We start from the raw sequence: 566,546 nt of genomic DNA on the forward strand, positions 1-566,546 counted from the left end.
TACATATACATACATACAATCTTATAATCTTGTGATGGATTCAAATGAATCTCTTCCACTATCATGTGAACTGTATATTCTGCTAGAGTTTCTATTGATTTCATTTTTTATTAAGGATCAGACAAGAGAAAAAACTGAGAGCAAACAAACCTGCTGTCATTTGCTCGCATGGAAGGAGAGAAAGAGAATTAATAATTGATGTGGTCCTGTTCCCAGCAGCTCTCTGTCTCACTGAAGACATTTAGCTGTGATGGAGATCAAAGCCACAAAGACTCCTTGCTGCTGTGCCAAAAGGAGGAACTACTGATCGCCTTACTTTCGCCCTAATAGCAGCCCTTTTATGAAGTTATTAAACTGCACACCTCAGTCACACAGCACAATCGGCTTTGTGAACTAAAAACTCAAAAGTAGAAAGCCACCTCTGTTTACCTGCTTTCATCCCAATCATCTTTTTATGTGTATAGAGGATACAGTAAAGCCCTCTTTTCATGTGAAATATTTTAGAAATGTCCAGGTCAAAGTCATATCACAATGCCACTAAACATATAACAATAATTTGAATAAGGCCAATTTTTTTGGGCCATTAAGATATGCTTGCCATAGCGTGACAGTATTTTCATGACACTTAAAGGGAAAATTCTGTATGATCCTGTAAGACTTTCTTTCTTTTGTGGAACATAAAAGAAGATATCTGAAGAAATGTCTCAGTGTTTTTAATTTTACATTTTATTTTCTATACAATGAAAGTATAGTAACCAAAATTGTTTGGATATCAACAGTCTTTAAAATATTTTATATGTTATATATTATGATGAAAAAAATATGAAATAATTAATATTTTTCAGTGAACTCTTCCTTTAAGCAATGTAATTAAAAGTAATGCATCACAATATTGTGTTACTTAGTTACTTTTTTATGATAAGTAATGCATTACGCTGTACGTTTGTGTTATTTTTTGTCACCAGGGCTCAGTTTGCTTATTTTTAATAATGATGTCAGACCTGTTTTCGGTTCATTAAAGAGGTGTGTGAACTTGCAAGTACGGTGTCAGACACTGTAATATGCTGTGGTCACCTTCCTGCTTACCGTGGTGATGAGATGCGTAGCAGACTGTCATCATTCAATGGCTGGATAACATTTCTGTTTCTGTTTATGGGGCAGACCTGACCTGTTGAAAAGAGATGGTCTTCATCCCTCCTGGGGTGGTGCCGCTCTCTCTAGAAATACGGCACATGGTCTTAGAGTTTGTGTTTGACTAACTGGGGCCCAGGTCAGGAATCAGATAGATTGGCTAAATTGACTGTCTGCTATCCGCCTCACATTACAGAAGTCAGTTAATTCTCAGCACTAGAGACTCTTTCAACTAGATATCATACTATACAGACTGTGTCTGTTCCCCAAACTAGAAAAAAAAATAAAAAAAATCCAAACCAATTTAAGAGTAACAATTTAATTGACATTTAACAAATAAAAAACAGATGTAATACGGATAAACAAATGATAAAGCTTGGCTTATTGAATATTAGGTCCCTTTCTACGAAAGCACTTTTTATAAATGATATGATCACTGACCATAACCTAGATGTGCTCTGTTTGACAGAAACCTGGCTAAAATCTGATGATCAAATTATTTTAAATAAGTCTACCGCCCAAGATTACTGTTAAAAACATAAGCCACATCCAAAAGGTAAAGGGGGAGGTGTTGCTTAAGTTTATAACAATGTTTTCAGGATTTCTCAGAGGGCGGGATACAAGTATTACTCATTTGAAGTAATGGTGCTTCATATAACATTATCCAGAGAAACACATGTTAATGATAAATCCCCTGTGATGTATGTACTGGCTACTGTATGCAGGCCACCATACAGACTTTGATAAAGAATGTGCTAATTTTATATCTGAATTAGTGCTGGCTGCAGATAAAGTATTAATTGTTGGTGATTTTAATATCCATGTTGATAATGAAAAAGATGCATTGGGATCAGCATTCATAGACATGTTGAACTCTATTGGGGTTAGACAACAGGTCTCAGGACCTACTCATTGTTGAAACCATACTCTAGATTCAATACTGTCACATGGAATTGATGTTGATGGTGTTGAAATTATATAGCCCAGCTATGATATCTCAGATCATTATTTAGTCTTGAGCAAACTTCATATAGCTAAAACTGTAAATTCTACTCCTTGTTACAAGTATAGTAGAACCATCACTTCTACCACAAAAGACTGTTTTGTAAGTAATCTTCCTGATTTATCCAAATTCCTTAGCATATCCAAAACCTCAGAACAACTTGATGATGTAACAGAAACTATAGTCTCTCTCTTTTTTAGCATTTTAGATACAGTTGCTCCTTTACACTTAAGGAAGATGAGGGAAAACAGTCTGACACCGTGGTATAATGAGCACACTCACACCCTCAAGGGACGAGCCAGGAAAATGGAGTGCAGCTGGAGGAAAACAAAACTAGAGGTATTTCATATTGCTTGGCGGGAAAGTAACCTATCCTACAGAAAAGCATTAAAAACTGTTAGATCTGAAACCTTTTCATCTCTTTTAGAACAAAACAAACATAACCCCAGGTATTTATTCAATACAGTGGCTAAATTAACGAAAAATAAAGCATCAACAGGCGTTGACATTTCCCAACAGCACAGCAGTAATGACTTTATGAACTACTTTTCTTCCAAGAGCGATACTATTAGAGATAAAATTGTAACAATGCATCCGTCAACTACAGTATCATATCAGTGTGCTATAGATCGCCTGAGGAACAATTCCACTCATTCTCTACTACAGGTGCTGGTCATATAATTAGAATATCATCAAAAAGTTGATTTATTTCACTAATCCCATTCAAAAAGCGAAACTTGTATATTATATTCATTCATTACACACAGACTGATATATTTCAAATGTTTATTTCTTTTAATTTTGATGATTATAATGACAACTAAGGAAAATCCCAAATTCAGTATCTCTATCTCTATCTTGTATAATTTAGAATATTACTTAAGACCATTACAAAGAAAGGATTTTTAGAAATCTTGGCCAACTGAAAAGTATGAACATGAAAAGTATGAGCATGTACAGAACTCAATACTTAGTTGGAGCTCCTTTTGCCTGAATTACTGCAGCAATGCGGCGTGGCATGGAGTCGATCAGTCTGTGGCACTGCTCAGGTGTTATGAGAGCCCGGGTTGCTCTGATAGTGGCCTTCAGCTCTTCTACATTCTTGGGTCTGGCATATCGCATCTTCCTCTTCACAATACCCCATAGATTTTCTATGGGGTTAAGGTCAGGCAAGTTTGCTGGCCAATTAAGAACAGGGATACCACGGTCCTTAAATCAGGTACTGGTAGCTTTGGCACTGTGTGCAGGTGCCAAGTCCTGTTGGAAAATGAAATCTGCATCTCCATAAAGTTGGTCAGCAGCAGGAAGCATGAAGTGCTCTAAAACTTCCTGGTATACGGCTGCGTTGACCTTGGACCTCAGAAAACACAGTGGACCAACACCAGCAGATGACATGGCACCCCAAACCATCACTGACTGTGGAAACTTTACACTGGACCTCAAGCAACATGATGGATTGTGTGCCTCTCCTCTCTTCCTCCAGACTCTGGGACCCTGATTTCCAAAGGAAATGCAAAATTTACTTTCATCAGAAAACATAACTTTGGACCACTTAGCAGCAGTCCAGTCCTTTTTGTCTTTAGCCCATTCTGACGCTGTCTGTTTTTCAAAAGTGGCTTGACACAAGGAATGCGACAGCTGAAACCCATGTCTTGCATACAGTACGTCTGTGTGTAGTGGTTCTTAAAGCACTGACTCCAGCTGCAGTCCACTCTTTGTGAATCTCCCCCACATTTTTGAATGGTTTTTGTTTCACAATCCTCTCCAGGGTGCAGTTATCCCTATTGCTTGTACACTTTTTTCTACCACATCTTTTCCTTCCCTTTGCCTCTCTATTAATGTGCTTGGACACAGAGCTCTGTGAACAGCCAGCCTCTTTTGCAATTTTTTTTGACCTTTTGTGTCTTGCCCTCCTTGTGCAAGGTGTCAATAGTCGTCTTTTGGACAACTGCCAAGTCAGCAGTCTTCCCCATGATTGTGTAGCCTACAGAATTAGACTGAGAGACCATTTAAAGGCCTTTGCAGGTGTTTTGAGTTAATTAGCTGATGAGAGTGTGGCACCAGGTGTCTTCAATATTGAACCTTTTCATAATATTCTAATTTTCTGAGATACTGAATTTGGGATTTTCCTTAGTTGTCTCATTCTTTTGAATCTCCCTTTTCTATCCAAGATACTAGAAAAGGTAGCATCCTCACAATTATATTCCTTCTTAGAGAAAAATGGTATCTGTGAGGATTTCCAGTCAGGATTTAGACTGTATCATAGTACTGAAACTGCTCTCATTAGAGTTACAAATGACCTGCTCTGATCATCTTATCATGTTTGTATCTCACTATTAGTGCTACTGGATCATAGCACTGTGTTCGACACTATTGACCACAACATTCTTTTGAATAGACTAGAAAACTTTGTTGGCATTAGTGGTTGTGTAATAGCATGGTTCAAATCTTACTTATATGACCGGCATCAATTTGTAGCAGTGAATGAAGATGTATCATATCGATCACAAGTGCAGTATGGAGTACCTCAAGGCTCAGTACTAGGGCCGTTGCTCTTCACGATTTACAGGTTACCCTTGGGAGATATCATCAGGAAACATGGGGTTAGCTTTCACTTTTATGCTGATGATACTCAGCTCTATATTTCTTTGAGGCCCAACCAAAAAAATCAACATGAAAAAACATAGAAATGCATAGTTGATATAAAAAAACTGGATCACAAGTAATTTCTTACTGCTAAATTCTGAAAAAAACAGAGGTATTAATTATAGGACCTAAAAACTCTGCATGTAATAACCTAGAACACTGTCTAAGACTTGATGGCAGCTCTGTCAATTATTCGTCATTAGTTAGGAACCTAGGTGTGCTATTTGAAAGCAATCTTTCCTTAGAAAGCCACGTTTCTAGCATTTGTAAAACTGCATTTTTCCATCTCAAAAATATATCTAAATTACGACATATGCTCTCAATGTCAAATGCAGATATGTTAATCCATGCGTTTATGACCTCAAGGTTAGATTATTGTAATGCTTTATTGGGTGGTTGTTCTGCACGCTTAATAAACAAACTCCAGCTGGTCCAAAATGCAGCAGCTAGAGTTCTTACTAGAACCAGGAAGTATGACCATATTAGCCCTGTTCTGTCAACACTGTACTGGCTACCTATTAAACATTGTATAGATTTTAAAATCTTGCTTATTACTTATAAAGCCCTGAATGGTTTAGCACCTCAGAATTTGATAATACAATCAAATTAAAGTAATGTCAAGGCAATTTGATAATACCTAGAATATCAAAATCAACTGCGGGGGGCAGATCCTTTTCCTATTTAGCGCCCAAACTCTGGAATAACCTACCTAACGTTTTTAAGGAGGCAGACACACGCTTGCAGTTTAAATCTAGATTAAAGATCCATCTCTTTAACCTGGCTTACAAATAACACACTAACACATTTCTAATATTCAAATCCATTAAAGGATTTTTAGGCTGCATTAATTAGGTCAAACAGAGCCAGGAACACTTCCCATAACACCTGATGTACTTGCTACATCGTTAGAAGAATGGCATCCATGCTAATATTAGTCTGTTTCTCTCTTATTCCGAGGTCACCATAGCCACCAGATCCAGTCTGTATCCAGGGCAGATGGTCACTGCAGTCACCCGGATCCAGTACATATCCAGCCCAAATGGTGGATCAGCACCTAGAAAGGACCTCTACAGTCCCGAAAGTCAGTGGAGACCAGGACAACTAGATGAGTCCCAGATACCCTGTAAAGACCTTGTCTCCTAGACGGCCACCAGGACAAGACCACAGGAACCAGTTGAGTCCTCTGCACAATGTGACTTTGCTGCAGCCTGGAATTGAACTGCTGGTTTTGTCTGGCCAGAGGAGAACTGGCTTAGCCTGGTTTCTCCCAAGGTTTTTTTTCTCCATTCTGTCACCAATGGAGTTTTGGTTCCTTACCACTGTCACCTCTAGCTTAGTTGGGGACACTTCATTTCCACCAATATCGTTGACTTGATTGCACAGATACTATTTAAACTGAACTGAGCTGGATGATGACATCACTGAATTCAATGATGAACTGCCTTTAACTGAAAAAAATACTGTTTAAAATTGTAATTTTGCATTATTGACACACTATTTTCCTAATTAATGCTGTACAGTTGTTTTGACAATCTGTATTGTGAAAAGCACTATATAAATAAAGGTGACTTGAAAAGCTTTTACTTGAAGCTTTTAACACAATGTACAATAGCGACATCTGGTGGTCTGACTTTTTCTCCACCATTTCTGACAAATCATTGCGGAGCAGAGGATGGTTTGAAAAAGCATGTGACCAAACAAAGCTTCAGAAGTCTGTGATGTTCAAGAGTGGAATCAGTCTGGGATCAATACAATATCTAATCTGATATAATCTCATTTAATTTAATTTGTGCCCATGAGACCACAACTCGTGTCATGTATAGCTTGGTCAATGGATTCACATATCGATCAATAATATAAAATACACAAAAATGTGATGATTAATAATTGACGTGGGTAATTGAAAAAAATATTTTGGGTGAGCTCTCATACCCTTATGTTGTGTTAGTCATAAACATGATTAAATGTCCTTCTGACAGCTCACAAAGTGACTGAATAAATCCTTTTATGCATCAGGTGGGATCGTGAAGTGCCAGTTTTTTCAAACCAGCTGTTCTGACCTTCCGATACTGCATGATGTTCGAAGCTTCAAACGTCATCAATCACGTGGTGTTGTCATTTCGATACAAGCAGTGGCACAGTGTGTGATACAATAGTGGTTTGAAAACTGCGTCAGAGCATCGGAGCTGCCATATCAATTGTTCCATCACTACTGAAACAGTCGAAGCAAATGTGCCGAGGCTTCGAAACAATTCAACACCTGTCTCTAGTGGTCATTTTGAAGTTTTGCTCTGAAACAGTGTTGATAGCGAGTCAGTTAAGTGAATTGATGAATTATAACATATATGTTGTGCTCAGCGTTCCGCCATGTGAGTTGGGGGAGTGGTTAGTGTGGAAGACTGGCATGTTGTCAGAACCTGTCACTTTAGGTTTGAATCTGGGTGAAACGTAAATATATTTATAAAAAATATTTGAAAGTTGTATTTTTATTGTTATGTTCTTGTCATGTGTTGTAATATCGCTCTGACAACTGAATGAACTCTTTGTGAATGTTATTTTATTCATGAAAAAATTAACATTACTAAAAGACATCAAGCTGCAATGGCTGGCATTTCTTACATATAAAGATTTTTATTTAAATATATTAATTGTTCTGCTGCATTAACCCTCTGGAGTCTAAGGGTATCTTTGGGGCCTGGAGAAGTTTTGTCATGCCCTGACATTTGTGCTTTTTTCAGTTTCTTATAAATATCTAAATGGCTAAAGTCTAATCTCACTGTAATCAGCACAAACTGGGCTATAATAATATATGAGCAGCATGTATGTACATGATTGTGCTTTTGAGAAAAAAAAATGTTATGTGTGGTTAGTGAAAAACTTTTGAGAACTGGAGATTGTAGCCTAGAATTTTTTTTTTTCTAAATGATGTGAAAATCATCTTGTTTACTCACTTACAGAAAACAATATATTGATTTAAATTTTATAAGACACTTTTTGTTGGTAAAAGTCATATGCGAGTAGGCGTCAACTATCATGAATTCACACCTGAGAAGACAAAGGCCTGCATAATGAGCTGCATAATGAGCCATTCAGTCAGCTGTGTCACTGAGAGGGATGAGTTACAAGAAAGAATGTGAGGACAAAATAAATGTATATAATTTTATGTTTGTACTTTATTTAGAATATATTTAATTATCCCACAACATAATTTAATATTCACTTGTGAGTGCAGATAAACAGTTTATTAGGAACAATCAAAGCTGACTTTCAAACTGAATTTTTTGCATCATTACTCCAGTCACACAATCCTTCAGAAATCCTTTTAAAAATCTTATTTTCTACAAAAAAAAAAAAAAAAACATTTATTGTTATTATTATCATTATGATTATTATTATTATTAATGTTGAAAAGAGCTGATAATATATTTAATCAGGTTTTTTTAGGGGGAATAAATCGAAAGAACAGCATTGTTTATTACATTTGTTACAGTTACATTTATTTGTACATTTATATTATTTACATCAAGCTTTTGAATGGTATAGTAAAGTATATTGTTATTGAAACTTCATAATATTTCACATGATTATACATTAAGTCAGGAATTATAGTTTGGAAAAAGTCTTTGGAAAAAGGCTAACTAGTAAAATGTTTACACGTTATGTGAAAACTAGTACAAGTATATAAATAAATAAAAAGAGACTAACTCATGTTTATGATCTCTGCTGAATAAAGTGCTTCATTCTTTTTTTCTGAGGAAATCAAAATCTCAAATCCTCAACCACATCACATCTTTTTGGGGTGAATTATGTCTTATTCCTCTCATCGCGAAGCAAACAGTAAAATAAAAAAACTTGAACAATCTCGCTGCGTTGTCTTCTGTTGTGTGGGCATATTCAAAAGCCGCGCGCTTCAGTGAAACATTTGAATCTGAAAGGCGCGTTCAGCGCGGGGGAGTGGTCACATTAGAAGATAATGAAGGGAGACGTGAAAAACGGACATCGCGTTGTTTTCATATGGATTACTTTATCACAGAATATTTGTTTTCGGCAGCACTTGTTTAGTTTAAAAGTAGACATGTCAGGCTTTCTATAGATATCTCTCTCATGTCTCTGTGTTGAGTATTCACTGAGTTAAAGTTCATTTTAATGACGCGTTTGTAAATGAAGATCACCGCAGACAAAGGCTGCAGACAGGACTCCTTGTTTGTTATCTTTATTTTATAAGTGCACAAAGTTTTGTTGTTATTATGTCTGTATACAAAAAAAAGTAGACTCTTTACAGATTCGATTGACGTATTGCTCTTATCTGTACGATCAAAACTGAAAGTGTAATTTAAGTTCTTTTCGGGGTTATCAGGAGAAAATACCCCAAAACACGTATACGCGTTAATCAACTTCAGAGGGTTAACACCTCTTTTATATTTTGTGGCAGTTAGGTTAAGACAGATGTACGATTGTGTGGTTTGTTCCCGACCTTGTCGATCAAAAGCAGATTCAGGTCTCGAAACACTTGGGTCTCGAAATGCCCTGATGCTTTGAATCGCCTTAGTCACGTGAAATGGGTGTTTTGAATCACACTTTGGAGCAGTGTTTCGAAACATCTGTGCTTTGGGATCCGGGTCGAAATGTCAGTTTCACATCAGCCACCCCTAGTTGAATGCTTCTCCGCATCTCCATCGTTCCTCCCACAGCAAACCGTGACAGAAGACCCGACCAAAACAGTTACCGCCGTGTGTTCCGGTTTTTGTTTTCGTTTTTTTCCATACAGTGTTTTGTTTCCATTGTGTCTATGGATCCCCTCCTTCGTCCTGAATACCTCCTCCTCCTGCTGGAGCAGGGGGAGAGATTACTCGAGGGCCACATTAGACTGTTCCTGGTGCTTGCCTTTTAAGAGGAGAGGGCTCCAGTTCCTAAGTTCTGGCCTGAAATCCTGGAGGCTCACAAATGCCCGCCCTCCCATCCACTTCTGCCTCCTCCTCCACTGTCGTCTGGCAGCCCCTCTGCTCGCCCTCAGCCCACAATCTATGCGGTGTGAGCTCCATGGGACTACCATTCTTCAGTGTCACCGTGGCTGAAGTATCCCTTGACACTGCCTCCAGCCTCTGGGCTCCGGACTCCGCATCAGCCCATGGACCTTTCGGCTCCACCATAGCTCCATCCTCTGGCTTTGCGTTATCCCTACATCCCTCCAGCTCCATCAGGCTCCTTCATCCCCTTGGCTCCTCCTCAGTCCTCTGTCACTCAGACTCCGCCGTGGCCTCCCAGATCCACACCTTCGTGTCGGTCGCCGGCACCATCTGCTCTGCCTAGGACCTCTGGATTCTCCCCTTTGCCCTGGCTCATCGGCTCTCTGCCTCAGGCTCCTGCACCACCTGCTCCGCTGCCGTTGGTCGACTCCCTGGAGTCGGCAGCCATGGCTCCTCCCTCCTTATACCCCTCCTTGTAATTATACTGTAATATAACAAATTTAAATAATGAAAATAAAAATGTGTTTTGTGTTATGGAAATAAGGTAAGTGTGCATAGTGTAAATGTGTCATGAAAATTATTTCACACCTTAAAAAATCGTAGTGGTCTTAGTAAGAACAAATATTTCTTATGTCTTACTTTTTTTTTTGTTTTTTGTTTTTTCAAACATGTTTCGTAAAATTATCCCAGTAAGTCTTACCAACTGAACATCTGAAAACAGCATTTAGGATTCAAAGCTTAGTATGTTGATATCAAAGGTTTTTTCTTTATTGCCGGATCATCAGCTGAACTTTCAACACTGCTGGCCCTGCAAAACACACACATGGGGCTGAACGCTTCAGAGCTCAAGGTTTTTCAACAAGACCTCGCTTTGTTGTTTGTAACCTTTTGATCTTAAATAAGAGCACAGGGGTGGCCGACGTGCAAAGAGAGAGACAAAGTCAGCGCGAGAGAAAGCTTGCCTTCATAATGAATGTCAGCCCAGATAACAAAGGCCCATTTGCATATCATAATCCAAATCGTTCCTGCTCAGATCAGGTGCGCTGTGAAGGAATATTTTTCTTGGTTGCCTTTGAAAGTCTTTGATGTGCACAGCAAGAATGAATATGAAAAGGAACTGCTAGCCGATGAGGTCACGTTCTCTCTTACTCTCTTTCTCTGCCTGTTCCTCATGTTTTCCAGATGGAAATGAAAATGTGCAGTATGTATAACACTATGTTTTTCTAGCAATGAAAGCTTTATGCTGTCAGTTCTAAATGAACTAAGATAATAAAATTATGTTTTCTAGAAAGGAGTTTTTTGCACCCATAGTAAACAATATTAGTGTGAAAGATTCATCCCTCTTAGCCACAGATGGCACACAAGAGTCCAAAATAAACACTTCCTAAACACAAATTCAAATAAATCCAGCTTTGGTGACTATATAAAGTTGAAAGACTTGCCACTTGGCTAGTTACAGCAACATAAAACATGGTTTAAATAAATGGCATATTGCCAGTCTTGGAGACCACATAAACCATGAGACAGACCCACTGATCTATAATATAGAACTGGTTTGCTCATGACGTCATTTAAGTGAAGCCACCGCGCCGCCATATTGGTAATCCCTAGTGTGCGTAAACGTTCTATTCAATTAATAGTAAATTGTATGATTTTAATGAGAAAACATCACCTAACAAGTCAGCGTTTATAAATCTGAAGTATTTCTGTACATTATTACAATGCAAACACCCTAGGCATGTAAACGGTTATTTTTTTAAATGTCGGGAATTTCCCCTACTTATTAAAAAGCTATGTTCATTACAATAGTGAACATCATGAACATGATAAACATCAGACGGACACGACCTCAACATATAAAACAAACGACAAAGTGCTCATTCTGAAATCTGAATTTATTCACAGAAATAACTGACTATAAACAGATTAAAGACATAAAGCTTTATTTCCAAGATAGTAAGTTAAGCTTTTAATTTCATTATAGAGCAACATTAACAACATAAATTCAGCATCGCGTTAGTTCAGTCAGGCCACGTTAGTCATGCTTGCATCAGCCCACAGTCAGCTGTTCCTGACGTGTACCAATCCAGTCTTGACACCTATCACATGCGGTCTATTTAAATTCCCATTCTTCAGCGTCTCTTCCGTCGCATCGCTGCTTGCAATTAACTCCCTCCTCCAACTCCACCAACTGAACCTGTAATCCAATCTAACTTTGTTCTTTCTTTACAGTCTCTTCATTGGAAGCAGTCTCTATCACATTTCGTTTACAACTCATGTAATTGTGAATTGTAATTATGTATGCATATAATGGTTCTGTTCTGTACCTCGGGGGGGTTGTCTTGCTGCTCTCCCCGCTCTGTCCAAGCATGGCTGCATGGACAGGCGTGTGGAGTGTGGCCCAGAACATAACCATACCGCCAACACTAACTGTATGCAATATAATTGTCATAAATATACTTGACGTAAGTGGTCCTTATTGAATTGTATTATTCATTGTAATATATTCAGATCCATTTCTGATACTAATACGTTCATGCTTAATAATTCCTGAATAATTATGTTCATAAAGAGACTAATTTAAGAGAGCTATATTTTGTGTTGGATCGTTACCTGTGTCATCAGTGCGCAGCAGACACACCCACCTAAACAGTTTAAATATATCACTTATACTACCCCAAAAGACCGTAAAGACTGCAGATAACATCTGAAGTAAACATTAATTTACATTCACATAACATAAAAACTAGTCTTGTTTGACTGATTTGCTTCAAATCGGGTGATTTTAGGACAGCGGTTTGAATGTGACTCAATGGTGCTCTCTGCCGGTAGGGATTAGTAAGATGGCGGATCGAACACTTCCGGTGGCTTCGCTGCCTGTTGGCAGTTTAGAACGCGATTATCGATAAGCGTCCTTTTACTGTCTATGTGAGCGATCCAGTCATATATAGATCAGTGGACGGACCCCACCCTCAAATTATGACATCATGTGTGCATTGTGGATCAAATATTATTTCAGGGGTATCAAACCTTCTGAGAACCATAAAAAAGTTTTGTGAATTTTGTTGTTTGATTTATGTCATTACATTGGTTCGAGCATAAGAAATAAATGGAGAATTTTTTTTTTTTTAAAAATATATTTTTTTCGTATTTTATTCTATGTCCTTTGTAGAGGATGCTAGGACTAAGTTATTCAAAATAAATAAATAGACATGAAAAGGCATGTATCTGTTTGTTAAGTCTGATGTCACCATCACCACTTCCGGGTCCAAATTCTCTGTGTCATACCACAAGAAAACAACAAACGGTGCTAATTTACACGCACAATGTGGTGTGATACTATCAAAAAATTTTAATCATAACCTTTATCTCCATACCAAAATCCTAGGTGGTCAGAAAGTGATTCATCTTTTGTAAATTGTAAAAATATTTATATCTGTGATGCCATGAGCACAGAGACTGTAGTGTACATTGTACGATTTTTAAAAGTGAAGTGAAGTACAGCCAAGTATGGTAACCCATACTCAGAATTCGTGCTCTGCATTTAACCCATCCAAAGTGAACACACACACACTGTGAACACACACCTGGAGCAGTGGGCAGCCATTTATGCTGCAGCACCCGGGGAGCAAGGCACCGAAGTCATGGTATTGCCGGCCCGAGCCTCAAACCCACAACCTTAGCATTAGGAGTCAAACTCTCTAACCATTAGGCCATGACATTTAAGTTTAGCTTAAATGAGTAATTTGAACAACTAGTGCTCATAAACGGCCATCTAGATGGACCAAATAACATTTTTCTGAGAGATTTTTTTTACGACAAACTATTTGAAAATCAGTCAGATGTAAATGATAATTATAAAATATTATCATATTTCCCTAGAGTTCTAAATTTGTTAATTCTGTCAACATCAGTCAAAGACCAAGAAGAAAGTGTTTATGATCATACCTCCAAGCATTTGATATCCCTAAAAAGCCCTGAATGGCTCTGTACAGGACATTCAGACAAACTGTGGCATGTAGGGATGTTGCGCAGTTCTGCAGCTACTGTGGCCCAGTAGCTAGATGTTGTGACTTGGACACCTCACCTCTCCAAGATACCTTGAAGGACGTATCTGAGAGGTAAAACTCAAACCACTGGCCTGCGGTTCCTGAGATGCCATTTTCCAATAGGTTTGACAGGAGAATCTGGTAATTCACCACATCAAAAGCAGCGGACAGATCCAGCAAGATAAGTATAGAAGATTTGGAAGCCGCTCTTGTCAGTCTTAGGAAATTAAGTAATTGTCAACCATGGTCAATAAAATAACACTTATACATGTTATACATTATAATAAATAAAATTACATACATTAACATTTTATATATATTGTTTTTTTTGTTGCTTTCATGCTATAAGTTGTCTTTAAGTGCTGTAAAAGGCATCCACAGATAAAATGTATTGTGTATTTTGTTTGTTAGCTCAATTCAAATTAAAGGATGTAGAGCTGCAAAAAGAGAGTGATTGTGTGAGAGAGAGAGGTTTGTGGTTGTCTGGAGTTTGCATCTTTCTTTGTTTCAGCTGTGGGTTTAAGTGACAAGCACACTGGAAGGCTCACAGTGTGTGAGCGTTGCTGTGTGTGTTGCAGAGGTCAAATAGAGTATGCTGTCAGATTGTGGGATCTTCAGTCAAGGACCACACTCACTCAACAGTCTCCCACCAAGCAGGACAAAAACAGCCCAGCTTGAAGTTTAAAAAGTTTGGATGCTAGTCAACACTGTGCCACACATCATGTGCTTCTGTCTGTTGTTTTATCTTATGAGCTGATGTCTTGAGAGGAATCCTGGACATGATGTTTTCAGAGAGAGAGGACTCTTTCCTATGTCTTGTCATGGACCCCAGCAGAAAAAGAAAGAAATGGAGGGAGAATCTAATTTCCGGCTACTTTCAGAAGCTTCTGTTTTGATAAGCTTCTTTATTACACTTGTTAATATGGTCTCAGCATCAGACAGCAGACCATTTATTGACCACCTGATGCATATCCCTTACACAAATGAAATATATTTCCTGTTATATGAACAATCAATGTATTAAATGATATAACGGTATATTTGAAATTGTACAGAATAATATATTGTGTAAATATATTACAATATATTGAATAATACATAAGGATTTGCTGTTTTCATATATTGAAAAAACTAACACAAACCAGAAACCCTTTTAAATTTAGAAATAATACAACATTAAACAGTTGAAAACGATTGAACAGATTTCCCCCTATAATTACATTGAGTAAAAACACATGAATAACACTTCAATTTATTTTTACTCTCCTTAACAGTCAGAAGCAAAGCATGCTGGGAACTAGAAATCTACTTTAACTTTAATTCCATGAATGTGTGTATATATGTGTGTACATACATTACATTCACACTTATATGGAAACATGTATGTGCAATATACATTTAACAAAGGATCAAAATTTTATGAGATGTATTTGATGTATTTTTGTCATCATTTCTAAACATATTTATATGTATCAATATATAGCCATACATTGTCAATGCATATATTGCTGTATATTGAAAAACAGGGATTGCACACAAAAACAGCAAGAGCATTAGGTAACAAATAGCAAGTTCCAAAAAGATTGGCTGGCTATGCTATTTCCAGGGGTCAGGTATGCAGGTATCGTTCTGTTTACTGGGAAATTCTAGAAAATATGTAACTTCCCACTTTACACCAGAAAGTTCCCTGGCTGATACAATGAGTACTTCAGTGTTTTGTTGTAGACAATGTCTGTTCTACATCCTAATAAGCAACCTAGCAAGAATATCACAGCATCAAATGTGTGTTCCTGCTATGGACAAATAGGTGTCTTAAATTACTACACACTTACATTATAAAATTACACATTTGATAAAATTATTGTTCTAGTAAGAACTCTAGCTTCTGCATTTTGGAGTAGCTGGAGTTTGTTTATTAAGGGTGCAGAACAACCATCCAATACAGCATTACAGTAATCTAACCTTGAGGTCATAAACGCATGGATTAACATTTCTGCATTTGACATTGAGAGCATAGGTCATAATTTAGATATATTTTTGAGATGGAAAAATGCAGTTTTACAATTGCTAGAAACGTGGCTTTCTAAGGAAAGATTGTTAAATAGCACACCTAGGTTGCTAACTGATGATGAAGAATTGACAGAGCAGCCATCAAGTCTTAGACAGCGTTCTAGGTTATTACATTTTTACAAAAAAAAGATGTGTGGCCAAGTATGGTGACCCTATACTCGGAATTTGTGCTCTGCTTTTATCCCATCCAAGTGCAAGCGCACACACACCATGAACACACACGCCCAGAGCAGTGGGCAGCCATATTGCTGTGGCACCCGGGGAGCAGTTGAGGTTCAGTGCATTGCTCTCAGGGTCTCACCTCCATCGTGGTATTGAGGGTGGAAGAGAGCACTGGTTATTCACTCCCCCACCTACAGTACAACCCCTGCTGGACCAGAGACTCAAACCCGCAAACTTTAGGTTACAAGTTACAAGACTCTCTAAGCATTAGGGCACGACCGCCTCTGCCTCTTCATCACTCCCAGGAAAGGAAGCACAATAAATAAGGAGGAAACATGGAATAGGTGAACACAATTAACAAAATGATGTCTAGAGAAGGGCTAAATAAAGGAGTGTAGTAAAAAGAATCAAGGAGGTACAGTAAGACCAGAGGAGCACATAGCCAACCCAAACAGAGACAAAGCCATGAGCTCTTGCGCAAAACAAATATTGATACACAACCAGACACTGGAGGTTCAGTTGGTCAGTCAATCAGCGTAGCGCCATTTTGGCAATTCTGAGCAGTACACAGATGGCGTATGCTCTTCTGTGTCAGCCGCACTGTGCCGATGCGCTGTTTGCTTTCAAACCTAAGCGTAAATGCACGTAAAAAACTTATCAATGTGGCGCGGCTGATACAGAAGAGCGTAAGCCACCTGTGTACTGCTCAGAATTGCCAAAATGGCGCTACACTGATTTGGAGAGAGACAGAGTAGAGGAATTGTTGAATAAAGTCGTTATTTTTGTTTTCTTCGTGTACAAAAAGTATTCTCAATGCTTCATAATGTTACAGTTGAATCACTGATGGCAGACTATTCTGACGATGCTTTTCATACTTTCCTGGACCTGGACACTGTTATTTATTTGGCAGTCTATGGGAGAGTCTCAAGCCTCCCTGTTTTCATCTAAAATATCTTAAATTGTGTTCCAAAGACGAACAAAGCTTTTACGGGTTTGGAACGACATGGGGGTAAGTTAATAATGACAAAATTTTCTTTTTGGGATGGAGTATCCCTTTAACTAACCACCCTTTACAAAAACATTGTTAAGGCCCTTTCACACCAAGGACGATAACCATAAAGATAACGATAAAGGTAAAGTTCTAAAAATCGTTTTCAGTATTAAAGAACAGCAGAGTCCACACCACAACTATAACGATAAAGACAAAGAAAAACGATATCGTTGGAATATCTTTCAAAACTATTTTTTTCCAGCTGATGAACAATAAAAAATTGACAGCCAATCAGAATCCATCCTGCTGTAACGTGTGCTTAGAATATACAGAAGATATCGTTCGCTGGTGTGGACGCTAATATCGTTATCTTTATAGTTATCTTTATAGTTATCGTTCTTGGTGTGAACGGGCCTTAAAAGTAGCTAAAAGTCCAGTGCCCATAAAGACACTAAACAAAATAGAAAATGTTTATAAACATTTACAAATGATGAATATTTTCCACTTTAGATTGGTTGCTGCAAAAACATTAACAAATTAATAATAAATGATTTAAGATGTGCAAATAGTAGAAGTCAATACAACAAACAAAGACTAAATATATGACTTTTACAGACTGTGATTATAAGCTAATAAATAAATTAACACGAATAGTTTGTGAAGTGCCTATAAGCTATATTTTCACAACATTTGTTAATGTAAAAATTAGCATTGGCTAATATGTGAATTGAAGTTTAATGACATTTGTAAGCATTCAAAAGTACATTAACAAATCAGCTTATAAATATTGTATAATTTCTGTAAAAATCATTTGTAGATTTTTAAAACACATTGAAAAATTAATGACATTTGTAAAGATCAACTAATCATCAATTAAGCATTATATAATGTTTGTTAATGATTTATTAAATGAAGCTTTAAATCATTGTAAAACATCTGTCAAAATGATTTGAAGATAAAAAAAAAAAATCCACGATCATATGAATTGAAAGTTTAATGAGATTTAATGACATTCACATCTAGATATGTGAATATATATATATATATATATATATATATATATATATATATATATATATATATATATATATATATATAAAGTAATGCTTAGTTAAACATTATATCATGTTTGTTAATGATTTATTGATGAAAGTTATTATAAAGTGTTACCAACATTGGTTTATTGTTGGTGGTTCTTGGCCAGAATGGTGTTTGGACTAGACATCATACTGATATTCAAAAGTCTGGCTGCCTAGGACTACTAACATAGTAGCTCAAACAACATGACAGCCCCTGTAGTTTTGTGCATATTCACACACTACTTTCATTTTCCCATGCTGATTACCCCACACAGGAGTCAGTGTTCAGTAGACCAGACTCAAAGTCACTGAAGCAGCCAAAAGCCACTTCTGAAATGGAGTATGTAAAAGCTGATTTCAATAGCTGCTCTCCCACTGAAGTGGGATTAGATTGCACATTGCATGTTCCCATGGAACAAATGGAGAGTGAAGGGGTTTCTGGGTTACTACACTCCCTCCCACACCCCCAGAGGTCTTTAGAGAGTGAGTGGTGTGAGTTTGACTGGTTCAGCCTCAGGAGAAAGCTGCATGCTCAGCATGGCTCCTCCACATGAAACGAGTGGCCCAGCGCAGTGCAGCTATTCACTAACAAACCTTTTCTTTTCTCATCCAATTTTTTTAGTAAAACTCTAAGTAAGAGAGAGACAGCAACAAAGATTGAAAAAAACAATGTGTAAACAAGATATACATATACAAACAAACACACACAAACAGATACACATATAGATAGATAGATAGATAGATAGATAGATAGATACAGACTAAAAGATAGATAGAAACAGACTAATATTAGTGTAGAAGCCATTCCTCTAATGATGTAGCAAGTACATTTGGTGTTATGGGAAGTGTTCCCGGTTCTGGTTGTCCTAATTAATGCAGCCTAAAAATCCTTTAACAGATTTGAATATTAGAAATGTGTTAGTGTGTTATGTGTAAACCAGGTTAAAGAGTTGGGTCCTTAATCTAGATTTAAACTGACAGAGTGTGTCTGCCTCCCGAACAATGTTAGGTAGGTTATTCCAGAGTTTGTGTGCTAAATAGGAAAAGGATCTGTTGCCTGCAGTTGATTTTGATATTCTAGGCATTATCAAATTGCCAGAGTTTTGAGAATGCAGCGGACGTGGAGGACTTTAATGCAATAAGAGTTCATTCAAATACTGAGGTGCTAAACCACTCAGGGCTTTATAAGTAATAAGCAAGATTTTAAAATCTATATGATATTTAATAGGGAGCCAGTGCAATGTTGATAGAACCAGGGTAATATGGTCATACTTCCTGGTTCTAGTTAGAACTCTAACTGCTGCATTTTGGACCAGCTGGAGTTTGTTTATTAAGCGTGCAGAACAACCCCCCAATAAAGCATTACAATAATCTAATATAATCTTTGTGAAAACTTACCAAATGTATTAAAATGAAAAAGTAAAATAATTAAATTTTTATGGGCAAGTTCCAGTTTCCTTCTTTGAGGAAGTTTCCTTCTTTGAGATGTTTCTACACTACAATTGAGTTAAACTTTGTAACATGTAGATCAAGGGAAGCAGGAGGAAACAAGGATCTAAGTGCATCATTTTAATAAAAAAACGAAAAGAAAACAAAACAAAAAATGAAAAGAGTACAGGGAAGCAGATTCCAGGGCAACAGAAACAAATGTAACAACTGACAATGAAACACATGAAAACCAGGATTTAATTACATGGTAAACAAAGAAATAGGACGACAGGGAACTCAGAAACTTGCAGTCTCCATGGCCAGGACAGCTCGAGCAGACAGCTTGGGTGGCTCTGCAACAGGAGTGGACTCTTGGACAGCCTTGGCAGAGAGTTTGAAAGTGGTCACTGCTGTCTCTGAGGAAGCTGCAGTGGACGCAGATGCCTTAGGCAAGTTATTGTGTGCAGCTCAGACACACAGGGCACACAGGCCCTCCAAATATATTTAGGGGTCTCCATAGAGGTGCTGCTAAATCCCTCAATGCAGGAAGAGTGCACCAGCCCAAGAGCATAGTGAATAAACTTGACCAGGGGTAGGTTGCACCTGGGCGGAAGATATGATCTTAAAGGTCTGTCTATACCAGGGGTCTCCAACCCTGTTCCTGGAGAGCTACCGCCCTGCAGATTTCAGGTCCTACCCCAATCAAACACACCTGAACCAGCTAATTAAGATGTTCAGAATTTCTTGATAATTACAGGCAGGTGTGTTGAAGCAGGGTTGGAACTGAAATCTGCAGCACGGTAGCTCTCCAGGAGCAGGGTTGGAGATCCCTGGTATAGACCCAGCCTATAAAAACATTTAGGTGTGACCTCTCTCCAGTCAAGTAGCGAAAATTGCTCAGTATACTCCTCAATGGTACCTCCCCACTGCTTGTTCTGTAACATGGAGATCAAGGGAATTAGGATGCAAAAAGAAAATAACAGTCATTTTTCAGCTATGATGATTCAATGATGTCAACATCCAGTTCAGCTCTTTTCCAATAGTGTCTGTGCAATCAGTCAATCGTCTCCAACTAAGCAAGCCAAAGGCGACAGTGGCAAGGAACCAAAACTCCATCGGTGACAGAAATGGAGAAAAAACCCTGGGAGAAACCAGGCTCAGTCGGTGGGCAGTTCTCCTCTTGCCAGACGAAACCAGCATGATGTTGTTTTATTCCAGGCTGCAACACAGGTCTTGTCTGGTTCCCGTGGTCTTGTGCTGATGGTCATTGAGGTCTTCACATGGGATCTGTCTCTGGAACACGTCTAGTTGACGTGGTCTCTGTTGACATCAGTAGAGGTCGTCTCTAGGTGCTGATCCACCATCTTGACTGAAAATGGACTGGATATGCGTGGCTATGCTGTCCTCGGAATAAGAATGAAAGAAACTAATATTAGCGTAGATGCCATTCTTCTTATGATGTAACGAGTAAATCAGATGTTATGGGAAGTGTCCCCAGTTCCGGTTGACCTAATGAATGCTGCCTAACAATCCTTTAAAGAATTTGAAATATAGAAATGTGATATTGTATTATGTGTATGTCAGGTTAAAGAGATGGGTCTTTAATCTAGATTTAAACTGACAGAGTGTGTCTGCCTCCTGAATAACGCTAGGTAGATTGTTTTAGAGTTTGGGCACTTAATGGAGTTAATTGGTTAACAGGTGTTCAGGAGCAGGGGCACGCCCCAAACAATCACCTGACTTCCTGAAACCTCCATACATATCGGCCACCTCATACCATACTGCTAGTCTTGTTCGCTCGAAGGACAGATGGACTTGCCTGGCCTGGACGGCGCTCTGTTCGATTCAGTGTCACTGGAGACACTTGAGGATCACCTCTCATCGTCCCGATCGCAGTGTCTTTCCGAGCAGTCGCGTTCGGTCGCGCACATTCCAGGCCACGAGTGTCTACTCCCAGGCTCATCTCGGGAGGACTCTGAGCTGTTCCCAGTCTCCACCCTCTCCGTCAGTGGGATCCGCGGGCCGAGATCACCATCAAAGTTAGCGTGGAGGACGCAGAAATTTTCGCTCCCCTCGCGAGCCGCTTCTCTGACGCTTCATCAGCACTCCCATTGCACGTCTTTTAGAATCCAGAGCTGAGGACAACTGAACCACGAGTCACCTTCAACACACACTTAAATCCAAGGTATCCAATTCAATCGATATCGTGCAGATAACAAACAGTTATTTCAACTATATTCAGTATCAATAAAACTTCTGTCATGACAAACTTTGAGCCCTCAGCACTTCCACTGCCCACCGGAAATTCCTAGGGAGTCACTCTCCATCACACGTGACGTCACGAGAATTGTCCTCCAAAGCATCAGACAGCAGCTCCCTCTAGGGGCAGGCAAGATGTAATTCCACCTGCACTCCCTCAATCTGATCTCTCCCAAAATTCTTCTCTTCTCTATGCTCACAGTTTGCTCATAAAACTCCACTCACAAACATCCTTTCATCCCAACATTCATTCCTATACCCTTCCCTATACGGCTCACATCCCAAAGACACACAGGCTGGTTAAATTGAACATTCTAAATTGTTCCCCCTCGACTATGTATTACAGACTTGCGTACGGATTGATTTATGTATTAAATGATTTTCACCATGAAATATAGCCACATATGCTGGTATGGCTTAATAAGTAAATAAACAAACAATCAGCAATACGGCTCCATGTTTTCTAATAATTATCTATAGCTACTTCTAAATTCCAGATGCCCATTCACTGTCCCTCATGCCAAAGTCCTTTTAAGACAAGTCATGTCACTCGGAGGCCATCTTTGAAATGCCTCTTAGGCATGCAAGAGCAACTCCTATCTCTTTGTATGGGGAAACATCAAATTCTCCAAAACTGTTCACTAAGTTTATGATTAAATTTCATATTTGAAATCACCAAAGAAATCTGACAACAACTGTGTTGTAAATGTTGTTACTTTTGCTCAAATAGCGTTATTAAAAGCTTAATTATTCAGGCTAGATCAGTCAGTGCGCATGCGCAGTCCTAAGCGCCTCTCAGACCACTGACTGTTTCTATAGCAACCGGGACGCTTCTAACAGAAGCTGCAGTGACGAGCTCACTTTTCAGATTAGCAATTAGCTCTTTCATTCAGAAGGTGGGGCTTCCTGCGATTGAGCGGCCATATTGAGCATTGCATTTTTTTCCTCCATTCAAAACTAAAGGAGTGACACGTCTTGGGTATTCTATAGTCTTTGCTCACGCAGACCAGCCGGTCTCCTTCAACCTCCAATTCTATTTCCAAGTCTTCTATTCATTCTCTCCCTTCTGCCCTCCCTCCCTGCATCTCGCAACACACCCCACTCACAAACATCCTTTCATCCCAACATCCATTCTTCCACACTTCCTTCAGCCATTACAGCAATACGGCTCTCGTGTTTCTAATTATTCTCAATAGCTCCTTAGAAAGTTTTAGAATTTAAGAGGTTATTCTCAATAGCTTCTTATTCTCCCCTCTCTCTATACCTCCATATCTCACTCTCTCTCTACCTTCCTCTCTCTCTACCTTCCTCTCTCCCTCCCTCATTCTACCCCCTCCTCCACCAATACCCTCTCATCCTCAAAACTCCCCCCACTCAAAAAACATTTTCATCCTAACATTCTTTTTTTCCCACCCTGACTTCAGATGTTTACAGGAATATGGCCCTTTGTCTCTAATAATCTCTAATAATCTGACAACAACTATGTCATAATGTTGTTACTTCGGCTCATATAGCATTATTAAAACCACAGCTAACACCACCACCACCATGGCGGCGCCTCAGGCAGACTAGCCTGTAGCTAACAACAGCACCACCACAGCAGCGCCTCAGGTGGATGAGCCCGCAGCTAACAACAGCACCACCACGGCAGCGCCTCAGGTGGACGAGCCCGCAGCTAATAAAAGCACCACCACGGCAGCGCCTCAGGTGGACGAGCCCTCAGCTAATAAAAGCACCACCACGGCAGCGCCTCAGGTAGACGAGCCCGCAGCTAACTGCACCACCATGGCGGCATCTCAGGCGGACGATCCCGCAGCTAACAACAGCACAACCACGGCAGCACCTCAACAGACGAGCCCGCAGCTAACCGCACCACCACGGCGGCACCTCAGGCGGACGAGCCTGCAGCTAACAACAGCACCACTTACTTATTCAGGCTAGATCAGTCAGTGCGCATGCGCTGTCCTAAGCGCATGTCTAAGACTGCTAACTGTTTCTATAGCAACCGGGATGCTTCTAATGGCAGCTGCAGTGATGCGCTGACTTACTGATCGGCTCTTCCATTCGGAAGGCTTCCTGCAATTGAGCGACCTTATTGAGCATTGCATATTCTATACTCTTTGCTCACACAGACCAGCCGGTCTCCTTCAACCTCTAATTCTATTTCCAAAACTTCTATCCATTCTCCCCCTCCCTCCCTACCTCCCTCCCTGCATCTTGCAACACACCCCACTCACAAACATCCTTTCATCCCAACATTCCTTCTTCCACCTTTCTTTCAGCCATATTCAGGGCTGCCTCTCGTCTAACTGCAGGTGCCTTTACACCTGCCCGTTCTGTGATGGAGCCCATGCGAGAAACTCCTGCTCTCATAACTCTACGACACCAGCAGACTGACTTGCAAAGCACCTCTGCACTCCTATCGAGAACCTGATATAGTTGACAGGCCACTAGCAGAAGAGGCTGAATTAAATCAACTTATCTTCTCTCCACGACACTCCCATTCCAACCATTAACCATATCATCACAACCCCAGAATACTCATTCACTTAGCAAGCCACGGAGCTTGGCTGGCCAAAGCTGATACCACTGATGCCAAGTCTTGCCTATCCATCAAGAATCCGGTTAGGCTTCTGGGAAGGTGCCATCAATTCACCGTGAGCCACATTCGATTGCAGAAGCAGCCCTAGGATGTTAAGATTCTCTCTCCAAAGCTACAATGGATTCTTACTAACAACCACAGTCTCCCTATGTTCTTCAACCTCCTCAAAGACTTCCGATAGTTGCACCTTCATCTGCACCACCATAATGAGGATATTCACACCAATCTACGTTTTCACTGAACTCTGCCTTCCATTATCAGAGTAGAAACCTCAAAGCCTCACACTTCATCTGAGCTAGACAGATGTACTAAGCGTCAGCTACCAGGACCTCTAAGCCACCTTAACAATGCCATCCAGATAATACCTCAAGGGAAATCCTTCGCGTCAGACGTTCTGTCAAAAGCAGAAACCATCCCTTCCCCTATGACAGAGTCACATTAGATAAGCACGCAATGGAAATGTGCCTCCGGCAACAACACCTCTCATCATGAAACAACATTTCGTTACATAATATCTACATCTCTCATCCCGGCTGCATCCAACTGTACACTGATGCAACAACCTAAATAGGCTTCAGCAGTTAATATGGTAGCTGCTGGGTTGATTCTGAACAGCCTCCGGAATTCAGTTCCCACAATCCACAGTCAAGAGCAGTCTCCACAGCATAATGAAACATATCCCATAGTCATAACAGTCATCCTTTGGGGGGTTGAATGGTCCGAATCTACTCATCTGCTCAGGCTATGCAGCAGAAGTTGAAATTATAATCAAGGGATGATTATGGCAGTTATGCAATTCATGCATAGGTCCACTTAATCTCTACTCAACAACAATTCCTCCTCCGAGCAACTCATATATCAGGACTACTCAATCTTGTAACAGACTCTTCGTCTCATTTCCCATTTCCAGAAGTAAGACACCTAGAAAGGACCTCTACAGCCCTGAAAGACAACGGAGACCAGGACAACTAGAGCCCCAGAGACAGATCCCCTGTAAAGACCTTGTCTCAGACGACCACCGGGACAAGACCACAGGAAACAGATGATTCTTCTGCACAACCTGACTTTGCTGCAGCCTGGAATTGAACTGCTGGTTTCGTCTGGTCAGAGGAGAACTGGCCCCCCAACTGAGCCTGGTTTCTCCCAATTTTTTTTTCTCTATTCTCTCACTGATGGAGTTTTGGTTCCTTGCCGCTGTCGCCTCTGGCTTGCTTAGTTGGGGACACTTCATTTACAGCCATATCGTTGACTTGATTGCAAAATTATTGCACAGATACCATTTAAACTGAACTGAGCTGCATGATGACATCACTGAATTCAATGATGAACTGCCTTTAACTGTCATTTTGTATTACTAACACACTGTTTTCCTAATTAATGTTGTTCAGTTGCTTTGACGCAATCTTTTTTGTTTAAAGTGCTATATAAATAAAGATGACTTGACTTGACTTGACTTGACTTGGCTCCAGAATAAACATGCATCCCTCGCCGGTCATACCACAGATCAAACACCAAACATGCTTCCCAAGAAGCCAATCTTAATTGCCTTGCTCCAAGTATGATCTCCAGAATACCTCTCCGGCTGGAACTGTCTCAAAGCTTTCTTTCCCATCAACCGACCCGCCGTCCATTCACAACTTAATATCTTACGCTCATTCCTTCCTAAGATCCCCATGTGCATTTCTAAACCTACTTGTCAGGGATCAACTACACCTATGAATAACCACTGGCTACGATTGCCTAGCTTCTCTCATTCTCACACATTCGTACTAATAAAGGCTTACGAAAACAAGAACCTGCGTTAACCATCTAACGCCTGAACTATTCAGCCTCCGCATCCTCTCCGTATGATCAGGCATTCCAAGCTCACACTTAAATCAGCTCTTCCCAACTTTGGGGGTCCTAATTGTCTGGCCTAAATATATGCTAGAGATGGTACCCCCACCCTGAGTCTCTCTGAGTTATCAATTCTAGATGTCCTGATCATCCTGACCATCATCCCATTCCCCCGACCCCTTGATAAAATATAACTTAATTCCCACCATATTTCTGATATTATCTATCAACCTAATCTGAGTGCAGTGCACCTGCATCGTGTTAGCACTCGTAAGCTTGTCATTATCGTTTCCTTTTGTGCCTATCGCTGTTTTCTTTTCTCCTCTCTTTCGCTACTCTTTCTCTCCGGTTTTTCACAAGTTCCTCAAACAACTGTGGTAAGAATCTTTCATCAAGCACGGTGAGTAATGGCTTTTCCTGCTATTGTTATTTGCACTGCTTGCCACATGTATAGTTTATCTATCTCTGTATAGTTTATCTATCTCTGTCGGTGACGAGGGATTCACATGTGATAAATGCAGGGAAATAGTTAGGCTGACAGAGAAGATTTCAGAATTAGAGATACACATCCAAACTTTAATTGAGGACAATAAGAATAAACTTTATTTCCAGACCCAGAGGGATCCATAGTACAATACAAAAACACATACATAGGAATATATACATATAAGAAGGTGAGGGCTCTAGATACGGCTTTGGATGAGTCTAGCTCAGGGAGTCCTGTACATTGTTCGGTTCCGGTAACAGGGCCTTTGCAGCAGGGCAACTGGGTGACTGTGAGGCGGCATAGTCGTGGGTCTAAACACCACTCTTCTGTTCCGATCAAAACATTAAACAGGTTCTCCCCACTCAGTGAAGCACCCATTGAGAAACCTGATTAAAGTGCTCTAGTTATTGGTGATTGTATTGTACGGAACTTGAAAATAGAGACACCAGCCACCATAGTCCAATGTTTACCGGGAGCCAGAGCGCCTGACATCTTAGCAAATTTAAAAGTGCTGGCTAATGCTAAACGTAAATACAGTAAGATTGTTATACAGTAAGATTGTTATTCACATCATTTTTAGTGATGTTCGACTTTGCCAGTCGGAGATCACTAAAAATAACATTAAAGAGGTGTGTGAACTTGCAAGCATGTGATGTCAGACACTGTAATATGCTCTGGTCCCCTTCCTGCTTACCGTGGTGATGAGATGCATAGCAGATTGTCATCACTCAATGGCTGGATGTCTAAGTGGCGCCCGCAGAATAACATAGGTTTCATAGACAATTGGACGAGCTTTTGGGGCAGACCTGACCTGTTGAAAAGAGATGGTCTTCATCCCTCCTGGGGTGGTGCCGCTCTTCTCTCTAGAAATATGGCACATAGTCTTAGAGTTTGTCACAGAAGTCAGTTAATTCTCAGCACATAGAGACTCTTTCACCTAGATATCACACTATAGAGACTGTGTCTGTTCCCCGGGCTAGAAAATACAAAAAAAACGTCCAAACCAATTTAAGAGCAACAATTTAATTGAGGTTCAACAAATAAAAACAGATGCTTTATGGATAAACAAATGATAAAGCTTGCCTTATTGAATATCAGGTCCCTTTCAACGAAAGCACTTTTTGTAAATAATATGATCACTGATCATAATCTAGATGCACTCTGTTTGACAGAAACCTGGCTAAAACCTGATGATTACATTATTTTAAATGAGTCTACACCCCAAAATTACTGTTATAAACATGAACCACGTCCAAAAGATAAAGGGGGAGGTGTTGCTTAAATTTATAACAATGTTTTCAGGATTTCTCAGAGGGCAGGCTTCAAGTATAACTCTTTTGAAGTATTGGTGCTTCAAATAACATTATCTAGAGAAACAAATGTTAATGATAAATCCCCTGTGATGTTTGTACTGACTACTGTATACAGGCCACCAGGGCACCATACAGACTTTAATAAAGAGTTTGCTGATTTTACCTCCGAGTTAGTGCTGGCTGCAGATAAAGTTTTAATTGTTGGTGATTTTAATATCCATGTTGATAATGAAAAAGATGCATTGGAATCAGCATTTATGGACATTCTGAACTCTGTTGGAGTTAGACAACACGTTTTAGGACCTACTCATTGTCGAAATCATACTCTAGATTTAATACTGTCACATGGAATTGATGTTGATGGTGTTGAAATTATGCAGCCAAGCGATGATATCTCAGATCATTATTTAGTTTTGTGCAAACTTCATATAGCTAAAACTGTAAATTCTACTTCTTGTTACAAGTATGGTAGAACCATCACTTCTACCACAAAAGACTGCTTTGTAAGTAATCTTCCTGATGTATCCCAATTCCTTAACATATCCAAAACCTCAGAACAACTTGATGATGTAACAGAAACTATGGACTCTCTCTTTTCTAGCATTTTAAATACAGTTGCTCCTTTACACTTAAGGAAGCTTAAGGAAAACAGTCTGACACTGTGGTATAATGAGAACACTCGCACCCTAAAGAATGGAGTGCAGCTGGAGGAAAACAAAACTAGAGGTATTTCATATTTCTTGGAGGGAAAGTAACCTTTCCTACAGAAAAGCATTAAAAACTGCTAGATCTGATTACTTTTCGTCTCTTTTAGAAGAAAACAAACATAATCCCAGGTATTTATTCAATACAGTGGCTAAATTAACGAAAAATAAAGCATCAACAAGTGTTGACATTTCCCGACATCACAGCAGTAATGACTTTATGAGCTACTTTACTTCTAAAGTCGATACTATTAGAGATAAAATTGTAACCATGCAGCCGTCAGCTACAGTAACACATCAGACAGTGCACTAAAGATCCCCTGAGGAACAGTTCCACTCATTCTCTACTATAGGAGAGGAAGAATTGTATAAACTTGTTAAATCATCTAAACCAACAACATGTATGTTAGACCCTATTCCATCTAAGCTCCTAAAAGAGGTGCTTCCAGAAGTCAAAGATCCTCTTCTGACTATTATTAATTCCTCATTGTTATTAGGATATGTCCCCAAAACCTTCAAACTGGCTGTTATTAAGCCTCTCAAAAAAAAAACAAAACTCTACCACAAAAAACGACTTACAATTACATTTACATTTAATTATTTAGCAGACGCTTTTATCCAAAGCAACTTACAAATGAGAACAGTAGAAACAATCAGATCAACAAGAGAACAACAATGGTATACAAGTGCTATGACAAGTCTCAGTTAGTCTAGAAAAGAAAAAGAAAAAAGTGTTTTTTTTTTTTTTTTTTTTAATGGATATGATAGACAAGAAAAAGAAAAGGTAAGTACTAGTATTAGTTGGTCAAGTGCAGGCGAAAAAGATGTGTCTTTAGATGTTTTTTGAAAATGACTAAAGACACGGCTGTTCGAACTAAGATCTGGAGGACATTCCACCAGCTAGGCACAGTCCAGTAAAAGGTCTGTAAGAGTGATTTTGAACCTCTTTGGGATGGCACCACAAGGCACCGTTCACTTGCAGAGCGCAAACTTCTGGAGGGCTCATAAGACTGAACTAATGAGCTTAGGTATGTTGGTGCCAGTGCCAGTGGTCGTCTTGTAGGCAAGCATCAGTACCTTGAATTTAATGCGAGCGGCTACTGGTAGCCAGTGTAACCTGATGAGGAGAGGAGTAACATGAGCTGTTTTTGGCTCATTGAAGACAACCCTCGCTGCTGCATTCTGGATCAGTTGTAGAGGCTTGATAGTACATGCAGGAAGGCCCGCCAGGAGAGCATTACAATAGTCCAGTCTGGAAAGAACAAGAATTTGGACAAGAAGTTGGGGTGGCTTGCTCTGACAGGAATGGTCTAATCTTCCTAATGTTGTATAAGCCAAATCTGCAGGACCGGGGCCATTGTAGCAATATGGTCGGTGAAGCTTAACTGATCATCCATCACAACTCCTAGGTTTCTGGCTGTCCTGGAAGGAGTTATGGTTGACGAACCCAGCTGTACAGAGAAGTTGTGATGAAACGATGGGTTATCTGGAACCACCAGCAGTTCAGTCTTAGTAAGGTTAAGCTGAAGGTGATGGTCATTCATCCAGCTAGAAATGTCACTCAGACAGGCTGAAATGCGAGCAACTACCATTGGGTCATCTGGTTGGAATGAGAAGTAGAGCTGAGTGTCATCAGCGTAGCAGTGACAGGAAAAACCATGCTTCTGAATGACAGATCCTAATGACGTCATGTAGATGGAGAAAAGAAGTAGACCAAGTACTGAGCCTCTATAGTTAATTATAGACCGATCTCGAATCTCCCTTTTCTTTCCAAGATACTAGAAAAGGTAGTATCTTCACAATTATATTCCTTCTTTGAGAAAAATGGCATCTGTGAGGATTTCCAGTCAGGATTTAGACCGTATCATAGTACTGAGAATGCTCTCCTTAGAGTTACAAATTACCTGCTCTTATCATCTGATCGTGGTTGTATCTCTCTATTAGTGCTATTGGATCTTAGTGCTGTGTTCGACACTATTGACCACACCATTCTTTTGCATAGACTAGAACACTTTGTTGGCATTAATGGAAGTGCATTAGCATGGTTTAAATCATACTTATATGACCGCCATCAATTTGTAGCAGTGAATGAAGAAGTATCATATCGATCACAAGTGCAGTATGGAGTACCTCAAGGCTCAGTACTAGGGCTGTTACTCTTCACGCTTTACATGTTACCCTTGGGAAATATCATCAGGAAACACGGTGTTAGCTTTCACTGTTATGCTGATGATACTCAGCTCTACAGTATATTTCTTTGCGGCCCGGCGAAACATACCAAATCGAAAAACTAACGGAATGCATAGTCGATATAAAAAACTGGATGACAAGTAATTTCTTACTGCTAAATTCTGAAAAAACAGAGGTGTTAATTATAGGACCTAAAAGCTCTGCATGTAATAACCTAGAACGCTGACTAAGACTTGATGGCTGCTCTGTCAATTCTTCGTCATCAGTTAGGAACCTAGGTGTGCTATTTGATAGCAACCTTTCCTTAGAAAGCCACGTTTCTAGCATTTGTAAAACTGCATTTTTCCATCTCAAAAATATATCTAAATTACGGCCTATGCTCTCAATGTCAAATGCAGAAATGCTAATCCCATGCGTTTATGACCTCAAGGTTAGATTATTGTAATGCATTATTGGGTGGTTGTTCTGCACGCTTAGTAAACAAACTCCAGTTAGTCCAAAATGCAGCAGCTACAGTTCTTACTAGAACCAGGAAGTATGATCATATTAGCCCGGTCCTGTCAACACTGCACTGACTCCCTATCAAACATCATATAGATTTTAAAATCTTGCCTATTACTTATAAAGCCCTGAATGGTTTAGCACCTCAGTATTTGAACGAGCTCTTGTTACATTATAGTCCTCCACGTTCGCTCTGTTCTCAGAACTCTGGCAATTTGATAATACCTAGAATATCAAAGTCAACTGCGGGCGGCAGATCCTTTTCCTATTTAGCGCCCAAACTCTGGAATAACCTACCTAACATTGTTCGGTAGGCACACACACTCTTGCAGTTTAAATCTAGGTTAAAGACCCATCTCTTTAACCTGGCTTACACATAGCACACTAATACGCTTCTAATATCCAAATCTGTTAAAGGATTTTTAGGCTGCATTAATTAGTTAAACCGGAACCGGGAACACTTCCCATACCACCCAATGTACTTGCTACATCATTAGAAGAATGGCATCTACGCTAATATTAGTCTGTTTCTCTCTTATTCCGAGGTCACCATAGCCACCAGACAGCGGAGACCAGGACAACTAGAGCCCCAGAGACAGATCCCCTGTAAAGACCTTGTCTCAGACGACCACCGGGACAAGACCACAGGAAACAAATGATACTTCTGCACAATTTGACTTTGCTGCAGCCTGAAAATGAACTGCTGGTTTCGTCTGGTCAGAGGAGAACTGGCCCCCTGACTGAGCCTGGTTTCTCCCAAGGTTTTTTCTCCATTCTGTCACCTATGGAGACTTTGGTTCCTTGCCGCTATCGCCTCTGGCTTGCTTAGTTGGGGACACTTCATTTACAGTGATATCATTGACTTGATTGTAAATTATTGCACGGATATGATTTAAACTGAACTGAGCTGCATGATGAAATCACTGAATTCTATGATGAACTGCCTTTAACTGTCATTTTGCATTATTGACACACTGTTTTCCTAATTAATGTTGTTCAGTTGCTTTGATGCAATCTTTTTTTTGTTTAAAGCGCTATATAAATAAAGGTGACTTGACTTGACTTGACTTGACTTCATCCTCTTTCTACTCTTCCCCAACTCCCTGTTCAACTAACAGTTTCATAGCTTGTTTGTGGCGTGGTCCTAGCTAGTGAAATGGAGTTAATTGGTTAACAGATGTTCAGGAGCAGGGGCACGCCCCAAACAATCACCTGACTTCCTGAAACCTACATACATATCAGGCCACCTCATACCATACTGCTGGTCTCGTTCTCTCGAACCCACCCTTCCCTCCCTTTCTCATCCATTTAGCCAACCTTATCCCACATTATCTTTCTATCAGGTTGTATCGGGGGGTCCCAACTGTCTGGCCTAAATATATGCTAGAGACGGTACCCCCACCCTGAGTCTCTCTGAGCCATCAATTCTAGATGCCCTGATCAACCTGACTATCATCCCATTCCCTCGACCCCTTTATCCTCTTTCTACTCTTCCCCAACTCCCTGTTCAACTAACAGTTTCATAGCTTGTTTGTGGCATGGTCCTAGCTAGTGAAATAGGAAAATGATCTGCCGCTTACAGTTGATTTTGATATTCTAGGTGTAATCAGTTTTGAGATTGCAGCAGACGTGAAGGACCATAATGCGATATGAGCTCGCTGAAGTATTGCTGAGCTAAACCATTCAGGGCTTTATAAGTAATTTGCAAGATTTTAAAACATATTTGTTGTTCAATAGAGCCAGTGCAGAGTTGACAGAATTGGGCTAATATGGCCATATTTCCTGGTTCTAGTAAGAACTCTAGCTGCTGCATTTTGGATCGGATGGAGTTTGTTTATTAAGCGCGCAGAGCAACCGCCCAATAAAACATTACAATAATCTAACCTTGAGGTCATGTACGCATGAATTAACTTTTCTGCATTTGACATTGAGGGCATAGGTCATAATTTAGATATATTTTTAAGATGGAAAAATGTAGTTTTACAAATGTTAGAAACATTGTTTTCAAAGGAAAGATTACTATCAAATAGCACTCCTAGGTGCCTAACTGATGACGAGGAATTAACAGAGCACCCATCAAGTGTTAGACAGTGTTTTAGGTTATTACATGTGGAGGTTTTTGGTCCAATAATTAAAACCTCAGTTTTTTTCAGAATTTAGCAGTAGGAAATTACTAGACATCTAGTTTTTTATATCAACTATGCATTCCTTTGGTTTTGCAAATTTGTATTCTTCATCGGGCTGCAAAGAAATTGCCGTCCTTTATCAGGCTCCCGACAGGAGTGGGTGTGTGAGAGAGGAGGGGCGGAGAAACAGCAAGGTCTGGCGGCATGTGATGAGGCACACAATGGAGCCTCATCACTGCTGCTGTTAAATGCTGAGCAAGGAGATTTGAGATTGGTCTGTAATTAAAGGTGGGGTATGCATTTTTTCAAAAACACTTTAGAAAACTGAGTCAGGCCGAAACAAACTTGTAGCCAGTCAGCAGTAAGAGGCATGTCTACTCATGATGGAGATGAGAGAGAGAGCACTCAGTGTACATGACGGACATTAGCAGAGCCAAGTGACAACAGAAAGATAAAGATGGCGGATAAAATTAAAAAGAGGAAAACTTCTGCGGAACAAAACAAGACTTATGATAAGTCGAGAAGTATGGCCTGTGTAAATATTGGATCAGCTTTCCAGCACTGGAGAGAACTCAAGGAACGGGAAGGACATCAGATCACAAGTCTACTTTGCTTCTTCTCAACTTAAAATAAAAAAAAAACATTTTTCTTTCTTTCACACAAATAACATACATTCAATAAAAACACATATATGCATGTTAAAACACACAGTACTACCAAAACACATTTGACCTGTATTACCATAATAACACACATTGCTTTCACTTATTGATGACATTGTACCCTTGGCCAGCTTGCACAGCAGATTCCGCCATAATCATTTGCTGGGTTGTGTACATATGTGTGGAGCGGAGCTATCAAAAAAGGGGTGAAACCCTTTTGGGGTAGGGGCGTGTTTGTTTTGGTGATTTGATGCAATACTGTAGCTGACGACTGCATGGTTATAATTTTATCTCTAATTGTCAAGTCAGCAGCCATATCATCCTGCAGCCCAAGACTGGTTGCCCACTGAAGCTAAGCAGGGCTGAGCATGGTCAGTACCTGGATGGGAAACCTCCTGGGAAAAATTAGGTTGCTGCTGGAAGAGGTATTATTATTATTATTATAAGTCATGTCAAGTCACCTTTATTTATATAGCGCTTTAAACAAACAAAAAAAAAAAATGCGTCAAAGCAACTGAACAACATTAATTAGGAAAACAGTGTGTCAATAATGCAAAATGACAGTTAAAGGCAGTTAAAGGTAATCATCTCAGTTCAGTTTAAATAGTATCTGTGCAATAATTTGCAATCAAGTCAACGATATCGCTGTAAATGAAGTGTCCCCAACTAAGCAAGCCAGAGGCGACAGCGCCAAGGAACCAAAACTCCATCTGTGACAGAATGGAGAAAAAACCTTGGGAGAAACCAGGCTCAGTCGGGGGGCCAGTTCTCCTCTGACCAGACGAAACCAGCAGTTCAATTCTAGGCTGCAACAAAGTCAGATTGTGCAGAAGAATAATCTGTTTCCTGTGGTCTTGTCCTGGTGGTCGTCTGAGACAAGGTCTTTACAGGGGATCTGTCTCTGGGGCTCTAGTTGTCCTGGTCTCCGCTGTCTTTCAGGGCTGTAGAGGTCCTTTCTAGGTGCTGATCCACCATCTGGTCTGGATACGTACTGGATCCGGGTGGCTGCAAGTGACCGTAATTTAGATACAGGTCCTTCTCAAAAAGTTAGCATATTGTGAAAAAGTTCATTATTTTCCATAATGTAATGATAAAAATTAAACTTTCATATATTTTAGATTCATTGCACACCAACTGAAATATTTCAGGTCTTTTATTGTTTTAATACTGATGATTTCGGCATACAGCTCATGAAAACCCAAAATTCCTATTTAAAAAAATTAGCATATCATGAAAAGGTTCTCTAAACGAGCTATTAACCTAATCATCTGAATCAACTAATTAACTCTAAACACCTGCAAAAGATTCCTGAGGCTTTTAAAAACTCCCAGCCTGGTTCATTACTCAAAACCGCAATCATGGGTAAGACTGCCGACCTGACTGCTGTCCAGAAGGCCATCATTGACACCCTCAAGCGAGAGGGTAAGACACAGAAAGAAATTTCTGAACGAATAGGCTGTTCCCAGAGTGCTGTATCAAGGCACCTCAGTGGGAAGCCTGTGAGAAGGAAAAAGTGTGGCAAAAAAACGCTGCACAACGAGAAGAGGTGACCGGACCCTGAGGAAGATTGTGGAGAAGGACCGATTCCAGACCTTGGGGGACCTGCGGAAGCAGTGGACTGAGTCTGGAGTAGAAACATCCAGAGCCACCGTGCACAGGCGTGTGCTTTTGAACCAGAAACAGCGGCAGAAGCGCCTGACCTGGGCTACAGAGAAGCAGCACTGGACTGTTGCTCAGTGGTCCAAAGTACTTTTTTCGGATGAAAGCAAATTTTGCATGTCATTCGGAAATCAAGGTGCCAGATTCTGGAGGAAGACTGGGGGGAAGGAAATGCCAAAATGCCTGAAGCCCAGTGTCAAGTATCCACAGTCAGTGATGGTCTGGGGTGCCATGTCAGCTGCTGGTGTTGGTCCACTGTGTTTTATCAAGGGCAGGGTCAATGCAGCTAGCTATCAGGAGATTTCGGAGCACTTCATGCTTCGATCTGCTGAAAAGCTTTATGGAGATGAAGATTTCGTTTTTCAGCACGACCTGGCACCTGCTCACAGTGCCAAAACCACTGGTAAATGGTTTACTGACCATGGTATTACTGTGCTCAATTGGCCTGCCAACTCTCCTGACCTGAACCCCATAGAGAATCTGTGGGATATTGTGAAGAGAAAGTTGAGAGACGCAAGACCCAACACTCTGGATGAGCTTAAGGCCGCTAACGAAGCATCCTGGGCCTCCATAACACCTCAGCAGTGCCACAGGCTGATTGCCTCCATGCCACGCCGCATTTAAGGAATCATTTCTTCAAAAGGATTCCCGACCAAGTATTGAGTGCATAACTGAACATAATTATTTGAAGGTTGACTTTTTTTGTATTAAAAACACTTTTCTTTTATTTGTCGGATGAAATATGCTAATTTTTTGAGATTTTTGAGGTTTTCATGAGCTGTATGCCAAAATCATCAGTATTAAAACAATAAAAGACCTGAAATATTTCAGTTGGTGTGCAATGAATCTAAAATATATGAAAGTTTAATTTTTATCATTACATTATGGAAAATAATGAACTTTTTCACAATATGCAATTTTTTTGAGAAGGATCTGTATATTTATAAGATGGAAAAAAAGATGGAAAAATGCAGTTTTACAAATGCTAGAAATGTGGCTTTCTAAGGAAAGACTGCTATCAAAAAGCACACCTAGGTTCCTAACTGATGACGAAGAATTGACAGAGCAGCCATCAAGTCTTAGACAGCCTTCTAGGTTATTACATGCAGAGCTTTTATGTCCTATAATTAACACCTCTGTTTTTTTCAGAATTTAGTAGTAAGAAGTTACTCGTCATCCAGTTTTTTTATATTGACTATGCATTCTGTTAGTTTTTCAAATTGGTATGTTTCGCTGGGGCGCGAAGAAATATAGAGCTGAGTATCATCAGCATAACATTGAAAGCTAACACCGTGTTTCCTGATGATATCTCCCAAGGGTAACATGTAAAGCGTGAAGAGTAACGGCCCTAGTACTGAGCCTTGAGGTACTCCATACTGCACTTGTGATTGATATGATACCTCTTCATTCACTGCTATGAATTGAAGGCGGTCATATAAGTACAATTTAAACCATGCTAATGCACTTCCATTTATGCCAACAAAGTGTTCTAGTCTATGTAAAAGAATGTTGTGGTCAATAGTGTCGAATGCAGCACTAAGATCCAATAGCACTAACAGGGAGATACAACCACAATCAGAGGATAAGAGCAGGTCAAATGTAACTCTAAGGAGAGCAGTCTCAGTACTATGATACGGTCTAAATCCTGACTGGAAATCCTCACAGAAGGAATATAATTGTGAGGATACTACCTGTTCTAGTATCCTCTAGAACCTTTATCACATGATGAAAACGAGACGAGACGCAATGTAAATGCTGGTCATGTGACGATGACTATAATTAAATGTATAATAAAATATTGTTGACGAATAAAAACGAGACTAAATGTGGTTTACAAAATAAAAACTATGCTAAAATGTCTCTTCATTTTCGTTGACCAAAATGAGATGAAACAAAATGTTATAACATTATTTCGTCTCGTTTAGTCGCGTTATTATTATTTTGCAGTATTTCTGTTTCCTGTGTCTCACTTCAAGGGCTGCATCAGGTCACACTGCACAGACGCAGGCAACATCACTTCCTCAAGCCTCACTCGCGCCATTATTTAGAAGATGACAACAAACAAGGTTAAGCGGGATTTATACTTTTGCCTGGCTCCGCTTCGCAAGCCTCCACTGACTGCGAGGCTAGCGCACCTTCCCAAATAGACGAGGCTTTTATACTTTTGTACTATTTTTTGAAACGATAGGGGAGCGACGAGGAGTAATTGTCCTCTAAAACCGTCAGGAATCACCGGTGAGAAGTCATTTGCCAGTACAAGTCTTGTGATGAATGAGTTGATGAATTAATAATTTCTTTATGTACAAATTTAAAACAATCTTAAACTATTGGCTGTGTTTCGCATCAAACACAAGACAACTGAAAGCAAATAGTGTATTATTAATATCTACATGAATTCTTATTCTATATTATACAATAAAAATAAAATGTACTTCAAATAAGAAGCCTTGGACAAACTGTGCAAACACCGTTTTCTGTCTAAAAGCACCTGATGGAGTTTGAACTTCACATTAAACTGCTTCTGTTTTACACAAACGCTGGCACAGACGTGCATGTTCTGCTAGAATCGCCCTGAACTCATGCATGTTCGGATGCGGAGCTGTGAGGAAAGTTACAAAAAATGCTGTGCACTCCGCCACATGAAATGAGTTTGCATGCACTCAAACCGAACTTCTGGCAACACTACGATGACATCATATTTTCCGCGCTCACCCAAGCGAACTTGCGGACGCGTCGAGTATAAATCAGCCTTGACACAGAGAAAGGGACCGATGGCTGGCCAGCCGGGGTTCATCTTTGGGAGAAAAATTAGCAGCTTTTTTTTTTTAATTTAAATTTATTTGTGTGTACTTCTAACAGGTTTGGTTGTTAAAATAAATGTTGTAAATTCAAATCAGAGAGTCTTCCATGTCTGGAATGGATGTATTCTTGAGTCTATAAGGTAACAATAATATAATAAGATAATTTTGGTTTCGTCTATATTACTAGGTACTTGTACTGTATTGACTGGGTTAAATAGAATGGCATTACTAAATAGAGACTAAAATACAATTTTCATTGACTAAAACTAGACTAAATGTCATCAGTTTTCGTCGACTAAAACTAGACTAGACTAAAAAGAGTATGAACATGACTAAAACTAATAAAAACTAAAATGACAGCTTCACACAAAGACTAGACTAAAACAAAAATTAAAACAGGCCGCCAAAAAAAACACTAGTGACTGGTGTCTCTATTTTCATGTTTCATACAATAGAATTGCCAATAACTAGGGCACTTTCATCAGCTTTCTCAGTGGGTGCATCGTTGGGTGGTGCAAACCTGTTCAATGTTTTGATCGGAACAGAAGAGCAGTGTTTTGTCCCACGACTATGCCGCCTTACATTTACCCAGTCGCTCTACAACCGGAACCGAACAATGTTCAGTACTCGCTAAACTAGTCGCATCCAAAGCCATATACTGTATAAGGCCCTCACATTCTTACTGTCCTCAATTAATGTTTGGATGCATGTCAGTAGTTCTAAAATCTTCTCTGTCAGCCTATCTGTTTCCCTGCATTTATCACATGTGAATCCATCACCGCTGACAGAGAAGGCTCACTATACATGTGGCATGCAGTGCAAGTGACAATAACAGGAGAAGAAGCCATTACTCACCGTGATTGTTGAATAATTCTGATTTACCACAGTTGTTAGATGAACACAGTTGTTTGGAGCTTTAGAAGAGATCTCAAAACTACATGTTTAAGGCTATATTAAGAGTGAAATTATGCAGAAATAAGGATAATGTTACTCTTGACACACAATAAGAGAATAAAGCCATACAGTTTATGTGCATAGGGCACATCATTTGTTTTTTTGGAAATATTAATGTACCCCATGCCTTTATCAAAAGATTTTTCTTTGTTGAAAGGCACATTAAATGGCCTTTGACTTAGTCCTAGACTAATTTGATTAATACTACATATCATATGGTAGAAATGTTTGAGCTATTATTGAGACATTTGACTTTGTGCACAATTAGTAATGTTGTTGATATTACTTCTGAAATTTAGAGGTGACAAATGTGAGAGCTCCGGAGTATTTAGTGTAGGAGAAAAGTCTAAGTACAAGTAGTACTAAGTCTAAGTAGTGTGAGATTTTGTTGAGATCTCTTCTAAACTTTTGAGGAGACAAATGTGAGAGATCCAGTGGCCTTAGTTTAGAAGAAAAAATTGGGCAGAGTATGAAATATTGTTTTTATATGATATTATATGAGATCATTGACACAAGCAAAAATATCAATTTGATGTAAGAGTAATCTCACTTCTGTCTAGGAGAAATATCTGAGTTGTTAAAGAGATCTATTTTTTTTCCTTTCCTCTGAGATGTGCTGCATATACAGTACTGGGCATTGAAGATAAATTTCAACTAATAATCCTTGATATTCTAAAATGTGTTTGCTTTTAAATGTATAATGCTATAATTTAAATTATAGTTTCAGTATTTACAATATTAGCAAAAAATTGAAATGACCATTTCTCAAAAAAATAAAGTTGAAGATCTGAAGACAAAGCTGATATCTCAATGAGACATACAATCAATCCTTAGTACCCTGACTGTAAAAGTGAAAAAGTGAATTGACGTGCGGCGACCCATACTCGGAATTTGTGCTCTGCATTTAACCCATCCAAGAGCACACACAGTAGTGAACACACACCTGGAGCAGTGGGCAGCCACGTTGATGTGGCACCCAGGGAGCAGTTGGGGGTTCAGTCATGATATTGAGGGTGTAAGAGAGCCCTGGTTATTCACACCACCTAACGACAACCCCTGCCGGACCTGAGACTCAAACCCACAACCTTTGGGTTACAAGTCCAACTCTCCAACTATTAGGCTACGACTGCCTAAAGTAACCTCTGTCAGAGCCATAGTCTAGTGGGCAACACATCAATGTGAAAGCACAACTGCACCTCAGAAAGCATGAGTTTGAGTCCCAGCTGAAGGTACTTTCCTGCTCCTGTCCCCTTCTCATCTGTCCCATTGTTCCCAGTCTTCTCCTTCCTTCTTTCCAGACCGTGAAAAAAAACCAAATGTGACCAAAAAAAAAAAAAAAAAAGAGAAACCTCTGAGCAATAAAAAATTTGTTAAATAGTGTCTTGAAAGTGAATACAGCAAGACAATAAAGAGATATACCATGTTTCTCTCAGTCCATTCTCATTTTGGACTCCTTTCTCTCAGAATTTTCTCATGTCTCAATTGTGTCTACTTTCTCCTAGGGAATTTTAGGTAAAACATCTGAGACACTGTTGATACTAAAATGAGAGATATATGAGAATCACAACTTAGTCTGCTGAGCTTAGAAAGAGCAACCTCTGAGCAATAAAATATTCCTATAATGGAGTCTTGATTGCAGAAAGACAATAAAGAGATATTCTTTGTTTGTTCCACAAGATTCTCAGTTTTGACTCTTTTTCGCTCAAATATTTATCATGTCTAAATTTTGTCTACTTTTATTTCTCCTAGGGAGTTTTAGGTAAAACATCTGAAATGCTGTTGATTCTAAAATACATATATGAGAATCACAACTAAGTCTCCTGAGCTTAAGAAGAACGAACTCAATAAAATTTTCGATAAACTCAATAAAATAGGTATGCTCAAGCCCTCTTTGATGCTGCTCAGTGACTTGGATTTGGCTGGTTTGTTTTAATAAACTTTATTCTTGTCAGACTCAATGAACCTTTTGCCTGAGAGAAGATGGGTGAGGACTTACTGGGATCATGGACTTACTGGGATGTGGTTGTACATGTTTGTCACCTCAAGGAGATGGAGCTTCTGCAGGAGGAGTGGGTCCCTCTCCCTGTCCAATTCCATCTCCTACCCTATGCCCAACCCCACCACATTGTCTTGCTCTTGGACGAAGACTGAGGGCGAGCTCCTATTACTTCTCTTGGCCTGGTGGTTCCGAGTCCAGTGGTCCTAAGTCTGGTTGTCCCAGAGCACCCGCTCTCCTGTTATGGCCACAGAGGCTGTCCCTGAGCTGCTAGCTCTCAATGTCATGACCACAGAGGCCCTCCTCAAGCAGCCCACTCTCCCCATCACAGCCACAGAGGCCTTCCCTGAGCAGACCTCTCTCCCTGTCTCTGCCACGGAGGCCATTCCCGAGCAGCAAGCTCTCACTGCCGCAGCCAAGAAGGCTGATCCCCTAGTCCAGGAGCCTCCAGAATCCGCTCCAGAGTCAGCTTCAGTCTCAGAGCCTAGATTTTCGCTAGACCAGAGTCTGTGTTATCTCCCAAAAATGAGTTTTTGCAGGATTGGATTGTCTGCATAATGGGATTGCTTTCTCTATGATACATGTGATGCTGTCTTAGAAATGAGCCAAACTAGTTTTTTGGAACAGTCTTCATATTGAGAGTGAGCCTAATATGCAATGCTATATAGCTTTATGGCAGTAAAATGGGTTTTTCATTAGAGCCATATTGTTATACTTTTGCGATGTAGAATAAAGTTTCTTAAATCTTGAATCAGAGAGAATGTTTTAGTATTCCACTCTTTCACCCCTTTATGATCCGATCAGAATGTTCTTAGTTGCACAAAGTAAAATTATTATGATAAAACAAACACAGTCACAGTGTGATAAAATCATAGGATGAAAAGCATGGGATTAAAGAAGAGGTGGAGATAATGTTTGAATATACTGTATGTCTTATATCAGTATAAGGTAATCGGTTTCAAAGCTATCTAGCCTTTGAAGACTTAATTATGATTTGACAACCAGATGAGAGATGTTTTTGTATCTGACGTCTTACTGCTTTGAATCATTATTCAGACAGAGACCAAAAGAAAGCAAGTGTGAGAAGAAAAGAAAAGATGGTATATGGAGGTTGTAGATGGAAATAAAATGAAGCAAATGGAAAGTGTATACAACCCAGGGGGTCAACAAGTTGCCAGGGGGTCTTTGAAACAATTCTTGATTGACAACTCTAGATCAGGTGATCAATTCCAGCGTTCAATCAACAAGTGTGATTGATTCATTAAAACTTGGGGATCTCAAAGGGGCCCACAGGGGGCACAAGCTGAAAGACTTTTTTTGACCAGCATCTCATTACTTTCCCTGAGGAGTACTGAGATTTCAGTCTAAACTCATCTCTTCTGCAAGGCTCACACAACGGATTGTTTTCCTTCAGACTAGCAGATGAAAGCATGAGGATGAAAAGAGAACTAGTTAGAGCCAAATTATAATGTTCATTTGTGCAAGTGATGTGGAACGTTGAAAGGAAGTTGAGAACATGTTCTGTGTTCTATTTTAAACCTGTCTACAGCAATTCTCTGAGAGTTGCATGGAAATCCACTTTCTCCAATGTTCCCAGGACTTCATTGGATGGTTACATCCCAATTTGCATACTATCCATGCTCAGTGAGCCTGCCCCCCTCATGTTTCTCATAATTTACCTTGGCTGCATTATAATGCTTTCCTAATTCAGAATATGATCAAAGATTACTTAAGTGGATGTGTTTGGAGAACTCAAATATTATATATTATAGCTTATTTGATTGAAATACAAACAACTAGTCCATTATGCTTAACGGAATTCAAAGATCAAACCTGTCTTTCCTATCACTGTACATCAGGCGACAGATGTAATGACTGAATCGTTCATGAGTGACCTACCACTATTTGAAAGTGAAAGTGACGTGACATACAGCCAAGTATGGGGACCCATACTCGGAATTTGTGCTCTGCTTTTAACCCATCCAAAGTGCACACACACAGCAGTGAACAAACACACACCGTGAACACACACCCGGAGCAGTGGGCAGCCATTTATGCTGCGGTGCTCGGGTTGCAGTTGGGGGTTCAGTGCCTTGCTCAAGGGGAGCTCAGTCGTGGTATTGAGGGTGGAGAGAGCACTGTACATGCACTCCCCCCACCTACAATTCCTGCCGGCCCGAGACTCGAACTCACAACCCTTGGATTGCGAGTCCGACTCTCTAACCATTAGGCCACGACTTCCCCCAAGAGTGTTACACATCTTCAGCATACCACAGAGATACTAAAAGAAAAAATATTTAAATTCAGTAGTAAGAAATAGTATTAGACTATCCATTTGTGATTACATATTAAAACTAATGAATACTACAAACAAAATTAAAGAACGAACTGATTAAAGAAAATTAAAGAAAGAACGAAGTTTGTTTTAATTCTTTTTTGGCAGTTTGAAACAGCTGACCAAAGCAAACTTTCTTGGGGAGTTCATTTTGGCTCCTAAACACCTCTGAGCTTCCATTGGTCCGTGGCGATTACGCAATAAACTTTGTGTGTTCTGAAATTCTACCTTCTTTGACGTGAGAGTTTTTTTTCCCAGTTCGTTTCTTATTCAGCGGAGGTCATTCAGGAGAACATCTCCTAGTCACTAGCAACATGAATACACTGGAGTGTTGAATAGATGAGCTGCCACAGATATACCCGCACCTATATGATTGCTCACAGGACAGACTTTAAAGATTCAGAGAAAGCATTTAATTCCTAGAAAGAAATTTCAAGTAAGCTTGGTGCTGACGACCCGGAGTTATGCAAAAAGCCACGTAGAGAAACATCAGATGCAAGTTTTCCAAAGCCATGAAAATAATTAAAGGATAGAGTATAGTTAGCCTATAAGGTAGCAAGTACCAAATACACGTGTTTTAAATAAATGTTACACCATATTGCTGCTGCTGCTGCTGCTGCTGTTGTTCTTTCTATAAGTGAATTTAAAAGGTATACAATAAATTAAATGCCAAGAGAACATACAATAATAAACTTTTGTTTTTATCAAATCATGACACCACATAAAATATAAAAAGGTGTAAAAATGTCAGTTTAATAAAAAAATGAACACTGATAAAATAAAGTAACAAACATGACTCCAATATTTGTTTCACATCATGGTAGCTTTCAGACTACAAGACAGTCACACTTCCCATAATGGACTGATTATGGAAATAGACTGGTTCTTTTGTATTGCAAACATGATACTTGACTCTGAAGTGCTGCTAATCATTATCCGTTTGTTTATATTATTCTGACCATTTGTGCCCGTCAAACACCTAGACTGCCTACACTTCATAATTTCATCGTTGTTGTGTTTATGTCACGCCCCCGGGCTGATCTGTCTGACGATCTGACCAATCATGGACTCAGCAGGTGCAGATCCCCTCAGATCAGCAGTTACCCAGCAGGTCATTCTCTTGGGCCAGCATGCCTCCAAGCTAACATCCACATCCCAGGAGGTCGAGTTCCTTAATGCTCAGTTGTCGGATCTGACAGCCCAGCTCCATGAACTTCGCAGGCAGACTTCAGCCAGAACGGAGGACACCACTAGCTGTTCCTCTCTCCATCATGACCCTGAGCCTCATGCCAACAACCCACCTCCCTATGATGGGAACCCCAACTCATGCAGAGCCTTCCTGTCTCAGTGCTCCCTAGTCTTTGCCCTACAGCCCAGCCGGTACCCCCAGGAGGAGACTAAAGTAGCTTATGTTTTAACCCTCCTAACAGGCAGGGCCCGTGACTGTGGAACATCAGTGTGGGAGGCCCGGGCTCCCTTTTGTGCTTCTTTTGAGGAAGCTGATCTGTCCGGGGTTCCAGAGGAGTGCTGCAATCTTCGGCAGGTTTTCAGCAGGTCCCGGGCTGTGTCCCTGCCTCCTCACCGGCTGTATGATTGTGCCATCAACCTCCTCCCAGGCACTTCTCCGCCCAAGGGTCGTTTATATTCCCTGTCTGGTCCAGAAAGAGAGGCTATGGACATATATATTGGAGAGTCCCTAGATGCCGGTCTCATCCATCCCTCCTCATCTCCAGCTGGTGCAACTTGCGCCCTTGTATTGATTACAGAGGTTTGAATGACATTACCATTAAGAATAGGTACCCCCTGGCCTTAATGTCATCTGCCTTTGAACTTTTGCAGGGAGCCAAGGTCTTCAGTAAGTAGGACCTCCGCAGTGCTTATCATCTGATTCGAGAGGGGGATGAGTGGAAGACAGCATTCATCACTCCTTTGGAACACTATGAGTACTGGGTGCTACCTTTTGGCCTGACAAATGCCCTAGCTGTCTTCCAGGCCCTGGTCAATGACGTGTTGAGAGACATGGTTAACAAGTTTGTCTTTGTGTACCTTGATGACATTCTAATCTTTTCTCCTTCGCTTCAGGTACACACCCAACACGTGCGTCAGGTGCTACAACAGCTGCTGGAGAACCAGCTGTACTTTAAAGCTGAGAAGTGCGTTTTCCATTACAAGTCAGTTCCATTCCTGGGCTATATCATTTCGGCGGAGGGAATCAAAGCAGATCCCACTAAGGTAAGGGCCGTAGCCGAGTGGCCACCTCCAAACTCACGCAAGGCACTGCAGCGGTTTGTGGGATTCGCCAACTTCTACCGGTGCTTCATCAGAAACTTTAGTCAGGTTGGTGCACCCTTGACAGCTCTTACCTCCACTAAGGTACCGTTTAGGTGGAATTTGAAAGCTCAGGGGGCCTTTGATGACCTCAAGATTCATTTCTGCTCCTGTTCTTTCGTTTCCAGACCCTGAACGTCAGTTTATTGTAGAAGTGGATGCTTCCGAGATTGGAGTAGGTGCGGTCCTTTCTCAGAGGTCCCTCAGAGATGGAAAGGTACATCCCTGTGCCTACTACTCTCACCGCCTGAGCCTAGCAGAACAGAATTATGATGTAGGGAATCGGGAGCTGTTGGCGGTCAGGCTGGCCTTGGGTGAGTGGCGTCACTGGTTGGAGGGGTCAGCACAGCCCTTCTTGGTCTGGACGGACCATAAGAATTTGGAATACGTCCGTTCGGCCAAGAGGTTGAGTTCACACCAAGCCCAATGGGCACTCTTCTTTGGCTGGTTCAGCTTCTCTCTCTCGTATCGTCCAGGCTCCAAGAATGCCCTCTCCCATCTTTTCAGCGATACAGGGAGAATGGGTGCGTCGATTGAATCCATTATCCCTAAAGAGATTGTGGTGGTGTCCCTCTCCTGGGATGTGGAGAGGAGAGTACTGGAGGCCATACGAGAGAGAGAGGTGCCAAGGGGGTGGCCAGAGGGTAGACTTTTTGTGCCGGCTGTGTTACGCCCTGAATTCCTCCAGTGGAGGCATTCATCTAAGTTGGTCTGTAATCCCGGGGTTCGGAGATCACTGGCTGCCATCCGCCAGTGATTCTGGTGGCCATCCATAGCCCAGGACATCAGGCAGTTTGTGTTTACCTGCTCAGTTTGCGCCCAGAACAAGAGTTCTGATCAGCCTCCTGTTGGTCTGCTTCACCTTTTGCCCATCCCCTCCCGCCCCTGGTCACACATAGCCCTTGACTTTGTCACTGGTCTTCCACCATCGAGGGGTAACACCGTAGTATTGACGGTGGTGGACCACTTCTCTAAGGCAGCCCATTTCATCCCCCTTCCCAAATTGAGACTGCTCAAGCGGTGGTTGATCACATCTTACAGATTCATGGCCTTCCGGTGGACGTGGTTTCTGATAGAGGGCCACAGTTTGTCTCCCGGTTCTCTAAGGAGTTCTGTCAGCAGATTGGGGCCTCTATGAGTCTGTCGTCAGGTTTTCACCCTCAGACCAATGGGCAGTCTGAGCAGGCAAACCAGGTTCTGGAACAAGCTCTCCGCTGCCTGACTTCCCATAATCCGAGTTCGTGGAGCCAACAGCTATCCTGGATTGAATATGCCCACAACTCCTTGCCAGTGGCTGCCACAGGTATGTCCCTATTCCAATGCTCCATTGGTTTTCAACCTCCTATGTTCCCCTCACAGGAGCCCGATGCTGCTGTTCCGTCTGCTTTAGCCTTTATCCGCCGGTGTTGCCGCACCTGAAGGAAGGGTGAGGAAGCCTTGGCTCGGGTTTCCAGACAAATCAAAGTACCGGCTGACCGTCACAGAATTCCTGCTCCCCACTACATATGTGGTCAGAGAGTGGCTGTCAACCAAGGACAGTCCTCTCCGGGTGGCTTCTCGCAAGTTAGACCCCAGGTTCATGGGGCCATATCAGATCACCAAGGTGTTGATTCTGATGGCGGTAAAGCTCAAGTTACCTCCCACACTTGGTCGGGTACACCCAGTCTTTCATGTTTCTCGGGTCAAGCCTGTGTTTTATACTCGCCTTAACTTATCTGCTCCTACCCCTCCCCCTCCCCGTATAGTGGATGGTTCCCCAGCCTTCACTTTCAGAAGGTTGCTGGATGTCAGACGTTGAGGTCGGGATTTCAGTATCTGGTGGACTGGGAGGGATATGGTCCGGAGGAGAGGAGTTGGGTCCCGGCTCGGGATATTCTAGATCGGTCGCTGATTGAGGACTTGTACTGGCAGCGTGGAGGGCCCTTCCCTCGAGCGCTAGGGGACACTCCTGGGGAGGGGGATAATTTCACGCCCCCAGTCTGATCTGTCTGTTTTTCCCTTATTGTGTGTGTGTTGTTGTTTACACTTACCATGTGCTTCTGTGTAATCGTGGTGCCTGACTCCGCCCTCTTGTTCCATTATTATCTTATCATTGGCCACACCATCACCTGCTCAGCGTTATGTTAATCACTCCTTCTCTATTTATTCTCCTCGTGTGTGCTGTCTTGTGTCAGATCATCGTGTTGTGCTCTTTGTAATCTTAGCTCCAACCATGTCTCATGTTTTGCCTGTGCAGAGATCTTGCCAGTTTTGTTTTCATCTTTTAGTTTTGTTTTTTCCCTCTCCTTCCTGCTTCCAGGCAGTGTTAACTTCTCCAGCCCTACCCCACCAGTTCCCTGGCTCAACAGCGCCCTGCCTCTCTGTCAGTTTGTCTTGGCCTTGCTTTGGTGGATTTTCCCTATTGGAATTCATCCAGGAGGCACTTTTGGATCCGCTCCGAGCTGCCCTGTACCTGGATTGTTTTTTGTTGTCTATTTTTTCCCTTTTTGAATTTCAAGACTGTTAAATAAACTGACTTCTGGGCACCTGCAAACTGAGTCCAAGTCTCGTATTGACAGTTTAGGGCATAAGCGCGAACTTCACGAGTCATGTTTACAATAATCTACACCCCACCTCCAATATACCATTGCTCAGCCTTTTCTAACTTCTTTTTGCACCCAAACGAAGAACAAAAACAAACTACGTTTGAAGTATACCAGGGCCTTTATAGGCCTACTTCAAACGAAGTTCGTTTTTGTTATTTGCTTATAGTAATCAGTTTGACCCCTGTTCACTTTTGACCTCTTAACCAACCCTTAAACCTACCCAGTACCACCAAACCTGTCCCTAACCTTGCCCATATCACACCTCAATAGCAGCAAAAGTGTTGTACATTAACACAAGCTTCTAATCATTTTATAACATCTTTTAAAATCATTTGAAGATTTTCAAGAAGTGCATGATCATAAGAAGTTTAATGACATTTGTACGTATTTTTGAAACCAGAGATGGTCTTATTATTGATAGATATACCAGGGGAGAAATTGCAAACTGTATCATGTGTGCCTTGATAACCAATCACATTTTGGGCTTGACTGTCATGACTGAGTTGCGCAACAGTTAATCACTGTTTGCGGATACCATAGAAATGAATGAGAAGTGATGTAAACTGAATCCTAGCTGTCGCAAAATTGTCTGTGACTTCTTTTGTACAACAGAATTTTTTTCAGTGTTAGCACAAAAATAATGTCCAAAAGAATGTTTAATGCCAGACATGTTGAAGATAACAGATAGGCTGTCAGTTAATTAAATTATAAGCTGTTTTCCCACAGAAGCAGCATAGTAAAGCCTCTCCTCCATTGACATCCATTACTGTTAAAATGGCCTCTGTTCCCCTTTCCTTAATACTTGAGCATTATGCTGTTTTTGCTAACCTTGGAGACTTAAAACTGTTTTTTTTTTTTTGCAGTGAACACAAGAGATGAGAAGGGAAGGGAAGGGAAGGGAAGGGAAGGGAAGAAAAGAGAGTATACTTTTATTTTATTGGTAGTTGTTTATTAATTTTAATTTAGATAGAATTATTAGGCACATGTTGACCAGCTAGAGAATGTCTTCTGGTCATGGTAAATCAGTCAGCAAGTGTGTGAGAGACGTGCCATGTTTGTGCTCTGTAATTTTGTTTCTTTTGTTCTTTATAAATACAAATCTGATCTTCACATCACGCTTGTCTACAGTCTCGTAATTCAAGTGCACAACAAGTATTCATTTTTCAAGGATTAATTTTAAGGTTTCAATATTCATTTTTAAAGCTTAAACTGGCCTCCGTCCTACTCATTAGACCTTCTTATCATTCATCAGCCAGCAAATAACTTTAGATCTGCCAAGAAACTTCTTCTCCAGGTAGCGTGGTCATACCTAAAACGGAAATGCCACCACACTTTTCTGATAGCCAGACCCAAGTTATCAAATAACCTACTGCTGAGCATTCAATTCTTCTACCCTGGATGCTTTTATATTTGCCTTAATACTCATTGTTATACTATGTGCTTTTGAGTTTGACCCAGGAGAAAACTATATTATGGGTTTTATAAATAAGCTTCCTCTTTCTCTCTCTTGCAGTCCTCTTTAAAAAAAAAAAAGAAAACTATGTGAATCGGAAACCTGTGTTTGAGTGTGGTATGTTCCAGAAGTGTGATGGTTGGAGAGTGACTGACATGCTGATTTTCTTGCTGTCTTCAAGGGACATGAGAGAGCTGACTGACAACAGATGCTTAGGAAGAGGTGTTCTTCAAATACAGAGCACACAGGAATAATAAACAGATGTGTTCAGCACACGCTCACATTCAAATACTAACATGAACGCACACACACAAAGGCATGCTTGCTCTTTCTCCTCACAGTAACATACACGGAAGCACACCTGCACAGGATTAGCTGTCCTTCAGAGGGGCCTCAAGTCCTGGCCTCCCCTTTAAACCTTTCTTTTTAGCTACAGTATCTCTTGTACTATAATGTTTCTGACCTTCTTCAGTTAAAATACTAAAAAAATCAACACATAATCCTTTCCTTAAGTGAAACAATCAAACTGTCGGGTCTGTCACCAGTTTGGAGTAATACAATGTTTATGCCAGGAAGAAATGATGGGGGGTTTAAAAATTGGATGTACAAGGGAGAAAAACAAGATTTATATAATGATGGTATAGTGACGTCATTCCAACAAATTATGAGAGAATATGATATTCCTCAGAAACACTTCTTCAAATATCTACAAATAAGAAGTTTTATACACTCTGAAATGAAAACTTATTTAGAGCCTTCTTTGCCAGCTGTAGAAGATCATATTTTAAAACATTTAAGGGATAAAGGCAATCTATCTTTTTTATAATATACTTTTAGAGGGTTCAAAAAAGAGTTTGATGTCCAATTTAACTGTATGGAAAAATGACCTTCAGGAAGATATTTTTTTAAGATTAATGCATGGACTCTTTTTTGTTTGACCAAACATACTGTATAGTGTCAATACTATATGCAGATTGCTGCAATATAAATGGCTCATGCTTATGACTGACTTTAAATTTGAAAGTTTAATTCAAATATTCCGGACAGTTGTTTAAAATGTAACAAGAAATTGGAACCCTTTACCATTGTATGTGGGAGAGTATTGAGATTCAAACATTTTGGAAGAATACTTTTGTTATGATTGGTAAATTGACTGAAGAAAATGTTCCTTGTGAAGCCAAATTCTGTTTATTTCATATATATCCCATACCATTTTATGGTGAACACCAATTAATGCAAACAAATTAACTTTAGTTTGCTTTAGGCCAAGCGGGCTATTTCTTTAAAATGGAAGGAGATACAATGTCCTTCCTCTGTGCTTTGGATTAAAGAAATGACTAACAACCTCGCCATGGAAAAACTGACTTATGCGTTTAAAGGGAAACTTAAAGACTTCTACGATATTTGGACTCCTTTTTTATGCTATTGTAACCCAAAGGACTTGACTACGGGGGATGACTGATATATAACACTCATCTCTTTTGTATTGGGTAGATACCACTACATAATGTGGTTTCTGTATCAAAATAACTAAAAACTCAGAAAAGGTAACAGTTAAACTGTAAAATAGAAGGCTGTGACTGGTGGTGTATGGAAATGTATAGATGAGATGTTTAGGTTTAGTTGGGGGGGGGGTGATGTTCTTATAAAGTTTATCTAACTTATGTATGTGTTTTCTTTTATTTATTTATTTATTTATTTATTTATTTATTTAAATGTATTGTTCTGTATTAAAACAAATGCAAATAAATATATTGGGGGGGGGGGGGGGGGTCTATGCCTCCTTATATGAGAACATAAGCTTATTCATTTTTGAGAAGTTACAGCTGTCTTCAAAAATTTTCTCCTATATGTTCTTTGGCAACCATAGTAAATAATGACATAATTTACAAAAACACACCAAGTAATAGCAATTTTGACCTGATCTTCTCAGACTATAAAGGAAGAGCCAGAGTCACTGTGAAAAAGAAGTGTGCTTAATTGTATTCAGTGTGAACTTGCAGGGTACTTAAAATCTTAAAAGTATATTTTTAAGAAACAGTACATGCAAATAACTGTTTCTTAGCAAACTTAAGGACATTTTAAAAAGAAGTAAACTTATTTTGTGTTGACTAATATACCACAGCCATCAGGATTAGACTGTCTTTGTTGTGTTTTGCTCCCCATGTGCTCCCAGTGACCCAGTTCCTCCCTCATATGCCCTTATCCGGTCGTTCCTGTTCCTGTCCTCGTTGTCTCTTAATTAGTCATTCTGTTCACCTGTGTTCCTCCCAATTGCCTCGTTAAGTCATGTATTTAGTTCCAGTCTGTGTGTTCCTCCTTGCTCTGGTCTACCAGTTGTGTATGTGTGTCCTCCTTTCCTTTTCAAGTGTGGATTTACCCTGTGTGTTGGATTTAATAAATGACAGTTTCGTTTATCCATGGCTCCGTTGTTCCTTCTGGCAGTGTATTCGTGACAGAAGACCTGACCCAAACAGTTAATTCTGTGTGTTTTCTCCTCCGTTTGTTTTGCGTTTTCCATACAGTGTTTTTTGTTTCAGTAATGTTTCCTTCCCCATGGATTCCCTCACTGCAAAATTCAACTTCCTTCCTTGAGTTCAGCCAGCTCACCATTCTAACCGCATTCGATGACGCTATGCTAAACTCACTGTTCTGGATTGGGGCAAATTACCATCGGCCCATCGACCTCCCAGACACCACTGGACTGAGCTCAAGGGAAGCAATCATCCAGTGTCTGGAGACTGTCTACCCCCGATCCGGAACATGGCCAGACCCAGAGCCCAGCCCACCATCTCCCCACTGAGCGGAGCTCAAGCCCGAGCCCACCTCTGACAGACAGCCAGAGCCGTCGCGATCGACAAGCCATCGCATAGGAGTGCGACAGAGCTGAGGATTGTCATGGAGTCAGAGCCTCACAGATCAACAGACTAGGTGCGAGAGACAGCTACAACGCTTGCCATGAGCAGAAAAAAGGGATTTGGGAGAATGCAAAGTGGAGAGAGGGTTCCGGTTTCCATGTCCTGCCCACAGGGGGCTCCCATTCCTGAGTTTAGCCCAGAGAGGGCTCCAGATTCCACATCTAGCCCTGAAAGCCCGGAGGCTCACAAATGCTCGCCCTCCTGCCCACTCCTGCCTCCTCCTCTGCTGTCGTCTGGCATGGTGCGAGCTCCAGGGGACTGTCATCCTACAGCATAGCCATGGCTAGTGTATCCCTTGACTCCACCTCCAGCCTCTAAGCCCCGGACTCCACCTTGGCCCGTTGACCCGTTGGCTCCACCATGGCTCCTAGCTCCCTCCTCTCCGCCGTGGCCCATCTGTCCACTGGCTCCACCTGGCTCCCTTGTCCCTCCGGCTCTGCCTTGGTCTGTCATCAACCATCCTGCGCCTCGGGACTCCTGGGTGTCCGTCCTCCTCCTGAGCCTCCTCCCAGTTCCCACCCGTCCCTCCCTCTGTTGGTTCTATGCCGTAAGGGCGCCTTCTGGGAGGGGGTGAAATGTCAGGATTGGATGTCTTTGTTGTGTTTTGCTCCCCATGTGCTACCTGTGACCCAGTTTCTCCCTCGTGTGCCCTTATTTAGTCGTTCCTGTTCCTGTCCTCATCATGACAACAGCACATGTAAAATACTTGACTATAATTTTAACTGGAGTGGTATTTGATATTACATTTAATGTTCCTATATTTTAAATGTACTTGCAACTTTATTATTGCAAATGTTTAATTACATGGCACAGAAGTTTTCAAGGGAACGACATTCAATTATATTTTTACCATAAATGCTTGTCAATACATTTGCCAGTTCACTTTAAACATATTTCAAAGAGAATAGAAATAATTATGAAATAACATATACAGATGTATTAGATGTCCTACTTAAGTAGGTCAAAGCACTGTTCAACTAATTGCATTTTATAGTGTGATTTGATTTGATTCAATAATATATATTTTAAACTATAATAAATTCTCATTTCATTCATATTCTTTTAAAGATAAAAGTGTACATTTGTACAATTTGAAGAATATAAATATGGCACAGCTTCATCCTCTGCAGGTCAGGTTAAAAGGACTAAAAACTTGTCCATTCACAAGATGTAATGGAAGGAAGTAAACCCCAAGCTTTATTTTGTGACAGTGACTGTAAATTATCCCTTACTTAGTGGCTCACCAGTATAGGCGAAGGCGGTGTTTGTTGTTGTCACTTTCAGACTGATTTCACAAGAGACAATCACCTGTGTGGGCTCAAATTAAGCTTGACACCGATTGTTGCTTTTGCTGATTTGTGTAGCTATCTGTCTCCTTCACACACAGATAGCGGTTTGAAGAGCCATTAAGGTGATGAGAGAAGACACAGACACAAACAATGTAAATAATGCATGCTGATCCTAATTACTGCAAAAGATCTGCACATTACGGCACTGCCTATGAAGTCCCTCAGACAACTTTCACGATCACTCTCCTCTAACTCACTACATTTGCCTATTGTCTTTCTCTTCTATAAAGTTGCTCTTTCATCCATTGGAGGAAATTCACTGCAGAAGTGATCAAAGAAGATCAGGAAAGCTGGTGTGAAGGTACTTCATTTCTGACAACAAAAAACAGACTAGAAGGCGGATCTACAGTCACTTCTCTCCGGAGAAAGAGAAACAGATGCAGGCCATCTTGCGCTCACTAAAAGTTACAGCTGCACTAGTTTATGAGGAATTCTGTGCTATACAGTGTTCAAACCAGTATGGCTCTGTGGAAAACAAAAAGAGATGTTTAGCAAAATTTTTAGGCAGTTTTCCATAGAATTTAAAAAAGTGTACAGTTAAAAAAAAAAAAAAAGCACCATAAAAGTTTTACAACAATACTCCATGTGACTTTAAATAAAATTTATTCCAATTCTTTGGAAGCAATAAAATAGCTTTGTTTGAGGAAAAGACACAAATTTAAAATAATGGTTTCTGGTTTAAACCTGTTTAGTTCCTTTTGCTAAAGCAAATAACAGTCCCTATGTAGAATGACCTAAAAGAAACTATTTAGTTTTTTGTTTCAATAGTATTTTGACACCAGAGTGCAGAACACATGTTGAATATCTTTACTAACTGCAGAAATGATTGTGCGTTTTGTTAATTTTGTCTGCTGTTTTGTTTTATTTATTGTTTGTTTGTTAGATGCATATTTTAAAAAGACATCACAATAAACATTAAGGTCTTTTGAAGAGAATGTTCTTGTCTTCATTTACAGTGAGTAAACCAAACAGAAAGATTACCACTTAATATCTATTTAGCTAAGTAAGTGTTTAATGCATTTAATGCATCTATGACACACCCTAGGCATCCATATCTGTTCAACTAGTGATCTCTTAAAATAAATATTTTGAGAAAGAGAGAGAGAGAGAGAGAGACAGAGACTCAGCCTTGAGACAGCGGTACAGTAGCTAAAATAACATCAGAGGAATTTAGAAAATAGCTTGACAGCCAAGTCCTCCTTTATATGGGTGCAGAAACTCGTTTCAGTTCAGAGTTGACTGTGTTCAGTGCAGTGGCTCATGTGACTCTTAAACACTGGATTGAAGACAGTATCTGTGTGCCTGAGCATGTAAATGACACTGCAAATGAAACATGCTCAGATTTAAGATTGCATCACCATTTGCATACTGTATACTTGACTATGCAACATTCTATAACAACATAAGACGTCTTGGCACCACTGAACCCTCTGTTATATACTGAAATAAATTTTTACTTCACCTTTAGGCTAAACATTTAAAAACTGCTGTGAAAGCTTATGCCACATCCTTCTGTTTAGTGTTTCTTTAACTGAAAGATGTTGAAAGTCAACAAACTCCTAATTTTGTGTTCTAGATCGTAGGCAATAGTGAACTAAAATGTATGCACAGTACTAACGAAATCCACTAATAAACATATAGCACCATATTACTTTCTAGTACCTAGTATACTTTGAAGGGACATGCATGATGTTGGTGCAATAATATGTAAAGAAACCTGCCTAAACGTTTTGCCTTTTTTGTTGTAAAAAGTTGAAAATGTCTAAAGAAAAACAGTGAGTAATATGCCTTCACCCACGTTTACAATTTAGTGAACTCCAACAAGTTTCAAAAGTGCCACTGTTGACTAAAAAAGCCACCTGAACCAGCTAATCAAGGTCTTTAGAATTACTATAAACTTACAGGCAGGTTGAAGCAAAACATTTTTGTAACCCTTCACTTAATTGTCCATAGATGTGAATGTGTGCCCTGTGACCGACTGGCCATCCATTTAGGGTGTTCCTCTGCCTACGGCCCAAGATGCTGGCCCAGCATCCCCACAACCTACAGTATGTAGGACAAGTGGTTTAAAAAAAGAATAGATAATGGAAAGGAAAATACTCCCTCTGTTGTTAGAGTGCAGGAACTACACGTTTATATGAATATAATAAAATGTATCTGCCTCCACCTTTAATGTTCTGTGTGCTTATGAAGGTTGTTTCATTTCTATTTTATTTTTACATTTCTTTAAAGTGTCTTTCCTTTAGTTTTATTTCTGCACAGCCGCCACATGATCAGACAAGTTCTTCTAACTGCAATCAAAGGAGAAAGAAGATCACAGCTCAGCGGACAGTGACAGCAGGCCAGAATAAACCCTTTATACTGCTAGAAACCAACTTCAAAGGTGTGATGCCTTCGATGTGTGGCTTGTGCAGCCGTAACCGTGTGAGAGTTTGATTAAAGACGGATTATGATTTTAAACAGACTTCAAAAAGTTCTTCTTGACGAAGACATAATATCTTAAGGAGTTTCAGTTCAGTGCCGCTTCAACATGAAGGAGCAACATAATCCAACTATTACGCTCTAGCATTTCAAGACGTTTTACTTTCATCATGTACAATAGTCACTTCAAAGCATCAGAGTATTAATGATTTATGGTGCATGGATATGTCCCAATGAAATTATGATAGACACATTTTCACAAACCCAGATTGTTGATTTGTTGGCAGCCCAGTAGCTCTAATGAAGGTCCTAAAGTCACTGGAGCGGAGGAGGAAGAAGATTATAGACATTCGACATCTGGAGGAGTAAAAGCTGTGGAGGATGGTGTTTTTATGGTCTTTAGTGTCTGGATGCGTGTTTGTATGGTGATGAGTCTCTGTGTGTATGCTTTTGATGTTTAATGTAGTAAAATGAAAAACATTCAAAAGGTTTCTGTAAGGGTCAGGGTGTAAATGGATGATAATACAAACATTTACTCAGTATGAAAACAAAAGAAGTCAATAGACAGTGCTTGATGTTAAAACAAATGTGTATTCTAGGTGCAAAACTCTCCCCAGATTTGGGTTAAATGTAAAAAAAAAAAAAAAAAAAAAAAAAAAAAAAAAACTCATTTAGGGATGTGCTGAAATGTTAAAATGATGTAATCAATAAAACAGTTTATTTACAAACATATACATTTTTGATACTGCTTTATTTAGATAGGTAAGTGTGTGGGGGTTAGGATTTGTTCAGCTGTCTTTGTGTGAAACAAAATGTCCCTACAAGGACATTAAAACCAGAAATCACTATTCAAAGGGCTAAAAATATGTCTTAATTCTAATCAGGAGCCAGAATGAAGGGTTAGGCCAGGGCAAATGCAATTATTTTAAAATACATAAGTCCCACCATGAAAGAAAAGCAATAATGTGCGTGTGTCTATTGGCTTCAGTTCCCAGCCAGCCTAATGAATGAGGTCCACAAAAACTCAGGCACCTGCCAGCTGTTGTTTCCAGAAGACTCAGGGCGCATGTCCTGCTGTCCCCTTCAATGTCACTTACCCTCATACATATATACATCAATCCCCGAGGGGGTTGCCCAGACAGCAAGCAGTTTCGGCCCAGATCTGGCCCACATCTGGCCCGCAAGGATTTCACATGGGCCAGATGTGGGCCGGATCTGGGCCAACACTATGTTGCTGTCTGGGCATGGTTATACAAATGTACGGATTCCTTATAAAAGATGCACTTAATTGTATTGAATGTGCACTGAAAAGTCATCTGTCTTTAAATCCTAAAAATGCATTTTTAAAAAAAACTGCACTTACAGAAACTGATTCTTTAAACACTTAAGTACACTTTTAAGTTGCATTTAATATAAGTTTAATATATGATACATTTTTATTTAATTGCAAACAACATGTAATTATGTGTCCAAAAACATTAAATTCAGTTCTCACTCAAGTATATTCTTTTTAAGTTTATTATTTTTGTAATAAGTAATCTTTTTTTTTTTTTTTTTTTTTTTTAGTATTCTTTTTCACAAAGTACCACACATTCCGGTCCAGACCCTTGAGAAAGACACTTCTCACTGAAGGGGACTGAAAGCTCAGACTCAGTCCAGATTCATCTGGACTCAGAGGTGCCAGTCCAAGCTGAAACATTCAACATGACACAAGAGGTCTGGTCCAAACCATAACGAGGAGCCTCACTGTCTATTGCTAGTTAGCAGCATCCTAACTGTGACAGAATCTCAACACTGAACTCCAGGAACAGCCTAGCAACCAACCAGAATGCGATAGTAACCACCCAAAAAAACCCGAAAGCAGATAACAAGACACTGCAACCTGACAGTAAAATCTTAGAAAACACCACAACACCCTAGCAACATGGTGTTAAGTTTTGCAAACATCACTCACATTTTATTTTTATATTTTTTTAAATCTAGTTTTCATTTTTAATTTGTACTGTATACGAACAATCTTGTGAAAAAACAAACAAAACAAAGCCACAGCATTCTCAGTGTCGCAGCAGTGATGGCCTCATCTTTATAGTTAACAAAATTATGTCAGACATCCAGTGAAAACAATTTCATATTTTGTAACAGGCTGTTTCGCATCTTTAAGAGCTTCTCTGATCTCCAGCACACAATCTTTTCCATGCTCAGAGCGAGATTGCCAGAGAAAATAGCAGAGAACAATCCAAATGCTCCCTGATTATCTCTATCTTATAATGTGTTCGGACAATTATCTTGGCTCTTTTCCATGGATACTTGCTCCTCAAGAAATGAACACAAGTCATTTGTCATTTGCCACACTCAGAGGCACATCATAACCCCTAAATAAGTAGTATGAATATTGATCTTTTGACTTTGCAAAAAGTGTGGAAAAGTTCAGTAGAGATGGAAATGAAGCAAGACACTGGAATTTGGGAAAAATAAAGCTTTTTATCCAGCTGTGGTAAATTGAATGTGAATATAAAAGATTTAGAAGGCCTAGACAGAGAAAAAAGAGAGGGGGAAAACACAACAAAAACAAATTAACATCTAAAATACGCAGGTTCCTTTCAACAGATCTCTTCGAATCTCCATCGGGCCTTTAATGGGCGGTGGGGGGTGGGGGGAGTTCAAAGCAGCACTGTTCTCCCGCTGCTCGCGAGAATAACACAAGCGCAACACTTCCGCCTCTCTGTTTTTTCTCTTCATATCTCCTCTCCTCTCTCTGCTGCAGTCGATAAAGTCTGGTTGCTCTGAGATGGAAGCGAGGGTGCTGAAGATGGCATCTTACTGTGCCTCTTGTGAAACACATCCCAGTAGAGAAAGTAAAAGCAGGCAGAAAGCCCTTGCTGAAAACAACAGCATTGCCCTGCAGTTATCTCCCAGCATCAAAGAGAGAGAGAGATGACAGGGAAAAATAGAGAGAGTGCAACCTTTTTTCCATGGTGGGACTTTTTAAATGTTTCACTGTAGCTATCTGCTCATTAAAAGGTCTTCAAAGTTTTGCACTGATGCAAAGGCATGCATTTTGAATTTGTAAGAGCGTTTAGCAGCTACCGTTCAGCAGTCTCACAAAAGTGTTTATATAATAGCTATCTCAGCCTGGAACAGATTCTCTTCTGCCAAAATGTTACATGTGGCTAGGCTAGCGACACGTGATACTCAGGTTTATTTTTTTGCTGACAAAGAAAATAATTTTTGGAAGAAAAATACACAGCACAAAAGTCACAGTATAGTGTATAATGCTGGGTAAATAAAAGACAGGACATTGGATAGGACATTGGATTGGAAATTGGATTGTCAAGTCACCTTTATTAATATGGCACTCCATGCAACACCGACTGTTTCAAAGCAGCTTCACAGTATAAAACAGGAAAGCAACAGAATAAATAATGCAAACTCCAACAGTTTTTCTGTGAGTATATTTAGGTCACACACACACACACACACACACACACAAACACACACACACACACACACAAAAAAAAACATTTTAATGGGATCTTATCAAACTGACAAATAAGTTCATTATGACATATACAGTGGTCACTGGAGAGTGAAACAGCAGCTAGGCTCTGCATTGCTTAGACTGTTGTTTAGCCATTATATTATAAATATAATATGATAATATATTTTAATATAATATGACCCTATAATCCTAAAGCACAATTTGTAACATGGTTTGGGAACACTAGGAGAGTGATAAATGCAGAACAATTCTCTGCAATATGAACAAGGAAATCCAGGGCTTATAAAGCATGTCTGATTGGATTCAGCTGTGTGTGTGTGTAATCAGTGCATTCATCTGTGTGTGTGTAATCAGTGCAATGGATGATGGGAACTGTAGTCCGGAGTGAAACAGAAACAGAACAATCCAGGAGGGTGGTGGAGCAGAGGTGGAACAGTGGGAGGGATGTGGAATTGGAGGGACAGGGGACTCAGGCAAAACCAACAGAGCAGGATGCCCAGGCATAGTAGAGAGCCGGCAGAACAGGAATCCAGGACGGGCTCCATAGCTGTACCAGGACAGGACGAGGATTCACAGATGGCCTCCATAGCAGTGACAGGACAGGCAGAGAGTTCACAGACGGGCTCCATTTCAGTCACATTTCAGTCACAGACGCGGTGTTGCATACATCCTCCGTGACACCCACAGTGAATGAGGAGCCAACACACAACAAAGCATGGTCCATAAACTGAGAGTGATGAATGTGGACCCTTGCGTCTAAACTTAGACATCAGTGGTTGATTAATACAGTCACAAAAAAACTCAGCAAACAGTCCGCTAAATCAGAGTAATAGGCAATGGATAAATACTCTTGAATATAGTCCTCGACGATCATGTGCCCTGCTCGAGAGCTAATAACAGTCTAGCAATGTTCATACCTGGCCAGTGTTCATCAGAAAACCTGTTGGATCCTTGTGTGGCCGAGTATTCTGTAACAAGGCGACCGGGACGAGAGACGTGCGGATCAATATGCAAAGCTTTATTCATAGACATGGTCATACACAGGCAGGGTCAAACATCAGCAAACAGATAGATAGATAGATAGATAGATAGATAGATAGATAGATAGATAGATAGATAGATAGATAGATAGATAGATAGATAGATAGATAGATATATGACAAGACAGAGTATTCCTAGGGCTGGCATAGGTCACTAATCGACGAACAGAATCCAGAGGGCTTGACAAGAGCGGTAATCCAGAAACATGAGCAATAGCCCAGACAAGGTACAAACAGAGTCCGAGTGGCGAGACCCAGATGGGTAATCTCCCCATCTAAAAAGAAGCAAGCAACCTTTGCAAACTACCTCATAAATGCTGCCATATATGACAAGACGAGTGTATTAAGCCTCAGAATAATTTATTATATATGAATTCCAATATCAGAATCAGTAAAGTCTGAATGAAAAACAAAGCTACCAAGATGAGAATAAGACTTTTTGATTATTATATATATTTATATTTTTTTACTCTCTCATCTTGTATTCAGCTGCTAATCTTGAGGAGGTCAGTTTCACTGTGTTGTGCTCACAGCATGTACCTGCATTCCTAGAATAGCTGCATCTAATGTGCTGTGAGTTTGTCTCACCAGCATGACTGAAATTCATGGAACAGAAGATTCAGAGGAAAGTGCTGGCATGAGTAGTCACCTCATAAGGCTTTAGATGGGTATACAGCATATAATCTCATAATGTTTTTCTCATGCCATTCTTTTATTATTGAGCCTAGTTATAGTGACTTGGCAAACACCACTAACAATACACATTCAGGCTCTCTCTTCCTTTATGTTTTGCAAATCAGTTAATTTCATGTAAATATTTAGCCTAAAACACTCCTTAGTGACACAAGTACCATACACAACTACCATATTTATATCTTCACACAACCTCTGTCACTGACATGGGCGGCCTGTTCCCATCATTTTGGAAATGTTTTTTTGAGGCCCATATGGAGCCAATCATGGCTGGCTGTTTTGGACGTCATTATCATGTGACAATATCTTTGGGTGGCTGCTGGGACGCGTGAGGTTTATTTGAAGCTCTGGCCGCTCTGAAGATGCATCTGTGCGTTTTTCCCCTCTGTCTTTCATTCAGTCGCTTTCATCCCGCTGCGAGCGGAAACATCAAGGGAGATTCCATACAAACATGTTATTTGGAAATGATGTCATACCCATGGGGAGTTCTGTTTTGTCTGACAGCCGGCGCCTCCGGAAGGGGGAAAGGCTCAGCCTCATTTTAGCAAGCTCCAATATAATCATGAAATGCCATAATCCAGCGGTCAGGCTGCCTAAAAACACTTGCAGCCTACATTTCCAGTTTATCATGCTGTTGTGAAATGATCTCTTCAACCATGTCTTTACACTGCAAGCGAGCAATGCTATACAACAAACTGGAATGGTCCCATTATGTTAAACAAATCTGTCTACACTGCAAACACACAAATTGGATTCAGTAGCCATCAACACAACTGCAAGAACTTCAGAGTGTAAAAGAGAATTTGTTTATTATAGATTGGCTTACTGCAGTACATCTGCACATTTGTCTAATAGAGTTTGGGCTCTAAAACCTGATTGGATATGCCACATTTAAAGCCACTGTATCCTGCCAAACAGTGATGAGAAGACCAATTTATTTCTGTGAACCTGTATTTTCAGACAGTTCGTAATTGTGCAAAACTTCTACTTCTAATTCTAACTGAAATTATAAAAGAAAAATATCTGGTTTATTTGGTTTGGTACTTTATTTAGTTACTGCCATTACCGTCACAACACATAGCAAATCCTCAGAAATAATCAACAGTTCATTGAACTGGCTTACCTGTTCTTTTTGAGTTAGAAATGACAGAAAAGCTGACTTTCAGCATTGCCTGTACATTTGATTCTTTCGTTTCAACCAAGTCTTTGGTTCAATAATCGGTCTGGACAGTCTCATTGAATTCAAATTTCATTCAAATGTGCGTACATATGATTGAGAGAAAAGAACATACACACAAAACACATGCATAGCCCTCTCTTCCAGATGTGAAAATGTTCCAAATGTTGTGCACAGATAAATGTTTTCAGATCTCTGCCTTGTAAACGCCCTCTAAATAGTGTTATTAGCATATACATTCAAGTCAAGTCACCTTTATTTATATAGCACTTTTTACAATACAGATTGTGTCAAAGCATTTTATCGTATTAAATAGGAAAATAGTGTGTCAATAATGCAAAATGACAAGAGTAAATACTCAATTTTCAGTTAAAGGAGCACCAGTCAACGTCCCAATCCTTACTTGACAATTGAGTGTGGCAAGAATTATTTTAAATTTCCAAATACCTGCAGTACTCCAACTCTGCCACAAGGAAAAGTTTGTGTCTGCTTGGAACTTGCTCAGAACCTGACATGGCACTAAGCACTTTTGCATGTCAAAGACCGTTTTCACAAATCTGAACATTGATTGAACATTGAAAATAATTACCATAAATGACTATTTTGGACCTACTAGACACAATATAAAAACCTTCTCATTCACAGCAGGCAACCAATAGTGCACCAATTCACTATAAACCATTTATTTTTAATTTTGATGCATTTGATTGAAACACTTTTCGGCTTTCAGGAACAGAGACGATTTTAATTCCTGTTTTCTCTTTTTTGCTTTGACCTTTGAGCACTTTGTATCTGTCTCCTTAAATAGCAGAAGTATGAGTTATCCAAGCAGCAGCCGCATCTTTGAGGAGAATAAGGGCTGCATTGTTGGCAGCAGGTGTGTGCTTGTGCCAGTTGCCCTTAGTACAGGATAAGAGAACAATGCGTTGTGTAAGCGGACACCCTGAGTCAGCGTACAGAGGTGAGAGAGGCAGATGGGGTAAGATTACACTGCTTAAGTCCCTTGACAGAGAGATGAGTAAAACAACAGAAACATGCCATAGACACAAGTGGGCATCCATGTGATGCAAGGACATATTAGTTATATGATTGAAAGAAACTGAGCGCAGACCCCACACAAGAAATTAAATTCCTGCACATAAATAGACTATAAAGATCATTATTTTATGCCTGCTGAAATTAAACAACTCATCACTGGTACTGAAATTTTATTGATCATCAGACATCAGACAAATGAGTGGACTTGAAAGTTTCCCGGTGATCTGCCTAGACAGTATTTTAAGGCATCAAAATTTCTCAATCCCAGGATGCATTTCAACAAGCTCCATGAAAAAACGATCCAATCTGGAGGACAAATCTTGAGAAGTATTGACTGAAAAAGCATTTAATTCATTAATGAGAAGTACTGATATAATTATAAAAAAAAATGACTATTTCACACAGTATTTGTGTGTGCTGTGTAATGTTTGAGCTTATGCGAGTATTGCATTGCTATCATAGCAACATGCTAATATCAAACTATTGGAATCAATTGTGAGTCAAGTCTCTTGTGTGCTTCAAGTGAAGAGTGCTATTTTTGCATTGTGCGGGTTGCTGCCTAGAAAGAGCATTTTAGATCAATCACTTATGTTGCTTTAGACAGCAGAGAGCAAAGAGCTCACTAGATTTTTCCGGAATCAAACTTAAATCAGGGCTGTACAAAATATTAATGATTTCTCCATATTATGTTTTTAAAATGTATGTGCCATCATAATCTTTCATCAAAAACATTAACACCCCCTTCCCTCTCATGGCAACAGCATCTCTTCCTTGATGACACACCGGCACAAGGGCTGGGCAATAAGGCCAAACATGTACCAACCCAGGGCCGTTCTTAGTGGAGTGCAACTGGTGCAAATGGACCGAGGGAGACCCTGCTCTCTACCTCACATCAGGCCCCACATCAGCTAAGGATGGCTTAATTCCAACCCTCATCTCCAGCAACTTTAGCAAAAAACAATGATCGAATCAATTTCAGATTGACAAAAGAGTCTTGCCCTATATTTTTTCACTCAGATATGTCACAATAAGGAAGTAAAGATGAATCGCTTTTTTTTTCATATTGACTTTGGTATAACCCCAGAACACTAGGAAATATAATTTAAAGGTCAGTAATATACCAATATCTTTTTCAAGTGAAGTATTTAATCAAAAGCATAAATCATCATCTTAGCTGTATGATATCACATAAATTGAATTTAACTCAACACTCTTAAGAAAAATGGATCTAAACAGTAACAGAAAAGGATTCTTCAGCTTGTAACTGTCACACTCACTCTGGGAAGGAATGAGGAATGAAGAAATAAGGCATAAACAAACACAATAGTCTTTTTAATCCAACATCCAAGGAAATACACGGGGCAGATAGGAGCAAGGGTAACACCAGGGTTTACGTACAATCTCGGACCAAGACAGACAGCACAGACTCAAACTTGAATGCAAGGGATAATTAACAAACACAGGTGAGCTGAATGACTAATTAAACAAAACAAGGACAGGAAAAATACCATATAAGGAACACCAGGAACAATGACAGGGGCAAAACACAACTAAACCGGTCCATAATCCTGACATATTGCCCCCCCTCCCGGAAGGTGCTTCCTTGCACCTTAAAACAAAGGTGGGGGGGGGGAAACTAAGGAGGAGGTTCCAGAGGAGGACGGACACCCGGGAGGGACAGACAGAGTCCAGGGAGGAGACAATGGAGGGAGGAGCCAGGGAAGGGAAGGGAGGGGCTTGGAGCAGGAGGATGACGGCCCACGGTGGAGCTGTCGGAGGGAGGAGCCACGGAAGAGGAATGGCTGCCGACTCCAGGGGGCCGACCAACGGTGGTCCTAGGCAGGAGCAATGGAGGCGGTGATTGACAGAACTTTTGGGGGTGGGACTTTGGCTCTGAGCATGCTGATTGGTTGAGTTCACACAGCATTGTGATTTCAACCACAATTTATTCTGATAATTTTCAAAATATAACAGTTATTGTGTCATGAAATGTAGTTTAAAAAGTATTTCAGGCGAGAATGTAGTTGTTTAAAACTCAAATCTGCGGTTTATTTATAAAGATAGTGCCTATTTAAAAATGTGTTTTGACGATTTTGGAGACGATTAGCTCCACGCGATCAGCGGTAGTTCAGTGCTCATGTATCCGCCTACAGCAGTCTCATCTTGGCTAGTCCTTCTGACATTTGCCTCTGGCTCTGATGTCTCTTTAGGGTTTGAACATAAAATATAATAAGTTTTGGGTAAATCTAACAGGTAATCTTTGGTCTTTATTCAATTTATCTATATGTTAAAATGAAAATAAAAAGATGCAATTGATATAATATTTAGTTTAATTGTAATGTAGACTGTATATATACACATTTCCCTGAACTAAGTACATTTCTGCGGCTATTATTATGTTTAAATGAAAACGAAAGGAGGCAGTGGTATTTGATATTCTATTTCATCTTATTGTAAATATACAGTGAGGAAAATTGAAGTAGCCAAGGCGAGCTGACTGATGTTATCAAGTACCCTGCTGTTTGCGGAAACACCAGACTTGCGTCGTCCTGTCCGTGGGAGATCACACTCCTGAGTCGAACTCGCAAGGTCCAAACTACAGAGGAAGTCTGAAATTTGCGTACTTTGTATTGAGAAACGCGTGCAGACCTACGTCAACAGACTATTTGCCTAATCTTCATGGTACTTTAGACCGTGGTGGAAATGCAGAAAGCAACAGGTCTGGGGGGAAAAAAGTACCTGGTACAATTGTCCCAGGTAATTTCGGTGGAAATGTGGCAAAGGTCTTTACAGAGGATCTGTATCTGGTGCTCAACTATTTGTCCTGGTCTCCGCTGTCTTTCGGGGCTGTAGAGGTCCTTTCTAGGTGCTGATCCACCATCTGGTCTGGATACGTACTGGATCCGGGTGACTGCAGTGACCATCTGATCTGGATACAGACTGGATCTGGTGGCTACGGTGACCTCGGAATAAGAGAAAAACAGAATAATATCAGCGGAGATGCCATTCTTCTAACGATGTAGCAAGTACATCGGGTGTTATGGGAAGTGTTCCCGGTTCCGGTTTACCTAATTAATACAGCCTAAAAATCCTTTAACGGATTTGGATATTAGAAGCATATTAGTGTGTTATGTGTAAGCCAGGTTAAAGAGATGGGTCTTTAATCTAAACTGCAAGAGTGTGTCTGCCTCCCGAACAATGTTAGGTAGGTTATTCCAGAGTTTGGGTGCTAAATAGGAAAAGGATCTGCTGCCCGCAGTTGACTTTGATATTCTAGGTATTATCAAATTGCCAGAGTTTTGAGAACACAGCGGATATAGAGGACTATAATGTAACAAGAGCTTGTTCAAATACTGAGGTGCTAAACCATTCAGGGCTTTATAAGTAATGAGCAAGATTTTAAAATGTATATGATGTTTAATAGGGAGCCAGTGCAGTGTTGACAGAACCGGGCTAATATGGTCATATTTCCTGGTTCTAGTAAGAACTCTAGCTGCTGCATTTTGGAGCAGCTGGAGTTTGTTTATTAAGCGTACAGTAGTGATCCATAATCCTGACAGTAACAATAGCAGAATCCTTTTTGGTGCTAAATAGGACCCTTTTTATAGTGTTCCATAAAGAACCGTGCTTTGAAAATACTATATAGGACGTTGGAGTTATAAATAACCTTTTTAATGATAGTTTATTTTCATTTATATTAGTATATTTTTTATATTAAAATTAGTACATAAGTATATTTATATAATTAATTTTAGTATTATTAATATTATTTGTTTATATTATTTATTAATATTGTTTTGTTTTTTTACCCCTCTGTCTGTATTGTCTTAAAATATCTTGTAGCCTCTATTAGGGTTTTATATAAAAACAACAATAACAACAGCATGTTGTCAATTATTTATTTATTTTTATTTATGTGAAATCGTAGCAAACATGATAGTGCTCTAATAACTGATATTAGCAGAATACATTAACAAATGACAGTTGACATTGAACATAAATAATTGACACTGAACATGAATACTTAAAGAAGTAAAACTAAGTAGAAACAGAAAACAGTGTAATGAAGACCAAGTTACAACAGTTTTCATAATCCTCTATGATGCCTTTCAGTCCATCATTATGTGTATTTTGAAATGATTGTGTGGCAGTTTCTCTCTGCAGATGACAAGGTTGTAAGATGTGACATCTGAAATGCACAGTTAAGTTACAATGTGTCTCCTTCCATTTGTCTATGTAAAAACAATTGTTTAGGAAGGCCAAAAGGAGTATGTGAGCACATCATAATGTTAAAGTGATATAAAGTCATGAGATAGTTGTGACATGGTGTTTATGCATAAACCCAAGTAATAAAAAAAAAAAAAAAAAAAAAAAAAATAATTTATCCGTGTACAAATATAAATTAAATATCTTTGTTCCTTACTTAGTGGTGAAGAGGAAAGAAGTAACATTAATTGAACAGACCTGGTAGCACTCTAAATGTTCTCTAAAACAAAAAGATAAAATATGATTGGTAGAAAATCAGTTACAATTTGAGAGTTAAAAATTATAGACATTATAGTTATAATCATGAGCCACATCCAAAAGGTAAAGGGCGAGGTGTTGCCAGGGCCAAATGGGTGCCCTAAGCAGGGGTGTATTGTTGTGCCCCCCTTCCTCAAATATCTATCTATCTATCTAGCTATACACATATACACACACACACACATATACACACACACACACACACACACACACACACACACACACACACACACACACACACACACACACACACACACACACACACATATATATATATATATATATATATATATATATATAACATATATATATATATAAACACCTACTACAGGGGTCAAAATAGAACTTTAATATTTTTTTTAAAAAGTAAATAAATGACATTACAAATTACAAATTACAATTGTAGCTCTCAACATTTACCTATGGCTATGACTTATTATGACTGTAATTTATTTTGTAGTCTCAAGCATTTAGAAATCATGCAAAAGAAAATTAAGTAATTTTACTGTGATAAAACCATGGTTTATTTTTGTAAGGCTTGTGATGTCCACATGTTTTTTGTTGAAGAAATTATAGAGGCTGTGTCATCTATAACAGAAAGGTGGCCAAAAATGAAAGATTAAGTGAATATTTGAATTAATTGTTTGGCTAATAGCCTAAACAAGGATTTGATCGTCCTATAAGTGTAACAGCAGCAATTACCCTTTGACTCCCTTTGTAGCCATTTGTAATAACATGTTATGTACATAAATTGTTTATTTTGTATTCCCCTACATTATGTATTTCAACAGTGTTATTAACCAATCATTATTGCCTCATTGTTTTTATATAATGCATTTTAAGTCATTTTAAAGGCTATTGATAGCTTAGGTCTGTTTTTATAGCAGCAACAACAACAAAAATATTATATTAATACTTCTTTGTAAATTATTATTTGAAGTAACAAAACCATGGTTAATTTGCAGTTACCATGGCTACAAGAACGATGATTTATTGGTGTTATTCTTGTTAAAACCATGCATCATTTTCGTAAGGGATCATGGAAAGTCAGAGACAATATTAGTTGTGTTGTTGGTGGTGAAATTATTTCTGACATTAAAACTCGTTATTAACGTCAACAGCCAAAAACCTTTCACAGGAATGTGCCTGAAAGTGATACACAGTCCTCATTTTTACCTAACTGATTAACAATTAATTTGAATAAATATTAAAACTGTATAATGTGTGCATTGTAGTTGACACCTAAATTAACATATTACAGTTGTTTTTGTGACTGTAAGTCTTTCTTCTCAAACGCTATTTGTGTTTGAGCCCATTCGGTTGTGAAAAAAGTAGCATAATTTACATATGATTTACAGTTTATTTTAATAAATATCAAAAATTTAAAATGGTGTGCATTATAGTTGACACCTAGATGAACAGTTTACAATTGTTTTTATGACTGTAAGTCTTTCTCCTTTAAATGCTATGGACCAGGGGCATAGCCATTTTTCAGAAGTGAGGGGGACAGAAATTACATATACATATAAATATATATATATATATATATATATATATATATATATATATATATATTATATATATATATATGTGTGTGTGTGTGTGTATGTGTGCGTATGTATATGTATTTATTTATATTTATATATAACATTACAATATAACATTTCTGTAATCTATATAGCCTACCAGTCAACAGTTTTTGAACAGTAAGATTTTTAATGTTTTTAAAGAAGTCTCTTCTGCTCACCAAGTCTGCATTTATTTGATCCAAAGTACAGTAAAACAGTAAAATTGTGAAATATTTTTACTATTTAAAATAACTGTTTTCTATTTGAATATATTTTAAAATGTAATTTATTCCTGTGATCAACGTTTCAGCATCATTACTCCATTCTTCAGTGTCACATCCATCAGAAATCATTCTAATATGCTGATTTGCTGATTATCAATATTTAAAACAGATGAGTAATTTTTTTTTTAGGTATTCTTTGATGAATAGAAGGATCCAAAGATCTGCATTTATGTAAAATAAAAAGCTTTTGCAACATTATACACTATATCATTCAAAAGCTTAGAGTCAGAAATTTTTAAATTTTTTTGGAAAATAAATTATAGAAATGAATACTTTTATTTAGCAAGGATTCTATAAATTGATCAAAGGTGATGATAAAGTCATCATATAACAAAAGATTTCTATTTCAGATAAAAGCTGTTCTTCTGAACTTTCTATTCATCAAAGTAACCTGAAAAATTCCACTTAGCTGTTTTCAACATTATCATAATAAGTGTTTTTTGAGCAGCAAATCAGAATATCAGGATTATTTCTGAAGGATCGTGTGACTGGAGTAATGACGCTAAAAATTCAGCTTTGAAATCTCAGGTTATTATCTAGTCTGGTGTATACTGCATATAGCTAAAGCTGCAAATTCAACTCCTCATTACAAATATGATTGAACCATCACTTCTACCACTTAAGACAATATTGTAAATAATCTTCCTGATTTGTCTCCATTCACCAGCATATGGACTCTCTCTTTTCTAGCACTACAGTCACAGTCGCTCCTTTATGCTTAAAGAAGATTAAGGAAAGCAGACCGACACCATGGTATAACAAGCACACTTGTACCATAAAGAGAGCAATCCAGAAAATGTAGCGCAGCTGGAAGAAAACAAAACTTTCATATTGCATGGAGGGAAAGTACTTCCTCCTACAGAAAAGCGTTAAAAACTACTAGATCTGCTTACTTTTCGTCTCCTTTAGAAGAAAACAACCTCAACCCCAGGTATTTATTCAATACAGTGGCTAAACTAATGAAAAATAAAGCATCAACAGGTCCCAACATTTCCCAACAGCAGGGCAGTAATGACTTAATGAACTTCTTTAGTCCAGAAGTAATAGATCCTCTTCTGAATATGAATTTGTCATTAGCATATGTCCCAAAAACCTTCAAACAACTTGATCCTAGAGAATTAGTTAATTACAGACCGATCTCAAATCTCCCTTTTCTGTCAAAGATACTAGAAAAGGTAGTATCCTCACAACCATGTTCCTTCTTGGAGGAAAATGGTATCTGTGAGGATTTCCATTCAGGATTTACACCATGTCATAGTACTGAAACTGCTCTCATCAGTGTTACAAATTACCTGCTCTTATCATCCATTCATGGTTGTATCTCCCTTTTAGTGCTACTGTATCTTAGCATTGCATTTGACACCATCAACCACAGACTTCTTTTAAATAGACTAGAAAATTGTGTTGGGTGATATGGTCATTTTTCAGATCATCATACTGTCAACCCGTGAGATCAACAATACATGATATTATTGTGCATGGGTGGGGCAAGAGAGAGACTCTCTGTACTTGTCATAGCATAACTATTTGGTGTTTTAAACCAAACAGGTGCGCAAGAGTGGGCTGGAAACACCAATAATCGAAAAAATATACTTTCAAACATACTGATAAACTAACATGTTAAATATAAAAAATACTGTATTTAAAACAGCTAGTTCATATATAGTCGGACACAACTGTCATACCGCGCGTCCTGTGACAAATTTGCTGCATCTGTAAACGGAAGTTATCAGTCTAAATGTTCTGCAAAATCAGTCAATGGTGAATTCATTTTAAGACCAACAGTTTAACAGTAAATACTGGACATAAACAAACACGTTAAATATAAAGTATTCAAAACAGGTAAGTTCATATATTTGGAGTAAAGTTAAATTGAACAGATACATCAGTCATACAGCACTCTGGACCATGCGCCCGAGCCTGACGAAACCGTGACAGAAACAAGAATGAGATGAATTCTAACATAACTTTGGCATTAAACTCTTAAAATATTGCACATATATAGGCTGTACAGATTACTAGTTAAAGTGCAATGAATTACCTTATATCTGCAGATGATGTACATCTGTTTGTGGTTGGAGACTCCTTCCCCAGCTACAGGCTCCAATCTTCATTTGCACGTGCATGTGTGAAATGCGGTGCTGAAGTGAAATAGAGGGGCAATTTGATAGCCGAATTATAATAGTCCGCCTAATGATAATAATGATTATTAAAATTTAATACATTAATAGGAGAATGAGCCTAATATCGTCTTGACTATCAACAAAGACATCTGCTATCATCAATATCTCTGACTGTCATCTATACATGATACTATTGTCTGTCGGCACAACCCTAGTTGGCATTAATGAAGTTGCATTGGAATGGTTAAAATCATACTTATCTTACCGTCATCAGTTAGTAGCAGTAAATGATGATGTATCATATCGATCACAAGTGCAGTATGGAGTACCACAACGGTCAGTGCTAGGACCATTGCTTTTCACGCTTTACATGTTGGGAGATATCATCAGGATCACTCGGAAGATATAATCTGGAATCATACTCAGCTCAGTATTTCTTCATGGCCTGGCGAAGCATATCAACTTGCAAAACTAAAGGAATGCATAGTTGATAAAAAAAAAAAACCTGGATGACTAGTAATTTCCTACTGATAAATTTTGAAAAAACAAAACAAAAAAACAGAGGTGTTAATTATTGGACCAGAGCCTCTGCATGAAATAACCTAGATCACTAACACTTGATGGCTGCTCTGTCAATTTTTCGTCATCAGTTAGAAACCACCTGTGCTATTTAATAGCAATAATATACTATGCCACAACCATATCACCCTGCAGCCCAAGACTGGTTGCCCACTGAAGCTAAACAGGGTTGAGCCTGGTCAGTACCTGTATGGGAGACCATGGGAAAACTAGGTTGCTGCCAGAAGAGGTGTTAGTGAGGCCAGCAGAGGGTGGTCACCCTGTGGTCTGTGTGGGTCCTAACACCCCAGCATAGTGACAGGGACACTATGCTGTCAAAAAGCACCATCTTTTGGATGAGACGTTAAACCGAGATCCTGACTCTCTGTGGTCTTTAAAAAAATCCCATGGCACTTCTCGTAAAGAGTAGGGTTGTAACACGGGTGTCCTGGCCAAATTGCCCTCCCTGGTCTTTGTCAGTCATGGCCTCTTAATAATCCCCATCCAATGAATTGGCTCTGTCTCTCTCTCTCCTCTCCACCTGTAGCTGGGGTGTGGTGAGCACACTGGCACTGTTGTCCTGTGGCTGCCGTCACATCATCCAAGTGGATGCTGCACACTGGTGGTGGTTGAGGAGAGACCCCCCACATGATTATAAAGTGCTTTGGGTGTACAACAATACACAATAAAGCGCTATATAAATGCATCATTCATTCATTCCTTCATTCAATACTTCCTATAAAATCCAAGTTTCTAGCATTGATAAAACCACATTTTTTCATCTTAAAAATATCTAAATTTGCCCTATTTTCTCAATGTCAAATAAAGAAACATTAAGTCATGCATTCATGACCTCAAGGTTAGATTATTGTAGTGTTTTATTGGGTGGTTGCTCTGCGCGCTTAATAAACAAACTTTAGCTGGTACAAAATGCAGCAGCTAGAGTTCTTAATAGAACTAAGAAGTACAGTATGACCGTATTAGCCTGGTTCCCTTTCAAGGGAACTGAGAACTGTGTCCTCTAGGGGTCGCTAGAGGACGCAGTGTCTCGTTCCCTACTCAGGGAACCATGGTTACATTCGTAACCTGAGACGTTCCCTTTCAAGGGAACTTCGAACTGCGTCCTCTAGCGACCCCTAGAGGATGCAGTGTCTCATTCCCTACTCAGGGAACCATGGTTACATTCGTAACCTGAGATGTTCTGTTAACACTGCATTGGCTCCCTATTGAATATCATATACATTTTAAAATCTTGCTAATTACTTATAAAGCCCTGAATGGTTAAGCTCCTCAGTACCTGAGGGAGAGGAAGGACTTATTGCATTATAGTCCTTCACGTCCACTGCCATCTCAAAACTCTAGCCATTTAATAATACCTAGAATATCAAAATCAACTGTGGGTGGTATATCATTTTCCTTTTTAGTGCCCAAACTCTGGAACAATCTACCAAGCGTTTTTCATTAGGCAGACACACTCTGTCAATTTAAATCTAGATTTAAGACTTATCAGAATCAGAATCAGAATCAGAAAGAGCTTTATTGCCAAGTATGCTTGCGCATACAAGGAATTTGTTTTAGTGACATAAGCTTCCAGTACACAAAAGACAACAACACACAGTCAGAAAAATAAAAAATAAAAACCCTTTGCAGATAAATAAGTGTATAAACAATTGTGCTATAAATGATAATGGAATTGGATTGAGTAAGATGCAGGGATGTACTAGGATGAAGGGGTAACAAATAAATATAAGGATACTGCACATTTTTATTGTATAAGTGGGGAACATTTAACTGTTCATGAGGTAGATTGCCTGGGGGAAGAAACTGTTCTTGTGCCTGACTGTCCTGGTATTTGCGGCTCTGAAGCGCCGGCCAGATGGCAAGAGTTCAAAGATGGGGTAACTTGGGTGTGAGGGATCCAGAGTGATTTTCTGAGCCCTTTTCCTCACTCTGGATGTATACAGTTCTTGAAGGGTGGGCAGGGGAGTACCAATAATCCTTTCAGCAGTCCGAACCGTTCTCTGTAGTCTTCTGATGTCTGATTTTGTAGCTGAACCAAACCCAGACAGTTATTGAAGTGCACAGGACAGACTCAATGACGGCTGAGTAGAACTGTTTCAGCAGCTCCTGTGGCAGGTTAAACTTCCTCAGCTGGCGAAGGAAGTACAACCTTTGTTGGGCCTTTTTAACAATGGAGTCAATGTGATTGTCCCACTTCAGGTCCTGAGAGATGGTGGTTCCCAGGAATCTGAATGACTCCACTGCAGCCACAGTGCTGTTCATGATGGTGAGTGGGGGGGAGTGCAGGGGGGTTTCTTCTGAAGTCCACGATCATCTCCACTGTTTTGAGCGTGTTCAGCTCCAGGTTGTTAAGACTGCACCAGACAGCCAGCTGCTCAACCTCTTGTCTGTAAGCAGACTCGTCACCGTCCTGGATGAGACCGATGAGTGTGGTGTCGTCTGCAAACTTCAGGAGCTTGACAAAGGGGTCCTTTTGAGGTGCAGTCGTTGGTGTACAGCGAGAAGAGCAGGGGGGAGAGAACACATCCCTGAGGGGCACCAGTGTTGGTGGAGCAGCTGTTGGACATGAATTTCCCCAGTCTCACTAGCTGTTGCCTATCTGTCAGAAAGCTGGTGATCCACTGACAGATAGAACTAGGAACAGAGAGCTGGGTCAGTTTGGTCTGGAGGACTGTTGGGATGATGGTGTTGAAAGCCGAACTGAAGTCCACAAACAGGATCCTCACATAAGTCCCTGTTTTGCCCAGATGTTGCAGGATGAAGTGCAATCCCATGTTGATTGCATCATCCACAGACCTGTTTGCTCGGTAAGCAAACTGCAGGGGGTCCAGTAAGGGTCCAGTGATGTCCTTCAGATAAGCCAGAACCAGTTTTTCAAACGACTTCATGACGACAGATGTTAGAGCCACAGGTCTGTAGTCGTTAAGTCCTGTAATCTTGGGTTTCTTTGGAATGGGGATGATGGTGGAGCGTTTGAAGCAGGAAGGCACTTCACACAACTCCAGAGATCTGTTGAAGATCTGTGAAAAGATGGGGGCCAGCTGGTCAGCACAGGTTTTCAAACAGGCTGGTGTAACGCCATCTGGGCCTGGTGCTTTTCTTCTTTTGTTCTTCCTGAAGACCTGGCGCACATCATCTTCACAGATTTGAAGAGCAGGAGGTGTGGAGAGGGGGATTGCAGGAGGTGTTAACGGTTGTGTAGAGAGATGGTCAGAATGGGTGTTGGGGGGTTTCAAATCTACAATAAAACTCATTCAGGTCGTTAACAAGTCGTTGATTAGCCTCAGTGCAGGAGGATGGTGTCTTGTAATTAGTGATGGCTCTCAGTCCACTCCACACTGAAGTTGAGTCGTTGGAAGTAAACTGGTCTTCCAACTTTTTAGCGTAGGTCTTTTTAGCCGCTCTAATCTCTTTGTTCAGTGTGTTCCTGGCCTGATTGTACAAGACTCTGTCCCCATTTCTGTAGGCATCCTCTTTGGCCTGACGAAGATGTCTGAGTTTTGCTGTAAACCATGGCTTATCATTGTTGAATGTTAAATAAGTCCTGGTAGGAATGCATATATCCTCACAAAAAACTAATATATGATGTTACGGTCTCTGTGAGTTCGTCCAGATTGGTGGTAGCAGCTTCAAAAACACTCCAATCAGTGAGGTCAAAACAGGCTTGTAAATCCTGCTCTGTTTCGTTGGTCCATCTCTTTACAGTCTTTACTACAGGTTTAGCAGATTTAAGTTTCTGCCTGTAGGTTGGTATAAGATGAACCAGACAGTGATCAGACAGTCCCAAAGCTGCTCGTGGAACAGAGTGATATGCATCCTTTATTGTGGTGTAACAGTGATCCAATATATTACTGTCTCTGGTGGGACATGTAACATGCTGTCTGTATTTTGGCAGTTCACGGGAGAGATTGGCTTTATTAAAGTCCCCAAGAATGATTAAAACAGAGTCCGGGTGTTGTTGTTCTGTCTCTGTAATCTGGTCAGCGAGTTTCTGTAAAGCCAGACTTACGTGCGCTTGCGGAGGGATATAAACACTCACCAGAATGAACGAGTGAAACTCCCGCGGCGAATAGAACGGCTTGCAGTTAATGAAGAGTGTTTCGAGATCTGAGCAGCACATCTTCTTTAACAAAGTTACATCTGTACACCACCGTTCATTGATGTAAAAGCATGTCCCGCCGCCGCGCGATTTCCCCGTTGATTCTGCGTCGCGATCCGCTCTGAACAGCTGAAAGCCCGGCAGATGGAGCGCACTGTCCGGTATGGCGTCATTGAGCCAGGTTTCCGTGAAACACAGAGCAGCAGAGTGTGAGAAATCCTTATTTGTCCAAGAGAGCAGAAGGATTTCGTCCGTTTTGTTGGGTAGAGAGCGGAGATTTGCCAGATGGATGCTAGGCAACGGCGTTCGAAATCCGCGCTTCCTGAGTCTAACGAGCGCACCAGCTCGCTTCCCCCGTTTGCGCGTCCTGAAGCGTTTGATCAGCGCCGCTGCTCCGCCGACAACAACGTTCAGTAAAACGTCTGAATAATTGAAATCCGGTAAAAGATCTTGTGGTGTGTTCTGCCGAATGTTCAGCAGTTCTTCCCTGGTGAAACTGATCGTGTTTGTTAAACAAAAAACAGGAAAAACGAACAAAAACAGTACAAACACTGGAGAGCCAAGCACTGAAGCAGCCGTCTGCGGCGCCATCGAGAGTCTTATCGCTTTAACCTGGCATACACATAACACACTATCACATTTCTATAACTCAAATCTGTTAAAGGATTGTTAGGTTGCATTAATTAGGTCAACTGAAACCAGGAACACTTCCGATAACACCCAATGTACTCGTTACATCAAAAGAAGAATGGCATCTATGCTAATATTAGTATGTTTCTTTCTTATTCTGAGGTCACCATAGCCACCCAGATCCAGTCCGTACCTAGATCAGATGGGCACTGCAGTCAACTGGATCCAGTCCGTATCCAGTCCAGAAGGTGGATCAACACCTAGAGACAAATGGATGTTTGGTAATTCAACGTAAAAATCAACGTAACTTAACTATCAAGAAGAAAAAAAGCAAACTCAGCGTCTGAATACAGGCCTTCCCGCTCCATGGGTTCTCTCCACCGCTGGAAAGCTGCTCCAATATTTACGCAGGTCCTACCTCTTACCTAATCATAACCCTTCATTTTAATGTTCTGTTTCTCCAAAATATTCCACTTTTTTTATCTGCCATCTCTTGCTATCTATAGTCGATCTGCTAATATCCTATTCACTCACTGAGTGCTCTATTCTTCCTATCATTTCTAGTCATACCCCTTACTACTAATGGCAGTGAGTGTGTTTTGGGACTGCGGTCAAAAGTGTTTTTCAAATTTTGTTTAGTGCAGCTTTAAGTTTCCAAATACTTTTTGGTGCTGCTGTATGTATGCCACATGGCACTAGTGATGGTGCTCAAATATGAAGTGATCAAAGCACTGGTCCTGTCTGCATGTGGTGCATAACACTGATGGTTTGGATGGGAAATAATTAAAGTGTGTGGAGGCTCAGTGGGGGAGCCGCAGACACCGGAGCACGGCTAGGCCATGATTGATTTCGACTGTCAGGACACTCAGCTGGGCATCCCGTGCCCTCCTGAATAAAGGATTACAACGTCTAGCCATAACTTTCCATGGCATTGTTTGCCCTGACATCAAAGCACAACAGGGCACATTAGCATTTTTAATCAGCTGCAGGGCACCAAGCTGGCACATGACGCCTGATTGCTTTCATCAGAGTGGCCTGTCTTCACAGCCACCCCTTCCCCCACCCCTCCCAACCATTATTCTCTTGCTTGCAGGAAAGCCAAACAAAACGACTCCATTTGAGTGAGCAAAGTGACCCGTCGCAGGAAATTAGCTAGACTCTTCTGTGTGCATCAAGTGAGTTCACCCATGGTTCCACTGTTCACCCTGCAAAAGTTGATGGGAACAAAGCGAAAGAGGGCTTCCTCTTGTGTACAACTAAACTTTGTCCCAGATTTTATCCCTAATATTTCTTAAGAAAAATAAAATAGACCAAAATGAGACTTAGAGACATAAAGTTTGGAAGGGGTGAATAGCATAGCTATGATCATTTTCTGATAAATTTTTGAGTTCATGTTGCGATAAATCTTTTGAGGCTGACTTTGTGAATCTTGGCAAATCTGGTACATTGCTCAGATCTCTTCTGAAATTCTACAGGACACAGATATTACTAGGGAATTTTTTAAGGAGAAACATTTGAAACATTTGCGAAACATGAGAGCTCTACATTTGATTAATCTCATTGATAATATTGAGGGAAAACTGAGATATGAAAGAGGTCCTTTGCTGTCATTACTGTCAAGAAAAAGCAAGTGATGCATCCACAAAATTTAATTGTGAAGATGAAAAAAAGAGATGCAAAAGCACGAGTTGTGCGAACCTATGGCGACAAAGCCATCCAGAGCCCCCCATCTGGCTATATAAGTGGGCGTTTCGCCACAGGATCCTCAGATTCCTTTTCCTTTAGCAACGAGGACTACATTCTCTGCTGATCCCAGAAGTAGGACCCAGCAACCTCTCTGCTCGGCTGATCCGCCGCCTTTTCCTTGCTCTTCAGTGCTGCAGCAGTTCCGGTCCTGCTTCCCCTGTGGCCATATGGCGACTTCTAAAAGAGCTTTCTAAAAGAGCTTGGTGTTGTTTCAAATGCTGCGGTTTTGCTTTTATGGCAGTTCGTGCAGGTCTCCACTGCACGCCGATGACGGCCACAGCGAATGCGTTTCCTGCTTGGGGAAATCCCACGCAGAGGCCGTGCACATAAAGGTGGACTGTTCTCATTGCGAGAACATCAGTCTCGCATCTCTGCGCTCACAGATCACTTTCTTTTCAGAGAGTGACTCTGCCCCTTGTGCCCTTCCATTTTCTTCCTCCCAGGAACATGTGAGAAAAAAACAGTCGTGAGCGAACTCATGTCAGCTCAGATCAGCTCAGATCCCACGTGCCTCACCCTCGCCACACAGAGAGGCTTCCCCCATCCTCTTCACCCAGCCTGACCAGCCTCTCTCTGCCAGCGAGAGCGATCTGGTCTCGTTTGAGGGGAGGGACGACAAGCTGTGCGTTGGACTCGGTAGCTGACCCCACCCCCCTGCTATTGTCCGCGCCCAGCGCCACCACAGACGGGATGGATGCCGAACTTCTCCGTATCCTCTCGAAAACGGATGAAGCGCTGGGATTAGAGTGATCACCACCAGAGGAGCCCTCTCGCAGCCGTCTGGATGAATGGTTCCTGCCTGCTTGATGAGCTCACAAGGTCATGGTGCACCCCCTACTCCGCTCGCCTCTGTACTTCTGCTTCATCCACCCTCACTAGGATCGACGGTGCTGAAGAAAAGGGGTACGAGAAGATGCATCGACTAGATGCAATTCGCTCGAAGACCCCTGTGCTTCAGTGGCGTGTTCTCCACCTCGGTGCAAAGCAAGGACGCTCACATTATGTGTTAGGTGACGAATCTGCTGGCAAAGGGAGCTATAGAGATGGTTCCTCCAGCTCAGAGCGAATCAGGCTTCTACAGCCGTTAATTCCTCATCCCCAAAAAAGGATGGCAATCTCAGACAACAGAATCACGCCCTCATGAAAAGGTCGTTCAGGATGACTACGCTGAAGCAGATCCTCTCGCAGATTCACAAAGGGTACTGGTTCTTTCCTCTGATCCTGAAAGACGCATATTTTCACATCCAGATAGCCCCCCCATCACAGACGACTCTTGAGATTCACCTTTGAGGGAGTGGCTTATCAGTACATGGTCCTTCCCTTCGGACTGTCTCTGCCTCCCCGCACTTTTACAAAGTGCATGGATGCAGCTCTTTCCCCTCTAAGGCAGATGGGAATCATTATCATTCCTGAGAACAGTTTTCGACTGAGAACGTGCTCTGGCCATGCAGAAACTTGTGACCTCCTTCGAGATCGCTGCTGCTTGCCCTCTCAAAATGTTTCAGAGGATGCTGGGTTTCATGGCCGCAGCGTCACCTGCGCTACAGCTGGGCCTGCTTCGTATGCAGCCCCTTCAGCACTGGCTCAAACTGCAGGTTCCCTCCCATGCATTGGTGTCCCCTCAGAAGAGTGGATGTTCCATCCACAGACAGTTCAGAGAACTTTGGAGATCTTTGGCGAAGCAGAGGTAGACCTCTTCCCCTTCTGGAAGAACCAACCTTGGTTGTCAGAGCTAACTCCACTGCTTGTAGCAGCCCCTGGCCCATTCCACTGAGATGAGATCTCCTCTCTCAAGCGAACAGGACAATATGGCTCCCCCGGCCCGAGTTGTGGGCTCTGCACTCGAAAGGAGCCTACAAGCCTCTCGTGTGTGTTAAACATGATTATGAGCCCCGTCTACGAGATGCCTCTACGCCTTTAGGGAAACTGCTCTTTTATGCTGAAGCACCCAGGGGGAATCACAGCACTTAACCGTGCTATTACCAGTGAAACACCACTGAATGCACAGTAAACAGAAGTGTCAAGCGAAGACAATTTCCCACAGGTGATTGGAGAAAACGAGTAGCACATATAACAGCAACCGTTTGGCTCCAAAGCAAAAATCTGAATGAGTGGATGCAAGCCAACCTCTTATATACAGTGGGTACGGAAAGTATTCAGACCCCCTTAAATTTTTCACTCTTTGTTATATAGCAGCCATTTGCTAAAATCATTTAAGTTTTAATTTTTTTCCTCATTAATGTACACACAGCACCCCATATTGACAGAAAAACACAGAATTGTTGACATTTTTGCAGATTTATTAAAAAAAGAAAAACTGAAATATCACATGGTCCTAAGTATTCAGACCATTTGCTCAGTATTAAGTAGAAGCACCCTTTTGATCTAACACAGCCATGAGTCTTTTTGGGAAAGATGCAACAAGTTTTTCACACCTGGATTTGTGGATCCTCTGCCATTCCTTCTTGCAGATCCTCTCCAGTTCTGTCAGGTTGGATGATAAACTTTGGTGGACAGCCATTTTCAGGTCTCTCCAGAGATGCTCAGTTGGGTTTAAGTCAGGGCTCTGGCTGGGCCATTCAAGAACAGTCACGGAGTTGTTGTGAAGCGACTTTTACGTTATTTTAGCTGTGTGCTTAGGGTCATAGTCTTGTTGGAAGGTGAACCTTCGGCCCAGTCTGAGGTCCTGAGCACTCTGGAGAAGGTTTTCGTCCAGGATATCCCTGTACTTGGCCGCATTCATCATTCCCTCGACTGCAACCAGTCGTCCTGTCCCTGCAGCTGAAACCCCCCCCCACAGCATGATGCTGCCACCACCATGCTTCACTGTTGGGACTGTATTGGACAGGTGATGAGCAGTGCCTGGTTTTCTCCACACATACTGCTTAGAATTAAGGCCAAAAAGTTCTATCTTGGTCTCATCAGACCAGAGAATCTTTTTTCTTTTTTTTTTCTTAGCAAACTCCATGCGGGCTTTCATGTGTCTTGCACTGAGGAGAGGCTTCCGTCGGGCCACTCTGCCATAAAGCCCCAACTGGTGGAGGGCTGCAGTGATGGTTGACTTTCTACAACTTTCTCCCATCTCCCGACTGCATCTCTGGAGCTCAGCCACAGTGATCTTTGGGTTCTTCTTTACCTCTCTCACCAAGGCTCTTCTCCCCCGATAACTCAGTTTGGCCGGACGGCCAGCTCTAGGAAGGGTTCTGGTCATCCCAAACGTCTTCCATTTAAGGATTATGGAGGCCACTGTGCACTTAGGAACCTTAAGTGCAGCAGAAATTTTTTTGTAACCTTGACCAGATCTGTGCCTTGCCACAATTCTGTCTCTGAGCTCTTCAGGCAGTTCCTTTGACCTTATGATTCTCATTTGCTCTGACATGCACTGTGAGCTGTAAGGTCTTATATAGACAGGTGCGTGGCTTTCCTAATCAAGTCCAATCAGTATAATCAAACACAGCTGGACTCAAATGAGGGTGTAGAACCATCTCAAGGATGATCAGAAGAAATGGACAGCACCTAAGTTAAATATATGAGTGTCACAGCAAAGGGTCTGAATACTTATGACCATGTGATATTTCAGTTTTTTTTTATAAATCTGCAAAAATGTCAACAATTCTGTGTTTTTCTGTCAATATGGGGTGCTGTGTGTACATTAATGAGGAAAAAAAATGAACTTAAATGATTTTAGCAAATGTCTGCAATAACAAAGAGTGTATGGGGGAGTGGCTGGGCAGGCAAATTCAACTCCCAAATGTTCATTGGCCTGTTTTTTAATACTCACAGGTGATTGGGGCTCCCAAGGGAAACCCCATACGTCAGTAACTATGTAACAGTGAAAGTGACTGACTGAAGGGCAACTTTATTTCCGTATGAACTCTTTTACCAAAATCACTTTGTTTATAAGAAACCATTCTGGTTGGTCATCTTAACTTTCACCTTCAAAATGGACCGTTACCAGCTAAATTTTATAAGTTTGAATGTTGTGCAACCCAGAAGCATAAAAGTATTTGCATGTTTGCTTTGTTTGTATGGACAGGGCAGGAATTTTCCTGTAAAACTACACTGAAGGTAAATATGGGTCAGATACCCTTCCCACAACAAACATTTCTGAGTCAAGGGGGGAACATGCTTTGGAAAACACATACCATCTGCTAAACAATGTGTGTCATAGGCCTATTAAAACTTCATAACAGGGAAGCTGCCTTTAAAGACAGCTGTACATTAACCTCAAATAAGCCTTCAAGCTCCAAACAATGTCAGCAGAAATAGAGGAAAATGTCATGATTAAGACAAGTCCAGATTGTCATTCTGTTTGGACATGTTGTTGAAGACGTAATTTCCACTCACAGAGGGCTGTCAGCTACATAACTTGGGCAAAGACATGAAAGCAGAAGATTAGACGGCCTTTGAAAAGCAAATGCTAATTTAAATGTAAGTGTGACACTAGCGTCAAACTGAATAGCCAGTAAGACTTCAGAGGCGTTATTGTGCCAGCAAGGTGTCTTATCTCTCATATACCAACTGGCATCTTCAGCAAAACTGGCAATCGCTCGGAACAGAGGCAGCTTTCATACGGCAGCTGTCCAGGGCAGCCTATCAGATTTACAGAAATATATCAGCTACCAGTAAAAAAACACAACATGACTGAATTCCATCTACATGCTGTTTCTTTGTATGACATTTTTTCCATCTCATTATTGTTTAGCTGGAAATATAGAGCCTTTGAAGTGTGTCTTCAAAGAAGGAAGACCTGTACACTAATATTTGCGAAGCTACTGTTTTTAGAAAATCTTGACTGCATGTGGTTATACCGTATTATTCTTTGGAACCTCTTATCCAAATGGTAAAAATGCAAGAAAGATCACCTGCTCAGAATCCAGTTTAATTTGCATTCTTAGAAAAGCCAAGTCTTTACTTTGCATTTATGTGACACAGATATCAATATCATATTAAAACATCATCCAATATATAGTTCAAATAGCAAAAGGCTGCGACACATACTTAAAGGATCATTCTGGGTTAGATACAATTTACTCAGTTGCAGACAATAATTCTGACTAGCTCCTCAATTCATAAAAAAAAAAAAAAAAAAAAAAAAAAAAAAGTAGTTAGGGCAATGTAAGTGACGATTTATGAGCAAGCTGAACAAGCTAAACAAATGATAAAGGAATAATAATAAAAAAAAAGTTCTGATATTGTAAGGCTGGGCCATTTGAGAGACAGGGAGAGTGCTTTAATATTTCAAACATTCTCATTCAAAACTTTACATGTTATTGATCCAGCTGCCACTATGTTCACATTCTGACTGTGAGAGAAAGACCCAGCTTCTTTCCACAAGAAATCCAATACTTTTGTGTTAAGCATGAGAGGAAGTAAAAATTTAGAAAGGTTTGATTACAGAAATGTATTAAATTACATTAAAAGGGGGCTTAAAAGCAGCAGTCAACATCATTGTACTCTGTGTGACCTAAGAAATCTAAAGAGGCCATTATATATATATATATAAAGACATGAGATAAAGACATGAGAATCCCAAAAAAGCAGAGAGAAAAGCTGTGCAGTCCAAGTCCTGCTGGTTTATTTCAAGTAAAGTTTTAATAAAATTACAAGTACACAAAAAGACATAAAAGACACCTGCAACTGCTAAGAAGTGGAATTCTGCCTCCAACCTTTCTGTTTTATCTTAGTGAACAAATCATGAAAGAGCCATGAGCTCATGGACATATTTAAATCACATAAATGGGATCAAACAGGACAAGTTCCCATTCCAGTAGAGCGACAGAGAACATGGGACAATTTTTTAGTGACATCATCATTTTTCATCAGAATCACTCACACGTCAGCATTACAATTTGACGTCTTCCAGCTGTTTCATATTTCTTCACCTTCTCTCCTGTCTCAGACTGTTCGTTAAGAGACCCAAAGGGGTGTTCCTCTGAAAAATGTTGATAAAACATTGCTGGTTAAGCACAGCAGGACGAGTTACGAATTATCACCTAGGCTCATGAGAATTTAATTTCCTTTAAAATTGTGATCACAGTAAGAGGTCTTCATCCTTGGCAGATATTCATCATAACATAGTCAAGTAGGCCTATATAGTGAGTGAGAGCTCTCTGGTCATACATAGTGACATTGCATTGGAGAAAAAGAAGAGTGTCATTACTATTAGGAGTCCAATTAGGAGTAATTAAATTGCTCTTTTAACATGTTACAAGTACACGTTCCTCAGCCATTGGTTGTGGCAGCCAGGTAGAGTTAGAGCAAAGAAATTCTGCCATGCTTTCCCTCAAAGAAGCTCAGAAGACCAACTATTTTAAAAATTTAACAAGGGGGAAAAGCGCTTATACAAAGACTACCTCTTAAATCGCACACACACACACACACACACACACACACACACAATGCTTTGTCCCTGGTTCTCCAGCTGGTCAGGGTCACACAGGCTCAAAGATCTTCATATCTTGCGATTAGCTTGTGTGCCTGTGAAGGAAGCCTTTGAAGTGACACCAAAGTCAGCCTCATGTATCTCTCATCTAGGATCTTTCTTTTAACACCAGAGTACCGACATTTCAGGCTTCTTCTCTTTGTGTGCATTATGCTTTGAATTCTTTTTAAACACTAATTTCAACATCTTCAAGGCTGCGACAAAGCCTCATAGTTAAGATTCCTTCCTTTGACATCTTGCTTTCGAGCCAAACAACAAAAGTTCAAAGGTAGCTCAACTCTTTAAATGTAACAGAGAGATGTGTGGTGTTTTGATGTTCTAGATCATTGTCCTTTGACATGTCTGTTGCCGTCTGGTGCTTCAAAATCAAGCTCATTATGTCCCATTAATACAAGCAGATAACTTTACTAAATGAAGATAATCTTAAAGGTCTAACCCACACTATTCCACCATCATGTTTATGAAGGAGCCTAGTCTAGTTTTTTTCATGCAGAACTTCCTATCACAGTGCTTGGGTTGCCAGGGCTTACCTATGTGTTTTCTTCTGGGTTGTTGCTCACTGTTCAAAGTAAAAAAAAAAAAAAAAATTTATATATATATATATATATATATATATATATATATATATATATATATATATATATATATATTATATATATATATATATATATATATATATATATATATATAAAAAAATACCACATTTAAGTCTCCATTAACTTTTCCTTCTAATTTGAGCTAGTTCTCATGCCAGAACTGGTACTCTAGGTTATTTGTGAACATCTCTCAGAACCTGCACAGATTTCCACTGGCTTGAGAACCAAACAGAGATATATCTGACTAAAGCTAACCTGCAATTCAAATGCAAAGTCTGTTTACAGGCCTTTTGAGAAGTTGAGTGAAGATGTTTCCCTATGTGCGTTTACTTTTATATTTATATATAAGTATAGCATATGCAGGATGATGATACATCAGACAATGTGTCATTATAGGTAATAAAATAGCATACAAATTGTCCACCTTAGAATAGGGAAAACATATTCACCGTTAACTAAGGGTTTTCCCTGAACAAACACCTAATTTGCTGCTTATTAATAGTTAATAAGGTAGCTGTTAAGTTCAGGTATGGGGTCAGATTAAAGGGATCTAAAATATGTTCAGGCAGAATAAGCTATTAATATGTGCTTTATAAGTAATAATAACCAGCCAATAAGCTAGTAATATGCATCCTAATAAGCAACTAGTTAATAGTGAGAACTGGTCCTTAAAATAAAGTGTTACCAAATTACATTTACCTTTAGCGATTAAAAAAGCCCATCCTGTGTATACCACTGTTTTATTTATATATATATATATATATATATATATATATATATATATATATATATATATATATATATATATATATATACATATTTATTTATATACTTGATACTGTAATTGGTCAGTGTATTATCCATTCCTGTTTGAAGACAGGCAGGTTTCGAGGTTTAGTGTGATTTGTGGTACCATTCTTGTCTGAAGCACAAACAGTGCAAACAAGCAACATGTCAAAGTTTCATATTTAGGGTTAGGGGTTTATTCAGATCCTTAATCCTATGTATGATCAACAGAAGTAATGACCCTTACTTTATCAAACACTCAAATTATTGAGACTAATAAAAATTAATTAGGGATTAACAGTTTCATTACAGATTGTCTTGGTTTAGTATAATAGAGCTCAGCTGCTTGAACATCAAAATCACAACAGAGACCCTAGCTCAAAGAGGAAACTCAGTCAAAGGCAACAACATTCAAGGCTGCTGAGAAAAGAAAAAAAATCTTCTTCCCACTATCCTTTGTCACTCAGCCCCTCCTGCATCCAAATGCGAGGGCTAATTTTCCTGTTTTTGCTAGGAAGATTTTACAGTTCACAAGATCAAACGCTGGCATAAGCACTTAGTTTGTTTACACCAGCCCACTAGTGAGAACTGAGCAAAATGGCTATTTTTTCACAATTGGGGAGGGGGTGTTTCTTTCCTGCTACTAACCATTATCATCATCCTAGTGAGCTATCTCTTACACTGCAAATTGGTCGCCCTTACACCCAGTGTCTTTACCTTTATCTCCACCTCATTCTTCCAGTGCATATGGGTCTTGCATTCCCTTCAAATCACTATCCAGCTCTAGACATTTCTGAGCATTGATCACCCTCGCAAATCTTACCCCATCTCCCTTTCTCTCCCTTTGTGTACCAGAGCATTCACTCTGTTAAGAACTCCTCATGCGAGGTGAGAAGCATCGTGTGATCTCTCTCCAAGCCGGCTGCTCTCAGCGGCAGGTCTGGACACAGTAGTGATGGGAGTGGCTGATCAGTGCCGCAGAATCCTGCTGTTTTCTGCTTCTGATTCCAAGCCAGCAGAAGAGCTGGATGACTCTGATGGAATGCTGGTGCAGGAGAAGCTTGGAACAGTGTTCCACATTACCTCACACACTATAAACATAACCATCCAAAGAGAAACTCCAGTAACCCATCAAGGAGTCTGTGGTGTAATTGTCTGAATGTTCCAAAGTGATGCATTCAAAGTAGATATAGTCTTTGAATAAGAAAGAAAACACAACCCAAAGTTAGATGGAAGAACATGTAATTAGGGAAATGTTCTTAGTTCCCCTCATTTTCCCATCTAAGACAATTTTCTCATGTGACTTGATTGATTAAAGGAGATGTGTTGGATGCTAAAATGCTTTCCCCTATCCCAGTTTAATGTGCAGATGTGATTTCTAGGCTTCCGGAAGTGTGGCTTTGTAGAACTTTCAAAAATTTTCTTTGAGCAGTCTGATATGCCAAACTCTGTCTTAGGCAATGGCATGAGTTTGATGTGGGAGTAACTGTTTGACCAAGCAATGGAAGATGGGGATACATGTTTGTCAAAGTTGAGATTCCAATACCGGAAGCACTGTCTCTAGCTTACCTCAGATTTTTATATTTTAAGGCTCCCATGTGCCAGGTCTGCAGTGTATGTCATGGTTAGTGGATTGCCAGTTGTGAAATATGGCCACATGAGGGCCAAGAGGGGTATTAGAAGGTTTACAAATCTCTTAATCACTGATGGTTTCCACATACTAAGAATGTTGCATATTCTTCCCCCTCTTCCCTACACATTATTGTGTTTATGCAGCCATGCAGGCATCACATGATGGTGTATTTTGTTGTTTCTCTTATGAGGGCGTCACAGAAGTCATACTGTTTAATCATGGAGGGGATGTTTGGATTTCCGTTGCACTTCACAGGGAAGAAACATGGCTTCTTCATCTTAACCCTTCAAACAAGAACCATATGTTTTTCTCTCCCACACCAAGTACCCCCCCTCACCAGTATCCCCCAGCCTACCCATAACCCATCCCCAATGCACACTACCCCCAACTGCCTTTCCATGAGAAATAGAGGCCCAAATATCTAAAAACACATGTGGTTAGCCATAAAAATTTGCACATGTACTTCTCCTCTCTAAGCCTGTGACCCCTCAACTGTGTACCCATACCCTTGCAGAGCAAAGAGAAAAAAAGAAAAAACAAAAAACAACAAAAATTAGGTCATGAGAAGAAAGATGAAACAATAAGTGGAAATGATGATGGACAACAATCGCACAGATCTTTCAGCAAAGGGAAGTAAACAGGCATAGGCATTTTTTTTAATCTTTCAATATAATGTTTTAATCCGACTTGTTCTACCCTGTGCTGTTTTATCCTCTGTCCTATTCACAGTGGAAAGAGATGATATAATTGGGCACAATGCAGTTGCGTACATTAAGAAGAGGAACACTGAGGTTCCCTCACTTAAGCCAGCCAAATTGAGATCCTGTGATGCCTAGTTCAGAGTGGGTAGACAAGAAAGATCACATTTGTGCCATTGCAGGAACCAGGAAAAATGTTTGCAGATGGTATGGCCTATCACTTGAGCACATAGCTATTTACAGTTTACATATTATGTCGGTTACAAATAAAATTGTTGCTCCATGGATTTTTCCCCTCACCCTGAGTTTTAAAAAGGACAGTTTTCTCCTGAAGTTTTAAAAGAAGAAAGACTTGCTCAAGGGAGCACTTGACTCAACAATGGCAGCAAGCGCAGTCACTTACCTTTAAAGACTCCAAGGAGCTCTTCAGGTATACAGCGTGACCTTTCATGATGAAAGTGAAGAAAGTGGTATTTTAACAATATTGTGATGACCTTTCAATACAAAAGGCAGTATAAGAATTGTTCTGAAGCTATCCACTCAATCAAGGGCTCCAAGAGACAGCTGTTAAATAGCATTTAGGTAGGGTCGGTCTCCTGTTAGCACTAATAGCTTTAGCTTTTTAAATGTACCTACAAAAGATGTTTTTTTTTTGTTTGTTTGTTTGTTTGCCAAAGTGTGCAGTATACAACAGAGCACATTACAAGGAATACTATAGCCCATAATGTGGTCAACTTGATTTCTGTTTCCATAGTGACAAATGAACCAAAAATTAACCAACGTTGTGTCCAAAATCAAATACCTTCCTTCTATATAGTATGCAAAATAAAAATAAAAAAATAAATAAAAAAAAACAGTACTACAAAACTAGCTTGTCCAAATTTATAGTATATATATAAAAAAAAAACATTAGGTGAAAAGTACATTGATGACCTATTACTTCTGTTCGGATTCTGAAGTGTGCATTCAATGGACACTTTACTATCCCATGAGGCCACGGACAGGATTTATGAATGACAGTGAAACGACACAACTGACGCTGTTAGGTCACATGATAATAAACAACTACCGAATTTCATTCATACTAGCCAATTTCATACTATACGGAAAATACTTTTTAATGGTCGCCAAGTAAGTTCAAATTCAAATGTAGTACCTACTCAGACAGTATGTGATTTCAGTGTTTTTTTTAAATCTGACTCCCAAATAGACTTGCCACTAACATGCAAAATTATGCCATATCTTTATTTATTACATGGCTCTGTGGAATACTTAATTCTGACTGGTCAGTAGCGACATTCCGAGGTATGTTATCCTCTCGATAACAACCAGTAAAAGCTGATAACACAGGCTTATCTGGGTAACTGAAGTCGGCGCTGTACTCTTGCTAGGAACTGTTTTTCTTGGAGGAAGTTTTGCGTTAGTTTAGCTAATAAAATATTAAAACTCGATTCAAAATGGTGTACAATTATTTCATTATGTCATCCTGGTATTGCGGACTCGCTCTCTCGTTTCATACAAACGCAGCTGCTGCCATTTTGCTACGATTGTTTTGTACGCTGTAATGGATTATAAGATAACTAACAATCTGGTAAGATTTTAAAACATTTTCGTCTTAAATCTTTTATTGCTTTAATTATTTATGTGGTGAAATGTTGTGTAATAAGTGGTTTGACTGCACCTTTCCCTTAAATGTCCATCTAGTTTGAACTTGCCGCTTGCTCGCAACTGCTGTGTTCACAGAAACTTTGCGTTCAAATATTTCAACTCAAATCAATATTTTGTGTCTAATTATTTACTTATGTGGCAAGTAGCCGTGTAATCAGCGCTTCGCGTCGGGGTCCTGATCACCCTGTCGTGGGTTATTCTGAGATAACATCCGGCTGGATGTACATTATCCCTTACATAACAGATAATGCTATGTCATTTTGAATTAAGCCATAAATTCACTTAAATAATGTTCATCACAGAATACGTACTCTTTCACCTGCTATTTATAGTAATATACTGTACAGTGTATACTGTGTAGTATGCCGTATATTGTAAACAGTGTTGGGTGAGTTACTTTAAAAAAATAATTAATTACTAGCTACTAATTACATCTTCAGCAGTGTAATTAGATGTCTGTACTAATTACTCTATAAAAAGTATTTCATTAATTATTATATTTACTTCCTATGTCAACCTCGACCAGATGAACAATACAGGGATAAACAAGAAACTGCTCTTTAAATTCTTTCTAACAAATAATATAAAATTGCATACATTCATTTTGAGATAAGTATTTAAAGTGCCCCTATTAATGCCCTTTGAAAATATTCCCTTTCATGCAGTGTGTAATGTGGCTGTATGTGAATGAAAACGATCTGCAAAGTTGTACAGTTAATGCCTCCCAAAATAAAGAATCGACTCTGTTCACCCTAGATGAGTCGTAAGTAATTCAAATCCCACTTCCGTGACAGCTACACATCATGGGGTAACACATTTGCATAATGCGCACCTATGTTCTATGTTGGCAGCCGTTAACAACTTGACCCCGTCCACACACACATCATTCTACAGACGACTGCTTCTCCAATCTCGGGGAGTTCAACGCGGGATTCACAAAACGCATGCTGTTGAAAGATGGATCAGTATCCTGTTTATATGGACCAGCTGCTCCACTGAATCACAACCTGTAAGTATGATAAATAACAGATGTTTATATTTTCTATAGAGCGTTCAAAATACATTTTCAATGTATTTCAAAACTATTGAAATAGGCATATCATTTCCGACACGTGCTGTACGCCGTAGACCTATCACAACAGACTAGGAAATCTGACCAATCAGAGCAGGGCAGGCTCACGGAAAGGAGGGGTTTAGAGAGACTGAATCTATGAACTGCGTCGAACGAATCGTTTGAGAATCACTGGAAAATGAGGTGATATTAAATGCATATTTTGAAAAAACGAAAGCGGTTTTTTTATCTTGTATGCATGTTATCCTATTGTAGGAGACTTCCAAAACAATATTAGGAACCAAAAAACAAGTTAACATCAAAAACACACATTTTAGATGATGTTAAACTCTGATGTTAAATCCACTATTGTTATATGTATGTATATATATATATATATATATATATATATATATATATATATATATATATATATATATATATATATATATATAAATATTACAAACAAAATAAAAAATTAAACTACAGAAAAATTAGGAGTAACCCCTTGCTTTAACTTTTTCAAGGGAAAAGTAATTAAATTACTTTAATAAATTATTTAAATTACAGTAATGAATTACTTGGTAATGCATTACACCCAACACTGGTTGTAAAGTAGTTTTCTATTTTGAAAATGAATTCAATATCTGTGTAGAATGAATAAATTTAGCATCAGTCTTGAAATAAAGGAAGATGATTGAAAAATAGATCTGCAGTGATAACTGTGTGGATTCAGTTGGGTATATTAAGGCATGGCAAAAGACAGGTCAGAAGATTTTGGATGAGTTTTAAAGGTGATATGGCATAAAAGTATCCCCTAGAGCAGGCAAAACATCACGGGGTGCTGGCAGAGAGGCACTAAAGCAAGTGAAGACATGACACATTTTAAAGTCATCGACCGTCTGCATTCACAGAAAAGCCACAGCAATGTGGTATGTTTTCTGGCTTCTTTTATCTAATTCCAGGATCCGCAAGCATGCAAACATGCACACTTTTCTTTATTTAGCGCTAGTTCAGTGTCTTTAAAATTTGCTGATTTCAAAATAAAGAGAATGGGCAAGAAAATGTGAAGGCTGTGGGTCAGGAAAAACATTTAGAAATGGCTGATCAACTACAAAAACAAAGACAAGCATAGCTTATTGGGCAAAGGCTCAAAGCAGTGCACCCAGAATATGGGTGGATGTAATCATAACCTGGTCTTAGCATCTCCACCATTACCACACCCTGCTGTTCCTTTTAGAGACACAAGATGAGAATATTTGTGCCCTCACAGGATTGCTGCCTGGCTCCATACTTCTGTCTGTCTCTCTTGCTCTTTCTTTTCGTCTTCCTGCTGCAATTCTTTGCCTTCAGAAACCATTAGTGCCCATTCAAAATAAACATCAAGGGAGTGCTTTGATGTGTCTCTTGGCAATAGCCCATGTCTCAGTCTCTGTCGCGCTCTTTTCCTTCTTTTTTCTTCCTCATTTATCCTTTAACCCTCCTCCCACACATACACCCTTGTGTTTCTCCCGTGTTTCACAGGCGAACGTTTTTACCTGGCAAATAAATCTATCAACAGAGACCCATTTTTTTATTTTATTTTTTTTTGGCAGAACCGGTTTGGAGTCCCTCTCTTAAGTGTAACAAAAGTGCGATAGTACAATAGCCCTGGCCTACCATGTGAGCTAATGTTGGCTGGGAAGTGAACTAAGGCAGTTTTAGCTGTCTCTTTCTCTCCCTTTCACACACACAGAAGCTGGTTAAAACCGCCAGAGTAGAGCTTAATGCCAATTACCACCCCACACAATGAAGTGAATGAAACAGTTAGCGCTCCTCAGAGCGAGCCCCTGGCACACACTGCCTGATATGGTTACTGTGCTGCCTCCCACGTGCTACGCTTTGTGCCATGGGAAACGAGAGCACTGATATCATCAATCTAACATTGCGACATTGTCTAAATGACTTGAAGTCAGCCAACTTTAAACTCGCCCTCAGGCGGCAGATGGCACCTGCGATTTCCACCAAGGTTTGCGGGGTGTTGTTACGGGTGCATTTAGGTGGGAAGGTCGTGGCTGTTCGGGGAAATACAGCTAAGAGTTTCCTAGATGGTTTCACGATCAAAGGACAGGAAACTTTAAAATAGAGCTTTGCTGGAATGAAGGACAATTAGGAGAAGGGAAGTGACAAGTCAAGGGTCAGGCGTGCTCTGATCTCTGCCAGGCTGTATTTGGCATTCCATGCAAAGAAAAAACACTTGGCGGATACATCCGTGTAAGACATGCCGAGAACACTTAGCACTCCAACCTATCTCTGAGCTCATACGCACAGGCAAAAAGGGCTCTAGTGGCCAAATTACTGCTGCATTTATTAATTTTCTACGAGGGAGCAAATTAAAGGCTGATAATGGGAACAAATATGGCTGGGATTTCTCACCGGGGTCTGAAGTGCTTCATTATGCCGCAGCATTGTCTCTGAGCATGCTGGGCCAGTGGTGTTTCCAGGAGCATTCTAATCCTCCAATTAGCCCCAAGAAAAAACAGCTGCCCAGACCCTGGCAATGCTCACATCTCCCAGGGCAGAGGTAAAGGCCAGGGCCCGGTCCAAGTGTGGAGAGGCACTCAAGAATAGCATGTCACCATTAAAACCTCCTCCCTCCACTTTATGGTGAACACTTGAAATACTGAATTAAGGCAGCCAGATAAAACTATTCCCACATAGAACTCTGGAAACAGATTACGCTCTCTGCCAAAATGGCGACAAGAACAACTTGATGCCTGAATCCCCCTCCCTCTCAATGGGCCGAGCTGAAGCTTGAGAAACACACTGGAGGAAGCAATAGGGGTTTTTCTGGGAAAGGCCTTCACCTTGGAGTTGGTTTCCCATGGAAGAAGCTACAGGGGGTGAGATTTTAATTAAGCATGGAGGTGCTGGGGCAGAGCTGGAGGGAGCTGACAGGGGGAATGATCCATGAACAAAGCCTTCTATGGTGTACAAACAGCCACAGAGTTACCCCCCAACTGGCAGGAACCCTGCCTGCACTTTAACAGATGGGATTAATGGCCAATCGGGAAGCCTCTTTATGACATCCTACTGCTATCATTCATCATGTCCTTACCAAACTTCCTGTTAGAATGGCACAAATAAGAAGATAGTTATGAAAGACACCCTTAGATAACCCAAACTGGTCTCAGAGCAGTCTGATGAAGTCTGAAGGCCCTCATTTTGGGTTTGATTACCAGGGACAATGCATACTGACCAATGTATACCTTAATTGCTCAAATAAAAATGAGTCAAAGGGCAAAAATCACTTCCAGCTAAACACAAATGCACAGTAACCACACAAACATACTAGCATTCATTTAAAAAATATAACTTTTAATAAAGGCTACATCTCTTTATAATTACAATAATTAAAGTACCAAGTCGTCCTTAAAATGAAGCTCTATATAATGCATAATTTACATTTTAGTGAAACACAAACAAAATTGGGGGAGGAAAACACTGAAACGTAATGTCATGATTACAAGATAAGCATAAAAAAAATATTTTAAACATAAACCCCTCAGAAAAGCAAGGGAATATTCACACCCTGAAACAGGGCAGCACACAGCATGGTATCCATGTAGGCACAGGTAATATATAATATACTAGCGATGGCATGTTCTCATCCACGCATGCCAGTGCATTCCGAGATTTTGCCCTGGAGCTCTGCGGTTTTAAATCAGCTACACCAGGTCTTTCCATTCAGCATTTACAGAGGACATTAACCCCTTCCATGCACACCCTTTGATCTCCCAAACAGTGTTGAAATTAAGATTACCTTATTTATTTTAAATAGTATGACTTCCTATTACTTAGATTTGGAACTGGTTCCAGGACAAGGCTATTGGTTCCTGTGCAATGTCTGGACCTTAAACCAAAGGCACTAAAGATGCAACACATCATCAGCTATTGGCTGGGTAATAAAGGTTGAAATATCCACCCAATCAGCAGAGAGGTTTGGAGAGGCGTGCTGGTCTGAAGCACAGTTCGTTCTCATTGGCCAGAAGAGAAGATTCCAGGTATAGTCTGTTAAGGTCGCGTGACTCTAGACATCCATCCATGCATGTATAACATTGAAAATCTCCCAATCAAATAAGCAGCTTGTCCATAATCTGAACACAAGTATGAGGGGAATGACAGTTTAATAAATAGCAATAAAGTCTTTAACTTTTGAAGCATATTATAACTTTGTGTACATATGAGCCCCTCTGTATACACATGCACACGTTCTCGCATCCAAAACACGTATATAAATCTACAGTTATCACAAATGGTGGTCAGCAGCCCATGGTATGGTAACACACCAATGTTGGCATGTTGTAGTCCAAACAAACAAGTGGATGACTGCATCTTCATTGGTCACAACATCTCTCTTAGCGTTCCAAATCAAAGGAACAATTTCTCATGATGCATTGCTGGTTCAGATCCCTCTGTACTTCATTGGCTAGTATTCCTTCAATAGTTTGGTGAGTTTAAGCTTCATAAAATGTCCATGTTCCACTTGTTGACTTAGTCTTGAGTGCTGGGTAAGTCTGCTGTCATGTTCATTTAGTCCATTCTCTCCACTTTGCCGAGGATTTTGCCCTCATACATGGGCAGAACTGTGCAGTCATCCCAGACCTCCTCAAACACAGCACCGCACTCAAACTCATCACTGGCCTTTTTGAAGTAGTACCTGAAAGAGAGCACATGTACGGTCAACAAACTGTTGATGGCATTCATAAATGTACTGAATACACTATAGGTAAAATGGTATTCTGTTGTTCCAGGAAACAACAATTTTGTTTTCCAAGCCTATGAAATGCTTAAAGACCCCATGGAACTGTCACAGAGACACTTCACAATCCAATCCGAATATCCTGTTTCAATAGGAAATGCATCACATTATAAAGTAAAATGTTTCAAACACCATTTCATGTTGACTTCAAATACCTGCATCACATACTAGTGCTATACCATGTCGCACTCAGCTATATGGGGGACAAAGAGGTGCTTTAGCCCAAATTACTGGGTCTGTTAAACACTACCACCCATCCACCATCAGGCCTCTGGTGTCTAATTGGGAGCTCTGAGCAAATGAGGGGATCTTTCACAAGGGCTGACATTTTTGGGTGCCGCAGAGTCTACACTATGCTTTTTTCATTACCACATTGCGACGGGATGAGTCTGGCCTTAATCTTTGACCTTGGCGGATGACCTCTTTGCCTCATTTCTATCATTCGATTTGTCTTTTTCCTTCCACCTCTGATGCACTAATGATCTCCACCTCCTCCAGAAGGAAGAGAAAACAGTGGGAGGGGAGGGAGTGGTGAGGTCTGCCTCAGTAATTGGCTTTGTAATGGAAAATGCCCCCTCTTACTAACTTGCGCTGCGGTGCATGCTAGGTTTTTACAAGCAAACACCACCAAGACATAGAAACAGCACACATAAAACACATACAGGAATAACCATGACTCAAAACAACAACCGACAAGAACAAAGTTGCTTTTCTTCTTTCAATATGTCGGAAACAATCCATTGTTCTCCCACTGCCCGAACCCAACTTTATAAATGAGGGACAAACTCGAATACTGCGACATGGCACATAATTACATCCTTATTTCTGGAGAATAAGCTATATCCTCCTCCGCAAAATCTTCAAAAGGGAAGCATGGCTCTTATTTGTTTGAAAAAAAGAGAGAGGGAGAAGAAGAAAGAAAAAGAAGTCTTTCCATTGGAACATGTTTTATATGGCAAGATTTTCTCTTCACAACATCTGGCACCAATATTGTCTGGCAACTCTGGCAGTACTGTTCTTTGTTGAATTTCTGCCATGTTGAAATGACCCAACTACACACATTTTCTGTGATTAAAACCATCAGCTTTGAATTCTCTTTTCTTTGAAAATGCGCATGGTGAGAGAGGGGTCCCTAACATGAGGATTTTTTGACAATATTTATGTAAAATACAAAACAGCAAGCTATTTGATAAAATAAAGTAATCAATATGGACAACAATGCAACCACACAGGGCATTACAAATTGTGGTCAGGGGGCAGTTGAAAGCTATGACCGGCATAGTTACCAATTAAAAGTTACTCAACTGTTCTGGTGTGCTTAAAATGGGCTTTTATGTAGTCAACATGCACAGGGAAAACCACTGGCGGCCATCTAACAATGCCCCATTCAAATAAAAAGGCCAACACAAAGAGAGGCTTTGATATAAATGAGAAATAGTCATTAATAAAACTGATAGTCTTATGTAAACACACACACAAATGTATGAGAGCAACGTAGCTTGATACAATTGTTGAAAAATGTGTGCAAGTCTTTGTGCATCAAATGAAAGGCCTGAGCTTCAAAGAGCTTCTTATTAAATGTGCCTTAAGATGAAATCAATACCAGATGTGACCAAACGGCTACAGTTAAAATTCCCTCATTCTTTCTTTCTCTGCACCCACCCCTCTCTCTTTCCTGTCGTCTTAACTCCATACTTGCTGCTAATGTAAATAACTTATAGTAAACATCGCAGCCTTGCAGAGACCAACACAACCAGTATAAAAACACATTAAAAAAAATACCTTGGAAGAATATTTTGAATTGCAAATCTATTATATTCAAGTCTTCAGCACCCTTAATATAAACTTTCAAACAGAAATATACTCGTCAGAATTGAGAGCATACCTGTAGTTTCCTTTTTTCCGCAGTTGTTCCTTGAAGTGACCGAGTGTGAGGCTGTGTGTTTTCATCATCCGGCGGTACGGGATTTCCTCACCACAAAAGAAGTATGTGACCACTGTCTCAGAGCACAAACTACTGTGGGAACCTGACATCTTCTTGAGATCTTTCGGTCTGTAAAGACACAAACACACATGAGCACAAACGTAAAGATCATTACAGCAGAGGATAATATTAGCTAGGCCTTAAAGGCCACACTAGATGGCATGCACAACACACTGAAAATCTGTAATGACACAACAGGAAATATTAAGGGTGGGGCTTGTTTTTATCCATTAGGATTAGATTTGGTGGAAACATGTTAGGATGTTATTAGTGCTGTCTTCTTAACCATCACTATTACAATAACAGGTCATGTAATTGATGAAAAAACACATCGATTCACTAGAGAAGGCCTTTGTTCACCCCCTGTAGCCGTGTAAGACACTTTTCTTTTTAATGGATGGGCGCTTTTTATTTAAGTTCTTTTGGACTGATGCACTGCGACACCCGCTGAGTAGCATTAAACAGCTTGAAAGATCAAAGACAATGTTTAATATAACTCCGACTGGATTAGTCTGAAAGAAGAAAGTCATATATTCCTATGATGACTTGAGGGTGAGTAATTTATGGGCTAATTTTCATTTTTGGGTGAACTATCCTCTAATATATATGTCAAAAAAGAAGGAATAGTCTATAGTTGCCACAAATGCAGTGCTTTGAGTTTAACAAATGCTGTCAGAGATTAAGTGAGGAGACAAATGGTCAAGATTATCCACTGGCCCTTTTCTCCACTATGTAGTGCTACTTCAGAAAGCCAACCCAGTCTTAGAAATGAAAAAGAGTTTTGCCATCAGGTGGCCAATGCTCCACACTTCCAATACTGGCTAGGGCCAGAAATCAAGAGAGAGAACAACCAGGAGTTTCTCAAAGGAAGAAAAGGACTAATGGCTGCAAAGTGTGTCATTCATCAAGGAAAAGTGAATTAAAACATGCAGGAGGATGACTATCAGGAGTGATACATACTCATCCATATGAAGTGCTGAACTGCCATTCTGTACAGGCACTGGGTGACTCTTGTCTCTCTGAAGGCTTGATGTTGAATGCCTGTGAAGTGGAACCCATACGTCAATGCAGAAATCAATCGAGAGTTTTTAGCAAGGACTGGCAATCAGGGTCGTAAAGTCAGGAGTTGTTACCTCTGTTTAGAGGGTTTGGAAACTTCTTCTAGGCGTCTGCGGGCCTCTTCAAGCTGTGCTAGGGTGTTGGGAGGGGGTAGAGGTGGCATGGCAGGGTCCTGAACGAAGGGGTGTGAAGGCTGGTGGGCACGGAGATGCCCACTGCTTCCTCCACCTCCCCAGGTGTGTGTGCGTGTGGGTTCCAAACAGTGCGACTTCTTTACATTTTGAGTGCTGCAAGAACAGACGATTTGACCTTGTAAATACAATGTAAGCACAAACGCTCATAGGAATCAAGGTGGGCAACCACTGGTAGCGCAAAGGCACATGCACAAAAATTTTAAAAGAACGAAGATTACAACATAGAGATGACCACAGAGTTGCGAGACAGACCTGTGGGGCTTGTGCTTGGTCTGTCGGTCGCTCTCCAGGATCCATTGCCATACGTTTTGAGAGCGGTCTGTACTGTCAGCTGGCAGCTGAAGGAGACTGCTCTCCAACCCTTCTGTGTTCACCTCCTCTCCAGATTTACACAAACGCTTAGATAAAGAGCTGGAATGCCTAGCACCAGGAAAATGAAGAAAAAATGAAGTTGCATTTAAAAAACAAAACAAAAAAACAACAACCATCTATAGACCTCAGGATGCAACAATTAAAAAGCAATAAGGAACTAAAGAAGAACAACAACAACTACAAAAGAAAAACTTACCCAAAGGCCACTTCTGCAGGGCTGCCACACTGGTCTCTGCCCAGACTCCGGCTGCGGTTGTAGGGGGCAGAGCAGCATTCTGAAGCTCCATGGCACAGGCACTGCACCCGCTGGGTTGCCTCCGCCTCGATCTGCTCCTTGCTTTTGGGCCCAGCATGGTGATGGATGTAATGGTGATGGATGTGCTTGGTTGACTGTCTGGAGATCTTGGATGGCATGTATCCATTCACAGAGCCAGACTGCGACCTGGTCCCAGGACCTCCCCGAGGCAGGGGGCGCTGTTCAGGAGATCGGGAGCGTGGGGAATGCCTAAGCATTCCTGGAGACTGACAGCCAGGGGTCTTGAGAACTCGGGAAAGGTGCTCATCCAGGATGGCCTGGGGGTCCTCCTCAGAAGAGCCAGGAGGGAGCAAAGGTAGAGAGTGGGATGCACTGCTTCCAGACACCTCAGATTCATCCCTCTCCTCCTCCTGAACACACACAAGAATGCATTGTCACAAAGAGATTCTTGAAAATAGCTTGTTTACCAAAAATGTTCTGTGAATGTCTTGTATGTAAATGTATGTTTCTCTGAATTCTTCAATAGAGGAAGTAAAACTGACAAAGTGACAACATTTTCGGAGACTTCCAGCAATACCTCCTGAATCTGCTGAAGTCTTTCCTCTAGAGAGCTCATGGTTTCCTGTTCCCGCTTCAGACGCTCCAGTCTGGCTATCAGCTGTGCCGCAAAGGCTGCTGGCTCCACAGGAGTCATCTCCTTAGGTGGCCGCCGTGTCCTCTGCAGAACAAGAGAGAGATACAGATTAGCAAGAAGACCAGACAGGACAGGAGGGGGTGATTTCTACAGCAGCCCTCTCCACAAAAGTCTACTGCCCATACAACACACACACACACACACCACTGGCATGGGCCGCAGCCGGCATGAGCAGTTGGTCACGCTCTAAGGAGCCTCGGCTTGTTCCCTCTGTAGTGAAACCAAGCCATCAGCCCGGCCTGTGAAGTCAGGCAGCTTCAAAGAGCCCCCGTCAAATATCAAACGCTCACCAGGGGCGGCAGGGACACTGGCTTTACATCTAGCAATAAAAGTCACATATCTACAGGGGGAAAAAGGAGGGAGGCAAAGGAAAAAGGAAAGAGAGAGGGATTAAAAGAAGAGAAAGTAAGATGGCGAGATGTGTGCTGCCACTAGAGGAGTCAAGCGGTGGAAGATCAGAAGCACAGAGGTAATTTATCCCCCCCCCCAATGACAGCAGGCACCTTTGAGCTACAGTAGCCACATTATCTTCCTTCCCCATGTGTGCGTCTCACACAAGGATTTTCTATTGCTTTCTTATTATTTTTATTATTATTTTGTGCCCTGCCTTTCTTGATTTAGCTTCCTCTTTCCATCTCTTTGTAAAGATGATGAAGGGAGAGGCGAAAGAGAGAAGAAAGCAAAATGAGCTGCTGGTGAGACTTGCAGCAGCTCCAGGCCCCTGCTACCTAAAAGTAGCATCCTGGGACAGGCAGCCAGTCATTGCGAAATCAGAAGGGAAATATTACAAGCTAGACAAAAAGAGAGGGCGGGAGGGAAGAAGATAGAAAGAAAGAGAGAGAAGTCACAGAAAAGGGAAAGTCTTTCCAATATAGAATTTAAAATTGCTAAGAGTAAGAAAGGATAAGAAGGCATAGGACTTGCTTAACAAGTTGTCTTTCCAAACTCTCTCCAAACACTAACCAACAATCTCTCTTTTTTTACTTTGAGGGAGGCAGAGAGGAAACGAGGGAGAGGGGGATGCAGGGTGCTGCTGGAGGAATAAAAAGGGTGCAGCTCGGTTGGAAGTTGTCACTTCCCTTGAAGTCAGCCCCATTCATCTGCTGATCAAAGTGCTCTCAGAGAGAGACAGTTGATTTTGGTGCCCCGGGATAAAACAGACTTATTTAGTGCAGCATGGCAGTTTATTAAGAGTCATTATCCGAGAAAGAGCACAACAACACGAATGGTCCACAACTGTAAATGGGTAACGCTTTTTAATTGGGGAGTAATGTTGGAGTTGCTTGTGTGTAATTCAGAAGAATGGTGAGGACACTTACAGGGAACGGAGGTAGAGACACTTGGCCATTCATTCTCATGTTGCGCTGCATCTCTCGTTGTAATTGTTTTTTACTTCCCAGCTTGTACGGAGGGATGGCATCTCTGTCAGGACACACAGAGAACATTGAAGGTTATTTACTCCACAAACTCAAACACAATACTCAAGAAACATACTGCACATAGCATCCATAGACACTCAAATCCTGTAGTCATAGAGATAAACACATAGTGTGTCGTTGAAATAATGGTCAGAGAATGATGCACTCTCACCCTGTGCAAACTAAAAGCGCAAGCCCCATGACTTTCCTTTCAATATCATCCAAAACCCAAAGTTCTTCATCTTTCTCCATGTTAGCCGTAAGCATTCCAGAGTGCTGGTAACAGCAAGATCTTTCTCTGCTCTCTTGCCCAGCACAGACGCCATGGGGCTTGCTCGAACCCAAAGGGCAGCAGTGCAAATGCTGCCACTAATGTCAACGCACACTCAAGCTTGGCCACCGTTATGACATCCATATGATGTTACCAATTACAATAAAAGATGGCTTGTGTTTCCATAAACACTCCTAATCCATCTAATCCAAGGCAGAACGTTTGTAAACCTCCACCTATTCAATCTCACCCTTTCTTGCCTCTAAAGCCAGACATCTTTCTCATCCTCCACTTGGCTTTTTTTTTTTTAAAAGTCAGGCCAGTTTCCTTTGCTCTGTTCTGACTCTGAAGTGTATGACCTAGCCCAAATGCAGTTTCCAGCATGTCTTTGAAAGCTCACAGTCATGCGCATAAAGCCGTCGCTCCAATCTTCATTTGGCAAGCGCTCGGCAGTCAGCCTCTGATCTTGCGCACATCAAAAGGCTGGTTTGTAAGATAAGGTAATGTTTGAAGTCGGCGCAGCGGCATTCCCTAGCGTCCAAGTAAATCCATAAATAAGATATAAGCAAAATTTCCCCCACTTCTCCTCCCCTCCCTCACTCCCTCCCTCCCTTTATCTGGAATTCAGATTCTGATTTAGTGCCGTGCCTTTTAACTCAAATAAAAACACAGCTAATTCCAATCAAATCAGCCTCCAAATAAAGAACACAGAGACTGTTTTTCCCATTGCCTATGCTACTTCAAAGTGGCGCAAATAGTACAAAAAATAAAATAAGAAATGCAATGGCAAAATATGCGTAAAATCACTGGACAGGAGCATGCAGTTTTTTTTTTTTTTCAGAACAAGCAAAAGTTGATTAACTTTTGTTTGACTCACTAATGTAAAATGAATGTTGTAACCTTTGGTTACGGTTTTAACTAATAAAGAAATACTTCAAACTAAGATGATTTGAAGACAGGTCACTCAAAAAGCTGTTGCACATTTTGAAAAAAAATGCATGGTTGTGCCTATCAAAATATTAATCTTTGGTTCAATCAGCCCACTGTCCACATACACTCACTGTGTTTGGAGCTTTGGGGTGTCACAGGCTGGCTGTGCTTTATGGGAATCTCCTATTCACTTGTGCAAGTAATTTTCAAAGCAGCCAGCCACCCTCTTATCCCTCTAAGCTCCCGGGGCCTAACAATGATCCAAAACAGATTCAATCAACACACACATCCAGCATGCACTTTATTTCTCACTCTCTGCACTTAGCTATGCACTCGCACAATTGCCTCTGCCGCAAACACAGAGGGGGGAGGGCTGCTTTCAGCCAGAGGTGGGGTTGAATGGGTGGTGTACATGAGTGTCTGGGGGATGGGGTCCCAAACACCCTAATCCCAGGTGACCTGCTCTTGTGCTCCAGAAATGGCTAACCTCTCAAAGGCCTAGCTGACACCGGATCCCCCTCATTCCAGCCCCGGTGGGCTCATACCAAACCTCCATGTGAGTTGAGATTCCTTTAATTTACTGCCAAAGCACCTCAATGAGTGTCTTATAGTCCACATGGCGAGTTAACCCCCACCCCCTTTTTCCCAGGGACAATGGGGAAACCAATAAATAATGACTATGTCTTCAGTGACTAAGTTGTGCAAAGTCTAAAAAGAAAGCCATTGAAGATCAAAGCTTTATAAGGAAAGAGCATGGGCAAAAGAGGAGGACAAACTGGCCAGTGTAATTTCCTGTTGAGGAATTTGCAAACATTAGCTTCAATTAGCACATAGAGGAAGCACATTATCTGAGGGCTCTTCTCTTGGGTCCACTCCTTTTTCAAAGCTCATCCCCACAAGACCCCAGCAACGCATTAAAAACATCTCAAACACATTGAAAGATGTTAGTTTTGACCACAGATACAGTGAACTATTAATTTTTCAAGATATAATTTTTAGGCATCATCTATTCATTCCGATTCATTCCTACCTAGTGCCATCTAAGTAGGCAGTTTACTATGTAAAGAAACAGGAAAATATAGAAATATAGGGGGTACCAGAAAGATACTTACACACTACTGTCCGTCATGGACATCGAGTCATCTGTCAGGGCATCACTGGAGATCTCGCTGTCGTTGGCACTGGTGGCAGGGGCAAAACTATAACCGGATGCAACACGATAGGGGTTTCCAGGGTCGCTGCGTCTGTAGGACCTACAGGAACAACAAACAATTTTGGTTTTAGTTGAAAGAGTGGTACAGTGGTTAAATTTCAAGGCTGGTAACTGGAAGGTTGCTTGGTTGATTCATGAACTCACAATTGAGGCATTTGCAACACACAAGGTTACTCAAAGGGAACTGAACTTGGAAGGCCCAAACGTGTATCACTTTCTGAAATGTGTTCCGCTGCATTTTAAGCTTTGCCACAACTGAACTACAGCATGCAATAGCGTAAACTGACTCAATCACTCAGTTTTCTCTTTCAGGTAAACTAGTGGCATGGCAGAGCAACAGTTTGAAAAGGAACTTAGAAACAGTGGCAACTTCACTAACTTTTACCATCTCAAAGTTGACGCCTCCATTTAACAGGACAGACATCTGAAGGTAACTTGTTTGCCATCTTGACTACTGAGGTTTGTTACCACCACAGTAATGCAAGAAAGCATGTCAAGTATGAACAACGAGACCACACGTGTACTTGCCTAGACTGTGATTCTGTCCCTAACGATAAGATAAAAACATCAGCTAAATGATAAAATAAAAGAAAAATTGTTACAATATCATCCAAATTTTGAGAGCAAAAGGGGGGAAATATCACATTGCAAATTAAAAATGCTTCTAACATGGCTTCTCTTATGTTTGTGAAAAGGGTCCAAGCTATTTTTTACTAGGCTTTTTTCTTTTTGGTGGGGGAAGGAACTCAAGCTCAGTTTGTCTTTCTCTACTCTTCCCTTTCATCTCCCTCACCCCGCACCCCCAGCCCAGGGAGGGTTGATCAGGGGGAAAGTTAAGTGAGCAGCACATCTGTGTGAATTGCCAATGCCACTTCCCCTCAGTGGAGCATATCTGGGGCCTTTTGTCTGGGCCAGGCACCCTGTTCCTCACTTTACCTCCCCCTTCCAAACTTTCCCGTTTCATGTCATTCCTCCTCTTGTGCTCTTTCCTCTGGTAAGGGCACCTCCTCCACATACCCACCAAGGCCGCCCCTCCCTCCGATCTCTCTCTAGCTCTCCATACCCCTCTCTCCTGCTGTGACACATTCCTGCTTCACTGGAAGAGGAGGAGGAGGTAGAGAACCTGAGCCGGGCCGAAAGGGAGAGAGAGAGACAGAGAGAAAGAAAGAACATGAGAGAGCGGAAAGAAAGAAGAGAAGGAGGGGGGGGCTCCTCTTTATGAGAATGCCTACTGCCAGCAGCGCTGTGAGGGGAAACCCAGCAGGACTATAGCCTACGGCCCCAACTCAAACCTGACCTTTGGAAGCTCTCGCTCAGAGTCAGGTATTTAACACAGCTGGGTTCACATTCTTCCCTCGCTCACCCCCTCATTCATGCTTTCTTTCATGAGGTGCCTCGCCCCCCTCTGTCCTTCTTTTCCACTCGCTCAAAAAGTGTGCTTATTCTCCATCCGTCTGGGTTTTTTCCTAGATAAAAGTGCGAAGAGAGGCAGTTGAAATCAGAGGAGAATGGTGGTAAATAAGAAACGCTGGAGATGAAGGCCACGGTCTCTCTGACTCACAGAGGAACCGCTGCTGCGTGTTGTTTTGTGAATAACTCGATTCAGAAACACAGAATGGGAGAGAAATAAGTTCCACATGCTTCAGACGAACAAAACAGTGCCCCAAGAGAGAGGGAAAACAGACTGCTCAAGGAGCATTCTTCAAAAAGAAATCAGGGAATAAGATCAAAATAGAGACTTTGCTTGCACTCGTCTGGTTCTTAATCATCTCCTACATAAACAACCTGACAAAGATAAGCAGAGATTAAACATTCTGTCACCTTCTTCAAGATCACCCTCCCAATGGGCCATCTTTAAGACAGATAAACATTTGTCTGGCACCACACCTTGATGGGTCACCTCATTAACAACCTCAAGTTGTGTGACGGGTGCTAATTCATCAAACCAGATTTCCCCCAGTGTTTTGTTAAACCCCGACAATATACTTTTTTTGAACAACCAAACCAGCTCTTCAAGACATCTAAAGGTGTCAAACATTACAAAGTACAGTAACAGAGCTGGTCTAAACGCAGACTGTTTCAATTAAAATTAGCAATTTCTTAGCAAAAATAAGCAATTTGACGATGTACTTTGTTTTGTTAATAGCAAAGCAAAAACAATCAACTTTCATTTTTAAATCAGTGACATTTTTGATGTGTGCCACTTCTTTTATCAGTTTGACGGCTGAAACCAATTTTGCATTGTGAACTAGCCTTGATCCTCGAAGATGATCCTCTAACAGAGGAAGAATTTCAAAGCAGAGGAAACTGTGTGGAGCCAGCAGAGGGCCTGGTGCTAGACAATATTTACATGAAAGGAAGAGCTGCTCTATTGATGTTTTTTCCCTTCTCTCTCTCTCTGCGTAATGCAAGCCAGGTGAGAGCAAACGGCCCCAAACTTGGAAGAAAGGGCCTCTCATGTTTAATGCAAGAATTCAAGAGCAATAGCTACACGAATCGAAGTAATAGTACACCTGAAAACTCATTACTAATTTATTAATTTGTCATCCCTCTGATTAATTTATCCACAATGACTTGCTTCACATACACAAAAAGAATTATTCTGGAGTAACCTTAGATTAATGTCTTGCTCAAGGACAGAAACAATGATATCCTAAAGTTCAATCATTTTTTTGTGATGCTTCAACCTACAACTTTCCAGCTACCACAATAGATCTTCAAACACTAGGCTACAACCCATAGGGTGTCTGATACATGAAACAGTATGAAGCATGCAGCAGTAGGAACTTTGTTAATTTATGGTGGCAGCATAGAGTAGGTAAGTAAGTAAAAAAGAATTGTTGGGATGTCTCACCTGTAGCCTTTCTCCAATGCTTCCACTGCACGAAGGGATGGAGGTGACCGTAACGCTTTGGCAGACAGTCCTACTACAGTGGCCAAAGCTTTGGCTTTAAAGTCATTACAACTCCATTCTTCCTCTTCATTTAAAGTCGGCAAGTATCCACATACCAGCTTTAGACCACCTAGTCCATTAGGATTCATATGACTGGCATTCTCGCACCCGGTTCTGACATACTCAAGGTATATGTCTGAGGTCAAGAACATCTGATAGGCATTCTCCTCCATAGCAGTCTGGATCTCCATTTGAGCCTGATCAAACATTGCAGAGTCAATCTGCTGACGCTTAATATTATCCCTAATAAAGGTCTTAGTAGCAGGTTTAAGCTGCTTGGCCACAATGCTGTTGTTCTCAATATATCGCTTGTAAATGGCTTTGGCAACTCTGTGTGTTTTGGTATCCTTGAGGTCCATTTGCCTGAAACCATTGCAAGCAAACCAGAAATCTAAAGTGTCCTCGCATTTCTCACGTTCAAGATATGCCCGGAAAAGTTGAGCACCGTCCTGGTCCCCAAGAAGGAAATGCAAAGATTTGGTCCACCGGGCAAGAGGGGAGTCCGGAGATGCACTGCCCTCAGGTTCCCCAAGTCCATCGTCATTCCTCCTTGCTGTGGAACAGCGAGGATCAGCCATAATGGTTTTCACAGGATCCTTCAGTCTCATCATGGCCAGTTTGCTGGGATGGTGGCATGTCGTCTCACCCTCTTCCCCTGGGACCGGTGGACGTGGGTCATCTTCTCTGAAGCTACTGACCATAGGATCTGTAAGTGTCCTATTCATGGCTCTTGCAGCTCCAGCAGCAAAGCCTTCAGTGTGTAGCTCAGCTATAATCTCCTCTCTCTCTTAAATCAGCAGGGGAGCTTCTCTCTGAAACACAAAGTATTGATCTCATCAAAACCAGATCCGCCCCAAAACTTCAAAAGAGTCTCTTCAGACACGTATAGCTCTACATTGTGCGCGCTTGCTGTGTACAATCGGCTTTGTCGAAGCTACCCTGGCACTATTTGAGTTTTAAAACTTTTTTTTAATAAGATAAATAAGAAAAAACATTTTCGGAGCTGATTATTTATTACATCTTCCTCATTCAACCCCAGTTTGAATCACCTCTTAGCGATGTAATAAGGGCAGGAAAAAATATCACATTAACGAAAACGGAGCTTATCCGTTCAAATGTGCGATTTTGATCGTAAGTGAATCTTTAACAACATAATTAAAACGTTCAAACATGGCATTCTAAGTTGTATTTTTAATAAATAAATAAAAATAAAAATCAGTCAACTAAACTTCAAGTTTAAAAAGAAGAAAACATACTAAGAATGCGAATTTAAAACGGCAACATAAGCGAAAACAATATCGCTTTACTGTTTGCAATGTTTAATTATGCGCATAAATGTCGCGTAAAACTCGACTTCTGACGATGAAATCGAAAAGCAATGAAACGCACAATAATGTAAGCCCATTTCATCAACAGCATGCTTGCTTACAGTAAATCTGTAAAGTATAGACTTAACATTACAACATCAATAGTTCATTGACAACTCTTAATAGTGCAAGTAACTGCTTCACGTACATTAAAACTACACACATTTATAATACTAAAAATAATTATAATATAGTACAAAACTACACTTCTGATGACCTAAATGATCCCACATGCATCATTAAAGATACAACGGCATTGTAACATATAGAAGTCTAAAACACACATTAAGGCACGTCTTTAAACTATTCGTTCAGTTTTGAAAAATAAAACAACATATTAAACTCGTCCCTTACGGGTATAAAGAGTGATCGAATTCAATCCATGAGAAATATGACAAAACATGCTGCATTCAACTTCAAACCCCTCAAGAAAAACAAAAGTACGAGATCACAGGGGGTTGAAGTCCCATAAACAATATTATGAATATTGTTTAAACACAGCCGATCTAACCTCAAAACAACACAATCAAAAAACATACCGAAAACACGCGTTTTAATGTAACGTCTACCAGATATACTGCATTTCACAGCGACACATGACTTCAAAGTCGGTAAACAGCACATCAAAGCAATAGCATGGGGCCAGCGCTGGGAGAACACACACACACACACACACACACTGCTCTAACTCACCATCCATCCATGAATTCGCTCCCCAAAATCCCAGTTTTCCAACAAAAGAACAAATATATTCCACTATATATCCAATTGCACGCAGTCCTCCTGTCCTCTGATGTTGTTTAGTGTCAAATGGAGATTTTAGGTTTTAAACGTAAACTTCCTCCGCTGAAGAGCACACTAGATCCCTGTATAGTGTGTTTGAATGTGCTCTGGTCTCTTATTCCAGTGTGGACTGAGCTCAGGGTTTAAGAGCGGACATCAAAGAGCGCAGCCGACCGCACGGTCCCGACAGATACATACAAAAGAATTTCTCTCATTCCCGCTTTAAAACAACATACATCACTCCAGAATGGTATAAACCCATATATTTCTTATTTTATAAGCCCAACCGATGCCTCTATCCCTAATACTCTCAATGAGTTGCTGTAAAGTGCCCATTCACTAAAGTCCGCCAGGGAAAAGTTTCAACTAAGGCGCAAGGACCTTATCAAAGCAGAGAGATCTTGAGCCGACTCCCCTCGAGCTGTGGAGCGTCAGGAGTAAGTGATCTGCAGCGCCGCGATCCTGCTGTTGCTACAGAAACTTTAAAGACACAGGCCGCTTTTTCCTCTGAGGACTCACAGTTAACCCCTTCATTGCTGTTTTCATAGTTAACCCATTCGTTTCTGCGTTTACACATAATAGAATTGTAAAATTTGCAATCCAAAAGCCTGTTGTTGGAGAATTAGCCTTTTTGAGCAATGTGCTCCCTCTGGATTTTCCTTTGGGTTTTTAAAATAGCAGTTTTCGATTTAAGAGTAAAATAATGTCAGTGGTTAACACTTTCTACATCATAAAATAGTCACACCTCAAATGTGCATTGATGCTGCTTTATATATATATATATATATATATATATATATATATATATATATATATATATATATATATATATATATATATATATATATATATATATATTCATTATATAACAAGTAGTTAATATTTCAGCTGTTATGAATTGAAGCTGAAATGGTCTCTTCATGTACAAAGTATCTTTTAAGCACATACATTAATTTACAAATTAAATTAAATCTAAAATCCACTATTCTGAAACCCATTCAAAACTCCTGAGAGAATACATGGTGAAATACAATTCTGTGTTGGCCTACAGTTTGGCATTGTGACCGAACAGCACAGTACAAACAATTCTGTTCAAAAGTGTTTTGTTGCTGATGAATTAAGGACTAGAAGCTAGGATGGAATAGTTCACTCAGAAATAAAAATGTTATCATCATTTTATCAGCCATTTTCATGTTGCTCCACTCTAGTCCACTTTCTACAGTGGAAAGCAATGAGAATCTCTGACCAGCTTTTTTCTAGATGCGAGTAATGATGACAAATATTTTATTTTCAGGTAAACTATTCCTTTAATTAAATGTCTTTACTGATATTTTATGACAGTCAAATAGAAAAAAAAGTATATTGTAGACATTTACATTGACGATTAAAGGACTAGTTAACCTAAAATAAAAATTCTGTAATTTACTCACCCTATGTCACTCCAAAATATATAATATCTTCTGTATAATGTTTTCTTTCTTCTGTATAACAAAAAGGAAGATATTTAGAAAAATGTCTCAGTGTTGACAATGGGGTTCAGTATTCTTCAAAATATCTTCTTTTGTGTTTTGTTGAGCAGAGCAGTGCATACAGGTTTTGAACAACATGAGGGTGAGTAAACGATTGTAAACTTTTCGTTTTTGGGTGAACTACCGCTTTAAGACATGATGAGGTTACCACAAAAGTTCAAAGTCGGTTACTTTACAGTAGCAGTATACTGTAGTCAAAAATCTTTCTCAACTAAAAAAGTGAAACTACCAGAAAAGCTTGTCCTGCATTTTGAACTAGTGAGGGAGGACGTTCCACTGATTTCACTCTTGATACTTCAAAGGCTTGAGCGCTTCCTTTGATGTTCTACATTCACTTTAAGGAGCAGGATATTATAAAATACATGCATTAGTGCTAAATGAGATGAATTTAAAGAGCAGATCTGAGGCTTTGTATACATTGCTGTCATACCATGGTAAGCAGAACATAAAGTACATTTTAGAAAATAATCTTTAAGACACATTTTTAGAACGACAGATTTTCAACACAGCTTTACTTTACTTGCCTCTTTCTTCAGAGGGAGTAGGAAGTCATTGTCCAGACATAATCATCAAGAATGTACCATTTACAGACTCATAGAGATTCATACGTATCATTGTTCAACACTGCAAACTAGCCTGATATGCAATTGATCCATTAAACCTGTTTAATAACTAATAATTAGAAAGAAAGAAAAAGTTATTAAATTCATATCTCAAAAGGAAACACCAGTATTAGATTTTTAGTGGAACCTGTGCACACTTTATAAGTACCTTATAAAGTTCACGGCCAATGAACAAAGTCAGTTTTTTATTCCCGTTTGGTAATTGCTGAGAATTCATTTTGGAGCGGCTAAAGTGAATGCGTCTGAGAGCGTCTGCTGCTCCGTGATGAACGCTGTGATCTGTAACTGCTCTCAATGACTGTATTGTCTGCCTGCTCTTTCAGCTCAGGGCTAAACTCTCAGCAGTTTGCTTTGAAGTGATTATCCCTTTATCACAAGCCAGAGCAAAGACTTTAGGGAGAACAATGGAAAATGAAAGCAAGTAGGAGGCTTATGGCAATCATCACAGACGTCCACCAGGAGTGAAGTGTGAATGTCCACTTTGTGAATGTCTGATGTGAGTGTGTGCAGGGGTCGGGGGGAGAAGGAAGGCATAGACACAGGGAGGCAACAGAAAATGAAGCAGATCATGATTTGCATGGCATACACAGAGCAATGACCAAGCTTTTGGAGGAAATTATGGCTTAGGCAAATAAAGAAGATCAGTCTGAGACAAAATCATTAAAGGCACAGTGCATCGAAAAAATTAAAGTTCTGTCATCCTTTTCTCATCCCACCTCTTTCCAAACCCATGTGACTTTCACAAAAGGATATATTAAGCAGAATTTCCAAGCAGCTCTTCTCCAAACAATGAAAACATAAAGTGACCAGTCTCTAAAAAGTGCTATAAAATATCTTAATAGCACAATAACAGTAACAATAATACATTATAATATATAATAATTAGAATACAACTTGTGCAGTGTACTTGTACAAAAGAAATCACAATTCTGCAATATCTGCATATTCAAATCTATTTAAGTTTTGTGGCCAGTGTTGGGGTTAATGCATTATGATACTCATTAAGTAATGTGAGTTACAGATTACTTTTCTCAAGTAACTAGTAAAGTAATGCATTACTTTTTAATTTATAAGAAAATATCTGAGATACTTAAAAAAAAAAAAGTAACGCCAGTTACTTTATTTTATTATTTATTGACTGACAGAGCATGCATTTATTCATCTAGTTTGCACAAAAACAGATTCAGTATTCCTCAAAATTAATCAAAACATTGAAATGCAAACTCAGAATATGATGCAAACCTGCAGTAATTAACACAAATATTCTTTATGTATTCGATTACATTTTATTAACCAATATCTTTGAGCTGACCTTAGATGATCCAATTCAACCATACTAATGAGCAAAAATGACTACAGACAAACATAACACTTGTGATCCATTTTTTTTAATTGCTAAAGAGTGTTGAACTTTCTTCTCCTGCATCCTCTACTCTAAGATGTGAATTTCCATTTCCATCAGCCTGAGTCTTATTCATTTCACTTTTGGTGTGAAAGTGCTTTTACATTTGCAGAAAATATAACTTTTTTATATTAAAAACAAACAAGCAAGCCCAGCTAAGATAAGAAAAAGTAACACAAAAGTAACATAACACATTGGTTTCCATAAAAAGTAACTAACATAATTAGTAACTTTTTAAAGGAGTAATTCAGTATTGTAGTAACTTTCCCTAACACTGGTTGTGGCAAAACATGATAACTTTTAGTCAAAACTGATACGGCTGAAATCAGATCCCTGAGCCAATATCTGACGTATTTTGCTAAGCTATGTTCAGATAAATGGAGTGTGAAAATTGATATGAAATGAATTAAATCAAAAAATGTTTACTATGTTTTTCATTAGTAGGTCGGCATTGTTTGTATGACTTCAGAAGATTGTTTGAGACGTTGTTGTATGGACAAGAACACATGGGTTAATCCTGCTGAACTTCTATTTTTGTGTTCCACAGAAGAAAGAACTTCATAATGGTTTAGTAAAATGAGTAAATAATGACTGGATTTTTATATATGGGTGAACTCTTTAAGTGTGCATGGGTCAAAAGAAGGGATGACTGGACCCAAAAAGAGAAAGAACTGTAAGGGGCCATTTAAACAACGTTTTCAGCCTTAAACTGGAAACTTTTTATGAGTTTTGCCTGTTCATTTACACGACAACGGCATTTTGGGGACTAAAAAATGCATATTTTTGAAAACAGGTTTCAAAGTGCAAGTTTTTGAAAACTCCACCTTTATCGATTCCATGTAAACACCCAAAACGTGAATCTTTAAAAACGGTGACGTCATGCGCTTGAGTAGTAAGTGTTATGTATGTAGACTTGCACAGTACATGTCGATTTTAAAGGCAAGCGCGAACAAACATACACAACAATGGTGGAGTACATGGTACTGTTGTTGCTGCTCAAGAGTTTGCTAACGCTTCTTCAGCAAAGTGTGGATTTACTTCACCAATATTACAACCAACAGCAGAGACACATCATATACAACATATAATCGTCACTTCCCTACAGGTACTGTTTACTAACAAGGTGACAGCGCCAACTACTGGCCTGGCATACATAATACAGCGTTTTCGCGGATATGTGTACATGCAAATCGTTTTGAAAACATTGTCATGTATATGTGACATTTTTAAAAACGCAAGGGAAAAACTTTTCAGTTTATGACTACACCGTTGTCATGTAAACATAGCTTTATTGTAAGTCCAGTAAAGGCAGTCAGCAGAATCAGATGGCATGCAAAGTATGCCATTAAGATGGACTTTGAAGTTAGACATGGTGTCTTACACCCCTCCAGGTGAAGAGAGCAACAATTCAGCTGCTTGTTATGGGCTTTTAAGAGGATCTTGTTAGAAATGGGAGATTTGAAGAAAATAAACTTGAATTTCGTTCTGGAATGGCCTTTGAGGTGATAGAAGCAGTGGGACGCTGTCAGGAATATGGTAGCTATTTGAAGCTGGTTTAGTCTTCTGCCAGGGGGGTTACTTAAGGTTATTTATCGGCATTTTTTGTTTTGTTTTAATCCCATTTTGCGCATGACTTTAAAGTCAAACAATACATAGAAACAATGTCTGATGTTCTCTCTAATCCCTTTTTGGCCATGAAAGGGAGCACATCTGTAGAAATGATTTTCATTTCCTTTGCCAACAGTGGGGAGAGCAGATGAAGACATCCTAAAGGTTCATCCTCATCCTCTTTATTTCTTAATATTTCTAGGAGGAGAGGCAGGGTTATGGCCACAGTCAAGATCATTTGGTTTTGGCTGCTGCTACTGGTCTGACGTCACTCAATCAATCTTTACAGATATACAGACAAACAAAAGGACAAGCATTCACACAATGACAGATAAACCTGCACCACCAAAAGAGAAAGCTGAGAGTTCACTCATAATGAAATAAAAGTAGTGACAGATCTTTTCTTCCATACTGTGATCTGAGTGTAACAGACTGCCGAAAGAGACTTGATCTATGCTATACATTGGGTGTTGATTGGATGTTGACATGTGAGGGAACGGAGGGAGATAATTGTGAGCTTGCAGGGGCAGGTTTATGTGGAGTAAATGCTTGGAAAAATTTTGTGTACATCACTAGAGAAAAATCTGTTGTTTTCACAGGAAGATCCAGTAATGACATTTGAATTAAAAAGTAAAAAAATAAACATACTCATAGATGAATCTTCTGAAATAAGACCTATAAAATGCATTTAGAAAATAGATAGGGTAAATTTTTAATTTAATGCCAACATTGAGCTACATTCACAGTGGTCTTTGATTCCAGAAAGTTGCCGTCAAATCGCTGGAGAGCTTTTTATGTCATTGCAAAATACATTGCAGGTATCAGACCCTAAAATCGATGCTTGTCAACATTAGTCGCCTAAACCCCAACTTGCTTTTTGCCGCCTCTCATTGGACATTTTATTTTGAAAGTGTCACAAAATGTGTAAGAAGCAATATAATATCAATTTGCAGAAATGTTGTCACAGGAATGTTTTCCCAATATTTTGTGTCACATCAGTGTTTGGGAATGAAAGCACAGGACACAGAAATCTAGCTGTGTGAACAAGATCCTGTCCTTAATCAGGACGGTCAGAAAACGGCCATTAGACTGAAATTGTCAATCAATCGGGAGCACTCTGTCCAACAAATTAAGCATCAGGCTTGTGTCCTGCCACAAGTTGTTCCTGTTGCTTAGCATACTGCTAGCTTACCTTGATAAAGTTTGATCACTGATAAATGTGTCCCTTGAATGTGCTGTAAGTTGCTTTAAGCCTTTGCCAAATGAATGTCAATTTTGTTATAAGTATATTGTTAGTTTGTCCATAATCTGTCTGAAATGGAGCATATACACAGTGGCCCAAAAAGTGCTTGGACATTTAAATGACACATTAAATGGTTTGAATGTCATTTCATGAGATTATCAAGGCAGCACAAATCTGCAAATGAGTGCTACTGGACTTTTGTATTTGTATTTTTTGCGTCTTTTAATGGTATTTGGTGATATTTAGTGGATGCATGATCACTATTGCTTGTCAAAATATCCAATTTGTCTTGATTTTGAACAGTACTTCTGTTTTTTATCATTCTATGAATTATATGAACCAGCTACATGATGTGTTTTTTTGCCTCAGCATTATTAAACAGTAATGTTAAATTTTTTTATATATCGCTCCTACTGACAACAGCAGACAGACACACATTCACAGCAGCTTTAACATAAGTGTTATGACTGCCAGACTGAGCACAGTTCTCTGTGTCACAATGCAACACATCAATATTAATGATGGGAAACATACAACTATGAACTCGCCTGGCCCTACACAAATAGAGCGGAAAAAATGAAACCTGTCCTGTGTACATGGAACACTAACTAGTCTGGCAGAAAATCCATGAGAGACAAAGGAATAGAAAAGATTGTCACACACATTTACTCTCAGACTGTGTCATAGTCAGATTGCAATGGCAGGTTGCCTTAATACCACACTCCAAAAACTTGACGTATCCCTGCACACTGTGATAATGACAAAATGTAATGCTGGTGTTGAAAGTAACATATAAGCAAACGACAAAACACTGAATAAAAGAGGTAGGATATAACATGGCATGTGATGGCTTATGAAGCTGCCTCAGTACATGTGGGGGCAGAGAGTTTGTTTAAATGCAGCTGTGGATATGCCTGTGCAATCATTAAATCACATCGTTATCCTGGGACAAACTAAAGACATCTCTGTCTGCATTCACCTGCTCTGGAAGGTCTTCTGCACTTAGGGTCTATAGATCATGGGAGTGGCAGAATATAATTGTGACCCTGGACCACAACACCAGTCTTAAGTCACTGGGGTATATTTGTAGCAATAGCCAAAAATACATTGTATGGGTCAAAAGATCACAGTCATGGACTCCTATTCTCCTGTTCCTTTTGAGTTTTCCTTATTTGGACATTTTCCTTTTCTTGTTTAGTTAATTGATTACTCCCCACCTGTTTCTGTTCTCCTGATTACTTCCTTTGTGTCTATAAGCCCGGACTGTTTAGTTCTAGTTTTGTCAGTCCTTAAAGTAATTTAGCGTAAAGTTGAGTTTTGTATGTGTTTGTTTTTCACCATTATCATCATTAAAACCTCCATCTTTGGATTTGTCTTGCACCCTTCATCTAAAGATACACACTTGTTACACAAAATGATAGATTTTTTTTATGCCAAAACTCATTAGGACATTAAGTAAAGATTATGTTCCATTAAAATATTTTGTAAATTTCCTACTGTAAGTATATTTAAGCTTAATTTTTGATCAGTAGTATACATTGCTAAGAACTCCATTTAGACAACTTTAAAGGTGATTTTTTTTTTTCTAATTTTTTTTTATTTTATTTTTTTTGCACCCTTAGATTCCAGATATTCAAATATCTCGACCAAATATTGTCCTATCCTAACAAACCATACATCAATGGAAAGCTTATTTATTCAGCCTTCAGATTATATATAAATCTCAATTTCGAAAAATTGACCTTTATTTTGCGGTCCAGGGTCACAATTTTTGAGTTCTCCTTTGTGTGTTGGTATGAGACTAATGTAATAGAATAACCGTTAGAGTGTAGTGGTGGAAGGTTTTTTTTTTTTTTTATGGTAACTCTGTATTGTATGTACAAAGTCACACTTAATTTTAAGGTCCAATTCTCACTATTAACTAGCTACTAACTACAACTTTTGCCTCAGTAAACTCCTAATTTGCTGCTTTTAATAGCTAGTAAGGTAGTTAAGTTTAGGTATGGGGTAGGACTAAGGGATCTAAAATATGGTCATGCAGAATAAGACATTAATATGTGCTTCATAAGTACTAATAAAAGGCCAATATGCTATTAATATGCATGCTAGTTAATAGTGAGAACTGGGTTTGTCTGGTTTGGTTAAGCTACAAAATCAGACATCAGAAGACTACAGAGAACAGTTCGGACTGCTGAAAGGATTATTGGTTGCTCCCCGGCCCACCCTTCAAGAAATGTATACATCCACAGTGAGGAAAAGGGCTCAGAAAATCACTCTGGATCCCTCACATCCAAGTTACCCCCTTTTTGAACTTTTGCCATCTGGCCGGTGCTTCAGAGCCATCTTTTGCCATCTGGCCAAATACCAGGACAGTCAGGCACAAGAACAGTTTCTTCCCCCAGGCAATCTACCTCATGAACAGTTAAATGTTCCCCACTTATGCAATAAAAATGTGCAATATTCTTATATTTATTTGTTACCCCTCCATCCAAGTACATCTCTGCATCTTACTCTATTCTATTCCATTATCATTTATAGCACAACTGTTCATACAATTTATTTATTTGCAATTTTTTTTTTTTTTTTCTCTGTGTGTTGTTGTTGTCTCTGTGTACTGGACGTTTATGTCACTAAAACAAATTCCTTGTATGCGTAAGCATATTGGGAATAAAGCTCTTTCTGATTTTGATTCTGATAAAATAAACTAATACCAAAGTTCTAAACAATCTTGTTATGTACGGTCCATTCAACTCATGTCATGACTAAAAGAGAACTATAGGTATAGGTACTACACAGACAACAAGTAGAAATAACCTAGAATATTTCTTATTTCTGGATTAAGTTATTGTAATATGACGTTTTTATTAGGATCTAGTTATCTCTGTAATATCCTGTGGCTTCTGTCTTTGTTCATGTAGTTGTTCCAAACCCAAACATTCCTACAAGAAATACATCTGTGTTACACATATATAGTGTACTGACTATAACCAGACTGAGAAAACAAGGGTGTGATTAATCTAATATTTTCTTTGTGAGAATCTCTTCAAATGATCAGTCATCAAAACGTTTGTACTATAAACACTGACAAAACATACTGTACATTTAAACATGGAAACACTGCTGTAGTTTCACACTTTTGTCAACAATAATGGAAAAAAAGGATAGCAATTATAAACAGTTTAAACAAAAGTTGCATAATTATAGTATTATGTAATTAATAGGCTGATGAATTGATGTTAAAGAATGCATGAGCAATATTCAACATTAAAGAGCACAAATAGTTCATTATCTTACATCATGTTTGGTTCAGATCCAAATGAAACATAACATACAAATATGTGATAGAACATTATGAATATTATTGTGGGTGTAAACTCTTTATTATAAATTTCAAGGAATATAATAATAAAGAGATTACACCCACAATACACAGCAACAGCAGTGGCCAGAATGATGCATTATTACAAGTCTACTTTCTCGCTTTTTATTCGCTTTTTTAATCGCTGAGATAATTCATTTATTTTTTACCTTGATCTATTGCTGTCCTTTTGGGAATTTTCTGCTTGCAAGATCAGAAGTTGTCAGAAGGTGTGTTTGCATAATTTTGGTGGATATATCATATTTACTATCCTCTTTTTAAGACAAGATTAAATTCAAGAAATTGTTTACATTTCAAGCTCCTACAGTACAGTAAATATGCAATTTAATTGTAAAGTAAACATTATGTTCAAAATGTATTTGCATTGACAAGACTTTTTTAATTCTTAAAAGTCAGGACTCAATTTTCTGCCTTCAAGTCACACTAGAATGATCATATTTAAGAGATGAATGCATGAGAGGCACCTTAAAGTTGCAATGAAATCAATATTGACAATTATAAATTTTTTTAAATTTTTTTGGGAAGTCGTGGCCTAGTGGTTACAGAGTTTAACTCCTAACCCTAAGGTTGTGGGTTCGAGTCTTGGGCCGGCAATACCACGACTGAGGTGTCCTTGAGCAAGGCACCGAACCCCCAACTGCTCCCTGGGCGCCGCAGCATAAATGGCTGCCCACTGCTCCGGGTGTGTGTTCACTGCTGTGTGTGTGCACTTTGGATGGGTTAAATGCAGAGCACGAATTCTGCGTATGGGTCACCATACTTGGCTGTAAGTCACATCACGTCATGTCACTCACTTACTCACTTTATGGAATACTGAAGTCTTCATTATAAATGATTTATGCACATTGCTATTTCTTCTACATTTATGTGTCCTTGTAAATCTTAAATCAAAATAACTTCCTGAACATTTCTTCTCTGGTGAGTAGGACTGCAAGGGTGAAGGGTGCCATTTGGAACAAAGCAACATTTGTCTGGAAGTTAAGTCTGAAGACACTGATTAGCTGCCTCTGTAGGGTTTAATTAGGGTTGGAGCTGAACACTGCAGGACACACATCAAAAAACATGGTCATGAACTGTGACTGGTCTTTTTAAACTGTATTATTAATTTAATTGTGTTCTCTACCATCACACAAAAAAATACAAAGATATAACATCTATTGCAATTTTTTTTTTATTTGCTATTCATTTTGTTGTATTAATGCTAAAAAACGCTATGTGTCTTTGTTAGAAAAAGTTATAGAAATGTCAGCATCTCAGGCTGTAGGCAAGGACATATCCTGGGCAATTTCGGCATCAAGTTACCTGCATGTGGATTGTGGGGACTGCACCCAGAGGTAACCCATGCAAACATAGTTGAGTGCATTCGAACTCTACACAGAAAGGTTTCCTGACTCAGCCATGTCTCTTATATATTAATTTTTCACAAACATCACTTCAAGTAGGAACATCCCAGGAAGAGTTGACATCAGCAAAAGTCCCACTAGTTTCCCACAAGCAATTATGACATTGTGGTGTTCATGTGCATTCATTTCCTAAACATGATCACGCTGATATGACTTGAAGGCAGCATTACACTGGCTCTCCAAATGCAAACTTTGACCAAAGTGAATGCTAGGTGGTTTCATATCAGTATAAAACGTTAATAAATATCAACGCTGCTGTGGAATGCAGGTGTGGAAATCTAACTGCCACCTCCTGTTTTAGAGCCAGTGTGGGATATTCCATTGGCTGTAATCTTCCTTTATGAGGTAATGGCACGAAGTGCTACGCCCTCCTGATCAGCAGATAAAACAGAGACAGACCAGAGCGTGTAAAAAACCCTTTGATCCTCCCAATACTCCAAAGATGAAAAATATTGATAAGGTTGAAAATAGCTTTGGTTTTAGCTGCAGCCAGGATCTATTGTGGAGTCCTGTAGAGCGTGGTCACGGTAAATAGTGACCTCTTGTTTGGATGGACTTGGTGACTGCAGTACGGGGCAAGAATGTAGCATAATGGAGGCCGCAGAGAATTCCCGTGTTATTGTTTAACAGATATCCCACTGTCTTTGCGTTCTGTGCTGCAGAGCAATAGAGTGGGAAGAAACAGAGAGAAAAGTAAATGCCTCCATGAATAGTTATCCTTTGGTGTCCCAAAAACTCAAGTTTTTATAGTGGGAGCTACTGTATTAGATATGTTAGATAAACTATCTCAGTTACAATTCTAATGTGTATACTATGCTATGTCCCAAAAGCATAGTAAAAAAAAAAAAACCTATGCCAAAAGTCCCTGGATGGTGTACTATTTCAGGTAAACTTTCAAGATGTGGATCCTTGAACACTCTGTTGGCTGATATTGCCCACAACACACTGTGCTTTGGAGGAGAATTCAGTTTAGAACTACAAACCTGATTAAAAGAACTACAAATATGGTGGATGTTCGTAAAACCAAGTTTTAAGTTCACAGGAGTTGTATGATTAATAATATCTACCTTCATAAAAAATATTTACTGTTATCTGTGTTTTACTACAAATACCATGTTAGTGTAGCAAAACCTTGGTTAATTTGTGGTTACCATGGTTTAACTACAGTAACCATGGTTTTCTGTAGTAAAAGCATGATTAATTTTTGTAAGGGCTGAGCTTGAGTTCTTTGCATTTAAGACCCATGACTTGCATATCAACTAACTGTTTTCTCTCCAGCAAGGTAGAAAGAATTGTTTGAGTAATGTTTTTAATTGAATTATATAAAATGTGTAGTTGAGGGTGTTAACTGTGACAGGATGGTTGATAGGCTGGTTTATGTTGACAAAATGCAAGTAACTGTGTCAGAGCATCATTTTAAGATGTATGTCCCAAAAGCTTGCCATCTCTTCTGCTACACACTCAAAAGTATCCACTTTTATTCTCAAAAAGAGAACTCACACTGTAAGGTCCAGTCCTGACTATTAACTGTTCGGTTCACGGTCCGGTCCAAGATGGCGCCTGTGTTTGGCATTTTCGCTGTGGCTGGAGGATTGTTTCGTTTTGTTTTAATTATTTTATGTGCGTTGCTGTTATTAAGTTCGTCCTCCTATGATGTGTCTGCCGTGTGGGTGTATGATCGCCAAACTATGATTTTAATTCGTTCATCTGTGACCAAGTGTGGCGGCTTTTGTACCTGGAGTGGCTTGGGCGAATCAACCCTGTACCACTGTCCACCTGCTTAGGCTGTTTGCATGCGGGAAGGAGAGGGACTTGAGAGACGTACTAAGAAGCGGAGGAGAAGGAGAGGAAAAAGGGCTGGGAGACAGGTGTATCTCAGGAAACTCTGGAAGTTGGAGCAGTGCTGTGTTGTTTCCAGATTGCCGTGTCTTCACCCCTTGGTTCCGAGCGTCTACAGTGGTCCGTTTCTTTTGCCCCTGAGAGTTTCTTCGACCGGTCGCGGTGTGTGCGACGAGCACTTGAGGCCGCTGCTGCGTACCTCTGTCTCTGTTTCGGGTGGTAGATCTGCACCGCTTAAGATTGCTTTGTTGAATGTTCGATCAATCAGGAACAAGTCATTCCTGCTCAATGAACTATTTACTTATAAAAATTTGGACTTTATGTTGTTGATGGAGACATGGCAACGGAGTATGGAGTTTTCCCATTTGATTGAACTCTGTCCTGCGGAATGTTCATTCATCAGCACACCAAGGCTCGTGGGCCGCGGGGGTGGACTTGCTGTTGTCTATAAAAATCAGTTTATTTGCCAGTTGATGAACTCCAACACGTACTCTTCCTTTGAATTACAGATGTCTAAGGTTGGTCAATCAAATTCTTTTTATTGTATTCTTGTTTATTGGCCTCCTGGGATTTTGGGTCCTTTTCTGAGCGACTTTACTGATTTTTTTATCCTCTATCATTAAGTTGAATAGAGTTATTATTGTCGGTGATTTTAATATTCATGTGGATAATGCTGCATGTAATACTGTTTCAAATTTTTTAAATTTAATGGATACTTTTAATTTTGTTCAACATGTCTCTGGTCCTACACATGATAAAGGACACTTGCTTGATTTAGTGTTTTCTCATGGTTTAAATATTGACGATGTGTGTGCAGCGGATGTCTATGTTAGTGATCAAAAATGTGTTTTATTTAATCTTGCGTGTAACGAAAATCCACTGCTGGTCAAGCGGGTGTCTTGTTCTCGCATGTTTACCCAAGTTGCTGTTGAGAATTTCTCGACCGCTTTTGATTCCAACTCGGTTATTATTTTAAATGACATCGACAGTTCTGTACAGTCGTTTAATGATCACTGCACTTTGTTACTGGATAAAGTGGCTCCCATTTAGGAATCGGCATATTCCCGTGGGTTAATACTTCTCCATGGATAAATGATGCCATTCGCAGTCTCAGACGTGTGTGTCGGAAGACTGAACGTTTGTGGAAATCAACGCGGCTCCAGGTTCATCGTCAGTATTTTAAAGAGTTACTGTCTGATTTACATGAGATGATCAAGGTGGCCAGAGCGCAGTATTTTAAAAAACTGATTTTAACTTGTAAAAGGAATCCTAAGACTTTGTTTGACACTATTAATTGTCTTGTGTCTCCTGTTACATCATCTGTACCTGTTTTTTCTAACGATGATTGTAATAATTTTTTATTTCATTTTGTGGGTAAGGTTATGGCTGTTAGGGCTAGCATTTTACCATCAGCTATCCCCTCTGTAATTATCACAGAGCGGCCCTCAATTTTAAGCTCTTTTCAGTCAATTTCCATTAATGATCTTATAAAGATTGTTTGTATGATGAAACCATCTCAAAGCCCGGCGGATATTTTGCCTGCTTCTGTGGTCATGGAAACTATTACATCCATTGGTCCATGTTTGGTCTCAATTGTTAACCTTTCGTTAAAGTTGGGCCAGGTCCCTAGGTGTTTTAAACACGCTGTTGTTCAACCGCTCTTGAAAAAGTGTAATCTTGATGTTACATCGTTGAACAACTATAGGCCTATCTCTAAGTTGCCCTTCATTTCTAAAATCTTGGAAAAGGTTGTGGCAATGCAGTTGAGCGATATTTTGGATACTCATAATATTTATGACAAATTTCAATCAGGCTTTCACAAAAATCATTCCACTGAAACCGCTTTACTCAGGGTATCAAATGACATTTTGATGGCCACAGATGCGGGGGAATGTTCCGTGTTGGTTATGTTAGATCTTAGCGCAGCGTTTGACACGGTGGATCACTGCACTCTGATAAATAGATTACGCTGTTTAGTAGGTATTTCGGGTTCGGCTCTGGATTGGTTTTCATCTTATCTGTCCGATAGGTCTTTTTCGGTTTCTGTTGGATCCTTTACGTCCGATTCTGTACTTTTGTCCTGTGGTGTGCCACAAGGTTCTGTGCTGGGCCCCTTGTTGTTTAACTTGTATATGCTTCCCCTTGGACGGATTATTAATAGTTTTAAAATAATATCTTATCATTTATATGCAGATGACATTCAGTTATTTATCTCGTTTAGACCTGATAGTCTAGATAAACTGTCAGTTCTACAGGAGTGTTTAGTCTCCATTAATAAATGGATGGCAAACAATCTTTTGCAACTTAATAAGGATAAAACTGAAATGATGATCTTTGCTCCTGACAATATTATACCTAGGATTAAGCAGGTTTTGGGGGTTTCAGCCACTTCAGATTGTAGTGAAATAAGAAATCTAGGTGTCTTTCTGGATAGAGCCATATGTTTTAAACAGTCATATAAAGTCTGTAGTTCGCTCATGTTTTTTCCATCTTAGGAACATTGCTCAGATTAGATCGGTGGTCTCAAGAAAAGAGATGGAGATGCTTGTTCATGCCTTCATCTCGTCACGTTTGGACTATTGCAATGTTCTGTATACTTGTTTGAATAAATCTTCTATGGAGCGACTACAAGTTTTACAAAATGCAGCTGCAAGGCTGTTGTCTGGTACCATTAAGTGGTCTAATATAAGACCAGTTCTCAAGGACCTTCATTGGCTCCCAGTTGAATTCAGAGTGCAGTTTAAAATTTTAGTTATCACTTATAGAGCCTTGCATGGTCAGGCACCTCTCTATATTAGGATCTTTTACATAAACATTCACCGGGTCGGCTCTTACGGTCTTCTGGTCTGGACCTTTTAATTGTCTCTAGAACACGTCTTTAGACTAAAGGTGCTCGTGCTTTTTGTACTGTGGCACCGAGGCTTTGGAACTAACTTCCATTAGCACTGAGAACTATGGGTTCGGTCAATTCTTTTAAAAAACACCTGAAGACGCATCTTTTTGAACTCGCTTTTATTTAACAGCAGTGGTTTATTTGTCTTTTCATGTTTGTGAAGAGTGTTTCTGTGTGTTGTGTTATGGTAGATTTATTGTATGCATGTTTGATCCTTTTTATTAACAGATTGTAAAGCACTTTGTGACTTCTTGTCTGTGAAAGGTGCTATATAAATAAATTTTACTTACTTACTTAACTGTTAACTACAATAAACGCCTAATTACTGCTAATTAATAGTTCATTAGGTATTTCTTAAATTAAGGTATTGGGTAGGATTAAGCGTGTAGAATGTAGTCATGCAAAATATGTGCTTTATAATTACTAATAAACAGCCAATATGCTAGTAATATGCATGCTACTAAGCAACAAATTAATATTGAGAATTGGTCCCTATACTAAATGTTACCCATATTTTTATGATGCAGCGTAAGTAGGCAAATTCAGACAGCATATTATGCAAACTATTACCTATTATCCTTGTAGACTAGCCATAGTGGTTGTTTGACATTGATCACCTTTGTCATTTCATTTGAGCAGGTGTGTCTAATTTTACTGCTTTGAATGAAAGTCTTTTTTTGAGACATCTTTATGTTTGCAGATTGCACCATTCTTTGCCGTAACGCATATGTTTGCATCTTTTTATTAGTTTTCTTTTATAAATAATTTCTATTATGATTATTTGAATTGGAATTGTGCCAGGGGTCAATTTTCATTTATTTAATTCACATATATATGGATAACAGATTAAGGAAAACAAATGCGTTTCACAAATAAGTTCAAGACAATGTCATATTTTTATTTCAGTGAAAGCAATGAATATTTGCTGCTATACTGATGAAAACAGTTCAAAACAGAGCACCAAATACCCCTCATCTAGCCAAAAGGCCGCAGTCCCTATTCACAGAGACAATGCTTGATAAAACAGCACTCAGGATTGGAGACAGGTTCTTGATGATCATTTGAGCAGGGTTTCCAACCACAACCCCTCCAAGGTTTTTCCAGCAGGAGTCTGAAGCTCCTGTTACTCAGAGCTTTGTCTAACATTTGCCCATTCTGCTGCGACAGTAAAATCTGAACATCAAATAAATATCTGGCGGGGTTGTGTTACCTTTGGAAAAAGCAGATCAGATCATGGACAAGAGGAATTTGAGTGGGTAGATGTGTTAAAGATTGTAATCTCCAATGCAGATTTCTGGAGAGCTTTCTGAAAAGAATCCTACTTTAGCCTACGCTGCTTCAAGCTTTCAACACTTGAGTTCTTTTCTATCAAACCGTGTTCTGCTGTATAAATACCGTAGTTATTCTTATGTAACAAAGCACAGGACAGAAAGCAACACAACAGGTAGCCTGAGAGCCATCTACCTAGATAGCATTTTAAGGTTTATTTTGCCCATTTTAGACGTTTCTTCTTATTTGCCATGTGTCAGATGTGAAGACCAGCAGCATCTCAGTCTTCTCTCATCAGCGTTGCAGATGGTGTTCAGTGTGTTCTGTTCAATGAAGCTTCTAGTTGAGTACTAGTGAGGGGTCTGTTTTTCTCAAACTAGAGGATCTGATGTACTGCTCATATGGGCTGTCCACTTATCCCCCCTGTGCTGGTTAGATCCAGTTTGCTTTCTTCTTTTTTAAGACAGAAGTGCACGACAGCAGGTAATAATCTCTCGAAATACTGAAAAACAGACTTTTTTGGAGAAATGTGCTTGAGCATTTTTAAAACTAAAATTTGACTGTGCCAGACTGAATTTATAAGACTGAATGTGAATGTTGTTCTTTTTTTATTTTAGAATTGTTTAATTACAGAAATTATTACACAAAATAGTTATACAATAAGTGAAAAAAAAAACTTGTTAAATTTGTTAAAAATGTTTTAAGATGTGTCAATATCAACTCAAACTTACATCTGCTGAACCTGTAATGAGTAAATTATGACACTTTTTTTAATGAACATCTTTCACATGAACACTGAAAATCAATGACTTTAAACTGAAACATAAAAAGTACTAATATTTAAAATATTTAAATGTAAATATATATATATTTTTTGGATGAACATTTCTAGTTTTGTATTTTTAAAATAGTTTTCAACAGGACTTATTAATATCATTAGTTATTTGTTTATATGTTCATTTTGCACAGTTGTTAGACCTAACCTTGAAAAAGAAACTGATTAAAAAATTAAAAAAATAAACAAACAACTTTAAAAGTTATAGAAGTGGTGTACCAGTTGAAAGGGACAAGGTGTTTGTTAAACACTATAAACTTTTAGGTTATGAAATGATACAGTACCTCTTACGTGGTGTTTCTTGACTATAAATATTTTTCATAACTCAAAAATCAAGGTAGGAATATAATATACTACATTATATAACATATTTTGCGATTGACTCAAGAAGAAACATTTCTTGCATATCAAATAAGCAGAAAAAAATCTTATTCAGCATGAAATTGATTTTTAACCTTGTCTTTAATAAAATTGGACTAAGTTGCTCTTCCTGCTCTTCTCTTTTGACATTTGTAAGACTCTGATCTGCTTTCACCTTTCCCCCCACTGTTCAATAAGCCAATTCACCCAGAAATATGTCACAAATCAGTGTAAAAGTAAATTTGGTCACAAATTCTGTTTCATGCCAACTTTAAACATTATTTGCAAAATGCCAACAGCTACTGCTGAAAAAAAAAAAATTTGAAATCCATTTTGTCAACCTCTAATATTATTTTTCTGCATGTATGCTTTAAATTTAAATTAAAGACACAATGGGAATGATGAACACCAGAAAAACTCCTATATACTTTTGTGGTGCCGGAGATCTAGGGTTGCTCAAAATAAACTCAAACTTACCTGGCTAACAACTTAAACCCACTTTGTGGTACAGGCATCAGGCTATCATGAGGTTTCAAACTATTAGCGAAGTAAATCAAGAGCATTTATAGTCAACAAATGACAAGCACACACTGCTTCCGTGGTCTCAGGAATGGTCATGTCATGTGTTGACTATAAATGCACTTGATTCAACTTAATAGCTGAGGAATCTCACAGTAGTGGGAGATGGTAGAGTGAAAATGTTAAAGGGGTCATATGATACAATTTCAAATTTTCCTTTCTCTTTGGAGTGTCACAAGCTCTTGATGAATAAAGAAGATCTGTGAAGTTGCAAAGACTAAAGTCTCAAATCCAAAGAGATATTCTTTATAAAATTTAACACTTATCCACGCCCCCCTGAAACGGCTCGTTCTAACACGCCCCCACATATCTACGTCAGTATGTGGGAAGATTTGCATAAAGCCGCACAAATGTTCAAGCAAAGAAAGAAGGCATACCTTTTATTTTCAATGTAGTATTGTTGTTGCCGCTGCCGCCATGTCGTATAGATGCTGTGTGTTTCACTGTGAAAGCGAAACGACTTTGTTTGGCCTTCCAAAAGAGGACAATATCCGCTTTATCATGCATGGAGCTGATCTGTGCTGGTCGCTGAGGAAATACATCAACTTTGGTCTTCGTAGATTCTGCCTCAAGCCGCCCGGCTCTGCTCACTCAAGCCGGCTGCAGGTCACTCTTGGCCTCCGGCCTCTGCTCACTCAAGGCTCACGCTGTTTCGTTGAGAAAGTGAAACTACTTTGTTTTTGCCTTCCAAAAGAAAACACGACTAGATATCATGTTTATATCACGTTTATAATGGGTTTTATGTTTATGTCTCATCACATTTCCGTCACACGCTTCAGGCATTCGCCCAATCACAATGCGCTGGATAGCTGGCCAATCACAGCATACCTCGCTTTTCAGAGAGATGAGCCTTGTAAAAATCGATGTGTTTCAGATGGCGGGACATAGAGGATAATGTACAGTATGTGGAAAATAATGTGTTTTTTTAAACTTAAACTGCATAAACACATTCCATTACACCAAATACACAAAATAATGTTCTTTTTAGCAGCATCATATGACCCCTTTAACACTTTGACTCTGTAGAGGTATCAAAACAATGTTTGATAAACATTTGTTTAATAATCCTGACTGGACCTACATAGCAGCACTGGCACAAATGATACTGTGATTTGGGGCAGCACTACCTGTTTGACTGACTGATTCACAGATGATTTCCTATTATGCCCTTTTTATGAAGTCTTGATTTGGTGTACTAGAATAGGTCTTCATGCTTGATTGTTCCAAAATGCATTATTTTTCAAATACTTTACATTATTGCAGCACCTCTCTTCCCAGTCAGTCTCGAACATACAGTTAGTTCCTTAATTCCTGTTTGCTTCCTCCGAAAGGTTTGATTTAGAGCCTGTTCTGGAAAGGCCATGCATCCTACCATGCATCACCAGCAACAACACACTACTAAAGCAGTTCTTCTTTGTCTTCTCTAGCGCAGCTCAACCAGGCCTCGCCCCCTTTTTTGCTTATTCTGTGGGCGGAAATTATTTAAATAAGTCACTTTGAGATGTCTCAATATCTGAGCCGTACGATCCATTTGTTGTAGTTCTTAAAAAAGTGTTTTCTGTTAGAGAATATCTCCAATTTAAAATGCTCTTTGAGCTGTGTGATCTTTTTCATTCTCGAACAGCAATATTACACAGTAACTAATATTGAAAAAGTGAAAAAGCATAGTAGGACCCCTTTAATTTTGAAGGGAGGCTGAATAAATCTTTCACTCTGGAGAAAACCTGTTTGATTAAAAAATGCAGAATTTATTGTTTTAACAAAAACAGAGAGAGAGAATAATTTTTTGTGTAACTGTAAACTCTGAAGCAAAATAGACAAAATGTTGATGGCTGTCTATAGAACTATAAAACAGAACAATCAGGTAGAAGAAATCTAAACCAATTATAAAAAAAAAAATGCATAAAGAAGAAAGAAAACTGGAGCGACATGGATCCTACTGATGTGTATAATTGTCAGTGCTAAAATAATGTTTTTTTGTTTTTTATCATGTAGAGTCACTGTAAGTAAGCCATTGCTATAGTTAATCTTTCTGAAGAGTGACTGTGAATGTTTAAGCAGCCTAACATGTCAACGTCTGACTCAATCAACTGTTCGAGTTTGGGGAGGGACTAGCCATTTGCCAGATGATAGATGAGCGCAGAATAAGTGCTTGGGAAACTTGTTTCTCATGCTTTTTATTTTTGCAATTCCATTTAGTTCCACTAGCGGCACAGAACTCCCAGATTCACCTTTAACTGAAGCCAATATGAAAATGACAACAATGCAAAGTCAGCCATTTGAGAAACAATGTCATATTTAATAATAATGATATTAAAATAAATAAATAAAAATACAATGATATCATACATAAATATGGGTTAAAAATGTGGCACATCAGACAAGTGGAGCAACAGTGAATGAAGCGTGTGTATCAGGACGGGCTCGCTTACAAGTCTGCATGAGGACATATATTAATGACCTGATATCATCCACTACCTATACAGTGAGAGAGAAACACAGGGGTAGTGATTATGACGTGTTAAATGAAACATGGCTTTTAAATAGTTCAGTCAAAAACGTACACTTTGAAACCCGTTTCCAAAAATATGCGTTTTCAGTCCCCAAAACACTGTTATCGCGTAAACGAACAGGAACAACGGATAAAAAGTTTCCTGTTTTTGGCTGAAAAAAAAAAAAAAGGGCTCAGGTGGGGGAGGGTTTAAAGTTCATACGGTCTCTTTATTATAAAACTGGGCTGGTGATGGTCTCGGTCTCAGTCAACTCATTCACAGTCTGTTCACTGACTGCATGCTGATCATAAAACTGGAAAGCACTTATGAACACCACAAGCTCCAATCAGACTCTTATGCAGCATTTTGGCATCAAGTTTCACAGGTTTACTTTGTATGATCTCTAAACGGCATCTAAAAACAAACTGAGGTTGGTCCTTTTGTGCATCAGTAATTACAGTGTTTCTATACTCCAAACTTGGACTTGGAAGATGTCAGAGGGGTGTCTTGTGCACGTCATGTTTGTGGACTCTGTCACAATCATTCTGACATACAGCAATGCTTGTGCATTCTATGCACATGTGCGTATAAACAGACAATCCACAGCTGACACTGAATTTGGATAAATTGTGCGTGAAAGCATGTCCAGGTCCTCACCTCCTGATGTTGCTAGCATCTAGCTGCTCCTGTAAGACCGACGCTCTCTTCTGCAGGAAGCTGACCTGCAGATAAACACAGCTCAAGTTTAGTGGTACGTTTATCAAATTAGGAACCAATTTACCTGCTAGGTTTTACCACTTTGAGAAATCACTACATTTTTCATGCACTGATTTGAAGTACAACAAAATCATTTACATGTGCAAGCATTGTCAGAGCATTATGGGCCAAACTTCTAGTTCTTTGGGGAAGAGTATGAGCTCAACAGTTATATATATGACGCCCATAGGATCTAAATTGTAAGCCCACAACTGCCAGACCAGATTACCGTACTCTACTTTTAAATGGCTCATGTGTGAGAAATTGAATTGTCCTTTATCTTTGGAAATAAAAGACTTCAATGTGCTATTAAAACATACTGTAGCTTTCAGAACTCAGAACGTCCTCCCAGCCTTTAAAAGAGCATTTACTAAAACTGTGTAACAATAGCGAGTAGAAAAATGTCTCATTGCAGCAACTGTAGATCCGCTGTGAGCAAAAGTGATTTCTTTATAAAAATATTTTCTCACAAAGAAATACACTTGGTGAATTGTGGCTTTTTTAATTTTGTATGAGCTTGAATTTTTTATTTTTTTTTTTTTTACATTGTTCTGAGACGATTTTCCTGGAAACCAAGATACACAGAGCAAACCTCAAAGCAAATCTAATGTTACCATCCTTGCAAATGCATGCCACTGACTATGGTTAGATTCCTGAATGGCCACTGGTTTTGTTAAAATAATGCACTGCTATGTGCAATGCTCGAAATATTCAAGGACAGAGGAGGCCACGCTGGTCACCAATTACAACGCATAAACATATCAGATCACAGAGCAGTGGCTGCGATTCTGAAAGAATCTAGTCAGAGCCATTCAGAGGCGTGTGCCAGGTCTTTGAACTGTGATCTTGAAATGTTGTTTGAGGGGCCCAGGGCCATGCCTGACAAAAAGGGGCTATTGTTTAGATTTGAAATGTTTAAAAAAATGCTCTCGCCACAGACTCGTGTAGAACAAGGCTGACTGTAACTAATAAGACCCTGGCCGGAGCCCTTGAAGACTGTATTAATGTGGTTGGCGGGTGTAATTGCACATAAGGAGATGAACTGGACCAGAGACTTCAAAGCCCTGTGGCCAAATTAGATCCATGCCCATGGAGGAACTTGCAACACTTGCTACCCCCTCCCCTTCCCAAGAAATCAAATAAACAAGAGCCACTTTAGTTCAAAGACATGAGGTCTGACTGCTCGGCATTATTAGCTGAGGGACAGAAAGCTGCAATGGCATACAAGACACCAAATGTGGGGTACTGAAGTGAAGTGGCCTGATCACATGCAGGACTTCATACGAGGTGCTGAAAACCTAGACTGGTGTTGTTCCAGTTTTGTGTAAAATGCTTTCCATTCATCAACAACTTTTGACTTTTAAGAGTTGTTTTGGAGGCTATAAATCAAATGATAAAGAAACAATCAAAACTTTGTCATTTACAGCAGGACAGTTGTGCTGGGTATGTAAATTTGATTTATGAGTGCTCATAACATACAGAACACTCAAACTAGACCTTAATTTTCAAAGTGTAAGCTCCAAACAACAGCAGATGCATTAAGATCGCAAACACAAAATGTTTCACTGTTGTTGTTTTTTTTGCAATGCAGCTCACTGGAAATATATGACTAGATTTCTGCAAAACCTGAAATTGGTTGTTCCAGGTACATTCGCTACACTTTTCAGGTGACGCCAGCAATAAGCATTATAAGAAATATCCTTTGCAGATGTAGCTTTAATAAACAGACCAGTTTAATGCGCCTGTGGGTTCCTTTTTTCAAAAAGATTTTGAGTTGCTTGCAGCATGTTTCACATTAAATCTTCTTTGACTGCCACTAAATAGCGTGTACAATTTTCTTCAATGCATGTTAATGGCTAATGCGCGTATCATGGCAATTCAGAAATGAAATTCTAAAGTGTTAATGCTTCATCACATTTAAAATGAATGTACTACCTACACTAAACCCTTAATCAATTGATAGTGTTAACACAGTAAACATGAGATAAAGATGCACTTGCTGAAGCAATCGTGCCATTTTAGCATGCTTCTACAAGGCTTTAAGCTTTTTTGTGGAGTGTTGTGACTTGTGTTTTACAGGACTCGTACCCTGGCATTCCACATTGCAAGAATTAAAAAACTGTATTTGAAAGTTTATTATATCAGAAAAGCCATACACATGGAGATGGTTATGTGATGCAAATGGCAAAATGTATCAGTTTACAAACCATGCACTACAGTAAAAGTGATTAGTGGTCATAAAATAGTATTGTGCAAGGACTCACAGGAAAATAAGTCTTTATTAATCAATAATCTGCCCCTGTAATCATCATCATTTGTGTGAAAAGGAAAAAAGTTGGTGGTTTTACTGCCTCTAGTGTTCATTTCAGCTGGAAAGTGCATTGAAATGTACTGTCTGTATGGGTTCATTTTTGCAGTTTTACAGAATTGTAGCCAGAGTCATGTATTTCCAATGAGCCTGGATTTTTTTTTTTTTTCAGCGATTTATGTTTTTAGTGTGTGATGTCTAGAGCAGCTCATTCTTCAATCTTTGTTTGGATGTGGTTGGAGTGTTAGTTGTTCTTATAGCTTTTGGGAATCGATTCCACTACTGAGGAATGAAGACCAGAAGTTCCATGATATGGCCAAGTGGGTACTTTTCATGTTAAGGAACAGGGTTATGTGGCCAGAGTTAGTTAATTGTAGTCTTTGCTTGTCCCATGTATGGTCACAGGAATGCTGGAGCCTATCTCAGCGTCTCGGGCCGTGGGCAGGAAAACATTGTGCATGGATGACCAGTCCTTCGGTGGAGTTGACGGAGAAAGGAACCATGAAAACAATGTAAACAGTCCAAGGTCAAAAAACAAGCAAGGCAAGGAACACAGAGAAGACGATGTCAATACAGGCGATACAATAATCAGCAATGCGAGTGTGGATGAGTGCAACCTTTATAGTGTCACTGATGGGAAACAGGTGTGGTGTGATAATGAGAATACAAAGACGAGACCCACTATCGTGACACAGATAAACAGAGATATATACATATATATTAATTTGGAAAGCGGTCATGTAAGAAGTGGGGTAATGTAATAAATTTTTTACTGAAACACATAACATGAAAATTAAAGCTTTCATTTAGCTGAAAGCCAAAACCAAAAATAAAATTTGTTTAATAATCAATTGTTTCATCAAATATATTTAATAATCAACACTTAAATAGAAAATAAGTTGTACAAACATTTAAATTGCACTTATATCAACTTTTTAATTACAGAAATATGTTTCTACTCAATTTTTTGTTATATAAATATTTAAATGGTGGCTGTAACAAAAACTTCTTTTCATGAAAGATTTATTCAAATATACATAAAAGGTTTATTAAAAGTTTAATTTAAATAAAAGTAAAAAAAAGGGCAACCAATTATTGGATGGTAGGCACGGCACAAATAATGTTTAGTGACATTTTGTTCAACAGAAAACAGCATAGACTAAAAGACTGATTTTGAGATGTGAAAATCCATATCGGTATCAGTTAAAATACATCACATTCTAATCAAACTGTCCGTGTTTATTTTTCGATAATGACTGACTGTGATATATGGAATTCCCTAGCTGACGAGTCATTTCCCCAGACTGTTTGCAGGAAGGAGAGTCTCCAATCAAATCTGCCAGCATCCAGTCAGCGAGTTCCCCTTTCAGTTGGATATTATATCTTCCTTTTCACACTTTTTTCACTTAAAAAAAAAAAAAAAATTCTGTTCATTTTATTTAACAAAAATAAACACCTTTCCGAATCCTAATGCCACACTCAAGTGCTCCAGGTGTGTTTGTGAATCTGTATATATGTGTGCGTTGGTGGTTTTTCTGACCTGCCTTACAAAAATACATTTAAACACTAACATATATGTGTTAATGTGTGTCCAGTGGGAGTTCTTGATCACCTGTGACTTAAGCGAGGTGATGGTGTCCTCCAGCTCCTGCTGCAGCTCTGCGGGAATCAGGCCTTTAATCTTCGACTCACACTCCTGACGGACATGTGTGATCTACATGAGAAGAGAGGGAAGAGTTTAAAAATGTACCACCTCTATCAGACTGTCAAACACTGTGGTCAGTCCTCTGTAATCTAAACCTGTCTGTCTAGCAAGTACAAACTATACACTGAACATACAACTTTGGCAAGTTTGGTTAGGTCTTTCCTCTTCCTTTACACACTCAAGCAGAGAAACACTTTTTGTCAACAAATTGAGGAGTGGAGAAGACACGCTGCACTGAGGATACAGCAAGGTCACGTCTAGAGGGGTTTTGAAAGACCACTTTTTGCCTCAATAAACTCCTAATTTGCTGCTTATCAATAGTAAGGTAATTGTTAAGTTTAGGTATGGGGTAGGATTAAGGGATCTAAAATATGGTCATGCAGAATAATGCATTAATATGTGCTTTATAAGGACTTATAAACAGCCAATATGTTAATAATATGCATGCTAATAAGGAACTAGTTAATAGTGAAAATTGGTCCCTATACTAAAGTGCAAAAACATGGCAGTGATGGTTGGTATTATCTAACTATTCATAGCTGCCATGCCTAATTTCTGATCAAATCTAAAAGTAAAAATAAATAAATAAATAAAAAGAAATAGAAAAAGAAAAAGAAAAAATACCTTATACCTTGCAAATACCTTAGATGACTTATTACAATTACTATGATGCAGCCTCAAATTTCAAATCTTTTTTTTTTTTTTTTAAAGGTCACACTTTAGTTTGGGAACCAATTCTCACTATTAACTAACTCTTAACTATGACCTTTGCCTCAATAAACTCATAGTGAGAACTGGTCCCTAATCTAAAGTGTTACCAAAATAAATAAATAAATATTTTAATTAATAATAATTTTTGGGGCTAATTTTGCGTATTTTTGAATGTGCTAGTCTTTCTTGGTGTTCATCATTCTAAAAGACTGTCTCATGTGAATGTGAGACTGTATGACCATTTCTAGTCTCGGTCTTAAGAGGTCTGTGTTTAGGTCTTGTTTTGGGTCTTGGTGGGTCTGGTCCGGCTCCTCTGCTGGCCGTGTCAGACAGACACTAATGTCTTTGGCAGTTTCTATCTACCATCTTAAGTTAAAAACATCTTAATATTTGCCTTGTTTGAGGGAACAGAAGCGCAACAAGAAAGATGATTGCCTTTCCTAAAATAATTTTCCTGTTGTGGATTTAACTGATTGTTCTGGCTTTCTGTAATTAATCTTCCGGAGTACAATAAAAGGATTGGAAAGCCACTTCAAAGAGGAAGAGTATACATTATCTGAACACAGCTCTGTTCTTTTTTGTCCCACAGTGAGCTGTAGACTAGGCCTTTGCCATTAACCCAGTTGTCCCCCGGTCACTGCCCTCCTTTTCATTTGACAAACCCCAATGTTACTGAAGATGATGCAACACTACTTCAGACTCAGTTCAAAAACAAAAGCTGAAAATATAGATTATAATAAGTCTTTCCATTTGGTAACTAAAAACCAGATCCATTGTGTGAGGAGACTCCTGATTATATCCCCAAAAATGATAACATTGGCTATTGAGACAACATCTGAGTGTCTATAAGATGATCGTATTTGGTTTGAGGGTTCTTGAGATCTAGTGGTAGATGCTGGACTCATAACAGCATCATGTTCTGCTCTCCACTGGCCTCCAGTCCCAAACACTTTATCTCAATTACCCTCTTCATCATACACATTCCATGCAACACAGCTCAGCTAGTACACACTACAGCAGACGCATCCCTGCGTACTGTATCGGGAGGCCCACGTGTAATTGAAGTCGACATGCCATGAATGTTTGCCTCAGAGAGTGGGAGGTAAAGGCATCTGTGAGGGAAAGGAAACGGGGGAGTAGTTTTCAGAAACAGCTAGACAGCTTTTTAAGAATAGGAGCTATCGCACAGTGCTGTGTCTGGCTACTAGCCCACTACGTACAACTTTAATTGTGCAACATATCTAGCATGAGATGCAGCAAAAATGCGCCAGTGGAAAGTGGCTCTTAGCATGTGATTGCTAACAGCATGGCTAAATGAACCGGTAAAAGGCTTTGGCAGTGAGTTTACTAGAACTGGTGTTATTGCATGAGACTGTGGAGGACATCTCAACTTCTGAACCCTTGGCAGCATCAGTGACTACAAGAGGTTTGCTCCCCATTTACAATGGTAGCCCTGTGAGGAGACGAACTAGATGGAAAAAGAGAATGGTGTTTGGTGTTCTCACCAAACTCACCACCACGATGCTATAGGGTTATGTCTAAACTTTGTAACTGGGTGTATCTTTAATCTTATCATGGTCCCTGTAACCTATTTCTACATCTTTCTGTAAGAAAGTCTCAGGATCTCCGACATTTTTTCTTCTTTCTGAACATCAGGACTCTCTTTCACAGTCTCAGGGTCTTCCTATCAGTTCCTCAACTATTTGTCAATATAATACATTTGAATTATTAACCTTTTAACCTCTAAAAACAACAATTTTATCACTATAATAATACCCTCTTCGGAACGATTCTCAAACAGCAAAGTTGTGATGTGATATCAACAGTTTCTGGAGGTTCTGTAGCTCAATTGGTAGAGCAACGGGGGTTTGTTCCAATCAATAATTCTAAGTATGAGCAATACTGACGCTTGTCTTAGCGAACACCACTAAATATGTAGACGTCACAAACTTAAAATAATAACAATAATAATAAAAATATGAATGTCCATTTCAATAAGTGCTACTCAAAAATGAAAATTCTGTCATCAGGTCCTTCTAAACCTGCAGGGCTTTCTTTCTTCTGCAGAACACAAAGCAAATATTTGAAAGAATGTTTCCATTATTTTTGTCCATACAATGGAGGTTAGTGGGGTTATAAAGAATAGTCACCTGACTTTGTCATTGTATGAAAAACACTGAAACATTTTTCAAAATATCTTCTTTTGTGTTCTGCAAGGTTTGGATTGGCATGAAAATGTTCACTCAAAATGTTATTTTCAGTGTTTAATCTGTAAATCCGAAAGTGCTGGAATGCTAAGTGCATAGCGGCCGCAGGTCCCGGGAAGAGCACAGAACACGTGCTTAAAATAACATATGCCATGTACTCAAATCCCCACTGACCAAACCATGGGGCTTACAAACCTCAATTTCAAATAACTTTCGTGATATAAATATTGTGACAACAATAAAAAATTATTTTAAGCTACTCACATTAATTTATGAACTAAATAAAAACTAAACAGAATCACGTAAATGCTATATTTTCAATTCAAAACAGCAAAATTTGACTAGAATTCAAGTAGTTTGGATCACTGCATGTTTCAGCCAGTCTTTTAACATTTTTCAATTCTCTCATAAGATATGTGAAGACATTAATTTAAGAAACATTTAATGATTGAATGTTTAGCTGCTTGTATTTAAAGTGTTACTCCACCCCAAAATGAAAATGTTGTCATTAATCACTTACCCCCATGTCATTCCAAACCCGTAAAAGCCCCATTCGTCTTTCGGAACACAATTTAAGATATTTTGGATGAAAACCTGGAGGCTTGAGACTGTCCCATAGACTGCCAAATAAATAACAGTGACAAGGTCCAGAAAAGGTATGAAAGTCGTCGTCAGAATACTCCATCTGCCATCAGACGTGCAATCTGGGTTATATGAAGCAACAGAAACATTTTTTGTAAGCAAAGAAAATAAAGCATCCTGTGGCGCGGATGACACAGAAGAGCATACGCAGCATACGGTGATATGGAGTGACACAGAGGAGACCACTGACAAAGGAATTATAGAATAAAGTCGTTACTTTTGTTTTCTTCGCTTACAAAAATTCTTCCCGTCACTTCATATACCACAGATTGCACGTCTGATGGCAGATGGAGTATTCTGACGATGACTTTCATACCTTTTATGAACCTTGACACTGTTATTTACTTGGCAGTCTATGGGACAGTCTCAAGCCTCCAGGTTTTCATCCAAAATATCTTAAATTGTGTTCCGAAGATGAACAAAGCTTTTACGGATTTGGAATGACATGGGGGTAAGTGATTAATGACAACATTTTAATTTTAGGGTGGAGTATCCCTTTAACCTTGCGCTCTTTCGCCATTAAAAAACTGAAGCATCATGCTAGAGTTCATGCTTGCATTCTTTGATTTGATTGGCTGCTTCATTCATTTTTGAAAATGACCAGCAATGTTATTAGACAACTGAGGCAGACCAGACAAAATAACTTTAAAGTTTTTGTCATCCTAACAGCATACAATGGACAATGGACAGCAGCAGAGCAAAACAGAAGAATATTCTCATGCATACTATAAGCATATTAGCTATTTATAAGTACTTATAAAGCACACATTAATGTCTTATTCTGCATGACCATATTTTAGATCCCTTTATCTTACCCCATACCTAAACTTAACAACTACCTTCCTATTAATAAGCAGCAAATTAAGAGTTTGAGGCAAAATTAAAGTGCCCCTATTATGCCATTTTTAAGGTTGCTAATATTGTTTTATGAGTCTCCTAAAACAGGCTTGCATGCATGCAAGGCCAAAAAACATGTTAGTTTTCTCAGAAAATAGATTTAATTTTACCTCATTTAAATGATTCATAAACAACTTGTGCGAAGCAGTTCAAAGAATCAATTTCTCTAAACCCCTCCTTTCCATGAGCCCTCACTGCTGTGATTGGTCAGATGATGCAGTCCTTTGTGATTGGTCCAGAGCCGTAGAGAGATCGTTCTACGGCTCTGGATTGGTCTACCGCGTACAGTGCATATTGGAAATGAAACGCCAATTGCCTTGACAGAATGACAGCCCTGGAGACTTGTCAATACATAGTAAATATTGTATGGATTGTAGCTTACCAACTCGAGCCGGATTCTGAATAAAATTCAAATTCCTGACAACTCGTTTCAGTGATTGCGAGCCGACTTTTTTTTTGACAGATAATAACTTGATCTATCGTGTACTGTCAGCTTCACAACTTTGCAGTTAGTTTATGTTCACATACAGCTACATGACACACTGCATTTAAGGTAATAGTCAAAAAGGTCTAATAGGGGCACTTTAATAGTGAGAATTGGTCCCCAAACTAAAATGTGACCAGAATATTAAATACTAGGGACATGTAATTCGCAAATAATGTCTACTGATTTTGTGTTAATGTAAATAGCATATTTATGGCCAGAAGGGCAAAAACAAAAAACAAAAACATGCCAGTATCCTCACTGTTACCATTTGCTAATCTTCCACTTTCTGTCATCCCAACCAATATTCTGTTTAACGGAGCATGTTTAACCCTCATCAGAAGTGCCCATAATGCCTCTTCTGGATCCATGCAAACCGGTACCAGAACACAGACAGTCAAAAACAGAGATCCTGGATCCTGTTCTGGCAGGATCCAGCACAAAATTAAGCCCTGATTATTTTTGAGCAAACTATGCCTTTAAACATCCTTGACTGTGGCATGACAGACACTCAGTATATTCCACTCATTTATACAGGTTTCCTTTTTCAATAAATTCTGACAGATCCTTACAATCAAAGCTGAAACACTGGGCCACTTTGAGGGTTAGGCTTTGTGCTTTATTTTTGATTTCGACTTCCTTCAACTAATGAACTTGACATAAAAGCTTCCAGAATTCACAACTGAGCAATGTGACTAGTGAACGATTTCATCTTCCTTTCCTTTTTAAAAAGTATTCTTTGTTGTTTAATAGACCAATCTCTATTTTGAAGACAGCAGCAGTCTCCTTTCCACCATTCTCACTTAAAATGACACCATTTCATCTATATATAGTCTTTAGATTGTGCCTGCATTTGACTTTGCGAGATGCAGAATGTGTCACTAGCTGGGGTTTTTGACAGCTGCCAGCTGAAAGCAGCAAGACCTCAGCACTTTGAATGTTCAAATAAAGTTTGTCATGTCGTCAGGAGCTTGATGTATGCTAATGAAGGGGTGGAGGGGAGGGAAAGAGTGCACAAGCATTAAAAAAAAAAAAAAAAAAAGACATGGTAAAGTGACAAAAACATTGTCAGGTGCAGAAGGTACATCAAAAACCTGCATCACTCACAGAGTTTTGCATCTTAAAATTGGCGGTTCTGGAGTCAAGAGCACTAGTTGAGTATGGAGCTCTCTGAATAGCAGGCAAACTGAAAAGGAGCATTTTCAAGAGGCTGGGAGTGATGTGAACAGAAATTAGAGGTTGGAAGTGGCTCTTTATGAAGTTATGAGGCAGAAGTATGATTTATGAAGTGCCACTCCAGTGGAGTGCGGCTCCACAGTAGCACCGGTGCGGTAATGGGAAGCTAATGGAAAATGATGGCACTTACTCTACGGTGCGCTGGCAGCGGAGTGGAACAGATCTAATGTTTTCACATCTTTTCTGTGGAAATACACAGCCAATAGTAATGACTCTGTTATTGGCAAAGGAGTAATACTAACTATACTGCAATGAAATGCATGAATTTGTTTATAAACCTTATGCATCAGAGAAACAAGTGCACAGCCATCTTTAGAATTTTGTCTTTGGACTTCCATTTTTTGTGTTAGCTCCATTAACTGACTTTTTAATTCAATAAACTCCTAATTTGCTGCTTATTAATAATAAGTATGGTAGTTGGTAAGTTTAGGTATTTGGAAGGATTAGGAATGTAGAATATGGTCATGTAGAATAAATGTTTTATAAGTAGGCCTACTAATAAACAGCCAATATGTTAATAATAGGCCAATATGTTAATAATAGGCATGCTAATAAGCAACTAGTTAATCATGAGAATTGTTCCCTATACTAAAGTGTTACCATAAATTCATTTAATCTTACCTTCACGCTGAGGAAATACTAATGGACGGGTGAAGACAAGGAGCGCAGCGCTGAAAAGGGGCAGAGCTACATAAGGCCTATACACTACTACAATATTAAAGTCGACAAGAAATTGCAACAAATAATTTGCTACTCGTTTCATTGATTTAATCAGTCATATTTCTAACAAAAAAGACTTGATTCATCTAGAATTGATTGGTTCTTGAAAAGCGTATGCTACTCCACATGGTGGTAGTGGTTCTGTCTTTATAGGTTTCTTTTTTATTGATATCATAAGCTTTACATATTTAAAACGGCTTTTTAAACTGTTCTGTTGGTTTGAAATGCTAGATTCCATCCAATGCAACTTGTTTGTTTAAGCATCCGACATATTAATACCGACTCCAATTGGGTGAGTTTGGTGAGGTACTGGCTGTTTGACCAACAGCAGATTGGGGGATTTGTTCAGAAAAACAATCATATTTTTGAAAAATGTTTGGTCATACAGAAATTGCATACTGTATGTTTAATAAAGCAAGTAAAAGTGTAAAAGCATTGGGAGTGTTCAATGCATCATCACTGACATCACCGAAATCCCATGCTTACATCAAAAGCTCAGCTTCACCCTCACCAATGCCGGCACTGGAGTCATCAGCACACTTAGCAGGCAGCGAATAGCTCCTGTTTAACTAACATGTCAAATCCATCCTAATATGAAAATAACACCTTGCAATGCCTCAGGAGGAAACCTCCCGGAGGACTCCGTAACTTAACTGTTTCGAAGGCTTTGTGTCTGTAATCATCTCATCCTGGGTGCCAATGAGACTGCGCAGAAACATGCCACTGCCATGCCGACATTTCATGCCAAGCAGGCGTGGAGGGGCCCGGAGCAACAGAGCGAGGAACATCTGTTTGAAGTCTGGGCAAAAAGAGGGCTGTTTTTGCATGCCGAGGATTGCATTACAAAGACATGTCTTGGAAGATAAACTGGGGCAATATCACTGTACTGAAAAGAGTGCAGGCCTCTCAGCCTTTATTTCCACATATACTCCCTCTCTCACGAACACACGCACAGCGTTTGAGATGTGGGGTGCTGTGAGGGTTTATGAGGTGGGAGTAGATGTTCTTTGCAGGCGCTCTGTCTCTTAAGGAGGTCTGGGGTGGGTGATCACATTCCAAAGTGGAGGTCTTGTCTCCAGGGCTTGTTGAAGTCAGAATGAAATCAAAATTGACCCTTGAACCGTGTTACCCTCATACTAAAGTTGGGTAGAAAGGAGAAATCACACTGCACTTTTGTATACAACACTGCAGAGTGCCCATGAATGTCAAGATTTTATGGTTTATCTTGTACTTTAAAGGGCAAGTATGAACTGCTGTTCTAAGAAAAGAGCAAATAGTTTTGGACAGTTATCACCAACTATTTCTCATGGATAAAATTCCTACATTTTTTCTTGTTGAACATCCTGATTTGCTCAGAAATATGCATTACAGAATTAAAATGAATTGCATTATTTTTTTTTTTTTACTATAACAGTTGTTCTAAATCTCGATGCTCAATTGATAATCATCAACTTTTTAATGACAAAGGTGTTGCTTAAAAACAATATGAAACCACATATTTAATGCCTTTAACTTTACTAAAGTGACATATTTTAGTTGGAAATAATGTAAGTGGTACTTGATTTTATCTATCGGGATTTGACTGGCTCATGATCATTAGCCTATGATATTAATTGTAAATCATTAATGCGTTTTGATAGACTGTTGGAACAAACATAAGACAAGTCCTCTGCTTAATCTGACCTGTGTTGCAGCCTGGAATTAAACCACACCATGCTGGTTCTGTCTGGTAAGAGGAGAACTGGCTCCCCGACTGAGCCTGGTTTCTCCCAAGGTTTTTTCTCAATTTCTGATGGAGTTTTGGTTTCTTGCGACTGTCGCCTTTGGCACTTGACTGATTGCACAAACACTACAAGAAGAGAGCTGAACTGGAAGATGACATCACTGAATCATTAATGAACTGACTTTAACTGGAAAAATGACTCACTATCTTCTTGCATCATTGACAAACTATTTTCCTGTTTAACACTGTAAAGCTGCTTTGACACAATCATTATTGTATAAAGCGCTATACAAATAAAGGTAAAACAAATGGTTGCTTTTAGGGATGCAAGATATTATCGGACCAATATCAAAATCGGCTGATAATGGCTTTAAATGTAAATATCAAAAACTACCCCATGCCGATAATTATGCCGATATGTCTTGCTGCTAAGAGGAATACATTAACTTACATGAACTTAGGGTGTGCTAGCGATTAGATCACGTCAACACTGTGGCTCATTCTTGAAACAAAGTTTTGCCTGAATGGTGATTGGATTCACTGTTTTGGAGAATGCACGTACAGAATGATGCTTTTAGAGTGTGATATAGTAAACAGTACTGACGGCTGAAGGTCTGGAATCCATGGCAGCTTTCTTTGGCCAAGGCCCAACTATGAGGCCATTTGACCGACATGTCAAACAACCAATCACAGTTTGTTTCAGGGTGTGGAAATGTCTCCACAATAACAGACTGGTATGTAAAACTCTTTTTTTAAGGATTCTGTGCCGTGAACTTTAAATATTTTATGTACTTTTGAGAAACCAGCATTTAGTTGATCCTGATAAGCGCTCGTCGTGACAGTTGTAAACACTTCTCCAGGAAATCCTGTATAATTCAACCAATCCGATGACGACTTCGAAAAGTGTTTCCACTTTTGTGTGCCGTATGCAGCAGACGTCTCAGCCTCAGTGTGACGTCTGAGGCTGAGACTCAAGGCTGATTTATACTTCTGCGTTGAAACTACGCCGTAGGTTCTGCGTAGTACGTGCAGGCTACAGCGTAGCCTGACGTGCACCTCTCCAAAAATGTCACAGCGTGTCAAATCTACGCAGACCGCAAGCACTGTGATTGGTCTGCTAGTACCCCTCCCTCCATATGTATTTGAGTTTTGTGTTTTTTTTGCACTTTAACATATTTCAATGTTACACCTTCTTATTTAAAATAAAACAAAGCAAAGAACAAGTGTCTTATCATTTATTATAAAACGTAGCATTACATCACTTTGTTGTCCACGACAAACAGTTATTCTGCTATGGTACGTTACAAGTCCTTGTGGAGATTGAAAGAATGCCATCTTTTCCTGTTCTGTTGTCATCTCTTTTTTGTAGTTTTAAATAAATTATCTGTTCTTTTATATAGTTTTGCCACAGTGACAGGTATAATGCTTCTCCAACGAGCCGCTTCTTCTTTAGCTTTTGTCGTGGTACTGCGGGTGACACCAGCAACATGCCCGTGGACACTGCAGACTAGCGGTTTGCATGTGTACTGTACGTCGACGCGGACATCAACGAAGTTTAAATGAAAACCGAAGCACAGCCTACGCCGTAGAGGCTATGCCGTATGACCGACGCAGAAATATAAATCAGCCTTAAGTAAACAGTAATAGCACGTGTAGCAGTGGCGGCAGCAGCGGCAGCCTCCCCCGTGTCCTAATGCCTGCTCAGTAAGGAGTTTTAAATTCCGTAGGGGGTGCATTTGGCTTCTAATAAAATGAAAGCAAAACACACAAATAATATTTAGACTGTTATTCTAATTAAATAAAGCAGTAATTGAAGCCATGAAATCAAAAGTATGTTTTGATTTAAAGGTCAGAAGCTATAGCTTACATAAAAAAAAATAAAAAAACAAACATTTTTCTTTATGTGTGACATTAATTTCTGTTATCTTTTTTAGTTTAAGCTTTTATTTAACCTTCTAAATATCTTCAACAAACAGCAAGACAGTCATCAGTCTAGACACCACCTAGTTCCTAATTGTCAGGTGTCTGGCCAATTTTCATCATAACACAGTTTGACCACTAATCGATTGGCTCTCAGTCATATAAAAGGCATCTCTGGGACTCTTCCACAGAATATAGTGCCAACTCAGTGCAGCTGTTCCTCTAGAGAGCCCTCCTGTACCCTGAACAGATACTTCAGCCTAGGGCACATCCCAACAACTGTCTATAGAGCCCAGTAAAGGTCAGCAGAGGTTTCCAGGACAAAAGGGTGTTTCTACACACATACCAGGTTCAGAGACCCTCCTGGAGCTATTAATCAGCTAATTAGCTCTCTCTCACTCTCTCTCTTTTCTTTAACTCAAGATCAAGGTGGCTTTTTATTATTGAGAAATCCCTCTGAAATGGGGACAGCATTCCTGGCCCAGGGCTCTGGCTCCTGAAGCCGGATATCATGGAATGTGTAAAATGTGTGCAGGGCATATCAGTGACTCAAGTGAGGAGACATGGCTTCTTCCTGGCCCTCCAGGGGACATGGCATGCACTCTGGGGTCCAGGCCATTTGTAACTTTACCTGCTCCTGGTATTCCAACTCGCGCCTCATCAACTTCTTCTCAACGGCATGCAGCTGTCTCTGTAGACTCTCCACACGTTCCTGAAGAACCTGAAAGGGAAAATTGTGAATCGAGTTTTAGATAAAGAAGATTCCAGATAAAGGAAAGAAGCATCACTGTCAATAAAGCTGAGCATCAGTCAAATCCATAAAAAAAGGGTATCAAATACATCACATAAAGAATTTGATCAGCTGACAGCCGATCATTTAATTTCAAAACCATTTAGAATAAAATCATCTATTCATTCTTTCAAAGGGCCAAGTAGCAGTTGTTCACCTCAGAAGCCTGCTAGATCCATTTAAGAAATCGCAAAACTGTTCTGATTGGATGAAAGCTAAGCATTATTCTCATCCTTAAAAACGGCACATCCTGGTCACACAGAAAACTTATTTTTCATACTCCATTCTATAACATTTAGAAAATTTATATTACAACACTAATCTATTGTACACAAAAGCTGGTTAACAGCTCATTAACATATGATCACCCACATAAGCATAGCAAAACATATGAAGGATTCAGAAACCTGACCTGGCCTGATGAAGGGGGTAAGAGCAAAAGCAGCCTGTTTAATTGTAAAAGGCAGGGTGGAAAATGCTTTCAGTGCGAGAAACCTTGAGTAATATTATAAGTCTTCTGCACAGTAAGCACTAAATTTCCAGCATAGTGGTTTTTGAGCCAAATAAATCACATTTTACTGTTTGTGACTGTGTGAGACATGGTGACAGTGAAAGCATTTTGAATAGTCATGTTCAAATCACATCTGTGAAGGAGGTCATGGAGCTTCACACTGAAAAGTTGTGTGTTAAAATCCACATGGGGTCAAATGATCTATAGTAACAGTCTGGGGGGGTTAAAAAAATATGTAACAAAAGTGGCTCTTTAACAATGTGACTTTCTTTTATGATGCAACAGAAACTTAAAAAAAAAAAAAAAAAAACTTCACTAAAGCATATAAGAAGCTACAATAAACCATAATTAAATCATTTTGTGACCATAATGGATGTAATCATGAACAGGCATATGGATTGAATGATTTTGCTTATCATCAAATTAATCTGCATTTTCATTTTCCATTTTCTCTCAGCTTCAATTTCGTACAGACATGCCCACAAATGACTGACTAGCTACCATTTTAATCCATAAAAAAGCAGTGGATGAATGGAAAAGTCATATTTAATTCCCACTGAACTGACTTCAGTCAAATGAAAAAAACTTTTTTCTCAGTATTTTTTTTTTTTCTGCTGACTACAAGGTCTGACTTTCTAGTTGTGAAGGGTGAAAGGTCAGTGATGGTCTAATGCAATGGAAATTAACTGAAAGACTGTTGAATTGACTCTTGGCAAGCAAAAAGAATAGCATCAATTAAAACCCAATGTACACTAAGAACAAATGTACAGCCTGCACCAATGTTATCAAAGCAAAACAAATCGTGCACTTAAATGTAAATTATTCAACCAACAAAACAAAAAAAGTATATTTTTCAAAAACATTCCCATTGAGGGGCGAGGGGGCTTTAGTTGAACCTTAAAATAGTATTGTATATGAAATGAAATGTACTTCCAATACCTTGCTGCCTCATTTTCATCATAAACACAGTGTCTACCTAAGACCTATCGGCTGGTGTGGCAGAAAGTTCATTTCAGACTTTGGACAGGCCTAGAGGGAAATTTAGGAAGCTTTCATAATGAACACCGAAGCAATGACCTTCACTGCATACTAGTCCACATCTAATGAAGCACAACAAAGCCAGTAACCCGAACGCCAGCAGACCCCAGAAATGTAACAGCCTTTGTGTGGTGATGTTTCCTGGAAGAGTGCTGACAGTTACGAGCCGAGTCTTTTATGTGGTTCCTAGCAGATTTACGAAACAGTGCCGGGTGGGGGGAGGGGTTGAAAATATCTCCGTCTTTCTCATTAAAGGACCCTGTCATCTGCGGCTCTCATTAATAGACAGCCTGAATGAGTCATTGTGGGTGATCCCTTTGTCCCGATGTTCTCCTGAAGAGCACATCAGGTCCTTCCAGACGGGATAAAGGTCACTGGCTAAGCTGAGCACGAAGGTAAGGGAGGCCAGTAAAGACAAACTACTAAAGTGGATTTCGTGTACTAACGCTCTACAGGCTCCATTTCATTTGATCTCATGGGACAGAGAGAGCCACTTAACTGCGAACCCTAGGTTTCCTGGACACCCCTGCTGCACTTGATCGAGGATACACCTTGATACCGCCTTGTGTTTTCCCTCGAAACCTTCCGAAGGGGCGAGGGAAGCATAGCAACCTCCCAGCTGTTGTTCCTCTCTGCGTGAACGTGTGATTTTCTATGGTGAATCTCTCCAAATAGGGTCCAGATGGCCAAGGCGATACGCTCTTTATCAGCCAGCCAGAGTGGGATCAATCTAAACAAGCGGCAAACGTGGAACATTTGATTTCCTGGGGGCAAGGGAAGGGGGACTGAATGAAGAGAGAGGCATGGCAATGGCCTTTATTTTCTCACTTTCTTGTCTCAGCCCTCTTGGTTTTCTTCAACAGCTGTTTATCCCCATAGATTACTAAAACACACACTCGCACACAACTAATACGCTACGTTCACACACGTACAGACCTGCATAGATGTGGATGTGCAAGTTCTGAATTGAAAAGCTCACTCACACTCAAAGGTGAGACCTGAGTCATTTTTCTTGGGTGGTCCACCTCAAACGATAAGGCAAGTATGTCTCCCTCTGGGTAAAGGCAATAGAAAAGAAAAAGAAAAAAAAAGAGAAAAGAATGGGCCTCTTTTATACTGCAGCCTATGTTTTGTTAGCACTAGTCGTCTCTTCATGTGGAATTTCTATTTGTAGTGTGCTGCTTTAAGACGTTTTTCAAGCATCAGATTAAAGAGATCTCTTAATGACGACAAGCCAGAGCACTTTAAAACTATAGAAGCGCAATTCGAGCCCAGAGGGCTGTGCACACATCAATGTGGCCGTGTGAGAGCGAGCTCGCATGGCTAAATTACAGACGTTCATCCCTTCCCTTCGCTCTGCCTTCCAGCTGCACACATGTGAGGTGTATGATGACAGCAGAGAATGTGGATGTGGTGGATATAATGACTTTAACCTGACTATTAAATGATGGATGTGAGGAAGAGTTTTGCTTGCAACAACAACTTATTTATTAAGAGCAGATACCTTTAATCATTTAAGTCAACATGAAATTAAAATCACTATAAAATTAAAATCACTATATAATTTCTTTAAAAAAGTGAAAACGATTCTACTCTATGAAAAAAAAAATGTTTTCATAATTGTTTCTTAAACTGTACGGTAACAATTTATTTTAAGGACCAATTGTCATAATTAACAGGTTTTTGCTTATTAGCATGCATATCACTACCATATTGGCTGTTTATCAGTACATATTTTAATGCCTTATTCTGCATTACCATATTTTAGATCCTTTAATTTGACCCCATAACCTAACAACTACTCTACTAACTATTAATTAGCAGCAAATTAGGAGTTCAGAGGTCCTATTAAGCTTTTCCACTTTTTGAATTTTAGTCAGTGTGAATTTTAGCGTCAGGTTTTTGGCATATCTAAAGGTGATCGCACACTGGATGAGAAGCGCAGTGTCTAGAAAAATTCTTACAATAAGTACAACAACACGTAGCTGGGCCCTGCTTGTTGTAAGAATTGGTGTGCATACACTCATAGAAAATACTATGTTCGAATTTTTAAGATGCGAAGTGAAGCTGCGGTTCTTGTCAACTGCCTTAAGGAACGCTGTTTTTTTCACCCCCGTGCCCAAATGTATTTGTTTGGGCTTCCGAAAGCGGATGATGTCAGGAAACATTGGTTGCAATTTATTTTTAACTCTGTTCCTGAGCATTATAACCCCACTTTGCTATTGTGTGCTGCACATTTTCCTGATGACAGCTTCCACAACATGAGGGAGTACAGTGCCGGTTTTCGCCAAAAAGCTTTTGTTGAAAGATGGAGCAAGGGGCGTGGTAGTACTGAAACATCGTCTAAGCTGTTCGCCAATCACAACGGACTGGAACAGCTAACCAATCACAACACATTATGTTTTTTGGAAGGTGAGCCTTCATCAAACCCGAAACTAATAGAGCCGTTTGTGCCAATTTGGGGAGAAAGGTACTTTAATAGTGTAAATTATGTGAAAAATAATGCGTTTTTCGAACCACCAAGCATGAGAGCATGTTCTAGTAAACCCCCAAAACAAAATCAAGACTTTGTAAAAGAGCGTAATAGGACCCCTTTAAAATAAAATCAGTATAAAAAAAAAAAAAAAAATATAAAGAATGCGATATATCCGCTCAACCATTCCAAGCACTCTAGCAAAGTCCTTTGTACTTTCTGATCAACAAAAAATATCCGCTCAACCAATCACAGCGCACCATTCCACGCACTCTAGACAGTAATGGCGGCATTCTGAATACACCCAGCATCCTAGTTTTCCTCATCTACTTTGTTCTTTGTGATCTGTATTGTTGTACTTAGTTTATATTTTGGGAGCGATGACTGACTGATTGAATATAGTCCAGTGCCTGTATATAAGATTAGTATTGACCAAGTTCAGAGGCTGTTCCAGCAAACATGCCTGCGCGGGCCCACTGTGGGTTTTCTGTGGGACAGTGTGGGCAGAGCAAATGTGGATTAACTTATTTTGTGTATTTTCAGCAGTTTCAATATGAAAAATAACTTTTATATTGATTCAATGAAAAAAAAAGTGTCATGGATTTATTGCATTTTGGGATTTTTTTTATTTTATTTTTTTATAAAATTTTACTTTTTAATGTTATTATGACCTAAGAATGCTATGTGAAAGTTTGAAACAGAAAATAGTGGTTTTCATCTTGCCACTTTCTTGATAAAGAAAATACATTTTTACTCAAATTAAAAATGGATTTTAGTGCGAATGGAAATTTGTTTTGGAACCAAACTCTTCAAATATAATAACCAACAAAAAAATGTGAGCATTGTTGAGATGTGTTGTGGGTGGTTGCCAGGGTGTCTCTATGTGGTTGCTAAAGCCGAGCTCACACTACAGGGGTTTTAAAATCATAACCGACTTTGAAATCTGGTTGCAGCACACACATAAGGAGAATCTTTGCAGATTATCTTCCCTCAAATATTAAACATGCACACACTACAAGATTTGAACATCGTGGCACATCACGCTCTGAGGCGATTTCACTCCAGCGCTTCTCTTTCTCCTTACGGTTGTGATGCATTTTCGACACATTATACAGACAGTCGTGTTACTACAAAATGTCAAGAAACAGTTCCCTCTATCTTCAATATCCAACGAAGTACATCACCTGTTTTGCGGTTTTGCGCATTGGCTGTGAAAGTACTGACATAATCATATAGCCATCATCCCGATTTAAATCCTAAATATCAAACATGTTTGATAATAATCGGGGATGCCCCGATTTGTGTGCGAGCAGATCGGGAGGTGCAAGGTTCGATCGGTGAATGCCTCACAATACCAAATAATCCGCGCCGAACATAGGGAAAGATCGAGGTGTTCGGCAAGACGTTTGCTCCGATTCTCGGGAGGGGGAAATCGGAGCTAAATCAGGCTAAAAATCCTGTAGTGTGAGCCAGGCTTAAAGTGTTGTATTTTTTGTTGTTGCTGTGTGGTTGCTAGGGTGCTGTGAGTTTTAGCTGATTTGTTGCTATGCAGTTGCTTACTGGTCTAAGTCAAAAGAGCCACCTTCAAGTAATTTTGTGATTTATTTATCCATTTGCTTTGGAATGAAAAAAAAAAAGGTTATTCTCCTTGACTCTTTATGAAGCAGATATTGGGTTTGTAAAGCTGTGTTTGAGCTACACAGGGCTTGCTTTATTTACTTTCTGCTTTGGTGTTTTGTGGTTCTGACACAGTGACTGCTGCTTTCAAACAATAACAGTTCAATACCATCCACAACTCTCCCGTGCCAAGAGCTGAGCATGCCAACACGTCCTTCACAAATCCTTTAGCAAACTACAAACACACAGAGCAGTCTGTGGGAGAAAAAAGGGTCCAGTGCAGTGTGCGGTGTAATTAAAACAGACCTGTTCAGTGGAAGCCTTTTGAGAACGGGAAATGGAAATATGAAAGCAAACTACTTTAACTGCCCTTGTGTAACAGATACTACATACTACAAATCTGAAAGAGAAAAAAAATAATTTTTCTAGCACTCACTATTGCTGAAAAACAACAAAAGAAAAGAAAAAAAAAAACTATTAGTAACAAAAAACCCCCCCTGTTTTTAAGGTTATGGTTAATGATTTAAGGTTAATGATGTGAAAATATGAGCCTGTCCTCCAACAAAAAACGACCATATAGGTCGTTTGTGCAAGCACCTTATTACGACCTATATTTACGTTTTAAAGTTAAGCGGCCTCTAGCGGGTGTAAAAATAATGACAGTATCGCGTTGCGTATAACGTCATTACCAATCAAAACGCACGTTTATTTAAATGCAATGTGTGGACTTTTTACACCGATCTCACAGTAATTCGTACATATTTTACTAGGTGGCTTATTCGTTCGATTGACCACACCTAACCCCACCCCCCTAAACCTAACCCTCACAGAAATCATGCTAAATTATGATTTTTTGAGCATATACATTTTACGTGCACGTCCGTTCTCTGGGGATCGAACCCATGATAGCATGATTGCATATCAAGGTATAACGCAATAATCTACCAACTGAGCTACACAAAACGCAAATCACAGTGCAAATAAAAGAGTACAAAACATTAATATGAAAACGACCTTTTGCCGATAGGGGCGCAATTGTAGTATATGCTCTGATGGGTCGTATTTCAGGGATTTGGACAAACGACCTATACGAGCGTATTAGTTGGAGGACAGGTTGGAAAATATCCCTAACCTTAAGCAATTCAACAAGAAGTAGTGCAGCCTTTTGAGGAGAGGTGTTCTACCACCTTATTTTAGTTTTGCAAATGATAAAATGGACAACACAATTCCACACACTTCTACTAAAGGAGGGATACACCAGAACATCATAGAGGCTTGGGGTGGGCTCTTTTAACTTTAACTGGTCACACTTTAGTAAGGGGACCAATTCTCACAATTAACAAACTATTAACTACGGCTTTTGCCTCAATAAAGTCCTTAATTAATAGTTAGTAAGGTAGTTGTAAAGTTTAGGTATGATGTAGGATTAAGGGATCTAAAATATGGTCATGCAGAATAAGACATTAATATGTGTTTTATAAGAACTAATAAACAGCTAATATGCATGCTAATAAGCAAGTAGCTAAAAGTGAGAATTGGTCTCTAAACTAAAATGTTACCAACATGCTAAAGGTCACTCTGAACACCTCGGCAAACACATGCCACAAAATGCTCAGAAAAAATTCAGTTAAAACACTCTATAAGTACAATCTATAAACTACTTAATATACATAACAGCTTTAGACTCTTTAAAGCAAAAACAAAAGAAATTTAGAAAAGGATGCTGATCCATGGTACAAACCATCGCAAAGAATATATTTATCCTCTATTAGTTTTACGCATGCGGTTATTCAGTTCCAAATTATACATTGGTCTAAGGCTAAATTGGCTAAGATTAGGAGTGATATTGATCCTACATGTGACTGATGCAAACAATCACCAGTCACTTTATATCGTATGTTCTGGTCATGCCTATTGCTATTAAATTACTGGGCTTTATTTTATCTTTGAGACTTGAGGTCCTTGCACACCGAGTCCGAAATTTTCGTATGTGTTTTTTTGTATTCGTCATCCTAAAAATTCGTCACACACAGAAACCTTGCACAACGAGTCCAATGCATATGAATTAATCTGTTGCGAAAAAAGTCTTCAAGCAGTGAGAAAGATTTAAGTTCTTGAATTTATTTTTGTGCAAATGGAAAGACTCCCCACCATATGGACACTGGATTAAAGTTGTTAGGTATAATGTACATTTGGAGAAATTCTGATATTACATGAAATGATCATTCTGGAGATTCTTTACAACTTGGCAACTTGTCTGAATGTACGCGATGGCCAATCGGCCAATATGGGCCGCTACAGTGATCAAAAACACAAAATCGCTCATAACTCAAAGACCATTTGTCGAAGACTCAAGAGTCTGGAAAATGAAATGGCCGATTCCTGAATTTCTGTAATTCCAGCATTTTTTATTTTTTTTAACTAGTCTTAGGCTTTTCACCAAATTGGCTTTAACTCTTCAATGGAATGAGATATTTTCACTAAACTTGGAACACATATGAATGAGCTCAATTTGACGTCACAGTAAAAAATTGGGGAGTTTGACCACTTGATGGTGCTATCACGAAAAACATGGCTGCCATCAGCCAATTAAGTTAGAGGACCCATTAGACAATGTTAACGGAGGCTGATCAGAACAAAACTTGATTTGAAATTCAAAAGAAAATGGCCATCTGGTGGCACTATCATGTTTTATGCCTTGAACTTCACACATATACACAATATTCATATGTTAGATTTCCTCATTCTGAACAACTTTGCCTCTAGAGCCACTACAGCACACCAAAAAACTTTTTAAAAAATAAATAATATTAAAAAAAAAATACTACTTCTAACTCATCCTAAACGATTTGACCGATTTTCACCAAAATTGATACAGACCATCTTCAGATGCTCATAAAAAATAGATAGACCCAACTGTTCTCGAATAATGTACAAATAAATTTGACAAAGAGATTGCCAAAGTGGACATGAGGCTATATATCAACACTTATTCGTATTCAGACCAAATATGGAGTTTATGAAAAACCATGTCCTGAGGTTACCTTCACAGTATCGGCACAGTGCCACCTAGTGGTCAGGAGATATGAAAAATTCCTAAATGGATCTAAGGCTGTATTTCTGCCATGCCTTGATATATTGACACCAAACTAGGTTTGTGTCATTGTAAACCCTAGTTAACCACACCACATCAATTTGGGAGCAGTGTCACCTATTTGGAAAAATAAAAAAATATTAAAATCACTGAATAATATTACTAATGATTTTATTTATGATTTTTCTACCATTTTGTGTAAAATCATCTTAAAATGTCTATAATTACTTAAAGGTCTTTAAGCACTTGACCCCAGTAATTGCTGCTTGCAGCTCTCTCTCTCTCTCTCTCTCTCTCTCTCTCTCTCTCTCTCTCTCTCTCTCTATATATATATATATATATATATATATATATAGTAGTGTGCAAAAGTCTTAGACCAACACAAAAATGGTTATTTATTTCTATTTCTAAAAAAGCCAATTATTTCTATCTTTTGCTGTAGTATGTCAGTAGAAAATATCAGTTTACATTTCAAAACATTCCTTCTGCCATTAATTATAATAATCCAGTGAGATTTTTGTATGCACAAGGAGTCTGACAACAGCCAGTGCTGCACACACAGATCTGATCTCATCATCATCCAGTCCATCTGGGATTACATGAATAAACTGAGCCAGACTAAATCTAGAAGAACTGAGGCAATGTCTCCAAGATGCTTGAAGAAACCTTCCTGCAAAGCTATACTGTACTGTGAAAAGTTCTAGGCACTGTAAAATGCTGTAAAGTGAGGATGCTTTCAAAAATAATGTTATAAATAGATTTTAATTATTAGTTAACTTCTATTAACTAAATCAAATCAACATTTTGTGTGTCCACCCTTTGACCACCCAAAAACTTTTTTTTGTCCTTGGTACACCTGTGCATAGTTTTTCAGGTAGCTTTGCAGGTAGGTTTCTTCAAGCATATTGGAGATGTTCTGATTAGAGTGGGGGCTTGTTTGTTGGCTTTTTCCTTTTTAATTATTTTTAATTACATCTGCTACATGCATTTTTATTGCTTCTTCATTAAAAAGACCTTGATTAAAAACAACAACAACAACAAGAACAACAACTGTGCTCTAAACACCTTTGCAACTGCAATTGCACAGACAAATCATATTTAAATAATTATTTTTTTTTCTCTTTTCTTTTCTTTTCTTTTCTTTTTATAAATATGGACACTAAATGTGTTAAGCCCAGACTGGTGGAGATATGTGTGGGGGTGAGAGCTACACTTTTGAGGCTTGACTTTCTCACGCAGGCCACTGGGACGTTATCACATGCTGCTTCCTGTGATATGGGGTTCAATGGGTTGTGGGAATCTGCCCCATCCCTCATCCACTCACTTATCAGCAACCTTCTTCTCAAACCCCCTCCACACACACACACACACACACACACACACACACACACACACACACACGCACCAAAGCTCATGAAGGTTATCTTACTCAAATCTCACCAGATCTGCTAACTCATCATTCCTGTGGCTGTAAGAGTCTGTGTCAAACCTCAACCATATGACGGCAGATCATTGAACGAAAGCCACGCACAGCTCAGAGGTCATGGCAGGGTCAGAGAAAGAATGAGGGAATAACAGGATGCATTTGTTCCAGACGCCATGGGCTTGAACTTGAGTAGACAAAAAAAAAAAAAAAAAAAAAAACGATGGGTAAGTGACATTACAGTCCAAGGGTTAGTTCACCCAAAAATGAAAATTCTGATATCAATTACGTTCATTCATTCCAAACCGGTATGAGTTTCTTTCTTTTGCAGAGCACAAAAGATTTTTATAGAATTTTTGTTTTACGGGGACACAGGAAGTGTCCTCATAAACCATGTTTACGTTGTGGTACCCATATCAATATACATATTTGTGTCCTCATAATCCATATATACCAGTACACACACACACACACACACACACATTGTCAGTTGGATTCAAAACAGAATTAGACCTCACTGACCCCCCCCCCCCCCCCCCCCCACAAACAAAAACAAATTCTTTAGAAATATCAGTCCCACTTTATACTACTGACTGTTGACATACTAAGTGTCTACTTTGTATTAACATTTATATTAAGCATTTAATACAATGCACTTGTGTAAATGTTTTACATTGTACTTACTTTTAAAAATACCTGCATGTAATTACATCTGTAACCGTAATTAATTTTAATGACTTTTACTACCATAAAACCTGTCCCTAAACTTACCTGTGTCCCACCTCTCCAATGGAATGGACAGGCAAAGATATTTAGTCTAAAAATTTTATAAAAAGTAATAGTAACACATCACCTTTCCTCAACGAGTCATATGATTTGACAAATGATTCAAGCCCGGAGCACAAATGGAGTAAAACAAGTTTCTAGTTAAGTATAATACCAAGTATAAACAATTGCCTTAGAGAACACCAGTAACCATAGTTTTTTTTTTTTTTTTTTTTTGTAATTGAAACTATAGTAATCATGCTCAATTTTGAAAGGGTAATTGATTGTTGCTGGAATAAAAACAATCGTAAGAAGTATTAAATTAGTGTGGTACTGAAGTAGTGATGAACATTAGTGGTGTGTGAGTCAGTACTGATACCTGTGCACACATGTTTATGTGCATCTGAGATCTGTCAGCAGAAACCATTTAAAATCAAATCAATTTGTGCAGTGCACAATACACTTAGTTTCAAAGCAGCTTCACAGAAAATCATGACTTTAATGTTCATAATATCTTAATGCCTTATATTTTACAGATTACAGCTGGGAGATAATACAGTTTATATTGTGTGACACTACAAGCAACCAAGTAGTTGAGATTTTCATCACTTTACATGAGTATACTGTATGCATGCAAATAAAGTTGGATATACTTATATATGCAACTTTATATTAGGAGCTGGGCAATAATATAGCTTACATTTTACAATGATATAAACAATCAAGCAGTTGAGAAACACTCCTGTACTTTCACATCCTCTCCTCTATCTGTCTCTGTTAGAGAGTTAGAGAGGTAACCCATGTCAGGACGCGTTCTCTCATCAGACGTGTTTTAACATGTTGCTGCTGCCTCACACACATCTTACAGCACACACTTAAAGTGTGTGTGTGTGTTTGAGATAGCCTTGAGAATACACACATCAATCCCCAACCTCAAGTGAACACATGAGCACACATGAAAGAATTAATTACAGACAGGACTAGCAGTGGAGGGCCGCACCTGCGCAATTGAAAGTATCATTTCAACGTGTGCTTCAACATCTGCTGCAGTCTGATTGCTAGATTTTCTGAAGAAAAAGTGGTGTTTGCCTCTGCAAAGCTCAAGACCATGGTCCAAGATCTGGATAGTTCCCAGCGTGTAGCAAAACAGTTGCTAGGATGTTCTGAGCAGTTTAGCATTGCTCTGGGAATGCTATAATGTTTTTGGTGGTTGCCACTTGCCAGTGCATTTATATGTAGCTGCTAGTGTGATCTGGGCAGCTGCTCCAGTCTCAGTGGCTCGATTCCTCCTTCAAAGTGTGTGCCATTTTTTCACCTGTCTCATCATCCACAGGAACAAAACTCATGCTTCTCACAGAAGCTCAAAACTGCTAGCCCCTGGATGTTCCTAGGGTTAAGTGGCTCTTGCAACCTTTCAGTAACCAGTCCAGGGGCCGGATTCACAAAAATCTTCTTAGGAAACAAGTTAAGAAATTTCCTGAAATAAATTCCAAGAAGGTCGTAGGAATGTTCCTAAGTGCAATTCTTGAAAAATTCTTAAGAATTTCTCAAATATATTCTTAAGAACATCTTTTTTTTTTTCCTTAAGAAGAAAATGAAAGTCTTTATCTGACTGAATAAACAGCGTTTCTTGCTGAAGACTCACTGAGGATTGTCTTTTTGCGCTGCTTGCAGATTACTGTAATAATCATAATAAGTGCATACATTTTTTTTTCATTGCGACCGTCTTGTGTATAGTCATATGCTCTGAATACAACTGAAGATTATGTTGTATTTGAAGGCTAAAATTAAAAACAAGCATCCTGCTATTTTTAACTTATTGGCTTATAAAGCGTTTATTGTACATGACCATATTCTACATCCATAATCCCACCCAAAACCCAAGCTTAACAACTACCTTACTAACTACTAATAAGCAGTAAATTAGGAATTTATTGAGGCAAAAGTTGTAGTTAATGGTTTGTTAATAGCGAGAATTGGACCTTAAAATAAAGTTTGACCAAAGATTATTTTCAAGAATTTGAATTCCTTTAAACTTTTGTCTTAAGAACAATCTTAGGGAAAAATAAAATAATATTCTTAAGAAGAATTTTTGAGAATTCAAAATATTCTTAACTTTTTTCTTAAGTTAGAAAATAATAAGAAAATGGCAATTAAGAAGAAATTTCTTCTTAAGAATGTTTGATGAAATCGGCCCCAGAGCTTTAGCCACTACACTATACCACAGCAGCTCTTCTGGACTGGGACATGATGCAGGCTAAGAAGGGACAGGATGGGGTGGTGAAGTCTAGTGGTAAAAAAAATCTGGGCTGATGACTGCAAAGTTGTAGGTTTAAACCTCACAAGTGCTGATTTGTCATTATTGAGTTTTGACCTTTGGATATAGCAGGACAGCAGGTCTCAATTGGTGTGCCAAGTCTCAAAATTGGGCAGCAATAGCGTCACAGAACGTATCGAAGTACAAAATAATACTCATGTCGTACAGTACTTTGGTTCAGATTCATGTGGTACAATCTTGTCAAATTAGGTAGACAAAAAGTCCTTCTGGGAAGTTTTTTTTTTCAAGAATTTCACTGTAAAAATGATTCAGGGGACCTGTTACAAGAACTTAAATAAATGCATAGTTGCAAGTTCAAAATTCTAATTTAATTAAACCTTTAAGTTGCAAACATTATTTTGTTGAGTTCATTTTACACACTAAAGTTGTTTAGCACGTAAACATAATACTGTGTAATTTAAACTCAAATGTCTGCATTAATTAAATTTCTTTAAAAATGAAGTTGTAGTAAAGTCTTGTTAACTGAAAACTTGGTAGTGGATTTCTAGTTGCCAGTATGCTTTGCATAGGACTGGATAAGAAGAGTAAGAAGAGGTTTTTTTTAGTGAAGAGAAAGACCTGTTAATGCTGTTATGTTTGACATTTAAAAGTGTTTCTGTTTTGTTATGTTGTTATGTTTTTGTGGTTACCGTTGTGCTGAAGAGTAAACCACATGAAAGTAACACTATATTGACTTTATGGGCAATGCTTGCGCTAATGCCAGTAACATCTTACTTGTGCATCAAATACACATGCTAAATAAGTTACATTTAACATGTGCTATGATAGCTGTGAATTTGAACTGAAAAAAGGTCACACTTTATTCTGTGAAACAATATTCACTATTAACTATTAACTACGACATTTGCCTCAATAAACTCCTAATTTGTTGCTTATTAATAATTAGTAATGTAGTTGTTAGTTTAGTTATGTGGTAGGATTAATGGATCTAAAATATGGTCATGTAGAATAAGGCATGAATATGTGCTTTATAAGCACTAATAAACAATATGCTAGTAATACGCATGCTAATAAGCAACTAGTCAATAGTGAGAATCGGTCCTTAAAATAAAGTGTAACCTAAAAATATGTTTATGTTACAAATTAAGTTCTTCTAACAAATTAAGTGTATTTTCTTGGTTAAACATAATTTATTTGGAAGTTGTAATTACTCAAACTATTGCATAATTATTTTTATTTTTTAAGCAAACACATTTTTTAGAGTGTTGAAATCACGACATCAGATGCATTCAAGTCACTTTTGTTGGAGCAAATGGTGATGTACATCAACAAAAACGATTTACAAAAAAAGATTTTTTAACAAAATGACAAATAAAGAATGTGCATCAGGTGTGTTTTTGCTTTTTTATATTCTTGTTCAGTTTTGATATAGTTTTTATACTTATACAGTATTTTGTACATATTAGTTATATTAAGACTATGACTCAAAACACCATAAAACAGGGAATCTCAATTCTGGCCCTTAAGATCAACTTTCATGCAGAATTTAGCTCCAACCCTAATCAAACTCACTTGTACAATCCAATCAAGGTCTTCAGGATTACTAGAAAGTTACAGGCAGGTATGCTTGGTTGAGGAAATCACACATCCATTCTAGACAAGATCAGATGAGCAGGCTAATAAACATAAAGCTGGCAGTGACAACAAAGCATGGACATATCTTCATGTTGTGTTCCTGTATGTTATAAATAGAGAAGCCGGCATCAGAATGACACATGCCACATGTGGCCCAGATGCATGAGGCTCTGTGAGATTTGTCCCATGCTACGTGAGTGATGTCAGAGCAAGAGTGCAGCATGGCAGGGCTCCTGCGGTGATGGAGGCACTGATCAAAGTGCTGCGGTTTGACACTGGAGGTGGGGTGCTATTGTTGATGTCACAGCCAGGCATGGCAGCAGAATTCGAGAGCAAAGCCAGGCTTAAACAGCAGCTGTGCATGATGGGACTGCTGTGTTTAAGCAGGGGGTTGAAACCAGACCAGCATACGCGCCCTTCCTTGCCATCTGCGTGCAGGAACACAACTGCACCAAGGTGAGTCACAATGTGGCTGAATGGCTTTGAACACAGGTATGTATCAGAAAGGATGTCCGCAGTCATATCAGTGTTAAACTAGTTGTAGGAGCACATGCTACTGCCGATCAGACAGAGGAAAAAAGGTTAACAGCAGGACATCAAAAATATGCAGTCATTTAGTTTGAACAGCAAGACAGCAGCCTATCTAGGGAACATTTTAAGGCATCATAGCTTTTTGAATCTGGATGTGCTCTGAATGCTGCACTACAGGACACATTCTAAGGTCACATCACATGCATGCTTCATCAATACAGCAACACCAGAATGCATTGTGACAAAGACAATGTCTGGTGTTTATGGAAAAAAAAAAAGACTACCGAGAGGGGCTCAGTGTGAACCAAACGCTCTACAAGACAACTTCTGCAGCATTTGCATAAAGCCTTTGAAGATGAAACTTAAAAGAGGTCAAACGGCCACTTTCACACTCAATGTGAGCAGAGGCCTTTGTTCTGGTGTTTTTTTTTTTTTTTTACCCATTCATTTTCTTTTCTTAAATTAGGCATTAAAACAAAACTTCAATTAAGAGTCATGAGCTAAATCACTTTTTATGTATATCTTATCAAAACCACCACTGAACTTCTTTTTCTTTATACTGTACAAACATAATTGATCTGTTCTCATATTAACAAATGCAAGAAAGCCTCAAAACTGTATCAAAAAGCTGACTACAACTCTTCCACAATTCATTACGGTGATAGCAACATCTCTGATTGGTGGATCTCTCTAGGATTGTAGGTAGCATAGTACTTGAAGATTCAGCAACTAAACATAACCTTTTTTTTTTTTTAAGTTGGGGCACTTTATTGTATGGTCCAATTCTCACTATTAGGTCCAATACTAACTATTAACTATGATTTTGCCTCAATAAACTCCTAATTACTGCTTATTAATAGTTAGTAATGTAGTTGTTAATGTAATGTTGTTAGGTATGTGGTAGGATTAAGGGATCTAAAATATGGTCATGCAGAATAAGGTATTAATATGTGTTTTATAAGTACTAATAAACAGCCAATATGCTAGTAATATGCATGCTACTAAGCAACTAGTTGGTGAGAATTTGTTCCTAAACTAAAGTGCTACTAAAAGTTGAATTCATACAGACTTATGGCTTCTAGAGAAGCACATGCCATCAACAAGTCTTGCATGCTTTATATGTTTTTAGAAGTTTGCTGTGAGCTGGGCAAACAAGGAGAAAAGAATGAAAAAGTCATAGAGAGGTAACACATATACTCTATCTGACAGCACTATTTTGGGCCTTATACAGACGTATGTAGCACAGTCGATTAAAGACAGACTGCTTCGTCTTTCTAAAGCTTTCGGGTGGAGAAAGTGTGACTTTAGGAGACTTGACAAACAAACAAGGGTTTAATCTTAAGCAATATGAGCAACAGAGACATCTGATAGCAGACAGTGCAATCAGAAAAACTGTTTTGGGATTATTACATTCAAACGTGCCACACTTTGATGTTTCTTTCTGAACTTTTTTTGTCTCAAGCCCTTCAGCTTTCATAATCCGCCTTTGAAGTGAGCGACTTGGCAACAATGTCAGCGTGTGACACGCTTATTCTTACCATCCAAACACACAGGCTGTGCAAACCATTCTTTCCTCTCTCTCTCTCTCTCTCTCTCTCTCTCTCTCTGTCTTATCAGTAATGCTATACATATGTCTTGACTTAGATGATACTAGTTAGTCATTAATTAGACTCTCATTAGCAGCAGTTAACACTCTGGACTCAGAAAACTGAGCACACTGAAGGTTTTGCGTGGAGAAACACACATATGGTGCTTTTCCACTGCATGGTACGGCTCGGTACGGTTCACTTTTGGGGGGGGTTTCAACTGGGTACAGTACCTGGTACTTTTTTTTAGTACCACCTCGGTTTAGGTTCTAAGTGAACTGTACCGTTACCAAAATGTGACGCGTAAACTCTGCTGATCATGGATTGGCCAGAGAGAATCGTCACTACCTGCATCACTGAACTTGTGACACAAACACAAAAGAACCTCTAGATTTAAATCAGCACAGCCAGCGAAAGGATCGAACGCAACTGTTTTAAACAAGCGCACCTTTTTGAACTACCAAAAAGTGGCTGTTTCGTTGACTGCTGAGGAAGTACAGACGTTCCTCTCGTTGATCACAGAGTAGCAGATCCAGCGAGAGCTTGATGGGGCGACGCGGAATGAAAAACTTTATTTTAGGAGTCTTGACAGTAGAGGCGGTGCAACTATAACGACATGTGAATAATCCCGCCCACTCTAGCGATACTAAACTGCAGTGGAAATGCAAACCGAGCTGAGCTGTGTCGTACTGAGCCGTGCCGAGCCAAGTCGTACCAAGCAGTGGAAAAATCGCTAATAGTAACTGCACTACAATCCCTGACTGACAGAGCATTTTAGACTCCATTATGCTCCTAATCAGCTGAACCTTGTGTCAATCTGAAACTCACTCAACAAGAGAGCAGGAGATCGCTGGGAGGTCCACCCTTTTTATGCACATATCAAAAGTTACTGTGTTTAATGGCTTTACATTGTCATAGCAGTAACATTGAATAAAACGTCATACTGAAAATACTGAAGTCTCAAAAACTACACCAGGGGTGTCAAACTCAATTCCTGGAGGGCCAGACCCCTGCAGAGTTTTGTTCCAAACCTGCTCCAACACACATACCATGTAGTATTCAAATAAGTCTAAAGGATTTGATTAGTTGTATCAGCTGTGTTTAATTAGGGTTGAATCTAAACTCTGCAGGGCTCCGGCCCTCCAGGAACTGAGTTTGACACCCCTGAACTACACTGTAAAAAATGCTACTGCATAATTTCCAGCTAATGAAACCTTTTGAGTCTCAAATACTAAGAAATGCAGTTTTCTTGAAACTACATATAAACCCTTGTCAGACCAACAGAATTGAACATAAAAACCAATGTCAGACCACAAATGTTGTCCTAACTAGTCAAACAAAGTTGTCTGAACAAAGAATTTCATATTGCTGAAATGTTAAGGCTTTGTGAGTTTGAATAAATCATGCAGATACTTATAAAGGGTTATTGTTTTGCTGTTTGTTGGCTTCATTTAAACTTTTTTCATTGTTGTTTTTTTCATTATTGTTAGTTGTTTGTTGTGCAGTGATTTAAAGAGCTCATCACCGTTCTTGAGGTTTGAGTGTCAGGTATTGAGGCCTTGAGTATGTTCAAACACTTAAATCTATATCCTGGATATCCTAGTCTTGTAAGATGCTTTACAAAGACAATGTTGTCCATTATGATTTTTATAACATTTCATTATTTTCTCCATACCATCATAAATTTACTGAGATAAACTGATAAAGAAATAAGTCATTTGTAAATAGATGGTGGCTTTTTACCAAGCGGCAACCTTCTGGTCTCTCTCGTGAAACCAACACGGAAGTGACTAAAACTGCAATTCATCGACTGGCTCCGAATGGGAGTCAGTCCCATAGACTCCCCATGTTAAAATGCCCAACTTTACAGCAGAAAAAAATATGATTACAGCCTGGTACAAAAAAAGCAATTTTTCCATACATCAAAACTTGCCATTCAAAACAACTTTTAACAACGTTTAGACTATATTAAGCCTTAAAGTTCTACATAATTAAGGGCGTGGCCACTTGAGTGACAGCTTAATTGCCGCTGCTATCACCACCGTCGAGCTAGGTGGGTATGGTTTCAACAACCAGCTCCTGCCTCTTTGCCCATTTTCGATTATCTGGGAGTGACTCGCGATGATGCGCTGCCAAGATGGCAACAGCCAGCTCCGGCTCCACCCACTCTTAACATTCAAAAATGCACTTCGGAAACCGACATGTGACGTCACGGACACTACGTCCATGTTTTTATACAGTCTATGCTTTTTACACATTCTTTCATCCAGGAAACAGAAAATAATAATTAACTCAACAACAGTACTTGTTATTTCAGTTGCTGTGACAAGAATATCTTTATTAGCAAAAGAAGACAATCATCATTGCATGAACAAACAAATTTAGGTTGGCAGAACGCAGTTACTTAGAAGAACTATAAAAAAATTGTTGAGACAACTCAAAAGTCTTACAGCATCAAGTTGCATTGTTTTTTTTTTATGTTTCCTCTACAGTTTATATTTTATTACTGTGTACATGCAAACCTCCCATTTTGATGTTTCAAATCAGCAATAAAATCTGACATAAATGGAGTCATAAACTTTACACTCTCAACCAAGGCCAGGCAGTTTCTTTACAGCTTGTGATTGGCTCTTTTACTGCTGCAGGGATTACTTTTTTTTTTTTTTTTTAATGGGCAAAAGCCATAAATGAGTTAGCATTTTAGCACTTCCAGTTCAACTGTCCTGAAGTCACAGTTTTTTTAATGAGGTTATTCTATGATACAAAGTCATAAAAAAATCAATACATACCCCATCATGATTATTATTATTTTTTAAGCTTTTACGGTCACACTTTATTTTAAAGTCCAATTCTCACTATTAACAAACCATTAACTACGACTTTTCTCTCAATAAACTCCTTATTTGCTGCTTATTAATAGTAAGGTATTAGGTATTGGGTAGGATTAGGGATGCAGAATATGATCATGCAGAATATTTGCTTTATAAGTTCTAATAAACAGCCAATAGGTTAATAATAGGCATGCTAATAAGCAACTAGTTAATAGTGAGAACTGGTCCTCCTATAGTAGGGTGTTACCACTTTTACTTGTCTTGAAAAAGGTGGGGTTGCTAACAAATGGCTAAATGGGACTACAGTGGATGTTGGGACAGTACATGTCACCAAGCTGAACAGGTGAACTCATCTACTCAATAGGCCGCTATTATAGTCCCTTGTGTTCATAACCACACTCTTGCACACTATTCTAAATCAAACTGTCAGTGTAAATGTTTTTAAAAAAGACTAAAAGAGTTATTAGAAGCTTAGTGGTGGTGACACTGAGGTTATCCGACCACAGAGTAGTTTGTTTATGTCTTACGTTTATAGCTTTATGTTTATTTTAAATAATAGCTATAATCCAATAGCCAATAAAAAAATCCTGTTGGGTTTTTGTTGAGGGACCCAGTGGCATGCCAACTTCACAATGTCATAACTGCAGCACTCTATTTGGAAGGACATTACTTTACTAGAGCCGCCATACTGGGTGTTTCAGTTTCTACCATTCATTGTAATATCAGTGGTCTGTCTCAGCTATACCGTATACAGTGTTTGCTAGAACTTGTCTGCCTCTTGAGGGACTCTTGAGAGCTACTGCACTTACGTCTAAAAGAAAACAAGTATTATGGGGGTTTGTTACAAAGATTATAGGTAAACACCAATTTACTATTCATCTCCTATTAAAAAAAAAATAAATCTAAATACATTACAAAAATACAAAATTAAACAAAAAAAGACATAAAGCAAAATTAAACTAAAAAATACAGTTAACTGTTGCACATACTGTACTGTAGTATTATTTTTTAAATTCCATTCTGAACACAGCTTCTATTTCAGCATGTGCTTATAATGTTTATGACATACACACTGTAGTCACTGTTTGGGAGAGTACAGAAAAAGCAGCGGTCAGATCCAAAGGAGTGATTTCTAATTCCAACTCTAAACACAGAGAGCATTAGAGCCTTAGTGACAAAGCAGGGGTCACCACTTCAAAACGCTCGTAAAAACACCACACTCCAATCGGCCATGATCCCAAACCCTCTTTGAAAGCTCCACAAAGGACAGCAGAGTCATGTCTACTCCATAAAAGCCCGGGCCAGACTCCGGCACTCTGTACCGTCTCCTCTGTCATGCAAAAAGGCATGTTGGAGGCCTTTTGTGTAGAGTTGTTTCAGTTGTTACCAACATAAAGAGCTGAAAACGCTCAGTCAGCCATGATGGATTGGTCAAGACAACGGAACAACAAATCATCTGGATGAACCTAAAGAAGCCTCTCTGTTAAGGATGTTACAAGTGAAGCTCATTTTCATTGCTAACTTACATGAAAGTATGTTGGGCCATATTCTACACTTACAGTAGGTAGACAACCAAAATGGGTAAAACCGCCGAGCGTACCGCTGCCGCAGGGCCGCGGCGTTAACTGCAAATCAGTCGTGTGTTAAAATCATTTGCGAAACTACCACCAGGTGGCGCAAAGGGACGGATTTCTAACTGAATGTAATTGTAAAATGAAAGGAAGACGTTAAAAAACAATAACATTATAATATACATTATAACATCCTTAAAAGCCATTAAAAAAATAGGATAGTCTTAGGCTACAGTCTACTCATCAAAAATTTAAAGAAAGGCCGTTACACAAAGGCTCTTATGCATGCTATTGTTTTTAAAACAGTCATTATATATATATATATATATATATATATATATATATATATATATATAAATACGGATTAAAATTTTTCATTTCGGTTCATTCTTGGTTAAAAAAAAAAAAAATAATAATAATCTTCAGGTTCCATTTGCAGAGCGAAATGAGAACGGTCCAGCATTTACAAATAATTCTTATTAACTCTGTTATAATTCTTGATTTTTCAAACTGCTAACACTTTGCATTTTTGAATTATGCATTTACTGTGTGACCAATAATTGTGAATTGTGACTTTGATCGCGCTGGTGCCTCACGCGCACATATTCATTGGAAACAGCAGTCGTTCACCGAGCCATGCAGCGCGAGCAGCGGGCCACTTTGGCATATTTTTGCTAATTATGATTTTTTTCCCGTCGATACTGAAACACATGTGAAATCCAAAGCCTATTTTACCTAATAAATAAGAGTTTAGGTTCAAATGGGCAACATGTTTGGATTTGTCCCGAATGAGAGAGATAAGCCCAACCTTACATTATGTATCGCTTTAAATTATTTTAATTATTATTTTTGTTGTTGTTTATAAGCCTATATTATTATATAGCCTGCTGCAATTATATTTATCCATTAGAATTATATATTTGTAATTCTTGTTCTGTTCTGATAATTTTTTTTACATTTAAAGGATTTGTTGTAAAGTGAAGGGAACTAAAAATGTCCTGTTGAAACATTAGCCTATAGCATTATTAGGCCTGCCGTTATTATTTCTGAATGTAATAAAATGCAACTCTCACAAATGTAATTTATTTTTTAGCTTGTTTTCGTGTATGTTTTTATCCAGCTTTATTTTTTTCATTGCATCTAAAAATGACTTTGTGCATCACATTCACTTCCGTGAACAAAACAAATATAACTTCAGATCCGCCTCTCGCGTTGCTCAGCTGTGGACCATTTCAAAATGTTTGATATAAAGGTTGCTGTCACATTTTATACAGGAATTGTTCATTAAAAAAAAAAAAAAAAAATTATATTGTTAGTTTTATGCTAACATGCAATCAAATCTTCGGATACAATATAAGACGCAAGTTCATTTAGACTATTTAACATGCACTGTGACATTTTACCGTTTCAACTTATAAACTCCTTGAGATTTTAAAGTCAGCTTAATAGTATTGAAATTCAAGTTGAATCTAGTATAAAAAAAAGTTTTAATTGCTTAAATTATTTCTATGAATTAATAAGTTAGCATGACTTTTTCATCATAGCATTTTTTACGAGCTGTATTCGTTTTCTAAAACCAAGCACCCACTTTTTTCTTTTTTAAATCTATCAATCGCTCGCATATCTCCTACAACCTACAAATAAGGGCTAATAGAGGTTCTCTCTTTTATTATTTATTTAATAATGTTTATTCTTGAAGAAAATAAGTATTTATTCTTTAATAAAAACAAGGGACGATCCAAATATTTGTAATGTACAATAATATAGGCCTATATCTGCCTGCAGTTAAAAAAGATATATTTGTTTTGATTCATCCATTTATGTAGGCTACAATTAGCCTATTCTAAAAATAAAAATAAAAATAAATAATAATGTCATAAAAAATGCCATCGGTCTGAATACATTTTACCATTATAGAATTGGGGTAGTAATTTAGGAGGTGAAAATACAGTGAAATTACAAATGGCATTTCAAAGCATGACAACTGAAGGTCTATGAACGTTTCTATGATGCATTTTTTTTAAACAATGGCACTTAAAGTTTTCAACTGAAATATTACTTTTTCAACCATATAGCCTGTGAATAAATAAATAAAATGCATACTTTTCAGTGAAAGAACACTGAGAGTGTAGGTTGCGTCTGGTGTTTGGATTTGTACTTAAATATAATGAGCTCCAAGTTTAAGAATAGCCTACACTATTTTTTTTTTTTACTCTCTTTTCTCTATTTAACAGCATTAACTTACAATTAATACGTCTTCCTTCAGGCAGACTGAATGTTTTCCTGTCTTGCTAAATGTTGGGTCAGTTTGCGCGAGTCCCGCGCGCTGCAAAGCGGGAGCAGCTGACGGAGGATTCCGCTTGGTCTTAAAGCCTTCCGCAAACGCCTACGTTAACAAATAACAATGATTTTGGCAAAAATAATGATAAATTATCAATTGATAATTTGTTATTATTTTGGTCTAGTGAAAATAATAATATGGGCTGCGGGAAAATAATGAATAAAAAGAGTAAGGCTGCTGTGAGTGCAGGCATGTTTCAACCCAGTAACAACACAGCGTTCCTCACAGCCAAAAAACAGACCGAGTTCAGCTCAGCTGGAGGGGGCTGGGGGTAGTTCTGTATAGCTTGTGGGGGTCGAGATAAAGGTGTGAATCTCTTGCTCTTTCATATGGACAGTCTTATGAGGGTTTCAAACTTGCAGAACAGGTTTTAGGACAACTTTAAAAGAAAGGTTTGATCCACTTCAAATGTTGACTATATAGCACAATAAAGTTTATTAGTTATTATAACTTAATTTCAGAGGAAGTTGCCTTAACTTAAAAAAAAAAAAAAAAAAAAAAAAAAAACTGTTGCATTAGGGCGGGGCGATAGGCCTATGGCCTAAAAAAAAAATCCCCGATTTTTTCCACAAAAAAAAATCCAATTTACAATTTAAATCGATTTTTTTTGCCTCCCTACTTAAAATCAATATTCAAATGACAAAGAAATTGTTCAAAACAAGTGTTAATATAACAATATATATTTTTTTTTATACTAGCCCATCATGCATCTAACCATCCACTCGGCTTTAAGAGCTGTTCAGATTAAAACTGGCAGCTCCGCAGTGAGTCAGTGTCATGGACGGAGGACAGACCAAGTGTAGGCCTAAATCAATTTTTCTAGTCTATATTTTCATCTCGTTATGCCGCTGGTTTAGGTTATGTATTTATTTTTATTTCTTATATCAATTATTTGTAAATATAGCAGACACTGTCTAACCGTGTCTACACTGGACGGCCTTGTTCATATAGGGCGAAACATCTCTCACTCTGCAGCAGAGTATGTGAGCGTGGAGCGGCAACAATTTCCCTCCGCGCCTCCTAGCATTTAATAATCACTAAGCTCCTCGGTTCATTGATACCAGAAACACTGCTCCGCCTTCACTCCGTGGCTAAAGTTGAAATGTTATGTTCATAATAGCTTATAAAAATAAAATAAAAATAAATAAATTAATTAATTAAATTACAGAAGAGTTTCAAAGGGGATTAGGCTATTGTGTGCAAACTTTTTGTCCTACCAAACGCCAAACTAATAAAAATTGTCAGCATTAAAAGGTATAATTGCTGCTTTCTGCTGTGCAAATTTTGTTTGTGATGAAAAATAACAGTTTACATTTTCGGTCAGTTATTTTATCTACAGATCGATGAATTTGTTACAGATTTCTGCTCATTCAAAATCAGATACAGATGAAGTAGCCTACTGTAAGATTACATTTGTTTGAATGCATTATTGCGACAGCGATTACGTGTGAATGTGCTGTATCTGTTTAAATCATGCTTTAACCCCGAAAATAATCAGTAAAAGGAAGACAAATTCCTTGAGAACTAGCCTGTAACATCCCGCTCGACTATTGAAACAATTAAAAACATCATATCAGACATAACATCTTTACCAACCTATAACTAAATATGTTTATAATGTGAATTCTTGCTAAATATGCAGTTATCTTCCGGGCTGTTGGCATGACTTGTACTCGTGATGGAGCGGTGCTGGAGCGAGTGAAAACCACGACGCTCCAACTTTTAAAAAATCCGCTCCTCTTCAGTCAGAATCACTCCGCTCCGCTCATACACTGCTCGGCAGCGTGTCTCAAACGCGCGGGGAGGCTTGAGCCCAATCATTCTCAAAACATAAAAATATTTATTTTTATTTCAACTTTCGTTTTTGTGTTTCAGAGGAAAAATCAGTGTTAAGGCATCTCTCATTACAGACCGTTCTGAAAGAGGAATTTATGCAAACGCGTATAAAATTCTTTAAAAACTTTAACAGAGATGTCTAGAGGGTATTTAATAGGTCTGCTTCCCACGTAGATTTTCCAATGGTCGTTCATTTGTCATTATTCAACTAATCGCAAGTTTATATTAAATTTACAACTATAATCCAGCCTTAATATATTCCGCACTCAAGAATATGCATTAAGTTTGTCACAAAGCACAGGCAGAAGTAGCCTAATAATTATGAAAAAGGAGACATTTTAATTATTTATTAATAAACAAATGTTTTCTTGTCGGCTGCAAGATGAAATTCACAGTGCTGACTCTCTCCACATGGACGCGCCTTTAAAGAGAAATACAACCTTCACAGATTACATAATGCTTTCGTTTTGAATTGATTCATTTAAAAGACATTTCAAGCTTTCTGTAGATATATTTCTCATGTATGTGAGACACCATAATTTTCAGTTATTTCATTATCAGGAAAAAGATCACGTAATCGAGAGGGCGCCTCCCTGTCATGCATGCACATTAATGATTTTCGCACAAACACTTGAATATGAATAATAATTCACATTTTTTGATATGCATTACAAAGTAAATAATTTTTTACATGTAATTATCCAAAATAAAACCAAACAAGATTTGTAATGAAGATAAAATATGTAGACAAATAAGAATAAATGCTGCACGTGCACTCAGCATCATGCAGAGCAAATCTTGCACTGATATTTTACGGAATATTATACATTTTATATTATGCATTTAAATGCGGCTGCCATTTATTTATTTATTTTATTTATTTATTTTACTTTACTTAAATTATATGAAAGCAAGCAAAGAAGACTCCATTTAAAATCACTGAAGTTGTCAATTAATGAAGCTCTTTTTTTTTACATCGTGTGCACTTTGTTGATAAGTGATGACGTTGTATCAATCCATCCATTCTTTAGAGTTGCAATGATTTAGTTAAATCATGCAGGTTTAATTTATTCGTTTCTTGTTTTAATTAGGCCTAAATAATGGGAGCGAAATTATACAGTGCCTTACGTTTTACTAAAATAAAGAAAATAATTTATAAAACAGCAAGCCTAGCTCACAATAGGCTACCACTTTTAATGCTCCGATGCAAAATAAACCACATTTTCTTTTTAATAATATAACACATAATTCATATTATATAAATAATACTGCACACTATTTAAATGTGTCTAATCTAAATTATGGTGTAGAGAAAATATAAGCACAGGCTCATAGGCTTGACATTTATCCTGCTTGAATTCGTTCTAAGAAACGCACATATCTTCATAAGGACTAAACTTTCATCAGTGAATATTAAATTTTTTTTATTTCATTTTCCCCGACTGCAGTCAAATATAACACTTCGGTGAGGCAAAGCTAACGTCTATTTGCGAAAATGTGCTTTGATGCGCTTGTTCGAAAACTTGTGATTAAAGCGCCACTCAGCGGTCAAAAGCTGCAAATGCACTTTGCAGACGCCGCGGCGGCGGTACGAGCGGCGGTAGAAACAACGTTTTGGATGTCCACCTAATGTATGTTGCCCAAATCCTGTTATTACACTAGGTTTGCTCACCAAAAATGTTTAGGTTTTTCATGCATTTTCCATTTGTTTTGCCTCTGTACCTTTAAAAATTCCTTTGTGATTGGCTAACTTCTTTGCATATGAAATAAGTAACTGAACACTCAATCGGTGTTGATATGCAACTGGAGATGCTTCTATCACACCTGCAACACCAAAATCGAACCTATTTGCTATACTTACTGTTATTATCTCGCAGTTGCCTGTTAACAGTCTGCTTGCTGATACGATTACATGATGTGTATTTGCGTTTCCTGACCTTGCTGGTTTGGTCAGCATTTCTGTTGAGCTGTCTCCTCTCCTCGTCCCAGCGGCTCTGTGCTTCCTGTAGTTGTCTCTCTAGACTCTGCTGCGCCTGGCGGCTGTCTTCCTTGACGCTGCTCAGAGACGTCTGCAGCTCAGCTATCACCTGTGTGGACACATCCAAACACACGCTCGTTCATCTTATAACAGATATGTCAGCAACAGGCTCCTGAGCTCAGTGATCAGTCAAGCTCCTCAGGGTCTGTTTAATTACTCAGATAATGGATTCTGCTGAATTTAATGCTTGGCCATCTGGAGTCACAGTCTCCAACAATGTCTTTGAGGTTTTCAGCAGATCTTATGACTGGAAGCTAGGATCTCAAATTTAGCTGCTGGTGTTACATAATCAATCACCTCCAATATGTGCTTTGAATGCAGATAAACCAAGAAGAAATGGGTTCAGAGCTTCGGTGTGTGAGAAACTTCTGTAATTTAAGGCAGTTCAACTACAGTCAAGCTACTCTTTGTAGTAAAAAAGGCAGTGAACGTCACTGAAAGCTACTCTCAAAAGAGTGCTCATTTCATTAAAACTATTAAATTGTAATTCTACAAACAATATGGGAATATATGAGCAGTACTGATGTGATACCAAAAAAAAAGGGAACCGCAATGATCTCTGTAATCTTGAATTACAGTTATTTAAATAATCCTAGTAAACACTTATTTATTTTTAACTGACTGAAAAAACATAGTAATTAACTAAGTCTTTATTTTTCTATAGAAAAGCTTATGTCACATCCATGCAATGACTTGAAAACACTACTAAGGGGCCATTTACACAAATATGTTTTCAGCCAAAAATGGGAAAGTTTTTATGCGTTTTGCCTGTTCATTTACATGACAATAGTGTTTTGGGGACTGTGCAAGTTTTTGAAAATGGCACCATTATCGTTTCCGATAATCTTTAATCTTTGAAAACGGTGATGTCATGTGCATGCGAAGTATGTGTTATATACGTAGACATGTCGTAGTACGTGTCGATTTTAAAGGCAAGCGCGAACAAACATACAAAAAAATGGTGGAGTACATGGTACTGTTGTTGCTGCTCAAGAGTTTGCTAACGCTTCTTCAGCAAAGTGTGGATTTACTTCACCAATATTACAACCAACAGCAGAGACACATCATATACAACATATAATCATCACTTCCCTACAGATACTGATTACTAACAAGCTGACAATGCCAACTACTGGCCTGGTATACGTAATACAGCGTTTTTGGCCTTTTTTGCGGATATGTGTAAACTCAAATCATTTTGAAAACACTGTCGTCTATACGTGAAACTTTTTAAAAACGCAAAGGAAAAACTTTTCCATTTTTGACTATACCGTTGTCGTGTAAACGTAGCCAAAGAAAGGACTTGTTTGATTTCTGATTCAATTAGGGTTGTGCAAAACCCTACATGACCAAAACAGTGGATCTCAGAATACATTAATACTGCACTGGTTTCACTATTTTAATTTTATATTAATAAGTGAGCTAATGACACGCTACTGAAAAACTTTACATGATTTCACCGATTATGCATAAGCAACAGTGTGTAATGTCAACACCTTAACACCAACTGTTTTTTTGTTTGTTTGTTTTTTTTGCGAGAAAGCCTAATTTTTCCCCCCAATTAATTTGCATGTTTATCTGCATTCTGTAATCGTATGCAATGTTTATGATTAGATGTCAAGACCATAAAAAAAGTAAACTAAAAATCCCATACTGGTTTTTAATTATAAACAGATTTCGATGGTTATCATTTTGTTGTCCATGTAAACACTTAATGCCTGTTAAAATCTTTGTCTTTGTCAAGCGCAGATGAAGGTCTAGCCTCTAGCCTTTCCAGCGTCCTGTCAGAATCAGTGTTGTTAAGGCCCAAATGAGAACCGTACCGTAAAATCCCAAATGAGCACCCATTCATCAGTCACTCTTCACATTTCACACACACAACCCAAACCAGAAAAAGAACAGAGGAGCATGGAGAGAGAAGACGGAGTGTGTAATGAAGCTCTAGCGAGATGAAAATGAGAAAAACTGGCCCTTTGAAATCTTGCAGGCCAAATTCAGATTCTATTTCAACTGCAGCCAAGAGAGCAGCAGCGGCAGCAGCAGTGCACAGGGCAGCGGTGCAGCTCAGGCCTAGACAGATAACTGTTTATTGTGCAGAAATGTTCGGAGGAATGGTTTTACTGGAATCCGCTCATTGTGTGGGAGTTGGGAGTGAACTTGGAGCGGACACAGAGGGACAGATTAGGCTTATTTTGTCAGTGGGCGAACCACATGAAAGCACCAAACGCCCCATTATTATAGTAACATAAGTTCTCATGCTAATAATTATTTGGCTATACAGATTCTTGCATCAAGTCTTTTGCCTGAAGGAACACACTCATCCCTCGATTGTTATTCCTCGCACTTGATTTTTGAGAATTTTGGTTTTAATGGCTTCAGAACATCTTCTTGCAACATAAAGCCTCTCTTTAGTTTGAGGGAAACGTTACACTGTAGCTATGAGGTCTTGACTGTATCCTAATGTCTTTCTGCTGGATGACTGTACCGTTATGGACCAAAAATATACGTAACAGAAATGATGGATCGGTGCACGGGTTAACAGTTAATAATAGTTTCTACCAAAACACCAGGGTTACTACAGTATATAAAAGTAGAAAAACTGTGATAACTTCACATTAGAATCTACGGGCATAAAAAAAAAAAAAAAAAAAACAAGAAATGATTTATAACAAGATTTTTACATTTACTATAGAAAATGTGTTATATGCAGAACACTTGGTATTTCAAGTGGATGCTTGCATTTTACAATGTATGAAATTCTCTAGATTCTCTAGGTCTCAACATTTTTCAATGCAAGTCTATAGAGTTTTTGCCACAATACAAAAACTGTAAGTCTGATCGCTAAGGAAGAAAATATCACACCTCTGATTGAGAAGGTACCAGAAATTAGAAGAGAACCAAAACATTAAGAGCTAGCTTTGATATAGTGGTTTGAAGTTATTTAAATACATAACAAAAAACACACTTGTAAATAAAATATTATAATCAGACAGCCTGGTGCAGATCTGAAACACATTAAAAGTAAGTCAACCACAGCCACATCATGATACGAGTATTGGCGTGTGATCTTTTACTTGATCAGATTATTTCATTAGTGTGCACTTATGAAGTGTGTTACTAAATTTACACCACAATATTCAAGTTAAAACAGTAAAAGTACCGTAGTAACTATGGTATTTTGGTGGCTACTATTGTAAATGTTTGAAAGAGAAGCAACATAGTTTATTTTAGCATGAAATTAAATCTGAAAGAGTGAAATTTGTAAACCTCGGAGCTGTACTGTTTTCATATGCACATGATAAAAAATGAATAACGCAGCAACTCTCACACACATATCCATATGATGGTGGTGGTGAAAGGAGAGCTGTCGAAAGCAAAGCTTGTTTGGATAACACCTTGCCTCATTATTAGTTGGAGAGCTTCAAACACTTGCGAGATTAAAGGTCAGTCAAAGAGGAGCTGGATATCCAAAATGCTAATTAAAAACACTCCAGTACAGTGCATGCTCAGAGCCGGAGCTGAGATCACTCTTGACAATGTATGGCATGGTATGGATTTAATTGGCGCATTTCACATGCAATTACACAGCTTTGGGCACATCTGAGAGACATCGGTTGATGGCATAGATTAGTACATGCTTCAGAAGTTCAAAGGACACTTGTCTATATAACCTAACAATGCCTTACGGGACGCTACAGCAACAGCATTCTTTCAGGGTTATTCTTCCAAGGCCAAGCGGACATATTAAAGGAGAAATTTTCAAGAATTTTCATGTTACTCTTCTTGTATACAATGACAAACATAGTGAGAGATAGTACAAAAAGAGGGTAAACACTCCATCATTTCTATGACCTCAAAACGAACTCAAATAAAAAGGGCCACAAATAAATAATTTAGCTTTAGATCCATGCTATATTATAAAATTGGAGAACTTTACAACCCACCTGCAACTAAACTGAAACAGCAGTAACTTTAAACTGAACTGGGTCACACTTTAGTGAGCAATTCTCACTACTAAGTAATTGTTAACTATAGCTGGGTTTCCATCCAAAGTTGCGAATTTAACTTGTGCGCAAAATTGAAAAAATCGCACAAAACTGTTTGCTGCTGATGCTGCTGTTTGGCAACGCAGTCCTTTAACAGTTCTGGGAGGTAATTGTACAGAAATACTTTGATGACAGACTTTGCTCGGGCATTTCCGAATGACCATATAACAACATTTCAGATTCTGTGTAACAAGATCGGTCCGCTGGTTAGTCGGGATTAACCGTCCCATAGCGCAGTCACATGACTTTTTTGATGCACTTGTAGGAATTTATTCGCAAAATGCATTTCCATCTCCCATTATTCGCATTAACCCTTTTTTGCACAAGTCAAAAACCACCTCAAGTGAGCATAAAAACAGTTTTGCGAATTAAGGCATTTTTATTCGAAATTCAATGTTTACATCACTCGATTCTGATGCGATACTTCAAAATGTGCATAAAAGCAGGGTGATGGAAACCCAACTTATGACTTATTAATAGTATGTAAGGTAGTTGTTAAGTTTAGGTATGATGTAGGATTAAGGGATGCAGAATATGGTCATGCAGAACAAGACATTAATATGTGCTTTATAAGTACTAATAAACAGTCAATATGTTAATAATATGCATCCTAATAAGCAACTAGTTAATAGTGAGAATTGGTCCCTGAAATAAAGTGTTACCCTGAACTTTTTAAAAATGAAACCAGTTACTATAAACTAGAAAAAAACAAAAAACAAAACAACAACAACTAAAAACTAAACTAAAATTAACAACAAGAGTGAAAGCTAAAACGAAATGAAAATGAAAATACAAATTTTACATAAAATCAAAACTAAATCAATAAGGCTACTTTTAAGTTTCTGTTTTTGGGTGGACTGTTCCTAACAAGAGTGCTTACAAGAGGAGTAAGCAAATGGAGGCCTGCGCTCTTTGGTGTGGAGGAGGCGCATTTAATGTGTATTAAACAAAGACATGTTCCCACCAAATGCGAGTGGGAAACAAGAGAGAGGAAAAACTATGTTTATCCAGCGAATGCCAATTTTGTGCCTTGGAAAAGGAATGAATCATCAGTGGCCTTCTCAGAGGTTATTTAGAAATGGGAAAACGCCTGTGAACTCTTTTTCTCTCACACTCAAAGTGTGCTCTTTTGATGTCAAGCATTGTGTAATTTAATAGGCCTGTGTTTTCACACAACATCTGCTTGTCAACCTGACGTTCAGCGCTCTGTGTTGTGGAGAGAACTGGAATAAAAAGAGCGATCGTTTGAGCTGGGACTAAGGTAATGAGAGGCAATTATGAGAGGCCCACAACCTCACAGTGAACAGTGCATTTTCACAACTTCTACAGTGTTTGCGGAGTTCAGATCTGTGTTAATCTTACACACAGAGAAGAATGAAGGTTATTCTTCTGAACCCGAGCGAGTGTAATGGCGTTGAGGCTGAGCAGATTAAATCTAATGTTTAACACATGGCAGAGGCCGGCTTCAGTAACACACATGATGGGATACAGAGGAGAGATAAGCGCTTAGACACCCTCAGAACACCCACTAGACCTGAGTGTGAAATCACGGCAGGGAATGGAGAGTGGGCAACAAGTGCTGAGTACAAGTATTATCAGGGGGTACAAAATGAAACGCACGTGTCCAACACCTCAGAGGGCAAGTTGTGTTATGAAGGCAGAGGAAAAAAAAGTGTTGAGGAAGCCACTCTAACCCTGCGGTTTGCCAAGCTTCTCATAACTGAAAGTAGTTCACTACAGACAAGGCAAGCAGGCTTAATAAAGTAATTATCTGCAGCACAGTTATTAAAAAATACATAAAACCAAATAGAAATAAATCAGATTTTTTATATATATATTAAGTTAGTGACTGTGAGTTGGTCATTTCTGGTATGCAGCACATCGAATTTCCTCATTATATCTGGATCATTATTTCGACACATTAGATCAAATCTGATCAGACGGCATCCAAAAGTGCCTATATACAGTCCAACAGCACTGTTTGTTTCCCTCCTCTCATCTGTGTTTGTTCCAGACAGTCTGTGCATTGGTAGGGGAATTTTCCTCTTTCTGCAGGTTACACTGTTACGCCAGCAGGTGGCGACAAGTTACTGTTTTTATGAATAATTAATTGAATCATTCACTCAATTCACACATTTTTAATAGGAAAAGAAAAGCACAAACAACTATTACCACCTGATCTGTGAGGACCTGCTGATAAATTGTTAGATTTTTATGAACTAATATGATCTTCATTAAAAAAATTACAGCAGTACCAGAGGATATGCCAAAAAATGTCAACATCCTCAAAAATGGCAACATCCTCTAAAATCAATATAAAATAAAAAGAATAAAAACACCTATGATTTTCAATTTATTTCACAATTGAGAAAAAGAAAACATGAAAAATTCTTCAAAAACTTTGAGATTAATATTTGATATATTATATTAAGACATATATGATAAGACATGAAAATGTACTGCATAGCAGGAATGACACCGTAAACTACATTGAAGCTATTTACAGTAAGTTATGTAATGTCCTTGGAGTTCAAACATGGCACTGACAACATTCCCATAATTCCCATGGAGTGCATGAACTGATGAAATGTATGGACAGTGAATGCAAGTCGCTCTGAATAAAAGCACCTGCCAAATACATGTTTTTGAACAGTTACTTTTAAAATAGCCTGTCTCAAGCTGCAGCAATCAGTTTCATTCATTTTTGTGCTGTTTTTGCACTCTCATCCAAGGGAACGCTTCCGGTGTGTATGTCCGTGCTGCTACAGCAAAAGCGTCCTGCGCATTCATATGGGCTGAATACTGCCAAAGATTATATAGTATCTATAAGCTAAAATTAAAAGTGTTCAATTAAAGCTCCCTATCTGACTCATTTTAGAGTTGCTACTGAGTTTTGAAGTCAGCAAAAAGCGTCACACATAGGCTAATCATGACCGATCATTGTTTACATTATTATTCTTCAGTTATACTGTTAGGTCAACAATGGCTTAATGCTTTGATATTGAGCAGTTTTAGGGCTGGGATATATCTAATCTATGTTGTATTTATTATATTAGCAGATATATCAGTGCCACTTTAAATAAATTCGAATAAATGATACTGTGTAATGAATATTTGCAGTTTCTCAGACACATGACTAGAAGCTTAAATGTACTTCAGAGGTTTAAATATTAGTATGCTTTATTCTAAGCAGATGTAAGCAGTTCTTTAAAAAGTATTAATATAAAAAGTTCATTTTTTTTTTCTGTGGTGATTTGTGTTTGTTGTCATTGTGTGCTCCTGAGTGTGTCCTAAAATATGACTACCGCTACACAGAACATAGATACACAGATGTAGATTCCCACTTTCTGTGTAACATCATGAAAGAGCAATTTAACAAGGTGGCTTAGTAGCACCGATCAGCAGGAAGAGAAAAGTAAAAGTTAATGAATAACAGGTAACATCTATGAGTCATTTCACTCGGCGGCCATCTTTGAAACCCCTCCTATCTCTTTGAAATTCTCCAAAACGGTTCAACAAGCATATGATTAAATTATATATTTGAAATCACCAATGAAATCTGACAACGACTGTCTCATAAATGTTGTTCCTTTTGCTCAAATAGCATTAAAAAAGCTTATTTTTCAGGCTAGACCAGCCAATGCACATGTGCAGTCCTAAGCATGCTTCTCATGCTGCATTCACGCCATGTTGTAATTACTGTGATTTCGAGATGACACGTGATACTCTGCTTGGAGCTGTTCACACCCTTGGACTCGGAACTATTGCACTATCAATGCCTAAACGCAGATCTGTCTATCTGGACTGAATAGCAGGACATTCTGTTATTTCTTCCTTTTAAGCTTCCCCCAGGACATTCAAACAATCGTGTTTACCTGTGCAGACTTGGCCAGCTTCTGATTATATTCCTTCTCAAGATGCTTAAACCTGCTGTTGGTCTGTAATGAAAGAGAACACAGGAGAAAAGGGTGTTAGAAACAGAGAGTGCTGACACATGACACCGGATCGGCTGGCGGAAAGCACGGCAAGTCGCTTCGCCATGACCTCTGCGACTGGCAGGCATGTTGGCATGCGTGTGGCTGGAGCTCTGGGCTCAGGGCCAGGCCTGACACCACAACAGCACACGGGCCTTTCATCAGAAGCCAACTTATCACCACTTAACAGGAAGAGAGAGAACAATATCCCACCCTTATCTGCAAAACAAGAAAATTATATGCAAAAACAAAACAAAAAACCCACCAAGCTTTTAAGAGCAAGAACATGAAAACCAACAAAAAACAAAGATAAAATAATATACAAGTTTAACAGATAGATGTGCTTTTGTTGCTTGCTTACAAGCAAACTGATATTAGTAAAAGATTGACAGAAAAAAGGAGTTTACTGCTGGTTGCTTTGTTGACGATATGAGTAGCAATCCACCACTGTAATGATACCTACATATCATAAACCTGTAAAAATAGGAATCGAACAGTTTGTCTCAGCCAAGGAGGTCTAATATAGGGTAAGATGAGCGCCCCAGCTTATTTTTTTCTTTTGTTTATAGATAGCACAAAATTTCATCTCAACACATACCTAGATGTAGAGCTATCCATTAGCATTCTCATTCCTCTCAATGGCAGTTGCTTGGCTGGTGCACAAAGCCCCAAAAAAGTGTGACCTACATTTATTTTGAACCAATCAATTGATGTGAAAATGTCATGTGACTGATCGCCCTATATTAGAACTCTTAGAGCAGACAAGAAAATTTCATGTTAAGAAACCTCTAAAAACACATTAGCTGTTGAAACACATTTGTGGTTTATGTGTGGCTTGCAAAAAATCAATTTCCCCGGAATACCTAAGAATTTTTTAAATATTGTGAAAGTCCACATAAGGTTGACAACAAAGCTTCCACACCAACACAACGAACTAAACTCAACTTTTTAATGTTAAAGCTCTAGTGTGAAAAGCCTTCAGTAAAATATGTAAAGTGATCACATGCACTTGCAGGTGAAGTCGATGGTGAGGTTGATGCTACTGATCAAGTGGGCCGGAGGCATCAACACATGAGCTACTACTAAAACACACACACACACACACACACACACACACACACACACACACACACACACACACACACACACACACACACACACACACACACACACACACACACACACAGATCCATCCCTTTCTCTCTCATCCTGTCAGTCACTGTATACCCCCTCGAGCCTTTCAGACTGACGAGAGAAACAAAGCAACTCTAGCATCTATAAAAAGGATATTTATTGTTTTTTGCTGCTTGTGTTGCCATAGAGACCCTACGTTTGCTTAATACTGCCAATGGGTAATGGGGAACTTTGTGTGATTGACATTTGGAATGGCAAATATGTGCCTTATGCTTAAAACAACAGTTACACCAACACTGAAAACTCAACTTCGCCTGTCTAAATAGTATCATGACATAATTTCTGTTGAAGACAAAAGGATATGTCTATCTGAACATTCTTTCCACTGAATCCAGCACTTTTCTATAGAATGAATATGCATGAGGACAGATACTGCTGAAATTTGACATCCATTCCCAAAATCTGGATCTAAATTTTGATCTGTTCCTAATACAAAGCGTCCATCCATCCTCCTGTCCTGTGTCAGGCAGAGAAACATCCTGGATGGATGGCCAGTCCATAACAGGACTCACACAAAGCTAAAAGAATATAAGACTTGGAATATAATTCACAAATTAAATGAACTAATTTTATGGTACTTTTATTTGGTACAATACCTGGTAACTATATGTTTTCATTGTATGGAAGAGCACAGCATGTATATTCTGCTAAACATCTCTTTTAATGTTCTATGAAAGACAACATGAGTAAATGATGACAGAACTTTCATTAAAATAAAACAAACAACAACAACAAAACAAAAACTAATCCTGTAACGTGCCAACACTGATCTAAGAACAGAGGATCCGATGAACAGAGGGTGTTTAATGGACCTGCACTGATATACACAAGTATAGAAAAACACAAACCGTAAGAAAGCTGAAAAGTGAAGCTAGCAAATGTCTGTACTTTGCCAAAGGCATCTTAGAGCTACAGGCTCTTTGAGCTTCTATCACATGCTGCAATCGCTTCACAATATTGTGGGTGTGAGTCCATGGCCTTTGACGTGTGAACGCTGTATTTGAACGTTACTGTATTTGAAAGCATAAAGCATGCAGCGCTAAGCCAAACTTCATTAACAATCTAATTCTGGAGCTGAGCAATCACAACACTCACCCTTCCAATTATACATATTAAAACAGAAGGAAAATAAACAGCACCACACATACCTACAAGGATAATATGAAATGTAATTATTATTTATTTTTAAAACAGAACAATTAGGTTTGATAGTGTAAAAAGTACAAGGCTGGCAGGCATTTCTCCACATTTTTGCAGTATGTGTGCTTAGAGATTTTTGGGGATTGCTACATTGGATTGTGTTGCTTGAAGAGGAAGACTTTTTTGTAAACATAGTTTTAAAAGCAACGGGCATTCTCATGTACCCAAACTGCCTTGGGTTTAGTGGATCCTGGTGTTGGGGAAAGAGATTGTGCGTACACAAACTTAAAGGATCAGTTCTCCCAAAAATAAAAATTGTCATCATATACTTACCCTCATGTTGTTTTCAAATCAAAATGAGGTGTACTTTTTCATATAATGAAAGCATATTGAGACCAGGGGTCATCAAACTCCAGAAGAACAAAAAAAATATACACAATATTATAAAAGCTGATGTGGGAGTAAGAAAGAAATACAAGTCAGTATCAAGCTAGACAAGTCAAGTCATGCCAGTTGCTCACCTCAAGCAAGTCAAAGTGCTAAGCACCAAGTCTGATCACATTACCAAATACAAAAAGAGATTATTTTACTCTGAAATGATATAATACATAAATAAGAAATAATAATAATAATCATAATCATACTCAATCTTTATCAACATTGTGACAGTTGTAGAAAACTTGCATTACAAAACAAACTACTATTACAAGACGGAAAATTATATTTCACATTTATATAACTTCAGAAAATAGAAAAAGTCATAAATAAGAATAAGTCAGATATAAATAAGTCATACGGACTACAATGCTGGTCACTGTTTTCATTTCATTGAAAAAAAGATTTACCAGTAAAAGAGTGGATGCTTTATTCTAATGATTTACCATCTCAAAACTCATAAAACACTCACAGTCAAGGTCGTTCAAAGTTAGACAGATGAGCAAATGTTTGACCAGCCTGTTAGCTGTCAGACTCTGTTCCGTGTCTCATGTTGTGTTTTCCTCCCCCACGTGCTACAGTTTTGTGATTATGCCCATATTTGTTTTTTCCTGTTCCTATTCTTATTTAGTTCAATTGATCCCAGGTGGGTCCCATTAGTTTCTGTGTATTTAAAGTGTGTTCTGCCCTTCGTTTCCTGTCCACTGTTAAATGTCATTTTGTGTTCTTTGTTTCCCGTGTTCCTGTGTTACCTTCTTTGAGTTTATTTAATACTTTGGATTTTGCTTTACTCCTCGTCTCTTCGCCCCTTCGTTCCCATGCTCCCAGTGCATGTCTTGACAGAACAGCGGACCTAAACAGTTCTCCCGTGTTTTTGTTTTGAATAATCTTTGGTTTTTCCATTGTTCTCCACTCGGTATGAGGACCGCCCTGCTGTCAGGCGCGGGCTGCACCGTTGTCGGCCGCGATGAAGGCGAGTCTGCCGGCCGCTCTGAAGTCAAGCCTGCCAGCCGCTCCGAAAAGACAAGCCTGCCAGCCCCGCCGAAGACAAGCCCGCTGACCGCACAATTGTCAAGCCCGCTAGCCACGCTGTTGTCAAGTCCACCAGGCGCGGCTTCCACAAACCCACCGCCAACTCCTGAGTCAAGTTTGCAGGCCACTCCGAAGGCAAGCTCGCAGGCCGCTCTGAAGTCAGGCCTGCCAGCCACCCCTGAGCTCGCTCCAGTAACGGCTCCAGCCCCAGAGCTCGCTCCAGTAACGGCTCCAGCCCCAGAGCTCGCTCCAGTAACGGCTCCAGCCCCAGAGCTCGCTCTGGTGTCGGCTCCAGCCCCAGAGTTCGCTCCAGTTTCAGCTCTATCCTCTGACCAGAGTCGAGAGTTTGGCTCTAGCCCCAGACCAACATCAAGATAGGGCTGCAGTTCCCGAGTTTAGCCCATGGAGGGCTCCTGTCCCCGATTTTAGCCCATGGAGGGCTCCTGTCCACGAATTTAGTCCAGTGAGGGCTCTTATCCCTGAGTTTAGCCCACGGAGGGCTCCTATCCCCGAGTTTAGCCCAGTGAAAGCTCCTATCCCCGAGTTTAGCCCAGTGAGGGCTCCTGTCCCCGAGTTTAGCCCATGGAGGGCTCCTATCTCCAAGTTTAGCCCAGCGAGGGCTCCTGTCCCCGAGTTTAGCCTATTAAGGGCTTCTGTCCCCAAGTTTATCCTGAGGAGGGCTCCAGTCACTGAATCCGGTCTACAGATGCCTGTAAACCTCTCCAAGTATTTTTTTAGGGGGGGGTGGTTAGTATGGCTTCAGCCGTAGAGGTGCGGGCTGGGGCCTCAGCCTCGGAGGCTGCTCTGTCATGGCCTCCTGAACTGTCTGCTCTGCCATGGCTCCCCGAGTTGCCTGGAGGCCAACTGTCCTGTGTCTGTCCTGAGGGACCTCCAGAGCGCCCGCAAGCACTCCATGTCTACTCACTCCTTCGATCCCGTGCTCCCAATGTGTGTTGTGACAGTCAGCATCATAAATGACTAGATGAGGTGTATAAATCCCTTTCCAATAGAAAAAAACTATAAGAAAAAAACTTAGGTGCCAATTTTTTTTTTTTTAGGTGCCACAGAATAAACGTGTTTTATTTATTTTATTATTAATATACATACATACATACATATATATATATATATATATATATATATATATATATATATATATATATATATATATATATATATATATATATATATATAAACTTAGTTTTACTTTTTAACATTTCAATCATACTGTCTTGTTTATGTCTCATCTTTTCTTGACTTTATCAACATTTTAATCCATCTTGTAGATGACCTGGGAACCTAGGTTCAGTTAAAGTGGAATCTAAATGTCTTTTCCAACTTGAAATATACAGTCACAAAAAATTGTTCATTATCTGTACCAATATCATGGACCATAAGCTTCACTTGGCCACTGAGCGTAGTTTGGGCCCTCTTACACTCTTAAAATTAAAGGTGCTTCTCAGTGCCATAGAAGAACCTTTTTTGTCTAAATAGTCTCATAAAGAACCTTTAACATCTGAAGAACCTTTACATTTCACAAAAGGTTCTTTGTGGGGAAAGAAGGTTCTTCAGATTATAAAATGTTGAGAAAGAGATGGGTCTTTAAAGAACCTTTGACTGAATTGTTCTTTGTGGAACCAAAAATGGTCCTGTGAAGAACCTTTTAAGCACCTTTAATTTTAAGAGTGTATGTCTTTAACACTTTCAGTCTGTTTTTCTTAATTAGTAAAATGCAATTTTATAGGAGGAGTTGAATCATGTAGACAACAAGTTAAGTAAAAATATTAAAATGCAATAGCGCGTAAATATAGCAAAATGCTTATCTTTATAGTTATTTTTCTAGCTGACTGATGAGCTTATGGACACCAAATGGTTATTCTGAGGTAAATGTATATTACGTTGCAATGTTTACAAGCTTTACATGTTTTCCACAGTTTGAAACACTGAATGAGCTTTTACACAAGACATTTCAGTAAGTTGTACTGTAGGCTCTCTTATAACCTACCTTTTGATGTTAATTCATGTTCATTATGTACTATAGTAGTAAAGAGAAAGATTAAATGGGTTACTTGCCACGTGAACTGAGGCGCTAAAGTGACTGCGCCTGCCCCATTAAAGAGCATCAAAGCTGTATTTATTGTTTGTATTTTGTTATGAATTTTGAATAATTTTAAAGCTGATACTTTGTTTATTAAAAGTAACAAAGCACAAAGCTTTTTGTGATTACTGGACGGCAAGTGCACTTCGAATAATGAAGTTCACACATTAACAGAACACAGCATAGATAGACTAAGATCTTGTTAAGAAGAAGCCATAATATTAATGATTATAAATGAGAATTGTTAATGATATTGCCAATATCCACACAGCTGACAGCTTTACCTGTAGTAGTTTGTTCAAGTTGTGTACAAAATAGACGCTGCTTTTCCTCACTTTCACTTCTCACACACTTCTCCGTCTTTTCAATCTCTCGTGCTGTAACTGAACTGTGTTTATCAGGTGTGCGTCAGCGCTGCTGCACGGCAGAGATGAGGACTGTTTGAAACTCTTTTTTCCACTAAAACTTTGATGCGCATCGTCTCAGTTAAATACGTGAACAGCAAATGATGCAATCGCAAAACAATCAGGAAAAAAGGCATTACATGCAATTTTTTACGTTATAACATGTATATACATAGGCCTAATCGCCAGTGGCGACCTCAGCAAAAACTAAACTTGCAATTTAATATTTTTGGTCACAAATGCGACCGTTTTAGTCTCAGTTTGGAGCCCTGGTATTACACTCGCAGGTGTGGCTACACCCTCAACCCATGTGTGTTTGTGTGGCTAGGGCTCTTTGATTTTCATCACGGCTTCCAAAATATATTTATTGGGCAGGGATCTGTGACACCTCTTTTAGCAGGTGGATCAGTGGACTGGTGGTAGGGATCAGGGAATACAGCCATGAATGCGTCTGTGTGAGGATTTAGGCTGTCGGGGAGTTGGCTGGCCTCTCATGCTTTAAGTTTGGACCTCCTGCGATTCATCCCATTTGATGACCTTGGCTGCTGATTTGCCGCCAGGGTCAACACTACAAAGGACAGCTTAGGCATTCAATAAGAGCCTTTTATTTGGCTGGTGGCCCTAGAGCCACCATCTCCATCTGGTGGTGTGATTAAAGCCTTCTGATGAGGGGTGGGCAGCTTTCTTCATGTCAGCTTCATCAAAAATTCGTAAGTGTGGAGAGCTGACCTGGAAATAACGGCAAACCTTCAACTTCATAGCTGTTAACCATCCACTTTGAGCAGCAAACACTGACTGCTTTCACAACACCATCTATCATTGTCTTTTAGCTGGAGGACCAGAAAAGAGCTGAGATTCCAGAGTGATCACTCAATACCAGTCAAGCTCCTGCTGACATGTGGCCTTTGTGCCATCATGCAATGGTTTGTCTAGCACTTCATTTGTGTCTTTTTGTTGATAGGTGGAGGATGGTCTGAGCCGCAAATGGAACGCCCACAGACTGTCTGCTTCATGTCGCACTCAATAAATTCAAGAACTTTCTCGAAATTGCAAGTTACAATTTGACTGACCAATAGTCATGTTTCAGACTTTGTGAACTTTGTGGTATTAGCTCTGTAACAAAGTATATTCAATTTCATTACACGGATCTCTGGAATTGGTCGATCGCAGCATTCAAAGCGTAATTTTTCTGAACAATGACCACTGTGCACAGTACATTGTGAAAAATCATTCCAATGGTAAAAGTTCCCTTAAAAACTGTATTTCACACAATTTAACTGTAAAATACTGGTAAATGTAGTGGTTTTGGAAGTAAGCAAGATGAAGCCATCCAAAAAATTGACAGTAAAAAACAAACAAACATAAATTGACATTCCCAGAATCCTCTGTGCATGGTTTTTCAAAGAAATAACTGTTTCTTCTTAGGGGCCGTTTACACGACAACGTTTTCACCCAAAACGGGAAACTTTTTAGGCACTACACGACAACAGCGTTTTGGGGACTGAAAACACATATTTTTTGAATACAGGTTTCAAAGTGCAAGTTTTTGAAAACGCCACCATTGTAATTTCTGTGTAAACACCCAAAACGGGTATCTTTGAAAACGGTGACATCATGCGCATTCGTAGTACGTGTTAGGTATGTAGATGTGCAGTTCATGTCGATTTTAAAGGCAAGTGCGAACAATCCTGTTCTGGTGTTCCTGTGGCTCAGTGGTAGAGCACTGTGTTAAAAAAAAAAATTATAGCCTGAATGCACTGTAAGTCACTTTGGATAAAAGTGTCTGCTAAATGCATAAATGTAAAATGTAAATGTAAACAAACATACACAACAATGGTGGAGTACATGGTACTGTTGTTGCTGCTCAAGAGTTTGCTAACGCTTCTTCAGCAAAGTGTGGATTTACTTCACCAGCGTTACAACCAACAGCAGAGACGCATCATATACAACATATAATCGTCACTTCCCTACAGGTACTGTTTACTAACAACGTGACAGCGCCAACTACTGGCCTGGCATATGTAACAGCTTACAGGTACAGCGTTTTTGGCCGTTTTCGCGGATATGTTTAAAGGCGAATCGTTTTGAAAACGTCATGTATACGCAGAGGTGGGTAGAGTACCCAAAAACTGTACCCAAGTAAAAGTAAAAGTAAAAGTTTGAATAGTTACTTGAGTAAGAGTAAATCGGATAAAAAAAAACTACTCAAGTAGTTAGTTACTAGTTACTTTGCATCATATACTGTATATCCATAGTCTTTTTATTTTAGATATATAGATACAATTTATGTAATAAAATTTGTAAAATATATCATTCATATATATATCAGCATCACTGAATTAAATTACATTTTAAAGTAGATTAATTATGTATTATATATGTATAAATAACCTCTGACACGGAAAAGAGTGAAAACTCCCCCACAACGGCTAAGTTACAGTACAGAACATCTGAAAACAATGAACCAAATGCACATTGACGGATCTTCTTCCATCTGTTCTGCAAAATTAAAAAAAAAATGTATATTTCTGCAATCGTAAATATTGTGTAAATATCAATATTAATTGTGTCTAGGCGAAGGCATTCCTCCTGGAACAGAACTAACATGGGTTTGGAGGGTATTCATTTCATACTCTGTGTCAGCTTATTTAGTGTAAAAATTATACATGAATATAAATTAAATACAATTTATAAGTTGCATGTACAACAAACTGGTAATATCATAGTTGTATCGTGTATTGTAATCGAATGTAGCCTAAGTTATACCTGTTGAACCGTACAGTACACGCTGTGTTCCGATCTTCATCGCTAGCAAATAATAGCCTTTGCAGATTTGCTTTCAATTGACTGTAGATCCAAAGCCACGTCTTCAACGCTCTTGATGTTCTTAAACTTTGAGTGAGAACCGCTTCAGACGGCTCAGCGTGCGTGGCAGGGAACTGAACGAATCATTCAAACTGATTCACGAACCAATTCACTGGTTTGCCAACTGGTTTGATCAAGCTTTTGAACAGAATCATTTGCGAATGGGCATCGTTTATTGCCAAGAGAAAAGTAAAGTCCAGTTTTTTCACTAAAAATGTGCTTAAGTAAAAGTAAAAGTACCCATCTTTAAATATACTCCGAAAGTATTAGTTACCCAAAAAATGTACCCAAGTAAATGTAACTCGTTACTACTCACCTCTGTGTATACATGAAATATGCACATTATGAATTGCATAAAAATTGCATTATTTTAGTGTCTGGTGTAACTATGATTGTGTTTTGTATTTAAGTGTATGTCACCATCCACCTTTTTATATTACTATTTATGTACTATCTATCTACTATACTAGTATCTATTATACTACTATCTATCTAGCCTGTGGAAAAGCAACTTGTGAGGATTATGTGGCTTTTTCTTTACTGCGTCTGTTTTTAAGGTGGTTGTCATTACATTATAAAGGTGAAAAAACTGATTTTGATAATTTGGTATATTAACATTATTTCCATTATATTTTATTATTATTTTACAGTATCTCTCTAAAGAATTTTCATTTATTTTTTTTTTAATTTGGAAAGTAACTTGTACTGTATAATTAACTGGTCATCACGAAACAAACCATTTATCACGCCAATCATGGAGATCACCATGGGTTCCATTTGCAATAACAACCAGCTGACTGTGCATTATGCCTTACTAACTGTCAAGATTTAAGTGTTCTTGGCCAAAATAAGTTGCTATATGGAAAGCTCTCTCCACAGCTCTACACTGCCAGTCTGTGGCAGCCGTTTCCTGTGTCACCGACTTTCCCAGCCATCCTGAGAGGAAAAGAATGAGAAAAACTGGAGGGGGGGTGGGGGTGAGGACGGAACGGTGTAACTTTCATCTCCACAGAAGAAAGAAAAATAGAATCACCAAATCCATCCACATGCCTGGCTGGTCTAAATCTGATTTTCTGCTATTAAGCTCCATTTCCCTCTCTCGATCTGCCACTCCGAGGTGATGGGGAGGTGTCTTTGATCATATTCTCCCACTGTTTTGCTCTCTGTAATCCATGACCATAAATAATGGGATTTGGTGTATCTCCTAATGGCAGAGAAACCAGTTGACAGAAATTAATAAGTTTGCAGGGACAAAAAGTGAAAACAAACAATGACAACAACATCCCCAAAATGCCACCATCTTCCGTCAGGAGTGAAAGAGAGATAGAAAATATGAATCATAATGTTAAACAGAGACTAAAAATGGTGGTGACACATTAACAAAAAATAAATAAAGTTAAAATGAGGCAACATCCAAACTTTGGGCAGAATGACAGCTGACAGGCGCGCCGTGGGGGAGCTGGGTGTATTGATGTGTCTTTGAAGTGAGCAAGTGTTTACCGCATTCTCCAAGACAGCAGCAGCCATGTTCTCAGAGCCTGATTCGCTCTAATCCCTCCTGTCACTGCTCAATGGAAATCTTGTACCAGTGCCACATCCTTCTTAGTCAACAGGTGCATTTCATTATGCAATGTGTACATGCAATAATCTTGGCCAGTTTCTTAACCGTGCAAAAGCTTTTATGTGCAACAGACTCACGCTTTATCGTTGCATTATTGCTTATTGTTTGTGTTCATATTCTTACGTAAACTGTCCCGTTTGTTTCAATGTTACAATTTATGTTAAAATTTAACTTTTTTGTCTGAGATTAATACAATTTTAGTTCTGTCAAGAGAGAAAACTATTTTGACTTCCCTTTTTTACAAAACAAACAAAAATGGAACATATTGATGTCAGTGGGACAACATACAATGATTGTCTAATACATGTCCATTGTAAGTGCATTTCCTCATGCAAAATTATTTTCTGTGGCTATCAACAGCATCTGTGGTTTTATGATTACCACAGAAAACGACTCAAATTTACCCTTTGGCGTTTTGGGAGAATCATTTCAAACTTAAGCATTTACCCTAAAACATTCCTTTGAGTTAAACTATTAACAAAAGGGACAATAAGGTCAAAGGAAGGATTGAAATCAGTCTGGATTAAACTGTGGCAGGCATTTTGGGATAATTCTGGGATCTCTGTAATACTACTGTAGCTAGCAATGAACGTTTCTGGGGGGTGTTTGTGGATGGCGGGCAAACACTGTGTAAACAGAAAGCAGGTGAAACATTCTGTCAACTTCCTCCTGGATCATTCACAAATACACTTCATACTGTATGTATTTACATTCTATTTAACTAGCGTAAAGTTGGTTGCTTTCACCACACATGGCTCTCTGAAGTGCCTGCGCTGCAGAGGACTGGCACAGAAAGCACGTGCTGACTTTTCAAAGCAATATCTCACACAGTAGGTCTTCCACTCTTGTTCTTTGTCACAGTGAGGAAACAAAAATAACCGCATCAGTTGTGTGCCACACACCTTGTTACCTTGGTGATCTCATGCATGAACAGAGACCATGTAGCTGGAAACACAGATGCAGTGGCACAAGAGAATTACCATTTGTGTAATAATTACAATTTGTGTCATAAAAATGGAATATTCTGCATAACGTGGAATGTCAGTGATGAATACAAATTTCCATGGCAAAATTTGGATGAATTCACCAAAAGTAGGGCTGTACATTCAATCAAATCGCAATATGGACTAGTGTCTGTGAATATTAAAGAGCAAAAACTGCTATTTAAATATAAAGACTGTTTTGTTCTGCATGACATGTCTACTACACATACTCAAGGACATGTGACGCTTGTGGTGATCTCCAGAACTGCTTTGATAGTCACTTCACCAGCATTTCACTTCACATTTCATTTCATAAAACCTTCGTCAGATACACAAGATCTCAAGGACTCAAGGTTGTCACTACAACCTGCCAAAATAAAAGTTTGGTTTAACCTAAAGAAATTCTAACAGAAATATATAACTATTATACAGTAGAATGTTAATATTGAAATTTTTTTGTCTCTGTTTTAATTTTAACAATAAACATCTGTTGTACAGCCAAAATAAATAAATTATTTCATTTGATTATAGTTTAAAAGATAAAAAAAGAAGTTTTTTTGCATTCATTTGATAACTACACATTTTTGCTAATAAATAAAATGGAGAACACAGAATTTGTATATATATACAAATAATCTTTGTGTGTGTATGTATGTATATATATTTCAGGGCCCTACAGGACAAGTTCCTAGAAACTTCTTTCCATTTTATTTTATCAGTGAATAATGACCTACATTTGGGACCACAAGGCTGTTGTATGCCTTCTAAAGTAAGTTTTTGTAAACTATTGTTTTGAATGTAACAGAACATGGCCGTATTTACGCAATTTATGAGAGGTGCCACAGGTCTATGCACTGAGCCCGCTCTCATGTCAAATTTATGCCACTGGGGCTTTGTCTGACAGCTCCAGTCTATCAGCGTAGGTTAGGCTGGAGCCTTTTATCAGGGTAATCCCTTGAGCCTTTGGCTTTGGGGCAAACAGAAAAGGGAACAAGTCACATCCAGTTCAGCACCTACAGCAGGGCTGGGCAACTTTGGTCCTGGAGGGTTCAGCTCCAACCCTAATCAAACACACCTGCCTGTAGCTTTCTTGTGATTTTGAAGACATTGATTAGCTTGTTCAAGTGTGTTTGATTAGTGTGCATGACAGTGGCCCAGTTGGCCAGCCCTGACCTACAGCTACAGTTGAAACTACCAATTCCTCTGATGTTAAACTCTGAAGTTGCATCATGTGAGAAACACTGATCACTCAAAAAGAGTGGAAGTACTCCAGGATTGAGTTAAAGCAATGTGAACTAGGAATATGTCTGTAAACAAAACACAATTGGATGGAACATGATAAACTGTCATCCTCATATGAAACAGAGCCAAAGCCTCCAAACTATTCCTGCTCATTTAGCGCTGGCAGATGAAACAGTCTTAAGACTTATGGAGCTACAGCTACCTGTATATCTCCATCCCTCTCTATCCTGATGGTGTTAACAAGTGAGTTGATCCGATGACTATGAGGGTGTGTGGGAGAAGATGAATAGAGCCCAAAAAGAGTGATGAGTCCAATGAAAGGCTGCTCTTTTAACAGGGATTCATTACACATTAGGGATGCCACAATTCTCAATATAATACTGAACCGTTCGGTATGACATCCACGGTTCAGTACGCACTTGTAAATTGTGTGTTTTTTTTTTTGGTTTTGTGTTTAAATAATTTCTGTGCATTTCATTTGCACTAGCATTATAACCCCCCCCCCCCAAAAAAAAAGCTCTGATCTGCCAAGCCATCAGAACCAAACCGAGGTATGTATTTAACCATGGGTTAGCTGTTTTTTTTTTTTTTAATAAAACACACCACCGGTGCATGAAATCTACAAGCTGTGATTAGCTGTGGACATAATAATGCTGCTAAATATCTTACATTTTTAGGGAGTTTTGTTCAGGATTCTTTTGCAGAGACAACCCAATGGCTGTTCTAGTCAAGAATGCACTAAGAATAAATTTGGCCCACTGAGCATCACTTATTTGTATATGTATTTTTTCTGCATTTTGACAACTACAGGAATTCAGCAGATCTGGTAATAGTGCAAGAATTTTAATCCTCACAATTTAAATTGGGCAACTGCAATGATGCGATGTAGAAATCATACAGTATACGTATATGGCGTAAGGTATTCAGCTTTAGACAAACAGCAACCTGGCTCATTCTATAAAGAGTCTCATTTACATAGAAATGGTAACGATAATGTCTTAATTTTCAAATTTGCATGAGTTAATATTCACATACAGTACACGTATATGGCGTAAGGTATTATAATAAAAAGCATTGCTTCTTTGGAGCCAATCAAACTGCTGATCTAAAAATCAGCTTTGAACTTAATACATTTTCTGACTGGTAGATTTTGTTGAGGAATCTGCAGTAAAAAAAAAAAAAATACATGAAAAGGGCTGAATCCGTAGGAATTCAGGACAGGAAGCCATGATTTGTATAGCCGTTACTCCAAAGCTAAAAGAAGAAGAAAGTACAAAGAACATCTGAGCATCAGAGGCACTGGCTGTGAGCTGCAGAAAGAAGTCAGGTTTATCTGGAGGAACAAGGCTCCCAGGGTTCTCTGTGGTGGATGGAGATTGGGTACTGGTGTCTGCACACACATACACACACTCGCCACAGCCAGATAAACCTCTGTTGTAAACAAAGACTGGAATAAATTCACTTTCATCTTCCTTTCTTTCCGTTAAGCGTCTGACGTTGGAACAATCTAACACATGATCTTATCGCTTCTGATATTCTGTTTATTATTATTTTATTCTACAAGCTCCCCTTCAAAAAGCATGTGTCTTTCATGAAAACCCATTCATGGATTTAATGGATTTCCCTTTCCTTTTTCTCTGGGATCTGTCTTCAAACCCTGGCTGGCCATTTCAGGAGCGGCTGACTGCCGAGGATAGTGTTTCTCTCGCCATCAAACGAATAAGAAATTTCAGCTTAGAAACATGCCAAGTCACTACAAATCTAAAAGCCTAAAAACTTCCAAATGTAAATAGCTAAACTTTTCCCTCTGAAACATACAAAAAAAGAAGCTCAGATGCAGTTGGGGAGAGATAACGGATAATGGGCTAAATGCACATTAGCTGCCTTTAAAGCATTCTGGCTAATAATCTGTGAAACCAGATTTATCTCAACAAAGTTTCTGCTATCACGCAACAAGGAGAAACTAGTTTTTACATATTCCGAAGAGAATATGCCTATTAGCCTAAACCAAAAGAGCCTTCTATCATATTTTAAGCACCTATCACATCAGAAATCAGCTATTCACTTCAAAGGCCAGGGGCCTGTGGGATTTTTCTGTCTGTTTTATTGACCACCAGATGTAAATCATAAGTCTGAAAGCATAAGAGTAAATTAAGGAATCATTTATGTTTGTAGCACAAATGGCGCCAAAATTTAGTATAGGGTTAGAGGTTTATTCAAATACCTAACTCTAAAACCTGTGTTATACTTTACGCATGAGCAATCCGGACACGTACACGGACAGAGCGGACGCGGACTACTTGTATTTATACTACCGAAATGATTTTTACATCACGCCTACCATAGCGGTCCCTTGCGCTAGGACGTGGAAAATATAACACAGGCTTACATATGAATAATAGTGACTGACTTGGTGAACACCACGGATGACTCATGTAGTGGACTGAAACAGTGGCAAAATGAGACGCATGTATGTGTGTGGGTCAGATGTTTCGTTAATCCTCATAAGATAAACCAGCTTTACTCTGGAGGAATGAGTTTGATGTTGCTCTGGCCAGAGAGAGATCAGAGAGCCGGTTTAGCTCCTTTACCTTGCACTATAATAGCCTGCTGCTTCTCACAGGCCAACGCTAACATCATCTGTCTCACTATGCCATATTTATCTACATCCGTATTAGTAATCATGACAATACCTACCTCACAAGTCATGTCTTACGCAGAATACATATGAGCATGATAACAGCATCCGTTTGTTATGTTTCTCTTTATGACTAATCTGCATCGAGAAATGCCTTAAAGGGAAAGTTCTCCCAAAAATGAAAATTGTCATAATTTACTCACCCTCAAGTTTCAAACCTGTATGACTTTCTGCCTTTTTATAAAACACAAAAGGAGATGCTGAACTGTCTCTCCCCTTAAAAGTGGGAGTGTGAGGAAAAACAGAATTTTTATTTTTGGGTGAAATATCCCTGAATACCTCACATACATGTTTTCTTTAGATTACATTATAATGTTCTAAACAACTTTAAGACTCAACACCAATTTGTTTGGCAAATTCTGTTAATAACTGATTTCTTTAAGGCACAAGCTGCCTTCTTCAAAGGGCCGTTATTGGTCTTAGGGGCCGTTCACACAGAACACGTCTTTGCATCTAGAAACGTGAGACGCAGCGCTCAGGAATGTAAAAAAAAAAGAACCAGAGTACAATACCTCCGTCTTGTTACCATCGAATAAAACAGCTGCCAACTTGCCACTGTAAACAAAAGCTTGCAATGCTTGCCCCGCCTCTTGGGTCTTCTAATTGGTCCACTGTATTGGAACTGACATTGATGAGTGGCACTGCGTGTAAAAGTTTAAATTCTTTTAATTTGACAGCGTCTTAAAAACACGGTGCTTATGTGCCAGACGCTGAAAAAGCTGCAAGACGTGAATTTGTGAATTTATTGAATTATTAAAAGTAGGCTACACTGGGAAGGCCGAACAAGTTATTGCATTTTATTGGAAGACTAAGATTTATTTATCTACAAAATATTAATTGTTTTAAATAATAAGCACTGATATATTGTGCACAATAGAACTAGGCACATGCATTACAAAAGTAAAAATTCAACTTTCACTCTAAAGTTAACAAGTCTCATTTATCGCCAAATGATGAATGCGTTAAAAGCATAAAATGTAACACTGTTAAAACATGATAACTTTGGCAGCTCTGGTTTGAAGTGTGTCAATCAGACTCAGAGACAGACTTTGTTGAAGTCTCTTCGGAGGAAGTTTTTAGCCGCAGGTCAGGATGAGTATCAGATGAGGGGTGGCAAAAACAGAGACTGATTTTGTAAACAAGCCTTACTTGTCAGCTTGAGAGTGGAAAAGCGGGCGGAATTCTCTTCAGATGGGATTTATGTGCAGCAATGTACTCACATATGGTTCCAAAATGTAGGCCCAGGATTTATGAAGAGGCCAAATGGCATGCTAATGTGCCACAGATGTCCTGGGGGAGGGTGCAGTTGGCAGTGCTGCATAAGTTTAATGAAAACTAATCGCTTTGATGGGCCTAATCAGGATTACCCTCTGATCAATACCACCTTTGATCAGAGATAACGGATTGAACAAGGTTGAACAAGCAGACTTGGGCGACTAAACCGGAAATCCTGCATCCTTTCTGTTTTTAAAGCTCTTGATTCCAGCCGCTTTCCAGACCTCATTTTTGCGGCTGGAATCAAGAGCTTTAAAAACAGAAAGGATGCAGGATTTCCAGTATAGTCGCCCAAGTCTGCTTGTTCAACCTTGGTAGAGCCGGGGCAAAGAGGGGCTAATGTGTTTAATTGAATACTAAAGTGATCTATCCCCTTAGTGCTGGAGTTCAAGCCAACACAGGCCATCAGTGAACGTATACTGTCCGCAACACACAAGTGTTTAGGTGAGAAGCAAGCCTTCTGTATTCATTGATCTACTTACAAGTTTAACTTTATTTGTTGTATGCTCAACAGGTGTGGCTGTGATTTATTCATTTATTTATTTCAATAGACATATTGTCTAATCATAAACAAGCAGTGCTGGATAGTGGAAAATGCGATGTTAATGCTGACTAACTTACATAGACAAAATGTAAGGATTAGAACAGGGGTGTCCAAACTCGGTCCTGGAGGGCCGGTGTCCTGCAGAGTTTGGCTCCAACTTGCCTCAACACACCTGCCTGGAAGTTTCAAGTATACCTAGTAAGACCTTGATTAGCTGCTTCAGGTGTGTTTGATTAGGGTTGGAGCTAAACTCTGCAGGACACCGACCCTCCAAGACCGAGTTTGGACACCCCTGGATTAGAATAACCTGTTCTATAAACACCTAAAAATAGTCCGTCCAAATTTTCCCCTCTACCATCATTGATTCTCATGTCTCAATATTTGAACTAAATGAGGTGTAAAAAATTGGGAATGACGTGGGTGGGTAAATATTTTTTGGTGAATCTTGGCAGGGTCTGAAACCACAATCTTTCAGTAACTGTCAACGTTTCAAACTTCCAGTGGAAAGCCCTTGGAGTATCCCGATGATCGTGCTTATTAAAGTTATCGTGACATTAGCTTAGCAACATTCTAACATCAGAAACATGGGAATCATAGATATTATTGCGTAGTTACCACATTAGAAACTGTTGTTGATTATGGCAGTACAACTACATGTTTGTCATGTTAACACAAAGCAGTGATCTGACAGATGTTGACTTTTCCAATTGATTTTCTCAGGAATACTGCATATTATACAGTAGATACTGTCAAAAGAAATTATTTGGTAGTGGCAGAAATAAACTATGCCTGTGTCACAGTTCCTGTGACTTGTTTTTTTATTTTTCTTTGTAGTAAACTCTGAATACTGTTTTCTACAAAATGAATTTGTCATGAAAAACGTTGTGAAGATTAGCACGCAAACAGTCGATTTATTATTATGAGACTACGTGCTTCCATCCATTGACCATTCCAAGATGGCCGTTGATGCCATTGATGTAGACAGGGCAGATACATGTATACGGCATCTATGTATTAGTACTGTATATTTATGGTTAGTATCAACTGTGCATGAGTACTAGTTGAGTCTCTTTGCATAATTTGTGTTAAGTGCATGAACAACCTATGAATGGAGCTTCTTATTTAGACAGTAGCTCAATAGGGTTTAGAACAAGGCTAATGATGAACGGCCTGCCTAACAGGTCACCCATCCGTCACAGTATACAAATGCAGTATAGCAAATGGGTTGTGTGACCTGAATTGCAACCTAGAATGCCAAAAATACATTCTGTCTGAACTCCACACAAACCTTTTCTTGGGCCAGCTCTCTTTCAGCCTTGTGGGTTCTTTCCAGGTCCTGCCGCACCTGATCCATCTCGGCCCGCAGTTGGTCCAGAGCTGCTTGCTGGTCCTGAGCGGCCCGCTGTCGCTCCTCCTCCCGCAGCACACCCAACTCCGTCAGCTGCTGTTTCGTTTGACTGTGGGCTGCCAACAGCTCCTTCCTCAGAGAATACACCTGGTCCTCCAGATCAGAGATGGTCTGGTGAGAAACACAAACAATGAAATTTGTAAATCCGTTAAGGTGAACCCATCGATGGAACAGATGATGTGTTTATGGAATATAGTATCTGGGAATTGAATGCAAAGTGAAAAAAGACAGAAGAGTCTGGATTGAGAGAAAGAGGATAAGATAAACAAGCCAAGCAGGACGAGTAGAGCATTTGTGCCCATTCCAGCCAGGAAGAGGAAAACAGACACCACAGCCTCTGATCTCTAAACCACAAGAGTTCAACATCAAAGCTCTGCATTCCACAAAGGTCAGCGGTTTGATTTAATGAGCAAAATTAGCGCAAATCAAAGGTCAGTTACCCATGGGGACGAGGTACCGCTTGCCATTTCTCATTTCAGGAAGATGAAAAACCTCGTAAAGACCACTTACCAATGAGCTTCTACTTAAACGTGAAAGAGAGTAGATGGATTACAAAAAAAAGGGAAGAAATCAGAAGCATTACCGCAGGAATCAGCCCTTCATAGACCTATCAAAGATCTCATTCTGAGAGTCAAGAACCGTCTGACATATTGACCGATGGCTGAAACTTGAGTACATAAGGACAGTGTTATGGAGAAGAGGTAGTGTTACTCACTTGTTACTCATGTATTTCTAAGCCACCAGACCATTCACACGAAACTGCATTCACACTTCTTCTGTAATTGGATATATTATATTCACACTTTATTTTAAGTTCCAGTTCTCACTATTAACTATAACTTTTGCCTCAATAAACTCAATAAACTCCTAATTTGCTGTTTTTAAGCTAGTTGTTAAGATTAGTTATGCGGTAGGATTAAGGGATCTAAAATATGGTCATGCAGAATAAGGCATTAATAAGTACTAATAAACAGCCAATATGCTAGCAATATGCATGCTAGTTAATAGTGAGAAAATAAAGTGCTACCTATACATACAAACAATTGTAAATAATCTAGGTAAACAGTTCAGCTGGAAAAAAAATGACTCATTTGCATCCACTGGAATTTGATGATATTGTGAAAAGTGGGCTGTGATTTTATTGGTCAACACAGTTTATTCCTCACCCCCATTACACTGATTACGTGAACAGAAAAGTCCTTATTATGTGTTGATGAATGATTATGAAAACCAACATTTCTCTCTTAATAACGAGAACTGAAAAATATGGTGTTTGTTAGTAATTAATAGCACTACTGAAGCTATACACACCATCACACCCTGTCCACAACAATGATATCAAATAATCTGCGCTCCCAAAGCGTTTAACCCTCACGCAGATGGTGGCATGTGGTAGATTCTGGCATCTTGGAAGTCCCTCGACTACTCCTCGCGCTTCCAAACATGCCTGGGAGGAGACTGCTAAGTGCATCACGTGGGACATCTGTCGGAAAAGCATCTGAAGTTGTTTTGTGGCCACTTGGGGAATAGCAGCAAACTTCAAAGCTGTGTCGCACAAACACCCAGATGCCAAGACTGCGCGCGGGTCCAATACGGCCAGAGCGGCGCAGCACCAGCCAACGGCACAAAGCTATTAGATCTCGGCTCGGAGGAGCCTTTAATCTATAATTCCCTCTTAAACTGGACTCTGGGAAGAATTTTCTGATGCACTTTTGATGGGCTTGGACGTGCTTGTATGAAAAGAATCTGAGAAACTAGCACAGAAAATAAAAGGCAATAACCACTGAGAATGTCACATCATGTATGATGTAATTTCAACAGCTGAACAAAAGCATTTAATAAAAATGAAGTGAGAGAGACAGGAATGTAGGACAGACTGTGAATTATTATTTTATTTATGCACATATTCATTAAGAACCAAGAGAAACAAAATACCACAATGAAAATATGCATGCATTGGCCAAAACATACAAAAACTGGGCTTGCAGTGAACTCAGCAAATAGGCCCAAACAGATCTAAATCGTTGTGTGGGGCTAAACAAATTCACCTACAGCACTTCCTTACAGTGGTACAGTACTTCTTGTCAGTGTTGCTCCAGTTCACTCTTAAAAATGAAGCTTCTTTATTGGCATCTATGGTTCCATAAAGAACCTTTAACATCCACGGAATCTTTCCATTCCACAAAAGGTACTTTATAGTGGAAAAGGGTTCTTTTGATTTTTTAAATATTCTTCACACTAAATAAAAAAAGGTTCTTTTAAGATTTGTTTGTTAATTTGTTGGGGAACCAAAACTATTTCTTATATGGCATTGTTGTGAAAACCACATTTGAAACCCTTATTTTTTAAAAGTGATCATGTCAGCCCCATGCCTTAAAGGGTGTTTACACTGATGAGTAGCAGCCAATAAATCAGAAGTCATTCATTTTCAATGAGAGAAGCCAATGCAACTTCAGCACAACTTTTACACGGTTTACACAAATTAGCAGCTGCGGTTAACACCAATGGGAGTACAGATAGTGAAGCTCATGTGATCCACCTGATACAACTGGATATAGCAGTCCATTAGAAATATCTTCTTAAAACCAACAGAATCCAAATTGGCGATATAACCACTGTCAATGTGAATTCACCATTACCAAACTGGTTCGCTGTATTAACAGCTAGCTGTACACACTGAGAGGATTGAAAAGCAGTTGTCATTAACAGAATTCTATGTACAGAATAAGATTAAACATTTGAAAAGTGAAAACCGTATTCACCGGCAGTGTGTACTGTAAAGTTGAGATCAATCGTCGTCTAAACACATTTTTGTTAGTGTGCTATCCCGAGAGCATTGCTTAGGGAAACAGGACAGGCACGGATAAAAACAAGTATGTCGGTCCCTGCTCTCTTACGGTGATTTCAGAGGTATTGTATGTGTGGCATGCTCCTCAATTTGCATTTTCAAGGACCACAGCCCCATTCTGGATGAAAGACGAATGGTGCGATCCAAATCTTCAGCTGAAATGCATTTGCATTTCTTTAAGAGTTCAACGTGAAGCCTAGTGAAAAGCGGCTGTGCGTGCTCTGCTTCAGTGATGTCTGGCCAGAGATTAAAACTCTTTTCATCATCGAGGGCCCATCTGGTGGTGAGAGCCAGTCTGCTGGAGCCCATCTTCCATGACCCATCACAGCTGGATGGACGGACTCATGATGGTGCTGTTTTGTGTTTTCCAGAGTTGAAAAGAGCAGCTGAAATCAAGACAGCGTTATTAGATGACTGCTTAAAAACAGCCGTGGTTTGGCAAACAGTCCTTTGTGTCAACCATATGCCCTGAAATCTGGATGTGAAATTATGGATATCCAGTTATAGATAAGCTTCCACTCTCGTATTGGAGAGATAATTGAAATAATCATGGAATGTACATTACCAGTCATAAGTCTGGACAACTCATTCAGAATAAAAGTAAAGCCATCAAAACTATGAAATAACACAAACGGGAGTATGGGAATTACAAATCTTTCAAAAATGTGCTCCATTTGAGCTTCTGCAAAGCAGCCACCCTTTGCCTAGATTACAGCTCTGAGATTGCTTGGGCGGAATGACAACCCGAACGGCTGAATCCAAACCCCCTGCTGGTGCAAGAGACAACGTGACCGCCGTCAACAAGCCTGTAGTTTCTGGCACATCAGAAAGCAGGCCTGATCTCCTATGCCATGTCCGCCTTCATTTTCTGTGTTCTAATCTCTTACTGGGGAATCGAGTTCTTTGAAAGTTTGACAGCATCATTAATTTGCCGATCAGAGCGTTATGATGCTATACTCCACGGATTTGAGATGTTCTCCCATGCTGTTTGAACTCCATGTTACATTACTAAAAAAAAAAAAAAAATGCCAGGACACGTAATAGTGGATTTGAATGGCAGAATGAAGCATCTGTTGTTCAAACAGTGGGTCTAAATGAAATTAAATTACTCTTTAACATCTGTCTGGAGATCAAATCAAATGAAATATGCAACAATTCTCAAAAAAAAAAAAAAAAAAAAAAATCTATAGACAGATATTACATACATAATTATTATATATGCATGTGTGTTTCAGTTTCACTTTAAATAAATTGGTTTAGCATGTCATTTCTAATAAATGTTGTTTAAAATGAATGTCAATATAGTTTGTTTTATATTTATATTTTTCATTCTTATTCTGTTCTGAAGATAATTAAATTTACAGAACCTTTTGTGGAATCGGGGAAAATAAAATACATGTTCATAGAATTTATGTGTTCTATTTACAGGTATTTTAAATAGTAATAAATAAATTCAGTAGTACAAAATGTTTACATCATGCCATATTTCAATGAATATTTTGACAACATACAAATATTTAATAATGTCTTAAATTACTCAAAATATGTACAATAAAGGGTCCCACTTTATATTAGGTGTCTCTAAACTCTAAGTACTTATTAATAAAATAATGAATTGTTAGGTACAGTGTTCATGTTGAATTGCAAAACACTTTTGCTGCTTTCGAGGTGGGATATGGGTTATGTTAGGGACAGGTTTGGTGGTATGGTTAGGTTAAGGGGTAAAGGGAAGAAGGTAATTATAGATGCAACTGAATTACAGATCAATTAATTAAAGCTCAATCCTTGTTAAAATGGAATGAACTACTTCTCAACTCTCAACTTATCAATAACATTAGCAGCAACATTAACATTCCAGCAGTAGCAACTCTCACTAAATACCAACAGTACAGCGACCTGGCGACCTCCAGTGATAAAATCAATCAGTGTGAACAATGGGCAGACTGATATAAGTGAAAATAAATGAAAGTATAGATTTTTTCATATAATAATGATAGTTATGAAGAACACAAGCACCTGGCTGTTGTAAACATGTGGAGTGGGCATTAAAGTGCATGTGGTCTCTAGAGTCTACTATGTATTGGTTTACTGTGCTGCAGGCAACTATATTTACTGAGAACCATCCTGATGTTCTGGTCTTTTCATCCTCAAACAGACTAAAGAAAACAGGAACCCGGAGGGCGGCAGAGTCTAAGGAAACTAATACACAGACTCCAGTCCAGAGACGAGGGGATTTGAACTCCCTCATCAGCTTGCTTCAGATCGATGCAGCCCTCCACAGCCACGCTAAATCTTATGGACCACTGAATAGAAACTGAATTTAGATTTGACTGGGATGTGTAGACAAACTTGAAGTCTCCAATGATGGCTGTAAAGCCAGATGTGCTGTGATTTCCTGCAACTAACCGGAAAACACGCTTACACTGTGTAACATGGGTAACAGAATGGGGCATGACAAACCAATGGTACTGAGCGAAAACAAGTCACCGCGACCTGGAACAAAAGCTCCCTGTGCTCTGAGAAATGCACAAGTCATTTGCTCATCTTGCACGCTCATGATGCCCTGACCACATCAAGACATGAGTCTGAATTGCTCATCTTCTTTGTGTGTGAAGGATGTCCATTCACACTGCCAGCTTTCCACAGCATGTCCTCTGAATGATTTCAGGATTTCTAATGGATTACCGTCACTGGATCAGTGTAACAATTGAAAAGTTTTATGGCCCAGTAAGGTCCATCATGCGACATGGTTCAACCGTAATTTTATGAAGCAACGAGAATACTTTTTTGTGTGCAAAGAAAACAAAACCAATTTCTTGAATCAGTCTCCACCACCATTCAGGAGAGTACCACGACACGTGTGTGGTGCTGCTGACGCAGGAGCTGGCGTTCTGATGTAAAATACGCATTCGCTGCTCTTTGTTTATAAGCAGAGGAATGCACACACATGCGTCGTGGTACTCTAGTGAATCAGGGCAGAGACTGACTCGAAAGAGAAGAAAACATTGAATAAATTTGTTATTTTTGTTTTCTTTGCACACAAAAAAGTATTCTTGTAGCTTCATAACATTACAGTTGAACCACTGATGTCACGTGGACTATTTTAACAATGTCCTAACTACCTTTGTTAATCTTAAGTTGTGTTCTGAAGATGTACGAAGCTCTTACGGGTTTGGATCGACAAACATTTGCATTCGTAAACATTCACATTATTGGGTGAACTAACTAGAGCTCAGGATGGCTGATAACAAAATAAATGACATTTAATTAACTGAAATTAATTGAATGCAGCAGTTCTACACATGCTTTTAACTTGCTGATCTCCTTTACTCCTGCCATTCATTTCAGTAATCAGCACAAAATACAGGTCAAAAATGTTTTGATCTGATCACTCAAACTGCATTCAGAGGTAGTCAGAAATGAATGTAATATTTTAGGAATTTTGTGACCATATTACCTAAGACACTTCTAATAAATTGGCAAACAAATACGGCCATACATAGAACAAAATGCTCTCCACACTCTGGAAAGTATCACAGCAACTGTTAAGGTCCATTCACAACAAGTATGCTATCTACAACTATAAAGTATTAATAATCATTCTAATTCTATAAGAACAGGAAAGTCCACACCACAACTACAACAATAATGCCACAGGGGAAGGATATTGCTCAAATCACATTCAGATTATTATTTTTTTTATTGCAGCTGCTGAACAATAAAGACATTGACAGCCAATCAGAATCAGACTTTAAAGAACTCAAGCATGTAAAGCAGCAGACGTGCATATAATAAACAGAACATTATTGCTCGTTGGTGTAGACGCTAATATGGTTACCATATAAACATTGTTATATTTACTGTTCTTGGGCTTAAGGTCTTAAGGCGTGAAAATTACAAATATCTATTTAAATCTCCCAGCATGTCACAGTCATTCAACATGGTCACTGCCTATTGACACTGTGACTGGACATCTTCCAATCAATCTACAATTTTCACAGAGAACAAAATCATCCATTACGCTTTGGAAACTCTTCCCTGGATGATGCTCAAAACTTCGCCTTTGCAGATTGCTTTGAGTTAGTGATGTTCCCCAGTTTCCTTGACAGTTGTGAAACGGAGGTCACGATTTGTTTCATATGTTTTTCAAGCGCATAATGTCAACAAGCAATGACAACATTAGTGGCATGGACATGGACTGTGAAGAACATCACCATGTCTGTTTCAGTGTTACTCTTTAATGACACGGCTCAGTTCACAGTAAATACTTTCCAGGTGCTCTGAGTTTGGATCACTTATAAAGCACACCAACTCCACTTTACTTTTTTGAGGACAAAAATTTTATAGCTTCCAGTTTTTTCCTGCGGGTGTATCATCAAGCTATGCTGCATGACAATGAAGAAATTAAGACAACTGTACAGCATTTTTGCACTTCAAAATAAAACTGACGCTATATAATAATTGGCATTCAGCTCTTGTTTTGGGCTTGTGGTCAAAACACTCCTTTTCAAATAGCTTTTTGTCAAGGTTTCTGTAGCTTTTATGATGCCATAAAAGCACACATTCTATCACTCGGCACTTAGTCCGCACTTATTAGTAATGTTATTGAGCTGATTACAAATGAATTGAAGTATCCTAAAGGAAGTCTAACAGGTATTGTTTGGGGGTATACTATCAAATTCAATACTTGGGGCTCTAAAGGTTGAGGTAAAAACAAACAACTAAACAAATAGCATCAATGCAAAAAGCATCAATGAATTGCAGAAGACAAACAGATCAGCCAAACCACAAACTTCTTCTTTTAAGTGGCAACTAACTTCTCAGTACATGAAGACATTAAAAACAAAAAAAACCAACAACACTATGATATGATCATAATTTTACAATATTTAAAAACATTAAACAAATTAAATCATCCACATCAACCATTTAAAATTATTAATATATAATTAATTATTTACTAAAAAATTATGAAATTTTTTGTTTAACCATTGATAATCACTTTTGAAAGTCTGATAATTGATCATTGATACCATTAATAGCACAACAGTAAATCAAGCGGAAGCACATAATACATTAAAATAACTTTCACTCAAAAACAGAAAAAACACAAATACACTATATATATATATATATATATATATATATATATATATATATATTTCTCTATATATATATATATATATATATATATATATATATATATTATCCAATATAATATTACCAACAAATGTTACCATACCTTTTCACTAATATAATATCACTCGTAAGGCGATGTGTCCTCTGCAGCATCAACATCTCTGAACTGGCTTCTCTTGCTAGCAGCCAATAAATATGGTTTAGCCATGCTGACAATTTATGTTTAATCTTGGGGTTTGACGAGTCCAGTGAATCCACAGTTGGGGGCTAGGCTTTCAAACAGCTTCCCACAGGGATTTTACGATAGCCAGGCTGGAGAGGGAAGCGGCGGACGGGGCAATTGGCACAATAGGCACCAGAAACCCGCTGTTGACCAAAATGGAGGTTTTATGGCTAAAGAGCTCATTAATACCCTCTAAATGACATATGCCTGTTGCAGTATATTAGAGAATAGCTCTTATTAGCAGATAAACCATTCCTACACCGCAGCAATAAAACCAGAACTCAGTAGTGGTGCACAGATACTACTAACCCCAATATAAACATCCCAAGACAAGAAGAATGAACCCTATGGGTTTACAATAAAAGGCCACAGCGACAATGGGCTGGGAAATGTATCTTTTTCATCCGGCAGCTTGTGGTTTCAGCCACTTTTTTCAATACATTTTCAATGAAATCCCACAGTGAAAAGTTGCATATTAAAATAATATCCAAAAAACTTTACATTTTGGAAATAATTAAATCCTTGTTTTTTTCTTCTTCTGTTCCATACACTGAAACATGACAACAATGTTGTGAAAAAGTATGCAAAATAGTATTTTTTTTAAAAGTATCACAAAAAGCGGTATGCTATGTAATAGAACATAGAAAAATATGATAATGTTATAAAACATACAGTGTAAAATAGCCATCAATTTTAACATTATCCGAATTAGCAAAATAAAATAGTGACAGAAAGCGGCAGAAAGGAAGAGACCCCCTACCTGAGCATTGCGCTTCCTCCACTCCTGGGTTTGCGTTTGCTGCTGGACCATGGCGGCCCTCGCCTGCTTGTCCAAACTATCAATTTCCTGCTGGTGGTCCTGGACCAGGCTGTCCTTCTCAGCATTGTGTGTCTGGAGTAGGTGCGTCCGCTCCTGTTCATGCTGCAGCTTCAGTTCCACAATCTGATTGGACAACAAGGAGTAAGACTTCATCAGCGGAACATCCCTGTCGTCATGACAACTTGTGCATGGCTCAGCGAAGAAAAAAGTTCACGTTTGCCTCACAACGTAAGAAGCCTTTGCAAGTTTTGGCATCACTTGGTTTTGTTGTTCTCTCACTTTTGTGCTAATTATGACAAGCTAGCCTCTTTTTCGGTTCTCTTTAGAAAATATTAAAATAAAAACATGATGTCACGGCCAGTGGCACAGCACTGGGCAAAAAAAAGTCTTATGGCCACTGTTGTAAACATATGCTGTATTAAAGATCAGGAAGGAATAAAAATTATCCATTTGCATCCTATTTATTCCTACAGACTGCTTAAAAAAAAAAAAAGAATGAAAGAAAGAAAAACACTTTGCAGATTCATTAATTTCATTTGAAATTTCTAGTCCGTCCATACAGCATACTGTCATTATGGATGTACTGCAACTTTAATAACCACTTACTGTTACTACTGAATCCTTTTCCGAAGTGTTGCGCTTCGACAAAAATGTAAAATTAAGAGCCTAAAAAAACAAACAAAAAAATTCACAATCGGCCCGGCATCCCTGCTTCTTTTTTGCAGAAAAAAAGCATTAAAAGCAAGATGGAAAATGTTGAATGAACACAAAAGCTAGCAGAGGCATAATCTCGCTGACTTGCACCTGCTGTGCGGTGAGCCAAGCCTGCCGATGAGAGGCAGCACCAACGCTTCCCAAGTTCCATTCCCAGTCTCCTCTGGATAGGAGATGGTGACCTTGGCCAGTCCGGCCCCCATCTCCCAGCTAGCCTGCAGTGAGAGGCCTGGTCCCCACAGTTTTCAAGCTAATCCCCCCACATTGTGTGGCTCGGCACCCTACCTGGCCTGCCAGCTAGAGGCTACTGTGGTGCTATTGAGTGTAGGTGATGAATGGGATTTCAGCTCGATTCCCCCAGCCAATCAGGCACAAGGCCACAAAAGACGCTTCAAACAGCCCCATGGCATCCAATTTTAGTGGATTTTGAAGAAGCTGAAGTAAGATTTGGTAAGAAGATTCCTCATCCTCAAGCTTTCTCGATTTTGCCCTTCGACACTGTAGAGGAAGAGATATAGCAGACGTGGATGCAAGCAGACATCTCTAATAGGGCAAAACCGAACAGCCAACAGAAAGAGCCTCAACTAATTGATCAGGGACCGCCGAAGAACGCAACCCTCTAGTTTTCATTACACGCCATGCAATAATATGCTAACCTTGGGTAAACGAGCTGATTCTGAGATCTCTGTTGGGAGATACACTACAATCCAACCATCCAATTTGCAATATTTACATGTCACGACAGATGAATAGACCATAATCAGTGATTACCTTAGTTTAAAGCCAAGCGTACAGCTCGCTGTGATTGGTTAAACCCGTCCCACAGCACTTGTCGGACAAGCGGCAAAGCAAGGCTTTGGTTTCGACAATTCTGAGTTAATTTTTTTCGACGCAGGGTGAAAATCCACGCCAAATATATGGCGATATGACAGTGGGAAAGCGAAGGGTGGGGGAGAGATTGAAAACATTGAAACGTCACAGCTCTTAAAGCGCCAGTGCTGAATGGCTGCTGTCACTGGGCAGATGTGATTAGCGCCCCCTCCTAGAGCACCAGCGTTGAGGTCATGGGGCGGTGGGCGACTGAAGGAGGCTCCCCGGGGAAACAGTGCAGTATCAGAGAGGAGGGAAGCTTGGCGGCACTCAGTAGGGGTTCTGTTTGAAGGAAGAAGAGTGGCGGAAAATATATTCTATTATTCAGAGTACACATACTCCAAAAAGGATCATTCCATATATTTGATTGTGTGCAGAAAAACTGAAAATGAGAAAGAGCAAGAGATTGCGAGACGGACAGTTTGATTGATGTTGACTGATGGGATAGATCGCCATCTCCAAACGTAGCCTCCACAGTTGTGAGTGGGATGTTGTTAATGTCATATATTGCATAGCTTCATACTCATTGTGACCTCAGACATCAGCTCAGTGTCGGCGCTCCAAGCCGGCATGACGTCAAGTGGTGAGGAGGTCAAAGAGAAACAACACTTCTATAGAAATGGACTCTTTTAAAGTCCCATTGATGGGAATCCTGGGGAATGTTTCTTTGTGTCAACATGAATAGCTAAAGTGACCCTCAGACCACAGTTCACTCATTAAACCAGCAATAAACATCTCAGCTCAAATTTGAGGGGTCAGTCAACTAGAGCTTCATGAACTTTAAAAACCTTTACAAAGTTGCTCTCAGAAGAACATATGCTTCACAGTAATTCCTAAACACTTGGCATATCAGTAAAATGTATTACTGTAATATTGTGATGTTGTGATGTAATATTGTGTAGTCATAAACTAAAGAGTATCATAAACATGTCCATTTCAGGCCACAGTTAACCCTGAAAATAATATTAAGCATAGATTAAGATAATACAATTATTTGCACTGTGACATTTTTAAGTAATTTGTCATGTAAAATGATGCAAAAGTATTATCTTTAGGCAAATATATTTCTTTGATTTTGGGGTGAAATATGAACTGGATATTTCTGCAGGTTCACACATTAATCTACTATTATTGACACTACTGTCAGGTCTAGTTTTCAATTTCTCTAGGTGAGTGAGTACAGTTTGAACTTCAGTTTAGACACTCAACATATTTGGGGGGTTTTTACCTTGGCAACGGTATCTGCCACAGTTTCATTAAAATTGCTTTTATTTTCTCTAGCGATACTATCACAGCAATTGTAATAGGAAATCTAGAGGACCAATGGGTAGTGAGTTAAGAAGAGGGGAGAGACAAAAAAAGCTTTTTTTCTTATTTGTTAAATGTCTGACCAATAAATATATATTTTTCTCTACTACAAATCTTGCCAATTGTTTTATTATTTTTATTTATTTATTTTTAATGAAATTTGGCTCATATTATCTCTAGATCAAGCCTCAAAAAAAGAAAAAAAAAAAACACTTTATTTTTTCAGTTATTTCAAAACATTTGAAGTGACACAAGATGAGGTTTCACTGACTGATGAGGGTGTACTGGTTCATATAAACACAAATATTTGAATATTATTTTGTGCTAATTAAGTGAAAAGTGTGGAAAACATACCTTGAATATTTTCAACTAGATTCTTATTAAACATTACTCAAATTTAACATTTTGAATGTACTGCCTTCCAGCCACATGGCTCCATTCTGATATTTAATCCCCCTACATATCTAGTTGATTAGTAGTTTTATGTGGATACATGTCACATTACAGAAGTAAAACTGATTTCAGACTGGGTTCCACATCTAAAGTCATCTGTTTTATGAACACAGGAGGCTACAGGACTGCAAAGTGTGTAACAGAGATTACATAATACTGTTTCAACAAGCTGCCACTGTTAAGACTTCACTGTTAAATTTGTTTAGCTAGAACAAAATCTCATGATGACACCACAGGCTTTTGACCAGGCCTTACAAATGAGTGACTTGGAGTCAGAGAAGGACTAAATTCTGCGGGCAGATAGAATCTTTTACAACAGAAGGGGGAAAAAGAGAATTTGGCTGTCCTTCCATTTCGATTTTAGGCTTTAATGCAGCTTCTTATAGTGTCACATCACATTGTTGTCACTCACCCACTGCTGAGCACACTAACCAAACCAAAAGATGATTTTTTTTTTCTCTCGATTTTAAATAAACCGAGAAAGAGCAAGGAGCTCCCACAATGAATTATGTGGGCAAGTTCAAAAGTAACAAGCTGCCAGAAGAAAGAGATCAATATTCTTCAACTGTGGAACATCAAGTTAGAAATATTAAGTGAGCATTGTCTGTCAAAGTCAGATCAGTGAGATGCAAAATGTTCTCAGCAATGCTTTGCATGCTAACTCTCAATTTAGTTGAGCACAGTGTCTGCTACTGTAAATTATATGCCCCAACTATCCAAATTAAACATCACTCCTCCACCGTCTTTCTATCTCTGTTGTCTAATTATATAATATACAATATACTGCTAAATAGCAATGTGATAAGACTGTGAGATGAACAATATTTCAATATTAGCAATTTTTATCTTAAAAAAGAAAGAAAGAATAAAGATAACAGAGACATTCCCGTCAGTCAGTAAAAATTGTACAAAGCCAGCATCTTATCAGGACTTTGATTAAATGATGAACATTTTTAATCAGGAGGCAGTGGAGACTGAATGGAATATGATAAGGGATCTTAAAATGTGAAAATAAATCTATGTATTATTCTGCGACAGCCCATTCAGTCATCTAGAGAGAGTGGATCATTTCATTTGAATATGAACCGTGTTGCTCAATGTAAGAATGCTCGAGCCTGAGTAAATGGTTTGTTCGTCTACATTTCTACCAAAAGAAAATGGTTAGTCACACTTAATGTAATGTAAATGGATTTGAAGAAAATGTTCACCTGCTGCTCATATCTTCGCTGCAGCTCCTCCAGCTGGTAACTGAACTCTTTAGACTGCTTCTCTCGGCGAGATTTAGAGTGAATCAGATCAGCCTCTACTTTCTCCATCTGAAAGCAGAAAACACAAGCAATTACAGATGAAATAAAAAAACACAATGGCAGCATTATATTATACTATTCTACATTAATGTTATTTTATTATCAAATGTAATCTTCACTGTACACAAAAACCATTTACAAGAAGGGCACAAGAGACTTGACTCACAATAGTTGTGTCCCAAATGAAGCACTTTGCACTTATACACTACGTACTTATGCACTGTATGATTTATATAAATTTAAAATTAAATTTAAATTTATGCATTTAGCAGACGCTTTTATCCAAAGCGACTTACAGTGCATTCAGGCTATCAATTTTTACCTATCATGTGTTCCCGGGGAATCGAACCCCCAACCTTGCACCTGTTAACGCAATGCTCTACCACTTGAGCTATAGGAGCTCAAGTGGTAGAGCTCAAGTGGTATATAAGGTTACTGTGTCATCCTCCCTCTCCGCTACATAACTAAAGCTGTGACAGTTGTGTGAAAAGTGTCGAACGTTCCACTCTTAGTTTCTGCATGCTTTTTCATTTTTTCTTTTCTTCCCCCCAGTGTCAACACACTACTCACACTATTTATACTAAAAAATTACATAGAACAGTGCACAAGTATGTGATTTGGGTCACAACTAATGACATTAACACATTGATAATCTAATTATTCTAATAAGCACAAAAGCAAACAGGCACACAAATACAGAGAATAAAGTAGTTCATGTTAAATGGACTGATAGTTTTTGGTATAGATTGAAAAAATTCTACTAATCAGTATTATTGCCCCATGGGATGTGTGCAATGTCTTCATGCTGGGCTAGTGCCTATGATATTTAACAATGCAATTTTATTAAGCTTTCCATCAAAATACTGTAAAAAACTTTATCATTGAACTATAAGCTACCTTTATCTACCTATTTTATATCAGGGAAAAATTGTAAATGTGGTGTTTTCCAAACTCACCAGGCATTACAGAAAAAAAAACTCAGAAGCTTATCTTGGCAAAAGAAGGTAGCAAAAAGAATTTTTAAAAAGGGTATGATTAATTGTGGTCAATGTGTTTTAGAGAAAAACATTTATTTCATAATGAGACCCCCCCCCCCATTTTAAATTCTTATTCTCCAGTGAAAGGTTAGATTTTTGTAAATGTTTTGAATAAAGGATCGAAAGGATTAACAATGCGGATTTATTTCAACAGCCTTCTTTGATCATATTTACCAGGGGTATGAACAATTTTGAGCACAACTGTTAATGGTTATGAGTAAAAATACATACAGGCACAGATATATCATCCCGTCATACCTGAAAGATTGCCACCATATTTTTACAGTCAATTTCTGGCAACCACAGCTGCTTTTTTTTTTTTTTTTACAGTGTGTCTAGGTAAGCAGCTCAGTAGGCTTTGGAACCAAGCTAGTATATTCTATGCTGTATACAGTAAGCACTATACTAGTATTTCATTCTGAACACCACCTTTGAGAGCCAGTCCACAGGATCAGAATAATGGAATCAAACTCTTACTCTACATTTAGCATGTGTAAGTCAAGGCCATGTCTGATTATCCAGAGGACATTCCTTTCTATGATGCTGTTACAAACAGATGAATGCAAATGGACAGCAAAAAAAAAAAAAAAAAAAAAAAAAAAAAAAAAAAAAAAAAAATTTATGAAAGAGAGGGGGTGGTAGGAAAAGAGTGTGGAACACTTTGATGTGGGCTGAATCTTGGACAGATGATGATCACTGGAGACACAGGGTGGAAAGAGAAAGGTGAATCAGAAAGAACATGAGCAGGATGTGGGCAGCAGTTCTGAGTCCAGCGAGAGCTTTAGCATCCCCTAACGCTCACCCACAACTACATGACCATTAGTACGCGCGCACACACACACACATGCAGTCTGCTCAGTGTAACACTGCAGAGGAACTCTGCCCACACTGTGCCAATATGACTTAATGCAAACCTGTTTAAAACTTCCTGTGGGAGCACAGAATAACACAGAAATAATGCTGTGCTCCTTCCAATGCTGGATGTGGGGTATTTCTACAAACCTAAGTTATATTCCTGCAAAACTCCAAAAACCTACCTATACATATTATTGACTGCAGTCTCCACCTAAAATTAACCCAAGTGGGAGTAAAACACCAACAACTTTCATTCCTTTTCACACAAATTATGATTGCAGATTACCAATTTGTTTTGTGTGGTTTCACCTCAAAACTCTTTTACCATAGTGCATGATTTGTAAACTAATGCATTTTGATGTCTGCATCACATAACCAGCTCCATATGTATGGATTTTCCTACATAGTAAACTTGCTTGTAGTGTTGCTCTCGTCAACGGAAAATATGACTAAATATCATCGTTAACGAACCTTTATCATGTGACGAAAACGAGATGAGACGCAACGTAAATGCTGGTCATGTGACGATGACTATAATTAAACGTATAATGCAATATTGTTGACGAATAAAAATGAGACTAAATGTGGTTTACAAAATAAAAACTATGCTAAAATGTCTCTTCATTTTCGTTGACCAAATGTTTTAACGTTATTTCGTCTCGTTTAGTCATTATTATTATTATTTTGCAGTATTTCTGTTTCCTGTGTCTCACTGCGCAGACGCGACCAACGTCACTTCCTAAAGTCCCACTCAGGGGAGTCGCAGAATTATTTGGAAGACGACAACAAACAAAGTTAAGTGGGATTTATGGCCAGTACAAGTCTTGTGATGAATGAGTTGATGAATTAATCATTTCTTTATGTAACACACTTAAAACAATCTTAAACTGTTGGCTGTATTACACATCAAACACAAGACAACTTTAAGCAAATAGTGTATAATTAATATCTAAATGAATTCTAATTCTATTTTAAAAAAAAAAAAAAAAAAAAAAAATAAAACAATAAACAAACTACAAAATACAAAAACTTTTTTTTTTTTCCAAAAAAACATTTTCTGCCAAAAAGCACCTGATGGAGTTTGAACTTCACATTAAACTGCTTTTGTTTCACACAAACGCTGACACAGACGTGCGTGTTCGGCTAGAATCGCCCTGAACTCGTGCATGTTCGGATGTGGAGCTATGAGGAAAGTTACAAAAAATGCCGTGCACTCCGCCACACGAATAGTTCGCGCGCACTGAAAGCGAACTTCCAGCAACACTGCGATGACGTCATATTTTCCGCACTCACCCAAGCGAAATTGCGGATGTGTCGAGTATAAATCAGCCTTGACACAGAGAAAGGGACCGATGGCCGGCCGGCCAGGGTTCGTCTTTGGGAGAACTTTTTTACTTTTTTATTGTTTTTATTTATTTTATTTAAATGTATGTGTGTGTACTTCTAACATGTTTGGTTGGTAAAATAAATGTTGTAAATTCAAATCAGAGAGTCTTCCGTATCTGGAATGGATGTATTCTTGAGTTCATAAGGTAACAATAATATAATAAGATAACCTTGTTTGAAATGGGTTTGGCTAAAACAAAATTTTGGTTTCGTCTACACTTCTAGGTACTTGTACTATATTGACTGGGTTAAATAGAATTGCATTACTAAAAAGAGATTAAAATAAAATTTTCATTGACTAAAACTAGACTAAAATGTCATCAGTTTTCGTAGACTAAAACTAGACTAAAATGTCATCAGTTTTCGTCGACTAAAACTAGACTAAAATGTCATCAGTTTTCGTCAAATAAAACCAGACTAAAATGTCATCAGTTTTCGTCAAATAAAACTAGACTAGACTAAAAAGAGTATGAACATGACTAAAACTAATAAAAACTAAAATGACAGCTTCACACAAAGACTAGACTAAGACTAAAATTAAAACAGGCCGCCAAAAACAACACTACTTGCTTGTTAGCGCACCTGGCAGACATTGCACTTGGGTACAAGTCTCATGAAACATGAGTCCTGAAAAAGGAGCTCAAAGACTTGTAGAAGCAAGCTAAAATGTGTTTTATCTTATGTTTGCTTACTATAGATTAGGTTTAGTGTACGTGGTACATTATTTTCAAACGTGACAGAGCATTAACCTTTTAGTGCCACTCACTGGACATTTCATTCCTGAACTGCAGCGATATATACAGTACAAACAACGTAATAAACATGGCTAGAATCACAATAATCTGTTTCAGATAAAACTGAACTTTGTTTTAGTATTTCCAGTGACCCTGGGTTGATTCCTACTTATATATCTCTGATCTCCCCCGTCAATGCATTGTCTGATGCTCAGAAGATGAAACTAAAAAACAGACAGTTTCACTGTCAACAGAACCCTGCTGTCAAACTGACTGTAGTGGACGAACAATATTATGCAATATCTGATGAACAACAGAGAGTATTCCAACCAGACCAATACAATGACACTGACTGGTCTGATGGCATGAGTTTGCTAACCATTTAATTTGGTGACACTAGTAGCACAGAAAATATACACTTTAGCTTTCTGTTTAAACATTTAGCATGCATAGTGTGTATATTGAGTCTTTTCTTTTTGTTCATCGGCTCTCCTTTAGCTAGCGTTCAGTGGAATGACATGAGACGAGTTTCTCTTCTGTTTTTCTTCATTGGTTTCATAAGAGTACTGATGACAGGACTGTGAGTCTTTTTAAAGCAAAGCAGATGGATAAAGCCTCCATTTCCTATGTGCTAAGAACGTCTGTGGTGTGTTTTAGGATGGAACTTTTACATGCTGCCATTAGCATAGTGGTACCAGGATTGTGACAATAACTTTCACATGATATAAGCAATTTACAATTCTTATAGTATTAAATCTTTACATATTCACAACAGGACGAGCCGCTTAATCATCATCGTACATAAATAATCATCTCATTTGAAGCAATAATATAAAGCGGATTTTATGTTATCCCTCAGGGCTGTGTTCTTCAAAAGCATCTTAAATCAAAACAGACTGCAAAAACCATTTGCATCAATGGCCTTTACGATCTAAGATTGGATCATTGATTCTGATTATCATTCATTTTTATTTATTTATTTTAATATGGTTTCTTTATAAAAACGTGCAGTCATAATATTTATTAAGAAAGTAAACCAAATCAAATTTGATTGGATCATTTAGTTTTGAATGATGATTTGAATGATGAATTTTCTTATTTGATGGCTATATAAATCTAAATAAGAGGCTATTAACAGCTAGGTAACAATAGCGTGGATGTTTGGTTCTGCACACATTGGACGCAGCTGTGGCAGCGAACCCGGGTGGCGCCGTAGCGGCCCGCTCCAGCATCTGTGCGCAGGATGTGATGTGTGGCTGCAGTCATGTGCATTGTGTTGATGGGGCAGACTGAACAGTGCTGTTTGGGGGGCTGGAATTGTTATGATGGAAATAGTGAATGTGCAAAGAGTCATACAGAATACATGTCAGGATGAGTAACTATTCCAGATGACTAACAATGAGATCTGTTTGCTCATCCAATACCAAGTCCCAGAGAAACAGATTCAAACAATGTAAAGCTTTTTAAGACAGTTGAGGAGGCTAATGAAGATAGAATAATAACTCTTTATGGAATGAGATGGGAGATCAACGCACCTTGTGAGCCAGGTGGAATCTGCATTGCCCGCATGAGCACCACAGCTCCATGTATTGGAGCACATGTGTTAACTATGAGGTCATGCTGGAAGCTTTTTAATGACATGAATTGTTGTCTGAGAGATGCTCACTGCCCATATGATATCCTGTAAGACTGAACGAGGGGATATGATTTATGATCCAGTCTGCAGTACTGATCGCTTGCTGTCTGGACTCTCTGGGACAATCCACAGATCAAATACACCCTGAACTCAATTATACAGTGATATCAGTGAAAGAACATCTCTCACATGTTCAGCCTAAAGTTCGGCTGCCACATTGCAGTTCATTCTGGTCAAGAATGCACATTTAGAAAGATTTCATAAGTAGAAGTTGAGCAGACTCTTACTATTACTAGTTTTTACTGCATTTCTCATAATGACAAAAGGATCCACGTGTGGCTTTGTTGCAGCAAATCCCTAAAAAATAATACTTGCTAGAACAGAACATTTTATCACAATAATTCAAATCTATATTCTCTTGCAAAAAAAACAAAACAAAACAAAAAACAAACTAATTAGTTAACATCGGGTAATAAACAACAGAAAAGTATCAAGGTGCTTAAATACACCCTATCCAGATATCTTGTTTGGATACAACTAAATGTCTCAATTAAAACTCTGAAACGTTTACATAAACCCTGAAACCGAAATTGAAGCTTCATTTAGCTGAAAACCAAAAATAAAGTCTATGTATTAATCAATTAATTCAATACATTTATTTAATAATCAACACTCAAATTAAAATTTCAAGGTATCTTGGAGAGGCGAGTAACAGCATCTAGCTACTGGGGTGCCTCAGGGCTCAGTTCTTGGACCACTTCTCTTCTCCATCTACATGGCATCACTAGGTTCTGTCATTCAGAAACATGGCTTTTCATATCACAAATTAAAACAGTGCTGTATATAAACACAATTTTTAATTAACCAATAACCAATGTGTAAACATTTAAACAGTGGCTGTAATAAAAACTTGTTTTCATGAAAGATTTATTCAAATATACATTGAAAAATGAAGACATAAACATATAATACAATGTATATATGTAGTGAAATGCAAATCTCTTTATTTATTTATTCTTGCTAACTAATAAGCAATGGACACTGAATGGCCATGCAACATTAAAAAGTGAATATTTTCGGTTGCTGAAATTCCAGTGCTAAATATCTTTTAAAAAATATGATGATGCCATTAACTCAATTCAGTTCAATTCAAATTCAGTGATTATTTCTTCCACATACAGTAAGTGCTCATTCTAGTAACCTGCAAACTTGACTTCTGAGGCTGCATAGTAGCCACATACACCAGATTTGGATTTCAGTCAGAATTTGTGCCAGTGTGCAGTCTGAGGCTGAGACTAATGCTATGACTGCTACCGTGAGCTTAACAGAGCATCACTTTCATAAACCCTGTAAAACAGGGTAAACGATAGGTACCCTTTACTCACCTGTTGCTTCATGTCAGCATAGGTCTTCTCAGAGCTGAGCTCCACCTGCTTCTTAAAGCTCTCCAGTGCACTCTCAGCTTGCTGGGCCTGACGTCTCTGACTGTCCCGAAGACGAACCAGCTGCTCCTCTTTATCTCTACAACAAAAACAAAAAACAAAAAACAAATTGGGTCACCCTGTGTATATACGTGAGCTTGCACTATTCTTAGTAGTCAGAACACAGAGTCAAAACTCTTCTCAGCTTTGTTTCATGTGCTTTAACATTACTGAGATGGAGCATAAAAAGCAGAATGTTGTGCTTTATATTTATTTTTTATCAGCTGATTGGGGAAGCATTATACGTTCACACAGAGAACTTCAGCACACAAATGTGTGTCTGACGCAAAACAAACAGCATCTCAGACTCATGTCTGACAACAACACAGAGACACAACCGCCAAAAGAGCTGTCAGATGCAAGCCAGACTGCTACAAAGAGCTTGTCAACCTGCTCTCACTGTCTATATCCATGCATGTTTGAATGTGTGTGTGGCAATTCTTGCCCTCCCTCAAATGAGTGTAATTACTGTGGTAATTACTTTTCTTTGTAAGAACAATTCACCAGGGCCTGTGAAACTACATATTAGTAATTAATCAAACTAGTTAACCCGCAAATCCAAAAAAAAAAAAAAAAAAAAAAAAAAAACAGACTGAACAATAATAAAGAGGAAATGTGAATTCAAATATGTGACATTCAATGCTTTGAAACACAAGACATTTAATGCTGGGAATTGTTTTCGTGAAACATTAAGTAAAATCATGATTTACAATAACAACATAAAAACATAAAATTTCAATAATAGTATTTGTTTTTACACAGAACTTTATAAATATACATAAAATACATATATACAGTATAAAGCACTTTCTCTAAATGAACATCTTCATCAGTTCAAGAGAAGGACATCCTTCTTTAGTTATCATCTCATTTAGTATACAAATACAAAGCAGACATAACAATAAGAGGAAATTAAAAACAAAACAAACACAAAAACAAACAAAAAAAGAGTTGGGGACCTTTTTTATTTCTATGGCCTTTTTTCTGTGTAATTTTGGTCTCTCTCATGTTTGACATCAAAAGATCTAGAAATTGTTTCTCCCTGACTGTTGTGTAGTCTGTAATTATTAATCTGTCTTGCAACATGAATGCCTTCAGGGCAGAGCACACACAAAAGAGCCTTCTGCTCATCTCTGATGTGGAGCAACCAGCAGACACAAAAACACAGAAAGAAAGAAAGAAAAATAAAATCAGGCATCTAAACAAGAAAGAAACAAGAAAAAAAAGAAGCCACAAAAATAGCTCTCTCTGAACATTTTGAGACGGTCCAGTGAGAAGAAGGAGCAGCTCATTGCAAGGAAGATAGGATTAGTTAGTTAGCAAGTTAGAGTTGTGGTTCATTTCTGTTTGTTTGTCTTTATGGTGAAGATAACAACAAGATTCTATTTGTGTTACAATAACAGCAAATTTGTTTAAACACACTCAACATGAAACCAAACTGCTCCTTTTCACTTTCTTCATATGTGCTCTGGGTTTTATTGTAAAGAATTAATCAGTGAACATTATTCCTAAGAAAAAAAAACTGAAACGATTTTATTTTTTGGTAGGCGTCATCAAGCCCTCTTATTTTTTAACCCCTCCCTTCTAACCACCTGTCAAAGAGACCACTATTCATCATCCAAACAATTCCTGATGGATAAAATCATATGTTGTTGTACATTCTTTCTTTGCAGTATAGACAAAGTGTGAGCCACTGACTTTTAACTACCCTGTTTGTTTTAATATTGTAATGGATTGTCATAAAGACTGATAAAGGGGATGACGTATGAAGTCTGGCTTCAATACCTAGTGTCCTCAAACATTGACTGGTTGGTCTTTAGTTGTTGTGTTGCATCTGTTTTTTTTTATGTTTTTTTTTCAGTAGTTAACACACACCTGGAGCAGTGGGCAGCCATATTGCTGCAGTTGGGAGCAATATGGGAAGCAGCCAACTGGGGTGCAAGTGGGGGTTCGGTGCCTTGCTGAAGGGTCTCACCTCAGTCGTGGTATTGAGGGTGGAAGAGAGCGGACCTGCTGGACCTGCTGGACCTGAGACTCAAACCCGCGACCTTTGGGTTCCAAGTCAGACTCTCTAACCATTAGTCCACAACCACAACTGCCCCCAAGTACTTCATGGTGTCGAGCCTTTGTCTGAAAATGTGTGTCCTGCACCAAAACCAGCTGGGAACCACTGGCCAAACCAAAACAAAAATAGTGTATTCTGTAATAAACAACATGTGTAACACTAAATACTGCCTTCTTTTGAGAACATAGGCACTGTGACCACCAAAGCATTTTACCGGAGGCTAATGCATATTTTATATTGTTTTCAATGGGAGTGCTGCATTTTTTAAAACACCAGGAGTGTGCCGAGCGCTGAGCATCTTTTTTATCCATTAACCGTAAAAGCGTTTTTTTTTTTTGGTGCCAAATGTTGAAGAATGTTCAACTTTGGATAAAACACAGCACTCATCAGAGTCACTTTTTAGTCAGCTGACCAATCACAGTGGAGGAGGGGCGGGACTAATACTGACCAACCATCACACCCTGCTTGTACTACAATTGAACTGATACAATGGAGAAGTTATTGCTTGTCTCTGAGTATTTATGTCTTTACCAGATATAATTGCCGGACTACCATATAATGGTTATGAAAAGTAAGGCTTGGAGAAACATTTAATTCTCAATGCATCTGCCATATTTCTTCAGCAGATATTCCGTATCATAGCAACCACAGCGTCTAGAAGATCTATAAGTGAGCATCATCAAGTTTCAAGAAGGCAAAGGTTCATCTTATGGTTTATATGTAGGTACTGCTGTGAGAACGCAACAAAGACTGTCCAAGGGTGTGGAAGCGGAGAAGAGCAGACAGTCTGCCACCATCCGTCACAGAGAGGGGTGAGATGAGAAGGCAGAACGAGGAAGGACAAATAAAGCAACGCGGCAGGGAAAGGGGAATGCCAGCTCCGCAGAAGCCGTCGGCTTTGGCTGGGGTTTGTGCTCGAAGAGTGGAGTGGAAGACGAGCAGACTCAAATTAAAGATGTGCCGTCAAACCAGAGGAAATCCTTCTCATCCTGCACTCTTTAAGGGGATTTTTTTGGGGGAAAAGCAGAAGGAAGGGACTTAAGGAAAGAGCGACAGTGCTTCCGCCTAGCCACAAGTCAGACAGAAGAGTCAATTTTCCAAACCTCCTTAACCACAGGACGCCTCCAATTTGGAGAGCAGGACGCTTCGATGGGGAGCTTGTACTGTAAATAAGTCTGGAGATGCTGCTTATTCAGATGCTATGGCCACACAAACGCACCCATTCATTTTCATCCAGGCTGCGTTCAACCCGTCCAACGCCTGAGTCTCTGGCAACCACGGATGCAAAGAACCTGGGCTTGTGACCTTCACGCCACCTGACCCGTGATGGATTCCACAATAAAAACACTTTGTCTCACTATACAATAAAGAACAGACAATTTACCCTACAGGCTGTAGATTTACACTCACACATAAGTGACACACGCAAGTGTAATAACCCATTAGTGTTGGGGAAGACACTTGCTAAAAATAGAAAATACAAAAAACAAGCCTTTTGACAATCATTAATATGTATTCACGTATTTGTTCTGAAATAACTTAATTACTTTAGAATTATCTTTTTTTTTTTTCCAGAGGTAATACATTTTAATAAACCAATAAATTATAGATATTACATATATCAGCTATATTTACCTGCAAAAAATATATATATATTTCCAATTATTATTTTTTTTTTTTTTTTTTTTTTTTTTTCGGGTCAATATTTGTAAATGCCCTGTAAAGCAAAATGCCATGTGGGGACTTCCATTTTTGAGTCATGAAAAGAAAAAAAAAAAGACATGTTTGTGGAAACGAATCAGACTTCACAAATCCCAATTTGTGCTTAAAAGCTTGATTTGGATGGTAATTGTTTCTCATGGGGACATGAGCTTTTTTCAGCATTTACAGGGGTTAGTCTGTGATTTTATTGCCGCCTAAATCCAAAATGTCTGTGTTTTCTCCCACCACCAGCGTTAAATTCCCCGGCCGGAATTACCTACTGTTTTTTGACCTTAAACAATTTAATTGCTGTCTGAATCCACATCTCTGAGTGGAAATTCACCATTTAAATCTCTTCTTTTTTTTTTTTTGTTTATCACTCCCGGACAGGGTAGAGTAACTTTTGCACTTCGCTGTAATTTGCATGCATATTTATTACTGAAATGCTGGAATGTATTTAGAAGAACAATATTTCATAACTGCTCCACCATAGCAAGTGGGAGCTGTTATTGACAAGAAGAAAAGCAGGTAAACATTTGAAACTATTTAACGATCAAATAATAAATAGGGTATTATTAAATATGAGTTTATGCTTATTATTTCAAGCATATGACATTTTACTTACAGCAGACAATCATGCAACTGGCCACGTGAGCACCACATTCCCGGTTCGTAGAACTGGCTTCTCCACTATGAATAAATGGCCATCCGAATCCATGAGTTTTATCAGTATTACAGACGTTCACATGTGAAACAATTACCATTGGAATAGGAATAAAGGCACTAAAATATCTTTATCCAGTATTACATTAATTGATTGTAGATGATTCTTGTTTGATCCCAAATTGGAGTCTATCTTTAAATTCTGATAGAACGTTATTGACTGCTTAATTAATATGGGATTTTTTATTTATATATATACAGTACAGACCAAAAGTTTGGAAACATTACTATTTTTAATGTTTTTGAAAGAAGTTTCTTCTGCTCATCAAGCCTGCATTTATTTGATCAAAAATACAGAAAAAAATCTAATATTGTGATATATTATTACAATTTAAAATAATTGTTTTTAAATGTATTATACTTTAAATTATCATTTATTTCTGTGATGCAAAGCTGAATTTTTAGGATCATTATCACATGATCCTTTAGAAATTCTAATATGATGATTCAATATCAAAGTTGGAAACAGTTCTGCTGCTTAATATTTTTTCAGAACATGTGATACTTTTTTAGGATACTTTGTTGAATAAAAAAAAAAAAAAGAAGCTATGTTTTTAAAATATAAATATTTTGTAATAACAATATACACTACTGGTCAGTAATTTGGGGTCAGTAATTTTTTCTTTCTTTCTTTTTTTTTAATAAAATCAATACTTTTATTCAGCAAGGATGTGTTAAATTGATAAAAAGTGATAGTAAAGAAAATATATTATTAGAATATATATTATTAGAATTTTTTTTTATTTTGAATAAATGCAGTTCTTTTTAACCTTTTATTCATCAAATATATTAGACAGCAGAACTGTTTCCAACACTCATAATAAATCAGAATATTAGAATGATTTCTAAATGATCATGTGATAGACTGGAAGTTACATGTGAGACTGAAGGCTGGAGTAATGATGCTGAAAATTCAGCTTTGCATCACAGGAATAAATTATTTTTTTTAAAGTATATTCAAATAGAAAACTATTATTTTAAGTTGTAATAATATTTCACAATATTACTGTTTTTTTCTGTATTTTTGATCAAATAAATGCAGGCTTGATGAGCAGAAGAGACTTCTTTCAAAAACATTAAAAATAGTAATGTTTCCAAACTTTTGGTCTGCACTGTATATATATATATATATATATATATATATATATATATTTATATATATATATATATATATATATATATATATATATATATATATATCATAAATATCCTATTTGTTACCAAGCATCTGAACGAAACCATCTGGCTAAAGAGCTGTACAAACTCCAGATTATATACGCAACATCTTCATATTAGACTCACATTTGGCCAACACTCCGTCTCTCTGGACATTTGGCTATAAACACACTAGGAGAGACATATGGATTCCAGGTGGATTACACCTCTCCACACCAGTGTAAAGCCAAAGGCTGTCCACTCCATGAGCTCATCATGACGGAATGATAACACATCCAGCACCAGATCAAAGCTGGGCTCCAAAAAAGAGGCAACACATTAAAGCCAGCGAGAAAATGCAAAGCTAAAATTTTCAGCACCCTCAAAAGAGGAGTGCCTCATTCCTCAGTCCCCAGAGAGCCAGAAATGCACAGAAACAGCCTCGCACACTTTACGACTGACATGCAAATACGCACCGTTCAAAAATAACAGCAGCCGCGCATGCATGAGCATGCAGTCTTAATGGTCTTGGTCAAATATGCAGCTATTGATTGACATGTGACTTTCTTGCTTCTCATTTTATACCCAATGTAATGCAATCTCTAGTAGAGTGGGAAGTTCAATGACAAATATATAATTCTTCCAGCAATTTCAGACTATGTTCTGAATACTAATCATACTACAGCTGCCAGATACAGTATGCATTCTGTACAGATAGTGCAAATTTTCTGTATATGTTTATAATACCCACGTGGTCTACATTCTAACTATCCAACTATACTGGGTAAATTATCCTACAATGCAATGGGCTCTACTTGGCATAATATTTCTATCCACTTTATTTTTTTTTTACACAAACCAGGCCATTTGTATAATTTGAATGTGCAAGACTTCTAGTGACATTTATTTATACACAAGTTAAAATTTTTATAAGTTATTTTACATTTATAAAAACAGTCCATTATGCTGCTTTATACTGCAAACTGGTATTTGTTATCATTTTATTTTAATTGGTGTGCAGCGCAAACAGTTTAACCATTTATTGCGCTTTGTTATTCTTCTATTTACCCATAGCAGCTAATTAATTGGAAGTGTTATGCGCTGTAAAATAAGGTGGAAAGTGAGAGATGAAAGTAATTACAGGCACAACTTCTTGACTCATTATTTGTTTTGACTGGCAAAAGTTGAAACATTTTTACATAAATTTAGATAAAAAAACTGCTAAACTGATGACAGATGATAACAGGATGGCACCTTCTAAATGAAAAGCATGATGAGTTCACGAGAAAGTGTAAAGTGTAAGCTAGTATTCCACCCCAAACCCAGCCAGATAGCTTTCAAGTACAGGATCATGAAATCAACATGCAGCTCAGTGTGCCAGCGATATGCATTTTTCTTCTTTCAAACTGCCTGCATGCTTTCAAAAATATTTGCTTCGACAAGCTTTGATGGTGAGAAATTATCTGGCAACTGTTTGTGAAATCTGACTGTTTAACTGCTAAATGTTTTTTTTCTTTTAAATTTGGGATTGACCCAAATAGACATGCAATCACCCAAAATTCTACCCAAATAAGAGTTGTTCTCCAGCGTTGATTGTTGCGACCGTGTGGACCACCGGGTGTGTGTGCTGCTGAATCAGTGAAGTGTGTTACTCTTGGGTGGGATTACATTCAGGGACGCCTCTTAATTAATGTCATTCCCAGTGCAAAAGACACATTCAATGACACACACCATAAACCTCTTGCTTTAAGTGTGGGGCGATTATTCAATGATGTGGTTTGCGTATGATACAAGAAAACAACATCTGCATCCCTTTAAAACTTCCAGAGGAAATTCCAAACACAAGGAATTGGTTCGTAGTTTTCAGCTTAGCACTGAAAGGTTATTTCTGCCGTCCAGATGATAAGTGTGTCTGCATGGCGCCCCCTACAGGCAGAGCATGTGTCTGCAGGAAGCAGGGGCTGATGGTATGCATGTAATGCTCTGTGGAAAGTGTGACTGTGTTCGATTTAAATGCTTTCAGATGCATGAACCAGCGGGCTGTTTTCTCCATTTCTATGCAAAAGGACACGCCTCCCGATTCTCTCCTAGCAACAGCGAACAAATCCCCGCCGAAAGGCCTTCTCTCAATGTGTTTTTGGACACTTTGGATTCATTAATTGATAGTAATGCTTCAGAACATCAGGCATGTGTTAGACACTCATGTATGCAGACCATAAGTTAAAATGAAGGGGAATAAAAATGCACATAATTGCAAAAAAGTAATAACAGATGATGAGAATAAAAGTGTGTTCTTGCCACATATGCAGAACGTCATGTGCCTCTGAAATTCAGTGTGTTTGTAGCATTGGGTGAGTTGCACAAGCATGTATTTGAATCAACTTAACAGATCAAAGCTAAGATCAGATTTTAATCATCTATCCACGATCAAGAGTTTAAAAATGAAAGCGTCTACACAGCAACACATGCAAACTGTTTACCGCCAAGAGCAATACTGCAGACTTTCAATCAGGCAGCACTCAAGATCTGACTCCTTATGCTGAGATGAAGGGTCATGCATGTTTCTTCAACTATGGGCATGTTTGACCCACTTTGCGACTTAAAAATAAAATCGTCAAGCTCTCAATAGCTTATATAGTTTGTCCACTAACAATGAAGAATTATGTCAACATGTCACCATATCTCCTGTGAAATAAGTATCATGTTTGTTCCAGACATGCAAAACAAAGTTCATATAACTCACTATGCATAATGCAAAAATAGTAAGAGTAGTATGCCACTGTAAACACACCCTAACTCCCTGACTCTCCCTTGCTTGGAGCATCAACTGGAGCAGAATGACAAAAATACATCTCCATATCCAAATGAGGCTCTTCTATGCTTGTATTAGCTCAGCAAAAACAAGTTTTGGTAGGAGAGGAGATTTGTGCAAATTCAAATGATGAGTTTAATCTGCGCTTCATCCAGGGAATGCAACACTATCATCTTCAAAATGAGGAACAGAGTTTAGGGCCAGCTGGTTTATTTTTTTGCCTATTCTTATCCTCCGTTTGATCCAGAGGGACTGCAGTGATTAGTCCGTTTGATGTTGGCCTCGTAATCCCCAGGGATGTGCCCCCTTCCCTTCCTCCCCCACCAGAGCTGGACTGGGCAGCAGCCAAGACTCAAAGAGATCCACAGCTGCAGACGTGGGACAACTCAGCCGGGCCAAGCACATACCCCTGTGGCACTCTCCTCATGCGAGTGTACACTGACAATCATGCAGCATTTTAAGACAAACAGTCTATTACATTATTGTCATTTGCAGTGATGGGAACTCAATTGGGCTGTTTAGGTGATGCTGCTGTCTTGCGGAATGTGTGCTTAAACAGAGATAGATGCAAAGCAAAGCATCTCTCTATGCAAATACAAGCATGAATGGAAATAATCCTGAGTTCACTGCCTTGACTGAGAATTATTAAAAAAGACACTATGGGTAAATAAAAGCAGCAGGACGGGACAGGAAAGGGTTTCCAGAGGCATTCAGCTCCAAGAAGATCTTGTATCACCTTCGTCAAAAGTCCAAGACCAGTTTGAAAATTCAGAGCACAACGGTTCGTCATGTATATGCATTTCCTCTGATGATCAGACAGACACGCTGATCCCAAAAAGCTAACTTTTACTTTTTTTCCAAGTGTGGTAGCTCACTATGGTATTGCCATAGCAACAGAAAGTTAAACAACGCACCAATTCTCATTTGCATTGGGATGGGGGAGGTTATTTTGATGGGAAGGGGACTCAGAGAAACAAACAGCTCACCAGCTGCTTGCGTCTACACACATGCATGTTTAAAATCACATGTGCATATCAAAAGGGCACGCAAAAACGACAAAAGTATAAATACTATATTAAAAAAAAAAATACACACAAAAATGATGCAAGTCATGCTAAATATTACATCCATTTTCACAGCCTCTCTGTAACACATAAGCACATGAAAGTGTGTCCAACATTCCAGCCTGTATATAATGCAGTGAGCAGCCAACACTTTATGCGGTTTCATCTCGTTTAAATTTCTCCGCTCATCCTCTGATCTCCGCTATCAGGCGGTGCTCTCTTGATGTGTGTGCTGGCTGACCGTTTGAAGTTCTGCGCTGACTTTAAAGCAGCCAAAAGACCCTGAACGGCAGGTAGGTAGCAGATCGGGGATCCTGGGTGCTCGTTAGCTCAATGACTGTTTAATTAGCTCGAAGAGGACTGCAGTGTAAATGCACTTGCCTATTGACACAAATGGGCATCTGTGTTGTTCATTGCTCATGCAGGGCTAATTTATTCATCCTAAGTCGTGTGTGTCTGACGCACTAACGGGTATGTCAGATAACGGCACTCGTTTCATCTCAACACTTTAAAGCAATGGCGGAGAAAAAAAAAAAAAAACACAATTCAGCAGATGAAAGGACGTGTTGTGCTATACGGAACAAGACATGCAAAACGTCCTGGAACTGTTTTAAATGACATATGTGTCAATGCCAGACCTGATTTCTTTCGCTTAACAGTGGTGTCCCATTTTAGTGTTTTTTGTTTGGTTTTTTTGACAAAAGAGCCAACAATAAACTGCTGTAAGATTTGTTACTACAAGTCATATGTTTAAAATACAATACTGTAGCAGCCTCTATGTTAGATCAATGTGGTTATTTTAAATATGATATAAAATAGTGAAAAAATCTATATATATACAATATATAATTCACAATGTGCTGTAGTATAGTGTAAAAAAAAATGGTACAGTACGTGTCTCTCCCCCCAGGATGAGACAATATTGGAATATGGATATACTTTGGAATATGGTTGTACTTTGATGTTGCACATGCATCTGAAAAACAAAAAAGGGCACAGAGTGAGCTGATGTGAGTGCACAATCCAAGTCTTAAACATGAGACGTGCTTTATATTAAGTGCTTCAAACTAACTCTTAAGCCTATAGTTTACATTACACACTACTGTACATTTTTCATTCCACTGAATTTCATTCTTATGTATGAGAATGGGGGAGACAGGAATGTAAGCTCACATGAATTTAGCTGCCTTCCAAAGTTTTAGTGAAATCTGCCCTGCGAATTCATAGAACATGAAGACGTGTGACCAATAGAACATTGATACATCATGGCATATCCTCTGAGCTAAATTAAAAGAGCGCTAACTTTAAATTTGAAGGATTGCACTGTAAAGTGGAATAGATTGCATGTTTTTTTACATTTTGGATGTATTACATGTTGCAACCGTTGCAGTGTGCATAGAAGTCTAATATCACGGTGGCTTAAAACGCCATGCCCTCCTGACAGATGTGAGTTTTGTTTAATGGATTTTAAAGTTTTTTTCTTAAATGTTTTTTTTTTTTTTTTTTTTTTTTTGCATTCTGTTAATTGAAAGAATTGATTTCGTAATCATTATTGGGCTACAATATCAAAGGCAATAATTAACAATAATTTGTTTTGTCAATTGCAGCCCTATGCTGTAATGAGTTCCTGTTTATTAATTTGATAAATTTACAGTACATACATTATGTAGGCTATTTAAAATGTAATTTAATTGAAATTAAATTTCTTAATTTCATATCATTACACAGTTGTTGTATACATGCATGTATGTAATTATAAAAATTGGCCTTAGAAAGGTTAAAAATGCCCCTTAATAGAAGATCTGTACATGATTTTACACTGTAATTTGTTTCCTCAGAGAAAAGAAACAAGCCGACCCATCCCTAGAGACAGGCACATATTCTGCGGTACCCTTCCTCTTTTGCCTTCTTTCCAAAAATGTGTTGATGAAAACACATTTTAAGTTATACTGGGACAAAGCCACCGAAAAAAAAAAAGAAAGTGTGTCATGGAAATGTTTTCTGTAAAAACTGTTAATTAAGAACCAGGTCTTGTGCTCCAGGAGATGATGATGTCACATGTCCACTGGCAAAGTTAATGACTGAAATCTAATTAAACACGTACAGTGACTGCCAAGAGTGCGTGATGCACCAGGACAAGGGCCAAACAAACAAACAGCAAATAATGAGCTCATCGGTGGGCCGAGTCCAGCCTGATGTCATTCTTCAACATAAATGGGAGGTTTTCCACCAAAGTTTAGACACTGTAAATAATCTCACATCTGCGCCTGTTGGGTATGTTGAGCATGGCACGCAGCTTATCAGGGGAGTTTTGCAGATTTTCCGGGAGTGACAGTGAAAAAGTGAGGCCAGACGTACTCGAATAGCGCCTAACCTGAAGTGTGTGATTCCACCCTGCACACAAACCCTGTAAGCTTCCTCAAAGGATGGCCTTCCTAACCACTTCCACATCTCCCGCTGCATTCCTGCGGTTGGGAACGGGCTCCGGGAGCACAGGCAGTAACCCCACGCTAGCTCCACATCTAAGGACTCTGCTGTGGGCCAGGAGATGGCCTTCCCAAAACAGGACTTAGAGCAGAGCCTCTTCCACAGCCCCATAATCCAGTCCAGACCACAGCATTGTTCACATTTTAATGGTCTCGGCTAGCACACAACAATACTGGAGCACTGCTGGATATTATGGCTCCAGAGCAGTCAGGGATGCAAGACTGACCAAATATTGCCCTTGGACACTTAAATGAGAAGCAGCATTTAGTGTATCCAAATAACAGTATAATAAATAATTGTAACTATATTAAACTATTTTATGCAAGGTTTATTTTAACTACTTGTAAAATGCTACTAATAAACCTTAACTGAAATAACATAATATATATATATATATATATATATATATATATACAGTATTCAGACCCCCTTAAATTTTTCACTCTTTGTTATATTGCAGCCATTTGCTAAAATAATTTAAGTTAATTTTATTTTCCTCATTAATGTACACACAGCACCCCATATTGACAGAAAAACACAGAATTGTTGACATTTTTGTAGATTTCTTAAAAAAGAAAAACTGAAATATCACATGGTCGTAAGTATTCAGACCCTTTGCTGTGACACTCATATATTTAACTCGGGTGCTGTCCATTTCTTCTGATCATCCTTGAGATGCTTCTACACCTTCAATTGAGTCCAGCTGTGTTTGATTATACTGATTGGACTTGATTAGGAAAGCCACGCACCTGTCTATATAAGACCTTACAGCTCACAGTGCATGTCAGAGCAAATGAGAATCATGAGGTCAAAGGAAATAACTAAAAAGCTCAGAGACAGAATTGTGGCAAGGCACAGATCTGGCCAAGGTTACAAAAAAATGTACATTAATAAGAAAAAATGGCTGCAATATAACAAAGAGTGAAAAATTTGAGGGGGTCTGAATACTTTCTGTACCCACTGTGTGTGTGTGTGTGTGTGTATATATATATATATATATATATATATATATATATATATATACCAGCTCATATATATATATCATTTAAGGAGAAGACTGTACTAATGGATTTGATGGACTCAGATCACATAAGCCACACGTACCTGAGTGAGTCCTCCATCTTGCTCATCTTCCTCTTGCTGTCGGCTCGTTCCTTTTCCAGCTCGGCCTGAAGCGTCTGCAGCTGTGACAGGACAGGAGAAATGTCAATCACTCAACACGCTTTATCAGCTCCCGCCTTCAGCAGAACTAAACAGAGCTCATCTAATTTTTTAAAGGTCAGAGGTCAGCCGTGAGCAGCCGCTAGCAGACGGCTGGCCCGCAGGTGTATACCGCCTCTGCTTTGCAGATGTGCCCTTGACAGAAATCCAACTCACAGTCCTGCTTTATGACCGGACCGGCCCTTTGAAGGTGGGGCGGCAGGCAGCAGCCAGGTGTCTGAGACTGATCTTAAAACATATCTTCACCTAATTTTGTCGGCCCAATTATTAAATCAGCCTTTTTTATGACAGTTCTGAAGCTTTGAAGACTTTTGAAAGGGAGACATTTTGCAGCAGCTTATATTAAGTCTTATAATTAGTGGGGCAATCAGGTCAGACTATGACTGTCCAGTTATGCCCCTACTTTCATTTGGGAAAATACTTGAGACCCTCATAAGGCTATGCTTCGACAAACACCAACTGGTCTTTGTTTCCACCAGGCATTTTTGGTGATCTGATCACAAGTGATCAGTGCTAAATACAGGTGTAAGCAGGGTCTAAAATGTTTTGTGGTCAGATCACTGAATTTACATACGCCTACTCGCCGCCCAAAAGTGGCCGAAGGAAACACGTTTGAAACGCATAATAATAATATAAATGGTAATGCATCTCACCTGACCACTTGTGATCAGATCACCGAAAACGCTGAAAATCTTAATACCAGTTGGAAACAGGGCTTTGTTATCAGCACTATATTTTACAGACTCAAATGTTCACATGATAAAATAAAAGCTGGAATACACAACATGACTTTTAAAATCTGAACAGATTTTTAAAACACTAGGCATCAGAAACTTACCGACTTTGTAGTGACAATGGAAAAAACTGGTCATCATACACTACACAACTGGGGATCACACTCTACCAGACTTTCAAGTCATTCCGATAGCAACTCGTGCACCTTGTTGCTAGGAGACACATATTAATGGATGCCCATTTTCCACAAGTTGATATGATTCTTTAGGGTCTTAATGAAAAGTCTGTAACATAGTTTGGTTAAAAATTACTCAATCAAAAACAAAAACACCACATTAACATTTCCAAAAACAGCTCTTTTCAGAGCAAGCCGTTTTGTTGCATTTTCCTTTTAATGTTAATGAGCTCTGCTGACCCCGCCCCTCTCTTCAGAGCCACTCTCTGAGGCACAGTTTACTTTAGGCGCATTCATCATTAAACTTGCAAATTAGCACATTATTAGGAAAGGCGATTTGCAAAGATTCATTAAAAAACCTTACACTAACTTCTTCTGTAGGTGAAGCTGGATCACAAATGATTTGCGCGAACATAGACGCATTTAGGCAGATCGGGGGCACATTCCCTTCAGAAACAAATGTTATCTACTGCGTCTTCAGCGACTCAGATGTTGGGAGTAAATGACGACTGCTATGTTCATTATTACAACAGAACACCTCAATCGCTTAGGAGACATTCTTGTCTAATTCTGCTCCGGCAGTGAAAGAGTGGCAGACTGATGACAGTCACTCAGGGCGGGTCTAAGGTAAGACGCCAGTCCAGTTTGTGCTGAAACGCCACTGTCAATCAATTTATCGTGAGAGGGGCCTGTATTTGTGACGTCACACAGACAGGCATCTGAGATTGGCTCGATTTCAGAAAGGGGAAATGATTTGTGAACTCCTGACTTTATTTTTTCTACAATTCTACAATCAGCTGCAACTGAAGGCAACTCACTTTACTAAACTATACTTTTGAGAGCAGGCACATATAATGAGTGTCTGTATGTTTCTTTATAATCAGTGACACTTGCTTTGATTTTTTTATATAATTATATGTCCAAAAAACTTATAAAAAATATGATATGGGTTAAATATAATATTGTTTTTGTGAATAATTACCTTTTTGTCATTGATGTTTTGCAGGTCTGTTCTCTCTTGCTGCATCTCATTCTCTTGGTGCTGTTAATAAATAAATCAATCAAAACAAAAGGTTTTCATGTTTTGAGCAGTTATTACTTGGCAGCCCAATTATAAATAATTGTTACTTCTGTAGTATGGCATATTTCTGATTGAAATATGATTTTCAATGAAAAATGTGGGGCTTGAGTTTATACATGGGGAATTCATTGAATAGTGAAAAATAAGCGGTTGATGGAGGGGTTCCAATGATAAGGAAAGCAAGCAAGGTATTATGCACTGATATTTTTTTTTTTTTTTTTTTATCTCAAAGAAATATATGTTTTCTCTAGAATAACATGCACTGATGAATTTTCATAAGACAACCAAGGTAAACTTTGATTTCATGTTGAATTTATGGGCCGTTCACATTGACAGACTTGCATGATTTGAGCGACAAATTTGATTTGGACTTTTAAAGGGTTAGTTCACCCAAATATTAAAATTATGTCATTAATGACTCACCCTCATGTCGTTCCAAACCCGTGAGACATCCGTTCATCTTCGGAACACAGTATAAGATATTTTAGATTTAGTCCGAGAGCTTTCTGTCCCTCCATTGAGAATGTATGTACGGTATACTGTCCACGTCCAGAAAGGTAATAAAAAACATCTTCAAAGTAGTCCATGTGACATCAGAGGGTCCGTTAGAATTTGTTGAAGCATCGAAAATACATTTTGGTCCAAAAATAACAAAAATTACGACTTTATTCATCATTTTCTTCTCTTCTAGGTCTGTTGTGAGCGCGTTCACAACACTGCAGTGACGCTGCTGACGTGTTTTCTTTGTTATTGGGCGCACCAGAAAACACATCAGCAGCGTCGTACGTCAACAGTCACAGCAGTCGCGTTCACAACAGACCCGGAAGAGAAGACAATCCTGAATAAAGTCGTATTTTTTGTTATTTTTGGACCAAAATGTATTTTCGATGCTTCAATAAATTCTAACGGACCCTCTGTTGTCACATGGACTACTTTGAAGATGTTTTTATTACCTTTCTGGACATGGACAGTATGCCATACATACATTCTCAATGGAGGGACAGAAAGCTCTCTGACTTAATCTAAAATATCTTAAACTGTGTTTCGAAGATGAACGGAGGTCTTACGGGTTTGGAACGACATGAGGGTGAGTCATTAATGACATAATTTTAATATTTGGGTGAACTAACCCTTTAACATTCTGCAAATGAGCAGTGATGTGATGCAATGACTTTCAACGGAACTGAAGTCAGTGGATTGGCAAAATACAGCAGCCAGATGTTTGTTACTGTGTTTCAAATTGTGAATCCCCCCCAATAACGAGGGCAAAGTGCAGTATGAATATCACCTACAAACAACGACTGAGGCCTTACTGTCAGTATGAAATGGTGTAAAAAAGTGTGAGCGACTGACCCTGAGCTGTTTCTGTCTCCTGTTTTCAGCTTCCTGTATCTGCTGTTTGAGGTGAATCACGGTCTGCTCCAAATCTTCAATCACCTCTGATGCCTGACAACAAGACAAACTACATTCATAATATGCTATGAACCCATACACTGTAAGATTACAGACAATCTCTGACATCAAAAACACTGAGATTAGCTCAGTTCCAAAACCTAGCAGACTGCCTTCCAGCACATCCAGTACATAAAAAAGTAGACTGAAAGTATACGCTTCTTATTTTTAATTTAAAAGAACTACACTAATAGCAAAGTCAAATAAACTTTATTTGGCACATCAGTCATGGAATACATTTTGACAAGCTCAGTGCACTATCCAAGAGTCAATTATAAACAGACTTTTTAGGACAGAAAAATCCCTAGTATTTCTGCATTTTTGTGGTTGTAAGAATATCTCAGAATCCTAATACAGCTCATGTTAAATTCATACTGTAGGAATCAACTGTGAGTTTTACTTGACACTCTTCTGCACTTCATGTACGTAGAAATATTTGGATGGAAACAGCTGATCAATAATTGAGTTTCAGTTCAGTCACTTCATTTGGGGTAGGATGCTGCAATAGAAAGTAGCTGTCGATGTAAACAGCAGAAAGCGAGGCAGGGTTTATAACAGAGCAAATATATCAGGAATCTTTCCTAAGTTTGTATATCAAGTTAATTCAGTTAAAGCAATGCTCTCGGCTCAATAACAAAATGAAGCTGTCAATTATCACAGGGGTTAATAGTGAGTAAAGCATGTGCAGGTGTGAGAGGTGAGTGAAGATACATGCCTTGGCTGCAGAGAGGGCATGCTCCTGCTGGAAGTGGCTCATGTCAGTGTTATGTCTGGCCTGAAGTTTCTGCAGTACGTCTTCATGCTGGTCTCTCATCTGCTCCATTTCCCTCCGCAGGGATACGCTCCTAAATCATACAAACAACTTGTTATTAGAGTGATAAAAAACTTGAAACACAGTAGCTCCAATCTCTTCACACAATTACACTGAATTAATTTCACTGAGCTAATTGCAATGCATTGTGGGACTGCATTTTATGTGAAGGATATATATGCAGTCAGGTGTGTTTATGATGCCGTAAATCTGTTTTGGAGCACAGCTATGATTTTACATCAAATCTCTGAAGCCGCGATCAGTCATATCTGAGCTTTTTGGGCTGATCAGGTGGTTTTCCTGTACCTGTGGTTGGCTTCTTGAAGCTCAGCGCTGATGGAGGCGATATGAATCTCTAACTCGGCTTTCTCCTGAGTGACCTTCTGCCGGAGCAGGTTCCCATTCTCCACCTCCACCGAGAGCTGCTTCACCCGTGTCTCCAGCTCATGCAACATCTGCTCCTAGAGGAACCAAACAGAAAAAAAGATAAGAGAAAGAGACTGAGGAAGTATTGTAGAATGGTTTATTCAAATAGTTCACACAATGCTGCAAAACATTTTTTTTACTCTTTCATCAATGGCAATCCATGTTTTCATTGTTATACGGTAGGGGGCGCTATTAGGCATTTTCTGAAATAGTACGGAATCTCTGGATCCAAAAACAAGTGAAGAAGACATTTACATTACATTTAATGTAAAGAAGCAGAAACAAGTGATACAATCATTGTTTTGCTTGTAAGCTAACATAGTATATAAGCATAACAAACAAAACTACACATGACTGCAAGCCTTGAGAGTGTTGATCGACACAATCTTCTCAATCTATGTTCTTATAGATCCTCAAGATGGCGTTGCGTCCACACGCAGCGGCTTCTCTCTGTCCTGTCAGAACGGTGTTTTCGTGTTTTTTTGTCGGAGTTTTTTTGTACGTCTTCATCGCGTCTAGGTCCAGGTCCTAAAACCACCCACCCCCACTAACATACGATGACATGCACCAGTCACTTTGTGCAGTATATTGCATGTTAATTTATTCATACAACAAGATATTCTAGGAGCCATGAAACTTTGTGAAAATGATCCAAAAGGCTGGCACTATCTAGCAACTTAAAATGCTGACGGGGAAAGAGTTAATGTATAGTGCTTTACACAATAAGGCTGTTTAAAAGGAGCTTCACAGCAAATAAGCAGGAAAATAACTGTTAATGTAACAAAGTTGTTTTAAATGAGTTCAATATCAATGTTGCAAAGTGCATCAGTTAAGAAACAAACTCATGTATGTATCACTGTTTCCACAAAAATATTACGTTTTTAACATTGATAATAATAAATGTTTCTAGAGCAGCAAATAAGCATATTAGAATGATTTCTGAAGGATCATGTGACACTGGAGTAATGGCTGCTGAAAATTCTGCTTTGCGTAACAAGAATAAATAAAATTTTTAAATATATCAGTGCTGTCAAATGATTAATTGTGATTAATGGCATCCAAAATAAAAGATTTTGTTTATATAATATGTGTGAGTGTGTACTGTATATATTTATTATTTATATATAAATTAAATACACAAACATACACGTATAATTGTTTTAAATATTTATATTTTATATTTATATTTACATTAATGGTATTATAATGTTATACTAAAACTAAAAGAATGGAAAAACCCTTAAAGGGATCATATGACGTTGCTAAAAAGAACATTATTTTGTGTATTTGGTGTAATGAAATGTGTTTATGCGGTTTAAGGTTCAAAAAACACATTATTTTCCACATACTGTACATTATTGTTTCTCCTCTATGCCCGCCTTCTGAAACGCGTCGATTTTTACAAAGCTCATCACTCTGTAAAGCGAGGTGTGCTGTGATTGTCCAGCAATCCAGTGTGTTGTTATTGGCCGAATGCATCAAGTGTGTGACATAAATGTTACGCCTCAACATATTGTTTTGCCGTGTCCAGCTGGAGCAACGAGACATAAATATAAAAACCATTATAAACGTAATATAAACACGTTCGTGTCTTCTAGTTGTGTCTTCTTTTGGAAGGCAAAAACAAAGTAGTTTTGCTTTCTCAACGAAACAGCATCACACACCCTGGCCTTGAGTGAGCAGAGGCCGGAGGCCTAGAGTGAGCCGCAGTCTAGAGTGAGCAGAGACCAGCTTGAGTGAGCGGAGGCGGGCAGCTTGAGAACAGCGCGGCCGGTGGATTCGACGAAGGAGCTTGCAGCAACCACATGTGATGACCCTGGGCTGGAAAGCCCATCCGTTGATCCACAGTGCAAAGTTGATGTATTTCCTAAGAGATCAGTACGGATCCGCTCCATGCATGACGAAGCGGATATCGTCCTTTTTGGAAGGCCAAACAAAGTCGTTTTGCTTTCACAGTGAAACACACAGTGTCTATACGACATGGCGGCGGCGGCGGCAACAACAATACTACAATGAAAATAAAAGGTATGCCTTTTTTCTTTGCTTGAACATCTGGGTGGCATTATGCAAATCTTCCCACATACTGATGTAGATATGTGGGGGCGTGTTAGAACGAGCCATTTTAGGGGGGTGTGGACGAGTCTTAACTTTATAAAGTAATTGTGGCATCAATAATTGTAAATCACGATTAGAAATTTGATTAATTGTGCAGCCCTAATTTCACGTTACTGTTTTACTGTCTTTTTGATCAAATATATTGCAACCTTGTTGAGCATGAGAGACTTCTTTCAAAAGCATTAAAATATCTTAATTATTCCAATTTTTTTACCGGTACTGTAGCTCACAACTTTTTCAAAAAAGTAGCTTTGAGTGTAGTTGGACTACTTTAAATTATGTGTAGCTTGTATCTCGACTACATCTTCACAGTAGCTTCCCAACACTGATTTCCACTACAAAGAGACAGCACAGGAAAGCAGTTAAGATCTCCTGAAAGAGGAATTCTTCTGTAGATGTGATAGTGAAAGTTGAACAGTTCAGTAACAGTGAGCTTAAACAGCTTTCGAACCGCATTCATGGCCACAACACCATCCTCATCCACCTTCAAAGATCACTGGAGATCATCTTTCAAACAGCCTCAAATCTGATGCACCTGTGGGCCTCTGTTCTTTAGCACAACCCAGAGCATGCTGGGAATGAATATGAAATAAGCATGTGAAGCAGATCAGCAGCCAAGCATGGCTCAGCCCTCAAAGAACATCTAGCATGGTTTTCTTCATTAGAAAATGAGACAACCATATATGACGAAATGCAGGAAAGGGAAAACTTTCCATGGGACAGCAAGTGCTGTTAAACCAAAACCAGACAGACTGCCTGAGCAGAGCTCAAACACACACACACACGCTCGTGTCTCATTGTTAATGGAGGCCACTGTCCCGTGCGTGGCGGATGGAATGCAGGCTGATATGAATGATGACAGATTATTGATTGAAGATACACAGCCGAGATGATGAAAGTGGCCAGTGATGAAAAGTACAGCTTTCTTAATGCAACGTCAGTGTCAGAACGCTGAAAAATAGGTCTTTGTTAACTCCCAGTGTGAAATGTGGCATGATCTGAAAGAGTATTGCTTGTGCTATGACGCACGCTGGTAATTAATACACTGACCCTGATAGCACATGCCAACGGCACATAAAAACATCTTGTCACAGCCTGAGCCATTCAACAATCAGCGTAGCCACCCATCCTACTGTAATTGTTCATTTAGGTAGTGAGGAATATTAATTACCAACATGGAGACTATAGGGTTGGGGTTTATTTAAGGGTTAGTAGTATATTAATTATGCTTAATTTACTGCTATTACTACAGTAAGTACATGTAACATTTGTAACAAGGACACTGTAAAATAAAGTGTTACCAATAATTCTAACTCTTAAAGATCTGGCTTATTACTTAATCAAGTATTTACTAAAATAGTAGCTGCTGGGTAAAATATGTCATGTTTTGGGGTAAGCTGTGTGTAGTAAATTGATCACTTCTCTTCTAATTTCATGAGGCTAAAAAAAATAAAAAATAAATACAAATAAAAAAATTTTTCTGTAAACATTTTGAACTGATTTAAGTAACCACAATCTCACATCTCTCAACTTTATCTGTCTTAATTACTGAACTGTTATTGAGTGTCAGTCAGAAACAGCTGTTGATGTAAATGTGATTGTGATAAAAGCTTCTTATTGTTAAACCCTGTGCATGAGACGGGACACGTCTTTATCCTTTTAATCACACGTGCCCTCATCTGTGAGCACATCTCATGGACAGGAGGATGTTACCTTTAAAAGCACTTGCTCCACAAAAGAGAGGTGGAGAGGATCTGCTTTCCTAGACACACACACACACACACACACACCACTCTCTGAAGACACGAATCAACAATTGTTTGATGAATACTCAATTTAAACAAAGTGAAAATAGATGCATATCTCATCAGGCAGACATATTGTTGGCTCCAACTATGTTTATCTTCTAGATTTTATAGGGGTATAAGTTACACTTCAATAGCTTTTTTTTTTTCAGAAGTCTAATGATCTAGGTTACTTTCACTAGAAATGCTGTAAAAATTTATTTTGTATACAAACACTTTCACCTGCTGAGATTTTACGCAAAATGAAATTATGCCCCACCAAGTTGCTGAATACTGAATAGAAGAATCTAATTTTCCACGATAAGACTCATTTAAGCGATCGCAAACTGAAAATGTCATTATATTTGCTCTGTGTTATATTAGGAGGCACATGCATATTGCTTGTGCTTTACTTTGGGAGTCAAATACGTAAATAAAGGATAATTCATCACATGATCTGCCCCATGGGTACTGAGAATTGATATCACAATGGTAACGCTAGATCACATTAAAGGGGGGCTACAATGGTGTTTCATGTATTCAGAGTTGTTCACAGTGTTAAAGAGATGGATTCTCATGCTAAACATGGCCAAAGTTTAAAAAAATAATTTGAACGAATGATGGATATCTTACCTCCGGGTTGGTACAAGTTTCGGCTGTTTTTTTTTGATTGTGGATTTAATGACATAGACAATGGTGGAACTCCTTATATGAGCATTTCTCTCGGAAAAAAGCTTCCCAAAGAACCCAGCGTTACACGAACAGTGGATGCAATTAGTTTTTCTGGGGAAGCAACGGAGTGTAGCAAGTGCGTTTGTGTGTTCTCGTCATTTCAGTGATGAATCTTTTATAAACAAGGCATAGGTCGACGCAAGATTTGCACATCGTTTGCTATTAAAACATGGAGTGGTCCCAGTGATGTAAGTACAACTGCATCAGATTTCTGTCTTTTGTTGGAAATCAGCACATAAGTGAATATATGTTAATGTAAACAACACGAAACATCAGTATTATAGCTCTGCCCACAGCACGCCTCCAGGAGCTCGGCTTTTTCCAGAGAGAATCGGAAAGCTGTATTTTTCTTTCATAAATATGATAAAACTAAATACTTTTTGGAGATATGAAGGATGCAGTACTACTCTATAGGTACTCAAGATTAACATGAGATTAGGTGAAACTGTGTATGTTATGTACCCTTTAAACATGTAAGACAGGCCACACGTAATGTTGAGACTTGGTTCATTCCAGCAATGTATCTGACCAGCAACCAGCTTTTTTTTTTCTTATACCAACAATATAAATGCTTTCATTTTTGTATATCAAGTGATAATGATCATAGTGCATATATTCCTAAAAATATAAGTTCCAAAAAGTTATTTTTCGTTCCCTAAAGAGCCTTTAAAGTAACAACAATGACATAATGCAAGGCTGGCAGTGATAGCCATTTTTAAATACATTTGGTATAAATTTAGTAGCAGAGCTACTGCAAGCGATTTTCAGTGCTGGAAACCCATTAACCCTTTGCTGAAACTTCCGCATTGCCATGGAGAGCGCAGGTCACGGTCAAGCTTCCAAGTGCTTTGGAATGTTGGAGAAAGCAGCGCAGCTAGTGTTTTCCACGCATTTTTAGGTGCGACGTGAACGGCCCCTGCAATGTAATGGCTTTTGTGCAATGGAATGGTTCCTTGGACGTTAAAGGTTCTTCACAGAACCTTTACTTTTAAGAGTGTAGTTTGATTGTTTTGGACAAATGGAGGTTAGACCAATGGATACACTCAGAATCACTTAGACTGGCTGGTCTTCACGTCTCTCAGATACAGTCTGTGCTATGACATCAATGCATTTGAAGTCATCAATCTCCATTGAGCCCTGACTGTGATGAATACATATCTTGTCATCAATATTCAATGTGTTGCTTTCTCTATTGAGGACTGACATTTGCACCACCAATGAACGTTAGGAATAATAAGCAAAAGAACAGCTGTGCCAACTTTTGACACGGCCCCATGCAAGAAGCCACAGGTAAACAGACTAGCACCCGTTGGTGCCCCAATCTCGCCCCTCCAGAAGATATGAAACGTGGACGATGTGACTCCGCGTAGCTTTGAAGAGCTTTTTTGAGAAATCAGGATAGCACCAGAGCGTGCTGCACAAAAGAATGATGAAAGAACGAAAAATAAACAAAGGCTTTCAAAGGCTGGAGTATTGTGACATCAAACGCAAAGTAGAAACAACACACAGCATCTCACCTCAGCTGACATATTGACAACAGCAGCCTATGAGGAGAGAAGAGGTAAGATGGGGGGTGGGGGGGTTTTGGGTGGAGAGGCTGGCGAGGTCAGCCTAAATCAACAGAATGGGAGAACCTAATTTCCAATGACAGAAGGGCCTTTCATCTGGGGCCCTGCCTGGAAGTGTGCTGTGTTTAATTATTAAAGAAGGGTTTTACTCTGTAGGGTCGGCATGCATTTGAAGTCTCTTAAATTCAGCCCTGCTGACAGACCACGGCCGGCCGTCTCAGTGTGTGCCCTTACCTGTATGACAGCCACTGAATGCTAATTTGTAACAAGCAAAACTTATTAGGCCTGTTTCATGGACGGACGCGCGTCCCAGCTCATCTCAGAGCATCGCAATGCTTTGGTCCCTCAAGTGGGGTGGGTTCAATCAACGGCTCTAAGACATGCTTTGCTTCAGGCACACCCTGAATGTACACACAAGACTAAGTTTACTAGGTGAGAGGAGAGGAGAAAAGACAAAAACAAAGAAAGGTACTCCACAAAATGCACACAAATGCTTCTCCAATGTATTACAAGGGTGTCTTTCTATGGTGCTGTGGCAGTAACAAACCTCAGTACTCAAGGGGACGATAGTTTTTCCTTTAAATGTATATGCCATTAAACCAGATGGGTTGCTGTCCATGTTGGCAGCTGTAAACATGTCAAACTGTTCGAACTGTTGCTCCGCAGGCCTGGTTATACAGATGTGCTATAGCACCATCAAACAAAAGCAAGAGCACCCTCAACTGAAGCTGTAATAATAGTAAATAATAGTGTTGAGCACTGTAGCCAATCCCACACATCTGTTGATCTCTTGAATACAATGACCAAATGCTGGAGTTTTCATTTAGTGCTTTGTTCTACTTGCTTGTGAATCCTCTCATTATAACAAACAAAAGTGTATATTCAATGTAAATAAGACTCTCATTGTGGAGTGTAGTCAGCTTCAGTGATTATAACGTTAGTTTTAAGAGTACAGCAGAACTCTGTAAGATCGCAATGAACTGAAGTGATTCTGAGTAATTTGATTCTGGACATAGGCCTCCCTGTTGTTCCACCATGATAGTAGCTGACTTAAAAGAGAAAGTCATTGAAGAAAGACTATGCTGATGCCCCCTTGCTTCATCACTAAAAATGCCACTAGTATTTGCATAACATTTTGACTTCCATTCTGACACATTTTAGAACGCAACAACGTTTGAAATTGAGCACATGTATCTAGAAGCTACATAAGAGCGTGAGGCATGGCACATTTCCATTGAACAGGGTTGATGGGATGCCACAAGTCTCAATATAATATTGAACCATACAATACAACATGCACGGTTCAATATGGGTTTGTGAATTTCGATTTTTTTTCGGCTTTGCATTTAAATAATTTCTGTGTGTTTTATTTCTCTCCGAACTGGCTCTGCTTGTATGTGCCCATGAGTCTACGTGCTGAGAGGAAAAACGCCTCCCCGCTCTGCTTATAATGTACATTTGAAAAAGCAACACATGCCAAACATCTTTCCTTGTAATGACTTGCAATAAGAAGCGTTTCTAAACCTGTCCTCCAACAAAAATAGAGCATTATATCATTTTTACTCCAAAACATCAGTCAAATGTTTGAAATAACTTCCTTTTGCGATCTGATGTGGCTTCTTATCACAGAATGAGGCAGAAAATATATTATATTCTGTAATAAAGGCTATGTCAATTAGCAATGGACTACAAATACACTTAATTATTATGAAAACACCCATTATGGCTTGAAGAACACAGATAAACCATACAGTGTTATAGTCGTGTGTTTATTGTCTTCATGTGTGTTTGGTTCAAGCGTTTCTATCTTCTTTTCATTCAGTTACAGCAGGGGTGTCAAACTCAATTCCTGGAGGGCGGGAACCCTGCAGAGGTTAGATTCAACCCTAATTAAACACACCTGATCCAATCAAGTCCTTCGGGCTTATTTGAAAACTACATGGTATGTGTGTTGGAGCAGGATTGGAACAAATCCTGCATTAATTGAGTTTGACACGCTGAGTTCCAGCGATGCCAATGCCTTTGTCCATATTAGGGATTTCCTGGAACATCATGAGTTCTATTACTTCTGTGATGCACATGTGGAGTTTCTGCGCGAGGGTGCCCTCCAGCTTCCGGTACGAATGAAACAGACATTACATGTGTTTATAGAGGTCAATACTGCCCATTTCATCCTATTTTGGGTAAAAATAGGGAAAACAATACTTCTCTCAAAAAGAAATTTGAAGTAGACATATGATAATCCATGTTTTTATCCAGTGTACTGTTTTTTTTTTTTGTTTTATTTGTTTTAAAAATCGCAAATCACACACACACAAAAAAAAAAAAAAAAAAACACTCTGATGTGCGAAGCAATCAGAACCGAACCAAATCGAAATCCGTGGTTAAAAAACCAAGGTATGTATTGAACCTTGGGCTGCACTGTAACTGAACAATAGGGTGACCAAACGTGCCATTTTACCAGGACACATCCTGGCCAGGATTTCTATATTGCCTAAAATATCCACGTTTTGGCTTTGTTTGCGCTGCACAGACCAATTGTTGTATGACAAAGTACTATGAGCGCTCTGGTGAGCAGACGGCTTCTTGTGCTTTTGAATCATTCTCACTGTACTTTGATGTCATACACCAATCGGTATGCTCAGTGCTGCTTCAAGTCCAACACTAATATGTACACGTATTTGCATCGCTTTGACCATTCTCTGTAGATCCCACCTTCTCACACACCACGATTGGTCAATTACGTACAATGTCTGCATGTTACTAGTCATACAATCATTACCTTCATTAAGTATGAAAACAGGAAAACAAAGCCAAAAACCTGGATATTTTAGGCAATATAACAATATAAAAACCCTGGCTAGTACGTGTCCTGGGAAAATGGCATGTTTGGTCACCCTACTGTACATCAATATTTGAACTGTGTTCTTTCATCCCTAGCTGAAGTAAATGTGAATGTACTCACAGTGGCCTGTGTCTGGCTGCTGTACTCAGCCTCCATATTGGCAAGTCGTTGGTTGGTGTCCTCCAGCAGCTCCTGGATGTTGTCTGTGTGCTTCTTTTGGAGCTCAAACTTCTCTTGTTCCATCTCTGCCACCGCGGCATGCAACTACCAGACAGCAGGAACCAATCATACAACATGGCTCAATAAAATATAAACTTTTCAAGACTCCAAAATTGTTATATCTATAACATCAGGGCACAAGAAAAAGTTATTTTTTTTGTTTCTGCTCTCACAACTGGCCATTAGTTCAGTTTAATGTAATATTAGGTTCAGACTGCTTGACTACTTTCCAATTTTTACTTTTTTTTTTTTACAATCCTTTCCACTTTTTGCAATAAGAATACTTAATAACGAATAAAAAACAACAGCAACAACAAAAAACAAAGTTTGCACGACATAAAAACAGATGATCACACTGCCATCTGCTCATCCTTAATGTTGAGCCCTGAACATGAATCCTACAGAATATTATGTTTAGAAACAGAGAACAAAGAGAATGTTTTAGAACGCCTGAAGCAAGATACCCTTCAACCAAAAGCCTGTAGATAGGCAGGGCCGGATTCTCTGGGAAAACCATGAGCTTTTCTATCTCTGCAATAAACATACACATCTACTGAGCACTCAGAGAAGATGGATTTTTGGGATTCTTTCTCGTACTCAGACGGGATTGGCTGAGCTCTGAACTCAGTAAGTGTGTAGAGCGTTCAAAACTCCGGCTGCTGGAGGGACGGGCCTGTGGAAACCTGAGCCTTTTCAACCCTTCCTTACCTTCTTCTCCCATTCGTTTTTCAGAAATTCAGCACTTTGATCAGACATTTTCTTCAGCTCGCTGATCTGTTTCTCTTTGGTCTGTCGGATGACCTGGGACTCTCGCAGCAGGCTTTGAACTACAGGGGAGAGAGGGAGGCAGACACAAACATTCAGGCCTGGCCGCAGGGCATCTCTCTGTCTGCTTGCACCCCAGGCTGCCCCAAACGGCACCACTCTTCTTGACTCAATAAATAAATAAATAAAAACAATAATACACAACAACGGGTATGAAACCAAGAAATGATACAATATATTTGTGATGCATAAGTAAGGTGAAGCGTATTACAGCAGAAAGCCAGTAAAGATTACGTGTTTGAGTGATTTTACCACAGTTAGGGAGTAATGTTTAAAAGTCCAGAACTTCTAAAAAGTCTAGACAAAAAATACAAATAAATAAAATTCCACATCCACATTAACATCATCATTAATAAATATTAATTTGACTGAAGAATTCTCTCAACAAATGATTAGCATGTTGTCAGTTAGAACTATGTTACATGATTATGAAAAGCGTGTTTTGAGACATCAGGGGCTAATTCATAACTAGGTCAAAGGCCAAAAAAAAAGGATGACTAACAGCTTCTTGAGTAATTTGGCTCTAACAAATACCTGTCATTGATTTTTATATTAAAAATAAGACATCACATCAAAGTCACTGCTTTTCCTGAGTCGTAAGAAAAAGCCTCTTTGTTAGTGAACGTGGTCCATGCTTTACTACACGTCTGTTTACAAGGTGCAGCTTTTTCATTGGCTCCTTGAAGCCAAGACTAAAGAGTCGTTTTGGGGCTGCAGAAGTGGTTTACAGCTGGGCTGCACTGGGGAACACCTTACCAGTGTATAAACACGACCTACTCCATGTTCTACCCTCACCTCTCTTCTCCAGCTTCTGAATCGTCTCATCCGCCTCCTTCTGCTTCCCACGATACACGCTCTTCAGCTCGTCAAGCTCACCATTCTTGCGGTCCAAAATCTGAGAAAACAATCACAAACCAGGTTTTACGTTTTCAAAAACAAAGTCACTTAGTAGATGAACAAGTACAACATGTAATATTCAAGTCACAAATAGTACATGACGAGTTCCTAAGTTTAAAGCTTAGGGTTTGTTGATGCCGTGACACACCAGACCATCACACATCAGTGTTTCTGGTGTGTTCTGCACTAGTTGGACCACATTGTACACATACAGTTTGTACTGTATAACCACAGTTCGGTTCTTGAATGACGAACACAGACTACTGCCACCTGCTGGCATGGAAAGTTATTTTCTTTCACGCAGGCTCAAAACTTAAGTGCCAGTTGGCCAGTGGCTACAGTCTTTACGCTGTGATCAAGTGCAACTTTTTTGCCAAGACACCAGGCAACATGAGTCATCAACACTGTTGGCTTTCATCATCACTAATTCTTTGATGTCGATGTGATGTGTCACAGCATTTAATAATAATAATAATAATACATTTTATTTATAGGTGCCTTTCTCAACACTCAAGGTCACCTTACAAAATCAACAATAAAACACTCAATCCATTAAACACTGAATCAGCGAAAACAAGCAATATAATAACATAATTATACTATTTAAAAACAATAGGAAAAAGGGTGATGTCCTTACAGTCAAAACAAATAAAAAATTAAAGAGAGTATGCTTGTCTGAAAAGATGAGTTTTTAAGTGACTTTTGAAAGTGGTTATGGACGTGGAGTGTTGAATGTAGTGGGGCAGAGAGTTCCAGAGATGTGGGGCTGAATGACTGAAAGCTCTAAACCCCATGGTAACCAGACGAGCATGTGGGAGAATGAGCTGAGTGGAAGAAGAGGACCTGAGAGAACGGGTGGGTATCTTGATATGGAGGAGCTCAGTGAGATACTAAGGGGCAAGATTATTGATAGCTTTAAATGTAAGGAGGAGAATCTTATAAAAGATGCGAACTGATTAAATCTGTATAGCAGTTGGACTTTGCAGTGGAAAGAGAATCTTTATAGGAAAGTAAATGGGTATAGAACATTTGTTTGTGGATGGCCAAACCAGTTTTCTATAGAGGCGTTCCAGTTGGCGACCTCTAGCTTTCAGTTGGCGATGTTCAGAAGTAAACCAGGGTGCAGAATGAGAAAAGGAAACAGTCCATGTTTTTAATAGAGCCAAGGTATCAAGGAGATGGTGTAGGCCACAATCGTAGTGACTGAGCAGTTCATCAGGGGTGGATGTGAAATCAATATTGGGAAGACTGGCAATACCAGAGTCTAGAGCTGCTGGGTCAATGGACTTGATGTTACGGAAAGAGATTGTACGTGACAGTTTCGTTTTGAACAGTGTCGCCTTAACATTAAATGAAATAAGTTTATGATCAGAGATGGGAAGGTCAAATGCAGTACAGTTAAAAGGAGTAACACCAAAGCAGCAAAATAGACCCAAGATATGACCCTTTGAATGGGTGGGGAAATTAATAAACTGCTGCAATTCAAAACTATCAAGGCATGATATAAAGTCTTTTGTGAGGTGGTTATTGTCGTTATGAATATGGATATTAAAATCGCCAAGGATAATAACATTAGGGGAGAGAGGTGATATAAGTGTAAGAAAAGCTAAAAATTCATTGATGAATTCTGAATTGGGCTTAGGTGGACGATATACAGTGGCTACAATAATAGGGGATGGACCATTTAGTTCAATGACAAGAGACTTAAATGACTGATAAAGTGCCACAGAGACAGGCGAGACTTTCCAGCTCTTGTGATATATTATAATAGGTAAGCGAGCGTTTTCCAGGCCAGAGTACAGCATTGATTTTAAAACTGCTGAGGCAGTTGGATTGAAGCAAATTTTGAGAAGCTCAGCAGCCGAGTATTGAAACAAGGGTGACGAGGAACTTGTGAGGTGAAGCCCAGCAATCCACATGAGTATCGCCGACTTGCTGATCCACATTTTGCCTCACACAGGAAAGTCAGGTAGAGAAGCAAAAGAGCCAAGTATAATTGGTATGAATGCAGTAATCGGTAGCAGTATATCAGCAGGGCAATAAAAAGTTAAAAGTTATAAAAGTTAAAAAAGCCCAAAATTAAACAAACAATCGGAGAGCAGAGGCAGCGAATCGCGCCAGCGTTCACTTCCATTCGTATTTAGAGGTTTGTTCAGATCACTAACCCTAAGCGTGAGCAATAGTAATAGTGATGCATGCCTTAGCAAACAACTCTACAAACAAGAAGCCACTAAGACACTAAGAGGACGGATGACATAATGTTTATGTTTCAGACTTTCCAGCTAATCTAGAGCCATAAATAAATTTCAGTGGGAACAGAGTTTAAATAGAGGTTTGTGGTGCTTCCATATGACAAGCTAATGCTGGCTGCAGATTACAGAGGATAATGTTCTTATTCAAAGCATGACCATGAAGGAACTCGCCCTCTCCTGCGTCACTGAATGCAGGAATTTGCTGCTTTGAAGCCAATGTTTAGCGGATGGGGGTTTGGGGGAGGTGACAATATCCCCATTTTTGGGCCTTTCTTCAGTGAAGGCTTTTTGCTTAAGTATATTATCTGTAACAGTAGCGTAAGTTTAAAGCAGAGGATGACAAACCCGTATGAATCTCACATTATGCTCTGGGAAGGAAGACCACTCCAGGAGACATACCCATGACCCTGCTGACAAGCAGTAGTGTTTTGGTCATGAACAAACCAAATCATTCACTTGTGTGCACTGACATATTTTTTACAGATTGTAGTCTCTCCCTTGTGAAGTGCTTCACTGCTTCTCCCTGCTTTAAAGGACTGACTATAGCATGAGCAAACAGCATATCATTAGCATATCACTATCTGATATCAGATCTGATGACTGACAAAAACTGAAAGAAAAAGTGGCACTGGTTCATTCAGGAGAAGAAATGCACATTTATGAATGTGTAAAAATTACTTGTGACTATATGCATTTAAATAAGGATGTTATTGGAAGTAATTAAATGTTTAATTAGGCAAGTGGTCCCTAACATCCCACAACAGTGGACACCATGTGTACACTGATCATGTATTTCGAATGTATTTTTACACCAAGCGAAGAACGAAAATTTGTGAGTATACTGGACCCTTAACAGGGTGTATCAAACAAATGAGACATTCAAAATGTACAGTGTTCAGTAAAGTAACCGATGTACTGAGTGAATGATTCAATGACTCACTCATAATACGCAAAAACAAACAAATTTGTCACCATCTACTGGTGTAATAATGTAATCTACAAAGTGGGTCACTGAAGCAACTAATGCCAGAACCTGAATGAATCTTTTGGTTCAAAAGAGTCACTTGAATGAATCAAAATCTCCACCACTTCTCACAAAGATGTTAAAGAGCAAATGCGACCAAATAAATATGCAAAATAGATACACAAAAGTCACTCATTGAAGTTTTCTGTCAGAATTATGTTTTGTGAGAGATTTTTCAATATAAATGGGAGTAAAAAAAAAAGCTTATGGATAAAAGGAAATGGAGTGATCTCTTCACCGAAAACAGTGTTACGTATTCTTTCTGATGCATCTCAGGAGCATGTTGAGTGTTAACATTCCAGACTCTAGGAAGCATGAATGAGTGTTGCCGGAATCTGAGAGGACTTGAGCCACAGCTCTGAGAAACTCACTCATGACCTTGTCCCTCATCTCCTAAAGACCTCTGCAGTGGGCTTCCAGACTCCAATGGACCAGTTCTGCGAGTCCTCAACAATCCGCCCATTGTGCGACACAGCACAGGCTTTTGATGAACCCAAGGAATTTAGAAATCCTTTGTGGTGGTGCAGGAGCGAGCCAAGCACAACCTGTATTTAGCAAGCTCCAAATAAACAGCAGATCTGCTGGGCTTGTTCCCAAGTGGCGGTCCAGTATTGTGCCTTGAGCTGTGGGCGATAAGATGCCTGGGTTCAAGGTAGGGCAGGAGGAGGGCGGGCAGTTCAGAACTGTGTTTTATCTGATGCGACCACTGCACAGCAGAGAGCCATTTGTTCAGACCGCTGTAACTCCTTTGATGGCCTGACCTTCTACAAGCCGTCTGTGTCCAAGTGGGAGTTCAAAGGCTGTCGGCCATTGTCTCAGTGAGGGTGGACAGCGGCAGTGCGACCAGGGGTCTGTAAATCTCGAAGGACCCTACGAAGATCAACGGCTCGGAGGACATGACAGGGCACACACACCAGCCCGGTCGCCCCTGGACACCGATGGACAACACTGCACGGCATGTGTGTGGTGTTTATAGGGCCTTCAAAGAAACATGCACCTGAGCAAATATTGACAGTCTCTGAACAAGTACATCTGAGTCGCTCAGAACCAAACAACAGCGCTCATTAAGAGGAAAGCAGACACAATCACCGACAAAAAAAGGAAAAAAATAAAAAAAATCATATGAACCAATTAAGATTTTATGTAACATTGATTGCACAGAATGGTGAATTAATAAAAGATCCACAGGAAGCAATTGAGGTTCAAAACCCATTGGAGAAACTAAACAAGAATAGTCTTCAAAGGGCTTCGGCAACAGTAAGAGCTCCTATTTACAGATGTACTCTCTGAGGTTGGGGGTGATGGTCCCTCATGAGGCATAATTCAGCAGTGTTTAGTGAAGAGAGGTTGGACATCGCTGGCGAGAGGACCATTTCAGCGTTGGTCTTTTTAACACAGATGCAACTTCATTCAAACCAAAAAAAAACTCCTAAAAGTTATTATTTTCTCCTTCTGAAAAGTCAGCGAGCCCATCAGTGGATTATTTACCCTGCTTTTTGTCCGTCAGAAGTGCACTCTGTTGCTAAGCTCATCATCCTGCAAGCCGGACGCCTGTGAAAGATGAAAGCTTGCAGCTGAGAGTGAGGGAAAGAGGGGGTGTTAGGGAGGTTAAAGGGAAGTTCATGGAGCATTTAGGGACACACAATTTTCCCATTGGCTCCTTAAAGAGCTCTTTTCAGACACACAGCAGAGTCATAACAGAGTGTCGAGGACAAGGTCCAGAGGACATTGGACTTTTAAGGATGCCATGAAAGACAACAGTCTGCCAAGAATCGTGTTTCTGCTTATAAAGGGGTGGGGATCCACAAACATCTGTAGACCTAGGTCATTTAATAGACTTTATTAAAGCAGAATTTAAGGTGTGATGTCACTGGGACCGAATGAAACAGACAATAAATGTGGAAGTCACATTTACTGAGGAGACACTGACACGGCACATGCTGACTGCTATGTTTCAGGAGGAATATATTACCTGTTTGTTTGTTAGTCCTGCTCTGGCCTGAATGATAATAAAACCACTATCACTAAAACAATATAATTTTAATGAGTGAGACAGTCATATGTGATGTTTGCAGAACCAACCTAACCTGCGAGATGTGAGTAGTCAATCTGTCTCTCGTCAATGTACTTGTCATCATAAACTTTTAAACAATTTTCTCATCTAATGTATCTGTTGTTTATGAAGAAACGCTTTGCATTAAGCAAAACTTGGAATTCTGAACTTGTTTATGGGTCAAATTCCCTTGTGTTTAATATATTTAATAATTTTGTTATTTAAAATGTCTTGCTTTTTGCACATATTATATAAAGTTTAGTTTGTACATAGTTTGAAGGAGAAGATGTGGAATTTCAGATTGAAGGCATATACAAAAATACGTGTTTAAGAAATTACTTACATTTTAACCTCTGGGCCAACTGTCAAATGCAGGTACATGTTCACACTTGATGTAAACATCAGCACATTATGAAGCTTGATGTTATTGCGTTGTGAAACAATGATAATGACAACAAATCCACTGTGCTTCTCACACAAGTTTACATTTGTATTACATGGACAAGGATTATTTTTTTAAAACCCTTCATTTGTGTACATCTGGGATTGCATAAGGGTGAGTAAATGATGAGGGAATTTTCATTTTTGGGTGAAGTATCCCTTAAACTTAAGAAATATTTTACAGGTTAATCGATTAAGAAAACAGTTGTCAACTGCAGCCCTAGATTTGTCGCAAACTGTCATTCACCTTCTGAATCTCAGCATCATGTTTCTGTTGCATCCTCAATGTATCCTCTTGATGTTTGGCCTCCAAGACTTTAGTTCTCAACTCAATCTACAAATGAAGAACAGATGAAGGACAATAATAAATGCATTTTATTTTGTTCTTTAAATTCTATATATAATGCTACTAAAGGTTTCTTGCACCAAAAACTTAATATATTGCAATTAATAACCGTTGGTTTTCTCTCTGACCAAACAGAACAGGCTGACGTTGCTACTGTACAAATTAAGAGAGCTATATGTAAATGACTGACTAGCCTCTGAAGTAATAGTGGACAGTAAGTTCACAATGACATTCATCAGGACAGGTCAAGCTCAATACCGAACAGATCTTGATATGTAAATGTGGGTGGCTGTATGTTAACGACCTCAATGCAGTGATATCATACTATAATATTTTCTAAACGAGCCCTTTTGGTGGTTTAGTCTGGGTCTGGGTCTGGGTTGACTGGAGAGAGAGTCTACACAGCACATCAAAATCATATTAACTTATTTAAAAAGGAATGTTTTTCATGACATGACCCATTTATAAAAAGGCAAAGCATAGGAATGTCTGAACTACAGTGTTCAGTTTCCTTTACACCTACAGAAAAACAACACCCCCAGTCTTTTTGTTTTTGAGATCAGTCATTGAAAGAGGCAGTTAAGAATCTGCCGACGTGTATTGTGCTGTTAGACATTGATGAAAGAGCCCATCTGTTCAGTAGGACACAGATGAATAATACTGGACAGGAAACAGCAGATAGAGGAAGATAAAAAAGTAACCACACAAATAATGACAGTTGAACAGTCCTCATTAGCCTTTCAACACTGACACAGTTTACTGTATGGTTCCAAATCTGATTCTACTTAATGAATTTATTATTATATACATTAGCCTTTCTTTCAGTACCTTGAAGACCGATATAGAACAATTACTCATGAGTTTAAGAGTGATTTGTGAGCCAGTAGCAAGCACTGCTAATTAACTTCCCTCACGTAAAGCAACCTCAGGCTTTTAATGTGCCTCAATATTTCTGGGATCAAAAGTTCAACATTTTTCTCAAGTGGCCTGTTAGAACATGTGTCCCGGGTTCTTCAGGCTGTCAAACCCGCACACACAAGAGAAGAGTAAGTAAGCACACACTTCCGCTTACACAAACATAAAGTAAAGCTGAAACTTTCGTCATGATGGCTGCTGGTCATTCCTGAAGCGGCGTCTTTCTTCTCATGTATTTTGGGAAACATGTTTTGATGTGGCATGAGTCAGGATTTGTGTGTGAGCCTCCCAGCCCTCTGGCTGACTGTGGATCAGGGCTTTCAACTGCTGCCACCAGCGTGGGACACGATCTACTGGCTTATCAGATCCTCTGCAGGGCACTATATGGCCAGAATACAAGAGTGCAAGAGAGAGATCCAGACGTCTCTAGGTCACAAGAACATTCACAAGAGCCACAGGCCATTTCTGCTGCCTGTTAGAACAGACTCAGACTGACAGGGAAAAAGCAACTCAGCTGGAGTGGTCACTGATGGGAGGAATGCTTGATCAATGTGCTAATTACAATTTAAATGGAAAAATTTCTTCAGTCTCCAGAAAGAATAGATCTGCTGCCTGGCCTATCTTTTTACTGCGTCATGCATTAAATCGCACATGCTGTACTGCACTACTCTTTATTTAAAACACGTTGCTTAAAGGGATACTCCACCCCAAAATGAGAATTTTGTCATTAATCATGTCGTTACAAACCTGTAAAAGCTTCGTTCGTCTTCAGAACACAATTTAAGATATTTTGGATGAAAACCGGGAGGCCTGTGACTGTCCCATAGACTGCCAAGTGAATAACAGTGTCAAGGTCCATAAAAGGTATGAAGTGTGAAGTATATGAAGTGACGGGAACACTTTTTGTAAGCGAAGAAAACAAAAATAACTTTATTCAACAATTCCTTTGTCAGCAGTCTCTACTGTGTCTCTCCATATCACCGTATGCTGCGTATGCTCTTCTGTATCATCCGCGAAACAGGGATGTGTGGTTTCTATGTGTATTTAGCTTTAATTGGAAAGAAAACAGTGCATCTTTGTGGCGCGGATGATACAGAAAAGCATACTCAGCATACAGTGATATGGAGAGACACAGAGGAGACTGCTGACAAAGGAATTGTTAAATAAAGTCATTATTTTTGTTTCCTTCACTTACAAAAAGTGTTCCTGTCACTTCATATAACCCAGATTGCACGTCTGATGGCAGATGGAGTATTCTGACGACGACTTTCATACCTTTTATGGACCTTGACACTGTTATTTACTTGGCAGTCTATGGGACAGTCAAAGGCCTCCCGGTTTTCATCCAAAATATCTTAAATTGTGTTCCGAAGATGAACAAAGCTTTTACGGATTTGAATGACATGGGGGTAAGTGATTAATGACAAAATTTTCATTCTGGGGTGGAGTATCCCTTTAATGACATCAACCTGTTTTCATTAGATGTATTGACATATAAAACAGAACTGGTATATTGTAGTTTGGTTGAACGCAGAGACAGCGGTTTTACATAATGTAAATATGAACTGAATTGTAAAACTATTTATAACATATCAGCCAGCCCTAGTATATACCTCAGTGTCATTTCATATTCAAGCCCAATCCATGAAGACATCTCATGTGTTCTACATAAACAATGTATTTATTTACACATCAAAAACATGAATGCAGCCCAGGAGGCCTTTGGCAACTCCAGGGAGAGAGAGAGAAATCACTGGTTTCTTTCCCTTCTGTGATTCTCAAAAGCTACTTTTCTGTGAAGTTAGTGTGTATAGTGTGTAATATACAGCACATCAGCTGCTGGTGTCTAGCTGACAAGAATATTTACATTTACATGCACAACATCTAGTAGCACTGAAACTGATAAAATTATCATAATAAATCTTAGCAATTGGTCTAAAGCTTCTGCCAAAGTTTCCCTATGTAGTACAGTAGCCTTCTGATTTACGCTTTACTTGGCTCTCCCTTAAACACCACTTTGTGCTTGTTCTTACAATTGTTTGATAAGTTAGTTAAAGCATAATAAACTGTGCAGGAGAACTGAATTAAGCATATTGTCACTTGCACACTGAAATTTGATATTTATGTTAGATTTGTTGACTTCATTAGTATTTCCTATTTGAATACTAGGCTGGAAGAAACATATATTTGATTTTGTGCTCAACAGAAGAAAGAAACTCATACAGGTTTAGAACAACTTGAGGGTGAGAAAATAGTGATATGATTTTTTTTTTTTTTTTTGGTGAACTATCGCTTTAAATGCCATGAAATCTGAAAGAAAAAAGGAAAACTGTAGACATACTGTAGAAGTTTACACTAAAGCCTGCTTGCCACAATGCAATGTTTACCTGCATTATAACACCTTTCAGAATACAACAACACAAGAAACGCATAGCGAGATGTTTTTGCTATCAAATTTTCATGTTTTGAGATGTACAACCCTTAGAAGCTCCAGACAAGTACTTTCCCCCCACTATCTAGTCAGAAGATACAAAAAAAGGCTTTCTGAATAAACATTAAAATCAATGTCCAGACACATTTTGTAGAAACCAAACACAGACGTTTGTCTCATGGCAGCATTTTCTGGAGGCTAGAACAGATCTTATAAGAGCAAAACACACCGTTTGCTACCATCACCTGCCCTACTTTCACTCAACCCTGAGAAACAAGCCCCCGCCTCTCGCTTTGCGTACGATTCTTCTTGTGCAATCTCAGAGACCACAGGAGACCTGTCAGAGGAGAAGATTGCAGTGATTGAAGCCATGCAGTCAAACAGATCCCGGCAGCACAGATGCAAACGTGGGCGGTACTTTTTTTTTCTTTTCTTGTCTTTTTTTTTGAAGCTTCAATTGGTGCTTTTAGAAAAGTTTGTCAAACTACATCAGTGGCGTTCTGAAACTCTTGTCTGAAAAGGTACAGCGGGCGGGCGCACACCTCCGGGTTTTCAGATTCCCTGGAATCAGTGAAGCGAATGACATTGGTGTTTTACTCGCGTTAAACTCACAGAGATGCAGCGCTTTTTAAAGAGCAGAAGGAGAGATAGAAGGGTGGGAGGAGGAGAGATGAAGACAGTGCGAACGAGACAAGAGCAGCTGTTCTGTCTTTTCTTTGCCCAGCGTTGGTTTCACACAGTTCCTCAGGGAATATTTTCACACAACGTCTCCTACGTTTTAGCGCCACGCTGTGGGTTGAACCTGTGATTCCAGCTTTTTTGAGAGTCAAAATCTGGGTGACTGTTTGGTGTTTGGATAAATACCAAAAAGCTTCCTCAGTCACACTGATGACATCTCAATCAAATCACTGCCTTTGCTCTACAAAGGAAAAATAATTAAAATAATTAAAAATAATTTTGGCAGCATATTAGGCAGTTGGTCATAATGTTTTGGCTCATCGACATATATATATATATATATCTGCAGCCATTTCACCCTGTAGCCCAAGACTGGCTGCCCACTGAAGCTAAGCAGGGTTGAGGCTGGTCAGTACCTGGATGGGAGACCTCCTGGGAAAACTAGGTTGCTGCTGGTAGAGGTGCTCACCCTGTGGTCTGATTGGGTCCTAATGCCCCAGTATAGTGACCAGGACACTATACTGTAAAAAGCACCATCCTTTGGATGAGATGTTAAACTGAGGTCCTGACTCTCTGTGGTCACTAAAAATCCCATAGCACTTCTCGTAAAGAGTAGGGGTGTATCCCCGGTGTCCTGGCCAAACCATTATACCATTACATTGTAATAAACAGTAATATGCACATACATATGGTATATTTCTACAAAAATACCACAGAGAGACTATTGTGTGACACAGCAAACAAATCACTGAATCAATTATGACTCAACTAACCGACATATATTCATCAAATGATTCATCTACAGCTCTACATGCTAACTTTAATGCTGTTTAGATGCTTATGCTACCAAAACAAGAAAAAGTAGTAAAACTAGTCTAAGTTTTCAGGACAAAAATGTATGAAATAAAGACCCATGATCTCAGGTTACAAAGAAAGAGTAAACACTGATAGCGAGGCACAAAGCCAAGAACACACAGCAAGAGAAGTGCCGGTGATGAATACTAGAACTCGTACAAGCTTTGTTTTTCTCTGTTCTCAGCTCCACAGTCATTTCGATCAGAGGCAACGACGGGCAACGCATGCACCATTTCCCTTCATCAAAGCCTAGCAGCTCCTGAGGAACGTTTGACTCACCCTTCACCCCATTACCTGGGAACGTTTCTTCAGCCTTGATGTTAACTCAAACAAACCTCTTGGCCTGCCATTGCTGCCACCTGTTATTAATTACCAAGCTCCACAGCCCGGCACAGACGCTATTCACCCTGCTTATAGTAAAACAATGTTTCTGCTAATCTAAGAATCTCTTCACTTTAAAGTGTGTGGAGCCAATATACCTAATTAATCTTCCAAACAACAACCCTTCAAAATCAACGACTGTTTCAAAAGACTATTCAGCTGTTTTCTAGTGAAGACGAAGGCTGATGATGCTGTGTGACTGAAGTTGACCTAATTGAGCACTGCTGCTCTTCCCAGAGGAAGTGTGATTACAGCAGTTCACGCTCAGTATATTCAACAATACCAGTCAAATGACATCAAAGTGAAGCTTGTTCTATGGGATTTTCAGCTTAAACCCACATACAGGGGAAACTGTCATCACAAACAGAGTTTGTAAAGCTCTTAGGAGAAGTCGGCGTCCCTAAACAAGTGAAACTCAGAGAGGCTGGCTTTGGTTAGGTGTGTGAAGCTGTCATCCAGCATCGCTTTCTTGAGTTTATTAAAAGCAACCAGCCATCATAGTGCATTTACTTAAGAAGTGGGAAAGCGTGCTGGATGACAAATCTCAACAATTACAGCAGCACTGATGAAAACCATCACTGGTTAAACGCTCAAAGTGAAACTTGTGTCTTCATTTAATCGTGTCGTTCCAAACCCGTAGGGATGTCTTTCTTTTGTCAAGAAATGAAGATGTTTAGCAGAATCTTTGTTCTTTTCGTTTGCATGCAAAGAGTCCAAGTCATTATTCACTGCAAAATTTCAAATGTCATTTTTAAGTCAGCTATTTCTTTAAGGGGTCTGCGCCTTTTTGAAAGCAATTACAGTACATTTCAAGCACTTTGGGATAACATTATGTTCTTACCTCCTTATCAGCTTTCACTGGGGTGGCCTCATCACAAAGGCTGTTTTTTCCAAAACTTGATTTGTTATAAATCTATTAATACAAAAAATACAAATAAAATGTGCATACTGCTGATAGTATACTAACAAAAACATGTTATCAGACGGTTGTTCTACAGCATTGGTAGCACCAAATATCTGAGTTCTGAAGAACTCAAGAAATAATACTATAATACTAATAATTACTAATCATATTTGAACAACAGCAGTCAAAGACTAATGACATTGTTCTGCTTTTCAATTGCCAGAACTGAAAAGCCAAGTTGGCCATTGAATTTGGAGTTTTTTTAGTACACAATAATTAAGGTCATGTTATTATATATATTAACTAACTATTAACTACAACTTTTGGCTCAATAAACTGCTAATTTGCTGCTTATTAATAGTTTGTACGGTAGTTGTTAAGTTTAGGTATAAGGTAGGATTGAGGGATGTAAAATATGGTCATGCAGAATAAGACATTAAAACTAATAAACCAATATGCATGCTAATAAACAACTAGTTAATAGTGAGAACTTGTCCACTTGGAATTGTTATTTAACTGTAAATGCAATTATGGAGATCAGTGGTGCTAGGAGCTGTCAGCACTTACCGGGGACAGAGGGATAGGGTTCTCACGCAGATATCTGGGGTTTTCTATCTGTAAAAAATAAGACAATAAGTTTACTCTCCTCCTCTTCTGGTAAGTCCCAAACACCCTCTGTACACCTCTGACCTATTTTTATTTGTCATAAACAATGTGGAATGACTTCAAAGAGTGCCACTTAAATACATTCTCTTCCCTACACTGGTTGTGTTTACAGAGACCAGGCCTCAGCCCACTGAGTCATTGTGTGCAGTGGAGCCATATCCGTTTCTTTTTAAAATCGATTTTTTCCCTCCAGTGACTTTGTCTTTTGTCAACATAAATCATAATCTATAAGCAAGGAGAATTTGTCCAGGACACACTCTCTGTCACAAGTCTCATCACATGATGAGACTGACCACGACTGATTAACATTACTCATATAATAAAAGCTATGATTTTCATTTTTACTTCCAAAAAAAAATAAATAAATAAAAAAAAAATAAATAAAAAAAAAAAAAAAAAAAAAAAAAAAAATAAAAAAAAAAAAAAAAATATATATAAAAAAAATAATAATCATAATATCTGTCTTATGATAATACAAATACTTTTCTTATTTTCATGACAAATAGGCACATAACCCCCTCAAATACTTTACCATAATGCAAAACAGAAAAGAAAAAAAAAAAAAAAGCAAGCTAACAAAAACTCAAATAAATTAATACATACTTCTGAAACCCTGTATACACCAATTACTTCTATTGGTACTGCAGAACCACTATTTATTTATTTTTAAACAGTCCTTATTCTTGCAATTTCATTTCGGTGACATTAGCAGCACTGCACAGAATTTATAAATTTACAAGTGACAGTGACCCAGTCAAAATTTTTCAATGGACAAGTGCTCACTCATCAAACACAGCATGAGTGTGATGTGGCTCTGAACTCTAAATGAATTATCAGGCCACAGCGCCGGACGGCAGAAGCGTGTTATCGCAGCGGTTTCCAGGCAGAACGAAGCAGTGCTGCGCTTCACGTCCACACATGATGCAGCTGTTGATTAGTCCAGCATCAGTGCCCACAGAACAGGGGCCCGGAGCCACTGAAAACCCGCCCGCAAGGGCACATACTTATCTCAGCACTCCTCTCTCAGATAAGAGCAAAGTTCAGACTCTTGTTTTTCTGCATAAACTTTGTGATGAAACAAGCAGCCGGACGGTTTCGCAATCTGTGGGGAAGTCATATGTGGCTATTGAGAAAATCTGGAGCCCAACACAGTCCTATAAAGCTTCAAATGCTTTGATCTCAAGGACTCTGCATGCCAGCGTGTTGAGTAATCATCGTAGCACATTTTTCCTCCCACATGGTATAGTCATCCACAGCAAACAATGCGAAACTTTTTTTTCTTTTTTATGTTTAGCCAAGAACTCAAACACAGGATACTAAGGGGTACAATTGCTAAGAATGAACTATGGCCACTGATAAGTGATTTTTTTTTCTTTTACATGTTTTCCATAATATAAATTGTGTGTTTGTTTGTTTGTCTCAAGCTTCTGAAACAAGTTAGAACTTATATTACAATATGACATATGAATATATATTCATATGTCATATTGTAATATAAGTTCTAACTTGTTAATACTCGTTGTATTAACTAGTATTTTACATTATTTCTCAATGTAATGATAAAATAAAATGACTTTCAACAATGCATCTTATCTTATCTGTTTTGTTTTGGTTTTACTTTCAACAATGGAATTTTGGCATAGTGCAACTTATTTTCTGGAAAATACTGTATCTGGCGTACTTTACTGAGACTGTAAGTGAGAAACTACAAGAAAAATAGCACTGACACAGGTTTTTGAATACTGCACGCTAAAACTGAACAACTGTTCACCGTTTCAACGTTTCGTGAACAGGAACAGCATTAGTCATATTGTGTTTCTATTGCCCTCATTACAAAAATGATCATTCAAGGTCTCCATAGGGCCTTTTGCACCGCTTTAGTTCCAGAACTAAATGTACAGTACTAAAGTATTGGGACGATTTTGCTCAAACTATTTCCTAGTACCATTTAAAGGGTTGCATTAGCACCGACAGTGTGTACTAGGAAGTGACGTAAGCCGATCGACAGCAACGTCATTTGTGCGCGGTGTTCAACAATGAAAACAAAGAAGATCAATGTTAACAACACGTGGATGGAGGACACTGTAATCGGAGCTGTGTTTTTGTTGTGTCTCGCGGGTTTCACAATAATGGACATGGAATGTCAATGTATATGTAAAGCGACTGAAAGAACAGAAATGAGAACTGAGAATCTCCAACGACAACTGGCAGTGCTACCTTTGCTACAAGTGCCTGCACTTCTGCATCCGTCCATCTATCGATGTTCTCCAAACTTGCGAAATAAGTTGACACAGTGTTTACAGTATGTTTACACAGCATTTTAAATCATGGGGGGTGAGGGCATTTTCGTATGCGTTTGGCCAATCAATGTATACTTACGTCATGGGTAGTTCCTGGGGTGCGAAAACGCCAAAAAGTGTGTAGTTCCACAATTAGTTCTGGTACTATGAAAAGTTTCCTGCAGTGCGAAAGGCCCTAATGACAGTCCAAAGCAACTCTTTCTTGGCTCAGTTCAAATGAAATGGTCACATCCATAGCAACAAACTGTCAGATATCAAAATACATGTTGAAGTGAAACATCCAACTTTACCCCCAGGGTCCAGCTGTTGAAGCGAGCCTCAAAGTCACTATCGTCAGAGGAGATGGGCGGCCTCCTGTGTGCCTCCGCCTGGAGGAGAAACAGACAGTGAGGAACAAAGAGACGACAAACCATGTCCAGGGATGGAGCTCGCTCTGGGAATTCTGAGTTATCCACCACAATGGGTTATACTAAAGAGACTGTAAAATCTGCTAGACAAGAGCACAGATTAAAAAATCCCAGTCTAAAAACACACAAGTTATGATAAATACATTATAATATAACATTCTGCAATAAGTAACATATATAGCATAGCATAACTTTTGGAACAGCTTTTACACCTCTTCTTATCATTTGACATGTGGGAATGTTCATGGTTATAATGCAATGCTATAAGAAGCTGTGTTAAGTTTTTAACCCAAGAAAGGTCATGTTGATTCTATGCGGCCAACTGGTGAAAGAACTCAATACATACACCTGTGAGGGGAAGAATTGTGGTCTTGGCCTTAAGGTCAGGCTGGTTTCAAAGCTTTATTCAAGATACTGGTTAAGTCAACTTGGATAAGTTGAATTTATAACAGCTTTAAGTTCTCACCATCTTAACATCATCCTTGATATCGCGTTTGACAGGACTTGAGGACAGCAGTCTGGTTGGTGACTTATCACTGAACAAACTCCTCTTCCTGTGGAAGAGAAAAGACCCTCAGATCACTCTCCCATCCTTTTTAACCCTTCAACTGTCACCCCCCCCCCACCATTTTTGAACATAGACGTGAAAATTTATTTTGTCAAGATTAAAAAATTTTTTGATTCTAAAAGACTGTAATACATTTTGTAATATGACACTTGACACCGCCCCCTAAGGGGGAGGAGACTGCCAAAATATTTAAAGTACCATTTCCATGGTAAAGTAATGTCCGATTTCAAAACAGTTTTCGCAGAATTAATTTTGAGGTTTTATGCTCTTAAATTATATAAAATGTATGATGAATACTGTTACGTCCATAAATGTCCTTGTGGGAATGCCTGTATTTACCTGCCTTTTTGCTGTCATTTTATTCGTTTTTGACTTGCTTTATTTGTTATTCGTTTATGCTAAAATCCTTTGTGTTTTGCTCTGAAATTCTTGATCCTTACCACCTATTGATTTGCCATTTCGTTTGATAATTTTGTTACTTTGCTATTCAGATGACGTTGCTCTCTGAGCTTTAATGAGTTTACGCTGATTACTCTGTACTCAAGAGGAAGGTGGATAGGGAAGATGTCGAGCGACTTCCATTGTGCAACACTTAGGTTACTTGATGTATAGACACCCCAGGTAAGAGGTGAACGCCATCCCCTGTATGTATAATTTTGTTAGTTGAGAGTAGGGAAGTATACGGCGCTTGGCGCTGAAGATTTGTTTTTGTTTTTTCCTTTCTTTCCCTTTAGTTAGGTTAGAGGGTTAAAATAAGTTAAAATTGGTTTTGTTGTGTTTCTTTCTTTCAGATTCACTAACATCCCCTTTCTCTTGGGTTGCTTTGTTTAGTTTTTTTGTTTGTTTTCTTATTCTGGGTTGTAAATATTTGTACATATTGGTTGTTTCTTTATTGATTTATTATTATTATTATTATTATTATTTGTAAATATACTTTATAATTATATGGATTTGTTTTCTCTTTGTATATTAAATCACATTCTTTGGCAGTTCATTGTCCTTGCATTGTCTCTTGCCTCCTCCATCATTTTGCAAATTTGCCACAGTTTCAACATTTAATTGGGGGCTCGTCCGGGATCAATTAATCCCCAAAAATTAATTGTGTTAATTTTGTAGATGTGTTTGTGGCAAAGAATGGACATTGCATCGTTTGGTGTATTGTGACAGTAAATGACTTACTTATGCGTTGTGGTAGTGTTATGCTTACTGGTTGGTTATTCATTATTGAAGTGTTTAACTTGCAAAATTTTGTTACCAGTCCATCTATCCAGCAGATTAATTTGTGCAGGAAGCAGGATTTATTGCAGATCGCAGACCATTATCAGAATGTTGTGAGTAGACAAGCTCTAAAGAAAGAGATAAAAAGTAGCGTGATACAGCATTTGAGTGAACTAAATGTCAAACTCCGGGGATGTTGAGGCTAGTGGAAATGTTAGTATTGGTGACATTGCTGCGGCTGGTCTTAGTTGGATGATGAGGATAAGCGAAGTGGTAGAGCTGGTGCTGAGGCGGAGGTGAAGGATGATGCCAAGGCCGGCTTGCCCCCGTTTTATCCATTTTCTCCCTACTTAACTGGTTCTGATTAATTTGTCCTTGCATTGTCTCTTGCCTCCTCCATCATTTTGCAAATTTGCCACAGTCTCGATGTTACTCCCTTTACCCCTAGACAATCTTAAAAGTGTTGTAACAAATACAAAAATATGTGATGGGTTAAAAAGACAATGAAAAAAAAGAGCGCCAGGCATCCTAAAGGTGGGGCAAGAGCCAAACTTTAACTTGTATCAATGTTAGCTCCCTTACACTAGATCAGGGGTTCCCAAACTTTTCCATTCCATGATCCACCTAGACAAGTATAATCGATTTCACGACCCACCAAAATATTTGAGAAAAAAAAAAATGACTTTAAGCCTGATCTTAATTAAAAGTTTGATTTGACAGAAATTAAGTATTTAAGAAAAATAACCATTTTATTTTAGTGTACAACTGTAAAATTTCACTTTAATATTTAAGTTTTAATTTCTTTGTTTACAGACGTTAAAATATGAAACGTCCATAAAAACGTGAAACAGACTCACTCCAGTGAACTGTAATCTGCGGGTCGTGTTGTTAAACTCATCGCGGGGTTCAGCACAGAAAATGCATTCATGGTCCTTCCGTGTGTGTAAGGGAGGGCAGTGCACAATCCAACACTTTTTTAGGAAAGCATAAGAAGTAAAGCAGAACTATCTAAAACAGTTTGGAGATTAAAATAATTGTGAAATAGGTAAAATGTATTAACAGATGCATCTCATTTTAAATAAACACTAAAAAAACGAGATGACAAATTTACTTCAGTCAGAAATGTACTTTTGCAATGGTTAAATAAACGGTCAGCAATATCTTCAAAAGATTTTTGAACTTTGGCACATTTTTTCTCTATATAGAGATGATATGTCAAGGAAATATTGTGAAATTTTGTTAAGTGGAAATGTTTAAGTCTTGTAGTGTTACAGTTAACCCTGCGTTTATGCCCTGCTCACCCCGTACATGTGAAATGCTTTTTACAGACTGTTTCCCGAACGAAAACAGTGCAGTTCAAACAAATGATAGAAATGAATGAACATAGCCTACCTGAAACCATTTCCGTAACATTTGAATTTTCTGGTGTATGCAATCTCATGCAGAATACAGCGCATTGAAGTGAGCGAGTTTTTTCTCGTTAATAATGCGGACTGATTGAACCTTTTAATAATGACGTTGCTCTGAGACCCTCACTGTAATTACAACTCGTGCGTGCTCGTTGCGTGTTTTAAATCGCGGACTTAATTGCAATTCGAAAATCACACTAAGGATATCGCAAATCATAATTAATGTTGGTAGGCTATATCGTGCAGCCCTAGACTGAACTGTGTGAGTGTGTGTGTCATTTAAACGCAAATTTAGCTCCAGCCAAGTGACTGTGGGACCCACCTTGCTCCATTCTGCGACCCACAGTTTGAAAATCCATGCACTAGATCATGCAAGTACCTACTGTATACAAACATTTCAAAATCCATGCACGACAGTCTATGCTTCAGTCTTTCCATGTTGCCTGGGTCTCCATTAGCACATTCACAGGCATGCAGAGAAGCATTAAATACTCTTTTATACTGTACATATGATGGAAAAATTGCATCATCTTTAACACAACTATGACACATATGGTCCATGGTTCCTAGTACTTGACACACACACTCATGCCTGTTGTGGGCATTTATTATATAGTATATCATTTCCAGTTCACTGGCATTTATGATCTCTTTCTTTGCCCAGATAATTCCAGTTTGATCAGCTACGCTGAGGCCACCAACGACAACTTCAAAGGCTGAAACTCGTCTGACTAGATGTCGCCGATTTCGACAGCCATGACACATTTGTTTCATGGGCAAATTAAGAATGTGTTCTCGAGCTAATGAATGCTTAACACAAATCTGAACTAATTATACTAATCCCCCGTTAGTCAAATGATGAAGAGAGGGAGGATGTGATGACTATATGAAAGTCCCGACAAGTATTTTGAGACACATACACCCTCCTTTTTTCTATTTTCTTTTTGCTGTGGTTTCGTTTGGACTTACTATTAAGCTCTAGTCTAAAATACACATCAGAAAGCAGTTTTAAAAGCACTTTAATGTTTTTGTTTTGTTGTCAATCACATAGCTAAATGCTTGGCCTACAATTATTTATATGCTTTTAGCAATGATAGTTGTGTCTAAATATTTACTAAAGTATGTCCACATCGCTATGGACGAGAAAGTAAAGCAGCACTGACACACTAATGTGTCAAAATCTTGAAGTGTTCAGATGCCATTTGCATGTACTGTAAGCATTACCATGCCAAATTACAACCTTAAAATTTATTATTACTTCTTCGGCACATTTCCTCTCACACAAAGCTAACCGAAATAAGAACATTCACCTTTTCATCCCATAAATGTATATGACTGTATGTTTATTACTTCAGAGCTCAATAAATAGAACATGTTCAGTAGAGAAAAAAAACATTAAAAACACACACACACACACACACACACACACACACACACACACACACACACACACACACACATATATACAAACCCGATTCCAAAAAAGTTGGGACACTGCACAAATTGTGAGTAAAAAGGAATGGAATAATTTACAAATCTCATAAACTTATATTTTATTCACAAAAGAATATAGATAACATATCAAATGTTGATAGTGAGACATTTTGAAATGTCATGCCTAATTTTGGCTCATTTTGGATTTCATGAGAGCTACACATTCCAAAAAAGTTGGGACAGGTAGCAATAAGAGGCCGGAAAAGTTAAATGTACATATAAGGAACAGCTGGAGGACCAATTTGCAACTTATTAGGTCAATTGGCAACATGATTGGGTATAAAAAGGGCCTCTCAGAGTGGCAGTGTCTCTCAGAATTCAAGATGGGCAGAGGATCACCAATTCCCCCAATGCTGCGGCGAAAAATAGTGGAGCAATATCAGAAAGGAGTTTTTCAGAGAAAAATTGCAAGGAATTTCAAGTTATCATCATCTACAGTGCATAATATCATCCAAAGATTCAAAGAATCTGGAACATCTCTGTGCGTAAGGGTCAAGGCCGGAAAACCATACTGGATGCCCATGGTCTTTGTGCCCTTAGACGGCACTGCATCACATACAGGAATGCTACTGTAATGAAAATCACAACATGGGCTCAGGAATACTTCCAGAAAACATTGTCGGTGAACACAATCCACCGTGCCATTCGCCGTTGCCGCCTAAAACTCTATAGGTCAAAAAAGAAGCCATATCTAAACATGATCCAGAAGCGCAGGCGTTTTCTCTGGGCCAAGGCTCATTTAAAATGGACTGTGGCAAAGTGGAAAACTGTTCTGTGGTCAGATGAATCAAAATTGAAGTTCTTTTTGGAAAACTGTCATCCGGACTAAAGAGGACAAGGACAACCCAAGTTGTTATCAGTGCTCAGTTCAGAAGCCTGCATCTCTGATGGTATGGGGTTGCATGAGTGCGTGTGGCATGGGCAGCTTACACATCTGGAAAGGCACCATCAATGCTGAAAGGTATATCCAAGTTCTAGAACAACATATGCTCCCATCCGGACGTCGTCTCTTTCAGGGAAGACCTTGCATTTTCCAACATGACAATGCCAGACCACATACTGCATCAATTACAACATCATGGCTGCGTAGAAGAAGGATCCAGGTACTGAAATGACCAGCCTGCAGTCCAGATCTTTCACCCATAGAAAACATTTGGCGCATCATACAGAGGAAGATGTGACAAAGAAGACCTAAAACAGTTGAGCAACTAGAAGCCTGTATTAGACAAGAATGGGACAACATTCCTATACCTAAACTTGAGCAACTTGTCTCCTCAGTCCCCAGACGTTTGCAGACTGTTATAAAAAGAAGAGGGGATGCCACACAGTGGTAAACATTGCCTTTTCCCAACTTTTTTGAGATGTGTTGATGCCATGAAATTTAAAATCAACTTATCTTTCCCTTAAAATGATACATTTTCTCAGTTTAAACATTTGATATGTCATCTATGTTGTATTCTGAATAAAATATTGAAATTTGAAACTTCCACATTATTGCATCCTGTTTTTATTCATTTATTTGTACAGTGTCCCAACTTTTTTGGAATTGGGTTTGTGTGTATGTATATATATATATATATGTATATGTGTGTGAAATCAAACCAAACCTCGCCCACTTCCAGTTTACTCAATTTCAGCACCTTGGGTTGCCAGTTGGCGGAAAACAAAGCATATTTCATTTCATTAATCATCAAGTGCACTCGTTCCTGTTTGTGTCATCAATCTGGCAACCTGTGTGTGCGTCAAGTCTGAGGAGGAGGTGCTGGGTGAAAAAACCCTCTCCAATATTTTAAAATGGGACTGCAATACCTAGTTCAACCACTTGGTGTCAAAGGTCCCCTGAAGTGCCTTGAAACACGCAGCATTATTCTATGTGGTGACGTAATTTCAACTGAAACCGGAAGCCATATCGAGCAGCCCGGCCCCCTTTTTAAAATAGCCAATAGTGTTTTGTTTATATATCTGCCCGGGCCAGAGCCATTGAGCTCAGTAAAGCCACTTTTGACAGCCAAAGTCTATTAGATTACCCCTAGATTCAATATGAAACTCTTCGTAAAACAAAACAGTGGTCATAATCATGCTGAGGTTGTGTTGTTTTTAATATATGCCGACTCGCACATATGACCCTCTCCGTGTGATCGCATCTCTGGACCGGAGCCAAAGTCCGGATCAGACTGTGTGCGCTGCTGCGGTTAGCATGCAACAACGTAAAACCAGACCTCATTTGCACCAAACTAAAGCATATTTACACTGTCTGAATTGTTTCCTATCACCTACATTGTGCACTAGGGGCCATTCACTGTGCAGGAAATACTACACTGAACAAGTGACTGATCTAAGACCGGCACTTCAGTGTCTATTTATAGTGCAGGGGGTGGGCTTCGGATTCTAGAAAGAGCATTTGATTGGTCAGAAGATTTGATGAGAAGATGAAGTGCGATGCGGCGTCAAAAAAATTGTTGAGCCGTTTTGGCAGAAGTGACGATATGCAAGCTTTGAATTCTTATATCTTCTAAATGTGATTTTTGTCACTGTTTTGGAGCACACTTCCTTACAGATAACCGTAAGAGTAACATACTGATACTAACACCCAAAAAACTTTAATTCTGATTTCATGGGAACTTTAAAGTTGAAAAATTGGCTAGTGGAACACTGCCTTAAGAAAAGAGTATGTCATCCAGTCATCTGTCAAACTATTTTCAACATAATATGATCTGAAATACAGTCATCATCGTCTCACATATTATCCAGTCCAGATAATATGTAACTGGGATGCAACCATTGGCATGAGCTGTAGTGCAGCATGCCAACCAGATGGGGGCTGAAAGGGAAGTCTCTCTCTCTCTCTTTCTCTCTCTCTCTCTCTCTCTCTCTCTCTATATATATATATATATATATATATACACTACGGGGCTGTTTAATGCTTGAATCTGATTGGCTGACGAACGTTCTGAGGTGTGCAATTATTTTCTGGGAAACGCACAGAGAACGTAGTTCCAGGCAGCTCGCTTGACCACATTACAGTTCCATATCACTTCGCATAGTAAAACCGTAATAACGGTCACGCAGTTTGCACAAAAAGGTGTTGTCAGCGCTGCCCTGACGATTTTATCAGTTAGCCTATACAGTGTAGCAACTTAAAGGCTACACATGACATTTCTTACTAGCGATGTAATAACAGCGCTGTTTAGAGACGCTGCAGCAGAAGAGTGTTTAGAGATGCACAGAGGTCTTTAGCCTAATTCACACAATCTCTCTCTCTCTTTCTTTCCCTCTCTGTGTGTCTCTGTCACTCTCGCTCTCACTCTCTTTCTAATAGCTTCATTAATAACTGCATTAGAATCCTATCAATGGCTTAAGCCTCCGTTACCAGCTTTAAAACAACATTTTAGTACTAGCAAAAGAGGCATTGGATGAGACGTGGAAGAAATAGTCCTACTCACAAAAGCGATTTAAGTAAAAAAAAAAACGCACGAATCCCTTTAAATAAATCATCGGATCGATGTCTTGAGGTGTGTTAACCGTAGTATAAGCGGAATAATTGACTCTGTTCCGTTGAATTATTAGAAAAATAATGCACATCCGAGGTGTAACCGACACTCCGCTTTGTGTCGTGGCCGCATCACCACCTTGGGTGTGCATTATTTATCTAATAATTCAACAGCCCATCGTCAATTATTCCTTATACATATATATATATACATCAAAGAACAGATCTAAAAGGGCACAGCAGCTAAATCTGCGGGACTGCATACATACTACACACACACACAGTCTACCTTCCCTTTGAGCTGTCAGATGAGGGCCAGCCATTGTGATTGGTGCCTGGCCGTTAACAGGTGATAATTGAATAAGATGATGGTGTGGGATCAAAGGGCTGTGGGGGCAGATCGTGGAGGTGCTACTGCCCCGCGGCCTGATTAAAGCCCCCTGTCCTGACCTGCAGCTGCTAACAACGACCTCAGTCTCAGGGACATGTCCTCATCCACACCACTTAAAACTCAAGGCCAAAGTATTTATGCACACTTGACTCAAACCTTGGACTCAGGAACACATCTGATGTCTCTTATGACCGTCACTGCCGCATTTGGCAATGGTTGGAGATTCTGGCTAATGTTTCCGGTGAACACATAAAACACAGACAGACAGATGGGAAGGTTCACATGAGGAAGCTATGGCAACTAGGTCTTTAAATGATCTGAACAACATCTCAATGGCCACAAGGGTGTTGTTATGCATTGTTAGGATGTTCTGAGTGGTTGCTAGTAAGCTACGCATGTGTTGTGATTAGTGGTAAAAAGCATTACTAAACTGTTGCTAGTGTGTTCTGGGTGGTTAGTAAATGTGCAGGCACATTAGCAAAAATTCAATACAAAAAGGCCCGTTTTCTAATGTCAGTAGTGTAGCGATATATGAAGCACAGTTCACACAGAAGTCACTTTCAAACCAAGCAGCTGTTTGTTGGTCAACGTGGTGAATTTGCGTGACCCAGTGAATCCAATGCAAAATCTGTGTGGGAAAATATTTCGCCCTCATGCAAAATTCCAGATCACACTACTTCCTATTGAAATGGCTATGGAAATTTGCAAAACAATTGTAAATGTGACCACACATTAAAGCACTGCTCTGGTGCTGTAGCTGGTTGCCAAGGCAGTGCTATATGGTTTCTAGGTGTTTTCAGTGTTTGATACACTGGAGTGGAGAAAAAAAAAAAAAAACCTGTTGATACAAATTTAACCTAATATATTTAGATTGTTAACTTCTCAAAGATTGTTTCAAGTAATACTACTTTGTATTGTCCATTTAAATTTGTTCACTCACTGAATGCAAATGCCTCAATTCAATGACTTCAGCACTTGACACACAAACCTCAAGAAAGGTGAGACAATCGGCAAATGTAAAAAGATGAGTGTTTACCATCACAACACAAATAACCATCAATAAGAAAACAACAACAAACCTAAAGTCAGCAAAAAGTAACACAATATTCCTGTAACAGTTAACACATAATTCATAAGGCTGGCCACAGTCAAATATTATGTTTGAAAGCCCTTCATCCCAAAAATATTTCAGAATTTTTAAGATGTGATAATTTTTGGCTCTCATTATAAGTTGTATGTTTTCATTTTATCTTTAATTAACAGAATCTCAGAGTATTGATAAATTGTTTAACCAAAATTCTTTATGTGATTCTAGAAAATTAGGAAGAAGGGGTCGGGGGGGGGGGGGTGTCTGTCACCGTGGAATTCGGCTGGTCGAGAACCACTGTTCTTGGATGTCCTGGGTGTTATGAACAACAATAATAGTTATAAGTGCCTTAGCAAACACCACAACTTGTCGAATCTTCATGTATTAAATGATTATTTAAAACAACTCTTCTTGCGCACATCAGCATGCCCTGAGCTCTCAGATCTGTTACACACCAGCTAAGCACAACACATGCGTGTCTGAACATTCATCTGTGTCTACGCCTCTAAACTCAGCTCATATGCTCGAGGAGCCAAAGTTAAGTGAAGAACGCCATCAGGTGGATGAACATGGAACAGTCTGAACCACTTTGACCATTCTGTGATTTTGACATTGTGCCATTATTTTCATGACAATTAAAGATACTTCACAAACTAATTTTCATAATGTAAGAAGAAGAAAAAACTTAGGAATTACACTTAATATAACAACATAGAAAGTCATCTTGTTTGGAGAATATGATTTATTTTGTTATTTTTTTGCTTTAGAGTATACTACTGCAACAATAAGGGCATAATGTGCTCATTGTCTTAAAAATAATGCCCTTTGTCACCCACTTTAACATTTTCACATTTTATTTCACATCAATCATCTGAAATGTTCATAAACAAGCAGAAATAAATAAAGAAACAAAGTGTCTGAAAAGCATAAAACATCAAACTTTGTGGCTTGAAGAAGCAAGTCCAATTCCTAAAAAACACCTTGTGTTTCAAATGTAATAAATAGATATAATGATTGTACACAAAAGCAGTAAAACTTTAAACAATGTTCAACAGCAATGGATTAAAGCAAGCAAAAAATTAACAATTATTTTCACCCCTGAAAACCATGAAAGCAGAAGAACTGTTATATCATCACCTGACTGAACGAAAGCAAACACAGCCACATCAGAGAAGAGCCGAAAGCTCAATCTAAATGAGAGCAACACATAAAAGACACAGCTGCAATTTTCTCCAGCAGGACTTGAGTCTGTGATCTAAATGCCTTTAATGGTCTTCTCCAAATTTAAAGCACTGAAGCGCAAGTCCAGGCTTTCAAGCAGATGGACTTCCTCTATCTGCTGACTGCTTCAACTGAAAGACCTCTCATTTCAGAAGAAGCAGTTTACTCTTCAGCTGTGAGGATCAATGGACTCTTTGAGTCATGACCTAAAACTTGAAAAACACAGGCCTGGCATCGTCAAACATTCATTTGTGTGGCTAAACACAAGCATCTGTCTTTCCCAATTATTTAGTCTTGCATAGTTGAGGTTAGAAGAGCGACAAGATAAAACAACAGAAATCTCATCCAAAACATTCACTCCAAAATTGTGTAAAAACAGCTTTTATATGCACTCAAGAGATCAGGAGCTCCAGATCTGTAATGCTTGTTTTAGACAACCTACAATATAGAACAAATGTTACTTCATCACCTGGTAAATTTTCAACAGAAATACTTTATTTTAATTTAAAGATTTGTCGCTGCAAAAATTCTAGAGATACTTAGTCGTCTAGAGATCCTGAACAGAGTGCCTCTCTGTTCTTGACATCTGTAACAAAGCATAATTTAATAGCTGCACATAGTGAAATAAGTATTACATTATAAATGCAATCAAATGTTCAGAATGTAGTAACCTTTCATTAAAAAAAAACAAATCTGTAGTCCTTAACAATACATTTTTTACAATATAAACCAAGTCTTAAACTACCTACAAAATGCACAAGATTTAAAAATAAAACATGCAGTTATTGTTGTTTTGTTGATTCTTAGTATAAATTGCTTCTAATATGCATATCCATAAAGAAAAGACATGTGTAGTCTTCACTTTAATGAGTTAATTACATATTTTTGAATTTCAATAATATATATATATGTGTGTGTGTGTGTGTGTGTGTGTGTGTGTGTGATATATATATATATAGTGTCTGTGTGGGTGTGTGTGTGTATACACACACACACAACCACAAACACACACACACATATATATATATATATATATATATATATATATACACACATATATATGCATACTGTATATACACACACACACACAAGTACAAGTAAATAAATAAATAAAGCAGGTCATAAGCACAAAATGAGTACAATTGTTAAGCTTATTTTTATTTGTAATAACCTATTTAAAAATGCATTATGCTTAACATGTGCTCTGGAGTGTACAGAACAAAGGAGCACTTTGTGATTGTTGGCTCTAGCTTCCAAGACAAAGTAAGTTTGAGGGAAGTGTTTTATCTTCGGCAAATGACATTACTAAAGACCAGCCAGATCATCACTGAATTGAACACTTACAGAACATCATGCTTTCACTGCAGTGGTGGACGAAGTAAACAAATCAAGTACTTGAGTAAAAGTACAGATACGTATAATAAAATAATACTCCAGTAAAAGTAAAAGTACTCCTTTTTCAATTTTACTCGAGTGAAAGTACAAAAGTACCCGATTTTTTATGTACTTAAGTAAAAAAGTACTGATAGATAGATTTATTTTGCAATTTTATATAGGCTGGCTACTTAATTTTATATTAGCACATTTTTTTTTTTTATAATCCTACTGCTCAAAATACCTGGAATTTTCCCAAAATAACCACTACATGGAGTCAAGATATATTTTTGTTGTTGACATGGGCTACGTTGATGAGAGTTATGCAGTAATGTTCACTGTGAAGCTGCCATGTACCTGAGAGAAAACAGATTTGTGACCCTGGAGCACAAAACCATAAGGGTCAATTTTTTTGAAATTGAGATTTAGGCATCATCCGAAAGCTGATTAAATAAGCTTTCCATTGATGTTTTGTTTGTTAGGAAAGGATGATATCTGTCTGAGATACAACTTTTGGAAAATCTGGAATCTGAGGGTGCAAAAAAATCAAAACACTGAGAAAATCACCTTTAAACTTGTCTAAATGAATTCTTAGCAATGCATATTACTAATCAAAAAATAATTTTTATATATTTACAGTAGGAAATTTAGAAAATATCTTCATGGAACATGATCTTTACTTAATATCCTAATGATTTTTGCCATAAAAGAAAAATTAATCATTTTGACCCATACAATGTATTTTTGGCTATTGCTACAAATATACCCCAGAGACTTCAGACTGCTGTTGTGCTCCAGGGTCACATCTGATCATCAGATTTTCACCAGTAAGAAAAAAAGTGTTTTAAAAATTTGTTGTTTTGCAGAACATCACAGTTATATATGACATGAGAATAAGGCCTGAAGTTAGGAAGAACATTTTCTCAAACCTTGTCTGTGGTGTAAAAACACTCCTGGCCAAATACTCCCAGAGGGCATCACTTCCCACTTTGATAATTACTGTAGTTACCATGTTCTGAACATCACAGCCTTTCTTTTTCCCCCAGATATAATATATCTAGGTGGTTGAATAAAAATATTTGGACTTTATTTTTTTAAAATAACCTCAACTTAGCACCAGCAAGCTTGTTAGCTAGACAGTTAGCATCAGCTACCAATATTTACTTATTTTCAGTATGGTTATGAATAAACATTCATATCTGTCTACTTGGGTGGTTAATTCAAACAATATAAACGTTTATACTGTTGATAAACAATATAAAAACTGACGTCACATAGGGATAAATGCGTAACATTTTAATACAACTGTTAATGTTATGACAGCGGGGAATTTAAACGTGCATTAATTATTTTATTTAATCTGTATTAATTTAATGTTTTGGTTTTTTTTGACCTAAAAGGCACAGATGCTGATGTGTTTGCATTCAAGCATTTCAGTGGACTTAAATAGATCACCCTTTACAGAAGAATAAGTTCACAAACAACTGACAATTTTGACCTAAATATGATTTTTAATTACAATAATTAATCTCAAAATTTGACATTAGTAACTTACTTTTAGCAGCATCAGTCGCGCGCGCGCTCAAGATCTCCCGGTTGTGAATTGAGTTCACTGGAGACTCGCACTAAACGGTTCATTTGAATCAGTGAGTTGTAGACTCGAGAACAGCTGCAATCGGATCATTCTAATTCGTGAAAGAATCGTTTGGTGCGATTTGCGAACCGATTTAAACGGTTCATTGAAAAGAATCAGTTCGTTCTTGAATCAGACACCGCTTCTGCGTCTCAGAGCACGTGATATATTACAAGGAGTAACGATATGTTTTATGAAATGTAGTGAAGTAAAAAGTACGATCTTATGCTTTGGAATGTAGTGAAGTAAAAGTAAAAGATACTAAAAATAAAACTACTCCAGTAAAGTACAGATACTTGAAAAATGTACTTAAGTACAGTAACGAAGCAAAGCTACTCCGTTACTGTCCACCACTGATTCACTGGCACTGAATCTATTCATCTCTTCTGGGACAAGACGGCTTGTGTTCCTGAAGTCTCATTCACACCTAACCTGGACTCATTCATTTTCAGTCAGAGTTGGTGAATTCAGCAGCATAACTGGCATGGATTGAGCTTCAACCTTTTCCTCTCAAGGAAGTTCTTCTCACATGTCAACATGGACCAGTGACCTACTGGTGTGAATGGGGCTAGAGAGCTACTGGCTCAGTGGAAAAGGCATAAGAGGACGTGGACTCCCTGGCTCTACACCTAAGAGACAGCACTGCCACTTGTTTTTAGGAAGGAAAACATACAGTATAACTGAAGCTCAGTAGGAGTCGTAAGTGACAATTTTGTCAAAAAGAACAAGAGAGTCGTCGACAGTGGGGTTGGGGATGTGTAGAGCTTTCCTGTTCCAGTTCTGAGGAGATCTGCAGAGATCTGCTTTCTGTGGAGTTTTGAGGGCAGCATGTGATCTCTACAGTTTTCTGTACGAACACTTACAAAGCGCGCGCACACACACAGATGCATTTCAGACAGCGTGCGAACACTGAGTTGATTCGTCTTTCGCATCTCCTCCTCATGTCTGAATAGACACATACCCACAAAATTATGTCAAAATACCCATTCTTTAAAATACATCATTCTTGTAAATGCAGTCAGTTATGTCTTAAATGAATGTAAACAGCTGAGAAAGAAATCGGATGTGTTTCATTATACTGGATCCGTGCAGTCGGTCTTAAAGGGACAGCAGCCTCTACATACATGCATGCATACATGCATCTGAATATTTCACTAATCATTATGTAGGCAATAATGCTGTAGTATATAAAGAAGTACTTGAAGTGTACTTTAAGTAATAACCGGAAAGCAAAGTTACATTGATATAAAATAAGTGGCAATCATCTTTTTGTTTGTTTGTTCACACTGATGTTAAAATTACATTATCTGATTTGTGACATTACTTTTTATGTACTGCTAAAACACCGCTGGTCACTTTCAGAAGTTGTAGTGATGCTTTCTTTTCCAAGAAAGACAATGAAACATACATTGGTTATATAATTTTCATTTTTAAATATTTTAAAATATAGTTTTAATTGATTATACACACTTAAGTCAATATCGTATCGCATATCGGATACATTATTTAACAAAGGTACCGCATATCACATTTTTCTTCAATATCGCACAGCCCTACTGCATACAGTTGTGCTAGAAAGCTTGTCAATGTTCTGTATTTCTGCATACATTTGACCAACATGAAGATCAGATCTTCATCTTATATGGGGAACCTTCACTGAGACTTTGATGAAATGTTGTTCTTATTGCAATGGCTCTCTGGAATATCTCAAGGTGCTGCATTTGGGAATTGAAAATATCTGTATGAGCACTAAATGGTATAACTACTGTGTGTTCATGGCAAACAATTTCCTACACTCTCACTTTTCAAAAGGTACACCTCTGTACCTAAACCAAAGCTTAAAGGTACAAATTAGTACCTAAAAGGTACAAAAGTGTAACTTTGGAAAAGGTACCACTCCTGTGACAGATTTTGTACCTTTGTATCTGAGAGTGTACAGATCTGTTTTAGTTTCATAGCTTTCATATTTCTCCATGTTCTTTCTTCTCACTAAATAAATAAATAAATATTTTATTGTTATTTTATTACATTTAATTTTATCATTTATTTATTAAATTGGAAACAAGTAATTACCAAATGATTGGCATCATGTTGAGGCTCTGTCACAATGAAGGGATTTGTTTTGCAGCATTGACCGGTTGAAATTACAGTATTCCACAAAGCTATTAGACATTATTTATAGCAAAGCAGGTAAATTCAGTCAAAACAGTAATATTGTGAAATATTTTTATTACAACTTAGAACAGCTGTTTTCTATTTTCATTTATTTTAACCTGTAATTTATTCCTATAAACAAACATCAAAATAAAAACAATAATTAAAAATCCTCTGCAATATTAAAATTCAACTATTAATAGAAAAACATGAAGTAGAAATCTTTTGTAATATTATAAATGCTTTACTGTCATTATTAATTAATGTAATGCATGCTTCCTGAATAAATGCATTCATTTCTGTAAAAAAATCTTTATATATCTTTCTGACTTTGTATATGATTGTATTTAGTGCTAATTCCTGATTTTATTATTTTTGATACTAGTATTAGCATCATTATTTTTAATCACCCAGTCCTATGAATTTAAAGGCTTGTATAGTATAATATAACAGGCTTTGTTGTCTTGCAAGAATTATTTTTTTTTTTTTTCATTTTGGGTCAAAATGCTGTATGACCTGGACATATATGTCCTTTTCATGATTCAAGATTCACAATTATTCATCCATCCAACTGCTTGCCCTTTGCAGAGTTGCCAGGATACTGGAGCCTCATTCACAAATATGAAATAAATAAATCATAGATTACATCGAAACACATCTTAACCTCAACACAGGGCCTTAGTCAAGATTATCAGGAGGTCCAGAGTCATACCTGTGTGTGTTTGAGAGGGGCGAGGTGGACCATGAGCCATCAGTCTGACCCAACTCCCCAGACACCCAGTCTGGCAGCACAGCAGATCTCTGCTCCTGTGACCTGCCCAGCAACGGCTCATCCAGATAGATGGACTAAATCAGGAAAACACACAAATCTCACAACGCTCGGAAATCATGCGCTCAATAGGTTGCTGTATACAAATCAAGATAAAGACATGTCTCAGTGCAGTATTCACCATGTATGTGGGTAAAGTCTTGAGGCCGCCTGCTTCAGGTTTGTGGGTAAAGGGACCCTCTAAAACTCCTTTTCTGAGCATCTGCAGAAGGAGTCGGGTGTACATGTTACGACTTTTCCTTCCAGTCAGTCCAGAGCCACAGGTCTCAGGCTCACACAACTTTTTAATCCACAGTTCACACCGCTGGCGCTCTGATGGGCAAATGTGGTTTCGTAAAACATACATTTTCTTGTAATCTTCTTATTTTAAATATACATATATATATATATATATATATATATATATATATATATATATATATATATATATATATATATATATATATATATATATATATATATATATATATATATATACAGTACAGACCAAAAGTTTGGAAAAACATTACTATTTTTAATGTTTTTGAAAGAAGTTTCTTCTGCTCATCAAGCCTGCATTTATTTGATCAAAAAATACAGAAAAAAAATGTAATACTGTGATATATTATTACAATTGAAAATAATTGTTTTTAAATTTATTATACTTTAAATTATAATTTATTTCTGTGATGCAAAGCTGAATTTTTAGGATCATTATCACATGATCCTTTAGAAATCATTCTAATATGATGATTCATTATCAAAGTTGGAAACAGTTCTGCTGCTTGATATTTTTTTCAGAACATGTGATACTTTTTTAGGATACTTTGATGAATAAAAAGTAAAAAAAAAAAAAAAAAAAAAAAGAAGCTGTGTTTTTAAAATATAAATATATTTTGTAATAACAATATACACTACTGGTCAATAATTTGGGGTCAGTAATTTTTTTTTTCTTTCTTTTTTTTTTTAAATAAAATCAATACTTTTATTCAGCAAGGATGTGTTAAATTGATAAAAAGTGATAGTAAAGAAAACATATTATTAGAATATATATTATTAGAATTTTTTTTTTTATTTTGAATAAATGCAGTTATTTTTAACCTTTTATTCATCAAATATATATATATACACTCATAATAAATCAGAATATTAGAATGATTTCTAAATGATCATGTGATAGACTGGATGTTACATGTGACACTGAAGGCTGAAGTAATGATGCTGAAAATTCAGCTTTGCATCACAGGAATAAATTATTTTTTTTTAAAGTATATTCAAATAGAAAACTATTATTTTAAGTTGTAATAATATTTCACAATATTACTGTTTTTTCTGTATTTTTGATCAAATAAATGCAGGCTTGATGAGCAGAAGAGACTTCTTTCAAAAACATTAAAAAAATAGTAATGTGTCCAAACTTTTGGCCTGTACTGTATATAAAATATACATATACACACACACACACACACACACACACACACACACACACACACACACATATATATATACTGTGCTGCTTGAAAGTTTGTGAACCCTTTATAATTTTTCTATGTCTGCATAAATATAACCCAAAACATCATCACATTTCCACACAAGTCTTGGTAGTAGCCAAAGAGATCAAACGAAGCAGACAAAAATATGTATTTTGTCATTTATTTATTGAGAAAAATGATTGAGTGCTACATATCTGTGAGTGGCAAAAACATGTGAATCTTTGCTGTCAGTATCTGCTGTGACCCCGTTTTGCAGCAACAGTGGTCTTGAATTTCCTCCATCTGTACACAGTCTGTCTGACAGTGGATTGGTGGAGTCCAAACTCTTTAGAGATGGTTTTGTAAACTTTTCCAGCCCGATGAGCAACAATAACTCTTTTTCTGTGGTCCTGAGAGATCTCCTTTGTCGCTCCATGATTACCTTCAACAAACATGATCAGACTTTGATCGATCCCTGTTTTTTTGAATAAACTGACACCTGATAGTCATCTCACTGATCAAAAACACCTCTGAACAGATGGACTCTAATCTCAGAGATTCACATACTTTTGCCACTCACAGACATGTAATATTAGATCACCTTCCTGAATAAATAAATGACAACATATATATCTCCGTCTAATTTGTTTGATTGGGTTCTCTTTGTCAACTTTCAGGACTTGTGTGAAAATCTGATGATTTCTGATGAAAATCTGATATTTATGCAGAAATATACAGCACTCTATATATGTTTTCAAACAGCACTCTTTAAAGCAGCACTCTATATATGTTTTTTTTTTTTCCTCACCTGTCTTGTCGGTCAGTTTAAGCACATATGACTTCATGTCCACCAGGTAATGATCAAACTCAGAGTCCAGAATCCCAAAGCAGTCTTGCTCACTCATGTTCCTCCTAATTAAAACATCCCGCGCTTTATTGTATCCTTATGCAAATCTAGGTATGTACGTTATTACTGGCACATATTTTAGCTGATAAAATTCTTATGAATACATAATTAGTAATATTTATGTGATGTAGTTAGTGTAATATATTATATTAAACCATAATGTATAGAAATACATTTATTTTTCATCATTTTGTTAGCTCACAAGCTTAAAAAGCATTAAAGTAAACGTAAGTCTTGGGTAAATACGTGTTGAGCACTAAATCATTCTGAATAATAACACTGCCTGTTTATAGTGTCATCTGCAGCTGTGCCAGCGCTCTTCCTACACTTGTTGCTACTTTACGCTCCCAAACGGTTTCAAACTGACACTCTGTGAACTCATATATCACGCGCGCCTCTAATATTTCAAAATAAAAGTCTCACATAGCAGCGTTCTGCCTGTCACAGTGATGTACCTTTGTTTTGTCAAAATTCCACTCTCTTTTTATTGTAAGCTGAGATGCAAATACTCAACTTTATATCATATTCGGTTATTTGCTATACAACAAAACAGGACTTAGCTGTTGTAATACAGATATATTTTTTTCCCTCTATGTTACATTTTTTTTTCCTGACTGCTAAACACAAACTAGACACATGCTCACTGCAACAACTTGTGCATTACAGCTTTAAAATTGTCTTGTCTGAGAAAACGTTATTTAGTTGCTGTTTCTACTCCGTGTGTTATATATGTAAATATCGCCTACTTACTCCTATTCACAATAATTCTAAACAATTATAAAAACATGAAAAGAGCTCATTATTTGTGGCTTCAGTCCGTTTCTCGCGAGAAGCGTTTCCGTTTCCTAGCAACCATAAAATCCCACGTGAAGCAAACCCTTATCACTGCCGTACAGTACATAAACATTTATTATGAATGTGTGGCATTTAGTTAAGTTTGATTTTTAGGGAATTTATTTAGTTCGTCTATTTTCTAACGATGAATTGCATTTATTACAAACAGGTAAAAGCCGTTAGTTATAGTTATAATATAAATAATATATAAACGTACATTAACCAAAACAGTTAACATTCATTTGAATTTTTGCAAAAGTCAATTCTACAGTAGAGTTAACGACTAAACAAATGAGCCATATATCTATAAATATCCATTATTTAGCCATGCAAACGGTTGTAATAGGTCGACAGACTGCTGTTCGACTTGATTTTAACCACTGATCTGTAATATAGAACATATATAGATCAGTGTCATATATAGAATCAATGGTTTTAACGCGTTTCCAGCAGCACAGATGGCGTTTTTCTTGTCTTCCTCCACGGGATGGCGTCATATGCCCTCGTATTGAGTGACGAGTGGCCAGGCATAGTGGAGAGTGTTGACGTCAGTGTGAGTGAGAGGAGAGACGCAGCTGAACGCGTTCAGTAGACGCGTCGCGCAGCGGAGGAGACACACACCTGAGGAATAGCGGCGCGATGGCTGATCATCTGATACAGATCAATGACTCTTCCGCCGCTTTCAATCGATTCGCGCGGAAAGGAGCTCTGCGACAGAAGAACGTGCACGAAGTTAAAAACCACAAATTCACCGCTCGGTTCTTCAAGCAGCCCACATTCTGCAGCCACTGCACCGACTTTATCTGGTAACATTCTCTGCATTCAGTACTCATGCGTTACGTGTGAAACTTTGAGAAATTTCAGTCTTGAGCGTTTGGTTTTTACAGGTGTCAATCATTTCTTACTTTTACAGCGGCAAGAATAATACGGTCTTCCTCAGTAATACACGAAAAACTATTTTTCCTTTCATAGGAAATTGAGGTGCATACATGAATACATTAGCATGAGAATGTGTTTGCATTTTCAGTTTGTGCTTGAACTAGAAAAAAAAATGTTCTGTCGTAGGACTATTTATTTTGCATATTGTCTATTTATGTAGAATTTAAATTAATTTGTCATTTATATTTACTAAATTAACTGGATGATTTGTTTTCATGGCGCAAAATAGATTTTATTTGTCACAGTTTGTTTTGTATAATTTTATCATTTATAGTTTTCATTCATTCTATAGTATTCCAACAGGATTACATGTTATTACTGTCATACATTTGCAATAATAATAATAATAATGAATACATTTAAATCCTTTTAACAAATAATAATTTTGAATATGTTTAATTTAATCTTAAAGACAGTCGGTTACAGAAAATGATAATGAGCTATTAATGCACATCCAGAAAACCATTTCATGACGTCATGAAACTACATTTGCAGATGTTTGGTGTTTTTCAGGCATTTTAATATCTAAATCCTGTTTTAATACTCAACCTTTCACAATCATTAAGGTTAAAGAGTTTATTTTGCAAATTTAAAAAAAAGGAAAGAAAAATCCTAGGAAAGGGGGAAAAAAAGGTTGTTTTAAAACAATCAAATTATGCAGCTTTGTCACTAACACAGTTTTTTTTTCCTTTCTGTCTTTCTCAAATGCAACTCCACAGGGGATTTGGAAAACAAGGTTTCCAGTGCCAAGGTACTGTATGTGTGTGAGTGTCTGTGTTTGTGTGTGTGTGTGTGTGTGTGTGTGTGTGTGTGTGTGTGTGTGTGAGCGCGCGCGCTGTAGTGAGAGGTTGTGGTTTACTGTCACTGATTCTATCACTGATGCCTGTGCTCATGTACAGAGCTTTACCAGGGTTTACTACTCTACTACACTATATCAGGGTAGATGAGGACGTTCAGCACAGCCATGTTCAGTTTATTTCATCATTGTGGATGAAATAGGAACACATCATCTGGATAATGTGTAAAGTACTGGCCTTGCCAGAGCGTTTTTAAGTCTTGGCTCTGCCATGGTGGCTTCTGATAAATACGAAAGAGTTTTGAAGAAAACAATTTTGCAGAATTCTGTGCTTCTATTACAACATCCCTTTGAAGAACTTGACTGTCTTTTATTTAAGGTTTTTTTTTTTGTTTGTTTTTGTTTTTTTGCGCAAAACCCAGCCCTGAACCCTAATGAACACCTTTGATGAATTATTCGAAGATGACAAATAAGGATATAGGAAATGCAGAAAGTTTGTACCTGAAGGATCCTTAAATGCAAACTGTGTGTGTTACATCAAGAGAACAATCATACATTTGTTTTGTGTTTTTATTTTCTTGTTTTCATTTATTTATAATCCATGTAATCATTATAGGTTTATCTCATTTATTATTTGATCATTTTACCATTGATATCAATGATTATTATGTTTTAATATTTAATATTTCTTATTATTTTTCTTGCTTATGCATTTTCATTATTGTTCAGTCTCATGATTGTGTGGTTTAATGAACTGTTTTGTCTGTATAAGTAAGAGATAAGAGGGAATGTTTATGGAAATCCAAGGTTTATGGGATGTTGTTGTGAATCAGTTGATATAACATTACTTGTTCAATTTGTGTTCTTCAGATGAAGTCTGAGCATTGAGACATACGCAACTAAGACTGTACAATAAACTCTGTTCATTTTTTTTTATCATCATTACTTCGTCTCCTGCTTCTGCTCTTCTCTGGTTTCACTCAGTCTACTTCTTGGCTGATAGAAGACTGTTAAAAACTCTTTTGGGTATTTTTGGGTACCAGACAAGACTGTTAACAGGTTTTGGGTATCGACAGCTCTGCCGAATAGTTGTTCTGTTACCAGACAAAAGTGATATTTTCTGACAGGATCTGGCGTCCAGGGATGGATCTTAATTATTTTGGCATGGAGTCTCGATCTAACATAGCTTTAGACAGCTGTAGCTTCTTAAAAAATGAACTGGCATAAAGCCATTCCAAGTAGGTCAAAAGAAAAAGATGCCAGGTAAGCAGCCAAAATGTACAAGTTCCCTGGACTATTAGACCGTGTCCTAACCAGGTGTGACAAATCAAGCAATTTGTCTCTGCATGCTGAAAGTGAAGTGCTGTGTAATGTGACAGCAAATCAAATCATATTTGATGGTTAATATACAGTTAAATGCATCTCATCTGAGACTTCACTCAGGTCAGGGCCGTAACATGCATCACAATTGATATGAGAAATAATGTAAAATCACGTGAGAGAAGTGTTTTTTGCGCAAGAATGGATTTATTCCTGTCAAAAACGGTAGCATACAAAAAGCTTGCAATCCAAGTTGTCTGTACAATGATTTGCAGTAAAAATAATAAAACATAAACAAAGAAGCATATGAAGGAGAGAATGGTTGCTTGCTGATGTTGCAGGTCTATTATGACTGCTCCCCCTGAACTTTCCTTTGCTCTGTATCTTGCTCTCTCATTGGCTGTAGGGTCGTTGCCGATGTCATTTCCAGTCAAAACACTCATTTCACACTGCAGGACTGTGCATCGCCAAATATCTCACGGCATCGGCGCTTCTCTTTTGCCTGCGGTTTCAGGCATTTCTCTGTGATTTCCACAAAACTGTCAGGCAGCGAGGGAAAATTGGGGCTAAAATCGTGCAGTGTGAACCCGGCATAACTATGCAAACTATGATATCAGTGGTTAAAAGGGGAATCTTTTAATCTTGGCTCTTGGGAATCATTGAGCTGAACTACAGGATGACACAAGAGCTGGCAGACTTCAGTTGGTCACAGATGGCAAAGGTATTTTGTGCATCATGTTTGTGTATCTTCCTGTCAACTGGACATTTGCCATGGAAGATGGTCAAGTTTTTGAGGATGCGTGGGTACATCAGTGAATGTATTTCCAAAGACCTCTGCAGTGTTGAACCAGACACATACTCTACATAAGTACATAAGAGTGAATGGCTGGTCAACGCATTGTAGGCATGCGATCCTGATGTACATGCATTTCTTAGTCCTATTGGGGTTTCACAGGACTTTTTTTTTCTGTTTTATGCAGTCCAAAATGATTTAGATTTTCCTAAAAATGCTGATGATATTTGCAGCATGTTATAATGTTAAGAAAACTGAACGCATATTTGATTTTTTTCTCTTTTTTAAGACTTATAATTCTACATTTTGATTAGCTAAAATGCTTATTATTAAAAATATCTAATAATAATAATAATATTTTTTTTTTTAGAATAAGACAAGAATGCAAACTGTCCCAAATGATGTGATGATTGCTTGAGTTTGCATTAATTCTTGCAAACACAAAAACTCTGGGAGGGACTGGAATTGCTGCTTTAATGTGCTGGTAACAAACTACATTACAAAGGAGGGCAGCAATAAAGTTTATCTCAAAAATCTGTGCCATCATCAATAGTGATGTCCGCTGCTCACACAGAAATCACTTTCAGACCAAACAAACAAAAAACAAAAAAAAAAAACAGCTTTTTGTTTGTGTGACCAATTTGAACATGAACAAACTTTTTTGCCGTCACGTGAAACTTCCGAACACACAGATTCAAATTGAAATGACAGAAAAGTGGCCACAAAATTGTGCAGAGCAACAGTAAATGTGCCCGCACCTTTAGTGCAATTATCAGATCGGAAGAGGCTGTGATTTAGTCTGATGCACTCTGTGTTTCTGAGTGAAACATGGCATTGTGTTTATTTACACTGTGTCCTGGTGTTTTCAGTAGTGGAGCGGCTCTGTTCACAGTAAATGCTGCTCCACACAAACACCATCTCTGCTGTGCACCTTAGTTAAAGTCTGCACGAAATTGAAATTGACAATATTAATTCCAATCCAATTCGAAATTCCATTCGTAAACAGTCTGACGAAAAACATTTTGCTGAGAGAAAGAGATGCCAGAGAGGTGCGATAAAATAAAACCCTGCCCTCTAGTCAGTATTCCATTTCATTTGGAAATTGAAGTCAGTAGCATTTGGTAGCATGCATTTGGTAATCGCTTTATTTTCAACATTTCTGTGTGCATTGTTTTCAGCATTTTCCAATTGAATACACTTTGCACATATTTTGCTTGCTTTGGAATATAAGTTGCAGCACTTCTCAAATGATGAAAAGCATGACATATATTGCAGAAAATATGGTACTTATGTAATAGTTCATTTATGACTTTAAGCAACATGAATTGTACATTTTGAAACTCAACGAGACATGAAATCAGTCTTACGTAGCATATACGTAATGGAAGTCTGCCTACAAGCAGTCATTGAGGTGAAAGTCCCTTGTGTTAGAGCTTTTGGCAAGCGTGTTTTTTTGCTAATGTGACCCTGTCATAACTGCTTCCTGTTTCCAAGCACCTACCACATGGTTACATAGTCTGAGTCCTTAATTAAGTGTCATTGCAGTCAGCATGTGTTGCTCCAGCCGACTGTAACCTCCGTTCATGCAGTAACCTGCCTGTCTGCATCTACTTCTTAACTGGAGAATGTGTTGCATCCAGAGAAGTGAGGACAGCATGAGAACATGAAGAAAACTGGCATGCTCTGAACAGGCTGACAGTAGGGCTGTTGGTGAGCTCACAGATGGCTTCACTGATGGACGGTTGGCCGTGGGAGCTGGTTGATGTGCAGTGGAGTGGGAAGCGAACATGAGGGCAGGGCCAGAGAGTGCATGTTCTTGGAAGCATTAGGGAGATGTGTAATGGTGTGTAACAATGAAAAGGCTTCTGATACCTAATCAAGAGCTTTGAGACACGTGATGAGGGACACCAGACCTGTGCCCACCTGCATTTTGAGCATGTTGCTCCAAAACCCCTACTGAGAGATGACTGAGATACAAGGTATCCTGAACAAAACCAGTGGCTGGATTCATGAAAAGCACTTGAATTGTTTTTTTCCTTCTCAATCATTACTAATGATCCGCAAGAAGTGTGTTGCGATTATTGTGTCTACAGAGAAATTGTCCTCTGGCTGTATTTTCTTATTTTAAAGTTCTATTGCTGTGCTCTGGATGTTTCTGGGTCATAGCCCTTGGCCAGTTGTCGTGTTTCAACAGAAAAACAATTTGCTAATGTTGCTATTGCCTGTTGACTGCTAGCTGTAACTCAGCAGATTAAAAGGCATTGTAATTACTACACATAGTTACTGTTTATTAGTGAGCTAGTCTGTAGATGGCTTAACTCACTCTCATATACACATATACACAAACATGACATTAATGAATGATTAACACAATATAAAAAAGAATTGCAAAACACCTCATCACTCATCTTCTGAGCTTTTGGGGGTGTTGAGCCACCCACGAGGAGGAGTCAAGTTTGAATGAATCTTATGTTTACAAACAGCAACTGAAAATCCAGCATAGTGCACCTTTAAAGAGTCTTTATTAAGATGGAGCCATCTGTTGCATTCATTTGCGCTCTGTCTTTATGCACTCTTTCTAGAGTGAATGTGTGTGTCTGTGTTTGTGCTGTTAGTGAACGTGTTCTGTGTATAGGCATGCACATATGTGCTGAATGCTCCTCGAATGTTTTGACTTGTTTTTGTGGAGCTGTTATGAATTTCTAACTCAGCGAGAACCCACAGCTCACACAGTCATTTTATCACCGATCGTTGTTTATATTATCGAATATCTGTGTCACTTAAGAGTACACATGCATATCTCTAGTAGTAGTTATATGTATTATATGTAGCTAGTGTTATGTTGTACTGTAATGCATTATTAGTAACTACTTTACCATTAAAGTCAAATGTGTAATGTGGGTGTTTCCATTTAGATTAGCTTTGAGGGGCATGCAAAAGTGCTAAAATGTGCTAAAATGAATTACTGTAGATGACACATCTGTATCATATAGTCAGAGACATGCATCTGACTCACAACTAAACACACAGAATGATGTCATTACAATAAATTGGCTTGCTGGTTTCAGCTGGTCTAACTCAGGCTACGTTAACACGACAACGGTGTAGTCAAAAATGGAAAAGTTTTTCCCTTGCATTTTTAAAAAGTTTCACGTTTACACAAAAATGTTTTAAAAATGATTCACGTTTACAAAATGTCCCAAAATGCTGTATTACGTATGCCAGGCCAGTAAAGGGAACTGTCACCTTGTTAGTAAACAGTACCTGTAGGGAAGTGACGATTATATGTTGTATATGATGCGTCTCCACTGTTGGTTGTAATATTGGTGAAGTAAATCCACACTTTGCTGAAGAAGTGTTAGCAAACTCTTGAGCAGCAACAACAGTACCATGTACTCCACCATTGTTGTGTATGTTTGTTCGCGCTTGCCTTTAAAATCGACACGTACCACGACATGTCTACATACCCAGCACATACTATGTATGCACATGACGTCACTGTTTTCAAAGATTCCCGTTTTGGGTGTTTACACGGAAACGACAATGGTGGAGTTTTCAAAAACTTGCACTTTGAAACCCGTTTCAAAAATATGCATTTTCAGTCCCCAAAATGCCGTTGTCGTGTAAATGTACAGACAAAACGCATTCCTGTTTTTTGGCTGAAGACATTGTCGTGTAAATGTCCCCTCAGACTAGCTGGTGTTTAATTGCCTTTAAAAGGTCTCCCAGCCTGACCTATTAACAAGTGCTCCAAACCTCTCTAAGACCACACCTACAATCCACCCTCAATCTAACAACACCAACCTTTTTGGTCTGAATTAAGCTGCTTGGTTCAGCAGGGACAGACCTCAGACAGACACCAGCTGCTCTCCACCCTCACTCTACCTACAGTGACCTCTTGAGAGAGAGCTCTTACTAGTGTGCGGTGCTCATGGGTACTGTGCTGTATTCTGTTACAGATCATTAGGAATATGATAAGAATCTCTGTTTAGCCTCAGTACTTCCTGAAAATAACAATGTCAATGGTAATTTCCTATGGGCTCTTCTGTGGAGAGATTATTTGAGTTCATCCAACTGTCTCTCTCACTCTCTTCCTCTTTTCTCTGAAAGCTTCCTTACTAGCCTCTGTGGAGTCAGGTTTAACTAGCATTATACTATCATCGCTTTAACTGTAATATGTTTGTCTGAAGAAAATTTAAGAGTCACTCTTTGCCTAAAGTAGTTTACTTTACTAGAAGTTCATGTCAAGTTTTGACAAAAGGTGAAACTAAGTACTAGTTATATTGTAAATAACAAGTGTAACATTACTGCTACTTGTTAATTGGAGTAATGCCTTTTCTTGTAATTTAATTAATTATACTGTTTTGATTTTGAGATTTTTGTAATAAATACATTGTCTAAATAAAACTGGAAGGGTAAAAAAAATCATTCCAATACATTCCAATGTATTTTATCATTGACAGAACATTACAAGGTAACCCTTCAAATGTATCATTGCAGCAATAACACATTTTCACTGCATCTTCACAAAAACCCATAGAAAAAAACTTTAAACTCTAAGAAAGCTTTCAGTTTGAAAACTTAACATTAACGGCCCTACAAAATGCTAACCAGCATCTTTAAATGACCTCTTTCTTTGAAAAGTTTGTTAAGTTGCAGCTATAATTGAAACAAATTACCCATGTGCAACCTTAAACACCTTTTTGAATTGTTACATTACCATATCAAAGAGACATAGGCTAGTATTAGCCGTAAGCACACACACACATACACACAAACATACACATGAAGTGAATATTGAATATTGCAAGCAACTGATTTGATTTCCTTTTGAACACACTACCAAGATGCCAAGGTGTTCTGGGTGGTTGCTTACTGACAAGCGAAAAGAACCCAATTCCAGGTCTTTGTGAGTCAGATTTTGAGATAGGGCTCTAAATAAGTTTGTTACGTCCACCAGAAGAAAACCAAAAGTCTGATCGTTCTCCTCAACAAGCTGCACAATTTGAATTGTCATTCATGTCACACGAGACTTAGACTACGTCCACACGAAGCCAGAGCTTTCCCTATCCGATCTTTTTTTTTTCTCATCTCAAGAAATATCTGCTTCCACACGAAACCACAAAACCGACACAAAACGATATAGTATACATGCCAGACCAACATGTGGCGCTGTAATTCTGCCACAGAGATACACTAAAAACAGAGAAGAAGACTTGGACTATGCGCTTAAACCTTGCGTGCAGTATACAAACATGGAACAATACATTTATTAATCTGTGTTAATGTCAGTTCATAAAAAGACAATCGTTCAGTGTTTTGCTGATGTTACGTGACATAGCGGTGTCTGACTAGGGGCGAGACGTGAGCTGATGAAGTCATCATTTCAGAAAATATACGGATTCGATGTCCACATGAAAACCTAAGGGCGGCGTTTTCAAATTTATTGACACTGGGACCTGGTTTCACTCTTCCAAAATGCCGGATCCATGTTGACGAAACGCCTATATGATACAAAATGTATGCGTATACAGCGAAACGCGTCTCTGTGTGGATGGGGCCTAAATATCAATAACATGTTAATCCTGCTGTGGCACATGAACCAAATGACCATAAATAAGAACAGACACATTTGTTTTACTGCATTTACTTGAATTCATTCTCATAATGAGCGAGAGAGACATAAATATTAGCAAATTCACCTTTAAATTAAATAAAAGGCTGACTCATTTCTTACCAGAAGTAATCTAGGTAAAATCAACAACTGCAAACATTATAGCAAAAGATTCAGTGGATGTTATGCTAAAGAAAAATGTAACTTTTTTTTCTCATTTTTGTCTGACTTCGCCAAGTTTGCTTTTTTTTAAACCTCTCCCCTCCAGTCACCCATCATATAAAATAACTTTTTTTAAAATTCCAAATAGACAAAATCAAGTCCTGCTTTCTTTTCTCACTGAATACATCAAATCACAGAAAAATGAGTTGTGAAGAGAAGAGGCCGTTTGAGAGCACGCAACCTTCTCATCGTTCTCTGTCCAAATTTGGCTCTGTTTTGTCTGGGTTTCTCTTCTTCAAGGGTCTGTCATCACTACTGCACTCTAACCGCGCTCTGTTAACAGCATAGCTGTGTGTCTGCCCTCTTCAGCACTGACACAGAATAAATTAGCTGGCTAATGCAGATATTCTGCCCGTCTCTTCATTGTCTCCTTCCGGCCTTTGAAGTCAGGTGCCACTTTATCTGAGAAGTCTTGCCATGTCCAGAAATGAAGAGAGCGGCGCTGTGACTGAAGGGCGAGCTTGTGTGAGCCGCTGGCAGGGGGGATGTAAACAGTCTGACAGCTGTGGTTTGAGTTGACGGGCGAGAGCGCTGGAAAACAGAAGTGGATGTTTTCGTCACAGAGTGAGCAGTAGCAGAACGCGAGCGGGCTTTTAGTGGCACGGTAAAGGGTCTGGAAGATTTCCCTCACTATCTCTGTTTTTGTTGGCCTTTCGAACAACTGTTAAAACAAAATGGGATTAGAAATGGATAAGAGCAATTGTGCCCAAATGTCAGACACATGAAACAATTCATGCCCTCATTTACAGTACATCCCTGAGAGTGACTCATACCAGCTGTTCTTTTTCATTTGTGTTTGTTAAGTTCACCGTTGCCATGACTACTGTTAATGACTATTGTTAATAGTTAGGGTTAGTGAAAATCCATAACCATTAGCAATAAATTATTAAGTGGTAAATATTTCAAATCAAATCATGTGACTTATTGAGATGATGGGAGCTGTTTTGTGTGTGTGTGTGTGTGTGTGTGTGTGTGTGTGTGTGTGTGTGTGTGTTTTATTTGTTTGTTCAGAATTAGTATTTTTACATGCCAGACATTTAAAAGGCAAAATAATTAAACAGACTTGCAAGTCGATTTCAAGTACTTTCTATTCATCAAAAAATCCTGGAAAAAAAATGTATCTCTCAACAAAAACATTAAGCATCACAACTGTTTTCAGCTTTCGTGATCAGAAATGTTTCTTAAGCAGCAAATCTGCATATTAGGATGATTTCTGAAGGATCGTGTGACACTGAAGACTGGAGTAATAATGTTGACACTTCAGCTTTGCCATCACGAGAATTAATTACTAATAAATGTTAACATATATTGAAATAGAAAACAGTTATTACTGTTTTTGCTGTATTTTTAATCAAACAAATGCAGCCTTGGTGAGTCCTTTAAAAAAAAAAAAAAAAATCTAACTAACCCCAAACCTTATCAGCGGCAGTGAAAAAAGGCAAGAAAATCCTGTTTTTCATTGAATGAAGCAGCAGTTGAAACTATTCAGTGTACAGCAAATACGTGCATCTGAGCTGTTTGTTTCATTTGAAGTGAATGTGTTTTAGTGCAGCTGAAGTGTTTATGTGTCTGCTTGTTCCAGATGTCTCTCTTCAGCAGTATGCTAATGGCTTTCATTTGAACGTCTATCTTCAGAGGCCTCTGCCAAATTAAGAGCCCTTGCACCGCTCTGCTGCACTTCCTGTTTGCTTTGATGTCTCTCAGAGCCGTACCCTCCATTACCACATCCCTCTGTCAGATATCCCAAATGCTATGTGCTACAGCAGACGAGGCTTGTGGGAAGGATTTTGAAGACGTGGCCGACACCTTACAGCGATTTTAGACTAGTTACGAGAGCAGGCCTAAATCTGAAAGCTTGTTTCATGAACATGATGACTGAACACTCCAGAGCACCATATGATAGATGTTGAGCTTTGGCGTAATTAGATTTTAATTTTTTTTCTGACACATTGGTGCTATATATTTCACTTGGATGTTATAAGTTGCACTGAGTAAATACAGCTGGATAAAACAAAAACGTTGTCTTCATTTCAGGCTGCAAAGCAATAAAATGTGATTATTTTAAAGGGAGGTGATTCTTTTCCATACCCACTGTATGTTAATACATTATATTGGCATCTTGATGAATGGTGACAGAGTTGTTGCTGTGTTGAGTCCCGAATTGTAGTGTAGGAGGGGAGCACTTCACCTCATCTCAGAGTACAGCTGAGCTCATTAACCAATCAGCCGGCAGAAGTGAGGGGGCGGCGAACACGAGCTGTGATGAGAACTTGAAACAATAAACACGTTACACAACAGCCTGCGCTCCTTCTCAGAAGTCGAACTCTTAAGATAGTTTGCTCTGTTATTACTTGTAGCTAATAGAAGGGTTTTCTGTGCTCCTGTAATGTAGAATAATTTGGCACTGCGCTTCCTGCTAGGAGAATCACTTACTGTAAATGACAGTATTAATATCATTCTCAGCCGTGTGGATCAGTGTCTAAAATAGCCACAGTTATGTTCATTTTAACATTTTTTTTTTTTTTAGTGATTTGAAGTTGACTTGTATTATCGGACTGCAGAGAGATATCAACCATAGATTCTCTGGATAAAAGGCATTTCTGAAAGCTTGTGATTGTTGTTTAGTCTTGCTCTTAGAAGCTTCTGAGATTCAACCAGGCCTCAAAGTAGCTTGTCCATCACAGGCCCCCAAAAACGAATTGTGAGTTGGGTGTTCTCGAGCTTCTTGTTTTGTTTTGTTCTAAGCTACAGAATTTGGATTTGAATGTTGGGCTAATTCTACAGGGTTTTGGACAGCAATCTTCTGCTCATTTATAGTTGCCATCCTTTCCTTCTATTTAAATTGCTGGCCTGCCTGTCCTCATGTTCAGTTTGTTTGGGTTTTATTTCATAATGTGTTTTGGGTGACTTAATCAAAAGTGGCCAGTGCAAAATAAAGTGTTTTATGATGAAACACTGAATATCAAACCACATTTGAAGGTGGTAAAACATGTATTTTGTGTCTTGCTAATGCATTCTGATGTGTCCTGGATAAGAGTACCGCCTACTCACCTAAAACGCAATTATCGCACCAAAACAAGGGTTATAAACTTCGCTGGTTAAGTGCATTAAGTAATGAAGTTGCTGGTTTTGTGTCAAGCACACCATTGGTTTAGTCCTGCAAAGCCAAACATTTTCATACCTATTTCTCTCCTAAATCAATTGAGGCTATAACAAAAAAAGTTTGATCTTCTGTCAGATAATTCTTCAGTCAGTCTGAGCCAGTCGTTGTTTTTCATTTGCATTGTTCATCTAAAAAGAAACTGCTAATTCAAGCCAAGTCCTCTGAGTGACACCAAATGACATTAATTACAGTGAGAGTAATGGCTCGCTCCGTTAGCTGTAATTATGTGTAATGCGACTCATGCCTCTTCCAGAGCACCAACAGCTCGTCACACGAATGAAGCTCTCTGTTGCCTGGGTAACGGCTCATCTGGGCGCGTGTTGGAGTCAGAGCGATGGCTGCGATGAGGGGAAACGCTGGTGATGTCACAGCGCTCCCCCGCACAGGCCGGCATGTCCAGCTGCCCTGAGTCACAGCAAACGTTTTTAACAGTGTTTGCAAGACTCTATTGATTTGTTTTCAGCCTGTAATCTTAAATACTACACATTCAGAATTACGCCCAAACCTCTTAACCTACACACTCCATTCAAACGCTGGTTTGTATAAATTTGCTATTAGCTATACTTACATTGATAGAATGTCTCCATTCTGTAAATAGATATACATACACAAATACCATTAACATTTATTGATTTAGCAGACACTTTTATCCAACGTGACCTACGAACTAGGAATACAACAACTGATTCATCTTAAGAAGGCAATAACTGAGAAGTGCTAGCAATACAAGTTTCAAACAATTTATTTTTTGAATCTGTTCTGAGGAAACAGTACCTGTATCATCTGAATCACTTTGTTGTTAGTTCCTCTTTGCCGAGGCTTGCACAAATGGCCATCATAATATGACTGTGCCACAGGTTTTATGACTGTCAGGAATACAGTCTTCTCAACATAATCATTTTAAGGTTGAAGACAAGGGCTCAGCTAACAAGCAGCTTCAGAGAGGCGGGCTAATTAGTGCCTGTTCTGCGGATTCATTTAGGCAGAGCTGTGAGAAATGCACACACACACACACACACACACACTGTCAACACGGTCATCTATCAGCTCAGAGCTGGTAATGATGCTGATGTCAAGATGTGACCTTTGCTAAAGGCATTACTGTCTGCTAATGGAAATAGAGTATAAAACAACACGAACCAGAACTCTGAGTCACATTCTTATTTATAACATTACAATATTATTATCCTTTATATAGTCCTTCTTACTGAACACATTCTTTTCTCATCAAGATAATATAACAGTCTTCTATTTATTTATTTTTTTGCCCAAGACATTTTTGTTTTCACTTGAGTGTACAAATAATCATCAAATGTATCTAGCATTTAATACACTGGATTATCCAACCTTAGGCATTGCCACATGGTTATTTAACATTTGAGTTTTAGCAATATATATATATATGATTCTGCATATGCTTCTTTCTCATGCTGAAGCTCATACTGGCCCAAAGTACCCTGACAGGGTGATTAATGAGGCTCTAAAGTAAGAATCGCAATGCTGTTCTTATTCCACACACACAAACACACTGGCCTTTTATGCATCAGAAAAAGTTATACTTTATATTTGGAAAGGAAGCATAAAACCTATATTTCTTTCAGCTTTTTTAATTTTTATTAGCACATAATAAATTCGAGTTTATTAAATTATCATATGAATAATGTTTGCTTGGAAATTGAGCAAATTTCAAGTAGTCAGACGTGCACCCAATTATCCTTATAAATTATGTGATTTTGAGTGCACAAACGTTCAGATTTGCTTCCAGACAGTGCATGTGTGAATGCATCATCAGGGAGTGCATCTGTAAATGCATCGCCAGAGAATTTGTGCAACTGCATTACCAGAGAATGCATGAAAGACTGCACACACTGTTGAGCAGAGAATGTGACGTGTGTGTATTTAGTGTGAATGTGTGTATTATGATGCAGTAATAAGACACACTCTACAGCACTGAAGCAATGCAGTCATCATCTGTGCGGGAGTGTCTCAGTTATTATCATACATACACCTAAACACATCATCATGTTGTATTACCACCTATGCTGTCACATGTCCTGTGTGTCCTCACCTCTGCAGGGAGACAGTTGATCCAAGGCTGGGATCTGGCAGTGTGAACATACTAATTGAACGCACTTCTCCCCTCCAGCTGTGAGCTTCCCTACAGCCTCCCTGTGTCCTGTGAAAGCAGACAACAATGATACAATCAATCTGCTATACATGCATATATGCAACTTCCATTTCCATTCACACAAATCTGAATGCCATGTCTTCTGTCAATCTGAGTTTCTGTTCTATCACAATACCAGCATTTTATTAGTTGATACCAAAATACCAGTAAAATTTCATGATACTTGATAAAAACATTGATACCACTAACTATGGTACAGAACACTCTTTTATTTTAAAAGAATCGGTAACTGTCAATATATGAAATGCATGAAATATAGCTGTCAGGTATTTCTCAATTAAAGGTACATTAAGTGATATTTGAAATTAACACTCAAACAAACACACCTCTATCGAAAAGAAACACACCCCTCCCTTCATTGCTCACAAACATGCTATGGAACACAAAAACTCTTTTTTTTTTTTCATGGTCAGGTCCAAGCTCCCTATATAACATGTTAGACCAGGTACAGTATCTGCGGCATAAAAGTTGGCATGAAACTGAAATCTGTGACAAACTTTGCTATCATTTAGTGTAACATTTCCAAGTAAGTCAGCTATCAAACAAGAAAAAAGCATTGGACAGGACTTGATTTTATCTGTTAGTTGTTGATTGGATTATGAAATATGAGAGTTTCATATTGGAACGAAGGCAGATTTGAATGCAGTTGGCTTAACTGAAGTGTGGCCTTGTGTAGTCAGATGTCAAGTGAGTCATATGCAACATATGCATGTGCAATTCAAGTAAACAGAAATCGCAAAACTAATGCCAAACTAAAATACACTGTAAAAGAATATCTGTTGGAGAACAGAAAATGTAATGGTACTGATAGCTTGCTGACATTTCCTTCAACCCTAAAACACAATAATATACAATGAATAATTCAAAATACGGGTAAAATTCCTGTGAAAAATCTATATGGAGAATTCCTTCATATTAACATTGGCCCCTGTTTTACAGACCTTACTAGGAATGATAACTACTTGCTGTGATTTTGTTGTTCTTTGTATTTCACTTTCAGCAATGACCAAAAAAGATAAAAAGATTCATGTGGAAACTTGCCATGTCATGACTAATTCAGAGACATTGTAAATGTTGTGGCCGGCTGAAGGTTGGACAGGATGTTGTGAGCTGCTCAGAGGAATATTTTATACGGTTTGGACATGTTAACTGAGCGGCTCTGAGTCCTTAAGCTTTCTTAATGGAGTGGATGGGAATCCCAACATGTCTTTATCCAGCTGCAAATCTGTCAGTTAGATTAGAGCAAGAGTCTGGTGCTTAATGACTGATGTGAAATCTGAACACACAGAGTGGTCTCACTGCTAGATATGATAGCTGGCTTTTATTAGCACTTGTGGAGCCAGTTGAATAAACTTATGCCAGTTGCATAAACTTTCAGTCTTATTTTTGGATTCAACTAAGACTAATCTAAAATTTAATGCAACTGAATTAAAAAAAAAAATATGGCAAGTCTTAAAAAAAAATAAAAAGTATGATTAACTTGTAAGACTAGTATGATAGCTAGCACATCTAGTCTGAAGTGCAGTTTTGTGGCTTGTGTTCATATTGAATACCATCTGGAGTCCATCTGCATTTTTTTCCCACTCAGAATACCTCTGGAATAAATCACACAATAAAAATGAAGTGATCTCACTTACATCTAGACTATACTCTTATACTTACAATTTTCTGTATATCTTGAGACATCATAGGCTGCTTTTAAAAGCTCTAGAAGGCAACATTACAGCAGTATTATTCTGATTTATAGGATTGTTTTGACCTAAATCTGGAAGCATCTCATGTAGCCTTCGTTATTAAGCTGGGCTGAATGGTTTTTGGGGTTTTTGCCTATGAAGAGTGTGTGGCTGTGTGATTCCATGTTGGTAAGGAGATTCCCTGGGAAGATACAGTAGATGCTTATGGTGAAAGTAGGCAGGAAAATGAATTAATATGTTTTCATAACAGAGCTACAGTGTTTAGACAAACCTCTGGAGCAAACATCTAGCAAACACTGCCACAGGTTCATGCAGGATATGTTTTAAAGTCAGACACTAATGTTTTAGCAGTTGTGATACTGCCCTCTGCTATATTCTCGCATACTGAAAACATTCTCTGGATCTTTTCTTTTTTCTTTTCTCTTCTCTTTCTTGGAATGAGATCTTCAGATGCTTATCGTTACATTAGGTGGGGCTTTGCTGTTGTTTATGTGGCTTCACATGTGTCCACCCGCTCTTCCCACAGTCCTCCTTTAATTAAATTCACTCTCCCACAGCTCAGATAAACACAATGTTCTGAGAGAGTGCCGTCCATATGCCTCTTCCTCTGCCATCGCATGCGTGCAGAAGAATTCATCAGCGGGAAATGGGCACATTGTGTGCTTCCAGACCAAAGCGTGTTTAGATCTCGATGTTTTGGCTTTCTTCGTTGTTTAAAAGCAGCATAATAATCAGTTAATAGTCCAATGCCTTCATGTAAACACACACACACATGGGAATCGTGAGAAATTAAATTTTAGTTCCAAATTCAAATTAACAATTCTTGTTAATTGTCAACAGTGCAGTTAGTCAGGAGTTCATATACAGTAGCATATGACTTTAAGCACATACAGCAAAAAAATAAAAATAAAATAAACAAAGTAAAATAAAATGAATGAATTAAAAAATATATATATATATATACTGTATATCAAAATGTCCCAAAAATATATTTGCTAAAATATGCTTCACATATATTTGCTTTTATTTTTCTATCAATTTATTTTTGGCCATTTAATATAGTATAGATTTTAATATATAGTATAGTATATAAATATAGTATAGATTTTATATATATATTTAAAAACTATACTATATATTTTAGTGGCAAGAAAGTATTTTCTTGCCACTAAAATATATTAGGGTATATTAGGGTTGAAACTAAAAATATTTTCTATTTCGAAAATATATTTCATTGAGCTTCACAGCTTACAACATATATTTGGTATATATTTAAAATATATTTTGGTCACAAAAAATATACTTTCTGTCATATAGAAGAGTTGCCTACTGTTTCACTCACTGAGCTGATTCATTCCGAACACACAGCCATGTTAATGTTTAATCTGTTCTTTATCTGTGTGATTATTTCCTCTGTGTGTTTATTACGTGAAATTCAAATTCCCTGCACTTTGATATTGGGTTGAAGGAATGTTTGGTTTCCTCCATGCAGAAATAGAAGTCTATCCATCATCTGGTGTAGGTTTGCCCCAGCTCTCCTCCCAGCTTGTTCACGCCGGCTGTTCTCGGCTCGGTTAATAGGACAGCACAACAAATGGGCCTCCATTCGGCCTCCGCAAATACCAATTAGAGCACCGGGTGCTGCCGTGAGACCCTGCAATGTGTGGGCGGCACCATATGGACTGCTTCAGCCGCTCATAATATATTATATTACAGGAGACTCCTGTAATACTAACAAATGTGTCATGGGGATTTCTCTCTGGTCTGTGGCCAGTTATTATATTAAGCCCATAATTATAATGTTCAGTGTGAAGAGCTAATCTGAAACTATAAAAATGAAAATAAAAAAGGAGGCAGAAAATAGGAAAATTTGAGATTGCAATTTGCAAGAGAGGAAGAATGGGTGGATAAAAGGACAGATAGATCACACACAGACAAACAATACAACCAGAAAAGACAAATAAAATCTGCACCAACTGTATGAGTAGGAGTGCAAATTGTAGCATGCTTAAATGAGAATAAAAAGCAGGAAAAAAAGTGTAGCTCTATCTCAAGACACAGATTGTGTTGCATTGTGAGAAGCCCTGGGTGTGTCTGTGACAGCAGAGGAAACATGTCTTATTAGCAGCATATCTATGGGCGTTGGGTTCAGACACCAATTAGCCGAGCCAGAGGTGGATCCAGCCCCAGACCAGACACACACATACAGACCAACCTGCTCAGCTCTGTATCACTGTATCACGTATCCCACTTAGGAAAGGTTCGACCAAAATCTCATATCACAGACAGAGCGATGTCAGGATTTGTGTGGGCATGAGACAAAGACTCAGACACAGAGCTCAACAGTTATTATAATTTGAAAAAAAAAAAAAAAAACTACCATGAAAACATTTGGGCACAGCAGGGCAAGACACAACTGGAAACCAACAGGACCGTGGGAACATTAAATGACAATCTGGCACAGGAAAAAGGACACAGGGAGAATAAATAGGGAGGGAAATTAGGAGGGTAATGAGGGAGAGCAGTTAAGATAATAGATGTAGGAACTCATGGCATGTAGAAATAAACACAACAACAAGCCATGTGTTTACACAAGACATGTTAACACAAGAACATGCGGCCAATGAGAATCCTCAGTGAACACTCAACCTTGTGTGCTCATAACCAAAGAGAAAACATTCAAACCCAACACTGAACCGAAACCGGTCTGAGAGAGTCCTGATCCAAAAAAAACACACTCCGCACATACAACACAACACCTCATGCAGACGAGAGCGTGCACGGCCCGAGCGAACTCTGAAGTGCACACTCGCACAAAGACTAGACGATACACTAGTGTCACCGAAACAAGAATAAACCGGACTCAAGTGACAGAACCCTGACAGATAGATATCTGGTTTCATTTTTCTGGATTTTTAATTTTATGATTTAATACAAATGTGTTATCAAAAACAGTGGTAATCAAATTAATCCATAAAACTTGACCTATTTAATTACTCTTTTAAAATGTAATCATATGAAATTTGAACAAATCTTTTCAGTTTCTGTTAAACAAAGTGCTGAACAACAGGTTTAAATAAACTAAAAACATAGGTGACAAATTAAATTGTGAAATTGTGTTATATTCCTTAAAATATTGTTTTATTAAACTGTATTATTATTATTATTTTGAGAAGTATCTTCTACTGTACCATACTTTGATTTGAAGTGTAAAGCTTTACTTTTGATTTAGCCATCCAAATTTTGGCAAATTCCATGGCATGCACTTTATACAAGGAATTTCATTTCTATGACTAGATGTTGTGGTTCTGTGTTTTAAGAACTCACCCTACAAACACAATATTTGATGAAAAATAAAAGAATAAGTGAATAATACAAATGAATAAGTCTGGCATATGAATAAGTCTGACATACTGTATGCACACAGCTTTGCGTTATGTAACAGGCGTTATTATAAGACAGATTAAACTGTGAATTCTGATTGGATGAGCCATATTTAAAGCCATTGTAAAGTAGCTGATATACTTTAAGCACATGTTGAGAAAAGATTGAACACAGATGTCTCTGTCCTAACAAGTGTGCACATTTCATACCTTTCTCTAATGCTACATAGTTAGATGTGAAGCCTTGAGAAACTGCTCTGACCCCAAAGGGACTTTGGCCACTCTGCCTGTTCTCTCCTACCACTGTCCACCCATCATGCTAGGCTAACGGCTGTTTTCTGGCCATGAGGACCAGTTCCAGTCAGCCTTGAGTGTTGGCAGGGCAGTATTATCACACATTGTTTTTTGCCTTGTCGGTTGCTATTTTTGTGTAGGAGAGGCGAGAGTGACTGAATGTGTAATATAGTGTTTCTGTGTTGTACGGCAGGTGTAGGACAGCATCTCTAATAGCGTGTGTATGGTAAATAGGGTTAATGTGTCTGGATAACTCAAGCTCTATTATGCTGCAGAGTTCCTCTCACAGCACTCACACTCATGGTTCATAGAAAGTGCTAGTTGACCTGTGTGTGTCACATCTCTGATTCACTTAACTAAACAAACTCAACTATAATGGCCCATTGAAAAAACTCTGCATATGGATGATCGTTGTCAAGCGGAGTTTAATAACAAGTGAGGCAGTTCCCACAGCCATCGCAACTGCCATGATGTCACAGTGCATGATGAGGTTAAATGTCTTCATAAATGTATGGAGAAAGCGGTCTAATTACAGTACTTTAGTGTGCTTTTCTGACTCTGACCTGGATGACTGAAAGACCTTACAGACAGCAGTCGTTGCTTCTTACAAAATGATTGACATTTAATAAATGTTTAATAATTGTATTCCATACATTTTACAAACTGCTTGTCCTATGTAAGATCGTGGGGATCCTGGAACCTGTTTCCAGATGAATTGATCACTAATGGCAGTAAAACTAATTACTAACAGCTTTTATTCCTTTTCACACAGATTATGATTACATGATTTGTAAACTAATATATTTTGATGTCTGCATAAAGAAGATCTGTAAAGTTGCAAAGACTAAAGTCTCAAATCCAAAGAGATATTCTTTAGAAAGGTTAAGAGTCACCCCCTAAAACAGCTTGTTCTAACACACCCCCGCATGTCTACATCACAATGTGGGAATATTTATGGCATAACGCCACCCAAATGTTCACACAAAGAAAAAAGGTGTAACTTTTATTGTGGAGTTGCTGTGTGTTTCATTGTGAAAGCGAAACTACTTTGTTTGGCCTTCCAAAAGAGGGCACGGCTAGAAATCAGTGGTTAAATTGTATTTACAACATTGTTCCAGAACAGTTCAACCCAAATATTCAGATGTGTGCAGCGCATTTTACGAAGGATGAGGGCTGTTTCCTGGAAGAGTAGCCTAAATGCCGGTGTCTGTTTTCAAGAGGGGTAATTCCAACTTTGCAAGGACAGTCTGGCTGTTCTGACTCACAGCCTGTAAGTACGTTTTCATATTTAAAGAATTTGCCACAGATGATTCAAACGTGAGTTTTGAGCAGTGTAGAGTAGCGCTTGTTGTTTGTTGTTTCTCCGATCACAAAATGCAGACATGGTTTTATGTTTACGTGACATAATACGCAACGAAACATTTAAAAGGACAATATAAGTCATTATAGTCAATAATTATGTCCCCCCTGGATGCAACAAATGCCTCATTTATAATGGGTTTTATTGTTGCGCCGGGACACGGGCTCACAGTATGGTAAGGGGCGTAACATTTCCGTTACACGCTTGAGGCATTTGGAAAATCACAACGCACTGGACAGCTGGCCAATCAGAGCACACCTCACTTTTTAGAACGATGAGCAACGTCATATGACCTCTTTAATATGCAGAGTGTTCGGGTCCCGTAAATCACAAATTAGGATAACAAAAAATATTGTAGAAGCAAGCTAAAATGGCATGTTTGCTTAAGCAAATGTGTTTTAATGTGTTTGCTTCTGTTAACACTATCATATCGGTTTATTGTAGGGTGTACTTTTATTTTCAAATGCCATAGAGTGTTAACCTTTAAGCGCTACTCAGTGGACATTTCATTTCTAAACTGTCATGAAACATACAACAACTAATGTGATAAAATGTTGCCACATCCATGTTCATCTGCTCTGGATAAAAATTGTACCCGCTTTTGATAATACATTTAGTCTTGCATGTTTTGCAACACTTTCAAAGTGAAATGTTCAAAAAACATTTATTCTTATTTTATTTCTGTTCTTGCTACTTGTTTTCTTAAAAAAAGCCTCTAAAACTTGCATTCTCTATTTTTTCCCCTATTCTATCTTCTTGTTTTATTTTTATTTATTATAAAAAAAATTAAAAAAAAAAATTAAAAAAAAAAAATCACACAGGACAGATCCCATCTGCTGTTGTAGTAGTAGTTGGCTGGTTACGTCTCACCTTGTGTTTGAGTTGTCCTTATGATGAACATGTGAAAGAGGTAATACTCCTTGTATATGTTGCCCTGCTGTATTCATGGAGTTTGACAGCTTTATTTGGTGAAATCTGTCAATTTGACCATGCTAAGGAGAATCAGCCAATAGAGGAGCATGAAATGAATTTAGCAACAGAGATTTGCTGATTCTGTATGATGGTCATGTAAGTCCCCCTGCAGTATTTCATTGCAGAGGAAATGGGAGATGTGTGGGAGTTCTTCGGGTGGTCTTTGGTGGTTTGTCTGTAAGTGGGTCAGATGTAAAGGTGTTACACCCCTGGTGTGGTAAAATCAGGTTGAAGAAGTGTGGCAGCACTGTTCATCTTTGCTCCAATTGAAGCCTCAGGAGTTCCATCAGGGCTCTGAGCTAGAGAGCTAGAAAAGGGATTGTAGTGAATCTCCTTGCTGGAGATGAATGCTGCAGTGTCACTCTGTGTGATTTTTTTCTTAGTAGCTTTGTAGCTTCTTAGCTCTGACACTTAGAGATTTTAAACTGCATTTTTACCTGATTCATATACAGAATATTCATCTTTATCAAATTACATTTTAACAAACATATTAAGTTAAAAGTTCTTTAAGATCTGTAGATGGAAAATCTTAGCTGACTGCTAGTTGTAGAAGGTGCAGCATGCAGTTAGGCTGAATTGTGTGTGTGCCAAAATAGCAATTTGCTGTCAGTCCAAAGCACAAAATTTCTTCCGGAAGATTTCAGATTTGTCACATGGCTTTTAGCAGACTCCTGGCTTGACTTAATGTGGGCCATTTACAGAAGTGGTGTAGTAACCAATCTTCTAATAAGCCAGAATCTGTAGAGTGCCAAAGATTATGAATGCATATATACTCAGGGCTCAACAGTAAGGATTTTTTTCCTGCCGGTCAAAGCACACTTATGCTGTAAAACCATGGCATAAAATAATGAACATTACTGATTCTTAATAATGCTTCTTAAACTATATATATATATATATATATATATATATATATATATATATATGTGCGTGTGTGTGTGTGTGTGTATTTATAATTGAATGTCATTAAAATAAATGATCATTTCATTGATTAATCATTAATGTAACAAAAACTTGTATTTAGAAAACAATGTCAGTGCATCTCCTTGATCTTTTGTATCTTGATCTTTTGTGTGACATCTGTGTTCTTGATCCACTGTATTTGGGCAGCTTGATCCTATCATTGGCTGGGTTGTGTTTTGCCATTTTGTTGCACTAGACGTCAAAATTGCAAGATTCTGCAAAGCACTGCCATTTTGCATTTCTGTATAACCTCTCCAGCTTCTGTCTTCCTAACAACTTCCTGTCATAGTATCACAAGATGACTGTTCATCACACAGGACAGACCTTATTTGCTGCCGTAGTAGTGAGGCCTCTACAGTGGGTGAGAGAGCGCAATCCACTGCAACTGAAGAAAACACATGCAAATAAAAAAACACATGCACATGTAAACATCTTAATCAGACTGTCAACACGTGCTGCAAATACTGCAGAAACTGTATGCTGTATTCCGCTGCAGTGAGTTTTTTGTAGCGCATTTCTGTGTTTGGTTGTGTTGTGAATATTTGCAGCATTTCTCTATTTTGTTGTGTTTTTGCAGCTGCTTTCTGTATTTTGCTGTGCTGTGAGTATTTGGAGCGTATTCCTGTAATTGGTTGTTTTGTGAGTATTTGCAGTGCGTTTCTGTATTTTATTGCGATGTGAGTATTTGGAGCGTATTCCTGTAATTGGTTGTTTTGTGAGTATTTGCAGTGTGTTTCTGTATTTTGTTGCGATGTGAGTATTTGGAGCGTATTCCTGTAATTGGTTGTTTTGTGAGTATTTGCAGTGTGTTTCTGTATTTTGTTGCGATGTGAGTATTTGGAGCGTATTCCTGTAATCAGTTGTTTTGTGAGTATTTGCAGTGTGTTTCTGTATTTTGTTGCACTGTGAGTATTTGGAGTGTATTCCTGTAATCAGTTGTTTTGTGAGTATTTGCAGTGTGTTTCTGTATTTTGTTGCACTGTGAGTATTTGGAGTGTATTCCTGTAATTAGTTGTTTTGTGAGTATTTGCAGTGTGTTTCTGTATTTTATTGCGATGTGAGTATTTGGAGCGTATTCCTGTAATTGGTTGTTTTGTGAGTATTTGCAGTGTGTTTCTGTATTTTGTTGCGATGTGAGTATTTGGAGCGTATTCCTGTAATTGGTTGTTTTGTGAGTATTTGCAGTGTGTTTCTGTATTTTGTTGCGATGTGAGTATTTGGAGTGTATTCCTGTAATTAGTTGTTTTGTGAGTATTTGCAGTGTGTTTCTGTATTTTGTTGCGATGTGAGTATTTGGAGCGTATTCCTGTAATCAGTTGTTTTGTGAGTATTTGCAGTGTGTTTCTGTATTTTGTTGCACTGTGAGTATTTGGAGCATGTTCCTTTAATTGGTTGTTTTGTGAGTATTTGTACCTGGTTGCTGTATTTTGTTGCGCATTGAGTATTTAGAGCGTACTCCTGTAATCGGTTGCTTTGTGAGTATTTGCAGTATGTTTCTGTATTTGGTTGCATTGTGAGTTTTTGCAGAATATGTGTTCTCAAACTGATGAAGGTGTTTGCTTAATTTGCGGGTGTTTTTTTCTGTTTGCATGTGTTTTCTTCAGTTGCAGACTTGCAGTGCACTTCTCTTCACATATCCACTTCACTTCACATTGAGCTCTCTCGGCCACTGTAGGCCTCACATAGTCAGTGATATTTATTGTACAGTGATCAAATTGAGCACAAATGGGTTTTTGAATGAGCAGGTGTACCTTGTAGTGTTGGGCGATATGGTCATTTTTCAAATCGTCATATCGTCAGCCCGTGAGATCGATAATACAAAATATTATCGTGCATGGGTGGAGCAAGAGAGAGACTCTTTGTACTTGTTATAGCATAACTATTTGGTGTTTTAAACAGTGCAGATCCGCGAGAGTGAGCCTATGGAATTACCAAAAAATATACTTTGAAACATACTGATTAACTAATGTTAAATATAGCCTATAAATACTGTATTTAAAACAGCTAGTTCATATATAGTCGGACACAACTGTCATATCGCGCGTCCTGTGACAAATTTGCTGCATCTGCACATCAGTCTAAATGTTCTGCAAAATCAGTCAATGGTGAAAATCAATAGTTTCATTTAAAGACCAACAGTTTAACACTAACTATTGGACATAAACGAACATGTTAAATATAAAGTATTTAAAACAGGTAAGTTCATATCCTATTTGGAGAAAAGTTCAATTGAACTGATGCATCAGTCATACCGCCACAGAAATAAGAATGAGATGCATTCTAACATAGCTGTGGCATTAAACTCAGTTAGTGAGGGGTCATTTAAAATATTGCACATATCTAGGCCATTCAGATTACTTGTTAAAGTGCAATGAAATACCTTATATCAGCAGACGATGTACGTCTGTTTGTGGATGGAGACTTCTTCACCGGCTACAGGCTCTAATCCTCATTTGCGCGCATGAAATGCAGTGCTGAAGTGAGATAGCTGGGCAGTTTGCCGAATAATAATAGGCCGCCTAATAAAAATAATAATAATAATTATTATTATTATAATTTAATACATTAATACGAGAATGAGCCTAATATCGTCTTGACTATCGACAGAGACATCTGCTATCAGCACAACCCTAGTACCTTGTTAATGTATTAGCCTAATCCATGTACAGTTTTGTGGCCATTTTAAAAAAAAAAAAGTTCAGCCAATCAGCATCAAGTATTCCAGAGAACTGTAAGCTCTAAAATGTTCTGTATCACTCATGGACATTTGGGAATTTGTGATTCTTCTTTTGACAAGAGAGGGGAAAAAAGGAAGAATAGGAAAGCTTTTTTTCTTTTCTTTTATTTACATTTCTCTTCTGACAGGAACTAAGAGGGATATAACACTGGATTGGGAGCCCAAATCCTCAATTGAGTCTGCAGACAGCCAGCATGCTGCTGTCTTCCTAAAAGCATGCTAAGAACAATAAATGTGGGCTCATGCTAAAGGATATCCAGTGAACAGATTTAGTGACAAGAACAGATACTTTTTATCTTTCTAACCACTCTCTCCCACACACCCATACAAACACAAACTGTTGGCCTTCGTTTATCAATCAGTTTGTCTCCCTTAAGATCAGCATATGTGGTTGTTATTAGTGATGACTGCTAAAGGATTCATCAGTCTTATTGTTGCTGATAGTTAGGATTAATGATTTAAACAAACCCCAAAACTTATACCAATAACTAGTGACTGCTAATATCTGTGCTAAAACATTTATGCTGTGGAAGTATGAAACTGCCATCTCCTGTGGTGGGGTGTGTGTGTGTATAGCTGTAATCTGACAGTGTGTGTTAGTGCTCTTCAATAAAGCTTCAGTGTGTATTAAGTGTGACCTCTGCATAAGACTGATCCTCTGTCCTAGCAGCCATCATCTGAATATGTTAAGAATGATTTTTGCAGCTAATCTCAAAGAAGGCCTCTGGGTTGGGGTTGGGGTGAATGGGTGGTGCAGACACAAAATGATGTAGTGCGTTGTGCCACCTGGTGGGTATTCAATAGGGCAGAGCGATGAGGAATAGCAAGGCGTAGGCATCTTATGTAAGAGGAAGAATACACTCCCTATGAAAAATCCTCTCTGTCTCTTCATGCCTGCCACCTTGCTGGCAATTAATAATCATAAAGTAATTAAGATGAATGATTTTTCTTTTATTTCATTCATTTTTGTGTGCAAGCTAGTTACATATGTTCCACATGGTTGAATGACATTATAAATCACATTATATGAACATTAATAAAAACATACCCTACAGTCATTGGTATATGGACACCTAAACACCACACACATAAGACCAGTCAAGGCCAGATAAATTATTCCACTCCAGATTTAAATCCTACACTCATGTCTTTACAGATTTTTGGAATTATATGAATCCCGAGTGCAATCTATGCATGCACAATATGCAAAATGTACCAATGAATTGTCTGGGATGGCCAAGCATAAAAATAATAATAATAACTAATATGATTCACATTATTATGGTTCTCTAACTAAAAAAATAAAAAATAAAAAAATACCAATTCAATGAAAATGCAGTAGGTATCCGTATCGACGAGTACTAAAAATAATAATATCGGCATCAGATGATATTTAGATGGATATGATTGGGAACATAGTCAAGTCAAGTCACCTTTATTTATATAGTGCTTTAAAAAAAAAACAGATTGTGTCAAAGCAACGCAACTTAACAGCATTAATTAGGAAAACAGTGTGTCAATAATGCAAAATCACAGTTAAAGTTCATCATTGAATTCAGTGATGTCAGCATGCAGATCAGTTCAGTTTATATAGTATCATTTGCAATTTAGTCAGTGATATCGCTGTAAATGAAGTGTCCCCAACTTAGCAAGCCAGAGGCGACAGCAGCAAGGAACCAAAACTTCATCAGTGACAGAATAGAGAAAAAACCTTGGGAGAAACCAGGCTCAGTCGGCGGGCCAATTCTCCTCTGGCCAGACGATACCAGCAGTTCAATTCCAGGCTGCAGCAAAGTCAGATTGTGCAGAGGACTCAACTGGTTCCTGTGGTCTTGTCCCGGTGGTCGTCTGAGAAAAGGTCTTTACAGGGGATCTGTATCTGTGGCTAATCTAGTTGTCCTGGTCTCTGCTGTCTTTTGGGGCTGTAGAGGTCCTTTCTAGGTGCTGATCCACCATATGGACTGGATACGTACTGGATCCGGGTGACTGCAGTGACCCTCTGACTTGGATACAGACTGGATCTGGTGGCTACGGTGACCTCGGAATAAGAGAAAAACAGACTAATATTAGCGTAGATGCCATTCTTCTAACGATGTAGCAAGTACATCGGGTGTTATGGGAAGTGTTCCCGGTTCCAGTTTACCTAATTAATGCAGCCTAAAAATCTTTTAACGGATTTGGATATTAGAAGCGTATTAGTGTGTTATGTGTAAGCCAGGTTAAAGAGATGGGTCTTTAATCTAGATTTAAACTGACAGAGTGTGTCTGCCTCCCGAACAATGTTAGGTAGGTTATTCCAGAGTTTAGGCACTAAATAGGAAAAGGATCTGCCCCCCGCAGTTGATTTTGATATTCTAGGTATTATCAAATTGCCAGAGTTTTGAGAACGCACTGAACATGGAGGATTATAATGTACATACATACGGTATAAGTAATTGCAGTTATCTCAAATAATCGTGATCTGTGATCCGATTATGAAATAAGTTTCAGGTTATGCAGTATGATGTAATAGGCAGCAGGCTTGCTTCAGTTTAATTTGCAGGACCTCTGGTGTCACATCAGTGTGTGATAGTGTGTGATATGTGAGGAGACCCTCCAGCTCAAGCTGTGAAAAGAAAATAGGTCAGGGAAAGGTTTACTCACAGTGCATTAAAATTTGTAATGTTTGTTGCCCACAAGAGAGAGAGGGAAAGAGCACTCACAGCTGGAAACACAGCCCACCCACTCCATGCTAATGTGACACAACAGAATGAGTCAATTAGAGAGGGAATGACCATGCAGACGAATAATGAAATGAAAAGAGAACACTAGAGGATTTATTCAGTCTAATCGTTTTAAACATGATTAATGTGGTCATCTGGGACATGCTCTCACCCACATGCATTTCGCTTTAAGTTTGCTCTCTAAAAAGAGTTTCTCACTGTATTTTCAAACTCTGTTATATGTAATGTTTAATGTGCATTGCATAATTAGATGTGGGATTTTCCTGGCCCATTCTCAGGAAAAATAACAGGGTAAAAGGGAAGGACTTGCATGCCCGAGAGGTATTTCAAAGATGGGAGCCAAGTGAAATGACTTGCCTTAAAGTGACTTTGATCATATTCACACTTCAGAATCAAGCCGGAAGTAGTAGGTCACCCAGGTACATTTTGCCTACTCTTTTATGAGTACTGTGAGTTGGGAAATACTCCTTTTGTCACATACAATTTTTTCCTACTGTATAGTAGGGAAGTATGCAATTTCAGATGCAGCTCTAGCTTCTTCTGCTCCCATTTTCCCACCAGTAGTTTGTCTCCGTGGTTCCTAATAGGGCTGCCCCCGACTAAAGATATTCCTAGTCGACTAACACTCCTGCATTTTAGCGATTAGTCGAATAATCGTTCATTTATGATATTAATATAAAAACTTGCATATATACAAGGAAAGGTATAGTCCAAGTTGAAGTTTAACACTTCTATATGACAGAAAATGCTAAAGCATGATATTAGCGCGTTCAAAATGAAAATGAAGCGCTTAAAACAGAATAGTAAAGCATTTAAAGTATACAGCGCTTACGGACACAAAAATCAGTGGCCTGAACGTTATAGGCTAATTATAACATAAAAACAGCAATCAGACTGCCTGTGCATTTTAATAATTTATTATCAAAAATACAAACTGTAACAGTTACATGTAAAAAAAAAAACAGTTTTGAATAAAATAAACTAAAATTCGTTCTTTAAAATACATTAAATAAACTTATTAGTAACTTAGGCCTAGTACAAAACAAGGCAAAAAACAAAGAACAAAAAAATACTGTAGGAAAAACGCTGTTTGGTATAAAAATAGTAAAATACAGTGGAAAATTAATATAATTTTTATATTGTTCAAAAGGAAAATTAACAAAAACGAACAATCTAATAAATGCACATGGCACATCGCACAACGCCAAAACTTAGAATAAAAAAGGCGGCAAACAAATCAGCAGCCTAAGTATTTGATTAAATTGTTTAGAACAACTATATTTAAGACAAAATGTGGAACAAATAATTTAAAGAACACTAATACAAATCAAAAATATCAGAGCAAAGCTGCAAACTGCCATTAAGACGACGGATGAGTTTTGACCTGAAACAACAAATTGCAAACATCAGACTAATTTTTCTTACAGAAGAAAAAACAACTTCTGCATTATATAAAAACGAAAAAATAAAAATATGTATTTATTTATTTATTTGTATAGCCTACCCGTTATAAAAATACCCGGGTTTTTTTTTATATAGCCGAACAGATAGCAAACAGAAACACTACAAAAAGGAAATTAAGCATTCTTACCTAAGCTTTCAATTCTATTTTTTTTTTTTTTTTCATATTAAGTGAGAGGAACACCAGCTTGTCCACATTGTTGGGAAGAAGGGAGCTTCTCGACTTGTTCACAATGAAGCCGGCCTTTGAAAAGATGCGCTCTGAAGTGCGCTTTGGTGTACCGCGAGGCACGAGATCTCGTTGATCTCTCGTTGCTTTGATGTCATGTCATACATGAATAAATGGTAAATGCAACCACTAGGAGAAATCAGACGTCAGCTTCTTATTCTCTATCACAATTGTGTATTTATTTAGTAACATATTTTATCTGTCTCGTCTCGAGAGTTTAGCTCCGCGTAGCATGTCATCAAAACATAATGTTTTTTGTTTGGGAGCTTTTATAAAAAAAGAAAAATAGAGTTATTATCATTCATTCTAAATGTGACGTATATAGGCTACTGTGGCTAAAAATAAACAGAAACAGACTCGACTGAATAAGCAGGCTCATTTTCATAAGCGTTAAAAATAAAAAAAAATAAAATAGAAATACATTTATTTCTGTGTGATTAATTTTGAGTCCTGATAATTGAATCATTATGATCAATGTATCACTTATAGTAAAACATTGATGCTTTTGAATTTAAATATTTAACAAAGCATGCAAACAAAAAGGCCGCTGTTATCGTGTTCGTTTTGTGATCGCGCTAGTTCCAGTGACTTATTTCTCATTAGTTTTCTGATAACTTCTCTTTGTTGATGGGGTTGCATGACGTTGTTCCTGAGAGGCGTGTAAAGGGCGGGTTTTAGTGACGCGCAGCGGAGCGTCTGGCCCGACTGTGGAAACGCTGCGCTATTCTGGCCTCGTGCTACTGGCCCGAGGCTATTACCCCCGCCCGGCCCGTTTTAAGCCCTGGCTCGCACTGGCCCGACAGTGGAAATGCGGCTACTGACTGCGCAGCCCCTGATTGCGTAATTTTTTCACGTGATTTTTTTTTGCGACTAACCACCTAATGAAAATGTATTCGACCAAGCCCTCTTCATATCGACTAACGTTTAGTCGACTATTTGGGGGCAGCCCTAGTTCCTAATGGAGTTACACATCTGTTCTTGTTCTGTTGATTAGCAATGCCAGTGTGTTTACTGTTTGTTTTCTCAGTTCTATGTCTTGCTTTAATGTTTTCGGATGTTGTGTTCTTTTCTTCAGTCTTTAGTTAAAGCTCCTGTATATCTTATTCTTTCTGTGTCTCGTGTATCTTCTTGGTTTCATAATACACAGCTAACCCTGTAAGTTATCATGCAATTTTGAAACTTTGTTGAAAAGTTTCCATATAGGAGGTTATATTTTCCGACTTTCTATGCTGAATGGCCCACAGCATTAAAAGCAGCTGAGGGAAGTTGAATATAAACGGCGTCTTATATATAAGCGTCTTTACCTGTCCTGGTGAATCAGTGGCTGGTGGTCATGTTTTGTCATGCAGGTGCAACCATGTGGCTTCTGTGATGATACACGCCTGTCCTGTCTCAGATGTATCAGATAATCAAACATTGAGATGGGGAGCTTGACAGAGGGACATCACTCCACTCTCACCGATTATCCCGCCCTGTCACACCCAATTCCACGCCACCACTCATTTCAGCTTTCTGTGATCCTTCAAATGCTCTGACCAATCCAAGCACACCTGTTTTCAGTCGTAAGCTTTTTTTAAAAACATGGAGCCCTACATGGAACCCCAATGCATCTATCGGGTCAAGGTGAACTGAATCTTCGTACACGTTCTTTGAAAAACACAGCGGCTAGCAAATTCCCCCCACTGTGATGTGACTCACTTGTTCTCGTCTGGAATTACGGCCCAGAGACAGCACTGCCGTTTACCGTCAAATTACCCTCCAGAGTGTGTCTTCCTCTCTTCTGTAGTGTCAGCACATGGTCATTACAGGCCCAGGAGGAGCTGTTCACTCAAGAGCAGTCACATCTATGTTTAGTGCTTCACACACTCTGAAACCGCTCTCTGGATTTCATTCACAGCTCATCATGAGCCCATGACACTCATCTGTCTTATCCAGGCAGGTTTGTTCATGATGCAGTGCATAATATGACAGTTGAATATAGAAGAGATTGTCATTGCATTAAGGAAAATGAATTAAATTGCAGAATGTTAATGCAGCTCTTTTCCATACAGTGAAAGCGTACAGGGACGGTTAAGTTCCAAAAACCACTACAAAATAGTTCATAAGACGTGCATTTTATGTAACAATTTATTTTGATGGTCCATTATAGCTTTTCAACTACTGTACATGTCAGCTACCAGTCAGTAGAGTATTAGTAGATTGTCTGATTAAAGGAATAGTTCACCCAAAAATGAAAATGTGTGAAAAAAAAAAAAAAATTTAATAATAATAATAATATCAAGGAGCACAAATTTAATACCCATGGCTCCTGATGATATATTGAGGTCTTGTGAAGAGAAACGACCGGTCTATGCAAGAAACAGAACATTACAACGAATCATTCTTTCTTCTTTTTGGTGAATTAGTTGAACCAGTTCACCAAAATGGACTGAACTGTCTGAAACAGTTCTTGGCTCGAGCAACACAGATCAGTTAATCAATCACAGCTCACTTTCTGATGTGCCTGACAGTCAAGACTTGAAACGAGCCAAGCACATCTTTTTAAAAATCTTTTTAAACCATTCAGTGCTCGCACACTCCACAATGGTTTTCTGTGCGCTCACTGCTCTTGACTAAATAACCTTTGTAACTTAAATTTTAAGGACTAATGTGTTTTTTTTAATTTACACTTTATTTTTAGACCTAAATGGTTTCCTTAAAGAAATTCAGGTCATGAGTTTAGTTGATAATATTGGTTAAATAAATGTATTAATTTGATAAATATTCAGTGATGTGATATGTTCTTCTTTACAGTTCTACTGAAGAAAAAAAAAAAGTCACCATCTTGGATGGCCTGAGTAAATTAACAGCAAATTTTCATTTTTGGGTGAACTATTCCTTTAATATGTGCTAACACTTTATTTCGATGCTCCCCCCAACAGATATTCTACGGACTATAAGTTACTCTAATGAGAGTTAGTTGACTTGTAGTTACTTATAGTTAGTAGAATGTCTGAAGTAGATTATCAAAAAAAAGTGTAACCACATTATATTTCAAGTCTTCACAATAACTGTGTGAGGAATGAAACATTTTTTACTTTTTTCCTGTCTATGTGGCCTTGGTGAAGTCAACAGAAAATGAGAACAGGTGCACTGATATTTTTTTTTTCTGGCTGTCATTATATACGTTGTCAGATTGATATTTTCCACACTGTCACTATTTACTGTAAACTTTAAAATCCACTCCAAACTATGATTCAGAAAGACACGTCTCATGGATACTAACATGCTGGAGGCAGATACACAGAGATCTGAATGATCTTCTTGGTTGCCTTGGTGACAGCAGAGTACCACTGGGTTGCCTTGAGAAAGTCAGTGGCAAATTCACCCACACATGCAGCGGGACACTCACACACACACACAAACAGAAAGGCCAGCAAGCACTGTGAGTAAATGAACAGATCCTGAGGCTCCACAGAGACAGGGTAAAAGTGTCTTTGCTGACATCACATGCATCATTTCCTGCTGAGCAGCACACTTCTGTGGGCTTCATTGCATTGTTCCTGCCGGGGTTATTTGCCACCCTTCACAGGCCTGTCATGTTTCCGGTTTGCTTGCCTTGCAGCTGTGATACAGTTTTTGGAGTTTCTGAAATGATTGATGTACTAACCTAGTGAAACCTTGAGCTACACTACCTACCTAGAGATGATTTTTCTCACAATAGGCACTCCCAACACAAAGCCAGTCAGCAAAATTGTGCTGCTTTAAAAGTATGTAATCACTGAATGCAGAATACACAAGAAAAAAAAAGAAGAATTTAAGATGGTTTACATAGTCAAGTCAAGTCACATTTATTTGTACAGCACTTTATACAATACATATTGTTTAATGCCGCTTAAAAGTAAAACAGGAAAATAACTGTTAATGTTTAAAAATTCTTCAGTTATGGAAACAACTTCAGTGTCAGTCGTAAAGCAGCTCTACAGAAGACAATATTGTTATTATTCCACTCCATTTGGTTCAGTGTTAATTCAATTTCAGTAACAGTGTCAATGTCGCAGCATTCATCACTTACGGAGCAAATTCAATTCAACTAGCAGCTCTATAGAAGACAAATGTGTTATTATTCAGCTCAATTAAGTCAGTAAGAAATATCCCAGTGCTTTATTGCATTAGAACCCTTGTGAAAATGATCTATACTAGAATACTTTTCAAAAGAGTACTTGCTACAGGAAATAATGTCATGAAGTGCACTGTCTTTAACAGGACTTAAAAGTTTACTTTAATATTTCAGTATAATATCTGCAAGTAAAAAATTTTATGTACTTTTAAAATCTGAGATACTCTACAGGTGCACATTCCAAAGAATTTAAAACAGTTATTTTTCAAAAGGGCATCTGCATTAAAAACAAACACTTTCACCCAGTATTTTGTGGTGTGTTTTCCTGTACTCAGACTGTTGAGTTGTTAGCATATATAGCGACACACCAAACTATAACTCTTTTTGAATCAGCTTTGAGTCTTGAGCAGTGGGTATCATTTATGCTGCAGCGCCCGGGGAGCAGTTGGGGGTTCGGTGCCTTGCTCAAGGGCACCTCAGTCGTAGTATTGCCAGCATGAGACTCGAACCCACAACCTTAGGGTTAGGAGTCAAACTCTCTAACCATTAGGCCAGAGAGTTTGACTCCTTACCCTAAGGTTGTGGGTATTTGAGTCTCAGGCCAGCAAAAAATGTCTTTTTTACTCTGGATGTGATTATGTCATTATTATCTGATTATTGTTATATCATGTGCAGTAATTAGTAATGTTGACCAGGTGACACTAGTCTTAAGTAACTTGATCAGCAAAACTATTATTCTGCAATGACAATACAGCAGCTAACTGTTCCCTAATGCTTTACACAATGCTATAGCCCCCCTTGTGGTAACACTAGAAAATATGTTACGTAATTGCATTTTGACGATATGAAGTACAGTCTGACATAGTCTGAGACACAACATTGCATGAAATGGAGCTTAGCTAGAAGTGTTATGTTCACGTACTAGTGTAAAGTATGTTCTTAAATGTCACACTTGACTGCTGTTTGTTTGGTTTGGCCTACTTTGCTGAAAAACAACAACAACAAAAAACCTTAAATCAGCCTAAGCTGTACTGCTGCTCTTAACTGGTCTCCTAGGTGGTTTGGGCTAATGTCAACTGATCAGACCCTCTAGACCAACTTAAGCCAACTAAGACCAGCAAACCATCCTCAGTTTATTATATATATATATATATATATATATATATATATATATATATATATATATATAAAAACACAGAGCGTTTCAGATTATATCAGGCCTTGGGTGTGTGTGTGTGTGTGTGTGTGTATCATCTGTATAACACTATCTCTCTGATAGCTTTCACTGCTTATTTTAGCTCAGGTGTGGCGTCTCTTTCTGTCTCATACTAAATAATCAGTCCGTTCAGAACAAAGGAGATCTGCAGCCCGGCGGTAGAGTCCGCTCGTGTTATAGGTGCACTGGTAACCTGTCAGTCTGTTGCCATGACGGTGTAGTTACACGGGGATAGAGTAACTGCTGGATGTGTAAACAACAGAGCGTGTCAGTTTCTCACTGCCAGACTATAACAGGAATGTTCTTCAGCCCCATGAAAGTTTGAGGAGAATTCGACACACAGAAATGGAGTAGGACTTATGTGGCTGTTGTTGTCAGACAGCCTGTGAGATGTGTGCATGTGTGAGAGAAAGCAGTAACTTATAGCCTTTGTGTGTGTGTGTGTGTGTGTGTGTGTGTGTGTGTGTGTGTGTGTGTGTGTGTGTGTGTGTGTGTGTGTGTGTGTTCGGTTAAGTGTAGTAAACTTATCAAGTAGCAGGAATTGATCCTTAAAAAAACCCAAACCAACAATCGTTTAACAATAAAAATATAACAAAGACGAATTATAAATTAAGTTTTTTAACAAAATGAGATTTAAGACAAATTATAAATTAAATGTGTCCTTTTATTATTGCTTGGACAAAATGCTGCACGTTTCTTTGTGAAATTGAAATATAACACTATAATAATATACTAATATAGCACTTGCATATTATTGCTCTTTTGTTGGTTTTTATTGCTTCTATTGTCCTCATTTGTAAGTTGCTTTGGATAAAAGTGTCTGCTAAATAACAGAATTTAAATATAATGTAAATGTAATTAACAAAACTAAATTGAAATTTTAAAACAAGCCCCAAATCAAATAAATAAGTAACATAAATAAAAGAAATATCTTCATATAAACAAAATAAGGCTTTGTCTGTGCTCTTTCCATTTAAAATTAGAGGCAACCACTGCATTTTAATCATGATCCAAACAAAGATGCTGCATACATGCAACATGAGCAGTTTTTAATCTAAATTAGATTACATTTGAAGCAAAAACAGAATGGTTTGACTTCAGTTTTGTGAAACTATTCATAAAAAATATCTGCATGAAACTTCAGCAGATGAGCTGAATGAGATGCAGATTCACTCTCTGACAGCAGGTGGCGCTTAAAGCGTTTCCTTTGTTTCCGCTGTAAACAAAGCAGCGCTGCACTTATGAACTTTAATATGCATTATACAGAGGCAAGATGAAAAGAAAAAATACCATCTAAACTTTTTTAAAGACAGTAAGTTCCCCTCAGACATGTTGGTCTTCCTCACCTTTATACTCAGGCTTCTGTTGTCATTATTAGTAACAGATATGACATTAATAATTTGTGTGTATGTATGTATGTAGATTGTGTAATCCCATTAAAGGGATTAAAAATTCTGATAGACTGAATTGAGCAAGTGATGGATAGGTATTGTTGCAGTGTGCTGTAAGCCGCTTTGCGTAATAGGTCTGTTTATCTTTTACCTGGTTGAGTGGACAAAACAAAGCTTGTACTGATTAATTAGAAGACACCTGATGAAGCACCATCTGCCAACTGGCAGCCTCTCTAGCTAAACTAAATCTATCCTGGATTTCCATTCCAGTTATTGGCTGGTTTGTGCTTAATGCTGGTCTTACTGTTGTCCAATCAGCTCTTAAGAACTCTTCCATTCAATGTTTACACAACAAGCTTGGTAAAGAATCTATTTATCATCACAGCAGGATTTGCCTGGAAACTTGCACAACTTTTCTCAGTGGGAGTCTTCTCAGAGTGGGAGATTATTGTCAATATAATGTAATGTAATATTCTAGTTCAGTCCGCTGTTTTTTAACTTTATTACTTGAACTTGGTAACATAATGCTGAAATTTATTTTCCACCTAAAAGTAACTTCCATAAAAGCTCCATCCTGCTTGGAGCTAACCAACAACACTAAAACAGCACTTAAACACACAAAAACATAATGCAATATACAGTATATTCAAGCCTAATCTCCTTTTAAATTTAGGTAACCATACGGAATATAGTTAGGTTTGGGCTAGGTTCAGGGTAAGTACCTAGTTATTACCCAGTTATTGTAATCACTATAATGCGGAACAAGACTGTAAAATAAAGTGTTACTGATATCTACCATCTGCTTTTATACTGAGAATACTGCAGAAATCTAATGCAGAAAGCGCAAGCCTATATAAATTAGTGCTTGATATTTGTCTCGACATGAATGCTTATATGTCAAACCTCATGGAATAAGAGAAGTGCCTGAATTGTTGTTGGTCTATTCACATTGGAAGTAAATGTGCATTGAATGCTGTTGTTTTTAATTCTCTTCCAAATTTCACTCTTAGGTTCACTGTCTTGCTCTTAGCTAGGTGTACATCTCATCTAGTTCACCTCATCCCCAGAGCAGTATTAATTTCATAGCTGATAATGATTATACTTGTTGGCGCAGCCACCTTTGCTTGGCCGAGACATACAGTCTCATAGAGGCAAAGTCCTGGCATCTTGCCTCATGTGTAGGTGAAATAATATTACACCAACACCAGACATTTGGAACCTATGGGGCATTCCCCTGAAAGGAACAAAATGGTCCAAAGGAGGCCTGTTTCAGAAATCTAATGATGTTCTTGCAACTATAAAGGCCAAAGTGCAGATCATTTGTCCTCAACCATTTTATGTCAACAGAAGTAAGGGCTCCAGACTTCTCCACCACTTACTTTGATGGTTTGCTGAAAGGTTAGGCTTTTATTTAGTCAAAGGCTTTCACACAGGATTGTCGAGGCATTCATAGCTCAGACAAAGTGCCCTCTAACTCTGCCCGGGCTCATTTTGTGTGTCATGGCTTCACCTGGTGTCTTGTTTAAGGTTATTCCTGTAGAGGAAATCCATGCAGCTGCCAGCTGGGCTGGGGCCAAGTGTTAGGATCTTCATGCTACCACGTCCACTGCAGCACATTCAGTGTTGCTGACACTTAAGCTGTTGTGAATCTGACAGAAATTTTACATGAGCACTTAAAGGGTTACTCCACGGCAAAATGAAAATTTTGTCATTAATCACTTACCTCCATGTCAGTCCAAACCTGTAAAAACTTAGTTAATCTTCAGAACACAATTTAAGATATTTTGGATGAAAACCGGTAGGCTTGAGACTGTCCCATAGACTGCCAAATAAATAACAGTGACAAGGTCCAGGAAAGTATGAAAAGCATCGTCAGAACAGTCCATCTGCTATCAGTGATTCAACTGTAACGCTATGAAACGATGAGAATACTTTTTGTAAACAAAGAAAACAAAAATAAAGACTTTATTCAACAATTCCCCTCCTCTGTGTCTCTCCAAATCAGCATAGCGCCATTTTGACATTTGAGCAGTACACAGGTGGCGTACACTCTTCTGTATCAGCCTTGCCACAGGGATAAGATTTACGCTGTGTTTACGCTTTGGTTTGAAAGAAAACAGCGCAGCAGCGCGGCTGACACAGAATACCGTACGCGGCCTGCGTACTGCTCAGATTTGCCAAAATGTTGCTACACTGATTTGCTACACTGAGAGGAATTGTTGAATAAAGTCATTATTTTTGTTTTCTTCGTGTACAAAAAGTATTCTCGTCGCTTCATAACATTACGGTTGAATCACTGATGGCAGATGGACTATTCCTACGATGCTTTTCATACTTTCCTGGACCTTGACACTGTTATTTATTTGGCGGTCTATGGGACAGTCTCAAGCCTACCGGTTTTCATCCAAATATTTTAAATAATTTAAAAAAAACGAAAATAAAATTAACAGGTTTGGAACCACATGGGGGTAAGTGATTAATGACAAAATTTTCATTTTGGGATGGAGTATCCCTTTAAGTAAGAACACTTCAGTTAGTAGGAAATGGGACCCTTTGTGCTGCTGGTCTAATTTATTTGTAAGGATGGGCCAGATGACCAACTCTCTGCTAGAGGCATGTTTAATAAGACCAGAAGTCTCTATCTCATTGTTTTCCCTTAGAGACAGACTTGTTGCCAGAGAACACAGAGTGAGGGGCATGTATGGGTCCCCCTCATGGCCCCTTCAGTTGAAAGGCTGAAGATTGCCGGCACACTCAGTGAACAGATGTTGTACTTAATAACTGGACTGTTCCCAAGATACTAACCACCTCATAACCAAAAAATAAAGCATCAATTACTGTCACAAGGTGATTTGCTCTATTTTGATTGCTACCATAGACATCAGTATTTATATCCGAACTATAAACTTTTATCTCAGTACTTCTGTGATAATATGTATGATTGTAAGACAAAAATAATACTGTGTGATTGAAAAGACTGTGAAGCTATTTCATACCTAAACATGATAACTGCTGTGTCAACGGCAGCGCAACCGCAGATTTGAATGTTCTGGTACGAGTTTGTCAAAGATTTAATAGACAAAGACGAATCATTGTCATTTAGAAATAAGATCAAAGATTGTCATCTTTGAATGATTAACCATGCAGCTCTACACACTGGCTCTAGAATTGCAGAAAGTGATAGATAACACATCTGAATTATACTCAAGTAGCTTCAGCTTCTGAGATTCCACAGCTTCACTTCTCCACGTACTGTACACCCACACAGATACGGTTTGTCCTTGTGTGTTCTATAAGAGGGAGATGATTACAATGCAGCTGTCTGACATCTCCATCCCTTAGTGATACAAATGCAGCTGCATGCGTGCTGTGAAGAGGACTGATTCACACCTGCTCACATCTGCTGAGATCCACATTTCTGTAACTGTGATATCTGGGATGCAGGACTGATGAATTCCCCATGTGGTCTTTACAACAAACTTACTAGTTTCCTGCTTTTATTTGCATCTTCATCCTCAAGATGGTATTTGAATGATACCATGACCTACTGATGGTTTCTACTGATGTTTTTGGAGAAGTGGCCTGTTGAAGAACACCATATTATGCTTTCATGATGCTGATGGATAACTAGAAAGAGTTTTCACCCAAGCAATTTGAGGGGGTGTCTGACCTTCCATCAACCCTTCCATATTTCTTTTATCATATTACAATGTTAGTAAATAAACAAGATAATCACAGTCCCTCTAAATTAAGTCCCAACCTAGTGATTGTCTTCCTGTGTGTGGACAGTGTCAGTGGAGAGTAGGGGTGTGCTGGTACGATTATCGGTACCGAACGGTTCACGGGGCGAATTCCAAATGGAAGTGATCATCCCTATCCCCCTGGGGTGGGGACTTTGGAGTGAGCAGGGCATGTGCATACCATTATGTAGTCGTTTGGAATGCACTGGGCAAAGGGAGCAACATTTTAGATTAAAATAGAAAATGTATGCCTACACGTCAACAGTTGACACTAAAAAAAATAAAAATAAATTTAACAAACCAAAACAACGACATCTGCTGACGGACACCGTGCTGCGTTGTCACGGGAACATGCTCTTTAACACGGATAAAGAGATGGGTATTTAATCTAGATTTAAACTGACAGAGTGTGTCTGCCTCCCGAACAATGCTAGGTAGATTGTTTCAGAGTTTTGGTGCTAAATAGGAGAAGGATCCGCCACCTGCAGTTGATTTTCATATTCTAGGTATTATCAAATGGCCAGAGTTTTGACATCACCGCGAACATGAAGGACAGTAATGCGAAATGAGCTCGGTCAAGTATTGAGGAGCTAAACCATTCAGGGCTTTATAATTAATTAACAAGATTTTAAAATGTAAACGATCTTCAATAGGGAGCCAGTGCAGAGTTGACAGAACTGGGTTAATATGGTCATACTTCCTGGTTCTAGTAAGAACTCTAGCTGCTGCATTTTGGACCAGCTGGAGTTTGTTTATTAAGCATGCAGAGCAACCACCCAATAAAGCATTACAATAGTCTAACCTTGAGGTCATGAGCACATGAATGAACATTTCTGCATTTGACATTGAGAGCAAAGGTCATAATTTATTTAGATAAATTTTTAAGATGGAAAAATGCGGTTTTATAAATGCTGTAAACATGGTTTTCAGCAAACCTAGATTCCTAACTGATGACGAAAAACTGACAGAGCATCCTTCAAGTGTTAGTGATCTAGGGTATTACATGCAGAAGTTTTTGGTCCAATAATTAACATCTCTGTTTGTGTGTTTTTTTTTTTTTTTTTTTTTTTTTTTTTTTTTTTTTTATTATTATTATTTAGCAGTAAGAAATTACTAGTCATCCAGGTTATATATATATATATATATATATATATATATATATATATATATATCTATATATATATATGTATGTATATACACACACACACATATATATATATATATATACATACACATATATATATATATCATCTATGCATTTTGTATGTATTAGCGGGCATCATCAGAATAAAAGTGAAAGCTAACACCATGTTTCCTGATAATATCTCCCAAGGGTAACATGTAAAGAATGAAAAGCAGTGGTCTTAGCACTGAGCCTTGTGGTACTCCATACTGTACTTGTGATCAATATGATACCTCTTCATTCACTTCTATGAACTGATGATGGTCCAATAAGTAAGATTTGAACCATGCCAATGCAATTCCACTAATGCCATCATAATTTTGTAGTCTACTCAAAAGAATGTTGTGGTCAATAGGGGATAGAACCAGTAGCAATAATAAAGAAATACAATCACGTTTGGGATAATAAGAGCAGGTCATATGTAACTCTGATGTAAACATCTGACTGTGGACAACAAATTTGTTCCAAACCCTAGTGACGTTTCTACATAGTCAGCATTTTTAGGCATCATAGGCATGCTTCTGACATGAACATTGGTTCAGAAGGTAGACAGCAACATTATCCAGTCTTCTAAGATTCTTTCTTCTCACCTAAATTGAACACAGAACTTGAAGATGGCTGCATTGCTACAGCCTAAGTCAGGGGTTCTCAACTCTGGCTCTCAAGATCCACTTTCCTGCAGAGTTTAGCTCCAACCTTGATCAAACTCACCTGCCTGTAACTTTTTAGTGATGCTGAAGACCTTGATTAACTTGTGAAAGTGAAAAGTGACGTGACATATGGCCAAGTATGGTGACCCATACTTGGAATTAGTGCTCTGCATTTATCCAATCCAGAGTGCACACACACATCAAGAAAACACACACCCGGAGCAGTAGGCAGCCATTTTTTGCTTCAGCACCCAGGGAGCAGTTTGGGGTTCGGTGCCTTGCTCAAGGGCACCTCAGTTGTGATATTGAAGGTGGGAGAGAGCGCTGTACATTCACCCCCCCCACCTGCAATCCCTGCCGGTATGAGACTCGAATCCGCAACCTTAGCATTAATAAACACACTCTCCAAAAAACAGTCCATGAATAACACGCTCCCCATTATCAAGGTTTAATACATCAGCCCTAAAACAAAACTCCATTCCAAGAAACATTCCTTCCAAGACAGTAATTTGAGAATGCAATTCTCAATATATGTGTATTCAATGCTGAAAGTAACAAATAGTTTAATCCAATTAAAACTGACTATTTGTGTTAATTGTGTGTTCTGTTTATTTTTGTTCATCAGCCTATTTTCTTATCAGCTTAATTAAATTAGTGATGGGAAGATCGGATCATTTTACTGACTCCCTCGTTCGATCTCGTTCATCAAAATGACAGCCGAATTCCCTGAACACATTCACCTTCATAATCTTGATAATATTACAAATCAGAAATGCGGCCAAAGATAAATTGAGCAAAACAAGTGATTACTTTAACTCCAGAGTCTTTTGTTTATTTGTCATGTGACAGATGAATGAATCGTTCATGAATGACTCATCACTAACTGATCAATAAATGACCCATCACTAATGAAATCTGTTGTGAGTCTCTTTTGAACTTCATCTATGTTGCTGTTTTGTAGAGTGTTCCAAATCAGTCACTTATGAAGTTCCATTTTTGTTAAGATGTTGCCAAAATCTAACTGTTATCTGACAGCAAATAGCGAAATAGCTCACTAACGTTTGAAACAAAGATCATGTTGCCAGCCAAAACAGTGTTATCCCATTGCTTCTCAAATGGAAGCGATCATTGCATGTACTGTATGTGTGTGTGTGTGTTCCGTGTTTTCCTGTGGAAAATCTAACTGTGTCATTCACGATGCATTTGTCTCATTTGTCTCATAATCATAGTTAGTATGTGGCATGTTTTCATATTGTCCGATCACTTCATTAATTAATATGTGTCTCATCATTATTTATTCTGTCATGTGTCAGGATGATGAAACTAGATGAGACGCCACACATGACACTATAAATCTAAATGACTGTATCCCAATGTAAATTGAAGGGTGGTGTTTGTATGGAGCTGTTGACAGGGACTAGATGGATTGGAGTCATTCTCAGCTCTGTGCTGTTTATGGGAGACATTTGTGCCGATAATGTAGCTGGATGCTGGTGACATTTAAACAGATCTCCACCCTCAGCCTGGTGTAATACAACAGATCAGCACAACAGAACCTTCCAGCAACCTGTGAGGCCTTTTACTCTTGCAATATTTACGTATATTTCCATTTTGCTGTTTATTTCATGAGAGATATCATTCATATTAATATTAACATTAATATTTAAGATCTATGCATTTTTTTTTATGAATGCCTGCATATACTTTTCTACCTTTCAACTACTGAAAAACAAAATTGACAATCATAAGGAATTACAATGTATTTTTGAGCTGTAATTGTGAGCTATTTTTGATAATGTGATGCACCACAGTGTATTGAATTCAATTTTGACATAAGATTATTTTTCTTTGATGTATAGCATTGTAGGTTAGTCCTGAAGCAAAACCACTATTGATTAAAGAATGGCTCAGGTACAGAAACCTTGGAATTGATTTTCCTAAAGCAGCAGTAGTCTACATCATACAGATTGATGCGGAAATTGTTTGATTTTGGAAAGTGTTTGCTCAATGGAGCAGTTCTACAAATACAATGCATTTGTGTTTCCTTCAGGGCTCTCAGAGCAATGTTTCAGCTGAAAGAGAGTCAGAATGAATATGGCTGTAAATCCATTATTAAACTGTAAAGGATGCTTTTAAAATGTGTTTATGAATTGCTGATAAGGAGAGTGAGCCGCTGACTGCTGAAGCAATTTACAGATCTATAAGAATAGATATTACATATAACCATCCATTCTTCAGACCGCTTTTCCTATAGGGTTGCGGGACATATAACCATAATACAATAAGTAATTTTTGTATGTTTGTACATATATATTTGGGAGGAATCACGATAATCATCTAGTTTCACAATGATCATCAGATTAGGGCCGATCTATGCATTGCGTTAGTTTTATGAATTGGTATGTATCGTCAGGCTGTGAAGAAATATAGAGCTGAGTATCATAAGAATAAAAGCTAAGACCATGTTTCTTGATGATATCTCCCAAGGGTAACATAAAAATAATGAAAAATAGTGGTCCTAGTACTGAGCCTTGTGGTACTCCATACTGTACTTGTGATTTGTTATGATACCTCTTCATTCACTTCTATGAACTGATGATGGTCCGATTTTTTGAGTAGTCTACTCAAAGGATGTTGTGGTCAATTATCGGGATAATAAGAGCAGGTCATTTGTAACTCTGATGAAAACATCTGACTGTGGGCAACATATCTGTTCCAGGCATGCTTCTGACATGAACATTGGTTCAGAAGGTAGACAGCAACATTATCCAGTCTTCTAGGATTCTCTCTTTTCGGCTAAATTGAACACAGACTTTTGTTTTGTTTTATTTTTCATTTCATTTTACTCATTGTTTGACTGAATAATAACTTGGATATATAAAGCAATGCTAACTTCATTCAGAATTTTTTAATGCTTTGGTTTATTTTAATCAATATAACTATTAATATTTTAATAAAGGAGTGTGTTAATTAATGAATAATGCAACTGGTATCTAGAATCACAGAATTTGCAATGGTAATAATTTTGATTAGTATAAATTTGATGACATGACAATAGCACATCACAAATTACATTTTGCTGTATATATTGGTTTGATATTTGTTTTGACTATGAAACAAATGTGTTTATGTTTTTAGTCTAATTTTCCCTTTCTTCCTATCCACAGTGTGCTGTTTTGTGGTCCACAAAAGGTGCCATGAGTTTGTTACGTTCTCCTGTCCAGGAGCCGACAAGGGCCCTGACACAGATGTGAGTAAATGCTTGTACTTCTCTCTCTCTCGCTCTCACACACAAACACACCTCTCTCTCTCTCTCTCCGCTCTCTCTCTCTCTCTCTCACACACACACAAACACACACACACACACACAAACACACACTTGCTCATACTGCAGTCAGCATGTGCTGTGTTAAAGAGCTGTGTTTGTTAAGATCCATATCCATTCAAGTTGTTTTGTGAAGGTGTGCTTTCTTTAAAACGGATGTGTTTACTAAGACTTCAGTGTACTGCCAAGCAAAATCAGTCTTCTCTTTTCTTCTCTCTCCTCCTCCTGCTCTGTGGGGATGTGTGTGTGTGTGTATGTGCTTCTCACCTTTGCTGTAAAGACAGCTGCTTGTGGTTTGCCGTAGATGAGCACTGTGGGCCAATAGTGGTCAAATATGACCTGTTGGCCCCTGCTTGTCCCCTTGAGTGCTGCTTACTCAGACATCCAGAAAAAACTCACACAAAGCCAGTTGTGTTTTAACCCTTCTCTAGATTAGTGTCACATTAGCCTCTAAACCACATTAGGAAGGAGCTTCTGAGAGGTTTACATACTTGTTGTGGTTGTTTTAATAGGTCTAAATTGCTATCAAGATTTAAATTACAGACATGAATGAGTTCAGGCAGTATGTTCAGGCTAACAACACAATCCTTTCTGTTTGGACTTTTGCCATTTAAGCAAGAAGTACCTTTGCTTACATCAATAGTAAATTTTATTACTTTTAGTAACATTTTTTTTTTTTTACTTTCTCCTTTTCCTTGGATTGTTTTTTTTTTATCTGTTGTATTATTGATAGTTCACTACATAAAAATATTTCATAATTTATTCATCCGTACGTCAAAATAAATGTATTTTCCTGCACAACACTAAAGGTGATAGATATTTTGCTGTACAGGATTCTCTTTCCCATAGAAATAAATAAATAAATAAACCAGTGTCAAAAAAAACAAACAAACAAACAATTGGTTACAGCCAAATTAAGTAGTTTTTCTCAAATTATATTTATGGTTTGGGTCAAACCTTATATTTTCATTTAATAGACATCAAAAATATTTATTCTGACAAGGGAAAAACATTCATGAAAGTAAAAAGATCATTAATTATGAAGACGTTACAATACTTAATCAATGTTTAATTTAGTTTACTTACTATAAATAAAGACATCTTCAGAAGACCTTAATGTGATGACTAGTGTGGCATCTGGTGATAACAGGTTTAATTATGCATCACATTTTCAAATGTATATCAAATGTATATATATATATATATATATATATATATATATATATATATATATATATATGTATATATATATATATATAATGTAGTCAAATTTGCATAAAAGTATTCCGAGGTCATATGTTGATTTTGTGTTCGCAAATGCATAACATCTCTCGTATGTTTGGAATGACAGAATTTGAATTTTCGAGACCTGATCCTTCAACAGTATTTGATGACATGTGAATGCAATCCATTTCTTTGTCCTGGATTTTGTCCCTTTTTTTTCCTCAGTATCTTGGAGAGGCTGGAGACTCTCTGTGTGTTTGTGACTGTGTGTGAGTCAGAGGGTCAGAGCTGCTGATCTCATAAGCTCTTCTCCTCCTGGTGTGAGCATGTGCTCCATTATGACCCTAAAGCTGCATCATGCAGCCCTGCCATCATGGGCTTTCTTCTGAACACTGCTCATTTCACATCTCTTTTCTCTGTTGCCCTCGCACTTCATCTTTCTTTAGCTGATGCTTGAACCCTCAAGACATACGGATAAACCAACTCCACTCTCATTTAAAGCTGCAGCAGGCAATTTCTGTGCCACCACCTTCATTTTCGGAAGAAAATGTGAGTGAGTTGCATGTGCAAGAACCTGCCGGCTATGCTAGGGTGTTGTGGGTGGTTGCTGAGTGTTTTTTTAATTATTATTCCATTGTGTTGAATTTGTAAGTATACACTAGGTCTTTCGTAGGAACTTGGTAGGCGTTATAACTTTCCTTTTATTTTCTTCCATGAGCTCACTTGGCCATGACCACCCCTGGAACTGTCACCTTAGACTTCTGTCCTACCAACTTCTTTGACTTTAAACTCTGCAAAACACAGAACAAAACACATTGGTATGAGGTTGCTAGGGTTTACTGGGTGGTTTTTAACATGTTACTTTATGTGGTTGCTATGTGCCACTACCAGCTCCAAATTTTAGTTTTGAATAGTCATCATCTCATGTGAGTGCACACCATTCAGATGACGTTTATTCACATTTTATTTCTGAAACAAATACTTCACCCATAAAATGAAAATCTGTTCACGATGTAGGTGAGTGTTTCTCCTCATCAGAACAGAGATGTTAACTGATAGACTGGAGTCGTGTGGATTACTTGCAGATTATTATGATGTTTTTATCAGCTGTTTGGACTCTCATTCTGACGGCACCCATTCACTGTAGAGCATCCATTGATGAACAAGTGATGTAATGCCACATTTAGACAAATCTGTTCAGAAAAAGAAAGAAACTCTACATCTTGGATGATCTGAGGGTTCGTTTTTGAACAAACTATTCCTTTGATGTGTGTGTATATATTATAATTAACATTTGGTCTTACACACACCTATAATCCTATTATAGTCTAGTGGATTAGACTATATAATATAGTCTAAACCAGTATTGCATTTATACGTTGCAATAGGATTCTAATAATAAATTATTACACCCCTTTTATTTTAAAATTTATATTGGCTGGTTCAGAGCAGACATTTTTTGTATGGACTTTTTGCAGAATCTGTCAACAAAGTCAAGTCAGTTTTATTTGTATAGTGCTTTTTGTATATTTTGAAGAAAGTTGGTAACCAAACAGTTGATGGTAGCCATTGACTTCCGCAGTATTTTTTCCAGTCAGACTTCTACCTGACAAAAGTGTGGAGGACCGCGAGTGTTTAGGGTGCGATTTGGGACACGATCTATCATGCCTTATGCTTCACAGGACTTGTACCTGAGCACTTTTTTGTGTAAAATCGATAAAAAAAAATGTAATGGCTCTAGTGTTCATTTCAGCTGGAAACGAAAGTGTATGTATATGTATGTTTTTGGTGTTTTGCAAAATGTAGGTGGAGGTATGTTTTCCAGTAAGCCTGTGTGATGGACAGTTTCACACTCTGTACAGTTAGTATCACAGAATTTTTTTTTCTTGTTGCTTTTTTTCTTCTAATATATTTAAACCATAGTGTGCTGTCTGTATCTATACTCTCAGACAAAAAAACAAACAAAAAAACCCCAAAAAACAAAGGGGGACATTTGTGCCTTCTTTACCCATAAAGGGCTCATAATAGTAGCATAAGAGTCATATTGATATCACGAAACAGACAGATTGATAACATGATCACTGTGATTTCACCAGAGCTGCCACACACTCTCTGAGTGTTATCTCAGAGTCACAGCTCATTGACATCATCAGAAACACATTGACGCACTGATGACCCTAAATCTACTCGCACAAACCCACCAGCTGAAGAGCCTGACACAGAGAAATAAACCTCTATAATTCCTTAAAGGGATAGTTCACCTTCAGTCGCCGGTTCCCATTGACTTCCATAGTATGGAAATAAACTAACACTGTGCAAATCAGTGGGGACCAGCAACTGAAGGTGAACTCTCACTTTAAGGTTTATTGCAATAAAAGATACATAAATGTTTATTTCTGGAATAAAGGAAAGCTTGATTTAATGTGTTGTTGTGGACAGTGTGTTGTAATGAGAGGTTTGGTGGTGTTGTGTGTCTGTGTTGTATTGTGGGAAAAGTCTATTTGGAGAGGAGTTATATAAACAGAAGCGCCACCCTCACACCGCAGCGACAGTAACAGAGACCCAGAGGATGATTTATATGTGTGTGTATGCCAGATCCTGCTGTTCTGTACTTCAGTGTGTGTGTGTGTGTGTGTGTGTGTAAATTTCTTCAGATCTTTTTTTTTTTTTAATTATTATTAGGTCTCTCCTAAACCAGATTTTATTTGTACAAGATTTTAACCATTACAAGATTACAAGAAGCACGTCAAAAAATATTAAGAGGTTACTGTGATAATATCAATGATATAGTAACAGTGGTAACATCTCGTGGTGTGCAGAAACGTGTGTGCATGAGTATATTTTCCTATGGCCTTGAGTAGGTCTATCGAGTGGGCTGACTTAAGTAGACACAAACAGCTCACAAACACTGTCCGTTTTTAACACAGAGCTCAGCATGTGTGAAACACAATGCTTCTTATGCCCGGATGCCGTAGGAATCTCTGCTCAGCGATCCTGAGACTTGCGAGCTCTCCCGAGGCAGCGCAAAAACACACTTGCATCTTGAACGTTCTGACGTGTTCCTTCCTGTTCGCTAATAAGTGTGAGCTCTGAAATATTGCACACATTCCCTCAGGGTCACGAGAAAAGATACAGAACATCACTAACAAAACAAGGAGCGAAATGTGCTGTGCTACTACCTTGTTTTTATAGACCAAAAGTCAATCTGTGCAAGTAATGTCTGAATGTATATACTGTAGGTAACATCAGGTTCATACAGTAATGTCATTCAGATGAGTGCAGGCATTAGTCAATAAACACATTTAACAAATGCCTCTTTTGAATTATTAATATTATTAGAGCATGTGCTTATCTCATTAATCAGGCTAAAGAAAGCAACACTGAGGAAACAGACGGTAGCCGCCCATGGGGCATGTTAAGAACAGGGCAGGGTTGAGGTGTGAGCCCAGAGCATCATGGGTGGAGAAGAGCTAAATAAAACCGCTCGTGCTTAATGTCTCAGATTTTCTCTCATTATCCTTCATCATTTCTCAGCTGGTTTATCCTCATGACTTTCAGACATGATTACAGTCGACCAGCTGAAGCGCCTCATGCAGATTCACCAGCGCTGTTTGTTCGTCTCGTCAGTGTCTGTAATTATCAAGCTGTGTATTGATTCGTCAATTACTCCACTTTCAACCACTGCTGTAGTGTTTAAACATGTTTTGTTGCCTTGGTTCATTTGTTTTGTACACTGTCATGCCTTTGTGTCTGCTGGTGTCCCTTGTGAAAAAGAAGTATACACTTTAAAAGAATTTGTATCATGATCTGTCTGAATACTCAATTCTGATTGGCTGGCAGGTGTACATTAAAACTGTTTATACTATGAAACTGCTGAATGCATGAATCTGATTGGCTGATGAACGTTGTGTGTGCATTTATTTTAATGTTTTTGCCACAAACTTAAGTTTTATTATGTACGGAAAGCGCAACTCCTGCTCATAACACACACACACACAGTACAGCGCACACACAGAAACATACACACGCTCAAAAATGTGTTGTTAGCGTTACTCTGATGATTTAATCAGCAAATAGTTGAGCAACTTAAAAGCTACATGACATGTACGTAATAATGGCACTGTTGTTGTAAAGGTTTTTTTTTTTTTACTGTTTCCATTGTGTGGGCGGCAGCACTCATGAAAACAGTTCTTCATTGTTTGAATCTTTTTTCTGTTAAAATCCTATTTAAACACTTAAAGACTCCCAGCTTACGACACTATAAACACACAGAGCAGCGGTCATGACAGAGAGAGGTTTATCCTTCAATTCATCCTTATTTCATATGAAACTATCGTGACTAAGGTGTTATACAGAGACCACTTAAAAAGTCAGTTACCCACAGCAGATCAATAAACATTTTCATGCCTTGAATCACTTTTTGCTGCACTTAGTGAGTATTGCAGCTCTCATGAAATGAGTATCCAGAGAGGGTTATTATTTGAATGTGAGATGTGACTTGGAGGACGGTTGAGTCATGAAACTGATGCAGCACAGGTTTAGCAATGCAGATTAGCAGTTCAATGACATTTAAATGCCAAAATCAGCATCTACCTCTGTTCTTATTTTCCACTGTTTTGTTAAAGATCACATATAAGTTTTATGTCAGAGTTAATGTCTTCAAGTCATCAACGGGCTAGTGTACTACTAAACTGAACTAAACAAAATTAACTTATAGCAGATAGGTACATTTAAATTTTAAAGTCTTGGGAAAATGTACTAAAAACATTGATGACACCTGCTCTGGGGTGAAAAAAAGTGCACTTAATTTTATTGAATGTGCACTTGTAGTGTACTTCAAACTTTGAATTGTTTTAAAAAACATACAGTACTTGCAGATAATATAATATTAATGAGGTAAAAAAAGTACTCTTTCATGATTGTGTTTACAAGTGCACAGTTAAGTATTTTGTAATAATGTCAAATTACTATTTTTTTTAAATGCATGACATACACATTTCAATAGAAATGACATTAAATTTGAGTTTTCCATTAGTGCTTGTCAGTTTATTCGCAATACACTTTAGCCATATTTCAAAGACAATATAGTAACTATGAAATTAAATATAAAGTACTCGTCTTACTTATTAAAAAAAAAAAAACTCTTAAATTCAACTAATTGCAGATTAAAGGGATACTCCACCCCAAAATGAAAATGTTTTGTCGTTCATGTCGTTCCAAACCCGTAAAAGCTCCATTCTTTTTTGGAACACAATTTAAGATATTTTGCATGAAAACCGGGAGGCCTGTGACTGTCCCATTGACTGCCAAGTAAATAACAGTGTCAAGGTACATAAAAGTATGTAAGTTGTCACCAGAATACTCCATCTGCCATCAGACGTGCAATCTGTGGTATATGAAGCGACGGGAACACTTTTTCTCTCCATATCACCGTATACTGTGTATGCTCTTCTGTATCATCCGCGCCACAAGGATGCACTGTTTCTACATGTATTTAGCTTTAATTTGGAATAAAACAGCGCATCCTTGTGGCACGGATGATACAGAAGAGCATACACAGTATACAGTGATATGGAGAGACACAGAGGAGACCGTTATTGAATTATTGAATAAAGTTGTTATTTTTGTTTTCTTCACTTACAAAAAGTGTTCCTGTCGCTTCATATAACCCAGATTGCACGTCTGATGGCAGATGGAGTATTCTGATGACGACTTTCATACCTTTTATGGACCTTGACACTGTTATTTACTTGGCAGTCTGTTTAAAAGTATGCTAAAATGTCACTTAAAAAAATACTGCTTTTTCACAATGGCATATTAATTTTTGGACCCTTGAATGACAGTAAATCAGGGTTTGTTTGTTTTTTTAATGGCTATTCAGGATAGCCGTATATTCAAGTCAAGTCAAATCAGGTGAAGTTTTTTTATTTACCAAGGGAAAACGGTTTACCGAATTTGAAAGGACCATCGTGAATAAATGACATTATGACATTAACAGAGAGAGACAGTCTTCTATCGTTCCTCTCCAGATTCACCATTCTAATTGCTGTGGGAATAAAAGAACTGCTTGATCGTTTCAGTGCTTTAAAACACCAACCTGAGGGCTTCAATTCAAACATCAAGAAGTGATATAAAATAAAGACTTTTAGCTTTACAGATATAAGGGACGATAGTGTTGATGTGTCATGTTCAACCTCGTGTTTTAATAGAAATTTGTCAATACACAAAGACAGATGCTTGTCAATGCATGCAGTCTTTAAAACTCAACGGCAGAAAAAAAGGTGTACAGTATGTCTTACAGTGCTTGTGTAGAGAGACTTTTGTTACACAATGTGTTTGTTCATGCGCCACAATTATCTTTCTGTTGATTAGTAGAGAGATTCATTAGCTGTTCGCCTGGAGGATTTCAGAAACGGATAAACATTCAGTCATGTGTGATGAAAGCGTGGCAGATGCATTTGTCATGGATGATTATTAGAGTCAGATTAGCATTATTCAGAGGGAAGAGTCATTATATCATTGCTATATCTGTGGCTGCTGTTCATGCCGTGTATGGTATTATACTCTTCATAGGGACGTATTAAAAAGGCTCTTTATGGACCAAAACAATAGATAAGAAATAGTGTGGTTTATAATAGCATTTCAAAGAAACTGCTTTCTGCCATTGTTTAAGGGCATCAGCCGTCATAAGCAGGACTCTCTCTCTCTTTTTCTTGTTTTTTTTTTTTTTGACAACACGGGTGCAAAAGTGCACCGTCAAGTTCTCCATCATTATTAGTCTTTGTCTTTGTTTAACAGTTCTGTCTTTTAATAGAAAGGCAGTACACAAGTGAGCAACTTCAAACAATGCCACACTAAATCCAGTTTCCTGCCAAATCATGTTTATATCATGTTCACTTCTTTTTATGTAAATATATGATTCTGATTCATCAGATCGCACATACTTAGCAGATTATTGAGTGCATTGCTTGCATTGTTTACTTACTTTTTATGCATTTTTGTTACTTTTTCAACTATTTTTTTTTAAATCAAATTCGAATAATTTTTTCCCCAAATTGATCCATTTTAAATTATTTTTTAGCAAATATTATATATACATTATAATGTGATATATATATATATATATATATATATATATATATATATATAGGTTGGTTTTGTGTTTTGTGTAAAGGAATGTTCAGAGATTGTATACACAGCATACATAATTTGTTTATTTGTTTGTTTGTTTATTTATATATTTATTTATTTGGCAGACACTTTTATCCGATATTCACTTTTGACAAGAAGTTGAATCACTTCCTTACAAATGTCCAGTTGTTGTTATAAATCCATCATGTCCTTCACAGTGAGCATGACATTTTTAATTAAGAGAGATGGATATCAGATTTCATGCATCTTAATAAATGAATGACCTCTGATCACTTTGAGGATCTTTTAAAACAAAGTTAGCTATCTTCATTCAGTCCTTTTCCTTCTCTTCTCTTTATTCAATTTTGGCCTACTTAACAATGACATTTTGAGATGATTAATAGAAAGTGAAATCACAGTTGCATCCTTTTGCATACGTTTTTAAAGTAACAGCTCAAGACAAAGTGCATTTTTTTGCAAATTCTGCAGTTAATGATCTAATTTAAGTTGATGTGTGATTATATGATATGTGTAAATGTGATTAACTGTGAATACTTAAAAAAATTATTCAGCTTATCATGGACTTAATTTTAACTGATTCCAGCTCCATCTGCTTTCAACCAATACACTTTCTGTCCCTCATGAAAACCGTCAGTCTGTGGTTTGGTGTTTTGATGCATAAAATATAAAACACTCTGCTGGAGCGATTGCTCTGAAACAGCTGCTGTTTCATTGATTATTTAAAGAAACGCTGAATCTTCTAACTGAACTCTTGATTTAGTGGAAATGCAATCAGCTCTTCTGATGATCACTGGTGCATTCATCAAAGAAACGAGGCTTCAGAATTTGAACGACTTTTCAGCTACATGCACATTGGATAACGGTACATAAAGAGTGCTGTGTGTGTGTGTGTGTGTGTGTGTGTGCTTGTGTGTTTCAGGTCTATCACAAGTTGTCCACATCACTTTCTTTTACGTTTTAGGGGTACACAAAATTTGAAGGCCTCTAAATTATTGATATGATGAGTGGCTATGCTTTTTCAGCAAGTATATTTTAATATTATGCTAATAATGTGCATCTTGTGCTGTAAAATCTTTAATTATTTCTATAAACTAAATGCAAGGCCGTAGCCAGGGTTTAAAATTACGAGGTCTATATTTAGCTAGTAGTTGAATGTCTTTCGTGGTCTCCTCCATATACAAGGCCTCTTCCTGTTGTGGCCTCCCAGACACCTTCACCTGGACTGATCAGACCGTCTGACAGGCGTAGAGACAGCCTCAAAGCACACATGGAGCAAAAATGAATGCCAATATGTTTCCATGTGCAGCCCTAGTGAGTTCTAGAGTGACTACAAACTAAATAAATAAATATTCTTGACACTTCATGAGGGATTGTTTTGTCTAAATCAGAGCTTCTCAGTCTTTTTGACCCAGAGGCCTCTCTTTGACCAAGACAATATTCAAAGCCCCTCTTATCAAAGTTTATATGTACCTCTGGTATTTTCGTTGTGATAAAAGTAAATAAACTAAAAAATATGATCAATCAGGTTAGTGTACGTGTTATTTATTTGCATTTCAGTTGAGATTGTTATAACTACATTTAAATAATTTTAAGACCATTGTTTGAGAACCATTGTTCTGAATAATTAACAATATCCATACAAATCCATATTTTTATTCTCACTTAATTGCATAATTTGATAATCATCAAGTGTTCTGATTTGAAGATGGAGCATACATAAATAGCCAAAAGAGCAAAAAGAAATCATGATTGTGATTACAGTTTTCCATTTAGGCATTACATTTAGGTCTACCCCTGTTGTGTACAATGTATACATATGGCGTGTATTTATTTATGTATTGTTAAGCATTGTAGCAAATCATAGACATGTCTCATGAATGCGGATGTCTTGTCTTTAGGCCCGTTAGTTATGACAGCCAGCCCTAATAAGTGGTTGTTTTTAAAGCTGATCCACGAGAGTGATGAGGAAACATCTTCCTTTGTGTTTGCTAAATGCCACTGCATTGTATGCAATGTAGGCGGTGTAACGCCCAATGAACACTGCAAGGAAGTGATGCAACAAAACAAGAATGCGCCCGTTCTAATCAACAAGGACACCTGGCATGGTGTACAGTAAATAAGAGAGTTATTGTGCAGTGGTGACACCTCCACTGATTAGTTTTTGAACACATGGCAAGTACTGAGATAAAGCCAAAAGATATCGATCTCACATATGCCCAGATCACAGTGAATGCTCATGAATACCATGGAACGCTTATCGCCCATGCAAACTGCACACAAACTCTTCTCGGAATCGTATGCAGCCGCTGTCAGTGTTTTTCTGTCTTTCTTTGCATCTTTGCAGTTTCTGTTCCTCCCCTTGAGAAACTGTTAATGGAAATCAACCCGCAGATGCTTAGAAGTGCATTGTTGTTCTGAAAAAAATGCACAAGAGAATGACACTCTACAGCAGTGTTGTGTAACCACACATCCCAGTGAAAGGAAATGAGAGAGAACATTCTGGTTTTCTTTTCTTTCTTTCGAAATGAGACACGGGTGGCTTATTGATACGTATAGCTCAGGGATGCCAAACTCTCCCGATGTACACACTGCAGCGAGTTTCCCTCTGCTGTGAGAGTTTGTGGGAGTCTAGACATGTAGTTAATCACATCAAATGTGAAGTCGTTTGGCTGGGAGCTCGGAGACCTGAAAGGTTTCCCTCAGTCTGTGATTCAGCCTGGAGTAGGAGTTATAGAGATGTCTCTCTGTCTCTGTCTGTCTCTCTGCTCTCAGTTATTAAGCTGTCATGTATAGTCTACCTGTGCTGCACGTGGAGCATTAGTCATTCTACTGGCTGTGGCTTTTGCCTAAAAACATAATACATCTAGAGATCATATGAAATCAAAATTGGATATATATATATGTAGTGCATTGACTACTTTCCAGGACAGTGTTCTTGGAATGTAGTCAGCTATTTTACAGTCATCTAATAATAGCTGTGTTGTCATCTCCATAGAGAAAAAAAAAAAAAATTCAGTAATGTTTAAACCCCTGATTAACTGTAATTAAAACTGTGCCAGGTTAGAAATATTCACGTTAGCCCGTCTACTGGCAGATGTGTCTAGAAATTGCAAACGGATCAGTTGTACTGTTCTGCGTTGTCTTTTTAATCACACAACATCACTGTAGTGAGCACAGGCGTGTGTTTCCTGAAAGGCTGCACGCTGTGCACTGTACCTAGCAAGACGACAGTGAAGTGATTCCCAGAGACAGCAAGAGGGGCGTATCTTGAGCGTTATAAATAGCTCTGGCAGTTGATTGAAAACACAGCCCAATTAAGTTCTTGGCCACCATCAATTTCCCCTTGCATGCACACACAAGAAGTTCAAGCTCTCTTGAGCTTGTCTTGGTTATTAATTGGTGGACGCTTTTAGGTTGGCTGGTAATGAATGCTTGAGGGAGTTCGAGGGGGAGAGGTGTGCCGTAAGGGGAATACATGGAAGATTGTAGGGTTGCTACGAGTTAACAGCATTCCTGCACATTCCTGTAGTTCCTATTTCTGCTACATATTGATTCCAGTAGGATTGTGAGATTTCCCTGGAGGCAGAGAGTGCTTTGAGAGAGCATCAGCATGTGTTTCCTGAAAGTACGAGTTTAACTTCCTAATCATTACTGTCTGCTGGTGTGTCGCTTTGTGCTTGCATCCTTTACATTGTAAAGATGTGAGGAGGAGGACGTGACTCGTAGGGCTTTAAAGAGCAGTTCTTCTCTCCTCTATTAGCTGTGGATGTGTATCATAGAGTCATAGTCCTCATTAGACTGGACGGGGTGATTGATTCAATGCAAACAGATTCACAAATGAATAAATCAAGACATATATAAGAATATAGTACTGCAGCAGAAGGCAGATGCCATGAACAGAGCGACCCATTGTGTGTTTCATCACAGAACTGTCAACCTGAGCCGTCAGAGTGGAGGTGTGCATGTGTGTCTGGCTGTGGCTCTGTTTGGAATATTATACTAACATACTACTGTGTGTCAAGGTCGTGTTTTGTATTTTTTTTCCTGTTTAATGAAACACCTCTCATACAAATTGGGAGGTAACAGCAAAGGCACATTTCATTTAATGCTAATCTGCACTACAGTTTCAAGTACACCTGAAAGTGGACATTATGCGCGTCTGGATTCATCCCTTGATGGAGTTTGATAAGTCTATCCTGCAGTTTAATGAATGCCTGATAATGTGTTTTTATCCCCCAGTGGGACGGGGGATTGTAATTAGATGCGCCTCTTTTGTCTTTGAGGAAATTTGCGTTCTGCATTTAAATATGCTTGTTTTTTTTTCCCACCATGAATATGACACAGGAGTAATTTAGCATGATCGGTTTAATTCAAATGCAGAGTGCTTGTGCTGTGACATTCAGGCTTGTGGTGAGCTGTTTTACAAGAACAAGGGAGTCTTTTGTCAATAACACATAATCAATTATAGGTACGGCTGTCCACTAATTGACACTTCCTGACATGGCTCACGCAGAATAACATTAGCATGATTTACCCCGCAGGCTGTTTGATTTCAGATTGTATGAATGTTTTTATTGTTGGAGCCAGAACAAAATAAACTGGAAACATAAAACAAACAGGTTGAAACAAGGGTGCATTATGGATAATTATCAATTTTGTGTGCACTATTGTGGAATATGTTGATTTTGACATGCAAACAATGCTTTTCTAGACACGTACAATGATATTTCAATGTTTTTTTTGTTTTTTTTTCGGTAACGCTTTACAATAAGGTTCCATTTGTTAATGTTAGTTAATGTATTAACTAATATGAACAAACAATGAACAATACATTTATTAATCTTTGTTAATTTTAAATAATGAAAATACAGTTTTTAGTTCATGCTACTTGACAGTGCATTATCTAATGTTAACAACCGCAACTTTTGATTTTAATAATGCATTAACATTAACTAAGATTAATAAATGCTGTAGAAGTATTGTCCATTCTCAGTTCATGTTAACTAAAGAAGTTAAATAATGTTACCTAATGAACCCTATGATGAAGTGTTCTCCTTTTTTTTTTTTTTTTTTTAAATTTTAATGTGCCATTTGGAAGCTAATTGTTATCATAATTTCATTAAATTAAATTAGATTAAATTAAATTAAATTAAATTAAATTAAATTAAATTAAATTAAATTAAATTAAAAAATACCGATATTTGATAGTACCTTGACATTACCAGCTAACTGTTATCATAATTTCATAATTTCACTTTTGGTGTGAAAGGGCCTTTACAGTTACAATAAGAAACACGCCCAGCCCGGGTGACAAAATGTAACTCAAAAGTAACCTAATGCATTACTTTCCATAACACATTTAGTTTCTTTCTCAAAAATAATTTTCCCCAACACTGATAAACATGTAATACTATAGTATCATGGTTGTATCACTGGACTTTTACCTTCTAGCTTTCCTAACACATACACTGATCAGAGAAGACCAACAAAGACCCAAGCCGCAAATCCATTCCTCAGATAATAATTCATGTCAATGAAATCAGTGGCATCAACCCAATCACCTGCTCATTCAGTGTGTGGATGACAGATTATGGATCGAGCTACTGAGCCGTCGACTGTCTAGATCAAATGAGGCGGCACACACATAGATTAATTATTCAAATTCCCATTATGATTTCACAGCACAGCTACAAGCTTAACAACTCGATCTTTGGGGCATTATTTCAGCTAGGGCTGATGAGTCGAATAGCCCACTAGAGTTTGTCTCATTCTGTCTCCTGTGTTTCAGATTGTCTAAACCCTTTACAGAAAGGCAGATAAAGTGATGGAAATATGATGCCATTTTGATCCTCTCGCCACAGTGAGATTATACTGCATTTTCATGGATTTGTGATCACATACGTGCAAATAAATGCACAATTTAATCAACTTTCTTCATGTATACAATAATATTACTGTGATTTCAGAGTTTTATTTTTCACAGAGAGAGAGAGAGAGAACTTTTCTTTTTGGTATGTTTGGTATGTGCTGCTTCATCTGTCTCAGAGCTCATCATAATCATCATGTTTTTGGTGTATCCATTTTTGAGATGGAAATGCTTTAGGTTTTCAGCAGGGAGAGAGATTTAATAAACCAGGCAGATCCTCTCAAGCTGCTTCGGCAATATACCTTCCCCTAGAAACTCAACAATGTATCTGACAGATATTTTGAACCATAATTTGCATCAGTAAAACAGTACACTGAAAAAAAAATGTATTGTGAGGTTAAAAAGGTCAATAGATGACCTTAATAATAGTAAAAATGAATACATTTTCTCAGTTTTGAGTATTGTTGTATTACACTACTATAAATGTATTCTTAAAATGTTCTTCGAAAAATATTTGAGCACTTAGGAATTTATTTTTTATTTTTTTCATAAAAAGATGTTCATGGAACATCTAACTGTTCAAGGCACACATCAGAGATCTTGGTTCCAATCCACAGCTATGTGTATGTTACAGCTATGATAACAAGAAGTATAATTGGATAATATCACAGTGTGTTTTGATACAGCATCAGTGAAGCTGTCTTTAGCTCATCACCATAGCAACATATCCGTTGTCCATGCCATGTTTGTTCTGCACAATTAGTTATAATCTCTTACACACCATTAGCTGCATTTACATTGATCCTCTCATACGCTGTTTCCATTATATGTCCATTAGATGTACGTGGACCGCTATTTTCCCAGTAGTGTTGCATCTTTTTGTGCCATGTACTTCCTGCGCAGCATCTCGCTTCTATTGGTTTAGCAATGAAATCATATGCAAATGTTAACCTCAGGGCAGCATGGGGATAACAGCTCAGAGGATTGTGTCTGTGAGAGATAAGCATCAACCGGTGATCTTCAGAACAGAGCTCCAGGCTTCACTCTGCTCATCTCGTACAGGAAACACAGCCATCACATTATCATCCCATCTGCTTTTACAGTCGATCAGCCTCTAAACACAATGAGAATGTTTGTAATGTTTGATAGAGTGTCATTTTTGGATGTGCATTATCTGGAAACATACAGTCTTCACTTACATCCGGATTTAATGACAGTCTGAGCAATCATGTTTACAACCATTACATGCACATCATTAAAGTCTTACAAACTTGTATCTCTATTACAAAATACAGATAAAGACACTTTGGCAGGTTAATGTTTTCACAATTACTTGTTTTATTTGTACTTGTACAGATATACAGTAAAAGAACAGTGGACACACATGACAAAGAATTCCTATTAATACAGGAATATTTAAGCGGTCTCATTTTTATTTTCAGAAATCGTAATAAAAACTGGGTAATGGTAATCAGGTTAACACAACATAATCAGTATTAATATTGAACTAATACTCATTTGACATTCATGTGTACATACAGTACATGTAGTAAGTGCAGTACATGCTCAACATGCGCACGTTTAAAATCATGCTGTTTTATTATAGACAGTGTTACCTGATGCACTTACATTGTGGAAAAAAATGACTGAAAGCCTGAAGTAGTAATTTCTTGTAAAACATTCTCCAATAATCACAACTTTTAACTTTCATTTTGTTTGGAGTACATTATGATGCGCATGTACTGTATGTTTAAACATAAAAAGTACATTTGCAGTCTGCAATCACATTAAATTTGTACTGACAATAAGTTGTGCATGTCTGTGTGATTTATCAGGGTGTCCGCTGGTCCTTAAAAAGTCTTAAAATGTCTTAAATAATGTTTTCTTAATATAAGGCTGTAAAAAGACTTAAAGGGATACTCCATCGCAAAATGAAAATTTTGTCATTATTTTCTTAACCCCATGTCGTTCCAAACCCATAAAAGCTTTGTTCGTCTTCAGAACACAATTTAAGATATTTTGGATGAAAACAGGTAGGCTTGAGACTGTCCCATAGACTGCCAAATAAATAACAGTGTCAAGGTCCAGGAAAGTATGAAAAGCATCGTCAAAATAGTCCATCTGCCATCAGTGATTCAACCCTAACGTTATGAAGCAAAATAATTCCAAACAAAGCCACAGCGCTGTTTTGCGTCTCTGAACAACATGATGGTGTTTCGTTCCTGAATTAATCAACCGTTTAGAATGATTTGGTTCAATTGCAATGACTCACTTATTAACAGTGACTTGCTGCCACCTACTGGCGGTTTTAATTTCACATTTAAAGTTTATTTTCATTTTTTAAATCATTTCAAATATCAGTATTCAACGTTTTATGTTAAATATATCAAATTATTTATGCATTTGTAACTACAGGTTAAATGCATTCATGTTTTCCATTAAACAGTGTGTTAATACTTCTAAATGCCACTTCAGGTGCAGATATGTCTGGATTGCAAAGACGAATTTTGTTTATACTGATTTCATTTGCTTGGTAACAGCCCAAATGTCTTATTATTCTAATTCACTGATTAAATGTAGGAATTTTAATCAAAAGATAATGCGCACTTAACAGAAAAAAAATGGCTTTATAAAGGTAAAATGCCCATTAAAGGTAAAAATCAATTTAAACTTATTGGAAAAGATAAATTTCTATCTGACCACCACACAGAATATGAAGAATTTGAAAAACTTTAGGAGTCCACGAAAGTCCTTAAGATACCAGCATGATAACACACTTAATCAGTTGAATGAATGACTCAATGACTCCACCACTTACTGGTCGTTTAGTTGACAAGTATGTTGCAAAGTATGCATTTTCCCCCTCAACATTCCTTATTTGTACATTCATAAATGCATTTAAAACATTAATAAAATAAAATAATTCATTTGTAATTAAATTAATTTTATCAGCAGTTTAAATTATTTAATCTGCCTTGTAGCAGCCCTATAGTGTATATTGAATTTATTGATAAATTGTAATAATTTGACATGAAAGATGATGCATACATCTAAAAAGGTTAAAAATATTATATTTTATTCACCTTTGTAAAGGTAAATAAAAATATGCAGATTTAAGTATGTAAAAGCTGATAGAACAGAACACTGCTGAAAATTTTTCTTCAGAATAAATTGTTTACTCCACCAAAAATCTCAGTGATGCAGTTATTTTTCAGGGATATTTTTTATGGAATATTGTCTGCTGACATTAAAAGTTCACTGTACATTGTAGTAATAAATATCATTTATTACAGCAATGATGTATATATAAATAAAATGTGTATTTCCATTACAGGTTTAGGTCTGAAATTTCATATAAGGTGGAATTAAAAAGGTTTTAAAAAGTCTTAAATTTAACTTGATGTCTGTAGAAACCCTGTTTATGCAACAACTACTCTTATAATAATAACAGTGTGGACAAGTGTATAGCTGTTTGTGTATCTAGTATACATATGAATCATCGTAAGATATACAATCAGCATTTTTAGAAATGACTGAATTCAGAGAGACAGTGAAAGAAAACACGAGTCTGGAATAATCCACATCACAGTCACCTCGCGCTGCAGGCAGCAGTACATCCTCAAATAATATCACACACCATTAGGGAAGCACATTTCAGCCTCATTAAATGCCTCTTTAACCAGATAAAACAGATGCATCTAATAGACACACATTATTATTTTTGCAACAGCATTCCCTAAAGGTTTCATAGATCAATCTGTGCTAAGTCTGACAAATAAAACAGCTATGGATATTATTACAAGCTATAATTCAGTAGCTGCTTACTGTTAACTGTACTTTAATGAATCAAGCTGTGCTTGAAATGTACATCATGTGATACAGACTGAAAAACAGGCTCTTCCACTCATTTGCAGTTAATGAGTCAGCTAATTAGTGACATGAAGCGATGATGTTGTCGATTCATGAGTGAGTGATGTGTTTTCACATCTGTAATCACGGTAGCAGGGTGTTTCTCTATGGGACAACACATGTCAATTCCTATATATGTCACCACCATGGACTTTAAGGGTGTGTTCACACTTGTAGCTCGGTTCGTTTGGTTAATTTGGTCCAGACCAAAAAGGAAAATGATACATTTGGTCCTGGTCCGATTAGCGTTCACATTGGCATTTTTGACAGCAAACCTAAAGACACCAACCTAAAGCACCCCGATCAGTCTGCTCAGTGCCGCTTTAAGTCGAACGCACCTCATGCCGTCTGCTGGACTAAGCGCGCTTATTCTTGCGTGTACATATAATTTTATTTTCACCACCTGTAAACTCACAGAGAGCTCATAAAAACACTTTACCTCATCGTTGCTCCTCTGCTCACTTTATTTTGGTTACACCGTGTCATCAAATCATGTCACACAGCATCACATCTTGTCATTACTTCCTGTTTTTGGTTTGTTTAGAAGTATTTGGTCCGTGTCATATTTAATTTAAACCATACCAGAGATCGTTTGCAAATGGACAGAGACCCATCTGTTTTAGCAGTCTCAGTCCAATTGTTTGGTGCGCACCAGTGTTCGGATGGCAACGTTCACACTTACTCAAACGAACTGCACTAACAGAGTAATCGCAGCAGGGTTCGTTTCAATCAAACCAAACATGACAAGTGTGAACACACCCTTAGTTTATTTTCTTCCCTCATGTTTTCCCCTGACCTAGTTTTCCCATGTGTGTTGATTAGTTCATTCTGTTCACCTGTGTTCTGTTAATCTAGTCATTAGTCCCTTGTTTGAGTTATTATAAGTACTCCCCATTCTGTTCCTTATGTTGTCCGGTATTGTTGATGTTACCCTGTGTATGAGACATTCTTCATCTTGTGGATTACTATAAAAATGATTTGTTTCTATTATCTTGATCCTCGCAGCAGTCTGTGTTACAATACAAACCAGCTACATAAAAACAATTACAACAAGCTATTAGATTGAACTGTTCAATTTTACTGACCAACTATGATTTATTGTTTAAAATCATAAAAATGTTCCAGTTCTGAATGCTTATTGGTCAAAACAGCTTCCTATGCCATGTACAGGCACAGGAGGTTGTACAGTTTTGTGAATAATGTCACTCCACTGTAAAACACCTTTGTGTTTTGAATATTTACAGTATAGCACAGCTGCTATTTGCTGCATTTCTTAATTGGGTATAAATTTTGATTTGTTAGCATCGCATAAGCAAGATTGTGCAAATTAATAAAACTTGTTTTCAGATGGTATATGAAGTAATTACTGTATTTTTCTTAGCCCACTGGCAAATGTTTTTCTGATTCTGATTTATGCTTAAAACAAGAATTAAAACAATCGACACCTATAAACCTATACCAAAGTCAAGACAAAGTGAATGTGAATACTCCCATTCAGCCATTTATAGATGAATCTGAACATAATAAACCCTGAGTATCAATAATACAAAAAAATTTAAATCAGGCTGTAGTCAGGACAGCCATGCTGAAGCAAATGAGATGACACTCAGTTCTAACTAATGTTGGCTTCCAGTATGAGGTAAATTAGGGACACTTCCATGCTAGTTTTGACTGGTCACACATCATGGATAGACTGTTAAAATGCTTTGTATTGATTGTTATTTTGGTTCTTTTCTGAAAGTTGAAATCAAAAGTTGTCAGTCTAATCCAAATCATTTTTGTCTTTAGTGTAAAAGCATGTTGGCAGTCTGTACAGAATAATCCTTCACTTCAGAGAGTAAATCTTCCCCTTATGGAAGCGCCAACATTATTAAAAACATATCTGCCTAGTGCCAACAGTCTGTTTCTTCAGTAAAAATTGAAGGACACCGTATGTTCTCCTCTGTGTCTCCTCATAGCAGCCAAAGTGATCTAAAGTTGGTTGTTTTGCGTAAAAGGCAAAGGTTACTTTAAAGTGTCCCACACAGAAAGTGAGCTCACAGAACTCCTAGAAATCTCTGCAGATTCTTGTGAAATTGGGAAACCTGTAGTTCCCATAGTTCCCTTGTGTAAAAACAGCTTAAAAGTAATGAGATATGCTGTTCTCGGCTGGTGTGGTCTGCTGGGTTTTAGAGCAGTTTTTAGGCTCCAGTCAGCTTTTCAGACTTTATTTTCCTAAAGTAAATGCAGCAAAAAGTGTAAAGTGAGGGCACAAATGTTTGTGTATAATATTGACAAAAAACAAAAGATATCTCTATATGTTCTGGGAATTTGTCGATAACTGATTAGACAATGTTTTGGTTAGTGTGTTTTTGTGCTGATACCTTTGATTTAGGCCTGTTGTGGTGATTCACTAAGAGGTGATTCCTGCCGGACCTGAAACTCAAACCCACAACCTTCAGGTTTCAAGACTCTTTAACCATTAGGCCACGACTAATGGAGGTTTGAAATGGTGGAAATTGTTATAATGGGCCTCTTCTCAATAGGTAACAGTCTTGAATATTCTCTGAAATGTCCTTCTGCTGGAGTACCTGCTTTGACTCATCAGAGGTGCTTCGGAGGTGTTTGATGATGGAGGTAAGCGAGCCGTCTTTTGTCCTGTTCGGTGTCTTTGGCTTTCACACTGAGCTGTGGACACTAGCCATGGAAAAAATGGCAAGTGTGGAAATGTGGAGCTGCGCTGCCCAGGAATAAAAGGTCATATGCACTGTTGGCTACGTGCACACACACAGGCACCTGCAGCGAAAACACACACACACACACACCCACACTGACCTGTCCTTCAATACTCGGTTCATCCCAGGAGAAGAAAGAGTGAAGCAGAAGATGAGCTTTTATTTTCATCGGTGACTGATTCACTCGACAGCTGTAAAGCTGATTATATCACAAATGGCATGAGCAGAGACAGAACACACAGGATGAATGAGGATAAACATGAGAGGAACAGACCGCTGAGATTAAAGAGAGGTGCAGGCCTCTAATAACCTCAAAGATATGGAGTTCGAAAGTTTACCATTGCTCCCGCATGATGAACTGCCCAATGCCATTTTTAACTCGATTTGCTGGATGCATTAAAAATCAACAACTGGCAATTGCTTTGTTTTGAATGCAGTTTAAAGCCTTCTTATAAAATGATTTAGTAATTTCTTATTTCACTGTCCCTGTGAACTTGAGTTGAGGAGCGCAGTTTTCCACAATGTGTTGACGTATTTCAGATTGACCCATAAATCTGTAACTCTTTTACATTTTTTCCAATTGATGCTAATTTGGTATATTCATACCACTCATTCATATATTTTTGTACGATCTGCTTATGCCCCAGTAGTCTCACATAGCCAGACCTTCAGACTGATGGCAGAAGGTCTGGGAACTTTGTCCGGTTTGAATGGTCAAGGACCGCCCAAGAGATAAAGCAACCAATCCCATTTCGTTTTCTGCAGCGTCGTGTTTTGGGGCGTGGAAATGTCCCCACAATAATAGACCAATGTGTAAAACTTTTGGATTTATTGTAAAGAGTCTTTGCCGTGAACTTTACATATTTCACATACATTTGAAAATCCACAACACACACGTCTCCCAGAAATTATGTATAAATCAACCAATCCGATGACAACTTCGAAACTCTTGAAGTGTTTCCAATTTTGTGTACCATATGCATCAAATGTTCAGCCAACGGTCCATGGGCGTGACATCTGAGGCTAAGACTAATAGGTAATAGGTAGCAGTACATAACAAAGAGGTGGTATCACCATCTGCTCATGTCCTCTCCCATCACCAGCAAAGTAAATATGTTTAGTGCATAGCAGAAATATGGAAATTGGGATGCAGCTATCGTAGTTAATTCTGTGCCAAAATTCTGTCGGAGCAGCTTGAGACCAGCCAGCAACATGAAAAAAAAATAGCCAAGGTACTAATTAGAGCGCTTCAGTGACTCTCTGCCAGTCACAGGGTTCTTGGGGTCTGTCCACTGTTTGTTTTCATCACACGCTCCTCCATTGGCCAGGAGGCCGGCACACAGACTGCATCTGCTTTGCTTTGCTTGCACTCTGGCATTTTCAATTAGTACTTAGACAGGGTGACAAAAGCTGTCTGGAGGAAATAGCACACTACACGAGGTAGATCTGAACACAGCTACTCATTTTCTGCTCTTCAGAAACCACAATGCCTGGATCGAGAATTATTACACTGCATTTCTGCTTTAGTTCTAGTTATGCATATACGTATAGTGCATAGTACTGTATAGTACATAGTAATATAGTGTATGTAATGCCTAGTGTTGCATAGCTAGGATGTTGACTGTTGACAGGAAGAAGTTAGCTGTGAAATCACATACTGTCTAGTGGGAAGGCCACTACATTTGGTTTGAGTTGGATGAATTTATTATTATTATTATTTTTTATTTTTTGTATAGTATAGTATAAATATATGTAGTATATAAAATGGGTAGAAGTGGGCAGATTTTGACATAGCAACTTTCTGACATGCATGTAAAATGACCACATAGTAAATAATATAGCCAACAAACTGTCTGACACAAACCAACTCAGCAAGGATCAGTCAAATCTTGCATTCAGTGATCATCTTTTATTTTTATCTGATGTTGAGGGACAGATAATTCTGATATAAGTTCAGAAATACCAGAAATAATAGATGTGCAGCAAAGTGCATGGCAGCTATTTGAACAATACTGTAGCATTCTGTATAATAATGGGTAATAATTCTCCTTCACAGACTCTGAAAACAAAGCTGAATACTGTTGGAGTCAAGGATATCCAGTTTATCCCAAGGCTCATTAATACCTCAAAGAAAACTGTGAAATATATTTCAAATATTCAACGCCATAAACCTTGTGAACTTCGTAGTTCTTTGTCAGAAATGCTCATTAGCAGCCTGGGAACTTGTAAACATGGCTTTGTTTCCCAGTGGACTGATATAAACCTGTGCTGCCTGACTCAAAGCCAGCTAATCAGAATAGAGCCCATCAGTCTCACCTATTTCCATTTTTTGTGCACAACCAACCCTGATTCTGTTTGTGATTGGTCCATGAATGTACCTTGTAAGTGTACCTACAGTACTATGGCTGATTTGTGAAGCTTAAGGTTTCAAGGGTCAACCCTTAACTCTTTCCCTGCCTTTCCATGTTTTCACTGCTATACAGTAGGGGGCGCTATTATACATCATCAATATGAGTACAGAATCTCCAGATTAAAACACAGGCGAAGAAGAAGCAGAAATAAGTGACCAAGTGAAATAGTAGCCATAGCATTTTATGCTGTGTTGACCAACTACAGCTAACGTTTATTTGCTGTATCGGCCATGCAATGATCTAATTTCTGGTACAGAAATAGAAATACTTCCTAACAGTCACACTTCACTCAGCATTCCCTTGCAGTTTTGATGTGCAGTTAAACCAGAGTCTGACAGCACTTTATTAATGTCAGATTAATGGTTCAGTTATGGGAAAGCTTGAGACCCCTCAAATACATTCACATTCTCATTAATTTCAATCCACTTGAAGACAGGTTAATTGGTTGCCATATTTGCATGGCCCAGTGAAATAACCCTGCAGACTTATGGTTAACATCCTGCTTCTGGACAGAAACCGCAGAAGTTGTCGCAGTCAGCCTCTGTTAGGTAACTGCTTTTGTTGCTTTTGGTTTGCAGTTGACGGTCACCTTGGAATTCTCCTCCCAATTTCAATGAGGCGTATGGAAGATTGTGATTATCAGTGCTGTTTACTAAGTCAAGCATCATTAGTACTTGTCACGCTGCTGCTAGGAAGATGATGAAGACAATAACAAAGAACATACAGTATAAACAAATCCTTTTAATGGTAATCCACAAGAGGTTCTAACACACATGATAACATTCAACAATATCCAACAACCAAAGGAACTGAGGAGGGAACTCACTGTAAATACACAGACAAGAGAGGGACTAAATGACTTAATTAATTAACACAGGTGAGCTGAATGAATTAATCAAGGGAACTAAGGAAAACTAGGTCAAGGAACTGAAACAAGGCAGGAGAAGAGAAAAACACAGAAAACAAGGTTCAAACCGTGACAGTACTATTGCTCATACTTACAATTTTAACCAAGCACAAGATAAAATGAGTGGAAAAAGCAACCACCCACAGCAGCAAGTTTAGCACCAGCAAGCAGCAGTCACACTTTATCCAGGAAATATGAAAATCCTAATTAATTTCTTCCTCAGAAATGCTTTTTTGTAGCATTCTGAGAGCAGGTTTCTTGGTGGACTGATAAGTTGTGTGCACCGTGTCTCCTGGATGTTGCATTAAGCATCCAATCAGACTGTACTTGGCAGTTTTTGGCAGAGTCCCGAAGTGATGTATTCTGTAGGTCAGCCAGGAAGTTAGCATCACCCTGGTTCCTTTCATTGACTTTTCAATTACTGCAGAATATAAGGTCTGTGAACAACAAAAGTATATGAATCTTACATGTTTGGTAACCACCAATAAGCTTCTGACAACTCTTTCTGTCTTAAAACGGTATATATATATATATATATATATATATATATATATATATATATATATATATATATATATATATATATATACAGTAAAAAAAAAAATATATATATATATATATATATATATATATATATATATATATATATATATATATATATAATTTATAATTTAGTTTTTCTCAAACTTTGAGCTAGCAAACCACTGATTGTGATAAAAAAAATTTTTTATCATTTTATTTTACAGTGAAGGAGTGTGATCCTAATAATTCAGGAAATACCTGTAAAAAAAAAAAATAAAAAAAAAATAATAGTGTTTTTTTGTAAATTCTTTAATTAAAATTTCCCTAAAAGTAGTTTGCACTTTATTTATATTATGCCAGTCTTTTTTTTTTGTTGTTTGTTTGTTTTTGTTTATGGTTTGCAAGAGTGAAAAACTCCTTTTCAAGAGAAGTAAAAGCTTTAAAAAAATCAAGATTGGGGTATTACTGACACTTTATGTCATAGAACAAAATGTGAGAAGAGCTTAAGCTTGTATTCACCACAGACCTTATTCCAGGCATTTAACCAAAAAAAAAAAAAAAAAAAAAAAAAAAATTCCAATTGACTTCAGGGCAATAGAACCGGAAGTGCTTACATGCTGTCTAATTTCCGGATTTTGGCCTCCTAAAATCATCATCATCATCCCTGCAGCACTCTATTGTAGCACATAGTTTGCATGAGTTGCTCCGTGAATTTTTTCATTAGTCCAACTGCAAATCTCTTTTCCACTTTTCTGCAGGATCCCAGAAGCAAGCACAAGTTCAAGATCCACACCTACGGCAGTCCCACCTTTTGCGACCACTGCGGATCGCTGCTGTACGGCCTCATCCACCAGGGGATGAAATGTGACAGTGAGTGAGAACCTCTCGTCATGCCCTTTTGCACAGACGCAAGACCATCTTCTCTTAACCAAATCTTGATGAAACCTGAAACAAAATTAAAAGAACTGGCCTCAGATCAGTGTGAAAGGGCAGCTCCTGCCCCCAGCTCTACAAAATTCATCTGGTTCTGCTTTTCCCATCCATAATGAGGTCAAATGTGCTTAGACTTGTATTTTGCATAAATGCCTCCTTCATTTGAACCAGAACATTCCTGTTTCTCTTGAGCGCTCTGGCTCTAATGGGAATGTTATCACAGATATTAAGGAGAACAGATTGAAGTAATTTATGTGGGAATAGCAGCATGTTTGTAATTACATTCATGCAATCTGCTCATCCACACCTCTCTGAGACGACACACCACAGAGATTTTCTGTCTCCACAAATCAACTTCAGCCTCAGCATGTTACACACACACTTTCTCTGCCATTGGCCTGGTGCTGCTGTCCAATAGCAAAAGCCATATTGATACACCCCTGTAAAAACACTCCAACAAAAAGTTTGCTTGTGCACAATCATGCTTGTTGTTAACATGAAATTCATCATGTTCACATTTAAATTACAAATTCAATGTCTTATGTGAACAATTCATCAGTGGATGTTATTCAAAAGAAAAAAAGTCAACACAACAGATCTTTATACGACAAAAGCACTTTGTTCCTACAAACATAAAGTGGATGTGGATAAGACATAATGATGCACATATGCATGCATTCTTACAAATATTTCCTCAAAAAATCAGTATATAAAATCAACCCCTACATACACTGTTCTGTTGAATAGAGCATGGAAGTAAACTGGAATGTGAATGCCATTGTATGTTGACTTTAATGTGTGTAATCCTGTAGCACTTACAGATGTTTCTCTCTCTTGTTCTCAGCCTGCGACATGAATGTTCATAAACAGTGTGTGATGAACGTGCCAAGTCTGTGCGGGACCGACCACACTGAACGCAGAGGAAGACTCTTCCTCAAGATCGAGGTCAGCGGAGACAGACTCCACGTCACAGGTCAGCATCCCACATGCATTGGGAACATCCTAGAATAGGATAGAAACAAATCCCAACAGGGTAATCACAAACAGGTTTTGTATCATCCTGAAAGATTTTATTTTGTCATATGACATGGCTACTTACCAGCTAAATAAACCCAAAGCACACAGAAAAAGCCATCACGTAAGTGTTAATCGAGTTTTCATTCATGTCTTATCATGCTTGACCATAACAAATACACACAAAATATGTCAAAATCCCAGTCTTGGCACACAGTCAGTTATGTCTTAAGAAAATCAGATATGTGTCAATATATTGTATCTATGAATTAGGTCTTAAAGTGACAGCAGCCTAATATGCCTGCTGCTGTCTGCATCCTTAGCATTAAAATAAAGTGTTAGCAGACATTCTACTAATATTCTAATGACTAGTAGTTAACGTAGTTGCAAAGTCAATTATTTAATTTATACAGTGAAAACTCTGCAGAGGGGTTCGTTCCCCCTCATGGTCTCCCACCAGATTCAAGTTTGTGTACTCTATGAATTTGCCATGTTGATTGATATGAGCTGCAAAATTGGAAGTGACCTGAACGAGTACTGCTTCTCACAGCCATATCATTGACATGGACTCTTTGCCTGCAAATCATTGCTGAAGTTGTGCTAATGTAACTGAATCAACAACAGTTTATACAAAATCTGCCTTCCCTGCTGGGAGGAGTAAGATGTCAAGAAGGGGATCCAGCATCCACATCACAGATGGCTATATCTCACCCTTTATTGATCTCTGAGTGTCTTGACAAAGCTAAGCTAATTTTCTTCTTTAGTTCTCATTGCTTAAAGCTATCAGGGTATTTGCAAATATTGCTTGTTGTTTAAGGCTAGTTGTTTAGTAACATGCTTGTTGCTATAGGCTTACTGGTTGTATTTCGACACTCTGGTTCCCAGTTAAACTTGCCACAGCAGAGGCTTGTTTTTAAAGCTGTTGTTTAAGGGTATCTGATTTATGAAACATGCTTGCTGATTAAGGCTCATATAGTATTGGAAAAGCCATTTTTTTAAGCGTATCAGACTATTATTGCCAACATGCTGCGTTTCAGACAGCAGCATGCTTGTTGCTTAAAGCTATCTAGTGTATCAGTAAGATACTTGTTACTCATCGCACAGTATGTAAATTTTGCTACTAAAGGTTGTTATTCAAATGCTAACAACGTCATTTGGATAAGTGCAACATGCTTGTTGCCTAAACCTCGGTGATTGACCATATGCATGTTGCTTAATCTTTTCAGGTACTGCATTAAAGGGGCATGCTGCTCTTCTCAGCCACTTAATAAAGAAGAGCACCCATTTGCTACTACTCTCCTCCTCTCCTCCTGCTGCCCCATCCATTGCTATTTCAGAAAGACATGCTTCTTATTTCAGATTTTCCATCAATTTTTTGGTTGGGGGGTTATTGCTGCTCTTCCTGCTCATTCATGAGAGCCTGCATAAATGAGCAGGGAGCTGTTACCCAGAACAGAACCATGCCGCCAATCCAAACTGTATGCAAAGTGTCAATCATTTTGGCGATAGTGGTCCTAACAGAATTATTTGTATAATTCACATAACATGTTCCTATTTTGATCTCTTTGCATGGTCCTTATTTCTCAGATTTTATAATACTTTGATGCTGTTTTTTCCACAAACTGCTAGTTAGCATTAAGCTGTCATGGTAAGTCATGTGTTGAGGGTTGAGTGGGTTTAGAGACTGAGCGTGTTTGTGCGTGTGGAGGGCCCAGGGTCACAGCAGGACTAAGGCAGGCAGCAGGTATGAGGGAGCTTAAGTGCCAGATGCCTGGCCTGACGCCCGGCTGGTGTGATGGTGGGGGTTTATGTGGAGGAGGAGGCATGAATGCCAGCCTGTGGCCACTCAGAGACTTTTGCTCCAGTGAACACATTACTGTGACCTGGCACCTCTTCCCTGCTGTGAGAATATCATCTCTGCTTATCTCTGACCTTACACACAGAGACATGCTGAAGTCAGGCAGGGGCTGCACACGGATCCGCTGATGATTATCTGGAGAATTCATCATGAGTCCCGTTCAGGAAGTTCTACAGTTATTAAAAGTCATAAACAGTGATTATAGTGTAGAAGGAGCCATATTCTACACTATTGCATTTTATTTCCCTCTGAACTGCAGTTGATGATGTTAGTCTGGCGTTATTTCACCACACACACACACACACACACAAAAACAGTTTATTTTTTTTATATTTTTTTACTGTGTTTTCCATCTTCTCTGGCGCTTCAAAGAATAGGTCTTTTACTCAACTTCCTCTTGTTTCAAACCCTTAAAACTTTTGTTTTAGACTGAAAACATTCAGTCATCCCTATTTACCGTACATCAGTCATCATCTCCTTAGTCATGCTTTTCAGTGCAGGGTATTATCCAGCGTGTTGAATGCTGAGCATCATTTAAACAGGTTTTTAATGGCAACACACACTTATTAGATATTAAGCGAGTGGTTGATACAAGAATTGCTAGCAGGAAGTGTTTGGTCAACCAGTTTCATTAGACATCATACTTTTTGGCTCTTCACCTATTTCATCTTTTAACTTAAAGGGGTCATATGACGTTGCTAAAAAGAACATTATTTTGTGTATTTGGTGCAATGCAATGTGTTTATGTGGTTTAAGGTTTAAAAAAAACACATTATTTTCTTCACAAAATGTACATTATTGTTTCTCCTCTATGCCCCGCCTTTCTGAAACAAGTCGATTTTTACAGAGCTCATCGGTCTGAAAAGTGAGGTGTACGCTGATTGGCCAGCTATCCAGTGCATTGTGATTGGCTGAATACCTCAAGCATGTGATGGAAATGTTACGCCCCTTACCATACTGTGATGCCCTGTGTCCCGTGCGCGACAGGACAAAAACAATAAAACCCATTACAAACAAGGCATTTGTTGCATCCAATGGGGACATAATTACTGATTATAATGACTTATATTGTGTAAACATAAAACCATGTCTGGAGAAATGACAAAAAAACAAGCGATACTCTACACTGTTCAAACCTCATGTTTGACTCATCAATGGCAAATTCTTTAAATATAAGAAAAATATAAAAAATAAAATAAACTGACACTGAATACTGGAGTGATGGGATAAAGGAATAAATTACATTTTAAATGTATTAAAGTAGGAAACATTTAAAATTTATTAAAATAGGAAACATTTTAAATTGTAATAATATTTTACAATATTAATGCTTGTCCTGTATTTTGTGATTGATAAATAAATAGACTTTATTTAGTAAGGGATAATTTACATAATGTACAATAAACTCCGACACGGTGATCAGATGCGAAACATCTAACTTTGAGGTCATGAGTGTATGAATTAACGTTTCTGCATTTGACATTGAGAGCATAGGTCGTAATGTAGATACTGTACATTGGAAATTTGCAGTTTTACAAATGCGAGAAACATGGTTTTTAAAAGAAAGATTGCTGTCAAATAGCACATGTAGGTTTCTAACCGATGACGAAGAATTGACAGCACAGCCATTAAGTGTTAAACAGTGTTCTAGGTTATTACCTATTATTAGGTTATTTCACCACATAAATAGCGACGAGGACATAGAATGTTATTTAAGAAGAAAGTTTTTTAAAATCTTTCCTTTTTAATATCTTAAATCCATTACAGTGTAGTAACAAAAATAATACTTTTCCTCAATTAGCAACACTTTTAGTACTAAGCCTGCTATTAACAGTGAAGTCATCCAGTTCCATTTTACAGTAAATACAATCAATAACCGAGGCACAAGTTGCGTTAGAATGAAATAAGTGGCCTCAAATACCTGTATGAACGTGTTATTCTGCGTTGCTTTTGACAACGGTTGTTATCGTGGAATAACATACCTCGGAATGTCGCTACTGACCAATCAGAAACGAGTATTCCAGGAAACTGTGTAATAGAATCATTTAACAAATATCACTGACCTCAAACTTTGGAATGGTAGTGTACTTTTTTTCTCATATAGAAATTGCTCTGTAGGCTAAAATTTGGTTGCAATCCTTAGTGAGATTTGATGTCTGAATTGTTCTTTTGATTGAGTTCTGTTCATTGAACTGAGTGATTTGTGAAAAAAATCTTTAGCTAGTAATCACAAATGGCTGGAAAGATCTTGGTAAAGTCATGGATATTCATTGGATAAATTTTTTTTTTTCAAAGTTTAGAGTTTGCATATGAGACCTCGCACTGGTTCTGAACGCTCTCTGTAGGCCTGAACTTCTGGAGTCTGTTTGTCTTCTTTAAGGGTTTTATTACATAACCACCCCTTCCTCCAAGCTTTGGTTTCAGCTAAACACGTTGGTGGTCCCTATCAGCACTTCCCTCATGGATCCAATTTGTAATGGAGGGCTCAATGTTGTTGTAAGTCTTACTGTGGGTCACCTGAGGTGCGGCTCAGTCTAATCAACCTCTGTCTCTCTGGATTCTGGAAACACTATAACAGTTCAAGAGAGGATGAATATATGCACAGTATTATTGGCTGTTTGGGCATGAAAAGTGCCTTAAGTGTCATGCATTGTTTCATTTCCTTATTCTGGGGACAGTTTCAGTGTGCAAATGCACAGAGCAGATAAATGTGACTGAGTGTTTTGATTGAGATTTATTGCTGTTATTGTATGTGAGTTTGTTTATTCTGGGCTGAAGTCAGATGGAGGAATCTTGGCTGACCCTTCCTGTTTTGTGGATAAACAATGGGAAGAAACCGCGCTCATCTGATTGCATTATCAGATTACCCAGCATGCAGTGGACTGGACATTTGGTGGTTATGTAACAGCACATCTGAATTTCTCAGGCTATTTGTGCGATTTGAACTACCATGGAAAACCAAATGTAAAAATAGCCTTTGAAGATTATGTTTTAGGAATTCATGCTGCCATCCATCAAGATCAGTAAGATATGATTTACTGGAAGTTTAGGATGAGGTCATATGGGCAACTAAAAAAAAAAAAAAACATTGCTGTAGTAGCAATATAATGAGGAAACATTATGATTATTGAATTAAATCTCTAAAAGTTTTATCAACCGTAGATTCAGATGCATTTTTCATCCAAACATTCTTAATTAGATTAACAACTGTATAAGAAGAAAGAGTCATGAAGCTGCAGTGTGTGTGTGTATATATGTGTGTGTGTGTATATATATATATACATATATAAAGCTGTAATTAAAACAAAGATTGTTGGAGTACATTTTAGAAAAAAAAATACTTTAATATTTCAGTTCTTCTACTTTAAATTTTCACATTTTTAATTTAATGTGTTATTTACCATTTATTGCGATTGTTTTGCGAAATTTACTAGCAGTTTTTTATACCAAATATGTTTTAGTGTATAAAGAACCAGACATCCAGACATCATCATAGGTTTATGCAAAATGTGCTAGGGTTTGAAACTGGTTGCCACGTTGTTGATACATGTATATGGTTGCTAAGGGCTGGGTTGATCGATTAATCATTTTTAACAGTCTTCATTTTGATGAACCAACACTGATTCTGTCTTTAGTCTATGCGTGAAAAAAACTTTAGTTAACATTTTTTTGTAGTACACCTGCCGTCCAATAATAGCAATAAGCTTTGTGCTTTAATACTTTTAATATGAAACGAAGTCTGAGCTTTCAAATTCTATCAATATATCTGAAATTCAAATAATAAATGTCTTCATGTGGCGTAATCGCTGTTAGAGACACATGAACCGATCATCACTTCCTCTGCTAGTTATAGCACAAAATAAACATGAATGAACACCAGATACTGTTGAAAGCAGCAAAAAAAAAAAAAAAACTTTAGGTCATTCAGAATAAGGCGTTAACAGAGTACTAATAAACAGACAATATGCTAGAAATATGCATGCTAAGCAACTTAAAATAAATGGTTACCAATTTAATAATATATTAATGCACCAACTGGCAGGGTCCTATGTGTGAGTGTTTACTATTGTCATTTTGCATTATTGACACACTATTTTCCTAATTAATGCTGTACAGTTGCTTTGACACAATCTGCATTATTAAAAGCACTATATAAATAAAGGTGACTTGACTCGTGTACAGTATTAGTTGAGCATCAGTTGAGAAAAATTTGCAATGTACTGTACCTGATATAATTACAAACAAATTGATATTGAATCGATTCATGAAATCTGTCAGTAGTGGTGGCTAAAGTGTTTTTAGCATGTTGCTACATTATGAAGGTGATTTTGGTGGTTGCTATGCCATGGCCAGATGAAAATTGTAAGACTGTTTGCTTAGTAAAGTAACAACACACCTCTTCAACAAGCCACATGAAGTGAAGAATCATTCATGTCCAACAGCGTGAGACTGCACACTCAAGCTGAATGAACACTTAGGGTTTTGTTAAAATCATTAACTCTAACTACACATTAGATCAACTAATGGAACACCGTTTAATACATCAAATGCAGTTGTTTTGTATTATTAATTAATTTTGATGTTTTTATAATCAGACTGTCATTACATGTACAAAATGTTCTTCTTTTTTCTCCAGATAACTTTTGGTATAAATATAATTTCCAGAAGATTATGTTTAAAGCACTGATCTATATTATAGATCAGTGGTTTAAAGACACATGAAAGGAGATTAACAGCGATGGATCTTATTCCATCTGAAAAGCCTCAGAAGAGCAAGAAGAGCAAACGGATGAGCGCGGTGCTCCTCATAGATGTCGTATCTAAGCAACAGCCGTGGAAAATGCCTTGATTCTTGTTGACGTCTCGCTGTCAGCTACTAAGTGTAGGCGATGTGAAGAGTCAAATCAACGGCCACTATCTCACAACACTGTCAAGACCCTCAGAATGAGTTTTCAGTGCATTAGAGGTTCTTTAAGAGATTTGAGCGGTGTTTTCCACTGTTTAAGTTGCTTGCTTCCTAATGTTTCTGTGAGAAAGATTGAAAGAGACACGTCTCCCCCTTTTGGTCATTAGTAGAAATGCAGCCTGCCGGGCTGGTAAATTTATTTATTTATTTATTTTTGACAGAAGTTAGAGTGTTCAAATGCCACTTCAACTTCTTTGTTGCGGTCAGAGAATCATTTAGCAGTAAACCTGCTAATGAAAACCTGCTTAAAATATGAGGAACATAGATGAGATGGTGGCACTTCCTGTTCCTGTGTCCACATATTCCTCAAAACCTGTTTACACATTAAAAAACAACAACAGTGGTGTATAATTTCAGTAATAACTAATAGTAATATTATTAAAATAATTAATTAGCACTGAAAAAGATCTTGTAATTCAAACTTGATGTTTTCTCTTGTTATGGTTTTCATGCTTTAGTTCACGTTTTGATTTCTTTCTTATTAATCAGTGGGTGAGGCCAGAAATCTGATTCCCATGGACCCCAATGGGTTGTCAGACCCGTATGTGAAGCTCAAACTCATCCCAGACCCCAAGAATGAGACCAAGCAGAAGACCCGGACCATCCGCTCCTCACTCAACCCCACCTGGAACGAGTCCTTCATCTTGTGAGTCTGTTAGCATTAAACACACACTCTCACGCCGTTGTAGATGTGTTTCCTCATGCGTGTCTGTGTGCAGTAAGTTAAAGCCATCGGATAAGGAACGCCGTCTGTCCGTGGAGGTGTGGGACTGGGACAGAACCACCCGTAATGACTTCATGGGCTCCATGTCCTTTGGCGTGTCTGAGCTGATCAAGGCTCCTGTATGCGGCTGGTGAGTCAAATACACTGACAGCACAAACACAACAAACAACTGTTTTTCTTACATACTTTACACTGTCAAATAATGTTGTTTAATAAATGTTGTGGCTGTAAAACAGTGGCTGATATTACAGTTTAAATCTATCATGCTATCTCTGTGTTTTGAGTTATATTGGCAATTACACACTACAGCTCCAATTCAGGCAATAAACCATAAAAGGACATGCTTTATAGTCATTTCAATATGGTAAAAGACACTTATGTTCAATAAATAGTTAAAAATATTAATAAAAATCATAATTCTTGTATACAGGTGTGGTCGTAAGTTTACATACACCTTGGAGAATTTGCATAATGTTAATTATTTAAAAGGGTCATCAGATGCTACATGCGCTTTTACAAGTTGTTTGAACGGAAATGTTTTTTGGCAGTGTGTGTACACAACCACCCTATAATGATAAAAATCCACCCAGTGTTATTTTTTTTTTTTTAAATCTCGTTAAATAATTTCCCCTTTCTCAAATCGAGGTGATCTCAGATGCCTGTTCATGTGATGTCACACAGACAGGCCCCTCCCACGAGTTTGATTGACAGTAGCGTTTCAGCACAGACTGGACTGGCGTCTTACCTTAGACCCGCCCTGAGTGAGCTGTCATCAGTCCGCCATTGTTTCACCACCAGAGCAGATGTACACAAGAATGTCTCCTAACGATTGAGGTGTTCTGTTGTAATAATGAACATAGCAGTCGTCATTTAGTCGCTGAAGACGCAGTGGATTACATTTGTTTTTGAAGGGAATGAGCCCCTGATCTGCCTAAGTCTGCGTCCACACGAAGCCCGAGCTTTCCCTATCCAATCTTTTTTTTTTCTCGTCTCAAGAAATATCTGCGTCCACACGAAACCACGAAACCGACACAAACTGATGTAGTGTACATGCCAGACCAGCATGTGGCGCTGTAATTCTGCCACAGAGATACACTTAAAATGGAGAAGAAGACTTGGACAATGGACTTAAACCTTGCGCGCGGTATACAAACGAACATGGGACAATACATTTGTTAATCTGTGTTAATGTTAGTTACTAAAAAGACAATCGTTCCGTGTCTGTTCATGTTTTTGTTGCTGTTACGTGACGTAGCGGTGTCTGACTAGGGGCGAGACGTGGGCTGATGATGTCATCGTTTCAGAAAATTTACAGATTTGTTGTCCACACGAAAATGCAAGGGTGTCGTTTTCAGATTTATCCACTCTGATATAGTTTATATATAGTATAGTTATATACTATATATACTATAGTAATATAGTTTTCACTCTCCCAAAACGCCGGATCTGTCTGGGCGAAACGCCTATGCGATACAAAATTTATGCGTATACAGCTAAACGCGTCTTCGTGTGGATGGAGCCTATGTTCGCGCGAATCATGCGTGATCCAGCTTCACCAACAGAAAAAGTGAGTGTAAGGTTTTTTAATAATGTACTAATTAGCAAGTTTAACAATGAATGCGGCTAAAGTAAACTGTGCCTCAGAGAGTGGCTCTGAAGAGAGGGGCGGAGTCAGCAGAGCTCATTAACATTAAAAGGAAAATGCAACAAAACAGCTTGCCCTGAAAAGAGCTGTTTTTGACAGGGTTAAAATTGTGTTATTTACACTACCATTGAGAAATTTTAACCAAACTATGTTATAGACTTTTCAGTAAGACCCTAAAGAATTATATCAACTTGTGGAAAATGGGCATTCGATGACCCCTTTAAAGAAAATAAGGCATCATAAAATGTATTCTTTTATATGCTATCTATAAGCAGTAACTAGGAGTTTATTGATGGAAAACTCTTAATAATAGTTAACAGTAAAAATGTATTCCCTAATCTAAATTGTTTTTAAACAAAATGTAATAAATAAATAAATAAATAAATAAATAAAGATTATACTCAAAAATACATGCATCAAAAAAAATGAATGCATCATGTTGCCTTCTTCAGCATCAATGAATGTTTGCAATTTTCTCATACAGTCACTGTTGGAAAAGGTTCAACGATGCAGAAGAAGTTGTATAACCAAAGAATGTGTAGGACCTGGAGGATTTTTCTGAAAAACAATGTACAGTTTAACTGCTCGGGGACAAACCAGAGAGCATTAGGAATCAAGTGCAGTATGTAAACTTCTAAACAGGGTCGTTTTTATAAATGCAGCTATTATTTTATCTTGTCTGTTATGTGAAATAGCTTATTCCGGCGCAGTGCCATTTTTATAATCTTTTTTTTTTTTTTAATTATTAACCTTTATTAATTAATTAATTTAATTAATAATTTTATGCCTTGCAGAGCTGTATTTTACAGCCATGCTGTACAGTACATGCAGGCATGTAGTACCATGGTAATACCATGGTATGCTACTATTGCTGTAGCATACTTTTTAGACTGTACCATGATAATACTATTTTAAGTTTTTAGTTGTGTCTGATATTCTCTCATTTGACAGGTATAAGATGTTAAACCAGGAGGAGGGTGAGTACTACAACGTGCCCATCCCAGAGGAGAATGACATTAACCTGGAGCTGCGGCACAAGTTTGAGGTGAGTGTGTGTGTTTATCTCCGCAGCTCTCCAAACACACTCATTCATGCCAGAGGAGCATTGAAGAGTCCTGCATGGCTGTTCATTCTCAAGTCAAGTGATTAAATCACTTTTTAATGCGTAGTGAATGTTCTACGAGTGGCTGTTAAAGCCAGATAACAGGAATCACAGGACCAACGAATACGGTTTAGACTAGATCGTGACTCTCAAAGACCAAAAAGCCACTGTCAGGGTCCCCATAGCAACCGTTTCCATGGTGAGATCTTGTGGTTGGTGTGTTGGTGGGATGCTGAAGGATGCCAGGGACACGACGGGTGCTGAGATCCCTTTGTCAAGTGTTTGCTTATTATGTTTGGCTTTATACTGCTGTAAGTGTTTGCTTTTGTGTCTGTTTTGTTTTCTCTCCTCAAACAGTCTTTCAGAGCTTTCACCTCACTCTTTCTCAATGGGATATCAAGGAAACCAGGCCCGGCATATGAAGTCATCATGGTTTTGATAGTATTCATGAATCACGATTCTCAAAAACAGCCACCCCGAAAAGTATTCAGATACTTCATTGTGTAAAAAAATAAAAAAATAAAAAATAAAAAAAATAATCTACTGTAAATATAATCACAATGCACATTTTGACATAATGTGGTTGTCAGTGGACCATGACCAAAGTGCTTTCCAGCATCATTACATACAGTCGCACAAACAAAAATGTAAATTAAAAGTTAAATCCTGATCACTCTAATCAATTCTAAAAGCTGTACTAAAAAGATACAACTTCAGTCTAGACTTAAAAGTATCCACAGATGGGGAAGATTTAATGTGCATCGGAAGAGGGTTCCATAATCATGGGGCAGGCACTGAAACTGCCCGATCACCCTTTGATCTAGTTTTAGGAACATGAAGAATCATCTGACTCAAGGAGCTCATATTTCTTGTATTTTGGTAAGAAATCTAAAGTTCAACAATATATTTTGGGGCAATACCATGCAACGCTTTGAAAACCATCAACAGTACCTTAAATTCAATTGTAAACTTTACAGGCAACCATTGTAAAGAAACCAGATCTGGGATAATTCTCTCTCTTCTTTGTGCGAGTCAAAAATCTAGCAGCAGCATTTTGCACTAATTGAAGTCAAGATAACTGACCCAGTGAGATACTTATATATATATATATATATATATATATATATATATATATATATATATATATATATATATATATATATATATATATATATATATATATATAAAGAATTACAATAATCAATGCATGATGATACAAAAGGATGAATAACAGTCTCCCAGGTTCTTAAACGAGATAATTGATGTCAGCTTAGAAATAATTCTGATTTGATAAAATGCAGTAACTGTTTAAGCCGAATCCATTATAACACCCAGATTCTTAACATGATCTGAAACACTTAACATCATAGAGGCCAACCTACTTATAATTTCCTTGGAAGAGATGACAACCAAGTATCCATCTTTAAACTTTCTTCTTCATAGGAAAACTAATATGTATTTCATAAAATTGTGAATCTGTTTTGACAGAAGTATTGCACCAGTAGGCACTATATACTGTACTATGAACTATATGACAATCGGAAATGGCGATAGAATGCGTAAAACTGGCTTTTTGTTTCAAATACTGCTCTAGCAACAATGAGCAGAAATCATAATCTGGTAAAAATGCTTTCAGTATTCCATCTTCTGCTGTTTTCTTAATGCTTGTGTCAGTTGCCTGACAGTGAGTGATTTGTGTTGGTTTGACTGATCCTCTCTCCTTGTTCTGTGACGTTTGTTTCCTGCCTGTCTGCATCTACAGCAGAAGTCTGAAGAGAAAAGAACAGACCTGCTGTGTCTTCACAGTCCCTGTATGCAGATAGCAGAATAACATCCCAGTTTTTCCCCTCTTATAGGCCTGTCAGTTCAATATCCACCTGCTGAAGGTAGCCTCCTCTCTCTGCCCTGCTCGCCTCTCGTCTGTCTCTATCTGTTCATCATAGAGTATTCTAATTCACTCTCTCTGATTATTTGTGTGGCTCAGGCTGCTACAAAGAAATCAGATTTACTAACAAAGATGCAATCCAACTTCTTTCAGGTTTCTATTCCCTTTCACTTACACTATGCATACACACTTTCTTGCATTTATTTAAATGAACATCCACTGACATCTGACCTCTGATCAGTGAAAGAGGTGACAGAAATAGTGCCATCTGATCATGAAATTATTATTACTATTTCAACACTTTGAATAGTAATGATCAGCAACATATTTGTTTTGTCAATAGATGATTTTTAAGCGATAATGTAACCTATTATATGGTTACAGTGTTGAATGAGACATGCAAATTGGATGATATTCCAATGAAAAATTCATATTGTATTTTACAAATTATTTTCTATTACATTAAACATAATAAAACCAATCAAGTAGTAGTTAAATCTATGAAATCTGTCAAATAATCATGGGCTTCATGGGCAGTTGTTAGTAAATAGGCAGAACACAGAAGCTAAAGGACAGGCACTGATCTTTTGGCTGTTTGTGATCTGCTTCAGCCTTTCCTCACACTCTGACCCTGAGCATGCTTCATGTGCATCCTGAATGAATGACAAACAGATCACATCTTTTTGTCTCCCACTACAGATAGATTCTGTTTTAGTCATTTACTATAAAAGCTTATTAGCACTGTTCTTATTTCACTGCACTGTTGACAGTCTGAAGTGCACTAGTGTTTGGGTTTGCACTATCTTGAGATCTCCGATAGGGGGCAGCACATGATAACTCTTCTTGATGTGTCTGAATGTTTACTATTTCTCAAAGACCAACATGTTAATGAAATGACAAATTTCAACTCATAAATGTGTGCATGTGAGAACATGCATAATAATGTATTACTGGGTCATTGTCTAGACAATATTTGTTATATATATGTATATATATATATATATATATATATATATAGTCAAGAAGTGTATTATATGCACATATATTTTACAGAGTATTATTAGATGTGTTTACATTTTGTATACTTAGCTTAAAATGATATTACACTGTTATTACAATGTTATTACACAGTAATTGCTATTAATAGGACATGTAACTACATCTGTAATTACATTATTTCACATATTATTTAAAATGTGCATCTTAATTTGTACCCCAATGTAAATAGCATCATATCTTATTAGATTAATATAATGGAACATAGAGACACCGAAAACATGAAAACAATGTTGTGTGGGTGGCTGAATGGTAACTCTTCTTACTTGATAAATCTTTACCCGGGATGTTTATACACTGTGTTTATTTATGCCCCATCCACATGGAGACACATTTAGCTGTATACGCATAAATTTTGTATCGTATAGGCGTTTCGTCCACATGGATCCGGCGTGTTGGAAGAGTGAAACAGTTTTTGAAATTGGGTCCTAGAGTGGATAAATCTGAAAATGCCGCCCTTGTGTTTTTGTGTGGACAACGAATCTGTACATTTTCTGAAACGATGAGGTCATCAGCCCATGTCTCGCCCCAGTCAGACACCGCTACGTCACGTAACAGCAACAAAAACATGAACAAACACTGATCGATTGTCTTTTTATTAACTAACATTAACACAGATTAATAATTGTATTGTTCCATTTTCGTTTGTATAACGTGCGCAAGATTTATGTGCATAGTCCGAGTCTTCTTCTCCGTTTTTAGTTTATCTCTGTGGCAGAATTACAGCGCCACATGCTGTATAATACAAGATGTATACTACATCTTTTTGTGTCGGTTTCGTGGTTTCGTGTGGACGCAGATATTTCTCAAGACGAGGGGGAAAAAGGGAAAGGTCTGGCTTCGTGTGGACATAACCTTAGAGTCCTACCCATAAGATTAACCCTAACCTTAACTTTTTTAGCTGCAAATACAAATAATGTGATGCTGTAGTTTTACAGAATGGCATGTATATTCACAAATATATATATATATATATTATGTATGTAACACTTTATTTCTCTCAATTCTCACTATTAACTAGTTGTTTGTTAACATTCATATTACTAGCACATTGGCTGTTTTATTATAAAGCACATATTCAACATGACCATATTTTACGTTACTTAACCTAAACTTAACTACTTCACTAACTAATAGGAGTTTGAGGCAAAAGTCGTAGTTAATAGTTATTAGTAAGAATTGGTCCCCAAACTAATGTGTGACCATTATGTCTCACTCTATTTTAAAAATAAAGGCTCCAAAAAGGTTTTTGGAGCAATGCAATTTGGTGTTTCCCAAAGAACATTTCAGTGAACAGTTCTTCAAAGAACCATTTGAAGAGCATTTTAATAATCTGAAGAATGTTTTACTATGCATGTTACAGGTTCTTCATGGAAATGTATCAATAATGCAAATGCAAACCAGTCATATACTTGTGTAATATCTCATTATTGTCTAAGATGTTAGCCATGCAAGTCTGCACACCTGCCTTTTACACATTAGTTATTTATAGAAGCCATAAGGATAACGCTACTTTAATAATTCTGGAAAATCATTACCAGTGACTGGATGCCTCAAATTAAATTAGCGTATGAAATGTTTGATAATTATTTGGTATTTTTCCATCATGCTATCTCTACAGTCAGAGGACACATAGTGATGGTGTTCCTCTGACCTCAGACATTAGTGGGCCCTTCTGTGAAATAGGTGCATTTTCCATTTCAAAAAAAAATTATATTTAATGTCAATTTCATTAGGATTTTAAACATTCTGTGACATGTAATGTATTAGTGTTAATATATTTCTGTCACAGTCACCAGCTGGAGTGCCCTTGACAACCATCTATCCCTCTGTCACTCAGTCTTGGACTTATTTCCCATAATCCTTTGCACACACTCATCAGCACTCATTGTTTGCACCTGTGTCTAGTTAACCCTGTCTGCTCACCCTTTATAAGCCTGGTTCAGTTTGTCATTTATTGCTAAGTTTTGCTTGTATAAACTGCATTTCTAAGCCTTGTTTCCTGTTTCTTCCATGTCTTGTTACTCTGCCTGTTTTTGGATTACTCTTTAGCCTGAGATTTTGACCTGTTTTTATTGTTTGGACTGTTTACCTGTGTATATGATCTTCTTCCTGTTTCTGGAATTTGATTGTGGATTACCCCTTCATTAAATATACTGCGTTTGGATCCTCTGTCTTTGTGTCACCATGCAGTTCATGACAATTTCATTGTGCCAGAAAATTAAATGTTCATTCAAATGTTCAAATTAAATGTATTAAATATTAAAACAATGTCAGAATTGTAACTGGATTGACAGAAAATTTTTATAGCTTATGTAGGCTTTGGGTGTATATTAGAAGGAAAAAATATTATTTTTGCAAATGTCAAATTGTCAATCAAAGTAACAGGGCTGATATTTGTTAATAATTTTTTAATGATTACTTTATAATTATTATCAATATGGGTATATTTGTGAAAACTGTTAAATGAAGAGTCTCACTGAGCTCCACTGGATACGGACGCCGCATACAGAACAACATCAGTACTTCATGATTACAGTTAACAGACCTTCTCAAACATCTGACAGTCTGTACAAGAGACTTGTCATTTCTTTTGCCAGATGCCAATATGTATACATTCATTTTGAGGTACTGTTGGAATCCGTGCAGGACACAATGCGAATACCTTGTGACATTTTGACCTCAGATCTTCATTAGACAGACAGAATTTGGAAGATGACCTGCATGTCAACCATGAGTCTGGTTTATTTTGCATGTTGCAACCTGCAGGGGTGTTCACACTGACAGCGATTTTGAGTGATCAGCCTCATACATTTTTATTGAGTTAGCCATTTGAGGTGACATGAACAACAGCGACCATAGGCAATGCAACAAAATGGAGTTTAGCTGTAGGGCACCTTCACACTAGAGAAAGGAAACAGCCAGGTCAATTTGAAATCAAGCATGTAAATGCAGTGAATTGCATTTTGTGAAAGCACCTGCTGTATGTTCTGACAAGAATATGTTTAATATGTTTTTTTTTTTTTTTTCTACATCCATGTGCCGCACCATCAAAACTAAAATCAGTGGATTCACTGTGTTAAGCCTAGTGGGCAACTGAGTAACAATGCCTCTTCAACTAATAGTGACTGGGTGACCTTCAGTGATTGAATAACAGTCAGTGTGAATGGGCTTTACATTAAAGCCAAACACACTCTAGGTCACCATGATATACGTTACAGTATACAGAACAGATTTTGAAAAGGGTATGAAAGCTAATCTTTAAGAATTAGCCTGGATATTTCCAGCAATGGGTTTTTGTTTGATAGGCCTGGAGATCTCCACAGTGTCTTTCAGTCTTTCTCGAGCAGCTGCGGATGTCTCATGAGCCCAGCACACATTTTTCGGCATGTCCTGTCATTTTCACACAGGCCTGACCATGTAACAGCACGTTTCTAAGAAGTGCCATGTTTTGTAGTTGAGCACGCAACAGAAATTGAAGTATCAGACATGCACTCGAGTGTTGTGGAAGCTCATGTATTGGTCATTGATCACTCTCCATCACTCTTGTAGAAAGCCAAGTTCGGTCCTGGGAAGAAAGTCATCACTCCCACTGATCACCGACGCTTCAGTTTTCCATCTGGAAACTTGAACAGAGTTCAACTCAGTGACTTCCATTTTCTGGCTCTTCTGGGCAAAGGCAGTTTTGGGAAGGTCAGTCACACATACTTATTGCTCCTGACATGCCTCAAAAAATGCTTAAATGTCTTTCAAAGATAAACCTTACAAAAATCCAGCTACTAGTTCTTCCTCAGAATGACTTTGTTTCTCAGTGGACTGATTAAAACAACCGAATTGCATGAATCCAGCTGATAAGATTGGAGCTTGTCATTTTTGGCTTATCTATGGATAAAGGTACAGTCACGTTGGGCAAAAAAGTTCAGTTGTCTCGTCAATAGTATAGCAATGTATAGAGCACAGCTTGCAAAGGTCACTTTCAAACCAAGCAGCTTTTTGTTGAAGTCGAGTGGCCAATTTATAAATTAGAGATGAAACCCCAATTCGAATCACTCAATTTCACTTATGAAATTATGCCAAGCAGCATTAAATGTGTCCGCACCTTAAGAAAGCATATGCCAATTAACTTTCTAACCCTTCACTAAGGCTATGTTCACACTGCAAGCATTAGTGCTCAATTCCGATTTATTGCTCAGATTTTTTTGTATGGCTGTTTACATTATCAGTTTTAAATGTGGCCAATATCAGATTCCAGTTTGAACAAAATAACTATAACAAGACATCATGAAGCGTGCCGTCATACAGAAGTAAACACGGTGGCCACTGAAGTAAGCGCTTACGCTTTCAGTTAAATGCTGATGTGCCTCGGAAGCCAGCAAATTCATGAGGGGGCGATAAAGAGGATGAAGATGAGGAGACAGAGAGCAAAGTTTTTAAATATTTACGGTACAACCCCATAATCTTGTATCGAGCTGTAATACTGAAATACTTCGTAAAGCAACACCTCTTGTCTCTCCATTGTCTTACCTCATATTAACTAAGTGTCAAAGGTATACCAGTATGTTAAATCTCCTGTCAGCGTGGAAAAATGACGAATGTCAATTTAGAGTCACATGAATTCTGATATGACCGTTCAGACTGCAGTCGCATTGCAAAACATCAGATTTAGGACCACATATGGAAGGGGCCCAATTCAGAAATGAAAAGATCAGATTCCATGTGGTTTGTGCTGTTCACATTTGCCACGAGACAAAACGATCTGAGTCACATGTCAGCAAAAAAAAAATCAGATTTGGGCCACATTTTCCTGCAGTGTGACCATAGCCTAAGAGTTTCCATCTAGTGTGTGCTTGCTTTCAACGTAGGTGATGTTGGCAGAGATGAAGTCCACTGAGGAGCTGTATGCCATTAAAATCCTGAAGAAGGACGTGGTGATCCAGGATGATGATGTGGAGTGCACAATGGTGGAGAAGAGAGTGCTGGCCCAAAAAGATAAGCCACCTTTCCTCACCCAGCTGCACTCCTGCTTCCAGACTGTGGTGAGAAATGCATCTCTTTATACTGTATCTACTGTGCTTTTTCATTTTGGAGCATTTCTATTGCCAGTAGCTGTTACAATACCAGTAGGCAGTAGACACAAAAAATATGAAGTCATTTTCTCGCCCTCAGTCCAAACCATGACTCTCCTCTTCAAATTCTAATCAAATCTTTATACTTATCTGTCAAATCCTTACCTTTTTCATGCAGTTACAGTTCAGTGATCACATATGTCAAGATCCAAAAATGCCAACTCCATAAAAATTAGTTTTCTGAAGCCATACAATAGCTACCCAGGCTCATTGGAAGTACAGTACGTGCCTCTACCTACATTTCTGCAAAACTCAAAAAACATACCTATATATTTACAGTTGAAATGAACACTAGAGGCAGTAAAACTCCAACAACTTTTATTAGCTCAACTCACTATTAAATAACCATTAACTATGACTTTTGACTCAATAAACTCCTAATTACTGCTTAGGAAGGTAATTGTTAAGTTGAGGTATTGGGTAGGATTAGGAATGTAGAATATGGTCATGCAGAGTATGTACTTTGTAAGTACTAATAAATAGCCAGTATGCTAGTAATATGCATGCTAACAAGCAACAAGTTAATTGAGGATTGGTCCCTATACTGAAGTATTACCTTATTTTCCAACATGATTTTTAGCGATTTTAGCAACACTCCCCACACATTTGAATTCTTGCCTGTACCAATGTAATAAAAACATGGACACGGGAACTGCTGTGAAACGTGCAATAAAGTATGTAATATCAGTGTTGCAGAAATGTCGCAACAAGCACATATTTTTTCAGTGAGCCTGGGTTGTGCAATAGCTATTTGACAACAGATATGGTGCCTGTTCACATCAAATGTCATTGTTTTCATGGCTTGTGACTAAACATCATTGAATTTCAGTCTGCTCCCCACACAGAGTAATCATATGGCTTCAGAAGACTTTGAATAAAGCACACAGGTCATATTGACCAGTTCTATGATTCTTTTATACTGCCTTTAATAGTAATTTTGTTCTCTTTGGAGTATGACTGCTATTTTTATTGTGGAAAAGAGCTGCATGAAGAAGAAATTCTCATAAAAATGTATGTAAACAGCTGATGTAGGTAAATAGTGTCTGTGTTTGGGGTTTTGTAAGCGTCAGATAGGGAAAGTCACAGCAGGCCGCTCTCAGGGGCCATTTACATCACAATGTTTTCAGCCAAAAACGAGAAACTTTTTATGCGTTTTGTCTTCGTTTACACGACAAATGCGTTTTGGGAACTGAAAAAGCATATTTTTGAAAACGGGTTTCAAAGTGCAAGTTTTTGAAAACGCCAAAGTTATCGATTCCATGTAAACACCCAAAACGGGAACCTTTGAAAACAGTGATGTCATGCGCATGCTAGAACGTGTTAGGTATGTAGACATGCACAGTACATGTCGATTTTAAAGGCAAGTGCGAACAAACATACACAACAATGGCAGAGTACATGGTAGTGTTGTTGCTGCTCTAGACTTTGCAAAGCTTCTTCAGCAAAGTGTGGATTTACTTCAACATTACAACCAACAGCAGAGACGCATCATATACATCACTTCCCCACAGGTACTGTTTACTAATAAATTGTGACAGCGCCATCTACTGGCCTGGCATACGTAATACAGTGTTTTTGTAAATGTGAATCATTTTGAAAACATTGTTGTGTATACGTGAAACTTTTTAAAAAATGCAAGGAAAAAACGTTTCCGTTTTGGACTACATTGTTGTCGTGTAAACGTAGCCTCAGTATGGGCATCCTGCTGATGAATAATGCAACAGATCCCAGCATGCTCTTACTAAATATTCATGAGCTGCACGCAGACAGCAAACCAGCCATCATGTCCACTCACATTTCACTCCAAACACCGTAACTCCCCCTGGGTCGGTCACGATTAACACAACTGGTGTCAGGGTAAGCTGACACAGCTGTGCTGAAAAGGTCTGCAGAGCCGTTCACCAGTGTATGTTGTCTTTTGGTGCTGTACTGGAGTCCTCACCAGACTTCTTAAATAGCACAGCAAGCATGATTTCCTTATTCAACCAGCCAGGCCATCACCAAACCAGCATGGTAGTAGAAAACAGAGAATTATGGGTAACCTGTAATGTCATAATGGTTCAAAGATAGGGCTCAACAATAAAGATTTTTTTTCTGCAGTAATTCTCATTTTAAATTTTCCCACCACAAAAGAATGTTTTTTAAATATTTTAATTAAAAAATAAAAAAAAATTGTTAGAAATATTATTTTTTTTATTATAATGTTTTTTGTGACATTTTTAGAAGAAAATATGCAATAAAATATACACCTTCACTATCTTTAATAATAATTAAAATAAATATTGTCCTTTACAAATTTAACATTTGCAACAAGCTAGAATTTGTGTAGCTGTAATGTATATACAGGTCCTTCTCAAAAAAATAGCATATTGTGAAAAAGTTCATTATTTTCCATAATGTAATGATAAAAATTAAACTTTCATATATTTTAGATTCATTGCACACCAACTGAAATATTTCAGGTCTTTTATTGTTTTAATACTGATGATTTTGGCATACAGCTCATGAAAACCCAAAATTCCTATCTCAAAAAAATTAGCATATTTCACCCGACCAATAAAAGAAAAGTGTTTTTAATACAAAAAAAATCAACCTTCAAATAATTATGTTCAGTTATGCTCTCAATACTTGGTCGGGAATCCTTTTGCAGAAATGACTGCTTCAAATGCGGCGTGGCATGGAGGCAATCAGCCTGTGGCACTGCTGAGGTGTTATGGAGGCCCAGGATGCTTCGATAGCGGCCTTAAGCTCACCCAGAGTGTTCGGTCTTGCGTCTCTCAACTTTCTCTTCACAATATCCCACAGATTCTCTATGGGGTTCAGGTCAGGAGAGTTGGCAGGCCAATTGAGCACAGTAATACCATGGGTCAGTAAACCATTTACCAGTGGTTTTGGCACTGTGAGCAGGTGCCAGGTCGTGCTTAAAAAACGAAATCTTCATCTCCATAAAGCTTTTTCAGCAGATGGAAGCATGAAGTGCTCCAAAATCTCCTGATAGCTAGCTGCATTGACCCTGCCCTTGATAAAACACAGTGGACCAACACCAGCAGCTGACATGGCACCCCAGACCATCACTGACTGTGGGTACTTGACACTGGACTTCAGGCATTTTGGCATTTCCTTCTCCCCCAGTCTTCTTCCCCCAGACTCTGGCACCTTGATTTCCGAATGACATGCAAAATTTGCTTTCATCCGAAAAAAAGTACTTTGGACCACTGAGCAACAGTCCAGTGCTGCTTCTCTGTAGCCCAGGTCAGGCGCTTCTGCCGCTGTTTCTGGTTCAAAAGCACACGCCTGTGCACGGTGGCTCTGGTGTTTCTACTCCAGACTCAGTCCACTGCTTCCGCAGGTCCCCCAAGGTCTGGAATCGGTCCTTCTCCACAATCTTCCTCAGGGTCCAGTCACCTCTTCTTGTTGTGCAGCGTTTTTTGCCACACTTTTTCCTTCCCACAGACTTCCCACTGAGGTGCCTTGATACAGCACTCTGGGAACAGCCTATTCGTTCAGAAATTTCTTTCTGTGTCTTACCCTCTCGCTTGAGGGTGTCAATGATGGCCTTCTGGACAGCAGTCAGGTCGGCAGTCTTACCCATGATTGCGGTTTTTGAGTAATGAACCAGGCTGGGAGTTTTTAAAAGCCTCAGGAATCTTTTGCAGGTGTTTAGAGTTAATTAGTTGATTCAGATGATTAGGTTAATAGCTCGTTTAGAGAACCTTTTCATGATATGCTAATTTTTTTGAGATAGGAATTTTGGGTTTTCATGAGCTGTATGCCAAAATCATCAGTATTAAAAAATAAAAAGACCTGAAATATTTCAGTTGGTGTGCAATGAATCTAAAATATATGATAGTTTAATTTTTATCATTACATTATGGAAAATAATGAACTTTTTCACAATATGCTAATTTTTTGAGAAGGACCTGTATATAAGTATAAATGAATTTTTATGGCAAATGATGGCATACAATGCATAACATTACTGACAGGTTTGTACGTTTCAACACATTCTTACTGATTTCTCCAAAACTATCAAAATCTCATCTGTGTTAGAAAGTTAGACAATATCCTGATGACAAATAAGAATAGAATTCGCACTGAAGATGTAGAATAAGAAATGATTCAGTCGTGCATTTTAAATTTAAGTATTATTCAATATGCAATATGTGTTTGGTTGTAAAAGTAATTGGCTTTCTAATCTGAGAAAGAACAAAGGGTAGGTGACAGCAGATCTTCCTGACACCTGGTGTGGACACCAGTCTGTCATACAGTATATCAATCTGATCTGAGGTCAGTACATGGATTCAATACAGGGGCCTGCTTGTTGTTTTCTGCAGCTGCACTATTTATCTTTTGTCTTTTGTCAGGATCGTCTGTACTTTGTAAACGATTAAAACAACATTTAACACATCAAGCAACACATCAAACAATTCAGCAAGTTTAAGGAGCCACAAGTCGTGTAAGACATGACTCACTTCTTACTGTCAATCAGAACCGCACGAGTACAGACTAGTGATGAGCACAAGCCAAGCACAACACATAGCTTTACATGTGACAGAACATGCTGGTTTGTTGAACAATGCAAAAACACATACAGTATAAAAATGGCACAGACGAAAAGCTCTAAACAGTTGCTCCATCAACACCCAGTCTCCTCTCATGAATAAAACTGCAAACATATAGCAAAGGAAACATATGAGGGCCTGTTCATGAAGAGCTGCTCCTCAAATAGAATTGTTCATGTTGTTATTCTAATACTGTACATGTCTGTGTGAGCAGAGAATGTCACACCAAACCATTTTTTCACCTTGTCAGCAGAGGCTAGAAATTTCTGCTGGAACAATCAACGCTTGAACAAAGGCACATTTGTTTCCTTTGCTTCTTGTAAGGGCTGGGATACCAATCTGAGAAATGCAAAAAAAAAAAAAATGTAATGTGTGATGCCGACTAATCTACACTGTGGTCTGTTGACAGATTCTATGCAGCAGAGATTGCTGTCGGACTCTTCTTTCTTCATAGGAAGGGAATTATTTACAGGTGAGTGGATTACAGTATCTTTACTTTATTGCTCTACACAGAATTGAGGAGCACAGTAGATCTTATTGATGCAGTCACATGCTGTCAGTGTGTCACCGTCAGTGGAAAATACACTTACTTGGAGCAGATGAGACTCTCCACAAGATCAAATTAGATTAGCTGAGAACGGAGCCAATAACAGCTGAGATGGTGTCAAGGCAAACTTATTAAATTTCATTTTCGTTATTACTGTTACAGCAGTATAAATATTCCTGTCCAGAGAACGAGACTCTTAGAGGAAAACCTGGCTGTAAGAAATACTGTTTATCTGCAGAGATGTCTGCATTCAGCTCCTCACTCGCCGTTCCCATCCCTGCAGGGTTGCAGCGTTCAGCTCGCATTAATCATGCTCTTTGATGATGAAGACTGAGCAAGGCTGAGGTCACCCTGACCTCGCTTACACTGCACACACTCAGCTAAAGAGCACACTATTAATTGTGAACTGTGTGCGGGTGTAATGAGGGAAGGCAGATACTGAGCGTTTACCATTAACATGTGCATTTCATACACCTGGTTTGTGTATTTGTCTTCAGAGATCTGAAGTTGGATAACGTGATGTTGGACTCCGAGGGCCACATCAAGATTGCAGACTTCGGCATGTGTAAGGAAAACATGTTTGAGGGCATGGCAACACGCACCTTCTGTGGAACGCCAGATTACATCGCCCCAGAGGTGAGAGACGACTGAGAAAAAAAAACAAAAAAAAGCAAACCATTTATTTACCCTTAGTGCCACCCCAAACCTGTATGACTTTATTTCTTCTGTGGAACACAAAAGGAGATTTATCTGGGCCATTCAACAATATAATGAAAGTCAGTGAGAAGTGAGGTTGTAAAACTGCAGCTTAAAAGAGGGTGTTGCTAATTTTGTTTAGTCTTTTAACATGTCTTGGGTAAGAGAGGTTGAAATCAAATGACCCGGACTGTCTCTGTCATATTCACTGCATGTAGGACACGACCTCAGGCCTTAAAGTCCTCGCCCTTGCAGACTCACACAACCTTATAAACACACAACTCATACAAGATTAAACAAACCAGGCTGATTGTAAAAACATTTATTTTTACATATTATATTTCTTCTTTTTGCAGCAGTTTTGATATGAAAAGTTTCGTTTTATCTGAAACAGATTAATTTGGCAGTTTTTTATGATGTTTATCGTGGCAGTTCAGAAATGAAATGTCCAGTGAGAGGTGCATAAAGGTTAATGTACCACCTACAGTAATCCCTACCCTAAACCGTACCGATAGTGTTAATAAAAGCAAACATGACATAAACAAGTAACCATGCCATTTTAGCATGCTTCTAAAAATCTTCTAAAAATGACTCATGTTTCACGGGACTCATACCCGAGCACAAGTGCAGTGCTGTACCAGGTGGGCTACTGAGCAAGCTTACTGCATCACACATATGGAGCTGGTTATGTCAAGTCAAGTCAAGTCACCTTTATTTATATAGCGCTTTAAACAAAAAAGATTGCGTCAAAGCTACTGAACAACATTAATTAGGAAAACAGTGTGTCAATAATGCAAAATGACAGTTAAAGGCAGTTCATCATTGAATTCAGTGATGTCATCATGCAGCTCAGTTCAGTTTAAATAGTATCTGTGCAATCATTTGCAATCAAGTCAACGATATCGCTGCAAATGAAGTGTCCCCAACTAAGCAAGCCAGAGGCGACAGCAGCAAGCTGTCCAGCTCCTTTGTTATGTGATGCAGACATCAAAATATATTAGTTTACAAGTAATGCACTATGGTAAAAGTGTTTTGAGGTCATAACATAGTAGGAACCTCATGGAAATAAGTCTTTATTAAATAACAATATGGCACTATAATTGTAATTTATTTGAAAAGGAATAAAGGTTGTTGGGGTTTTACTGCCACTATGGTAATATCATCTGGAAACTGCAGTGAATTGTATTTGTAGGTAAAATTTGCAAAAATGGAGGTAGAGGCACATTTTTCCATTAAGCCTAGGTTGACATTAGTGGAATCACCGCAGACATAAATTATGATACAGCTAATTTTTTTCTACACACAACTGTGTTTTTAATAATTATTGGGTGATGAAAAAAAGTATGTTACCAAAACAGCCATTTTTTTTGTCAGATTCAAACTTTTTACCTAAATAAGCTTGGAAAAAAGTATGCATTTTTAATATTGTTTTTTAAAATAGTAGTAATGCAAGGTTTAATAAATATTTAAAATAATGGTATTGAGGTATATATTTAGTGATGTTTCTTTTGTTCTAGTTTTCCCTCCACTAGTTTGTTTCCTTGGTGGTTAATTAGGTTCACACCTGTTCTGTTTCTCCCTGATTGCATTCTACCTACTTTTAAGGGCTGTGTTCTCCTCTGTTCCTTTTTCTGGTATTGTCTTTTGTCGATTATTTGCAATTGGATTATTGTTGTTCCCTTTCCCTGTGGATTTATTAAAAAGAAATTCTCCATCATACTCTTTCATCATGCGCATTGTATATTGCTGTAACAATCTGTGACAGAATACCAGACCCTCTATACGAGTAGAGTATTGCTGTGTTTTTCTTTTTCTTTTTTGTTTCGTTCCTCTGTCCTCCTGGATGGATCTTCCAGCTGTCCAGCTCCTTTGCCTGGAGCAGAAGGACCGTCTGCTGGAGGACCACACCAGGGAATTTTTTGATCCTGTGTGCCTTACTTACTTCCCTGACCACTCGCTTTGCGTCCTTTAATATACCAATCCGAGAGAGCAGTGTTAGGCATGCCTGCCAGCAAATGGTCCCAAGCAGGATTTTGCCGCATTTGTGGAGTGGGTGGAGGTGAATAGCAGATCCCCATCTGCTCTGCCGAGGAGGACTTCACCAGCCGTACTCCCGACCCAAAGCCCAGCCAGCCATTACTCCTCTATAGTACACCAGAGCCCATGGCAGATGATCAGCGAGTCTGTCCTGGCGGTCTGATTCGCCTCGGGCCTTCCAGTCTCCAGCTCCACTTAGGCATTAGGATCCCCGTCTCAGCCTCTGAGTCCTGGACTCCACCTCAGCCCTCTGACCCATCAGCTCCACCTTGGCTCCTGGCTCCCTCGTATCTACCGTGGCCAGTCAGCCCACCAACTTCGCTGGGTTCCCTCATTCCTCTGGCTCTGCCTTGGTCAGTCGTCCACCTGCCTCCGCCTGGGGTCTTCACTCCTCTGTCTTATTAAAAGGAATTCTCCATCCTATTCTTTCATTGTGCGCGTTGCATTTTTTTTTGTTATAATCCCGTCACAGGAATATAGTGTAGATGTAAACTATTTAATGAAAATAAAATATTTCATAAAACTAATTCTGTTAGTGATTTATATATATATATATATATATATATATATATATATATATATATATATATATATATATATAATTGCCTTTAATTATATAATTCTTTACCATTTCCTATTAGCCTTTCAGCTGAGTTGTGCCAAATCGAGTAGTTGTGCACCACACCATTGATTCAGTCATTGGTCATCTTAGACCCAGTCTGATTTTAATTTATGCTTAATTTTAATTAGTATCTTTTAATAAAATTAGTATCTTTAATTAGTAATCTATAATAAAACTGAATAAATAATTAATTTAATTAGTTTTTAAATGTATTTAAAAAAATAACTCTTTGAATGATTATTAAAGTAAATCTTCAATCTTTCGTTGCTAAATTTACAACATCTTTATAGACAGTCATTGATTTATTTATTTTGACATACATGGCAACACCATTTAGTAAATAGCCACATTTTAATTTACTCTCTCTTGCCCACAGTGATATTGACCTGTAGATTAGCGCTGTGACATTTCCACTGAAGCGTGCGACAGCTTGACATCTTGTGTGTGTGTGTGTGTGTGTGTGTGTGAGCATGTGTGTGTGAGCATGTGTGTGTGAGCATGTGTGTGAGGGGGGATTGAGCAGCAAAGCAGTGTGGGTAGCAGGAACATCATGATCTCTTCCAGCATTATGACACAAAAGGAGATGCACTGTGTGAAAAGCATATTGTAGGTGGGAAGAGAGAAAGCAAACATAAACATGATGTATGCCTGGCAGGATCCTCATATCTTAGAGATAGCTTTTAATATGAACGAGGCGGTTTGGTTCTCAGGACAGGATGGGGTGTTTTGATACAGAATGTGTGTGTGTGTAGCATTTGAGGAAACTTTGATCTCTTTATATTGCATTTAGCTGGCAGATTGCTTATGACTCTTTGTGTTCTTTCAAGTGTAGTCTTGAAGTCTTCGGCTCGTGCGTCATGACAGCTCGCTGCTTCAACCAATTCCTCACGTATTGATCTCCTCATGTCTCATCAGTGACCCTGATAATCATTTAAATAGAAGAGTCTGGAAAACATTCAATACCAGCCATGTTTTAAATAAAACCAGCATATAGATAGATAGATAGATAGATAGATAGATAGATAGATAGATAGCTATGTGAACTATACCCTGTATGTTGTGAACTATACCTTTAACTTGCACTTTAAGAAATAGCTCTACATATTAAATGCAGTCATACAAATGTAGAATAATCATAAGGGTTGCAGAGAACATACACACACACTGCTACAAATGCTGCCCTCTCATCAGTGTGTTTTCACAGCCTTGAGTGTATTCTGAATCTAAAGAAGGTCAGCGTAACTGCACCATCTCCATCTCCATTAGAAACTCCAGCACGTCCGTGTCCTGACACAATCATTTATTCACCCATAAGCAGCCCTTCCACCTCTTCACCTGTCCTGAGTTTATTCAAACCCTCCAGTCCCCAGCCAATCATACACCAGCCCTGTCTGCGGCCTTTATATTACTGCAGATGGGATTTTATTTTTGGAAACACAGTGAAGTTATTATTTTTACACATACAGTTCTCTAGATGACTGGTCTGAGCAGCAGATTTCAAACTTAGCTGTTACATTTTAGGGAAGTGTCTCCCATTAAAGTGACCCTGTTGTGACATTTTTTAGGTTCCTAATATTGTTTTGGGAGTCTCCTATATAGTAGGTTTACATGCATGCAAGGTAAAAAAAAAGGCTTTTGTTTTCTCAAAATATGCATTTAATATCACCTCATTTCTGTTGTTTGTGGCCGGCCAATGCAGAACATAGGTATACATTATGCAAATGTGTTACATGTAGCCGTCACGGAAGTGAGATTCAAATTTCTGACGACTCATTTAGGCTGTTCTGAGTCGATTCTTTCTTTTGGGAGACAGCAACTTTATTTATTGTGCACTTTTGGCTTTACAGCTTTGTAGATCGTTTACATTCACATACAGCTACATTACACACTTTATGAAAGACAATGTTTGAAATGACATAATAGAGCCACTCTTTGTTACCATAGTTCAGTGATGATTTCAGGTAATGTTAACGAATGCCATACAGTTACAAAATTTATGTACCATAGTGTTTACGGGATATTTCAAAGAGCCCAAAAACCATGGACCTTTCTGTTCTTTGTGCTCATAGTGTTGTCTTTGCTTCCAAATTTCACACCGTCATAGGAAATGAAGCAATCTTTATTGGACATCCTGTCTTTAGACAAATGCTAATGAAGACAAGATCCGATATATTGACCCTTCCTGGTTCTAAAAGCAATTGCGACCCCATGAATAGATCAATATTTGAAATTTGCTCTTGAATACAGTTGCTGGAGGAAGACTTAATCAACAGCTACGCTTAGCTGCACAATTTCTGCCATTTTATTGACAGTGGAAACATGAAAATGATGTGAAAAGAGAGGAAATTGACATGAGACAGATTTAAACAAGCTTTTATGAGAATCACTGCTTATTTTGTCATAGCAGTGTTGCATAACAAAAAATAAATAAATAAATAAATCAAATAAAAACAACTACCATTTTTAGAATCAGTTGACTTCTACGTAAATTGGACAGGACATATGCTCACAAAAATGAGCAATCTAAACAGAAAAACCAGTCTACATAAAAGAAAAGGTCTCTTGTATACTATATTCACAACCATGACGCGAGATCCACTACTTTTCCTAATAAGAGTTAAATTGACTCACTTACCATGTTAACCATGTATTATTATTATTATTATTTTATAAGAATGTTATTACAGGGCCTGAATTAAACATTCCGAACACTGAACTGAACACTGTATCATGAGCAATGTGAAAAACAACAACATTTCTCAGTTAAAGACGGCCAGCAGACACAAAAAACATGCTTACTGTGACCTTACGCTTTAGTCTAAGTCAAGTATTAAACTAAAGAACATACCTTATGTATGCATATATAAATTATCACAATTGTTTTAGGATTTCAGTTCTTAGATATAGTCAATCAAGTCAAGTCAAAATTAGATTAACATTAACATTTTTTGCAGAGAGGTGTTGTATAGACCTATCGCTACCTTTCATGCAATGCTCATTTTGAAGTATGTAACACATGTAATAGTTCTCTCTTGAAAGAACGTGGCCTGTGGGACTTCACTGCTTTTGACAAAGTAATGGGGCACCAATTTGTGCCCTATTTGTGGAAAGTGGCACAACTATGCAGTCATTTCTAAAGCACACATGAAGAGGAAGAGAATTCAGAGTTTGACATGATACATACACTCTCTATGCTTAACAAAGCGCTCATTAACTTCCCCTGTGATTATACACACTCATTAGTGTGTGTGCTGAATATGTGGGTGTAAGTGGACTGGTGTGGGGAAGAAAGCAAGAATTATAGCAGACTACCACCCCTTGAGCAGTAATGAAATGTGCATTGTGCTCTTGACAAATGAATGGAGACTGAATAGAGTTTCCCAAGAACCCATGAGAGTTGAATGAATGACTGGACAGAAAATGATGCACATGTTCATTTCCTCTTCCCCCAGATAATCGCCTATCAGCCGTATGGTAAATCGGTGGACTGGTGGGCGTACGGTGTGCTCCTCTACGAGATGCTAGCTGGGCAGGTAGGTGGACGCGTGCAGAAAATCATTTAGTATTCTCTGTAGTACTCAAATGAGTCAGATGCCAGGGCTTTTCAGAGGTGCTGTGAATAACTGTGATTGCAGCCCTGCTGTGATCAGCGAAGGCCAAAGCAAACGACTTGCAGCGAAACACACTGTCTCCGAGCAACAGAGCATGATGGAGAGGATTGAGATTTTGGTTTGCACAAAGTGCCTCTGATTGAACAAGAATTTGAATGCATTTATGTATTTTTTAATCTACTGGGTTCAATACAGTTTCATTTCTCTGGGCAGTATTTGTGTACAACTGTCAAAAAATGTTGTAAAAATGGTATCTTTAGGGATACAACAGCTTGTCACTGGGACAGTACCCTCAAAGGGGATACCTTTGTACCTTCTTTACTCCCAAAGGATAAGAGTCATAATATTACCATAAGAGTACATATAAGCTACTAATATGCGACCTTCAGGGTTAAAGAAGGTACAGATCTATCTATCTATTTATGTATGTAATTGATTACAAAATAAATTGTACATTTTTGTAATTATTTACAAAATGTAATACATTGTTGTATAATACAGTTGGATATAATGCACCATTTCTTTGTCCCTTCATATTAAAAAGTCTGGGCAAGTCATCCTTGTTTTGCTAAATTTTCTTACAGATGCAATTCTGAGAAAGAATCTTGAAGCTTTATTGTTTGAGATTAAACAAAATTATTTATTTTAATATATTGGTAACATTTTATTTTAAGGGCCAATTAACTAGTTAACAAACTATTTACTAGTAGCTTATTAGCATGCATATTACTAGCATATTGGCAGTTTATTAGTATTTATAAAGCATATATTAAAGCCTTATTCTACATGACCACATTCTAGATTCCTTAATACTACAATCATACATAAACTTAACAGCTGCCTTACTAACTATTAATAAGCAGTAAATAAGAGTTTATTGAGGCAAAATTTGTAGTTAATAGTTAGTTAATATAGAGAATTTGTCCCCAAACTAAAGTGTGAATAATATAAGTTATATAATATCTTATATTTTACTATTTACTTTTATTATGTAGCAGTGATACAATGCAAAAAAAAAAAAAAAATGCTTGTGTTTTTGCTTGTATGACTGGTTTTATACACAAAGACAAATATACATTTAATTTGCATGCATTGACTTAATAAACTGCTTTTTTTTGTCCATTTGGAATATTCTCTGTTGGTTTCAGTGAGATTAATTTATATCGAGTGCTGCCCAGGCCTCCACTTCCTGTGTCCTCTGTACTTTCTGCCAGAACGGTTACCAAGGTTACATCATTTACATCTCAGCTTCCTCCCGCTGACTCCCGGGTCCAATTACCCAACAGAAGAATCTTGTTATACACTTGATGTGTATCCCTTTGGACGATTTTGTCTTGGACACCCCCATCCTGGAATGATTCCTGCTTATGTAATTTATCATCCCACTGCTGTGAGGATACAGCATTAAAAAAAATAAAATAAATGTGAAAAGTGTAAAATGACTCTGGAATCATGACAGATATGTCTATTGTTCCTTTTTAGAAAGTATTGAGCACTTTGGGTGTCTGCTAATAACCCGCCTCTGTCAGGATGAGGAGGAGGAAGCTGTCAGTACTTCTGGAGAACTTAAGATGGATTGAGATTTAGGGTCCTAGAGCCGTGAAGCATGCACGACTTCAAGCATGTCTTTGTTTAACCAACACTTTAGCTCAATTCATTAAAAACATTGGTCTATGGAATCTGCTCAGCTAATTTATAGTATAAATTGGACAATATTAGACTGTTGTCATTTATTAAGAGAACGAGCACATGTTTATTTAAATAGGTACAGTGAATATGAATATATATATACATATGTATGTTTCATATAAACCAGCAACTACTCTGTTTCTAACAGCCTCCGTTTGATGGCGAGGACGAGGATGAGCTGTTTCAGTCAATAATGGAGCACAACGTGTCCTACCCTAAATCCATGTCCAAAGAAGCAGTGTCCATCTGTAAAGGGGTGAGTCTTGAGACATCCTTTATTCCTCTAAATCTTTGTGTCATTGCTCATTGAATGAGAAACGAATAATGCAGAGGCTATATTGGAATTAATTTTTCAACTTGGATTAATAACTGGCGTACTTTAATATTGCTGTCAGCTCAAGTCATGGAATTATCACCGGCTATAATAGCTGAGTGGAAGATAATAATATTTCATTTGTCTTTTTCTATTTTGTTTGATTATGTTCCTCTGCAAATCAGAAAAAAACTTATATGATTTATGGTGGTGATTTAAATTTCATGACGACACTTCATGATTATTAATGTGGAGGAGATCATTCGTTAATGTAGAATAGTTTCAAATGTCATTATGTATATTAGATGTTTTAATGATTATACATCATTGTTAATGGCTGTTAATAAGACACTAATGTTAGTTATATAAAAATGTTGTGATTTCAGTTCAAATTTAGCACAGCCAAATTAAAAAAATCTTTGAATTGCACTAGATGTTTTAGTGGTTTCCACAGAATGAAAAATACATTATTATCATAAATATTTTATCTACCTATCTTCCTAGCCAGATGCTCTTTAATGATTAAATCTAGATGGGCTCTGGCTCTAATAATCTCTCTCTTCTCGTCTACACGCAAAGCTGATGACGAAGCATCCATCCAAGCGTCTAGGTTGCAGTCCAGAGGGTGAGCGAGATATAAAGGAGCAAGCTTTCTTCCGCAGAATCGACTGGGAACGGTTGGCCAACAGAGAGATCCAGCCTCCTTTCAAACCCAAAGTGGTGGGTGTGACTATGATGTGTTTGTACGTCTGTGACCTTTGTCAGCGCTGTTGGGGCTGATGACAACTTGCTTCCTCAGGTCACAGTAGACCACACTGTATATTGTTTAGTAACTTGCATAACCCCTGCACTTTGATGATATTTGATGTGTCTAGTCTCGGCCTCAAATGACCGTCTCACTGCTCATCTAATGCATTTTATACACTAAGATGGCTGAAGCTGATGCATCCACCAATGGCTAGCTGCAATGTTGCTTCCTAGTGTGAGGCGCTCTGGTTTTTAACAATCATTGGTGTGTGTTTTTTTCTAAAAGCATTGTAGTTCCATGATTCTGTGTTTCCCGAAACCATTGTTCCAATGAACATTTGCAAACAGCTTTGCAGTGGAGTATAGTTGATACTGCAGCTCTCGACCTGTGATTAGAAGCACAGTTAGAATGACTTTGACTTCAATAGACATTTTTTGGTGAAGTCAGTAGGCAAAAGTCACTTCAGAGCAAGTGGATTATAGGATATGAAAACTAAATTTTTTTTTTTAACATGCACATATGAAACATGCACAATATGGTCAGGAATGTGTATTAAAAAAGTATACAGGTTCTTGATTAGATCTTTATATAGGGTTTTGATTTCATGTTGACTTTAAGAGTAGTAACTCAAGAGCAACCGGGAGATGATGAGCTCTTCCTTTACTAGTCAGTATTCCAGTCCAGAGAGTTTACAGGGAACAGAAAGCTGCGCAGACTGTTTCATGCACCTGAAAAATATGATCCCAGTGTAATGGGAGAAGCCAGGAGTGATCATATTGAAAAAAATGAAGTGTCTCTGTTAACCAGTTCAATTGATGTAATCGGATCTGTTTTGTGATTAGGTCCTGCTCTGCCACTCTTAGTTTTCATACCTGGCTCATTTGGATTGTTTGTTTTGCAATCTGGAGCGTTTTCTCCTTTTGTTCAGTTTGTTTAGGCATAAGTGAAATCGACACATTTTGGTATGCTTTCAAATTTTGCCTTGTGAAGGCAAAATAAAGCAAGTAGAAAGTGCAACATTACAGGCTTTAACACTGAAGGAACACTTTCATAGGTCCTATAACTATTAGTGGAAGTACCCACTTTTTGGTGTATTTGCACCACAGGAACTGGAAAATAGGAACTACCAGTGACGTAAGTGTATTGATTGGCTGAATGCATACCATATGAAACAAAAGCACCCGCCATTTTTAGCACCAAAAGCTGTGTAAACTAGGGCTGCCCCCTAATAGTCGACTGATCATTAGTCGACGAGAAAAGGCTTAGACGACACATTTTTTTTAGTCGCAAAAAAAAAAGAGATTGGCAAACCTTATTTGTGCGCTACATAGGCAATTAAACGCTCATTACTTTGATTTATGGTTTATTAATATAAACGTGCGATTGGTCGACTAACCGCTTAACAAGAATGAATACTGGTCTACCAGAAAAATCTTTAGTCGAGGGCAGCCCTAGTGTAAACACATAGTTTGCATTTACTTAGATTACAAACTAACTTCAAGAACATGGAAAACAGCCTATAGATGGACTGACGCTGAAGTCCCTTCTCAAGTTGTTGACGTACTTGAATGCTGCACTTAAATGACATCGCTGTCGGCCAGTTTATGTTTCTGCTGGCGGTGCGAATGCCTTCGTGCCTTGGTGGTTACTTCCTGTAACAAAGTTCCTATCTACCCGCTGCAAAAGCCCTTGTCGTAACAATTGAAGTCCCCAAGGTCTAAAACCACACTTAAGCAGGGCACACACCACAATATAATAGGGCCGATTTTGGGCCGAATTCTGCCCTTCCGACAATCCTAGGTAAAGTCCCGATCCCGAAAGTCCACGTTCATGCCACCCATGTTTGTTTGCACAGCTCCCTCAAAGGACCCAGATGGGACAGCACAGATGCTAGAGCTGGGCTTCAGTCGTTTCAACCTTTAACACAGCCCTGAATATTCCCCTTCCAATCATCTTTATAAAAATCCTCCATTTACTGGACATATGAGCATATATGACATCCGTGACGGAAGTCCTTAGTGAATGAATTTTCTCTCTTTTCAGTTGAATCTCAAAATAACCCGCCGTCTTTCTTCTCCCCTTCCTTTAACAGTGCGGCAAAGCAGCGGAGAACTTTGACAAATTCTTCACCCGCACGCAGCCCATGCTGACCCCTCCAGACCAGCTGGTCATGGCCAACATCGACCAGAGCGAATTCGCTGGATTCTCTTACATAAACCCAGAGTTCATCCACCCATCGACGCTCCACAGTGTGGTATGAGACGGCCAAAAGAAGAAGAGGACAGCCCATCCTGCTCAAACAAACAACCACATCCACGTTATTTATGAACTCACCAAATCTTTATAGACAGTTGAATACCCTTTATCTGAACATATCTGAACTGAGGAGGGCTGCTTGAATGGAAATAATATTCTAAAGCATGTGTCCACATTCAGACTTCTAATGGAGCTGGTGTAAGATCTGTTCCATAGACTGGTGAGCATTTTAAGGCACCACAGACTCGTTCCTGACAAATGATTCTTTTATGAGGTTCCATCTCAGTTAGGATGCTGCTTGTGTAGGCAGTAGACAGAAAGGCAGCTCTCTAGGCTTTGAAACAGAGTGATAATGTCCTCATAGTAATGACAGTTCATCAATTGCCTGTATGCAGATAGATGTTATGTGCAGGTTCAGTATATTTTACAAAACACAGATATTTTTGAAGGTGGAGATATTGAACGATCCCTTTTTCCAGTCCTCAGATTCTTTGTGTGTGAAGCATGCTGACATGAAACAGGTTTTTGTGTCCTATTACTTTTAACCTCTCCTGCCATTTCTAATGTTCCTGAATTATATATTTGTAAATCTAAAAAAAAATCTTGTAATAGGAGTGCCAAAATATAACTGCATCAAAAGGTTTTTTATATCCAGTTCTATATATGCATATTGATTTCCGACTAGATCTCTTGGTGGTGTCCCTTAACTTGGGCTGAAACTTGAACCCTTATTGCTCCTCGAGTTTTAGCATGACAACTTCCAACCCCATCACTGCCTGCTCGCCTGGTTCTGACATATTCAACTTTTCCTCTCGCTCTAAATGTATGAATTGTGATTCCTCGATGCTAATACGCAGGCCTTCCACACCCGCAGAATCCTACAGATCACCTGTCCTATACTCATCCACTTGCATGATTGTTTTTATTAAATACTTTGGATAATCTAAAAACACTGTTTTGTTTAACATATTTTACCTTGTTTAAATCCATCCTGCAGATTTTCTGTCATGTTTAGAACAAAAAAAATTCTGCAGATTCTGCCTGGGCCTGATAATAAGTATCCAGTGCAACATTTCAAACCAGAATGAGTCACTTCTGTTAGAGATGGATATATGGTCTTTGGTTTAAAACTTGCATATTATGCTAAAGAAATCTACCACTGCTACAACATGAACATTGTAACGAGAAACAAAAAAAAAAAGATGCTGTACTTGAAACTGTAGGGGGTGAGTCTCCGAAACCTGTCAAAACCATGTTATGGACATATTTCACACCAGAAAATATTTGCTTAAAGAAAAAGAATCCTGTTTTAAAACCATTAAGAGGGGAATTTTTTTTTTTTTTTTTTTTTTTTTGCATTGTGACATTTTCATGACTGTTAAGTATGGAAGCTTGTTTCTGCTACTGAATAAAAAATAAAACAAGGTCATTTTTCTCAGTTGCGATTTCATATCTTGCAAATCTGACTTTATAACTCGCAATTGAGAGTTAAAAAGTCAAAATTGTGAGTTATAAAGTCAGAATTGCGAGATATAAACTCGCAATTCTGAGAAATAAAGTTGTTTATATCTCGCAATTCAGACTTTTTTTTTTTCTCATAATTGCGCGTTCAAATTCCGCAATTCTGACTATATTTCTCACAATCCCACAAAAAGTTTATATCTCGCAATTCGGACTTTTATAACCTGCAATTTTGAATTTATAACTTGCAATAAAAAATAAGGTAATTGCGACTTTATATCACACAATTCTGAGAAAAAAAAGTCAGATTTGTGAGATAAAAAGTTGCAGTTACCTTGTTTTATTTTTTATTTAGTGGTGGAAACTGGCTTCCATAGTTAAGCACCTTTACCCTGAAAGCTAAATAAAAAAATGAAACCCTTGCTTTAATGTGGAAAAAGTGAAATGAAGATGTACTATTTAATATACATTAATTATAAATCATGGTAGTGTTTGTTGTGTATGCTGCTTATTACTGTAATTATTTGATAATAATGAGAATCTAATGAAAATCACAGCTGGAAACAAAGAGAATTACAGAAAAAGTAAAAAGTGTTAATGCAATTAAAATGTGCGTAACTGACACAGAAATTATGCCACAATGCAAAAACTCCTAATGGTCTTAAAATTTTCAAATTCATATGAAAACTTTATTTTCATATGAATCATTACAGTTTATGACTCCCTAATGCCCAACATGATTTTTTTTTTTTTTTGGACAAATGTTGGAGGTGGGTGGGAGGTCAGTCATGTATAACTTCTAATATAACCGTCTCTGATAGTGTTTCTGTCCTTTGGTGATCAATACTCTTCATGTTCTTATCAAAAGGGAACTTTCCAGTATATATCGGATATTTTTATCTTTTTAGGTCTTAGTTTATGATCATCTTGCATTTTTGCTCTGTGAGTATTTTTACGTAGAGCGCTATGTTTACTGTTAAACTAAAGTTACACTATATATACCAAGACTTTTGTAAATACAGAGAAGGCGTACATTATCCTGCAGATTTTATACTAAGAACTGAATGTGCTTTTACTAACTTAGATGGTTTCTATGTTTAGATGATCCAAAAAGACTAGTTTGGCTAATTTGAGATAGCTTTGGTATCTGAAAACCTTTGTTATATGCAATTCTTGTATTTATCTGCTCTGTTTTCTATGCTGATAGTATATAAGTGTAGGAGCTGTATGTAGACTGACTGGGCTCTGTGCTCCTACATACTGTATGTGTGTTTGTACTGCAGCTGCTGTGTGCATGTGGGGCAAATCGGCGCATGCAAAACGTGTTGCATGATTCCAGGAATCCGGAGTCCTCTAGCATGGAATGACTGTCACACCGAATTACATATCTGTCCCTCCTCAACTCTCTTCCTGTTTAGTTTCAATCGGTGGATAAAGATTTAGACCACTGCTGAGCAACTCTGTCTGAATTATCTGTATGACAACAGAGTAAAGATGGGAAAGTCAATTTTACCATAAGTCTGACTTCATTTTATGTATTCTAGAAAAAAAAAAAAGTACCTCAGAAAGGCTGTATTTACACATTAGATCGCTCGGTTTGGGCTCTAGTCTTGTGCCAAGCCCTCGGTGGAATACTTTAGTTATCAGGTGCAGCATTGTTGAATTTCACCACTGATTCATCAGTATGAGCACATTTTTTGGAGCTATCATGTATTTTAGAAATTTAATAGACTGGATGTTTTAAGTCCCTGTGTGTGGAAGAAAAAAACAAGTAGATATTCCAGGTGTTTATTTCTTCATCCCAAGAAGTAAATAGATACATGATGATACGAGTCCTCTCATGAAGTGATTCAGAAAGTATTCAAGCGGTTGTCTTGCAGGATGCAGGTGAACACAAGTGTCTCACATTGAGAGTATTTGGGAATGTAACGTTCATGTGTCTGACTGTGATTTCTCTGCAAGTGAGGTGTAATTGCAAAATTCCCTGGGCATATGAAGTATATGAACATTCCACCCAGCCATTTCTTACTAGAGATTTTATCAGGAATTATAAATATATATTTATTATTATTATTATGAAATCATGGATTCCAGGACAGTGTTTTAGTTTGAATAAGTTAAGTCACTCATCTTTGTTTTTCTTTACAAAATCTTGTCCCTCTGTTCTTTGTGAAGGATAATGTGTATAAATAAATGTATGACAAAAGTGATTGTGTCCATGTTTTAGTTCTTCGAGATGAAGGAGTGATAGGATTTATTGAGAACACACTTTATTCAGCATCAGTGGCCATCAACAAACTCTAGTAAATGTGGTCTAACCCCGGAGTTAATGAGAATATCACCAGAAGTAGTATGCCATCCAGATACTTCTTGCCTACTCTTGTAGTAGTACTGTGGATTCGGACATGCATCTTTTTTCACATACTCATATAGTATTGAAGTATCTGAATTCAGATGCAGACAAAGTTCTCCTTCATCCACACACTTCTCACAGTACCGAGACAAGCAAGGATGGGAATCAAAGAATTGAACATTTTGAATCCGGTTCTTATGCCTCCCAATGATTCCCGTTCCTTAAAGTTTCCATTAACAATAAGCTACTTTAATCCTTTTAAGGAATAAATATTTAGAACATTGAAACATGAGGCCATATTATAATAATGATAAGAACAATGACTGGAAAAGGTCTGCTAGCAGTCTTTTTAATTACTTTTTTTGAATGGCTTTGTGAATGTGGCATCCATGCATTTCATAAATGGCTATTTTGAAACAGTACAGCACAGCCCACAGAATGTGTTTTCTGACCAAATAAGGATTTTACTATGATAAATCAAACGGTCATAATCCAACCTCTCCCCAGCAGTCCTTTAAAGCCAGTGCAGTATAGCCTAGGCCGCTGTGTGTATATTTCAGCACACCCTTAAAGAAAAATATGAAGATGTCTCTTTGAAAAGATTTCTGTAGAACACTGCTGCACTAAAGCGAACCCATAACAAGAATGATTTGTTGTGAAGCTCCATTTGTGATCATCTTGTGTCTGAATGTATCATTTGCATCACATTAAATAAATAAATAAATAAAAGCTGTAGCTATAGCAACAGATAAAAATAGACTACAGTATATTACAATATATATAGCTACATTATTGAAATAATTATGGTTATTGCTATCTTGTTTATTTTACTGGCTATTCCTACTCTTTTTTCCCCTTTTCAATCCCTTTTTTTTAAAGAAAACAGCAGAACTAGGTCTTTTGAGTTATATACGGGCACACATATTCGGTAATGAAGAGTGGATCTTCTCCAAGAAAGTGAATGTCATTTAGGCTAGTTAAAGTAATAAATAGCCTATTTGTTTCATATTGTTCTGTATGAGTTTTTTTTTTAAGCCTGAATGCCTGCCATGTGTATTGTCGGTCAGTCGTGATAAGTTTAAGCATCGTTTCATGAAACTTGCTTTATTTCAAAACCAACACAACCGAAAGTAGGTACTAAACTTGAGTTCACTCATTGATTCGATCAGGCAACTCTTTGCGAGTCTTTATGAATGATTCATTTAAAGAGCCTATTTGTCTGTCAATTGCATTACACTCCATGCATATTATATATTCTACAAAAAAAAAAAACCCATAAAAATCAATTTTCCTGAATCGAAATGGACTACATTGATAGCGCAGAATATTTTTGATACACTAAAAGTAGTCTTTTTTCCCCCCAGGTGGAATGAACAGACAGGGAAACTCACTGATCGGGTGGCCAGTCCATCACAGAGTTAACAAAGACCAGGACTCGAACCGAGGACCTTTGTGGAATCACTCGACTATAACCAGAGTAAACATGTGAGGTGAAGGACACAATCAAAATGTACACTAAAGATAACAAATAAAAAGAAACCACAAAGAAATTATAACCGAGTAGCTACATGTAGGAGCGGCGACTTCAGGGAAACACTTTTGAGTGATGACTCGATGAACGGTGAATCATTTCAATTGAACGAATTGTTTGAACGAACAGACTCGTTAACATGTACCAGCGACGCACGTACTCTCATAACACACACACACACACACACACACACACACACACACACACACACACACACACACACACACACGTACAGCACGCTCGCTGGCTCATGTTCATTCTCGTGGTCAGGCTGCGCTGCGAGGAGCTCTTCACTCCACAGCTGGATTACACTTACATTTACTCCCATCAGCAGCGTCCTTCAGGTAGTTTCTCATCTTTTCAATGCAGATAAAGCTTTATGAAGCTACTGTCGTCATTTATACATGTCAACACAGATGCATGTGTCTTAAATATACCGATGATTTAATATGCTGATGTTAAAAATTACACATTGCATTTAATATTTTAAAACGTGTTTATTTGTGCTTTAAATGTGGTTGTATGGTTGATATTGTGTGCATGTGTTAAAGTGTTAAAATGTGTTTCAAATTGCTTAATTGGGTGCATATGTTTATAATAATGAGAATGCAGCTAGCTGTGTGCGGCACATAATGTCCAATACTCAAGTCATTTTGCTGCTCTGTAGAGAGTAAAGAGAACAAATTTCATTTACAGTGATGACACCAGTAAAAGCGGTGAAAATTCAAAAACATTATAAAAGATAAAAACTGCCTCAAAACCTAGTGAGCATACTGACTGATGATCGTAGTGAGATGCTGCTGATTTCTCCAGATGTGCGACCTTGCAAAAATGCACCATGGTTACCATAGTTTTAGCTATATGGTTACTATAGTTATTGATAATAGTAATAATAATTGGTATTATCCATCACTGTGATTTCTGTAAAGTTTTCTTACACTGTACACTACTAATTTTACTGTTACTAATAATAACTGTGGGAACTTAGGTGTGGAAAATAATAATATAACAAATTATTAATAATTATTATTAATTTGTTCTTTTTAAAAAAAAAAAAAAAAAAAAAACCTGTCTGCATTGGTATTGGTCATAAACAAACACATTAAAAATAATACAGCCAAAATTTCTACATTTTGAAACAAACCCATGTTCAAGTCAAATTTATTTCTATAGCCCACCACTTTATACAATACAGACTGTTTCGATGTTGCAGAAAAAATCATCGAATGAGACTAGTTTCAGCCGTAAAGCAGCTCTTCAGAAGTGTCATTATTCAGCTCAAATTTCAGTTTTGATTAAGTTTATTTCAATAACTATGTCGATGTTGCAGAGTTCATCATTGAAACAAACTCAATTCCACTATAAATTAGCTCTACAGAAGACTAAAGTGTTGTTAAGTAAGGGACAGAGTTCTTTATAAACATTTAAGTGAAGAGTTTTATGTGTGCCATATAAGACAGTAAACACAAATGCGGGTTTGTGCAGATTAGTTTTTATTAATCGACATTGTTGTAGACTAAACTGGTTGAAAATGCACATAATCTCTGTACAGTACATCTGTCTTTAAATACTGTGCACATGTGTTTAGCAGAGAAGCTCATGAATGTGTCCTTCTGTAAACAGGTCCATCCTCACAGAAGCAATGGACGCTCTGACATTCTGAGTGACAGGTATACTGCATTTCATATGGGAGATTCATATATGATAGATATTGGGATAATTGAATGACATGTCACCTTAATGTCAGATTTTGCAATGCCACACGGCAAGCTGCCTGATCTAAACTTTCATTTTGCATTGTCCATCAGACAGTGTCTCACACATATCACATGCTCAGCAGCTGCAGCTGTGCTCAGATGGCACATGCACAGATGTGAAAATGCATGTGTATTTTTGTCCAGAAGCTATTGAACGATTTGCTCTCTCCTTCTTGTGTGGATTTTCAGTGAATGTGCTGCTTGTCAATCTCACATTGTGAGCTGTATTGTTGGTATTCCAACTGCATCTGCGTGCTTCCGAAAACACTTGAGGATGTTGATTCTCATCTCGTTTTCAAGGCGCGTCATGATTCATTATGTGTCAGATTTGCTACAGATGGAAATTGATGCCCTCCTGATTTATAGTCAGCAAGCAGATCTTCGTAAATTGACAGCGCTATGTCTTCGTTTCCCTCAGATTATCTTTGTGTGGTGAGCACCCCCTGCTGAAGGCTGAGTGGCATGAGCGCGTGCGGGAGGAAGGCTCTGACCCTGCTCAGCAGTGTGTTTGCGGTATGCAGTCTGGGGCTGCTGGGTATCGCCGTCAGCACTGACTACTGGCTCTACCTGGAGGAGGGCGTCATCCTGCCTCTCAACCAGAGCGCTGACATACGCATGTCCATCCACTCCGGCCTCTGGAGAGTCTGTTTTCTGGCAGGTAAGTAAATGGCTGATTCTACTTTCGGAGGACTTTACCTCAAGTTACATTTACAGCTATTCATTTAGCAGAATATGTGACTTGCCTGGACTACTGCATATATGCATAATATTACAGCTTGAAAAGTTATATATATATAATCCACATAGTAATCCACATCTCTATTAAAGCTTAAAACACTGAATAAAAAAGAAAAAGGTAATTGGAACCTTTTTTCTCACAGTTCTTTCTTTTTTTCACAATACTTACTTTTCCCCTGAATTCTATATGAACACACAGTTCTGACTTTTTTCCACTGAATTCTGTGATATAAACTCACAATTCTGAATTTCCCTCCCTGAATTCTGTGATATAAGCTCACAATTCTTACTTTTCCCCTGAATTCTATATGAACACACAGTTCTGACTTTTTAACCCTTAACACTTAAAAATAAAATAAAAACTAACACTTCTTTTCCACTGAATTATGATATAATCTCACAGTTCTGACATTTTCCCCCTGAATTCTGTGATATAAACTTACAATTCTGACTTTTTTTCCACTGAATTATGATATAATCTCACAGTTCTGACATTTTCCCCCTGAATTCTGTGAAATAAACTCACAGTTCTGACTTTTTTTCCACTGAATTATGATATAATCTCACAGTTCTGACATTTTCCCCCTGAATTCTGTGATATAAACTCACAGTTCTGACTTGTTCCACTGAATTCTGAAAAATAAACACAAATCCCCCACAATTGCCCCCTGAATTCTGTGATATAAACTCACAGTTCTGACTTGTTCCACTGAATTCTGTGATATAAACTTACAATTCTGACTTTTTTTCCACTGAATTATGATATAATCTCACAGTTCTGACATTTTCCCCCTGAATTCTGTGAAATAAACTCACAGTTCTTGACTTTTTTTCCACTGAATTATGATATAATCTCACAGTTCTGACATTTTCCCCCTGAATTCTGTGATATAAACTCACAGTTCTGACTTGTTCCACTGAATTCTGTGATATAAACTCACAGTTCTGACATTTCCCCCCTGAATTCTGTGATATAAACTCACAGCCCCTGAATGTTCCCCTGAATTCAATCACATAAAACCACAGTTCTGACATTTCCCCCCTGAATTCTATATGAACACACAATTCTGACTTTTCCCCCCTGAATTCTGTGATATAAACTCACAGATCTGAATTTTTCCACTTAATTCTTTGATATAAACTAACAGTTCTGACATTTCCCCCCTGAATTCTGTGATATAAACTCACAGTTCTGACTTGTTCCACTGAATTCTGTGATATAAACTCACAGTTCTGACATTTCCCCCCTGAATTCTGTGATATAAACTCACAGTTCTGACATTTTCCCCCTGAATTCTGTGATATAAACTCACAGTTCTGACATTTTCCCCCTGAATTCTGTGATATAAACTCACAGTTCTGACATTTTCCCCCTGAATTCTGTGATATAAACTCACAGTTCTGATTTTTGTTCCACTGAATTCTGTGATATAAACTCACAGTTCTGACTTGTTCCACTGAATTCTGTGAAATAAACTCACAGTTCTGACATTTTCCCCCTGAATTCTGTGATATAAACTCACAGTTCTGACTTGTTCCACTGAATTCTGTGATATAAACTCACAGTTCTGACATTTCCCCCCCTGAATTCTGTGATATAAACTAACAGTTCTGACTATTCCCCCTGAATTGTGTGATATAAACTCACAGTTCTGACTATTCCCCCTGAATTCTGAGATATACAGTAAACTCACAATTATCTTTTCCCCTGAATTCTGTGATATAAACTCACAGTTCTGATTTTTGTTCCACTGAATTCTGTGATATAAACTCACAGTTCTGATTTTTGTTCCACTGAATTCTGTGATATAAACTCACAGTTCTGACATTTTCGCCCTGAATTCTGTGATATAAACTCACAGTTCTGACATTTTCGCCCTGAATTCTGTGATATAAACTCACAGTTCTGACATTTTCGCCCTGAATTCTGTGATATAAACTCACAGTTCTGATTTTTTTCCCCCTGAATTCTGATATAAACTCACAGTTCTGACATTTCCCCACAATTGGTGTATTAAACAGGTTTATTTAAATTAACAAATTCTAATAATGTATTCATTTATTTGTGAATTTATTCATGCGTCTAGATGTTTCCACTCATTGCAGATGTTTGGTTTTTTTGGTTGAGATTCCCAGGTGTTCACACACCTTGTCACGACACCATCTGCTGTGAATGTTTCCTGTCTAAAGGTGTGAATTGAGATCACGGTGTGAATTAAACTCCCAACTCCCAGTGCTGATATTTAAGAAACTAAGCCACATCACAAGTATACAAAATGAGATATTCCAGTAAACGTTAACAAACACCCAGAGACTTTTTTTTCTACAGCATGAAGAAAAGATCACTTTATTCATTTTTTTTAAAAGAAAAGGTCTTTTTTGAGAGTTTTACTTCTTATTTTGTACGTAAGATAAGTTCTTACTGTCCGTATTGTAAATTGGTCTTCTGCAAACAGCCAGTCATTTGAGTTCTTTCCAATAGACTTCACAAATTCAAAGGGGTTTACTGGATTTACATCATTATTTGTGGCTGGTCAGGCATTCTGGGCTGATTTCAAAGGTTTCAGCACTATGCTTGTGCCCTCCCTTGACATCTCCATGGATGCATTTAATGATGGGATGTCTTCTGCTGTATTGAGCAGGTTTATCCACATGAGGCAGTATGTTTCGTTATCGTTTAGATGACATGTTGAGCTCACACTACTCTGAAAACAGCAGCCTGCTGCGGCACAAACACACAAGCATTAGTCTCAGTGATAGAAAGTGCTGTGTGTGTGAAGATGTGGGCGAGCGATTGGACTGAGTTTGGTTCAAACCCACGCTGTTTATAGCCGGTTAAATTGAGCATGACTGTGAACAGATGTGAGGACGGGCTGCTGGGATCACCATCAGCCTCGTGCTTTAAAACTTTCAGAAGTCCAGAAGTCTCACATTATTTCTGTGCTTTGGTGTGAGAGGGCTGCATTGCTGCGGGTGTTATAGTGTTGAATGTGTAAATGTGATATGAGACTGACTGCGATATCATGATCCTGTAGGTCACACCACATGAGGAAAGTGAGAGTGACTCAAATCTTTGACTCACAGATGAAATCACAATGACGGCCCTTATAGGTTTAGCTCACTGAAACAAAAGAAAAGAAAGAAATTTCTGTCATCATTAACTCAAATCTATTTGAAGCTAAATGTTGGTAACCTAGCTGTTTTCTCCGATCATTTAGTCTGCTTAAACCCGCCCTTTTCTTACATTCAACTGCAAACTGCAAGCTTACAATCAGCTGCCTCCATCCAACCAATGGATAGAACCGACTCTTCGCCCCACACAATTCTGTCTGTCTATTCCATCTGTCAATAGAATACAACTTTACATTCAAAAAACTTAAATTTGTATGCTTATTGCTATTAATGTTTTCTATTGATGACCACTGTTTGAGAAGCCCTGCTGTGCACTATGAAATGAAACGCAAACCCAACCTTGTTATGTCTGAAAGCACAACCTCAGAGCAGTCACATGTCCCCTGTGCTCTTTCTGTCTCAGGTGAGGAGAGGGGTCGCTGCTTCACCATCGAGTATGTGATGCCCATGAGCGTTCAGCTGACCAGTGAGTCTCAGTGACTGTCAGTGTCCTGAGTAAGTGATTATACAGCATACGGTTTTACTTCCGGATCCAGATTTGGAGCGACAGAGTTAGTTAGTGTAAATAGCCTTTGCCAACTTTGCCTTTGCACTTAGAGGGATAGTTCACCCAAAAATCATTTACTCGCTCTCAAGTACTCAAGTTGTTCCAAACCTGTATGAATTTTATCTTCTGTTGAATGTAAAAGAAGATATTTTGAAGAATGTGGGTAACCAAATGGTTGCTGGTTCCCAGTGGCTTCTATACTATGGGAGTCAGTGGGGACCTGTAACTGTTAGGTTACCCACATTCTTCATAAACTTATTTTATGTTCAGCAGAAGAAATACATTTGAGTGAACTATCCTTTTAATGCAATTAGACACTCTTTAACCTTGCAGATTTTCTTTAACCGTTCATAGTTTTGCTCATGGTTTTTGAGGATGAGGGCATGTCACGCAACCAGTCCATGATGTCATTCTAAATATCCTAACCACTCTGCACCATTATATGGTTAATTTTGTTATTTGCAGTAAACTGTTGTTTCACTGCTGTCAGAACAGAACAACTCCCATATTTAAAATCCATATAATATATTCAAATCCAGCTGCTTATACAGTCCAAAACGGTATAGCTAACGCAGGATGGGTGGTTATTAGCTGTCAGTTTTGAAAGCTGTTTTAGAGGCTTCAGTGAGTTTATTTCAGTGTGCCGTCCCGTCAGTGTGCTGGTAATTACCCCGCTGAGGGTCTGAGCTGATGGACAGCGAGACAGCGTGAGAGATCCTTCAGTGAGGCAGCGTCAACACTGTCAGCAGCTTCATTAACAGTCACTCACATGCTTCACAGAAATAGCACTCCCTAAATAGCGAAGTTAGCATGCTAAGCTAAGCTAATGACTGACACACCACACGCTTACTGTACAAAAGCATTTGAATAAAATGAAACCGTTGTTTCCTACACCGCTATTTTTGGGCTGCACGCAAAAACAAATATTCAGCACAACCAGTATATACCGACTGATGAACGGATGACTTTTAAAGTTTATAACTATAACAATAACTAAAGTGTCATTTAAAATTTTATATATGCTTTATTAGCATACACACCAACAGAGGGTGCACTAAATTGGCTGTCAATGTTTTTATCATTCGTCGACTGGAAGTGATCCCAATAATATATTTCCAATGTGTTATTATCACTAATGCTGTTGTCTTAGATCTAGAACATATTTAAAACTTTAAGGTTACAGTTCTTTATACACTGAAAGAGTGATTATTGACTTTAGTTGAAAAAAAAAGCAACAACAACAACACACATTGCGTTAAAGTGAATAAACTTCATGCCTGAAAAAGTAAGTTATGTGTGCCTGGAGTTACACTGACAATTAGAAGTTATTAAAACTAAAAAAGAAAATGTGCTGTGGTCACATTCTTATGTTGGGCTAAATTAAGATGATTAAATTATGACTTAACTTAAAACTAACAATCTCAGTTACCAAAAACTTTGAGCATGCTTGACTGATTTTCAGCTACTATTCTGACTCCCAGAGTGCATTGCAGCATGAATAAATAAATAATAAAATAATAATAAATAAGCAGTTGCTTTGTTTGACTATTTTCTGGCTTTATTTGCCAGTTTTATTAGCTGTCTTTGCTGTCAGTATTACTGCAACAAAGACAGCAGAAATGTTTTGCCATGTTCAGAGTTTTATTATAAAAATGAATTGGATTGTTACCATCGTTGTGTATTGCGTGCTAAATGTTGATGTCTGTGTGTGAATAATAATAAATAATAATAAATAAATAACTGTAATATTATTAGGGTGCGTTCATGCTTGTAGTTCGGTTCTCTTGGTTTGTTTGGTCCGGACCAAAAAAGAAAACGATACATTTGGTCCACTTAGCGTTCACACTGGTATTTTTGACAGCGACCCTAAAGATACCGAACTTAAAGGCATAGTGATAAATTCACGACCTGATTGGTTGGGTTGAACGACGTATATTTCACGACGCAACTCACCAAATAAAAGCTGTGTTCAACTTAAAGTGGCACTGCACAGACCGATTGGTGTAAGACATCAAAGCACCCATAAACCTGTGCTCTGCTCAGCGCCTCTTTAAGATGAACACACCTAATGTCGTCTACTGTACAGTGCGCTCATTGCTGCGTGTTCTTATGATTTTATTTTCACCACCTGCAAACCCACAAAGAACTCATAAAAGGCACTTCATCTCCTCGTTGCTCTACGTTTGCCCTCTGCTCATTTTGTTTTGGAAACACCGCTAGTTCCACGTCATCAAATCATGTCGCATAGCGTCACATCTTGTCATTACTTCCTGTTTTTGGTTTGTTTAGTATTTGGTCCGTGTTGCATTCAAATATCATTTGAACTGCACCAGAGTTCGTTTGGAAGCGGACCGAGACCCATCTTTTTAGCGGTCTCGGTCCGATTGTTTGGTGCGCACCAGCGTTCGGATGGCAACATTCACACTTACTCAAATGAACTGCACTAACAGAGCAATCGCACCAGGGTTCGTTTTAATTGAACCAAACATGACAAGTGTGAACACACCCTTAGTCTGTTTATGATACATGTGTTAATAGTACAATTTTAATAGATAAGGACTATTAAACATTACCACATCAAATTAGTCTGATATGGATTAGTCAGTGCTGTAGTTTAAAGTTAGATTACACACACACACAAACATTTATATTACTTGTCTTCCTTAGAAAGTACTAAGAGCTGCGATTTCTTGTAATACAATTTCACTGATAGAAAGAAAATTATAGTTATGATCACCAGCTGAAGTGCCCTTGATAGACACCAGAGGGCACTCCATCCCATACCTTTCCTACTCTAACATGGACTTCATTTCCCATAATTCTTTGCACACACTCATCAGCACACATTGTTTGCACAATGTGTCTCCTTAACCCTGTCTGCTCACCCTACATAAGCCGGGTTCATTTTGTCAGTCATTGCTAAGTCACAGCTGCAGTTCTAAACCTTTTGTCCTGGTTCGCGCCTGTCTTGTTTTCCTGGTTTTTGATATTCTGCCTGTTTACTTGAACTATTTTACTTGGATCCTTAAGTCTTCATGTCCCTGTAGAGCTTTGTGACAATAGTAGTACAGGAGATGTTTCAAGTGCCCAACCAGATGGAACACTAATCACCATAAACCATTCAATTTGTGAAGTCTTGAACAAATTTTTAGTTGAATTGACAATTAAACAACATTCAAGGTGACTTTGGTATATAAGTGGACGTGGCTAAAGAGAAAGATAACCGCAGAAGTGGGGGAAATTTCTATTAAGACTTGCCCCATCTCAGAAATTCCTTTTTTGCTTGACATAATGGAGCTTATACAAATCAAATGACCTAACTTGAGTTTTCTTGAGTGTCAGAGGCATACAGTAGAATGCAAATAGTACAGACTACTAGTTTTTTACAGTTAAGCTGGACAATAAAGTTAACTAAACTATGTTAGTTAGAACATGTGCTAGGTTTTACAGTTATTTTTCGTGGTGTCACACAAGTGAACTCTTTTTCTTGATTTTTTCTTGCGATACTGTTTATTTTCAGAGATGATTCGTTCGGCCACACCGTTCCCCCTGGTCAGTTTGTTCTTTATGTTCATTGGTTTTGTGCTCAACAATATCGGACACATTCGGCCACATCACACCATACTGGCGTTTGTCTCTGGAATCTTCTTCATCCTGTCAGGTACACTTCCTCTTCCTCCTCTGTCATTCTGTCATTCTGACTTGTCTTATTTATTTGTCAGACTGATGTTTGTCTGTCACACAGGTCTGTCTCTGGTGGTTGGTTTGGTGCTCTACATCTCCAGCATAAATGATGAGATGTTCAGCAGGACCAAGAGTAATGAGGCGTATTTCAGCTATAAGTACGGCTGGTCGTTTGCGTTCGCTGCCTTTTCCTTCCTGCTCACTGAGGTAAAGAGCTTTTTCATTCAGTCATTACCATTTACTGTCATCCTTCTATTACTTTTCTCCATTATTAGGGAATTTGCACTGAATTGAACTTCTATGCGGTTAATGCAGCCTGAATGTTTAATGTACTGATTCCGTTCAAACAGTGTTTTGCATATAATTTTAGTCTTTAAAGAAATGTAAGATTAAAGAATGTCAAAGGGTTCAGTCCAGTTGAAGCTCTATATATTTGTGAAATGCTGATGATTATCACATGCTATCATTTAATCTTCCTCAGTTTGACATCAAATCTGCAGTAATTACTGCTCTTTCTGTTGCAGTAGTAGTGTATAGACAGTGTGTACTGAGCATAACATACCCAGATGAGTACATTTGTCAAAATGAGCAGTATGCAACAGAGCAGACCTACTTGAAAACTGAACACTGAACCTCCATTTTCAGTGTGATGAATGAACTGTAAGGAGTTCACAAGCAGTCAAAGTTTTTAACACGTCTGTGATAGGCTCTTAAGAATGTAGGTCTTTCTTGAAAAATTAATTGTATTGTAAGTGCACTTTGTAGTGTACTTTAAATCTTCAAATCTATTTTTAAATACTGCGCTTGCAGATAATTGAATATTACTGAAATAAAAGGCTACACAGATAAATCGCCTTCGATAATGAACACGATATTGCATAGCTTGTCAGTGAACTACTGTACGGCTCTGTCTATTAAATGCCACTCCATTTGAAAGCAGGTGATGGCGATTTAGCGAATCAGGGAACCGGCTTTACTGACGAAATGTGCATGACAATTGCATGCGATATATTGCCCAGCCCTAATATATAATTTTATATATAATTTTAATATTCAATAGAGATTATATAAAATTGTAGTTTACCATAAATGCTTGTCAGTTCATTCAGCAGTATAGCCATATTTAAAACACAGTACAGCAATTCTGAATCTACTTAAGCATAAAGCCCTCAACTATGTTCAACTAATTGCATTTAATGTAAATGTAAACTATAATACTATATTTATAATACTATACACTATAGTAGTTCATTTAATTGCAAATAACACTCAACTAAGAGTCTGAAAGCATTACATTCAGTACAGGACAGTATATTCTTTTAAATCATATAAATATAGCCATTATAAGTAATCTTTTTAAATGTACGTTCAAGTGTACTTTTTTTTTTTTTCAGAAGGTTTAACTGAACTAAAGACTGAACTAAGATTTCATAAAACTGATAATTATTAGAAGCCACATGCTGATTTAAGGTGCCAAACTACATTAGGTCATGCGACAACAATGCAGCATGCCATTTCATAATTATGGTAATTACTAGATGACAACTTGGGACGTTTTAGCTCTTCACATCCTCAAACTTGGAAGTATGCAACCCAGTACTACTGTTTGAAATGTTCACTGTGGAATAATGCCTGTTTCACTTACTATTGTTTTGAATCTTGGTTGATCGTGCTAAACGTATGTGTTGCATATTATGCAACATTCCTTTAATGTTTAAAAAATATTCTTCTGACTTACACAGTTAACTCAAGTCATCCTTGCTCAGTGCAAAACTTTTTGAAAACTTTTAAAAGTGCACTTGTGTGCAATGATTTTCATGTCAAGGTCAAATGGCACATGGCACCCCATAGTGAATTACTTGCCATTTATTTCTTTATTAAACACTTTTATTGCATATAGATATTGGTCTCTCTCTCCTTCTGTCTATATTTAATTGTTCAAAGTTTCTAAATTTATTTTTTTTCCTTTTTATATAGTCATAATCAAAACCATTTTCTCTAAATCTTTTCTGTTCTTGCCTGGTATTTCCTTCAGGAAATGTTCTCTTCTCTCTGTTCAGAGTGCAGGTGTGATGTCCGTCTACCTGTTCATGAAGCGTTACACAGCGGAGGAAATCTACCAGCCCCACCCCAGCTTCTACCGGCCGCGCCTGAGCAACTGCTCTGATTACTCGGGTCAGTTCCTTCACCCCGATGCCTGGACGCGGGGACGCAGCCCGTCAGACATCTCCAGCGACACCTCGCTCCAGATGAACGCCAGCTACCCTGCCCTGCTCAAGTGCCCCGACTACGACCAGGTGTCCTCCTCTCCCTGCTGAAGTTCAGTGTCCGTCAGAACTGGGTTTTAAACATATTGCCTTGTGAAAGGGAACAGACTGATAGAATGTATGATTGTAATTGTCCTGTTCTGTAGTGAGCTTGAACTGATGTCTTTGTTCCAGCAGGTGGCAGTATAGTATTCTTCTCTGGAGTGATTCACACACTGCTAAGATGTATAATCATTGAAGTTTATTGTACAACTGAGTGTCGATCCATGTAAATATTTATGGTGCTTATACAAATATGAATTGTAGCCATTATGGATCACTAGCCTTCAACTAGATCAATATGCTTTCAAGAATAGCCTACATTTATTTGTAATGTGTATTATACTGTGTATGTGATGCGATATAATATCTATTCATATCAAATTGTATTCTTATAGAGGTTGTTCTGACAAAATTATTAGTAAATTAGTGCAGAAATGGTCTTTATATCTATAGAACAAAATGAATGGATAAAATACAACAGAACAAATCGTGTATTATTGCACAGCTGAAATGAAACGTATAAAAGTAGAACAGTAAAAATTAAACTGCCAATCTTTGTAATATTTGTAATGAGATTGTAATATTATATAGTTGTCCAACAGCTTACTTAAAAATTATTATTCTTTTTTTTTTTTTTGTAAGCACGTATCTGAAATATTTTGTGTTTTTTCATAGCTATGATGATGCTTTTTACATTAATATTTTGTATTGCATTTACAGTGCAATTGTTGTAATCTATACATGCTACAAACCTTTCCTTGTTTTGCTTAATTCTTGAGTGGCCATCCTTTGTCTACTGTATATTCCAGCTCTGCTTACTCTTGGCTCCTCAAAACAAGCTTTAAACTGTTCATATCACTTAAATACAATGAAAAAACTGAAAGTGTTCGATTCAATACTCAGAACGTGATTTAGTGCAAAGAAAGCAGTGTTCATGCTATGATCAAAGTTGGGTCAAATAGCTCTGTGTAAAGTGTGAGGGGGGGAAAAATCGCTCATGAAACTTTACCTTTATGAATGTTTTATGTATTCATATTTCATGTACAGTTTGACCAATAGCTTATACAGAACATATAAAAATTAATCTGGAGCCCCAAAGGGCATTGGAGATAGTATTCTGCCCTTGGACAGAGCTGTTATGTTACAACCACATATAAATTGCTACTGGATTAAAAAAACAACTTCATTTTCCAGAATTACAAGGTGTTTTTCCCTGACAGAAGTACATTAGTTTAAGGCTGCTGAGCAAAGAGCCCTAACATTAAAAAGCCAGTAGATTTATATGCTAAACATTGTACTTACACACAAAAAAAGAGACAACTGTTTACAGTATTTACACATAACTTAGATGTATAGTTTTCCAATTATGAGTAGAATAAAATCATTTCACAAAGAAAATAAATATAAAAAGATATTTAACTATACTTGTCTTAGGAACACAAAAGCAAGCAAATTCATTCAAATTACATCAACACATCATAGATAGTGTTATCTAAGACAGGAACAGAAAGGTTAGAAACTAAATCTATGTGTTATATATTTGCTGTTTCTTACTCTAACAACATGAAATCAGTCCAGCTGACTCCAGACTGCCACCTAGTGTTAGCATTGGATCATTAATGTCGATTTGAGCTTCTCGTGCTGTGGTCACGTGCACGCAGGACGTCTTCTAGCACCATAAGAGATAACATCCACACAAGTTTATTGTCTCATAGTCCTGTGCGATCAGGTTGCTGGGCGTTGGAATGGGTCTAGTCCCTTGAAACAAACGGCTTTCTATCGGACATCTGTAGTGAGAGATCACAAACGACTTCCTCTGGACTCTCGAGTGAGCTGCTCAGGTATACATACCAACATCCATGCAAAAAACAAATAGAGCAGGACAGGTGTGCGAATAGAAACACAAGAAAGGAACTATAAACATATATTTTTCCACTGTTGGGCCCATTAAACACACACTCGCACGACAGCTGTCCCAAAAGGCAGTGTGTGTTGCAAGCTTTGGGGAAGCGGTTTGGATGCAGACTTCACTTCTTGTTGGCGATTCGTCTCTTCCTGGTGGCCAGCATGTCGTAGAAGGGGTCCCGGCTGATGCTCGCTCTGAAGGAACCAATTAAAGGAGATGTGAGGAGAGGCACAGAGACTTCGGCATCTTTGATATGGAAATGTAGCACATAATATACACTACACACCCCTGTCTTAACTTGCATCATAGAAAGTAGTTTGTTCAGTGACCCAGTTTGGTTTCCATGGTTTCTGAGAGCAGACCCCGCCCCCATTTAACCCCGCCTCTCGTTTTTGAGGGGTGTTTCTGTCTTGCCCAGTGGAAGCTGACCACTAAGGCCAGACCTGCTAAGATTAAAGGCTGATCAGTGACCGATATCTAACGTTGCTGTAAGGGTGAGTGCTCTACAAAGAGCTCTATAAAGAGTCACGAATGCTCTGCTGATGTTGCCACAGTCTTCACGGCTAGAAATCTTGTTAGCATGGTGTGAAACTCATCCTCCACTGCAGGAAGTGCTTCTTTCATTGTGAGGAGACTACAGCTGTGTTAGCTGCCTATGTAGACAGCTTTTTAAGGGATCACATGTGCGCTCCAGACACACAGATGGCAAAATTATGCTGCTTTATAAGACACCTTGCCAAAATCTGAAGCAGCATCACATGTACTAGGTAATCCCATAATGCACTGTGATATTTAGTTTTCATATTTATTAGAATATTGTGCTGTTAGCTTAGCAACATGCTAATGTTTGGCATGTGTGGCATGAGTTGCCTCTTGTCAAAAGAAGTAAACTTTAGCATCCTTTTAAAATGATTTTTTTAAACTTGTAAAGTAAAGTAAAACTTTGAATATAACCTTATTAACTTTTAAATAATGGAATTAGAAATGCAACATAATGTTCATGTATTATTTTTCAATTGCTGGTAGTAGGCTATATAGAATATTCTATACAGCTTTAGCAAGTGATCTATTTCGAAAATACCCTTGATCTTTCTAAAGATTTCTGCACTAATTCTGGGGGAGCGTCTTAAGAATTCTGTTGAATAGATTTTAAATGTGTTCAAATGAAGTTCTACATTCTAAGTTCTGTGCGCTCAGATTCTGCAGCCATACCAATCAGCTACACTTATTTCTGCTGAATGACTTAAAACCCATGGGAAGCACTTGTTTTTGTTCCTGGGACTGCTTGCAAAGCGTGACTGAATGGTCCTCTATCCTGAGCGCATAAAACATGATTACAGATAAGCAGATAAGGATAGTGGGTAATAACTGTGTCGACTAGGCAAAATGTGCTTGTGATAAACCCCCTCATCCTACAGCATGTCTCTGAGAGGTGAGACATGCTAGTGCTAGGACTGGATTAGCGGAGAGAGCAGGTCTGCAACAGGTCGGTTGGTCCCGCTGGAGTTGATGGCTTGTGGGGTGGTTAAGCTCTGACTAATCTCCACTGATGCCCCATGAAAACACTGGGCTGTGGCTGAGGGCAAGGTACAGGGGTTTTGTGATGAGACTGCTGTTTCTATTCAAAACACCATCATGACTAGTGCCCAATATGAACCAAACCACTTTAGCAAGCTAAAATGGCATAGTTGCTTTATCAGACTCAGGTTTGTTTTGGTTAACACTATTGGTTAGGTTTAGGGTCATGTATAATGTGAGAGGAACATTATGTGTAAACGTGTGTTAATGCCATCACTGTATTTCTTCAGTAAGTGGGTGAAAGCCAGTGATGAGAGCACTGAACATGACTACTTAATGATTAGAATATGTTTGATATAAAAGAAATCCTACTTAATGGATTTGATCCATTCCTCCTTCTCCTCTGGTGTGGGTGCTGATATCCTGTAGACGACGTGGTTTCCCTCCACCACCCTCCCATCTGCCTCTGTCTTACACGCCTTGATCACCTGCCCTTTATGGTTGGGATTGTACAACTCGAAGCAGTTCTACATGAGGAGACATAACATGCTGTAAAGCACAATGTTTTCATGATCCTGCACAGCTCTAACCTTCGAGTTTGTTTGGGCACTCACAGGTTTCCGGGGCTCCTCCACCTCTCTGATACTGAGGTTCTCCAGAGGAATAATTCCACGTGGTTCCTTGTCCTGTAGGCAGGAGAGACCCATCAAAATGCATCTGGGATGAGAATAACCCCTCAACCAAGTGTGCCAAATCCTGTTCCTGGAGATCTACCTTCCTGCAAAGTTCAGCTCCAACCCTGATCAAACACAACTGAACCAACTAATTAAGATCTTCTGGAGCACTTGATGGTGTTTTGGATCAGGGTTGGAACTGAACTCTGCAGGTACGCAGATCTCCAGAACAGGACTGGCACCCCTGGTGTATGGTACACCACAGAAAAGATGTACTTAACAACACAACAATAACAAAAATGGCTCCTTACTGTTGTGTACTCAAAATAGTACAGGCAGTTGTCGGTCAGAATAAACCATCTCCTCTTCCAAGTTTTTACACGTCCACCTGCAAAGACAATTAAACAGAAATGACGAACCATCAAACAGAAACTAAAACAAGGCCAGTGACCCAATTTCTGAGCAGTAAATGACTAGCGCCAATGCAACAATAACATACAGCTCCTGTTTCTCATTTCAGGAATATCATCAACAAGATATTCTGGTGTAACACTTATTTATTTGCAAATGACCTTGACAGGTTTAGTTCTGCATAATCACAGTGTAAGTTTTTCAATGTTCTAAAATTTTCTCCTGTCTCATTTTAACAACTCTCTGTAAACCATGAATTGGTTGAATTCCTGAAGAGTTTGAGATTGTCCTAAATACCAGCCTCAGCCCTTGTGGTCCTTATTCAAGTGACATAATGCAAAATCAAAAATTAATCTCCAGTGCAAGCTCTGCAAAAGGAAACACTGAAGCCATGAAGAGGCACTCTGGATTACTCTTCCGATTCATGATAAAATAGGGTTCTATGATCTATTCTAGTGGACTTCATGGAAACTTGCAATAGAAGTCTACATCAAGTACACCATTTAATGGCGCTTTTCCACTGCGTGGTACGACTCGGCTCGGCACAGCTCAGTACAGCACAGCACGGCACGGCACGGTTTGCATTTCCATTGCAGTTTAGTATCGCTTTAGAGTGGGCAAGGATTATTCAACCGAACCTCAACCGAGGTGGTACTAAAAAAGTACCAGGAACTGTACCCAGTGGAAAACCCCCCAAAAGTGAACCGTACCAAGCCATACCGAGCCGTACCATGCAGTGGAAAAGCACCGTAAGACAGATGTGGCCTATGGCACTTCAGAACAACGCTCTGTTTGTTGGAGCAGTGGTGTAAGTTTGGGCAGGACTACATATGTTTCTTAGAACAATGAAAGATGGCAGACCAATATGGGAATTCTTTTGGAAGCCTTGTTCACACTTTCAGTCCAATTCCGATTATTTGTGAGTTCGGTTAGAATCTGATTTAAATGACTGACTGTCCACACTGTATATCGCAAATGTTCAGAGCAGCGGCAGAATAGGATTTGAATAGGATTCCAAACCACATATGAATGTAGCTGAAAAATCAGATTCAATGTGATTGTTTTTTGCTGTTCACACTTGCTAAATATGATCAATCGGATATGCACAAAACATGGATTTGGACTGACAGTCTAAACAAGTCAATTTTATTATTTTTGCAATTCTGTTTGGATTGCCTGTGGTGCCTTTAACATTATCTTCAAGAACTTCAAGACTCATTCCACATGGAGATTCTCCTGAATCTTTCAGAAAACAACACAGCTCAAATCTGTGAATTCTTGACTGCTCTGCCACAGAGCACAAGCCAAGCACAGAGGCCAGTGCACAACTCCAACTCGATTTCATCTCCGGACCACAGCAAGCGAAAGCAGAAATGTCTGGGAGCAATGCTACAACGGTGAGAGAAGTTATTTAAGACAGATGTCAAAAAGAGCTTGGATCACAGTACTACCCTTATTTGGATTATTCTTCAGAAACAGACGCGCAAGTCTTTTACAAAGAAGACAGATCTTATAAGAGTGTTCTAGATTGCATTTTTTTGACACAATGTCTCATGGCAAATGTAGAAATGCCACTATCATGCTGTGGAAAATGATACACAGATATAGACATGCAAAGCATCTCTCTCGCGCACCCCCGCACACTGCATGTTCTCATATAAATTAAAGCCTCTGACTCATCTGCAGTCATATCTTTCCCCTTCTGTATTCTAGAGCGAGCCGCACTCTTCTGTTCTGATTTTGCCTGCAATAACATGGTGTATCCAGTACAGCGCTGCCGCAGGCTTATCTACCCCCTCTCCTGACTCCAACATCTCCAACCCACATTTGCTGAATGCAACGAAAACGCATGGAATAGAGAGAGATTAGAGTCGTGCTATCTGCAGTTCCCTACTTGCAATTCTATACCCAAGTCGTACTTCCACTGTCTCTGATGTTCATCTCAATGATGCCGCCTCAATCACAAAAGATGGCAGCATGAGAGACATTCAAAGCACCAGTGCAGCTCATGGCAATGAAGGCCACTCACAGATGGGAAATGAGGGTCGTCTATAGGGTGAGAGATCACAAGTGATGTTTCATGGCTTGAGGGAGCAGAATGGTTGAGGGATGATGACACAATCCCAATGACTCTATTAACACATGCAGGCTTCTGTTAGTTCCTGACCTACAGGGCAAAGATCAGGGTACCTTCGTTTGGACAATACATACAGATTTACAATACGTTCCAAATGATCATTCACCAACCATCCAGAACTCCATCCATCTGGACCATCCAATGTAACATGGCATCTGACGGTGAATAAAACTATTGAAAAACTAGTCTTTGTGTATTTCTACAGCCACTGTAAGAGTCGTGGGACTCCAGAGACACCAGCAGCTTCAAATACCTGCTTGCTGCTCAACAGTGGCCTTTAGTAGGTTTTCTGTTTACCTGAGAAGATCTGGCAAACTATTTAACAAACCAGATTGGTACCAGTTATCTAAAAAGACACTTTCTTTGAAAATCTCAAATCTGAATTTTTATTTTACTGAAATCCTACTGATATGCCACTTAATTTGGATATACTTTACTTAATACACATTACCCTTTTGTGACAACATGCCCCAATAGCATGTTGTCACATTATATGGGCTAAACCGTCACATATGGAGCATGTCATCAAAGAGCCTATTGAAGGTTTTTCAAATGTTATGAAATAATTTAACATAAAAAAATATGCAACTAACATACAAAAAATAAAATATATAATATAACCTTAATACAACTAATTTTTACTACTCCTACACTCCTATTTATTATATAAAAAATTGTATGACAATTTATATGACAAATTGTTTGTGATGTTCCTAATCTGGAAGTCGCTTTTGATAAAAATGTCTGCTAAATGTATAAATGTAGCGTTGTTTTGGCCAGCAGAAATTGCAAATAATAAACTTTATAAATTCATAACATTTAACACATATATGTAACTTGCTCCGACCTGATATTTATGAAGAATCTCATCCAAACCTTATAGTTTTAAATACTTTGTGACAACTTCCCTGTGATAAAAGAGAAATTATTGCTGTTGATATTATTAACAGAAAATTGATATAGATACTGAACTCACGGTCACATTATTTGATTATTTCTTAACATTATTGAGTTATCTGTATAGAATATTTAAATAAATTTAACTTATAAATTTATCATTTATTGTTAATCAGTTTTTACAGATTTTGTCAATTGAGCAATAATGTTTTGGTGATTATTTTCCAAATGCTTTGGACCTAAGGTGGGAAAATGATTTTTGAAAGTAGTTCAGTAGTTTTTAAAATTAATTCAAACAAACAAATACATAATGATACATAAAAAAGTGTTCCTCAAGCAAATGCATTCATATTAACTGTTCTCAAGTAAATACAGGTTTGTTTTTATCTAATTTTGTCCTTACATTTCCTCAGTTGAGTACAAACATTTTCAGTGTACTGTACATTCCCACAAATCCAACTGGGATCTTTTTAGTGAGAAAAACCATAATTATTTGAATGGAAAAAGCTCCTCACCGCTAACTGCTGAGGGGGACACATAAAGATTATGTGGGTATAATGTGTACCTTCATTATTACAATGTATATAGGACTCCTGGGACCTTACATAGTAAACAAGGAATTTGTGTGTCCTGAGCCAAACAATACAGCTGAGGTGTGACGCTAAAACAGACCATGTGCACTAAACTGACCTCTGACCCCAGCAGGAGCCAGTCTGAGAAGAGAATCTTAACAATATACATATCCTTACAGACAGGAAGTAGAAAGGCCTTGAATGACAGCCAGGAAAGGATAAAATGAAGGTTACAGGAGATGAAAAGAGGCATGATGGGTTAGATCTGTCCTGGTTACGTACCTCCTGTAGAGACAGCCAGTCAGAGGACAGAAAATGAGGGCAGGGGTCAAAGGGCAAAGTGTGTAAGGAAAACAAGAAGGAATGTTCAACATCAATACATGACAAACAATGCACCACCACAACATACAAATACACATTTAGGACAGAAATGACACACACAATGTTAGGAGATGAGAGACGGGACATCAGAAACACACAAACAACTGTCATTTGACGCTTGACAAACAAATAAAAGAGACACATACAAATGAAACACAGCAAATACAAAACATGGATTCATTTGTGGATCCAGATTGGCTCCCTCTAAGAAAACTAATCATGTATAGTCAGGCTGACAGGTAACTTTGGGCAATGATGCCATCAATGGGCAACCAGGTGAGACACAGGGCCCACGACCGATCTAAGGCTACGTCTACACGACAACGGTGTAGTCAAAATCGGAAAAGTTTTTTGCTTGTGTTTTTAAAAAGTTTCACGTATACATGACAATCTTTTCAAAATGATTTGCGTTTTCACATATCCGCTAAAAAGGGCCAAAAACGCTGTATTACGTATTCCAGGCCAGTAGTTGGTGCTGTCACCTTGTTAGTAGACAGTACCTGTAGGGAAGTGACAATTATATGTTGTATATGATGCGTCTCTGCTGTTGGTTGTAATGCTGGTGAAGTAAATCCACACTTTGCTGAAGAAAACTCTTGAGCAGCAACAACTATGTTTGGTCGCGCTTGCTTTTAAAATCGACACGTACTTCACATCTACATACCTAACACATACTACGCATGCACATGGCATCACCGTTTTCAAAGATTCCCGTTTTGGGTGTTTAAGCGGAAACGAAAACTGTGGCATTTTCAAAAACTTGCACTTTGAAACCCGTTTTCAAAAATATGCGTTTTCAGTCCCCAAAATGCTGTTGTCATGTAAACGAACAGGCAAAACGCATAAAAAGTTTCCCGTTTTTGGCTGAAAACATTGTCATGTTAACGGCCCCTAAAGTATCCAGATAGACACTTGTTATCCATTCTCAATGAGAAAGTGCCCAAGAAACATTGCTTAAAAAAAATTGTCCGGCAAAATTGCTCAAAAAGTTGCCCTGTTCATCATCAGCCTCAGACATTGAACTATTAGCATGAAGTCTGGTCCACACTTCAAGCTCCAGCTTATTCAATAGCTGTACACTATAAGACACTAAAATAAATAAAACATCTAAATGACAAGTCAAGTCACCAATCATAGATTTGTTTTTACATGCCATTTAAATATGGGTTAATCTGAAGTGTTTTTTTAATAATGATACAGACATTAGCAGTCTCTGCGAGGTTCTGTACAGAAAATGCCACAGAAAAATAGCCGAAAATTCGTATACACTTACTGACTGTCAAAAAAGTACACTATTTCACTCAAAAACATAGCTAAACACAGTAGTTTATGGTAGCAATTTATTTTAAGGACCAATTCTCCCTATTCACTAGTTGCACATTACATAACATTAACATATTACTACTATATTGGCTAATTATTAGTACTTATAAAGTACATATTAAGGCCTTATACTACCTTACTAACTAATAATAAGCAGCAAATTAGGAGTTTGAGGCAAAAGTCAGTTAATATTTAGTTAATAGTGAGTCCCTAAACTAAAGTGTGACCCGGTTTACGTTCTACTAAGTGCAAAATCACACTCAAACTATATTTATCAAAGCTCAAAAACCTTTTCAGATCTTTTCAAGATTTGATGCCAGTAAACTGCCAAAAAAGACAAAATACAGTAACTATTTTTCCCCTCAGACACACTCGTTGTGCCACTCATAAACATTGCTCTGTACCCAGGTGGACTGAAAAAAAAGAATCAGAGATAACCAAATCCATTTTGCATCAGATTACAAAGTAAAATGGGTTGTGAACAGTGTTTCGGTAGTTTACATGCTGCTTGCTTAAAGTTGCAGTTGGGTCTTAATTATGTGTCCCTTGCTCCACTGCAAGATCCAATAGGAGCCCTTGCTCTAGCACTTCATAATTTAGAAATTAAACTATCACATCCCTGCCTTTCAGAGCTGACAATTAAAAAGCAAACTCAATAGTAACAGCAAAAAATACACTGCATTCTGCTTTCACCTTTTTCTTGTCTCCTTACAATGCATTTCTCTACTAAACTGCACACTGTTCATTAGTGGCTCTAACTCTATTTGTCAAGCGCTCTGTCCCTATGAAACGGCGTACTTCTGCTGAAGGAATCCCTCGCAGTGATGTGAAAAACCCATTAGGATGTTAATGAGCAGCACTGTGTTCACAGCTTTCCCTGACACCACCTACAGGCTCCAACAGACCGCGTGTAAAACAACATCTCGGTAGAAAATATCAGGCCAAGGGACTGTAAGAGTCTGGTTCTGACCTAACTTGAGCAGCCAGCCCTCTCGGTCCGGGTTGAAGAACGTGTGTGTGAGGTCGTTGCCATCATCTTCAGGGATTTTGAAGGGCTCGCTCTTGATGCTCTCGTACAGGTTCTGCAAGAGAGAAGGGACATTAGTGCTCTTAACGTACACAGAAGAGCACATTTACACGGCTGCATGTGTGAAATATTTAAAACAGCTGCTTTATTACAAATGATCGGATCAGAGGTTTCAAGTCAGTCATATGGAAAGTGGCCCAAATGAGACAGGAAGAAGAAAGAGGAGAGTAAATAAAGTTCTCACAGTTAGTATTAGTAGAGCTTTTTAGCTAAGATGGATGGGACTGGATTGAGCTGGTTAACAATGTTTCAAAACACAGTTTTGGCCACCAAACTGGGCTTTTCCAGTAGAAAGAGGAAATTCATCATGGCCTATAATTTCAGCACTGGCAAACAGAGATCCAGTGTGGGGCTGTTACCCGGAGCAGCTCCTCTGGCAGGTCTCCTCCGTCATTAATGCCTCTGTTCATGGAGATGAAACGCTCTACGGCGGGTTTGTCCCGGACGTTGGGATTGTGAAGACTGGTGTTTAACATAATAATGGCAAAGGACAGGACGTAACATGTGTCTGCGAAGACAAAACAGATACATAACTCAATAACTACACATACCACATAAGTCACTGCACAGGTTTGGAATCATTAAGACTGTAATATTATTACAAACTGTTTTCTTTTTTAATATATTTTAAAATGTAATTTATTCCTGTGAATTTTCAGCATCATTACCCCAGTCTACAGTGTCACATGATCCTTCAGAAATCATTCTAATATTCTAATGGTTATTATTATTATTATCATTGCTGAATGCAGTTTTTGCTGCTTAATGTTTTTGTGGAAACAATTATATATATTTTTTCTGCAGTCTTTGATTAAAAGTTCAATGAAGAGCATTTATTTAAACCAGAAATCTTTTTGTAGCATAATTTTTAATCAGTTTAATGCATCCTTGCTGAATAAATATATTTTTCTTTTTTAAATCTTACTCACCCCAAACTTTTGAATGCTAGTGTATCACAGTTTCCACAGAAATATTAAGCAGCAAAAAAGATAAGGAATGTTAATAACTCAAGCAACTAATTATATATTTTTTTAGAATGATTTCTGAAGGATCACGTGACACTGAAGACTAGAGTAATGATGCTAAAAATTCATCTTTGCCATTTAAAAAAAAAAAATGAAATATATTAAAATAGAAAACTGTTATTTTAAATTTAAAGACTTGTCATAGAGAAAATTAGCATAAATAATCCTTTAAATCTTATTTCACCCTAACATTCTGAACATTTGTGCTATTAAAGTCAGCCAATGATTTATAAGATAAACAAAGAAAAACATGCTGAAATGTAATATTTAATAATATGGCGTTGTGCACCAAAATGATGGTGCCATTAAACCAGATGTGCTTATTACTATTCAGGTAATTAGCAAGATTTAGGGAGATTTTTCTTTGAAATGTTTCTCCAGCAAACAATAACTGATCTGAAAGAGAAACCTTGAAGATAATTCCCACCATCCCTTGCAGCAATGCGCAAAACAAGCTTTCATTTCGACTGAGCGTGTTTTGTTTTCTGACCAACTTCTCTCTATGAGAGCAAGGCTTGTATCAGTATGGATGCTGGCCGGTTTGCACATGTCTGACCTGTGGACTGAAAGACGCCGGGGTTGCACTGGCAGTACCGGGACGCAAACGCTTCCATCATTCTGTCGATCTTCTGGGCCTCACCAGGAAGTCTGAAGCTCCAGAGAAACTGCCTGTGTGGGGACAGCAAATCCATCATGACATTCTTCATGTGTGAATCTCAATAAGTCCTGGTCACATTCACCCTCAATCAAATTTTTATTTTATTATTATAATTTTATTTTATTTTATTTTATTTCAGTGCCATAAATATTACCTTTATGTATAAATATTTTACAATTTAATTCATTTACAGTTTCTTTTATATTACAGTAATGAGTATTTTGGCATTACATAAGAGATTAATTTGAATTGTCATGAAAATGTCACAATACAAAAAATAATAATAATAATAATAATAGTCTGATCTTCTGAATTAATGGGGTGAAATATTAATCAGACATGTAGAAACCAATAAATTATATTATTGCAATAATTCTACGCAAAAAGACTTCTATATTTGATTCTGTCTAGAAATGAGGCGTGCATGCAGTTTTTGGGGAAGAATGAGAAGCTTCTCCCACCTCAGAGCCTGAACGAGGTTGAGGTCGGCAAATTCATGGAGCTCTACGAAAGCCTGGAGCACTTTGATGTTGAAATCATCCCTGCGAGAACACAACAACCACACACAGAAGAAACGGTTACTTTCTGCAAAGAAAGATCGATTGCTTGTCTTTAAAAAAGTCGAGTTTTAAGATCTTTCAAGATGTTCGGCAGCATTTGAAGGCTGTTTGTGTCTATATGCTTCATGAAATCCTGCTGTTTTGACAAGGCACATCCCAAGAGGTGGTCCATTTCCTTCAGAGGCCCACATGTTGCGTTTCACTGCTGCTGCTTTGCTCACTAAACCCAGACAATCAATTTCCGCAGGATTTTTGTGATGAAGCTGGCACATATCTGAATCAGGACATACACTGAATAAACAAAGGCAAAAACTACAGGAATGAAGTAAAGGGTTACCGTTCCCCCAAGTAATCCCCGATAACAGTTTTGTTCAAGCCTTCGCCTTTATAGAGGAACTGAGCGATGTCTTCAGGGGTCTGTTGCAGGAGGTCGTTCTCCAGCAGAAACTGGATCCCCTACAAGGAATTTTATTTAGAAAAGCATTTTAGGATCAACCCTATAAATGTCAGGGAAATTATGTGGAAAATATCCAAATGTGTTACAGTATGTCAGGGAAACTGTCACAATGTTGATCACTCAGTACAAATGCTATAAAGAAAAGGTTAAAGGCTTTAAAAAATATTAAAATACATTGAAACTAATGAGAATCACAGAATAGATAATTAAAATGAAACTTACTTTTTTGGGGTCCATGTTGAATTTCTTTCTTCCCATTGCAATCTGTTTGTTTCTCTGTGTTGTTTTGCTGCAAATGGAAGTAAATATGTCTTAACAAATATCACCTAATAAGAATGAAGGCAGACAAAGAATCTCTTGTATGATTTGCCTGCAGATACAAAGTACAAAATAAAACACTAACAGCACTCTAAGGCAGCTAAACACTTTTAAAACTGTCAAGCAGTCCTGCTTATGGTCACAAGATGTTCATTTATGAGCCTTATCTTGATATATAATTCTCTTATTTTTAATTTCCCAGTGAGGTCCACTTATAATTATGATGTTAATCTTAAATATTTTGTCATGTTTCTCATGTTTCTCACATAATGGCCATCAATGAAAAAAATCATCATATCCCTCACACTTACATCTTTGTTTATTAAATACTTAGGTACACTCTAAACAATGCTGGGTTGTTTTTTCAACCCAACTGCTGGGTTGAGACCTCTAGGTAAGGACGTTGGGTTGTTTTAACCCAATTTTGGGTTGAAAATTGGTCATGATCTATAACCCAGCGGCGTGAAAAAGAGCACGCATGTCACGTTAACATTGGACAACACCAGTGCAAGAAGCTGCCATTTTATCAGCGTCTTCAGATGGATCGAGTGCGAGTGAATGACGGTTTATGGTAAGTAAAGATTAAAACTGTAAAGTCATCATTCATTGTTTGAGTCCGGTAGTATTTTGAGTTTGAGTTCCGAAAAGAGCTTATTCTGCATTCCTCAATAAGAGCCTCTTTGCAAAGCTCTGCCACACTGTGACATATTCATTAAACAATCTGCACTAAAATCAGCTGCTCACAATTAGGCTGAAATTATTTGTGATACTGCTAGAAACAAACCTCAGCTGTTAGCTGGGCCGCATTAATGCACGGGCTTACCTGGGCTTAAGCCCAGGGCCCCGGGCTGGGGGAGGGCCCCGATGATGCCGGAAAATATTGTAATCGGATTTTATAATTCGTTGGCTGTCCCTTTAAAATTACGCTTTATCGCTTTGCTTTGAATGCACGTGCGGGCGTTGCAAGTCCTGCTCGAGAAGTGCCAGTCAAACCCTCTCACTCAAAGAACCCTGCAATCATCAGTAACACTGTTAAATAATGCCCACTGTTACTGTAACAGTGGGCATTATTTAATTTTCTGAAATCCAATAAAATTCATCATTGTCTGAAAGCATTCAGTTATTGGCCTGTATCGAACTCTCGTGACATACTTACGTTGAATTCTTTATAAGATAATTGCCGCCTATTCTAATGATGACAATAACTAATAGCTAATCTAATGTGACAGCAATGTCTCGTAAAAATGAAAGTGGTTCGCAAAAAAGAAAAATAGCACAAGATAAAGTAGAACGTCAGAACAGTTTGTTAAAAAAAATTCCGAAACTAACATCATATTTTAACGCATGCCCAGGGAAAGATGAAGATGCAGATAATAGTGAAGGGGAAAGGGAATCACTGCCACTTACAGGTGATATAGCAGGCTGGCAGCAGTAGCTAGATATGATAGTCTATCAAAATAATTAACTCCTTTTAAACTTAACAACTTAGTTGAGCTCCCAGTAGTTAGTTAGACACCACACTAGAGCTGTGGAATATAATAATTTTTATGTATTGTAATGTTGATGCGAACGATTCTGCATGCATGTAATTAAATAGGCCTTATCATACTAACATAATGATTTAAATAAAGCACTCTTGTTACTATTAAAGTTGCGTATGCCTTCAGAAGCAAACACTTAATTGCGCTTGATGTTCGTATCACTTCTTTAAAGCAAGATATTTGGGCACATTTCGTTTTTTACTAAAAAAAAAAATGCATGAATGAGAAAATCGTGTAGGGCGTGCTTGATGTTAAAACTACTTTTCAATCGCAATAATAAGTCATGAAAAAGATCTCTGTACTCGTGTTGACTGACAAATAAATACAACAGAACAAACATATAAATGAAAAAATAAATGGTGCTTTTCAAGTTTTTCATGTAGGTTTAAACAAGAGATTTTCAGGTACAGACGTTGTAATCTAATGTATAACTATAGAATAGATTAAATTTTTATCAAAAATGTATCAGTCAAGAGCAGTTACAGATGCATAAAAATGTTTTTAATGTTGAAAATATAAAACGTTAAATACTGTGGAATTATTAACAAAATGAAGACACTTTAAACCTGAAATTAAACCCCGCCAGTAGGTGGCAGCGAATCACTGTTAATGAGCAAATCATTGAGATTCAACCATTCATTCAAGCGGCTGATTCACTCAGAAAGTGTTGCTCAGAAACGCAAAACAATTCTGTGGACTTTGGAACCATTTTCGTTGGCGAAATACAGAGAAACAGACGATTTGGTGTCTAAAATGTAAGTCACTTGATATTAAGTTCTTGTTTATTAAACTGTACGCTGAATAAAATCATCACATTTGTAATAATGCTAATATTTGGAGAAAAACGGGACTCTTTGTGTAATATTGGTTAACATAGATATTAAATTATTAATTATATGTAATATATACAGGGGCATATTTGAATTCTGAGGCATTAAGACTAAATCACGTGCACAAGTCTAACCTACTAGACTACGTCACGTAGTGCATGCGTGCACAGAATAGGTGTGTTTTTGTTTTGTTTTTTGTAAAGTGAGATGCATACTAGATAATATCAGATCGTTAAATCAACAATTACGATATCATAGACTACATATAACGCACACCCTACAGCACTGGCCCGATCGGGCAAGTGACCGTTCCGTCTACTGTCCCGAGCGTCATTCACACTAGCCTCGGGCAATCGGGCAGTCCTTATTGTCGAGCCCTGGAAGGGCCCCTCAAGAGGTAAAGCCCAGGGGCCCCTTATAGTCTTAATGCGGCCCTGGCTGTTAGTATCGAAGGTTGCATCCTTCACAAAGATCTGCAGAGCTGCAGGTGCTACACAACATCATTTTTATTACATACCGTTACCATTTTAACTCTTATCATTAGTTCTTCTTGGGCTGAATTTACAAAACACTTCTTACATTTACATTAAGCACATGCTTTTATCTAAAGCGACTTACAGTGCATTCAGGCTATAATTCTTTTTTTTTTTTTATCAGTATGTATGTGTGTTCCCTGGGAATTGTTAAGACATTTCTTAAGATAAATTCTTGATAAATTCTCAGATATTTCCTTAAGAACCTTGTTTTTTTTCTGACAGTAGAATGTTTCTTATGGAAGCCCATTTCCGCCACTGAATAAAAACAAAAAAAAGAGTTTTTTCTCTCAATCGAGTTCATATCACTCAAAACTTACACTATAAAACTCGAAATTTACATTATAAATCACAAATTTCTGACAATACCATAGAATTATGACTTTATAACTCGCAATTCCGAGATTATGAGTTTATATCCAATTTTTGAGAAATAAAAAGTTGCAATTACCTTGTTTTATTTTTTATTTAATGGCGGAAATGGGCTTCCATAGTTTCTTGCCGAAGTCTCGCAAGAGCAACTCAAAGGCTATGTCTTTCTTTAGAGTGAATATGTTTTGTCTTAGGAACAATATTTAGAAAAAAAGAACATTATTAAGAAGCATTTTTGGGAATAAGAAATATTATTAATGTTTTAAAGCAAAAGAAAATAGCAGTTAAGATGAACTGTATTTTTAAGAATATTTCATAAATCCAGCCAATGGTGTTAAAAAATATACACTTACCTAGCAGCATCTATCCTAAGTTTCTAAACACTCAATAACGCCATAAACATGGGTGTGTGTTTAATTGTACTCATCACCTTTCATAATTTTTTTTATCTCATAAAATCAAAAATGGATTCCTTACAACATGAAACTAAAATCTAAACTCTAAACACTTTAGGTTATTAAATGCTGGATATTCAACATCCATTTCCTCACACTGAGTCAATCCATATTCCTGTAAGCACAATAAAAGACATAAGCACATGTCCTCTCCTCCGGTGTGTGAGCAGTGATGATCAACCAGACGACACATCGTCAATAGAGCGCTGAATGAATGTTTAGAAGAGGACAGATCAGTGCGGACACTCAGACAAAAGAGAGGCAGGTGCAAATCTAAATGAGCTTCAGTTGGCCTGTAATGAAAAGGAAACATTTCAACCTCTCATAACTCACCTCTCGCCCACACACGTGAGCTGCTCGATTTCTGTCATCACTTCAGCGATCTCAAACTTCAGCCGCTGTAAAACAGAGGCTCACATCAAACACAAAACTCTATACGAAACTCCTATAACCCAAATAGTGCACCATTCTGCTAACACCATCAAGATAATGGGTTTGATTCCCACCAAAAAATGTGGAACTTGAATACAGCGTAAGTTTAAAAAATTATAATTAAAAATTACAAATTGTATAATTTTTTTTACTAAATCAATTATATTTTATTAATTCTCTTAACAATTTTTCTTTCTTTTCAGCTTTATTCTCACCTCAATATCATCAAGCAGTTCTTTTTTCCTGCGCCGTATGTTGGAGAGCTCATCTCTCTCCTCTAAGGACAGATCTTCGGGGACTGTAACAAAACACAAGGGTAGGACAGCTGTAAACGTGTGTTTATATGAGCACCGGTCGTCTCAACATTGTCATAACAAAATATTCAAATCAGCAATAACGTGGGTCAGATGTTTCCCTCAGCATTCAAACTCCAGTCAAATGATCTCCAGACTCTCTTTGAATAATTGAAAGATGTCTTAGCTATAAAACGAGAGATCCTTCATAAATATTCTTCTCAGACTTCTGATGATTATTGCATTACTGACACAATATTTTCCTATTAATACTGCTTTAATAGCGCTTTGACACAATCTGTATTGTTAAAAGTGCTATATGAATAAAGGTGACTTGACTTGAAAGGAGATGTGGAAGTAGTAGGTCATCGGGAACTTGTGTAGTACTAGCCAAACAAATTGGTGGTCACAATTTGAGCAACATCTTATCATTTAAGTGTTCAAAAGACATCAGGGAGTCCATGAACGGTCTATGTGTGTGCCGTCAAGACTGAGAGTAAGAAATAACAAGAGCCATGAACCTTAAACTTGAATACTGGCATCTGGTAAAATAAGCATCATGTTTTCATTGTGCATGTCAGTGATGACTTCCGGATTTTTCTGTAATTAGCATCAGGCAGACCGTGTTTCCCTTTCAAATGCTTTCACAGGGAATTGGATACTATAAATAAACCACAATAAACAAGTAAACAGGTCTTTCAGACGGAGCTGTGTTCATTGTTATTCCAGTCAACAACATTTCTGATGAATATACACTGTAAGTTTAAAAAATGGGGCACAGATTCAGTTAAGAAAGTTTTCTGATTCTGTTTCTTTTTGTGATAAAGACAAGATGATAATTTTAATTAAACATACTGTAGATGGAAATTAAACATTAACAGAACTAATTAGCTCACTCAAATGCAGTGTTTTATATGTTTCATGTTCCCTATTTTATGCATTAATGTCAACTATAATTATATGCCATTCAGGGCTGTGTACAATGGGCTACAAATAAATGAATATGAAACAATGATATGGACAAAAAGCAAACACCAGCAGTGTTTGAGTTCACCATCAGGCTCCTCGGATTCTGCGTGAAGATGGTTGAGATTCATTCAGCAGCCAGAGGAAGTAGGTCACTTCAGTATTTCTGCTGGAGCAGACTGTAACGCTCCTCCGCTCGCTGCCAGCTTCCTGTATCCATTGCTTGGGAAGAGAAATCCCATCTGCATCACTCCACTAAGCTGCTTTGAATTTCATCTCCCATTTTCACTTCACATTCAGTTGTCAATTGCTAAAACCCTTTCTAGGCCAAAAAAAAAAACATGAAATAAACTGAACATTAGTTCAAAGCTTTCTGGTGGCCTGGGACGTCTGTAGAGGGGTGACTGCGTCTACGGCGAACTCGGAAAACAAGGGTTCATAGAAACAATGAATGTTTTCCATAAAGACAAAAATGATGACACTAACCAAGTCCTGGCTGCACACAATGGTTTCTGGGTTCTCTTTGACAGCGTGCATAAAGCAGCATTTATTGAGTGATCCCCCACAGGCAAACCTACGTCTACAGCACAGAAATCCTACATCATCTGAGAGAATTCCCATGCTGGAATAAAAGAGGCAAATGTCTTCGATTGTTGGCCTATTGCACTCAGTGACAAACCCCCACTGTGTGTTAGTGAGCGCACACACACACAGGAAGCACAGGGTAATTTGATATCACCGTGGCTCTAATGCATTAAACATCACATTTAACCCAACAAGGGGAAAAGGAAACTTGTGTGCCAAAAAATGTGTTTTCTTCATTGTGACATTGGCGTGTCAATGGTGTGAATTTAAATACCTTCATATACGTCAGTTCAAGCCCAATACAGGCAGTGCATCATTAAAAATGGCATTTATTAGTGCAGTTTAATAAGGCCAGCATCACTGTAACCATTGCTCATACTAAAGAGTGGTCATTTTAACTCCTAACCCTAAGTGTTCAAATTTTGCTTGAAATTCTACCTGCACAGTTTGTGCTACAGACGTGAATGGAACCTCAAATAATCATCTATATGATTGACTTATGGTTTAGCTTGGCATACAACCACCTTGCACCACCCATTTCACCAGATTTGTATTGAGAAACGTTTACAAACCTGTCGCCAAAAAAGGAAAAACTGTAACAATTCCCTGTGGTTTTATAAATAAAAACTTGACTGTATAAAGTTTAAAAATGAAGAAATTAAGAGTCAAGGCAACTGCTTGGCTATATTATTGCCTAGTGATGTTGATATTATATCAGTTGGATTTATAGTACAACCTACCTGACCTGCATACAGTACACTCACATCTAGTTATATATGCAGCCAATCTCAATTTGTGATTGTTTATATAGTTGAAAAAAGTAAACTGTATTATTGCATAGCAATATATATAAATATGTCCATCTTTATCAGCGTACATTCAGTACTCACGTATGGCAATAGATACTATATAACAAAACTCAACTGTTTGACTGCTTGTATCGTAGCAAAATGTGAACTACATTATTGCCCAGCTCTAATCTGCTAAATGCGACTATAAGACATTTAGATATTAATATATTATAATATTAACATCATGATCTTCTGTAAAGCTGCTTTGAAACTATGTGTTTTGTGGAAAGTGCTATACAAAAAATAAATAAATAAACGACTTGACATGGTATTGTGTATTAGTGGAACTATAAAATGAACTGTATATTTATTACATACTTGATTTTTTATATTATTTTACAGTAAAATAGTGTTATTTTAATAGTTATGTTTTTATTGTTTTATATTATATTTAATGTTAAGTATAATAATAACATCTAGTGGCCACCCAGAACATACTAGCAACCATACAGAGACACCCTGGCAACTATGGAAGCCTGTTTCCGCCAAAAAAATAAAAATAAAAATAATAATCTCGAAATTCAATTTTTTCTCAGAATTGGGTGATGTAAGTGAGATATAAAATCACAATTGTGAGAGTGTATGGATACAGGACATGCAGTTCACATGCGAATAAACCTCATTCGCAATTAATTTCCCTGCCTCTCATGAACAACACCACCAATGAAATATCAAAAGGTGAACCAATTCACCAGCTCAAGAATTCCCATCGCATCCAGACTCAGACATTAGCCGTCTTGTGACTTAAAGCTGGCAAAATGCTGTGCTCTCCTCAAATCCAAGCACAAAAACACTTTCTACATTCTGTATCATTGTGAATGCACAGCACAACATCTTAAATCTCACAGTGTATGCAGTACGTACCATCACTCTCTTCCAATATCATTTGTTCTTTATGCATCATAGTAGTCATTTCTCAACATTGGAAACTGTCAGAAGAATGATTTCTCCAGGGAAACTAAAGTACTCAGATAAAGGCGCGATGTGTCGGCTAGACTGCGTTTATTCCACTGCTCTCAAAACACACTACGCACATAGTTTGCATACTTTTACAGACCAACTGTGCAGGTAAAACCAGTTCAGCCACCTCTGCTCTGAAACGACATCAGTGTCTTGTGCATTCAACCATCATGAGTGTTCAGCTTGATGACAAAACTCACCATATATTCACCAAGCTCAAGTTTCATCAGGAAGTGTGAGCTGAGTTTGTTAAAATCTTACATGAGACAGTAAATGGAGACAGTACAGGCTTATTAAGTTTTAAGACAATCTGCTTTGTATGCTTAGTAGATTTAGTGCTATTTGTTTATAGAATTATAATTTTTAGCATCCCCCAAGCAACAATAACCCAAAACCAACCAAAGCAAAAGCAACCACATAAAACAACCCAGCAATCACATAGTAACATGCTAAAAAACACTCAGCACCTTTGTGCAAATACATTAGTGAAGTAGAACACAGTAACTGCATAGCAACACCAGGCAAAATACATCAAAAATGATACTATAATATGGTCAAGTTATTGTATATAGTCACTGGAGCTGAGATTATGTTATTGTTAACTGTGATGCGACCTCTTTACTTTATTAACTCATACTGACACAACTGGGTAACTTTATTTTAAGGTGTCCTTGTTACACGTTACATGTACTTACTATTATAATAATAATTAATTGTGCATAATTACATGCAAGTAACCCTAAACCAAACCCTAATCCTAACCCTAAGCATATAGTAAGTACATGTAGTTAATTAAAATTACTCAGTACTTAAATGTATAGTTACACTGTAACAAGCACACCTTAAAAGAAAGTGTATCCGCAATTGTTTGCTAAGGATATCAACAATATCATCAACATGACATAATGGGACTGTTTACACTCAACTGGGAGTGGCATCTAAATCTGAGCTGGTTTCAATGATGAGTCACAAACTTTATTTATAGCCACACAACAAGGGCAAGTTAAGTTTGTTTCCAGGACTACATCATGAACTCACTACAAAAAAAAAAAAAAAAAAAAAAAAAAACACATCAAATTACCATGTCATTTATTTAAAGTGCATTTTTTACTCTAATTGAAAATCTTTGTTCAGTTTGTCTAAAAGCAAATAACGCCCCCTATAAAAATAAATCAATAAAATTAAAAATTTTGTTTGTTTAAATATTTTGACACTATTGTTGTTGTTGTGCAGAACACATGCTGACTAACTTTACTTACTGCATTTTTTTTGTGGGTTTTATTTATTTATTTATTGGTGTTTATTTTTCTTCTAGTATTTAAAATATGATGCATACTTTAAAGGGATACTCCACCCCAAAATGAAAATTTTGTCATTATTCACTTACCCCCATGTCGTTCGTTCATCTTCGGAACACATTTTAAGATATTTTGGATGAAAACAGGTAGGCTTGAGACTGTCCCATAGACTGCCAAATAAATAACAGTGTCAAGGTTCAGGAAAGTATGAAAAGCATCCTCAGAATAGTCCATCTGCCATCAGTGATTCAACCTTAACGTTATGAAGCGACGAGAATACTTTGGTACATGAAGAAAACAAAAATAACGACTTTATTCAACAATTCCTCTCCTCTGTCTCTCCCCACATCACTGTAGCTCCATTTTGGAGAATAAGAGCTGAACGCAAGCAGCGTACACTCTTCTGCATCGGCCGCGCCACAAAGATACGTTTTCTATGTGTATTTACCATAGACTGTATAAAAACATGGATGTAGTGTCCCTGACATCACCCGTAGACTCCTAAAGAGCGATTTTGAAGCTCAAAGTTTGTAGAGCGGGCCGTCGCCATCTTGGCAGCGTGTCACCGCACGTCTCTCCCGGATAATCAAAAATGGGCAAAAAGGCAGGAGCAGGTTGCTGAAGCCACGCCCACCTAACGCGACCGCAGTATCAGCAGCGACAATCCACCTGTCACTCAAGTGGCCACGCCCTTAATTATACAGAACTTTAAGGCTTAATATAATTTAAACGAATGAGTTATAAAAAAAGTCACCCCCCTCACAGTTGTCATGAAGGGCAAAATTAGCTTTATAGACCAAAATCTTTTTTTGAACCAGGCTGTAAACATGTTTTTTTCTGCTGTAAAGTTGGGCATTTTAACATGGGGAGTCTATGGGACTGACTCCCTTTTGCAGCCAGCCTCAAGCGGTCAGTCGATGAATTACAGTTTTAGTCACTTCCTTGTTGGCTTCACGAGAGAGAGCGCGAGGTTGCCGATCGGTATTTACGCTTTGATTTGAAAGAACAACTTGTTGAATAAAGTCGTTATTTTTGTTTTCTTCGCATACAAAATTATTCTCGTCGCTTCATAACGTTACAGTTAAATCACTGATGGCAGATGGACTATTCCTACGATGCTTTTCATACTTTTCTGGACCTTGACACTGTTATTTATTTGGCAGTCTATGGGACAGTCTCAAGCCTCCAGGTTTTCATCCAAAATATCTTAAATTGTGGTCCGAAGATGAACAAAGCTTTTACAGGTTTGGAAAGACATGGAGGTAATTGATTAATGACAAAAATTTTCATTTTGGGGTGGAGTATCCCTTTAAATATTGACTAACAAAATGTTTTTAGTTTTATATTAATGAAAGTTCTACTATATTATAGCTAATTTAGCTTTTGTCTATGGTTAAATTAAGTTGTAAAAAGCAAAATTACATTAAGTAACATTTTAGCATGAGTTTTTGCGTAAGGACATGTACATTAAGAATATGTTGTTTTACTTCAGGGGCAGATTTAGCATTTAGCTTGTGTTAGGAAAAGTAACAACACAACAAGCCACATAAAATGGAATATCATTCATGTCTGCAGCACAAATGGTGCGGGACGGCTGAAGTATTTAGGGTTAGGAGTTTGTTTAAATCACTAACCCTAACTACAAGCAATTGTGATAGTGATGCTTGACTTAGAAAACACAACTTGACCCTTTCCTGTCAAAAGTTTATTTTATAATCTGCATCTCTGTTTTGTATTTATAAAAAAAATTTAAATCAGCAGTGCATATCTCCTTTAGGTGCTTCATATATTTAAGAATGAAACCAAAACAAAACCTCCAAGTTGATTGAATTCACCCACTCCACATGTAACCTCACTCCAGAAGAAACACAATGCTTTATTCATCGCTTGCATTTCACGCTGACATCTTGAGTCCTTTTTGAAAATGGTTTTAAAAAGATGAGAAAATATCCTGATGCCCCTATTTTTAGCTCATCCTGTGTCATGCTCCCGTTCACAAATTAGATTAGTATTTATGGCAGAGGCTCTGTGCTGTTTCTCATATATTTAGTGGTTTGCCTGCATCTGATTGCTGGTGCTGGTTTTGCAGCATCTGGGTTAATAATGTGAGTAAAGTTTAAGCTCAGTACAGCTGCATAAATGATCAGCAACAGCTCCATGAGCTTGCGTGCAGCACATATCTATCACGATTTGCATGAGGACGATAAATATGCAAGTTGTGCCATTAGATTAACAGACACTTCACTGTGAACCTGATGGAAGTAAGATGGACTAGCTGACAACATTTTCCTGAACATTGTGTCAAGTAATTCTTTTAGAAGAAATACAACTAAATCTAAGCCATTTTAACATCGGTCTTTCCATTCATGCTCATTCAGATGCATATTGCACATAGAGAACTGTCTAAAATTGCCAGTTCATGTCTGGTTGGAAAATTAAAACAATTTCAGGGCATAAGGATTTAAAGTCATGTTAACAAAGTAGCAGACTGCAGATCTTTATTAGTGACAAGAAATCAAAAAATACAACTTTGAATGAGGCACACATATTCACTAGTTTCCCTCAATAAACTCCTTATTAGCTGCTTATTAATAGTTAGTAAGGCAGTTGTTAAGTTTAGTTATGTGGATCTAAAATATGGTCATGCAGAATAAGACATTAGTATGTTATTTATAAGTACTAATAAACAGACAATATACTAGTACTATGCATGCTAGTAATCATCCAGTTAATAGTGAAAATTGGTCCTTAAAATAAAGTGTTACTTGATAATCTCGTACCATATTTCTATAAAAATACTAAGAAAAGAAAGGAATCGCATTCTATTTGTTGTTATTAACAATGTGAAGTGCATTAAACATTACATTACATCCAGGCTGCCTAAACTGGGGTTTGTAAAGGAACTGCAGCAGGTTGTGAGTTTAATAAAAAGCTAAAAATGAATCATAAAAATGTCAAATTAAATAATTTTAAAATAACAACAAAGTAATCGAAATATGTACTTATGTAATAAATAAAAAAGGTAACTGTACTATGATTATGAGTAATTTAGAATCTAATTAAAAGTAGTTTTTTGGGACCTGATTATTTAATCCAGATTATATACTATCCAATACACTCCCTCTCAAATAGAAATGAACTGTGGTTGGTTGATGGTTTTAGGGACCTGTCTGGATACCATCTAACCTTGTTGTGGCTCAAATTTTAATCTTTTAAATACAGTGGCTCTGAATGATGATAACATTTCTGAATGACACCATTAAATCCAGATTATCATCAGGATTTCATCTCTCATCTCCTTCTATGGAATGAATCCAATCAAATTTAAAAACTCCTTGTCCATCAAGGCCAATCTGAGGTGCAGTGTGATATGGGGTACCAGTGCCGCCCATACGATGAGACAGTGAAACCTCTGAGGCCTGCAGTGACTCAGACAGGAAATGAGTTTAGAGCTGGACTGATAGAGAGCCATGAATGAGACAAACCGGACTGCTGGACAGGCCTGTTTATACTGGCCCCGTCTGTCCAGACACCACATCTGGATGTGAGAGTGGGGGTGTACTCTGTTGTATGAGTGGGGAATGCAAAGACAAAATCACTCTGTCGCGTTATCACGATTGAAACGTGGGCGACGAGAGCTGAGCGTCCGGTCCTGGCAGCTCTTTATTGCACCATAAGACATTCTTCAGTCGCTCTGACACTTGTGTTTTATTCATTCCTTCTGAACTGAATTCCTTTAGCCTGAATTTCCTTGGGACTTTGGGGTTTAATTATAAACTATGGAGAGGCCGTTGTTAGTTTAAGTCCAGCTGTGGAGAACTGGGCCAGTGATGAGGTGTTTAAATGAAGATTATCTGAGACACATATCAATAATCTCTAAGATGTTTTACAAATGGAAGCTCTGGGACAATAGCTGCTGTGTGGCTCCCAATGACTTACTGCTTGTGTAATTAATGCTACATTTTTTAATCTAATCTTAATATTACATTAACATTTATTTGATTTAGATTTCTCTCTTTCTTGCTCTCTCTCTTTGCTTTCATCAGAATATCAGACAATTTTTTTGGTAATTGCCATTACATTTTAATAGTTTACACCAGGATTGCCCAAATGGGGATTTTTGAGGTAACTGTTAAACTGAATATATAACATTAAAATAAACTAATTAGTTTGTTTCAGACTGAGTTTTCAGAACAGCTTGATGATGAACTGCATCTCTGCAAGCCTTGTGAGTTTAATAACTTCATTTACATTCACACTTGCAGAATTTCTGACATTTTTGTCAACAGAAGCATTTCATCAATATTCTGCCAAAAGGATTTGACATGTTAATATCTTAAGGGTTTGAACATGAATAATTTAATGCATAAACTGTAATGCAACTTGTAGTTAGCTGTGTTGGTTCTTGTAAAGAATAAACAAAGTGTGAAAGCAGTAAAGACATGAAATGACATGTCATATTACACTTCAAACTTCAATAACAATATGTGACAAAATAATGGCACTATAATATTTTTGGGCCAATTCCTGCAGCTCTCTTTATATAAATATGTTAAAAATTAAACAATGATTTATTTGTATAAATAATCAAAATAAAACACTTAGCAAAATATATTTCATCTGTTTACTTGCATGACATGCAAACCTTAACCAACTGCAGACAACCATGCAAATATGTATTTAAATTATTTAAACATTAACATACTTTATGTACGTTAAGCAGTTTGGCTGACAATCATGTTTGGAAACCCCTGGGTTATACCACAAAAAACTACCTAAATAGCTTTAATTAAAAACACAACATTTACTTATTTCTAAAATGTTTTCTGAGAATATGCCAAATTTATCGTAGGCCCCCACTTATTATATCCCCTTATGGTAATAATAGTTTGATCTCTGATAAAGTATTTGTGACCACATGGTTCAGAAAAAAATGTATTTCTCTTACAGTCTTGACACTTGACCTCAAACTCAAACTCACACGCAAAAAAAACAACAACAACCTTTTTTGCAACAAAGGACGAGAATTAGGGTGTGCTACAATAACATACACTAGTTAGGGTGGCACATTACACAAATTCAAAAGTTTTGAAAAAGAAATGTTGTGGATATTATCATTTATACTGTGAGATTTATTACAGGGTACACTGAAACTGAGAAACTGTCAAAATTTACTCCTAGTGTGAACTTTAAATGCCATTTTAAGGAATGTTCATGAACCTAAATCATCATTTCATAAAAACACTTGGAAGAAATATGAAATCATTAAGCTACCTGGAAGAGATTGTGAAATAAAGGGGAATTTGTTAGTCTGTTACGAAATCTAGGAATCTTAGTTTGTAATTCCACATTCTGCTTCAGACCTCAACAACATAAATGCATTTTTGAAAGCCAATGACTTTTGACCAACGACGATTAACCATTAAGCAGATTTTAAACAAGCACAATTAGGACTGCACAAAGTTATCATTTGAACTCATACAAAATTATTATCTTTAATTCCTCAAACGTTGTGAAAGAGGTTTTAAGACGCCTCTTTTGTAATTAGCCCTGAAATAAACTGCTCAGCACATTCAGATCTACAGTAATTAGTGATTTCCACCAACAGCAGATTGTTGCCAGTAATGAAGTGATGAATGAAGGGTCAGTGGTGAAGTGTTGCTGGTGACATAACACAGGTGAAGCACTGACTCACACTAGAGCAGCTGTCAAGAATATGAGCTGTGACCCATTAAACCCGCTACACTTTACAAATGATGTCAAACCTGTGTTTGCCACGCGTCCACAGGCAATTATATACAGAGATGCTAGTTTGGGCTTGTTGAACTCACTCACTCTAGATCAGAACCAGACACATTCCAGCATCAGGTGATTTGTCTGTCCAGACTGAATGCCAGTATGCACAGCCAATTGGAACATATTTGATGTGGGGATTTCACTGAGGACGCACCTACTCAGTTCAATGCTACAGTATAATAGGGACAAAACACCATCAAAACAGTCCATATGACTCACTCATTTACTATATTCCAACATGAAGAACAGCAGCCGGTTATAATAACAACCACCTGTAAGTTAAGAAAACCTGTTGTGATAGCAAAAGTACAATGAATACATTGTATGTACATGTGGGGCAAGACTGTAAAATCTGGGCTATGATCACTAGCTCTAACCTATTTTTAGATGTGCCTACATGACCTATACATATATGACCTCTCAGTTTTAAACAGACACATGAAAACATTCATACATATGTCTGGCAGATCAAGTAGAGCTGAATGTCAAATGATTGAAACATCACTGACAAAGGATTGTTCTTTTTGTATACTTCATCAAAGCCGACAATGTACTATAAAGAGACCCATGTTGGCCAAACATGACTGACCGCACACACACACACACACACACACACACACACACACACACACAAACACACACACACACCTCTGTGGAGCTGCGTGTCAAACAGTATAAATTTTGAATGCAGCCTCTTAAATGTGCATCGCCAACAGAAATCCCACATAAATCCAGGAAAGCAGCACATGGATGCATAGTTATTTGCACAGGAAATGCTTGACACAAGAAGGATTCTAGTTCTTAATTAACTATTGACAAACTACAATCATTAACCTGCATCATTTGCATACAGACAAACTGAATGTACCTGCATTACAGAAAGTTACCTGTAGTTAATCCTGTAGTAACTCGATTCTTAGAGTTTCTGAGGAAATTGTCAGTGGTGTCACCCCCCAAAACTCAACGCTACAATGTTAAAGTGATACTAATGTGGTTTAACATTGTGTATTGTTGCGGTTGCTAAGGATGTTGTCAGTTGTTAGCGTATTACTCAAGTGTTCGGAGTGTTTTTTAGTATGTTGCAATGCAGTTTCCAGTGTGTTGTCAGTCATTGTTAAAGTGATTTCTAGTTGTTTATTACGTACTGGCAAAATAAATTTGTTTTTAGCAGGTTGCTATGCAGTTGCTAGGGTGTTCTGATTGGTTAATAGTTGGTTATTACTTATTGGTCCAAGAAATAAGCCCACACTTTTCTGATCTATCAACCCAGGTCCCTTCTTCAGTGTAAGTCTATAGGATTTCTTGCTTGTTTTGGCATATATATGTATATACACAGTATGAATTTATTTCAGCTGTTGAACACAGAAGAAGATATTCTGAAGAATGTTGGTAACCAAACATTTTATAGTAGCCATTGACTTCCATAGTATTTTTTATATAGCAAGGAAGTCTGTGGCTACCATCAATGGTTTGGTCACCAACATTCTTTAAAATATCTTCTTTTGTGTCCAGCTTAAAGAAATTCATACAGGTTTGGAACAAGTGGAGGGTGAGCAAATGATGACAGCATTTTTGGGTGAACTATCCCTTTAACTGAGTAATAGTGAATCTTTCTTAAGCCTGAACTGCTTAACATTGAGAAGATTCTGCCAATGGTTGTGTTGTGCATGACAATAAATGATAAAACTGTAGCCCTCAAAGGTTCACAGCATTTTTCCTCTAGCAAATCTCTGTTCAATAACCTCTTTCTGAGGACGAATGCTGGAGAGTGGAAGCCCATGCTAGAGGAAAGAGAGAATGAAACCTGTTGTCCTAGACCACTGGATACACCTTTTCCTGATCCTTCATCCGCTTAAACAATTTGAGATCCCTTATATAATCTATTCCCCTTCACCTCTACTCCCGCATCCCATTCCAGCAGCAGTCAAAAATACTGCTCTTCAAAAGAGTGGCTCTCTTTCGCTGGAATGCATTTTGCCACATGCTCCAACACTCCAGAGACTCGTCTGCAGTCTGGTTTCTTTTATGAGGGGGTGAAAGAGTCTTCAGTTTTCCTTGTGCCAAAGTAAATTCCTGAAACTGCCGTATTGTTTGTTCAAATGTGTTTCTAATTTTTGCCTTGTACTATAAGCTAATTTAGAGTTAGAAGAATTAGCCAACTATTTTTTAAATCTTTGGACCCATGCTGGTAAGATATTTTAAAATGTTAGATTGTTAGTTTGAAGGGTATGAAATTATTTTCATTTGCATCCTTGCTTACTGCATTTGCTAACATTGTATGCTGGTGACAAAGCTGAGGATTTTAGTAAGCTTTGTTCCAAAAACCAGTGAGCTTAGGCAGCATCGCATGTATCCTTCACAAAGAAGCCATGCCACAATGCTTTGCGACTAGCTCAGCAGAAATTATCATGCAAGATAGCAGATGAGTCAAGAGTTTTGTTAATATAGATGGTTAGCATACAAAATTTTTTGGTAACACTTTAGTTTGGGGACCAATTCTCACTACTAACTAACTATTAACTATAACTTTTGACTCAGTGAGTTTAAGTATGGAGTAGGATTAAGGGATCTAAAATATGGTCATGCAGAATAAGGCATTAATATTGCTTTATAAGTACTAATAATCAGCCAATATGCTAGTAATATGTATGCTAAAAAGCAACTACTTAATAGTGAGAATTGGTTTCTGATCTAAAGTGTTACCCATTTTGGTTATTCAACATGTACATTTCAGGCTAAAATGTGCATATACAGAATAGGAGATATCTTTGTTTGTGAATCTGATCACCATTTTTAATCACTGTATTGGTTGTCCACTGTCACAAATCAATAAATCAGTTGATATTCCATGTGGTCAATAAATCTGATGCCCCGAAAACTGCATGTATAATAACTGAAGAATTTGAGAAAAAAGTCTAAAATAGTTTTAAATAAAGCCCATAGTATGCTACACTTCTAGACACAGCTAAAGCTCCAAAAATGATTGAAACCATTTTTAACATTTTTTTTTTTTTTACTGTATTGCTTTACGTCTCGCTTCTTTTGCAGCGTCTCACACAGGAATGCTGCGTTTTTAAGATGCCATGTCAAGTTAAAAGAATTTCAACTTTTACATGCAGTTCCACTCATCAATGTCAGTTCCAAAACAGTGGACCAATCAAAAGACACTGGAGGCGGGGCAAGCATTGCAAGCTTTTATTTACAGTAGCAAGTTGGCATGACAACTGTTTATTTGACAGCAACAAGGTGGAGGAGGCATTCTGTGCTGCATAAAAAAAAAAAAAAAAAAAACATTCCTGAATGCTGCATCTCGTGTTTTAGGGGCTGTTTAGGGGCTGATAACGACAAAGTTTTCAGCCAAAAACGGGAAACTTTTTATGCGTTTTGTCTGTTCGTTTACACAACAACAGCGTTTTGGGGACTGGAAACACATATATTTGAAAAGGGGGTTCAAAGTGCAAGTTTTTGAAAACTCCACCACTGTCGTTTCTGTGTAAACACCCAAAACGAGAATCTTTGAAAACAGTGACGTCATGTGCATGTGTAGTATGTGTTAGGTATGTAGACATGCACAGTACGTGTCGAATTTAAAGGCAAGCATGAACAAACATACACAACAATGGCGGAGTACATGGTACTATTGTTGCTGCTCAAGAGTTTGCTAACGCTTCTTCAGCAAAGTGTGGATTTACTTCACCAATATTACAACCAACAGAAGAGACGCATCATACACAACATATAATCATCACTTCCCTACAGGTACTGATTACTAACAAGGTGACAGCGCCAACTACTGGCCTGGCATACGTAATACAGCATTTTTGGCCATTTTCGTGGATAAACACGAAACGTTTTGAAAACATTGTTTACAATAAACTAAACAAAAAAAAAACGCAAAAAAATAACTTTTCAGTTTTTGACTACAACATTGTCATGTAAACGTAGCCTTAGATGCAAAGAAACCTTCTGTTTGAATGTCCCCCAACTCAACACAGCATCTTAACGTGTGAGACGCTGCAAAAGACGCAAGCACAACAGTCGTACATGTCTGTCTAGTGTGTGTTTAAATATAAAAACAATGGAAAAGTAGCGCATCGGAATGGAAAAACATGTTTGTGTGAACAGCCCCTTAGGATGCTTAGTTGCCTATTTAGACAGTAGACAGTTTGGCATAGAACGTCTGTCAGGCTCGAATAACATGACACTGCACACGTACATGTACTGCCACACTTTGCTATGATTTATCACATCATTTAATCACACCTAAAACTGAAACAGAGATGAGTTCAAAACAAGTTCATGTTCAGAGTCACGGCAGTGTGTGACTGCTGGGTGTGGAGTTATTTCATGGGGTTGCTCTGCTGGTGGTTTCCCTGCTGACGTCATGTGGCTTAATGAAACACCCCAATGCCCTACAGCAAAAACACTCACTGTACTTCACATAAAACAATCCTGCCATAGTTCCACTAAGCAGAACATGACTGTGTCACTTCAAATGTCATACAAGCACTACACTGTGACGCAAGGCTTTAATTTCTTTGGCATAAAGACAACTTCAACTACATCAAGGTCAAAAATAGGCATGGTTCAGGGTTCTCACCCAACAGGAAACAACGTAAATTCATCTGAAAGCTCAATAAGTGAGATCTACATCAGATGAAAAGTGACCCATGGTACTTGACCTATGCAGAACTTTGCCAAGATATTTCAGATTTTGAATGGAGGAGGACATAAATCATAATCAATTTAACTGACAATTTAAGCAACAGATCCTTTGGGTGACCATTAAGGTTGACCCAAGGATTCTTAAAAAATCTATACCTTTTAACATCTCAAGTCTTTTTAAAATTCTGGTCTCTAAATATGACTCTATCTCTAACTCTATCTCTAAATATGAGCCAAACAAACCCAGCAAAATCACCACTATGGCACTTTTCTATGAATATGGTACACTTTGGCCTCCAAATAATACTTTTTAAAAGCAAAACTCTGTATTTTTTTTCTTACAGTGAGAACCATGTTATAACTATGATATAATCATGTTGGATAAACTGTATACTGTAAAAATAATTTATCGAAGTTAATAAAACAAAGATTATTGGAGTACCTTTTATCAAGAAAATACTATTTAAGTTTTTCAACTTCACAAATTCATGTTTAACTCAATGTGTTACTTGCCTTTTCTTTTTAATCATGAAAGTGAAAATTCCTAGCAAGTTTCTGAGTGTTTATATATATATATATATATATATATATATATATATATATATATATATATATATATATATATATATATATATATTAACATCCAAGAAGTAACATTATTTGGGCCCTTACTATTGCACAATGGGAAGCCACTTAAATAATCTCATTGCATTTTTAAATCTTTATATTATTATTATTATTATTTTATTGTATTTTTTTTATTATTATTATTATTATTTATTTTTTAACATTGACTGTCCACATCAGCTTCAACTATCCAACGCTGGTCACCAAATTATTGTAGGAAATAATGATAAAAGTTATCTTCAATTCATGAGAAAGTTAAAGTGAGAAGTTTATCAGTTAAAAAGGACCAACAAAATGGTTAGGTAATTTTGTAAAACAGTGTTTTAAATGTGTCTCCAATTTTGGAAACAGGGTTGAAAAAAAAAAAAGTAACATTTTCTGAAAGTTAAGAATCTATATTCTTATTACTGTCCCCCAGCAGGGACCCCAGTGGTAGCAGAAGAACCAGAATGGAACAGAGCTGCTCTCACTGAGTCTAATCCAGTCTGCCTGCGACTCCACATCAGATGAGCCTACAGCCGCTTCTCTGACAGAACCACCAAACCACTGTCAAAACACACCAACAGTCTGACTGTTAGCTATAGTCCTCAGTGTGAACCCTGCATTGTGGGGAAGGATTATGTTGGGCATGTGCTTTGAATATGCTAATTAGCTTTGGGGTTTTTTTTCTTCTCAGTGAGAAGACCATCTCTTGAAATATTACTACTAGGGTTGCAAAGGGGTGGAACATTTCTGGTAAATATTCGGAAACTTTCCAAAAATCCCTGGAATATTCCCAAAAGTCCTGGAAAGTTTCCAAAATTTACTGGAAATGTTCCAACTTTTTGCAACCCTAATTACTACACATGCATGCATATCCATGATGTGCACAGAAACAAACACTCAAAACCTCAAATCATGCAGCTTGTTGAGGAGAGGTGTGCTATGACGCTCTATAGGCTTTTCTGATCACCTGTCAGATGGTAAAATGTGCAGGAGGGATCCAAGCCACATCTAGAGACCAAAATACTACAGAGACGGGCTGTTTTATCTTGGTTTGGCAGTAAGATCCATATGTGATGTATACTGTATGTGTTATGTGCTGTATACAGTACAGCAGCTTCACAGTGATAAAAAGGAAAATAACAGAATCAACACAAATTCAAATTCTGCTGTAATGTATAGCTCTAAAAATACAGCAGTGTCACTATTCAGCTCCAGTCAGTTCCAGTGAGTTCAACAGCTGTAAAAAAGTTAATCGATTATGAAACAAATTCAATTTCGCTACAAGCAGCTCTACTGAACACGTGTTGTTATTCAGCTCAAGTCAGTTCATTGTTGATTCATTTCAGTTCAATAACAGAGCTGATGTTGCAAAATTCATCAATTATTACTCAAATTCGATTCAGCTATAAAGCAGCTCCACAGAAGGCAACAGTGTCAGTATTCAGCTCAATTCACTTCAAGTTTTGTTCTCATCTGATAGTCAAAAAATATTTAATATCACTGATCTTTGCACCTACAGCCACTGAAGTTTGTCATTTGACTGGGAAAAAAAAGAGCAGTGCTTAACATGCTGATTCAGTGTCAAATTTGCACTGGACAAACAAATTCTAGTCTAAGATTAGGCTATATGAGATTTTGTGTATAGCCTATATATAATAGTATATATATATATATATATATATATATATATATATATATATATATATATATATATATATATATATATATATATATGAGTCTTAGAGCTTTAATGTTATGAGCAGTGTGCTGCTCTCAAAACATACTATTTTACAGAGCAGTTTACTATATAAATATATAACTATCTTGTTATCTGAAGACACAGACACACTTTTTAGGCTTTGAAATAATAAGCATGAAAATTGTGTCCATAGATGTCTTAGGTCAGTACTTTTTTTTAATGCACCTAAATAATAAATGCAATGCTCTTCGATCTTAATGATATGACACATATTAACCCATTACACGATCATCATGTGTACACATACAGTATATCCACATATTTCTCTTGCATTATAAACCTGATGGTCTTACCTTGGTTATCTTCGTCCATATCTGCAGATAAAAGCAGAATAATGAAACGGTGTGATGAGAACGCGCTCCAGACACAGATGTGTGCTTTATAATGAGGGGTTTAATATGCTGTATTTACAAATAGGTCCAGTTTTAAGCCGAATATTAGAAGGCATAAACTGATATTCTATCTCAATCCTAATTTAAATCCGTAACCCGATGTATTTCTGAGCGAATGAAGGGATACAGCCTGGCGTGGATCAGTAACATCCAGCGGAATAAGCGCTCCAGACACACGGGCATCTGTTTCGCAGCGACCGTCACACGTCATCACACTCGCCCCGCCCCTCGCACGCGAATTTACCAATCCTACTAAAACGAAGACTTGCGGCATGAATATTGATTAGGTAATGCTGACGTTGCTTAGTAACCGACCTGAAGCCGGTTCTAAATATTCATGGGACCTCAAAAGTCAATTTTAAAGTGCTTTACTGTCATAGCTGTTTTGCATATAATATTGACAAAGCATCTTTTTATTTTATTTTATGTATCTTATTTATTTATTTTATCATTTATTTGTGTTTGTCTGTTGTTTGTTCTTAATATGTTTAATAAAAAAGCCTATATATATATATATATATATATATATACTATATATATATATATATATATATATATATATATATATATATATATATACATAGTATAAAATATAAATATTGACAAAACATCAACACTAACACGTATATATATATATATATATATATATATATATCATATATATATATATATATATATATATATATATATATATATATAATATATATATATATATATATATTAGGGCTGTCAAATGATTAATCACGATTAATCACATCCAAAATAAAAGTTTTGTTTACATAATATATGTATGTGTACAGGGTATATTTATTATGTATATATAAAATACACACACGTAAATTATGTATTTAGAAAATATTTACATGTATATACATTTATATATTTATATTCTTATATTTTATATTATATATAAATATATTTTATATATAAACATATCACATATTCTTCTTAAATATATACATGCATGTGTGTGTATTTATATATACATAATAAATATACACAGTATACAAAAATATATTATGTAAAAAAAAACTTTTATTTTGGATGTGATTAATCGTGATTAATCATTTGACAGCCCTAATATATATATCTATAGATATATATATAGATATATATAGTATATATATATACAAAACAAACATCAACACTAACACGTATATATATTATATATATATATATATATATATATATATCTATATATATATATATATATATATACAAAACATCAACAACAACATTAACCACAACACCAATATATATATATATTCAACTATATATATATATATATGATATATATATATATATATATATATATACACAAAGCATCAACACTAACACGTACGCACACACACAAAACAGAAAAGAAGAGATAAGTGAAATGTAAATCGTTAAAAGAGATCAGAATTCGCCCTACCTTTCAGCCAATCAGGACAAACATCGCATATCGTAATTAATATTCATGAGCCAAGCCTTCGCTTTAGTAGAGCTCGTTCATTACTTCATTCGTTGTATTGTAGTCCTGATACTGAAGCAGAACAGAAATGGCACAGGTTTGTAATGCACTAATAATGTTGTGCAGGCCAGTTATACAAGTATACATACAGTAATTATACATGTATTCTGAAGAAAAGTGGGGCCTCTAGAGTGTAGCCTATCATGGGAATAAATAAAAACATGATCAAATTTAAATCATTATATCACATTATCACATTATTAAAATTTATTTTATAGGACACACTCCTGAGTACAAGATTTTTTTTTTTTAATTCTTTGATAAATTTAGCATTTTTAATTTGTACAGTAGCATATCAATGGCCACGAAATTAACAGAGATGGAGTAAAAGCTACAAAATAAAATACTACTACTACTACTACTACTAATGTTGTATTTCAGTGCAACTCTTTTATACTGACCTAAAACTGACTGACAAAGCAGCACACAAGTGTGAAGTGAATCGGATTGGAAAACCTACATCATTACAGTTGAGAGGAGAATGATATTCTCTTACAGTGGGGAAAATAAAACTCACAGGCACAGGCTTATATTGCAGCATGCAATGGGTGATGAAAAATGTCTGAAGGGGCTGATGGCATGGACGTTCACAACACTGTGCCTGTATGTTTCTCTGACACATGGATTCAATTACGGCATGCCGGCCTCTCAGACGAAACGAGCTGCTCTCTTTATACACATTACCAAACTCCTCAAGAATGAAGTTAGCCGTTTATTTCTCTGTCTCATGGAATTTTCTTCTTTAATAATCACAAATCAAAATGCTGATACACACATTAACATGGGAAGTAGAAGGAGACATGAGGAGAAGAAGGAGAGCTCCATTACACAGATTGCATTTTAATCCTCAAGGATCAATATTTATTTTCCTGAAACTCTTACATCCTCACCCTGTATACAAGATGACTGATTTCAAACAACAAAATCATCACTGCCAGTTTCAGACTCTTTCAGCCTCAAGAGTGTGAAGAAAAAAAAAAGTGTGTTGGTGGACAGAGTGGGGGTTATAATGAATGTGTGTGGATGGGGACTTGAGGGAGCTTCAGGTTTTGGGGGAGTATTTCCTGTTCTGGGAGCAGATGCCTAACGCAGTCCAGGAAACACTCTGTTTTCCCAGTTTTCCTTGAGTGGGACACACTATACAGAGAGAGACCAGCATTTCAACCAGAGTCAAGAAAAAGCCCTGATTTGAATATATCAAAGCTGCAGACTGAAAATAGGTCACATGCGTAATCTTTGCTGCACAGATATGGTCAAAAACACATCCCGAACAACTGTCTGTTTTTCACATTGGTCTTTGAAGGCTTTAGGTGGAGTGATGCATGACTGATTGCAGCATACTAATTGCATTAGCTGCAATCTGCACGAGTTGCTCAATGCATGCGTTATCATTTTGTCTGGCTTCTTAGTGGAAGTCACATGTCATATTTTAGTCAAAATCAACTGCGTGTCTGTCATGTTGAAAGACGTGTTTTGTTCCAAATGTGCATCATCAATACATTTAGTAATGGCATGTAAGCATGCATTAAGTGTGTGACGGGCTGAATATTACCCAGCGTGCTATGCACCAGAGGTGACCGCCCTCAGGCAGCACATGTCTGGCAGAATATGTCTCCAGTCGGGAGAGATAACGGCACGCTGACCGAGTTCATGTGGCCTGATTGAGCAGTCAGACAAACATGTTTTCATCTGCTTCAGTGTTTTCAGTTGGGTCACCCCTCACCCCAACACCCCCATCCATACTGAATAAACCACTCAGGAACACCCTAGCAACCACATAGCATCACACTAACATCACAGTGAGCTCTTCATTTTCAAGCATTGACACTTATGTCAGTTATTCATCTGATAACCGATACAATATTCTGTTAAGTTTAATTTTTATAAAATATTTAAAAAATAACTTACTTACGTAAAAAAATATCACATATATTATAAAAAAAACTCTAAAAAAAGTTAAAAAATATTACAACAAAAAAAAACAACTGTTTTATATAAATCATGGGGTGCCGCAAGGATCCGTCTTAGGCCCTCTGTTATTTACAATATACATGCTGCCACTTGGCAACATTATTAGAAAACAGGGAATTAGTTTCCACTGCTATGCCGATGATACTCAGTTATATATTTCATTACAACCAGGTGAAATTTCTAAACTAAGTTGGCAAATTGTGTTAAAGATATAAAACAAAGGATGACCAGTAATTTTCTCCTGTTTAATTCCGACAAGACTGGTGTATAACTTATTGGACCAAAAACCTGCACACAGAATCTCTTAGCACATCCTTTTAGTTGCAATTTTTTTATTCTGTTATGTCATAACCTGTAGTTAAAGACCTGGGTGTTCTTTTAGACAGCAACTTATTTTTCGAAAATCATATTTCATATATTACAAAACAGCCTTCTTCCACCTCAGAAACATTGCTAAGCTACGGAACGTGTTATCTGTCTCTGATGCAGAAAAGCTAGCTCATCCATTCATGACCTCTCGACTAGATTACTGTAATGCACTACTAGCTGGTTGCCCTGCATCTTCAATAAACAAGTTACAGTTAGTCCAAACTGCAAATGCTAGAGTTCTCACCAGGTCAAAAAAAAAAAAAACATACGATCATATTACCCCAATTTTATCATCTCTACACTTGTTACCTATTAAGGTCTGTATTGATTTCAAAATATTATACTGACCTATAAGGCACTAAATGGTTTAGCTCCTGTATATTTAACAGATCTTCTTATGCCCTATAATCCATCACACTCTTTAAGGTCACAAAAAGTCTGGACTTTTGGTAGTACCTAGAATATCTAAGTCCACTAAAGGAGAGAGATCATTTTCCCATGTGGCTCCTAAACTCTGGAATAGTCTTCCTGATAACGTCCGGGCTTAAACACACTCTCTATGTTTAAATCTAGATTAAAGACACATCTCTTTAACCAAGCGTTCACATAATGAATCTCAATCTCACCCTTGTTCCCAGTTAGATCAGTTAAAAGTCACAAACATTTTTTGCTTGAAACGTTATGAACAGCAGCTACGCTAATTATTTTCTATCTGCCTTTCTGTTCCTAACCCGGGATGCCCATCTTGAGTTGATTCTGTATGATTCTATTATCTCGAACTGTTCATTTATTAAATGAACATTAATTGGACACATTCACTTCTGCTTTGTAATGTAGACACATACTTTTTTTGTAAAGCTGCTTTGAAACAATGTGTATTATGAAAAGCGCTATACAAATAAGTGTGAATTGAACTGAATTTATTCCTGTGATGGCAAAGCTTAATTCTCAGCATTATTACTCCAGTCTTTAGTATCACATGATCCTTCAGAAGTCAATATAATATACTGCTCAATAAACATTTCTTATTGTTATCAATGTTGAAAACAGTTTTTGCTGGTTGTCAGATATTCTGAAGAAAAAAAATGCTGTAACTACAGAGTAAGAGTAAGGACTTATCCACAGCAAAGTGTTTATTTGCCTGTTTATTGTGATTAAATCAGCATACACACATATTTCACTGTGATTATGGTTGCTATAGAATTATGAGCTTAATCGCATCATATTAATCTAAGTATTAGGTAAAGTTTAATTGCAGTAGTGCCTAAATCTCATTATAGTCGCATTACGAGGGTGCATGTGCTACAACTTATTATTGTACATTTCATTAAGTGATGTAAAATTAATATCTTGGTTGACTAAAACCTACTTTGTTGTATCTTACTGATAATCACTATGATACTGTAATACAAGCAGTAAAATAGAAGGACAAAGTCTTTTACCAATCGCAAAGTAGGCTAATTATTTAAAACAATTACCTACTCAAGAGAGTATGCGATTCTGGACGCAACCAAAATATTTTTTTAGTTAGTGATGAACATTACTGATAAAATAAATAAATAAATAAATAATAATAATAATAAAATCAATATTTTTTTTTTTTCTGATAATTTATAGCAAGGGCTATTTTAGCACTATGCTTGTATTTACATTTATTTTTACATTAAACATGCTGATCCTGGATCACATCCTAATATCACATGCATTGTTTGAAATATAGCAAATGGAAGAATTACCATAAACTGCTCATTTTAGCAATGAATTATCATATTTAACCTCTAAAGATAAATGAAAAAATCATTTTTGCCTCTGGTGGAATAATGTGTCTTGGCCATGTTATGTGCACAACATCAAAGCTTCAAACAGATGATTTAGAAAGGATCGCTTGCTCCATTTAGACATTTCCTGTAGGCTATCGTATGATTCATTTTCACAATTCCATTTTAATATAGAGGTCAATCACTACACGTCCATACACAGCAATTGTATAAGGATACACATGTGTATGTGTAGCCCACACAGGATGTACCTGCATGCTACTAAGTCTGACCTGGTTAAAAATACTGTTTATTTCTGAAAGATGGTCAAAATATCCACAAATTTAATGCATTTTCTGATTTGTCCTCTCTGTTTTAAACAGTCAATTTTAATTAACCACATTAAAACATTTCAATAAGCAAAAATCAATGAGATTTTTTTTTTTTCAAGGGTGCAGGGAAAATCCTGTGTGTGTGGAGGGGGTTGGCATGCAAAGAATTAGGCAGTTGCCTTGGCAACAGTATTTTACACTAGCCTGCTATCAAACAAATGCTGTGCTGAACTTACTGGATGAGGAAAGCTCAGAGTCAAGTCTTAAAATAACCTCTCATACATTTTAAAACCTGTTTTGTCTGAGAAACAAAAAAAATGCAAGCACTATCTACTGTAGAAAGTCTAGTCAGAGGTATTTTTCCCCAGTGATTCACAATAAGTAGTTACTTACACTCTTTAAACACCTTAAATTCAGCAGACAGCAATCAATGTTTTACTGTAGGGTCCTTTAATTGTCTATATTGCTTTTAAGTTGTTAAAAGGTCATGTTTTCTTGTGATTTTTCACACAATAATTTTTGAAATGGTTGAAACGAATGAAATAGTGCCCTCTTGTGTCGAAAAAAATAAAAATAAACTACAGTAGTTTTTCTTTCTGCTGATAATACAATCTTCTCTAAAAACCAGTGGTTCTCAGCTCTGGCCCTCCAGGACACTTTCCTGCAGAGTTAGGCTCTAACTCTAATCAAACACACCTGAACAAGCTCATCAAGGTCTTCATGATCGCTAGAAAGTTACTAGAAACTTCCCAGTCACAGCTCAAGGCAAAAAATCTCTTTATAATTTATTGTCAAAGTTTAAATCACAGTACATTCACAATCCTCCCAAAATGCATGTGCCATTTAATGCACAGATTTAATAATAACAAACACAAACAAATAAACTCATCTGTATATACAAATCCCTGTAGTTTTCTGTAACAGTAGCCGCTGTGTCAGTGAGTAGATGATGGAGGTGGATGGTGGACTCCGTCCTTCATGCGGTGACTAACCAAGAAAAAAAATTCTCTTAATATGGAAAACTGAAAAACAAAACAAAACGCATTCCAACACTGTTGGACTCAAGTTTTTATCATGCATTCTCTCCATGTTAAAAGCACACTGGAGCACAGCAACTCATCCCAAATGTGTTTTTTGAGTCTCATGAGTTAATCATAGTCCGTACCATCCAACGGATGAGCATGAGGTATCATCATACATTCCTAGTCATCTCCACTGATGAAGCAGATTTTGCATGAATAATTCCCACTGGTATCCCAATCAGCATGTTTTTGTCTGTATGTATCCCAACTATAGGTAACTGATGAGCTTCATTGATGAAGTCTGTGGTAAACATAGTGTTGTGAGCCATTACTGGGCTTGTGTCCAAAAAGTGACAAGCAGCAGCTATTCAGTGTCAATCAATGTATCTCAATGTGAACCTGAAAGAGGGACAAAGATGAGATTAGCAAAAATTCTGAAAACTTAACACTAAGCTGATGACACACGGGGCAACTTTGGGCAATGTTGCCATCAACAGGTGAGACATGGTATACACGACCGATCAAAAGTACCCAGGTAAGAATGAGTTACCCATCCTGAGTGGGAAAGTGCACAAGCAACATTGCTCAAAAAAAAAAAGAAAAAAAAAAAAAAAAAAAAAAACTGTTTAAAAAAAAAAAAAAAAAAAAAAAAAAAAAAAAATTATATATATATATATATATATATATATATATATATATATATATAGATAGATAGATATCATCAGATAGACAGACAGAGAGATAGATACACAGACAGACAGACAGACAGACAGATAGATAGATAGATAGATAGACAGACAGAGAGATAGATAGATAGAGAGATAGATAGCATCAGATAGACAGACAGAGATAGATAGACAGACAGACAGACAGATAGATATCATCAGATAGACAGACAGAGAGATAGATAGATAGATAGATAGATAGATAGATAGATAGATAGATAGATAGATAGATAGAAAGAAATCATCAGATAGATAGATAGAAAAAAAAACAAAAAAAACGATAGATAGATAGATAGATAGATAGATAGATAGATAGAAATCATCAGATAGATAGATAGATAGATAGATAGATAGAAAGAAATCATCAGATAGATAGATAGATAGAACGATAGATAGAACGATAGATAGATAGATAGATAGATAGATAGATAGATAGATATCATCAGACAGATAGATAGATAGATAGATAGATAGATAGATATCATCAGACAGATAGATAGATAGATAGATAGATAGATAGATAGATAGATAGATAGATATAATCAGACAGATAGATAGATAGATAGATAGATAGATAGAACGATAGATAGATAGATAGATAGATAGATAGATAGATAGATAGAAAGAAAAAAATTAAGGTATATACATAGAAATCAGATAAATATCAGATAGATAGATAGATAGATAGATAGATAGATAGATAAATAGATAAATAGATAGATAGAAAGAAATCATCAGATAGATAGATAGATAGATAGATAGATAGATAGATAGATAGATAGGCACATAAGTATTTAAGCAAATTACAGAAGAGACAGATGGAAAGGAAGTATAACACACAGGTAGACAGACAGACAGACAGACAGATTCTCACCTGTAGTCGCACGTTAAACATCATGGAGGCGATAACATAGAGGTAAGGGAATCTGATTCGGAGTCTCCAGGCGAGATCAAAGAAGATGAGCAGAGTTCTGCTGAGCCCTTTCGAGAACACACCGTACGAGCCCGACACACGCAGCACTAACTGCGACAGTCCCGCCATAGACACCGCTTCACTGACGACTCGCACACACGACCACGAGCGTGTGTTACAGCGAGGATTTAACACTCATCTCGCCTCAGCTGGAATCAGTCTCCATCTGTTAGGATTCTGTCTAGGGAAGACGGGCTCATGAACAGATGTCATCAGTTTCTACTTCCTGTCAACGTCAAAATAAGTGCACTTCTTCCTAAACCCAGGGACACTGAAGGATAAGAAAGCAGATCAGCTTAAACATAGTTTAATTCCCTCAAATGAATGTTAAATAATTAAGTGAACAAATACTAATTCATTAAAACAAGTGGGAGTGTCCACTCCTCCACTGAGCGAACCAGCTCTTAAGAGTTTTTAATTTAAGAATCAAACAAAAACGGCCACGCCCTTGTCCTGTTTTGATTCACTAAAAAGAACCGACTCAAAAGAATCATTCAGAAATCTGACTACACACCGATCCCGTTGAACGATTCTGTCAATTTCAATGTTATCTATGTGACGTTTATTAAAAAATATCTATTTTGTATTGTATATACTATTGTTATACAGCACCCCCCCACCCCGGAATTTTTAAAAGGTGAAATTAAAAATTAAGAACCAAAAAAAGAATTGAGATACAAAGCTAGGCCAAATAATGTCGAGCTTCCTAGTCTTCTCAGGAAAAGAGGTTATCAGAATAGTAATTTTGAAAATGTTTAATCATTTTAAACCAAAATTATTTTTGGCATGCATACTGTATGGCATGTACTTATCATAAAGAATATGATTTACTTAATCAGCTACTTCTATTGGCTAAATTTAATATACATAAATGTAAATATGGGGAAATAAGCCTTTCTTTTTAGTTTTAAAGGCAGAAGTTCAGCGATACTTAAACATGTTAAGTTTGAAAAACAAAAACAAAACAAAAAAAAAGCTGTAAAATGTGTTCATATTTGTAAACATTGCCATGTTTTATTTAACTTTATCTTTTGATTTTGTTTTGTTTATCCTAATGTGTTTGTACCACTGGCTGTATTTGCAATTCTTTAAAACCAAATAAATGAATAAAACGAAACAAAATAAGTGCAGGGAAAGTAAGCTGGAGGACTTTTATTCTGTAGGGGACCGAGCGGAAATGCGCTTGTAAACCTGTTGGTGTCGCTTCCTGTCCTGGGTGGTGCCTTCAAACTTTCTTACTCGACTTCATTCCTGTGTGTGGCAATGAGTGAATGGAGAAAACTGGTCGTATAAAAGCTGAACAAGTGTTGTTTTGAACGGAGTCGTTTATTTGACTCATCTTGATACATTTCGCGCGGAGGGAGAGTAAATATCGAGTTAAAGTCATGCAGGCCATCAAGTGTGTGGTCGTCGGGGACGGGTGAGTACACTTTACTGTCTCTCTGAGTCTGTACTGACACTCTCTCACCCAGAAGATGTCTGGGCTCACTGTGTTTCACTGGCCGTGTCTCAAAGCCCAGAGAACCGCCACCTTAGACAGATTTAAAGCAGTTTCTCGGAGCAACATTAAGTCCAGTGTTATGAGACCATCACTGACTGTACCATAGTATCATCACAGAGGACAGCTTTCAAAATCAAAACAGCTTACGAGAGGAAGTCAACAGCACAAAATCATACGTCACATTCTGGAAATCTCAGCCCTGAAGTGCTGCTCATATGAGAACCTTTTTGACTCATTCAATAGATTTGTGTAGAAATCCGCACTGTAATCAAGACACACCCATACATCAAACACAGAGTGTGAATTTATGATTGTCTCAAGCTTCAGTGCGTGTACAGTAAGACCACGGCTGGACTTTGATCTGTACTTTATAATGGACTGAATCCGTCTGGCATTTCTCAGTCTTTTATAGCGCTTGCTGTTATGATGTAATATGATGCGTTTATATGCTGTACTTGTTCAGTCTCAAAAATCAATATATTTTTAGAAAAATATCAGTATGTTTTTAGGGCTGTCACTGTCAGTCAATTAAACCTATAATGCATATGGTCCAACAAAAAAAAAACAAAACAAAACAAAAAACAGTTGTACACAATCCACTACATGCCTTCTGTCATCTGGTTTATAGTTTTTATACTTTTGTAATAAATAAAAGGCACCTTAGGCAAACCACCATCTTCAGTTTGTAAAACACGTCTTTTTGCTTTAAAATCTGTGAAGATTTTTATAAAGTAAAAATAAGAATAACTTTTATTTTGTTAGTAATATTTCAAGACAACATTTCAACATTTGCTGGACTGATGTAACTTTTACTTGATTATCCTCACATCATTTTCAGAAAAACCATGTTAAAATGTGAGTGTCAGATGTGATGCATCAGGCCTTTGAGCCTTTAAGCGTTAAATAATCTTACTAAGACATATTATTGGAAAATATAGAGTGAAAACTGATATTTATAGGCTTTTTATGTAAGTAGTCTGCTATACAGTTATAAAGATCTCATTGATTTACATTACAAGCTATCAGAATTTCACATTTCTTCTTGCCCATGTAAATATCAGCAACTGCACCAAATACCATATTTGTGCTCAGTTTGGGCCTCTGTATAAAACTGATGTTTTTTCCTCCTTGAGTATGTGCTCCTTATCACTTTATATGTGTGTGTGTATATATGTACATGGGTCAAAGAGATTAAGATGTCCACATCGAAAGAAATTTACAAAAGTGATTTTATGTATATATATATATATATAAAATATGCTAAATATGCTGACTTTTGTTTATAGTATATATTTTTTCATGATTAACATGTTAATGGACAGTTCTTTTTAAGAAAAGAAAATGAAATAATATATTGATTATCTGTGGATGGCACTTGATTCATATTTTTATTTATTTATTTGACATTTTATTTGCTGTTGTTATTAAACAGTCTACCAGAATAAAGGTTCACAAACAAGTTTCAGTTATGAGAGGAAGTGAACAGCACACAATCATACGTCACATTCTGGAAATCTCAGCCCTGAATGCTAGTCATATCCTCCTGAGACCCAGCTATGGTGTTTTTGTCTCTGTAGAGGACATTATAATTTAGTGAATTTCTCTGAGACCTCCCATCGCAGTTTTAAGTACAGAGCACATTCAGGGTTTTCAGAGATACCAAATGTTTGGAAGCTTCTCCACGACCACTCCCTCCCTTTAAAAATAAATCAACATCTCAGGAAAATGTTATGGGTTTCAAACCAAAATATGACTTTCTGTTATGAAGCAGGATATTGATTTCATACCTGTCCCCTGTAGAGGACACCAGGACAAAAGGCATGTTTATTATGCATTTTGGAAGACACAACAAATGAATAGGAAAATAAATTATATATCAATATTCTTGAAATAGTAGATGTTATTATGAAAATCTGGCAAATTACTACTCCCATTAATACATTTCTTTTTTCAACATGCTGTCCCAACAGCACATTAATATCCAAATTATAGATAACTTTGTGTTTAATGGGTAAACCAGTTTATGGAAATTTTACACACATATTGCATAAAGTAAAATGGTATATCAGATCATTTTGTTATATCTTTTATAACATATACAAAAATCATCAAAAAAAAAAATCCTGAAAACAAAAAAAAAATTCTGAAACCTAAAAATTGATTGGTCTATGTCCATTTTTTCTTTAGAAGAACTGAGTCCTGGTGTCCTCGACAGAGAAAACATGAATAAAATAGATTTTTTTTCTTATGTTCTAAACAATGTAATAGCATTAAAAAAATACTAAATTCACAAAGCTTTTTCTCTCTGGTTCTCAGGAGGATATGAGAGCTTTTTTGACAGAGTGACTTGATCAGACCAGTTTTTCAGTAGTTCTGCTTACTGATACTAGCATGCCTTGTGTTTATCTTGATGTGTTTATCTTCTTCATTCCAGAGCTGTGGGTAAAACATGTCTGCTGATCAGCTACACAACCAATGCCTTTCCTGGAGAATACATCCCCACAGTGTGAGTACCTCCATAGGAAATATCCAATATACTGACATATTTGATCTCAGCTGTGATTCGGCCGTTCAGAATCACTGCATTTGTTTACAGTCAGCTTGATTTCACATCCAGCTTTACCTGGTGGTCACTGATTAACATTCAGAAGAATTGCCTTGCCTTTCGATTGACAGATTTGACAATTACTCTGCGAATGTGATGGTGGATGGGAAACCAGTGAATCTGGGTCTCTGGGATACAGCAGGACAGGAGGATTATGACAGACTTCGTCCCCTGTCGTACCCTCAAACGGTAAGATAACAGACCTGCAGCCAGCCTTTTTTAGAAGCTAATGAAGAGTTTCGGTTTTAGTGCCAACCTGTGTGTTTTAATTTTTTCGAATGAAAAAGTATAAAAGAATTTACTGTACCTTTGCATGAAAGTGGACATAAATCTTGTTTGTCCACTTAATATATTACAGTCTCAGTTAACCTTCCATTCTGCTATCGTTTTTTGTAACTATACTGGTAATACAGCCACAGATGTTTGGACTATGAACTAATAGTGACTCTGTAGTCGACAGGGTTCAATATATCCATAAGTCATGCATTCATTTTCTCCTGTCTGTTTTTCTAAATAAAATCCTATTTTGTCATACACACAGTCAATTTTAAACAGCATTCATTTTAAACAGCATTTCGTGTCAGTCTGAGACATTGCTGGCAGATAAGCAAAACTATAAATAGTGAAAATGCACCTGTAAGTCTCTATCAGTGCATCATGAATGCTTTTGTCCCGTAGGACGTGTTTCTCATCTGCTTCTCCCTTGTGAGTCCTGCCTCTTTTGAGAATGTTCGTGCAAAGGTAAGTGTTCTTTTCAAAGTAGAAGGTATAACCAAGCTAGCAAATATTATCAGAGCTTTACTTCTTGAAATAATTAGTGCATGCAGGACTGACATTGCATGTCCATTTCTCACACGTGCTGGTTGTTTTGATCATGTTGCGATGTCTTGTGTGTGTTCAGTGGTATCCAGAAGTGAGGCACCACTGTCCAAACACTCCAATCATCCTGGTAGGAACCAAGCTTGATCTGAGAGACGAGAAGGACACTATTGAGAAACTGAAGGAGAAGAAGCTCACTCCCATCAGCTTCCCTCAGGGCCTGGCCATGGCCAAAGAGATCGGTAGGTGGACTCAACGCACGTTTAAAACCTCACGAAAACATGTCCATTAATAAATTACTGCATTACTGTGCCATAAAAACTTATACGCTTTCTGAATGGAAAGTCCATATATTTTCTCACACCTCATGCTTGTTATGTTGAAAGTGGTTGTGCTTGTCTTTGTTTGACAGGATCTGTGAAGTATCTGGAGTGCTCAGCGCTCACGCAGCGCGGCCTTAAGACGGTGTTTGACGAGGCCATCCGTGCCGTGCTCTGCCCTCCCCCTGTCAAGAAGAATAGCAGGAAATGCCTGCTGCTCTAGAGCTCTGAGGAAAGATTGCTATGATCCAAACTGTATTTCTAAGGGAAGAAGTTAGAAATGAGACCATGTTTTCATTTTTCACATCTTCCTTTGTAATTACCAGTACAACTTTATACCTTCACAAAACTTTTATCAATCGATGTAGTAAAAATCTATCCCCTACCCATCTCCCTTAGACAGACACGTACTATTGGATGACCTGCGACCTTTGACTAATGGATATTAACTTTTAGATGGTTAACAGTGTCCTGAAGTTGGTTCCTTCCATTGAGAACCTGTAAGGTTTGTTTACAGTCTTTGTTTGAAAGAAATGAAGATCCTGCCAAATAGCACTACATTAGGATGGGGCGGTACTGAGTCCACCACATGTGTTGCTTTTTTTTTCCCCCTAAAGGGCTGCAACCATTTGGCAAACCAGAGTAACTGTTGGCTGCTGTGAAGCATATGCAATGTCTTGTGGTTTAACCCATTTTTCTGAAGTGATAAAGTTAAGTCAGCTGACCTCGCACCTGTTCCTGAAACATGAGGTTCTGTTAATGGAAGGATGAGGTGTCCGAACAGATTTTTATACTTGCGTGCACACTATCTGCCATTTGTTTTGGGGAGGTTATACTGTAATTTAAGGCCACACTAATTATACACAAAAACATGTCCTAGCCACATTTCACTCCTAAATTTTTAGAAAACATATTTTTAAACATAAAAAAAAAATGAAGCCTCTTTTTAGGACCTTTCATCACAATTAGTTTCCCTTTTTCTTTTACATTTTAAGGATTTTTTTTTTTTTTTTTTGTATAAATTGTACTATAATATTTTACTGTAATGAGAACTTTGATTTGGGAAAATGGGTTTAATTGTAATTGAATGTCATAATATATCATAATGCATGATCCTTTATTTTTGTGTAATCAAAGTATAATTTCCATCTTTCTTCTGAGGTGAAACATGGCCAGGAAATGTTTTGTTGGTCCCAGTATGTCTAGAAGTCTCAGAATGGGCAGAACTAGTTTTAGTCCCCAAATATCAGCGTTCAACAAAGGCTTTTTAAAACATCTAATGGATCACATGGGACAATTAGTGTCTATCTTAATTTAGCGGTATTTGAACACCTTGATGCTTTTTGGGCATTTATAATACTCCATCTACAGCCATATCTATTTTTTTAACAACACACTTTTCGAAACTCTCTTCTTTTTGACACTTTTTATATTTGCTAATGTTACAAAAAGAAAGACTACTGTCGAAGTGTACACTACAGGAATTAGTTCATGTGAAGTAAGTTTTCTGTTGATGCGGTTTATTCCACTTACGTTTTACTTCTTACTGTACTTGTAACTGTCAAATGTGTTTATATTCTGAAATCGATTGCTTATTGATTTGAGCAGCACATCATGTATAAGGTATTCTGACTTTTAACACTTTTACTTGAACTGTCCCGAGGCACAAATACAGAATATGCGTCATTTTTGATCACCCTATCGCGCGATTTCTATCTGCACCGTTATAGCCAGATTGTAACCCTGTTTTTAGGGGTATTCATTATGTCACTTGTTTTACAGAGATATTGAAACATAATAAATTTATTGATTAAATCCTAAAAAGTTGTTTTGTTTTAATTCGAAACCTTATGTATCTTATTAAAAAGTGGCGATCCTGAGAGGTGCCAACAAAGACAGTGAGAAAAAGTCCATTTGAGACTGAGATGTTTGGCAAAATTTTATATATATATATATATATATATATATATATATATATATATATATATATTGTGCACAGTTGATTCTGCTGTTTGTAACCAAAATAATACAGCAATAAATACATTGCACAGTTCAGTTCAAGTGAGTGGAGCTCTTAGTTGACGTTTCCGTCCACGTATCGTAATAATGTCCCTGATGTTGTCCGTAAGCTACAAATAGACATAAAAACATAACATTTCAGACATCAGACCTTGTCCTCGTAATTCTAACTCAAATGTATTCAATGATACAGCAGTCTTACTGCTCTACTAACTCTGCTCCCATTATATCATGAATGTGATACTTCATCTGGAATTTGAGTTGTGCGGCGTTCCTCCAATTCAGTCTTGAGGATTTCACCGTGTTTGGATTTCTTAACCATGCCGAGAACAGCTTTGCGTCCTGTTAGGAAAAAAGATATGCAACAGCAGGAAACAGAAATCCACTGTATGTGTATCTCTTGTTAAACACCTATCCTTAATGAAGTACTTAATGAATTTGCCAGAGTTTGGGACTGAAAGCCACCAGCTGCCTGCCTGCATCCCTCACAGTGAGGACGTCTGGTTTCACCTGCTGCCTGCAAGTCCAGAAGCATCTTCAAATAAGTACATTTGTGTAAGGAGCTCAGCAGAAACAGATTCTAGCAGTTACATACTGTATAATGTAGTATTTTAAGCCTACAGTAGCATAAGTATAGTAATACATTAATATATTTACATGCCCTAAGATGCTTACATGGCCATTATAATGATCATTACTGACATACACACTCGTATGGCTGAAGACCTGAAGGTAAAATCAAGGTTTTTTTTTTTGTTTTTGTAATCCATATTTTCAACGGGGTGGGATGAAACAATAGTGGCGGAGTGATACATTGTAACGTAGAATAATGACATGAAAATTAATTGCGTGCATTCATATCTATATATCGAGTCAAACATAAGTATTATTTTAAGGAGGACTCTTGAAACATTAGGCCTACGTCTGCTACGTTTTTATAAAAGTTAAAAACGTCATGCTGTATCAGTCTCATACTGTATTGGTTTGAAAAGTAAAAGTTTTTTTACAGGTTTTAAAGGCCACCATGAGGGTAAACTATAGATATGAAGTCAAACCTGGACTCTTACCGGTCACACTGTCAGCTGCACCTCTGCGTCTCAGAAGGTGTCTGCGATCAGGGCGCTTTTTCTTCTCATTTCTTACTTTTATTCACGGCCACTACTTCATTTAACTGTATTTCCTCATGTGCTAGCTGAGAATAGCGCAAAATGTTGATTTAACATTCAAACTGACAAAGGAACACAGTTTTTATTTTAAAAAATACATATATTTCTATAAATTCGACTTTTCTGTAACTCTCGAGTTTAAATGTCCACTCAGTAGTTCGACGGCGTGACAGCAGGACTGTGACTGTGACTCTTGGTTGCTTACAGGAGGAATTAAACGCTTCGGCTGCTCTCTGGCGGACTCCGTTAAAACAACACACACGAGCTCATAGAGAGGAAGTGCACTCGTTGTCCCCTAAACCTGCAGATCTGCTCCTCTATAATTGTTTCATTTGGTCAGATGTGAGTAGATAAGTCTAGTCTGAAACATCTCAGTGGGAAATTGCTTGGCATCTTCTACAAAGTCTTACTAACTCTGTTTTTATAAGTATAGGCCTATTATTAATTATTTTAAGGGGGATTTAAAACAACTGGCGTACTTGGAGCCATCACTGGGTCCCAAGACAAAGTCTGTCCTCTACTTGGGGCAAAGCGAGCCTGCACTTTTTACATTCTCTCATGACCTGCGCTCACAACAAACAGCACACTTTAGGGAATGGATTGGTGGCATTGTTTATTGTTTGTTGTTGGTTCCCACCCATCCATTCCCTAAACTACTTGTATTATGGGTCACAGGAACATAAAGGCCACCCAGGAGTTTAGCAACAAATGTTGGACCCCCTGTCACAGAGGGGTGGGCCACCTTTTCCCCCTCACCTGTCCCACCAGGTTTAAGTGTCTAAATGCTATATTTTAAATACTAAACAGACTGCTTTATTCAATTCAAGTTTATTTATATGGCGCTTTTTACAATACAAATTGTTGCAAAGCAACTTTACAGAAAATTAAGTTTCTAAAATATATTTAGTAGTAGCTTATCAGCGGTGACTTAGTTTATGTACATACTGTATGGCAGAAATGTACGAAAAAATCAAACAGACGATGAACACTATTAACAGCAATTATTATATGATGCAATCAAACTTATAGCATAATGTGGTAGTTCTGTATGTTGTCTCTGGGTTGGCATCATCTGAGGTCCTCTGAGGGGTTGGCATCATCTCTTCTCAGGTGTTCTCAGGTGATCCAGAACACCTGAGTTGAATTTTTGGCCGGATATGTGTAAACGCGAATCGTTTTGAAAACGTTTGTGAAACTTTTTAAAAACGCAAGGGAAAAACTTTTCAGTTTTTGACTACACCGCTGTTGTGTAAAGGTATCCTCATTCAAAAGACCAAAGGGACCATCCAGACTTTCATCAGCGAGAGATGCGAAAGAAAATGTCTGTCATGGTATGGTGCTGCAGCAGAGCAAACGGCATGGGTGACTGGAATATGTGCTAAGGTACCATTGACACGGGATTGTACAGAGACATGTAATGCCATCAAGATGAAGTCTTTCATGGGAAGTCCATGGTTATTAGATCAAGACAATGCCAGGTACAAATATATATGATATATATATATATATATATATATATATATATATATATATATATATATATATATATATATATATATATATATATATATATAGATTACAGACTGCTGAGCATCTGAAGTCTTGTATCAAGTGAGATTGGACAGAAATTCTGCTTGCAAAATTTTAACAATTACTATCTTCACTTTCCTTTTTCACTTTAACTTTTTTAAAAGGACAGTTGATGTGACAAACACGGCTGTGTCACAATTTTTTTTGGAGTGTGTTGCAGCCGTCAAAATCAAAATGTGTTTACATTCACAAAATAAAATTAAGTTGGCCAGTGAAAACATTGGAAATCTTTTCTTTGTACTTTAGTAAATTAAATAAAGGTTAAAGAGAATGAAGAAATAACATATTCTTGATTTTATGGCATTCCACAAAACGACCCAAATTTTCTGGAATTGGGATTGTAATTGCAGGAGTCTACATTCAGAGGTTCAACAATGAACTATTAACATAGTAACATAATAAACAATACCTGCAGGAATGACCCGCCATACAATACACTACAATACTGTATACTGTAGTGTTGTTCCCAGTATCAATTTCAATAAAACTGTTAGAACAGACTCATTTTAATTATTTTATTTAACTATTTGAAAATACTAAAAAAAAAAAAAAAAAGTTAATTGTTAATGCTAATTACACACACACACACACACACACTCCTATGAACTCCACTTCTCCTGTCCTGCATGTTTTTGGATTGTAGGGGAAACCAGAGACCTGGAGGAAAATTACTGTTGGTTTATTATTTCTAATTAGTGAAACTCTAATTCATCACAAATATAATGAAAATGTCAGTCTGGAATGAAAACAATATTTAATCAAACATAATTAAAAACCTAGTGGAAGTGTTTGCTAACGTGCAGTGATTGTCCTCGTGTATGGCCTCCTGTTTGACTGTCCCCGCAAGTAATTAGTGCTCTTTTGTGATGTTTAACAATAAACTGAATGCTGAGATCTTACAAAATCTCATTTTCTGTAGATCTAGTAACAAGACAAGCTTACGCAAAATATAGGATCAGATTTAATAGACATAGATGGTTCAGATATGAGCTGGGTCTATTGTGTTTGTCTTGCGTAACAACATTCATGTGGTTTTCAAAGAGCTGCAACCCTTTAAAAGAGCCAGATGAGCCTTGTTTCCCTCAAAAACTATAAAGAAGTCACAGCTGAGCTTTGTGGAATCTGACCTGGGAGTTTGCTAGCAAAGGTAAATGTTTATCAGTTTTACATTCTTAAAAATGGATATATTCATAAAATAATACTTATTTTTCTTGTTTGTAGAAGCTGAAATGGTTCGTCAACACAGGATTTCATTGTTGCTCCTCCTCTGTTCATCCCCACTTGGTAAATTATTTCTCCAGTTGTAGTAAACTTTCTCATGTAATTTAAATACTGTGTGGATATAATTATAATTTACATGCAGATAAACAAGCCTTCCTAAAAGGATGAGCATGATTTTTATAGATTAATACAGGTGATAATACAATATTTTTTAGCGTAAGATTTGACTAGAATTTGAGAATGTCTTAGTTTGTATGTCCCTCTGACATAATCTAAACCTGATAATAATGTTCTCCAGCATGACCGCCTGTAAAAGGGAGTTATAGTAACATGCTCAATGTCCATTTTTTAAGTTGTAAATAAAATCAGAAAATACCATTTAATTTTTTGTGCTTTAAAATTTCACATTTAATTCAGTGTGTTACTTGGCATTTCTTTGTTTGTTAAATTTACTAGCAATTTCTAAGTGAAATTTTTTTTTTCAGAGTAGAAACTCATAATCTTAAATGTTTGCATTCATTTGTATCATAACTGCACTTTTTTTTATCCACAATCCTAAAACGTGCATGTTCAAGTGAGTGAACTCCCTCACTTACAACTTTAACTGACTTTTTCAGGTAGTTTACTGACGTTTTCCTGTAGTTCAAACAGTAGATCATTACGCTAGCAACGGCAAGGTCATGGGTTCAACTCCCAGGGAAAGCAAGAAACTGATGAAATATAAATGTATACCTTGAATGCGATGAAAGCATCTGCCAAGTGCATAAATATAAACATTTATCTGGTCCCGTAGCATTTGTTGCTGCTTATTCCTCCGAGACTGCCTGTGATCGTCGCTGTCTGGCGAATTCTCTGATTCAGAAAGAACTGTTCAGTGCGCCACAGAGTGATAACTGTACCATCATAGTGAACATCACTTCAATACTGTATGAGACATTGTCTTTCGTAAGTGACACTTTTGTCTTGTTGATCATCCTCTATGTTTAAAAAGCACATATACTTATAACATCTGTACCTAATAATTTTGTCACCATGTTTTAGGACACAAAGGACATGAAAATGACCAGCCGTATCAAGGTAAACATGGTGAGTTGAGTTCCTGAATAAAATACAGTTACCGAGTGTCACCATCTCCCTCAAAAAATCTTTTGTCCTGGTAAAGTAACTGTCACATGTTAAGATTCAGTTAACTGAATACTATTACATATTCTATAGTGTAAACTCCCATGAATCAGAGTGCTTTTGTACAGAATTTTAGAACAGCAGAAACTGTGCTGATATTCAATATAGCAGCATTACTTTGATTGTGATATTTCTTATTTTCAGCAGTTCTGTAAAGAAGGATAACATCAAATATCTTGCACTTCAAACATAAGCAGCCTTAATGGTTGGCTGACTGTATATTTATCCCACTTATTACACAACTACTTACAATGCAGATAAATGATTAAAAACAACATATTTAATTTAAATTATTTTGCGTTAAGAATCTGAGTGTGTAGACATATGATACATGATAGCACAGCTGTGTAGGAAAATCAATGAGACAATAATTGATTTTATTGAGCACTGATCAATAATTGAACATTGATCTTTCTGTGCACTAATCAATTAGTGTCATTACACAAAAATATGTAACAGTACTGTACATCCTGTTACATGCAGTACCAATCAGAATCAAGTATTTCAAAGAACTGTTATATTGTTTCCTTCACTAAAACATTCACTAAATTCAAAATGTATTCTTATAATTGCCAAAAATGAAAAGTAAAGAATGCATTTCTTAGACTGATAGCATTTTCTGCCCCACAGCTGTGGAACGATCCTGATCTTGGATGGATGCAAGAGAAATATAAATATCCAACAATTGTTTTGCCAGTTGATAAAATCTGGATTCCTCGGATAGTTTTGGACAACTCGTGAGTTTCAAGACTGATGCTGATGTATGGCATATACTGGTCACTCTGGTGATCAGAAGATCACACACCCATCACAAGGCCTAGAATAAAACATTGGGAAATATATGCTGGGTTAAATATGGACAAACCCAGCGATTAGGTTGTTTTCAACCAACAGCTGGGTTAAATGTTTAACCCAACCTTCTGGTCAAAACAACCCAAATCGCTGGGTTTGTCCATATTTTACCCAGCGCTGGGTTGTATTTAACCCAGCATTTTTTTAGAGTGAAGTGATAGATATTTTTATATCAAGGAAGATATATTTTTTTTTGACAGTTTTTCTGTGATGTTGCTAAAATGTCATAATCTCTCTCTGTTTGCACTCAGAATAGAAACGACCATGGAGCCGTACACTAACGATGTGCAGGTGAGGCGGGATGGAACTGTGGTCCATTCGGTTGTTTTGTTCACGATGGTGAGCTGTGAAATCAACCTCTTTAACTACCCCTTTGTGATGGGGTCGTGCCCTGTGGCCATCAATGGATGGAGCCAAAAAAGTAAGATTGAAATGTTAAGCAGATTATGACCATTTGTTTTTATCACCTGAGAAATATTCCTAATTATATTATGAAGACATGATTTGTGCCTACTGTTAGTGCCTGCTTTCCATGGTTTGCACCAAGCAAATAGAGTTTTGTAAATATGGTCTGTAATAGCCTATTTTAATTGGAAAGGAGATGTTTTTGCACTGAAAAGAATGACAATGACTTCATTTAAATATCTCATGGCCCGATTAAAGTGGAATTACAGCAACTATTAAGCTAATTTCCCTGTGGAAGTTATTTTAGAATAACTATGAAATATGTTCTCTTGTTTGTTTGCTCCAGCTTGCGCGCTCACTCTCCAGATCGCTGATAATGTGTCTTTGGTTGGTGGCAGTCGAGGAGAGTGGCAGACTATGGACGTGATCAAAACTGTGGATACATCAAATCGTGTTTATCTCCAAGTAATGAAATTATCCCATTCTAGACCTCTGAACAAGAATATTGAGTCTAGAGAGCATCTTACCTGTAGCCATCAAGGCATAAATGGTCCATTATACAACCATATGCAGTTTTCAGAAATAAATACACCATGAGTACCATATAAAAATAAACAATTAAAAAAGAGTGAAACATGCAGCAACTCTCTCTGATTCTCCTTTTCTGGCTGTGTACATGAAGCCTGGAACTAGGGTGAAAAATCAGCGACAGACAGTAATTTTAGTATTTTGTCATATTGTTTAACTTGTGAATTGAGGACATGAAAAAATCGGTTGTTAATGAATTGCTTTTGATCTTTGAACAGGTGGCTCTGTCGATTAACCCCTTCAGTGCTGTTGTAACCCTGATCCTGCCCAGTGGACTGGTACTGCTGGCTGACCTGGTGAGCTTTGCTCTGCCATTTGAAGGGGGAGAGCGCAACTCTTTTAAGGTCACCTTGGTCCTGAGCTTCACCATGTTCCTCCTCATCCTCAGTGATCACTTGCCTAGCAGTGGCAAGTGTAGCCCCCTTCTACGTAAGTGAAAGTACAGAAGAAAATGTGCTCCATTTTAAACAAAACACTACAGGTTTTTAGTGGTATGCAGATTGTATGTATGCCGATGTAAAGTGATTCTGGCAGAAATTATGTTTACTAATAATATCAGTCTTTATTATGATCTAATATTATTAATCCTAACATTAGATCCTAAGGAAAAGTGCTCAGCCAGTTTAGAAAACATTACGCAATATATTACGTAATATATTTCCTAGTGCTTATATTTTTCAATATACTGCAATATATGCATTGACCATGTATTAATAGAAATAAAAAATTAGAAATGGAGATAAAAATAGCATTACATGTAACATTCATAAAGTTTCATTCCCATATAATGATGTGAAAATATATGAAACACAATATACAAAAAGTGGCAATTCCTTATGTGATATTAGATAAACTGTAATATTTTATTACCGTATATTATTCAGTATATTTTCAATATATATTTAAATATAAAAATGTATTTTCTTCACAAAAGATTTAACACTGTATTTATGAGAAATTTGTTTAAAATGCCCACATAGTTTATATTTTCTTTTTCTAACAGCATACTTTAAAAGATATACTTTTTATATACAAAATAACTAGTCAAAAACACTAGTATCACATCAGCATGTACAATAATAAGTAGATGGCATTTTCTTTGTTTTCTCTTCTAAAGATTACCACTTCTGCTTCTGTCTGGTGTGTTTGGTCATGAGTACGCTGGCTTCCATAGTGCTAACACGTCTGTCTATAGACAACAGCTTCTTACTGTGCAGACGCTCCGCCAAGGTTCATCCATCAAACAGCACCAAAACACAAGATGACAGCCTGGATCAGGAGAAAGGTGAGAGATGAATGGAAGCACAAAGGTCAATATGTCTCTGCTTCAAGTTCTGAAACTAACAAAAAAAAGTGTGAATGTGTTTGTTTTTCAACAGTAATATAATCTCATATCCTAGCCTATAGTTAACATGTAGTGCCATTTGCGATGCATTTTGCTTCTGTAAAAAAATGTAGGCCAGGGCTTAACCTATAATAAGCCAACTATATCCATCTAATTAAATAGCGAAATTGACACAATTTATACTGTATGATTGACAAAATTATGTTTCAGTAAAATACTTAAAGGGATACTCCACTCCAAAATGAAAATTTTGTCATTAATCACTTACCCTCATGTCGTTCCAAACCTGTAAAAGCTCCATTCGTCTTCGGAACACAATTTAAGATATTTTGGATGAAAACCGGGAGGCCTGTGACTGTCCCATAGACTGCCAAGAAAATAACAGAGTCAAGGTCCATAAAAGATATGAAAGTCATCATCAGAATACTCCATCTGCCATCAGACGTGCAATCTAGGTTATATGGAGTGACGGGAACACTTTTTGTAAGCGAAGAAAACAAAAATAACAACTTTATTCAATAATTCCTTTGTCAACAGTCTCCTCTGTGTCTCTCCATATCACTGTATGCTGAGTATGCTCTTCTGTATCATCCGCACCACAAAGATGCACTGTTTCTACGTGTATTTAGCTTTGATTTGAAAGAAAGCAGCACATCCTTGTGGCGCGTATGATACAGAAGAGCATACAGTGATATGAAGAGACACAGAGGAGACTGTTGACAAAGGAATTGTTGAATAAAGTCATTATTTTTGTTTTCTTCGCTTACAAAAAGTGTTCCCGTCGCTTCATATAACACCCAGATTGCACGTCTGATGGCAGATGGAGTATTCTGATGACGATTTTCATATTTTTATGGACCTTGACACTGTTATTTATTTGGCAGTCTATGGGACAGTCACAGGCCTCCCGGTTTTCATCCAAAATATCTTAAATTGTGTTCCGAAGATGAACAAAGCTTTTACGGATTTGGAACGACATGGGGGTAAGTGATTAATGACAACATTTTCATTTTGGGGTGGAGTATCCCTTTAAAATCAAGATAAAAACCTTTAAGCTGGTCCAGTTATTGCACACTGGGAGCTTGGCTCTTAAATGGGACTTTGAAATCATACCAAACTATTTTCTAATGCAAATGTTACTGTTAGCCACAAACACAGTTGATATTCTCTAAGGGTTTACAGAATGGAAATGCATTTCTGCTTAAAATAATGTCTTTATTTAAAAATGCGCTGAAATACTACAAGTTCTGTTTAGTGAATTCAGCACTCATGATTTAATTTTGTGATGGTAGTGGTGCAGAAATGACACACTTCACCTTTAATTAGATCAGCATTGCAATAACAAATAATTTGGTCTTCGTGAACAGATACAGGTGTGATTGCAACCCAGTCTGGTAATCTGGCTTCAGAGATGGCTTCACTCCAGAAAATAGTGAACTTTTTGGATAACATGGATAAAGGAGAAAAGGAGGCACAGAGTAAAGTGGCATTTGCTTACCTCCTAGACAAATTCTGCTTTGGCTTTTTTATATTTATCTACATAATTTATGCCATAATTCTTATTAGTATCACCCGAACAGACATTTGTAAGGTTAATAATCTAGATTTCTGGGATGAGTCTCACCACAAAGATGACAACTTTGACTACTCATACACAGGACCATAGTCACTTTCACTTCATAGTTTCAATAGGACTTCTCAGATCAGGTGTTTCTTCTGTTTGATGTATATAATCTTTCTCAGACTGTACAATGTAATGACTAAATAAAGTACAGTTCACATACATATTCATATTTATTAGAATATCAACAAAATCTTGGAAATGAATACAAGGCAAAATACAAAATAGCATAACTTGTCATTCTTACTGTCTAATAAAATTTTCTGCATGCTATTGAGATTAACTATTTTAATTATATTATATTCCCATTATTACAGAATCAAAAAAGCATTAATTATAACAAATACAAATGTTATTTTGATGACACGTCTTCAAACTATAACTAATGTTTTTAATCAAAACTGAACATTTTATCATTCTTAATATATATTGTGGATGATTTATCAGTGCACATTATTGTAAATAAATGACAGAAGCAAAACTAATAAGTTAAATGTCTTTAAATGTATATAAATATTTTACATGGTAAATGTATATAGGAAGAGTGGGACACAACCACTTTTTGACTTTCTCAGTTTGTGTAAATCCACACAGGGTTCAGAGATTTTTTTTTTTCCCACATTAATTTCACAGTCTAGTATAAATATGTTGTTTTGTTTCATAATTACAGTGCATTTTTTCCCTTTATTTACCCCAAAAGAATGGAAGTGAAATGTGACAACTTGCCCCATTGGTGGGGCACATTGTAACATCTGAGAAGCAAGTTGTAACATGGTCATATGACAGCTTTAAATGTCATCTGATCTAATGAAAAGAATATACAAGACAAACTAAAATAATTTGCCAATAAAATAAAATTATTAACTTAATTTTTTTTTTTTTTTTTAAGAATTAAAAATAAACTAATTTTGCAGTAGGACAATGAACACATTGCAACCAGGGCCCTATGCTTGGGACGGCTCTGATTGCAACACACAGTTATACAGCATAGTTCAAAACAATGTGGGCAAACAGATGAAGACATACATTCATGCATTCAGAAAAACACAGAGATGAAAACATCCTCCACAGAACATGGTCAAATGCATGAGCCAAAGTGCTTTACATTTCTTGAAATAATTTCTGAACATTAAACACTGACTCTCAGTCTTTATTCACCTGTTTCTCAATGTTTCTTATTAAAAGTCATGAAAGTAATTAACATAAATTACATCGCTAATGTCATAGAATTGCTAATAATAGCAGGGCACATTGTAATGCAGTGTTTCAACATTTTCCATCTGCACAACTGGAATTTAAAACTGGTTAGTGTCTTCTGCTAGTTAGCGAAGCATTAAAGACCTATCTAACCTGCTAAATAATAGATTGGAGATCAAAATAATAGCAGATGTTTCATTTTAAATTAACACTAAAAACTGAGATGAAAAATTTACTTCAGCCAGAACTTTACTTTTGCTATTGGTAAATAAATGTTCAAGAGATTTCTGTATTTTGAAAAAAAAAAAGAAAAGTCTGTATAGTGTTGATATGACAACTAGTAAATACCGTAAGTTTTGTAATGCAAGCTATGTGTGGAAATGTTTAAACCATGTGTGTTACAACTAAGCCCACATTAATTTGTGCCCCACACACCACTGCTCTTGACACTGACCACTCCCAGTTGGTCTCTCCATGACTAGCTTTACAAGTTTTCATCTAGTGTCTCCATCTCAGTTAACCAAAACTATCTCTCTGAACAAAACTATGAACTAACTATAAACTAATAGTTTGTTAATAATTTGTAACTGTGTGTCAACAACAATAATATAATAATAATAATAATTTGTAACTGTTTGTCCACAGACAAACGCAGTCTCAAAGGTTATATATTCCTTTTAGTCAAATTACAATTACAGTGTATTTACTATATCTCCCAGCCAGAACTAACTAGACCATTTTAACCAGCAAAACCTTGGTGTGCATGAGGACAAAATCACTAGATGGCAGTGTGGATCAAGACAGGATAATATAAATTAAATAAGAGTTTGGTAGTACTTTATTTTAAGGGCCAATTCTCACTATTAATTGGCATGCATGTTACTAGCATGTTGGCAGATTATTAGTACTTATAAAACACATATTAATGCCTTATGCTGCATGACCATATTTTAGATCCCTTAATCCTTCCCCATACCTAAATTTAACAACTAGCTTACTAATTAATGAGCAGCAGGAGTTTGAGGCAAAAGTGTGACCGAAAGTTTAACTTATATAGATACAGATATAAATCTTTTTTTTTTTTTTTTTTTTTTTTTTTGATAATAGAGGTTTAATTTATATTGGTGTTATTACAAAGTTAGACATTATACATGTTTAGTTATTTTCTCAATGTTTTTTTTTTTTTTTGCCTTATTTTTATATTTTCTCTAGATTGTTTCCTTAAAGCCTAGAGGCGTTCATTCTAGAGTCAGCTGTTGAATAGTTTGATGTTAGCGTAGCAGTAGTAAGAAAAACAGATGATAGGTCTTAGCAATGTTGTATTTTGAGAAGAGGAGGGGCCTCAGTACTGAACCCTGAGGTACCCCAGTGGTTAGCTGATGTGATACCAAAGTGACAAAATATTATTAACTTATTTTATAATAATTGCAAATGCAGATTTTATGACCTTTAAAGGAACAGATTTTCTAATAATGAAAAATTTGCTGAAAATTTACTCACCCTCAGGCCATGCAAGATGTAGATTTTTAATTTTTTTTTGGAGAAATTTTGCATTACATTACTTGTTCATGAATGATTTCTCTGCAGTGAATGGATGCTGTCAGAATTAGAGTGCAAATAGCTGATAAACATCACAATAATCCACATGTAATCCACACCACTCCCGTCCATCAATTAAAGTCTTGCAAAATGAAAAGCTACTGTACGTGTTTGTAATAAACTAATCCCTAAGATTGTCACAATTTGCTACTGTGCGGGAACACGGAGCAAGGGACAAGGAGACCAGGAGTACTAAACCAAGGAATTTATTCATATCGCAGGAATCACACATAGCACAAGGAGCTGACAATACCGGGCACTGGACTAAACACAGGGAACACTATTTATACACAGAACAGGATAATAGGAATACAAGACACACCTGGGATCAATAGAAATTACACGGGGAACATCTGGGATGAAATCAAGATAATCAGAACAGGAAACTAACCAAATATGGGCATAGGAAACACATGGGGAGCAAAACATAAACAAAACACGGAGCAGAGTCTGACAAAGATGTTTTTAATTTAAAACCGTTTAAATGCTTCCATAGTCCATAATATCATGTTCTGCAGTGAAAAAGATCCTCTTGTTTGAATCAGGAAAAAAATATGCATAGATTAAGTATCTTTACAAGCAAAAACAATTCTAAACAAATAAGATGGTGGATTGTGATGAGAAATTGACAAATTAATTTCAATTGACAAATTAATTGAAAGAAACTGTGACCTAAGATATACACTTTATACATACACATTTTATTTATAATTATTTGAGTTGATTTAAAATATAAAGTTTATGCACATATTATGCATCAATTATACATCAATGTTTTCTGAAGGTTAGAGCAGGAAATAACCTAATATTTAAAAGGCAAAATAGGGAGAACAGCACAATGTAAATCTTCATCACTGCTTCAAAGTTGAAGGAATTTATATCTACAATTACATAATTATTTTTTGTGTTTTTGCAAATATAAAGATACAGGAACAGTAACAGTATCTTTGGACTGCATCCCAAAATTCTCACATTAGCCACAGTGAATCAAGCAATCAAAATTCACCTATTCTTAAACATCACCATGAAAAGCAGAAGCAATTTCCTGTCTTAAGGCTACTTGCATTGCCTTTCATTAGAGGACAAAATAAGCATTATAAAAATGAGATCAAACTAAGATAATGTTAAAAAATAAAACTAAATACTGTACTTTGAAAAAAAAAAAAACATTTACAGTGAAATGTTAAAAAAATGCTTTTAAATGACTGTAGGTTAATGCCTGTATGGCTGTACATGTTGCATCATGGCTGTAATATTCACAAATGTCATAAAACAGGTTGGTGACGCATTTTGTCTGATAAAAGTTAGGAAATTGCAGCAATGTTATTCATTAATTCATACAAACTTTGACTGAATTAAACTATGTGGAGACGGCGAGACGAGGTGTGAACAGGAAGTGTAAATCAGAACAAAAAAGAAATTTGAAATAAGGTCATTTCTAAAATAAGGAAATAATAAAATCATAAAAGTCCCAAGATAATGATGATGATGAAAACCACAACAATAATAAAATATTAATGGCTCCACACAGGCCCATTCAGGATCTGTTTCTAAAAAAGAAATTGACAAAGTTTATTGATATTAACAGATATATGGTTTTGCAGATGTAATTAAGTTTATATGAATTGTAATTAGTTGAACTTAAGAGTTCATTTTGATCCAGCTGCATCTTTGAAATCACACATTTGTAATAAAGTTGCAATTTAGTACATTAAAATATATTAACTTTAATTGTAATATCAAATAACATTATTTAAATTAAAACAAAGTACTTTACACGTGCTTTGGTATGTTAGTGAACACATCAAAAAAAGTTAACTTTACATTTACATCTGTTTATTAGTATTTTGACCATGGCCATCGCTGGTGGGGTGAAAACGATTATAGGGGCCCATGGCTGAGAGGGGGCCCCCAGGCGATCTCAACCAACTGGCTACTTCCGCGCATCGTCAAGAAAGCTTATCATTTGCACATGTTTTTAAGCCTGGCTAATTTAAACATTCAAAAGAGTTTAAAGCATCCAAACACAAGACGCGGAAAAACTCAAGTGAGTACTTGTGCGCCGTGTTCTGTGCGCACGCAGAGAGCCGCGTCTCACGGACAGCAACACCGAACTGAGCTCTCCTTCACATCCACCTGCACCTGAATGAACAAATACAAATTGCAGTTTTGCTTAAGTGTTTTTTCTTTAATTGCTAATGCAACCTTTTTACACCACAGACTGAACAAAATTAAGCATTGCTTTGTAATTGGTCAACAAATGTACTCTGCTTGACTGAAACCTGGCTAAAACCAAATGATTATATTGGTCTAAATGAGTCTACTCCACCAAACTACTGTTATAAGCATGAGCCCCGTCAGACTGGTCGTGGGGTGGTGTTGCAACAATATAAAGTGATATTCTCAGTGTTACCCAGAAAACAGGATACAGGTTTAAATCATTCGAAATACTTCTGCTTAATGTTACACTGTCAGATATGCAAAAGAAATCTATCATATCTCTTGCTCTGGCTACTGTGTATAGACCACCAGGGCCGTATAGTCAAGTCATCTTTATTTATATAGCGCTTTAAACAAAAAAGATTGTGTCAAAGCAACTGAACAACATTAATTAGGAAAACAGTGTGTCAATAATACAAAATGACAGTTAAAGGCAGTTCATCATTGAATTCAGTGATGTCATCATGCAGCTCATTTCAGTTTAAATAGTATCTGTGCAATAATTTGCAATCAAGTCAACAATATCGCTGCAAATGAAGTGTCCCCAACTAAGCAAGCCAGAGGCGACAGCGGCAAGGAACCAAAACTCCATCGGTGACAGAATGGAGAAAAAACCTTGGGAGAAACCAGGCTCAGTTGGGGGGCCAGTTCTCCTCTGACCAGACGAAACCAGCAGTCTATTCCAGGCTGTAGCAAAGTCAGATTGTACAGAAGAATCATCTGTTTCCTGTGGTCTTGTCCCGGTGGTCGTCTGAGACAAGGTCTTTACAGGGGATCTGTCTCTGGGGCTCTAGTCCTGGTCTCTCCGCTGTCTTTCAGGGCTGTAGAGGTCCTTTCTAGGTGCTGATCCACCATCTGGGCTGGATACATACTGGATCCGGGTGACTGCAGTGACCCTCTGACTTGGATACAGACTGGATCTGGTGGCTACGGTGACCTCGGAATAAGAGAGAAACAGACTATTATGAGCGTAGATGCCATTCTTCTAATGATGTAGCAAGTACATCGGGTGTTATGGGAAGTGTTCCCGGTTCTGGTTTAACTAATTAATGCAGCCTAAAAATCCTTTAAACGGATTTGGATATTAGAAGTGTATAAGTATGTTATGTGTAAGCCAGGTTAAAGAGATGGGTCTTTAATCTAGATTTAAACTGCAAGAGTGTGTCTGCCTCCCGAACAATGTTAGGTAGGTTATTCCAGAGTTTGGGCGCTAAATTGACTTTGATATTCTAGGTATTATAAAATTGCCAGTGTTTTGAGAACGCAGCAGACGTGGAGGACTATAATGTAAGAAGAGCTCGTTCAAATACTGAGGTGCTAAACCATTCAGGATTTTATAAGTAATAAGCAAGATTTTAAAATCTATACGATGTTTGATAGGGAGCCAGTGCAGGGTTGACAGGACCAGGCTAATATGATCATACTTCCTGGTTCTAGTAAGAACTCTAGCTGCTGCATTTTGGACTAACTGGAGGTTGGTTTACTAAGCGTGCAGAACAACCACCCAATAGAGCATTACAATAGTCTAAACTTGAGGTCATAAACGCATGATTAACATTTCTGCATTTGACATTGAGAGCATAGGCCGTAATTTAGATATATTTTTGAGATGGAAAAATGCAGTTTTACAAATGCTAGAAACATGGCTTTCTAAGGAAAGGTTGCTATCAAAATAGCACACCTAGTTTCCTAACTGATGACGAAGAATTGACAGAGCAGCCATCAAATCTTAGACAGCGTTCTAGGTTATTACATGCAGAGCTTTATACAGAATTAGTATACAGAATTCCTAAAAGAATTAGCAGATTTCCTCTCAGATATATTGCTAACCGTTGATAAAGCGCTAATTGATTAATTAATTAATTAAACATCAAATCCGCTTATGCCTTGAGGGAAAACGTCTCCGGTTACTGTCATAACCTCAGTTCCCTGAGAGCGGGAATGAGACATTGTGGAGCATCCGCTTTGGGAACTCCTCTACTTCCACATTTCCTGAAGTCCTATTGGCTCACGCCACTCCAATTGACTGACCAATTGTCGCGAAGTGTGCAAATCACAAGCAAATTCTGACAAGCTCTAGAGGCCGAATAAAATTCAGTGTATGCGACAATTACTTCAGAATCTGACCCTGAATGCTGCCCTGCTGATTGAGCAGTGATCACAGCGATCTCTGCAATTTCTCTTTCCCGCTTTCAGGGCTCGCATGGCAATGCTGTTATTGGTTGAGAATTGTAGGTGTGTTCTATCCCTGCTTGGTGTATAACCTTGTGTGGGCTGTTCTAGCCAATCTCATGGCGAGATTAAATACCGTTCCCAAAGCAGATGCTCAGCCATATCGAGAGAAAGCTTTGGAGTAATTCTCAACCAATAAAGACATTGCCATGCGAGTCCTCAGCTGATGGGCAGAGATAAGCCAGTGAACGTCCAGGTAAACTAAATTTGCATATCTGGCATTAAAAAAAAAAGAAGGTCCTACACTGAATACAGAGTAGATACAGCAACAACAATAGCATTCGGGGGCTGCACAGTGTATAACTGTGTTAAGCAGCCTATTCGCTAACATAAGGGATAGCATAAAGTGAATCAGACAGTCACTCACCGATATCACTTGGGATGCAAAGGACGAAACTTCCAGTTTGTAAAACCTAGCGAAGGTGTTCTGAGAAGACCAGTCAGCTGCAAAGCATATATCCTGAATAGACCTACCTCTCAACCACACCCAGGATGAGGTGATAGGCCTTGTTGAGTGGGCCCTAATGTGCAAAGGTCATTCCAAACTTTAGCTCGTATAAGCAGCCGTGATAGTGTCCACAATCCAGTGGAAAAGCCTCTGTTGCCCTGCAAACAACCACTGTAGTACACAAAAAGCTGGTCAGATGGCCGAAATCCGGCTGAACGGCCAATGTAAATCCTCAAAGCCCTGACAGGACACACCAGGTTGATGACTCAGAAGACAGGGCAGACAGCAAAGCAGTAGATAGCAATTTAGGCACGTAACCCAGTCTCGGCTGAAATGGGGCAGAGTAGACAAAATGGCCACCATCCACTCTTGAGAGAGGCGGGCTTGCAACTCCACCGAGTTGAAAAACACTCACAGATATGTTATAGACTGACTTGGGGTGAGATATATTCTTCTGCATATTCACACATAGCCCTAGGGACTACATTTGATGAAGCAGCATGTCTATATGGCTGACTAGCATGTCCAGTGAATGAGCTAAAATCAGCAAATTGCAAAAAGATAGTTGAGAATGCGCATCTGAGGGGGGAAAAGTGCTGCATCCATGCACTTTGAGAAAGTGCATGGGGCTAAAGCTAGCCCGAACAGAGTATTGGTATGCTGTGCCATTGAAGGCAAACCTCACAAAGCGTCTGTGATGTGGGGCTCCTCATCACAAGAGCAATGTCAGGGCAGTGTTAGGGACTGCGGCACACCATTAAAACTGAGCGGTCTGCATCTAAATTGAGGGGCATACCCATGCTCTATCACGCTGAGTAACCAGCGTGAAATCCCTGGAATAGCTCTCCATGCACTCGGGAAATGACACAGTGGCTTTAGCTGCTTGGTCTCTGGATGCGCCGGCGAGTGTTGGTTGGCTAAAGCACTCCTCCCTCCTCACGACACCCTCAGGAAGATGGCTTGGAGGCCAAGGGATGCCCTGAGTCATGGCAAGGACTCCTCCACTGCCCGTGGTGCCTCTTCCTGTGTCCAGGCCACACTTTCCTCCTAACACGATCGCCTAGGCAACGTGTCGTCAGACGCAGATCATTGATAGTGTCCGGAGTAGGGTTGTCACAATACCATAAATAAATGTTATCATTTGATTAATTCATAATTCAGATCGGGGATTTCAATGAAGAATGAAAATGAAGAAAAAATAAGAATAATTCATATCATTTGAAAAGTTCATTCACAAGAAAAAATCATTCTACTGTTTCTGAGTAAATTATTGATAGAGCCTTTACAGTTTAAGTGTCCAATTTCTTGACCTGGTGCAGATTCTTGGCAAGAAACACCAGCATATCCTCATGATGTGAGGTCAGCCTTGCACAGAGGGGTGAACATTTGTTGCCTGATGTACTAAAAATGCGTTCTGATGCACAACTTGAGGCAGATATACACAGGTATCAGACACATCAACGCCTCTTCTCCCTGAGACAGCTGAGGAAGTTTGGAATGAGCCCCAGAGCCCCATATCAGTCTGTGTGTAAAATTCATTCATTACACACAGACTGATATATTTCAAATGTTTTTTTCTTTTAATTTTGATGATTATAACTGACAACTAAGGAAAATCCCAAATTCAGTATCTCAGAAAATTTGTATATTGTGAAAAGGTTCAATATTGAAGACACCTGGTGCCACACTCTAATCTGGTGAGGGGGGCTACCAGCGGCTTGCTGGCGGGAGTAGGCCTCACCCCGAAAAGGCCACAAGCCATATTCCGGCTACTCCTGAGCACTCATGCACGCTGCGCAGTCAGACTCATCAAGGCTGATTTATATGCGTCTGCAAGTTTGCTTGGGTGTGCACGCCAAATATGATATCATCGCTGTGTTGCCGGAAGTTGAGTGCACACAAACGTGTGGCGGTGTGCACAGCATTTTTTTGTAACTTTCCGCGCAGCTCTGCATCCAAAGATGCATGAGTTCAGGGTGACTCTAGCTGAACATACGTCTGTGCCGGCATTTGTGTGAAACAGAAGCAGTTGATGATAAGTTCACATACTGTGTATATCTTGTCAATGTTTGAATGCGATTTGCATAATTCACAACAATTAGCCAGTCAATTGGACTGGCATGAGCCAATAGGACTTCAGAAAATGTTAAAGATGATTCTAACTCAATTAGAAGCACCACAAAATTAAATTGTGTCATCTGTTATAGGGTCTACTGAACAGACAGTTGATTTTAAAATGCAAAAAAAAAAAAAAAAAAAAAAAAACACTTGCATTTTTACAACACTATCTTTCCCATCATATAATGAGAAGTACCAAATACAGGAAATACGTAGTCAAGTGGTCAAGTGCATAGACCGCAAGTGCGGGTATTTGGAGAAGGCATGAAGCATTAAGCTTACTTGACTACAACTGTTCATATATATCAATGTTGTGATGAATAGCCTTATATAATGTATAGTTATAGGCATCTTTCCGACCTGTCATGTGTTCAGTGTGTTCTTACACACGAGAAAAGCATTCAACATGGATGTGCAAGCGGTTGTCTTGGTAACAAACAACCTGCTTGTTAAAGCAAATGTATAATCTTGTATCTGAGGCAAAATTACTAAATACTGAGAATGCAACAGCGCTTATTATGTTTTTCTAACTCCAAATGATCGGACACTCATTGGAGCTATGCTGATAAAATAACCTCCTGTGATTTGATAGTCTCTAAACTTGAGGGTCAAATTAACCGATCACATTTTAATGATGCAGAAGGCTTGTGCACGCACAGTGTGAGGAAATATGAGCAGCTGAGCGTGTCAGTCTTCAGGGGACCGGAGTCAAATATTTAACTTCAGCGCTAACAGTAGCTGATGTTTAGTTTGCATAACCTACTGCCCCTTTAGGGGTGTGAATCGTCACTGGCTTCACGATTCGATTCGATTACGATTGTCAATGATTCGATTCAATATCACAATGCATCATGATTATATCATAGATATATATTTTGTGCATTTTTATTAAATTATATAAGCAGGCTACATTTTGAAATAATTACAAATTAATAATAAATCAAAACATGTATGAACTTAACCAAATAAATATAGCTTCAAAACATACAAGCAAATATAAAGTATAAAGGGGGGAAAAGGCAAATACAAGTGATAAACAAAAAAGTAATTTCAGTATTTTAGAGTGCTTTAAGTATTGTTTACAGACAATTATGGGTTTTTCTTTTTTCTTCAGAATTACTGCTGTTTGATTGCTGCATTCACACTAATGCACAGATCTGTTTTGACATACAGTATCAGATGTTTTGTCCTGTTCTGAAAACATAAATGAATCTGTTTACATCAATTTCGTATCATAAAAGTATTCGGAGATGCAAGCTTCAGGACAAACAAACACAAAGTGAACATGAAAGTCTGTCAGTACATGAGTTTCGTGCACCTAATACGTACTGCATTCCAAATGACATCGATGAAAGTACATTTAAAGTAAAATACTGAAATAAGGCGTGTGGAGCCACACACTGTCAAGCAATGAGCACGAGTCTCACAGCGCATATCCTGTGCAATGAAGCTCGAAAATCCCAAAATCAGTGAAGAATATTAAAAAAAAATGTTTAAAATGACTTGATAAAATTATCACTGTACAAAGTTGATTCTGTCGAAGATCACATAATTCAGTGTTGCAGGACTTCATAAAGCATTCATGCTCTAAACAAACTTTTTCACCAAAAACATTAAAAACTTGTGAAGCCAACCAGTAAAGTGATATGTTTTGGGGCACTCCCTGCCAGCCATTCCCATCTAAGCATGACACTGCAATTTCTTCAAACCTAGAAATTTGGCCTTGACATTTTTAGAGTGGTTAGATTTGACTTGTTGTCCATCCACTCCAGTGTTTGCACATCATAAACAGAGACTTAATTGAACATTATAGGCTCCAGTTGAAAAGCAAGGCACAATAGCATCTGATCTCTCATGTTTCCACAGCTGCCTCTCACTTTCCCAACAAAACACACCCTCCCTGCCTCGGATCACACTGTACACTGTCATGCCATTGTCATGATTTCTATTCAAACTCCATCACATATAGCACACTATTCATTAATGAATTATTAACTGAATGCAAGCACACAACCTCACCCTAGGGCAGAGCTGTGACTGCAAGAATAACAATTACTTTATGACCTCCAAATAAAACTTGGTAACGGTCCTTAAGAAGAAATCTCAAGTGGTTTGGTAGATTTCCTTGTTCAGAACGACTTCCAAATTAATAATTAAATAATCCCAAAACAGCATAAAGATGCCATTTAGCACGGAATACATTTTTTTCCCCCATCAGAGTCAACAGATGCTTCCAGACCCCATGAAATCAAGGTTTGAAGCCACAGCTAGTATGCTTTGAAATATGGTCATGCATAGTCAACAATGCTAATAGTCAACCTCAAAGTGACGTGACATACAGCCAAGTATAATGACCCATACTCAGAATTTGTGCTCTGCATTTAACCCATCCAAAGTGCCCACACACACTGTGAACACACACCCAGACACACACACCCACACACACCATGAACACACACCCGGAGCAGTGGGCAGCCATTTATGCTGCGGCACCCAGGGAAGTGCTCGACTAGCACTTTCAAGAAGAAAAGAAAAGAAGAGAAATGTCAAGAAAGAAAACACTTATTAATGCCATTTCATTGGCTTTCCTAAACATAGGTACAAGCACTTCAGTGTCTAATCTGGTTGAGATTTAATAGGGTAGTAGACAAGCTGACAGCATTTGTCCACCACTAAAATTCTTTTATTTTTCTGGTTTACATGGACTGCAGAGCTGGCTTATAAACATATAAAGGAGCCTGAAGTGCAAACTAACAATGTCATAAAATATCTCATGTGACAGTATACAATGTAGCCAGGTGTAATGGAGGCCAGCGAGTAGGTGCTGTGCAAGTAAACCTCACTCCCCTGATCTCAAGAGACGCGCTAGAGGCTGTAGTTTTTAGCCTCCTTGTTAGTGCATTCGCCTCCCACGCTGGAGACCTGGGTTCGAGACCCACTCGGAACAAGAACGAGGTGTATCGGTGAGTACCCGGGAAAGAGGGGTTACATTGGTGCCGTGACCCGGATGGGGGTGAGTGTAACGGAGGCCAGCGAGTAGGTGCTGTGCAGATAAACCTCACTCCCCTGATCTCAAGAGACGCGCTAGCGGCTGTAGTTTTTAGCCTCGTTTGTGCATTTTAATTTATCTAAATCTACTATTAAATTGAATGCTTTCTCATACCATATATCCTTCCTCTAGTGATATTCAAGGAGGTCCATAATATCTGGAGATCTGGAGCCATCCCCATTCATCTCAATAGCAGATTCACACATAACCATCAGCAAGTACACTTCATAATAAAAGCTGTAAATGGCATGTAACTCCTTACATTATATAAGAGGAATCAGTCGCTGGGCACTTCAAAGTCACTTGCAAAAGTCACTGCAGTCAATTGCATAACTCCCAAAAATTACCTACACCTAAGTCACTGCAGTTTCCAGCTGAAATGAACCCTAAAACAACTTTATTCCTTTTCACACAAATTATAATTTGTAGACTTGTAGAATCAAAATGTCAGAGCAGTGTGATTATGCATCTGCCAACAGTCAAGTCGTCAACTTTATTTATATAGTGCTTTTAACAATACAGATTGTATCAAAGCTACTGTACAGCATTAATTAGGAAAATAGTGCATCAATAATGCAAAACGACAATAGTAACACTCATTTTTCAGTTAAAGGCAGTTCATCATTGAATTCAGTGATGTCATCATCCAGCTCATTTCAGTTTAAATAGTATCTATGCTATCAAATCAACGATATCACTGGAAATGAAGTGTCCCCAACTAAGCAAGCCAGAGGCGACAGCGGCAAGGAACCAAAACTCCATCAGTGACAGAATGGAGAAAAAACTTTGGGAGAAACCAGGCTCAGTCGGAGGGCCAGTTCTCCTCTGGCCAGACAAAACCAGCAGGTCAGTTCCAGGCTGCAGCAAAGTCAGATTGTTCAGAGGACTCAGCTGGTTCCTGTGGTCTTGTCCCGGTGGCCATCAGGGTATCTGGGGCTCATCTAGTTGTCCTGGTCTCCACTGTCATTTGGGGCTGTAGAGGTCCTCTCTAGGTGCTGGATCCATCTGGGCTGGATACGTACTGGATCCGGGGTGACTGCAGTGACCATCTGATCTGGACTATTAACTATAACTATAGATCAGTGACCATCTGATCTGGACTATGAACTATAGTGGTGTTTCCACCGCTGGTACTTTACCCAGGAACTAGGGACTTTGGGCTGGTACTCTGTGTGTTTCCACCACAGGAACCAGGATCTAAATAAAGTTCTGGGTAAAAAAATGCCCCTCAGAAAGTCCCTGCTCACGAGGTAGTACTTTTTCAAAGGTCCGGAACTTCCAGGGGTGGGACTTGGGTGCTAAACATGCTGATTGGTTGAGTTAACGCAGCATTGTGATTTCAACCACCATATATTCGGATAATATTCAAAATATTACTGTTATTGTGTCATGAAATTTAGTTTTAATAGTATTTCAGGTGAGAATGTAGTTGTTTAAAACCAAAATCTGCAGTTTATTTATAAAGACAGCACCTATTTAAAAATGTGTTTCGCTGATTTCGGAGACGATCAGCTCCATGTGATCAGCGGAAGCTCAGTGCTCATGTTTACCAACGAGAGCAGTCTCGACTCGGCTAGAACTTCTGACATTTGCCGCCAGCTCTGATGTCACTTTAGGGGTTAAACATAAAATATAATTTGTTTTGGGTAAATCTAACAGGTAATATTTGGTCTTTATTCAATTAATCTATTTATATGTTAAAATGAAAATAAACAGAGACAATACTGTTTGATCTAATATTTCATTTCATTGTAATGTAGGCTATATACACATTTACCAGAACTACATTTCTGCGGCCAGTAATATGTTTAAATGAAAATGAAAGGAGACAGTGGTGTTTGATATCATATTTCGTCTTATTGTAAATATACAGTGAGGAAAAAGATGAGTTCTTGGGAAAAAAAGTTCCTGGTACAATTGTTCCACGTAATTTTGGTGGTAACGTGGCTTAACTGTTAACTACTTGTTTTTTTTTTTTTTATCTCAATAAACACCTAATTTGCAGCTTATTAATACTTAGTAAGGTAGTTGTTAAATTTAGGTATGGATTAAGGAATCTAAAATTTGGTCATGTATAAGCCATTAATGAGTGTTTTCTAAGTACTATTAGACTAGTACTAATAGATGCTAGTAATATGCATGCTAATAAGTTAATAGTGAGAATTGGTCCCTGAATTAAAGTGTTACCCAAAGATCAAACCAGTATCCTTCCTGGGTCTTCACCGCTGCACTGCACCAATAAGGGAGAGTGCAAACTCATTCCATCACTACCAAAAATTATGCATTCAAAATTCCCACATTTGGAAATTTAAATCAAAATTGTCACAGCCGTGACCTAAATGGCCCTGACTGAAGCAACCCCATAGTGTCTTCTCTAGGAAATGTATACAAGCAATAGCACTGTCCTGTAATTGTTCCGGTATAAATTGTTTGCACACTTAACATCAATAAAAAATCATAGTAAATGCGCCTGCAAATGTGTGCAAACAATTTTTAGTATTCATTAAATGTGTTAGGTCACTGCGTTTAACACTGTGTACACAAAGCTTAATAGAGTACACACGGTCAATGAATAGTATACTAACATGCCAAAGTCAAGGTTGTTTCATTACTAATTCATGCCAGTCTCTAAAAATTCATTTCAACTCCCATTTTGCCATATGACCTCATCAATGACTTTGTGTAGCCCATCACCATAAATGATAACCCAGTGGCCCTGAAAAGGCTGAACTCAAAAATAAGGAAGCGCTACAGATAAGCATATTTACTTGTATCCAAATCTGACACACCAATAAAAGATATCCTATAAGACTGACTAGAGATAATCCATATCATCTCTGATCTGTAAATGTGATAAGATATCAAAATTAATCAGATACAAATTATCTACAATAATCCCTATAATCCCTGTGCAGTATATTTGAACTCACTAATGAATGATAAATCTGCAGACTAGGCAGCAATGGCTGCACAATTTCGGAATGACGAGTGATTACCTGTCAAGCCTAGTTATTTTATTTGTATTATGCTTGCCACAACCCGTTTTGATACAAAGCAGCTTTTCAGAAAATTAATGTCTTAAAGCCCTCAACCCAAGGGAACTTTAGGAAGAGAAATCTTGATAGCCCTCCCTCCTCTGGTGTTCATAAGCGCTATAATTGCTAAATATCATCTAGTTAGTCAATGATGTGTAAAAAAAAATTGTTGAATTTTATTATTGGTGCATTCTTATTGTATAAACTGTCAATGCAGAGGCATAGATAATTATGTAATAATTCTATAGCAATTGAATTTGAGATTTTGATGAGCAACAATAAACGTAAAGCTGTTAAACCAGCCCAGACAGTAGGATTGAAAGTGGATCTGTAGATCTGTACTGGCCGTTGATAAAAGGAAGTATGACGCATTTTCAGTGTTATTGCCTTTATGACGCAAGTTAGTAATTATTTTGCAAAAATGAGAGTCGATTATTATAGAATGAAGAAAAATGGACTAGGAGTGTATTCAAGGCCATATAAACAAAGTGTTGTAAAAGCGTAAAGTGAGCTATGACCAATGACATCATTTCTGCGAATGTCTCTATTTGCCAAATAGGTATTCAAAGACTGCTGGAAGGGATTTAATGCTCGTATTCTAAGAATCCTGACTGACCTGAGGGTCAAAGGTTGCTAACAAAGTCCGAGACTCACCTATAAGAAGCCTTTTTTCCGCCAAGGTGCGATTTTTACACTTGTCAGGACACGGAAAGATTGTAAGTAACATGTTTTTATTACTTGTATCTGGTATCTGATAACTTAAGCCTGGTTAGTGCTATAATGACAAACGATTGTTATAATATTTATTAGAATTAAGACATGTTGCAAAGCAATAATTAATCAGCATGCAATCACATCACTGGCTCTCAAAACAGCTGATTAAGATTAATGACCCAATCAGTACATTTCAATGCTTTGAAGAAAATGTATCCTTGATTTGTTGGTCAAGGAAGTTAAAAATGAAATTATTATTTGTTTATTTAATTTTAAAGTATATTGATATTGTTCACCCATCCATTGCAGTGTACAATACTGGGGCCAACCAATGAGTCATCATCCCAAAATAACCCATACTGTCCTTAAGCTTTTGTTTAATATTTACACTATACGCAATGAAACAGCTATAGAGTAAATCCTGTGATTGGGCCTTGTTTTTAATACAGTAGAATCTTTGCGTTTGTAGGTTGTTTTTATTGTGCATGTTACTTTTTGAACATATAAAATGGACATCTGGGCAAGAAAGAGGGTCAAAGGTTAAACATCTCATGATGCTATTGCAAGGCAACAGCCCAGCGGGCACCTTAGTCAAGACTTGATCAAGATGTTGTAACATAATTTTAATTTCAGCTTGGACATCAATTTCTTCCAGTGGTAATTGGGTGAAAATAGGAAGTTAATCCCACTCTGAAATTGGTTAAATGTATATGTGCAGGCCAATACGTTTGACGTTCCATTTACACCAGATCAACGTCATGTCAAGTTGAAGTTTTTGACGTCAGTTTGATTTCCATATTTGACCTTTTTAATGTCAATGTTTGATGTCAAGCTGATGTCTTTTCAACATCAACTGCCCATTGAACACTCTGAACTTCATTCTTTCTTAACTGTTTAAAAATTCAGTCCAATAACCATCACTGATATTTTATAATCCTATTTATCTCAAGGAAACCCATATCTAGACTTTCAAAATTTGGAGGGTCACTGTTTATGCTCTCAAATAACTGTTAAGGCTTAATTGGTGTCTGCCCCATGTCTATGTTATCAGCTTGTCAATGGAAGATCCCACTTTAATAGATATTGTCTTATTTAAACAGATATAATTCAGATATAATATATAAAAGGCAATCATGCCTTTGCATGCAATGGTGTGCAAGGTGATTAAAATGTTATTGTAATCTGATTAGACAACAGTGTTAACACCACGATAACAGCTAGAAGCTGTTGATATCAACAAACACTTGGTTTGCTTTTGACGTTGGGTGTGGTGATGAGTGACGCTGCTTATCTGTAGAGCATATTAGTTTGACCTTGAGTTCTAATTCAGTTTCTACATTTGAATTGAGCTTGGGAGCAAATTGTTGAATTGTAATATGAATTTAAATTTGGGGATATAAATTTAAAGCAGACTGAAATGGAAAGAAACTGCTTTAAGTACAAAGTACTTTTTTTCCATTATTAAGTTTGACATGCTGAATATGTATCATAAAGTGTTCATGAAAACTAATACATACATACAACTCATATAAGCTAATATGTTATTACTAGTGCATAAAAATGACATTGTACATGCATAATACTGAGCTAACAACAGTTTAACATAAACTGTTACAAAAAGTGAATCATCCAAAACATCCGTGTGCGTTGGATGATTCTTGTCTTTTGTGACTAAACTACTTCCTTTGATATACCATGAGGTGAAAATGTTTTATTACAGTATAATCATTGGCACAGTTCAACTCCATGTGGCTCAATTTACTCTCACTGGGGACAAGTTAAGCCAGTTTCCATTTTTTTTTTTTTTTTTTTTTTGGAAAGACATATTTTGAAATCAGTTTTTTTTTTTTTTTTTGATCCAAAGTGATTATTCCTAATGATGCACTTCATCCTGAATTTTATGTACTTATTTAAGCTGGACTCTCCGTAAGTAAAAACTGGCTCAACTCACCCTGCTCTCCCCCTATAATTCGACAAAATTAGTGATGCAATGAAATTCCTTTGATGTGTGTCTGATAAATTTCTTTGAAAATACAGATTATATCTAGTGTCCACTCTGATAAAAACAGCCTTATTTTGTTGTCACCTCATAATCATCTTGCATGTGTTTGGTGTGCTCACATGACTCAGACAGAACACATGCTTATGGCAGAGAACCAGCGTGTCACTTTATGACATACTTGCCTACTTTATGACTGCTGATTTTCAAGGAAAGTTAAAGATGCTGTTGTGTTTTGGTGCTTTTAGATGTTTTTGTTTTGGAAAAAGTAGTGAGGGTCAGCTAAGACATTCATCAAAAGGAATGTATTTTAGTTAGAAAGTCTGACGTCTACCAAAACTTGCAAACATTGGTAAAGCGCTAAAATGAATGCAACAATTTAGGTTACGATGGCTTGGTGCACAATTTACACACAGATTCCCATAATTACATATACACTGAGAATACACTAAGAGACAGTTAGCTAGACCTAGTGTCTTTTATTAGAGTATTAAATTATGCTGGCATTGCATCTTTAGAGATTTGACTTATGTAGAAATCACATTGTCTCATTGACCATAAAATAAATGCCAATGGTACATGACAAGACCAGAGCAGCAGACTTTTTGCAAAAAAAAGTGTTTCATAGTTTTACTCATGATTTATCGCTCACAGTGTGGTGATTACCTTATGAGATCAAAATTCAGCAGATTACAAACAATTTAGGGTAACACTTTAGTTTAGGGACCAATTCTCACTATCAACTAGCCGCTTATTACAATACATTAGCATTAGCACACATATTATTGATAGTTATATAAAGCACATATTAATGCCTTGTTCTGCATGAGCATATTTTGGTCCCTTAATCTGATCCCATACCTAACTTAACTAACTATTAATAAGCAGCAATTTAGACGTTCATTGAGGCAGAAGTCATAGTTAATAGTTAGCTAATAGTGAGAATTTGTCTACAAATTAAAAATAAAAAGATAAACATAAACTACAATTATTTATAATGATTCTAATAATAATAAAAATAAATAAAAAAATCAATGAGTGTAAATGTTAAAGTGCATTACTATGTTGATAGTGTTAAATAACTCTATGCTTTATACAAAATTTTATTAAACACTGCCGCTATTCTCTCTTTTAGTACTTAAGAGCTTAATACTTACATTCTCAAGTACTGTTTAAAGGTAATTATCACTGCAGAGTTTCTAAAGTAACACATTCTATGTAGAGCAACAGAGACATCTGGAGACCAGCTGAAGGATCACACATGGTGTGCATCACCTCACATGATAGGCTAAAGGAGACTTTACAATGCTTTATAACTGTAATTATTATTAAGACATTTTTTCAGATCACCACTGTACTCAAAAGATTTTAATGTGAACTTTTTTTTTTACCCTTTATCTTATTAATGATCATATTATATACTGATAAGGCAACAGAATGTTTGACCAATCTAGCAAAAAAAAAAAAAAAAAAAAAAAGAGGGGGAAACCAATCAAATTCAGCCAGCCACAGTCAAATTAGGGTCCCTCTGGTTTGTGTACTACCTGTACAAGAATAAAGAATATTAGTCAGTTTCTTATACAGACTATTGTATTTCTCTTGAAGTCAGTGTTACCTTTTTGAAGAGCTTGAGGCCAAAGTAATTAGTTGCCATGTTCTTCAGTTTGGTTGCTCCACCTACTTTGCATCGCACATATCCATATACTGTAGATTAGTCCACTGCAGAACAACTCCCATGATCACAACCGCCCACACACACACACACACACACACACACACACACACACACACACACACACACACACACACACACACACACACACATTAGGAAGGTTACAGCTCACAGATCAAAGGTTTTATGCAACCGACTGATGTATTCGAGGGAATTTAAAAACTCACCAACCACTTCATGTTGATGGAAAAAAGGGAGCTTAACACAAAGAAAACCCAAAACACTGGACACACAGTCAGACCAAACCAGAAAATCATTAATCAGAGTTTGAGACAACATTTTTACTGCTTCCCTTTAAGGAAATAGATCAAATAAATAGAAATGAAAGAAATAGTTAAGTCAAAACTGAAATTCTCTCATTGTTCATTCTTGCTTACATTGTTTCACGTGTATGATGTTATATTTTTCTATGTGTGGACTGGAACACAAAAGGAGACGTTTTGAAGAATCTTAACAAGGCTCTTTACCATAAAAGTGATGGTTCACAATGAACACATTTGACACAAAAAAAAATGGACAAAATTATATGGCAAGTCTCTATCAGCAAGTTCAAATATGCTGAAATTGAGAGTAAGATTTGAGACGTGCAGCAGGGGACAGTTTTACTATTTTATTACGTACAGTAACTATGAATTCTAACTTCTGTTTTTTACACAAAGCTAACAGGTGACTTTTTTTTTTAAATTCTGTTTGGTGCTTGTCAAGATACTTAATTTTCCTTTAGTGATTCACAAATAAAGTCAATATTGGTCTGAAATGACATGAGGGTTGGTAAATGATGACAGAATTCCACATTAATATGAACTATTCTTTTAGTATTTGAACACCATGACTCAAAAGAGGAAAACCCGCTCTTTAAAATAATAACACAACTGAATGTTTTACACATTCACTAACAGTGACAAAACATGATCATTAAACTTCATTTGAGCTGCGATAAAAGTTAGCTATAGCTATTTTTTAAAGTTGTACATTACCTCAGTATTATTAGTCACAATCATAAACTTGATTTTTATTATATGGTCGACTTCCATAGTTGCAAATATTTTTAATGTCCTGCAGTATTGTAAAGTCGTGGGTGGTGAGACTCACTGATCTGGATTCAAACATCCAATGGCTGTGACCTTCTTCATCATCCTAACACCTGCCCATTCACATTCTTATACTGTATATAACAAAGCACACATGTGCTTCATAGAGAAGACCTGATTTATTATACACTCTTGAAGTCAAAGAAATACTGAGATGAAGTAATAAGAGGAGAATGTGTATTAAGAAAGATTTCATGTTGACTCCATGCTCACCTTTACTGTCCAGAAGTCACAAGATATTAGTGAAATGAAGGTGACCATGTTTGCAATAAAACTTTGGCTGAGAAACTAACAGGAGAGATAGATCAGGATGGCACTTGTGTGGAAGAAAAGATGAAAGAATCAGGCCAGAGGATGCCTGAGAAGAACAAACCATTATTTATATACTAATCTTTATGAATGATTTTTATTTTTTATTTTATTTATTTATTTATGTAGTGCATTAGACTGCTCACTGTAATATGATATCTACATTTTGGCAGTTTTAAATGTCACTTAATGTCAAACAATTTCTTTAGTCTATGTGTTCTCCCATCTCTAAAAACTCACTTGATATTTGATTTCTTCTCCCTAAACGCACTTTCATCCTCATGTAATAATGGCACTTCACCCTGAGAGTCCTTCAAAACAAACACTGTATCCGTTCAAGTTTTAATACTGAGACATTCAAAGTGACTCTGAATTTTCTGTATAATGCAACCGTTTTATTATTATTATTATTATTATTATTATTATTATTATTCCTTTATCCACAAGTCATGCAAACAGCTGCACTTAAACATGATGGAAGATGCAACACTCTACATTTAGTCATTGACGGCTTTTTCATAACAGATTTCTTTAAAGGAAATATGAGTGGCAACTCACCTGTCTGTTCACGTTGGTGCAGGCAGTCTTATTTCCTGCTGACGTGAATGTAAACACACATGTCCTCTCTGTAAGAAGCAAACGTTACTAATATTTAATTTGAACTGTCCTCCTTTAGGGAGCGCATGGTGACTCAAATTATGATTTCTAAATGGAATCGCATGCAAATATCTGTTGTTGTTGTTTTTTGTTTTTTTTCAGACGCTACAAAATTTAATTATTATTAAAAAAAAAAAGTTATACAAAGATTTGTACATGCAAAAAAATCCTTATCCAGTATTTACAAACGATTAGGATTGGTCCATTATCTGACTAACGGTGAGAAAAAGAACAGGTATGAGATGATAACTCCGTCTACTCTGCTCAACATCAGCACTCGTCCTGCTCAGATAACAATAAAAGTGACTAGCTGTTCTGAAACAACAGTAAAAGAACAACAAAGACCAAGATGAGCAGAGTTTTGCCTTCTCATGATATCAGCTCTATGTCAACATGCCTTTTTTAGTGCCAAATAATATCAAAAGCCAGGAGAGATTTAAATAAAAACATAGACAAGTTAGTACCAGAGTAACTTGGAGAACTGTGTAATTGAACTGTGTAATGTAGCATATGCACTAATCCTTCAAGGTTTGACTTTGTATTTTTATACAGTTATGTTTTGTAGTATCATGGCTAAACACCCCATTACCTGCCAAGTCCCTAAATTAACCAATCAGAAACCCTATGTGGCTGTAAATCATTTTGTAAATTTTGGGTTTGCTGACATTGAATTGGATGTCATGTCTTTGTAAAGATTGTTTTTGGAGATGGCTTGTTGTTAAAGTGACTAAGCTAGTCTAATTCAGTGGCTAAAGGTGCGTTCACACCACATCGTATTTACCGTGATTACGAGATACTTGTAAAAAGCATTTAAGTTCTCGCAGAATTCGTAAATAAAACTTGTGAATTGGGAGTTTTCTGAGATCTACAACTTGTACCACCTGACCCCCTCAGATTCATTAGGCACTACGTTTAGGCATTGATAGTGTGATAGTTCCGAGTCCAAGGGTGTGAACAGCTCCAGGTAGAGTGTCACATGTTGTCATCTTGAAATCACAGTATTTACGACATGGCTTGAATGCAGCATAAGTTAGCAAAATGGTGGAAATTGCTTACAGCACCTTTCAATAACATTGTATTTACTGAGGTAACAATGTATTCCATTACATTTAAGAAGAAACATAAGAGAAAAATAGAGAGAGAGAGAGAGAGAGAGAGAGAGGGACAGAGAGAGGGAGGTAATGTAACAATACAGTTTTTCTCCTATCCTATACCATGTTTTCCATGAAACCCGCTGCTAGAAGAACACAACAGTGCGCCAACAGTTTGGCTATTAAATATTTTATAGTAGTCTTGATGTGTGCCATTTTTTTTTCATTGAAGTAGATGTTTAACTGACAAAATAGCTCTTGTGAATTTGTCACTAAGTTAAAGAGTGAGCACTCATGTGACAGTCCTACCGTTAGTGACTGACCAAAGGTCACTCTGTCTTTCTTCCTACCCATTCCTTTCACCATGGCTCTTCGACACAACATCTTGCTTTTCCTTTGCATTTTACCTTTTGCTAACGCACTCTACAAGCAATGGATTCCAGACACCAATTTTGACAATGCTACCAACTGGGATAAAGGCTCTGTACCCTGCGGTAACGACCAAGTTGTGTTTTTAGCTCAGAGGAAAGTATCAGTGTATGTTGAAACAGCTCACACTATCACTGGAATGAGCTTGCCGGTGGATGGAGAACTGATTCTGGCATCTGGTGCTGGGTTTACTGTAAGAGAGGGTGGAGATCCTGGTTGTGGATCTGGGGTCACGGCACACTTTAAAGACCCTGAATCCCTGAAATGGTTTGACCCATCGATGTGGGTGGCTGCGACCACTATCGACGACCTGCACAGAGGTACATATCAGTTTTCAGTCCATGAGGAGAGTGTCCCGTGCCAGTATGATGATGTGGTATTTCGAGAGGCCACCTCATTCCGTGTGGACGTTTCATCAGATCATGACGTGCCAGTGAAGAGTGTGTCTGTACTTGGGAAAAAGTTCACCAGCAGCTATGAGTTTTCTCAGTACCTGACATCCAATTCTGGCAAGCTGCAGTTCCATGGCTCCTCATCCCTTAAAGTTGGCGCTTCGGGCTGTGACGATGTTACGGGATGCATCTGTGATAACTCTGGAAATCGAGACAAGATCTGTTCAAATGTGAAATGCGATTCGTTGGAGTGCAAGAAACCCCTGCACCCAGTGGGACACTGCTGCGATGTTTGTGGTGCCGTCGTGAACATTCAGTTCTCTTCGAGCTTCAACTTTGAATCGTATCGCCAACGGCTGCAGCACCTCTTTCTCAGTCAACATAAATATGAATCTACACAGATGGCCATGTCGAAAGTGTCAAAAGAGCAGAGGCTGCTGCGAGTGATTCCTCTCGGAGCCACTCAGGAGATTCAGGTGTTGCTTCTGGACCAGAAAGCAGGTCAGGAAGCCGGGAAACTGGCTGAAGCTCTCGCTCGAGACATAGTGCACGATGTGCACAACCACGGCCTGAACTTTGGCATCACCAGCGCAGAGTTTCAGGCATCATCAGGGGCAAGCAGCAGTGAGGCGGCTGGAAACAGTGCAGGGGTCGTGGTGGGCGCAGTGCTGGGCTCCCTGCTTGGAGTGGGTTTACTTGCAGTTGTTGTTATGCTCTACCGTCGTGGCATTATTAAGATACCCAGAATGCCTAGCATCCCCACATTTAGCAAATGGAAGAACAGTAGTGACATTGGGGAGCTTGGTGGCACCTTGGACCAGGGCTTTGACAACCCCATGTTTGACAAACCGACTATGATGCCTGAGGAACCAGGGCTGTATGGGACAGAGATGATAAACTCAATAACCCTAACTCAATCAGGAGTGCATTTTGTAAATCCTGTTTATGATGAAACTGATTTTAGTGCATGAAAGGTTTAGTATCAGTTGATCTGATAGGGGATGTGATGGCAAAATATTATGAATATAAACTTATTAAGGATTTTAACACAGCATGACAATCCTTAATGATTTAATCACAAAACCACACATTGAAAAAAAAAAAAATTATTATAGTACTGTATGTTGTGATGGAAAGCTCTCACATGCTGAATTTCATATTACATAATCATATTTCTCTTAATAAAAAATTTTGAAGCAATTGAGATTTTTAGCTATATTATTATCACATTACTATTTTTAATTCAGGGTTAAATTCCGGGAGTTTAACACAAACATGCATTTGATGAATAAATTAATAATACCACTCCTGAACCTGTTTTGGCTTCTTGATGTGCTAAATGACTTTGGGTTTTTAAAAAGATTCTTGATGTTACATTACAGGTTCTTCAGATCAGCGTTTAGACTTTTTTTAAATGAGCGGTTTCCTGGTCCCAGAGCCCTGCATATTAGCAAGTCTCTTTTATTTGACAGTTCAGTTCATGAAGCACTCTTCTGATGAGCCGACGATCTGGATCGGCTTTATTAAATAAGAAGAGCATAAGGTACAAAATGTGTAGGACCCAGGCTGAAAATCTCTTTAAATCACCAGTTCCAATTACCCTGTTTATATCTTATTAAGAGTGTAGTTTTGAATGAAGGCGTTACATATATGGCTGTAATGCAGACAGCGGAATTTCTACATTAAATATAGTGTAAATCTAAAGGTTGCAACCTCTGGTAAAAATCTAAGCTACTGTCCTACCAGGTAAGATAAAGCATGATAAGCCTTCCCTCATGACCTTACTAACTCTGGTTCAGTGTCAGGTGGAGCTGTCATCTGGAGTACGTGCATGTTGCTTTGTGTCTTTCAGTTAGTTCTGATGAATCATATATGATCTTTGTCCTGATGTCAGGAAGGACATTTAGCATAAATATTGTCATATCCTAAGGGGTCATTTGTTTCTTCAGCCATTACGTATACAGCCTTTTCTTCTCTGTAGGCTTTGAACAGCCCTGTAAGAGATCACACTTATAATAAAAGTTTGCTAAACCCTATCTATACTGCTGTTTGCACTAAGAGATGCAGCACTTTAATACAAACCAAAATGTATTGTCCAGAACATTTCCCACTTTAAAGGTCAACATGTTAATCAAAACAAATGATCAGACACACAAAAACACATTTTGCTAAAATTTCAATTTTATGAATTTAATAGTTACGTACCAACAAATAACATTATAAATAAAGTTGATGTATGCATTATAAAACATGGCTGTAAATGCTGTTGGTGTTCACAAATATTGATGGAAGACATCATGTTAAAGCTCAAGCACAGATAGGTTTTCAAGAACCTGCTAAACTGCAGACCTGTGCATGAACCATACTGTTTACTGACAATATACATTAATTCAACCAGAAAACTACTGTTGTGATAAACAAAATGACTCGGGGGTAATGAGGTCTACGCTCCAAGGATCAACAAAGGGCTCTATGTGTATGCTAACTCAACCAGCTCATCCAATTACTCGTGTTTCAAAAAACGTGTTATGGCCAGATACATGTAAACATTATGTGCAACATAATGTGAGGGTGCTTTTATCCTACATACAGTCCCCACAAAAGCAACACTGATGTCAGATTCTGTTAATCCATTTACTGTACATTTCACCATTTACAGCTCACAATTCAGCTGTCCAACAGCTAGCCAAAGCTGCCATCAGCCTACATCATGTATCCAAATCTCCCTGTGTATTAACAAAAAATAACAACGGTACAATTACCACTATGTTGTGTACCAAATGACTAAAAAAGAATTATGTATTAAGTTTTGTCTAGAAATGTGCAGGCACAGAATGCACAGGCACTGAGATTTATGCCCCATGGGGGCAGAAATATTACGAGATTAAGAGTGCGTGTAATGAGATGTGACCTCATTTTCACTCTCTGCATTTGCCACATGACACGTGATAACCATTCAATTTGAACTGAATTACCATTTTTATGCATATTGCGTTGTTTGTATCAGTAAAAGAGGTAATATAGCCAGCTGTTACAGAGGTAATATTTCAGCTATTTCAACATTGGTCCTCTATAAATCTCTCTATAAAAAATTATTAATAAATTATTACAAGAGACCCTCTCTTCATACCAAAGGTTGTTTTCATTTCGTTGACTTCCCCAGTTAAACATACCTAAACATGCTAATCAAGGTCTCCAGGATCAGTAGAAACTTCCAGAGATAAAGTGGCCCTTCAGGAGCAGGACTGGACACTCCTTTAGCATATATGGTACCCTGCCAAATGCTGATGATGTAACTATTACTATCTTCAAAGAAAAAGGGAACAATGGTTCTGTAAACTCTTGCTTTTTCTTCAACAATCACTGAGGTAAAAACAGACGTTAAGGGCAGAACCTCACAACTCAGTTTCTTCTATGCAGCCTGGGTCCTCCATGGTCTCCAATCGGCGCTGACAGCTGTCTATGATCTTCTTGCGGGGACCCAAGGGGATGTGAATGCTCTTGAGGTCATCATCAGAGCACAGCAACAGGGCATCCAGGTCAATCTTTTCTCTTTTGAAGATAGGAATGAACTCGTTCATGCTTTGTGAGGCTAGGAACACTTCCAGAGGGCTGGTGTCAGGCTCATCATCGTCATCCAGCCCCAACTCCACGTCTTCCCATGGCAGCTCCTGTATGTTCCTCTCTTGCAGGCTATGGGCGCTTCCGATGCTATCGTTGTCCAGACCGGGCTCGCGATGCATCCGGCTGCGGAGGCGCACATTATCGAGGCGTTCGCTGCTTGCTAGACTGCCTTCATCTCTCCTACCGATGCCAAAAAGTCCACCGCTCACATAGTTGCGGCGAAAAACCATGGTGCCCAGGCCAGGCCGGTTGAAGAGCGAGTCGTGGCCCGAGTCTGTGCTGATCTCTGAGTAATCTACATCATGACCGTGCAGGTCGGGTTCACTGATGGCACGTGAGACCGCATCCTCATTGTCATTACTGAACATATCACGGATGTTTCGACGAGACCGATCCTTAGGGTTGACGTATGTTCCCTGCTTCAGAAACATGACGTCGTTGCCTAGTTGCAGGCCAGACAAAGAGCGGACACTCTTCCTGCCATCTTCGTAAATCTTGAATGTCCCATCACCTTGCTTCTTCTTCTCAAGCTTCTTCTGGATCTTAGTTTTGCCCCTGGCTGTGGCATGGAGAGTAGCCTAGAGCGAAAAGATGGTACAAGTGTAGCTGTGGCTTGCAACTAAACAAATCAAATATTTAAGCATTTCAGAGCAATTGCAGAAAATCTGACCTGGGAGTATGGCACACTAGTGGCAGTGTTGAAGTGGTGTAACTTGCGACTCAAGGTGCTGCTGGCGTAGCTGGAGAAGCTCATGGCATCAGAGACCGATGCTTCCATTGTGTCTCTCTGAAATTGACGCTCCATGCGCCGCCGGTGCTTCTGCTGCAGTTTAACGCATTCCTTGATGCGCCGTTCAGCATCACGGAAAGCCCGGTCCTTCAGTTTGCTTACTAGCTTGGGGTTGAGGGTTGTCTGCTTGGCAGCGATGGAGTCCAGATAGCGCACGCAAGCCATGTGGTTCTTGGTGGCAGCCATGTCCAGAGGCGTGTGGTAGTCGTTGTCCAGGCACCACACGTTGGCACCAAACGACACCAGGAAGGAAAGGCAGTTGAGATGGCCATTGGAGGCAGCCAGGTGGAGTGGCGTGTTCCCCCATATGTCACACTTATCTGGGTTCCCCCTGAAAGTAGAGCCGTGATAGATCCATATCAGGTGTGGCATTTAACTGTGATCTCTGTGAAACTACTACTCAGACTCTATGGCCTTTATATATAATATAATTCACACTTTCAAGTGTAAGGTGAAACTGGATATGGCTTGTCTAAGCTATCAATTGTTTTATATCCTAAGAATAGCTCAGATCACACTGGCAATCCCATGATTTTTTGATTATGTTTTTAGCACTGACTTGTCATCTGTGAAGGCCAGTAAATAATGCATAAGTCTATGAAACTGAAACAACCTGCTCTACACACTCGATATCTAAAATCCTCATAAGAAGAACAAACAGGTGTGTTATACAACCCATACAGTCTCTTATTTTTCTTACTTGCATATGTTTTCTTATGTAAGCCAGTAATCCAGGTTTATTTCTCCTAATGCCGATCCAGAGCACTGGATCTGTAATTTGATCAGCTGCTTGGATAAGAGGGAGCTAACTGGGTGTCTCCTTACTAGCAAGAATGGTAGAGTTGCATAGGTGATGTCACACTAAATTCCTGTGCTTAAACTGTAACCAGAGGTCTGCTCAACAAAGAACCTACATTCTGAATTAATGGCAAATCATTCCATAATATTCTAATCTATGACCGCTTAAAACTACATAGTGACTGTTCACAATATAACTATTCAAAAAATGCAGACTATTCTAGAAAATGCATTTTAAGCACACACTCATTGGAATTTTGTTGTTGAGATATCTACAAACACATACAGAATTCTCTATTAGACAATGTCAATCATATCCATTAGAGCTCAGTATTACTTGCTATATGACACGCAATGACTCATTACAGTGGGATGCATTTTGGTATGATAATTGGATTGCTTGAAACTAAACTAAAGTATATCCCCACCTACACCTACAGGTGACTTAAACTGCAATGAAAAAGGCTGGTTTCAGAGTTTGAGTTATGCTGTATCTTTCTGTTTTCTGCCTCTAGTGCTAGCTGAGCCTAATTAATAATTGATGGGTGACAGGTGAAGCCTTGCAGTGATGCATTATGGATGAAAAAAGCTGCAAGGTTTTCACAGTTAGCAAAGGGAGCTGTGTGCGCTATTGGGTCAAGCCAGAATTTGGATTATGACTTGCTTACCTGCCTGACCTTGATCTTGCCATGCCAATACTTCCATCAAATATATTAACTTGATTTATTGCCCTATAAAATATGACACCCTTATAAATCCTTAATCCAACCTATTCAGATATGAACTGCAGCTGGTTTTAGACCATGAGTTATGAACTGTCATTTTTACCCCACTAATGCTGTCAGATAATAAGACATATGACTGGCAGATTATTATAAAATTACTGGAAGTGGTGCATTATATACAACCATCACTTAACAATTGACTGCTATATGATCCCCACTACTCATAAATGTCTTTTTTTTTTTACTATGTTGCTATTTTTTACCATCATTTGACTGTCCCTATTTCTTAACAACTTCCAGTAGCATGGTTCGTGACAGTTCAGAGTCTGTTCTCATGTACTGTAATGCACTAATTACCTCTTGATTGCCCTTTTCTGGAAACGGTAGGTATTATCGTGGTAAATCATGCTTCAGGGATCAGTCAGTGCCATGCTCTGCATTGACTTAATCACTATGTGTGTGTGTATATATATATTTGATGTAACCAAAGTCAGTATTTGATTCAGTGCTACATATTAGTTTTGACTTAAATAAACCCAGTTCATTTCCATACCCTTACGAAAAAGAAGTTTATTCAAGTGTGCTATTAGTATACTTATTTTAAACTAAAAAATAGGAAAGTATACTTTTAGTTAACTTTTTATGTACTTCTCAGAAATGGGCTTTATGTACTTCTAAGATATATACTTATAATGACAATTAAGTATACTTGACTTATACTTACAAAAAGTCAAAATAAACTTGAACTTTACTTAAGTATACTTAAAAAAATAAACTTGAAGTATACTACTTTTTGGTAAGAGTATTACAAGTACATTTTTGCGTTGCTTAAAATAAAAAGGTTTTACAGTGAGAAAAACCTAACCATTTATGGTATTATGATAACATGACATGGTTCTCTGCAAACTTATTACATAAAAAGACATATTACATAACTCCACTATAAACATCACAAGAAAGAGTTTACGGAAGTAAACTGAAGAACTGAAAACAGCGCGTTCCACACTCAATTAACCCTAATAAAATCATCAGCCGTCTTGACGCCAGCGCTGAGGTGTGATGATGTACAGTAACGGTGACCAGAGCTCTGCAACGTGCCGCTTGCCGCGTAATGCGTATCATATGTTGCGTACATGCACACACGCGGGTTAAACTTCCGCTAAATCAACAAAGAAAACCAGTTCGTGTAATTGATCAAATGCAGGGAGTGACCCGCAGTCTTACCCTCTCCCTACAATCAGCCGCAGCGCGTCCAGGTTGCCGTGGTAAGCGGCCCATAGGGTCGGTGTCATGCCATCTTCATCCGGAGCGTTCAGGTCCTTCCGCGTCGCTTCTTTCAACAAGTCAAGGTAGCCATCCCGAGCTGCCTTGTGGTATTTGTCATTCATGGTGCTCTCGAACCTCAGCCTCCATCACTCTTTCACGGGCTCTGTGCATTAGGTCTGAACCCCTGACCGGCTGCAGCGCGCGTGAGGCACTTGGAGTTTCCAAGGACACCTCGGACGCGCTGCTGCTGCTGCTGCTCGTGAGGGTGTGGCTTCAGCTCGGTCCTTACAAAACGCAATCTTGTCCTCATTTGGGATTCGAAATATTACATTATTGGATTTAAAAGAGCACTGCTTCCTCCTTCAAAATCATACACACACACGAACAGCATTAAGAAACAGTAGCTTAATGCATAATAAACATTCAAATAACGTAAGAGAAAATTTTAACATTATAATTAAAGCTACCTTCACTTGACACACCAGTTCAAGACCAGTTTTAATGGATACATGAAGTCAGTTTTTATTATCCCTCTATTATTTATTTATCTAGAGATGTTTAGCCTGAAAAGTAGATTTGTGCTATATTGCTTTGATATGAAACTATTTGTTATCATATCTTTAGTTGCTGCATTGGTGGCCAAATACTTTCACTGTATTTCAAAAAGGCCTATGATTGTCTTCATATGAAAGTTGTCACAGTACTTTTATATGTGCTGAATCGATATTTTTCATACTGCCTCTGTGAATTACCAGTCATTAAAACCTGGATTCATACTTGCATCAATTTTATTTTTATATGTATAGATGGCATAGCTATATATCATGATGTCTCATCGCTGTGGCATGTTTGAAGATTTATAATGCCTGTAATTGCATGGTGTATGGTAGATGTCAAATTGTTCATACATTTTGTTCTAATTATATATATGATATATAGCTTGTGTACTGTACTGTGTTGTGTCTGACAGGTTACAGGTCCTTCAGATTTACGGCTGTAAATCATTGTGTCACCAAGTGAATATATATATATGCGATGAGGTGGCAAGCTCCTCAGCAGGCCAGCGGTTTCAGCTTGTGGTAAGTGAAGGACACTAACCAACATGCATATCAGTATCAATTGTGTTATACTGAATAGTGCTATTTTAAAATCCTCTGCTTAATGTAAATGTATATGACAATTAATCTAGTATAGGCCTATAGCTTTTGTACTATGTTTACTTTTGAAATTCTGCATTGCGGAACTGCTAATAATATTGCAAGACACTTTAGATAAAAGTGCCTGTTAATATTGTGTGTCTTAATGTTAATAATCACCAGTAATACATTGTTCTCATAGGACACAAAAGTTGTACTCAAACCTTTACAGAGAAATTGGGTGAGGCTCAATATCGCAATTATTTGGAAAACTGCTATAAGCTGAGTAAATAAAGGCTTAATATTTTTAAAACAGATATGACTGAAGTATATAAAAGCTCAATATTTGTTGATGACTCAGAGCTGAAGGTGTCTGATCTGTACCTCACATTTCCTTCATCACCAAACAGAGTGTAGAGTGCAGGTAGCCTTCTTGTTATACATTGTAATCACAATACCTGGAAGCTATTGGCTGGCTTTGGTCCAGTGCAAGCAAAGATTAAATCTTTTTAGATTTCCAATATTGTCAAATCAGATTTGAGGATGCAGGTCCCTTCAGATGTCTGACAGACGCAAGGCTAGATGTAAGCAGAAGAGAAGACAGGTGATTGGTTGGATACTTATGCAGGTTTAAGTATTTATACAGCTTGAGGAAACTAGACTCCTAATTATTTTGCTTGACTGCTTGTAGAAGTTCTTCACATGCTTCATGCTCCACAAATCCGGCAGACTCTTTTCAACTTGGAATCTTAGAGCTCCACTTACAAACTGACTTGTGTTTTCTCGTGGACAGCTCTTCTAATTCAAGAAACATGACGACAAAGCAAGACCTCGAAGCCATCGAGAACCAGATATCCGCCATTCAAGTTAGCTCCCATGGAGAGACGGTCAATCCGGTACTTGCCCATGGAGGGTTCAAAATAGTGGAGAAGGGGCGAAACTGGGGATGGCTTCTGTCTGGATTCATCTCCTTAAACATCCTTCTGCTGGGAATTGCCATAGTGTGCGGAAGTGTCTTCAACAAGATCCAGATCAGCTCTTCTCATCTCCTGATTTTCCTCATCTTGATTGTCATTCTCACCACCGTATGGATGGTTTACTACAAAATCCATACTTCCAGGGTTTTCAATGCAGTGCTCTATAAAGACAGTCATGCTGGACCAGTTTGGCTGAGAGGTAAGTCTTCATTTGTACCATTGAACCAAGTTCAGAAGGGGCTGGAGATAAATGGCTTTGAATCAAATTCCACTTACAGTAAATCAAAATTTCAGAAAGAAAATGTGGGTTCTCACTAAGATGCTGTATAATCTTGAGCACTCTGTAGACATCTAGGCTCAAGTGTTTATATTCTGCTTCTGTATTTATCAGGTGGACTGATTCTGTTTGGCGTCTGCAGTGTACTCATGGATATTTTCAAGATTATTTATTATGTGGGTCGCATACACTGCGAGTCGCCTGTGAAGATAGCCTTCCCTGTTGTGCAAGCTCTGTTTGTCATTGTGCAGGTAGGTTAAAACAATAAAGAACTCTTTTAGGTTATTTGTTCTCATTTTTCTAGATCATTTAAATATATTTTCTTCCATATTCCAGACATACGTCCTCTGGGTTCATGCAAAAGACTGCGTGCAGATACAGCAAATCATCACACGGTGAGTTCTAGATGTTCGATGATGTTATGCAGACATTGGTTATTATCTGCTTTTGTCCATTTATTTCCTTGTCTTGACCTTAGCGTGTAGTCAGGAAAACAAATGAATGGGAAAGTCTGACAAATGTAGGCAAATGTTCACACCCTTTCAGAACCGTAAAGGAAATAAGTTGTTTGTAACCACCCGATGACTGTAGAGCTGTATGACGTCTCATTGTGAAGCAATGAGCATATAAGTTAGTTCAAGGAAATGTTTGCCAGACTGAGGGTTTGATAGGATACTGGCATGTGCATTGACTCTCGTGTTGAGTGTACACTTCTATTAAAAACAGGGCTGCTAACATTACTGTATAGTGATATTTACTCTCTCAATGCAGTTGTGGTCTGATGTTGACGCTGTCTACGAACCTTGTGGTGTGGATGATGGCAGTGACAGAGGAGTCGCTCCACCAAACAGTGGCTCCTGTCGACCCTTTATACAACAGTTCTTCAAACGGCGGTCACAAATCCAATGTCGAATCCCAAGGTGCTTAACATCAGTAAACCACATTGCACACAGACTTGTGTATATTGACAAAGTGTTGATCTCTTCGGGTAGATAGCAGTCAAGCTGCATTCAGTGGCATGTTTCGGGGCGTAGAAATGTCCCCACAATAACAGAAAAATCTCTGACGTATTTTAAAGATTCTGTGCCGCGAATTTAAAATATTTCACATACTTTTGAGAATCCAGCTTTTACTTGATCTTGATAAGCGGTCATCGTCACAGCTGTAAACACGACGGCTTTCGGCTTTCGGTTTGGCGCCACAGTACTTTGCTTCCAGGCAGAACGTTGAAGAACGCGACACACATGTTTCCTGGAAATACTTTATAATTCAACCAATCCGATGACGACTTCGAAACTCCTGAAGTGTTTCCACTTTTGTGTGCCGTATGCATCAGACGTTCAGCCAATGGTCTGTGGGTGTGACGTCTGAGGCTGAGACTACAGTTTGTTTAATTTGAAGATTAAGTAGAGCATTGCATTGACTTTCTCTGTTGTCTTTCTTTCAGGCCGCGCTGGAGACAGTGAATGTAAATGTATCCATGACATGTGCGATGTCTTTGAGAAGGCCTACTTCTACCTGTATCCCTTCAACATCGAGTACAGCCTCTTCGCATCAGCCATGGCCTACGTCATGTGGAAAAACGTTGACCGCCAGATGGATGAACACCATAGCCACAATCTGCGCTTTAGTCTGTGGGACGTTCTAATTGGTCCGGTTGCTGGCCTGATCATTCTGGTGGCGGGCCTGGCTACGTTTGTGATGTACGAAGTGGATGTGGCCAAGGAGGAACCGAAAAAGAAGGAGGAAGCTCTGATAATGCATTACATCATGAACATAGTCGCCATCCTTCTGATGTCCATCGCAACTCTGATTGGTTGTATAATCTTCCGGATGGATAAGAGGGATCAGGTGTCTGGGAAGAGCCCTACGCGGAGTCTGGATGTGGGACTGCTTGTGGGATCGTCCCTGGGCCAGTTCCTCATTTGTTACTTCACTATAGCAGCTGTTCTGGCTTCAGGGGTCCAAGGACGCATAAATGGGCTGGACCTGACCAATTCTATTCTGACAGTGATCCAGTTGTGCCTACAGAACGCCTTCCTCATCAAGGGCCTCCATCGGGAGCCTTTCAAAGAGACGGAGACAGCCACCGTCTACGCCAACGTCATGGCTGAAAGAGAGAGAGACCCGGAAAGACGGAGCAGCTCTATCGTCCCAGCTCACACGCTACCCATCCCGCTGATGTTGCTTCAGGGTCGACTCTCCTGGAAGAGGAGGATCCTGAAGGAGATCTGCGCCTTCCTGCTATTCTGCAATGTCATTGTACGTACCTGACTCCATATTCTTTATTGAGTTAGGGGAAGGGTTGCACAGGGGTGGAAAATTTCCGGAAACATTCCAGAATGTTTGGAAGCATTACATGATATTTTGGAATCTTCTAGAAAATTTGGGCAAAATTTTTAGCATCTTTGCAACCCTAGTTAAAGGGGAATACATACAGAATACATTATTGCATATTTTTTTTGTATGGTTGGTTTATTAACATAACCATGCATCGGATTAACTTCTATCACATTATTATTGTTTATTACTCATCACATAACAAAATTAGACGAAGCTGGGAGTGGAGCAAGCACCTTAATTATTAATGATTGCTCTACGATGGTTGTCTTATTTGGCATAATTTTGTGGTTGTAACTGTTAAAAAGCCTTGCATTAAAAAGCCGCTCCAAATCCTATGCTTTCTGTTCTTTTCTGAATGCATCCTGTGTGTTTAACTCCTAGATTTCTGTGTCTGGGTCAGAGATTAGTTTTAAATCTAACTGTGTACATTGCATTTGTGTCTTGTAGCTTTGGATTATTCCAGCCTTTGGAGCCCGGCCTCAGTTCGACAACACCGTCGGATCAGACATTTATGAATTCCAAACGTGGGCAGCGGTTGTGAATATCGGAATGCCATTTGGGATCTTCTACCGTATGCACTCAGTGGCTAGTCTGTTTGAGGTGTGCCTCACCTCGTAAATCAACTGACCACTCAAGAACTGTACAAGCTTATGCACACATCTTTGTAAAACAGAGATATTTTTTATAGTGTATTTTTGTTTATTTGAAAAAGAAATTTTAGTATTTTTACTACCTTTTCATTGTATAATACAACGATGTGTATATGTTAGTGTGTGTGGAGTGTGTCTAGACCATGTTGAACTGAAATCTTTTTAAATATGATAATGATGCCACAGTATCATTTGAAATATAGCCTAATCCTGTTACAGGCATTTGACTGTTAGCAGTGCGGTGAAATCCTCTGGAAGCAATACCAGAGATCCACCTTTTCATTAGCACCTGTGAATTCCCAGTTTCTGTTTATTCTGGTCACTGTGTACCCAGATTAAAATGAGCAAACATATTGCTGTACTCTTGTTTTTTTATGCTTTTGTTCCTTATGGATAAATGAGGTCTGAACAGGAAACATGACACGACGACAAGTGTGTTTTTGTACTCTACGTCCTCAATATATTTGGACTGCACAAGTACACAAACATTAAAATACATGTACAAATGCAATGTCTTCATCTGTTCCACAAGCACACAAATGAAGAAAAACATTCTGGTTACAGTCCTCGGCACTTTAAACAATATGATGAATATATGCAGAAATTCAGTAACTGTAAGCTAATCATTCTGCCATTTGACAACATTAAAGAGGTTCATATTTTTCATATACTTAGACAGTGTTTCTACTTTGAACATCGAGCGATATTTACAGTATCTCATTAGCAAAACTGATATGCAGACAAAAATAGAGATATTGCTATACCATCAAACAACTGCTATATAATACTTTGGAAACAACATTTATTTTATTTGATTTTTTACATTTTTATGATGTATATGAATACTGGTGCAATTAATCTAAACCAGCTTTTGATTTCCTGTTCATTTTCCTTCCAGTTACCTTTCTTACCTGACATAACTACAGTGAAATTTGGGAGTATGTATGTAAACACGTTCTTACAGATAACAAAAAAGAGGATTTAGCAAGATCGCCCTCTTGTGGTGATAATACAATCTAGAGGTCTTTGTCAATGCTTCTAATTTAACAACTTCCTGGGAATTTTGGATACTATAAATAGCATTCCTTCTTATAACAAGTACTTTGTTCCTATAAAAACCACAGTGAGAGTGTTTCACATGTCTGGGCTGCCTAAGCTGCTGACCACAGTATGCTTTTACTATCAGAGTGCATGATTTATATTTAGACACTTTATCATCTGTACACCAGCCAGGGTAAACAGACCACTGATAGGCCTCCTGGCAGCTATGGGCACTTCTCGTGGAGTCTCACAGTCTGTGATGTATCGCCTCTTCTCTGGGGAAGTAGAACGGGTTAAAGCGAAATGACAAGGCAATATGAAGACAGGTTACAGCTCATTCTACATCCTCTGGATCTCGAAGAGACGCACGTCGGTGTCATACCAGATGGGAGGATCCACATTACTATAGTAAAAAGACAGAACAATGTTAAACTCGTTTAAGTAGTGTGCAGGAGTTATACATTTGTTCCCTCAAAATCCAAAGAAAAAAATGGTAATTTTTTATAATTTTTATTTATGCTTATTTTTAGGAGCATTATTTTGGGGTAAAAATAAATAAATAAATAAATAAATAGAATGAATGTCCTTTTTACACAATCCAATCAAATGCACATAAATATAAAAAAATGCATACAAAATATCATGCATTTTGCCCCGAACATGTCCAATACAATCCCAACAGATAAAATGAAATCCTGCTCTACATGCTTGAAATGATAAATGATGTCATTATGATTTCATGCCTAGAAAACACCCACTGAGAAAACCGAGCACAAACTGCAACGTCATACTAACCGCAGGTAAATGACTCCCCACATGTACGTGCAAAACCACATGGCAGTTCCTGCATTGGCCTGGTATTTCCTGATGAGAATGGGATGGGGCACAGGCAGCAGACCCACTAGAGTGCCGTGCTGAAGAAACTTCAGGATCTCAGATTCATCCGTTAGACCCCTAATTCAAGAACAAAGTAACATTTCACAGCATCAAAACAAACTACAGTACATGCATCCATCTATGACTAACTCTCCTCTTACTTGTCAATGCAGATTTTTTCCACTTGTGGCACCAGTACTTGTAACAAGCGCATGATGGTCTGCAGCGGGAGTTTGCTCTTCCAGGACAGGACCTGCAATATGAGTCCAGACGACAGGGGAGAGAGAACTCTCATGGGCTTTATTCATACTTGAAATGGTTTACTTGTGAGATGTTCTTAGTCACAATGAAACTAAAGTACTGAAAGATATTTCTTCTTTATTATGAGGTACATATGAGTTTAACGGATTATTGACAAAGAAAAAAAATGTTAGGTGGGGACTTTGTGGGGTTCTATGAGTCGGGTGTTGATTAGATTTGGATATGTGAGGCTGTAAGCTTGCAGGAGGACTAAATCACTGGATAAGTCTTGCATGTGTCATCAGAGAAGTTATGATATTTTGATTTAAGGAAATATGAAAAATTTAAATCAAACATGCATGAATCATTCACAACATGTCAATAGCATGCATTTAGAAAACTGAAGTGCATTTTTTTCTTGGTGACTTAGATTTTACACTGAGAAAAAAAAAACGGATTTCTATATAAACATTCATACAAAATAAAATGATTATTTATAATAAAGACCACATGCTTAATCAATATATTTTCTTTAGACACCAGCCAAAATGTTACTTAATGCCAATCAGTATAATAATTTTTGGGCTTTTTACAACCTTATTTCACCATAAACAAAAGCTAAACTAGCTATAAAATGAAAGTAGAAAGTTCACTTAATAATAATAATAATAATAATAATAATAATAATAATAATAATAATAATAATAAAAAAATAGTCAATGTTTTATAATTTTTACTTGCTATATATAAAGACAAGTTCACAAGACTTTAATGTTTATTTCCATATTTTTAAAATAATCATCTTATTTCTGTTATTTCTTTTTCTCTTTGTCAGAAAGAAAAAAAAAATACTAATCAACAGAAACGCAAAAATGTATGCTATAATCTACTGAGAGTCATTTTGATTCCTCTTTCAAGAGGTGTGCACATACATCATTAACTCATGTCACAGAAGTCAGTTAATTCTCAGCACAAAGTGACATTTTCACACCTAGATATCACACTATAGAGACTGTGTCTGTTCCCTGAACTAGCAAATACAAAAAACCTCTAAACAAATTTAAGGGTAATAATTTAATTGATGTTCAACAAATAAAAAACAGATACAATACAGATAAACAAATGATAAATTTGGCTTAATGAATATAAGATCCCTTACTACAAAAGCTCTTTTTGTAAATGATATGATCACAGATCATAATCTCTCTGTTTGACAGAAACCTGGCTAAAACCTGATGATCACATTATTTTAAATGAGTCTACACCCCAAGATTACTGTTATAAACATGAGCCACATCAAAAAGGCAAAGGGGGAGGTGTGGCTACAATTTATAGTAATATTTTCAGTATTTCTCAGAGCTCTGGTTTCAAGTATAATTAGTTTGAAGTAATAGTGCTTCATATAACATAAATTCCTTGTGATGTTTGTATTGGCTACTGTATACAGGCCACCAGGGCACCATACAGACTTTATCAAAGAACTTGCTGATTTTCTATCTGAGATAGTGCTGGCTGCAGATGAAGTCTTAATTGTTGGCGATTATCCATGTAGTTTAAATATCCATTTTAATATCCATGTAGATAATGAAAAAGATGCATTAGAATCAACATTTACAAACATTCTGAACTCTGTTGGGGTTAGACAACACGTGTCAGGGCCTATTCATTGTCATAATAATAATGTAGATTCAATACTGTCACATGGAATTGATGTTGATGGCACAGAAATTCTGCAGCAGAGTGATGATATCTCAGATCATTATCTTGTTTATACTCCATATAGATAAAGCTGTAAATTCAACTCAGTGTTACAAATATGGTAGAACCATCACTTCTACCACAAAAGACTGCTTTGTAAATAATATTCCTGACTTGTCTCAATTCCTCAGCATATCTGATAGCTCAGAACAACTTGATGATGTAACAGAAACTACTTACTCTCTCTTTTCTAGCCCTTTAGATACAGTTGCTCCTTTATGCTTAAATAAGATTAAGGAAAAAAAGTCTGACACCGTGGTGTAATGAGCACACTCGCACCCTAAAAAGAGCAGCCTGAAAAAATGGAGCGCAGCTGGACGAAAACAAAACTAGAGGTATTTCGTACTGCATGGAGGGAAAGTACTTCTACATACAGAAAAGTCTTAAAAACTGCTAGATCTGCTTAATTTTCATCTCTTTTAGAAGAGAACAAACACATCCCCAGGTTTTATTCAATACAATGGCTAAATTAACGAAAAATAAAGCATTAGCAGGTGCAGAGATTTCCCAACAGCACAGCAGTAATGACTTTATGAACTTCTTTATTTCCAAGATCGATACTATTAGAGATAAAATTATAACCCTGCATCCGTCAGCTACAGTATCGCATCAGACAGTGCACTATAGATCCCCTGAGGAACAGTTCCACTCATTCTCTACTACAGGAGAGGAAGAATTGTGTAAACTTGTTAACTCATCTAAACCAACAACATGTATGTTAGATCCTATACTATCTAAGCTGCTAAAAAAATGCTTCTCAAAGTGCTCTGCTCAATCTGACGTGCTTTGCAGACTGGAATTAAACCACACCATGCTGGTTTCGTCTGGTCAGAGGAGAACTGGCCCCTCGACTGAGCCTGGTTTCTCCCAAGGTTTTTTCTCCATTCTGTCACAGATGGAGTTTTGGTTCCTTGCCGCTGTCGCCTCTGGCTTGCTTAGTTGGGGATACAATTTCTGGCAACATTGTTGACTTGACTGCACAGACACTATTGGAAGAGAACTGAATTGAGCTGAGCTGAATGATGACATCACTGAATCAACAATGAACTGACCTTAAATGATAAACTGACTGTTTTCTATTGTCCTCTTGCAATATCAGCACACGTTTTTCCTGTTTGACACGGTGAAGCTGCTTTGACACAAACTGTATTGTATAAAGCGCTATATAAATAAAGGTGACTTGACTTGAATAAAACAGGTTACATGCTCATTGCATGTTGTACTTGCCCAGTCTATGTTATTAACCTGTTAAGAAGTTTAAGGGTTCACAAATGTAGCGTATGAAATTTCAAATCCCAAACCAGGAGCCAGAGTGAAGTATGAATTCTTTAAAAGATGGAATAAGATAAACAGATTATATTATAGGACTAATATTACCCCAAAAGAAAAATTCTGTCAATATTTAATCACCCTCATGTTGTTTCAAGCCTGCATGTAGTTATTTGTTTCCATGGAAAACAAAGTGAGAAAATTTAAAGAATCTTTATTTAGCAACATCTGTGTTCCTTTTGTGTTCCATGGAACATAGAGGTTCGGAATGACGTGAGGGAAAGTAAATAATGACCATTTTCATTTATGGGTAAACAGTTTCTTTAACTCAAGGGTTAAAAATGACCCTTGTAGGACACTGATAAGAAAGGCTGTGATGATGAAGGTCTTCTTACCCAGTCTGGCTTAGGATTCCAGTGGCTGATGGCAGACGATGATGAGCTGGACAGACGTCTCCTTGCCATCTCTGCCTCAGTGTAGAAGACATCCTGGAAAGAAGCATCACTGTCTGTTATCACCTTCATTTAAAGAGCAGGTCATGGATGTGACTGTGTTTGCTTCACTGACCTCATTGTCTCTTCCTGAGATGGACTCTGTGTCGCTGGTTCCAGCTGCAGCGCTGTGTTCAGGAGTTTGTGGGGATTCTGTCTGAGGCACAGCAACCAAAGTACCATCTTCTGAAACCTGGGACTTCTCCGTCAGTTTATCAATGCCTAAAGAGAGTTAGTCTGGCTTTCAAAGCAACCCACACAAAGTGCCACTGTCTCATATCAACTGGTTAATAATAACACCAATGAGCAAAGCTACCTGGCATGGCCACCAGACTGGCCTTCAGAGTGCCGGGTTCAGCCGGCACAGCCGGGCGTGAGCCCTCCATGGACACCGTCTCCTGCGAGCTGGTGCGAGAAATAACATCTGGAGATTTCCTCTTCCTCTGCAAGGCTTTCTGAATGGTGGTGGGGTCAGAGGGCAGGTTGGCCAGCTGATGGAAAATGTTGCGCTTCCGAATGATGGCGTACACCAAATTACAGTTACCTGATCAAAATAGTATCAGAGATGGGGTCAGGGGAGGAAGTTAACGGAGGCCACCAAAGTGGACCAAAATGCCACCCAAATTCAAGATAGGAGAGCTAAAAATTCCCCTGCACAACTAAACTAAATATATTTTGACTGTTTTGATTTAAGTTCCAAGCTGGAGTGACCTGCCTCAACTCAACCTGAGCAGTTGAGTCTTAAGCCATTTTAAAGAAATGACATCCTTTTCGTAAACACTTGACCTATTAATACTAGCACTTTTCATTCTTATTCTATTCTATCTGTTTATTTTAAAAAAAGTGTTATGTGTACTGTGTTAACTTACTTATTGTTGCCCTTTGTTTTAATCACTTCTACTGTGTTCATTTGTAAGTTACTTTGGATAAAAGCATCTGCTAAATAATTAAATGAATGTAAATGTAAATGAAAAGTGAAAATGAAAGTGTTTATTTGCGACACTGCATTTAGATCTGCTCACATTGTATCATATTTTTTTACCCGTTTTTTGCTTATGAATGCGACGCCAATCAGAGACATTTAGATTAGTGACCAAATTCTGAACCCTCTCATGAATTCTAACATCATAAACATTACTGTGCAGATACAATTGAAATAAAAGATGGGTTTAAGCAGGTGGATTTTTAGCAAGAGTGCATAACTCACGCTAGACTGAAGTCATGGTCCGCTTCAGCGATGGGGAATGTTTTTTGTATGCTTAATGTTGCTAATTTATTCCATAATTTATTAATAACCATCATTTATATACATACATTATGCATTTGTTCTGTAAATAATTGCATGGCAACTCTGAGTGGCATTAACCTGTATTAACAACATATATGCCAAACAACATATGCAGCTTCCTTTTCACCTCTGTAGCGTAGGGACAGCTTTTGATATTTTACTGGTATCGGTTTATAGTATTCTGATTTAACTAACTGAATTAATTGGCGAATTTTAAGTATTTGACATAAGACAACTCAAAAACATTTAATAAAGCAATTATAAAAACTGCCCTTATGAAAAAAGAAATGTCAAAAAATGCAAATAGTCAAATACTTGTCACATGCAAAAGAGTTCCCATCAGTAATTTGCTAAAGTAGCACATGGACGTGGAGTTGGCAGAATAGCAAGAGAGTGTCTAAAAGGCTTCTTCGAAGTTAAAATTTACCTGGCAGAGATGAACGCGAGTGTCGATCTTACCATCAAACTGGTACTGAATGATATTATTGAAGGCCTCCAGCAAGAAGAAGACCAGGTGGTGATTCTGAGGTGCAGAAAACAGGAACCAGGTGGTGGAGAACGCCTCCAGGAGATGCAGGAGCTTGTTGGCCGCAACCATGGAAAGACTCTTCAGGTAGGGAGACACTAAACAGGGACAAGGTATTATGTGACACAAAGAACACAACGTTTGACTGTCACTCACCAAAACTACACAGACAAAACATTCTGGAGTGTTTTTTTTTTTTTATATTTATATATATATATTTATATATATATATATAGTAAGCATTCATTCTTCACTAATCCGACCATTCTGTTTTAAATAAAGCCCTATTTGATCTCATGAAAACAAGTGCACTTGTTCTCTTTGATGAAAAGGACCTCACCCTAAGTGGAATAATTCATTCAGTCTCTTACCACATGAAAGAAATAAAGTGTCACCTCTAGTTTTTTTTCTGGCGTAACAACAGATTAAAATCTGAATCCAAGTAAAGCCCTGTGTAAACCCAGACACTCTTAATACTCACCATTCACCACAATAGTGAGCAGGCAGTCATAGAGAGGCTGCAAACGCTGATGGCCACTGGTTATTATCTTGTGGAAAACTTCAGACATAACCAGTTTTTAGAGATTTCAAAACATCTTATATGTTTTTATAGTCGAACCAGACACAAAAATAACTTTTTATGTGAATTGCCAAACTGAAGCAGACAAGCGTCTCACCACGATGAGCAGGTCGGCATGCGTGCCTGTGAACACAGGGATGTCCATAGGAACATGAAGCGAGTACGGCTTGTTCAGACGCACACCGAAGTTCCTCTCTCCACTCAGCAGCAGCAGAATGAAGACGCTGATGTGCATGAGCCCGACCCGTGCTGAAGTTCAACATTCAGAATAATAGCATCACAGAAGCCATTTAACAGAGATCTTACAAGATACAGGAAGTAAAAAAAAAACAGGCTGTTCCTAGGGTCAGCGAGACAAAAAAACTCAATTGTTAAATTTTGATGTAAGAAACCTTTATAGGTACAACCTAATTATAAAGGGATAGATCACCCGAAAATGAAAGTTATGTCATCATTTACTCCCCCTCATGATGTTAGAAATCTGTAAGACTTCAGTTAATCTTTGAAATATAAATTAAGATTTTTTTTTTGTTGTTTTAATGAAACCTGAGAGATTTCTGTGCACCCATTGAAAGTCCATACTGCCCAACCTTCAAAAAATCTCTTCAAGACTTAGATTAAATCGTAGGATTCATATATTATACTTCTAGTGTCAATTTATACATTTTGGTTGCATACACCTCAAATGGATAGGCAAAGGTTTGAGAGAATATTAAAAATACCTTCATATGTTTTCTGAATGTGAATGGAAGTCTGAAAGACATGAGGGTGAGTAAAAGATGACTATCCCTTTAAAATCTTCCTTTCAGCACACTTACACTGGTCAGCTCGGGCATCATTCAGGTAATACAGAATAGGCACTAATATGTCCAACACATCACTGCTCTTCAGCACAAAGAACAGGAATTTCTGCAACAGAAAAGACGGGAATTATGTGCGAATTATTCACCGACATTATTTTTGTAGATGACTGTATTTAAGCGCCTAATCTCTTACTTTGTTGAAGTCACAGAGTTTCCAGAAGAGGACCAGCAGTTCCTGGTGAAACTGGATCTTTTTGGTTGAGTTGGGCAGGTATGTTTGAGTGAGTGGGTTGGTCAGCAGGCGCGCCAAACCTTTCAGCACAAAGTCGTAATCCTGCAGACACAAGGAAAACAGCTCAAACATAAGGAGAACAATACAGTTCCTTTGTATTTTCTTGACAGATACTAAGATGAAGGCTCTCCGTACCTCCTCCCTGTGAATTCTGGACAGGTAATTCACAAACAGGTTATTTGGACCGATAGACTACGAATAAAAAGAAAAAGAGAAGGTATAGCTCACACAGTGACCATTAGACTATTATTCATTCTGTCTATCCCGATTTTATCCAGATCCTTTGCCTTTCATTGACCTTTACTCCGTGTGAGTGGATGTTGTGTACATTACAGGGTGTGGTGTGCTTACATCCTGGTCTACCATGCTGGAGGGGGACGGTGGGCGGTACGGCTGTCCGCCCTCGTGCTCCAGGGTCACTATGAGGATTTGCACGGCCTGCTCCACCAGCTGCTCACGGTAGTCAGAGAAGAGCAGGTGGTTGTAGGGGATCCCGTAACCTATCGGGTCATACGCGCACACCACGTTCAGCAGGGAGGTGAAGAGAGGCAGAGCGTGTCTGAAACAAGCAGAGGCTGTCAATGTTTACAACACAATTCTATTGACATTTATATAAAACAATGAGAGTGGTGCTAGCCTGTACAAAACACTGCATGATCAGGATTGCATGAGGATAGTACAGTTACTAGGGAATTCTGGATTGATGACAGGATGTTGTTCACAAAAAAAAAAAAACTCAGTTTTTTATCTGATTGTCCAGTACAAATACCTAAACATTCTTTAATCAAGATACATTTATTTTAAAAAGAGCACAATGACAAAACATATTAAGTTACATTTTCAGAAAAATGTATCAAAATAAATATATATATATATATATATATATATATATATATATGTGTATTTTCTTAAAAATATCTGCTAAAGGAGTAAGAAATCTTGTGACAGTTAAGTTTATTTCTTCCCCTATTTGTCTTGTTTTAAACAAAAATCTTTTAATTGAGAAATATTTTTTTTAATCATATGATTTGGTTTTGTGTCATCATGCAAGTGTTGTGTTCCTACTTCCTACATGCCTACGAATAAGAAAGTAAAATTAATTTTAAGACCCTTTAGTTTAAATCTTCTTAGTAATGACATACGTTCATATGCATGTAATCATTTGAATTTAAAGGTGGAATTCTAGGGAATAAAACATATAATGGCAACCACCCAACAACCACACACACACACACACGCGCGCGCGCGCACGCACGCACGCACGCACGCACGCACGCACGCACGCACGCACGCACGCACGCACGCACGTGTACACGCACACACACACACACACACACACACACACACACACACACACACACACACACACACACACACACACACACACACACACTCACTCACACACTCACTCACTCACTCACTCACAAAAATTACTTGGTATTTTTGTCTTGTTTTCCATTACAAATATCCAAACATTCTTAAATCTAAGATACATTTACTTGAGAAGCAAAATAACGTTTCAAAATTAAAACTTATTTTTCTTAAAATGAGAAGAAAAATAATCTGCCAATGGGGCAAAAAAAAAAAATCTTGTTTTTCCCTTTGAATTAAGATTTTTTTTCTTTCTTTATTTCTTGTTTAAAGCAAAAACTAACACAACGGTTTGCATTCTAAAAAATATATATATAAAAATTAAGCGAGTTTTTGTTTAAAACAAGACAAAATACATATTAATGGATTATGAAAAATATTCTTATTTCCCTTTGAATTAAGTTTACATCAACTTGTTTTGTTTTTTTCAAGCATCAAATTTTGATAATTTTTTCAGGATAAAAGTCCCGACATCTTTAAGTCATTTTCCTTCTTAAGTCAAGTCACCTTTATTTATATAGTGCTTTATATAATACAGATTGTGTCAAAGCAGCTTTACAGTATTAAAGAGACAGTTCACCCAAAAATGAAAATTACCCGATAATTTTCCTCCCCCTTAAGCAATCCTAGGTGTATATGACTTCTTTCTGACAAACCCAATCGGAATTACATTAAAAAATGTCCTGGCTGTCTTAAGCTTTATAATGGCTGTGAATGGGTGTTGTTTTTCAATAGTCCAAAAGACCCATTCACTGCCATTATAAAGCTTGGAAGAGCCAAGGCATTTTTTAATATAACTCTGATTGTATTCGTCTGAAAGTCAAATACACCTAGGGTGGCTTGAGGGTGAGTAAATAATGGGGTAATTTTCATTTTTGGGTGAACTATAACTTTAAACAGGTCATCATTGATTAAGTGATGTCATCAACCAGCTCAGTTCAGTTTAAATAGTGTCTGTGCAATCGGCTTGACAATATTGCCAGAAATTAAGAATCCCCAACTAAGCAAGCCAAAGGTGACAGTGGCAAGGGACCAGAACTCCATCGGTGACAGAAATGGAGAAAAAACCTAAAGAGTAAGTAAAGTTAATTAAGTAAGTGTCTCCTAATTTAAGAATGCACTGGAAAGCAATGCAAAAATACTTAGTAATACTTAACATATTGTTACTAGTGTGTTCTGAGTGTTTTTTAGTGTGCTGCAACGCGGTTGCTAGGATGTGCTGGCTGTTTGCTTGATGGTTTCCTCCAGGCCCAAATCAAAAGAGGCCACACTGACGTTTACACACTAGTGTTTAATACTCAGGATCAGAGGCTTAACTTAGCAAACACCACTAGTAAGTCTCTGGGTGTTTAATTGGGGAGTGTTGTGTGTTGTGCATTCGTTTTTTGCGTGTCATAAAGAGATGGACCTGTTTTCAGTGGAACAGAAGAAGGTGACCCAGGGGTTGAGAATACTGTTATCTGATGTTGGAGGCAGGTACATGGCCTCTGAGAAACAGGTGAGCAGTAACCTCAGCAGCTCAGTCCTATAAACACACCACATACAGAGGAGTGAAACATGCACCACTGGACGGTAAACACATTCAAACTGCTCATTTGACTAATCGGATCTTTAAATAACTGATCTGAATCTCGGTTGGGCTGGAAAAACAGGTGTGGGCTTTTTTTAACGTCTTGTGTGGTTACTGATTAAAAGGTCACCATGGAAACTCAAATGAATACATGTGGCCGTGGGAATGGAGTCTACCTCACGTCCCGTCACTCTCACCTGTTGATATCATGGATGTAGTTCAGTGGGGGGGACTGAGCGAAACCCACTCCAGCCTCCCAGATATATTCACAGCTGTCCAGTGACTGCATGTCCTCAACCGAGTCCTGTACACAAGAAACAGAAACTCAACCTGAGATTGAATTTACTGGAAAATGCACACAGACAGACAAATTAACTAAGAGCATTTCATTACATTACTGACATATTGTCAATTATTAATAAAGCTGTTACCGTTGAGGTTGAGTAACACTGATAAATTACTGATAAACTACTGGGGTGCCTCAGGGCTCTGTTCTTGGACCACTTCTCTTCTCTGTCTACATGGCATCACTAGGTTCTGTCATTCAGAAACATGAGTAACACTGATAAACTTATTTTATAGAACTAATACATTTGCTTAATTTGATAATACAGGCGTTTCGTTTCTATTTGGTGCGATTTCTAAAGACTGGTCTCAATGAGAGCAATGCCACACAACAATCCCATAGCCAGTAAGTGAGAAAGACTAGATAAATGATAAAGACCAGAGCTGGATGATGATGATGTCATGACAACACTGATTGGCTGGTGGCACACACAGTCTCAAGCCCTTCACTGTACACACTCAGAAATATGTAGGCCTAAATGTAAGATTTATGTATTTAAATTGTACATCCATTTGGGTTAAACAAACTTAATATATACTAAATTAATTTGAAGCATATTTGTCAGTCATAAATGAAAAAGGTAAGAAACACTTGAAAGAAAAAAAAAACATAGCATAGTTTAATGTGAATTATTTGCATGTATTTGTTTGTATTTTAATCATATTTTGACGATACATTTATTCAAATTGTTTTAACAGTTATTCAAAATGTTTAAAACAGCATAAATATACTGAAAACTAAAGTTATTCAGTTATAAATATAGGTAGCTGGGAAACAAGCAATATTTAATTAGTTAAAATATATGAGATTTAAACAAATTTGATTTATTGATGTCAGATATATAAACCCTGTTACTGGTTATTTAAACCAGACTCTTACAGAACCAGTACTGTTACAGAAGTTTCATCTATATTTACATTTACATTTAATCATTTGGCAGACACTTTTATCCAATGTGACATTGAAATGAGGGCAGTAAAAGCAATCAAACAAACCAAGTGCTATGACAAGTCCCAGTTTTTTTTTTTTTATATATATATATATATACACAGTATATATATATATATATATATATATATATATATATATATATATATATATATATATATATATATATTTATAATAAATAGAAGGAATAAAAAGTAGATAGAAAGGAAGTAGAATAGATAGAGCTAGTGTTAGAGTGTCAAGTTACTATTAAATTAAAAGTAGAACAGGAAAAGATTAGAGAACGGGTTGTTTTTTTATTAAAAAAAATAAATAAATAAAAAAACAAGCTGATAGAATAGACAAACAATAGAGAGTGCCAGTGTTAGAGGGTCAAGTGTCTTAAGCAGTTTCTAAAGTATTAGTCTCTTAACCAGTTGTTTATATTTATATATTAAGTTTATATTAAACCTGTGTAAAAATAGACGGAAATATTATATGCAATTCAAATACTTTGTATATATATATATATATATATATTATTCACTATATTTCACGTGTGTGTGTGTGTGTGTGTGTGTGTGTCTGTATATATATATATGTATATATATATAGATATATATATATATATATATATATATATATATATATATATATATATATATTATTCACTATATTTCACCCAACCATAGACTTAAACCAACAGATAGTACAAGTGCTTACACACTTTTAGTGCCTAAGCCTTAAAAAAAGTGGATATTTATGGGATAATACAGTTTTAACAGGTTGCATTTAAAAACGTATTTAAATTTTTTTTTTTAATAATGTATAGGTTCCTTTTTTTAAAGCCTTGCTTTAACAATACCATCAAGGTTTCACTCTTTAAAAATGTAACTTGTACAGATGTTGGACAACAAAATCTTATGTATCCTTCTGTTACTATCCACTTTGACAGACAGACAAACAGAAGTGAACTCACAGGTCTTCCTTTCTTATGGCTCTGAACAGTGAAGTCTGGACAGAAGAGCAAGTCAGCCACAGCCAATAAGAGAGACTCTGCCAGCGGACGGGCGCCTTCATCTTCATCCTCCATATCATCCATCTGTGTGGAGACAACCGCAAAAAAATCACTAAAGAAAACTACTATTTTTTATTATAGTATATAGTATGTTTATTTGATTATAGTGAATTATTGATGACAATCTGACTATGTAGGAAGGGTTGGAATTGATTTGTAGAAATTTGGATTTCTCTTAGAGCAAATACACAACTAGGACATAGCGCTTGCTAAAAATGAACAAATGTTCTTGTGTGAACATATCACCTTTGAGGTGAGGGACGTTCATTTGAGTGCTATTTTTGAGTGCACTACCTTGAAGTCACACTGCTGAATATCAGTCAGTTTCTGTAAATTCCAAATAAAAAGGTGACTTGCTAGCACTTAATGGTTATTATTTAGTGACTGCTCCTCACCCCCGCTCTGCCAGCGCCAGGGACGGTGGACCAGAAGAACCCCCTCCAGTCCTGGTCCTCAAAGATGTAGGGCAGGATTCGAGACAGCATACGAGTGCAGTTCAGCACGATCTGTTTCTCCTTCTCTGTGGGGCAGCCGGACTCGGCTCCCTGAACCAACTTCTCCACCGCCTGTGGAAAAAACACAGATACACTCATGACAAAATATACAGAGGACAGTATGAACACGAGTACCAACACATCCACGTGCATGGGAGTTTATTTACTTTTCTGCTTAGCAATACTAAATATTAATTAATGCCGAAAGTACACCAGGAGGTGAAATTGCAAGTAAAAACCTACAAGCAAAAAGCAAGATACAAATACTCCTAAAAATCTAAAAACAAGTATTCAAAACATAATCTAGAATACTATACCAAACAATAATACGATATGCATATGCAAACATATACATACACAGCCATCAAATATGCATGCATGCATATACTGTATACCCAAACATATATACGTACACATTTAAAAAGATACACTCACAAACAATACAAATAGAAATTTGCAGATATTTGCAGAAGTGCAATTAAAATAAATAAATAAAAAAAATAAAGACCATAAATGTCTACCTTATATTCATTCAAATAAAGGTCTGATCATAAAAATACAATCATAATAAACTTTATTGTTGTTTAAAACCAAAACGTCATAAAAAAAATATAGGATGGAAGAAATGTGGCACAATATTTTTATGTTCAATTTTAAACAGTGATCTACACTAACATTCAAAAGTTTGGGGTTGGTAAGATTTATTTTGTTTTTGTTTTTAAAAGATGCCTCTTTTGCTCCCCAAAGCTTCATTTATTTAATCAGAAATACAGTAAAAACTGTAACATTGTGAAATATTATTACAATTTAAAATAACTGTTTAATATTTAAATATATTTGAAAAGATCATTAATTAATTCTTGTGATGCGCAGCTGTATTTTCAGCATCATTACTCCAGTCGTCAGTGTCACATGATCCTTCAGAAATCATTCTAATGTGCTGATTTTGGTGCTCAAGAAAAATGTATTATTATTACCGTAAAAAAAAACAAAAAAAACAAAGCATTTGTAACTTTATAAGTGTCTTTAATGTCACTTTTGATCCATTTAATGGGTCCTTGCTGAATAAAAGTATAAATGATGAAGTATGAATAAAGTACAAAGTATATATACTGATAAACATACTGACCCAACACTTATGAAAGGTAAATCATACATCTATAAAACTTCTTTTTGTGAAATGTTTTGTATGAAAAGTATCCTGTTTTTCCTTTGATTTCCTCTGTTATCTTTTGTTATTCAGACATTCAGATAAGTGTGAAACACATTTGGGTCATTGTGAAACTACATGTGCATACAAGTTAAATCATTTTTAAATAGTTACACAGTATAATCTCTTTACTTATGATCTGACGTCATGCTTTTATTCCTTCAGCACACAGTAAAGCAGCACGTCTCTCTCTCTTTCTCTCTGTTGCGAACTCTTCTGGCAGGATGTGCACTTGAAGACTATGAAGATTTCTAATCAGTCTTTCTTTCTGATGGGCAGAGCCTCAAACAGGAAGTCCAGGGATTGAGACAGGAAGGGGAAAGCGCCAGATGATTTCCTGTCCCACCAACAACTCCAAACTCACACAATCACTGCCTATTACTGATGAGGAACTTTCTCTAATGACTGAATGTTAATGCTGCACAAATGAAACAGGTGTCATAGTTTGGCACCGATGAACGCATACTGAACGCTACCTTGTAACACAGTGTTGCCAGATTGGAGGGCGATTCCTCCCGGACGGCTCGGATCTCAGCGGCGGGCAGCAGGGCAAACACGTCCTGAACGGTGGTAGCAGTATCAGCCCAGAACTGATCCCAGAACGCGTCGTCTGTGGCTTCCACAGGCTAGGGGTGGGTGAGGAGGATAAGGTTTTAATGCATATGTGAAAGACTGAAGCAACAGCTGGGCCGGATTCATAAATCACATCAATATTTAATTAACAGTTAAAAATAACAATGCAATCATGTTGGCCCTGCAGAGAACACGAAACAGCCAATCATTTGACATTACCAGTTAAAATCCTGTTTAAAAATTACAGTCAAGTAGTGCCAGCAGCATCCTGTGGTGTCACGTGGTATTATCCTTGACAACATTTTACTGATTCTTACATAATGCATGCATTTTTTGAACTCATACTAACTGAGAGACTACATTGAATATTTTTAAATAAAATATTCCATTCTATTTGTCAACCACCCCTATACACTTATTATTAAATTATCTTTGGATAAAAACAAAAGACTTGACGTCAGTAGGGGCGGGATCTAACATACCTCGTCATTGCATGACACAAATGATGAAACAAACAAACAAAAAAACTACAATAAATGGTATAAAATAAGATATTCAACTTTAGTTTAAAGTTATTTAGAGAGGTTTATGCTTAAAACAACTGAAAAGAAATAAAGTACATAAGATATGTTCTCTCATACAGTTTAGTTAAAATGTTTAGCGGTTATTGCATTTCCACTTAAATTAATAATAATAATAATAATATTTTACAAGTAATGCGCGGAAGTAATTGATATATAATAAATTATTACGATAACATTAAAATTGGTTTTAAAAAAAGAAGGAATTTCCATATAAATGAGGAAAATAGCGCAGATATTTACATAAAGACAGATAAACACATCACCTGTCTTATTATGGGCAAATGTAAGCGTCATTATTCTGATATAAACACCAGCGATCAGCGAACGCATGTGAAACCTGAAGTAAGGTGTTATTTCGCTGGTTCTGTGTGATCTGTCTGTGAGGTGCTGCAGGGGTCTGGTCTCCATCTGGAAACACGCACGCGCTCCTAACAACAGCCTCGAGTAACACCGAAGACACGAACCTGCGTTTTTGTGGTCAGCTGGATCACCGCCTTCCTGAAATTTAGCTTTGAGTCTGTATTTCCCATTTTTTCCCCGAGATGATGGTTTAATGATGAGGCTCGTCTCTAATCCCCGTCACCTCCTCCTCTGCGTGTGTCATCTGCGGAGGCGGCGCTGCTGCGCCAAAGCCACAAACTTCCGGGATGAGACTACTATGGGCAGGGCTCGGTTCATGAATATTAATTAGGTAATGTGTCGTCAGTCCAGTAGGCGAAACTGATTGGCTAAACGGCAGAAGGACGGCTCTTGGGGTCCCCAGTCAGCTGGTGAATTAATGAACCCTTGATAACGCAGGGCTGAATCTTGAAGATTGCTTTAGGTTACGCAGCTGGACGCACAAGAAAGGTTACCAAGCAACGTCAGTCAGCTAATATTAATATTCATGAGCCTGGTCTCCTACCATAGTAGGATTCATAAATTCCAAACGCACTAGGCAGTTGCTAGGAAAACACTGTTTAGCAAATTCACCCTTAAATCTTTTACTTTTCATGAGTATCGCAACCCATATTCCAGATGTCTAACGTCGTAAATGAAGTAATATCGTTTCCGTTTGGATAAAATCTAAGTGACAAAAAAAAAAGAAAAAAAAATTGCATTCGTCAGCAGCAAAAAAGTTACCTTCGTATGTAAAGCAGATTCTGAAAAATATCGCACTCTCATGAAAACCAACTCATTTTATATTTGAATACTCAAATGTTTCGTTATTCAGCGTTAAAATGAAATATCAGCTGTCGTAAATGTGTTCAGATGCGTTATACTGTATGTAATACAGGCTCTTTATGCAAGTCTGAAAGACAAACGTACTTACATATATTTGTGTAATTTTATTCTTTAATGGCTAAATTCCATATACATAAAGATAAACCATACTTTTATCGAAAAAAAAAAAATAAAAAAAAAAATAAATGAACAAACAAATCCTCAAAAATAAATAAATAAGTAAATAAATAAATAAATAAATAAATAAATAAAAATCAGAATGTACATATATTTCTTTTTTTAATGTCTTTGTGTGATGGTAATTGTGCTTATCTCCACTTAGCAAATTATTATTTTTTTTCTGCCCATACATGTTCATATTATCCATGTGCATGTTTTACAATGAATTAAAGAAGCTGAATAAAATAAATAAATAAATAAATGTCACACGCTGCACAGAGTGTGACATTAATTTAATTTAATTTAATTTAATTTTGCTTCTTTAATTAAAAAAAAAGTTTGGAAAATATCCCTTACATGACGGTGTAGCTGCAAGGGTGAAGAACCAGATGAAATTAAAATATATTTTCTTGGGAACAGTTGAACGGAATAAATTAGAGCCGGGTGAGCAGAAGCGCTTGTGGGCATCGGACGTGACGTCATCACATGATCAGCCAATCCCGCACCGCCCTCGTGTTTACTGTCTGAGTTCCGCGCATGCGCTCTCGCATGTAAATAACAGCAGCTGCGGTGGTCAACTAGACGAACAGGCTCGTCAAACAGACGAACAACCGGCTTATATTTACAGAGGACGTTATTATATCTGCTACGTTCACGAAAGTACGTGTGGAGCAAGGATACTGTGTTAAATGAGTGGAACAGAACGCATGAACTTACAGCTAGTGAAGTGTCAGTTAGCACACAGCTATGATAGAGACTAGCCGGAGGTGTTTGAGTTTGACACATTTAATACTGCACAATTAATTACATACAACATTCACTTAATTTCTTACTTTTGATTTATAACCAACGATTCATAATTCACCGCTTTCAGTTAGACAGGGATGAGGATATTTAGTGTCTGATTGTGTTGTGCTGTTAGCAGAGGTGTGGTGATGTGTTCAGTGTAGCATGACACAGCAGGCTGTTGATCAGAGGAACACAGCTGATGCACGAGCGAATGCTGCGCGATAAACCCCTCAAACATACACCCTCATTACTGTCTGCTGTGAACAACACAGGGATGCTAACAGAAAACAGGTGAGTCAACAGATTGGTGATGTTATAGTATTTCAATGTCTTTATTAATCCCAGAGGGGCAGTTTTTGATTTTATACATACACACATATACAGGCAGAATGTGCTAGATTGTGCCATACAACTTAGTTCATAAAGAAACGTAATTTGCAATGAAATATTATGTGTGCTAACAAATATAACATAGAATATATATATATATATATATACTACCCTGTGAAATATATAAATTTGTGTAATTAAATGGTACAACACAGTGATTAAGGTCCTAATGTGTAAGTGTTATGAAGTTGCTTTAGTTGGTATCGTGTGTTTATAGTCTTTAACCTGTAATGATGTTGTGAAGGAAGCGTCAGCGCGCTGAAGGTGATGACCAAAATACTCAGATGCCTCAGGCCAAGCGACAGAGTTCAGCTCTCCAGAGCTCTGAGACGGGTAGAGAATCGTGGGAGTCTGAGGTAGGAAATGCAGTCAAACCACACATCACTTCTTATCATTTAACTGCACACATTTGAAGGTTTTGTCTTATCGCTGTCTTTAGGAAGTGTTTAGCCAGTCATGATGAGGTGGGAGTAAAATGGGAGTCTTTAAAAGCTGTTTCTGGCTTTGTGTAGCACCTGCCACTCTACATATTCTTCCGTAACAGGGTTTCTGAGTTGATGGAAAGCTAATAATTCATTAAATAATTAAGTTTCACATGCATTTCGGAACTCATTGTGCACGGTGTTCTATTTTTTTCACATGCACATAATTTCCGTTGACAGTATTCAGCGTTTTACCAGCATTTTAACATTTGAAACTGAAACATTTAAGACAAATATTAGTATTATAACTTAGTGCAGTGTAAAATAAATTTGTCTTAGGTGTTGCACACACACACACACACACACACACATATATGTATATATGATTAAGATCACTGATAATTTCAGTCTGATCTTAATAGTTTGAGTTACACATTTCTTCACAGATGTTTTATAAATCTTGTCTGAATTGTACAAAGGGAAAGTTAAAAAGTAGGGGAATGGCAATGTGACATGACACCAGACACATCTGGACTTGCATGTGTGTCATAGGTTTTACAAATACTTGAAATGTCCCTGTTCTGCTTCCGTTAGCTGCTACAACGCTGCGCCGCAAATTCAAGGATCGATGTTGCTAACCCATTCTCACGGTCCTTTGCAGTCTTCTAGTAGCGAGAGCAGTTGGATCAGCAGTCCAGATCACGCCGCAGGGAGCAGCAGCAGTAGCCATTGTGGAGTGGATGTTATAGGGCCCCACAGCGGCCCCGGCCCCTGCAGTCCCCACAGTGCCTCTAAGCAGCCGGACCCCATGGACCTGCTGTCCTACCAGCACATCAACCGTGTCCTGAAGGAAGCCCATTTCCACAGCTTACAGAGCCGGGCTCAGTCCAAGCACAGGTGACTTTCAGGGACAGATTAAGCTCATAGCGACCCCTAGAAGACAGGGTAAAACTTCTTCATCTCCATCCTCATTCAGTCCTGCTTCTACTTTCTAGATCTCCCTGCTAGAGCTCATCTTATGTTGATATTTAATTGGATGGAAAACATGCCCTGGTACTGTAAGCTCTTCGACTAACTAGAGCACAAACGTGTTTTTTGTAAGCAATAACAGCTTGACTACGATGCAAACTTTTGTGACTTTCACACTGTGTATTTTTCTTCTGATAACAGCTGTATTGAGAATGATGAGTGGGGATTTGCACTTGGGAATTAGTTGTTTTGTTGATCACATATCGATGTGGACCATATAGCAATTCAGCTGAGCACATTTAGATGGGAGGCTTAAACATGCCAAAATATTCCAATGCGTTTCTGATTAGTGACCTCCATCGCAGTGCCGTAACTAATGCATAAAGAAGCCAGTCGATTTCATTTCAAAGTTATCCTGTGCTGGTGGGCAGATCTGGGTCATTTCTTTATAATCTTGACACAGTGGCTCAGAGTTCTGCCGGATCTCCTGCCTCCCAAACATCACTGAAGCTGGTTGCTCATCCAAGCATCACGCCTTCGAGACCCTGCAGAGGTTTTCTTGTGTGCTGTGCAAATTCTGCATTTGAAAGATTGTTGTTTATTTTACTATACCTTTTTGTATGGAAAGATGTACATTACATTTTACATTCAGATCATCTACATTTCTAAATAAAGATGTGTGTTCTTAAGCAAATCTGGGTGTTTAACTTGTGTGATTGATTAACTGAAAATAGTACAGCTGTAGAATAAAATCAGGATAGAAAAAACATTTGTTTTGCATTAACACACAGATCTATTAAGTCGCATTAACTACTACTATATGTACTTACATTTAAATTAAAAATTTCTCACAGTGCACTTATTGTGAACATACATGTTTTTACATTTTGTACTTATATTTTAAAAATACCTGCATTTTTACATGTATAATTACACTGTTGACCCATCCCTTAGACCTTAAACCTACCCATACCACCAAACCTGTCCCTAACCTTACCCTCAATAGCAGCAAAAGTGTTTTGCAATACAATATGAACACAACAAGTACATTGTACTTTTTTTTAAAGTACATAGTAGTTACGACCACTTAATATAAAGTGGGACCAAAAATTGTCTTTAATGACCAAATTCTCATTTAATTGCTACAGTACCAATAATCCGGTTGCACTTTATTTTACAGTACGTGTACTTACATGTACTTATAGTGTACTTACAGTGTATTTATCTAAGAAAGTTCTGGTAATACAAGGTAACTACATGGGTTAGGGTAAGGTTTAGAGGTAGGTTCAGGTTTAGTACCTACAGTAGTTATTACATAGTTATTGTAATTACTGTAACAAGTACATAGTATGTACATGAGGAAGAGGACTGTAAAATAAAGTGCTACCAAAAATCCTGAGCTAAGATTTGTCATTTAGAGAAGTCACTGAGTCCAAAACTTTTCCTAAAACCTGGAAAAGTTTACTTGGCATTTGTTGCACATTCAGTTCCATCATCTTTTTTTTATTTTTATTTTTATGGGTTTTGGGTTAAATGCTTGAAACAAGCTCAAGATATTTTCAAGTATTATTGTATGACATAAAATACACCAGTTACACCCTTGTGATTGATTTCTTTATTTCTAAACTTTCTAATTTCTAATAAGTGGCTAAATGGGGAATCAAGGCTGTCGGGAACATTAAACATCATCAACTACTCATTAGGTTCCTTTTAGCTCATAGATTTGTATAGATTTTAAATAAAGATTTAAACTCAACAGTGAAACTCACTAGCTTAAGCATTGAGAATTACTTAAGTCTCCTGTACTCAGTTTAAATATTGCTTATTATGCCATAAACCTTAAATATATGGTTTTATAATCCATGACTTGCAGTTTTGCATTGTACTGTCCTTTCTGATTTGACGGAATGCTTCATGGAATTTCCTAAAGTACAGAGTCTTGTTTCTTTGTCTTTCTGTCTGTACGTAGCTGCATTCACCTATTCTGTATTTTTCTGTCTTAGTGCATAATAGATGACAGATCCATTCCTTTTCTGGATGTGTAGTGAATTACAGCTCAGTGCCAGACCAGACATTAATGAGAGATGATCTGTGCTTCGAGGAGTTGTGGGAAAAGGTCATTTTAATTAGAGCACTACATGTCCTTGTCTTGTCACATTGCGCTGTATAACAGATTACATATATTAATTTGCCTCTGGCTCCCCGTCTCTGCGTCCTCATTAGAGCTCCTGCAGAAAGCACAGGCCTTCCTTCACTGCACGAGCATGACAGATGTGTCCAAAATGACCCCGGATCAGTTTATCAGGCCTCTGAAGAATACGCAACACACCCTTGATTTGGAATATATTCTCTTATAGTTGATATTTAATACTGACTGACTAGATTACTGACAAAAATGTAAGTATTGTTGCCTGTGAAAATGGTTTTAAGGGTTAAGGTTAACTATAAGTTTCCTTACAGTGTATAGTGAATAACTGTAATAGATTTAACCTTACATTTTACAGTAAAATACAGTTGGGAAGTGAAAAACAAGTCATATAATTTACAGAGAAAAAAAATTTAATTGACATTCCCAGAATTCCCCGCTAATTAATTTAGACAACCTATAAAGGGCTGAATAAAGTTTTCAGAACACAATGGACTCAATGGACCATATTCACTTATCAAAGAAGCACAATAAGTCATGTGTGGTATACAGTAGTTTAATGAATGCATTGCCTTATACTCCACTATAATATAACATTAAGTTGTAAATATTGTTAAATTGTACCTTAGTTAAAAAATTGGAATCAGGTGTTTTATCACAATTACTGTTCTTCCATGCCCTTCCAAAAGCTTCACAATGGATGCCAGCAGATGGCAGCAGAATTCTTAACATTCACTGTGCAAAGTGGAGTTCTGTCATTCCAAACTGTTTTAAAAACAACTACTTTAACTGTAATATTAGATGAATAAATAAGATGCATTTAAGATCAACCTGTTAACTATGAAGACTAATGTTATGGTAAAGTGTGTAGCACAGCGAGGAAGGAGAGAGTTAAATCAGCTGTCCTTGTTCTGGTGTCTGGTGCACATACGTTGTTTTATTTTTACCATCCACCATTAAAATCTGGGTTACACTCAAGGCCTTTTGGTCCTTGTCCCGCTCCTGAAATGAGAGACTGCAGCCAGAATATATGACTGTAGCAGTTTATAAGGCCTGCGTGCATATTCAGCAGGGCCAACAAATCTTCACTTTTACAAATCAACATGTGATTCTATCTGTGATTTACTTTCTGAATACACATTCTGTTATCAATGCATGTTATTCCAAAGACAATACCTCTGAATCAACTTTCCTTTTTCGCTGATGTCACAAATCCCTCTTACTTTTCAACTCCTCCCAGTCAACCACCTGCAATTTATTCATTCCAAATTCAACACCAAATTCATTCTCCATATGCAGAGCACATTTAAAAGTTTATCTCTAATAAAAAGACCCTTACTTCTCAAATCATAGGCCATTATGTGAAACTGGATTCTGAAACGATGCTGAGTGAGTCCCAGACTGACTGTATACACAACTTTGGCACTTTTCTTCACTCTGTTTAGGTAGCTGTTGGATAGCTGGGGCCTGTTGTGAAGCTGGCACAAGAGCTACCGGTCTTCAATCGTAAGCCAACACTAACATCTGCTCCATCAGAGGAAAAAAAGCTCTCGAAGGCCTCCTCCATCCCCAACACTCTGCAGCTAATGACTGACCACTCCTGTCATTAAAGCCTTATTACCTTAGTAGGACTCCATACAGAGAAGAGAAGAATACTCTAGAAAACCGCAGGGTAGAGAGGTGCAATGGAGTCTACTGTTAGATGGACACATTAATGGGTGGATGTTCCGACTGGGATAACAATATTCCCATTTCTAATGAACACTTCTGGGAACTGTTTAGGGCTTCTCATAGAAATCATACGCAGTACCTTACATCAGCTAGCTGGAGGTTTAGACTATTAACTAGACATACAAATCATCTGAAATGTTTTTCCTTTTTTTAAATTAAGCTGTTAGCTTGCTAAAGGAAGGAAGCAACTAACGACACAAAGAGAGTGAAACGTTTAATTGGATCATTTTAGCTTCATATCCAGCAATTAACTTGAAACCATAATGTCATAAAGGCATTCATTAAAATTGTTAGTTCACCCAAAAATGAAAATGTACTCACCCTTAAGGTGTTCCAAACACATAAGACTTTTGTTCTTCTTTCAAACACAAACAAAGATACTTTTCATTGATCAAATATGGTAAACATTGAAAAAGCTCAAATGTCAACTGGGTGATTTGTAAAAACCGACTTGGTTTGTAGTGTGCGAGAAACGCACATCTGAGCATCTGTGTTTACCATATTTGATGCGCACTATGTATGTGCACTGATCGTAAAAGTCAAGTGATAAAGTAATAAAGTCAGCTATCATATATTAATAGTAGCTCAGTTTAAGATTGAATGCAATTCTAAAACTCTGGAAGTCTCTTTCTTAGTGTCCTCCTTCTCATCTCATAACCCTCTCCAAAAAAACCCTGTTGTTGAAAGATGGGGTCATCCATCCAGTCACCAGCATGAAGTCTCACAGATCACCAAAAGAAGAGAGGGTACTGAACAAGGCCAACACAGCTGTTAGACTGTCTCAGTGTCTCTTCTGTAGTTATGTTAATAAAGCAAATATTGGATTCAGTCTTTATAGACTTTCTCTGTATAGCTGCCACACTGTGGCTGTCTCACAGTCTGTGTTTCAGTGTGTTTCGGAGAAAATGTGCATTAAACTGTTCTGTTTCACCAAATAAATGCTGTACACAAGACCCTGGTCTAGCAAACCCGTCTAAAAGAAAGAGTTCATAGAGAAAGTAATGTTTTGTCATCCTTTACTCATCTAACTGACAGACTTTCTACCGTTCAACCCTGCAAGGAGATGTTTTGAAGAATTTTGTCGTTTTGAAGTTTGAACCTATGAATTCTGCAATCATCGGCTTCAAATCTGTCATGCCATATTTGAATCAATGTGAATGTGGATCAGATCAGTGAATAATCCTGCTGAAATAAACAGCATATGCTGGTTAGGTATGTTTTGACACTGGGATGCTGGTTTATGCTGGTCCTTTTGCTGGTTGATGCTGGTCCTTTGCTGGTTTATGCTGGTCCTTTTGCTGGTTGATGCTGGTCCTTTGCTGGTTTATGCTGGTCATGTGCTGGTTTATGCTGGTCCTTTGCCAGCACATGACCAGCATAAACTAGCAAAGGACCAGCATCAACCAGCAAAAGGACCAGCATAAACCAGCAAAGGACCAGCATAAATCAGCAAAAGGACCAGCATAAACCAGCAAAGGACCAGCAAAAGGACCAGCATAAACCAGCAAAGGACCAGCATAAACCAGCAAAGGACCAGGATCAACCAGCAAAAGGACCAGCATAAACCAGCAAAGGACCATCATAAACCAGCAAAAGGACCAGCATCAACCAGCAAAAGGACCAGCATAAACCAGCAAAAAGACCAGAATAAACCAGCAAAAGGACCAGCATAAACCAGCAAAGGACCAGCATAAACCAGCAAAAGGACCAGCATAAACCAGCAAAGGACCAGCATAAACCAGCACATGACCAGCATAAACTAGCATCCCAGTGTCAAAACATACCTAACCAGCATATGCTGGTTTTTGCAACAGGGAATGACTTGAATTTCATTGAATTTCGTCCTCATACAAAGCTATTATATGGCTTCAGAAGACTTTGAATGTAGCACTTTTATGGTGTTTTCTGCTTGGAGAGTCCTTTTGTGTTCCACAAAACATGAGAGTGAGTAAATGATTACAGACATTCCATTTTTTTGGATAAACAACTTCTTTAGGAGTGCAATCATGTTAAAAAAACTAAATTGGTTTCATGTTAGTGGAAGAACAAAAGGAATGGCATCCAGTTTTCCGGACTGGGTTTTGAGTGATGGGCTTGCTGAAGTGACTGATGGTTGTTTTTACTTGTCTGTTTATTTTGGCTGAATTACAGGGTTGTGAGGTACACTGATGGTGGCGGCGGGTCAGCTTTTTTTCTTTCTTTTAAAAGAAACTTATGTTACTGTTTTAGATAGAGAGGTGTAAATACTTAAACAATGTTGTATAAATAATGTAAAACAATGTGTAAAGACATCAGGACTTTAGTCACATACGTCATGTGTTCACAATCCATCTTGTCTATATGGTCTGTTAGCATGTAATGTTAGCAAGTTAGAATAACACTCTAAGAGAAGTCCATAAAAATAGAGCCCTCTGCATTAAAAAAAGACATTTCCATACTGATCTTCCACAGATGTTTTACCTGTATTTAGATTTACGCATTGCATTGTGTTGTGTTTTGTTTTAGAGTTAAAGGAAAAACTTAAGGGTCGGTCACACTATACTTTTCATTCCATTAACTTCCATATCTATGCATGTTAATGCAGGAGCCCGAACATGCAAGCTCATGTGAATTTCACTGCGTTCCAAAGTCCAAGTTTGGTGAACTCTGTTTCTTTTTAAGACTAGTCTCAGGCCCAGACAACATGCCTACAGTCTGTTTATGTCAATAAATCGTTATTAAATTTCTACAAATCCATTTGATTAGACAATCGTTAAAAAAAAAAAAAAAAAAAAAAAAAAAAAAAACTGAATAAAACCACAAAATTAAGAAATGCAAACCGGAAAGCATGTGAAAAAATACAGACTTCATTACAATTACAATTACAATTGTTTGTTAGCATGGTGCACCTGGTCTTATATTAGCTACTTTCTAGCTTCTTCTTGTTCTTGTTGGATTCAAGAGCAAAGTCTTCATTAAAAGTCGAAAAGCCTAAAAACACCATGGCTACAGAACACAATTTAGTGAACCATCTATGTTCTAATGCTTTAAATAACCCAGAACCCCATACACTGATCTGGAGAAACTATACATTTAACACCAAGAACATTTTCATCTCTATACAGCCAAAACAGGTTCTTGATAAGACATTTGCTGAACTTAAGGTGCTGTAAAGAACCATTCAACAGCCTTTATTTTTAAGACCATTTCAGTGGTTTCACACAGATCTGTAAAAACCCACATAAACTGCTCATGTTCAGATGCAGATCTGGCATGTCCCATCTGTGTATTAACCATGTGCTCATTCCTGTGCTGCACACTGGCGGCAGATAAGGTGCAATTTGTTCCATTTGGACTATAACTGTCAGGAAGAGATATACCCCCACTTAAATAGCAGCCCATAATCTCCTCCACTCCCCATATTATCCTAATTGAACCCATGGGTTGCCAACTCCATCAATAGCTGAGCTCATCTCCAAATTAATAAAACATAGGCCCCCAAAGCACGGCCACATTATAGCTGAAGCCACATGGATACAGGGGCAGAAAACGGGCCTTTGTCAGAACACAAAATCTGGAACCATGCAGCAAAATAATTGTTCTGGTTTGCAAAATATTTAGTTTCTTCCAAAAAGAAGTCTGTGTGCAGGTTTGGCATGTAGATGGGCATGTAGATTGTCAACTTTGGACTAATTGAAAGAAAATCACACTCTTAACCAGAAGGTCGCAGGTTCGAGTCTCGGTGCTGGCAGGAGTTGTAGGTGGGAGGGAGTGAATGAACAGCACTCTCTTCCACCCTCAATACCCATGGCTGAAATGCCCTTGAGCAAGTTGCTCCCCGGGCGCTGGATATATAGCTGCCCACTGCTCCGGGTGTGTGTTCACGGTGTGTTCACTTCTCACTGCTGTGTGTGTGCACTTGGATGGGTTAAATGCAGAGCACCAATTTCGAGTATGGGTTACCATACTTGACAAATGTCACGACTTTCACTTTCACTAGATGTCTATTAGCAGTGTTGGGGGTAATGCACAACAAATTTTCATGAGTTATGTAATGAGATTACTTTTTTCAAATAACTAAAGTAGCACTTTACTTTTAAATTTACAACAAAATATCTGTGCTATGTTTTCAGATAGGTAACACAAACTACTTTGTTTTCCCATTTATTCACTGTCACCTCTCCTGTTAAAATACAGATTGTGTCAAAGCAACTGTACAGCATTAATTACGAAAATAGTGAGTCAATAATGCAAAATGACAATAGTAAACACTCATTTTTAATTTAAAGGCAGTTCATTATTGATTTCAGTGATGTCATCATCCAGCTCAGTTCCATTTAAATAGTATCTGTGCAATCAAGTCAGCGATATCGCTGTAAATGAAGTGTCCCCAACTAAGCAAGAGGTGAGAGTGGCAAGGAACCAAAACTCCATCAGTTACAGAATGGAGAAAAAACCTTGGGAGAAACCAGGCTCAGTTCTCCTCTGGCCAGACAAAACCAGCAGTTCAATTCCAGGCTGCAGCAAATAGCATTGTGCAGAGGACTCAACTGGTTCCTGTGGTCTTGTCCCGGTAGCTGTCTGAGACAAGGTCTTTACAGGAAATCTGGGGCTCTTCTAGTTGTCCTGGTCTCTGCTGCCTTTTCAGGGCTGTAGAGGTCCTTTCTAGGTGCTAATCCACCATCTGGGCTGGATACGTACTGGATCCGGGTGACTGCAGTGACCCTCTGACTTGGATACAGACTGGATCTGGTGGCTACGGTGACCTCGGAATAAGAGAGAAACAGACTAATATTAGTGTAGATGCCATTCTTCTAACAATGTAGCAAGTACATCGGGTGTTATGGGAAGTGTTCCCGGTTCCGGTTTACCTAATTAATGCAGCCGAAAAATCCTTTAACGGATTTGGATATTAGAAGTGTATAAGTATGTTATGTGTAAGCCAGGTTAAAGAGATGGGTCTTTAATCTAGATTTAAACTGACAGAGTGTGTCTGTCTCCCGAACAATGTTAGGTAGGTTATTCCAGAGTTTGGGCGCTAAATAGGAAAAGGATCTGCCGCCCGCAGTTGATTTTGAAATTCTAGGTTATTATCAAATTGCCAGAGTTTTGAGAACGCAGCAGACGTGGAGGACTATAATGTAACAAGAGCTCGTTCAAATACTGAGGTGCTAAACCATTCAGGACTTTATAAGTAATAAGCAAGATTTTAAAATCTATACGATGTTTAATAGGTAGCCAGTGCAGTGTTGACAGAACCGGGCTAATATGGTCATACTTCCTGGTTCTAGTAAGAACTCTAGCTGCTGCATTTTGGACTAACTGGAGTTTGTTTACTAAGTGTGCAGAACAACCACCAATAAAGCATTACAATAATCCAACCTTGAGGAACCTTGGATTAACATTTCTGCATTTGACATTGAGAGCATAGGTCATAATTTAAATATATTTTTGAGATGGAAAAATGCAGTTTTACAAATGCTAGAAACGTGGCTTTCTAAGGAAAGGTTGCTATCAAATAGCACACCTAGGTTCCTAACTGATGATGAAGAATTGACAGAGCTGCCATCAAGTCTTAGACAGCGTTCTAGGTTATTACATGCAGAGTTTTTAGGTCCTATAATTAACACCTCTGTTTTTTTCAGAATTTAGCAGTAAGAAATTACTCATCATCCAGTTTTTTATATCGACTATGCATTCTGCTAGTTTTTCAAATTGGTATATTTCACCGGGCCATGAAGAAATATAGAGCTGAGTATCATCAGCATAACAGTGAAAGCTAACACCATGTTTCCTGATGATATCTCCCAAGGGTAACCTGTAAATCGTGAAGAGTAATGGCCCTAGTACTGAGCTTTGAGGTACTACATACTGCACTTGTGATCGATATGATACCTCTTCATTCACTGCTACAAATTTATATCGGTCATATAAGTACAATTTGAAGCATGCTAATGCACTTCGATTAATGCCAACAAAGTGTTCTAGTCTATTCAAAAGAATGTTGTGGTCAATAGTGTCGAACGCAGTGCTAAGATCCAATAGCACTAATAGAGAGATACAACCATGATCAGATGATAAGAGCAGGTCATTTGTAACTCTAATTAGAGCAGTCTCAGTACTATGATACGGTCTAAATCCTGACTGGAAATCCTCACAGATACAATTTTTCTCTAAGAAGGAATATAATTGAGAGGATACCACCTTTTCTAGTATCCTGGACAGAAAAGGGAGATTTGAGATCGGTCTGTAATTAACAAGTTCTTTGGGGTCTAGTTGTGGTTTTTTGATGAGAGGCTTAATAACAGTCAGTTTGAAGGTTTTGGGGACATATCCTAATGACAATAACGCATTAATAATAGTCAGAAGAGGATCTATGACTTCTGGAAGCACCTCTTTTAGGAGCTTAGATGGAATAGGGTCTAACATACATGTTGTTGGTTTAGATGATTAAACAAGTTTATACAAATCAGGAGAGAGGTGCAGCGGCAGAGGCTTATTATTTCACTTTTGGATTGAAAGGGCCTTTACTACTGCCAAATATATATATATATATATATATATATATATATATATGTATATATATATTATTATTATTATTATTATTATTATAAAAAATTTGTAAGCAAGCACAGCTCAGGTGACAAAAAGTAACACAAAAGTAGCGTAATGCATTACTTTCCATAAAAAGTAACTAAGTAACGCAATTACTTATGGAGTAACCCAATATTGTAATGCATTACTTTTACAAGTAACTTTCCCCCAACACTGTCTATTAGAGATGTCCATGTGACATTAGTGTGAAAACTCAAATTTGCTATCATTCCACCTTAGAATGGTCCAGAAAAGAAAGAATTGTTTGCCAACAATACATCAAAACCTAACGGCACTGACATTATTGTTCTTTTAAAAAGACTGATAATAATGCAGTGTGTTAGACGCATGTATCATTGGGCTCCCCGTCTTTACTGGCACGGTGAGGGTTTCGTAATAAAAGTGTCCTGTAATGAAAACAACTTTACATGGAGGCAAATGCAGGCAGTATGAAGCTTTATTAAATACATTTATCATGTAGTCAGTCAGTATTTTAATAAATGGCCTGTATTCCATTGTTTTGCTTTAGTGAGAGACCCGTACCCATGCCAAGAGCAAAACAGATCAGCTCTCACAACACATACAAACACAGCATCTCTTTGTTATTTTTCCCTACACTACACAGCACTGCTTTCTTTTCTGGCAGCAAATATAATATAAAAAAATTCCAAGGAGCTTGGCATTTCATCACTCGTTCCCCTTTGCATTTGCATCAGGTTTTGTACCCTTGATATTTCTTGTCTAAAACAGACAAGGTTGGTTGTAGAGAAAGCAATGGCAGTGGGCCCTTGAATACTCCTCAAATGCTCTCGCTATTCAGCTTCCTGTTCTCAGAATGACATGAACAGCATAAAAGAAGCTAGCAGCATGTAATGAGAGGAATGCTGTTCAACATGCCTGAATTTCAAAACTCTTCTACTTTACAACATACAACCCGAGGTGAAATGAATCTCCATGTCGAATGCCGCCAAATCTTGGTCAAAATCGCTGATGGGATGAAGACAGCTGCCCAGCTGCTAGTGAAGGAGCTTGGCTAGATTCTGATTTATGTACTGGGAATAATCAAATCATCCTGAAAAGAACAGAAGAAGTGTCACAAAGCACTATGCGAATGTTGCGTGTATCACAATGAATGACAACCCTGCAGTGATCTCATTATAGAGATGACCTACATAAAGTCAAGGCCCAGTTCAACTGAATTACTGTGAGAAACGATAAGCTGAGGTCTGAAATAGCAGCAGCTCAGGATATGAGAACTGAGACTGGACTTGGTTTTCAGGTCCATATTATAATGCACTCAGGAGCATTTGGACTTGGTCTTGACTCGGACATGATCTTCAGTACTACTGCAGATATGTTTTGTAGTTTTGTACCTAAAGAGTCAAAAAGAGTCACAAAAGTGTACCGTTTGAAAAGGTACCTGCCCAGTGACAGCTTCTGTACTTTTATTTCTTAGATTGTACAGTGCCTTACTTGCTCATTTTATTGGCTCATTGTAATTGCAAGCACTTCCAGATGTGCAAGCTTCATTTCACGCATCACTGTGTTGAAATGTGTCAGAAATGCAATTCATAACTTAATGCAAGAAAATGATAATGATATTCAGAGTTAATACAAGAAGCACTAGTGGGCCTTCTCATAAACCAAGCTAAACCAAGTTTCCTTAAAGCATCATATGCTTAAATAGATAATACAAACCATTGGGTCCTATGATATACTTTATGTTATGGAAAACGCAAAGCTTGTCCAGATCACCCAGAGAGAGCTATCCATTAGCGCTAGTGTGGCTAACTGCTGTGGCCATGTCAACCAGCTATACCTTTGTATTAAAAAGTTCTTCTTTCAGCTTTACTACTGTGATGGCAGACCAACAGTTTGAAGACTATCTTGCTGTGCAAGTTAGTTAAAACTGAAAACCGTCAATGTTTAGCTATCTATAAGAATAACTGCATGTCTGGGTTAGTCCGAATTCAAGGATGTTAGAGTTACCTTGTTATTGTTGTTATTCAGTCTAAGATCAAAATGTCTTCAAACTGTTTTTCAGCTGTGACAGTACACTGTAGCAGAAGACAATTTGAGCTAATGGCCATTTATATAGCTACGCTTTTGGCAACGCTGAGTACTGTGTGTACCTCTGTTACATTATAGTTTGTATTTCAAAACACAACGGTGCATGAAATTAAGCTCGAGGTGCTAGAAGAATCTGCGCTCATGTACCTGCGTATTTGTTTCAGGTCGTACTGTAAACTCCTAGCTACCCATTTATGTACTGGCCAGTTTAAAAACCTGTTCTTGAGGTCAGACGAGAGTGGGGTCACTCTAACAGCAGGCAGGCAGTAGTTTGAGCTTGTCTTTGTATTTACACTTCATTTCACTGTTGTTTTGAGTCATTTGATTTACGTAAGGAATCACACAGCCTGGCTGGTGTTCGTTGAGACAATAAACATTTGATCTTTCAGTAAAACGCTCTTGCCATCATCTGAAGCAACACATTAAACGTCTGACCTCGAGGACACTAACTAGAGAATTTACAACCATAGTATATTAGAGAGCCACAAGACCTTATGAAGTCCTTCACGCAGAGCTAGTTTTCGCTCTCCGTCACGCTCTGTTCATTTTCTCCCCTGTTGCTTCGGAGTGCAATAGCTCGCTGTTTATTTTCATTGCCATTTAAAGAGTGAACGTGCTTGTTCAATGCTGGTGTTTTCAGAGAACACGCGGCGAGCGCTGACCACCTCGCTCAATGCCCACTTAGATAAGTATAGTATGTCATTGAGCGGGTAGCAATTGATTGGTTTGGTTCCTTTGTGTTTGCTCTTTGCTTCAGAATTCCTAAAACTTTGTGATTTCTGTTGTTTTTTTCAAATAGGTCTGAAAATAGCTGTTTAGAAACACACACACTCGCTCTTTGAAAAAATGGCGACACAGTTCACTGGTGTTTATATAGAAAGAGCACAGAAATTAAAGAGTGATTATTTATCCAAATTTGTCTCTTCGACCTGACGATGTGACAAACAGAGAGCATGACTTCAACTTTGTTCTAGGCTACACTGAAACAGACTTTATTATGAAAAGTGCAATAGAATTCAGTTAAACTGAGTTGACTCAAGTCAAGTTGAATTGAATGAATCAAATTTCAACCTAAATGCATTAGTCACTGCAGCATTTGCCGTGTTTTGTCAGTTGAGGCGAATCAAATCAAACGGAATCGAATCAAATATACATTAGTCACTGGTCTACTTCACATTTATTTTCAACCTCGATTTTTTCCTTGTAATTGTTCTTGTCTTCCCTTATTTTTCTGTTTCTCTACTGCTCCAGCGTTCTTCTGCTCTAAAGATCCACACATTCTTCTGAATCATCACATCTGCTCAGGAAAGTTCAGACACGAGGGAGGATATAAGGAACATTTGAATGAAAGGGAACGTGGAAAAGTTAAATAAATACACATGGAAAACATATCAAAATTACTTCACTGCGTGTTAGATGTATGCTGTGCATAAAATTGAAAAAATATATATTTTTGGGACCATAGAATCCTAATACTGTACATGATAACAAAAGATCAAAAAGAAATGAAAAAGTTTGATTAAAAAAAAAAATGGTCAAAAGGATATGACATTCAAGTATTTTTCATTCACTTGTCCTTGTTCTGTGCTCCTTTTATTGACTTAGAAAGGACTCCAGCTCAGTGTCAAAAGAAAAGACGCAGGTTTTGTTTCCTTTTCACTGCATCTGAATCCTCAATGTGTCTTCACAGTCTCACATAATCATTTTCCTCGTGTTTTTCTTTACTCTGCGAGCAGGAATTGGCTTTGACAAAGCTCAGCTCTTTCCACAGTTGACAGGCTATGTGTTTGGTTTTAATTGAGCCCTATTTTCATCTGCTCAAATGAAAAGCACATGGAAAAAGCCATACACCTGGATCTGATCAGCTACTGAGTTAGACAACCACACACTCATATGCCCAGAGCCAGAAGACTGAAAAGAGAGATTCCTCAATCTTTTTAGAGAAGATCTAAATTGAATGTTTTTATTGGTCATTATTTAGCCATTCGGCACAGATGTGCTGTGTAGATATAAACCTTCAATCACTGGTAGCTTTCAGTTTCAACCACTAGAGGGAGATCAGCACACTGTGCAGTACTTTCATCTATATCAGACACATGAGCATGCAAATTCAATTTCAAAATGGGATATTTAACTTTTAAAGGTAGAGTTCACTCAAAAATGTAAATTCAAATTCAAATGAGATAATTAATTCTTAAAGGGATAATACACAAAAATGCTAATTCGTTATCATGTGCTCATTTTGTTCAAGACCTGTATGACTTTCTTTCTGCTGTGGAACAAAAAATAAGATATTTTAAGAAATGTCTTAGTGTTTTTTTTTTTGTTTTTTTTGTTTTTTATGCAATGGACCACATTCTTCAGCATACCAACTATCTACAAATATTCTTCTACAGAAGAAACAAATATGCAGGTTTGAAACAACATTAACATGAGCAACTGATGATAGAATTTTCATTTTTGGGTGAACTATCCCTTTAAATGACTATAATTATTTCTCATTCTTATAAATAACTGTAGCTTGGTTTGACTAGTAAATCACAACTAGTAAATCAGACACACACACACTGTTATTGCATTTCAAGTTCAAATTCAGCTTTAAGTAGAAGTTATCCTAAAAATAAAAATCAGTTATTTACCCTTGTGTCATTTCAAAACTATGGAAGCCCATTTCTGCCACAGATAAAAAAAAAGAAAAAAAAAGAAAAAAAAAAGAAAAAAAGATAATTGGAACTTTTCTTGTCTCTTTGTTTCACTCAGAATTGCAAGATATAAACAGAATTGCGAGTTTATATATAACAATTCTGGTTATATCTTGCATACAGCACAATAATGGATTTGTTGTTATTTGTTATATTTTTTTATATAAATATTCCTTTAAGACTTAGAAGTATCTGTGTATGGACATACACTCCTCAAAGGTGACCAAGAAAGCATCTGATGTAATTTTGGAGAGGATATAATCATAACCTTCAGATTCTTTTCCTCTTCTCCTTCCAGCTTCACTGTCCACATCTGGTTTGACCCCCCACCCCTCAAACGCACCTCATCAATCCTCCGTGTCATCATCACCACAGTCTCTCTCACTGCCAAAGTAAGCTGTGACACACAGACGTGAAAATGATGAATGGATTTTTCCGGACAGGAAACGACGGCCGAGGAGACACCCTGCATACTCTCATCTCCACAGCAATTTGTCATACGGCTTCCCTCTGCCATGTCTCCCCAGCCCTGTCACGACTCTATAGACATCAAGATACCACAAAAAAGTCTGTTTTTCCTGTTGTGTTCTTCTTGGTATGGTCCTAATCTCTTGTTGTGTGAGACTCATGCTGCTCACCAGCCACGGGCGGCATTCCTCCGCAGGGTGGACTCAATGTTGGTCAACACAAATAATAGTGAGAAAACTCTAAAACCATCCATCCTTTCATTTCTTCTGTCTATATTTATACTGTACATCGATTTGGGTGGAACCAGGCTCCTCCACCGTCTGGAGGATATTCACATCTACAGATATGACACAGTGTGAAAGCAGTATGAAAGAGGTTTTATACATTTAAAGTGTTCGTTCACATAAAAATCAAGCATAGTGTAAGTTCTGGCAGGTCACATGGGTCAAGCATGATCCACATCTACCTATAGGAATACGAAGCCTATCACGGCATTCCTATATAAGGTCTATTCAGTATTATTCAGCAGCTTTATCGCTTGCTCAGGAGCAAATTATCCTCCTCCATCCCCAATTCCGCCTTTCATCACAGTCCGGACAATTCTGTCATTGTATACTAACCCTCATGCCATTCCAAACCCATAAGGTTTTAGTTCTTGAACTTTACACAGTTATTAAATCGAACTGAACCACCTCTGAACTGAATTAAGCTGAATAATTGTTTTATATAGAGCTATGCTTTACAGCAGAATTCAAATTTGTATTATATTTGATGAAGTTTGCATCATTGATTCTGTTATTTTCCTGTTTATCTTATAACAAACAAGCTACAGTAAGTCCAAAATGCAGCTGCTAGAGTAGAGTATAGATATAAGAGACATCGGAAACGTGAAGTGATGGGGGTTCTCATGACCAGGATTGAGAATCACACTGATAACATTCATATTTCATCATTAGACTATACAGTAGCCCATAGTCTCCTTCATTGGCACAAGCTTTTGTCTAGGATATGGAAGCTGAAGGTCAAGTTATTCATTATTTTCATTAAGGTTATTATTTCTAGTATTTCTGTAACCTTTAACACATCACTATTGAACACACTTACTGCAGTAACTATCGTCAAGGAAGACTGCATCACCTACAACCTAAAACAATAGCTGGATGATTATGCAATAAAACAATAGTACAATCAACAATTAGCCCAAAAAAGAAAAGTCATTTTAGAAGCAGAGTAAATTTACACATTTTGTTTATTCATTTATTTTGTCCAAGGATTACAAAGACATTTTTTTTTCACTCTTTTTACAGATTTTTCCAGACATCCACAAAATAAAATCAGTATAATTCCACTTGATATCATTTGTAATGTAATCAGAACCAAGTATTTCTGGATTATTCTTAGGGTGACATCAATAGAATAAGTAAAATACATGCTCACTGGATCATTGCATTGAATCTGTAAATTTGCATGACTGTAAACTGATATGCTTGAATGAACCAGATTTTAAAATTACACATGAGTGACTTTAGGTCAACATGTCTTATTACCACAGCTGCATGTGCATTATGAAGTGACATTAAAAACATTGTCAGCAATGATTTAACATTTTGTCACGCTACACTACAAGAAGAAGTAGCTCATTAGTGGAAAAGCTCCACAGTTTTATAAACAACTGAGCCGGTAAATGTAGTTAAGTCATGCCAAATCAAATTTTTAATCTAATGCAGTGACATTCAGATGATTTTATGTGTGAGTTAAGTGTCATTTTCTCCTGCATTATCACAAACAATACACTTACACATGTGCAAACACACTGTAGAAGTAAATCTTGGAACTGTTAATGATTTAGGAAGTTGCTGTTGGAGCTAACATCAGCTAAATTCCAAACGTTTTTTTTTTTTTTTTTTTTTGCACCCTTGAAGGATGTCATTTATAGGGGCTTTCTAAACAAAAGTGAACATCTGAATCCCTTCACAAAGGGCCCTTCAACAGATACATTAGTGAAAGGTACATGTAATGGTTATTTCAAGGAAGTAGGTTTTTTATGATCATGTGACTCAGTGTGGCGAGTTGTCATGATTCATTTTAAAGCTTGAGTTATTGTATAAACAGAATAATTAAAGTAGTTTAATTCAAGATCTTCAAGTTCAAGCATACTAATGGTTTATTTGTGTGTACTAATGTTTACTTAGTGTTTCTTTTTTCTTTTCTTTTCTTTTCTTTTCTTTTCTTTTCTTTTCTTTTCTAAATTTAGAAACAATACATTATTCAGGGAGGGAAAGCAGCAGTGCTATATAATTTCACCGACAAAAGCAAGCATCATACATAAAGATTTCAGGCTTGGTCTCAAAACTGGCTTCAAATGGAATGATAGACTATAGGTCAACATGCACAATAGGTTCAAATGGAGGTGTAAATGAATATGTGTCACAGCTCGCTAGCCAAAATTTTCCCAGCGGAGCACTTTGGGCCTTCCTCGGGCAGTCAGAAAGGCACGGAGCAACCTCAGAATCACATATGTGGGTTTCTTACTATTTGTCTCTTTTGTTCCGATTTAGTCAGTGGTGATTTAGGGAAAAATGGGCATGCTGTGATGTTTTAAGAGTGATGATTGTGCGGTCAGAGCAGCAGACAGCAGATGTGGACTTACAGCTTAGATTAGAAGGTTACTGGAGCTCAGACCTGCTATATTGCTGCTGCTCCCTACTGAAAATAACAGAGTGGCTGCTCACTAGCATACTGTATTTTCGTGGCTGGTTCCCAGCATGTGTACATTTGTGGTGTGCTGGTGTCCCCACCAGGTGCCTGTACCACAAAGCCAGTTTAGGTTGCTAGCCACACATCATTCACACATCCCAAATAACTGTGAGCACCAGGACATTTCTGACACTTCTGACACAGTCACTTCACATCTCTGATGCTTTAAATTAAAGCACACTGCACAATGGAATATATATATATATACAGTACAGGTCAAAAGTTTGGAAACATTACTTTTTTCAATGTTTTTGAAAGAAGTTTCTTCTGCTCATCAAGCCTGCATTTATTTGATCAAAACTACAGAAAAAAATGTAATATTGTGATATATTATTACAATTTAAAATAATAACAATAAAATATAATAATAATAAAATAATAATTGTTTTTAAATGTATTATACTTTAAATTATCATTTATTTCTGTGATGCAAAGCTGAATTTTTAGGATCATTATCACATGATCCTTTAGAAATCATTCTAATATGATGATTCATTATCAAAGTTGGAAACAGTTCTGCTGCTTGATATTTTTTCAGAACATGTGATACTTTTTTAGGATACTTTGATGAATAAAAAGTAAAAAAAAAAAAAAAAAAAAAAAAAGCTATGTTTTTAAAATATAAATATTTTGTAATAACAACATACACTACTGGTCAGTAATTTGGGGTCAGTAATTTTTTTTTCTTTCTTTTTTTAATAAAATCAATACTTTTATTCAGCAAGTGTTGTGTGTTAAATTGATAAAAAGTGATAGTAAAGAAAATATATTATTAGAATATATATTATTAGAATTTTTTTTTATTTTGAATAAATGCAGTTATTTTTAACCTTTTATTCATCAAATATATTATACAGCAGAACTGTTTCCAACACTCATAATAAATCAGAATATTAGAATGATTTCTAAATGATCATGTGATAGACTGGATGTTACATGTGACACTGAAGGCTGGAGTAATGATGCTGAAAATTCAGCTTTGCATCACAGGAATAAATTATTATTTTTTTAAGTATATTCAAATTATATTCAAAGTATATTCAACTATTATTTTAAGTTGTAATAATATTTCACAATATTACTGTTTTTTCTGTATAAATGCAGGCTTGATGAGCAGAAGAGACCTCTTTCAAAAAACATTAAAAATAGTAATGTTTCCAAACTTTTGACCTGTACTGTGTATATATATATATATATATATATATATATATATATATATATATATATATATATATATATATATATATATATATATATTATTTTTTAGATTTTATTTCTTTTTCAACAGTTCTCTCAAGCTTCTGTGGCAACAGTGGTGTTTCTTCTTGCTGGGTAAATGTTTTTAAATTCTTCATAATTTTAGGATTTTTTGTTCTATAGCTGATCTATGCATTTAAATTTTTCACATTCATAATGATTTTATCAGTGTTCATTGTTCAATGATCTCATCATCTTAGAAGTCAGTTGGGTTTACTCTAACAAGAAAGGGAATTGCAATGTAATTCTTGTCTCACGTTATGGATATTCCATATTTTTTGCTTGAAATGTTATGAACAGAAGCTATGTTAATTCTTTTCCATTTGCCTTTCTGTTCCTACCCCAGGATGCCCATCTCGAGGTAACAAGAGATTAAACCAGCTCCAGTGTGCATCCAGCCTCATAGAAAGAGTTCAGATGACCCAACACCTGTGAAGAGATGATGCTGACCCCTGCAAGGACCCCAGGTGACGCCAACTTGAATCAACATGTTCAGCTACCAAAATTTCTCTGTATAGTAATAATTATGATCAGTAATAATCACTTTAATGAGCTTCTGCCTAAAATTAATTCATGTTAGCTAACTGTATGATTCTATTATCTTGAAATGTTCATTACTTGGACATTCACTTCTGATAAAAAATCGCTCTAAATTGTAATGTAGAGTCAAGTCAAGTCAAGTCACCTTTATTTATATAGCGCTTTAAACAAAAAAGATTGCGTCAAAGCAACTGAACAACATTAATTAGGAAAACAGTGTGTCAATGATGCAAAATGACAATTAAAGGCAGTTCATCATTGAATTCAGTGATGTCATCATGCAGCTCAGTTCAGTTTAAATAGTATCTGAATAATAATTTGCAATCAAGTCAACGATATCGCTGTAAATGAAGTGTCCCCAACTAAGCAAGCCAGAGGCGACAGCGGCAAGGAACCAAAACTCCATCGGTGACAGAATGGAGAACAAAACCTTGGGAGAAACCAGGCTCAGTCAGGGGGCTAGTTCTCCTCTGACCGGACGAAACCAGCAGTGCAATTCCAGGTGGTCGTCTGAGACAAGGGGGATCTGTCTCTGGGGCTCTAGTTGTCCTGGTCTCCGCTGTCTTTCAGGGCTGTAGAGGTCCTCTCTAGGTGCTGATCCACCATCTGGGGCTGGATACGTACTGGATCCGGGTGACTGCAGTGACCCTCTGACTTGGATACAGACTGGATCTGGTGGCTACGGTGACCTCGGAATATGAGAGAAACAAACTAATATTAGCGTAGATGCCATTCTTCTAACGATGTAACAAGTACATCAGGTGTTATGGGAAGTGTTCCCGGTTCAGGTTTACCTAATTATTGCAGCCTAAATATCCTTTAACGGATTTGGATATTAGAAGCGTATTAGTGTGCTATGTGTAAACCAGGTTAAAGAGATGGGTCTTTAATCTAGATTTAAACTGCAAGAGTGTGTCTGCCTCCCGAACAATGTTAGGTAGGTTATTCCAGAGTTTGGGCGCTAAATAGGAAAATGATCTGCCGCCCGCAGTTGACTTTGATATTCTAGGTATTATCAAATGGCCATTGCAGCAGATGTGAAGGACTACAATACGATATGAGCTCGCTCAAGTACTGAGGAGCTAAACCATTCAGGGCTTTATAAGTAATTACAAAAACACAGTATAACACATTTTAAAATGTATTTGTTGTTCAATAGGGAGCAAGTGCAGAGTTGACAGAACCAGGCTAATATGTTCATACTTCATCGTTCTAGTAAGAACTCTCGCTGCTGCATTTTGGACCAGCTGGAGTTTAAGCGTGCAGAGCAACCACCCAATAAAGCATTACAATAATCTAGAAACATGGTTTTCAAAGGAAAGATTGCTATCAAATAGTACACCTAGATTGCTAACTGATTATGAAGAATTGACAGAGCAGCCATCAAGTGTTAGACTGTGTTTTTGTTTATTACATGCAGAGGTTTTTGGTTCAATAATTAACACCTCTGTTTTTTCAGAACTTAGCCGTAGGAAATTACAGTCATCCAGTTCCTCTTCAGGAACTCGAGCTGCGTCAAACGCTTTGGGGAACACGTCTAGCGTGAGCGACTCTGAATATCGTGTGTAATCAGTTCAATGAAAGAGCGTGACGTCACGGGCGGGGTGACGTAAGTGACCAGGAAGCTATAAAAGCACATGCCGCGCAGCTGGCATCAGCTTCGCGTCTTCAGCAAGCGCTCTGTGTGTGAATGTCCTCAGTTTGTCTTGTGAGTCTTATTTACTGTTGTCTGTCCAGTAGCTCCAAGTCATGTCTAAGAGCAAGGCGAAAACAAAGCATACTAGAGGCGAATCCGGATCGCGTTTCAGACTGTGTGTCCCTCCCTGCCCGCGCTACATAACGAGTGGGGATACACACAGTCTGTGCGTGGTCATTCTCAGCCCGCCTGTACATCCCCTCTTCAGATTACTACGGCAATGTAGTGGGGATGGCAGAGCGCTGCTACAGGGCGATGCCCCGGGTGGAGAGGCATTTATGGCTGACCCTGTCCGAAATGAAAGAGCGGGACAGGGTCTGCCTTATGGACGCCCCGATCCAGCCTTCTGGCCTGTTCGGCGACGCAGTCAACACTGTCGTCGACAGGTTTCAGGAGGCTCGCAAACACAGGCGGCGGCGGCGTTCCATAAATTCCTCCCTCGTCGCTCCCTCGGGGCATCTGGGCAGGAGATGCCCCAGCCGCACCCTAGCTCCTCACACCGAGAGGCTCAAAAACAGAGCGTCGCCTCTCGTGCTCCCCCGCGGGAACGGGAGTCCCAGCGACGCTCTCGGCCGAGGTCTTCGAAGCCCAAACAAGATCTAAGGGCGGTTATCGATGCTAAGAAGGCCTCGGCCAAGAAGCCCTGACGCCAAAGAGCCAGGGCTTCAGAGGGCAGCCTCTGCTGGGGTAGAGCGGTGCACACGGTGCCCGTCTCGCCTCAGCGCCCTCTGGGGGCCAGTCTGCCAACCCTGCCAGTGTTCCAGGGCGCAGCGGTCCCCAGCGAGCATCACTCTCAGTATCTTCTCTTAGTATGGGATTCGACCGCAATGCAGGCACGATTGTCCCCTGCTTGTATCGAGTCGATCCTCATCTCAGTCGAGAGAGTCAAAGAAGGCCAGTCACTCACTGTCAAACAATTTCAGAGATTGTTGGGTCTGATGGCAGCTGCGTCCAACGTGATACCTTTTGGCCTGCTGTACATGAGACCCCTACAGTGGTGGCTCAAGACCAAGGGATTTTCCCCGAGGGGCAATCCACTTCGAACTATCAAGGTCACGCGGCGCTGCCTCCGTCCTTAGACATGTGGAAGAAACCTTGGTTCTTGAAGCAGGGCCCAGTGCTGGGAGCTCCTGGTCGCCGTGTAACACTAGCGACGGATGCTTCCCTCACTGGCTGGGGTGCGGTCATGAGTGGCCACCCTGCCCGCGGTCTGTGGAGCGGTCGCCATCTGACATGGCATATCAATTCTCTAGAAATGCTAGCAGTTTATTGTGCACTGAAGCACTTCCTCCCAGACCTAAGGGTTCACCATGTGTTGGTGCGCACCGACAACACAACGGTGGTCTCTTACATCAACCACCAAGGAGGTCTGCGTTCGCGCCCCTTGTACAAGCTGGCGCACCAGATCCTTGTGTGGTCCCAGGACAAACTCCTCTCACTCAGAGCAGTATATATTCCTTGGAAACTGAATGTGGGAGCAGACATACTGTCGAGGCAGGGGCCGAGGCCCGGGGGAATGGAAGCTTCACCCCGAGGTGGTGGAGCAGATATGGAGAGTTTTTGGCAGAGCTCAAGTAGACCTCTTTGCAACTCAGGAGACAGCACAATGTCCCCCTTTGGTTCTCTCTAGCTCATCCAGCTCCCCTGGGACTGGACGCTATGGTACAGACCTGGCCGAGGCTTCGTCTGTACGCATTTCCCCCTATTGCTCTGCTCCCGGGAGTTCTGGTGAGAGTACGCCGGGACGGGGTCCGTCTATTGTTAGTAGCCCCGTTCTGGCCGGGCCGAGTATGGTTCGCAGATTTGGTCTCGCTCCTCAACGGCTCTCCTTGGGAGATACCGATCAGGGCATACCTACTCTCACAGGCGCAGGGCACGATAATTCACCCTCGCCCGGAGCTGTGGAAGCTGTGGGTGTGGCCCCTGAGGGGTCGCAGTTCATAGCATCCGGTCTCTCAACCGAGGTTGTTCAGACCCTCCTCCAATCCAGAGCTCCCTCAACGAGGAAACGGTACGCCCTGAGGTGGAAACTCTTCACCTCATGATGCAGAGACTGCCAGCTAGACCCAGTAAACTGCCCAGTTTGTACAGTTCTGGAGTTCCTACAGGCCAGGCTCTCTGCAGGGTTGACCCACTCCACGCTGAAGGTCTACGTGGCGGCCATTGCGGCCTACCACGCCCTTCTCGATGGTCAGTCTTTGGGAAGACACCCCGTAGTTACACGTTTCCTCCGCGGTGCGCTGAGGCTGAGACCTCCAGTACGGTCCAGTATTCCCCCGTGGGACTTGTGGTGCTAGAGGCGTTGTGCAGACCTCCATTTGAGCCTATTCAAGATATCTCAGACAGACATCTGACACTTAAAACCGCCTTTCTGTTGGCCATTACCTCTCTGAGGAGAGTAGGAGACTTGCAGGCCCTCTCAGTGGCCCCTACTTATCGGGACTTTGCACCTGGCATGACCAAAGCGTTCATATACCCTCGAGCGGGATATGTTCCTAAGGTCCCCTCTGTCACACCACAACCTGTAGTGCTGCAGGCTTTCTGTACTCCTCCCTTTCGGGAGCCCGACCAAGAGAAGCTAAATTGTATGTGTCCAGTTCGAGCACTGGACGCATACGTACACAGAGCTGCCCTGTGAAGAAAAACAGACCAATTGCTTGTATGCTATGGTCCCCCCAAGAGGGGTTCTCCTGCTTCTAAGCAGTCTATTAGTCATTGGATGGTCGAGGCTATCAACGCCACCTATGAGTCCTCTGGTCGTCCCCCGCTGTTGGGAGCCAAGGCTCACTCCACACGGGGTATGGCGGCCTCCAAGGCCTTTTTGGCAGGTGTATCCATGCTGGACATCTGCAACGCTGCGGGGTGGTCCACGCCCTCTACATTCGCAAGATTTTATGGCTTAGACATGCTGGTCACTCCAGGCGCATCCGTCCTCTCGTCCTAAGCTGTGCTCTTCGGATACACACTAGGCAGGGGTTTGGTAGTCTGGCAGCGTTGGTACTCGTTCCCCAAAGCGTTCGACGCAGCTCGAGTTCCTGAAGAGGAACGTCTCTAGGTTACGTATGTAACCCTAGTTCCTCGAGGGAACGAGACCCTGCGTCTCGGAGCCATACCCCCCGGCACCCCTGCCGGCGCTTGCTGGTACTCGAAGCTGATGCCAGCTGCGCGGCATGTGCTTTTCTAGCTTCCTGGTCGCTTACGTCACCCCCCCCCCGCCCGTGACGTCACGCTCTTTCATTGGACTGATTACACACGATATTCAGAGTCGCTCACGCTAGACGTGTTCCCCAAAGCGTTCGACGCAGCGTCTCGTTCCCTCGAGGAACTAGGGTTACATACGTAACCTAGAGACGTTTTTTATATCAACTATGCATTCTGTTAGTTTTGCAAATTTGTATGTTTCAACGGGCCACAAAGAAATATAGAGCTGAGTTTAATCAGCATAACAGTGAAATCGAACACCATGTTTCTTGATGATATCTCCCAGGGGTAACATGTAAAGAGTGAAAAGCAGTGTTCCTAGTACTGAGCCTTTTAGCACTCCATACTGTATTTGTGATTGATAGGATATCTCTTCATGTACTGCTATGAATCGATGTGGTCAGTAGTGTCAAACGCAGCTCTAAGATGCAGTAGGACTAGAGAAATACAACCATGATTGGATGATAAAAGAGCAGGTCATTTGTAACTCTGATGAGAGCAGTCTTAGTACTATGATACGGTCTAAATCCTGACTGGAAGTCCCCAGAGATACCATTTCTCTCCAAAAAGGAACATAGCTGAGAGGATACTGCCTTTTCTAGTATTTTTGACAGAAAAGAGAGATTTGAGATCTAATTCTCTAGAATTAAGTTTTTTAATATGTGGTGTAATAACAGCCAATTTGAAGGTTTTTAGGGACATATCCTAAAGACATTGATGAATTAATAATATTCAGAAGAGGATCTATGACTTCTGGAAGCACCTCTTTTAGTAGCTTAGATGTATATTATACTGTCTTTTTACGTTGCGTATCGCGCCGCATAAACATAAAACCATGTCTGTATTTGTGATTGGATAAATGAAAAACAACAAGCGTTACTCTACACTGCTCAAAACTCATGTTTGAATCATCAGTGGAAATTTCTTTAAATATAAAAATTTTTATTACAGGCTGTGAGTTAGAAGTGCAAGACTGTCCTTGCAAAGTTGGAACTGCCCCACTTTATAGAACAGCCTTTGAGCACAGACCCATTGTAGGCTACTCTGCAGGTTCAGGAAACAGTCCTCCATAAAATGCGTCACACAGCATCACATACTGCAGGCTTGAGTGAGGAACAGCCAGCGGACTTGAGTACGCCACGGCCAGCGGGTGAAAGCCGGTGAAAGCCGATCCGGCGATCCACAGTGCAAAGTTGATGTATTTCCTCAGCAACCAGCACGGATCAGCTCTAGGCATGACGAAGTGGATATCGTCCACTTTTGGAAGGCCAAACAAAGTAGATTCACTTTCACAATGAAACACACAGCATCTCAACAACTTGGCGGCAGTGGCAACAGCAAGAATAAAAGTTACGCTTTCTTTCTTTGCGGGAACATTTGGGCGGTGTTATGCAAATCTTCCCACACAGTGACGTAGACATGTGGGGGCCATGTTTAAACAAGGCATTTTAGGAGGGTGTGGACAAGTCTTAACTTTTATAAAGAATGTCTCATTGGATTTGAGACTTTAGTTTTTGCATCTTCTTTATGCACCAAGAGCTTGTAACACTCCAAAGAGAAAGTAAAAATTGAAATTACATCATATGACCCCTTTAAGTGTCCCCAACTAAGCAAGCCAGAGGCAACAGCGGCAAGTAACCAAAACTCCAAAATCCATCGGTGACAGAATGGAGAAAAAACCTTGGGAGAAACCAGGCTCAGTCGGGGGGCCAGTTCTCCTCTGGCCAGATGAAACCAGCAGTTCAATCCCAGGCTGCAGCAAAGTCACATTGTGCAGAGGACTCATCTGGTTCCTGCGGTCTTGTCCCAGTGGCTGTCTAGGAGACAAGGTCTTCACTGGGGATGACACTGATTTTCCCGCCATGCAATACGAAATACCTCTATTTTTGTTTTCTTCCAGCTGCGCTCCATTTTTTGGGCTGCTCTCTTTAAGGCGCGGGTGTGCTTGTTATGCCACTGTGTCAAACTGTTGTCCTTAATCTTCTTTAAGCGTAAAGGAGCAACCATATCTAAAGTGCTAGAAGAGAGAGATTTAATAGTTTCTGTTACATCATCAAGTGTTTCTGAGCTATTGGATGTGCTGAGAAATTAAGACAAGTCGGGAAGATTATTTACAAAGCAGTCTTTTGTGGTAGAAGTGATGGTTCTTACATATTTGTAATAAGGAGTTGAATGTGCAGCTTTAGCTATATGGAGTATACATGAGACTAGATAATGATCCGAGACAAAACCAAACTAATTCAAAAATTCAAATCAATTAACATCAATTCCATGTGACAGTATTAAATCTAAAGTATGATTATGACAATGAGTAGTCCCTGACACGTGTTGTCTAACCCCAATGGAGTTCAGAATGTCTATAAATGCTGATCCCAATGCATCTTTTTCATTATCAACATGGATATTAAAATCAACAACAATTAAGATTTTATCTGCAGCCAGCACAAACACAGATAGAAAATCAGCAAATTCTTTGATAAAGTCTGTATGGTGCCCTGGTGGCCTGTATACACTAGCCAGTACAAATGTCACAGGGGATTTATCATTAACACTTATTTCTCTGGGTAATGTTATTTGAATCACCATTATTTCAAGCAAATTATACTTGAAACCAGAGCTCTGAGAAATACTGAAAATATTACTATAAATTGTAACAACATCTCCCCCTTTACCTTTTGGATGTGGCTTATGTTTATAACAGTAATCTTCATTTAAAATAATGTAATCATCTGGTTTTAGCCTGTTTTTTGTCAGACAGAGCACATCTAAGCTATGATCTGTGATCATATCATTTACAAAAAGTGCTTTTGTAGAAAGGGATCTAATATTCATTAAGCCAAGCTTTATCATTTTTTTTTTTTTTGGTTTTATCATTTGTATCATCAATTTGTTGAACATCAATTCAATTGTTACACTTAAGTTGTTTTGGACATTTTTTGTATTTGCCTGTTCAGGGAACAGACACAGTCTCCAAAGTATGATATCTAGGTGAAAGTGTCTCTATGTGCTGAGAATTAACTGACTTCTGTGATGTGAGGCGGCTAGCAGACGGTCAGTTTAGCCAGTCTGTCTGCTTCCTGACCTGGGCCCCAGTTAGTCAAGTGCAAACTCTAAGACTATGTGCCATATTTCTAGAGAGAAGAACAGCACCTCTTTTCAACAGGTCAGTTCTGCCCCAAAAAATTGTCTAATGTTATTCTGCGGGCACCACTTAGACATCCAGCCATTGAGTGATGACAGAGCATATTACAGTGTCTGACATCGTACTTGCAAGTTCACAAAACTACATAGTCTGACATCATAATTACAAACAAACACACCTAATTAACCTTATTTGTAGTGATCTCCGACTGGCGAAGTCGGACATAATTAGTGCCGATGTGAATAATAATCTTACTGAATTTACATTTAGCATTAGCCAGCACTTTCAAATTTGCCAAGATGTCAGGCGCTTTGGCTCCTGGTAAACATAGGACTATGGTGGCTGGTATCTCTATTTTCATTTTCCATACAATAGAATAGCCAATAACTAGGGCTCTTTCAACAGGTGTCTCAGTGGGTGCGTCACTGAGTGGGGAGAACCTGTTTAATCAGAAAGTAAGAGCAGTGTTTTGACCCGTGACTATGCTGTCTCACAGTCACCCAGTCGCCGTGATGTGGGGGCTCTGCAACCGGAACCAAACACGTATGGGACTCGCTGAGCTAGTAGTAATAGCAGCCTAACTATATCCCTGCATTTATCACATGTGAATCCCTCGCCGCTGACAGAGAAAGCTACACTAAACATGTGACAAGCAGTGCAAGTGGGCTGATTGGCCAGCTATACAGTGCATTGTGATTGGCTGAATACCTCAAGCGCGTGACGGAAATGTTGTGCCCCTTAACATACTTGCATTACATAAGCCCTGTGCACAACAAGACAAAAACAATAAAACCCATTATAAACAAGGCATTTGTTGCACCCAGTGGGGACATAATTACTGATTATAATGACTTATACTGTCTTTTTACGCATTATGTTGTGTATCGCGCTGTGTGAACATAAAACCATGTCTGGAGAAATGACAAACAACAAGCGCTACTCTACACTGATCAAAACTCGCGTTTGAATCATCAGTGGTAAATTTGTTAAATATAAAAAACATACTTACAGACTTTGAGTCAGAAGTGCAAGACTGTCCTTGCAAAGTTGGAACTGACGAACGGCCGGCGTGCTTGAGAATGGCGCGGCCAGTGTATTTGACAAAGGAGTGGCCGACGGGCAACCACATGTGACAACCCCGGGCTGGAATCCGCTTTGTCCATGGTAAAAGCCGATCCGGCGATTCACAGCCGTCGTCTTTTGGAAGGCCAAACAAAGTAGTTTTGCTTTCACAATGAAACACACAGCATCTCCACAACATAGCAGCGGCGGCAACAGCGGCAATCAAAGTTATGCCTTTCTTTGCGTGAACATTTAGTCTGTTATGCAAATCTTCCCATATAGTGACGTAGACGTGGGGGTGTGTTAGAACAAGCCTTTTTAGGTAGGAGTTGACTCTTAACTTTTATAAAGAATATCTCTTTGGATTTGAGACTTTAGTCTTTGCAACTTTACAGATCTTATTTATGCACCAAGAGATTGTAACACTCCAAAGAGAAAGGAAAAATTTCAATCGTGTCATAGGACCCCTTTACATATTGTGGTACTAACCCCACCAAACACAACAGTGGCCAAAAGTGATGTAGGTTTTTTTACGACCCCACATTTCACCCAAAAAAAAAAAAAAAAAAAAACCCTTTTGATCTGGAGATTATCATGTGAAACGAAACAATATCCAATCAGAAAGCGAACTGACAGAAGACAGACGCATAACAAACACAGACATCGCAATTTCTTCCTGCCTATCGTCCGCCATGTTTATTCTCAAGTCTCGAGAGATTTTGCGAGATTTCCCAATTTTACAGTTGGGACTCCGGTTGAAAATCTGTTTTTGTGTGGTGTGGTGTGTGGTGTGGTATGCTGTCTTTGTTTGTGGTCTCTCATAAGATGAGGTTCTTATAAGATTTTAGAAATCTTTTAGTTTGAACCCAGCATTAGATTTGACAAGAATGTGGAGTACACTGCTCCTAGAGAGCTTCCATCCAGAAAAGTTTAACCCCAGCTCTAATCGAAAACATCCAAACCAGCTAATCTAAGATAAGTGTCCAGGATTAATTGAAAATGTCAGGCAGGTGTGTTGGAGCAACGTTGGAACTGAAGTATGCAGGAAGGTATGCCGCAGGAGCAGGGTTGGCCACCATGATCTTTAGGGCAGTGTTTCCCAGCCCTATTCCTAGGCTGCATTCCGCTTTGCTTTTAGACACACTTTCATGAACTTCCCTAAGCACTTCCCCTCATGGGAATCCCCACCACTATTTTAAAGCTCATTCCACTTTGTGAAGTGGACAAGGGAAGTTTAAATGGACAGAACCTCGACCCCTCGATTGAGACAGAGTCTACTTCATATGTACACTTCAGGCAGCTCCATATACCACAGTGCCACAATTATTTATAAATATTTAAAACAGCCCATACCTATATACATATAGAATGCTGCATCAAACAAATTCATAATGGAAAAAATGTAAATAAGAATTCAATTCCTGATTCCAAATTATAAAAGGTGTAGGAAAGGGTGTCCAACAATTCAGCCCATTGCAAAGGTTTCACTAGTAGTGAGCACTCGTGCAACATAATCAATGACATACATCAGAGTCAACGAGACTGGGAAGTGAGAGAAGGGCATAAAAAAACAAAAAAACAAGTGGAACGGAGCCCTATAGAGGCAAACCAACAATAAACAATTTTGATGTCTTACTTATGTGACCAATCATTTTTAGGTCTTGAAGTCTCTACTAATGAGCTAATGAGTTAAATCAGGTGTTTGAAAATTTGTACTGGTGGTGTCCCTCCAGGAACAGGTTTGGGAAACACTGCTTTACGGGGATTGATTTTGCACGTGGAGAGGTTTGCCTCATAGGGATAGACATATGCTGGCCAAATAATGCTCACTTTATCTCAGTGTCAGTGTAAGTCCTGAATAGCTGCCATATTGATCAGCACATAACAAACAAAGAGTACTGAGCGCACCTTTCTTTACATAAATAATAACATTTATTATAACATTTACATGAATATATTGTATAAATTGTTCTGGACTAATTTATTTATTTATTTTTTCATAAAATCTTGTCTCTTAACATGCAAACATTTCCATCCTGATTTAGGGTTAGCCAAAATCAGTGGTTTTGAATTCTGGCCCTGGCGCAGATTCAGATCATCAGTTCATTAGGAAAGAGAGTGTGCCAAATTGGAGAGA

The 566,546-nt window shown here is 38.0% G+C and overlaps 11 protein-coding genes and 2 pseudogenes across 24 annotated transcripts; 7 read left to right on the plus strand and 6 right to left on the minus strand.

Annotated features, from left to right (window-relative positions):
- Positions 1 to 96,218: 96,218 nt before the first annotated feature.
- On the minus strand, positions 96,219 to 109,752 carry LOC109075479 (axin-2). The gene is made up of 10 exons (XM_042731048.1): positions 108,929 to 109,752; positions 105,974 to 106,114; positions 103,562 to 103,664; positions 102,126 to 102,266; positions 101,489 to 101,958; positions 101,173 to 101,340; positions 100,801 to 101,013; positions 100,628 to 100,708; positions 99,569 to 99,736; positions 96,219 to 97,581 (listed from the first exon to the last, which is right to left on the minus strand). The coding sequence occupies exons 1-10, from the start codon at positions 109,750 to 109,752 to the stop codon at positions 97,455 to 97,457; spliced, it is 2,436 nt and encodes an 811-aa protein (XP_042586982.1). The 3' UTR covers positions 96,219 to 97,454.
- Positions 109,710 to 287,909, minus strand: LOC109053865 (centrosomal protein of 112 kDa-like). 7 transcript variants are annotated; one of them, XM_042730999.1, is made up of 26 exons: positions 287,742 to 287,909; positions 285,604 to 285,794; positions 285,366 to 285,499; positions 269,081 to 269,168; positions 268,498 to 268,575; positions 265,809 to 265,856; positions 265,179 to 265,250; positions 258,979 to 259,065; positions 252,860 to 252,959; positions 251,948 to 252,066; positions 251,141 to 251,284; positions 241,857 to 242,011; positions 241,455 to 241,584; positions 240,641 to 240,733; positions 239,189 to 239,248; positions 237,180 to 237,259; positions 223,973 to 224,108; positions 216,841 to 216,948; positions 212,228 to 212,410; positions 203,138 to 203,368; positions 184,220 to 184,282; positions 176,198 to 176,347; positions 148,572 to 148,661; positions 137,308 to 137,409; positions 133,289 to 133,353; positions 109,710 to 109,839 (listed from the first exon to the last, which is right to left on the minus strand). In XM_042730999.1, exons 1-26 carry the CDS (start codon positions 287,836 to 287,838, stop codon positions 109,821 to 109,823), a joined length of 2,823 nt encoding a protein of 940 aa, XP_042586933.1. In that variant the 5' UTR covers positions 287,839 to 287,909; the 3' UTR covers positions 109,710 to 109,820. The 7 variants fall into 7 exon arrangements, with proteins under 7 accessions (XP_042586933.1, XP_042586965.1, XP_042586959.1 ...); XM_042731009.1 differs by lacking the exon at positions 109,710 to 109,839 and adding an exon at positions 132,062 to 132,617; XM_042731031.1 differs by lacking the exon at positions 258,979 to 259,065.
- A 1,312-nt stretch (positions 287,910 to 289,221) lies between these two features.
- On the plus strand, positions 289,222 to 400,895 carry LOC109053860 (annotated as a pseudogene). The gene is made up of 18 exons (XR_006155587.1): positions 289,222 to 289,480; positions 290,333 to 290,364; positions 334,972 to 335,054; positions 360,593 to 360,704; positions 361,612 to 361,740; positions 369,095 to 369,251; positions 369,325 to 369,459; positions 371,926 to 372,019; positions 373,933 to 373,962; positions 378,570 to 378,710; positions 379,880 to 380,053; positions 384,508 to 384,599; positions 385,115 to 385,177; positions 385,750 to 385,888; positions 392,060 to 392,140; positions 394,056 to 394,163; positions 394,800 to 394,940; positions 397,061 to 400,895. The product of XR_006155587.1 is annotated as a protein kinase C alpha type-like (transcript).
- Positions 400,896 to 404,778: 3,883 nt separating this feature from the next.
- On the plus strand, positions 404,779 to 415,619 carry LOC109053858 (annotated as a pseudogene).
- Positions 415,620 to 415,740: 121 nt separating this feature from the next.
- LOC109053856 (cytohesin-3) lies at positions 415,741 to 451,200 on the minus strand. 2 transcript variants are annotated; one of them, XM_042731075.1, is made up of 13 exons: positions 450,902 to 451,200; positions 433,039 to 433,121; positions 432,725 to 432,789; positions 428,565 to 428,631; positions 428,223 to 428,341; positions 427,787 to 427,867; positions 427,224 to 427,336; positions 426,002 to 426,150; positions 425,526 to 425,637; positions 419,146 to 419,222; positions 418,775 to 418,846; positions 418,533 to 418,687; positions 415,741 to 416,836 (listed from the first exon to the last, which is right to left on the minus strand). In XM_042731075.1, the coding sequence occupies exons 1-13, from the start codon at positions 450,918 to 450,920 to the stop codon at positions 416,764 to 416,766; spliced, it is 1,185 nt and encodes a 394-aa protein (XP_042587009.1). In that variant the 5' UTR covers positions 450,921 to 451,200; the 3' UTR covers positions 415,741 to 416,763. The 2 variants fall into 2 exon arrangements, with proteins under 2 accessions (XP_042587009.1, XP_042587001.1); XM_042731067.1 differs by lacking the exon at positions 450,902 to 451,200 and adding an exon at positions 436,383 to 436,612.
- A 6,502-nt stretch (positions 451,201 to 457,702) lies between these two features.
- On the minus strand, positions 457,703 to 460,085 carry LOC122138469 (small integral membrane protein 10-like protein 2A). Of its 2 annotated transcripts, XR_006155595.1 has the most exons (3): positions 459,564 to 460,085; positions 458,108 to 458,363; positions 457,703 to 457,929 (listed from the first exon to the last, which is right to left on the minus strand). XR_006155595.1 is itself a non-coding variant. In XM_042731097.1 (2 exons), the coding sequence occupies exons 1-2, from the start codon at positions 459,729 to 459,731 to the stop codon at positions 458,343 to 458,345; spliced, it is 189 nt and encodes a 62-aa protein (XP_042587031.1). In that variant the 5' UTR covers positions 459,732 to 460,085; the 3' UTR covers positions 458,009 to 458,342. The 2 variants fall into 2 exon arrangements, 1 of the variants encoding a protein (XP_042587031.1); XM_042731097.1 differs by lacking the exon at positions 457,703 to 457,929 and having other exon boundaries at positions 458,009 to 458,363.
- Positions 460,086 to 460,827: 742 nt separating this feature from the next.
- LOC109091836 (ras-related C3 botulinum toxin substrate 1-like) lies at positions 460,828 to 466,731 on the plus strand. The gene is made up of 6 exons (XM_042731089.1): positions 460,828 to 461,082; positions 463,598 to 463,669; positions 463,840 to 463,957; positions 464,447 to 464,509; positions 464,670 to 464,829; positions 465,000 to 466,731. The coding sequence occupies exons 1-6, from the start codon at positions 461,048 to 461,050 to the stop codon at positions 465,128 to 465,130; spliced, it is 579 nt and encodes a 192-aa protein (XP_042587023.1). The 5' UTR covers positions 460,828 to 461,047; the 3' UTR covers positions 465,131 to 466,731.
- A 3,992-nt stretch (positions 466,732 to 470,723) lies between these two features.
- Positions 470,724 to 477,361, plus strand: LOC109091833 (5-hydroxytryptamine receptor 3A-like). Its single transcript, XM_019105619.2, has 10 exons — positions 470,724 to 470,829; positions 470,904 to 470,966; positions 471,697 to 471,848; positions 471,945 to 471,989; positions 472,716 to 472,822; positions 473,189 to 473,358; positions 473,689 to 473,807; positions 474,149 to 474,359; positions 475,048 to 475,215; positions 476,643 to 477,361. The coding sequence occupies exons 2-10, from the start codon at positions 470,912 to 470,914 to the stop codon at positions 476,939 to 476,941; spliced, it is 1,326 nt and encodes a 441-aa protein (XP_018961164.1). The 5' UTR covers positions 470,724 to 470,829; positions 470,904 to 470,911; the 3' UTR covers positions 476,942 to 477,361.
- A 23,330-nt stretch (positions 477,362 to 500,691) lies between these two features.
- On the plus strand, positions 500,692 to 503,421 carry LOC109111522 (protein amnionless-like). The gene has a single exon (XM_042731112.1). The coding sequence runs from the start codon at positions 500,752 to 500,754 to the stop codon at positions 502,177 to 502,179; it is 1,428 nt and encodes a 475-aa protein (XP_042587046.1). The 5' UTR covers positions 500,692 to 500,751; the 3' UTR covers positions 502,180 to 503,421.
- On the minus strand, positions 503,372 to 508,807 carry LOC109111523 (Usher syndrome type-1G protein homolog). Its single transcript, XM_019124480.2, has 3 exons — positions 508,370 to 508,807; positions 505,503 to 505,953; positions 503,372 to 505,410 (listed from the first exon to the last, which is right to left on the minus strand). The coding sequence occupies exons 1-3, from the start codon at positions 508,531 to 508,533 to the stop codon at positions 504,604 to 504,606; spliced, it is 1,422 nt and encodes a 473-aa protein (XP_018980025.2). The 5' UTR covers positions 508,534 to 508,807; the 3' UTR covers positions 503,372 to 504,603.
- Positions 508,808 to 509,365: 558 nt separating this feature from the next.
- Positions 509,366 to 514,126, plus strand: LOC109111521 (proton channel OTOP2-like). Of its 2 annotated transcripts, none has more exons than XM_019124476.2 (7): positions 509,366 to 509,490; positions 510,341 to 510,723; positions 510,916 to 511,052; positions 511,138 to 511,196; positions 511,573 to 511,721; positions 512,249 to 513,063; positions 513,592 to 514,126. In XM_019124476.2, the coding sequence occupies exons 1-7, from the start codon at positions 509,447 to 509,449 to the stop codon at positions 513,760 to 513,762; spliced, it is 1,758 nt and encodes a 585-aa protein (XP_018980021.1). In that variant the 5' UTR covers positions 509,366 to 509,446; the 3' UTR covers positions 513,763 to 514,126. The 2 variants fall into 2 exon arrangements, with proteins under 2 accessions (XP_018980021.1, XP_018980023.1); XM_019124478.2 differs by lacking the exon at positions 509,366 to 509,490 and adding an exon at positions 509,857 to 510,151 and having other exon boundaries at positions 510,239 to 510,723.
- A 136-nt stretch (positions 514,127 to 514,262) lies between these two features.
- LOC109111520 (protein HID1) lies at positions 514,263 to 531,750 on the minus strand. Its single transcript, XM_042731133.1, has 19 exons — positions 531,576 to 531,750; positions 530,431 to 530,580; positions 528,646 to 528,816; positions 528,152 to 528,274; positions 526,097 to 526,203; positions 525,738 to 525,854; positions 523,310 to 523,517; positions 523,094 to 523,150; positions 522,860 to 523,000; positions 522,682 to 522,772; positions 521,961 to 522,112; positions 521,765 to 521,843; positions 521,217 to 521,381; positions 519,786 to 520,013; positions 519,546 to 519,691; positions 519,374 to 519,466; positions 515,873 to 515,964; positions 515,631 to 515,789; positions 514,263 to 515,238 (listed from the first exon to the last, which is right to left on the minus strand). The coding sequence occupies exons 1-19, from the start codon at positions 531,639 to 531,641 to the stop codon at positions 515,175 to 515,177; spliced, it is 2,409 nt and encodes an 802-aa protein (XP_042587067.1). The 5' UTR covers positions 531,642 to 531,750; the 3' UTR covers positions 514,263 to 515,174.
- A 1,207-nt stretch (positions 531,751 to 532,957) lies between these two features.
- Positions 532,958 to 538,674, plus strand: LOC109111526 (protein FAM104A-like). Of its 4 annotated transcripts, none has more exons than XM_042731165.1 (4): positions 532,958 to 533,574; positions 533,918 to 534,029; positions 534,757 to 534,992; positions 538,656 to 538,674. In XM_042731165.1, exons 1-4 carry the CDS (start codon positions 533,483 to 533,485, stop codon positions 538,657 to 538,659), a joined length of 444 nt encoding a protein of 147 aa, XP_042587099.1. In that variant the 5' UTR covers positions 532,958 to 533,482; the 3' UTR covers positions 538,660 to 538,674. The 4 variants fall into 4 exon arrangements, with proteins under 4 accessions (XP_042587099.1, XP_018980032.1, XP_018980031.1 ...); XM_019124487.2 differs by lacking the exon at positions 538,656 to 538,674 and having other exon boundaries at positions 532,961 to 533,154; positions 533,417 to 533,574; positions 534,757 to 535,758; XM_019124486.2 differs by lacking the exon at positions 538,656 to 538,674 and having other exon boundaries at positions 532,961 to 533,154; positions 533,420 to 533,574; positions 534,757 to 535,758.
- The last annotated feature ends 27,872 nt before the right edge of the window (positions 538,675 to 566,546 follow it).

The sequence above is a fragment of the Cyprinus carpio genome, chromosome A3 (assembly GCF_018340385.1).
Source record: "Cyprinus carpio isolate SPL01 chromosome A3, ASM1834038v1, whole genome shotgun sequence".
Lineage (NCBI taxonomy): Eukaryota > Metazoa > Chordata > Actinopteri > Cypriniformes > Cyprinidae > Cyprinus > Cyprinus carpio.

What these genes read in the sequence shown, in the direction of transcription:
- LOC109075479 (XM_042731048.1), bottom strand. Translation starts at nt 109,752, where the DNA reads ATGAATAGGACACTTACAGATCCTATGGTCAGTAGCTTCAGAGAAGAT. An exon ending in CCTGCAGAAGTGGCCTTTGG is followed by an intron (nt 101,341 to 101,488) that starts GTAAGTTTTTCT and finishes TCCTGGTGCTAG; the next exon opens with GCATTCCAGCTCTTTATCTA. An exon ending in TCAGCACTTCATATGGATGA is followed by an intron (nt 99,737 to 100,627) that starts GTATGTATCACT and finishes GTGTCTTTACAG; the next exon opens with ACCGAAAGATCTCAAGAAGA.
- LOC109053865 (XM_042730999.1), bottom strand. Translation starts at nt 287,838, where the DNA reads ATGAGTGAGCAAGACTGCTTTGGGATTCTGGACTCTGAGTTTGATCAT. An exon ending in ATGATGCTGAGATTCAGAAG is followed by an intron (nt 252,960 to 258,978) that starts GTGAATGACAGT and finishes TTGTTTTCTCAG; the next exon opens with ATTTTGGACCGCAAGAATGG. An exon ending in GCAGCCAGACACAGGCCACT is followed by an intron (nt 242,012 to 251,140) that starts GTGAGTACATTC and finishes TGGTTCCTCTAG; the next exon opens with GAGCAGATGTTGCATGAGCT.
- LOC109053856 (XM_042731067.1), bottom strand. Translation starts at nt 436,431, where the DNA reads ATGACTACTATGATGCATAAAGAACAAATGATATTGGAAGAGAGTGAT. An exon ending in GATATTGGAAGAGAGTGATG is followed by an intron (nt 433,122 to 436,382) that starts GTACGTACTGCA and finishes GTTTTGTTACAG; the next exon opens with TCCCCGAAGATCTGTCCTTA. An exon ending in TGGAGGAGCCCCGGAAACCT is followed by an intron (nt 418,688 to 418,774) that starts GTGAGTGCCCAA and finishes CTCCTCATGTAG; the next exon opens with AACTGCTTCGAGTTGTACAA.
- LOC122138469 (XM_042731097.1), bottom strand. Translation starts at nt 459,731, where the DNA reads ATGGCGGGACTGTCGCAGTTAGTGCTGCGTGTGTCGGGCTCGTACGGT. An exon ending in TGTTTAACGTGCGACTACAG is followed by an intron (nt 458,364 to 459,563) that starts GTGAGAATCTGT and finishes TCCCTCTTTCAG; the next exon opens with GTTCACATTGAGATACATTG.
- LOC109091836 (XM_042731089.1), top strand. Translation starts at nt 461,048, where the DNA reads ATGCAGGCCATCAAGTGTGTGGTCGTCGGGGACGG. An exon ending in TTGAGAATGTTCGTGCAAAG is followed by an intron (nt 464,510 to 464,669) that starts GTAAGTGTTCTT and finishes GTGTGTGTTCAG; the next exon opens with TGGTATCCAGAAGTGAGGCA. An exon ending in GGCCATGGCCAAAGAGATCG is followed by an intron (nt 464,830 to 464,999) that starts GTAGGTGGACTC and finishes TTTGTTTGACAG; the next exon opens with GATCTGTGAAGTATCTGGAG.
- LOC109091833 (XM_019105619.2), top strand. Translation starts at nt 470,912, where the DNA reads ATGGTTCGTCAACACAGGATTTCATTGTTGCTCCTCCTCTGTTCATCC. An exon ending in TGTATGAGACATTGTCTTTC is followed by an intron (nt 471,849 to 471,944) that starts GTAAGTGACACT and finishes ACCATGTTTTAG; the next exon opens with GACACAAAGGACATGAAAAT. An exon ending in GCCGTATCAAGGTAAACATG is followed by an intron (nt 471,990 to 472,715) that starts GTGAGTTGAGTT and finishes TCTGCCCCACAG; the next exon opens with CTGTGGAACGATCCTGATCT.
- LOC109111522 (XM_042731112.1), top strand. Translation starts at nt 500,752, where the DNA reads ATGGCTCTTCGACACAACATCTTGCTTTTCCTTTGCATTTTACCTTTT.
- LOC109111523 (XM_019124480.2), bottom strand. Translation starts at nt 508,533, where the DNA reads ATGAATGACAAATACCACAAGGCAGCTCGGGATGGCTACCTTGACTTG. An exon ending in CGGCTGATTGTAGGGAGAGG is followed by an intron (nt 505,954 to 508,369) that starts GTAAGACTGCGG and finishes CTCTACTTTCAG; the next exon opens with GGGGAACCCAGATAAGTGTG. An exon ending in CTAGTGTGCCATACTCCCAG is followed by an intron (nt 505,411 to 505,502) that starts GTCAGATTTTCT and finishes TTTTCGCTCTAG; the next exon opens with GCTACTCTCCATGCCACAGC.
- LOC109111521 (XM_019124476.2), top strand. Translation starts at nt 509,447, where the DNA reads ATGAGGTGGCAAGCTCCTCAGCAGGCCAGCGGTTTCAGCTTGTG. An exon ending in ATACAGCAAATCATCACACG is followed by an intron (nt 511,197 to 511,572) that starts GTGAGTTCTAGA and finishes CTCTCAATGCAG; the next exon opens with TTGTGGTCTGATGTTGACGC. An exon ending in TGCTATTCTGCAATGTCATT is followed by an intron (nt 513,064 to 513,591) that starts GTACGTACCTGA and finishes TGTGTCTTGTAG; the next exon opens with CTTTGGATTATTCCAGCCTT.
- LOC109111520 (XM_042731133.1), bottom strand. Translation starts at nt 531,641, where the DNA reads ATGGGAAATACAGACTCAAAGCTAAATTTCAGGAAGGCGGTGATCCAG. An exon ending in AGCTGACCACAAAAACGCAG is followed by an intron (nt 530,581 to 531,575) that starts GTTCGTGTCTTC and finishes ACCCACCCCTAG; the next exon opens with CCTGTGGAAGCCACAGACGA. An exon ending in TACATCCATGATATCAACAG is followed by an intron (nt 525,855 to 526,096) that starts GTGAGAGTGACG and finishes GTGTGTTTATAG; the next exon opens with GACTGAGCTGCTGAGGTTAC.
- LOC109111526 (XM_042731165.1), top strand. Translation starts at nt 533,483, where the DNA reads ATGCACGAGCGAATGCTGCGCGATAAACCCCTCAAACATACACCCTCA. An exon ending in GGGATGCTAACAGAAAACAG is followed by an intron (nt 533,575 to 533,917) that starts GTGAGTCAACAG and finishes GATGTTGTGAAG; the next exon opens with GAAGCGTCAGCGCGCTGAAG. An exon ending in GAGAATCGTGGGAGTCTGAG is followed by an intron (nt 534,030 to 534,756) that starts GTAGGAAATGCA and finishes GGTCCTTTGCAG; the next exon opens with TCTTCTAGTAGCGAGAGCAG.